The sequence below is a fragment of the Vanessa cardui genome, chromosome 13, assembly GCF_905220365.1.
Source record: "Vanessa cardui chromosome 13, ilVanCard2.1, whole genome shotgun sequence".
NCBI lineage: Eukaryota > Metazoa > Arthropoda > Insecta > Lepidoptera > Nymphalidae > Vanessa > Vanessa cardui.
Window position 1 is genome coordinate 10,002,453 of NC_061135.1, and position 519,911 is coordinate 10,522,363.

Below are 519,911 nucleotides of genomic sequence, written 5' to 3' on the forward strand. Positions count from 1 at the left end.
AGTAATTAGGATTTTTACCTAAAAGATGGCAACAATTTGTAACAAATAACTGGGTATATTTAATTTGTTAATATTAAACGTATATTTTTATAAACGAATTGAAATAGTTTTTGTAAAATGCAGCAGAACTTTCCCGCCAACCAATTAATAATAGTATCAATTAATACATTCTTAATTCCTCTTAAATATGCCTCTTTGAGATACGACCTCGGATCCCTCACTAACAAGATTTGTCCGTAGTAAAATAGAATTAACAATCACAATTTGTTTATGTTTCTTGGAGACCACAGTGTTTCTTTTCATCGTTTCCATGTTATGATTTCTCGTCAGAGATATAACAATGAGACAGTTGTATTGTCGCAGGCGTTCGTGTAGGGAAAAGTAAATCTTATTATATTTTAAGTAATATTTTTCAATATGTTTTTTGTTATAAATCAATGTTACAATAAAAAGCAGCAGTGCACGTAGCTCATAACCTATTATTTCACATAAACTGATTATTTTCGACATTGGATAACTAAGAGAAATGTTATTAATAAATAAAAAAATATTTATAAATTAGCCTAAAGAATTACAAAATAAAGATCATATACGACACTTAAAACGAGAAAGAAAGATTTTTAAAACATAGACAGCTTACTCAAAACATTTTTGGATGCAACTCCAAAATAAAAAGGAATTAAAAAACACATGGAGGACTTAAAACATAAATAATAAGGCATTAAAGAAATCATTTATTTTGCATAGTGTGATTACGAAATCTTACTTGGTTTCGCAGAATTTCGGACATAATCAATATACCTACATGATCTGCTAACCTCATGGAAAATAATGTGTTATTACTACAGAATAGAAAGTATGTGTAGGTACTATTCTGTAGGTACAATTTATATTTAGTTAAATTTACATTTCGTGCTATGTTCGAAAAACGTTAAAAAACTTCATGTGTGTTTAGGTAAGCTTCTTATTTCACCCACAAGACCATCATATGCAAGGTGTTATAAATTTGTTCCTTATTTAGATATAATAAATGTATTATAGCATTTTTAGTTTTGCTATTCATAGTATTATTTCCAAATACAAATTTAAATTTAAATGTGTATACTACATAGTACTCAACGTGAATAATGGATTATCGTAATTTTTATGTAATTTATCTTAGGGGTTATTAATACGCTATTGTATCACTATAATTATAACGTGCCGATGCAACGTAATAGGTAGGTTAATGTAATATAATCACAAGTAATAACATCTCGTGGTGAACGTGAAAACTATCAAAGGGATATTTTACTCGAATGTAACGGAATTAAAAATAATAGATTGACTTTTAATCTTTGCAGTGTAATATTGCTTTTCATATGAGTAAATTGAATCTAGTAAATATCTTTTGATTATTGGTATAATAATACTAATTAAGAAGCACTCATATCTTTATATTTTTAATAATTTAGCGAAGGTAAACGAGGAAATAAACCTCTCGATTGTAATCTACGGAACCCATAGAGCTTAAGACTGTAAGAAAGATTAATTATTCCTTACCATGTTATTACACTAAATATAATACTCTCAAATTACTTTATACGTAGTTGTTAATTTGATACAATTGTAAAATATTTATTTAAAATGGGTTAGGATAATTATTAATACTATATTGTAATACCGCGATTGGGACATTACTCTGCCCAAAGTAATGAATGTCTGTGGAAATTATACCAGTGTTTAATTGTGTGAATCGCTTTAGGATTTGCAATATATAATAATAACCACGCAATAAATCTATAATTAATAAATTAACGTCAGAACATTGTGAATAAAGTGTGTACAATTAGAAAAAAAACCGCAAACGTATTGATTTGTTTCTTATGACCAAAAGTTATAAAAGGGAAGTACAGAAGTAAAGTTATATAACAAATCTGATTTATCCTTAAATGAGATTACTAAAGAAAATAAAATTTGTTTAAATTAATTCAACCGAATTCAATGCCAATGATTTCACTTCCTTAATAGCTAATACAGAGATGTTTAAAAATATTATGATTGGGAGACTCGTGGAATTATATGCTTCACAACAAAACGTCGTACAAGTGCTGCCTATAATTCTAAATCAAAAAAGTAAACTTAGTTGTTACATATTATAAATAAAAATGATAAAAAATATCCCGGAATATATATTTTTTGGTTGGGTCAGCAGTTGCATAATTTAAATTGACTTGATCCATTGATAATAATGTTACAAAATTAGGTCATATTTTCAACCGACTTCCAAAAGGAGGAGGTTATCAATTCATCTGTATTTTTTTTTTTTTTTTTTTTTTTTTATGTTTGTTACCTCATAACTTTTCACTGGGTGGACCGATTTTGATAATTTTTTTTTTTGTTTGAAAGGTAGTGCTTCCCGTGGGGTCCCATTTTTTTTATTTTTTTTTCCGATGATGGTATCCATATGAAAACGACATAAGTCTTAAATTTGCGTTATGTATATGCGCGACAAATAGGTGAATAACTGAAAATCACGTTAACCAATTTTGATAATTCTTTTTTTATTATAAAATATATACTTCAAGGGTAATTTGGTAAAAGTTTGGTAAGGTTCTGAGCACAGGATCTATGACAAAGTGACGGAACGGAAGGGTACGGAACAATTCTGAGGAGCACGTTAGCGATACTCGGTCGAATCTTTTATTTATAGGTTATTTGGATATTTGAGTCACCTTCCGTAATGTGGTTATGTTTATGTAATTATCATAGTCGAATATTATAATCAACTAGCTACCCACCCCGGCTTCGCCAGGGGTGCAATACTGATACTAAATATACTACAGAATTTGTTTATTTACGACATCACATCGCAAACTTCTAAAATTATCAGTGTTTCTTTACTATATTGTTCATGTATTATATACACAAACCTTCCCCTTGAATCACACTATCTTTTAAAAAAAACCGCATCAAAATCCGTTGCGTAGATTTAAAGATATAGGGACAGAGAAAGCGACTTTGTTTTATACTATGTAGTGATGGAACTCCTATACGGATCGCAGTTAGGGTGCGATATGGGGCAGAATTTCTTACTATCTTTAATCAAATTTTGTGTATGTGATGTGATATCATATGATGTACGAAATATAGTTGGTCTTTTTCAAAGATTTTTTGCTGAGTTCGATTACAGCTCTTTCGAGGGATCCTTGTAGTTCACGCCGCGTGACGTATTAAATCCGCATTTTCGAAAGTCTATTTTTGCTTTATTCGCAAGTTTCCTTTGAAATTGTCCTCGAAGTAGTTTCTGACTCATATAAACGGAACGCTTAATCTATCCATATTTAAAAAAATTAGTTAGTCAACATCAGCTTCACTTAAAATCAAAAAATAAATAAAATTTTAACAAAAAGAAAAACCGACTTCAAACAAAACACTATTTTAAAACAAATGAATATGCACGAAAAAGTAATAAAAATAATTGCGTATTCAACATATTTTTTAGAGTCTTCCTAAGTTAAATGAAATGAAAAATATTAGACTACTTAAAAGTCGATTAACGATTATATCATGTAGTTATAATTATTGTTATATTTGGAGTCGGTGTCAGCCAATAAAACCCTACAGTATATCTATCAAAAAACAATACGAGAATACTTTAACAAATATGTTTTTTACAAATTACCTTTTACACAATAATATACTGGATCAATCAAGGGGCTCGTATCGCTTCTTTCTTTTGATTGTTGGGGCAAGGGCACCGTGGCTGACACCGGCTCCAAATATACCAATAACTATAACTACATGATATAATCGTTAATCGACTTTTAAGTAGTCTAATATTTTTCATTTCATTTAACTTAGGAAGACTCTAAAAAATATGTTGAATACGCAATTATTTTTATTACTTTTTCGTGCATATTCATTTGTTTTAAAATAGTGTTTTGTTTGAAGTCGGTTTTTCTTTTTGTTAAAATTTTATTTATCTTAATAAATCTTTAGTTAACAATTATGTACTATGTAAATGACGACTACGACTACGACGTGATGTCGTATATAAACAAATTCTGTAGTATATTTAGTATCAGTATTGCACCCGTGCGAAGCCGGGGTGGGTAGCTAGTTGATTATAATATTCGACTATGATAATTACATAAACATAACCACATTACGGAAGGTGACTCAAATATCCAAATAACCTATAAATAAAAGATTCGACCGAGTATCGCTAACGTGCTCCTCAGAATTGTTCCGTTCCCTTCCGTTCCGTCACTTTGTCATGGATCCTGTGCTCAGAACCTTACCAAACTTTCACCAAATTACCCTTGAAGTATATATTTTATAATAAAAAAAGAATTATCAAAATTGGTTAACGTGATTTTCAGTTATTCACCTATTTGTCGCGAATATACATAACGCAAATTTAACACTTATGTCGTTTTCACATGGATACCATCATCGGAAAAAAAAATAAAAAAATGGGACCCCACGGAAAGCACTACCTTTCAAACAAAAAAAAAATTATCAAAATCGGTCCACCCAGTGAAAAGTTATGAGGTAACAAACATAAAAAAAAAAAAAAAAAAAAAAAAAAAAAAAAAAAAAAAAAAAAAAAAAAAAAATACAGACGAATTGATAACCTCCTCCTTTTGGAAGTCGGTTGAAAACAACAAACAATTTATTCATTCTAAATTCATTTCAAATATTATAAGCACCCAAAAAAAATACGAGTGGAGAGTAATTAATATAGTCATGTTAGTCGACTATATAAAGTCAGTTACCTTTTGTGCGGCGACGTAAACGGACTTAAAACAAGATATACTCCAACTCGACTTTTTAAATAATTAAAAATTGTAATATAAGTCTGTGTTCGTAAGGCGACATTTATTTATTTCTTATATTAAAAATTGTGAACCATTTCACTAATTTTAAATCGGTATTACGGATTTTCTTTTTGGAAATACATCGTATGTCTATACGCGTTTTCAATTGATAAATATTCTAATGAAAAATCTAATTTTGGATGCATATTTTATAGTATAGTTTTTATAATACAATACGCTACGCAAAGAAGATTGTTAAAACATTTGTGTCGCTCAGAGTGTGCTATCCACATCAGTAGACTTTCGGCATGTAAGTTGCAGAGGTGTTCATCTAATCGTACTTAAGTATAATAATAGCCCTAGGCACTCCATTTCCTCACTCCCAGCTGTTAGGTCAACCTGTTAACGGTTTAAACCTTACAACAATATAATATATATTATCTTCCAACATCTTCACTCCTATTTAATAAATTACGTTTATTTATTTGTTTAAGAACCTTTTCAATTTATATACACACGGGAATATTATGTGATTTGCATATTTATATACTTGTCAATCGTTTGTAAGATAAATTTGTCCTTGAGACGTATTTTCGTACTACAAATAGGAGTAAGTGGTTTTTTTGGGTTCGGTATTGAATATGTATTTACCTAAAATTTTCATATAGATATTTATTAATAAATTGTATTGAGAAATATTGAATATAACGTTTGTTGGTTATATAACGAAAACAAGAAAAAAAAATCAAATGAAAATGATCAAAATGATAAATGATTTGTATTAATAACATTGTAATATTATTTTTCAAAACGGTAACATTCAACTTAATTATATGTTTAAAGCGACAGCATATAAACGAATAGCAAAGTATGAAGTATAACGACCTTATTTTGTCAACTCACACTATTCTAACACTTATTATTTCCAACTAAATCCGAATAGCTAAATAGCCCAAACAATATTTGAGCTAATATCATAAAGCCATAATAAAATGAAAATTAACATTTGTTATAAAGGTATCAATTGTAAACAAGGAAAAATTGTTTATTTTAAAAACTCTTTTAGAACGCGATAAAATGCGATTCAGCATCGAATCTGTACAATAGAAGCGACATCACAATAAAACGTATAAAATTTATACCTACCCTCAATAACAGCAGAGAGAATACATAATGAACATTAGGAACAAAAGCGTGCGAAAAGATATGATACCAAATTGTAGAGGTGCGAATAGGACAATAGTAAATATAGAAATATAAACTTTATCACCTGCAATATAGTGTCTATGATCGATTGTTTCTAATACTATTCGAATAAAACCGATCTACTGTTACTGTAAATTAAACTTTATATATAGTGGTAAGATCACAAATTGTTTTGACGTAAAATTGCAACCAAAATCGAAGATAAGTGAGGTTGCAGTGCTCCTGTACTAAAATATTGGTGTTGTGACGGTTTTCTTTGATTCGGCGTAGCAGCGGACCTTTTGTCGCGTATAAAGATAGCTTCGGCGTAACTCTACAAAGCTACGAGATATGTGCTACAAGGTGGAGATTTAACGAATACGTTTATTTATTATTTAGTTACCACATAATTACAATAAGATTATATTATTATCTTATATGAAGATATATGTATAAGTATGTGTATACATAGATATACTAATAACATATTAATTTCTTATTAAAAAAATGTTGAATATTAAAACATTTACTAATTTAATATTTTCCATTTTAATTGGGTGTGGACTTGACATTTGTCCAAGGGGCGATGATCAAAGCTTCGACGTCCACGTGACTAGGATCCGTATGTCGATAAGCTATTAATTGACCAACTTTATTAAAGAGAATAAAGTTGGTTAATATGTTAATTTAATAATTCATATTCCACAATTAGAGTTGTTGATAGGAAATTAATTGAAATGAAATATGAGGATGTATGAAAAAATAGCTGTAGTATTTTGTTTTATTAGTTAATTCTTATTTTTATATATTCTACCCTCCTACCACAAGTATAGCGTATCACGGGACTCAGCGCTCATTACTCTCACGGACTCATGGACCCGGATCTCGTGGGGACCCGAGCTGCATTAGAGTACCTAGTGACAATAGTCTATATCTCCAAGAAATAGATTAGGTACTGGATGGATTTTAAATGTTGAAAAAAGAGTTTTTTGCCGGTTCTTCTCGGTAGAATCTACTTTCCGAACCGGTGGTAGCTTCACTTAATTGTAAAATGACGATTCAAAAGTGCTTGTAAAAGCCTACTTGAATAAAGTTTCTTTTGATTTTGGAGGTGGCCTTTTTCTGCGAGAGTTACTTTGGAAAGGTAATACCTACCTACAGGTAACCTGAACCATGGGATATTGAGGAGAAAGTAGCTATCTTACAACTTTGCTTAGGAAAATGTGTAAACACGTTTTCTAAACCAGTGAAAAACATATGTGTAACTTACAAAACCTAATCATTGTTTGTTAAATATTTCACCAAGCCTGTCTGTGAACTCTGAAAGTTCAATTAACGTATTAAATTAAGCACTGAGAGTTGGCCAATAAAACTATAATTCATTTGTTTTACTAAAGTTACATTAAATAAGTTATACCTCGGACAATATAATAACAAAATAATTCACCCGTGGTTCCTTATCTATATAATATTAAAGTTTGAATAACCGTTTAATATAATTTAGGTTTGAACCAGTTTTGCCCTGTTCGAGTCAAACTATCTCGGTTCGTCACAGAGTATAAAAACTTATACAAAGTGGCATCAATATTACCTTACTTTCTTGCGCTGATAATTTCCCTCTCATTTAAATAATCTCATTACTCATAGCTTAGGGAAACTGATATCCGATTTAGATACAATGTTCCTTTATAGCTAGATCAACAATTTTAATATAAAAATTAAAAAAGTTAAAGAATAACATGCAGAAGTTTTGTTTCATTTAGTCTTCAGCAGCATCGTGAGAAAAACGCCCAGAGGCCTTGGTACCTTTCAGAATATTTCCATAACTGAAAAGGGGATTGTATTATAGTTATAGATGAATTCACGGATATTACTGTTTCATTTGATTTTTAATCATTTGTAAATTATTAAAAATGAATAAAGTTAATCGATTTTATTAATAAATAATTATCTTGTTGCTTGTTACTAAATATTTACACTTTCTTTTAGGCTTAAATCTTGTTAGAAGTTGGAAAGACCTAAGGCAATGTTACTGGATATTTTCACAAAATGTCAAGCCGTTATTTTGTAAGCTATGCTATTTTAATAGCATTGTGATGGTTAATTTTTATTTACAAAATCTACCATGGTCTTATAATCACATTAAATTCTATATCTAACTAATATAAAAAAGTACAAATCTTTTATAAGGACAGAGCTTGATCAATCTGCGACGTATTGATCAAGCTCTTGTAACAAGTGCTGACACCATTTCTTTCCAACTATTTATTCTGAGCGACCTACTATACTCCTGACAATAAGAACTGCGAAGTGCTTCCCAGTCGTTTCGCACTTCCATTTAAGTGGGATAAACTATTGCTGGAGGCATTTTACGACAATTTCCTTTTATATTAAATTAAATATAAATATAATTTATAATTGGTCAGTTCTCGAGTTTGAAAGAATAAGATGTACTATCTTTGTACTATATTTTGTTTAATAACTCCAATTGTAGATAACTATAATTTCTTATTTCATATCTATTTAAGTAGAACCACTGTAGTCAAGAATTCTCATACAAGCGCTTTTGGATGGGTGATCAGATTAAATTTAAATAAAAACTACCTACGGTTCAGATGGTACATTCAAAGTAGAGGAACTAGTAAGAAACTATTATGTTTAAATTGCTCTCTTTTACCAATTAAATAATAAAATTAAAATAAATGAAGAATCAAATTTACAAACTCAATGCATTTTATCATCTTAATAATTTCCTTTGAATAATATAATTTGTGTGCTACATGTCGTCCATTATACACTTGAAAAATAAATAACAGCTAATGAGTATTCTATCGAGGTGGCACAATATTTAGAATAGATATGAATGCGAAAGACCCGCGTTTTCCATCGGAACGCAGAAAGCACGAATCCTCCGAGTAGCGAGCGTTCGAGGCATTGAAACGTGGGGGACTCTAGCGATGTGGCACGTGGTGAGGAACCTGAGTAGTGAGTACGTCGTTGGTCCCACCCTGCTGGCCCGCGAAGCCTGGATGAAACGAAAGCTTCGAAACATCTTCTAATCTACCATAGAAGAATACCAGTGTAAGGTTGGGCGCGACTCGACGAATGTTTGACGCTACCATAAGAAACCGCCTAGCATACGCTGTAGGTATGGAGCGCAGAGAGGCAGGACCTGTTTTGCGAGGTGGGCCGAGATGAGCCTTGAGCAATCGCGTCGGCATTACTTTACAGAAAGTCAGCGCGAAGGTCCGTAGCCTCTTTCTGTGAGACCGTTATGGTCCAGAAGGAGGTAGCTGAGTGAGAAGGGAATAAGGCCGGACTCACTTGACGGAGTTGGCGGAGCCATCGTTCCGAACCAAAGGTTTTTTTTTATTAAATTTATTTCGATTGATCCAAAATTAGTTCCATAATCTATTTCTTTAATAACAAATATACAAATTACCCCTAGTTATCAAAAACAAGTAGTAATCAGTCTGTGTTTGTATTCTTTTTAAGACTTAGAGAACGATAATTTAGACGAGAGACTATTGCAGGAATAATTAAGAAGTCACTTCCTATCACCGCATAACCAAGGCTAAGGGGATTTAAGATGTTACCTTGTAATTACATTAGTTTCTCCACCCTTAAAACCAGTACATAACAATAAAGCGTTCCTGATTGATTGTAGAATAATAAATGAGTGGGTGGTATCTACCCGGAAGGGTTTACACGAAGTCTACGTTTCTGAAATACGTTGACTGTTTGTATTACCATATACCATAGTAATATACCATAGACATGGTTGGTGAATTGAATGGTACACTAGTCTTTAGCCTGCTTTATTAATGGCCTCATTACTGAATTAACCTAATATTATAAGTCGGTGTTTACTGTTTCTTGTATGTTGTTCTTACATATGTATGTACACCGAGTATATTTACGTAACCTTGATAGATTGAATACGTCAAATACAGCTTTAACGTTTCAAAGCTAAATTTTTGTGTACATATGACTCTTAAAAAGCATCCAAAAGAGGTATGTCGTGTACGAGTCCCGCGTTATGAGCGTCATAACTTGTGAAGTAAATAAAAAAAGTTACGCAAACGATAAGGGAAGAAATAATATAAGAAAATAAGTAAAAAACGCTTTGAACTCGTCTCGTTTGATGTTCGAGTGTGTCGGGATGCGAAGAAAATTCTTTCGCTCTACCTTCACCCAGAAACTGAATTTACATAAGCATTCGATTCAAAAACGTTATAAATTAGAGAGCGGCCGGGACCGCCACACGATCCGCGCATAACTCAAGCTAACAGCCTCATTAGGTGCCGCAATGGCGTTAACTAATATCTGAGACTTAAGACTTAAGGGGTGATCATTGAAGCTCAGTCACAGGGAAAGGTTTCATTCTGATGTGATTTTTTTGTGTGCCGAATTGCAGTGGGGTTGGGGGGTGGGGTTGCCCGGGTCCAGGCGTGCGCAGGCAGCAGTGGCTGGCCAACTGTCGTGCCGAGCGGACGTCAGTGTCGCGTCTTTGCGCGCCTCACGTTGGGCGCCATCCGTCGTCTTACCGGTATCTCATCGTGTGATCGGAGTGAATTGTGTAACAATAATGTGATGTGAAATAATAATCACAATAAAATTAAAAATTACACAAAATAATAAAACTACTAATAAAGTAAGTAACTCAGTGAACGAAATTTGTGTAAGTTCCGATATCTGATAACGCTAAGTGAAGTGTCACGTGACGTGCCTCCGGCGGGACTTTGGACAAGTACTTTTTCTTGTTCACAACTTGGCAGCACTTCGATAGATAATGTAAGTACACTTGCCTTTTGGAGTGTTTATTAGAGATAATGACGAACTTTAACCGGATACTTATTTCGCAAAAACTTTTTTTTATGTTTCTCATTGTGAAACACCTCAAACGGCAAACTATATATTTTAAATATATACTTAATATTTATACACAGTATTTATAAGTAATAGTAATAATAAGTTGTATTTTTTTTAAATCGATTATACAGGTCACGTTAAAATTTAATTTCAGTGCAATATGATTTAAAATTATATAATAGAATATTTCAATCAGCAAAAATATGTTCGGCCTATCGAAATTATTTTGAAGAGGCATATTGAGTAGGATGAAAGCCAAGAAGTTATGTGTATAAGAAAATGAAAAATAAATTGGCAACTGAAGTGGGGCATCCGGACCTCGGTTTTATTTGGTTTCCAAGTTTTTGCTTCCGAAAACAATTAAATAGGGATTTCGTTCGATTTCATGAAGAAAATTTGCTATGTACTTCAGTCAATGAAATATTATATAGATATTGTATGGACTTCTTTCATGGTTTTCAATAAAGTGTAACCATGAAAGAATGATATGAATAAATTATAATATAACAAGTCTGTTATTTCATTGACATACAATTGGCAAAGAAAAATTATTGATTTTATATTACTTACAAGTGATATAATATATATATATATATATATATATATATTGAAATGGGGACGAGTGACGAGAAAATTGGTAATAGTGCAAGTGTACAGATTTTTTAACTTTATTCATGGGAATAAATTATTTTTTCGAACGTTGACAATGAATAAGGAATAATAGATTATTTGGTAAGTGTAATAAAGATATTTTATCATAGATAATATAATTATAAGAGAAGGATATCTGATTAATGATCTGAGATAATACAGTGAGATATACTAAGCATATAATATAATATAGGCTTTCTTAGTGTGCGTCATAAGCTAATGTAAATAAAGCAAAAAGCCAACACGCGTCGGGGATCAATCATCCTATTGACGTTTAGGCTTCTTTGCGTGGATCAAAATATTAAGTGTACTCACATTAAGTATATAATCTGTAAACATTCGTATGAGTAAATAAATGAGTTTCAACGAAGAATTCTATTCTTTTCAAAATATACCTTCAAATAAAATATTATAGATTGATATAAATATATTTTCATCTCGTTTTCATTTTTGTATAACAAAATAAATAAGAATAAATGAATATCAGTGATATTGATAAGCGGCTTAGAAGCGGTTAATTTTAAATAAAATAAATAATTATGTTCTAAAATTTAGAAATTAATGCTCCATTTGTATGCTTCATACTTTGTTTTATATATTTTTTTATTCATTCATATATTTTTGTTTTAGGTTTTTGATACGTTTATTTGAACCTTCATAGTATTCCCAGAACAAAACAGGCTTTTTTATTACACAATACACGAGCTGCGAATTTTTTTTTCTCGCATTGATCTGGGAGATATAGTTTTTGGCTATCCCCGTGAAAGCCTTTCATTTCTCAGAATGAAAAATATAGTATTTACCGGTATTATGCAAGTTCATATATTTATACAGTAAATATATGAGTCCTTACTGAATATTATTTTGTATTCCGTTGATAAAATGAGAATTTTTTCCTAGTTCAGAGACAGTATGTTGATTGTCTTTATAAATAATGTGTATTGTTGTCATAAATTTGTTACGTTAAATAAATAAATAAATAAACATTGGACAACATCACATACATTACTCTGATCCCAATGTAAGTAGCTAGTAACGACTATACCACAAACACCCAGACCCAAGAAAACATAGAAAACTAATGATCTTTTTCTACATCGACTCGGCCGGGAATCTAACCCGGGACCTTGGAGTGGAGTACCCATAAAAACCGGTGCACACACAACTCGACCACGGAGGTCGCCGATTGAATTTTATTAATAGATTTTAATGTGTACAACCTGCATGACTTGAATGTGAATCTTGGTATTTGAGCTTTGTGCTAACCTACCTGGGTTGATCATCATCCTGCCCTAAATCGCGATAAAACAATACTTAGTATGTTCCTCTTTGAAAGGTCTAAGAAGAACGTATCTACAGTCACAAAGGATATTGGTGGCACATTGGTGATAACGATACTTAATATTTCTTGCAACATATAATCAGGACTACACCCACAATTAAAAAAATAAAAACTACCTCATGAGTGCCGCAATTAATTTAGCAATATAGAATAAGATTTAAGCTTTTATCTTCGCCCTTAATTAGAGGAACCTTACTTTAGCAGTGGGTATTTATAGATTGATACGTTACATTTTATACGTACCATGGATTAAAACGCCATTTATCATTAATATATCACCAGTTATTTCCGTCCTCACAGACAGGTTAATTTATAAAGAAATGTATTCGCTGTAATATTTTTTTATTTGTCATCATTTTGAAATAATTTCATGTATGACCATGTAATTAGTAGTAAATTTTCGAATATTTTCAACGAATAAATATTAATACATTGTAAGGGCCAAATTTTCCACTTTTAATTTAAAAACTGTTATCGATATTGTGGCTTTTTGATATTTTTGTTACAATATACGAGTATAAAGACTATATGATAATTAATTAAATTCATCATTATTTTTTATGAAAACTGTTTGGTGGTATGTTTATGAAAATATTTGAAACTTTAAGGAACAAAACTAAAAAGAATGAATTAAAATTATATAAGCAGTAGTCTTTTTAATGATTGATCTCTATTGAATAAAACATTATTATTATCATTTAAATGTTGTTGTTTATGTTGATGATCATTACAAAACTGTTTTGATCTGTAAATATTTTAACAAGCAAAATCCGCGGCTTCACCGCGTGGAATTCAGGTTGCACATTTATAGAGAAGCTTTATTAAATAATAGAGAATCAAATGAAATTATCTTGTATTTTCAGTATTGTTTCTGCTGTATTGTTCTCTGTTCACTGTTATACATTATGTTTTCTACTTTTTATGCGTTATGATTATAAAAACTACTGATCCACTTATCATGAAAATATAATCAGGCTCTCATTATGCAGATAGGCAATATCATTATCAGTGGATTAGCTAGATGAGGAAGGGCCCCCGCGCAGAGAATAATAATCGGGCCCTCACCCCCTCCTTCTCATCTCTATTGAACTAATAATTACCGTTTAAAATTATAGATACCACATACGAAATCTTGTGCACTGGGTCGTGATTTTTTAGATTCAGAATTTTAAGGTTTAGTTCAGAGGGCCCCCTGAACTCCGGGGCCCTGGTGCACTGCACCACCTGGCTACGATAGCTACTACTCATTATTATTATTACATCAATGAGAAACGAAATATTATGAACATAAGTACACGCTTTTATTATAAACATTGAGCTTTATATAATCTACCCTTCTCAGCCATATAAATCGACGTCTGAGAAACAAATCGAGAACATTCGTCGAAATTTTGTCTTTCAATAATAACGGTTTTCTTTTATTATTATTTAAGAAAGATAAAATAGGTCACCAAATGCCTGTATATTTTTTCAGGTAGTTTGATGATCCATGAGATCTAAGTTATTTTATTCCTTGTTCGAGTAATTGTACTGGATGGTGGGTGATTAACCCTGAAAACCGCAATATAAATAAGAAAAGTATGATAATTGGTGCTTGTATATTCTATAAGTACGTTTCTATATATGCAGATATATAGATATATAGGTGAAATCGTGGATTTATTGAAGTGATTTTCAAATTCGAAAACGGCAAACGTAGGCACCGTTTACCTTTAACAGATTAATATAACAAGACAGCTATGATAAAATATGAAACTTTTACTATTATTTCCAAATATTTATTAAAAATAGATTATATTATATTTCATTTTCAAACCGCTGTAGTTAATTAAATAAAATTCACCATAACCTCATCGCGTTTGATGAATTTGTGTAAAACTAAGACAAAACGACATTTGATGTATTATTTCTTTTATCCAACATGTTTTTTCCGAAAGAAAATTCGACAAAGGAAAGCTTAATGCCATTCTTTCATTCTAACATTGACGACTGATGAAATATATTGAAACAAAATGGAATGAAACACCCGTCGATACTTAAAGGGAAAATATATTAAAAAAAAAAAACACTCCGTAATTTTTATTTCTGTTCCCAATTGTAATTTCACGTTCGTATATAAGATACAGATGTATTTATTTATTTATTTATTTATTTTAAAAAAGAAATATACTAAAAATGTGATATTTATTTTTTAAGCATCAGTTACTCTTACGCAGTTAGAGTTTAGACGATGAATATTACAGAATTCATTACTATTTTTTATACGACAGCCGAGATGGCCCAGTAGCTACGTGAACGCGTAGGTACATCTTGACCTTTCTGTCCCTATGTATGCTTATATGTATGATAGAGTTATTTAAGATAAAGGTTTGTATGTGATACATGGACGATATTGTAAAGAACAAAAGAAATTCTATAGTATATTTTGTATAAGAATTACAGACGTGCGTCGGTTGGGCGGGTCGCCAGTAGTCAACAAAATTAGTAACATCGCTTTGTATTGTTGTTTCCCTTTGAGTATTGTTGTGTTCCGGTTTGAAGGGTGAGTGAGCCAGTGTAACTAAAGGCACAAGGGACATAACAATTTAGTTTCCAAGGTTGGGGGCGCATTGACGGTGATTTGATTAGTTAGTATTTCTTACAGTATCATTGTCTATGGGTGATGGTGACGACGTACCATCAGGTGGCCCATATGCTCGTCCGCCAACCGATACCATAAAAAAAAGAAAAATTAATATATATGGCAAAGACGAAATAATTAACGCCATGTTCACCTCCCTTTGTCAACCGGACTGTTTTTTAATTTAGTAGGGGTTAACAGCTGTTATTAATAAACAAAATAAACATTTTCTTAAAAAATATGCAAACCATGAAAATTGATAAAATTGATAACGGTCGAATATCGAACAATGATACTGGCTCTTAAAATATTGCAATATATGGCGATATTGTAGTTATAAATCCTTTTTGGTCAAAAAAATCTCAGGTAATACTAAAATAATAACAAATATAATAAATATTAATCGCATTAACAGTGTTAGGAAATAGAAAAAGGAATTAAATTTAAATGTCCTTAATTTGCACTTCAAAGAAAATTTCCGAACGGAATTCTAATTAAATCTCTGGATATTAGAGCAGTCGTATTCGGACGATTAAATTTTTGGCTTAACAACGGTTATTGGATTTTTTTCGGAAATATTTAAAATTTTAAGTGTTTTAACAGAAATACGCAGAAAAAAAAATACTATATATATATATCAATTTTTTTTACTTAGTTGAACTGAAGTCTCGAATTATTGCTGGGAACAAAACAAGGTCTTGGCCAATTTTTACTTTCTCTCAAAAGAATAGTAGCTAAAAATATTCCCTAATACTAAATTAAGAAATATTTTTAGCTACCGTATGTACGTGCCTTTATTTTGGATATTAATAATTTGGAAGTTTTTATTAAAAATATTAAATTCTTTTCAAGTATGAAATTAAAATTTCGCCCCTGAGCCTGAATGTATATGGTAAATGAATTTTTATTTATTATTATCATTCTTTTAGTGACACATATATAATTCTATGAGATGAAATTCAGGTTTATGTATGTTTGTTGTATGTTCTTGCTGGTGGAGTTCTTGTTGGTTAAAATTATACACATGCAGGTTTCCTTACGATGTTTTCCTTCACCTCTGAGCACGAGATAAATTATAAATAAAAATCAAGCACATCAAAATTCAGCAGTGCTTGCTTGGGTTTAAACCCGTAATTGTAACCGTAAACCCGATTCAGTTCGCAATGATCGATGCATGTGTTCTAACCACTGGACCATCTCAGCTTAAGAGATATGGAGACGTCAAAACCGTATCCAAAAGCAGTTGAAATATACGAGTAAAAGTATGAATTTTAAAATCATTGGTATCAATAAACAGATTCAAGCGGATGTTTTGTAGGTATACATGTAGACTATATAAGACAATAGTCGAATTTCAACTTTCCTAGCCGGAAAAAACAAGATTTTCATTTTCATGTCTTTATATTATCAGTCTAGACAGACAAAGATACGGCCTAAGCCAGAGTAGCTTGATATATATAACACTTAGTATCAAAGTAATAAGCGTAATAATCGTGTTGTTCACTGAACTCAAAGGAGACATGCTTCATTGGGGATGGTTCGACTAGTTAATCACAAACCAGAGACACGTAGTCAATTACATCCGACGGGTAAATTATTAAGGTATGGCAGTAATAATAGCATTTGTCTCTTCAACTATATTTATGTTCCCATACTAAAATTTGATAAACTATAGCGGTTTTAATACAGATCTTTTTAACAATAGATGTATTGTTTTAATGAATTCAACGAGTTGAGATGGCCCAGTGGTTATAACGCGTGCATCTTAACCGATGATTGCGGGTTCAAACCCAGGCAAGCACCGCTGATTCATGTGCTTAATTTGTCTTTATAATTCATCATTCGTGCTCAGCGGTGAAGGAAAACATCGTGAGGAAACTTGCATGCGACAAATTTCACAGAAATTCTGCCACATGTGTATTCCACCAACCCGCATTGGAACAGCGTGGTGGAATATGTTCCAAACCTTCTCCTCAAAGGGAGAGGAGACCTTTAGCCCAGCAGTGGGGATTTGGCTGTTGTTGTATTGTTTTAATCGTAACGGAATGTCATCATTACATACTAGAAATCAAAGTCGCTTCCCGCTATCTGACCCTATGTATGCTTAGATCTTTAAAATTACTCAATGGATTTTCATGCGGTTCCTTTAATAGATAGAGTGATTATAGATTCGAGAGGAAGATTTTTATATCTAATACATGGACAATATTATTGAAAAACACTGATAACTTTAGAAGTTTATATGGTGATGTCGTAAATAAATGAATTCTGTAGTATATTTAGTATCAGTATTGCGTCAATGCGAAGTCGTGTGCAATACTAACTACTTACTACTTAAATATTTAGGTAAATTTAATCAATATAAAAACAATTAGTGTGCCGTGTTTAATAGTGTATATTCCTTATAAAACCATTTATAAAATTATATACAATTTATTAAAACAGAAGCTGTGATTATTTCAAAACTTGGACTGAGTGGTCTGCTAACCGACTCGGAATAATGGATTACTGGATTTTCTGTGTTCTGGAAATAAATCCCGTCCAATTTACACCGACGCTGCACAACACACATAAGAACGTAATCATATAATGTTATATACTTGCATTTTAAGTGTGTAACAATTCAATATTATTAGCGGTCAGTGATGGTGTATGATTAAATTGTGTTAAGTTATTAACATTTTTACGACTTTTATTTATGCCCGTCGAACACAGATTTTGTTTTTTTTTTTTCTTTTTGTTGTTTCGTTGCTTCACTATAATATTCTGCCATCTATTTGCCTTTCATACAGGGAACATAGCAATTCTTATCTTAAAAGAATATGAATTTGTATGTAATAGATTTTTCTGACTAATAGAACCGTATCAATGGAACATTGAAAGCTAAAATAGAACAGAGGTTTCTTTCAATATGCCAGAATCAGTCAAGAAGGGCTTTTTGAAAATTTCAACTTTAAGTCGAGAAATGTGATTTTGTAGGAATTTTATTTGTACAAAGTCACCCTGCATCTTCTGTGTATTCCACATTAATTGTAGCAATTGAAATGTAATTATATTTTTTAAAAATATTGTTATACTAAATATAGAAACCCACACTCATATAACACTACTTTCAATTGTAACACTTAACTTATTTATGCCCTACCATCGAGTACTCGTCCTACATCATCGTATTGTAATACGTGAGCTGTAGTACTTTGTCTACCTAACTACCATTCACTGCTCATGCCAGTTTATCTAGCGACTGAGCGAGTGTTAGACTCACTGGGCCTAAGATCTTTGATCGTCTTCGATCTCCTTTTGTGAACTGCGTAAGGAATAGTGTATACGCCTGGCAGCGTTTCTTTGTGTTACACTACGTCCCAACATGTCTTGTTTTATTTTTTTGCCTGTCTTGCTAGAATTATTAAGATAACACTTATCAAATCTCTTTAGATTTGATAATTCCTTAATTATTGTGATAATTATAATGAATCTAAACATATCTTACATTAATCAATTTTTTAATACATACGAAAAATCATGAATTGTCTGTAATATTACAATAACCGCTTTTTACTATATGCATATGTGGTCATATGTTCATATATACGTTAAATATACCAAAATAGGTTTTATTTTACATTATTTTGTTTATCTGTTTGTTTAACCCCGCTAATATCTGGAACGACTGGGCCGATTTTGATGAGATTTTCACGGTTAGAAAGCTGATGTACTAAGCTAAACTAGGTTACTTAGGTGTAACTTAGGCTACGAAAATAACTTTTTTGTTAAATTCAAACGCGCACGAAGTCGTGGACACAGCTCGTTTTATAGTATATTATTTATGTACGTCAAAGCTAAAATAATTCGCTCAGACCGTTTACTGTCATATTCCTCTCCGTTAATGCTTTATGACCACTAAATTGAGAACGACGTCGTCTTCGGGCATCGGAGATCGGTATCAAACGTTGGCCGCAGTGTGATTTATGACCGAGCTTCATTTCATACGTTCGTAGCGCAGTTAAGCACAGATGTATCATTCACTTCTAACAATTCACTTCATATATTTTTTTGTCTAATTCGTTGCAGACTCTTTTTTTCTATTGAGAATCATATAATGTTTGGATTACAATGATAAAAAAATAATTAAATACTTTTCAATATAATTTCCTTCGTATAAGTTCATTTGTTCATAATTCGGAGAGGAAAAATTATATTATTTTTTACAGTTGACGGGAACAGAGTCATTAATTCTTTTATACCATTGTTTTAATATAATAGTTCTATAAAAATGAAACACAAATAATTAATCGAGTATCATTTTTTGTATTTCATATTGCAAACTTATTCAGAGTACAACATGCGCGAAATGGAAATAATCATATATAACCACTCGTAAGCTGTTTGGAAACTACTATACTTTTAATACAGCCATTCAAGGCTGTTATAAAGTTGAATCTGTTTGCAAAAGCCATATTATGTTATTATTATTTAATATTATATAATTTAAATTATTCATATTTTAAGCATTACAAAACGATAAGAGTTGTTCATTGTGCATTTTTATTAGTTTCTTGTTATTAATACAAGAACAATGATATGCTTGTGGCTACAAATAATTTTATTACATGTTACATATGAATAAGTGTTTTTGTTTTAGTATGAAGGTTAAATACATATATAATTATTACGAAATAATTCTTTATGAAATTAAATTATGTAAATAATAATAAATGGTTTGTAAATAATAATCCGGACATTACCGCAGTCGATTAATTTGTCTTGAAGAAATAGAGGTTGACTAAATATACGGTCCAAAATCAATTTTGTCTCATTAATTTAAAATTTTTTATATTCAATTAATTTATTTTCACTATATGTACCGTTTGAAAATCTAAATATTTGAACTGTTTTTCATAGACATACTTAATTAAATAAGGCTGGCATACAAATTGGAATGTTTTTTCTAGTCTATGGCAAGCTTTACATTATGAGGTCTGTTCAGGCCGCGTATGATAAATGGCTCTGTGGGTGATTTATAACCGGTCGGGGTAAAACGACATGCGATCTGTGCATCCGGATCTGATTCGATAGCAACTTAAAGATTCTTGGCAGATTCAATTGGTTTTATTTTTGTCAACAAATGAAACTGAATAAATAAAATGCATATAAATTGCATTCAATTAATTGTTATGAACAAACGTCTCATCGAATCAAAATGAAAATATACTCTACTAATAGACTTTTACAAGAAATATTGAATCGTTATTTAATAAACCGGTACAGAAAGTAGATTCCACCCAAAAGAACTGCCACGCCAGTTACTCTATTTCAACATTTAAAAAATACAAAGTAATTTTAGTTAAATACAAATATATGTATGTAATATATCCTGTCTGGAAGTCAAAAAGTATTGGTCCTTGTGGAAAGGGTTTTGATAAATCTAACCAAAATTATTCACTTCTCCATGACGATTTTTTCGACTGACTTAATCCTTTTCATTATTATCATATCCTCAACCTTGAGAATTAAGATTTGTTCCTGATGCTTGTAAATAATTTGATTACCTCGCCCTCAGATTACTAAAAGGCAGATAGACCGTGGGGAATAACATAATAAAGCAACAAAATCAAATACAAAATAAAATCGAACGCAATTTCTCGGTATTGTCCAGTATTTAACAATTTTTTAATACATCAGTTATTAATTATGATAGCAGTCATTTTGATGTAATAAAAAAATATCTCTTGTTTCGCACTACCGAGAATTCCCTTTTGATTTTGTGTACTACGTTTGCTTTTTGTTTCATAATCTGAGAACTCACTCTTAAAAATAGAACTCAATAATACTAAGAATTGCTGTTTGACTGTAAAATATGTTACGAGTGAGTAGTACTTATCTAGACAGGGTTATGTCATACTACTGGACTTACACGAAGTCTAACCAGTAGTAAATAAACCGTGTACTGTTACAGTAAATATCACAATAATGGAAATAAATAACATGACGACAATTAAAGCGCGATCTATACTAATGTTATAAATGTGAAAGTAACTCTTTATGTCTGTCTGTCTGACGCTCTTTCACTACCAAACCACTATATCGAATGTGATGTAACAGCCTGTACATTTCCCACTGCTGAGATAAAGCCTCCTCTTCCATTAAGGAGAGGGTGTGGAACATATTCCACCACGCTGTTCCAATGCGGGTTGGTGGAATGCACATGTGGCAGAATTTCGATGAAATTAGACACATGCAGGCTTCCTCACGATGTTTTCCTTCACCGCCGAGCAAGAGATGAACTATAAACACAAATTAAACACATACATATAGTGGTGCTTGCCTGGATTTGAAACCGCAATCGTCGGTAAGAATCTCAGCTCTTGTGATTTGAATGTGATGTGGTAAGAAGCAAATGTGAACTCTAAGGAAGGGCATGCAAACATCTAAAACGCGAGTGAAACCGAGGACGACAAGTAGTCAAGAATAAATTGATGATTTGAAATTATTGTAAGTTTATTTTAGATAAGTAATGTGTAATAATTTCACGTGGAATTATATATATAAAGGAAAATTCTTTCAATATTTCACAGCAATTTTATATCATAAGTTTCGAGGGTATCTAAAAGTTTTATCCTGTATAGGGCTCATATTCTTCAAGTACGTAGTGTGGTCGCGTCTCCTCGATATTCTATCGAAGCTGCAGTTATTTATGAGTCATGGGAGGCGTGCCTTTATGAATTATATTCGGGACAATTCGGGCACGGCTATGTTTATAAAGTAAAAAAATCAGGGTCAACTCCATACATTCTACAAGCAATGAGAATTCCAATTACAAATAAAATGAAATTTGTATAGTAATGGAATTTAATATAGAGCATATTCTATACAGAACCGATACATAATTAAAAATGGTATTATAATTATTGGTTAGCTGACTAGTGTATAAATAATTTAATCATTACAAATTGATTTGACTCTCTTCTGTATTTAATTGTGTCTCATTGCTATACGTCATATAATCATTAATTATCTTTGTGTTTTAAAAATCAGTAATAGTTACTATTGTGTTGTGATGAGAAGTACAGTGTAATAAAGTCGAGCCAGTGTAATAAAAAAAGATTAATGAATACGATAAGGGACGTATTGATAGTAAAATAAATGGCAAAAGTATTACATGCCACTTACAATTATGTGGCCTATACTTAAACTATTATGATGACGTATCTTCCTATTAGCAACAACAAAGAAATAACAATTTCTTGCGATCAATACTAGATACAGCGATGCATAAACATATGAGTCCAACATAAAAGTCAGGTTCAATGACTTCACCAGACTTTCGTCTAAAAAGCTTAACAGAAAATCGAGCTGGTTACCTTACAGATAAAATTTTCGTCGGTCTATAAATATATTTTATGAAATAACTCTTACGGGCGCGTAAATCTTTCGTGTTAAAGATTACTTCGACATTATGAAAAAGGTATAAACGTGTGATATGCTTTAGTTTAATCCTTTTAAATAAAAAAGAATTGAAATACACATTTGGCATTAAAACAATTCATAAATTCTTGATATATATATTTCAAGTGATAAAAATCACTAACCGTACAAAATTGGTTAACCGTAAATAATGAAAAACTATAAATAACTTATAGATCAATTCACACAGGAAGGCGCGCCCCTCTCCGTTAAATTATTATTATATGCGTGCATTAGTGTGCGTGAGCGATACTCGCGGTTGCGATATATCTTAGTGTGGGTGAGTATAAATACAAATTAGATGATAATCTCTATAAATGCCTTCGTGAGTGTATATTGTTCATTTATTTACAATAGTACATTTAAAAAACTAGGTAGTCGTATCATGCTATAATCTTTTCGAAGCTATAATATAGTTTCAGATAATATTCCGTCTAATCTCATGAACGAAGAACATGAATGCAGCCTTTATGACTATTATCATGAAGATCCCTTGTTTCCGGAGCTTCGTATTAATTAAGATTATGTGCTTATCGCGGATAAATGAATATCATCAATGTGACTTATTTTTTGATGATAGTTTTTTTTTTATTTTCATTTAAAAATTGTTCCATTCCTATTTATTAATAAAATATATTATGATAAGATTAACCCACACGTTTGCACATCGTCACTTATATAATGGAAACCTAGCTTGAAATATAATTGAATATATTGTGTACCTTATATTTAAACTTCTATCATATTTTCATTGAAGTTACACTCATCACATATAAAAGACTACACCAGACAGCTTATGATAATTGATATAATTGCAAACAAAATTACGAAGCTCTTGAAATATGAGGTGAAAAAAAAAACTAATAGAGCAACTAAATTTTTACTTAAACGTATAAAGTAAAAGTAAGATTACTTTTCGTCTAATTATTGATGTCCTAATTGTTGTCCTTTATTTTTGAAATCTTGAAAATCAATTCTATCATTTGATAAGTTAGATTTCAATAAAAGTGTAAAATGCACAGATTCCTCGTCATAAATCACATGAATCTAGTTCGAAATATTGGTTCTTGGCGGTTTTAACACAAATCAGATCCACTGTGATTTATTGGCTAAATATATGATTGCATATTTGTTCCAATATACTTAATCAATGTCATATGGAACGCAAAATATTTTATTAACTCGCCACCAACATAATTCTAGCCAACAATACTCTTTGTCAGTCGTATCCCGTTTGATCCAACAGCAGTAATAAGCGAGCCGACAGCTCAGAGCTTTGTACTACTTGACTCATGATAACTACAATCCTTTATATTGTGATATGGATTACTTTCCAGCGTTAATGATGGTGTTATTATGTTCTAGAGATTGCTTTTCTAAGCTGGCTTATTAGTATGGCTGTGATGGTACGGTTTTAACCGTCTATGATCTTGCTTAAGTGATTATTAGGTACTACAGAGCCAAGTTACGAATTTCCCTTTTGTTTGTAACGTAATTGAAATAAAAATCAACTTCCAAATAACTAAAGTAAAGTAAAGTAACAGCCTGTAAATTATCCACTGCTGGGCCAAGGCCTCCTCTTCCATTAAGGAGAGGTTTTGGAACATATTCCTATATAAAAAAAAATATTTGGTAAGAACAACATAAAATTAATTAATGTATATCTTTGATAATTAATAATTCACATAAAATTTTAGTCAGTATTGCCTCATCCACATAGAAAGAAAAAAAAATAGCATTGTTTGTGAGTCGAAATGGCCCAGTGGTTAGAACGCGTGCATCTTAACCGATGATTGCGGGTTCAAACCCAGGCAAGCACCAGTGCTTTATATGTTCCTAAACCTCTCCTTAATGGAAGAGGAGGCCTTGGCCCAGCAGTGGATAATTTACAGGCTGTTACTTTACTTTACTTTAGTTATTTGGAAGTTGATTTTTATTTCAATTACGTTACAAACATTAAATTCATGTGCTTAATTTGTCTTTATAATTCATCTCGTACTCAGCGGTGAAGGAAAACATCGTGAGGAAACCTGCATGTGACAAATTTCATAGAAATTCTGCCACATGTGTGTTCCACCAACCCGCATTGTAACAGCGTGGTGGAATATGTTCCAAACCTTCTCCTCAAAGGGAGTGGAGGCCTTTAGCCCAGCAGTGGGAATTTACAGGCTGTTGTTGTTGTTGTTGTTTGTTGTTTGTGGAGGTAAGTCTCCACCACCTCAAAAATATACAGATTTCGGAGAAATTTTTGTAAATAGGTAAATTAATTTTTAGGTAATTAATTTTTATTAATAGGGGATGTAAGGGGGCGCAAACTACACCTTAGTGCCCCAAGCCAACCTCACCTGCCCGTGGTGCATCCTGCCGACCAGCAAACGAGGCTCTGGCGACCGACTGATGGCGGTATAACCATCAGCATAATAGGCGTAGCTAAATACCACAGGCCGGTGACGGGCAGCAGCGTCACCGGTGCGAGAAGCTACGCCCTGCGATCGCCAACCCGCCTGCCCAGCGTGGCGATTATGGGCACAACCTCCACATACAGCACACACGCAAGCCACGGCCCCCAGTTCCCGGCAGCCCCGCTATTCCTCGTCATGGTGGCGACGATGGTAACGGCGGGACGGGGGGTGCTAAGAATCACCGGGCTACGGGAGGCCACCACAACCGACTGACCCTTGCGACGTACAACGGACGCACGCTACGGCTTGACTCGCATCTAGCGCAACTTGAGGTAGAACTTGGGAAAATTAGGTGGCACATATTAGGGCTATGTGAAGTCCGTAGAGAGGGAGAGGACACCGTAACCCTCGAATCAGGCCACCTAATGTACTTCCGAGAGGGTGACCAACAATCCCAAGGTGGCGTTGGGTTTCTGGTAAATAAGTCCCTAGTTGACAACGTGGTGGAAATCTCCAGTGTGTCGAACAGGGTAGCGTACCTCATTATAAAGCTCACCGAGAGGTACAGCCTCAAGGTGGTGCAAGCGTACGCACCGACCTCGACACACCCGGACGATGAAGTGGAAGAATTATTCGATGACATATCGAGGGCCCTCCACTTCACCACGAAAACCCACTACAACGTTGTCATGGGGGACTTCAACGCTAAAGTGGGAGTACAGAACTGCAGCGAATCGGTAGTAGGACCCCATGGACTTGGAAGCAGGAATCATAGGGGGCAAATGCTTGTCAACTTCCTCGAACGGGAGGGGCTCTTCTTGATGAACTCCTTCTTCAAGAAGCAGCCGCAAAGGAAGTGGACGTGGCAAAGCCCCGACACTATGACGAAAAACGAGATCGACTTCATAATGACGGACAAGAGGCATATATTCAGAGACGTCTCAGTGATTAACAGGTTCAATACCGGTAGTGATCACCGACTCCTCCGAGGCTCTCTGAATATCAATTTTAAGGCCGAGCGCGCCCGTCTGATGAAGTCCACGCTCCGACCAAAGCTGCTCCAAACCATTGCGGGATCTGAAACATTCCAGTCAATCCTGGAGAACCGATTCGCTGCCGTGGAAACCACAACGGACGTAAACCAGAACCTCGAAAATGTAGTTCGAATTCTCAGGGAAGAAGGCACGAGATATTGTGGCATGCAGCGTAAGGGCAGGAAGTCGAACCTTTCGGAAGAGACTTTGGGGCTCATGAAGAAACGACGTGAAAACCCACCTGTCACTTCGTCAGAGAAACGGCAATTAAACCAAGAGATCAGCAGGCGCGTACGACACGACCTCCGGTGCTCCAATACTCTTGCAATAAAAAGAGCTATTGAGCAGAATCGGGGGTCTAAGGTGTTCGTACAATCTCTTGGAAGGAGCCACCTGACGAAGTTGACCACAGCAAGTGGAGAAGTCGTTTCTTCTAAGCCGGCAGTACTTTCGGAAGTAGAGGACTTCTACGGCCGGTTATACGCATCGCATGCATCTCGACCTGATCCCGAAAATGAGGATCCTAGAGCTACATTAACACGCCATTTCTCCGAAGACCTGCCTGAAGTCAGTATTGGCGAAATCGAGACTGCTCTTGGAAGCTTAAAAATGGAAAAGCCCCTGGAGAGGACGGCGTTACCACAGAGCTATTAAAAGCGGGAGGTAAACCGGTACTTAGGGAACTTCAGACGCTTTTTAACTCTGTCCTCTTCGAAGGGAGAACTCCGGAGGCGTGGAGTAGGAGTGTGGTCGTCCTGTTCTTCAAAAAGGGAGACAAAACCCTGCTGAAGAACTATCGTCCCATATCCCTACTGAGCCATGTCTATAAGCTGTTTTCAAGAGTGATCACGAACCGTCTTGCGCGAAGATTCGACGAATTCCAACCCCCGGAGCAGGCCGGGTTTCGGACCGGATACGGCACCATAGACCACATCCATACAGTGCGGCAGATTATACAGAAGTCCCATGAGTATAATCGGCCCCTGTGTCTTGCATTCGTGGACTATGAGAAGGCCTTTGACTCGGTTGAAATCTGGGCTGTTCTGGAGTCCCTGCAGCGTTGCCAAGTTGATTGGCGATACATCCAAGTGATGAGATGTCTCTACGAAGCTGCCACCATGTCCGTCCGAGTACAAAATCAGCAAACAAATCCCATACCATTGCATCGAGGAGTGAGACAAGGGGACGTTATTTCCCCCAAATTGTTCACTAATGCAATGGAGGATATGTTCAAGACGCTGAACTGGAAAGGACGTGGCATTAACATCAATGGCGAATACATCTCTCACTTGAGATTCGCAGACGACATCGTCATCGTGGCAGAAACGCTGCAGGACCTACAACAAATGCTGAACGAGCTGGCTGATTCTTCTATGCGTATCGGCCTACGGATGAACTTGGATAAAACCAAGGTCATGTTCAATGAACATGTTCTACCGGAACCGACTACGATACACGGTACCGTTCTCGAAGTTGTTCAAAAATATGTCTACCTCGGGCAGACTCTGCGATTAGGTAGAAACAACCTTGAGGACGAGGTAAATAGAAGAATTCAGCTGGGTTGGGCAGCGTTTGGGAAGTTACGTCGAATCCTAACATCGTCGATCCCACAGTGCCTTAAGACGAAAGTCTTCAATCAGTGCGTCCTACCCGTCATGACATACGGAGCCGAAACGTGGACACTCACGACAAGGCTGGTCCACCAACTTAAAGTCGCTCAGCGTGCTATGGAAAGGGCTATGCTCGGCGTTTCTTTGAGGGATCGCATCAGAAATGAGGTTATCCGTCAAAGAACCAAAGTCATCGACATAGCCCACCGGATTAGTAAGCTGAAGTGGCAGTGGGCTGGTCATATTTGTCGTAGAACCGACAACCGTTGGGGAAAACGTGTTCTAGAGTGGAGACCGCGTCTCGGCAAACGTAGTGTAGGACGTCCTCAGGCACGGTGGAGTGACGATATACGCAAGGCGGCAGGCAGGAGCTGGATGCGAGTAGCCGGAGAAAGACCACAGTGGCGTGCACTGGGAGAGGCCTATGTCCAACAGTGGACAAAAATAGGCTGTTGATGATGATGATGATGAAATTAATTTTTGAATCGATATATCAATATTATACTGTGCGTATTGTATGCATTTGATTTGCATAAAAAACAATATTACATGGAATATGTAAACTGTTGTAACAATAAACTGTTATTATTATTATATATATTATTGGAAAAATATCATTGTGTCTACAATATATAACATTTATTAAATTTACAAAGCTATAGAAATACAATAATAGCTTCAATATATGAAAGAATTTAATAAATCAAAATAAAAAGTATAATGGAATTGTATGGAATGAACGAATGTTTGATTTTACAGGCAAATGGAAATTAAATCACGAAAACATATTTTGGGTACTCGGGTCATCCCATTTAGCCAGAACTCATCTAATGGCGACTCTGCTGAAGTTATTTACCTCATGATATTTTGCAAAGGCAAACAATTTTAAAGGTAAAGAGAATTTTATTCATATAAGTAACGTCATTGCACTGGATTCAACACATTTATTAAATTTTATATTTTTATTGATAGTTATAGGGGTAGGTTGTAATCCCAACTACGTATTTAAATAAAATTCTACTTATACTTGTTTATAGAAAATAAGAAATAAAATAATATTGCCTTTTGTAATAGTTAAGTTATCAAAGGTAAAAGATTTACGTAAAGTTTTTTGATTGGTTTGAGAAATTTGACAGAATTTTAATTTTTCTTTAATATACGTATATATTATAATATGTATAGTTGAGCTGAGATGGCCCAGTGGTAAGAACGCGTGCATCTTAACCGATGATGATGTGCTTAATCTGTGTTTATAATTCATTTCGTGCTCGGCAGTGAAGGAAAACATCGTGAGGAAACCGGAATGTGTCTAATTTCATCGAAATTCTGCCACGTGTGCATTCCACCAACCGGCATTGAAACAGCGTGGTGGAATATGTTCAAAATCCTCTCCTTAATGGAAGAGGAGGCCTTATCCCAGCAGTGGGAAATTTACCGGCTGTTACTTTACTATTTTTAATATACGAATGTCAACAATATGACATCAATTAAAGGGGTTTTTATTTTATTATGTAAGAAGGTGCACGAGAATATGGGATACCTTATAGTAAGTGTTTGTGTTTTATACCGACAATGTGACAAATCCTTACATCGCCAACTTGCCACCAACCTTAGGTTGTTATGTCCCTTGTGATATAATATCTCGGGTATCGGGGTATTACCCTTATTACTAAATAACCGTGTGTATTCATTCTAGTGTTAACTAATTTGGTTTCATGTACACTTTGTACTTGTATGGATGAATGCTCCATGTATCGAGGAGTCTGTGGGTCCATTGTCATTGAGCGGACGAGTCGAAATCAGGCGGTTATATGATTAATTTAAATCGGATTGTCTGATATATAAACTATTGAAGATGTTAATTTTAATCATAAAGTATATAAAGTCCTAAGAAATATAGGGTATATTTTTTTTTATAAGAAGTTTCACCGCCTTTAGACAATGGTGGTTATAAAAATTATATGATATTAATCATTCATTATTTGTCTAATCTTGGCAACTAAGAGTTTATATCCCTTTTGCCTGTAGTTACACTTGCTTATTCACCTTTCAAACCGGAGTACAACGACACTGAGTACTGCTGTATGGCAGTACAATATCTGATACGTGGTTGGTAACTACTAAGTAAAATGCGATCAATACATAGATTTTAAATATACGTGTTTCATATAGTTTTTTTTTTTATTTATTTGTTCACGTTAATAGTTATTAATGCCAACAAATATAAAAAGTAGTCCTCCGATCGTCAGGGTCACAGCGTGATATAAGCCTTTGATATAATATTATTGAATAAATTCACCCTAATGTGAAACGAATAATCCTATCAGCATAAAATCAGTCAGAGAGTCCCAGTACTCGTCAAATCTCAGATTATATGTATATGTATATAGTTTCACACTACAAAATACGTAAAAAAAGAGCCAACTTTTTTACCCTGGTGTGCGTGATAGTTAAGCTTGACACTACCCAACCGTCATTATAATTTACCAGTATGCGCTCACTTATTAGCCTACTGTTGGCCACTATTTTTATCGACACATTCTTAATTTTGTCATGAAATGAAATCAGATAACGTTTAGTATGCATGTTGTTGTTTTTGGTCTGATAAAACACATCATTTTTTGTTGCATTCCATATTCATTCATTAAAGTTAAATACTTAACCGAATTCAAATAATCTTATTAAAATCATAAATTATATTATATAAATAAAATAAGAGAAAATACTAATAATACCTTCGACAAACAAATGCAGTTGAAGGCTAGTACACGGTTGACTTCGTCAAACTTTTCGCTGCCAACAGCATGTATTCTTTGAAGTTACGTATGTGATCTGATAAGGCAGAACGAATGAAAAATACATCTATTTCATTGACCACAAATATCACTGCATACGAAATCAAAATTTATACAGTTGTGATAGGTTACATTATTGCTTGGGATATTCTATTTTCAACTTGATATTCACGAGATTTGATTTGGCGCAGCGGGAGGCGGATTCGTCTTCCCTCAAAGGCTGCGATGATACAAGATGGATGCATAGATTTTATTTCAACTCGCTTGGTATTCGTGTTTTTGAATAAAATATTGTTTACTTTTATTGTAGTTTGGCAAAATATTTTGTTGCTGAATTAAGTTAAATTCTGTCACATTCGATTTTAGTCTAGGATTCCCAGTACTATATTGTTCTCCCAATTAAAGTTTCGTCTTGAGATATTTCTTATTTTGAGGACCAGTAAATTGTAATAGGATTGTAACAAAAGTCACAAGCTTCAATATTATACCGTGATTACTTGCCGACATCTTGTCTTAAATAATACTTTCAAGTACAGGCTGGTTTTTTTATAAAAGGTGCAAGCTATTATACTCTCATTAATTTATCTTCGGCTATAATAACTAAAGTACTACAGTATTATGAAAAAGATGATTATTAATAATAGCGTCTATTGGCAATATTGTTATTAATAATCTTATTATTATTATTATTATTAAAAATTATGCAATTATGAAGTACAATTATAGAATCTATGTCATTTCATGCATAATATGCTTGATTCTGAACAGATTTTCATTATTTTTGTGTAATATCTTCAGTAAAATACCTGGAAAGTTATTTGAAAGACAATCTTGACAACGCACAGTATGAGAATACTAACTTAGATAGCCTATTATTGCATATAGCATTACCTAGACGACGAAGTTATCATCTAACTCGGGAACATTGTTTGCCTTGTGACTTGTTATATATAAGAAACTGTCTTTCACTACTGCGTTGGTGTAGCAGTTGGCTTTTAAGGCATTTCATTTTACGCATGTAAATATGCCTAATTTGAAAAATAAAAATTCAAATAGAAGTACCGAAGCAAATCTTCTAATATTATTTACTTTTAGGCTACAATAGATATCATATTTATGGATGAAAAACAAGGTATTGTATTGAATAATTGGAAGACAAAGCGTGGAATCTGAATTCCTTTCATAGTGTAAACAAATGTCAATGTCGTATAAAAGAGACACAAGAAGTGAAAACACTTCACCTTGGCTCACAAACTGGAGCGCTACCATGTAACATTGACACCTTTGTCTCTCGGAACACAATTGAGGCGCTGTGGAAAGAATTTCATTTGACATTTTCAAATAATGTATTATCTTAAATTAATTTTTAGATTATATTCTTCTACGTAATATAATATTTTTACGCCAATAATTAACGTAACAATAATTTAATATTGGTACGCCACTTTGAGGTCCCGAGGGTTCGATTCCCGGCCGAGTCGATGTAGAAAATTCATTAGTTTTCTACGTTGCCTTGGGTCTGGGCGTTTGTGGTAACGATGTTGTGATGTTGTTCAATATTTATTATTATTATTATTCTGACATTAAATGTTTCTACACTTTTATCTTTATAAAGTTCTATCTGAATATTGGTTTCATAAATCTAAGGAAGTTCAATAATGTTAAATGTTAACTTTAAATAAACTTCCCACACGAGGGTTCATATCAGTACCCTTTGACTCTGCTCACTCCGTTTTAATTTCCGTTCTTTAAACACAATTTTGTGAATATCCTCCTATATCTATAGCTCCTTAACGGATCAGTGGATAAACATTTCCTTCGATATATTATTTGATGAGTATGTTTATTATTAAATATTATAATAAAGTTAAATCAACGTCGCACATTTAAGAACATAGGTAGGTTCAGAAAAATGAACGTCTAAACCGTTCACCGCTAATGGGCATACGAAACCGCTCTTGTTATAAAGAGTTTACAAGATTGAATTTTTCTAAAAAGGTTATTTTATTATTGAGTCAGGAACTACGTGTAACCAATAACTCGGAATTATGACATTATTTCTTGTTTATACTTACTCGATAGAAGTACACATGCACTCTAATTTAATACAAGATGAAAGACTATTAACTTGCTATGATAGATCATGTTAACTATATATGAATGCAATAGCATATTAAACTAAAAAAAACTTTAAAGGTACTTTCTATTTAATATTTGCTGACTTTTGCCACTTGACATGACTTTGGTTTTTGTCACACAGTTTGTCAAGGCCTCTTTGTCTATTGAGGATAGGAGCTTAATATACAACTACGTTGTTCGAGTTTGAGAGGAATACGTGCGTTAAAAGTGGCAATTTTTATCTTTCAATTATTCATTTCCACTTCCAATTCTCTTCACAAGTACAAGATAAATTATAAATATAATATCAAGTAGGTACGTGAAAACATATTTCTTGGTATTAGGGCTTTGTGCAAGCCCGCCTGGGTAGTTACCACACACTCGTCAGATATTCAACCGCTAAACAACAGTACGCAGTATTGTTGTGTTCTGGTTTGAAGGGTGAGTGAGCCAGCGTAACTACAGGCACAAGGGACATAGCCTCTTAATTCCCAATGTTGGTGGCGCATTGACGAAGTAAATAATAGTTAATATTTCTTACATTCGTACATTGTCTATGGGTGATGGTGACCATTTACCATCAGGTGGCCCATATGCTCGTCCGCCAACCTATTCCAAAAAAAAACAGTGACATGAGACTAGACGATCCTCTGACCTGCGATTTTATAATCACTGAATCACTTAGCCAATTGTTTTACATGACTCGTAAGATTAATATATTTTTTATAACAAATTCAAAATGAACACACACATTTTCACTTTATATTGTAATTTTAAGTATATATATAATATATGTTTAAATTTATCATCATTATACTACCGCAGTGACAGGATCCACTAATTATTATCTACTGTTGCTAATTTTGAGAGAGCACCGGTCACTGATCCCTGCAATACTTTTTGAGTATAGTTAAATTCTGTATCAATTAATTGAACATCAATCAACAGATCACGTACTGTTAAAGCAATCTGATCCACTAATTATCGCGAAAATGTTACAAATTGTCGCGTATAACTTGTTTTCAATGTTTTGACATACTAATAAAATCCCTAATTAGATAAACATTGTATCATGTATGGTAATGGAAAATCGTAAAAATTGATGCAATAATACAATTTATTCGAAAATCATCGATAATTTTTGGTTAAAATATTTAGTAAATATAAAGTTTTAATTTGTGTACAATACACAGCTCTGTCATAAAACAATTGACTGGGTATGGCTGGGCAACACCGTTTTTCGATGCAGTGAGAATCATATAAAGATAACGTTGTAGTAGGTAACACTGGATAGTTTTAACATATATTTAGTTACAGTAAACCTTCCCATGCTAAACAGACTAAGCCCTCCACAGAGGCAAAGTGGCCGTAATAACGGCATCATGGAGCCATCTTGCCTGCCAATCTTCTCAGGGTAGAATTGATTCACCAGATATTAATATCTGCTTAGTTAGTAAAGCTGTGGGTATCTTATAAGCAGACTAATGCCGACAGCTAACTTACAAGTACCCTACCTGCATATTTAGTTATTCAATATATGCTTCCTGTCAAAACTAAAATTCTTCGTATGTAATCATATTCTCTCGTCCTTGCATATTTCACAGATTCCTATTACCTTAAATCTACTGAAAATGACTTTTTAACAAACTTGAGAGGCTATTAAACTTGTTTATTTGTTTTGTGTCCTAGCTCCCCAAATTATATTTCCAAATTTCTAACTAAACTCAAGTTCCTACAACTTCGTAGGAGTTCACATAGTATGTCTTCTGTATAATATCGTATTTAATCACTTTTCAGCAAACGTTACGTAACTTAAAACGTCCTTGAAGGTATCGATGACGTGGTACTTTCTTCTATACTAATACTCATTGTCATCCTAATGATCAAAATGATCAAAGAAAATGTGATTGAGAAGTGTTTTAAAGGGCTAACCACTTTAAATCATTTTCGTCGTTCCAAGGAATAATTTTATATAATGTATGTACGTGTCCTTTTTTGGATATTAATAATTTGGGAGTTTTTATTGAAAATATAAAATTATTTTCAAGTATGAAATTAAAATTTTGTCTCTGAGCCTTAGTGACACCTATATAATTCCATGAGATGAGATTCATGTTTATGTATGTTTGTTGTATGTATTATTGTATTAAATATTAAGTTAAAAACATCTTTAAAGATATTTTTGTATGTGAACCACGTGATAAAACATGGTGATGTTGTTTGCTGTTGTTTTATTAAATCTAAAAAAAAAAAACAAAATGAAAATATTTACATTGTAATCTCTATATTATATGAAGACATTCGTCTTAATATCATTTCCATATTATTTCGATTGAAATGTCAATTCACTTTTATAACTCGATTTAAATTTTCAGTGTATTATTCGTTGTTCATTAACTCATTCTTCTGTTAAATCGACACCAAAACTGTCGCCGTTCACTCATTCGACGCTGTCATTCGCACAATGTGAAGGCACCATTAATTATGTTGGAAAATGCCTTGTGCGCTTATGTTCAGTGAGTTGTAATTGTTTGTGATATTTTGACTTTCGTATCACATTCGCTGAGTTGTGTTGACATCAAAGATCACTTCGAAATTGTTTTGAGTTTCACTGTCATTGAGTTTATAATATTTTCGTTACTTGCGAATTCGTCTTTGTAATTGTATGCATTTCTCTTAGAAGTTTTCGATCTGAATCTAACATTAGTCGTTAAAGGAATGTTATAAAATTTTAAAGAGTCTTATTTTTAAAAAATTAAAAGACAGATTACACTATAACAGATTTATTCGTGCCGCTTTGAAACTATTCATTTCAGAACATAATAATAATATTAAGTATATATACAGTGATATAAATAGACTCAGACAACTGACGATATAAACGTTCATTGATTTATATTATGGCTATAAATCTTTCTTGATCGTTTAGTAACTATGCTATCTGATTTTTTTTTACGTACAGCTGGGCCTGATCTTTGCCAATCAAATCATTTTATTTTGTCAAGAAAAATATCTAATTCCCCTCGTTAAAGAGATGATATCCTCCTTCGTGGTTCCTTGTCACTTTATTATACACTTATTATTAAGAATGTTTGGTTGGTTTTAAAATATTTTTAATCATTTAGTTTTAAAATGGTTTTAAATATGGACAATTGATCAAGCAAATATGTGATGATACTGTCTAAATCAATACGATCTTTTAGTAAAGGGTTAAGCAAATCGCAAAAAAACATATTAAAATAAAACGGATAAGTACAGGAGAAGTTAACAGTAAACAAAATATACGTCAATCGCGTAATTTTATTTGAGTTCACACAAAGTAAATCTATTGAGTCTGTGATGTAAGTAATATTGATGATAAGTGGTTATGAACATGCTTCGTATGATTATTATTAATGAACTCATCTAGTATCAATACAAAGCCAGTCACTAAAACGGAAATCCAATAGGCGATTAATTCAATAATATTATATTATAGCTTAAGTGACGTCATGGAGGCACGTCTGACCATAAATTTAATACAAGAGCGAGTAACCGTTGCTTACATTGTCGACATTAATAATCAACCAATCAATCTATCAATCATATCATTGACTTAGAAACCTGGTCAACGATTACAAAACAGTAAAAATAGGCAAATAATTTATTTCATATTAAGCTAACAAAACATGGTTTACCTTACTTTGCTATTATTGACCTCTTTGCTACGGGCAATATTGTGTTACTGAAATGAGTCTTTTTCTCGATACATAATCATGATAATAAGATTAGGAAGAACAGAGAAAGGAAATTTCACATGAAACATAATCTATTAATAAATACTTCTTGAAAATGTCCGTAATGTCCGTATATTTTACCAAATAACCTTTGTATATTATTTTTATTCCTTGAAACACTAATAGATGTATAAAAGTTCTTGTGATAGCGGCTTTCCTGTCTTATTAATCGAGAACACGAGTATAAGTCACATCGATATAAGTCATAATTTTTTCAACCTTTATCCAAGTTACGCTTACCTCAAAGAAAATGTACATTTCCTTTATAGTGTATATTTTAACATGTTATATATGAGATAAAAAATTCTATGCTTTATGGCATAGTTGAGATTCTACATAATCGGTGATTCATAATTACCTTTGAATACAATTATTTATTAGCTTCCAAAACTAAATAATGTACATGCATGTAGCATAACTTATGAATAATATTACAATGTGTGTGTACTTATTCTATGAGCACGAGCGCCTGTTTCATCCTACTCGGCCGAGCCTGCGTCTCAGACGCTGGTCTCTTCCGATGACGTAATGCAATTATACGAATATACAGTGACATGCTAACATGTATGTACCAATATACCTATATCTTAGCGTATAAAAGTGTATTATATATAAACCGCACTGAAATTTGTTGTGTAGTTTATAATATCTAAGCCCAGAGCGACTGTTAACTACTACATAGAGTGATATTTTTTACGTAATTATTATGTAAATGCCCTAACGGTCCTCCCAAGTTAGAGTTCTGTACTGAATCAGTGAGCAGTAAAAGTTATTGAATTGTTTATTTTGAACAGCGTCTCTAGGATAGGATTCGCCTGATCTCATTATTCCAAGAGGAGATTGTGCCTAAATGTAATTTTATTGGAAATATCTATACTTATAATAAATCTGTAGGGATGTCAATTCTGTACATGAAATATTTTTCCAAAATAACTGCCAGGGGGTGATCAGGGGTCGATACTGATGCCAAAAATGCAATCAATAAAATTTTTGTCTGTCTGTCCGTATAACCGTTATAGAAACAAAAACCGCTCGACGGATTTTAACGAAACTTGGTACAATTATTTTTCATACTCCTGAGCTGGTTATAGTGTACTTTTCATCACACTACAGTTAATAGGAGCTGAGTAGCGAAGGGAAATGTCGGGAAAACGGGAGAAATTACTCCATATTTTAAGCTTCCGTCGCGTGTACAACCTTAATGGTTAAAGCTACATAAAAGTTGTGTATTATAGAAATGTTCTCCTTAAAATTATATAAAAAATATCACATGACAGCCTTTGCCTATCTTTTATGGTTGACTCACAATAACACCTGTCAATCCCAATAGCTTAGTAGTTCGAAGCTTTCTGATTATATTTGTCTACTCCTGCGTTTATAACACTCTCAATCATCCCAAATTAAAAAAGTTAACTATTCCATAAAAAAGAAGCATAGAAATCGGTATAGAAACACCAAAGTTATACATGAAATACGCTAATAATAAAGCTATCGCACGTGAATAATAAATCTATACTACTATATAAATCTCTAGAGTCTGCCTGTACACTTATTTTTGTCGTAATTCGTCATAAGTATTCTTTTTATGATTGACTGACATAATTATTACCATTTTTGACATTTTGTCTGTCTGTATGTTCTGCTACAACTCGAGAACAGATGCACCGATCTTTATAAAAATTGGTATACAGGAAAAACATGTGCTTGCGCAAATGATAGGCTATCTATATACAAAAGTAGATGTGTTTGTATGTGTATCATCGATAAACTCAGAAACTGTTTGATCGATTATTAAGATTAAATGAATAAAGAGATTATGCTATCCCCATTGATGTAACTCGCCACCAAGTAGCGCTGCGATATAAATATATCTACACCTTTCAACCGATTGTCATGAAAATGAGTACGTACAAGTATTTTGTCACGGAGAAAGTGACTATTTCATCCGTATCATTAAAAGTAACCAACAGATGGTCCTTGCGACTATTACGATGCATTTATATGTCGATCAACCGATAAGTATAAAATATGAAATAAAAAATAAAAATCATTGATCATCATTGAATAAAATAATTTATATAAATAGAAACTACCATGACATTGAAGAAACAAAAGATCGGAACATCAACAATATATGCGCAGCGTCATCCAAAAGATCTACGGAAACAACATACCAACAAGAAATACGTTTAGAAACAAATATAATCCGAATTTCTACTTTGAAAGTTGCCAAAACAGTTAGTCAACGTAATGATCAAGTTCCAGATCTTCGAACAAGAATCTTTATCAAGAGATACTGAAAAACCTGACGAGCGAGCCCAACGACTGGACGATCAACGATTAAAATAGACTAAGTCAAGAACTAGAACCAATCTCAATAAATCCCGTTGTCATGCTATGATGTTTAAAATAAACTGTTGATATAGTGCTACTCCACTGACAAAATGTATTTACCACAACTGGTTGAACCACCAGAACCTCTTCTTATCTATGTTACGGGAACTACTGAGGAGTCTGAATATTTCCTTCGACATATTAGAAATTACAATTCTTGCTTTGAAATGACATCATTCGGAGCAACAAATATTGTACAGTACAATAATTTCGCGTCTACGTTTAAAGTGTATCATATGATTGGTTCACTTCTTTCAGTATCTAAATAAAATCCAGTTTCTGGACATTTATTCCATGGACAACGTAGAAAAAGATTGATCTTCGATGCATGTTCATTACCACAACTAATCGAGAAATAATCGCTAAATTTAGGATTATGCCTAAAACTGCTCTAGAAAGTGAAAAAACAAATGATTCAAAGTAATTATCAATGCAGATAGAACGCAGAGCATAAAAGGCGTATTAAAGCTTCCATAGCTCCTGAAGTCACAGCTGTAATTGTCGGTACAGAAATTACAAAAAGAGGTATTGTTATCACTAAGCGACACAAAAACAATCAAGGTGTCGCTGAAACTATTACGATTATCCAATTATGTTTATGCTAGCAGAAGATGGATATCATCTTGGACGGTATCAAAATAATCTCACGACAGGCTCTGTGACATCGAAGAGTCAATTGTATGAATTTTTATGCGTATCGTATAATGATTAGAGATCATTAATCTAACCATATTCTGAAGTATCGAATGTTATGTGTAACTGTTTTAACAATTCATTGTTGACATGTACGTTGTGGTCGAGAACGAACGATTAAACTACATTCGATGCAACCAATCAAAACTTCGAGCCAAGGAGTACATTTATTTACGAGATACATACAGATGACAAGGTTGTAAATGTAATAACATCAATATTTGATAGAACTGAATAAAAGTGGACGTTTTGGTGTGATACAAACTTTTAAAGACTATAGAATTAATTATAATTAAAATTTTCATCGTACCAACTCAACATCGAGATTACACCAACAATAACATACTCATAAATCATATCTGTTTCCGGATTAAAAAAAAGAAGATGTGATCTTGATAAATAAGTTTATGGGTGTTATGACCAATCTGCAGCCTATCGAGAACGTCATTGAAAAATATTAAATGAAATAATTTTTAAGTATTTAATTAGATCTCGCATGTTTCTTGATTATTTGTACATTGTAAGTCATTACAAAATGAAAAATTTAAAATGTATTTTTCTACGACTGCCCAGCGAAGCGGGCGGGTATAGCTAGTTAATAAATAAAATGATAACATCTGTTTGACAAAAATTCTGTCCTCTATATCTCCTACCTAGGACCAGTGGCGGATTTACCAATAGACTAAGTAGGCTGGAGTATAGACCGACAGATTTAGAAGGGCGGCAAATTTAGCCCAAGTTTGTAATATTATTTTACAGAAATAAAAAATAAAAAAAACTTATAATTATATGTATACACATTACGTCCGTAATCCGTATACTCGTCACTACATAGCCGGTTGGAAAACTAATCTAGTAACTGACTGAAATATGACCTAGTTTATAATCATACTAATAACAAGAAAAAATCGATGTAATGATAGAACACAAATCATAAATGTTGCAATAAAAAAAGTAGGGTCGGCAAAAACTGAATAGCCTACTAGCCTACTAGCGGCAGATTTGTAAATCCGCCACTGCCTAGGACCTAAGATTAGTCGGTAGGAGAACATTTAATTTGTTTTTAAAATTATTTACTGACTTTGTTTTCCTTATTAAGTTTTCTTTTAGAAGCTTAACGTTAATTATTTCTTCGTGAGTCGAACGCGAGGTAAAGGGAATCAAAGTTCAACTTTGTTGAGAGCACGTGTCGACTTAGTGAAGAAGTGTTGTAAAGTTACAGATGTTACGCACAAACAAATGAACAAAAGTTGTTTAGAATGATTTTGCTTAAATTAGAACCACTAAGTACCCAGCTTTCTTAGGATAAGTCTGGTTTTTAGTGTGTTTGATTGAGATTATGTGTTATTGTAGTATTATTTATGTTTTATAAGTAACGGTTTTATAATAATTGAGTTGAATTTTGAAAATCTTGAATATTGTACCTATGTGTTTTTATATACATAATTGAGTATGTTTCAAATCGAAAAACAAATATATTTAATTACTTCTATAAAGTATATATATTAGTTTTATAAAGTACTACTATGTGGCATCAACACATAGGTGTCAATAAAAACCAGGTTCCAAAACTCGTGCAAGATTAACTAACATTACACGATTACGGAAGATGCAAAAGTGCAATTATACTCAAACTCAAATTCCTTTATTCCATATAGAAGCATTACACTTACTTATTGATTGTCAAATAAACACTACCACCGGTTCGGAAAAAGGAACACCCTGACCTGAGAAGAACCGGCGAAAGAAACTCAGCGGGTCTTTTTTTTGTTATTATTTTTGTCAAATTAATAAGATACATAGTAGTATATGATTAGAAATAGCCAGGATATACATAGAACTAACATAAGAAATCTAGAGGACGAATTGATACACAATTTATTGAAAAGAAATACTGAACTACTATGTTGGTCCGTGTTGATCGATAAAACTATCAACAATGTCAACACTATAAGAAAAATAACAATAATTATAACAAGCATTTACTTTTGGAGTTAAAGAAATCGAATAATTCTTAGTAACCCATTCCATATGACGTTGCTGAAATAATTTGTGCCCTGCTAGCCTAGATAGCTTATGAATGGATATCGATTGACGAGTTCGTTTGTGCAAAACATACAAAATGTATATGAAAGACAATTACGAATAAATATCAAAATTTTGCGATATGAATCGAACATTCATAGAATAAAGAAATTGATCCACCAATCGAATACAGTTATTTGAGCGTGCTGTCCTTGTAGCATTACTAAGTACTATTGAAAGTTATTTAGAGTCTAAAGAAATAAATTATCAATCTATATTATGTTAAAATTATTGTTATGTATTTAAATTTCGATTTTGTTTGAAAATATGAACGACAATAAGCCTATTGTTTTGAATTTTAATTTGGATAATCGTCATTAATTAATACAAAAAACAGAGCATAATAATTATAATATATCTGATTAAAATGTGATAATTTCATTTATATAGTGTAGGATTATATGAAAACTTTATAAAAGCGCACAGACCGGAAACAAAATAAACATATAAAACAGTTATTGTATTATTTACGCTGCACGCACTGTCGAGTGACAGTTGTTTGCGGTGCACTGTGAATGACGACTGTTTGTACGTTCATTTGTTTGAAACTTTCATGGATTTATTGCTGTCATTATACAACTTGATGTTGAATGTCTTTGATATTATTTTCAGTAATATAATATATCTTTACATAAAACGGCAAACAGCAAACGGTAATTTCAATAGCTTTTTCTGTTCTGTTTGTCAAAAGGTGATAGCTATACTAACGTAGCAAACTTTATGTGTTATCAATAAATAAATTTATTCTTTAAAATAAAAAAATGTAAATTGTTCAAAATATATGATTACGATTTGATTGATCAATGTGCAAAAATAATTTGTATAAATAGGCATATCGAAATACGCCTATGAAAGTATGTATGCAATATTTAATAAATAAAAATTTTAACAAAAAGAAAAACCGACTTCAAACAAAACACTATTTTAAAACAAATGAATATGCACGAAAAAGTAATAAAAATAATTGCGTATTCAACATATTTTTTAGAGTCTTCCTAAGTTAAATGAAATGAAAAATATTAGACTACTTAAAAGTCGATTAACGATTATATCATGTAGTTATAATTATTGGTATATTTGGAGCCGGTGTCAGCCACGGTGCCCTTGCCCCAACAATCAAAAGAAAGAAGCGATACGAGCCCCTTGATTGATCCAGTATATTATTGTATAAAAGGTAATTTGTAAAAAACATATTTGTTAAAGTATTCTCGTATTGTTTTTTGATAGATATACTGTAGGGTTTTATTGGCTCACCGACTCCAAATATAACAATAATTATAACTACATGATATAATCGTTAATCGACTTTTAAGTAGTCTAATATTTTTCATTTCATTTAACTTAGGAAGACTCTAAAAAATATGTTGAATACGCAATTATTTTTATTACTTTTTCGTGCATATTCATTTGTTTTAAAATAGTGTTTTGTTTGAAGTCGGTTTTTCTTTTTGTTAAATTTTTTATTTATTTTTTGATTTTAAGTGAAGCTGATGTTGACTAACTAATTTTTTTTAATATGGATAGATTAAGCGTTCCGTTTAAATGAGTCAGTAACTACTTCGAGGACAATTTCAAGGGAAACTTGCGAATAAAGCAAAAATAGACTTTCGAAAATGCGGATTTAATACGTCACGCGGCGTAAACTACAAGGATCGCTCGAAAGAGCTGTAATCGAACTAAGCAAAAAAACTATGAAAAAGACCAACTATATTTCGTACATCATATGACATCACATCACATACACAAAATTTGATTAAAGATAGTAAGAAATTCTGCCCCATATCGCACCCTAACTGCGAGCCGTATAGGTGTTCCATCACTACATAGTATAAAACAAAGTCGCTTTCTCTGTCCCTATATCTTTAAATCTACGCAACGAATTTTGATGCGGTTTTTTTTCAAAAGATAGTGTGATCCAAGGGGAAGGTTTGTGTATATAATACATGAACAATATAGTAAAGAAACACTGATAATTTTAGAAGTTTGCGATGTGATGTCGTAAATAAACAAATTCTGTAGTATATTTAGTATCAGTATTGCACCCGTGCGAAGCCGGGTTGGGTAGCTAGTTGATTATAATATTCGACTATGATAATTACATAAACATAACCACATTACGGAAGGTGACTCAAATATCCAAATAACCTATAAATAAAAGATTCGACTGAGTATCGCTAACGTGCTCCTCAGAATTGTTCCGTTCCCTTCCGTTCCGTTACTTTGTCATGGATCCTGTGCTCAGAACCTTACCAAACTTTCACCAAATTACCCTTGAAGTATATATTTTATAATAAAAAACGAATTATCAAAATTGGTTAACGTGATTTTCAGTTATTCACCTATTTGTCGCGCATATACATAATGCAAATTTAAGACTTATGTCGTTTTCATATGGATACCATCATCGGAAAAAAAAAAAAAAAAAATGGGACCCCACGGGAAGCACCACCTTTCAAACAAAAAAAAAATATCAAAATCGGTCCACCCAGTGAAAAGTCATGAGGTAACAAACATAAAAAAAAAATACAGACGAATTGATAACCTCCTCCTTTTGGAAGTCGGTTGAAAAAAGGTAATAAATTTGTAATACTTCTCGAACTTTATGTACCAATGTCAAATTAAAAACCTTATAAAGGAACAAAATGTTTTAATTTTTAATAGGAGTTAGAACTATAAGCAAGTTATTAATTTACTTAAATGAAACGAAATAACTTTTTAGCATCTAGTAAAGTTTTATTGCTTTGCTCAGTTTTATTTTATTCGTTTTTACTTCACACGATTCCGTTTCGTATCTTCTTTTATCCTATGATATTATTTTTTAAAATACGTTACAAAACATTTCGAAAGATAATAATTATTATAAATATATATACTACTGTAAGTCTTATGTAACACGCTGTGTTGATATTTTTTTCAACTTCCGTTCTAACGTCCTTATATGCTAGAAATGTACCAGTGATATTAGTAGTTGTTTTTTTTTTTACTTTTAAGGCCTAATCCTTCCTTAGTGGTTGTGTACTCAATAAAACGTTTCAACTCACTAAATTTCAAGGGCCTAACTATAATAACGAGTTGTCAATGCGTGTTCTTAATGTTTAAGATGAAAATGAATCAGTCAGGATATATTACATAAGATAAGTTTATTATAAACTATATCTCTTTTCTACCATACTATATAAGTATATATAGTATGATAGACAAAGAGACAACATTCAGAAAATTGAACATAACTTTTCTTACGTAACTTAATTATTATTTTCGTTTATTATTTGAAATTCTAATGGTCGTCAAATATACGATGTAAAGACTTTATACATATATTCTTTAACTTATAAAAATCATACGTGTTTTTTAATGAAAGTCACATACCGTACGAAAAAGTTTAGATTCGTACGAAATAAATCACATTATTTGTGAATCTCAACTGAACAAAAAGTTTTGATTTATCGCCGGATGGTCTTCTCTCGTAAACAAGCTACTAACATGTTTTTGCCAACTATTTCCGAGCTAATTTGGAAGCCACTTCATGTTTTAAATTCAGTTTTCATTATGGAAGTACTGGAATAACTAGTTTTTTTTAACGAAATTATTCCGTTAACTAGAATAACGTCAGTTTTACAGAAATGAGAATAATAGTCGGAAAAAGAAGCAAAGCAGAGAAAGAATATTACTTTTATTCTGAGAAAAAAGATAGCTAAACTTTTATTCAAGCAAAGAACTAAACAATGAGTAATTAATAAATTACTCAGTAAGGTTCTTAATGAAATTACATTTTTGTATTGATTCGATTATAGGAGTTTATTTATATTTAATCTTAAATATTTTATTACACATGATCGTATGCTATATTTAATTATTAGTATATTTTTTAAATTCGATGGTACGAATGTATCATATATACACCAATGTGTATGACCACTAACCTTACTAACAAAGATGTCATGTCCCCTGTGCTTGGGTAGCCATCTACCCAAGAGCTCGCACAAAGCCCTACCTCCAAGTAAACTAGTGAATGGGCTTAGAATTTTTCTTAGAAGCCAAGATGTGTAGTCGGGAGAATAATATAAATTTCTTGGATGCTCTCCGTATTTTATCAGAAAAGGAACATAGAGTTTTCAACTGATTTTTTTGTGTTTATCACTTAAACGTGATTAGTTGAAAATGAAAGTATTGTAAGGTGAACTGTACACGTTGGCTAAAATTCTGACATACTTATTATATCTACCAATCCATATCGCGGCACCGTGTCAGCTTGAGCACTCGTGATTAAGCTATCTATGGGATAATTTTGACATTGTTACTGTTTTCTTGAGAATATTAATGAGCTAAGAGAGGGAGTTAGAATTCTTTGAAACTTAACCCTTAAGTTGGGTTAAAAATGTTTTAATTAAAATTCGTAATGACGTCCGTTCCTCGGGTTAAACTTACTTTGATGGCTGTTTCAATGGCGATCATTTGTATTACTTTAATCGTTACAATTGCCTTATTCCGCTAAATTATAACAGATTCTATCTTTTGCAATTAAATTTACAAAGAATGATTTATATCGGAAATCTTTTAAACGGATGTAGTAGATGGGTTACAATTTTAAATATGAAAGAAACAAGGTAGACTGTTATTATTTATTTTAGCTAATGGTTTTCTAGATTTGTAATGACGTCAACATATGGAAAAAGGTTTACATTTAAAAGCTTTTCGCTATGGAAAATGGTTTGTAAGAATAATTACTACATTAAACTGTGTGAATACTCGACGTGCTAGCATAACATTTATTTCTTTCAGGTCTTGTCAGTGCTTTGTTTGAGATAATAGGTTCAGAGAAAATATATATCATCCCGACGTAATAAATATTCAAAAATGTTGATCATCATTTAAATATGATTAGAAACTTTTAAAACTGTAAATACTTCATTAAGCTTGTTTTAATAATCTATTTATGTACGTATAAATACATTTATTTATTATCTTGATCTTTTATGGCTTCCTTTCATTCTTATTTGCGACTGTCACATTGGTCCCAACGGCATATGAGATAATAAAGTACCAGTTGAACTTGTGGTTACTACAAGCAGAAATAAACAAGGAGGTTATTGTTACATTTTTATTGATTATTTGTAATCAGTATATACAGACAATAAATCAACTCATTAATACATGGAATATGATTGAAAATACTACAGAGTATATAAAAATTTAAACAGCATAAGCTACTTTTTCATCTGTATGTTTGCAGCTATAAAAATGGAAATACAGTTTGCATTAATTTATTCCCCCAATATTTAAATAGTGTGTTTTTTTTTCCAATTTCAATCATTGGATTTGGGTCACGCTATAAACTGTTATGTTATGTTTTAGAACTTTGTCACGTGGTTAATACTTATTATTCGGATATAAGTTAATAACGGATTTCTTAGATAGATTGGTTGATTAGTGAACTTATGGATGAGAAAGAGGAGGCTTCGTTGGTAATTATTAGAAAAAAAAAATATACTTGGCTAGGTTGATTGGTATATTGATAAAGCATTACTTTTTGTATAGATCATTCATATCATTATTCATTCACATTACACATTCATTCATATATATATATTATAAGATTTAAGTTATTCGCAAGAGCTGAGATGGGATGCTGAGATGATAGAAATTCTGCCACATGTGTATTCCACCAACCCGCATTTGAACAGCGTGGTGGAATATGTTCCAAACCTTCTCCTCAAAGGGAGAGGAGGCCTTTAGCCCAGCAGTGGGAATGTACAGGCTGTTGTTGTTAGTTATTCGCAGGACATATTATTTTGCCAATGTTACCTACGATGGAGGATACATGAATGAGCTCGGTGGGGTTCCAACAAACACAATTAAGTTCATTTAAAATAGAGAGTATATTATTATATAAGTTTTTTGCTATCCTTCCACCTACTAACTTATCATTAAAGTAATATGTCACATATTGTAGACTTAATTTTAATCCTCATGTTATTGCAATTTAAGACTCGCAAAAGTCAAATTGACGAAGATTATATTACTCGAGTCGTAAAAGCAATATAAGATTTATTTTAACTTTCTATTGGGAGTGAAACATTTCCTACTATAAATTACAACTGAGTCTCACATAACGTAATGAAGTAGCAACTGTACCCCATACACCTACAGTTTAAATTAATTAACTCGTGCCAAGGTTTCGTTTTATTCTTCCCGAGAAATAATGATAAAGTCTATTCATTAGCTGCTTGGCAACGCCCTACTTTATGAGGGTTAACTTGTATGTATAAAATGATATGTTCCTATTTGTATTCCTTGTACAGGGGTTAAGTGAATAAAAATAGAGTTGGATTATAAGCTATTTTTCAGCAGATTTTTACTGGATGGTGTTTATTCTAATAAATAATCATTATTATGTCTCATGAATATCCTACAGCTGTATTGGCGGTTCGGCTAATGGGTCGATGACAAATGGTCACCAAAGCAAATTGATAATGATACTGTAAGAAATATTTACTATTCCTTACATCGTCAATGAGCCAGCAACCTTAGGAATTAAGATGTTATATCCCTTCTTTCTGGAGTTCAATCGTTTCACTGACCCTTCAAACCGAAAAATAACCATGCTGAAAAATACGAGTACTATTTGGCGCTAGATTATCTGATAGGTGTGAGGTACGTACACGAGCTTGCACAAATCTTACCAGTTTCTATTAAGAAAGATATATTTTTCTTTGAATTGAATCAAAATGACTCAATTTTTTTTTCATCCTCGTGCAGATTTCTTAACACAATTAAACTTGATAACGTGGTAATTTCTGCCTTAGTTTTAATTTCGTGTTAAAAACAAAACAGTACGAATGCTTTGTCTTTTTTATTGTGAAGGTCGTGGAAGTACCTAAATATAAAAACTTCAAATAGACAGTTCATCAATTTTTTAATAATAATAGCGCAAAAAAATATGTATCTATGATATCATACGGCTGATCTTTACAATTAAATTTACTTCATACTAAGTGTGCGTCTTTAGTGAAGGCGTATCGCGTACATGGAATATACCGCTCACTCACAGAACTAATTAATAACGATTGGCGCTCCCCTCCTCGCTGAATTATCAGCGTACTATAATAATTATTAATATAGTAATTATTATTATTCGAGAGTGATCACCGCATTGACACGATGTCTTATTGTGCGTAAGATGTGAGTTTGCAGTATTTTTTATAATGAAATTGTCAGTAAACAAATCTTTATTATCATCATTATCATTACATAGTATAAAACAAAGTTGCTTAGATCTATCTGTCAATATGATCCTTTTACAACATATAATTTAAATGAAAATTTACAAAGACATTACAAATTTAAACGCAGGGAAATAGCAATTTGTATTGTCTAATGACAAAAAACTTGTAACCGTTCCCAACGTTCGTAACTCATAGTATGTTTGGTATCAGCATTGCATCCGTGCGAAGGGTCGCTTGTAACTAATAATGAAATTGTTTGACTCGAATCGTTCGCGTTCGCACACAGTCCCAGCAAGGTAAAGTAATATGCCGAGTATTTGTTACGCACGCCGCGTGTTTCGCGTTTTGCGGTACGCCGTCACTCAGAACACACACTAAGAACAGCGCAGAGTGATGTGTGTATAAAGTAGGCGTTAATTCGACAAAGAGCAATAATGCTGATAATAAACAATCATAAGATTGATAAAAAATATATAGCATATTTCGTTGATCATAATTTAATATTATGATTGTAATTTTCTGTTTATTTTAAATTATTAATTGGTGGTTTTGTGCGAATCGTCTAGGTACCACCACCAGCCTTTATTTACTAAGCTCAAACAGACACCTAACCGATCAAGTATTGTTGTGTTCTGATTGAGGGGCTTGAGTCCAGGTAACAGGTAAGTTCCCGAGACGGCATTGGTAATGAAAGAAATGCTGGCTACCTCTTACACTCCCATTCACTTTGGTTAATGGTGACCATCAGTTGGCCGATTTCAAACAAAACACCCATATTACACTTAATAAATACTCACCTCTCAAAAAATAAAAACAGTACAGTATGTTTTGCTGATTATTATTATAAATATTATAAGTTCCATCACCAAACATTGAGGGATATAATGATTCATTAAATTGAATTGAAGCTTAGAATTCAAAGTTCCTGCCATTGATTTTGTGTTTCGAGCCTTGAATCTTACATAATAGTATTATGATATTTAGGATTACAAATGTCAACATAACGGCTTAAATATAAAAGATATATCGGAACTAAATAAACTAAATACGATAATATTTTTACGTATTTCGAAATGGCTTCCTAATTTGTCGCTCTAGATGAAGCGGGTAAAAAACATGTAGTAGCATGTTTACGAAAGCCGCCATCCGGTGATAAGTCACAACTTGTTGTTGTTTCCTCCGGCTGTGGAAATCGCCACATTCGGTAAAGTGCCGCTAACTTTGCCCATATGAACTAGTTTTAGTCAACTTTTACAACTCCTGCCCTTATATCATCAACTTCGACAACGTTCCTTAAATATTATGTGCATTATTAGGTTTGGAACGTTTTTTCTACTTGAATAATTTTATGTAAGCAATTTTTTAGATACATGGATATCATGCAGTTATTATACTATGAACTTTTGTTGTCTTCTGATTTATGACGCCTAATCTCATTGACGCTGCTTCGACCTACATATAAAGGATGCATCAGGAAAATATGATGCTATAGGAGTATTCTCACATCTACATATGTTAAAATCTGTTTATGTAAAATAAAAGATGCTTTCATCTGCGTAATCCTAGTTTTAGCGTAGGGCATTCCACATGTATCAATTATAGGTCCACTTATATTTTTGTTATGTATTGATGACTAATTGCATTTAATTAAAATTAAATTTAAGCAATACGTTATTATTGATAAAAAGTTAGTTTATACCATATTATCTATCTGAATGCTAATAAAACCTAATAATAATAATAATATTATGAACTCTCTTATATAACAATATGAACTCGTATGCTTTAAGGTGCAGAGGTAATTTGGATTCGTGATTAAGTATTATTAATAAATGTTACTTATTGTGTTATTTTATTGTATCCTGTTATACTACAGTCGGTAGTATAGTATATTTATCATGCCACACTGTATAAATATTATTACAGAATTGTGTCCTAATTTGATATTACAGCACTTTAAAAATTGTACATGATATATTCCAAGCAGCAATTATTGTGAGTTCACTCATACTGCAAAAAAACAAATCCACTCTGTCTGCTATCGCATTCAGAGTACGTAACGTGCGCATCAGTGGTGCTTCCTTGAACAACGTGGTTCGCTCAAGGAAGGGAAATAAATCGATCATATCAGATGTTTTTTTTTTATGGTTTAGGTTGGTGGACGAGCCTATGGGCCAACTGATGGGAAGTGCTCACCATCACCCATAAACAATGAAGCTGTAAGAAATATTAACTATTCCTTGCATAGTAAATTTGCCAACAACCTTGGGACATAAGATGTTGTCCTTTATGCCTGTAGTTACATTGGCTCACTCACCCTTCAAACCGGAACACAACAATACTGAGTGTTGCTATTTGGTGGTAGAATAACTGACCAGTGGGTGGTAACTACCCAGACGGGCTTACATAAAGCCCTACCACCAAGTAAGTTGCTGGTAAGTACTTGTAATTCATTCATCTTTATTTAAGAATTATATTGTAAGAATTTTGCTTTAGATTTACTTTGTTAAATAAATAAGGATACCACTTTTGTTGCCGATTGAAACTTAAATTTAAATAACAAAACATCATGTAAAATTATATGTTTTATTTGAAATAGGAAGAACTATAATTTTAATTAAATATACTATTTTATATATGCCGAATTTTGTAACTGAAGATTCTACAGTATACTTGTATATATATGTATTTTATTGGTTATATATTAAACTACGAGTATCTCATGAAAGCGAATCGATTAGCCATTACGAAACTAAATTCATAAGTCGCTATACATTTACTGAAAAAATCAAAGATGTAGGTACTTAACTTCGAGATGCATCCAATATGCTGACATAATACTGGTTTAAAAATCGTTGTATATTCTGTTTTATCTAGGTTACGTAAACTACATTATATTTAAAATTCGCTCCGTGAGCGTGAAATTTTCTAAGTCATGCGCAAGTATGTTAATTAGATTCTTCAGGTAATAAAACCTCGACGACACCTCCAAGTAAATTTGATACTTTTTGCACTATAATGACTTCGTTATTTGAATAAAAAACTACATCTAAATATCCTATATCTACTTCGAATGTTATAAATTCTTTAATTGTAATTATAACAATAGTTTATTATACCATAAAAATAACAAAAATAAGTGGTAAATACAATAGGCTATACATATTTCAAATTGAAAAAACGGGCATAAGTTATTTTCTTTGTAAACAATAGCGCGTAGTTCAGTTTGAACATATAACGAAATATAGTAAAAAAGTCTGTTAATAAAAAATATTTATTCTGTACAGTTATTATTATTTTATCTCATGACATATTTATATGTTATGTGATGATTATAAATTATAGACATTTCTTGCAAATAAGAAAACATGACAAAAAAATAATGTTATAACCTTTGAGACCTGAGTCTTCAGAGATTGGTTACAGTTTTAAGGAAGGGTAGGTTAAATTTTATTTCATGTCGAAAGAGGTCTACCAAAAAGTTTTCTATTTCATTTTCTCACGCTGTTTGCTTTAATTGAATCCGTGACTACTATTTAAGTCCATAGTAATTGACTTAAAAAGTGTAACTGAATATATTTGGCTACATTTGTTGTTGTTATTGTATTTTCTTTACCAAGATATTTTTTATTTCCCCAGCTGTGGAATATGTTTACTCTTTTATTATAAGTAAAGTAACAGCCCGTAAATTACCCACTGATGGACTGGCTGCAAGGCCTCCTCTCCCATTAAGGAGAGGGCTTAGAACATATTCCACCACCACACTGTTCCAATGCGGCTTGGTGGAATGCACATGGGGCAGAATTTCGATGAAATTAGACACATGCAAGTTTCCTCACGATGTTTTCCTTCACCACCGAGCACGAGATGAATTATAAATACAAATTAAGCACATATGTAAAGTGGTGCTTGCCTGTGTTTGAACCCATAATCATCGGTTAATATGCACGCGTTCCATCTCGGCTTGGCCTTTTACAAGAGCAAAAAATAATTATTTTTCATATATAATATGTCAAGATATCTAAGAAACTTGTTGATCATTTTCCGTGTAATTACTCATGCTAACTTATTTCTTTGAACTTTACAGTGTAAATAAATGAAATAGAGTGAAGCTTCTTAATTACGTTACTCTTACTTCTAGTAGTTTACCTCTAACAGAGAAAAAACATTTAACATGTGGTTAATATAGTATTAATCAAAGTTCTTAATGTTTAATAATCAGTCGAAATATAAATTAGAGCAATTAAAGAACCAACACAGACTTTTTATGACAACCTTTTTATTCCATAGATTTTCTTATAGATAAATAGTCTACCTGACGGTAAGTGCTTACCAACTGATATTGTCACTAATTCATTTCTTATACCTCCTACCAACTGTGTGAGTTAATATATTATGTACTCAGTATACACTGGGTACATAATATATTAACCTAACAGTTAAATTGACTGTCACCATTCAAACTGAAATACAACAATTCTCAATGTAAGGAATATTTAGTGGTAGTACATTTGACAGCTGGGTGGTACCTATCCCGACGAACTTATAAAAACCATACTTTAACGTAAATTACTGGGGAGGCGTGTTGAAATTCTTAAAATATGCTCTACAGTAAAATACATTTTGCGGTCGTGTAACATGTACGAAGTTAGCACTTTGTAATTGTATCCTACTTTTACGTTGAAAATTGACTGTAATAAAACCGTATTATTATCTAATTTCGTTTGTTACGGAGAGCACACAGGCGTTATATTAACATGAATTTAAGCATAACAATATTGGATGTAATAATTATTATTATGTTAATTAAAATGAATTGTTTTTTCGTTAATGATAATTGATATTTTCGGAGGTGGATGCTAACCATATTAATTGTCATTTGAACAATGAATCATTTATTTGCTTATATACATATAGTAGAGACTAAAAATGATATATCTCTGAATAATACGTATTGCGAATATGATCAGAATTATCTTGAGCTTTTCTGATTGTATTATAAATATCCCAAGTATGTGAAAAGGCCTGTAAATGTCTCACACTTAGGATAAGGCATTTTCTATGATTATGGTTGATCTGGATTTTTAATCTCCCCCGTGAAAGATTTCTGTTTCTTTAAAGTTAAATAGTAATCATTAAACAGTGGCAAAACATAATATTTATATATTTTTGTTAAAAAAATACTTTTTGTAAATTTTTTTTAACTTAACTGTAACATAAATTAAAACCTTAATTACAAGCGTGCGTAGTTAGGACAGATAACTAGTATAGTCATATAAATATTAATCCGAATAGTACGTCATGACATTGTTAACTATTCGCTGCGGCTGATTAAATTTCAATGCATTGATGTAATAATCATAAGATACGAACCACAAAGGACTATTATATCCGCACGTATACATATGTTGAATTATTCACAACCTTAACTTTGACTACGTAGTGGCAAGATCATATAATGGATAAAATAATTGAATGTTAATTAAAAGTAGCAACATCAAATATGTATTCGATTTTTTTCACATTTTGATTCTTTGTTCTTTTAAGCAAGGGGTTCCTCCCTTGCTTAAAAGAATATATATTAATATTGAAGGCTTGTAGGTTATACATATATACGGCATATACGGTACCATAAATACCAAGTTCTTCTGAATAAGAGGCAGAAAAATTTAGATAATTATGAAAAATATTCCTTCGTTGACTTTTTTATATCATCTGATACAAGCGAAGACCTTTCATATTGATATATCGGTTGTCAATTATTCTAGTAACGCTATAATAGAAAAGTGATTTTTCCTGTCTTTTCCTCACGCCTCAAGCGATCGTCATTTTTGATTAGTTTTCGACAAAGTAAGGGTCACACTATGCTATGTATCTTGATTGATAAAGTGATACGTATTATATTTGAGCGAAACCTGGCATAGTTCTTATCTTTTATCTGCTTCGTTAATTAAGTTACTGCAAAATAAAGTCACAGATCCTGATGTCCTGTGTTGAAGGCCTTGGTGGAGCCAATATAAAATTACATATATTCGGTACAAAAATTGCAACCTAGGATTGGGAAGATGGAAGTATTTACGCTGAACTTTGACTCCTTCCATCGTGTTAAACTTTCCGTTCCAATTGATTATGCACACACTTATACACTGAAACTTGTCCTGCGTGGACTAGTTCCAGCTTGACTACAAAAGCTGTGGCCGAAAACGGTCAGGAGTATCCCAGTTATAATGTACAAGCGCTATGATGAATTTAATAACGCTCAAGCTATTAGTTTCACTTGTTACAGAGGTAGCAAGCAAACAAACAGAAAGAATTACATTCGCATTGATGATATTAATTTCATAAAATTAGCTGTAATCAAACAAGGTTGTCAGAACATTAAGGTAGATCTCAAACAGCTTTGTACGTATTTTTGTGTACACAAGCTATAAGCGCTGACTATAAATATTGCTTTTTCTTTCTTATATGAGTGAATAAAAAGGATAAGCTTTAAACAAAGCCCTTAAGTGTCGTTGGAGAAAATTTTAAGCAACAAAATTAGCATGAATAATACTACTAATCTGTTTACGGTTATGTTTTAGAGCAATGTACATGATATATCATATCAAAAAGCAAGTCTCAGGAGAAATTCTTAGTCAAACATATTAGAAATGTAGATAAAGTGTTGCCGTTGATAAGGATCTTTGTAGCCCGTTTAGTATAATTGGTCTGGATAGTGTTTTGCATTGTATTGTAATATGGAGTGCGAGACAACCAGTTTAATTGCAGGCACATTTACCTTAATCCAATAATTGCTAGTGCATTATGTAACTAATGGCTGACAAACCTTACTGTCTGTAGCTAAACGTGATAGCTGACCATTAGGTAAGCCTATTAAATGTATATATTTTTAAGGAATTACCAGACAGCAGGTAATTATATAATTCTTGATGATTACCGGGTATAGGAGTCCGAAGTTTCATATGATTGCCTGTTATTCTAAGGTCTGAGGTACAAAAATGTGGTATTTTTTTAACTATTACATATATACAAAATTTTTGATTTTGACTTTAAAAAGGTTGGCGTTATAAAAATATCAACTATTCCTTTTTGTTTGCGCTTTACTAATCATTGAAATCAGACTAAAGCATGACAAAGTATTCTGACATAGCTATATCTTCGTTGAAATAATATTGTGTAACTATTAACAATTTGTAATTTGTGTGTATTACCACTAATACCTCACATATAACTGTTACTGTTACGTAATACCGTTTAGAACAAGGAAGAACAGAATTGGTTTGAGTTGTCGAAATCCAAAAATTTCAATCAATAATATCTAGTTGTAGTATCATGATTTAGGGATTGGTTGGTTCATGCTTGTTTAATATCAACTTTTTATGAAAATTCATGATAATACGGTGTTTTGACCGTGAAGGACACATCAGACAACAGACAGACATAGTTACTTTCGCATTTATAATACTAGTATTTGTTGATTAGTTATACAAGCCAAATATATTATCATAAATTATGTATATTAACATCCTGCATTACCCGCCTTAATTCTTGAATATATTATATTGTATACATACATTAACTACATACAAAATCATAGTAAATTCTATAATGCGAAATATTGATATAAGGAAAGAAGTTAATTACGTCAACTTTGTTCTTTGAATTCAGGTGAAACTTGTATGTGAAGCAAAGATTTTCCTAGAATAGAATATTTATTTTAATCCGAACAAAATTAGTATCTTTTAATCCTTTTAGAATATTATGTACTTTTAATATAACATCTTTTTAAGGATTGACGGTATTATTACAATGAACTAGCTATTACGCGTAATTTCACTCGAGTACAGCTTAAGGGAGCTTTTATATTTTGTCGAGTCATACATAAATCAATAGGCTATTTAATGCAATTTATTTAATATCGGCTGGAATATCAATAATATATTCAATGTTTGAACAAACTCAGAATTGTCAGAATAGTGTAGATATAGATAATACTCTGAAACAAGATATTGGAATTATATCGTAGTTAATATGATACCTGTGCGCATTTGATACACAAATAATATTGATGAAACATGATACGTTGAACGCTTTTAATCTAACATAATTATTGCTCGAAAAGTAATATGAATAAAAAATTTAGTGGTTATTTTTAATGAGACTTTATTTAATGATAGATGAGTATTGCTCTGGGAAATGGAAATGGAATTTTCCGGAAAAAGTTAATAACAGTATTAACGTGTATTGTAGTAAAACTTGGTGAACGACCAAGATAAAAACTACTAACTACTACATGTACTTTTATTCTTATAATTATAATGTTATTCTTTTCAAAAATGGATATAATTTTAATGGAAAAAAATATTTCCCGGAACAACACAGCAGTTTTAGTCACTCGTAACAATGAATTTTGATCTTCTTTACAATACAAACTTAATAAAGTTACAGCCTTTGAAAATTGCTACAAAGTGAACTGTTTCGACGGTGGCTTACCGAAGATTTGTTACGGGTTTCTGTTATAAATCCAGCGATTTCGGGACCGCCCTACCACGCCCCTAGCTTACTGTTGAAGCGGAATTTAGCGGCATTGTACTATGTTATCGCTTAGGATAACCACACACGTTACATTAACTTACATTGTCTTAAGACAATAATTGAATACAACGAAATTAAACAAATAGCGAACTAGTATAAATATTGCTTAATTATTATTACAAGTGTTTGAGTTTTATTTTGACACAAAATTCAAAAAAAGAATAAGTGAAAAAGCTTACATTTAATTTATACCGCAATAAAAACTATTTTTGGCCGTAAATAACGACACATTCGTCAGAACATTTGGATAGCTATTTTTTTAAACGTGAAAGTGACAGATTCGTTAATCGTACTTATCCGTGAATGAAACCAGCTAGCGACGTTTGTTAAATAGTGAATTCGAAATGCTTATTTTAAATTAATTGGATTATGTATTTGTAAATAATACCTCTAAATATTGGTTTATACAATATGTTTAATTTATAATTGTGTATCAAAAAAAGAAAACATTTGATTAAAAATATAAGGAAATTTTATTTGTTTCAGTTTCAGACAGCCAATATATTAATGTCTTAAGACTTTTTGTCGTAGTTGTGTAAAAGGCCTTAGAGTTGTAGCGTATTTAGGGTAACTCTTGTACAACTTTATCGTTTAGTGATATATAAATTTGTTTAACGGTCCGCTGTCGAGGCACTTAATTCCATTGCTTAGTTGAATGCGCAGTGTGGGCTAGTAACGCCACGAGTAAAATTAACTATGTAAAATGTGCACAGAAAGCACTGACGATGCGATAATTTAGCTTAATAGTTACTTACCATTAAGGACTACAAATAACTTTAAGATGAAATTAATGATTACATTATTTTTGTAAATCATTATCATACAGCTGTACAGTTATAAATAACACAAGCATCACTAATATCAGGAATTAAAAAAAAATACTTAACCAATAATGACGATCAGGAATTCGCAATACATAGTTATTTGCTTGTCATTATAACGGTTATATGAGTCGATACTGTGTTAGTTGCATGAAAATAATTTGCCAGAAATATATAGTATATCGCCGGCCTGACGTCAGCTGGTTAGTTCTGCTGGTTCAAGCGCATGGTGACGTCAGTGACGTAACAACACAGTACAGCTTTTCAGAATAAATGCGTTTTTTTAAATTTTATTATCGATTGATATAAAAAAGTTACGGTTATAATAGATTTAAAGTATAATTACTTAAGTTAGTTCGTTTCAATGGCAGAAGGAGTAATCGACAATTTACAATGTCCGTTCGATTTGATAATAGCTCTGTCGTATTCTTGTTTTTAATCTATACAACTTTGCCTTTATTCAAAATATTTCCTGGATTATTTCCTGGATTATCTTCAATGATCCAATAGTCATTCTGACTTCATTCGAAATGCACGTTTTTACAGAAATATCTCTATATATACCAAAGGATATTTAAGACCTTAGGCAATCACGTCACGTCAATTCTAAGTCAGCTTTTTTCTATATTGTCTTTACACGTCCTGTCGTTGGAACAGACACACAGTTACTCAAAATGTGTTCGGTGTTGCAATATGATAGTTGGACAGATTCATCATGTATTCAGGAACAAACATCATTGTTCTTGACATATCATCAGTCATCGGTGTATCGGATCTCCCTCTGAGGAATTGTTTATGTGTTCAAACAAAAACTAAATGTCATGTGAACGTAACTATATTACATATTGTGATTTAAAACGAGTTGTAATAAATAAAAGCAGTATACTGTATAGTGTTCGACATTTATGTTTTTGAGTTATGTCTCGTTTTGTGTTTATTTTATCTGAATAACTAAAAACTAAATTGTTCCATTTCTATATTATTATATGTATATAACGTGGAAGATTTATTTGTTGTTAGAAAATTTAAACGACGCTTTGAGATGTTAGTGCCATTTGTTATAATTGAAATGTATTTTTTGTAAATACTTAATTATGTCAAAAGTTAAGTAGAAAATCTAAAACAAATATTTATAAAGAGTAAACGGTTATTGTTATTGTTGAATTTTGCGATTACGTGTCTTATTTCGAACATACACACGTATATTTTCGTATTAGGATTGAAAAAAGCCTAAGTTAACATCTTAAGAAAAATGTTAACTTAGGCTTTTTTCAATCCCGCCAGCGTAGTTATCGTCTACTAAAAATATATACCACCAAACGGCAATACTTAATATAGTTATGACCCGGTTTTAAGTGAGCGGCCCAATGTAGCTACAAGCACAAATATTATAATATATTAGTAGATAGAGGCGATAAAATTATGAGTGCCTATTGTTTTAATGTAACAAAGAATAAATTAAATTATTTATCTAAAAATATCTTCAAAACATTTATTATATAAATAATAATTAAAGAAACGCAAAATGCAGAGTAACAAATATTTTCCGGGAAGACCGCAGTTAATTGAATTTACGCATTTTGTTCTTATGTCGCTCTGTCAGCCATCGCGTTACGTCTTCTTGTAATTTTCTCTCGTAATAAAATTATTTTTTCAACGTAAATAACTTAAACGAATCCTTTATTATTTTATTTGCGTAAATAAAATGATGTGTTGATTGAATCTGAAGTTCGAATCCGTTTTATCAATAAATCAAACATTTAACTTTGACTTTGTGTTTGGAATATATTATAAAAAGTATTTTGAAATGACAATAATCATTTATTTTATTTTTGCTTTGCAGTATACAATACACTATTATATTTATATATTTTTGTTCGCGTGTTAGGGATTGATCGTTAGATATTAAGCATTAAAAGTCGCCTTTATCCTTTTTTTGTAATGCAATTTTATCAAATACGGTTTAGTGGTTCGATCCTAAAAAACTAACAGATACACAAAGAGATAGAGTTACCTTAATATAATAATGATATTACTAATATCAATAGACAATAGACAATAGACAAATAATACTAGTAACATAACACAGTGAAAAACATAAAAAAATTAGTTATTCAGTCCATTTCATTTGAAAGAATACGTTACAAAAAAATTGCATAGTTTAAGCGAACACGTATTTGGGTAATGTTTCCAAACCTACAACAGATCATGTACAGACAAAGACGACATAATGCTTCTAAATATAAATCATTTATAAAATCATGGAAAATAAGATTAAAAATGAAATATCGGATTTTATTTAAAAACGACAAAAATATTAATCGTTATGTTTGCTTCAATAATAATTAACTTCATAGAAACTGAATATTTGTTCACTATTTCAAATAAAAAATATGAACTACTTAAGTATAATATAATAGCTGATTGACAGAATACAAAAGAAATACAACCCTTGTACTTCATGGATAATCCATATCAAGAATTTGGAATGAAAATATTAGGTTTGAAGTAGATATAGACTCAAAGCTATAACAGTACTGAGTGTCGATTAAAACGTTCGTCTTAGTACAATTATATTGGAAAGCGACCAATTCCAGGCATTGAAGTTTGTGAGCCCTGACCAAATTCAGATAACAGTCACGTAACAGCTTTGTCATTTTCCTCTAGCTTAGTGCATACTTTATTTATTAAATTATACTGTGATATTGTAAGTAAATTATTGATTAAAGTATCATTAAAAACTAGTCACCATTTTTTCTAAAAAAATGAATAGAGCAGCAGCAGGTGTTGATTTTGCATGTCCCTTGCAAAAAAAGTTTTATTATATTTAAATTGTATTTGATTTTGATTTGATTTGATTTGTACGTATTAAAATATATGTATAATCTTCATAGATGCATATGTATAACTGCCTCGTTGATATAGTAGCAAGGTATAAGCCCATATACCGAGAATAATATATCAGTAACAGGCCGGAGTGTAGAGGTTGTAAGTGTGTACACTTCTGTGCCTCAGAATGCACGTAGAACTGGTGGTCCTGCGCCTGAAGTCTTTCTGGTCATATCGGATGTGCTGGTCCACCATGAGGGTATAGACGGTGTGCCTATGTTTTTACACACACACATACACACACACCATCTCTATAATCATACTAGTCATGTTTTAAATAGTATTTAAGTATGTTACTCGCACGAGAAATATCTACTACGCACGTACGTAGTCCCCCAGTTTTGCGTAAACTTTGACACACCATTACACAAATTCGTACTACATATAATAATTTTAAAGACATACCGGATACATTATAATAATTGCTGGAAAATTTAATACATTCTATTATTTTATGATATAGTTTGGCGGTCGAGCATATGGGCCACCTAATGGTAAGTGGTCACCATCATCTATAGACAATGACGCTGTAAGAAATATTACAATTCCTTACATCGTCAGTGTGCCACCAACCTTGGAAACTAAAATGTCATGTCCCTTGTGCTTGTACTTACACTGGCTCACTCATCCTTCAAACCGGAACACAACAACAATACTGAGTACTGTTATTTGGCGGTTGAATAACTGATGAGTGGGTGGTACCTACCCAGACGGGTTTGCACAAAGACCTACCAACAAGTCTATATAATGGCATATTATATAAAGACATTTATAAATTTCCCCATTCGTTAACTTATTAACATATTATTAACATAAGGCGCGTCATTGAAATCTATAATTATGTTGACCTCAAATCAAATCCTTTATTCCCTACATTGATATCACGGAACAGTTTTAGAACAATTTTAAAATAGACTGCGTTTACATTGAATACATAAAAAAAGGCAAGTATATTTTGACTATGATGTAAAATATCATTCATTCATACACATACATTAGACATATTACGTTCTTATCTGAATAAACTCCTTTTTTAAACCAATATTACATTTACTTATCATTATTAAAAAGGCGAATTTATAGATGATAAAATATTAATACCTTGTGATATTAATAAATTCATGCGTGGCTTGCGAGTGACAACGGGCTTAATGCCGTGCCGCGGTTTGTATTTCACGATAGTTCCGTACCATTAAAACGTAAATCTTTTGTTAAATTTTGAGATTCGTTTATTTATATTTATTTATTTAAATAAACGTAGCCTCGATCACGAATGTTATACAGCGATGAATATTTTTTTCAGTGCATTTATATATATTTTATTAAATTTGTGTGTGTGGGAGATCCTTACACTAACATGTCCAGCTTTTCAATTTCCCATTTCTAGGCTAATGCCTCCTTTCCCTTTGAGGAGAATGTTTGGAGCTTATTCCGCCACTCTGCGCCAATGTGGGTTGGTTGACAGCACAACAACAAACACATGTGGCAGAATTAAACAAGTAACACGCAGACAGGCGATTTTTTCCTTCACCGCCAAACACGATGTGAATTATAAAAACAAATTAAGTACATTAAAATGCAATGATGCTCGCCTGGGTTAGAACCTGCAATCATCGATTATGATGTACGTGTTCTAACCACTAGGCCATCTCGGCTCTCTCGCTGTCTTATACTAACTTAATGGCTAATTTTAGAGAAGTTAACCCAATTCAATGTGGCATCAATATGCAACCCTAAGGCATTCAGTTATTCGTAGAATTAAACGTACCAGAAATCAGAGAGGTGAGATCAATATTAGAAACCAGCCGAGAACTATCAATTACAGAAGCCTGACAATTTAGATGGATAAACCGATGAAGCCTAAACTAATGTTGAGTACATTCAGCAATGATGCTGTACTTTTCGGTATAAAATCAGTTCTATAATTAAATTCAGTTAAAATATACATTTCAATTTATCGGCAACAAATTATAAAAACAGTATTAGGAAGACGTGACAAAATTAATAAATCTAAGAGGAAATAAAAAGCTACCTTGTGATACGATATTTTAGAAAGAAAACTCATTAATTGTATCTCACTGTTTTTGTTTGCCCAAATGGTTCTAGTCATTTATTCATAATGAATAGAACCATTTAAAAATGATGGTGGGAATTAGAAAGAAAGGAAATTTAGTTTTAACTATATGAGGCACAAATACGGCCTATAGTGTACTGCTCTCTCCTCTAGTCGGGTGCTCACCAGTACCAGCTTCTACCGTTTGACTGTATCCAACACAGAGTGGTGGCAGGATCACCAAAAATAGCCCTACCACCGACTTTTAACACAACGTCTTCATATTTCATGTTTATATATAAATATCAGATTAAAAATATGTCCTCAGATTTAAAGCTTGTTTTCTAAACACATATAATATTATAACACAACTTTGTGGAACCAGCTTTCGCCGGCGGTTTTTCCGAACCGATACGACATGGGAACCTTCAAGAAAAGAGCGTTCTCCTTTTTGAAAGGCCGGCAACGCACCTGCAAGCCCCCTGGTGTTGCAGATGTCCATGGGCGGTGGTAGTCACTTTCCATCAGGTGAGCCTGCTGCTCGTTTGCCACCTATGCCATAAAAAAAAACGGTCACCATTATCAAGGGAGTCCAGCTCATAATTGAGCAAGACGCAAGATATCTTATTGTACACTATGTGTGTGGCCAAATTCAGGTACACCCTATCCCCCCTTACTCTCATAATCCAACGGGACGCCAAAACCGAAACGACTGTATGCCGATGCCGATGTCGTCCTGAGAGATTTTGGTTACTGCGAACAATCTAAAAAAAGACCAGCCAACTACGCAAGACACATTACTATTCACAATTGTTGCACTAATACAGGTACACCCTAGCCTCTTACTCTCATATTCCAACGGGACGGCCAATCCGACACGACCAGAAGGAGTACAGACACAACAACAACGGATTTACGTCCTTTCCAGAGCATGGGAGATTACACTTTAAACTTCCAGTCTCTGAGTTGTTACTGAAAATTTTGGACAGAAAAACGCAATAGCCTGCTTATTGACTTTATTGGTCTTTGAATCCAGGGACCTGAGAAGGAGGCAGTCAAAATAGGGAACCTATTCATGTATTTATATTATATATTTTACGGAAAAAGTATACCATTCTAAACTTTCAGCATAGTTGGGTTAAACCTATATATTTCCCTTCCAGATGTGGAACGTGTGTAAGGTTTTCGTGACATAAATATTTTAAGGCGCACTTAATATTCATTACATGTTTCGAATGTGTAATCCGTATTTGCAGCATAATGTGGACGTAATCCAATAGTCACGCCGTAAAAATTCGTGTTTGGAAACAGATTGTAATAAAAAAACAACTCCTATTAAAATAAAAATCTTATCATAATAATAATTATTTATTATTATTAATTTGAAAATATTTTATACCTTTATTATATTTTAGTCAAAGTCAACTATGTATACGATATGGTATTGTCCAACTTAATTGGTTTAGGTTATTTAAAGTATTTGTTTTTTTCCGATTAGATACTGCTATTGATATATTGGCCATTGCAAGATGGTCCTGTGGTTAGAACGCGTGCATCTTAACCGATGATTGCGGTTTCAAATCCACCCAAGCACCGCTGAGTTTCATTTGTTTAATTTGTGTTTAAAATTCATCTCGAACTCGGCAATGAAGGAAAAAAATACCCTGAGGAAGCCTGTGTATCTAATATCAACGAAATTCTGCCACATGTGAAAATATACCTGCTCATCAAAGGGAGTCAATGCCTAAGAACAATAAATTTATATTTTATCTATATGTTTTATTTAGAATAACTAATATAAAACAAATGATTTATCACTCGTAATAACAATCAGTTTGTGTTTCGATATCTGTATTTAAATAAAATAACAGATAGCCTTACTAAAATAAAATCGACTACTTAACGATTCATTATTACGATTGGTAATAATATAGATAGAAACGCCGCCGTCCACCAATTACTGAACTCTGACTATTCCACTCGAAATCGTAATCGGCTTATCACCGACTCCGGAACAACGTCCATTGCTCCCGAATAAAATGTTTATAAAACAAAATTAATTAGTTGGTACTGAAACCGCTTATTATTTTATTTCGAAAATATGTCATATAATTAATTGTTTTGGAAGTGGTTTTGTAATATTATTATGATGTATGCAAAAATAGTACTTTAAAACGTGAGATCATATTTTATCGATGAGTTAAACATTTATTTACATTTTTTTTCATATTCAGTATTTAATTTAAATAAAAATTGTTAAAAATAGAAAATTCCAACTTTAGTCGTAACCGCATGGAATGCAACTGGATAGCTAGGATGCCATCAGTAAAATATTCCTGTTGTATCGAAATTTAAAACCTCTGGGCGAAAAATGAACAAAGTTGTCATCAATGAAAGAAATTATACAGGAGGATTTCATCTTTTAGCAATGTTTAGGTACTTAACGCAAAGGTCAAGTATTTCAGCTACAAACGGCCTTCGCGTCAACATTTAGACCGTTTATTAAATATGAAAAGGGGCCGTTTAATTCTATCTCATGAAACTCATCCCCGTTCCCAGGAAACCAGTGTCACTCTATCAGGTAAACTAAAACAAATAAAAAAATGGCTATTTTGTTAAACTATTGTTATATATATTTTGTATATAGAAGTGTGTACGTTTTAATAATTAACATCTGCGATCGCATTAAAAATTAACTATTTTAATGTAAGAAAGATCACGTCTGGTGACGCTTAAAGAAATCGTTGCATACAAAGACTGAAATCATAGTATTATTTAATACCTACCCTGTTGGTTTCGCGACGTGCTAAAGTACATGCAAATTTCATCGTGCTCTAAGAATTAGTTTTTCCAATAACAAATTCGTGGAGCTGCTATAATGGAACGTGACAGTGTATATACTCTTGGACCTCAGAAAGCACGTTAGACATTTCTTCGATCGTGTTCGATTTCATTGCATTCACAATATTACAACACACATAATAAATTTAATAATGACATTTCAAAAAATCAAAATCAAAATCAAAGTATACTTTATTCAAGTGGGCTTTTACAAGCACTTTTGAATCGTCATTTAACAATTAAGTGAAGCTACCACCGGTTCGGAAAGTAGATTCTACCGGGAATAACCGGCAAGAAACTCAGTAGTTACTCTTTTTCAACATTTAAAAAAATACAGTCATGTTAGTTAATACAATTATTAAATTAATATATCCTGCCTGGAAGTCAACAGGTATTAATTCCACGCTTTTTTATCATCTACAAAATCTTGTATCGAATAATACGCCTTTTTCACCAATGTATTTTTTATAAACGATTTAAATTTACGAGACGGCAAAGTTAAAAATGTCTGTGGAATTTTATTATAGAAATGGATACCTTGCCCCAAGAAAGATTTATTGACTTTGCGGAGTCGGAAACTTGGCGTTATAAGCTTATCCTTACTTCTAGTGCATATACTATGATTATCACTGATTTTATCAAAGTGATCAATGTTTAACATTAAAATGATGTTATCTTATGAGAATTAAAAATAAATAAACTAAATATAAGTCTCATCCCTGTTATTCAAGGAGTACCAATTATAACTTTATTGATTTAAACATTTGTTATTTATATAAATTCCGTATGAATAAATTATATTCGGCAACAGATTTCAATTATCATCAGATCCAATCCGATAAATCTGGATCTCCTTCCTGGAATCTTAGAGACATTTCAGTTAATTGATCAATGAATTGAAACGTATTCAATCCCCGAACAACGAATAATTTATTTTCCAAAGATAGCAAGGTAGGCAAAACAATCATTTGTTCTTGTATAAACGTATAAACTGATTTGTAGTTCAATAATAACGATTCGATTAGTATTTGAAATCAATACTAATGATGGTTACAACGAAAAGCTTTTAAATATTATTTCGCGTGTGCCGCAGATAAGTCGAATCCATTAATCATTTTGCGAAGCACGAATGCTATTGATACAGGAAATGGTGTATATAATAGGCGTAGGAAAAAATAAGGGCTACGGTTATGTAACTTGCCTAATCAGGTTATCGGTATAGGAAACAATATTTGGAATTCATTGTCAGAGAGAAATGGAAATGAAATTTCAATGTTATACATTTGTTATGTATTTCATTATTGTCTCTCAATTTCGAAATGTTTTAAATATGTAATTTACAATAAAATGGCTAGGTTAGGTTTGGTGAGTTGGATGAAAATATTTTTTAAATTTCCGTTATGTTTTCAAATTTTATTAATTATTTTCGCTTTGTCAGGAATTCCTCCCATTGTGTTTAGTTATTTTAGTTATAAAATATTTTTCGTGAACAAAACATTCAATGTATTCCTAGTTCCAATTAATTTATATTTTGAAATACATTGAAAATAAAAAACTTTTTAGTTTGAAATATTATTTCATTTAAGTTAACGTAAGAAAATAAAATGAATGCCTCGTCCTTGTATTTTGAAATAGTGATCCATTAAAACGGCGTCAATGGCTATTAAAATAACATTTCTCATAGTTAATACTTCGTACTGCCTACACTCATTCATCATTCAAACAGTTACATTTTTACTTTCAAGACGTAAAATATGACTGTGTAATTCTAGCCTTTACACAATTAATGTTGACAGCCACTCAAGGTAACGAGCAACTCCCTAAAGGAACCTTACAAAAGGCTAACGTGGTTAATATATCAGAAATTAACAAAGCGACTCCTACCGATTGTGCTGACGGTACATGACGTGGCAGAGTCGAAGTGACCGGTGGTTTAATACATAGGATTTCGCGTATTCCTAAGATCACTTGAGAATATCGTACTTTTTTATTTAATAATAATATACTTATTATTGAAATGAAAATAAACTTAATAATAATAGTTTAAAAAACACGCTAATTGCATTGTCATTGGACTTAATCCGTATGCAAAGTTTTGAATTAATTAGTCTTTTGGAAATAGCAGACATACCTACATACACACAGCCTAAGCTTATAAAAGTGTGTTAAAAACAAACATTAATATCTCATCGACTGGATAAATAATAAACTTGATTTTATTTTTTATATCCAGAAAAATTGTACGCCATCTACATACTACTACGTACTACGTACATATACGTACTGAATTTGTTTTCTCACTGGCATTATTATCCTATTTACTCTGACAAAGCTCCTTATAATAGAGCAAAGTTTTTTTTCATCATCATCATCATCATCATCATCCTCCTACCTTGATCCCAATTTAATTTGGGGTCGGCGCAGCATGCCCTCTCCTTCCATACCTCTCTGACAGACGTCATCTCACAAATAACATTCTTTCTAACCATTTCACAACATCCATCCATCGCTTCCTTGGTCGTCCTCTACCTCTTTATCCATCCACATTTTATTTTATTTTTTATTTAACAAAAATAAAAAAGTACTAATATTTCTTAAATTAATTCGAGGCTAAATCAACGCACGCTCTTCACATTTTCATTTTTACTAAAGTATATTAATGCGGCCACGCAACTTTATAAGCACTTATAACACTTAAATAAACCGTAATGTTAAGTGAAATTAATCACGATATTACTACGTTATTTTTTTATAAATTATGTAACATTGTCGCAGAATAAATTATGATATCCTCAAACGTTTTTACTAGAGGATTAATTCGGCATTTTGCGACAATAGTTCTTAAGAAGCCATTCTAAGGACACGTGTACACCTTAAATTTTAACTAACATAATAGCCAGAAAACGTGAATCTTTAGCGAAAATTGCGTGCTAGAATCTGGTCAGGTAATAGTGTGATAGTGAGTGTGTATGAATACATAAATTCATAGATACCAAAGTTATTTGGCGCATTAGCGACGTAAGAAATGGTTTATATTTAAAAGAAGCATTTTCATTAAGTATTCCGTGTACCTTCTTCAAATCTAGAATTCAGTTATGGATACGTGAATTTGGTGTATTTGTAATAATATAGTTTAGTAATGCGTAGAAACTTTACAATGCGCTATATTAATACAAATGTTATAAATAAGTACAATAAACATCAAAATTGTATCAGTTTTCAGCTAAATGCTTTTATATTATCTGAATTCAAATTATAGAACGCCATTATTCTACAATGTTATAAACGCGTGAATTCACCAAATAATAATTAATGACTTTATAACGACAAATATAGTTTTAATAATCTAGTATTTGGATTGTATTGAGCAGGAAGCTCCAATTATAATGTAATAATCCATTTTAATACCACATTTTCTACAAGCGATTTTATTCGTGTAGAAACAAGGTTCCTTTTTGGTTGAACTATCATAATTCGGGGGGATCCGATCTGTATGCCGTGACGGTAAACGGCATGAGTTTACTCTGCCGCTTATGTTTAATCCACGTATACTATAAGAAAACTATATATGTTTCGTATTTGCCGTGACTATCATATGTTTAAAGAAGTTTTATTTCTATTGTTACAGGTATTAAAAGGTGCGTGATGTTTCCAGACCCGTAGATGTAGCCTCGGATTTATCGGTTAACGATTTGTAAGTGTTTGTATTTTTTAAGCTAATACTAAAGTTATATACTGTTAAATTACTATATGTTGTGAGAAGGCTGAGGTATGATTACATTAATATATTAAGCGTGTACCCCGGTGATTAGTTAAATAACAGATAATATGAATTTATGCTAAGTACAAGAACGTAATAGCAATAAAGATATTATCACAAATGTTTACTCCTTCTAAATACATTTGCACGCCTAATTAAGGGGGTGATAGAGCTCCATTATTCACTAGTCGGTGTTAATGTAAGGAATGATTAATATTTCTTACAGTGCTATTACCATTGGGGACATATGGTATATCATAAAAAGTTAACAAGTTAACAATGAGTACAAATATTAGACCAGATTATTAATACGTTATGTTTTTTTTTATCTTTTTATAAATTAATCGGTCATCTGAATGTCACTCACCAACTATATATATACGTACTATAGTACAATACAGTAACAGCTTGTAATTTCCCACTGCTGGGCTAAGGCCTCCGCTCCCTTTGAGGAAAATGTTTGGAGTATAATTCCACCACGCTGCTTGGGTAGATGATGACACACATGTGGCCGAATTTCGTTGAAATTAGACACACACAGGTTTCCTCAAAGGATTTTCCTTCACTGTCGAACACGAGATGAATTATAAACACAAATTAAAAACATGAAAATTCCGTGGTGCTTGACTAGGTTTGAACCCGCAATCATTGGTTAAGTTGTACGAGTTTTAGCACTGGGCTTTCTCGGCTTGAATACTATACAAAATACTTAATATATTAGCTATTCGTCTCACCGTCAATGCGTCGCCAATCATTGGAACTAATACGTAATATCCCTTGTGCAGTTGTGCCTGTAATTACTCTAGATTACTTGCACTTCAAATCAATATGTTATGATACCTTCATTAATCACTTAACACAAGTATCATTAACTTTACCGTATAACATCTAGTTATTTATTAAATCTGAATTCAATTGGATTGTTTGAAAACTTATCAGTATTTATTTGAAACAAATGTCTAATATAATTTCCTTACACATCTATGTCTGACGTTAACCGACCCAATGATAAGTTCCGTACAACCGCAATATTCCAATCCTAATGCCGAACAGCGAAGGTTTTCAACCTAAGTAATCTAATTACTCTATTATTCCGTGATTACGATTAATACGACTGTGGATAATGAATAATAAAGGCATGTTTCTAATACTGAATAATAAAGCTTTTTTATTTGGTCAGTTTATATTAGGTTTCTCAAGTAAAACTAATCAAATCGACAAAGTCTCAGTAAAGTCGAATATCGAGTTAAGCAGTAAAGTATTGAATATCGAGATCGTGTTTCAGCTGTATTGCAGGTAAATAAAATCAATTTTTTTTTGCTGTATAATTTTGCAACTCTGGTAATAGTGTATGTATTCGTTGTGTATCATTGTTTCAGTATATGTGATATACAATTCTCATTACGTTTTAAAATTATTACTCATTTAAAAATGTATGTGCTTTTCAAAAATTGCGTGAAAATCCTTCAAAATCATAGCTTAAATCCGTCGCTTTTCATTTGCAATTAACGGCTCTAACCGCAATTCAACCCGTTTCGAAACAATGGAACATATTCGCAATTCAAAAGTGTCCCAACATGGCGACCGTTTATTACAACTGGTAGCTGGTTCGCTATCGTAACTCCCAGATCATTTGCCAATATAGCTCGCAAACTATCCTAATTGTCGGTCTCCATTTCAGATATCGCTAAAATCTATGTTGCGGTTGGATTATGGACACGCTCGGCGCGATTCGCGCGTTTTTATCTATTACTGATATGTATTTAATGTTATATAACGCTTTTGCGGTGCTTTAAAACAAATTTCGGATCGAATTATTTTTATGCCAAATAATTCGATTTATGATTTTTTATCAAAAAACAGGCAAAAGTAGAGTTTAATACAATGTAACAAAGTCGCTTATATTTGCAGTTTAATCTATATTCTCCGTACTGTAATTGAGAATGTATTAAAGAAAAATCAAATAACTGGCCAGATTCGAAATTTAAATCTGAATATGCTGGCTGCAAGATCGTTGAGGCAACCAGGGACAATGTAAGCGTATTCCCGTTAACCGCTTTGCCTATTACTAAGCTCTCGTGTCTCGTGTTGGTATGGGCCTCACCTACATCAGTACCGATTGTAACGCGCTGCCAACTACCGCTGTGATAGCTGATTACGCTATAGTTATTTACAGAGAATGTGTCTATTCCGATAAGCTTCGTTATGGTTATTAGAAGTACAGTCAGCGTCATATATGTATACGCTAACTAACTTTTGTATTAGTATTGATATATTTTACCATAAATATAATACTGTAAGTAATGCTAAGCATTCTTAAATTATTTATCGATGTAAATTTGTAATTGTCTTAGTTTACTAATATTCCAAGCCGACATACGGAGATATAAGGCTTTGTAATTTTGGGACTAAATAGTTGAAAACAGTTATAAAAAAATAGGGATTTTTTAATTTAGAAATAATAGATGTTATAATTATTTACAATATTGCATTGATTCATTTGACTATCCGTATGTGGCAGCTACAATGGAGTTGGTTATTGTTTCTTTAGACAATAACGCTGTAAGAAACATTAACAATTTCTTACATTACTGATGGTATCAACCATTGGAACGTACCTATTATAATTGCTATTACCTAAATATTGTAGAACAAAGAATTATAATCGCTATTACCTTCATATTGTAGAGTAAAAATATCTGCATTAGATTTAATATAATGATCAAAATAATTAAATCGTGGATCTGTTTGAATGAAATCTATTGTAATAACAAATGTGTTCGTAAATCAGTCTGCTTTATATGAGTTGAAATTATTGTTGAATAATTATTTGCCCGCCAAAGTGGCGACATCACCCTCCAAAACCACGTTCGTTGTTTAGATTTATGTTCATATAAATGAAATTAACACAAATATATAAAATTACTAGCCGATACACAAATAATGGATAGTTTTTAACTTTTAAATACAAAGTTGCATATATTAAATGTGATAGTGTGTGTAAGTAAGTAAACATATAGGTACTCGTATAATTGTACGCTCACTCACACTTCAAACTAAAACATAGCTACACTAAGAAACCAAGTACAGATGTTGATTGGTATTAAAATGAGATTTTATGTTTAACAAGATTTATTATAATGATGATGATAAATTGATAATTTATTAATATTGTAAATATTTCCAAGGCAAAAACAACAGTTTGTTAATATTCTACTGTTGGAAAGACTTTCCTTTCTTTAAAAGGGGAGACCCTTTGAGGAGAAGGTCTGGAGGTTACTTGATCAATGCACGTGCTCACGTCAGGTCACGTGCAGGTTTCCTTCACAGCTAAAATAAGACACACTCTAATTCAGAAAGCGCTACTAATTGCTAATACTTTATGTACAATATTACATTCCCATTGTTTTGTAAAAGTGCATTTTATCCCTAACGCAATTCTTACGAGAAACCTATTCCGCTACGTCTGCTTAAAGCGAAGCTAGCTAATTTGTGTTAGCAAATATAATTGTACTAACATACGGGCTTAATTACGTTTCGCTATACTGAAAAACACTAATGAGATTTTTGTTCGTAATACCCTAATTACTTATGTTGATAAAACTCCTTATTTTCTACAAATTCTTTTCAACTTCACGCAGGGAAAGCGTGCTTATAATTTTTATTCAACGAGAAAATACCAGGAATTATTTTTAAATTAATGTTTTAATTTTTTCTAACAATATGTAATAGTATTTTTTATTCTCATCATTAGGATACGATTTAATAATAAAATTATATTATTTTTTTTCGAACTTTAAAAATAAAAAATATAGTGTTATGTGAAGTAAAGAAGGATCAATTGTTGGTGAACCTCTATGTAATTCTGGGTAGGCACCGCCCACTCATCAGATATTCAACCACAAAACAACAATGCAACTATAGGCACAATGGACATAACATCTTAGTTACCAAGGTTGGAGGCATAAGGAATGGTTAATAATTCTCACAGTGGCATCATGTAGGAGCTGTGGTGTCCACTTATCTTTGTCATAAAAAAGGACAAGTGAATGATAAATGAATGCTTACCCGGAACTCATTCTCATTCATTTTTAAGAATAGTATCATATATTTTACCTACTGTTACTTGTTTAAGTATGGTATGATATTGATGAAAATGATAAATTTGTTTTTTGAAAATATTTTAAAATTCAAAGAGCAATGAGCTCTAGTTAATATTTAGTCATTGAAAAAGTGACCGGCTTTTAAGACTGTAAATCCTGAGCTCATGAGTTCATTCCACGTCAGTTTGATTAAATTTTCTTTGGTGTCTTTGGAGATGGAAAATTGATAATGTTTGCATACCCAGTCCATGGATTTATTTTCGGCGTGTCTTTGCTCTTTCATCGGATTATGAGAATTACTTTGAGCTGAGAAAGGTCGACGTGCCCAAAACTGGTCAAAAATTCTTCAATATTTTAATATAATAACAGTATATAGTCGAATGTAAATATGTAAATAATTAATGAATCCTTAAAAAAGCTCATATAAGTTATTGTTCTGTGATGACTAAGCTCTTAATAACAATGGATATAATTTAAATAACAGATTCGGAATTTCCACACAAAAATAATACATTGTATATACAGTCCATTACGTTGTAATGTCGTATTTGTTTTATGTATGTGTTGTAACCAAACACGTCAAGGGTCTTATACGACGAAGGCGACACACGGTGACGACGAGTCATTTAACTTGTAGTAATGCGAAGACGTGACACACGTTTATATGCCCAGACCGCAGAATATAGAATACTCGAAAGAGATATATTACTTACGGTATTGTGGAATTCACTATTACTCTTTTTGGTCACTATATAAAACCACTCACAAAATCTTTTCTGATTTACGGGATGGTACTGATTTCAAAAATCCTTTTCATTCTGAGCTGAGATGGCACAGTGGCTAAGACGCGTGCGTCTTAACCGATGATTGCGGGTTCAAACTCACGCAAGCACCACCGATTTTTCATGTGCTTAATTTGCGTTTATAATTCGTCTCATGCTCGGCGGTGAAGGAAAAAATCGTGAGGAAACCTGCATGTGACTAATTTATTAGAAATTCTGCCACGTGTGTATTCCACCAACCCTATCGGAACAGCATGGTGGGATATGTCCAAACCTTCTCCTCAAAGGGACCAGAGGTCTTAGCCCAACAGTGGGAAATTTACAGGCTGTTGTTGTTGTTATCATTCTAAAGTATATACATATAATATTAAATATCATGAAATATTATATGTCCAACTGTGGGGAAAAGACCTCCTCCTTTTAAGAAGAAGGCTGGAAACAATAAATATTATAATACTTCATATCCTTAAAAAAATTGCTTGGATTTTTAAACAAACTTATTTACTAAAAATTTAGTCATTTTTTTTAATGTTGGTAAATTTAAGAGCAGAATGGGAAGTGACTTATTAGTGTTACAGAAGTAAAATAAATAAAATTATTAGGTTAGTGTCAGTGATGTGTACCTATAGATTTTTCCTATTAAATTATGTATATTTTAATCACTTTCAGTATTCTCTCTGTTCTGAGGTACGAATATGTACGAAAACATAATGTCCAGGCTCGAGGTAAAGGTATTTGTAAACTTAATTTGATAGTGCACGGGAATTTATATTGGAGTTTTTGGCTATATATTAAATTTTACAAAGGCTTTTAGTCGGATACCGAATTATATTGATTTAGGGGAGATTTTTTAGGCATTTTTCGAAATAGAAACAATTTTTATCAAATTAATTTGTTTTTCACCGAACTTCGGTTTAACAAATTACTCTGAATAATTTAATATTACTTGTAGCCTTGTTTAGGACATTGTCAGGTTAAAAGGTTTTTGATCGTTAAGGTTATTGCTGTGTTATTTATTTATTTACATTTGTACAAATGGGACACTTAAATATAGCAGGTATGTGTCACAAGGTATCGCTTAATTAAATATTGTTAAATTTTTAATGTATCGAAAAGTTTAAAATTTTAATAATAATGATTATAAATCGACAATTTTTTTTTATTTTAAACACCCGTAACCTTTATGTTTTCTTAAATCACTTTAAATATAACTACTACATAGTTCAAAATATGAAAAATTACTAATATATGCTCTAATATTAAATAAATAAACAAAGTTTATTAAATAATAATGTTTATCACCGAACCTCACCTACGTAACAATAATACATTTCGAGTTATTAATGATAAATAATCGAATCCTTTATCAGCTTTGCATAGTTTTTAAATGATATATCGTTTCATTTGAAAAACGTTTTCTTAATACCGATGATAACAAAAAAAAACGATGCACGAAACTGGGTCACAAATGATAAAAAGTTCAGTAAAAATGTTCCGTTATTATTTTCATCTGCATCCCATGTAGCAAAATGTATGTGAAACAAAGAACACTCTCCGTATGTCTTATATAACTTTTAATTATATCGGAACTACATACATTATCTCCAAATGATAACTGTTATTTTATATACTTAGCTGAGATGGCCCAGTGATTAGAACGCGTGCATCTTAATCGATGATTTCAGGTTCAAACCCAGGCAAGCACCACTATATATATATGTACTGAAGTTGTGTTTATAATTCATGTCGTGCTCGGCGGTGAAGGAAAACCTCGTGAGGAAACCTGCATGTGTCTAATTTCATCGAAACTCTGCCACATGTGCATTAAACCAACTCGTATTGGAACACCGTGTGGAATATGTTCCAAACCCTCTCCTTAATGGAAGAGGAGGCCTTAGCCCAGCAGCGGGTAATTAACACATGTTACTTTACTTAATTTATTACTTACTTATATATACTTATTTATTTCATGTTGTTAGCTATGCTATGTATACCTATGAGGAAAGTAATTATTATAAAAATTGATACTATATTAATGTATATAGTTTATATTACTAGCCACCCGCCCCGGTTTCGCACGGGTTGAATACTGATACTAAATAAACTACAGAATTTGTTTACTTACGACATCACATTAGAAAATTCTAAAATTATCAATGTTTCTTTACTATATTGTCCTGTATTATATACAAAAACCTTCCTCTCGAATCACTCAAAATTTGTTGCGTAATAAAATCGAAGCAAACACAGGGACAGACAGCAGTAAGTATTATTGTTTTTAATCGGCTTCAAAAAGAAGGAGGTTATCAATTTGTCTGTATCTTTTTATATTATCAAGCCAGTATAGGCTGCTTAAAAAAACACAATGAAAACTATTTGTAGTGAAAAATGTGCAACTATAATGTATTGTAATATATTCATTATTACCTATCTATTTTTTATTTATCTATACATTTATTTAAAATAGGAATGTTTAATTTTCCACCGTGTATTTAAAAGCATTAAATTTATCAAAGAATATACTACTGGCATTGTATATTATTTTAACTTGAGTATTAAATTGGGTAAATATTTATGGGAACGCTTAAAATATTAAGGAAATATTGTTATGAATGAACTTGATTATCATCATAAACTTTTCCCATTCTTATTTATTTAGGGTCGGCACAGTTTTATATTGTAGCAATGAATAAAAAAATATTTGACAGGTTTTGTGACGGATGGCCGGACGGCATTTCTTGAGGAAAAATTTTGCGTGTTAATTGTTTTCAGTTCATCACCGCATAAATCGCTAAGTGGTAAAAGTGATGGCACCCAAAATATACTGACATTATTTGACACTTACAACACGAGTTAAGGCAGATGGTGCATTTAAAGAAACAATTGTTTTTGGAACAATTTTTTTACACAACATATAGTAGAACGAATTGGTCAAAAAAAGAAGTCAGAAGTCAGAAGAAGTAAAGAAAAAGTTTTATGCTATTATGTCGCTTGGAGTGGTCCGAGCGACTTTTTGTTTAATTCAAATCAAATTAAAATAAAGTATTTACTCAAGTAGGCTTTCACAAGCACTTTTGAATCGTCATTTAACGACTACATTAAGTGAATCTACCAGCGGTTCGGAAAGTAGATTCTACCGAGAAGGACAGGAACAAAAATCAATAGTTACGCGTTCTTATCAGGACATTGTGTCCCATGACACCCTTCTTGTTATTGTTTTAATTCACGTAGGATTTTTAACAACAAAATTGCTAAAAAACCCTCGTGAGTTGTTCTCAAATATAGTAAATTTATTTCATTATGTCTGTTAATACATAAAATATGAAAAAGCAACTTCATTCCAAACGGATGCCATAGGACACACGTCTCTTATTTTCATTGAATAGAATAATTAAAATAAAAACTAGGCTACCCTAGAAATTAATTCAACTATTATTATAAACGAAACGTCTCACCAGAAGCAGCTGTGGCAAATGCTTACTTGAATGCAGTAAAAATGTAAGCCTGAAATGAAAAACGTAAGCACATGTAAAGACGTTTATAGCTTAGCATATAGCTCCTCTTTAATCTATTCAATTCAACTATACTGTACACAGGCAGATAACAACCTTATAGCGCTATTTTGGCGTATAATTCGACGTAACCATTTTTGAATAATTGAAAAAAGTTTATTAATATAATTAATTGAAGTATTCCTTAATAAGCACTGTTTAATTATTTTCTTTGTTTTTTTTTCTTAAATTTAATTTTATATAATCCAACGTCCGGTGAAACTATTTTTGTTTTAAAAAATGTTAAGATTTCGAATTTATTTTTCACTTGCAGCGTTTGTTTCCGTTGATATTTATTTTTAGCTACAAACTAACAATGTTGTTTATTTCAATATTTCGTTCCGAATTACGCTCTTGATAGTTGCACGATAATAACGTTTGATTAATTCGGTTTAACACTTCACTTGTGTTATATATTTCTAAAAAAATATCGTTTCTCTGCTTTTCTCTATCACAATATATACAACTATATATATATGACGTCATGAGGTTATTATTTATGGCAACTTTTTAGATACAGTCAAATGCCCGGAGTATAAAGGCTTTGTTTGAAACATTATTTAGTGGCATTTAGACTTTCCGTGGTCAACTAGTGTGTACACCGGTTTTTATGGGTACGCCACTTCGAGGTCCCGGGTTCGATTCCCGGTCGATGTAGAAAAAGTTCATTAGTTTTTTTATGTTGTCTTGGGTCTGGGTATTTGTGATACCGTCGTCGCTTCTGATATTCCAGAACACAAATGCTTTAGCTACTTACATTGGGATCAGAGTAATGCATTTGATATTGTCCAATATTTATTCATTATTATTTCGAAGTTGTAATTTTCAGGACTCCAGTGCTTCAAAAACCACATAAAGCGGATAGTTCTGCGCACGAACTCTTTCCGGTCATGTCAAATTAGCGTTACGTCGGAGTATGAGAGAGTTTTTGTGTATGCACTCGGCTTTACACGAGAACTAGGAGACAGATACATTTGAAATTAATATACAATTATTTCATGCGTTCCGAAATTTATATTCTATATTTCCAGATAGAAATTACGATACGTTAAAAACATCATATTAGTAAAAACAACTTGCGTGCTTTGGTAGGGTTTTGTGCGAGCCAGTTTGGGTATGTATTGCCTATTCATTATTCTACTTCAAGACACGGTATTGTTGTGTTCCGGTTTAAAGAATTATTAAACTAATATAATAGGCTCCAGACACACGGTTGATACGAATTCACAAATTGTCTTATGCTTAAAAGTAATTAAATAACAAAATTTTCACTTAAAAATGCTGTATGATTTTAAAAAAATTACATAATATGTACACATAAATAGAGATGAAAATAATGCTTATTCATTAAGCGATTTCTGTCACTTCATTCTATTGTAAGCCGCGTAAAAGAACTTCTTTTTGTCATAAAACAACAAAAAATGTTGACATCTGAAGATGTTCTGAAACATGTATAACAATCAATTACCGACTTTATGTTCAGTCAAGTTTTGAAGTTACCTTATCATTGAAATCGATCGAGTGGACATCCCTATTTACAAATATTTAAAAGAACATGAAATATCATTTACTTTAAGTTTTCATCTTGTTTTTATCTTGTATTTTTTGTCTTATCTACACAAGTTCTATACATGGTGTTACAAACTATTCTGTATGTATTTCATAGTTATACGTGCAAACAACTCACACAAAGTTCAAGTCTATCGGTTATAGTTTCGCCGAAGTTTGTCCGAAAAGCGCCGTGATCGACTATTTCCCCAAGTACGTTGACGTGAAAAGGTATATATCAATATTTAACACATGCATACCGTACATCACATAAATAATAAGTAATTTAAACGACATATGAAGTTAACAATACGAAAGTCGCAAGTTCAATTGCGTTACTCCATATTGACAGGAAGAATAAATTGGAATAATTTCTTGAAAATATGCAAATAAAATTACCCGAACAACTTATGCATTGTTAAGAGTTGAATATTCCATTATTTAAAGGTATGCTTTATAATATAGAATTTATTTTTTGCTATAAAACATCAAACGTCTATAAAAAGTCATAATAAGTTTTTATTCTTAATCTATGTGTTTAGTTATGGATGTTGGTTAAAATTAGATAAATAAAATTAACTGTATTTTATTCTATTATGCTTATATACGTTTAACATTATTAGAAAAGGCGATAAAATATGTGATTTACGAAAATTTATAGCTTATTTTGAGGCTGAGATTGTGATCTCTAATTTCCTTTTGTGAATAAAGTCAGAGCAAGGCTAATGGATAGAACGAAAGGCAGGTTTCAACAGTCGTAAACATCTTAAAAGATTTTCATTAAGTTTTGACAAATTACAGAGTATATTTTCTGATAAGCGATTTTCAGAATAAGTTTGTATTAAATCTAGTGCTGCATCATTAGTACTTTAGACTTTTGAAATATTGTCTTTTACAGATTCCAATGATTACGAAAATAGGGATGCTAATCATTAATTATAATTATATGAAATCTAATTAAAAATAAAAAAAATCAAAGAATTTGAGCTTTCAAAATATTGTGTCTATCCTCTCACAGCTGTCTATGTACCAATTGTCCTTGTGACGTCCCAGAATTCAAGCATACATACAAGTTCCGTAGTGTACACTGAATATAACCAACTTGTTCTCAAAAGGAAAAAATCAACCATATATCTTTAGCTCTAGATATAAATAATGATCGAGACCGGGTAATTAATACTTATAAAATAAGAACAAGCTAGTTTTTCTTACTACTCTATAGGATTCTAATCTTAACCAAGTAGCATGTACATATGTAGCATTTTACGTTACAGTTAAAGAATATATTTTTATAAACAACTTCTCAAAGACCCTCCTCAAATATTGCTATCAGTTGAAAAAATATTAAAATATTAATAACTGTCAAATGCGGCTTCGCGCTTAGATGTGCTCTGAAGTTTCTTTGATAGGTGAGAAATCAATTACCTAGACGACGTATACAGACTTTTTTCACTAGAATACAAATCTTTTTATCGAAGTAGCATGCAATATAGTCACAGAGCTGAATTGCTACATAAAAGCAGTTTTGCTTAGTATAAAACATGCATTTAGCAAAGAGCTGGTGCTCAACGTACCATGTAATGGCGGTTCGACCTTTACTACTCCCTGTCCACACGCCACTGAACTTAATACCAAACTACGGGCCACCGTTTTAGTTCTTAGTGACATAAGTGCAAGAGTTATAATAGAGTAAAATAATAAATATACAGCAGTAGAAACTTTAGTGTTTACAGACTTTGAAATGATGTGAAATGAAATGAAAACAAATACATTTTTTATTTTTTTATAGACATTAGTTTAAAATGAGTTTTTATATAATTTAATTTACATTATTATTATATACATCCGGTCATTAAATTATGCAAATTTGATAAATTACATTTAAACAAATATTCAAACTCAAAAATATTTACACAAAGATTTTCCTCTGAATTTGAAGGACTTTATTCCTCCATCAAAATACTCATGAACATGACTTTTTACAGTTGATTAGAACTCAGGCAAATATATCTATTGCTTTGTCACGGCTGAACTACTGATGATGAACGAATTTCATGATTTTTTTCTGTAAAGTAAGGTTAAACTCTACGAAAACACATTGTGCACTGGACCACCTTGTGTGATGAACATGTATAGAAATGTGTCAAGACTGGTTAAAAAGTTCATTAACTCCATTGCATCACTAAATCGATGTTATAATATTTTCGTTTGTAATATCAATTCATTTATCGAAATAGTTGAAATAAGTATTCCGCAATTAAGAAGCTAGTTATAAATTAAGTTTTCCATATTACATAATTACATAACATATTGTTCCTAAATGTAATCTAGCATTTTGTTCGATCTTCATTCCACACATGTTAATACTAAAAAGTCGTTTTTACTATATGTTCACTACATAGTATAAAACAAAAACTGATAATATTAGAAGTTTGTAATGTAATGTCATAAATAAACAAATTCTGTAATATATTTAGTATTAGTATTGCATCCGTGCGAAACCGGGACGGACGGACGCTACTTTTATAAATATATCAAAATATTAAAAAATTATGTCGCTAATCAGATATAACTTACCCATTTAACTTGACATATTTCATTATGTTCTATTTTTATCCCATTGTGATGACGTACCTATTGTTCTCTATTTGGAACGTATTTCTGGGAAACTACGTATAATGCAAACTGCACCACACTTAGGAACCGTAGGCCAAAGTCTTGCTTTAATCTTGCTAACGTCTAAACTTCAGCTAAGACTTTATATACATATGATATAAAGCCTTTTCTTATCTCTATCTAATAAGATTACGGTACGCAGTGCTTCGGGCGAGGAGACCGAATAAATATTTTGCTACGATCATTTTGGACCGCATGTTATCGTGTTGACTATTACAGAGAATTTTTCTTTTTGTGTTTGTTTCATACAGCACTTTTGACCGACTATTACTTATAGATACAAATAAAGTACAAATAATAATATCTACGTATTATTACATAAACATTAATAATATTTTACTATACATACATATGTATATATTATGCGTATAAATTTATTAAATCTGCTGGTTCGTTATTGTTTTTGATGATTATTTGTTACAAAATTATTGTCTGCTTTGTTTTCGATTATTTTTTTTTCCTTTTTTGAGAAATCGTAATAGTTGCTCATAAAAATTAACAATCTATACTAATGTTTTAAATATGTTTATTAACTTTTTAATAACTTTGTATGTATTTATGTTTGTCTGTTTGTTTTTTTATGGTCCTTTTGGCCGAGGCCAAATCACGCAGCCAAATATGTTTTTTTTTATGGTGCAAACCTGAACTCCAACTTTTCAAAGGCTTCCAAAGGCTTTTTTTATGCTTAACACCTGATGACCAGCTCCTAAAACTAGAGCGAAGCCACGCGTGACATAAAGTTGATTATATAAATGCAATTTTTTATCTAGCTCTAGTTTGCAATGGCGAACCCTATCAAACTCTCTGGATATGTGCTTGGTTTGAATTTTTAATACCGTATATGGCAGTTTTAATTTCCACTCGAATATGTATTGGTTTTTAAATCTTTGGTCTTTGGTTTGGTAAAATCTAGTCTGTGGCTTTATTGTATTTTTTGACACAAAAAAAATATAATAATTTAATATCTTAGATAGGGGTCCCGTATTATGTATTAAACAATATATCTATTACATAATAATAAATAAGGATATTTTCATTATACGAGTGGTACAATATTGAAAATTGTGGTAAATAAATGAAGTTTAAATAAAACTAACTCAGAAGCCTTCACAGAGACATTTCGAAATGTGAGGTGAACCCATTTCTTATCTCCATCTACGAGTAATAAGATTAGGTCTCGACTCGCTGTAGGCGAGGCGGGTAAATATTTTTCCACAAGCATCTTAGACGCCAACATGTTGTCCCAACTCTTACATCAGCTGATTATTCAGTTTAGTTACAAATTTGTCTGAATTGAGAACTTTTCTCATTTTAAACAAGTTACATACAAACTAATGTTGGAGTTTTTGATCAACATGCATTTTTATTTGGACAATATATTTTTGTTTCATATTAAGTAAATCTAGATATGGATATTTTGAATGACAATAAGTCACAACCGCAAATCGACATTGTCGGTGTAAGGAATATAAACAATTTTCACACATTGATAATAAGCAAGCGTCAATAGCATTGAAAACTAATATGTTATTAATCGGAACACAACCGTGCAAAGTATTGCTGCTTAACAGTGAAATATGTGATGTGTTGATGTAAATACGTAGACGGGCTTACTAACAAATATTATCCAGTTTATCTGCGAATTACACGGAAACATCCAAGTATTTAGTTTCTACGTAATTATCAGCTTAACATAATTAATTATAAACAAACAAGGACATAACTAAGGTGCTTTAATTCAATTCAATGCGTAAACAATGCTTGTTACAACTTAGGATATAATATTTTTAATCTTCTGAAATTAGTAGTTTATATCAATAATTTTTCGTTATTAAAATCATCATTCATAAAGCATCATTAAGAATAATGTTTTGGTAACAAAGAACATATGGTCACTAATTTACTATAGCCTATTTAAACAAAACTATTAATGTAATTTATGTTACAAACTCCTTGTTAGTTCATGTCTATAAATATAAAATGTTGCAAAATCCTACAAAGTTATAATCTAAATATAATCAAGACAAAAGCATTTTGCTTATTTCATTAGCGGCAAACCGGGATAATACGTTACGTGCCTGAATTTCTGGGCCTTACGAATTTATGTGCGGTGTTGTCCCGCAGAAATTAACGCCAGCTCGCCAGTTAACAATTGTGACTGGCCTACGGATTATTTGAAATTAATAACCCAACTGTTTCAGAAATATTTCACCGTAGTAGATGATTCTAATATTTAAATATTTCACACGCAAAAGTTTGAAAACTGGTGCCCGAACAAGTTTTTGGATGGAGTTTTGGATAGTTTAAACATTATGATTTTAGTGAATGCACGGTTTTATTTATACTCTTTATTGTCTCCGATTAAAAGTTCGTAAAAGCATTATGATTATAAAAAAAACTTGTTTCAGGTAAATTAGTTTTTAATTTATTTCTGCACAAACACTTTTGGTATTTTAATGAGTTTTTCATTCAACTGTTAAATCTTTAGTTTTTTATTTCTTTCTGCCCTCCCGACGATTAAGTAAAACCACCTGGTCTTGACGTGCGCTTCAGTCTCATGAGATTATAATTCCTTACGCAAGCAATGGTTTTTAAATTATAATTTAATTTTTTTCTAAATTCTTGACAAATATTTTTTAATTGTGCTTAAAGCTTCGGTATATTATTTGTAAAGGTTTCAAGGCATGAAAAGTGATTATAGACTATCTATTTTGTGTCCCAATACTTAAATACTAAAGTCGTTATGAAAATAAAATTTGCCATAATATACATTTTCTATGTAACTTCAAATAAGGACTGGACAACAGAAAGTATTTAAAATGGAGCCCAATTTAAAATTAAATAAATAGCCAAAGGAAATTATTTGAATTCAGATATTCAAAATTTTTCGTTTTGTAAATAAAAAGCATAAAGGTTTGTTTATTTACATACATATCTCAGGTAAATTAAATCTTATATAAAACGTTTATAAAAAATAGAAACATAAAATCAAACATTATACCCAATCGTGTTATGGAAGAGGAATATTTTAGAGAATATTTCATAACTTAATCCCTTGAAACACACATACCAATCGCAAATTAAAAATCTGCTATTTCTCTACACAAGGCACGCTGAATATTTTTGTTGTAGTTCAAACGATTTTCTCGTAATAACTCAACTCCGAACATTGGCATTGCGTCCTCTCAGGGGACAATTAACGCAAGCCATCTGTTCTCAACGTAAGCCTTTGAGTCTGATTTCATGATTAAATGTCCTTTCGAAGATGAGATTTAATTAATATTTCTATGTAATTTACGACGTTAATGTTTCTGCGTTTGATTATAATCATAATTATATTTTTTAAGTAATTACTTTTTGCATTCGAACTTGGATCAGGTAATTGTGCAACCGTCTAGATAGACACTACCCACTTATTAGAGTTTATCACCAAACAGCATTACTTATTGTATGTGTTAATCTGTAGCAAATACATATCATTGACTGATGTGTCAAAAGTAAAAAAGTAGCTTAATAAGGTCAGGGTCTGTAAACGACTAGTAGTTTTTATTTAATAATTTAATACAATTTAAAAATCTTAAATCGAAATACACAATTAATAAGTCAATTTTCAACTTGAAGCTCTTTATTGTACAAGGCGTTCGTATCTATTAAAGCCAATCGCATCATACTCTACGATATTATTTCAAAGAATTAATTAAATAAATTATCATGACTATATGTATTCTAATGTACAAAAATATGTATATTTTGTGATGTGTACATTTTTCCCTAAGTGATCTAATATCAGACCATTTTTAAAACAAATTCAATATATAAATTAAGCTATAACTCATTGTTAATTCTCTGGAAATTATACCCTCTCTCTGTTTCGTAACGGATTGCCGTTCCATTGAACTATGTGAGTAAATTGATAGAGAGTGCAAATTCGCTTGTACAAAGTCAAAATTGAGCAGGACGTATTCAATATTCATGTATTAAAATATATTAAAAGAGCCGTTTAATAAACAATAATTAAATATTTTCCAACAATTTAATCAAAATGAGTCGATCAAAATATTTCGTATTCGAGCAGGCTCTTATAAGCACTTTTGAATCGTTGTGATATAATTGAATTACCAATGGCTGGAAACATTTATTCAATAAAGAAGAGCATTCAAGACATTTCAAATTACATACATGTTAATCATATAAATCAACAAATACGAGCTATTTTATACTTGTATTTTAACATAATTTAAATGTGTTATTAGATAAAATTAACATATTTAATAGCAACAATAATAATTATTTCTATTTCTGACGTATGTTAAATATTAGGAATTACCTTTTAAAAAGATTATCTTTCTATTCAGGAATATATTTTGTTCGAATAAGAAAAAACTCGTATTCAGTTATTGACTTCGGTTTTGACCTCCCACGCCCCTTTCGTTACTTAACAAGTCAGGTTTATACGAAGAACAGGAAATAAAATCTGGGGTCTCGTTAGTTGGACAATGCAGACTTGTGTTCTGAGAACTATTTGTCGAGTGGTAGTCGAGTGGGATGGTATTAGTTTGAGATCTCGTGCATTGAGACTTACGATTACTTTTTCGTTCTAGATATTTATTTTATAAATAAAAATATGATTTTACTATAGCTTGCTTTTATCTTTAAAAAGAAAGAATTTTAATGATTATAATTTGAGTTGACACCGGGTTGACTTAGTAACTAGCTTATGGGATAGATTTAGTTGCCTTTAATTAAAGTCAAAGGGTGTTACTGCCAAGAAATTTTTAGTCACAGCCCTGAGTTATAAACTTGGGTGAACTCTTATTTTATACCTCAAAATATTTAATCTAGGTGGTCCTAATTTTTTTTATTTCCCATCGAAGCATAAATTGTGTATCTTCCGCACAATTGGTTAGTAATTTTGACACTAAACAAACAACTAAACAAGATCTGAGGTTAAAACGCAAATCGGACGATTAAAATATTATTGGTTATTTCTATCGAAAAATTCTCTGGATTATCTTGAAGATTAAAGTCTTTACAATCCCTTGCCTCTGAAAGCACGTATGCCGTTGGTTCTGCACTTGAACACTTTTCAGACGTGAAGGACTTGTGTTCAATTGGATAATATCAATGAGAGAATATAATGTGCACAAATGAGTGTGTAAAAACACGTTAATGTATCCTGCATAGTTCTCTGGTCTCCCTTGACGCGTGCCGCCACGACTGAATTCGATCAAGACTATATATATTTTCAGAATAATTTGCAAGTAAAAATGCATTATATTCATATAGCATTACATTAATTAAAATGCAACACGAAATTACGCTCTCAGCACGTACCATTTTTTCCAACTTAATCGGTAAATATCTTTTCCTATGGAAATAATTCACGTTTAATCCACGTTGATGCTCCCTAGTGCATTAACAATACTGAAGACTGAACTTTACATATACAAGAACTATTCTAACGATGTTTATCTTTCGTTTTAGCAGCACATTAGTTCCGCTGAGGGATTTACGACATTTCTAAGAATATGTACACCATATAGACCTTCATAGCACATGTGTTATGATGCATTTTAATCTGTTCGTATAAAATAATTGTTTTATCAAAGAACCTTAAACCTTATAGCTGTAAAAATTGATAATCATTATCTGTCATAAAACAAAGTACCCCAGCCACGTCTATTTGTCTGTATGTTCGCGATAAACTCCAAAATTACTGAACATATTTTCATTTTTAATTTATTAATAATAAACAAGAGGATTCATAAGGAAGGTTTAGGTTAATTTATTAAGGTTTTGCGTAAATAAGTTGAACGACAATTGTTAAACATCAGAAAAAAGGAAAAAAAACAATATAAATGAAAGGAAAATATATTTAAAGAAAACTTATGTCTATAAGGACGATTCGTTAGTGCTGTTTTCAAATGACGTAGTAATAATTCTTGAACAAATTAATACGTTACAAATATATTATTTTCCCCATGTATTTATCTCCCCAAATAAAGTATAGCAACATCTTTCTTTATTTGTATCAAGAGTAACTCGTAAATATGCAAACGCAATTTAAGTGCGTTTGCGTTTTTTTATTCGAAATGAGTCACGACGCATAAAAGTAAACAAGAAAAGTACGTAAATTAAATTTTGATTCTTAAATGATCATGACAATGATTTGATGTTATTTTTTACAACCAATAAATACATTGTCATTTAATATATAACTTAACCAGCTCGTGTTACATATAAGAGGAGATATGAAATAAAAAACTGATGATATTTTATTTGATTTAGTATAGATAAATTAAGTGCTCAAACTCAAAATATTGTAAGAATAACCACATTATATTTTCAAGGGTTGTGTTCGATCAAAACATGTCCATTTACATATTTTTGATTTATACTCGGATGTAAGTTGTTGAGACATAAATTGAATAATTCATTCTATTTTCAAACAAAATGGGGTTGCTTCTGGGGACTTTTCTACAACCCTTTCGTTTTATTTTTATACCAATAATAAACTAATAACGCTTACTGCATATTCTACTATATTTTCAACTTATATTTGTTCCTTAAATCAGTCGCTAAGGACGAAATATCTACGGAAAAATATGTGATATTGTATTAATTGAATATTTATCACATTTATTTGTATCATATGTGTGAGAAAAATAATATTTACGGTAGATACAAAAGAATGTAATGCGAAATCAGTAATTTTATTCGCTGATGAACTTTGTTCGGGAATCCATCCATCGAGGTTATCACCTCAACTTCCTCACTCACAAGTAATTCATTCCCAACAAAGATCAGTGTTAGTTGAGTCGGCAGATTTGTTTTATAAATTAGATTTCGTTGATGTTAAGAGGTTGTTTGCATTCAGTAGGATTCTCTAAGTGATCACGTCGTTACTTATTTAAAGCTTGAGTACGTCAGGTGAGAAGGATTAGTTTCTGGATGAAATTCGTCTCTGTTGAGCAAGCCTCAACATTTCAAATTGTGAATAAAAAATGCTTTAATTTTTTTTATCCGATTTTAATAGATAACCAGTGAAATAAAACAAAAATTTAGATATTTTATATATCTAAATTTGTGTTTTCTCTGAAGCTTGTGGATTATCTAAAGAACATAAGTATGTATTAACTGTAATACATACATATATCGTATGGAGATTGACGCAAAAAATCCTTATATTTTTCAGCATCAGTATAAAACAATCAGGTACAGCACATACAGTTTTGAATTATGAATAAATTATTAATCAAATATGAAAATTGTAATTTCGTTAAACAAACCAACAAAAATTTGTCGTCATACTTCATAATTAAGTATGTTTGTGAAATGATGAAAATTGGAATAAGAATGATATTCAAAATTTAAAATTTATATGCACAAATTGATTATACTATATTATACTAATAATAAATTAGAACTTGTACTATTAATCTGAGATAAGTCAAGATAAGGAAATAAAAGTAAATATAATAAAACTTATAAACATTTTCTGTGTTTATTCGAAAATTGCTTCCATACAGTTTCGTAAATTTGTTATATAATTGATTATAGAAAGTCACACCAAAATTGAATTTTCTGATAATTTATTTTCAAATATCTACAAAGCCAAGCAATTTACCTGGATATTGAGTTTTAATATAATTTTCAAGTACCTCACGGCCTTCATTTTTTCATTAAGAATTTGTTAAGTGAATCAATCGAAAATGTATTAAAGTCTTTGCCTTTTTACTTTGCCAATTCATAAATTCAAATCTTTGTTAAAAATACATTAATAAATCAATTATTTTGCTCAACACAAAATTATTTAGGTATATGATAAAAAGCGGTGAAGTTAAGAATAGAATATACCAAGTATATAAATTTATTTATACTTAAATGGACTTTCTTTTGTGTGTGATAAATGAGTAAATACTGAGTGTCTTGCTTATTCTTCTTTAGCATAATCTCAGAAACCTGTGATAGTATAACATATAATACAATTTTGTAAAATTACGATTGTAAAGTCCAGATCTTTGACGAAAGTAGCACTAAATTAGGTATCCCTTGAACAAATACACATATACACTGATAGAGCAATATCAGTAAGGGTGAGTTAGCTTGTGTAAATACAAACATCTCGGTGGCGCTTTAACGAGCTTAGAAATATTTCTAACAGTGTCAATATGTTTGGTCAGCGCCTATCTTACCTACCATCAGATTATCTTTTAAATTTTCTTTTAAACATTATTGTTTTAACTTAAAAAAAAAAACTTTCATATTTTAAAACTTGTGTATATGATATTCCGTTTATTTACCAATCCGGGTTGGTGGAATCCGCATGTGGTAGAACTTCTATGAAATTAGACACATGTTCTCGCGATGTTTTCCTTCACCGCCGAGCACGAGATAAGTTATAAACACTAATTACGCATATTAATATTCAGTTGTGCTTGTCTGGGTTTGAACCCACACTCATCGGTTAAGATGCACGCGTTCTAGCCATGGGGCCATTTAATATACTACTACTCTTAACAACAACAACAACAGCCTGTACATTCCCACTGTTGGGCTAAAGGCCTCCTCTCCCTTTGAGGAGAAGGTTTGAAACATATTCCACCACGCTGTTCCAATGCGGGTTGGTGGAATACACATGTGGCAGAATTTCTATGAAATTTGTCACATGTAGGTTTCCTCACGATGTTTTCCTTCACCGCTGAGCACGAGATGAATTATAAAGACAAATTAAGCACATGAATCAGCGGTGCTTGCCTGGGTTTGAACCCGCAATCATCGGTTGAGATGCATGCGTTCTAACCACTGGGCCTTCTCGACTACTCTTAAATTGAGCTTATATTTACTTATTTATTGAGATTATATAAACGTATGAATGAACGAATGTTGAAGGTTTACCCTATTTTTATACACGGTGTTCACAAAATGAAGTGTCGCAATAAATCTATGGTTATTTACGCCCTGGCCCGAAATCAATCCGTAGGCCGTAAACCTTTGGAACTTGTAAAAAATATCCTACCTCCTGTTCATCTTGCTACCGTGTTTCATTACGGCACATGATCCGGAAAGGGGTAATATTGGGCAAACATACGATCCATTTAAAATAAACTCCATTTGAATCTAAAATTTCCGATTATATTTTTATAAAAATTTTTAGAATTTCTGTGAATGTAAATTCATTATATTTATTATGTTATTCGAATAAAAAATAATAGAGCCAAGATGGCAAAATTGTTAAAATCGGTGACCCTTAACTGAAAGTTGCGTATTCGCGTTTGGGTAAACATCACTGAATATAGGAGAGCTTATAATTTTTACATAAAAAAATTCTTCATTCCTTATTGGGAAATTTACTGCCTATTACATTTTTCTAAGGTCATATAGAATATGTGTACTACAAAACTGAAAATATTTTTTTACCTTGCGGTGACGTGCTGACATCAACTTTCGAGACCGCTGATCCAAAAGGGGTCGTGGTTTTCCCAAAACATTGGCCTTGAAATCCATGTGTGGTTAGGCTTTTTCCTGCTTGCCAACTTGCCCCGCATAATAAGTTGAACGAGTTATTAAATTTGCAATACTAAATTTATAAAACATTTTACGTACTGTGCATTTCTAAGTAGTTAGTGTGTCGTGCTTCGTTTAATTTTGCATTATATCGTATAATATATGTTATACCTTTATGCTTCAATAAATTTTACAATCTGAATATTAAAACATTTGGTACGACGGCAAATAGAAATTAAAAAACAAAAAGAATTACTTCTCGTAAATATGCCTTGAAATGTTATGAAGGATTTGATATGAAAAGTGTATTTTTTAAACCTGTCAACAAATTTGTTAACGCTCTGTTTAACATTTCACGTAATAAAAATTCTAACACATGCATGTAATAATAAATTATTTCAGCAATGTATAACGGTCGCGACGTGTTATGGTTCAATTTTGTACTTTATTGCGTTTATCGTTAAGTTTATTTTACAATACCTCATATTAAGCCGTAATGAGCCTTCATGCGAACGTTCCGCTTCTTTTACGAAACCTCTACGTCTAATAAATATGGTTCTTAAGACGGTAGAAATAAAGACCACAATAGAATTAATTGTTTCGTTTTAGATTGCAAGCCGTAAATAAGCTGAATAATTAATGTCTTTAAGAATTCAAAGCTCCTTAACGTTTGTATTTTAAATTAGAATCCATTGTGTTAGTTTTATAATTTATTAAAAGCCTTATTAATCATTTCAACGAATAAACACCCTAAAAATGGTCGACAAAATTTATAAACCGTATACGAGCCTGATTTACGATCCATTAAATGTGTTGCAATAATAGTATGGATTTTTCAAAAACAAAAAAAACTACTTGTCAATCTATCCATGTAATATAAAAGTATCATCGATGACCTCTTCCAGCTTTCAATGCTTTGTAATAAATTTCAATACACTGACTGCATAATAAGTACTCATGTTAAACCAGAACATATAATATCAAAAGCATATTGTTATCGATAATTTTTTTCCTATACCAATGTCAGTGTTTTTGTGTGCATCTAATGTTGACATCGTATGTCATATTGCGATTATCGAGAACAAGTTATACCAATTAAATTTAGGTCATAAATCTAAAGTACTATTACTCGGTTTTACTGGAATTTGAAAGTTGTACATTAATTGAAATAATTGTATTTAATTAACATGACGTTGTATTTTTTAAATGTTAAAAAAGAGTAACTACTGAGTTTCTTGCCGGTTCTTCTCGGTAGAATCTACTTTCCGAACCGGTGGTAGCTTCACTTAATTGTAAAATGACGATTCAAAAGTGCTTATAAAAGCCTACTTGAATAAAGTTTATTTTGATTTTGATTTTGATTTTGTAAGTAATATAAACATGCACTTCCTTTCCTCTGAAAGCATGTTAAGCTGTCCAATCGTATAATATTTGACACTATGACATATTATGAGAGGAAAAGAGTTAGATAGGCAGAAGAATTGAAATTTTCGGTTCTAACCACATGTCGTCGTTTCCTTTGGTGTATTTTTAATTTGTACTACTTATAATTCGTTTTTAGGATGTATATTTTAATGTGTAATGTAAATGCGAGTCTGCATTAGAAATCGTAGATTCCTGAAAACATCTTATCTGAATTTATTGACAGGAGTATTTTTTGTCTGTATGAAATATTGGATTCAGTCTATCACAATCCATTCATTTTTAGTATGGATCGCCATTAGGTTATAACTCAGAATCTCATTAGTAGTTGTCGTCTCTTTTGTGTCTATTTCACTAGTTTTCCAAATGGGTTTTCACCATCGACGATACAAAATACAAAAGCTTTTCGTGTGGTGCGATATTAACAGCATTGTATGGGATATTGCAGCATTCTCTTCACAAATTTGATGAGTTTCATAATCTGGTCTCTGTTCCTCATGTACCTACTGAATATGTGAGGGTATTGAATCTTTCTCCCTTACTGTACCCTTGGACCCGTAGTAAATCTATTTCTGCCTGTGCGCATATCGAGTATAGACTTGTGCTGGGTCTTGGAGATTGAAGCGCCTATGGCTTCGGATATGATGTAGGGACATGGGCTTGGATATAGGGACTTTATTACTTTGCTAGACGAGTAACTACCTCCATACGCTTAATTTAATTTATATGTACACAGACATTGTGGATAATTTGATCATAAACTAAATATACATATAATATTGTATAACTTTTATTTCCACTAACGATATAGCATAATTGTAATGGGATTATGTAAATAAATACTAATTGGATTTAGTACAGATAATTAAAGATAATCAAGGATACAAAAATCCAAACATTATCGGAATATTTTGTTCCATTTCAATTACTTCTTAATACAGGACGTTACCTGAAAAACAGAATCAGACGATTCAAATGATAGACCTCGTTTCTGTTCAAATATCAAAAACAGTCCCTTCCAATTAAGCTTCCCTAATTAGACGTGAGGGTTCGTTTGGGCACGAGACTGAATTACAGAATATTACTGAACTCTCTTGTATACTACAGACTTGATGGCAATGTGTACAGTATTTACAATAGTCATTTATAAAATGCGATTGATGTTTTATTTAATAAAAATGTCCTAATCTCAAATTCACTGATTAATCAAAATTAATATTATAATATGAATTACTTTATAAAATAATCTATGAGATATTTTTTACACGTACGTTTTATTCATCGGATATAAACCGTTAATTCAGTCATCGTTTTTACACGGTGATGTCATGTAAATACTGCCACGAGGCTTTCATCTACGATATACCTTTCAATGTTTTTGTTCTCATTATTATATTCTGTGAAATATAAAGGAGAATTTAATATAATAAATTCGATAAAAAAATATTTTAACGATTTTTTTTTTCTTTTTTATTCAATTAACGAACGTTGTGATTTAATTGGTGAAAAAAAGTACCGTTACTCGTAAGTTAACTGCAGATTCTTCTCAGTGCAACCTACAATATGTGCCTGTAAAATGAAGATTTAAAATTGCTTGTTATAGCGTTCTTGAACAAAATATATTTTTATTTTAATTCTTGGGATTAAAGATGTTTGTTGTATGTTCCTGATATATATTTGATTAATCTTTAAACTGCAATTCAGTAGTGCCTAATATACATAAATAGACTGTTAAATGATCGACTTTATGTTAAGTGGTCATTAACACCCATAGATAAGAGAGGAAATAATTCTTACATCACCAATATGCCAATAACCGTGGAAATTAATATGTTATAATCTCTGGTGTCTGTAGTTTCACTAGCTCACTGATTTCATACCTTCCAAATGGATCACAAAGGCAATTATATTTTAGAAGTTTAAATATAAGGGTAATATTTTTAATCCATACTTGTATTCATAACTCATCTGTTCTTCCATGTTGACATGTTTGGGTACAAATAAATTATACCAACAATAAAGCTTACACTACATAACGTATAAATAGATCACTTCTATCTTGCGTAAGATGAATATAGTATTTTATTTAACGCTTACAAAAATAAAATTTTCTGAAACAAATAATAGCAACAGTAACAAAAATCCGCAACTAATTTGGCGGAGCTCGTTTAAAGTTTTAAAATTAATCTGTACACGAACACAAAGACTTTGTAGTGAAATAATATATAGCTACAGTTATAAATTAAGTCCTGAAATTCACTGCACATTTATTTCACTCGGCTGCGGTTGTTCTCAGGTGGATGAATTGTTTCGGTGCGTCTAGCTCCTGTCTCCCAGCTGACATCTACAGTGAATACTCCCTACATTACGGCTCGGTGTGTCACACCGCACAAGTGACAGGAACATGCGTTGAATATTACTCATTTTATACTTACCTTTTATTACTTCGTGTATTTTAGTTACCTGTATTATGTTATAATTATATTCTAATTTTGGTAAAGCAGCGATTTACGATAAGGTATGACAATATATTGTGAAAATATTTCTGATGTTATACACCATCTACTCATTCCCTTTTCTTCTAGAATAGAGTTCTGAGTAGAATTGTTTAGGTTTGGTGGGTGTCAGTCAGTTACTAAAGATAAGTGTGAAATAACTTGTTAAGCTATAATAATTTTAAATAAATAACCAAGGATGCAGTTGCAGTTTGAATCTCGCAACGAATAAAAAACAAACAAACATACATATTGCCTCCATTACTCATATATACAAAGTCATTAACTGTTTTGTGTGACAAAGAAAGTCAAATTAAAAAAAAGAACGTACAAGCGTTTCAAGAATAAAGTCCAATACAATAATTCAAGCCTTAAAGGTAAATATAAAATGTTATAGACTTCATTAAAGCGAATTGATTAAAAGCATTCACTTATTATCTATAATTACTGTAATATTAATTAGTTTCTTAAAATTAAGTATAACCTTAACTATGTAGAAATAAAAATTACGATATATTTAGTGTACAAATCATGACCACGTGGAATGACGACAAGAATACTAACAGCATTTTCCCATTGAATCGTAATTTAGATTATCCGGGCACCTCTTCTACTACAAAAAGGAAAGATTTATATTAGTGATTCCTCATAAATCCGAAGCATTTTGATATCCTATTAATTGTAAACTAATCTTGCCATATAAGCATTATATGTATAATTGGGTCATTCAAAATTATCAAGACTAAAATATAATCAAAAATTAGTTGAATCATTAATATTGAAAATAAAATGGGCTATTAACTTTAACAGATTCATATATAATGATCATCAACAATAGTTACAGAAAAATATAATGTCCTGCAATCCACTTACACCAACAGACAACAAGTGTTGAGAAACTGTCTAACGTTTCGCTCTGTTGGATAAACAATCCAATGAACCCCAAAGCTTTGTTCTCGTACACAACCCATGTGAATTGCCCAGTAAGACGAACAACGGAGAAGATTTCTAGACCAAATTAGCCGGTCTTCATTGTTCCGTCATATGAAACCTTGTAAATTGCCTAAAATCACTACGGAGAAGCATTTACGTTTTATTTGGGAATGTGCATTCTCTCATATGCATATACAAGTAGGAAATAAGACGATGTGGCTGTTTTAAATTGGAACAATTGCCATGCTCTCGATTTAAAAAAAATACCATAGCTAAATAACATCCCAACTTTGGAGACACAATATGTAACTGTCAAGGCAAGTTTTCATCCATTTTTTTATGTTTAATTATACAATATATACATCCCGTTTGCAAGCAATCGTATTCTACTACGGTGAAAGTGGAGCTGCGTTTGCCTTCGCTTACATACCTGGTAATTAACAAAACAATTCCACGAAGAACAATATTCTGGGAATTCTAGATATCTTGATTCACGATATATTCATTCAATCCTATTCACGTAAATTGGGAAAAGGCTAGGGAATAATAATAACAAAATATTAATTCAAGTGACCTCGATCCACTCATAAGATATTCTACCGCTAAACTGCAGTAGGTACTTAGTTAATACTGTACTAATATTTATATAGGTTAGTGTCGTATTGGTGATGGAAGTAATCGTTAATACATATTTCATACAGCGTCATTGTTTATGGACGATGATCGCATACGATCAGCTAAGCCATGTGCCTTTCCGTCTAAATATATATGTAACCAAATAACTGTAATTATTTTAATATCTCACATTATACTCTATAAAATAAATATATTGATATTAATTTCAATCAGTTAATCAGCTATCACGTTCAGAATTCCAATACCAATGAAAGGCGAAGATTAAAAAACAATAATCCATCTTTTTCTTTTATTTATTTGAATAAAATAATATAGTTAAACGTGTACTATTTATTTTTTATGACCTTTTAAGATCAGATTATAGATTATAAAACATTATATACATAATCAACAGTTCTAGAATTTGTATATAAAGGAACCGAGAATATCACTTGAGTATAATTATGTTATCCATGGCACTTTAAGTCCAATTAGATATTATCAATTAGTTTTGTTAGTGGCTTTTCACAGCGGCTTCAGAAGCTAACATTACTCGTATATTCATAATGACTTAATGATTATACTTCAATTAATAATGATAAATAAATTGAGAACATACAATTTACAAGTGGAGAGGATGAAATACTAAAGCAACAATATGTATTTTTAAAAAATAAGATTTACTGACTTAATTTTAAAACCTCATTTCCTAAAAGTAGAATTTGGTGCTTCAGTCGTTTTACTTTTCGATTAACGATATGTACTTACATGAAGTTTGAAAAAGACTATGTATTTTAAGGGGGCATGGAATACTACATACTACATACATGGCAACTATGCCCTGCCCCTTAAAATATTTCAAAAGATTTTTCTTTTCATTTCGTTGTAGACGGTGGATGCAGTTTAGTTTAAGGCAGATTTTAAAAGTATAGATAATGTTGTCAATATTTAATTAATAAAAAAATTAATTAATAATATGGTTTGATCCAGAGGCCTTTACATACAGAATAGTTATATGTAAGTAATTTATTTTCAAAAAAGACCTTTTTATTTTTTTAATGTTAATAGATATTAAAATTTAGTACACCTAGAGGCGAAGTGTCTAATACTCTATCATTAATACAAATTATTTTGGATTTTATGCTGACCCAGATAAGAACTAAAGTAACATGAATAGCAATTAGCACTTATCAAACTTTCAGGGTTGGTTCGGCTAAGTAACTAAACAGAACATTTCACTTTAATTACTTGTAATACTTAAATCTAGAATATATTAACATAGAAATACATCTGGAGTTGAATAAAGGTCCTCTATTTTTAGTACGCATTTAATAGATATTTACGTATTTAAATTTGTACCTGTTTTGTTTGATTTGAATGCTCAAAGTGCTGTGACAATTGATTGTCCCAGCGATTGCGAAGCCAAAATTGATGATACAATGTATTCATTCGATTCACCAATTCTTTGCTTCATAGCTTGAAATAGGTGCGTTTCATTTTTGCAGTTCTAATATTCTTGTTCTAAATTGTACAAATATATGGTAAAAAATTAAGCTATTTAAAATTGTTTCAAGTAAACTTTTGGGTCCGGAATATACCTCGCGAGGCGTAGGATGAAATTTCTTTAGATAGTTTCATCAGGTTCTGTATGCAAAGTCCATGTAGGCCCACAAGGTGAATTTAATCCTTATTGCGCTGTTATGAAAGTTTTGACTTTGTACCCTTCACAATGACACTTTTAAGTCTGCAGTAAGCCCATCAAACTTTTTATAGTACCAATATTGTGCCGGCAACAATACGTGACGTATAAGAATTAATGACGAACACATTAATTCATAAAATAACGTTGTATATACCACTATGGCATAAATTTTTTTAATGTTATACGTTGGCGGACGAGCATATGGGCAGATGGTAAGTGGTCACCATCACCCATAGACAATGACGCTGTAAGAAATATTAAATATTCCTTACATCGCCACCAACCTTGGGAACTAAGATGTTATGTCCCTTGTGCTTGTAGTTATACTGGCTCACTCACCCTTCAAACTAGAACACAACAATAATGAGTACTGTTATTTGGCGGTAGAATAACTGATAAGTGGGTGGTACCTACCCAGACGGGCTTGCACAAAGCCCTACCACCAAGAAAATATTACTAGTATTTAACCAGTAGAGATGAAAACGTATTATATATTTGAATACATAATATATTTGAAACATATTTTTTTCTTCTATTTCCAAAAACGAAAATCAATCGACGAACAAAAAAGATAAGGGTATTGATTTGTTTAGTAATTGCTTATTTATAAATGGGTGTAGCTATGCGTAAACATAATCTCTAAATTAGATTATACTTGTGTTCTATATGTATATCTTAGCAATATGGCCAGTTTATTGTTCCTAAGACGTTTCATCTTAAGCTTATCAAAGGCTATATCAAATAAACTTAGGTTATTTCTGTTGTGTATTACAATGCATTAGGGTCGAATTTTGTTTGTAATTTAAGTTTGCTATTTTACATGAGGGATTATCTGAGGCAGTAAGTGCGAAACTACAAAATGTAATGTACCGTGTAATCGCTCCTAAATTATTTATGCTCGAGGGACGCTTATATTAACGTTGCCTTCTGATTTTCCTAAAGAACCGTTACTTCGGTTTGCTAATAGTATGTGTAGGTAGTAAAATTTTATTGAAGAAGTGAATTTTCGTAGAGAGAATACAATTTTGTTTATTAAAAATATCTTATTCCGTACTGGAACTAATATTACCATAATCCCATTTATATTTTTACATACTTTTTTTTATTTTATACATTTTTCTCTGAAACTAATTTAAGAGGATATATTATTTCAAATTAAATAAAATAATAATACATAATTTATTTTATTCTTACGTAATGAAATGATGATAAAGATAATTACATACAAATTACTATCGACGGTCAAGTCGTTTCCGACCTTGATCTTTTGGTTGTAGATATATTGTATCACTGCATCTTCTACAGCATGTTTCACGGGGAATGTTCCGAGGAATTGTTTGGATTAATCCCGGCTGCTGAATTTCACCTTGGGACATCGCGTCAAAATTCCAAGTTTCACCAACACCACCTAGATATCCGAAAATCCACAACAACGTGTTATCATTTTTTGGTTCGCAAAACCACTCAGTGCCTGATTTCGCCCATTTTTTTTTCGAACCGATACGTCGTGGGATCCTTTAATTAAAATTGCGTACACTTTTCTTATAGTCTGGAAATGCAGCTGTAAATATTCCGGTGATGCAGATGTTCTTGGTCGGTGGTAATCACTTTCCTTTAAATTAACCTGCTCGTTTGCCATCTATACCATATAAAGTACATTATAAATAACCTTCTTATAAATATGTTATATAAAATAGCCGAGACGAACCTAGTTAAATTAATATTTTTTTTTGGAAAATGTAAGAAATATCGAAATATCATGTAACTTTATAAGATTATTCAATAAACTAGGTAGGGCGTATAGAAGCCCGCCTGGGTAGGTATTTTTTTTTACTTTATGAAATTTATATTAGAAATACCGGAATTGTACAGCGAAGCAGAAATATTGTGTTTATTATTGTTATATTCCAGTTTGAAAGCAGGTGATCCAATGTAACTTCAGCTGGTGCAAGTTAGACAACATCTTAGTTTCCAACGTTGGAGGATATAATAGATATGAGCTCGTGAAGTGATGGTGACCACTTACCATCAGATGCTCGTTCATACATTTCGTATTTATAAAAACATGCTGACGATAATGTGAAAACAAATGTTGACATGTAAATAGCGTTCTTTTGAATGTCAGTCGAAATTACTATTGTTTGTTCATTCCTTTCGTTAAAAGATTCCTTTGCTTTGATGTTTGTCTTATCACAAAAAATGTCTTAAATTTATTCGTCTCCGTATGTTGAAAAGAATGACATATCAAAGAGGAGGATCGAGCGATTAAGGACTTTGAGGAGCTAAGCGACACCAAAATAAAAAATCTGATTAGGTACCTTAATAATAAAAAACGTGAAGCAGCAGCCAGCAGTAGCAACAGCAGGCTTGAAGTTTATTCCATCACCATTCTTCAATCTGGGTCGATGAATATATTTGTAAAAGATTCACATCAGAGACATTGAACTTTTTTCTTGCTTCTCTTTAAGGAGATGATTTAGAAAGATAAATTAAACACATTAAGAGTTTAAATTCAGTTTGCAAAGTTGTAATGTGTTAAACCCACAAGTTTTGGAAGATTTTCCTTTTGTAAGTAAAACATGTCGCTTCACATGCAGTCAAACTACCCTTATGTCCATGGGCCTGATCGCTTCATAATCCATCTACACAAAAAGTAACTGTAAAATGTTAAAAATTCTGAATTGGTCAATTTTTTATACAATTGGGATAATCACTGTAAAAACTTAAACAGATATCATTTTGAAAAGCAAGTAAATAAATTATATGTCTATTTAAAAAAAAAAACTTTTTGTTGCTCAGTCCTTTACTGTAGTGATGTTTACGTAACTGTATCTACGTAATTTAATCGATACAAACATTAATAATTCCTTTTGTGATGACATAAATAGGCTATCAGATGGTCTTCATTGCGCCACTAACCTCGAAACTGAGATATGATGTCCCTTGTGCCTTTAATTATCCTCGCTTACCATGTAACACAACAATGATATACACAGTATTGCTGCTTGGCAATGGAAATCTAATACTTCTAATAACTAATTCTTAAAGTTAAACATTTAATACATAAAACCGATAAAAAAAAGTAGTGAAAATATAATTATAAAAAAAGTAAAAACTTTTATTTTATTTTTTACGGTATCGATTAAAGTAGAGTTAGGATGGATTCTATAATTTTAAACCATATATCAAGGCTGCAAAATCTAATTTGGATTGGAGTAATCCGTTGCCAAACGTAGTAATTGAGCTGCTTATTTATGTCACCCTTTTAAAAAACACAGGCGTTAACTCCTTGATAATATTTTCACGTGAAAACTTTTGAAAATTTAAACGAACAAAACTCGTATAGATTATAATAATTTTAAATGAGAGATAAATATGATTACTTTATATTAATTAATATACGTAATGAGCAAATTACATTAAGAAATAAGAACATAGATTTTAGAGAGTATATTTTTATAAGATTAAATTTCTGGGAATTCTATTTCTTTCATCTGTAAACTCGTATGTATGTGAAGTGTAGATATATGTTTATGACAAATTATGAGTTTTAATATCACTCAGATTTAATATTCAGAACAAAATATTAAGACACATCATAAGAGTTGAAAATTGATACAGAAAGTAACGAAAGTTTGATTACAACCAAATAGCAAAATGCTGTAAGTGCTTCCTGAAAGATGGCGTACAGCGCACGCGGATCCATCAGAATAATCTTTGTACGAGCCCACATGCAGACAAGTTCGCGGACAGATTACATTTCGAGTATTTGTTACGTGCGTGGAGGATCACTCAAGTAAATCAATACCCAGATTTATAAAAAATGCAATGTATACTATAGTTTTAATATTGATAATATATTTCACAATTCGATTTTTAATTTTACTCACACTGAATAAATTATATTTCACTCTGAATTGGAAGCGGCTTTAATGCTTCAATCGTCCTTGTAGTTAATGTGTCGTAATAAAACGATAATATACCACTCTGGATTACGTTACAACGTAATATTATCACACAAGAAGAACTATAACAACTATTTTTCATTTATTCGCAAGAATGAACTAAAATAATAGCTGACAATATACCGAGGCGTGGTTGTACATCGGAGTTTATTCAAGAGCTCAATATAAATCGGGGGTATTCGGAAAGCAAATTCTGAGAAAGCGAGATAAATCCGCGAGATTTCCAATAACAGCGACAAATAAACTCTTCTGGAGACGCATATAATGGAAAATTAGAAACATAAAAAAAAAATCGCTTCGGGTAATATGTTGCAGTCATCACTGGAGGTTTAACAGTTTGTAATAAAACAGCTCTTGATTTCGTAAAGTAAATACATTATTTTATACACATTTTCCAGTATCAAGAATGGTAAAGTTGTTTTTTTTTTTAAATATTTATGGATACTATGGAATAGAGTAAAAAAAAAAACAAATAAAATTTACTATTTTATTTAAATCATTAAAATACAAATATTGAATGATTTTGTAAAACTTTATAATTATTAGACTTGTTACGTATACTTGTGTGTTTATAAAATGAATACACCTTAAGGGTACTTTTGGTATTTCTTACATTTGTAAAAAAAGAGTTTTTATACCAATTGGATTGTCGCAGCTCTAAATACAGGAGTATCTTTGCCAGAATACAAAGAAAAAGAAATCAAAGTTTTTAGGTCACTAACTGTATAACTTTTACTAATTTGGCAACTGGTTGTAACTTACATGGAAAAACTTTAAGCCTCTTTCCAATGGCTAATGGGTTGTATACGAGTGACATATTCATTTTTATTTTGTCAAAGTAATACAATGAACAAGTTTGAAAACGGATTAAAAAAATATTCAGTAGATTATATGTATTTTAAAATTAATTTACGATTATTACAACTCTATCAATGTCGATATCGAAAATATGTTTCACCGATTGGTAAATAAAACAAAATTTATACCCGGAACACTGATTCGTTAATAGCAAATTAGCTAAAACATTCAACCAAATGCGGTTTCGAAAAATTGATTAATGTTACCGTTGTGATAGAATTATACTTTAAATATACCGCAGTTAATCGCACGTAACCAAACAATTAAATAATAACGAAACTAATGAATTAGAAAAATTAGATATTTTAAATATGAATGGTCATTTATTACTTTATTATATTTTTTCTTTATAAGCTGAAAAATAGGTTCGATTGGCGTTAGTAATTCGTTGAAATCACTAACAGCATAAATTTATTATTTAAAGACGAGACGGCCAAGTGGCTTATAAACGTGAATCTAAGCCGAAGATGGAAGATTTAAACCACTGAAAGCTACATTGAGTTTTCATGTACTTAATTTGAGTTTATAATTCAACTCTTGCTCGGATGAAGCTCCAAGCCCTCTCCTCAGAAATCTTGCCAGGCTATGAAATATTTACAAGCTGTTACTTTACTCTGCAATAAGTAATAAGATCATCTTTTCAAAAAAATCAAATAATAAAACTAAAAATTAAATAGTAAGTAGAACTTCGCACGAAGGAAGCTATAATATAAATAATAATAAATATAAACTTGTAGAAGCAATAATGAAAAGATGTCTTCCCGATGGCAGCCATTTTGAAGGGAGACCCGAGACCTGCCTGGGACATTGATAATGCGCAAACTTATGTAACTGTACTGTCTAGTCCGTAATTTCCGCAGTTATAAACCAATGGGATATCAAAAGAAACGCTTGGACTTGACTTGCTTTCCGACTGACATCTATAAAAATACAACTTGACTCAGAATTTGATCTCATGCTTTTGGATTCTACGATATTAGAAGAGGGCTACTAAATAAACAACATCATGCCACAATATTACTATTCTAAGATCTATCAATATATTGAGCTCAAAGATAAATAATAATTATTAACAACATTTATCTTTTGAACTTTGAATATATTTATCTGTTAAAGTTACATTTTTTGTCAAATGAGCTCATATTTCAGTTCAATCTTATTATATACCACATAAATACGTAATTTATGTGCAATATTGTACATCCTAAAAGCAATGTTACAAAATATGTATCTATTTACGGTCACATCGTTGTATCCATTTAAGCGTGCTCGGAATTCGAGCGTCTCGTAAAGTTCGTATCCCCGAGGTATTTTAATAACATAACATTAAGCTCCATTTCCATAAGACAAGATGCAAAATAACAATCGCGATGGAAACAACGAGTGAACAATTTGCAAGCAACAAAAGGGTCTTGTCTTGCGAATAGCGAGTGACGTCGCCAATCAATCTGATCCAGCACTAAATTATGAAGCGTGTAAATTTAACGAGACTTAAATTTATTTTCTGTTTTATGTGCTGTTTATTTACAAGAATGAAACGGAGGCATTACCGAGGCTTTAATAAAATGCGTCATTCGTTTTTTTTTTTTTTCGTTTTGTTTGAAGTTGTATATCGGATCTATGTATACTATTTTGCAATGTTATTATTTGCGGAAGTATTGAAAATATTAATAATATTCACCAAACGAAATTTCTAATGTTACAAAAGTCTGTAAGATCTTTATATAAAATCATAAATTCAATCATAGATTAGATAGATAGATAGCTATAGACTACATACATTTTTTTTTTACAAAAAAGGTGTGTACAAAATAATGAACAACATTACATAAATGAAATCTTAGAAACTCCAAACTATGTGCTAAACAAATTCAGCACTAACCGGCTAAAACTAAAGCGTTACGTCGTAACGTCTTAATTCAGTTCCTTTCATAAGGTGTGATTTAGTATGAGCCCAGGAACACTATTTATCACTTCAACTTGCGTACAGGATCTACAGAACTCGGATAAACGGGAAGCGGGGAGGAGAATAGGGCAAGTTGAGACTGAGTTACGCCCCAATTAAAATGCACGGTATTATGCTTGTAACAAATTGCGCCTCGGCGCTTGCTTTGTTTAACGCTTTAGATGATTTTGGGCAAGCATTTGACTAATTCGATCATTTAGAGTCCCAGATGTTTTGCGGTTTGGTTAGATTGGATATATTTGTTTTGTCACGGCTGTGATTGGTTACAACTAATAACCAATATTCTTTGCGCCGATAATAGCAGCAGGAGTAAAATTATGTTCTATTTTTTTTATAATTACTAATATTTGTACCTATTGTCGTAGAAGCGACACTTACTTGTTAGATGATGTCCGACAGAGAAGCACGGAAGAAGAAGATGTGCTGTACCGACCCCAAGTAAAATTAGGATGAGTACAGGAGGATGATGACGTACGTATTGTCGTAGAAAAAAAAGCTTTATTTTAGATATTAATAGAGAAACAGCGCTATAGCATTTTAAGGAACTTTAAAGTATGCGTTTCGTATGGTATATATACATTTTTATATCGCATTCACTATAAATTATTAATAGCAGCGAAGAATAATACTGGCGATGTTGTTTTAAATTCAGTTCATAAATATTTCTCATATAGACACGCAACAATGTCGAGTATTTTTATTACAGTCTTCTAAAAATGCTCTGTATTTCTCAGTTTCTTAAAACTGCATTGAAATGAGCTCAAATTCTTGAGAATATGGATATTGATCCTTGTTGTTACAAGAATAAAGTCTATAATGTAAATAAATTTGTTCTCAATACATAGTAGAATTGAATATCATTGTATGTGTCATGTAGTAAAGTTGGAATTTTACGGTTTCCTTAATTTCTTTTATTCAATTTAAACGAATTTTATTCTGAAAATATCTATTAGAGTGATATTTTTCGTGTATTAAACAATGCCCATCAAGGCAAATTTTGATATGAACAATCTTTTAAAAATCCAATATTAACAATAAATTAAAATAGAACCAATTAACACCTTGATGACCTCCGTGGTTGACTGGTGTGTACACCGGTTTTCACGAGTACACTACTCCGAGGTTCGATTCCCGACCAAGTCGGTTTAGATTATCATTAGTTTTGTACGTTGTCTTGGGTCTGTATATTTGTGGCACCGTCGTTGCTTCTGATTTTCCATAACACAAGTGCTTTAGCTACTTATATTGGGATCGGATATATGTGATGTTGTCTCATATTAATTTATTTATGACAGTAATAGCTCGATGGTCACTGTCTACCCTTAATGGTTCAAGAATTCATCGAATTCTCATTTTATATCAACATAACTATTATCAACGTAATTTTACTGCTGTCTAAATTGATATTTGAAAGCAAATTTAAAATAAGAAAATTCATTACACATCTATTACAGTTACTTATTCCGTGTGCGAATGTAGACCACGAAGATCACGCACGTCGACGCATTACTATCAACGAGCTCTATTTGTATTGATATCGCGAACCACAATACCATGTTTGATATATTTTATTTAATATTGTTTTTCTTCTTTTAAATTCATATCGATTTTTTTATGTTATTTTGGCGAACTTATAAATGAACCACGTGATGGTAAAAGATTACTACTGCACTGGGAACGTAAGAAATATTAATAATTTCTCATATAACCAATGCGCTATCAAATAAGATGTTCTACGATGGTGTTGTGTTAGTTGGCGAGCTGTCCTTGTTCCTATAGTTGCACTGACTCATTCAAACTTCAAACCGGAACACAACAACAAATTTAAAATGACGGTAGATAAATTAGCGGTACCTATCCAGACGGAGCCGAGAGAGCAAGCGTTCTAACCACTGGGCCTTAATTTGTCTTTATAATTCATCTCGTGCTCGGCGGTGAAGGAAAACATCGTGAGGAAACCTGCATGTGACAAATTTCATAGAAATTCTGCCACATGTGTATTCCACCAACCCGCATTGGTACTGCGTTGTGGAATATGTTCCAAACCTTCTCCTCAAAGGGAGAGGAGGCCTTTAGCCCAGCAGTGGGAATTTACAGGCTGTTGTTGTTTGTTGTTGTATCCAGACGGGCTAGCATAAAAGCCATAGAGCAAATAAGTAGAGTTGAATTATTCTACTCATCTTCAATACTATTTTTAAAAAAAGAATTGCTAGTAGTTTTGAAATTAACTATATATATACATTTCGATATAGTGTGACCGGCTGGAGTTAGTAATAAAAAATCAAGCTATAATAATAGTGCTAGATAAATTTAAATATATGTATTTAAATTTATTTATACACACATATGTATACCTACAACGCAATTATCCGAGTGAGCAATATTTTAAGCGGACGACTTTGAAGATCATATCTTTAGCTTAAAATCTGTACCTAAGTATTCATAGTTATATGTTTAGGTAGCTGTATGATAAGTAAGTTGTGCTAACTTATCTCAAGTTTAGCAGAACATTGTAACTAAATTGTAGAAGTGGTGGTTCTTAGTTAGTGTCCTGAATCTATAAGAAGCATTAACTGATGTAGATAAGTACACATACATATTATGATGTTACAGAATAATTGAAGATTGGAATTCGCTTTGACATAGTTGCATAATTTTCTCAGTATAACTGCTGAAAAAAAAATGCACTGAATGTTTCAACTCAAAATAATCTATGACACATATTTGTATAGGACATAAATAAACATTAGCTTCATTATTGGTATTAATTGGATTGCTTGAACCATTGGCAGATAAATCAAGACATGGAATTGCTCCGTAATATTTCCTATTATAAAATATATATCAGCGGTTAGATGCTTTTTCAAAAGGCAGCTATATCAGATCAGTTTTAAGTAAAAAATAATTATTCTGCAACGAATTCTCGTTTTATTTCTGTATGGATCTAGTAGTGTCTAAAACAAATTAAATCATTAACAAGGTTTTTTAAAAAGCATTACTGCATCACTTTTTGTTAATGTGTTTTATTCATACAAGCTTTTGTTTTTGTGAAACAAATAATTTGTATTTTACTTTATTTACTTGTTTTGCTAGCGAGTAACATTATGACAGTATAAACATTTCTGATGTCATATACAGGATGGTCTGCAAACAATTACTCCCCACTTCCGCATCTCCTTCCTGTTGTATCTTGACCGCAATTGCATTAACCTATAAATTAATTCGTTTTCTGTTTCACTGTAATGAGTTAAACACATTGCTTTAAAAAATGTTTTACCATGATGATACTTTTAATGACAAGCTATGTACCGTCGGCGTAAGGAAAGGTTCGTTGCCTTAAGACCTATTTTCATCCGCTTTGCCGATTGATAATGACATTGCGTCGCCATGATTTGATGTTTAGATTCAAAAGGTACTAAGAGTTAAAAACTTGATAAAGGAATTAATTTGAAAACTGACGATTTCTTAGTCTGACTGTACGTACGTATTCCATTTGAGGAAAAATAGAACGCCATGTCGTATTACTTCAACACGAATCGATTTTCGTTTCGCTGTAAAATATACGTTGACAAGATTACCACTAATGTATTTAAAAAAAATCCACTAAAATAAATATTTCACACGTTTTACCCACACATGCATTGTTTAAACCTGTTTTATTTTTAACACAATCTCATTTCCACGGTTGAACGCATCTGACTGAAATATTTTCCCGCGTGACTAACCACGTGGGATGGTTTTTTACCGGTTTGCTACGTGATCCGGTTAAACTAGATGGGTTTCTTTATATTAAGATAGTAATCAGTTTCTGAAGTTGCTAAAAGAAGTTAAGACATATAACTATTGTTGCAAACACAATGTTTTCTTTAAAAAACCGTTTAAAATCATCTCAAACCAAATATCAAGGTCAAATAAACTAGTTAAGATTATGAATGTGAATATCTAATCTTAATAAGCAATCCTAATAACATGTGTGTAATGATAAAATGTATAAAATAAGACCAATTTATGGCAAGCAAAGCAGTAGACTGTAAATCTATTTTTTGTGGTATAGGTTGACGTATAAACATAGACAATGAAGCTGTAAGAAATATTAACTATTCCTTACGTCTTCAATATTCCAGTTACACTGGCTCACTCACCCTTCAAACCGAAACACAACAATACTGAGTAATATTATTTGGCGGTAGAATAACTGAAGTGGGTGGTACCTACCCAGACGGGCTTGCACAAAGCTCTACCACCAAGTAAAATCTTTCGTCTTATATTCGTCAAAGTCAACACTTTTCAGCGAAAATCTAACTTAGCCACGTGTCTCATCAAATGCGTGTACAACACAGCCTAATGACGCGGGTAATGGAATTTCGTCCCTCCCAAACCGTAGCAGGACAAAAAGGGATCAGTCTCCAATTACCCATTCGCTATCTGTCCGGGACAAAAAGGGACGGGACAAAAAGTCTCGCGATAATAGTCCTCACACTATGGATGGCGTGACGTTTTAGATTTAAAGGCCATTGAGATCCGTAGATTAGAATAGAGAAATAGTGGTTGAACCAGATACGTTGAGGTACTTTGTATACGAGTTTAAAATAATATATAGTAATATAGGAAATATCTTTATACATACATTTACAAAAAAAATTAAAATGTATCAATAAATATGTAATGCATTATTAATTATGCTTTATTCAAACAATAACATCGAAGAAACAACATTACCATTTATTTACGACGATCCTCCGAGGTCGAGTGTGTACACCGATTTTCGTGAGTCGGTTCGATTACCGGCCGAGTCGATGTAGAAAAAGTTCATTAGTTCTCTATGTTATCTTGGGCCTTGGAGTTTGTGGTACTTCGGAATCAGATTAATATATGTTATGTTGATGTTATGTAAAATTCAATCGTCTATATCCCTGGATGTTAAATGTTGTCCGAATACTGCCCAAGATCATGAGTCGTTAAGATACGAAATTTTCTTAGGAAATGTTACGTCACTAACTCGGCCCTTAATGGCTCCTACCGTTACATTCTCGTTTAGTTCCTTTACGACCACTTTGACGGTATCGACTGATATCGATTTCGAATTATTTTTAAATTAACTTATTCGATGCAATGGAGTAATGACAAGATTTATAGCGATTGAAAGTAAATTATGTAAAAATTCAATTTAATAAACCTACAAAGAAAGTATTATTTTCGAGAAATCTATTAACGCAAACATTTTAAAATTAGTTTCTTGAAAGCTTTTTAACACTAAATATTATGGTATGTAATGATAACAATTTTTCATGTTTTGAGTAACTAATCTACCTTCTTACCAGTTACTTAGACTAATTTACATTAGAATAAAAGCCCGCTAATGTTATACTCCTCAGCAAGGAAAAAAGGTTTTTTTAACTACTTAGTTCCCTTGAAGATATTTTACATAGCATAGCTTAGTACTTTTAAAACATGTTAACATCTAAATGATATATTTTAGATGGTAGGTGATCTTGATTGACAAATTTATCATAGAGATGTGACCTGAAAAGCTATCAGCCCAATTCATTTTTATTACAGTGTTAGTTAAATTTAAACTCTTCTTCCTCAAGGATGAGTTAAAAATAATCGAAAATCAACTAGTAAGATCTGAAAATTCTTAGTCCAAATCAGTTTGACATAATGATTCTAAGTTTAACAAGAAAAGCATTAACATTTATATACATTTATATACATATTAATAATAGATTTTAGATAGGATATATTTAATTTTTATGAGGAACTCTGCGTAAAACAACTGAAATTACAAAAAAGAACCATTCTTTAAGAATAATTATTAAAGGTGAAAGCCTCGTTTTTCGAATATCACCAAAATGGAAAATTCGAGAACAAGCACTCAACGTGCTTAAATGGTGTCGCTTGAAAGGAATGAAAATAATAAATTATTGACATTAGATTCCTTTACTCGTTCGATATATAAGCAATAGTTACTAGCGTCGTCTTTACGTGCATGCTTTCAGAATTTTGTTTCGATCTATTCCAAATTATTATTTAACAAACAAAAATACTATATAAGCAACAGGCTTCAAGTAATCTAAGAGATGAGGTCTTCTTCATAAAAGTATTAAAATAAAATTCGGTCCTAATAAAATAAAAAGTTAACGAATTGTATCAGATCAAACATAACATAAATTGTATATAATTATACACATAGAAGGACATAAAAAATCTGTAGGACTTTTCCGAAATGAGTCAGCAATGTTTCATGTTAGACAAGACAAAAAAATTTAAGAGATAAAAATTTTACGTACTTTCGACATATGATCATAATATATTTATATACTTTCATAATACGATAGAATTTCATTTCGACACTACTAGATAGAAAGCAGCTACGATTTCGGCTTTATTGATTTTCCGAGGAACTCTTACCTTCCTATCTCTTGGTATAATTGAGATGCAAGGTCAACACATATAAAAGACTGTTAACTGTAATTTATGATTATGAAGAGTTAGTTTAAAATATACAAAGCTTTTATATATATTCAAGCATCATATGATTATATTGTTGTTATGTTATATGTGTGGAATGTTGTCATATTTGTATTTGAAATTTTTAATTTAAATTGCATCGAACAGCAGTATGGCATTTGATCGAAATATCAGAATAGGGATAAAGCTTTTTGCAACAGTCAATGAAACGGAAAGAGATGGTGGACGTGTGAAATGGAATCGGTGGCTCGTGATTCATTCGAAATTTCACATTTTCGATTTATTCCGACGTAAACATTTGATGATATTTTTGATCTTTGAAAATAAAAATTCGTTTGCAATACCTATAATAAGATAAATTGGAATAAATTGTATATTGTAACAGCCTATTATATTTCCTGAAGCTGACCTGTACTGGTGTATTATATGAACATGTATTTGAATGTGTTTATTACAAACCATACAAAGACATCTCCTTAAAGTAGAAGATTAGTTTATAAGTAATTTTATCATAATGTTCAATGAATGAAATTAATCTCGTATAAATATCGTAAGTCAGGATTTTATGAAATTTTTGGATATAATATATTATAATATTCACAGTTTACAGATACTTTAAAAAGCTAATAATAGTTAAGAATAAATTAATCAAGAAATAAATATATAGTCCAAATATAAATTATGTTTCATATTATTCATCACAGTCCGCCGTATATGACATTCATTCATAGATATCATTATACTAATTGTCATATGAAATCCCTAAATAGCACGAGCGAACTCAACATGATTAAGACAACACGTTGGAGCGTAGTTAACTATACTTTAAATAACAAACAAGAAACATTACTAGATACGATCTGTACGTGAAACGCAAAACTTCCCACTCGACTTCGAAACTGTGTTTAAAACTGTTCAGTAGCACTATTGGCGTAAACAATACTATGTACCTGCTTCCTAACGATATCTTCAGGTGAGGCGAGGCTAACGGGACAAACACAGTAACTACAGCAGTTCCGACAAAGGGGGCTACGTATGAGATAACGAGGGAGAAATAGCGGCCTCATTAAAGAGCCTTGAGGTACTCCACTGTTTAATGAACACGAGACGGCTCTTAGTACGTCCGCAATTATAATAAGTGTACAATTTTATGTTTTCAGTTTTTAAAAGGTTTTGTATTTGTTTACCTATGCTATTGTAATGAGATTGTTTCGATTTCTATACCAATCAAATAATTTTCATTGCAAGAGAAAGCGCACGTCACGTCTTTTTAGAATAGTTACCAGTTACTGCAAGATTATTCAAACGAGCAAAGCATCACTATGTTCCATTTGATTGAGCCAATGTAACTAAATTCGCTTATGCTTGAGTCCATTCTGTACGAGTAAATCGATTTTAAGTTAAGATATGTTTTATAAAACTAAATTATTTTATTACTTTCTGGGATTGAGTTTGATCAAAAACACCAAATCTTGAAATTGTGTCAAAGAAACGTCCTAAAGCCTCAGCTTTTTTTTTATTTATTATTTATTCTCGTGATGCTAAAGTATGCTTGTGACAATTAATTATATTTAGGCCTAACCGTAAATATTTTTTATAAATCCTAAAAATGGTGTAAATATGGCCGTCTTAAACTACTACCTTATATTATTATTCTACCGCTAAAAAGGAAAATTTTATACTAACCGTTTTGAGATGTAGGTTAACTAAGAATAATCAAAGACAGAATGAAATATTATTTTTCATTCGATTTTATTTTTAATTATATTTAATTATTTAAACATGTTGATATGCTTCGCAGACCTAAACTGTAAGAAAGAGACATCGCATATCAAATGTGTTAATAAACTTTATTGTGCGCCAGTCACATAAAACACAAAAATCTTAAAATTACACAAAAAAAGAAGAAATACTAAATAAAGAAAAGAAAGAAATATAATTAAAACAGCAGTTACCTTTTAAAGTTTGTATCAATAAACAATTAAGAGACAAATAAGACTATTCAGCTATAACTACTTAACACCAACATATAAAATCTTTAAAGAAACAAAAATCATGAGCATAAATCAATCTTATATATATAAAACTTGCATTTTAGTACGTAAAATTTTAAATAGAGACATACATACTCAAATTACTTTTACTAAAAAACATCAAATACAAAAAATTAAATTAAGAAATGCGAATGACCTAATATTACATGCACCAACAACAAATCATGGCAAACAAAACATTTTGTACACAGGTGCTAAGCTATATAACCAGTTTCCGAAGGATATTAAGGATACCAAATCAGCTTTGACGTTTAAAAGACTACTTAAATACTACATTCAAAATAAAGTTAAAGTAATTAATAACTAAAATAAAAATAAAAAATATATTAAAATAATACATTAATACTTTTATAAAGTAATATGAAAAATAAATAAATTGAAAAATCAATATATAAACTAAAAAAGGACATAGTTAAACTAAATTATTAAAATAAAAATATAAGTTGTGGGACATCTAGTTTTATATCGCAACAAACACGATGGTCGCAAAGACGTCGAATGAGTCTTGCTGTTCAGACTATGTTATTTCATTTCTACCCACACAATATTTTTATAACTACATTATTTCGCCCTACACTTAAAAATTATTATTATACTACTTATTTAAATACTATGTTTTATGTAATATAGTAAGTGTCCAGTTATTTCCGTTTTTTCCCAACAATTTTTTTTGTATTTTTGTTTATTTGTTTCTCATGTAAGTGATTTTCTTGTAAATTTTTTTGAGAAATAAAGATCTTTAAACCAAAAAAAAACAATAATCAAAGCTGGTTTGATTAAGAAGATACTTGATATAGTGACAGCAAACTATCACGAAGATTATAGTATAAGTATAATTCTCATTAATTCCAACATATGATAGGGTAAGGATATTATAAACGATCCTCTTAAGGTCGTCGGAAACAAGATATGCGTAGATCATTTATATACTCCACACTGTGGAAAATTTAATTGTCATAAAGTAGGTATTCCCCAAATTCATTTAAATATCATCAATCGATTCAGGAATCATTCGAATGACTCAATTATTCGGATTCGTAATTGCTTTCATCTCACAGAGTATATAAAAACAAATTTAATCAATTATAACTAAAAACTCCACATGTCCAATGTTTAGTTCCTGACTAAAATCACATATTCACGCATCAGTTAATCCGAACCGTAGTTCGATTCACTTAGAAATCGATTTAATTACTCTTCAATCTAATAGCGGGAACACTTTATGTACAAATGGAACGGATTGTAATAGCGGTTAGGATTGAGAGGTTGTACGAAGACAGCCCTGATGACTGATTTCGATAGGAAAATTACCAAAACGTGTCTAACAGACTTTACACTTGATAATACGATTATAACTTCCATCACAAAAAGTATAATTTGTGTTTAATGTGTTAGACTATATTGTATTAAATGATACCTATACTGAAAAATCGACAATAAAAGTAAAAATACTTTTCGTTCATAGTGTATATTAAGTATATGATAGTGTATATAATATAGTATATTTATCTATGTATGAATCACAATGTACAATAGGTAATTTCATAGGTAATTAGTGGGTTACCAATTTTTAGCTGTAAATTTTATTTGGAGTAGAGAAGATCTTAATGTTGACTACACAAATATCAACAGGCATATTGTGAGCGAAGCATTGACGTAATAGACAATTTTATGATTTATATAAATTAATTAGAGTTCGACCCTGTTGAACCTCTCCGTAACTAATCAATATTCGGTACATGGGTCATTAAATTAACGCAGGCCATCAAATCTTAATAACGCCGTAGTCGTTAAATGTTTGTATTTTTTTTCATAAAACGGAACTCAATTAGAACATCCTCGGAGGGAGGTTTTATTGGGATTTCATGGTGTTTTTATTTTAATTAATCATACTTCAAGAATTATTTATATTTGAAAAAGGTTTTGTTTTTTTTAACACTGGAATGATAGGGATTTTTCAATCTAGAGGAGACGCGCATGCCACATGTGTATCTATTTAGCAACCGTTATAGAACCGCTTGGTGAAATATGATACAGGCATTCTTCTAAAGACTACCATTTTAATTGTTCGAATCTTAGCTCGTATTAAATTTATTACGTTTAAATGTTAGTAAAAAATATTGATTCATAATCACCAGATGTGTTAATTAAAGGTACGGTTTATTGCGGTATTTTGTTCTTGATACAGAAAGTATTTTTTATATTGTTTTACTTTATACATACAGTACAATTATATCCAAGTTTTCCTAGCAAAGGTAATACTATAACAAATATAGAATATTGTTTTACAAAAACTACAAAGCCTGTTCTTGACGTAGTTAAATAATAAGACCGCATTTCAATTAACGCGTATAAAATAGAAGTTTTAAAAGTTGAAGTTAAATATAAACAGAACAAAGTGCAGTACCAAGTCGTGAAGAGCTTGCATGATTAAGAGGCAGTAAAGCATTTCCCGACGACTTAACTTGACGCCACTCGGCTTGTTTAGCTCTACACTTTACAATGAAACACTTACCTATTTAGCAAAGAGAATAAACACACTGTTATAACAATGATGTGAAAAGTTTCATATTAACGTCATTATGACGATTTTTAACTTGGATTAATTTTTGAAATTCGTCATGGTTGTTTATTTAATGTGACGCTTTATTTTATAGTGAATTAACGACCTCCACGACCGAATAGTGTGTACACTGGTTTTCATGAGTACGAAACTCCGAGGTCCAGGGTTCGATTCCCTACGTTGTCTTGGGTCTTGGTGTTTGGATTTCTTATTTCTATAACACAAATGCTTTAGCTATCTTTGCTATATATTGTGATCAGAGTAACGTACGCGATGTAGTCCAATATTTATTTAGATTTATTTAAAAATGGATTCATCATGTCGCTTTATAATTTTTTTTTCTTTTCGCTGATTAATTACTTGTGAAGTCAACTATAGAAAGGTTTCGTAAACTATTTTTGTTAAAAGTTTAAGTGTGACGACATTTCGGTATCCTTTGTTTTGTACGCTTTCCATGTCACTATGTTAAACTTATTTAATTAAACTTATTCAATCGCACTCAATTAATAGCAGACTTAATTTTTTACTACATTAGATATGTATTCTAATGTGAAACACTATGCCTTTTCTCATGTATCATGGGATTAAACAAATTATGTTATTTAATTCGGTTTATAGAATTAATAAAAAATCACGTATTTATTTTGTTTTATGATAATTGTTTATTGACTTTTGACAAATCAGTAAAAATTTCAAATAGATTTTACATTTCGTCTCTGTTATGACAAAAAGACAATAAACTCTATTCATAAAAAAATCACACCCATACACATCATTCATTATGATAATAATAATAGTGTTATGCAAATAAATACCTTTATCCAAACGGCTTTGACCACCAATACTCACAAACTAACTGTTTGAAATGCAATTAATTTGTGAGCATCCCTTCGCAACACAACGCCTGTGTCTAATTGCCACTAGTCTAGTTAAATTTTAGCCAGATAAGGACTTATCTCACGAAAGATCCATTGGGTGATTAAGGAAAGTCCTATCTCTAACCCAATTACGGCACAAACTTTAGTTTTCAATTACTACTCTCGGTCTATGGAACTTGATTACTTTCTTGTCCACTGTTAAAATTATCTTAATTAGAAAATTTGACTTAATTAACATTTGGTCTTTTACAGAAAGGGTTTGATCTTTTGTACATTTGACCTTAAGGTCCCTAAATAACGTTTGAATTTGTGTTATTTATATTTACGCTTTAACAATTAATATAGTAAGTTGTTATATATCCTGAACACAATGCTTTTTCTCTTAAAGAAGAATAAAGAAATATTTAAAGTGTTTATTTAATAATTTATTAAACATAATATCTCAGTGTAATCATATTTGTATCTTGTAACAAATAGGAATATACCACAATCCGATTACAAGTAAATTAGAGACCAAAGGTCGTTTTATCAGCAAAGTAAATAGGTCGCGGCATTTCTCAAGGGAAAGTAATTAATTTCATTAATTTATCTCTAGAGAACCAAATTCTTTTTCAACGAGAATCTAATCTACTGTATCTTCGTTGTGATCTTTCAAATTAAATGAAGGAGCGTCAGAATGAACATCTGCTGAATTTCTGTTAAAATTCTTTAGCTACTTCATCTTTATCGGGTACAATAGTGACTGTGTATTCGGAATCTCCCAGGAGGGCACGTTTGACAAATAAAGGTATCGTGAAACGAATTTGGAAAGCAAAAAAATATTGCGGAAAGAGACCTTGCGACCTGCCACGGAGTTCGCCTCGACCAAAAATGGCTGAGCTTCCATGCCTTTCATTTAACTAAGACAGATGGTGCAATCTGGTGTGATCGAAAGGATACGAAAGGTCTAACTTCTCTGGCAACGATGTGCCTACTGCAATAAAGCAAATTGCGAGCATTTGCTATTCGAGTTCAGAGGAATGACGATTTTTATGGCATCGATAATGTTATGGGCAGGTAATGTTCTATTTTGTACGTGCGAATCTTCAGATTATTGTTTTACGATGTATTTAATAGAGTTGCTTATTTGTATTGCTACATCCTTATTTTTGAAGAAATTTATCAAACTATAAATATATAGCATAGTCTGCTAACATTGATCAGACTTCTTTATTACGTACGTACAGTGTTCAAAAGACACACGGCTCACTGTGAAGAATCCGTGGTATATGGCATTTCGTCCTATTACACATAACTGTATTTGGAACAGTAAGTGCGGAATCAATTTTGACATAAGGAGTACTGGGTCCTTCCAGTTCAGTTATCTGCGTGCATAGAGCAATACTTTACTTGAGGCTAGGATAAAACAGGTATCGCACCCCACCGCTTTCATTGAGGGAATTATTCCTTACTCTGGGAATGGAATACCTTATCTCGATTCTGACCTTCAAAGCAATTTTCTTCACGTGTATCACTCAAAGGGTTAGGAGTAAGTCATAAATCTTATATCCAAATGAAATGCTCCAAAAACTCAATGACTTGTACAACTCAATGTGTAAAAGGAAACGTAAATCAGACGATTCCAATATTATTAGTGACAAAAACAATTCGTAACGTATTGGCAATCTTAAGATTAGTGTTTCTGGAACTTCGAATACCAGAGGTCGACTGTAAATCCGTTGACCCACTTCGAACGACGTATTTGGCACACTCCGATATTAATCCGCTATGGAAAATACACTAAATGTATTAAATTCTGTGACGCGGCACTCAATAAGCTGTGGTGTTGAAATGATATTTTGAGGAGTAGCGCCGAACGACCTCCCAATATAATGGAATTTCATAATGTTTTGTAAAAGCGGTAAAATATTTTCGTTCTGAATGTAACCTTTTAATAAAATGGTTCGGGGCTTTTAAAAATCGACGGAGATAGCAAACTATTGTTGCATGTAATACTTTCGAGCTTCGACGTACACTATCCGATGAAATACTTTTCAAACAGCAGTTTTGCAGCGGAAAATCCTTAGATGTAAAAGTCGCGTAGTATATTTACTAACGATGACCGGTGACTTCGCGTTTATAAATTGTATTATAATAATAACTCGAATAAAATATTCTTGAAATATAAAATGGAATATTTTTTTCAATGGCGCGATATTTTAGAAATATTCCAAAACAAAATATAATAAGATCGTTTTGATTTCAATAAAGGTCTACAAATATCCATTGCTATAAAATCTGACCAAAAGTATTCCATACAGTTATACAGTTGTAACTTAAGGACCGAAATTAGTATAAATCAAAATTATAAATAGCTCCTATGAAAAGCATGATCTCGTAGAATGATCGAAAGAAGCTAGCATCTTTTTCCCGTTCAATCGCAATTGCGAACCTTTTGGCGGAAAATCAACCAACTCCGAGAGAACCTGTTACCAGTAGAGGAAATAAGATGATATGTGATGTTATGTTTATAAAGTTTTGTGAACTAAATGACTCCAAGTTTCTCAACTACAAGCGGAAAATAGATATCATTTGGGATTAGAGATGAATATATACGTCGTTAGAAGGAAAAAAATTAATTATACATACAGTATACAATATGTGTGTCTTTATTTTCACCATCCGTCACACTTAAATTTACGTCATTTTCGTATTTACGAAGCATCAAAACTAATCATAAGCAAAGCGAACTTGGCTTCTTCTTGTCCCATATTCAAAACTTTAAGTGCATTGTAACTGACTACAATTTTGTTCACTTTATAATGCAAAAAAGACTGAAATAAGTCCGCTGAAGTTTCGCGCTCACGAAGTTGGATAGCCACTAATTTTCCCCCGTGGCTTATAATGTATTTACTCTTAAGCCGCAGAACAGCGCGCCGGGTTATTGAGATTCTGTTTAAGCGGTTATAGAATTAAAACTTTATTACTAGATCTTTTCTATTCTCTGGATGAAAGCAGAGAGCATAAGTCCTCTGACGTTTTATTTTCTTGTTTGTTCGAAGTGAATTTAATAGCGGATAATTTTTATCGAGTTACTATTTTGAATAGTGGTTTTTTTATACATTTAAATATATTATTTCTATTCGAAACTCTAATATATTAAGCGAAACGGTGACGGAAAACACTAATCTCGTGTACCGTGTTTGTTTCTGATAGAAAAATAAATAAGGCTTTTTGAACCGATGCTTAATAGCAATAAATAAGGTTACATATTTGGTTTTTCATACTCAAAGTTGTCAAAAAATCCTATTCTTATAAATGACTTTTGTTTCAGATAAAGCACATCGGAATCAGAGATGTGAGCCGGTCCTAGTTGCGGTTGACAATGATAAAACCTAGAATATGGTCGAGAGGAGGCACGGGATGAGAGAGTACGAGTGAGCGGTAAAATGACTACTAAAATGCTTCTATCGTTGTTTCTACACTGCTTTTATGTAACCACCGCTTCGATGCCTGGAGGTAAGTTTAGTTTAAAGTATTAAATTACCGAGATGCCGTAGTATAAAATTCACTATTCTTTATGTAGCAATTTATATATGACTTCAACATATGGCGCCAAATGCGTATTATAGAACAAATTTAGAAGATACTGTTTTTTGATGTATCTTTGTTTGGAATTTACTAAACTATATTCAAACATGAATAACGTAAAAGCTTATGAAGAGAAAGTAACTTGTTTCATATCTTGCATAAAATAAATAATACACAAATTAAGTATACGACAATTCAGATTCAAACCTCTCAATTCAAATCATTCTCGCTTTCAAACAACTGATTTATACAAATAATTTTTCATATTATCGTCCTACTAAATAAGTATTCCAAAAAAACACAAGATCCTGAATGTATGAATTAATATATTATGTGATAATTAACGGTCTGATAAATATTATATTTAATATACATATGTCCTTTCAAAACTAACGAGTAAATAATTATTAATGCCGCTACATTTTCAGTACGAATATTTAAATCCAAGAGAAACTTTTCAACTTTTCGCTACAATTGCAAAGAGTTGATCTACCGTATCAAATAATTGGACTCGGGGGTGTAATACATTCAGTATAAATGTAAAGAGACGGTAAATGCAATATATCATTGCTATCGAAAAGGAGCTCCGCACACGAAGGGTTGTAAGAAAATAGCTCCTTAGAATAAAAACCTCCATTCATTTAAAGTAACATACATAATACATTTCACTACGAACAATTCCTCATTCTGAATCACGTTTAAATATTCCCTCTAAAGCCCGCAGGAACGGAGATGTGAGATACCTACGAGAGTATCTGAAGCACCATCTAACAAAAGTTACTCGCTACAGATTTAATATATAATGTCGCTTACACACAGCGCTTTATTGTGTTCAATTCTTTATAACGGACTCCAGCGGAGAAAGGCAACGTGATTACGTTGTAATATTAACATGAAACAATTTTGTCAAAATATTTCGTGTCTTTACGTAGTCCCTTTTTTATTGTACAGCTAGACGGACGGGCAAATAGGTCATCTGGTGGTAAGTGGTCACCACTGCCCATAGAAATTATAGCTGTATGAAACTTTAAGCATTCATTTATTTTGGCAATTAACTTTTTGTGTCCCTTGTGCCTGTGATGCAATGCTAAGTATATCTGAAGATACCTTATCTGATGAGTGAGTGATAAGGGTACTACCATCAAGTATCTAAGTACTGTAAAAAATCATATATAAAAATTAGTGTATACATTTATTATATGTTATTCTCTCCTGTGTAAAGTTATAATTATAAGTTAACTTATGTTAGATTGAACGGGCGTTGTTTGCAATGGAACATTCTTTGTTTCTAAATCTAAAGTAAGTAAGTTTCTATATTTGCGTAGAGTAACATAAAGAATACTTGAACGTGTGGAGAGCATTACTTATGTAAATATAATAGCGGGATGGTGACATAGTGGTGTGTACTCAGCATCATATGAAGGGCGAATCACAGATGGATATAATGTGACTGAGTCAAATGTCTGGTCTTAGTGGGATCCGAGTGAATCATAGCATCGTGTCATACGGAAAAGAGTAAAAATATTTCTCGTACTCATATCTCATACAAATGTCACTATATATTCTGCCAAAAGAAATTGATGTAGAGTGTATACTTTTTTGGTTAATTCAGGACAATATAAAAACTATATATATAAAAAACATTTTATAATATCTCTTCCACGAAGAACATAATCAAATATGCATATTGATTAGAGATAAGGACTTTTTTTCTTTACACAATAATCAAAATAAAAGCTTAAAATTCGATTTTTAAATAGTATTATCATTTAACGAATAAAAGTACAGTTGATAGAATAAGTTGGATCTATCACAGATCGGAGATTCTAATTTAAGTTTATAAATCCTTTTGTTTCGGGAGGTAAAGCGCAACTTGTGTCTAAAAATTTCAACTACATTTATGTACCATTCCGAAGTATGTCAGAATGATCTCCATTGCTTTATCAACTAGAGCATGAGCCTGTAGCCAGCTATTGGACATTTTACGAGCTACTATTGTAGTGTCAAATGTCAGGCGAAAATAATTGTTTGATTTTCATATAATACATCACGATGCTCTCGTAGTTTGTATCCCGGAAAGGTTTTCTACGTAATAGTTGAAACTGTATCCTGCACTGTTTAAATTCAACATCAACCTCAATTAAGTCTCTGGCATGGAAGCTCGTTTATAATTTTATATGTCATATAGTACATATCATAAGAAATAAATGAAACGAGCGTAGGTCTCACGAATTATATGACTTTATATGAGAAACAAAAACAAATATACTATAGAAACATAAGTACTTTTTGTTTGTTTTATATGGTTTTGAGCTTAAACTAAGCATTTTATATATAAAGTATATTTCCTCGTATAAAAGTATTTTATTCTTATTTCTAACTTGTAATACGATGTAGGACACAGTCTTGAAATGTCACCCGGTGATATATAACAGGATTTACAGTAATTATAATATTATATTAAAGATACACGAATAAAATCTAATATAACCGTCAGTAGGTTTTCAATATTTTATGATCGCATGACAAGTATCAAATTTAACTGACAGCTTAGCAACGCATATATCACATATTTAATTTCATAGAAATATGAAGATTGATACGTCATTTCTCGTATTTCCGAAGCACCCCCTAAGGAAATGAATTCTCATAGTAATGGAACTTCTGTATTACTATTATTCGTGGTGTTCCATATGAGCGATTTTATTAATTATTATACGGAATTTGTGTTGCTGTAATACACATTTTTATCCATAACAATCTCTCGGTTTTCTTTTTGCTCCGATTTAAATCTCTTTACATTTTCTTATTGAATAAACACGAGCGATACATTCAGTAAGCCTTTACGGTTTTTAATCCAGATAAAAACGCTGCTTTCTTAATACTATAACGTTTCCGAAATCTTATACACGCGAGCGAGCTTCGAGTATTCAGTTGAAATCGATTGGAACGAATCAGGCATCGAGGGAGTGCTGAGACAGCGAAATATATTGACATGACATCATGCGGCTCTCTTCAAGGGTTAACGTTGAACAAATGTTTATTCATATGTGCATATGTGGTCTTTGCGATTTGTAAGCTTATTGAGTATGAGATTGGATTTGCGTTTAAACATTGAGTCGGCTGTATAGAGCTGCATGAATATTGTTCAATGATTTGATTTGTGAATGGTGTTTTGATGTTAACTATTGGGTAGATATGGAATTCAATTTAGTCTCGACTACTGGTATCTACGAATCCTAAATACACTACACAGACTATTTTAAGTAAAAGCTTCTATGGTCTTCTTCTAGGGCTCTTTTTATGAGTAGAAAATCCTATGGGTTCGTTTCACTGACATCCTCATGACAGGCGCAAGCGCAACAGCCGTGTGCGGTGTGCGTTAGACGGTTTTTAGATGGATGAAACCTTCTGTGTTCAACTCACCGACTTGCTTAATAACAGTATATCTGTAGCAATGAGTCATAATTTACTATGTTTTATGGCGTATTGTGTAACATTAGCGTTGTGTATATTATTTGAATTTTTAATTTAGACAGTTCTTATAAATATTTATTTTTTAAATTTTTAAGAAAGTTACCTACTTGAGTAGTTAATTAAACTAAATTGAATATAAATCCTTCAATATAGAATAGAGATTTAGATTTAGATTTAGATTTTATATTATTAACATCAATAATTCGGCACATAAGTGCCTTAAATACATTTACTAGGTAATAAATATTGTAGTGTACAACTATAGTTAACAAAAGTATTCTCAACAAGGGCTTTAATCAAACAGCATTCACTCCAGTCACATTTGCTAGTCATCATTGGAACTAGAAAATATCTTATGTACATATATAAGAATGCTGTTCGAAACTAGACCTTATCATCATTTAATTTACTTTACAATACAAACAAATTGTTGGCATAGATATTTATAATTGCAAACTGTCTGCTGAATGTAAAGCTTTAATTAAACGAATTCCTACAGTTTGTGAAATACCGCATTAAGGCACTATGAAGCAAGTCAGCGTGGACATTTAACATTACAGAATTATCTTACATAGTAGATAACTCAGCATAAATGAATAGAGTTGTTAAATTTACATAAGTAACGTTACTAATACACTCACATAACACAATAAACAATTTCCCGAAACTAAAACAAAAAAATCTTAAGAATATCTGTTTTATTTCCCACAAGAACCTTATTTCTCGTAACTCGAGTACCGAAATAAACAAGAAAGGTCGAGTCGGGGAAAGGGCCAGGATTAGCTTTTTGCCTACAAAATTATTTACTGTACAACTAACTCGGACAATCCGATTTTGGAAACCGCAATCAATAAAGATTTAATATACCGCTCTTGTAAGGAGATTTTCTTTTTATCGCAACGTATGATCTTGCTTTCATTTAACTTATGCAAATGTTACGAGTATTCATTTAAAATTTGGCAATTAATTCTTTCAGTCATTAAGAGTCGATTTCGAAAACATTCATTTCTTAATCCTTTTTAAGTCAAGGATATATATTCTCTATATATTGCAGTACTAAATTACCCAAATGTTATAAAAACACTGGTTCTGTTGGTCTTACATTTTTATATGCATATGAGAGGAAGATAGACTACCAAACTGTGCCATGGTCATCTGTGATAAGTGGACGCAACCATCCATAAACGTTGGCGTTAATAGAAATATTAATCATTCTTTACGTCGCCATCCACATGCTGCCAACCTTGGGGACTAAGATGTTATGTCCCTTGTGCATGTTGTTACACTGAATTACTCACCCGTTAACCCAGGATACAACAATGCTAAGTATTGTTGTTTGGCGGTGAGTTACTAGTTTTTGGTATCCCAAAAACCCATACCACCGAGTATATAAGAAGTATACAATAGTCTATGTGCAATGAGGTGCTAGGTACCTATATTTAAATACCTAAACCCTAGTTTTAGGTAGGTTTTTCACTGTTGTGATTTTTTTAAATTAAATTGATATACTCGCCCTTCTGAAAACTGAAATAAAGCATCTAAACATATATTAATATTGAATGAGTCTGAAATATTCAAACGTATATAATTTTACTATTATAAGCTATTTATAAGATATGTAGATGTAGGCTTTGATAAATTTACCAAGTTTTCTTGACGCATTAGAAATATTTAAATTCAATTTAATTTACCTTTGATATTTGAGTTATGATTTTGAATGTCACCTTCAAACGTGTCTAGAAATAAAAATTCAAACGGGTGGTCGATAAAAATAAATCAGAAAAGTATAGCATTTATTAGAACCACAAAACAACACATAATTAATATAAGTAAGACTCTCATTGGAAAAACAAATTAAATTATTTATTCCTCATATCAGATCTCAAGCTATTATTTATTCAATAATAAATTCATTTTATTTACATCAGTCGTCGTTCGAATTGCCTCTCTGCCAATACGCTTAAAGATTCACATATTTTAATTTAACATGACTATAGTATTCGAGTATATCTCTTCTACGAATGTATAATTTATAATTATATATATTTTTAAGAGTGCTCATCAAACCCTTCCATTTGATTGAGTTTTGGTGAGTAGCGATTTTTACGCCGTATTGCCCAAAACATTTTGAAGATTTATTCTTTTTATTTTCAATATATTTGATAAATAAAAGTGGTTATAAATATTTATGATACATGAGGGCCTATGTGCCTTGTTTGCCTAGCAATTGGACTTTGATAAACAATTTTGTGACATAGGTATAAAAACTATGCCCAACTGTCAAAGTCGTCTTCATATTTTCTTATTTAGTTCACGCTTAAACAGAAAAAAAATCAAAATATTAACACACAATGTTTTACATATTAAGACGTTTAATACGTATTATTCATGATGAGTTTTTATCAATTGAGATGTACAAAAAAAAACTCTTTTTTATTAAATCTATGTAACAAAGCATCTGTCATATTAACTGTCAAATCATGGCATCATATTTTAATTGGTAAAGTCAAAATAAGAGATAAATTAATATGCAAAGAGCAAATCCGTACATAGTAATCATTGTCAGTAGACATGCATACCTTAAAACTATTATTGTAGACGACTAATAAACTTCTCTTCGACTTCTTATTTTAAAATGATTTATTTTTCAGAAATTAAATCATAGCAATCAAAATTCACATTAAATAAAAACTTAATAAATTCATATTCCGAAGAAACTAAACATACTATTTAAACTATTATATAAATATCTTTCAAACGTGTTCATTTTAGTTAACGATTTTATGTCCTCTCCATTAGATGTCACAGAAGGTGCCATATTTAATTTAATTCAATGTAACATCACGTCACGTGACGTGAGATTAAATTGAATTAAATTAAAACGCTTCTCACGACACTACATTTATCAATCTACGACAAGTAGTTTAGAAGTTATGAGACGGTGAACATATGTGCATACATATTCATCAAAGTAATAGCTCTTTTTTAAAAAAATACACACACAGTCGAATGTAGAACCACCACATTTTGTGAGGTGAGCTAAAAATAAAATAAATCTAAAAAACGATACATTGTTTCCCTCGTACATTGTAAGTACTGTTAAATTATCGCAGTTCGACATTTATTTAAAAGGAAAATCTTTTAACGTAAGAATAAGAATTATTTCGAGAATTGTGTAACATGAAAGTTTCCTAAAGGAGATAAAAACAAAAGGGGTAGGATTCGACGTCCCTTGGGAGGACATCAAAGGTTCTATTAGCGTCGAGTGGCCCTCGGCTGAGGCCCGCGTGTACGTCGAGTGTGACGAACGTAATTTTTTTAAGCTTTCGGCCAATTCCGTGGCATACATTTTTTTACATCCTTACTGAGTCGCAAATTATACTATTATCTAGTAGATTATTTTAGCTGAATTTCTTCATATTACTGTCTTATTTATACATAAATATAAATTATAAGAATAAAAATCACAAAATAAAAGATTAAATAAAAACTTTTTATTTTTGTTGGCAACATTAAATATTATCGGTAAGTCACCAATATTCGCCCTTTTTTATTAAAATCATAACTTAATAAGTTGTAACTTACCGTAACATAATATACTTAAAAGTATCTACAACACGTGCCTCGTCCCCGTTCACACGTCATTAGGCACGGCCTACCGTAACCCTAGCCATTAAAAGCCTTTAGATGCCGGTACGCAATAAAGTGCGCGCGTGATAAAAGGAATCCTTTAGAGACGTAAATAATATTTTTATTTCGTAAAATACATACCGATAATGTGTTATTATTATATTTCCTTACTTCGTTGGTCTAGTGACTTACGTATGAGGAAACAAATTCTGTTTTAGCTTTACGCTTAAAAATATTCATTAAGAGTGTATGTGTGTCTCGGATAACACGTAAAGCCATTTGTCTTGAGCGTGGACTTTCTCTAGACATGTTGGATTGCCATCCCATTATGATAGTAATGGATTGGGGAGTACACCTGCGTTTGCGCTCTAAAATACCTTCGGAGCATTCGGCTTCTAAAAATAATCCATTTACAAATTTTGCTGTACATATAAATATACCAATACCCAAAATACACTTTTCACTACACACGCTCCCTTTCACACACTCAGTTGAGTCTAAAATCCGTAGGAAAGCGGTTATTAAATAGTATATAGCAATGAAATTTAAAAGGAATAAGAGGCGTTAATAACTTGGTAGTTCGTTGCGAATTATATTCTACGTCTCAATTGCCAAGCATGCCATGAGAAAATGGTCAAGAGTAAGCCGTCATTGGCAATACTTAGAACATATATTTTAGAACTAACAGTAGCCAGTTATAAAAAAAATCCGATAATGAGACAAGCCTCAAAGCTCGTACCCAAATCGACTTCGACATTGAAAAAGATTCATGAACCAGGATTCATCAAAAAGAAAGACGAGATGAGAGAAACGCGTACAACCCATGTAGGCACTACTGAATTCTCATGATCTTAAATAGTATTTATATTTCATCTCGTACTCGAAAGTGAAGAAAAAGGTCGTGAAGAAACCTGCATAAAGCTATTGGATCAAGCTAATTAGATCCTTTTTTGCAAGGGATGCCTTATCCCAGTAACGAGAAGTTATATATTTATACTTATTAGTTGGTTTCATTGTTATTAACTGTTATAATTGAAATTATCTTCCGATACTTTCTAATACATTTGATTTATACGTTATTCGGATATAGACACGATAAATTGCTTATATTAATTTATTAGGCCTTAATAATATTTGTGTTAAAAATTTAGATAGTCAAAAACATAATTCATTTTGAGCTTTCTAAGTCTATTTATTTAATATTAATACCGATATCACTAGTACTTTAGTATCAATGTGATACTAATTGTTTGAAAATATTTGTAAAAAAAAAGAGCTGAGATGACTGATGAGCTGAACTTATGAAATAGAAATAGAATAATATTAGGAAATTCCAAACTCTATTTTATAAGTAAGCTAATGCATTGACCGATGAAATTCCACCTTCCCTTACAATACTATTTAATAATCGTTTGTTGGGAGTCGAGATAGCCCAGTGGTTAGAACGCGTGCGTAGAATCTTAACCGACGATTACGGGTTCAAACCCAGGCAAGCACCGCTGATTCATGTGCTTAATTTGTCTCTATAATTCATCTCGTGCTCAGCGGTGAAGGAAAACATCGTGAGGAAACCAGCATGTGACATATTTCATAGAAATTCTGCCACATGTGCATTCCACCAACCCGCATTGGAACAGCGTGGTGGAATATGTTCCAAAATTCTCTCCTTAATATGAGAAGAGGCCTTACTGGTCACTGCTGGGTAGCAGTGGGAAATTTACAGGCTGGAAAAATACTGTATGTTCATATAATAAAAGTGAATGTGCATACGTACTTACGAGTATGAGAGATTTTTTAGACATATTTCTCTGACCCGGTGGTCATAAGTTAAGTCTTATATTAGATACACCTGCACTTTACATGTTTAGTTCTCAATTACATTAACAACTATTATGTCAGGCTTCTTTTTGACATTGGCATTATTAAACGTCATCTTTAATGGTTTTTTTTTGTCATATCAGCAACTGTCACAAAATATTATTTCTTTTAATAAGCTTCTATTATCTCCATTAATATTGTAAATGTGAAAGTAGCGCTCCGTTTGTTACCTGTTTATACCAATGAAATCGGCAATGAAATTATCCCTTAAAGGCGTGAAAAAGGAGTTGTATGTTTATATGGAGAGTCGATGATTTTTTTATGGATAAAAGTTGCTGTTTCGTCTAGTTTTATATAAAATGATAACATAACACATTAACTTTATCGGTACGATGAGCTGATTATTTAAAACAAATATTTAATTGAATACCTAATTTTATATAACTCCTGGAAATAGTACTAACTACTGTAAATTTAATTTTCGTAGAAGACCAATTTTTATCTTTTATTAACAGTATCATTATAACGTTTACCGAGAATGAAATGTTGAATTATAAACACAAATCAAGCACTTCGAAATTCTGCGGTGATTGCCCGGGTTTGAATCCGCAATGGTTACTCTACTCAATAAATTGTTTGATTTCATTCAAAACACTAAATCCCCTGACGAGGAAACATGATTTTATTTCATAACGAATGTTTACTTTTAATAACAGTTCACACAAAATGATGTTCATATCCTATGCCATAAATAAAAAACGCTAAAACACGAAAAAACCTCTTGGGGCAACCCTGTATATACGATTGTGTGTTTTAATTTTGTACCATTTCACTACGAGGTAAAGCTGATATTTGCGTAGCGGTAGAATAGTGGATAGTTTTTCGATTATTGAGCGTTTGCGTTTGAGATTTCAGGTTTAATAGCGACCGGGCTGGGACCATATTGATATTGGCGGTGTTTGGATACGTATTAATGGCCAGGTCTGAGCGTTGTTTGTCCAATTTCCTACTACATCAGCTTTTACTCTTGAGTTTGATGATGGGACTTGTTTTCATGTTGCAAATCCTAATATCCGGTGAGTTCTACATTCTCTTATCTTTTACCGTAGTCAGAGGTATTTGCAGCATTTTTGTGTCCTACTGTAAGCTATCATACAACAGTTTGATAGAAGATTAGTACTTCATTTCCTATCATCGTATAAATAAAATCAGTAATTCTGTAGTTCTGAAGGTTAAGTTTATGTAATATCATTTTGTAGTATTACAAATAAAAAACCGCCAACAGCTCATTATATAATACACAAATAAATAAATAATAATAATTGTGTATTATATAATGAGCATCGATTTTTTATGTGCAATAAATAATCGATGTAAGAGTCTTGAAATCACTAGTAGATACGGCAATTTTTTGAATAAATAAAATGCACACGTGTTCAATTAACTATATTTTCTACGAAGCATAAATAAATATAAACACTAATTTCAGGTTTTATTCATAAGATATCAATGAATTTAAGTGTTATTGGTATTCATTTTAATAATTATGTTTGTATTCGCGCAAGATGTATGTTTCCTGTTACGGTTTTCAGAGAGAGAAACTTTCGCGGCTTAGTGAGTTGGATCTTGTTAGAAAATCTTACAGCAAAATGTTCGTTACTTTGCTTACTTTGGGAAACTTGCGAGTCATAATATTTGTTTTGTATAATTAGAATTTTCTTTGACTTCCAAATCGTGTTTTATATTAATAATATTATCCTGTTTGTAGTGTGGAAGATATGATTTTCTAAGAATAACCTTATGAAAAAAAAACAAATACTACAAATTAAAAAATATTAAGTAATAAGGCATACTGATGACAACAGAACTCGTAGATACTATTTAATGCCTTTTAATATTTAAGATGTTATATATTTTTGAAAGTGTTTAACTATTTAATTTCTTATCGATCCATCTTTGATCTTAATATTGTTCAAATGTACCTGTAAGTGCTAATTGGAACAGAGTATATTTTTGATTTAAATGGCAACGATATTTTTTTATATCAGAGATGGGGCTGGCAAGTAATCCAATTGTAAATGGTCTCCACAGCCCACAGATGTTGGTACTGTATATGACCGATGCACTATAATCCTTGAATACTGAGATGTTTTGTCCCTTGTGTAAGTATTGATATTTAGCCGTCGAATATATATAGAAATATAAACAGATATATAAATAGGTACTTACCCAGATGGATGTAAACTAAGCCCTACCTAACTAAGCCCTAACCAAGTAAAAAAGTACCACTACCACAAAGTATGCTTAAACAGTTACTATTTGATAAAAATGTTGAGTAGTATTACTGTTGCTCACCGGAACTAATTGGAAGCACTTTAATGAAATCCTCTTTTATTATGAACTGTTATATAACGTAAATATGTACCACTAAGTTATTTTAAGATTAATTTATATATTATAAACAATAAATATGATAGTTATGACGTAGTTGTATTACAATATTAAACAGTATAAATCGATTTAAATTAATTACATACTTTTACTTCAAATTTGGCAACAATAGTCTAGTTATGTACAGATTTTTTATATATTCTTCACTATATTGTTTATCTATTAAAAAAATCCGCATTAAAATCCGTTGCGTAATTTGAAAGATCTAAGCATATATAGGGACAGACAGCGGTAAGCGACTTTGTTTGATACTATGTAATGATGATAGGCATTCGGCATGCATCACGTTATCGATGCTTGCCAGCTATACAACAAAGAGGCTAAGTCCTTTGTGTCTGAAACACTCGTTAGTCTCTACGTAGTCAACGTACCAGCTACATGGTATTATGAAAAATTATGTGCACCAGTAAGACGAAACAAAATGAATTCATAATCTAAAAAGAAAGTCAGAGGCGATTGCCACTTAATTATAGACTTACATTAGATTAATGAACAAGTCATGACAAATGGATACTTGAGTTTCAAATAAAGGATATAGGTATTTATTAAATGATGAAAATTGTATTTATGTAAGACTAGTTAAAATTAAGGATTCAATTATATACAAATTATTAAGTATTGAAATAGTCCCGCATGATGGTAAGAATTCTAGCAGCATTACCCCGTTGAAACTCTATTCCGTTCCTCTGGTAAAAAAATCAAACAACTGCTATTCAACAGAGCCAAAAAATGCATAAAATTCCCCACTCTTTTTGAGAGATCGAGAAATTTATTTTTCTTAGACATTAAAACTGTTTGTTTTATGTTGAACACTAATGGAATATTTTTATCATGGATCAAAAATAGTCCCAAAATAATATTTATTCGATTCAAATATATTACCAGCATCACACATAAAATTATATCTACGATAACAACGGCCTATCGTAACCCACTTCAGATTCAGAAAGATAAGAGTGATTGATAGAATATTCCATGTCACGCCTAGGGCGCCTAGAGACAATTTTTTCTACTATCATCAATCACAGTCGAGCTTCATATAGTTAGAATATAATCATAATGTAATAATAAAGAAGGTATTACAAAGCTTACGTTTATGTGTAAAGCCTCAAATAAACTTTCCCTTATGATCTGAGTTAATAATTAACTTTGATCATTGCAGCGTCACAAGTTTTATGTCGATGAAGAATTATGTTAGATGTGTAAATGCGATACAAAAACATGTTCAAAACGTATAGATTTCGTCTTAAGTATGTACTAATAATAAATAAATAAATAAAATTTATTCCAGCTGACCCGATTTTGTTGGAACTTTCACTGGCAGGAAGCTATTGTAATAAGGAGTAAATTAGGCTACACCCATATTTTTTTTAATAAATTCAAACGCATACGAAGAATCGTGCACAGCTAGTTTTGTTATACGTAGAGTCAAGATAAAGTTCAATCAAATATTTCACGTCCAACATACCGTAAATACAAAGAAATATGTTCAGTATAAATGTAAACGAAATCTCATGATATGGGTAAAGGTATGCGCATACACGATGTTGGGAACAAAATTATATAAGTAGGTTGTCTTCGCTTAACGACACATATACAACAACAGCCTGTAAATTCCCACTGCTGGGCTAAAGGCCTCCTCTCCCTTTGAGGAGAAGGTTTGGAACATATTCCACCACGCTGTGCCAATGCGGGTTGTTGGAATACACATGTGGCAGAATTTCTATGAAATTTGTCACATGCAGGTTTCTTCACGATGTTTTCCTTCAACGCTGAGCACGAGATGAATTATAAAGACAAATTAAGCACATGAATCAGCGGTGCTCGCCTGCAAGCATTCTAACCACTGGGCCATTTCGTCTGCAGATTCAACCATGACTCAAAAATAATAAAATTCGTTTTGAACAATTAAATAAACGCAGTTTCATGTTAAATTTTCCTAAGAATCATATTGGATATCTACCATACATTTAATTAAGGCGACTAACAATGACCAGTGTAATAGTTAAAGTAGTTGAAGTATTTTTATCAAATACATTCTAACTTGTACTAATTTACTGCTACTTTTGTATCTTGTAACTGCTATTAAATACATTTAGGAGAAAGATGAGCATTAGTTAAATGTTTTATTGAAGTTTTGGTGGCTTTCAAAGTAAAACTTCTTAGATCACGATAAAAATATATTTTCGAGGTCCAAAACATTTCTATGATTATCTAATGATTGTCATGTCTATTACGGAACCGGCGATTAGTCATTCTAGAATAAATACTGAGTCAAATGTACGTACGAGATTTTTCTCATGACCTAAAATCTCAAAACTTAACACAAATTTCTGTCTAAGGCCATACTTAATAATGAAATAAATTTTCGCTAATGTTTAAAAAGAACTCGTATCTTATAAAAAGAAAAACTTTTTTTAATTTATTTCATATAGCCTAAACGTTCTCGTCTTAAGATTTAATTCATCCAGTATTACATGCAAATGAGCTGGATTAAATTAACTGTTTATACTTTAGTAAAAGAAAAATGTGAGATGGATAATAAAGTTGGATTAAGTTTTTGTTTATTTCAGCCATTTTCAGTTTTTCAGGCGGATGGGGAGTAAACCTAACGCCGCAACATATCTCGTGAAAGAGGTTTGTGCACACTTGCTCTTTTGAGCGGACGTTTGATATGAACATCCATTTTTTGTCTATTTTCTGAAAACCTTTTCATTTACTAAGATAAAGAGCATTCTTTATATAGGCCACGTACAAAAATCGCTATATCGTAATACTACATCTTGAAAAGCGAACGTAGAAAATATAAAATATACTTAAATAAATATAAATATGTTAAATCAAATAGCGTTATCGGCATGTTTTTATTTCACGTTCATTAGGCCAGATATGGACCTCTTAAAAATGAATTCGAATAAAACAATGTTTATAAAATTTTTACCGTTTAGGACCATTCGATATTATTCCCTTCAAAAACTATATCGCAGTATCTATTAAAATGTCATTGCATTCTTTTTCTATATATTTTTTTTCTACTAATATAATATAACTACATTTATAAGTATAAAACCACTAATATCGCTCGTATCAAATTAATTTTCTACTGATATAAATATTTAATGAGTACATATTTAAATTAAAACGAAATAAATTACCACTTTCCTGACATTTTGATCTTTAATATTCTTACAGTATCGTTATACTACGCTGAGAAATCCTAGAATAATACCAAAATTAAGTGTTACGGTAATCACAGTCCAGATTTAATAATATCCTTACCCCATAACAACAAAACAATGTCGTTCGACGTCCCTTTGTGAGTCCACGGTAGCATAAAGCTCGTAAAACTCCTGAATTTTACGCCTTCATTTATTATTGTATATGAACGTCAAAGGATTTCGTTCAGTGAGCGAATGAAAAGAAAATATTTCTTTGTTTTTAAAACCAAATTGTTTCGCGAAAGATGTGTCGTTTATATTCAAATTAATTTAAAAATATTGATTGATTAATTAACTGAAGATTCAAAAGTGGTTTAGTGTATTATTAATAATCTTATTAAATATAACACAAGGAGGCTCTTATAAGCACTTTTGATTCGTCACGGTACAAAAATCATTAGATCCACCAATCGGTTTGAAAATTGAATTTTAACGATCAAAACTATCAAGAGTCTTAGATATGTGCCTAATATACATATATACTTTAAAGTTATTTTATTTTCTATAAGAAAATCACTAAAGAACGCTGAGTCAACTTCAAGTTTAGGTATTAAAATTTGAATAGTATTCGATATATATTTACTAAATTTGCAATGTCCAATCTGACATCGAATTATAAGTTGTAGTTGGAAATAGTTTCAATATGATTAGTTCATCTGGACGGCAAACATTATTGTACTGTAATACTTATAACGTGTTTATATTATTCAATGTATATTTAATGACATCCTTATATATGTAGTTTGTAATAGTTTTATTAAGATTATCTGATCAATAATAGTCTTCCAATATGACATGCATCAAAATAAAATCTTTTCCATTGCACATGATGTTAGGTGTTAATAAATTTATGCGAAGCAAAATTTGCAGTTTTAAAAACACATGTACGCATGATGTAATATAAATGAATTGCGTAACAAGCAATCTCCCTTTTATCGACGTTCACGGCTCGGGCTGGACTCTGCTGAAGCGAAATTTCACACTTCACGTTTCGTTGTCAATTGACATCCTGTATTAATGACTTTTCAGACATATATATACATCAAAATATATTATATAACGTACTATCAAATTAACAAATAATAATTTGTACAATAATTTTAAATTTTATGCTCATAGTTGAAGTCAAACCTTGTTTATAAATAAATACGTTATGCAGTTAAATTCTTGATTTTTATTGTTTTATTAAATCATATAAAGTAATATTTCATTTAATTGTTGTGATTTTTTTTCCAATTTTTAAGTTAATGTTGGTAATAGGTACGTGCTGGTCTGTTAAATATTTCATAAAATAAAATAGATCTTAGGCAAATACTAAACTATTGTGAAGGGAAAAAGCAGGTTATGGTTATTAAATCAATACAAAACATAATCATAAAAACGATATCTACAAAATGTATCAGTTTCCGTCCCTTCATGAACAGCGACAATTTCATTATACCTAGAATCTAGAAGCTAACAAAGGATAAAATTTATTCAGGAAATGAAAGAATTCTATTGGCATAGTCAATAACTAACTGAACCAATTCCTTGCATGAAATTTACACACAAAACTCGGTACACGTAACAAGAGAAGAAGAAGAAATTCTTCATAAGAAAACATTTATCTCAAATATTACATACAGGATACAACAACAACAACGGCAGCCAGTAAATTTCCCACTGCTGGGTTAAGGCCTCCCCTCTCTTTGAGGGGAAAATTCGGTACATATTCCAATGCGGGTTGGTTGAATTCACGTGTGGCAGAATATTTATGAAATTATACAAATGCAGATTTCATCACGATGTTTTTCACCACACACAGTAAACACAAATTAGGCGCGTGAGTACTTAGTGGTGCTGGCCTGAGTTTGAACCCGCAATCATCGGTTAAGATGCACGCATTCTAACCACTGGGGCATCTCAGCTCTCACATACAGGACGCTCAAAAATATTTCCTTGAAATAACATTTCTGCAGTTTATAATTAAGTTAATTTATTAAAAGTATATATTTATAGTCATACACGTAAACGATACATGTTTATAATTTTGTATGGGTTATCGCATATCATAGCAGTTAAAATAATTGTCATGAGGACACCCGCGCGCAGCGAGTGGTATCCGTGTGTGGTGAAACGGGTCGGTAGCTACGAATTTAGGTCAAGTGTACGTCGGTAAATCACAAATTGCATTTTCGCTGCTTCAATGCAAAGTTGATTTTGAGTTGATTTAATATTTACTTTTTGCTCGATTACGTAAAGAAAAGTTTTCAAACTATTCATACATACGTAGTTGCTTACATATGTGTATTTATTTGAACTTAAAATTTGCAAAAACCCATCAACTGTTTATTGCTTCTTTAAATTATTAACTCTAATTCATCTTACTTATTTACCTTTTTACCCTATAACGAATTCGATTTTGAAATGTAAGCTAGCTACGTGACGGTTAACGGACTCCCCCAAGTCCGCCACTGGAGTCTGGGCGTCAAGGGCTGACGCCCTGCGGCGAATAGAATGAACGGCTCGGCCACCGACAACCGGTATACCATCACACCTCATCGAGCAAGCTCAAGCCGGCCCCGTTGCCCAGGGTGCGCCACGAGAAGGCGACTTATATGTACCCCTCATAAACCCACTACGTCAACCCCAAATAACATATGACATACGATGGAGTGCTGATTAAATTGAATTGAAACATTTACGACATAGACACTGATGAGTATTAGATAATTGGATATTGAATTGATTATTAATAAATATGTAATTATTAATGTAGTAATGTGATTATCGTATAATATACATTAATAATTAATTTTTAATATATCAATCATATTCTGATGTATGATTAGTGCCAACTATAAGAGTATCTACGGGATAATTACCCAGCTTACCACAACACATAGCCTTTAGTGGTACACCACTAATATAACACATAACGTACATCACCAATACGCCACCAACCTTGGGAACTGATAAGTTATGTCACTTATAGCTGTTATACATTGACTTACTCACCCTTTAAACTGGAACAAAATAATATTACAGTCCCTACCCAGACGGACTTGTACCCCCCTACCTCTAAGCAAACTTATGGTTGAAACTTGAACCGAAATAAATTTCCCACGTGGATGATAATCACTCATGCACATCTGCACCTTCTCAACAAAATACATACAGCTACATAAAAGTTTAATAAAAAACGATAAGATTAAAATTTAGAAAATTTCTAGCATCATATTTCTTAAATTTTAAGACGTAGTGTTTGCTAGAGTACCTACATTATCTAAATTACTTGTAAAAGTAGTTCGCCCGCTGTAATTTTAACTATAACGTTGTAACACATGTATGTAGATTTATTGATGTAGTTTAAAAGTTCTGTAGAAGATTATGTTAAACTACAATAAAGATTATGTGTTTTTTGCCTTTAAATGCATGATAATTAAATTAAAATCACAAGGGAAAGAAAGTTATCGGAGTGGGAATTGTTATTACTGTTACAAGAATAAACTGTTTGGTATATTTGTATCTGTAACTTCAATTGTATTAGGTATACTGTATGAAATGTGTAACAGTTGCTGTCAAATTCGATGTTACGGCTCAGTAACACGCTGAAGTTTGAAATTTTCCTTATTACAATTTCTGCTTCGAAAAGCACGAAATATCGTTGATCTTTAAATTGGAACGAGACAGTAATCGAAAAGGCATACACTTACTTAAAAAAAAAAAAAATACTGGAATCGTAGAACTGGCTGGAAAGTGTTATGTATATACATATATAACCACACAGAGTATAACAATGATTATGACGTTTTACTGCACGCATTAAAATAACCTATGGCCGTAAATTGTCATTATTTTACGACTACAATACGAAGTAAGTTTATACAAATTGCAGTGCAGCTGTTTATGATTGTCTCAGAATTGCATATCACTCAATGAGATATCGTCAACATTTTAATTAATAAAATTATATTAGAAAGCCCCTTTTGTACAATGTCAGTATCCAATAACTAAAAAAAACCGGTAAATTGTCAAACCAAACATTAAATAATATGTTTTTTTACAACCTGACATTTATATTCATTGCTAAATTTAGAAAATTTCGATTCATTCACAATCTCGAAATAAACTAAACTCTCCCGCAAGTTACTAGGAACTCATACAAATTCAACAATACAAAAATCTAATAAAAACTTTTTTATGGAATCCATTACAAAAAAAAAATCATGTATAACGCGTAACGACCTACTTATTCAGTTACTCCCCCAACATTTTTATAGTCACACAAGCGATAGCTCTGTGTATCTCTAATCGTTCATAAAACTTCGTTTTGTAGAGAGATGTCCTCGGTCACAAATACCACTTATAGTGAATTTATTTTGTGAGGGAGGCATAAATAAAACGGAGGGTTAGGAGGAAATTGTAAGTAACTGCTGAAAACGCCTCGGGTAGTTTTACATGGTGCCCACTTTCGTCGTTTCCGAGTGTTCTGAAGGACAGGCGGACGGGAACTAATGTGGAGATATAAATCTCTCCTGTCTCTCTGTCCGGTGCTTGTATATCTCCTTATTTAGGCTAATGTTGCGTGAACTATCGAAATTAGGTTTGTTTTTCTTTATTGGTGAAAAATATTCATTTCTCATGTATTTTTTATTGGTTTTGTTGTGAGATTAAATGTTACATAATGCATAAATTGAAATGATAGAATCGAGCTGTTTGTTTCAATTTTTTTATATTTTAATTAAACGCATTCTGCAGTAACTCAAAGATGAACGAGAACAAAGAATATGTTTTAATTTTGTATGTACTTTTTTTATATAAGAATATGCTTTCTGTGCTGCTATGGAATGTTAACTTGGGTGGGAAATATGTATTTTAATTTTGTTTATAATAATTAAAATATATAATTTTAAAATATTCATTAAAATTTTTCCCTTACAAAAATATAGAACCTGACACATTAAGAAATGACAACGGAAAACCTAGCTGAACTAGTTGGTGTCGTGGTCAATATTACTCGTTGCTTTGTCAACGGTAATAAGTTCGATCCGCCTTTACTTTAAATATTTTCACAATACAAATACTAATTTTTAAATGTGTATTTGATTAAGTGTATAATCATATTATGACGTGAATCTCAGTCGAAGTTTATGAGTTCAAGCCCGGGCAAGTAAATAGTAATAGCAACAGCGTGTAAATTTGCCACTGCTGGGCTAAGGCCTTCACTTTTTTTGAGGAGAAGGTTAGAAGCATATTCCAACACGTTGCTCCAGTGCGGATTCACGTGTGGCATGATTTCTTTAAAATTAGACACATGTAGCTTTCATAATGTTGTTTTTATATGAATTATAAATACAAATTAAGCATATGCATATTCAGTGGTGCTTCCCTGGATTTGACCCCGCAATCATTGGTTAAGATGTACGCACTCTAAATACTGGGCCATCTGGGCTCATACGGCCATCTCGGTTTATGGGCCATCTTGCTTCAAGACCGAGCACTGTGTTTTCATTTAAATACTTGTATAATTAATCTCTTGTTCGTCGATGAAGTAAAACATCAAGACCAAACCCATAGGTTTCTTTTCAATAAACTAAGCTAAAGTCATTGTTAATGATAAATATTAAACTGGTGTATTTTGATTACTAATATCCGTAAAAATGTAATACATAAATACAATTTCAACAACATTCCTGCTATTTATAAATATACTTTTTCAATTTTCTATGAGTAGAGAAACTTTAGTACTTATTTTAACGAATTTATGAATTAAACTGTGAGCTGAGAACTTGTTCATACCTAATGAAAACTTTACACTTGGTTTCTGTTCTTTAATTAAAACATTTTACGTTTTATCGGTAACTGTGAGAAATTCTTTTTATTTAAGATAGGGATTATCGTTACCCATTAGCGTTGCTTAGGTATAATTATATAACTTTAAATTAAGCTTCATCAGTTTTCGATATAGAATACTGACGCGAGACACGTCTATTGTGATTATGTTCTTTACGTAATACAGAGAAGAGTTCCCAGTTCATATTCTCATCTCAATTATACCTTATTTAGTGTACCGGTATGAAGTCAAACCTTACCTGACATCAATAAAAGTTTGGTACGGTTTGACGTCATACCGGTACGCATACATATTCCCTAAAGGTCGACAACACACTCGCATGCCCCAGTATTGCAGATGTCCATAGGTCATGGTAGTCATTCACATCATCAATAACTGCAAAGTATTTTAATAAGAAATGCATTCATAATTTTATAATAGCAGTTAACTTTATTGAAATCAAATCGATTCTTTCATCTCTTTTTATATAAATATAACTTATCAACGCTTATTGATAACCATATATATGACATTATTTGAAATTTAATTGGAGAAGCCTAATGTGAATAATAATTATCACTATTCGTTTTTAATTGATTTTAACTGAATCAGAGAGAATACTCAATTAATACAAAATTCGTATGGACAGCTTCCGAATGCCACCCAAACCAGACTTGGTATACACCATCTATCTAAAATCAATAATTTACGGAAGACAATTTTCTCTTATTGATAAAGTAAGTAAAGTAACAACCTGTAAATTTAAGGCCTAATCTTCCATTAAGGAAAGGGTTTGGAACATATTTCACCACGCTGTTTCAATGCGGGTTGGTAGAATGCACATGTGGCAGAATTTCGAGGAAATTATACACATGCAGGTTTCGTCACTTTTTCCTTCACCGCACGAGCACTAGATGAATTATAAACATAAATTAAGCACATATATATAGTGGTGCTTGCCTGGTATTGAATTCGCAATCATCGGTTAAGATGCACGCGTTCTAACCACTGGGCCATCTCAGCTCATATGAGCTCATATTAGCTCTTATTGATATTAACCCATAATTCAGATGTACAACGAGCTACTTATCCCGTAACCCTCGATTAAATTTTGTGTCTAAACCGCTGATGCTTTGACTTTAAAATATGATAATGTTTAAGACACGACGACTAAATTGTAAAATCCTTTCTAAATTGACACTAAGGTTAATATTTCCCGCTTTATTGTCTTGTCAACACCCGAGTAATCCAGCAATCGGTGTTATACTTACAACGCATTATCCTTAAGCTTTCCGTGGAGGCAATATCAGCTCCGATACGAGATGGTATAAATAGCACTTCGACTTACGTCCTTCATAAATATGTAGCATTAGAACGAATCTCTTTCAATTTTTATACGATATGCAGACCATATATAAATTTGTTACGCTATTTTATCGTTCCAATTGTCTTGTATTTTGTGGTTAAATATACGAACGAACCTTTATAAGACTCGCTACGTGAGAAATTATATTAAATATTGCTAGTATTAGAGTGTTCTAAGTTATATACTCGTACGCTATAAATTGAAGTTTGGTTTTTATTAACGATTTTTCCAAACCTTCGTTCCCTTGCAAACACCGAAATTTGTATAGATGACAGTTGCTTGTAGTAATTAACATAATCGATTAATGTGCAAACGTATATGATGAATAATTAAGAATGTTCATGCCTTATATGAGCTGAGATAGCCCAGTGATTGCGGGTTCAAACCCAGGCAAGCACCACTATAAATATGAGCATAATTTGTGTTTATAATTCATCTCGTGCTCGGCCGTGAAGGAAAACACATAATGTCATCGAAATTCTGCCACATGTGCATTCCACCAACCCGCATTGGAACAGCGTGGTGGAATATGTTCCAAACCCTTTCCTTAAAAGAAGAGGAGGCCTTAGCCCATCAGTGAGTAATTTACAGGCTGTTACTGTACTGCATGCCTTATTTTTATTTCTCTTCAAGATTACCGCTACTACTAAACATATTAATAGATATGGCAATATTTTAATACTACACAGTAACAGTTATAAGTAAATTTGCTCCATTCAAATAAAACCGTTTCTCCTATATCTTGTTAATATTAAAGTTTTGCGTATTTCAAATAACAAATACATTTCGAAACATATATTTATTAAAAAATATCGTATTCTATTATAATATTATATAATGTGCTGTCGGGTGGATTAATCGCATCATAAATGATTTAATATTGCCGTAGCGTAAAAACTAGCGATACCTTTGACGTGGTTTCGTGGACATTCGATATATCATTTTATTTATTCATTGTTAATTGAATATCGGTATGTTGGTTTTCACTAAACACAGTCAACAAAAGTAATTCCTTTGTATTTTTAGTTATATTTTTTTAGTAAACATAGAATATATTTAGATACATTTTACATTTCAAATCTGGCTCATTTTTGACTAACATTTTGCAATACCAGAAACCTGCTTTGAAATTACAGACATAAGAAAAAGAGAGCTCGTTAATAGAATAGCGCGGCTTGAGAAATAATGGCATTAATAAAGATTTAGACTTTGCTGATGATTGTTCTATCCGATTTTATACTAAACTAAGAAAAATTGGTAATAGTAATATCGTGTTGTCTTTTTTTTCCTTTTTTTATGGTACAGGTTGGCGGACGAGCATATGGGCCACCTGATGATAAGTGGTCACCATCATCCATAGACAATGACGCTGTAAGAAATATTAACTATTCTTTACATCGTCAATGTGCCATCAACCTTGGGAACTAAGATTTTATGTCCCTTGTGCCTGTAGTTACACTGCTCACTCATCCTTCAAACCGGAACATAACAATACTGAGTACTGTTATTTGGCAGAAGAATAACTAGTGGGTGGTATCTACCCAGACGGGCTAGCACAAAGCCCTACCACCTATAATATTAATATTTATATTTTAATTTCGTATCACATATAAATTTGAATAAATAGGTATGAGACAACATCACATACATTACTCTGATCCCAATGTAAGTAGATAAAGCAATTGTGTTATGGAAAATCAGAAGTAACGACGACACCACAAACACTTAGACCCCAGACAACATAGAAAACTAATGATAATCTACATCGAGTCGGCCGGGAATCGAACCCGGAACCTCGGAGATGCGTACGCATGAAAACCGGTGTGCACACCACTCGACCATGGATGTCGTCAAATCACAGAAACTTGATTATGATAGCAATACTCAACGTTTGCATGAAATAAACTATAAATATTTTCGGATCAATTGTATTCCCGGTGTAAAATTCAGTTTATATGTATTTAATACTTTTTGTTTTAATTTTGTTTTACAAAAATAGAGTGAGGCAATGTGTTAACACGCAACGTTCGTAACAATGTACTATTGAATAATTTTATCACATCACTGTGATAAAATTATTCATTTCTTATACAATAACAATTCACTACAATTATTCCAGAATGAATTTATTTATGAATATATGATACAAATAATTTAAGTTACCTTATTGTTTTCTTTGGAACAATTTTAATAATAAACAAAAAACAGGCAATTACTATTTCAGAGCTGTCCCTTCTCTAAGTTAGAGTTAATTAAACGGAAATTGTATGCGCGAGGCCGCGGGACAGAATTGACTGCGCATGAATATTAGTTGCCGTAAATGATGAAAATAAGGCTGAAGTTTTTTTTTTTTAAATGGCCATAAAAAATATTGACTTAAATTGATTGATGAACGATGGATGGATTGTGTGAACGATATGGTTAAAAATAATGTTACTTCTGAGAAGACGTCTTACAGAGCATGGAAGGAGAAGACAAGCTGTCCCGACCCCAAATAAATTGGGATAAGGGCAGGAGGATGATGGCCATTAAAATGATTATTTAATACTGGTTAGGTTTCATGTATACTATTATAAATGTGAAAGTAATTCTGTCTGTCCGTCTGTCTGTAGCTCTTTCAGTAACAAACCACTGAACCGAATTTGATGAAATTTGGTATGAAGCAAACTTGAACTCCAAAAAAGGACAAAGGCTACTTTTTTGCCTAACACGTGAAAACTAATCCCTGAAACGCAAGCGAAGCCGCGGGCAACAACTAGTACGCTATAAACGATTTCATGATAATTGTATTAGATATGAACTTAATATATCTAACCGTATATTAGGCAAAGGCTTCCCTTTCTGAGTCGAGATGGCCCAGTGGTTAGAACGCATGCATCTTAACCGATGATTGCGGGTTCAAACCCAGGCAAGCACCGCTGTTTCATGTGCTTAATTTGTCTTTATAATTCATCTCGTGCTCAGCGGTGAAGGAAAACATCGTGAGGAAACCTGCATGTGACAAATTTCATAGAAATTCTGGCACATGTGTATTCCACCAACCCGCATTGGAACCGCGTGGTGGAATATGTTCCAAACCTTCTCCTCAAAGGGAGAGGAGGCCTTTAGCCCAGCAGTGGGAATTTACAGGCTGTTGTTGTTTGTTTGTTTGTTCCCTTTCTCTTTTGGGGAGGGTTGCGAATTTATTTCACCATGATTTTTCAATGTGGGTTAATAATTACCCATAGGAGACTTAATTTCATCTGATATCTGCCAGTTTGCTCCAACAACAACAACAACCATGACCTGTAAATTTCCCACTGCTGTGTTAAGGCCTCATCTTCCTTTCAGAAGAGATTTCGACCTTTTCCACCGCGCTGTTTCAATGCGGTTTGGAGGAATACACAGGTAGCAAAATTTCTATGAAATAAGTTACATGAATTTTTCCTTGCGATGTTTTCCTTCACTGCTCGACAGTGAGATAAATTTATCCTATATATATATATTTACCCAAATTAAGCACATGAGTTGGAACCCGCAATCATCGATTCAGATGCCCGGGTTCTCCTCCGCTTACCTTCAACACAAGAGGAATTATAAACACAAACATAGCATATTAAATGCTTATTTATTCCAGTATCAACCTGCCATATTCGGTCCATGTCTGTTTTCTAGACAATTAGTAATCCCTTCTCATTTGGATAGTTTCAGCTAATTCACAAGTTGTACCACAAACCATAGAACAACAATGTTATGTGCTGTTATCCGCGGTGTACAGAATAATCTCGTGTAATAAGATGCACAAGGAATATAACATACGTTGCACGATTGATAGCAACTCGACAAGCAAGCAATTATCATGATATGCCATATCACGGCTCATAATAAGGTTAACTTAAAACACAAATATGAAAAATAATTCTAATGATTATTAATAATCAATTTTACCACTATTATGATTGACTACAAGATACTACATCGTTGAAATATATAATTTTTTTTTTGTAACAAACGTTTTTTTTGCGTATTTTATATCGTTTAACAAATTTTTATGTACCTAAATTATATAAACATACGAAATATTAACATTGGTATACGCGCAATGTATTTATATGATTTAAAATTTACTGTTGTTATGAACCTAAAAAATAATTCATTTAATTATGACCCTAATGGAATGTAAAGTCTATATGTATATTTGTATGTCTATCGACAACGCAATTAGTTGGAAGTTAGTCTTTAACATTAGAAGTCACTTGTAATTTTTTATTTCTGTAAGCAAATTGAGTCTTACTTAGAGACAACTCAAATAAAATACGGAAGTCACATACTCGTAAATAACAATAAAGTCAGATAAAAGTTTCGTATTGTCAACATCAATAAAAACGCATTGCATGAAGGAGCAAAAACTTCGTCAAAACGTTTCGCTGGGGAAGAATCCGGTTACGTTTTCCTCCTTGATATAAATCACTATTTGACGTACACACATGCAAATATGTATATATTCTGTGTATTTACATAATGTTAGTACGCAATTCAAACTTAAACTCAAACTCAAATTCATTTATTCAATATGAAAGCATTACACTGAAAAGAAACACACACTGAAAAAACCTGAGAAGTAACAGCTGAAGAAACTTAGCGGGTTTTGTTTGACAATTTTATTATTCACATGTAATGGATAAGAATAGAAATAGCTAGGCGATCGTTTTATTTCCAACGTGAGCTATCAATTACTCAATATTATATTATATGATTTAAGCACTAAAAAATATAGTATTATAGTTAATGTTACCTCAGATTTTTTTTTCAGATATTTCAGTTACCTTATCCATTCATAGGGAGCTTCAATCTACCTAAGATGTTATATACTTTATTTACTAATTCTTTTAACTTTTATATCAGCATACAACAACACGTGATGATGATTTTTCTCGATACATAATTGATCTTACTGAAAAATGTACTAATGATAGTATCTTCATAAAATAAATTTAAAATTATTTGCGTATCAGCATTTGTGATTGAAGATTGTGTTGAGTGATTAAAGATAAGACTTTATTGAAAAGAATTATGACAATTTGTAAAAAAAACACAATAATATTTAACTAAAAACCAAAATTATAAGTTTTAAGAATAGATATATGCAGTAATGCACATAATAAAACTTGTAACTTCCATCCAAGTAGACGGACTAAGATGGAAAATGAATACAACTCTAAATAATAAGTAGTTGTCAATAAATAAATTATATTTTAAATTTGTAATATTAAGTATTCTGCTGTTATAACAAAATAAAAATTAGTACAATAGAAACTATTCGTGTAACGCATAAAATAAAACATAACAAAAATTTCTTGAAATGAAAACATAACAGGCGCAGGATAAACGTTTTAATGTTCAGCAAAGCGCTGCGGGCCGTTATTTCATATTATAAGCACGCTACATGAGGCAATTATAACCGAAATAAATTCATATCTAAAGTGCAAACCGGCAAAAATTCATTCGAAGCTTTAATCTGTGCAAGCAAAAATGACACCTGCCCTTTTAGAACGAAGAACTAAAATTGCATACAAAATTAACATATCAAATATAAACAATTTTCAATCGAGAGAAGGGAATAACGAAAAACATACGGAAATTGATTCGGCTGGATGTTTTAATGCCTCAATTAATGGGTAAGATCGTTAATATTAATTCGACGATGCAACGTGTTTGGTGGACTTATGTAATTAATATATTACACTGAATTACCTGACATTTGCAATATTTAATCGTAGTAAAATTAAAAGATCAATATCTATAATTGAGCTCTTGTAGGTTTCGAAGTGTGTTGCCAGCAAACCGCAACGCTTGATAGTGTTCCGGTATGAAGGGTAGGTTTTAGTGTAATCACATGTACAGAACATAATAATTAAAGTACTCCGATGTAGGACTTATTTCAACCTTAGATAAACTAGATACACTAGAATAGTTACCACGTTTTCACCAATTCTTGTCGTAAGACACAATGAAGGATTTTTTTTTTAAATTAATAGCATGTATGAAATAACAAATAAAACAACAAACATAGCCACAATACTACTACTGAATCATTACACAGTATATAATAACTAACCGCTATCTGTCCCTGTGTATGCTTAGATCTATAAAATTACGCAACGAATTGTGATGCGGTTTTTTAACAGATACAATGATTGCACAGGAACATTTCGAATATATGGACAATATAGTAAAGAAACATTGATAATTTTGAAAAGTTATAATGTGATGTATTAAATACACAAATTCTGTAGTTAATTAAGTATCAGTGTTGCATCCGTGCGAAGCCGGGGCGGGTCACTGGTATATTATAATACTAAAGATATTTTAGTAGTAACGGTTAAATATCATTGTATATACGCGAGGAGGAAAGGTAAACTAATAACTCCTTGTTTCCGACCTCGCATAGTTAATACATCCTTCCTGGGTCACGGCATTAATTTTTATAATTAGCTTCTACCGTCATTTTAACTTGGCCTATTAAAAAATTTAAAATGCATATCAAAAAGTATTGATAAATATGGCATATTACTCAATATAAGATTATATAAATGATAAAAAAGTTAACATAGTATTGATTGATATGTAGGCAGGATATATATAAATTTAATTGGAGTTTGTTAACATACTTTAAAACTAAAATGGGTAACTACTGAGTTCTTCCGGTTCTCGGTAGAATCTACTTTTTGTAGTAGCATTAAATTATACGTGATGATTTATAAATAAGTACTAATCCCATGTTTTTTACATGTAAATTTCTGTGTCATCTGTATATATGTACTTGTGAAAGACAGTCTAAAAATAAAAGCGTTCACTAGTGGACTGTCTTAAAATTTGTTAAATCTATTCATTTTGAACACCTTATACATCACGCTGAGCCTTAATAAATATGATAAGAAGCAAATAATAATAAACAAAACTTCCTTAATTTGAATGTAAAGGAATTAAAAGTATTGTACTGCTGACATCGTTCAGTTGAGCTTCGTACTACCAAATTTATCTTAAGTTTTATGAAAAAGAAATCAAGCTAAACCTATATTAATATTATTAAAAAGTAACTCGTTATACTTTTATAGCTAAGCCTTTAAATCGATTTTCATAACATTTTGTATAAACAACATAGAATACAAAGGTAGTAAAATGTGCAAATATGTATATCGCCACACACACACGGGTGAAGCCGCAATCGACGTAGCAACATCGTTAATTTTCCTTCAGTATACATAATATAACTAGCAATTCCTTCTCATAACATAATCTATTCTTTACCTATAAAAGTTGTCTACTACAACAACATCAACAGCCCGTAAATTTCCACTGCGGGGCTAAAGACTTTAAGAAGAAGGTTTGGAACATATTCCACCACGCTGTTCCAATGCGGGTTGGTGGAATACACATGTGGCAGAATTTATATGAAATTTGTCACATGCAGGTTTCCTCACGATGTTTTCCTTCACCGCTGAGCACGAGATGAATTATAAAGACAAATTAAGCACATTAATCAGCCCTGCTTGCCTGGGTTTAAACCCGCAATCACCGGTTAAGATGCACGCGTTCTAACGACTGGGCCATCTCTGCTCAAAAAGTTAAAAGTCGTCTATTTCACCAAAATTTTATATTAATTTATAGACGTATATCTTAAGGACGTTCATAAACAAACAAACTTCTGAGCTTAAAATATTATTATAGATTATGTAAGAGCTCGACAGTGGATTAATAACGAATAAGCGTAATTCATTTCCGGGCAAAACTTAATTAGTATACCTTTACTAATAACGTAGAAGGAAATAACATCCAATTTCACAATTTTCGATAATTTATTTTGAATATAGAATTTATAAAATCAGGTAAATTTATATTCGAAGGTTAAATAATACCAAATTCGATGTCTTGCTGTGATTTACCTCAATTAGAATCGTAATCGTATTTAAAGCCTTATTCAAATAGGGTAATAAAAAATTCAATCTTTCAATACCATTTAAGGATTCATGATTTTCTTTGCAGTCATATTTATGACATCCATAAATTTGTCAATTTTGTAATCCAGTCGGTTTTTATTGCACAATATGTCCGATCCATGGTCTCGATAACAATACAGAAACATTGTTAGCAAGTTAAATTATATCGGGCAATAAACAAAATCAGTAATAATAAAATTTATTACAATATAACATATTTTGATAGGTACCATTGTGATATGACATAACGCTTAATACAATCGTATATTTTATGGTTATGGACTTTAGTTGGAAAGTAAAAATTATACAGATTTTACTTACTTGACTCACTAAATAGTAGTAATATGACACAAGTATTACATATTTTTCTTTATAACGTAACGTATTCTTTACTTTACGCTAACAGCCTGTTAATTTTCCACTGTTGGGGTAAGGCCTCCTCTCTGGGTTTGAACCCGCAATCATCGGTTAAGATACACGCGATGCAGTATAAGGTGTGTATGTATTATCATTTTTTTTTGTCTGCTAAAATAAGTCTACATACTCCGATAACGGACGGAGATATTTTGACTGATATCAGCATAATCACCACACCAAAAGCGAGTCGAAATGCCGTATCATTTTCTAGTTACTTATGGTATGGGACGGCAACCTAACACAACCATCGGCTACAGTTTCCGTACATTACCGGTTTTTTGAACCAAGTCCATTATCAGCACTGTATTATCCTCAGATTTCAAACTCAGCGGCTTTAGAAATTTTTAATTATATTTTGTATTATGTATAATATTCTATTTATTTTTACACATGATTTGCGTTGTGTTTGTAAGGAAACTAATTAGCCAAAAGTCCGTCACTTGTACTACAGATTAATCAAATGATTAATCTAAGCACTTTGGTACATTATTTTCTAGTGGTGTTTATTCTATATTATTATTATAAACGTGACAGTAGCTCTGTCTATCTGTTTGTCGCTCTTTCACGACCAAACCGCTACACCAAATGTGATGAAATTTATTATGAAGCAAACTTAAACTCTAAGAAGGACATAGGCTACTTTTTACCTAATACATGACAACCAACACCCTGAAACGCGAACGGAATCTCGGGCGACTAACTAGTAAAGTATAAATTAAAAAAAAGTTGTAGATATATTTTCATCTTTTGGTCCAAATTTGAATGTATTCATTTAATAAATCGTTTATTTTGCCCACATTAACCCGCGTCACTTACGTAATCGTACCGAGCTCTCTCAAGTCGTTTTCCGGGCTATCCCATACTCTGTTATCGATACTTTAAGTATATGAATGCGAAAGTTATTCGTGCTATGGCTACTAAAATGTGGTAGTAAAATTAGTACATTATGTATGACAATACTTTAAAATTACAAAACGATTACTAGAGTAATTTCTAGGATCTTCTTTGCGTACTCCGTCACGCACTTAAACTACCTATTGTGTTAAAAGAGTGTGATAATTTAGTTTATTTACAAAATATATATAACAGCCATGCTACGGTAACGATGTCGTTATGATGAAAATAACCAAACATCAATGACGTACAATAAGTTTGACTTATCCATTATTATTTATGTAGGTATACTTATAGCTTAATAAATAAGATTGAAAAAAAATGCAAGGATTGTTACAAATACGACTGAATTAAATGTTACGATAATAAAATATCAAATATTGAATATCAATTTAATGTATTTTTTAATAAATTATAATATCGTAAAGATATTTCAAAATCATACAAGTGATATAAGAGCCCTGACACGCGCATGATAAAACAGTTATGAATTTGTGTGAGTTTTAATGCATCTTGGCTCATAATATGAGTGCGCACGTTGGCTCATGTAACAAAATATTACTTTGCCAAAATATTCAATAAAATGTTCTTCAAATTTAGCTCGATGAAAATTTAAAAGCAAAAATAAAATAAATTCTCCATTTTTTTCTTTGATGATTTTTTTATTAAAATTCAACTTGAAATTTCGAAATGATATCGTTCTCAATTTGAGAATATACGCGGCAGTTATAATGTATCATTTTTATATTCAATATTCGGACGAGGTCGACCAGTGAGTCCAATGGATGGCTGCGGCGATGAAACTGCGGTACATTCAAATAATTTATGAAGTGCTTTGCCTATAATTTTAAGATATTAAACACCATTCCCTGCAATCTCTTCTCGTAAAGTTTTCGTATTTTATGTTTTTGTTACTTTGTAATAATTCGATGCTGTTTCTTTCCAAATGCACTTTTGTTTGTTTAAATGTTATTTTGATTACAGCATTCTATCAAAATATTTTCTACAATACTACTGTACTCGTATAGTTATTATGCGATATGTGTGAAGGTAAAGCGGTCAAACACAAAATGTCACCAGGTGCCAAAAGCATCCGGCCCCAACTCAATGCTGACAAGTTTCCGATGTGCATGTAAATTACAACTTGTCATCATTCATTCTAGAATGTATTCTGTGGTTTGAGATTAAAGACGAAATTGCGGTGACGTCAGGTCAGACCTACGTCGCGAGTGTCATACAAAGCTTGACAGATGTTGATGCCGAGTTTGTACTGAAGGTGTATTTTGTTTTAGCCTTATACGTGTTCTCATTATGAATGGGCTTTGTGTATAACGAGGACGAGTGCCATTTTGTGTGTTAACTTGAGCTATTTGTAATAGCATTTACTTTATAATTTAATAAAGCTCAGCTTAAAAACACATTCATCATTTGCTTGCGTAGTCTTGACATCCTATAATCGTTAAATATTTATATGAAACCATATTAATATATTTTTTGAGCCCAAAAGCTAAGTCGAGAAGAATAATTAAAAATTTGTAACTGAAACAAATCTCTAAAGAAATAAGTAATGCTGAGAGAAAGAACAATTGAACAAAATTACCACTTGCACGGCTTGATGTTTCCGCTTTAACTTCGAACTTCGAACATATTTAGCCGCCGACAACTTTTAATTAATCAAGTCAAAAGTCACAAAACTGTATCTCGAATCGTGCAGGCATAATGAGCCAAGCTTAGTACGAATGCCCAATATCTTTCTGGACTGTGGCCAACTTTTAATGAACCTCTACTAAATTTAACACGTAGTGGAATAAGTAATGAGGAAAATAATGTTACAGTGTGTTTCGTTTCATTTGGTTTTGCATCTAGTAGGGAAAATTTGCCATCTTTAGGCACGTTAACTATCATTAATAGGTACTTAGCTTAGCATCGATAAACAGTATCCTACTATGATAAGTAAAACTTTACACTAACGTATAAAAATACATTCAAATAAAAAATAAACTTAATGATACTTTATTTTATTCCATTTCTTTTTTGACCAACTGAATGTCGATTTCTAGCTGAAGCCAAAACCGAAGTTGAAAATTTAATAATCCCTAAAAAAAGTTCAAAAATGTTTTTAATTTTTTTGGAGTTCGCCATTGGTCCACGTTTAACAGCTTTAAGGATATAATTGGAACACTTAACCTGACTGTTCTCTATCACCTCTATAACATTTGTGATTCTGGCTTAATTTGATTTGAAAATTTGGAAAGAGAATAATTCCCGAAGGAGAACACTTTAAATTTTCCTAACTCCGATGTCGCCGTATGCAATGGAAACTGTAACTTAAGTCCAAGAATACTCATTAGTCAGTGTTTAGCCAACAAGTTAGAATCATTTAACTCAACATTAGATTACATTAAGTAAAGTTCAGACAGGATATTTGTACTTAGCCTTCTTAAAAACTTGCTTATTAAATTTACACGACTTATATAATATTTAATGGCGCGTACGACTGCGTTTAGTTTTGAATTTATTGATATAACTACGTCACCCACTCATTGCTTTTCCCATTGTGCTTTCACAAAATCGTCAGAGTTCGTTCAATTGCAAAGTATAGTATAAAACTTTGGCTAAGATTTTGTAATTATCAGTTCAATTTTAATTTATATTTAACAACCATCAACACACACGAAACAGGAAGTAAAATATACAATAATTTAAGTTACGTGCAAATGAACATTCACAATATTTGAGCTGGAACATATTTAAGATTTATACTGAGTTCATGTTTCGAACACAATAGATTACATTTAGCTAACCAAATAAAAATAACGATTAAAAAACTGTCAAATTCTATTAAGCTGTAGGTGCTGCACACGGTAAAATTTTTGATATTTTAACAATTTCTATTCGTCCTGACAACGGACATTTTATTTGATCAAAAAACGTTTTTGCAAAACGTGCTTCAAATTCGTTTTGTCTATCCAAATGCGTGACGGTAGACGGGAAATTAATTGCTGGTCTAAACAACGCTAGATCAGAGTGTCCAGTACAGGACAAACACTCGAGTGAAATCAACGAGCGAGCTCCGTAGCAACGATGACACGCCCCAAGAGATGCGGGCCGTCAATTACTGTAACGCTTCATGAGATACGTTTGATATGCGATGACATCAATTACTGAAATGCAATGTTACTCCGGATCACGCTTACAACCTCTTAATGGATGGCATGAGCATATTTCAGAAATTTTTTAAATTTCAAAATACCAATCTATATATGAACGGAAAATGTATCGGTTAGCAGCAGTACATGATACTGTACGCATAAGTACTGGTAAGAACTGGCTCGTCGCTTATATTTAAACTTTATAGCCAAAGTAACAATATGATGTATAAACACTATATAAAGAATAAAATAATAGATAGTTGGTTAGGTTAGGTAGGGATGTTGCTTTTAATATTATTTAAACAAATAAAATAATAATTAATTATAGTAAAGCAATCAAAACTAAAACAAATGAAGTGGGAACTAATCGCAATCCAAATGGAAGTACAAACAAATTTATCAATGTCTCTGCAACGTAATCGTAGCGCGTCAAACGGACACCTTTGTGGCTGAGGCTTTGTGCGCGTCCCAGTTGCGGCGTATTCGTTTGTTGATGGTTTTTCTCTACCGTCGCTTTGTCCCACAATTGCGGTGGAGTATTGCCTAGTTCTAATGTACCGTTCTAACAAAGTGAGCTGATGGCCATTCAGATGGCTTAGATGGGCAGAGGCATTTGCAGTTCGACAGAGCAGATTAAATCAGAATCAGAATGTTTATTTTTCACCATTTTTGTTATCCTATTGCAAGTTTGCTTCATTTTTCACTTTCATGGATTTTTTTTATTTTCAATTCAAATATTTTAATAATTATATATAATGCAATGTTAAAGAATATTTATCGTCAGTGTGTTGCTATTATTATTATTATATGCAAACAGTGCAACCTTTGGGAAATATTGAGCTACATTTATACCAGCTATCTATCAGGTATTTCATTGCTATAAAAGGTATTTTTATCTGCATTATTTTTATTGAACCAATCCAACTGGAATTCAGTTTATTGGTAGAATCGAGCTATTAACTCAGTGACTACTACATTACTCACGTTTTAAAGGTTCAATCAACGCACACCGATACGCTTTTCAGGTAACAAATGCCAAAAAATACACATACTCGTATATAAATACACATGGAAAGAAATTTTTACTAAAAATTACATTTGTGTTGGCAATATCTGAAATAAAATATTTATAATAGTGCATATCAAATTCGTTTTGATATGAGCTAACTGAAATTGATAGTACTTCTGTCAATGATGAAGCTACAATGAAAATTCGAAAAATAAATCTTGATCAGACCATCCTTATTTTGATGTGTTTGCAAAAATTAAAAATACATAAACATATATATCACAATACTACCAAATGTAACAGGTCATAAAAGATCTAAGAGTTTTTGCCTATCATACATTTGAATTAATAATTGAAATTATTTGAAAATCTGGGAAGACTTAAATGCTTAAAGATTTTTTTAAAGTAGAATTGGCGGAGAATTGTGCGTACTAATTGTGCTCTAACTGAACGCTTGATTGTAATCCTGACGTATGAACAGCTATGAAATGATTACTTATAAACGAATACTTACAATACGAAATGTTTTTTTTAAATCTTATAATACTAATAATAATATAAAAAAATTTAAAAAGTTATTTTCTGAATCAATTTTTCTATTAATTTCCTGTAGTCTTATCATCGTCATATCTGACATTCATAAATATTACTTGGCTTTCATTCGTCTGTCCAATCTACTTTCAGTCATTACTTTTTTAGGTTCTACTTTTAAACTTCTAATCTTGAAATTTACAAAACACAAATTATTTCATCCAAAGGAATTCTAATTTCACTGGATCACAAAGCAGCCGCTACGCAATTTGGCAATAGCGAAGCTCGCTCGGTTCAATCATTTCGCCCGTCAGCTGACAGCCTGACAGGCTCGCGACGGTTATTGTTTTCAACGGTACCAAAACGCTACCAAAATGCTATTTGATACGCAGACCTGACACAATTTATTTCAAACTAACGACTCTGGTTCTGCTGACGAATATTTTGTGGTCATATTCAATTCGAACAATGAAATTGAAATGTGCGATGGTCATTAGACTATTATAGCCCGTGACTTGTTAATTAAGTTGATTCACGCTATATTGTGGTCCCCTCATAATTTGTAAATATACCAAGGTATCAGATGACATAATAACTCCAAATATATGCATGATATATCGCACACTCTGACCAAATTTCAAGCTTCCTTGTATAATATCTTTCGGCACCGGTGCTTAGTCCATTTTCGAATTGGATTTTTTTCAGAGGCGATATAATGACTGATCCTCCTCATCAGCTCTATCCTATCCTCATGTACACATGCAAATGTCCATAGCAATGTTGCCGTTTCGGTCACTAACTTGTTCGGGAGGCGGGAAATCTTCAAGCTTGCGTATAATACGATTAGTTTGGAATCTGGAGAGCGGCTTGTAATTGTGGCCATAAAGCTAATGGACCTGTCGTTTTTCAAATGTTTGCATCACCCTTTTGAATAATGCTATGGCTTCTATTGAATTGCTTATTGTTGTACCAATAAAATGTATTAGGATTTTGTTTGATAAAAGAATATTAAGCATAAAATTTTGAAAATATCCGTTAGTTTATTATATCCTTTTATAAAAAGTTTTACTTAACTAATAATGATACTAATATAAAATATAAGAAGATTAAAAACACGACCATTATTTTCACACTGGAACAAACTGCTATTATATTAACTGATCACAAATCTTTGCAGAGCAATCCGATGACATTATAACAAGTCATGTTAAAAACTTCATCACCATCTATCTTTTCTGAAAACAATCTATTGTTAAAGCATATTGAATGAAATGTTACATTTTATTCCGTTGGAACTTGATTTCGAATTGATAAAAAGTCAGAATCTGAGTCAATGGAACAGACTCGCTATTGTATGTCAGTTGATGACAGGTTCGATGCTACAATTTTTAACTGACGTCGAGGGAATTGCGATTTAAAAAGTGTTTCCTATTGAGTGAAGTTTGTATTGATGCGCTATTGAATAATGATGTTTACTTAACTTTATTTATTCAGAAGTTTTTTTCCCTTTTGACAGCAGCCTTTGATACGATGTTTATTAAGTTTTCGGAACATTTTTGCAACTAATTTACCATTGGAGCGCTCAATAATCGAAACTCTCCCAACATACTCTAATTGTTCTCATGCGATTTATTCTTATATAAAAATACTTATAAATATTTTCAGAACGTCTAATTTCTACAGTTCGCGATTAGTTTCATATAAAGTTGCTATGGTATGCGGTAAAAATAAGGAGAAAAAGCTTTATTCAAGTTCGAACACAAGGAGTTATAAACGGTAGTAGGTATTACTGAATTCAATTACCTATAAAGCAACCACTGGTTAGTAAGAAGAACTAGCAAGAAATCCGGTACCGTTTTCTAACAATTCGAATTTTAAATAATCACATAATGGAAAAGTACATCACAAACTGAGTGTCCAATGACCAATCGAAATATTTAAGGTATTAAATTACTTATTTCATTCGATCAAACAGCGATCTGGAATAGTTATTAGTTAAAGCCTTTGAAATTTCAGCCTCGATTTTCGATATTCGGTTAGCAAAATGGTAATTACAATGCTGATCTCCTACTTTTATTGTATTTAGTGGCTAAAACTATCATCAAACGTAAAAGACGAATTTAGTTTGATATTACTCTCTAAGTACGACTTAAGTAGAATGTTAACTTTACATTTAACAAACCTTTTTAAATCAAAATCGTTCATGGCTATTACTTAAAAAAAATTGATAGTTATTATTTTGCCATTTATTATCGATACACTATTTTATTTTGTTCGATAATAAGAATTTGTCCTGCTAAGGGTTTAATCAGCAACATTGTTATTTCTTACGTCTGGTGTATAACTTTTAAGTATATAAGGCTCTGAAAAAAAAAAATACATCAGACCTGAGAACAAACGTCAAAAGAAAATCAGCAAAACTCTTTTTCTACTAAATTGCATTTACAAAGCAGTTTTTCGCATTTGTGTCATATAACAAAAAAAATCTTTGCTTCAAATCTACTACTCTTTGCTACTCTTGTACAAATCTATACATTGCCAAAAAATTAAATAACACTATGCAGTTGAGAAAGCTTTCTTACTAATGCTTGTTTGTATTACTAATATTATGTTCTTCACTAAATCTTTTATAGTATTACTAGCGACCCGTACCGGGTTCTTACGGCTGCACTTTATTAATGAAGAAAATGAAAAATGAACTTACAAGAAAATAAGTGGAAGATATTTTAATTTTATAATATCAAAATATATTTTTATTCAAGTTTGCTCATAAGAGCACGTTTGTATCGTCATGATACAGTGTTGACTTACTATTTTCCAACATTTGAATTAAATATGTCAGCAAAGTACAATAAAAATTGTATATACTCTGCCTAGAAATCAATATAATATTCTATTGAATAATATGGTTTATTTATCAATGTTTTTTGCACTGAACTTAATTTTTAATATGGCAAGTTCAAAATTAATTTGACTGAAATTGAATTAGACCTTATTGCAGGTACGGATACGATGCCCCAGGAAGGATATATTAACTATTCGAAATAGGAAACTAGGTGTTATTAATTTACCTTTCCTCTTCATGTCTATACAAGGATCGACACCGTTTCTTTCGAAAATATCTATATTTTTATGATTTTGAATATGAATATACATAATATTCTTGTAAGTAAAGCAATAATTGGATACAGTAATTAAAAACTACAGAGAAAAAGAATACTTCAATTAAAAGTAATGCTATCAATAGAAAAGTTAACATAAAATAAAATTAGCAAAACCAAAATATACTGCGATAATGTTTATATCATAGCATATAATTACTGCACAAATGATATATACAATAATGTATATAATAAATTTCAATGAAGTTGGAAATAAGTCATTCAAACGCTATATTAACACGGGTCTAAAGATAACCAAAAAGCTATAACTATTTATCCAACATCTAAGCGAATAAAGACCAAAGCGGAGCCGTTCGTGCAATATAGTTTCCAAGCTATTGAATATTTATTAGTTTCACTTACAGTAGCTTCAGTAACAAATCCTATGAAGTTCAGCATTTAGTTACGATTTTCATAGACAACACGCATTCCACATTGAAAGACAATCAACGGAACACTTCAGTAAGCTTGTTTTGCTTGAGAATATAATAAAAACTTTTTTTAGTTTAAATTGCTTCACACTTTATGTATCGGTGTTAAGAATGGTGATTTGTATATTAAACTTTTACTAGTTAGATGTTTCATTTGAAGCACCGTATTACCAGTTTCAGCTTAAGAACAATTTAAAAAGACAATATTTTTTATATTATACTAGGCGTCGTCGCACGGGTGCAATGATATGACATGACTGTAGAAACTTCTAAAATTATCGGTGTTTTTTTACGGAATTGTTCATGTATTATATATAAAACCCTTCATCTCGAATCACTCTATCTATTAAAAAAACCGCATAATAAAATACATCGCGTAGTTTTAAAGATTTAAGCATACATAGGGATATAGGGACGGAAAAAGCGACTTTGTTTTATACTATGTAATGAAGAATACATATTATTGTTCGTTTTTAGATATTTTGTTCGTCAATTATTTTATTTTCTATATTATATTCTTTATGGAATTTATTAATAACAATTTTTGAAAATATTCATCACTCTTTTTCGAGCCTCTTCTTTATTGGATATCTTTTCCCGTTTCATATACCGGTTGTACATTTTGTTCATTTAATAATGGCAAAAAATATATGACATGTATACCTCGAGTAAAGCCCGCTGCTGGTAACGGCATTTCCATCAAACTTTATGAACACATTTAAACCCTCCAGAAAATTTGTAAACACGATATGAAACATTCTTTAAACCGGCCATACATTCAAAAATATACTCTAACAATATAGAACACGGTTGCAAGTCGAAAGTTAATTTGTTATAAAGGCGCGTTTGTGTCGCTTAACAATACTAATTGCATACTAAACATAGCGGCGTCGAGTTATTGTTACCACGTCGTTTTACAGACGCTTCGTCGACGTTTTGTCGACGTTTACGCCGCGTCATCGCCGCCATCGAGCGCTGTGATCGGTGATTAATTATAACAAAGAGGATTCAGTGAATAATGTCGTTGACGACACGAAAAGCTATTGTCTACTCGTATATACTTTTTGTAAGTGGCTGGATTGTAAATAATTTTACTTTCTGACTTTTCCGAAAGAAGCTCCGCGGAGGTATATTGAAATCATTTTTACTTTGTAAGTTGTCTTGATAGGTATGCCACCTACATACAACATTCTCTATCGCCGCCCACTACCACTCCTCACCAATATTTCCTACAGCGTAATTGTCTATAGTCATGGCACTCACCCTGGATCATTTGTCGTTCTACCTACTTGTTAAAAAAACCGGATCTACTCGCATAAAAAGAAGGTGATGTAAAAAAAAATATGTATGCATTTGTTTTGTTGTATTTTCAATATTTAATTTAACTTAATGGTCCCAACAATTAGATCTGAGAAATCATGTAATTTGTGCCTAAAAAAACACTAGTTATCACAGACTTAAAAACATCAATTTAAAGTGTTATTAATACAAAGCTTTATATCAATACAAAGTATTGATATTAAGCGATGCATGATAGAATAAATGGTGTGAAAAACCCAGACGGTCTGCACAAAGGCTCTGATAAATTTATTAAATTAAAGCGAAATAATCATTTCGTTTTCATTAAACAGAAAGTTACTGAACTTGTGTTAGTGAAGCGTTAAGAATTCTAAAGCTAGCGATTAAATATACGAGTATATTTTCTTCAAATAACTTCAAAGTTACATGGATCGCAAAACTAATGATGATAATGCAAATTCTTTATTTTCAAATTTGAGATTTTTCAAAGAATCATATACATTACTTTATTCCGAATGAAAGTAAGTGAACTTGTGTTATAAAAAATCAGAAGTAACAACGGTACCACAAACACACAGATCCAAGACAACATACAAAACTAATGAACTTTGTCTACATCGACTCGGGGCCGAGGCATTAAAACCGGTGTACACACTACTCAACCACGGAGGTCGACGTGGTTGTGTTTTTCATACTTCCTTAGCTTTGGCAATTATTTAAACGAAGTCTGTGAAGGGTATATGATAGAGTACAAGTGTATGAGCAATCACTAATACAGAGTGTATTGGTGACTGCTCTTTTCTTACTGTCATAGTACAATAGAAAATACAAATACACATTGTTCACACAGTGATAGCTCAAGTGCAGTGCGACAGCAATAGTATGCCAAAATACCTATTTTACGCGCTTTTTGAACAAACAACAAATACTTTTTTGTTAGATGTACAGAATAGAAATTTACTTGGTGATAGAGCTTTGTCCTAGCCCATCTGAGTTCCAACAACCCACTCATCAGATACTACCAAACAGCAGTATACAGTCTTGTCGTATTCCAGTATTAAGGGTGAGTGAGCCAGTGTAACATAACATCCCAAGATTGGTGGAAAATTGGCGATGTAAGGAATAGTTAATAAAATATTTATTACATCGCCATTGTCTATGGACGGTGGTGTATATTTAGCACCATATAGCCCACTTGCTCGTCCGCCAACCTATATCATAAAAACTATTATAATAAAGGATACAATAGATGAAATCGTGTTTCGGACCGCAAATTAAGCGAACTTAATTTAGCTCAAATAGCTGACACAGTTTTTCTTGTGTGCATATTGCAAATTAAGTAAACTAAGTTATGTGAAGGAAAATGTTAGTGTGGGTATGAATAAGCTCAAAAGCTTCATCTAGAGGGGAGGAGGTCTTTGCCCAACCGTGGGACGTTCACCAATTTTTACATTAAAAGGTAAAATTGACTCTGTTTTATCATATCACTATTACAACTTTCATTCCTTTGAGAATAAAACGATTCAATTAAATAACTGTCATATTTATTAAATAAAAATATATAAATCAATTATTAATTATTATTACAAATAGCTGATTACATTTGCATTTGTGAATATTAAATTGATTTATAATGAAAATTATCTATAAATAAAATCAGTTAATTAAACTGAACTACTAATTACATATAATAAATCTCGTGAAATCAACATATAATTCGAATGAAATTATTTGTTTGAAATATTTTTATTGCCGTATTCCGTATTAAGTATGACATAATAATAAAAAATGTTGTTATAAATATTATTTACGTATTGTATTAATAATATTATTTAAGAAATATGAACACTCGTTCATAATATTATTATAGTACGTTAAATTGAACCAACATGATATTCCTTTCGTATTTATAACTTAATTAAATTGTTATAACTGCACTTCGTATATTTGTAAGCTAATTTCTATGGAATTCATACAATTCGTGATTGTTGTATCGGAAACTAGAATTCGAAGCTACAATCAATTTATTTGCACGCAGATGACTATTTGAATCTAACAATTTCGTATATCTGATCATAGGAAGTAAGTAAGTAAATACAACTCAGCGATCGCAAACAAATGCCTAACATACTAAGCATATACATACATATATGTAAGAATACAAAATCAAAATGTACTTTATTCAAGTAGCTTTTTACAAGGACTTTTGAATCGCCATTTAAAAAATTTTATTAAATTAACCTACGGGTTCGGAATACAGATTCTAACGAGAAGAACCTACATTCACAAAGATATAGTTTTCTTATAAATATTAAATGGATTTCAAATTACTCAAATGCTTCTCAAAGTTAGTTATGTAAATCTGATTTGTCTAATCTTTTTAGAAACTATTAAATATATGTAGTACTAAATTAGTCGCTAAGTATCGAAACACAAATTCACTTAGTTAATATTTTATAATGCGCTTAGTACGATGAAATAAACAAGTCGTTGAATCTTTAAAACTCAGTACTTACACACATGAAAATATTAGGAAAATAACTTAACCGTGTAATAAAATATTTATTACGATTCAATAACCCGATAAAATGACTACTATCTATTGAGTCATAATTACAACATATACAACCTGTAAATTTCCCATTGCTGGGCTAGGATGCCTTCCTCTCCCTTTTAGGAGAAAGTTAGGAAAATGTTTCACCGCGTTGTTCCAATGAGAGTTGAATTCACATGTGGCATAATTTCATTGAAATAAGACACATGCAGGATTTCTCACGATTTCTTCCTTCATTGCGGAGCATGAGGTAAAAATTAAAGATATAGGCGTTCTTTCCACTGGTCCGTTTCAACTTTTATAATCATAATAGTCATAATTATTTGATTTATAACCCTGCAAATGGTTGTTGTCACTTGTAGTTTAAAATATACTTCCAAAATTACATAAAAGCTTTAAAAATATGTTTTTGTTAGTGAACTATTGCCCTCAACACTATAATACTAATTAAAGTTTTTAATATATAAATTTTAAACTGAAAAAAGCGTTAGTACCGATGGCAAGCGCACTTGAATCCTCTACCGTGAATATCGTATCGTAATCAAATATCGTGAATAAAATATCAATATTAAATACAATTATCGATCATTATATACACAAATATTATATAATTTAATTTAAAAAGCATTAATTGAATGATTATAAGAAGCTTATCAATATCAATTTTGTGTAAATATTATAAACTGTAAAGAGAAATTTCGTATTACCTATTTTATTACGAGACAATTAAGTATTTTTGGAAATAAAGGCAATTCATAAAAAAAAAGAAAACAATGAAATAATCAATTGTAACCATAAAATTTATCTCTTTATCTAGATGTAAATGTATTGCTGAATACAATTGGTGAGCACACAATTTGAGTGTTAATTGCAAAATCGATACAACCCTAACTCTGCAGAACGTGATCAAAAACAAACGTGACAAAACAGGAACAATACCTGACCATTCTACCAATCAGTGTTCGCGGAATATCAATTCGTTCATGTTAATTGTCGGTTCGATCGGGCCCACTGACAGGGACAATTTGGGAACGAAAACACGCGACAGCTGACAGAGTTAGCTATAGGCTACAGCTAAGCTGACAACTGGTTTCATGGGAAAGACAAACGAGGCGATGTGAACAGTTTTCGAGTTTGGAACGTTATGCCCGAGAATGTTGACTTGTTAGCTAACTATTTATTTATGTTCGTCTTTAGATTTATCGTCTATGTGCTTGAGAAAAAATTATTACTCAATATACATATATAAAATACATAATTATTTTCTGCTTAAGTCAGCCTTCTGTTATATATAAATATAAAAAAATAAATTGATATCTTTATATTTCAAATTTTTTAAAGAATGAAATATAATAGTCAAATGTTACAATTTTGTATATTTTGATATGAAATCTAAAATATAAAATCTCAAAGAAATTAAACCTTGGAGTTTTCTATTTTACATGTTTGTATTTATTTTTAATCACAACGAGCTTCGAAGATTAAAACCGCCGAGAGCGGTCTTAGTTAATGTTGCTTTCTTAAGATTTGGCAAACTGCCAAAATACTCAACATTTGTTGAAGTTACAAATTCATTTTATAATATTTATTTATAAGAATAAGATAAATTCTTATACAACACCTAAAGTTTACACATTTTATTTAAAACTTTTATAATATCGATTTAAAGTGTTAACGTCTCATTAAATCAATTAAAGTGCTGGAGTATAGTCACCAAGTGTCCAAATTTTTGCGGATGTCTCATAGAAGCCTTGTATTAAAATCTACTTTACAACACTCCTCCATTGATAAGAGATTACAAAAAATTAAGGTCTGTACTCATACTGCAAAAATGCATAAAAAATGTTTTTTCAAATGGACCGTATCTAAAAAAGACCAGTATTATAAGTAATTAAAATATTTCTTATAAATTTATTTAAATAGGTTAATAATACTTGAAAAAAAAACGCGTTAAATTGTATCTCTTGAATTTTTTCTCATTAAAAATAACTTACTATATTTTTTATCAAAGGGTCTTCGCGACCAAGGCCGGCACGAGATGGGTTGGACGAGTGCTCTCCAACCGCTTAGCCTCTTTAACCATACGACACATTACCGTGTGCACGTAACGTAATAAAAATACTTACTTTTTAAAAAACTTGCCCTTTTGAACTTTAAATATGCTTATTTATAAAGGAAAATATTTAAAATAAACTATAAGTGCTATTAGTATTAAATATAAAATAAAAACATTTTGTGTACGAAATATATTTTCAAGGGGAGATTTTAATCTAAATTGACATTTGTCGAATTCGGATTTACTATCCGACTAAATACTGAACGCTCATTGGTCGTCTGTTGCGTCATCAGCTGCTATCAACCAATTACAGTAAATGTATAATTTGTTTATTCGAGATTGATCAGCTTTCAGAACCTAAAGATTAGTTTGGAAATTATGATTTATTAAATTAATAATATTGTAATTGTCACTACGCATTTATAAAGAAAGAAAGATATTTCATATCGATTCCATCAGACTAAATTTGGTTACTACACAAAAAGATTCGTAATGTCAACAAGGCTTAGAATCGTCCCTATAAAGATGTATAGTATGAACCTAACTAGTACTTTATGTAGTACTATATATCGCATACGAATTATTTTAAATCCTTCAAATTTGGAACACAAAAACGGTCGGGTCCGATTACAATATGATTCATTGATTACAAGAAAATGTTATTAGTCCGTAATTAGTATTTTTTGTAAGAGAAACTTAATTATTCCACTAGAATCAAATTTCTAGTCATAAAAAAGGTCATTGGTCGCATTTAAGTAGGGCTATATAAAAGTGTGGGTCTTACTGCTAATAGGGCGATCTCTTTCAGAAACCATTTGGGAATCTTGTACCTTTTGGACGAAGTAGAACACAAAATAAAACTACAATAATGAAAATGATTATAATTAATTCAAAATATTGACATTTCCTTTCGTTTAACTTATTTGTTTATAATTCATAAAACATCGTGAGGCAACCTGTATCTGTCTTATTTCAAACAAATTTTGCCAAAGCGTGGTTTTTTTATGGTATAGGTTGGCGGACGAGCATATTGACCACCTGATGGTAAGTGGTCACCATCACCCATAGACAATGACTCTGTAAGAAATATTAACTATTCCTTACATCGTCAATGTGCCACCAACCTTGTGAACTAAGATTTTACGTCCTTGTGCCTGTAGTTACACTGGCTCACTCACCCTTCAAACCGGAACACAACAATACTGAGTACTGTTATTTGGCGGTAGAATGACTGATGAATGGTTGGTACCTACCCAGACGGGCTTGCACAAAGCCCTACCACCAAGAAAGTTGGTGGAAGTGAAAGTTGTGGTGGAATATGTTCCGAACCTTCTTCTTAAAAGGGAGAGGATACCTCAACCCAGTAGAAATTTACAGGCAGTTGTTGTTGTATTTTTTTATAGAGTAACTATTGAAATGTTATTAACACAGTTACATAACATTTTATCAATATTGAACATTTTATAACGTTGTGTGATCCAGTAAAACTTATTTATTTGTACTTATTCGTAAAAGTAGGATTATACATGAAATTGTAATATGCGTTATAATATATGTATATAAAAAAGAAGTCTTATATGAAATATTTAATAAAGTTAGATGGTACATACTTAAACTACACAGACGATTACAATTGAAAATCATTCCACCACGCTGCTCAGAAGAAGGGCATTTTATATACTTCACAAAATCATATTCTGTTGAACGTTGTTTAACATTTCATGTTATACAAGAAAAAAAACCATAAACATACTACACATATGGACAAAGCATTTGATTCTTACTCTGTGTCCTAGAACTGAACATAAAACAGCTTTACAATTGAGTCTTAAAATTATGACGATAAAGGTCAAAATTGTACAACATCACGTAAGCTTTGAGGTATGGGATAAACGATGCTGGATGTCACAACGGAAAGTCAAAGGATTACAAAGGATTATAGTAGGACTGTACATTTAAGTACAATATAGAAAGTGATGTGTGTGATTCAATAGTATTAAATGAAACACATGTAAAATCATTGATGTTGTTGAGACTATATTTAATATAATGCAGAAATAAGGTTTACTGAAAAAGTACGAAAAGTTACTAAAAACAATTTGTTACTTTCCAGTATCAATCATGACCCACCTCAAACAAAAGATATCCTAAGTTTACTCCATGTGTTATTAACAATAATCAAAATTATGGAACAATAAAAAAAAATCCTTACTGACCATCGATAAAGAACTTTCTGAATGTCAGCATGTGTCGTAAAACTAACATTCCCTAGAAAACGAATGCACTTAAAATGGCACGTGCAACCCTTAAATTTCACTCGCTGACAGCTTAACAAATTTTAAAACATCACATTCTGAAACAAACCTAAGAACCTTGTAATAGAACTCTTTTTGAGATACACGAGTATGTAAAATTTTATAAAGAAATTTTAAGCATGATGCATAGCCTTTTAAACGACGTTTAAACGTCTTTAATGCAACTCGGTTTTTACAACGTATAATGAATGTACGTACCAAAAAATTTTAAGTAATTATTTTATCTTGAAGCAGGATTAAAGATTTCTGAAAATAACTAAGTATTCGTACTCTAATTAACTACACATCGGAGGTATGTTTTAAATTAATGATTTCGTGATACGGGTAAAAGTAACTTATACATGCAAAAATCATTTATTGAAAACACAAGTATTAGACACATAATTAATTATAAATAGAATTTATCATTTATATTTGTGCTTTATATTATGCAGCGGCCTTCTTTGAAAATGGTGCCAAGGTTTATATGTCAAGAGGCCAACAAGATCATTGTAAATTACCCATTTTTTTGTATTTGTAAGTTTTCTCGCGATATTTTACAAAGATTCTCCAGTTGCACGATTATCAAATTTCACTGTAATAATAACCGTAGTTTAATAATTTGACGTTTATATCACTAATGTTGTTGATATTTCAAGGATTAGGATCTACTGAAATTAAAATACTTGTACAAATTACTTTAAAGTATATCAATTTAAGCTACATTATTTAACAACAACAACAACAACAGCCTGTAAATTCCCACTGCTGGGCTAAAGGCCTCCTCTCCCTTTGAGGAGAAAGGTTTGGAACATATTCCACCACGCTGTTCCAATGCGGGTTGGTGGTACAATTGGTACATTATTTATTAATACATTTTTGACAGTGTTTATCTATACATATACTACATATAATAAAATTGATTGTCTGTTTGTAATATTAAATTGGCCCTTTTTTACTCAAAGCACATGTATGTATGTATACATGGTACATATACCAAAATAACATTTTTTACAATTTTTGTCTGTTTATCTGTCTGTTGGTCCGACTAATCTCTGGAACGGCTGGACCGTTTTTGACGGGACTTTCACTGGCAGATAACTGATATAATAAGGAGTAACTTAGGCTATAGTAATATTTTTGTTAAATTAAAACGCGTACACGGTCGTGGGCAAAGCTAGTTTATTCTAACATAGAATGTTTTCTTTTTCGGTTAAGTCACCCCAAAATATTTAAAGTATGGTCGACCTATTTCATATTAATTTGCAAAATATCAAAACGTACAATAATCTCGTTAAGTTATATATATGTTTGGTCGGATACCCACCAATAAAGTGTATAAACAAGCATATTAATTCTAGCAATTAAAATATATTCAATGTAAAGTAATTGACTGAATTGGTACAATTCAACAATAAACACAATTTCTCTAAAAGCTAATGACATCTATGAACCAAATGGTGTCCCAGAGATGCGCAGTATGCGAAATTTTAAATCTCTTATCTTCAACTTGCAATGAAAATTAAACTTTATTGCTTGGTGATAAAGTCGATGATGTATATAATTTGGCCAGATTTCATCTGAATTTTTATTCTTGTTTGCGATGAATGCAGCTCGTTTCGGTGGAGGCTAATAATTAGGGGTAGCTGCCCTCTGAAAAGGTACAGCCAAGTAAAAAGTTCTCATGAATATATTTTAAGGCATTGTTGAGGAAAACCTAACGATATGTCCGAATGTAAACTTTACTGAATGTTAATTTTCATTACTCTTATTTGTTAGGAGTTTTATTCACCTAATTACGTCGTCTTCGTGTCGAAATTGCTTTGTGTAGCAAATTAAAAAGTTTATGGTTAGTCTCAATAGAAAATTTGAAGATAATCCATTCGTAAGTAACCATTGAAGCAAACACAATCCCATTTGTTACTTTTCTACTTAACTTTAATCTCTAATAAGACGAGATATAATATAATGATAAATATGTCCGCAAAACAAATGCTATTCAGACAGTTTTTTATTCGTAACTTTGAGCTGCTAGAAAAAGGTTTAAGTGAATTCCATAAAAAAAATATCAATTATTATAAGATTCTTAACAGCCTAGTTTCTAGTTCAGTGATAAAGGTAACTTACAATTTTATACAAAGAATGAGGTATCGACACATAGAAATTTTAGTCCCTTCACTATAATAAGTAATCTGGTACAGACTAACATTTAATAGAAATAATAATTTATAATAATAGTTATTTGTATAATAATATTATTCATAACAATAATAACACTTTGATATATCCAATTACTTAGTTATATTTGAAATAAATAATAACAGAAACTATTACAATGGATTTTCGTGCGACCGCTTATTACTAATTTTACTTTAAAATATTATCACGTATCGTATAATGCGCGAACAAAGTATTGGTACACGTTTATCGAAAACCTTCTAAAAGGAAAGATCTGAACCAAATACTTGTCAAAAGGTGAATATTTAGCAAATATACGCTAAAATTTTACCAAACTAAAATGATTAAAAATACACTAAAAAATATCCATGTACATATACTATATAAAAATCATGAGCACTAAAAATTTCTGGTAAAAGTTTAGCTCGTATATATGCTCTTTTAAAATTGTGTTGAAAGATTAAATAAATAATAATTCATCTTTAGTATTATGTTACGATTAGAGTAATAGTGACTGTGAGTAATAGATTTGGGATTCCAAATGTCTCTTGTGTAAATTAACTTGTGTATACTCTGATGTAATTACCATTATTTCTTAAAAAAAATATGTAAAATTTTAAAGCATTTATTCAATAAAAATAAAAATAATGTGTATTTAACATAATGCTATTAAAAATAAAAAAAAATTCGTTTAACCGAAACAGAAAACCTAAATGGGTCGTAAACAAGCAAAGAAATTTAAAACACAACTTAAGCCTAACGTTAGTAAAATACGAAAAAAAATATCTCAGATAAATATTTACCAAAGCTTTACAAATAATAACTTCATTAGTGGAAATGTTCATATTTTACAAGTCATTGATTCGGAAAGTCTCGTGTCTTTGAAGTCTCTTCGAGTAGTTAATATTTCACTTCGTTTATAAATTTTGATAGTTATCAAACGTAAGTAATTCAAAATACTGACGATATTAATTAACTTGACGAAAATGAAACATTTATTAATTCTAGATTCACACTTAATTCACACAAAGTTTGTAAAGTAACAATTTGTTAATTTTACGTGATTTGTATTATTCTCTTTATTTAGTATTGTGAATTATTCTTGTACAAATTCAAAATCAAGTTAAAAAGTTCCGCTATGTTTAAATATTCCAAAAGCAATTTCATTATATGTTTTAAAGAATAGTCTATTGTAATTTCTATTATGTCGAGAAGAATAGTCGTGAAACAGATCAGATACAGGGCATGTATCGGTGTGCTCTGGACGTAAACAGACTAATGCTGTGACCGCAAACGGCATGACGCTCTCTTATGCCAGTCTGACACCACTTTCTACTCGATTAACAAACGACTTTATTCTTTCTTACATTTTTTTTATTAATAAATAGTTTTTCCACACCAGCCACGTTTCATTCCAATCGTTATTTGCAGTTAACTCTTTATTGCTAAAATATTCATGCGTCGAATATTCACTAAGAATTAGCCTGTTGTGGCGCTTTAACATATAATAATCATATGCAATTTAATTTATATATCATATGTGATGTATAAATGTGATATATGTATATTAATGACAGCTCTTTTATAATTACCAAAACCCGGTTTTCACACTTGTCGCATGAATACAAAATGGGTGAAACTACAAAGCACTAGTTTTAATAATTGAATCATATACTAAAACCTTCATTGAAGGACATTGCGTCTGCTGGAATTAGTATTTATGTACATGATATATTGGTTCAGTAGGTTTTCCGTTACGACTACTTCATCTTCCATTGGTAAAGGTATTGCTATTCATATAAGTTTTGTCGAAATTCGAGTCGTTTAACAAAAATTACAAGTTATTACAAGTGTTTTTCTGTGATAACTTTAACCAAAATTAAATAATTCATAGTAAAAGTCTATCTAAAGTCACCACCACCAGATTCATGACCACATTAATTGTCAACATTAAATTGTTGAATTTCGGATGTGGATTCGAAGAAGCCGGCTTCGCCGTTTATTATTTTCTGTATATAAATCTCTCCATATGAAATAACAACAATTGTCGTTCTTTTTACAATACTGGTAGGTAAACTCTTAAAAAGATACACCCATGCGCACGGAACTTATCACTGTCTGGAATTTTAACCAATAAAAACATTTTTAATGTTTCCAACGTTTATTCAACCTTTCTAATCTTAATATATCAGTAACTAAGTATTGGTATTTGGTGGGTTAGTACCTACAAAGTCGGGCTTGTCCTAAGCACTACCTCCAAGTACAATATTTAACCAACAGTAAATAAAAAAATATATCACATGACAATATTACGCTTCAATAAGTCACAAATAGCCAAATTACTCCTACTTGTATTTTGGGTCATTCGACGCGTTCATTTCTGCACAGAATAGGCATAGTTAAAAACATACCGTATAAAAGCAACGTCTACAATTATACTATTCATGTTTGCGGTTTCGGAGAATGTATGCTTTTTTGTGCTTCTTTTTACGGTAGACTATTCATCATCATATTAATTTGCACCAGGTTTGACAAAATATGATACGTCATAACCTTGCTGCCATAATGAAGTAATAAGTTTAATTAACCATGCTGACATCCGTCAAAGAGCGCAAGAAAGACATTTAACATAAAAAGTATGAAATTCTAACGACTATAAATATCAATGAATTTATTAAAAACTTTAGTTAAACGTAGCTTATACCAAAAAGTAGTTTTAAACGTTTATCGCTGATGCAAATGAAGTTAAACAAATGCACATTGCCACTCCCAAAGGCGTCTTGGCATCTTTCCCGCTGATACTAAGGCAAATTGCTTCCCATGAGTAGATTCTGTTGGATAAAATTACATTTTAAGCTTTTAAATAAACAGTAGAATAAAAAAGAATAAATAAAATCAATTCCTAGTTCTTGCTCCATGACAATAATACAATACGAAAGGCGGATTCTTTTGAGTTCTTGGTTTACAGTGTTCGCAATTTAGATCAAATCAAAGTCAAAAATCTTTATAGAATATAAAAGCATGATACTTAATTAATAGCTCCTGCTGATCTCTTGTCATTTTTCATCCTGGTCTTTTGAATACGATTGCTTAGGTACGAAATCAAAAGGTTGAGTGCGGCATTGGAGATACCTTCATATCTATTTATCTTGTTTGTCTAAAGTCCCATATAACCCAGTTTGAGACCTCGCTACACTTAGCCTCTTCAGCAGATTTTAGGCGCGTTGATAAGTCACTATACCGAACTCCTGGAATAAAAACCTTTCTTGAGATAACAAATTTGGTACATTCAACTGGTTACATGTATAAATAATTTTAAATGTATTAAGCTCAGGTTAATAACATTGTGCTGCCTCCATATAGAGTTGACAGAAGATAAGTTAAAAGTCACGAAATATATATTCTGGGTATAAAATATGGGGTAATTTCTCGAAAGCAAAATTAAATATGACATATTTCTGAGAATTTATTTTATGTTGAATATTTTTTTTATTTTAAAAAGTTTTAACTCTCGGTGTTAAGTTACTTAATCAAATAATCTTTTAATAAAATTAATTACTGTAATTACAATATTCTCTCCATATAATTAACAAGTTATCATACAGAATTAGTTTTTCTCTGTCATTCTTATTTATTATTAAAACAACTATAGTTATAACGATTACCAATCATCTCTATTGCTATCAATATTATTGACAAATAAAAAGTATTATAAGTATGAACTATATTAAGCATATTTATTGCAACATTTAAGAAACAAAGTTTTTACTCATATAAGCTACACGAAGAATAACAGAATAACCAGTGTTTGGTCACTTGTTTCAATAAATCAATATAAAACTATAAACCAGCAACAACGTATACAGAGAAAATTAAATATATTTTGTTAACGAAATTAAAAACCGTAAACAGTAAGTTACGTTATTAATTTTGTACCGTGAAGCTCACAATTGGTACAGTGGTAATTTGAGTGACTCTACTGCCATTTATAGTAATCGAAATTAAAATTGTAACATAAGTTGGTTTTAGGCCTTGTACTAGAAGTATGGATGAGTGTAAATACAGTTCAAGACACATAAAATGTCAGTTCCCAAGGTTAGTGGCGCATTGGTAATGTTAGAAATGGTTACAACTTCGAGGTCGTCCAATATTGTTAAATGATCCACTAAACAATCGACTTACCAAAATTATAAGAAAACAACGCTTACTCTAGTATATTGATCAAGGGTAGTGTTTTCAATATAGTGTTTGTATTTACCGATAGCCTTTATACTAAAACAATGTTAAAATTATTAAAAACATGATTAATATACGAAGCTCTGAAAGTGCTTGATATTCAAATGTGGTATCTGAACACATAAGTAAAGACGAATCTTGAGTATGTACATATATTGTCAAAAAGTCTTGAATAAATGTATACGAATCTCAATCGTTAGTTCGATTATAATCATTTATATTTAGGACAATATAAAATATTAATAATAATAATATAAGTTGCATATAATATTATGTTCGTCATTGAGCCTCTATTTGATAATTTCCTTTCATATATTTTATACTTAGGATTTTTTCATTAGTAAACTATATGGTATCGTTGGCTGTTTACAATTTTAAATATAAATATTAAAGCGTTATGTATGTGTTTCAAAGTTAACTACTCTGAATATAAAGCATTCTTGACTTTCATTATAATGAAAAAGACTGCTACGAAATATTTCTTCCAGCGTCTTTTGTTGCTAATAGTACAGAAATAAAGTAGGCATTCATTACAATAAAAAAAGTCGTTCCTTTAGTAGGACCTTATTTTAGTGCCTCTTACAATTGTGCCTCGCAACGGCAGTAGGCACTTTGGCGTCGTTTATCACAATTCTATTCGTGGACTATTTCAAGTTAAAAGTTAGTGATTTATCAATTTTCTTGATTTCTTTTGTTATCACTTTTCCTTTATTTAAATGATTATTCCAATTAATACTACAATGAAAACTAAAGCTATTATCTATTTAATGTAGGACGTTTAGAATAAATAACAAATAATATTGGAGTTCTAGTACACAAGTGTGAACTACTAATCCGAATCGGAAATATGGTTCCGCAGTATTAAAAAAGACATCTATACGAGTATAATAACAGAAACCTATTTATAAGTATGCTTTACTATTACTACTACTAATATTGTATGTAGAAAATATATATGAAATGTATTTATAAGAATGTATGCGTTTTCGTTAAATTCCTAACCCAAAGATAAGGTGGGTAATAAAACCGTCCTTAGTGATTCATTTCATGTTACTGTATATCTTTGTACATTTATCTTTAATTTGTACAATCAGATCTCTTATTTAAATATAATACCTAAAGAGAAGCACGACTTGAATTTGCACCCACTTCGAGTTTGTCGCCTGAAATGCTTTGACAATTAAACAATGCGTCTAAGTGCTCGTCGTGACCAAACTTCAGATACGATGCTTCAGGATCTGAAACATTGAGAAATGTCTTCCTTTTTAGCTATAAGATACAATTACAAATATATTTATCAACAAATTGTGATTATTGTTTTTTAATGTTTATTTTTCGTTTATTATATATAATTGTGATTTTATATAACAGATATTAATAAATTAAAAGTCATAAATTTCATGCAAAAATTGTACGTAGTAATAACCGAACAAGAAATAAAAATATTTTGATGAATATACTGCTATAAATAACGAATTAAAAGTAATATGTAAAGACGAAAACGGTTTCAATACCCTAAGTGATCATTTCATTGGAATAATAAAACGATTTAAGTGATAGCATGAACTTTAGATTTAAATATGTATATATAGTAAGCTCATCTAAGTTTAATAATAAAAATTCATAGAATCTTCAAAGAATTCTATTGAATCCTGTAATTCATATTTAAAGTTGAAATCTTCTTGAAGAATAATATAATATCCTATTTTATTTGTTATTTTGAAATCTTGACATGAATATGTCTGCAAAGTTTCCAATAAACTCGTTTTCCCATGTTTGATTGCGTGTTATGACTTTATTACTGTTGTTCAATATCTAACAGTCCCTTTTTTATTTCAGGTACGTATATTGTCAAAGGGTCTTGATTAAAATGGCATAAAGTGAAGTAAATTATTCGGTAAGTGTTAAGGGATATTTTTGCGGGTTTAAAATAAAACCAATTTTATTAAAAATGCGAAAATCTGTTCACACAGCAGCTGAACAAATGAACGACAGGTTTTTTCAGGACGCAAAAAGATTGTTTATGGGCCAGCTACATGGACTATTTTTTATTCCGGAGCTTGACTACCTATTGGATGTGGATGGCTAGTTTGTACGAAACCTCCCAGTCGAATTCCAGATCGGGCCATTACCATATTCTCTTTTAATTAACGGATTTTACTTTCAAGGAAATTTTCAGTAGCAGTCTGGAATTTAGCTGTGTTACACTCATGTGACTCGGAATGTACGTAAAGCTGTTGATCTGGTGCCTGTTCGTTGTCCGACCCTGTTAGATCTCGCAATAGCATTCTTCGACATCGGTTGCTTTAGCTGGACAATAATTTCGTTAATTAAGAATTGAAACCATGGATATATTATATAATTAGTAAATTCACAAAATAGATAAATTTTAAGAATCTTCAAAGGAATTCTATCAATATACAGACTGCTAAAATTTGGGAAATAAGTTTGAGCAATACATGTTACACGAAAATCTTTTAATTTAGCACACGCAATGTTGCATTTATGCAATTATGTTTTATACTAATTCCATTTTCATTTATATATCATATCTATCGACTATAAGATAATAAAAAATCAATAAAACACTTAAATGAACAGAAGTAAGTTATTTTCAAAAGTGAAAAATCTCGTATTGCATCTGATACTTATCCACACATTGAAAATAACTATGAACATAACGCGTGTGCGAATAATTCTAAATAACAGGACCATTCCAGCAGTTTTATGCGCACTATCGTCGGAGCCAGTTGGCACTGCACAGCATACTGTAAGTCGTATAAATGCTACACCCTGAATTTCCTCTTCGGACTCGTTCGTGTAATTTTTTGACGATATATGTTAGCTAGTATTTTACTATCGACATATTCTAATATGATAGAAGGAGTCGTTTATATTACAATAAAATGTAATTATCAAAAATAAATTCAGCATTTACATCACATGGATTTGAATTATCTAATTATTTTGTAGCATAGCCTAGCAAAGCTTTCGTAACGTAAGCAGAGGCACAATGAAAAACTTAATACCGCAGAGCCTAGCATAAAACGTCCAGAGGTTCGTTAAAAGATGTAAAAGATATTAAAAGCACTTAAGTTACTCCTAACAGCTTTCAATTTACAAAGAACAGTTTTCATTGCACTTTGTGAGATATTATTCGGTAGTTTTATATTTTTATTAATGCATTTTTAGAATTAAGTGCTATATGTAAACTTAAGCAAAATGTAATCTTACTGCAATATTCTTTGCTTCCCTGTCATATTTTTGGTTGCTTATTTGTAGTAAGCAACTGTTTGTAGTAGTACAGTTTTCTGTAAAAATATGGGTTTTTAATTCTCTCGAACGTTAACGTTTAGTCCAGAAAATATTGTCAACTTTATGACTGACCGATATACAGGGCACATCCTAAATCGATGGTTTCAACAAAATTCAAAATTTTCACCTTAGTTGGGGAAAATTTGCATTTTCATTACATTGTTTTTGAAAATTAATTACTCAAGTGTATTGAGATTGAAATTATGTAAAGATGTTTGCGGTTTTGGAAATCCCAATTATCATGGAAATTGGTCTATAAGCAACGCACGCTCCATAGAAATCTTTCAATACTTGAGAAAATTTTATGGTTTTATATTAAATGTTTTATAACAAATGACAGATGGGATTTCCCATCGGGTGTATAATTAGTAGTAAAATAATTTCAAGACTATCATAAGCATACAAAACTTAATAATTGTTTACGTCACAACTGTAAATTCTATTCAATCAACGTTTTAGATTAGACTTCATTTTGCATTTAATTACACTATATATGCCGCAATATTTTCGTTGTTTGAATAATAGATTATGACGACACACTAACACGGTATTCCAATACGGATTTGTAAATATACATGTATCAGATTTTCATTCGATACATACATAATTCATCGAGATGTTTTTCTTTACCGTCGAGCACGTAATCACTTGCTCGATGGTAAAGAAATGAAATTAATCTATTTCAGTGGTTCCTGCCAGTATTTGATACTACATTCTTGTTAAAATTTACTTTTTCTAAACATGAGACAGTAAAGTTTTCTTATTATTTATAGTAATTTTTAAAAATAAAACATTGAAATAATAAAAAATAAACTATTACTGTTACTAAAATATTTAATAATAATTATTATTAGTCGATGTCTTTTTTTTTATGATTGACGGGCCACCTAGTGGTAAGTGGTTACCACCGCCCATAGACAATGACGCTGTAAGAAACATTAATCATTCGTTTAATTGCCAATGCGCCACCAACCTTGGGAACTAAGATGTTATGTCCCTTGTGCCTGTAGTTAGTCTATATTATAAAACATAAGTCTAATTTATTTAAATTCGATCCAGTTTGAAATACAAATGGAACGACGATTGCCATTAAATCTTCCAATTTTAAATAAAATGATAATTCACAGCTAAGTACAGTAACGTATTCCGATCCAATTGCAATCCGTACTTCAACCGTTGCGACGTACATCGTTTTTCATAGTACCGACGGATTTACAGCGCTACCGTCGTGATTTATTCCATTCACATTTTTTTCATCTACTTTTAACAAGGAAATACTTCAGTTCAGCAAAAGAGATGGATTATTGTCTTATACTTTCGATTTCTATTACCCGTATTACCCGTGCAAAATTAGAATCACAAATACATTGTTCTAAATTTAAATTAATTTACGTGATAAAGATTTAGATAAATATCTAAATCATTTTTATGAATCATTGAATTATGTTCAAACTTCGGAAAATGATAATTAATAAAAAATGTCGTAAAGAAATATTTAATTTTGAATTAAATTTAATTAAATCGTAAAAGTATATTGCTCTCCAATTAAGATGAGTTTTGATTGTAATATAAATAAATATGTATATCTTTATTTATATAACGCCGAAAATGTTACCCGACCTTATATTTTGCAGTTCATTTATTATTGATACACTATACAATTTTATGTTTCATATGTGCAATAAAACCTAAAATTATTTTATTGATATCGTTTGCTCATTTGATATAAACTTATTCAATTTCTTTATTGTACCGTCTGTCCAAAACAGGCCCTACGTAAGGTATTATCTTGTCACATTTCTGTTCTGCAAAATAATTGTGCGTTTCAACGATCATTCTATTAGTGAGACTCCATTGTGGTGGGACAAAGGTAAATCTGAAGAATAAAGTCGTTGGGACGTTCTGAGAATTTCTTGTACGCTTTTTGCGTTGGCTGAAGGAAATTTTCCCTACAATATTATTCGCATAATAATCTGTAGAGCACCAATTGAAGCATCTCGCTTTTAATTATTTATAACATTAAAATAAAAATTAGTAAACTGTTTAGTAAATATAAAATCTTAATAAATTTTATTGATTTGAATTTTGTTTTGAATTATAAGAAGAAATACAAACTTATAAATGTTTAAAAAATCCTGAATGCATGTTTAATGAAATGAGCTTCTTTAAAATGCTACTATTGGCACCGTATCGATACGGCACTTAAAATAGCCAGGATGACATGACATGCAATGATGGTGCCAGTCAAATGTCAGTGGCAGGTTTCTTGTTTACGCTGATCGTTCGATGGTACCGTTTCTGCATACTGAGTATGTCAGGTGACTATCAACTCGCAAATTATTTGCCAATACCATTTCGATAGTCTTTCTAGGTCGTATGTAATTTATTTAACAATTATCCTTAATTGTTGTAAATTTAAATCAAATTATCACGGATGAAATATTTTATTTGAATTGTATAAATGTTACTTACTTTTAGATTAAATATAAAATATATTTTTTAGTTTCACCTATTTTACTTTGGATGACGACCATCGATATATCATCATCGACGCGATATTTTATACCTTATTCAAGTGGGCTTTTAAAAGAACTGTTAAATCAGCATTTTACAGAACTGTATTAAACTTACAGCTACCACTGGTTCGGAATATATTTTCCACTGAGGAGACGCGGTGACTCTCGGTGACCAAGTAACTCAGTAGTAACTCTTTTCCAAGATTTCAAACATAAATTTATTATAGTTGATGTAATCCATGTATAAGATAAACAAAATGAAGGAAAATTAAATAACAAAATCACTGGAATTTGATCCTGGAATAGTCAGTTCAGATTCACGTGTTCTACATATTTCTGCTTAGTCGTACATACAATAGTAATATTTAAATCAATCAAATAATTTGTCTTACGACGTCAATATAAAAAAAGTGTTATAATTATTTTTATTGCTTATTAACTTTGATATATGAATTATATGAATAAATCTAAGTGCTTATCTGAACTCATACATTTAATAGACCTGTTAATTTCAGTTCTGAATTTGAATAGATTAATAATTATACAGTGGGAGGAAACTTGGTGCAATTTGTGAATATATTGCCATTTAATAAAGTTAAATCGGAGTCAAACCAAGGCAAGCACTAAATTTAGACGTGCTTCATTTGAGATCATTAACTATTCTACCGCATATATGCGTGTGTCAAATGGAAATATTTATCCATCAAACCTGTATCAAATCTGTCTTTAAAAATAGTTCATCTTTTTTAATAATTACGTACACTAAAGGTAGATCGTATAGTTTTAGATTACTTGGCACGTCTGATACAGAATTAAACCACCACGTCCTCGATATTTTTCTATGATGTCGATTGACAAATAGTTTATCACGTAACAACTTATTTAAGTCAGTGGTATTAACGATTGTTTTTGTATTGTGTTAATTATTGGGCTAATTATTGTAGTGTACAACTAACATTATCAAATTTAATGAGATTCTAGTCTAATTTGATTCTTGTACAATCGGATTATGAGGTAAGGGCATAGTGATTGCATTGTAGTTGATTATTTTGTATTGTGCCATCGAGACTAAAGTCCAAGCATACATAATAAATAGTAGAGCTTATATGGGATCTTGAAACGTCAGCTATTTTACTTCGACATATTTATATACTCATAATAGAAAACTAAATACATATCACTATGGAACATAGATGTCCTAATTTTATATTACATCAACTTTAATAATAATATTTAAAATGAGTCTCTACGTTATATGTATAGGATATATTTCAGGCGGCAAACCTTGTTAGGTTACTCGGGCTGTGACAAAACAAATCCACTCTATCGGCTATAACATTGAGAGTACGTAACGTGCGCGTTAGTGGCGCCTACTTGAGTAACTTGGTTCGCCTGTTCGGCAGCGCTTATCTACCTGGGGCGCACAGACTACTGGCTGGCAATACCATAAGGACATAGATTATAAGCGCTAGCTGTTTCCTTACGCTTAGCTCATTGTATTCTACCATGCTTATATGTATCACTTGGTTTTGTTTTTAAAGGGTAAGTATACCAAATGGTCCAAAAGCAAATTATCTTTGAATCTTTGAATGTTTACGATTGACGATGTTTATAATTTAAACGGCATAAACATATTTGGGTAATATTAGTCAATTTCTTAATGCATATCATTATAATGACCGATGAATGATAACAACCAGGACATAGACAAACAAATTAAAGATATGTAGGTTTCCAACTCAGGCAGCCTACACAAAGACACACATCGATACTGTAACTTGTGAGAGTTCGTCATGAACAAAATTAGTCTCGAGGGCACCATACACCGTTAGGAATAGTATGGTTTTCGGGTATATTGTCAGTAGGGTTATAGAATCGGAATCGTAAAGTAACAAAGCTTCTAGCATTCTGGCTACCAATGTATACGGTTTCGCGTACGTTTATCTAAGTGAAAATTTTCGATAAGAATATATCATATGGAATTTAATTAATTTATTTGAATGATTATATCGCTTACAAATTAATTTTAATTGAGATGATATGGCATAATTATTTGCAATTTTGTTTCCTTAATATATTTGATATAAAGTAACTGTAAATAATAACGTAAATTAAATACCGTCCCTCTGGGCCTCTTGTAATAAATTGATAGTGTTAGAAATTCTTCACTGAAAATAGATAAATTATTTTGTGGTTACAACAACGAGTATTACGTAATATAATCCAAAAACACATCATCAGATCATTCGTGCCTCGAAAATTTAATACTATTAATTGAACATTTCCATCGAATTATCTAATTTTGTTTTCGAATAATAAAATAACTAACCTATATCGGTATTGTTTGATAGCTTGGCAGGTTATTATTTAAAAGCATCCCGCCGTCGTGTTTGAGTTTGAGTTTGAGGTTCCTTAATTTATTGTGCGATGGAGAAATTTTCACTAATTTCGCGGTAAAGTTCCGCTAACCACCAACTTTACCAATTAAACAGAATTCGATTTATTTTAGTAAACGCCTCTCAATAGGTCTCGCCTCATGGGATTCAAAACAAACTTTCTTTTTCTATATTTTCATTATTCTTTTATTCACTATACCATGGAAATTTTAATGATGTACATTTTCAGCATTTTTAAATTCCTTTTTCTCATCTCGTAAAGCTTATCTAGAAAACTTTTGGATGAGCATCGTTTATTTGAAAAAAAAAATGTTTTGTATGTGTAAGGATTTCACACCATTAATAAAGAAAATAATAGGTACTAAACCTTTACCATTTCTAGCCAATACGCTACGACTTGATAGGACGTTTACTGGTCGATGTAAGCAAACCGATTATTCTCGATGTTATTTATTATAGTTCTCTGTTGACGTTCGATTATAGAGCAACATAGTCTGGTATTCAGACAATCTCTTGTTAAGCTGAGATAAAGTAATACGTCTCAAGTTTTATCCTTTTAACGCTCCACAATGTTGAATTTATTCGCAATCTTGGAATACACTGCGGTCTGCAGATGCGGTGCCGAAGAATTATTGTTACCGTTCGAATTGCTTCAATTTAAATATTATTTTGTCTTTAGCGAAGATGGTTTTTCCATCAGAAGTATTTTGTAGATATTTTAGTTATATTTAAATTAATATTTAAAGAGATTCAATTAGATTTATGTTTCTGTATGATGCGAACGTGTTTGATAAAGAACGAAGACTTTTACAATTTACTAACACGATATTATATACACCTAAATTACAAATATAATAATATTTTATTATTTTTATAGAAACAAACATTGTTTTATTACAAGAAGAAAAGCTAAACACGTAACATTAGATTTCAACTAACTCGTTACAATATAATGAACACCTTATTAAGTTTTCATTAAATTTAATTGCACGCTGCAAAAGGAAATGAATTATCTCTAAGGATGTCAAAACAATGCAATGCTCTTGGCAGAATAAATAGTATCCAGAATTTACTGCTTGTATGTATCAACGATTATTCTTTGTGATTTATTAAAAATAGAAGAATCAGAATTTTTACAAAACGTAAACATTTTACTTTTCGAGCAGCACTTTCTTTCGTTGAAACATTAAGACCTGAAGTGCATTTGTCTCTCGACTTAAACATCAAATTAAAATTCATTTTTACGTAATGGAAAATGTTATTTAAAAATTGGAATTGAGTTCAATTTATTTAATAATATTTTTATATTATTCCACTAAACTTCGTAGCGATTCAAAATAATGACCTTCATTAACTGAAGAGATATGAAAAGAGGACACGAAAGACGTTCAAAAAAACAAGTCTTGTTTAAAGTGAAATTGGACAAAACATAATTAATATGGACCCTTGAAAGATCTCTAGTCCTCTCAATGCGTATAGATTAACCGTTGCCTAGCAACGGATGGGTCTTCAAAAACCTTTCAAGCCAAAATAACATTGACAATATTTACATAAATATACAAGGAAAAATTGGTAAAATTCTCAAAACCAAAACATTGATTTCGATCAGTTTGGTTATAATATCATAAACTTAATTATGTTTGGATATTCGTAGTAAAAACGTTCGAATACCATATATAACTGTGTCTAAAGTAAATCCAATGTATTCATTCATTTTTTTATAAAAAATCATTGAAAAAAGTATCTGTGTTTGATAAGCCGAATGATTCGAAGAAACAGTATGAAATGGTAACCTGTAACCTTAACTCAAGCAATTCGTGGAATTTATACTAGGGCCAGTTCAATAAAATTGATTTTGTATTTAATTTTTTTTATCAATTGACCAAAAATACGTACATTTAAAAAAATCGAAAATACAAGTAAAGTGTATAAACATTTTAATAATAAAGAGAAAATGTCGGAAAACTATTTGTATTTCATATTTTTAAATAAAGCCACGACTTATTATGAAGCGATTTATAATTAGCGAAAGCATTTTAATTAAATTTTGTTTTAATTTCAAAATACTATGTACTTACGTACATAGTATTTTGAAATTTATATATATTTAAATATTTGCAAATCGCCTGAACGATGTCGACTGAAAATATAATACGAATAAACATGTGAAAAAAAGTACAACATGTATAAAAGAAGCATGCTACTGCGCTGTGTAAATAGTAAATAGCGTTAGCGAGCTTTCGTTAAGTTGTCCTAGTGTGTTAACTGATACAACAGAAGGTTTATTTTTATTGTAAATTTAGTTTTTCGTTCTACATTTCAGAGACACGCCTTCGTGTACTGTTTCCAGTAATTTTGTTATGTAAAATATATAACTGTACCAAACTGGTACAGTTCTTACTATGAATTATTTTAGATTTTTGAATAATGCCGTACTTGATTAATATAGAATAACAATTTACTAAGACGATTAGATTTGAGACCTACCTATATTAGTATCTATTACAAAACCAACTCGTATTACCTGCTCGTAAGGGATGTGCCTGTATTGGGGGTCAATTCGTCTATTAAGGTAGCCTCAGACTTTTATAAGATAAACATTAAAATGTTTAATTTGTAATATATTTGCTATAACATAAAACATTAATGCAACAAAATCTGACGATATAACTCTTTTCATGTAACAGTAAAAGAAATTCACTACATATATTCTTACCTCTTTCAACAATAACGATAAGAGTAACTATATAAAAGGCAGCCACATTTAAGTAGCATGCGGATTACGGGCCTTTTATTAGCACTTACTTTACCTTAAGTTCAATTTATGTCAATTACACCATCAGATGTAGAAAAAATGAAAATATCGTATAAAATTGGCGGCACACGTTCCAGAGCCGCCTTCTGATGTCTGAAACCTTTGAAATATTCATCGGATGCCTTTTGAGAGTACCCTGTATCGTTTTATGTTTCTTATATCTATTGAGACGTTACATTGAGATTTTTTTTTTCAAGAAACAAAGAGATGAAATCAAATATCAAACCATATTCATATTAAATATTGAAGCTCGATTTTATATTCCGTCTTTTTTTGACATTCCTAGAATTACTTGTTTGATTGGAAATAAATTTACTCATAAACTGTATGTTATTTAACTTTGTTTATTAACGTATATATAAAAATATATACCAAAACAAAAATTTAATTCGGATTTGTCGTAGCGAAAACTATATGAAGTCAATTTACTTTAATTCTCAAGAAAATTAAAGGAGTTTCACAGTACGTGTGCACTGAGATAACGCGAGGACGATTACTTTGTATGTTAAAATAAATACAAAATGAACTCGCAACAAATATTAGGCTAACTCAATTTCGAAAATAACGCACGATCGTCTTTGTTGATTTAGATAATACAAGAAACTAAAACAATCATGGAATATTTTTTGAAAATTATACATCCATAATCATGTTATTCCATTGGATTGTGTATCTTCTATTTATTACAAATATTATACTCATCACAATGTAAACTTAAAGCTTTATTGCTTACCATACCATCCATACCATTTGTAATTTAAATTGACATCTACTGTTTTAAACAGGTTATCTTGATTAAGGATTTTTATTTTTTTGTGTATGAATTGTCTTCCTTGTGCGGTGTACAGTTCATGAATAGCTGTGATTAGTATTGCTATCAAAAACCTCGGCTTCCTGAATAAGACGTGTTGCTGAATTATTGGATAATTGCTTGTACGGGAACAGCAGTTAAAATAAATAAGCTGAAAGATTGGTCCCCGAAAGCTACTAAATAAATAGCGAGCAGAAACGCGACTATTCGAGCGTAATTGCTACTTCGTGCAAATAAATATTATGAATAAACCAATACACAACATACAGTAAAACTCGTAATCATGAACTGGTACTGCGCTCAGCCAAAATACTCCGGTATACCTTAAAGACATCGATAATCTAGCCTTCGTAACATTAACTGCCAAATCATTGCATATAAATTCATAGTAATGAAAGAAATAATAAATAAATATTCTGATTCCAATGTAAGGAGCTAAAGCACTTGTATTATGGAAAATCTGAAGTAACGATGGTACCAACCAACCAAAGACAGCATGAAAAACTAATATTTTTTTTCTATATCTACTAGGGAATCGAACTCGAGACCTTGCAGTGTTGTGACCATGAAACCGGTGTACACACATATACTTGGGACAAGGAATGGTATCAATCGAAGAATGGTAAAGCGCGAACACACACAATCCAATAATCACATGGCGATGATTGCTTATTAAAACATCTTCCATCTAGGTCATAAAACTTTCGTACAAGAGATCTTTGAAAAGATAAAGTTTAAATTGGTCCATCATACCTCTACAATACTTGTGTCTGATGTAGAATTATACTAAAGTGTGCTCATTTACAATGATATACCTACATGACGAAGTGATACTAAGGATTATAGCGACATACATACAAAAACAACAGCCTGTTAAATTCCCACTGCTGGGCTTAGGCCTCCTCTGCCTTGGAGCATATTCCACATGATTCGCATGTGGCAGAATTTCGATGAAATTTGACACATGCAGGATTGTTGGGGTGTTTTCCTTCACCGCCGAGCTCTAGATGAATTAATTATAAACACAAATTAAGCACATAAAAATTTTGTGGTATTTGTCTGGGTTTGAACCTGAAAAATTTGAAACCTGTTTGAAATTATCGGTTAAGATACACGTGGATACAAATTTATTTTGGTGTGTTTGTGTATTTTGAGTTTTATTTTCACCGTACAATGTACTCCGTTACTTGCGAATTTAAGAACATAATATTGTTTTACGTTGTGCTTATTTCTATCAAGCGCGAGGTTTTATGAGTCCTTAATTTTAGGTTGAAATTTAGTCTTAAATATACGCATAATTAAATCGAATCTACCTTTTTTGTTCGTTTATTTAGAATAAAACACGATTATACATAGTTATTCAAAGTGCCCTCTTGAATAAAATATTTAGTTTGATACATCGAAATAAAACTTGTATTCTTAAGCTTTCTTCAGAGATCTTGTCCCTTTTGTTACTGAAGTACAACTGTACCTTACGAAACCGATCAGTATAGTACATTGTATCGAAAGGCTTTTAATGTAATTTAAATACATAGTCGCCATATATTATTTTTAAATATTTTGATACCTTATACTTTTCCGTCGAATATGTAGTATTAGTTAGACTTATAGTTGAAAAAACATCTATACCGTAAATTTTTTCTCCGATTACGTTGACGTTACATCAGTAAAATCATTATCATTATTATTTCATAGTATAAAACAAAGTCGCTTACCGCAGTCTGTAACCTTTGATGATATTTAAAATTACGCAACGGATTTTGATGCGTTTTTTTTTTAATAGAGTGATTGGAGAAGAATGTTTTTGTTTATAACACATGGACAATGTAGTAAAAAACTGATAATTTTAGAAGTTTCTAATGTGATGTTGTAAATAAAGAAATTCTGTAGTATATGTAGTATTCACATATATATCACACCCGTGCGGAGCCTACTCGGGTTGCAAGTAATTTGATAAAATAGAAACGTCAAGTGCTCATTCTGAAACTACTAAATGATTGAATGTATAATTATACATTCTTAAGGAAATTCATGAATAGCCAATAACCTTAACAACAGTACGATTTTTAAGACATTTTTTTGGATTTTCCGAACCGATCCGATTAGGGAACCTTCAAGAAAAGAGCGTACTCCTTCCTTAAAGGCCGGCAATACAACTGCAAACCTCCCGGTGTCGCAGATGTCCACGGGCGGTGGTAATCACTTTCGATCAGGTGAGCCTCCTGATCATTTACCCCTTTATTTATATAACATAAAAAAATAAGAAAAATTAATAGTAGTTATAAGTAACTTGCATTATGCTACAAATATAATTGTGTTAACATGGATTTTGAAAATCATTCAGTTTTATCTTTATATGCTCAGTTCGTGAGCTGAGCATGATAATTTTGAAGCAAAGCATGATAATGGTTGCATGCTAGTTGGTTATGAGTACAATTGCGCAGTAATGCGCTTACGATGTTAGCACGTTTAAATTTCAGCTGCGTTTTTGTTTTTAGTATTTTCTCGCATTAAGGTCTTAAAACTTCCCTTTGTTTTGTCTTTCCTGAAATTAAGTTTAAGTTATTTTTAAATGTGTGATATTTTAATTTTAATCTCAAAATTATATCTAACGTACTAATTGTTATTTAAATTTTTGTTTTATATAATTAAAAATATAATGTCTCAGAATTTCCTTCTCAGTTATATCGCATATGTAATAATGACCTACATTCCTTCGTCAAACAACACAGTATTTGATAAACAATTGAGGGTAATATTTTTATTTCCATAAAAAAATTACACTTTTGACATAAATACAGATTTTAACTTACATTAAGAAATTAATACAATTTTTATTGAGTATTGTCATTTAAATGACAAACCTTTATATTCAAAAGTATAGTAACAATAAACGTTATAATAATAAAATACACAGACCTACCTACAAAAAGTATTACGACCCTAATATAAACTCAGAACTGTCTTCGAATGTATCCGAACACAATTTTAATATGTTTTCCAACAAACAAACACAAACTACTGTGACCCGTCAACTTTTCGCGTGTAGCTTAACCCGTATCGCTCCCCGGGGTCTCGGGGACCTAACGATTAACTTTCGCCATTATTATACTCCTCCATAGACATAATTCAACATTTTTGCTGTCCGAGCTTGTAAGAGGAAAAAATTTATAACCCCCAAGCTGTAAAGCCATGTTATTTAATTACATGCGCGTTGATTTACTTGTATTACCCTGACTCTAATCCAGGATGAGAATATGAACCGGGTTTCTTATATTAAGTGACATTTTTCAAATATACTGGAATAATAATCTAGTGTATTTTACTCATTGAATTCAATGTGATAAGTAATCGATTTTCTTCTATAGTAGTTTTATGTGCTCTCTGTAAATTCCAAATGGACAACGGCTATATGTTTCTATGTTAATCCCAGTATTGGGGAGCCACTGTTAAAAATAAAGCATAAATTTATTTTAGCTATATAAAATTTCATACGACATAATATGTATGTTTAGTTACAATATTCTCCTAAAAATTCCTTGCCCAGTTTTGTACGCGACCTTCGATTTAAGTTTACATTTGTTGTTCACTGGGTCATTTCAGCTCGGATTCATTAACGTATATGACTATGAAAATCGAGAATAGTTATTTGTCCACCACATTGTGTTTATTTAGGTTGGAGATATATATATGCGATTATTCTTGCTTAGGAAAGCGCGTTTAATTGTAATATAAGAATTATTTAAATATAACCAATAAATTTTATTATTTTAACTATACGAAAATTTTGTTAGCAAGTAAATATTTTTCAGTGACACTCGTTAGAATAAAAGTAACTATGGAAATAAAGAACTTGTTCTTTTTTTGGGACTACCTTAGCCACAGTGAAGTTCCGAATATATATTCAACGGAGGCATTTTTTGTACACTCGTCTTTTCCGTTTATTTTTATTTTATTTTTTCAATTTCGCAAAAAATTTTGTTTAACTTCGTCGTAAAACATACGGAAAGAGTTTTTTTCATTTAACATACTCGAACTTTGTCGGATGAAAAAACATTGGGAAAAAACTGTTTAACAGATTGTTGTCGCTTTTTTTCATTTCATTATTTTAAGGAGCAGAACATGACATGTACGGTTTTGAGATATATTTATTTTAATTTAAATTTAGTAACAGCTATATTTTATAATGAATTAATTAATAAGTGAGTAAACCAGTGGATAGAAAATGCGGATCTCAGTTAAAGGCGGTTTTAAGCTGAACTATGTATTGAGTTCCTTGTAAACTTTGCTAACGACACTCAAGTCAAACATCGTGATAAAATTTGCGTTTATGCATCCATGTGTGCAATCCTTCAACAAGAGCTGAGCAAAACTAGTAGAAGCTACATCTTTAGCTAGAAATTTACGGGAAGGAAAGGACTGGCAATAAAATCTTGACCTTGGCAACTAAAATTACCCTAAATCAGAAGCTGTGGATAAATTATTATAATTTATTTCATTTTCATTATAACTCAAACCAATTTTCATAGTATTCATATTTCTTATTTATAATATAATACATAAATGAATGTTTTAAAACAAGTGTACGTACCTTCTTTCTAAACTCCCTTCACATCTGAATAGTTCATAAAACGCACACGTGTGAAGCCGAGTCAAATAACTAATGTCACATATACTCGTACTAATGAGGCAAGGACCAACTACCCCAGTTTCATTTCGTACTCAATTATTGCATTTTCGCTGATCATATTTCAGAGTTTTATAAAGTTTTCGAAGCAAACAGTAGAAATTTGATCGTTAAAAATTTCAAAGCGTTCATGAAAATTTTTGGGTTTTTGAGCTCCGACTTATCCGCAGAAATGGCTAACCAAAAACCTTTAACGTAATTCATGCTGCGAGGATGCAATTTGCGAGGCGAGCTCAGGAAATTCGATTACGCGTTGAATTAACTAGTTCACTGTGTACCTGCGGTTTGGAGGCGAGATCTTTTATCTATAGATTCATTTATTAAAGCGTTGAAGATGAAAAATTGTGCCGTTTACAATAATCAGGACAAATAACACATTGGTTTATATAAATGTTACATTCATTCGGTTCATAGACGACATAGGTAGTGTAAATGCAGCTTTTCGACTTAGATACCATATTAGCTTTAATAATCCTTACGAAGAGACACAAAAAACGTTGACATATTTCTGCAATTGAGGAACTTTGATTGTAATTATTTTGTGCCATTTCCTCTAATTTTATTTTTAAAATAATGCGAATCACATTAGTTACATCGTTAAAGTTGATCTATCGTGGTTCAATGAAACATCTCCTTTGATATAGAATCCATATGTCCGAGAGGATTGCAAGCCATAAATTATTCGACAATACTTGGTCCCCAGACAGTCCACCTCAGCAATTCTAATAGAGACTAAATGGTTGTGATGTATCTACAAATGGTTTTAAGTTGACTGATCACATTACGTTCCAATTTAACTAAAGGTCATATAAAAATGACGCATTTTAAAAGGTGGTTTAATAAATATCAGAAAGCAAAATACTATACGCTTTTTTACAAATATACAAGTATTAAGCGCTGGTCATCCAAATGAAATACCTATGTCCTTCATTTTACTAGGAAGTTTTGGTTAGTTTTAAGCATACATAGACTTATTCGTATATTTGCATTGTCAAATAAGGTTCTATATGATTCTCAGCATTTGGATTTGTTTGATCTTCTTGATTCAATTTAATAGTTGCGAGGGATTGTCAACCTTGTTAGCATATCGAGAGTCCTTATTGGGTGAGTGAATAAGAAATAGTTTAGGGATAATTCGTTAAACTTTGATATCCAGCGATGCGTGAAAGGTTTGTATAAATTGTTTTTATACGAAAGTTTGTTGACGATATCTTAACTGATTTTAAGGTGACTCTGAACTATATTAGCATCAATGCTTGCTATACCCACTGAAACTCATCAATATACGTATCAATAACACAAGGACTTACTGATAGAAGATTACCCAATCACCTATCACTCTACAGTAAAACAACAATACTCTATTGCTATGTTCTAGTTTGAAGGGTGAGTGTACATTTAAGGGTCGTAAAATTTAAGATAGCATCTTTGTGAACTTGACTTTGTGAATATTGATGTGCAATGAGCTTTGAATGTATCAGTGCAGAAGTTTAAGACATTACTCCGAAATTTACTTGTTTGTCTTTCTGAAATCAATAAAAAAATGGTACTCCAAGACCACAGCGGTCAGTGTGGTGACAAAAACATCAAATGTTATATAAAACTTAGGTTGATATCATCAATGTTAGATAAGGTTATTTCCTGTTACAATCTCAATGTCAACGAACAAGGGATATCGCGAACATCAAGTGCCCTATTTGCTCGTCTATCTTACCATACTCCAAAAAGAAACTAACGTATTTTGTCTTTTGCTTTTCAAAAATAGGCCTTATGAATTTTCGTGGTTTCTGATTTTATTTTAATTTTGTCTTTGTGTGATTACCGTAAACATTCCGTATACCAATATACCTACCACGTTAGTTTAGTGACTAACTCGTGCTTCTTCTGATTGGATTCGATAAATTTGTTGGATTTTTTCTTTAAGAAAAAAATCAGTACCAGTTCGGGGTTGAGAACCTCTTGTTTTAAAAAAAATCCATCTAGCTGTTAGTCCTCCGCTGATTTTTCTGTATCAGGCTGTTGCGACCTTGGACTCCCCCTCAAGCCTCGGTTTGCGTATTTACTCGTGTACAATAATATCTCGTACGCAGGATACTTATGAATCATCTTCTACTAATTACTCGTTGAATTTATTATTTAGAACTTTAGACATCATTTAAAGTGTGTTTTAATCGATGTTTAAGTCCATCTTAAGAAATAATTTTCCGGAACTAATCAAATCATGTTAATTACTATAATAAGGATTTCAGCATTATAATAAAATCATAACTAAATCATAATACCATATATCAATTAATGGGAAATTAATACCAATTAATCAGTAAGCTCGATAAGCGAATGTTTTTAATACGAATTTCCAATTTCAACTGAAACGGAAATCATTTATATGATAATGTATAACGTTAATCTCATAATGAGCATGGCTTGTTATCTTAATGGGTTATGGCTAACCGACTACGGAAGTAAAGGTTCTATGTTTATCAGACTTCCATATTATTATCTTACTGTGAATTGTATATTAGCTTATCTGAAAGAAAAGTAAACTGATGAATTAATTATACCAGTAAGAAAAAAATTAAACAAAATATAAGTTAAATATTGTGTTTTCATTTGACAAAGAGATCTCTAACTAGACTTTGTATCAAAGAAAACATACAAGTTCCTAGATATAATGTTGGTAGGATTTCCTAGAACCAACTAGATAACAATTGTTGACGTGGAAAACGCAGGCGAAAATTTAGTTTAGAGGCGAAAAAATATATATACGTTCCGTAAATCGTGCCGTAAAATGTACTAAAAATTCGACCCTCCAAAATGAATGGAGTATAAAAATGTCACGTTTTTTTATTCAGTTTCGTAACCTATAACACTTATTTTGCAATAGCCAGGAAAAAAAAATAAAGTGGAAACAGTTCAACGGGTGTCGGGAGCCAATAAAAGCGTGTTGAAAAATTCTAACTCACTCGTAGCTGTATGTCGAGTGTAGATGGATGACGAAAAATTTGACACTGGATGAGATTCGCAGGAAATAGCTCCATAAATTGATCCTAAGGTTTCTTTGACACTCAGACTTTAAAATGAACGATTTTATAGATTTTACGTTTACTTTTGTCCGTTCTAAAGTCACAAATAACTTAATCAATATTATTGTTTAAAATAATTTAAAACTCTATTAAAATAGATAGGTGTTAAAGTAAATATTCGTAAATATTAAAATAAATAAATTATAATTCTAAAGTCGATGAGATAAGCGTAGAAGTAGAAGAATAAGTAATATTAAATATAAAGTATAAAGATTAAATTAACAATGAACATTCCAATTAACACTAAGTAAAAATTCTTAACGATAAAGCCTAAAGGCGCCCGTTTCATAATCCCGTGCAAGTCCGCAATTTATATAAATCCTAATCTTAATATAAATCAGCGAAAAAATTAATTTCACGCATCATCGGCAGAAGCTAAGTGGTGAATAGCGACATTCTGATAGTCAGCTACGGCTTAATTAGGTTTACCCAACACTAGAATCATACAACTATCCAAAGCGATAAATTTTAGCTGTAAAAAAAAAATAGTTTTGTACAATGATTCGAGAAACTTCTTTTTCAAGCTTTTATATACAATATATATTGTCTATGTGTACAAGACTAGTTGTTGCCCGCGGCTTCGCTCACGTTTTATGGGGTTGGTTGTCATGAGCTAGGAAAAAAACGTAGCCATGTGCTTCCTCGAAGTTAAAATTAGCTTCATTGCAAATTTCATCAAATTCGGTTCAGCGATTTGGTCGTGAAAGAGCGACAAACAGACAGACAGAGTTACTTTCACATTTATGATATTGATACATACAAGATTATAGGTATGTATGTACATATTGTTATTTTTGCTCTCTCTTTTTAATCATCTCTCGAACTTTGTCTCGCTATACAAAAGCATACAACTTTCATTTGTTTTATTACTTGGTGGTAGGGCTTTGTGCTAGCCCGTCTGGGTAGGTACCACCCACTCATCAGTTATTCTTCCACCAAATAACAGTACTCAGTATTGTTGTGTTCCGGTTTGAAGGGTGAGTGAACCAGTGTAACTACAGGCACAAGGGACATAACATCTTAGTTTCCAAGGTTGGTGGCACATTGACGATGTAAAGAATAGTTGATATTTCTTACAGCGTCATTGTCTATGGGTGACCACTTACCATCATGTGGCCCATATGCTCGTCCGCAAACCTATACCAAAAAAAAAAACAAAACGTACAATTTTTTTAAATACGGTTTTATAACCTTGATTATGTCGTTTCGTAGTTGGTAAGGCTAAAATTCCCTCATCGTAATACAGATTCTCGAGTAAATTAAATCGGAATGGCGGTTAAATTTTACTATGATATTAAAAATTAAAGTTATTATCTTCTGTGAAATAACGGTTAACGATTGTAAATTGTTTTCAACTTTTTTAATTTTATAGATACTTTCAACGTCGTTTTCATTTTTAATACTATAATTTAATAAATTTATTATTATTTTCGTTTTAAATAAGAAATTTATGTTAAACGTAAAATATTTCAAAATGATTTGCTCGGAATTTATAGATTATTCAATTTTGTATATAATGGATATAGCACTGTTCTTTATCAGTGTGGCTATAATTAAATAAATGGAATATTCTTTTATAGATAATATTATCAGCGATGAAAAGAAATTAATACAGAGAAATATTAAAACTTTTTGGTACAAAAGATTTATTGGCGTGCCAGTGTGCTAACACCAATATACAGACAGACTACAGACCTATATACCGCTTGGTATACCGTGATGACAAACAGTACGACCCTCCCACCATGCCTCCTTTTTGCCTTGCATGCACACTTTCTTCTTTCATAATATGAACGTGGAACTTCGTTAGCTTACGTAATTTCTATTAAAATAATAAAAAATATATTTATATTTATTTATTGACTGTTTCGATAAATATCGATACTCATCTGCGTTATATGGTGAACATGTTTTTAAAGGATGTTAGAGACATCGTAATTGATATTTGAAATACTTATATTTAAACAAAGACCGCCAAGTATCACAACAGCTACACTCTGGCGCTCCCACGAGTATTATCTATACAATTCAAAATCTGTAACAATATACGCTTAATATTTTATTAGCTCAGTGCGATTTTGAATCATTACGTCGTGTAGTATTTGCCAGAAAATAAAGAGTTTTTAAAGAAGAAAAAATTATATAATTACAGTGACTCATCAAATCATAGCGATATGTGTATAACATTTATAGCGATGAATAAGTATTCAATATAATATACCAACAATGCTTTCCACGAAACTGAGTTTCTCGAATAAATTTCGTATATTTTCTACAAAAATTGAACATCATATGTTTGTTCATACTACAAATGTATTTGGAATCTATACGATGTTAATGAACGATCTTTTCCTAATCTATTATTACACTTCGCTCTATCTGTTCAACTAAAACCTTATTCCATTTCATAGATTGATATTGCGTGTTTTCCCCACCTACTTATCTGAGAGCGTCCGAGATCAAGTTTCAAGGGAGGAACGGGATAGGAGGAGGGAGTTATGCTGAATGACCACTAAATATATAAGCTGTAAAGTAGAATCTACAATATATTTAATGAATATATTAATGATATATAAAAAAAGTAAATATGTAATTTAAGATTAAGATAGGTAGCAGATAAGAATGTAGATATCAATAATCAATTAAATAATATTTCGTATAAGCACAAGTTATGAAATCTAAATATAATGTTACACAGTTAGTGTTAAAGAAATGAAATACGTTAATAGAAACTCAGAAAATCCTAACTGTTGTGTATTTTACGTTTCTATAAAAACAAATGTGGAGCGATATTCTGCTTTTCGTTTTTTCTATCAAGTGGACTATGACCTTAAGTGTTATTACGGCGGGGTCAAGTGTCTTTGTGCCTGTCACATGTCAACTGTGGATCCCATTATGTTCCCCTTGAGCTCCTTTTATTTACGCTAACTGTACTCGATAATACTCGTGCATTTAACAATCTTGTTACTTTCTTTAATGACTGTTCTGGTGTTTATTACTATGAGTCGTTTTGTTTCATGATCACAATAATGATTCATAATATTATTTTCTTCTTGATTATGATATGATTTCCCATTTCCTTCTCATCTGTTAGAATCGAGCTTCCATCCTTTCTACTTACTACATAGCTGATGTCTTACTGAAATTATAATATTGGTATGGTTATTTTTCAACTGAATCAAATTTAAATACGTTTAAAAATTAAGAGTGTCTTAATTTTTTAGGTGTTTGAAAGTGCAAACGGTTTTTATTCGTGAAAAAGCTCCGACGACATAATCTGAATAAATTCACCAGATGGATGGACAATCCCGAACGTATATTTTTTTGAATAATAGCCATCAAATTTTGGCCTGTCCTATTAAAAGTTGCCAAGATTATGGGCATTAGCTTCGGGGAAGGAATTCAACTTTTCCATAGGGCCTTGGATATTTTTTTAGCGAAGTTATTTGAGTTCGTTGAAAGATGAGAGGAGTTTGTGTTCGGTCTCATATTTTATAAAACTGGGCTAAATTATATTTGGTATATATGATTACTTCTGACTTTTGAATTAACTGTGAAGCACTTCAAATTTTGTATCGGATACCGTTTACAAAACTTTATATCGAGGTATAGATATTTCATATATAATCGAAGGCTGGTGAGCATTGCTTTATTACATTGCTCCCAATCTGCATTAAAAAATGAATGTTTCGGGAATATTGCAAAGTTATTGTATTTATATGTAACCAGAAATACACAGTATATATACCAATAAATGATTTCATAATATAAGAAATGACTCCACACATCGCTAAGTCAATACATATCATATCACAAATACATGATTAAATATAAATTGTAACATAAACAAATAATCTGACTCAAGTAGTACGAAAAGCCTTAAACGTAAGGAAAATATTTTTTTCCTTTTGAATTAAGTATATAATTTACAGTAAGTGAAAAAAATAACCTTAACTATAAGTTTTAATTTTAATATCGAAACCTAGTAGGGAGCTAGTCTGTCGCGAAAGAAAGTTGGGCGTCTTCATTTCTTGTTTTCTCTCCAAGTAACCCGACGACGGATTCAGCTTTTTAATATTTGAAATGAGCTCTGCTATTCTTCGGATTTACTTAGTCCGGGTTCCAACTTGAAAATACCTCTAAAGGTTAAATAAGAGAATTTTTATTTCTTTCATCATCTTGTTTGTAAAGGATTTGTTTGCTGTGCGAATACAAGATTTGCTACACCGGCGTCAACTTTTTAGAGTCTTTAGATATTAGCAAAATTTAACTCTATATGATATTGTGATATTTTTTTAATAATACGTTTAAAAGTCGATGTTTTTTTTTTTAAATAATGAACTTTAAACTTGAGGTTTAACTTGCTTGGCTTGGCTTGCTTACCGGTGACGTAAAGGATAGCTTAAGTAAGAGCAAAATCCTTCATTTTTTTAGTAATTCATTACATTGATTGAGAGTTGAGTAAGCCAGTATCAGTAGTAGTAGAAATATAATGCACCGTATTGGTGGAAAATTAAGAAGTGATATTGACTTTTATAAAATCAAAGTTTATAGACAATTTCCCATCAGATTATTCATCGCCAAACATAATAAAATGCTTTATAACAATGACGTCATGATAAATATAAAGATTTTTTTTAATTGTGAAAGTGTTGATGTTTTTTATCATAAGCGAATATACAGTATTGAAAAAAATTAAAATCGTATGTAACGCTGTATATTTAATAAATATACTGATGGAAAATTGCTTTTTACGACCAATATTATTTTCGTGTAATACAATAAATCAACGCATTGAATCAGATATTATGTGGCATACGACGTTATTATAAAAACGGCGATGGTTATTGGTTTTCCGCTTTCCATCCATATTTGATATATCAATGAACGAATTGTTTATTACATTTTCATAATACCCACACTTACTGAGATAGTCCATTATTATAACACCTGGATCTTAATAGACAATGACTGTTTAAAATTTGTAGAATTAAATAGTTCATTCGTGTTTTGACTTATCTCGAGATCAACGATGAAAGAAACAACTGCTCGAATGAAATAGAACAGAAGAATTTGGTGGAATTCTATAAACTACTGCTAAACTCCCATGTAAGTAGATATAAGTCCACACACTTTTTCACGCGATATATTACGACCTAGTATTAGTTGAAACGTGTAGTACGTGTAAACTGCTATGTAGCAGATTAAAAACAAAACATAATCATTTCACGTATATTATTTATAATGGCAACTGAAATTTTACGATTAATAAAACAGTTGACAGATAATGACCCCTTCGCTACGTTATCGCTCTTACGAACTTTTTGTTAATACATTTTGTCCAGCAAAGTAAATACGTCAGTAAGTGGACCATTTAAGAAATTATTTTCACTAAAACGTTCGGAATGGCCGGTCGTGTTAGCAACTCTTAACCACTTTCTGCTAACGATTTATCTTAGCATCGCTAATAGAACGGGGGACAATTTATTTGACACCAACAAAATATACCGGCTGAGATCTAGTTCAAGGAACGAATCCACATGAATTGGTGAAGGTTACTTTTCCACTAGGAAATACAATTGTATAATATTAGTGTTGTATTTGGTTAGCATTTAGTTTTAAAGTTCCAATATGTTTTGTAGCTTTCTGTTTTATTGTATGAATAATATCTAATTAATTTATGCTAATTCAGTATCTGATTTCAATTAAAATTCAAACAATGATTGTCCCAGACGGGCGAATAGACGATACTTTTGTTAATTGTGTTCGTAGCCCCTGTATCGCACACAGCATTCACGATCGTTTCAATACATTTTATGGATAGACACGTCTCTTAAGCTGTTGTGTATTTGTATTTATTAAAGGAATGGCATCGTAAATATTTTAATATCTGTAAATAAAATTAGGAGCATTTTTAATACGACAGTCTTTTATTTTTTAAGTAACAGTTTCAAAGCTAAAAATGGAAAGAAAATTTGAAGTGAGACTTATTGAGATTCTCCTTTGCTCTCAATGAAACTACGATTTTCATAGGATTTAGCGTCTAAATTTTTCAAGAAAATTGTTCAAACAGTGTACGAGCTAGAGATTTGTAGTAGGTATTGTTATAGAAAACTCTTATAATAAGATATTTTTAAAAATAATCACAAAGAATATTATTGGTCAAACTGTAGTGATTAGAGAAAAAAGTTGACGAAATTACGACGAAAATTTATGTTAAGAGTAGTTGAATCATTTTGAATACCGGTGTCCAAATTATAATAGTGCTTTTAAGAATTTAATTTTATAATATCAAATATATTCTATTTTCCATTCGTAGATAAACAGGTCATAATATTGTTATTCGTATAAATATTGAACAAGATTAAACATTTTTCGAGTACCCTGGAGCGTTCGGACACTACGTCATCCGCAAACGACCCTTCCGATTTTATGGCTCACAAATAGAAAATAACAAATTCATTGCAACACGAATGTGACAATAATTTTTACTAAATATGTCTATAAAGCGAAACAATAAAATCTTAATACAGAAAGTTTCGCGATAAGCCTCAAATGGGTCAAAGAACAACGGGCAATAGTAGCCGTTGTCCCCGAGTAAGCAGAATTATGTGACATTATAATCCTTGATTGTCGACTTTTTATTCGTTTGTCGCTGTAACACTATTTCGTGAGACTGTTTTATGTGATTTCTGAATCAAGTGACTTTATTGTATTTGGAACTAGCCGTGACACGCGGTTTTGTTTGGTTTATTTTTATAAAACAACAGATGACACTTCGATAAATAAATTCAATATCTGGGACTCAACCATACTTACTAATATGTTGGAAATATTACTTCCGTTTTGGTGAAAAAGCTTATAACTGAAGGTTAGACGCTCAGGCCACTTGATTTGAGATTAACGCGTCTAGTTCTGCCTTGTTTTATCTTTAAAATATATATCATCAATAGATCTGCAAGACATTGTATCTAATAATATACTACTACGTCATCTTGATTTAAATTCGTAGTGTAAAAAAGACTTCTTCTAATAGTGAGACGTTTACGAGTTTTTAGGAAATTTTAAGTTAAATCAAAGGGTTGTATTTAGTATTTCCAATATTATATTGACGTCTGCGGGTTAAACAACTACTAATGGTACTTAATTTTATATCGGAAATAAAAAAAAGTTTTTTTTTAATTTTCTAACCAATAAATAATAAATCTTGCTTTTATTTCATATCGTTTGTAGTTTGTTGTTCTTATTTACTTTAACATTATTTTAATCTGGTATTAAATCTTTGATAGAGACTCTGTAAATGCCAAAAAAAAAATACAACAATCAGAAATAGAAATATATTCTATTTAAAGAAGATAATTTCGTAACGATTCAGATTCAGCAATTAAATTTCATATTGTGTCATTGATAACATGACAATTTCGTAGTTTGTCCAGTAGCAAATGAAGTGTAAAGGTATTCTGTTTAAATTACATATAAAATATACTTCAAAAATGATTCTTATGTACACGAAATAAGGAGTGATTAGTTTTATTTTTCGTATTAAATTAATGAATATCACATGCTTACATGAAAATAAATGGTTTCATACTTTACTAAATCTTCCAATATCTTTCTTATATTTGAATTATAGTGTGGGAGTTTGATCTTCTATCAGCCTACGTGATCAAATACTATGAAGTGTAGGAGGTTATACGAGTATATTAATACGATAACATTGAGAATTGTCTTATATTTGCTTAGTTTTTATTATCAAAGGACTAGAATAACTGGAATTTTGATCTTTTGTAGATATTGTGTACAAAAAGATATTGAATTTCAATTATACGAGACAATATTTATATATTAATTAATGTTTAGTTGAGTCTAATTATATAACATAAATAATATTCTTAAGAATAAACTTTAAATTAAAGGGTAACACTTATACTTATGTAAGCTGGTTATAAAGCATTGGTAAATATATTTTGTAGAAAACGCATAAAAACTTTGAAAGGATTTTGAAAGCAATATTCAAGTAAGAATAAATTAACCCTTTTTAATGGGTTTCAGTATTAGTATCTTTCTTTCTTTTGAGATATTTTTTTACCAACGCATGTCTTTACAAATAAATTCAAAACAATTTTATTAAGCTCTTAGTTGAATGATTATTATTTATGAACCAGTAGTTGTTTTATAAAATTACTTGATGGTATGGTTTTGTGCAAACCCGTCTGGGTAGGTACCACCCACTCCACATCAGTTATTCTACCGCTATATAACAGTACTCAGTATTGTTGTGTTCCGGTTTGAAGGGTGAGTGAGCCAGTGTAACTACAGGCACATGGGACGTAACATCTTAGTTCCCAAGGTTGGCGGTACATTGACGATGTTAGGAATAGGATGTAAATTTCTTACAGCGTCATTGTCTATGGGTGATTGTGACCAATTACCATCAGGTGGCCCATATGCTCGTCCGACAAGCTATATCATAAAAAAAAATAAAAAAAAAATGAAACTGCATTTTTGTCGAGGAAATCATTTGTAACATTGAAATTTGTTACTTTTTTGTATAACAATAGTAAATTTAATGTATTTACTATCTTGCTTTTATATAACTATAGTATATCTAATGTATTTACTATTTTAGTTTAGAATAAGCGTCCAAATGAAGCAAGTCAGTGCTAATAGCTGTTAATAAAGTTAATTACCAAACCAGTATCGCAGCCGTTAAAACGAGAAGGATAAGTCGAACTTGACGCTTGACTAATGATTGTTCCAATTATGTTGATTAACATTATTATTTGAAGTTATCGCTGAACCAAGTAAAGGTGAATTGAAATTAAATCTATAAATATAAATTTAATTCCATACAAAAAAAGGTTGGGTGTTTTGATTTTAATAATTCGAAAAGTAATGACATTATCGCCCTGACAAATTTCTGCACAGCGGCTTATCTCAAAAGAGACTGTCTAACTAAGGACATATTATAGTGCATAAGTTTGCGTGAATACAGCTACACACTATACTCTGTTTTTCTTCTCTCTCATTAACCAATGGAGAAAAAGAGAAAAATGTTTAAGCGCCAACGGCTACACGTGCTTTCCGTGATACGACAGTGTACACACTTAGAACTTCCTGACGCCGGTTTGATATTTTTTTATAAGCAAAACCCAATATCTTTTTAGCGGCCCGATATGAACCCAGAAAGTGCGGCATTTTGTCTAGCCATTGGATTAACGTCGCAGTACCAAAACAAGTGTCTTCCCCTGGAAAGCTTTTTGACCATACGAAACATAATACTTACTATTATATGACGATATAATATATTTTGTGTCAATGGTAAATTTTCGCTCGAAATACACGCCGTGATCGATATCGAACAAAAGATAATGTGAAAGCGAATATTGCTTATTATTATTATATATTAAAGCACCTATTATGTTATGTCACTAACGAATGAATATTATACATAAGTTAAACCATATAGCGGATGTTATTTGGCAATTTAAATTTATAGTGACGTCATCCCCTTTGACATTCTCGACAATGCTATAAATCTAATGTCAACTCATTTGTCAAAATTAGCTGTGCGTTAAAGTTCGGATAACATTATAGACGCGCAAACAAAAGCCTCAAAAACAACAATATAAATATTATTCTGGTATAATTTGCTAGATACGTTTCTACGTGATATAAATACGTTCTATAATACATCTATACAATTGTAAAGAACAAATTATTTTTTTATATAATTTTAGTTGTATGCTTTTAACCTCGCGATGCATATCACGTTTTATCTTTCTATACAAATAAATAAGAATATATTTTTGCTATGCCTACCTAAATGCACTAAACGGTGATACATTGAACTTTAATCAAAATATGATTAACGACGTTTATATAATATTATCATGTATGTATGTACCTACATAGCTGTTTTCCGCAGTTTATCCCACTTTAGCTTAAGACAATAGATTTGATAAGTGTGAATTTCATGTCATTGTAATCAATTTCAACCCTGGAATATTTATACTACGAAAAATCGAGGCAAAAATGTTTTTTACTCCAATCGTTTTCAAAGAAATCAACTTCGAACAATCAAAACGAGAGATTCTCGTGCGAAGTCGTCATTTATATCATTAAGGCAAAATATACTTATGTTATTTAAGTACGCTCTTGTAAGTATTTTGCAAGTGACATTTTATAAGATCGAATAATTATAAAGGAGACGAAGAAAAATAAGCAAAAAATTAAGCAATTATACTTGAACTTTAAAACATTAAATTCAATACATATTATAGCTCATTTACTCATTGATATTATTAAACAAATATTTTGAAAATGATAAAAAGGAATTTTTATTACTTTTATTGTATTCTTTTTTATTTACAACAATTAAATCTATGTTGAATTTTAATATAATATTTTGAATTCGAATGAAATGTTTTTCGAACGCCCCGGAAGAAACGTTATTACAAAGTCTTTAAGACTTGCGGCGGAGTCGAGCCTAAATAATATAATAGCTTAAAATATTTTTATTTTATGAGTTGTTCATACGAACGGTGTTATCCTGTAAGCCCATGCGGGATATCAAATAACAGATTTTCATTGGTTTCGCCGGACTTTTATTTAATCGCGGCGTTCCATTTTATTTTTTTGTTCCCGATATAAAAAGGTATGCCGTGACCACAATTGATATTCTATTTTTGTAGAGACCGTGGGAAGATTTTTATGCACCACGATGGTTTTTTATTACAGTATTATTTTATCGTTTCTGATTGTTTAACTGTGAATGTAGATTTACAAAATAAGACCTTTTCATTGAGAATAAGATATGGATACGTCACTAACGACTGTTTCAATAAAATTAAACTATATGGTAGAATATTAGGTCTTAGAGAGAAAATTAAATGCACAGTGCTGTACAATCGCTCAGTATCTTGCGCGGGCTCCAATGATCCAAAAACTAAAAACATCGTCTGACATAGAAAGTGGTATACCTTGATATAAGTTTATGTGTCTACTACACGGACGATGGTGACGACGCTATCGGCAGATTCATCGGCCGAGCGGCGGGTGCTTCAGAAAGGACCATCCTAGAGCACAGCCTCAAGACATCTATACATAAACGCGACATCAGAGTCGCCGAGGCCGTGCTCTCTCTGATCAAACGCGGACCAGGACCCACTGGATTGTAGTAATTCGAACACATATACTGCTATATATTATTTATGTATTATTTATTATAGTTTATATATTATTTATTGTACATTAGTATATATTATTTAATAATAAATAAAAAAAAAATCAGTGTGGGCCACGTCTCCCAAGAAGACGACAAAAATGATTTCCAGCGAAGATCTGCTGATGTTTAGTATAAATAAAAACGCCAAAATGTAATTGAATATAAAATGTAAAAAAAGGCACGGGCATCTACGAGCCTGTGGATGTTGTATTTTAAATAAATAAAAAAAAAATATATAAGTTTATATCAAAACGTCGTAATTTCAACGTTCTTTTCTATCAGTGCTAGTAGAATACCGGATGGAGATGATGAATAAAAAAAAAATATTATATTGTTTTTTCAATTTGTAGGTACTACTGATAAACAACAATTATCAACATTTAATCTTTTATCATTATGGCATACATGATTTAACAATAAAATATTAATAAAACTTCTACGGTTTTTCAGTAATTTCATAAAGCTTGATACTACGTGTAGTATCAACCTTAACGTATTAATTTAAAAAAAAACTCTAGAACATCTGGTGTCTAATCTAGGCTTAAAATAAAACAAAATACATGTATAAGTTTTCGCTTCATAAATTTAAATAATAATTGGTTGTTTGAAATTGTTATCGCTTTGTCAGTTATTTCAGCATAAAATCATGAGCTAATCGCCTGATGTACCGATAAGTGCCGGCCCATTTAGTCTTAATGGCGCCGAAATTAAGTTACACTCAAATTGAGGCGTTCAACACTTCAGCGCTCGAGTATTGTTTGAAATGGGGGCGGTATTGATGTTGTTAAATTTTATTTTTACTTCCAAATTATGAATTGTAACTTTAAGTACGGGAGCGGCTAATCGTTGGAAATTAAACTTGGATATATATTTGGAATGAGCAAACGCGAATAATGGCTGATTTATGAGTATACGAGGGGAATTATAAATAGGTTTTTATATATGGATAAGAGAAAAGTTTTTAAAGGAATTACTAACATTTTATGTAGATCTCTAATAGCATATATCTTGGGCCAGGACTGGGTACAAATTTCGAGGATAGGAAATCACATAATTCTCTACCGGGTATTGAGTATCGAATATCCTACGAAGATTTCATCTGCAAAAAAGAGTGAAGATAGCAACCATAGTAATCCCATAAATTGCTGTGGTTATTTATCTAGATTAAAACAAATTGTGCTAAAATAATGTGAGTAGTAAAGTAATAATAACAGTAGTTCTCTTTTGACTCACAATTCTAATGTTCTTCACGAAAATGTTTATCACGTTTCCTGTCTGAAGTAAAGGCAATAAAACGGGGTATTTCATGTACGTTACCACTTAGATTCTAAACATTATATATTTCGTAATACAAATATGACGCAGTTGAAGAATAATTCTGTACGCAAGTACAAGAATTTCATTTTACTGTTCTCAAAATATAACACTCACGTTTTGTATTTACTGTTGTTTGTGCTATTTGTTTGTATTTGAAAACACTATGGGTTGGTTATTCGTGACGTGTCTCTTGTAATCGATTGAGTTAATTTCTAGAAAAGATTATTAGTAAATAAAAGTTACATATGACATAAAAAAATATATCTATTAAAAATTGAAATGGGCGGGTGGGTGCACTATTTGTTCTAGGAAAGATTGACAGTGAGAGTAACTTGGCAACTATCAGTAAAAATATCTTGAAGACCTAGACCGTAAGAAAAAAGGATTGATGATATCAAGAAAAGCCAGTGAAAATTAAATCGCAAAAGCAAAGAACACACAAACATGGAGCATGGAATTATAAAATATAATTTGGAAATTTGACATTATTAATCATTGCTTTTGTTTAAGTACAAAATAATTATAATACATTTACTATGCGATTCTAATTCAATAATCACGATGTCTACTGTAGTATTTTATTAACTTAGGTGAAATTGAAGAGGCTATAATATTAATGATTATTAATATATTTAATAAAATACTGATAGACTTTAGTACACAATACGCCAAACCGAAATACAACGTGAAATAAATTCAAAAAGTTTATCCTTTACACTAGAACAGATTTTTTCCTAGAAATGATAAAAGGATTTTATAGAGGTTCGTATGATAGTTACCAGTCATCAAATATGGCGCAGCAAAATAACAATGCCTCGTAAGACTGTATTTCAATTTAAAGGGTGAGTGAACCAGTGTAATTACAGTGCACCGGCGATAGAGCTTTCCCAGGCCTGTCTGGGTAAGTACCACCCACTACTTACACTACCGCCAAACAACAATACTTTGAATTACGTTGTCCTACTTTTAATTGTTAGTATATTTTTAACGTCTTGTTCTTAAAATATTTTTCAAGTTAAAAGAAACATAAATTATTATGAGAATTTTTGACTGCAGCGTGACTGAAAAAGAACCAGAATGTCATTTGTAATAAAAATATTTGACGGTCACTTCATTCAAAATCTTTCATGATACCTAACTAAGCTATGCCGAGTCAATTCGAAATGATACTACATAAAACTGCTTCCCCCTTCACTATGAACGAGGTTAAGGCGCTTACTTGCGTGATTAGATGCGCCTTACAAATATACCCTAAGTCGGCCCTTGCGAGACCCACGGGGCTTACATAGGGTATCTCCAAACTATAATACTTTGACGGTACCACGCTACTTTATACACTATCGTCGTCATTATATAATAGGAAAGTGATATTGTTTTAAACTTTATTTTATAGAAAACTGAAGGAAATTGATTTATGGGTAGTTTTTTTTAATTGGCACGTATCACGTCTTCAATTAATCTTCGCAACTTTGCACGACTACAATTGAAGCTTATTAAGTTTTATAAGATTAGTGATACGATATATAACATATAAACTATAACACAATCAGTGTCAAGTCAAGTAACAAGAAATTGTGTTGCAAAAATGAAACTGCTGTTGCTAGTTTATTACAGTAAAGTAACAGCCTGTAAATTTCCCACTGCTGGGCTAATGGCCTCCTCTCCCATTAAAGAGAGGGCTTGGAACATATTTCACCACACTGTTCCATTGCGGGTTGGTGGAAAGCACATGTGGCAGAATTTCAATGAAATTAGACACATGCAGGTTTCCTCACGATGTTTTTCTTCACCGCCGAGCACGAGATGAATTATAAACACAACTTAAGCACATATATATAGTGGTGCTAGCCTGGGTTTGAACCCGAAATCGTCGGTTAAGATGCACTTGTTCTAACCACTGAGCCATCTCAGCTCATCTCTAGTTTATTATACAAAGACTTTTAAGATCAGGTCCTAACTACGCCTTCATACTAAATTGATAAAATTACAATATATATCAGTTCTTCATTGGTTTAAACCTGCATCATATCAAATTTCATCAAGTTCAGTTCAAAAGTTTAGTCCGAGAAGATAAGAGACAGATAGACATATAGAAAGAGACAGAGACATACTTTTACATTTATAATATTATACCGTAGGAAAGTTGCAAGTGCAATATAACAATAGTTTTTGCTTTAAAACGAACAAAACTCATTTAATGTCTCGTTTCTTAGTTTAATGTTTTTAATCAAAATGAAATTGTATCAGAAGAATGTCTCGCCTTGAAAATGTAGTGACCAATATGAATACAAGTTTCTGTTTCTATCGATACAACTTCATTAAAAGTCAGCAAGCAGTTCCTTGCCACGTTTTGTCGTAGTTCGAAGCTTGGAAAGTTTGAATGAAATATAGCTGAGCGGTATTTTACTTTGGATAGATGTTTATATTTATTTTAAAAGTGAAGCGATAGTTGGAGATTTGTTTTATTTTGAAAGGAATGGTTCTTTTTCCTTTTTAAACTTTATGTAGAATATCGTAAATCGAAACAGTTTTGATTTGTCCATATCGTAAAGTAGATGATTTGATGTTCTTAACAAAACACTGTAAAAGGTCTTTTGGATGTAATAAGCTGATAAGCAAATGGACGAACAGATGGAACTTTAAAAGATATTGATTTTGTGTCACACCAATACTCCTCCAATCTAAAGAGTTTTAATGTTACGTTCCTTGTTCAAAACACAACAGAACGAAATATTGCTGTTTGGCGGTAGAATGTCTGATCTGTGAATCATAGTATCAATGATTGATATGATAATGATTGATCATTGTCAGATTGTGATTAGCCTGTTTATCTATTCGCAAGATTAAACTAGCAAAAAGTCCGCGATTCTTAAAAAAATAGCCCAAAGTCAAAACGCTAGCAGTACTTACTCTCCCGTGCTTCAAAATCCTGGTAAAGCCATCCGTTCAGTACATATTTATTTTTCGGTTGTGTCGGATTTGTTCCTCATCGAATAAAAGAGTATGTTTATTGTATTTTTGAGTATGTATTTATCTTATGCACATACGTGTCTGTGTATCCTGCACAAGCAACTCTTTATTAAGAAAGGTGGACTAGACCAAAATCGTTCCATAAGACATAACATAACATCATGTAATATAACTTATTTTTTTGTGACAGATGTAATTTTAATTTTCATAAAAACAGCCTACTCAAAAAGAAACATCATTCATATTAAATAAGTTTTAAAAGTACAAATTAATAAAATACAATATGTGAACATTGAAAGCGCCCGCATTTTAACTGTTGTTTCCACAGCAAGGTAGCGTTGTGTCTGTATTTTTGTAGGCTTTAAAAATACCTACATTTCCTCACATAATTATATTGTCACGTTTTGACCATTACTTTTTAAAATATATATTGTAATGTACTGAAAATAAAAACGGTTTGAGAGAAAATACATTCGGCAGCACAAAATGTAATTAACAAGTTTATTAAAGCTCAAACAAAACTTTCATTTTATAAATTAAATCATTTAATAGAAGAACAATAGTTCATGACCATATTACTTTGAATCGAAACGTAATTTACTTTAGACAAAGTTTAATAAAGCTTAGAAAGTCTAATTAATGCGTATTAGAAAATGTACTACCGTCGTAATACTGTTAGCAGTTTTAAGAATTGAGATATTTTTCATTTCAACTCCATTACTTGCTAAATCTTATAGAAGTCAATTTTCCTCATTTGTTCTACCCGTTTTTTCTGAAAAACCAATTGATTAAACTTTCTCAATAATATAGTTTATAGTTGCAGGACAAGCTTAGGCTTTATTTATTTTAATCTAATTAATAAATATTAAATATGTAATAATATATGTGTATTAGGTACATAATAAATTATCGGAATACCTGAATTATAGTTATGTGCATGTATAACGTATAATATTTTGATAAAACAGTTTTACTGTAAAATTTTGTATGCAAGTTTGCAAGTCACACTAGTTGACTAGTGTGACTTGCAAAGTAGTAGAGTTAGCGTGATGGGCACTAAATATATTTGAGGAAATAAATAAAGTGATATATACTGATATAGACGTAATCATGATCATTCTGTGAAATTCAATTATTTAAAGGTTCAAGAACAATAAATATAAACATACGATAGTAACAAACAGATTAACTGATAGTATATCAGTCAGGGGCCAGCTTTCAATAGAGGTTCCGAATGGGGCCATTATAGCGAATTTATAGTAGTTTGAGGCGGTCCATTGTCCGATTGCGACACTTTTGTAAGCGTTTCCGTGCGTAATGTAGGATGAAAATTATCTTAGGTGAACACTGCCTTACCAAGTGGACTGAGGATTTGCCTTTCAAGGGGCACTTAGGGCAAATGTAGTTTTCTTTTATGTTAAATTGATTGAAATAATTTGTAATTTAAGTCACATTTAGGGTCACGTAATACCTTTTCAAAATTTTATATCGAGAGAATTACGGTCGATTATGTAAACGGAAGCTGCGCAACTAAAGAAAATATTATAATAGAGTTATTTCTTCCAACGTTTATTGTTTTATTGATTACCAACAACGTCTTATGTTACATAATTTATGATATGATATAAATTTTATAGTAAGATCAACAAAGGATTACATTAGGATTATTTTTGTATGTACTTACAATAGTCATATTTCCTCTTAATTCTGAAACAAAAAACCATATTTGCTAAGTACTAGTGGAGATTGCATTCCTCTTTAGTAAGAGTAATTAATCTAGATTTACTACTTTATTAATGATGTAGGATACCATATTGTACAAAATTTAACCTGAGATATATGTATGAATATTTAGAATACAAATTAATTTAAGTGGGATTGTACGAGATAAGGTTGACGCATGCAAACTTCATTTCGAATAGGAACTTTGGCAGTTACCTGATAAAGTACGACTCTAGTGTCAGCGTGAATTGCAATATAACTTTAATTTTTATTACGATTGTATTAAATGTGACTAGATTTTTTTTAGTAAAAATGTTTTTTTTTATCGACCATTTCAATTGTTATTTCACAGGATCTACTTTACAATTTTAAGTGCTATAGATAAAAATAGAGTTGTGCTTGCCTAGGTATAACCTGCAATATTCGTTAGATATACAAGTTCTAAGATTTGAACCATAACAAACGATCAACAAAAAATAAAAACTTTTTTATCACTTACTGTGTAATTTTCTATTGAATAATTTTGGCTGTTTATATTGACATGCATAGATGTTTATTAATATGCAAATAAGGGTGTGTACAGGATGTTATAGAAACAAATACTATGTCCCTTATTGAGTTTGCGAAGTGAGAAACTGTTTTATTAGTTTATCTTTACTTTTGTTTATGTAACATAATATTTTGTTAGTGCTTCTATCCAAATATTAAATATTATTTTAGTTTGATTTATACATTGTACAGCAAAAGTAGTTTAAATTTAGACTGTTAATATTTTATTTATTCATTAAATCAGTATTACGGTCGCGTCTCCAATCCTCATCCGCTAACCTACTGACCTATCCTGCCTCACGATCACATAAACTAGAAACAGTCAGTCTGCCATCAAGTGACCAATTAACTCATCACTTAGCACAAAACCGTGTAGGTTTTGTGCTAAGTGATAAAATCTGCTAAATTAATTTATCTAGTAATAATAATTACGTAAATTTTAATCTTAGATATATTGACAATACCATTAAATCGAAACAAACTTATACAAAATATTTTGCGGTATATATGTAGGAAATACCCAAATGGCTTTCCATTGATAAAAACCGTTAGCGCCGATATGTAACGAGAATCGAATACTTGGAGAAACTGAGTAAAGTCAGGGCAGGATGCCAGACTGTTGGAAATCTCTGTTACTAGTGCAACCGTAGTTCTAACTTCCAACATAAATTACGACTCAAACTATGAGTGAGCAATATAGAAGTTATTACTGTCGGTTTACGACACAGCAGACATATACCTCAATACGTCTATGTAATAGTATAAAATGTTATGATATCAAGTTTTGACTCAAGATCTCTCAACCGCTATCAGTAGCGCCACTCATTTTAATTACAATGTTATAATGGGGTACATTAATGCATACGCCAGCATTGGATGAACCACATTTGCGTCAAAATTTTATATGTATAATTGTAATTAAATCATTTCTACTATATAGTGCACTATGTATAGTAATTACAATAATAGAGTTTTTAGTAAATTAATGGAAAGAAGATAACAATCATGAACCTGATGCAATAATTACACACTACACAGACTACTACTACACACATCGCTTAACCGCTCTGCTATTCTTTAAATAAAAAGGTCGGAGTTCTTTTTATAGTCTATAACCATTTACAGTCGATTTCATATCAATTCTTTGGTATGAAATCATCATCAAATTACGATCAGATACAAAAATCAAAAAACGTGTAACATACCGAAAAAATCAACATGAATTAAACTATAGTTTGGTCACTAAGGGCATATCCACTCTTTTAGTCAACAATGAATGATATTAAAATTTAATAATAAACATATATTTTTTAATTTTTAATTTATTATACTTATTGCGTTTGGAACAAATTATTAAAGATTTTATTGAAACGTCTTTTTTTACATAAACAGGTTTTTTGTTTTATTTGCATCAAAAAAGTTTCATTTCAAAATATTTTATTTAAATATCAATTTTAAAGATGACACCAATTTCGTTTTATAAAAAATCGACTGCAAAAGTAAAATGGTAAGACAGAAAAGAAAAGTGCAATAAAAATAAAACGATTAATACATGTTATCACGACGGCTCCGCTATCAGTGTGGACAAACACTACCGTAAATTACAACGTTGGCGTGCAATACAGAAGTTACTACCGTCGCTTTATGACGAGATAGAGTCACTATCGTCTGTACTCAATCCTAGTTTAAGTTGTACCGCAGATAGTTTGCATGTTATTGCCGTAATAAGATTTGATTTCTGTATAGTTTTATTTCTATATTCCACATATAAAATATATATATATATAAATAAACGCAACTCCATACTCATGTTATTTTAATAAACTACATACACTTCCACTTCTTTCAGATATTAATTATATGAGGATATCTTGATATTTTAGAATATAAGTTTTTAATTATACTGTCATAAATTAGTATAGTACGAAGTCAAATTCACCAGTAAAATTGGCTTTTTTATTGGAAGATTCAAACACAAAATGAAGGCAATAAGCGCCCGACACCTTGCCTGTTCCCGAGCTCGAAATGAAAGATGCACCCTGTGCTCAAGATTTTTCTGCTTCCATATTTGTTTGAGGGCTTTCAAAGTTTAATATTTTTTAAGAATCCCAGCCGTCTTTGGGATTTCTTTTCGTTTGCTTTTAGTGCAAAAGACGCTGTTCACTCCGAAAGTTTTACCTAAAATTGTGCGCTTCACTTCATTTTAAGTTTCTGTGAAATCCTTTGCGAATAAAATTTTATAATGCTGCAGATGTATAAATTTCAATTTATTAAATTGTATACACACTCCAAAGAAGTAGTAGTAAAGCAACGCATTAAATTTTTCCCATCTAATCATGAAAATTTATTAGCGTTTTTCTGTTAATTGACGTAGAAAACTATAATTGAAATCGGCTTTCCCTATGACAATAATAACAGCCGAAGCCATCTTTTGTAAATGGAACGAAATAATTTGTACCCGTATATATATATCCGGTTTGGATAAATAAAACCAAATATATTTCAAATTATTTTCGTAGATATTACATTTAATATTTACTCCACAAATATACGTTAAGCTGAAATAATATTTATAGTACATCAGATATCGGAATCCGAGTGATCCGTGACTGTGTTCGTATTCGAGTGGCATTGTATTCGTATATACACATTCCGATCACGTGACACAGTGCGATTCGCCTCGAGTTTTTGCCCTCATACATATTGCAATAGTGACATGCTAAATATTTTATACGATTTTGTATTGCATGGATGTCCGATGTAAATCGAAATATGTTCAAATAGTTAAAGTTGTACAAATTATTTCGAATCGACGATTCTCTTTTTTTTATCATTCGTTAAAATAACTTTTAAATTGTTAAACAATATTGAAACAATCGAGTATTCTGTAAATTAAAATGTTTATTTAAAATAATTATGAATGCAAATAAGTGGAATTAAATGTTGCTCAAAATATACGAGAGGGTAAACTGAGTCAGCTTACCTACTATTTAACAATACTACCGTTGATCATTGGTAGGGGCTTCGATCGTAGTTATTTTTTGAAAAATATAAAGAACTTTTTCGTTTTCCAAGCATGATACACAAAGGGAAAACAACTATTTTGTCTTTGTCTATTTAAATAATAAATAAAACATTTATAATATTCGTTTATAATTGTAACCTGATTAAGAAATGATCAGTGACAATTTAAAGATAGAAAAATATTGAAAATACAATTTCATACATTTAAGTATCGAACATTTTATTCGCTTTAAACTCTTTTAACAGTACATTTACAAACACAACTTTCGTTTGAAAGATTTTTATTGTGTAAAACTAGATTTCGAATCGTCGGAACTTAAAAGATTAAACAAGAGTGATAAGTGGGGCCAGTTCCGATAGAGCCCCTATCTGGGGCCATTTGTTCCGACTGAAATAAAACGACTCGCTGTCTGCAGTACAGCGATACGATGCACTTTTCTGTTTTTATACACAACGCCATTCAATATAAGAATACAATGACTGATGACTACTTGCAGGATTTCTTGTTTACTATTGTTGACTACGCGATTCATTCATCATTTATAAATAAACCAGCTCGAGAAAATCTGTTATGCTTGAAATATGTAATGTTATGTTAACTCACTCGTATATTATATTATTTCCATATTACTTATGCTATAAATTTGATAGCTCTTTAATTTATTGAAAAAAAATATTATTATTGTTTATATATCATTATTTTCTATTACACGGTTTACAATAGAGTGAACTGGTAGATATCTTCACTTTCGTAAGGAAAGAAAATTATCTTTCCTCCTGGCAACCTATCTCTCTCTCATTTCTTTTTTCTCTCTGTCTCATTCTATTAAATACGTTTTTTTATAACAATAATTTTTTTTTCATTATTTTTGACTTGGGATTTTGGAATTATTATTTTATCTCTTTATGAATACTTAAATAATAATAATTTAAGTATTAATAATCGATTTCAATTTATTTCGTCGTATCTATATGTTTAATACATAAAACACAGCGAAATCAACCGTTAAGTGCAAATGAACCAACCGAGTGACGTATGATAAATCTCTCTTTTTTGTAGATATTTGAAAGTAGTATTAGACTATAAATATTACAAAATGAAGTTGCTTTCATTTTGTATATTCACCTAAAAAGATATAGGTAAGTATATACAACGGATTTTTATATGCTGTCGCTATTAGAAAAACAATGCTATAATATATATAAGCTATGAATTGTATACATATTTTGAAGAAAATGGCAGAAAGACGATGATATAATTGCTAATCCAAAACAGTTTCAGTAATGAACGTAAATTACAATAATACGTGTCTTATCTTATCTATGTCTTATATATATATCAAGAAACCGTAAACAACCCATTCTGCTTTGCCAAAAATAAAACGAAAACAATGTAGCCGGAGCTGACAACAAAAGAACCTCAGATTGCACGGTGTGTGATTTATTTGGTGCAATATCGCAACCGCAAGGTGCTTTATCATAGTGAGACGGTGGAAAGACCGGGGCAGTACGCGAGACGTGTTAGAAAAACAAAAGAGAACCTTAGTGCAAGTACGACGCTACAAAGAACTTCATCGCTGTCATTTCCATTTTGCAACTGCACCGCAGTACGTGGTCATGTACGGGTTCTGAACGAGCGATTTTATTATTTTATTGGTTGTTCTTTATGTGTTCTTAACACGCACATATTCATTTGTCAGTTTTATGCATGATATTAAACTTACACTGCCTATTTTCTTGTTGATGGTGTAACAAAGTTGGCCGAAATTTAGTAATATGAATGCTTTCAAATGTAGAATTGATTTTTTGTAAATTATACTTATAGCTACTTGGTAAGTTTTCGGTTTTAAAATACATAACTTTTATCTCATTTTCGGTTTTAGTTTATTTGAATGGTGACATTGATTTTTTAAAATGTTATATTTAAAACGGTCAGCCGTTTATTTATATTTAAAAACTGTCTTAACATTTTAATTTTAAATTATTTATTCGCTATTTCAATGGCCCCACCTCAAGTAAACGCCTTTCGTCAAAAAAAGGCAAGTACATATTGCGTTCCTATTTCCGGTTCGGCGCACGCGTCACATTCCGACACTCGGGTAATGGAGACTTTTTGTTTATCACCTATTTTTGAGGCCGATTATGAAACATTTTTAGGATAGAAACAAATAAATAGAAGTAACTTACTGATTTATTACGAACAAATATATATAAGTTCTTAATATATATTGCATATAAATGACAATTTCATTGTGGATATTTAAAGAGGTCAGTGGCTAAGCTATTTTTATTAATTTAGCTTTTTCACAAATAATTTTAAGATGGAAGCTTTTCTCCCCTGATTAAAATTATGCCATTATTAATTAGTCTCTCTAACACTTTAATAAGAATCGAAGATCTTGTCTCATTTTCCTAATAATCCATGCCATTTACCATCAAGTAATCAGGAACATATAAATAGTAATCACAGTCAATCATTAACAATTAAACATTCTCTGGATAATTCAAACTATAATGCAAGTTTTTATACGAGAATATTTTTTTAACAATTGACCTAATTCTATGATGGAAGTTATAAAAAAAGTAATACTTCGTGTTTTGATATATTCATGATTATATTATATATTTATGATCAAAAATAAAAATTAAAATAAGTTTCTTATCGAATCGAATTAAACTCACAACAAGCAAATAGCGTAAGCAAATCTCATTTTTCATTAAATAAACAACATTAACTATTAGAGGAAACAAAGAGCGCTCTTTTATAACTATTTAACGTGCAGTATTTTAGTCCTGAATTATGTAATTGCGTTAAAAAGTATATAACAGTTTCAGCTGCCGCAACGCATCCTGCAAATGTTACGGCAGCCTGGGAAAGTTCGTCTATACAGAAATTACGGCTAGTAACATTTTTGTTAGGCTAAACACATTATGAACAACACGCTCGCTAGAATTAAAAGGTAGTATAATAACGCCTCTAACTTTCTCGGTTGAATTATTGGTTCATATTATTATGTTTTGGCGGTTACTAGTTTAGATTCTGTTTGTGCCTTTGTTGATTAGTTCGTTTCATGCAAGGCTATCTCTACTTAGTGCGTTAATTATTACATACACCATCTATAATGCCAATTTTGATTTGAATATAATATCCTTAACAGATGGGCTGTAGTCCATTTTCTATTCCCTTGGTGGGGCTAGAAGTTGAAGCTGCAGCTTACTACTCAGTACTTTATGGTGTTGTTGTGTACTCAGTACTTTCATGTTGAGATATTTAGTATAATACCGGTTTGCCCTTGCCAGGTATATAAAGTAGGTAATTGGTACTTTTTTTTTCCTTTTTTCGATTTCATGACCTAGGTTGAACATTTAGTTCCTTTTTAGTATATTATTTATGTCATTTTACAAGAATTACTAATCAAGTCGTTGTTAAGTCTTCATCATATAGGTCTCTTCAAGTGCACGCCACTGTGGTCTTTCTCCGGCTACTCGCATCCAGCTCCTGCATGCCGTCTTATCTTAAGTCTTCAGGAATGTAAAAAAAATAACTTTTAAGTGTAAAACGAGTAGTGTTTTTCTTTATAAGTATTAAAAACTAATTTGCTGTTTACAATTTTAATCCGAAATCTTACATTGCTTTTTAATTAACTAAATACCTAAACTTTGAATGTGACTTCTAAGTGTCTGGGTTTTTCGAACTCTTTAATGAGCTCATATGCTTAACAGTATTCGTAGACATCATTATAAACTTTAAATACAATCCGCCTATTAATACATAGTCTAAAGCTCGTCGTTCGTCGTCAAAAAGCTGGATATATAATAAGATAATAGTAATTTAATAATATATATTAATAATTTTATTTCTTAACACATTTATTTATTCTTATATATCATTGTTATTACATTAGCCTGTTATGATACGTTACATCGTGCCGAATTCAAATCCGGAGATTCTTTTTTATTCTAGTCATGTTCGATTTTTAAATGTCTAATAAGTCCATTGGCTTATAAAGATTTCGTGTCACGTGTTTCAACACTATATGAAACAAAAAATAAACAAAATTACAAATGTTATAATATAGTTTCACAAATTTTATTTTATTGCTAACAATAAACATTCAGCACATATAAAATGATAGTTCACTATTATTGCAAAATTTCAGGTATTGTTACCGGAATTATTTTAGTATTGAATCATATAGCTTCAATATACTATTGGTATTTACGATTCCAAGTAAACCTAGATATTACACTGTACTATTCTATAAATTTATACACAAAATTTTCCAAAGCCAAAGCTCTGGATTTAATTATTAGGTATTATAGGTTTAGTAAATGGTAATTTGTGGTAAAGGTATCTAAGAAGTTGTAAGCCTTACAAATTCCTTACAATGTTGGTGTTAGACTTTTTGTGACGTTTTAGTAATGAGTTTTGTATTTGTTCGCAGGTTTAGGAGTCTTGCCAGGTGTAAGCGGGGGAGGGGAGACACGGGCGGAACGGCCGTACTTCGACGACGTGTCTCCTCGTAACGTGTCGACGGTCGTCGGCCAATCAGCTGTTCTCAGATGCCGCGCAAAACATATAGGAAATAGAACAGTAAGTAATATACGTTATTTATGCTTTGGGTATAATAAACTTATTCGCATATTAGTCATGAAACAGAACATCAAATCGCTAAAACAAGCTACAGTTGTGGAACTACCTTTAATAGGTCGGCATTACTCTATTTGTCCGACCATTTCGATAGTGGAAGTTATATGAGAGAATTTCGTTACATCCCAATTTTGAACCACGGATTGGGCAGAGAAAAATGTTTTTTTAAGAAAAAATCTGGAAATAATTTCGATTCGAGAAACTTTTCGATGCTATATCGCACCTCGGATATCACGTAACGTTGTTTGTTCTGATCTCTTCGAACACGTAGGATTATCGTTAGATTTGAATGATATTAAGAAAATAAATCCGACTGTATTTATGTACACATTTATGTACCTACTATAACTTGGTTTAGATGTAAACATAGTTCGGAAGGCGTTTTTTTTTAATTTTCATCAGCTTCAATTTACTTTCATCTTGACAATTTTATTAGGCATAAAACTTTACTAACTTCATTTCAATTTTTGCCTCTAGGCTTATAGCCTTGGAAACTTTAGGGAATACAACTTAGATTAAAATTAAGATCAACTTCGTTAAGTTGACCTCGAACTGAACTTAATCCGACAATTTTGGTTTAATTTTGTTTATTAATACTTTAAATTTTAAATTAAGCTATATTTTATTAATTGAATCGATCATTCTATTAAATACTTTAATTATATTATATATAATTTTAACCACATATTGGAAAATTTTGCTCTGTACATAATACATCAAACAGTTAATAGAAACATATATTTAAGACAATTTGATGACTTTGACGCCTAATTATTGTGATAGAGCATAGTATTGTGTGATAAAAAATTTAATAATCTATCGATATTGGTTTCGTATTATCAATACGACAGTAAAACTTTAATAAAGAAACTTGATCTGTTTAAGGGGTCGAAATCATCAATCAAAAATTACAAAATCCAATCATTTTTAATGAGATGGACTGTGTATTTTTTTAAAAATTATACAGTAGAGAAAGGGTTAACAACTTGGTCAAAATCAATCATAAATAAATCAAATTTATAAATATAACATTAACCCTTCACCCAAACTTATCTCGACACCTGCAGACTATAAAATATCATTTTTCAACGTCGATCTCATTGGGTCCTCGATATCCCTCCTCAGAGCCGCTCCACTGACCGTCATATTAATGGTGGAGGGATCTACGACCCATTTCGGGAAATAAATAGCTCTCTGACATATCCCGCGATGCATTATAATGTATTGTTCGAGATGAATCGTTTACATCATCTTGTATAGTTTTTTATTATATTTGACATAATCGTATATTTCATATTATTTTTTTTAACGGAATATTTTTACTTATTATATGACTGTAAAGGATTTCAAAAATAATGTATCAACTTAAGTCTGTTTTATGTGAACGAGGTGAAAAAGTCAGTTTTCACTGAATCCTTATTTTAAATTAATTATTCTAAGCAATTTTTAAGCTAAGCTTTTATTTTATAAAATATTCAAAACTATAGTAATTCATTATTTCCTTTTAACAGCTCCACGATTTTTATTCGAAAAAATATAGTATTGATTCACATATAAAAATGCAATTGAACTATATTATCAAAGCATTATACTATATCATTGTCCTTTGATGCGATACATGATTGTTAACATTGCAGAGAAGTATTTTTCCATTTGTCAAAAAATAAAGCATAAATACTCACATCAGAAAACAGAAATGTACTAAAAGCCTTAGCGACACTGATACTTTTATGAGATATATTACAAATCGGATTCAATTCATCAAATGAGATGCAGAATTAAAGTGGAAAAAATATTTCTCTTAGGCCTTACTTAATTTTATTATTTTAAAGGCTGTAAAGGGGGCTCGAATGCTTCATCTTGCTTAATTACGACGCAGGCTTACGAAGGCTCACTTGGGCTCATTCTAATTACGTTCAAAAACAAAACCCCTACAAAGGAACGAATTTATTTTCTAATTTCTCTAAGGCATCCGAATTAAAAATATAATTTCATAATTTAAAAATATAATTGTGGGTGTGCTATTAATCAAGGTCCTCCTTTTATTAACAAGATATGAAGCGTCTTCGAATAAAGCAGAATTTCTTTCCTGTCTGAGTCAAAGTCAAGTAAAAGCATAATCTTTTTTCAATATAGAAGTGACTGCGCTTGCTTTTAGATAGTCAAAAATCTACCACCGGTTCGAATTTTAACATCACGGACTTGAGAAGAACCGGCGAAAGAATCTTAGCGAGAATTTTTAATTTTTAAAGTATTATTGAATCACTTAAAATATATTTGGAATAAGTACTATAATTTGTTGGATTATTCGAATACAAGAAAGTAATGACTTTGATCTTATGATGATTCTTAGAAACCTGAATATGAGTACAGCTTTTACGTCGAAACCTGTCATCTTATATTAAATTGAAATTAGATAAAGAACATAACGTTGTAGATTAAAGAGTTGGCGGTACATAGGCTGGGTTAGCAGTGGTTTGTGCTTCTTGTATTGAACGTGTGTGTGTGGGCTGTCTTCTTATGACTCTGGCCAGACGAACTGCGTAGATCTTTAAAATTATGCAACGGATTTTAATGCGGTTTTATTAATAGATAGTGTGATTTGAGAGGAAGGTTTTGGTGTATAATACGTAGACAATATAGTTAAGAAACACCGATAATTTTAAAAGTTTTTAATGTGCTGTCGTAAATAAACCAATTTTGTATCAACACAATAGTATCAACATTGCAGCCGCGCGAAGCCGTGGTCGGCCTCTTGTATTTCATAAAATAATAACAGTCTTTAGGAATAGTAGTATGATACTTACTATATATAGTATGATAGTATGATACGATAAATCATTTCTTAAAAAAAAATGTATTCAACTCGTATTTTATTTTAGTCTCAATGTACTAATCATAGCATACATTGTTCTAGGTATCTTGGATGAGAAAAAGAGATCTCCATATACTGACGTCTCACATCTTCACCTACACGGGAGATGCGAGGTTCAGCGTGCTGCATCCCGAACCATCAGACGACTGGGATTTGAAGATAGATTACGTTCAGCCACGTGATGCGGGCGTTTACGAATGTCAGATCAATACTGAACCGAAAATCAACATGGCAGTTGTCCTAAACGTCGAAGGTGATTAAAATGCAAATGTGACTTGTGTAGATCTGCTTACGTGTGTGTGATTTATTTTAACGAACTTTTCACCTGCAAGGCAATCCATTATCAGCAACTTTTTATAGAATTTTAATCTTTATTATATCATAACTATCAAAATATCATTTTTCATTTCGTATAAGAATTATTCCTAAGTATTTTTTTGATACATTATTACTATAATTTATAATATTTTCACTGTACAATTTGTATATACCGTTTAAAATAGGCATAGAAATTGTTAAAAGTATAATACATTTAAGCACGAATTTTTGTTTGTTGTAAAAATATATTTAGTCGGGCGTAGGACCATCAAGTATTCTGCCGCTAGGTAATACTTAGTATTATTTTATTCCCATTTGAAAGGTGAGTGAGCAAGTGTATCAGGCACAATATAATATCTGAGCTTTAAAGTTAAGGTCGCATTGGCGATGTAAGGAATGATTAATAATTATTATTTACAGCGCCAATGTCGGTATACGGTGGTTACACAAACAACTATAATAGAACAAAATTAACTTATAGAATAATTTGGTTCTTGATCTACTGATCTGTTTTTTGCGAATGTACGAATGGTATGTACAATTATTGTTTTTTTTTGACATGGCGCAATGCATTCGTTGTGATTTTTTGTCACCTCACAGAAGACTTGCTTATTAAAGTATGAAACAAATGCTATAAAATCTTTTCAATATTTCTTCGCTTGGTACGTTGAGCATGTTCCTGGCGTCACGAACAAAATATTGTTTATCATTTTAATGATATCATCAAATTCACAAAGTTTCGCCCTTATGTAATATGATGATGTAATCTCACATTCATCTCGCCATATTAGGAGTGGGTATAACGCTGGTTACAAAGTGGTCGCAATTTCTCTTAGCTATATTCGGTGCACCGCTGGGCTCCAGCCAAGCGCGTGTTGCGAATATTTTTTGATAACACATAGCTGGTATTCAGGAAAGTTTTATAAAGAATACTTTTCACTTAGACGTAACATAAGGTTTTGGGATTTATTCAAGTAAGAATGTGGATTTCGTCTTCAAAGCGTTAATACGCAAAAATGACTTATTTTTCTGATAATGTAATATGGATGGATTACAACTACACTATTTTTGATGATATATTCCCATAAATAGCTTCAATATTTAAGCTGTACTACCTAATTACCGGATAAAACGCATCATGTCTTAAGGAAGTCTAAGTTTTCATTTTCCTAATTTGTAGTTAGCACCACCTGAAGAATAATATTGTTAACAAATTTGGACATCAAACAATTTGGAACAGCTTGATGACATAACTTCTTATCCTATTTATTCTTAATATGATTTGATTAAGAATCACTTCGATACTGTTTATATTTACAATTGTTCATTCAGTTCACGAGTAGGCCTTTTATGAGACAACCTATTAAACAACACTGTAATATTGAGCAGAATTTAAGATTCACGTTCAACCTCTAACATAAGATTAAAACTTAATAGCTATCTTAAATAACAACGGTCCTCTTTATTAAAATTGTATAGCTTAATTAACAAAAGGCGGCTCTTCAAAAATATAACTAAAGTTAAGTCAAGAATGTGAATATTAAGCGTAATGGTGACAATCTTAGTGACCCAAATATTACAGACATTATATATTGTATTTTATATTTACAAAAGTGGCCCAAATAAATGCTTCACTTACAATAAGAAACCCTATGAATTTGATGGGATCTTTTTATTATTACTATTTATATCTTGATTTTATGAATGTGGGAAATAGTATTTAATATAGTATTGAATAAAATTGGACTTATGCCATTGAAATTATTATAGTCCTGAAAAAATATGTTCAATTAAACATATTCACAATCCGTTCGATATTTTTCAAGTGTACCGAAAATAATATAATTTCTTGGTAATTCAATGAATTAAAATGTAAATTATACAATTAAAAACACGGCATACAAATTTTAACCACTCAAGAGTTCTTGGTAAGTGTTCGCTTCGTTGATCACTTGTTAATACTTTAAGCTAATATTGAGAGTTATTGAGGTGTTGGAGGAAGAATTATTTCGCTCAAAATGTAACTAATTTGTACTTAACTGAATTCAGGAATAAATCTGTTAAAAATTAATACGAAAGTATTTAAATTTTTGTCTTAAAACATAAGTAGAGTAGAGACATAAATTTCAACCCAAATTTGCACGCTATCACCACTTACCTCAATGTGCCATCACAACAGACACGCGCATAATTTTTAGGCTTGTTGAATTAATTGGTCAGTAGCTGGTACATACGAAAAGCGCTTTAGTTGTTTTTTTTTATCTTTCTCGTTTGTAGTAATACGAGAGTCATTTATCAGTACACGCTTCACTACCAGAAATATATCAAGCGTGCCTCTCAAATTCTGCTCCAGCCAATTACAGCGCTTGTTATGCTGAAAAATGGCGAATGATAGCAAAATGTGCATAAATTTCATACGCAACTATAAACCTTCCGCTATCGTATTTCGACCTCTCATTAGTGCTTCTTATATTACATTTTTTTATTAGGTCTTCTATTCGATTTTTATTATACATAGGAACTGAACCAGGGACTCAATTCACTTGATTTTTGGATTTTTTGGATTGGTTTTCCATTATCAGCAGCAAACCTTTTTCGTTTTCTACCTTTGACGACTGATAGGCACTCACTTCACCGCAACTAATTTCAATGTGTGCTATTTCTATATATATGTTAGTTGTTCTCCCAAAACAAAACTAATTAGACTTAACAAGTGGAATGCTTTTATGTAATGAGAACCTTAAAAATAGATTGAACTGACATGCTGACAACTGACTGCAGGATACAAGATTGAACTTATACCAAGATTCATTAACACATATTTTAATACAAATAATAAAACAAACATTATTCGCCTAAATATCATAAGTTGACAAGGTTAGACAGACTTACAGCTTTATCAGATTATAATTTAATTTTTAAGCTATCATCTTTTCGCTCCCCATCTTCTAAACTGTTGATCATTAATTTATCAATATTATTTACGAAAATCTTTTTAAAAATAGATTTTTAATCTACTAATAAAAAGTAAAATTAAAATTCTAAGTTAATTTCGAAACGACGTATCCTTTCGCTCGGCTATTAAGGTCATATTCTGTTTTGTATTCCTCATCCCTCCCTAAGCTGTTGTCTTGTGAATTCCAGATGAGTCCTACACCCCCGCGCCTCAGCCACCGGTCCGATCCTCAGGTACTCTCAATTCCTCTATTACGTTTTGTTTATTCATTAGTCCTCAATTAGCTTCAAGCTTTTATTCCTGAGTACCTACTATGCCTTTTTTATCCCGTAGAACATTTTTACATGAATGTTTGATGTATTTCGTTTTCAATCTTCTCGACATTAGATCATCTTAATTTGTATTTAGATAATTGGTTTGAAGCTAAATTTTTATGTATACCTTTCGTTTGTGCCTCAGAAATATTGATTTCATCAAGCGGTAGGTCTTGTACAAATAAAATATTTACAAGCAACAGTAAGTGTTACTTGAACATACATTTATATATTTACTACAATGCTTGCATGTATTAAAGCATTTTAAATATTTTATTTTAAGGATCGATTTAAACACGTTAGTTTTAAAAATAGACGTTACATTCTTCTCAACTTAGGTGAAATATTCTAATGTACTTTATACTCGTATATTGAGAGATTTCTCACCGATGTCAGACACGTCTTAAAGTTCAAATATGGACAGAATAGTACATTTGAATCTAGAAACTTCACAGTTGACTACTCAACTGAGCTGATATTTCTGCAAAATTCGCTTCAAATACACAAGCACTAAGGTTCATATTTGTTTGTTGCAGCTGCGGCGGCAACCATCTGGGGCTCTCAGGATGTGTACGTGAAGAAAGGTAGTACGATATCTTTGACGTGCTCAGTGAATGTTCACTCGTCGCCACCCTCAAGTGCTTCTGTTTTATGGTGAGTTTCTTGTTTAAACCCTGTTTTCCATTAATGTATTTTCATTTCAATTATTCAGTTTCATTTGAAATCTTTTAGCCGTTTATGACAAAAACAAAGACAATTTTATTCTGCCTATTTTATACTGCTAGTAAATAGCTCCTAATAATTAAGTTCAATATATAGGTTATCTTAAGTGATATAAATATAATTTAATTTTTTTAGGCATAACATAAACAAAATTTTCATAAATTATCGTATTTTTCTTTTCAATTGATTTTCAACGACTTTTCAATTAAATAAAATGACATATACCTTAAGCAATCTGATATGATCCTGGCGCTATAGATATTTATTTTCATAATAAAATATTAGACTTCAAAATTTGTTTTGAAAAGGAAATATTATAAATTGTATTACTTTTTTCCGTAGCTTTCTTCTGTTTTTCTTTTGATTAAATTCGATGAGAGTCAAGACAACATAATGGTCCCTCGGGAATGACCCGAGATATATTACTTGAAGCCAATTTGTATTTATAAACCTTTATTAAAGCCTTGAGTATGACAAGGTTATATCAAATCATTAAAAAAACACTTCTCAAAATAAGTTTACTGACATTAATGGTTCCTTTTATTTATATTCTTTAAACGGTTATTAAAATGTTTATACAGCAAACTACTACTAAAACTCGATATAGGTTTAGACCAAAAAGTTACCTATTTCCTTGGAGTTCAACCTTGCTGAGCTGAGATGGCCCAGTGGTTAGAACGCGTGCATCTTAACCGATGACTGCGGGTTCAAACCCAGGCAAGCACCACTGTATATATGTGCTTAACTGGTGTTTATAATTCATCTCGTGCTCGGCGGTGAAGGAAAACATCGTGAGGAAACCTGCATGTGTCTAATTTCATCGAAATTCTGCCACATGTGCATTCCACCAACCCGCATTGGAACAGCGTGGTGGAATATGTTTCAAACCCTCTCCTTAATGGAAGAGGAGGCCTTATCTCGGCTGTGGGAAATTTACAGGCTGTTACTTTACTTTTACTTTACAACCTTGCTGTGTATCAAATATCATCAAATTTGGTACAGTGTTTTTTCTCGAAATGACAACAAACAGACAAACAGACAAACAAACAGACAGACAGAGTTACTTTCAAATTATAATATTAGAACAGATTTAATGCTGGAGTACTTTATTCAAAATTAATACAATTTTAATCAATATTTTCTATATACACACCTACATCCCCCTTCTTTTCACCTCATCACGTGTAAGCCACGATTGATGGTAGTAAAAATGAATATTTATTTAGGTTGGAAGCAATATATAATGGTATATAAATACGGGAATTATAAAATAAAATACTCGGGCTTAATTGGTGAAATAGGAACGTGACAATAACAGACTTTTTTTTGAAGAAATCGATTAAATGAAACAAATGTAGAATACTTGAATATTCATAGTATCTTGTTCATCATTTTAATCTGTAAGGGTTTTGTTTAGGTACCACGGCAACGCAGTTGTTGACTTCGACTCTCCACGCGGTGGTATCAGTCTGGAAACAGAAAAGACGGAGGGAGGTACCACTAGCAAACTCCTGGTCACAAAAGCCGCCCTAACAGATTCCGGCAACTACACTTGCGTGCCCAACAATGCGCATCCCGCTTCTGTCTCCGTTCACGTACTTAATGGTATGTATTATAATTTTATCTTTAATATATTTTTTGATTAGTTAATAAAAGTGTAACTTCAGGCACAAATGTACCAATGTCTATGTGACCATATACTAACGGAAGACCCAATTGCCATCCTACCTAATAGAATTGAAGAAGATGAAACTTATCCAAATTGTTAATTTCAAACAACTGGTAATCCACTTGTCTGTATAATTATATTTCTTTCGAGATCAAAATGACACCGTCATTTCACTTCTGGTCAAATAACCTTTTATGTTAGGTTTTTGCAAATAATAATAACGGTATGCAAGAATTTCTAAATTGTTTTCCTCAAATTACACAAGAGTGGACGAAATGGGGCATGCATGGAATAAAATTATTACAGAATATTCCGTACAAAGCACCGTCTGTTGTATGCGAGCAAATAAAAAGACGACACGTTGTATCTTGCATTTCTAGTATTCCCAAAAACGAGTTTACTTCTTTTATTTATGAACATTCTTGAACTCGAAACATAAGCTTGTGTAATTTTACATTTTTATTTACAGAAATATTTAAACAACTATTTTTAAAATATGTAACCTTCTTTGGAATTTATACTTTACGACAGAATAGATCTATTCACTCACGGGGGCGTGCTCCCTCGTTAAATTATTGGCGTTTATTAGTATTTAATAACGTCCTTACATACAAGATGTCTTAGTATGCGTGAGATGATTTATATGAGAATAGAGACAGCAAAGAATATAACAAATTGGATTATATTACCTTTGCTTTTAAGTTTTACGTCTAGCTTATCGTACAAGGGCGTACCTTCGTAAATAGCGAATTTTGAATAGATCTATATATCTGGTGAATTTGTGTGATTGGTACAGTTTGAAATATCTGTCAATTTTATTGTTAGAAAGTTCATTTGTATAGAACGAGGAAAAAATATAAATTAGGCAAACTATGTGAATTATTCGAATGTAACGTGAATGCAATATAAATATTTAACGTAGGCGGAAACAGGTAAAACCTAGTTACTAAAATAAGGTAGAATGTCTGCCAAGTTAATAATTTTCTAAATTATTATCGAAACAGAAGCAATAAGAAAACCTATGCGCAAACTTACAGCACGCTTTTTTTCAGGGGAACATCCGGCCGCCATGCAAACAAGTAATCGCGCGTCATCGTATCTCACATCTCAGTTGAGCTGCGCGGCTTTTACATACCTCCTCTCATCTATGGCCTGCAGATGATCATCTTAAGATGTTGTGAACGGCTGGGACTTTTGTTAAGCTACCAACACGTCGAATGTTTAAATTAATAAATTAAATATAAGTCATTTTGTAATAATTATTTCGTTGAAATTTTTGTAATATTCTGTGATTAGTGTTGAGTAATTTGGTGGATTTAGGGGTCATTATTGTTGCAACGTTAAATCATATAAATTTATAGTTAAGAGAATAACAATATTTCCGACATAATTAAAAATGTTTCATCTTTAAACTAAATTAAATATTAAATAAACGCTTCTTTATAACACAAGCAAAACAAAAGCTCCAGTCTATAGAATGAAAGTAATTGTTTAGAGTTAAGTATAGTGTTAACAATCAAATACCGTTGGTATAGTTCTTAATGAATTGCGATACATGGACAAGGGAGAATTTTATTTATATTATTATAAATATGCGACAAAGTGGTTATTGTAATCGAAGTTCGCATAAGTAAAAAAATGTATTCCATACTTTTATTTAAAGGAAAATTTATTTTGTTCTTTACATCACATTGTAATATAAATATTATTTTTATTATTTTACAGAATGATTTCGTTTTAATTCAATTAAAATACTTCTTCTTTTATAAAACAAAAGACACACGTAGGTATATGTTTATTTGGAAATTATTTGTAGTAAAATTTATATTGGGTGAACATTTTAATTCTTATACATTATGAAATATCGCAACACATTTTATTTTGTTGTATAAGTAAGTTTTATACGATATAATTTAATGTAAATTGTCCGTTTTGTAAATAAGCCAAGTAAGACGATACGTAACGTAGTATAAAGTTTATATCACGGCATTGTACATACTTTGAATTGTTGTAAATAATAATAATAATAATAATAAATTTATTAATTTTGTAGAAGTTCCATCGTATGAATGATGGTTAACGGATTGTTTTGTTCCTAGAACGAATATTAGTCAATAAGGTAGACCTCTTTTCAAATATAGATTTTAAAGTTTTTTTTTTAAATTGTGTTTTCATCTTTATTTGTATATTCTGTATACGAGTCTCAACAAATTTACCGTTGGTCGTTGGACCATGTAATACGATATCAGTCTCATGTGACTAAAGTTACGACTGTAAATCTACATTGACAACACGACATTGACATTACGATTAATTGTGCAGTATTTTACAGAGAAATAATAATATATGGTAACTAGCATCTTATGAGTCTAAAGATTATCAATCACTAAATTAATTAATTTACACACGCAGTACATTTGTGAATCAAAAAATGCTCCCTTAAAAAATATATGATACAAAGTATACAAGTCAATAAAACCCGACCTCGAGGATGTGACTGGACCGCCTCGCTTGCTTACATAACACGCAGCCCCAACTCTGCTTCGAAACCTAACTTCGACTTCAGAACACACGATATTTAACTCCGCCCTTTTTCGAATTCCTTCTTTTTCTAACGCCGTGTTTTAATAGATATACGAAAAAATATGATTGCATAGATGGTATATCTGTGGTATTTATCCTGAAAGGTTGAATAGGCGGAACATAATAATGATGTGTCTCGGTGTGTTCTAATGCAATAATTTTTTTTTTTTACTCCAAACATTCTAAACTACCATATCTAAAGACATTTATATCATTGCGAACTTTAATTTTATTTGAAAAACGAAATGAAAGTCTAAATTAAAAAAAACAAGCGCGAAATATACACGAATTCCTATGTGCATTAAGAGCTAAAAATTACAGTTTTAATGAAATAATTGTACGTATCTCACGTACGAGTATGAGTAACAACTTTACACGCTTTATATTTGTTTCACTTTTATGTATTAGCTAACTCAGTAGGAGTTTGCGAAAGTTCATGGAGGTAGGTACCACCCACAGATATTCTACCATTAAGTACCGTAAGTAAGCTAAACCAACTACAAAAATCGAAGCAACCAACAAGCACAATCTTAGTTCCCATAGTTGGTGGGGTATTAGCAATGTTAGGAAAGGTAAATTTCTGACATGGCAAATGTATATGGACTGTGGTGACCATGTGTTATTATTTTACAATAGGCAACATATTAAAATCGAATTTGAGTGGTCAGACTTTATTTTCTATAAATAAAACGATTATTTTATAATTTACAATCAATTTATTTCTAGAACAAGCCGTTTTTGGATTATAATAATGTAGTAATGCACAAAACACTTGATTATTCATTTTCCAAGAATACAATGTATGTTTACCGCCAGCTATACCGAGAAGAACCAGCAAAGAGCATAGCAGTTAATTGTTTTTGGAATTAAAATACATATTAATTTTAAACATTATTCAAAGTAAAGTTAGTTAAATTAAATAAGTTACATTTTAATTGAAAAGGGGTCTAAACACGTATACATGTACTTTTTAGGTAATAAAGACAAATAAAATGATATTATTAAAAATCTATTGACTGTTTTCTATTAAAACATAAATAAAAATCTTAATCTCTTCTGTTGTTAAGCTCGTATTAATTAAATTTGTACCGCACAATAATTGTATTTATATAATGAATACCTTATTATGTATCTATTAATGGTTTAGAAGTAAAATTATAAAGGAAATGTTTATGTAAAATATATTGTAAACCTAATCTAATATCTATGTTTCTTACTACAGAATACCATGAAATTGTTGTAATCTATCAGAAATAAAAAAAAAACTCAAAACGAAATCAGGAATACGCACTTAAGCAGTCGAGTATGACCTACAGTAGGTTGTTAATACAAATCAAGGATTTAGACACTGTTAGTCGAATGAATATGTTTTAATCCGTCACAATTTAAGTGTTAACGATTAATATTATTTGCTATCCAAATATAAATTTCATATAAAAAAATACTTTTGAATTTAAAATCGACTATATCTGTACGCGTATAATGTATCTCTGAGTAAATTGATATTCGTTTGGTTATCAATGCATGGTAAGTATTTTTTTTTATTAAGTCGTAATAACATATAAGTAGATGTGCAAATGTGTTGACTCTATTGTTACTTGTGCTGGATTTTCCGAATATACATTGAAACTGATTTATCTACAACACTGATACTTCGTGAAAGAAGAAAATTTTCGACTTTTTCCTTATCTTTGAAACTATATTAAATTAATTATTTTACATAATAATAATAAATTCTAGTTACATGTTCAATGCTCAAAATTTATTAATAAAACATTTATTAGTTGCCTCTACAAAGAAATTAAATAAAAATATACAGCAACTTGAATTCGTTGCATTACAAAGAGATCAATCCCTTTCAAAGTGAAATATGGAAACATGCTTACGGATGAATTCTTGGGCAAAGCTGAGATAAATGTGATTTTAATACATTTATAATTTGTGCGGTGTAAATTCTATTAATAAGATGTCGCCTGAAACTGTTAAAATTTCTATTCCCCTTCTTGTAAAGTAGGCTAATATGAAATATTATAGCACGGTAGAAAATTATAACTAGATATGTTCCTTATAATACGCGTAGGATGTTATATTTAAATGTAATTCGAAATAATTTGTACGACCGTACAAGTTTTTTTTTTAATCAAACCAATTGTAAATGTCCCCCGCAAGGTGGTTTTTGTTTTTTTCTTTTTGTATTTTGTAAATATTGTAACGAACGAAGTGGGATATTAAGAAATAAACATTGAAAATTGTTTTTTGTTTCATTATTATTTAATGTAAGATCCAATGATGACCTCCTTTGAAAATATAGCGTATCATAAAATATACCTTTGCTTAGATATTCATAAAACCTTTGGTTAAAAATACCTATATTACTATCAACTTATAAGTATGTTCATGATTTATTTTCTATCAATTATGATGTATGTTTAAATCTACTTACATGACAGTGTGAAGAAAAATCGCTACAGTCCTTATGGAAAATAATTACGATAACAGTATTTCTTTCGTAAATAGATAACAGTGACTATGCTTATATTTTAGAAAGAAGCAGCAAAATACCTAAAATAATAAAATTTCAAAATAGCAGTCTCTAAGAGTTAGCCGTGGGTATAAAGCCGCCTCTTCACTCCATAAGGCTAATAGCTTATTCTATCACGCTCCAGTGCAATACGCATTTATAAATACGTGACAAAATACCCGACACATTAGGGTTCTTCTGTGATGACTGTATTTTTATATGATGAAAAAGAGTAACTCTGAGTTTCTGAGTAGAACCTACTTCGCGTACAAGTGGTAGCTGCACCTAAAATAGTTGTTAAATGACGATTCAAAAATGCCTATAAAAACCTACTTGAATAAAGTATATTTTGATTTTGATGTTTTCCTTCATCGTCGAGCACGAGATAAATTATAACCACAAATTAAATACATGCATTGGTCCTTGTCCGGATTTAACCCTGCAATGTATGGTAGATATTTTAAACTGGCCCATCGTGATTCATCAGTCTCAAACTAATAACATATATAATACGTAAAGGATTCCGTGGAACAATGGGACGTATGGTAACATTTTATTATGTATACTATGATACAATCTGCGATAAAAATACGCGGAGATATGGCATAGCGTTAAATGATTGCATAATAGTATTAAATTACTATTTCAAAAATGTTTCAGAACAGTGTAATGGCATTAATTCGAAGCCAAGGAACTCCAAGTCAAGAAAGCATTTGACCAGCTGTGAGTTTTTTAAAGGGTGCTACTTTTTAATTTTACTTGAATCCTAATCGTAACTGAGGTCAAGCCACGAAAATAACTAACTAACCAACAAAGTAAAATAATTCGGCACGAATGTGAAGCTATTCATATACCGAAATGAAGACGTCTAAGAAAATCTTATGTTTTTCGAGCAAAATATGAATCCAAGTAACAGTGTGTCTGCTATACAAAATAATAACACATTTATTTTCATATGTTCGTATTTTTTTGCCTCGAATAGTACTTTAGATTCCTGAATCCTTATATCCGTCAAGTTTATGTATCTCCCATCTTAAGTCGTTATGATTTTCATGAGGAAAAAATAATTTTCTCAACACACATCGCATAATGGTATCTAAATTTGGCGTTAACAAGAAAGGAGGAATAAAATTCGCGACGATGTTTCGAAACGATAAAATGAATTTCGAGGGAAGGAATGACTTTACAAAATCACTGTATTTACAAAATTGATACATAAGCAAAAAAGTCTTTTGAAGTACGAATGATGGAAATTATATTTCTCGAGTAATCCTTTAAGTAGGCCTTTTCTTGTTTGAGTTATACCTTCAAAGATTTTTATTAAGTCATTTAATGTGATACACGTGTAACATTTATTCATTATTTGCTCATACGTATTTTGTAGGATAGATTATTATATTTCAAGAAATACCTATAAATATAGCGATTAATATCTAGCGACAATAATCTTACCCGAATAATAACAGATTTAAGATTTGTATTCAAAATTCCAGTGATCTGTGGTGAAGGAATAATTAAATCTATTTTTGTAGTATGAAAATCTGTCTCATGTGTATCCAGAATGCGAGTTGCATTGAAGCAGCTTGTCGGAATATATAATATAAACCTCAAAGGAAGAGGAAGTCTGAGCTTTGGTACTGGGGGACATTTACGGGACGACTGTTCACTTCACTTCTTTCAAATAAAAAAAAATCAAGCATTATCTTATTGTATATTGATATGGGTTCCATCAGTGTTTTGCTTATTTCTTCAGGAAGGTTTAACCCTAATACATAATTATAGAATAATAAAAAAAGTAATTGTTTACCAATACAGTAAAAATTACATAGTTGTAAACAAGTAATAAAATTAATGGTATGTATAATGGGCGATCTCAACGGTACCAGAGCGATCTCTTCCAGACAATCTTTGGATAAAGGACTTCAGAGAAATACAGCGGTAAGGACGTGTTTTTATTTCGATAATAGTAGAAAAAGGACGCTGTCTCGTATAAAGCCGTTTAGAGGTGCTTTTAGGCTTGGAACATGATATACTGAACTTAAAGAAACACATACATCAAGAAAATATATATTATACAAGCTGCTCCCGCGATCTTGTTCGCGTTTGAATTTAACCCAAAAAAAAATATTAGCGTAACTCGTTATTATATCAGTTATCTGCATGCATGAAAGCCCCGTTAAAATCGGTCCAGCCGTTCCCGAGATTAGCCGTAACAAACAGACAGACATACAAAAATTGTAAAAAATGTTGTTTATATTAACGGTATAAGTAGCGTCTATATATACATATGCATTGAGTAAAAAGGGCTATTTTAATATAACAAACAGACACTCTAATTTTATTACATGTATAGATTTGCTTAGGTCTCACAAGACGACATTGCAAGATCATACAAAAGTACATTACAAGATTGACGCGTAATAATTCATACTAGTAGTAGTAGTAGCTAGAACATCACTTTGCATTAAAAAAATAATATATTTTTGATGGCCATCATAACCAATGATATTTTATAAACCAAGTAACACTTAGAGACATAACAAGTAAAAATATCCAATTCATTTAATTTAGCGGAATATATATAAGGTCATGAAAAATGTAATCAAAAATATGTATGACAAACTATAGGTATAAGGAAAAAGAATTTACATTAAAAAAATATGTGATTGTATATTTTTTGACATAAAAACATACTTAATAAATTTAGAAGAAAACATGATCTCTTCGCCGTAATATAAAACTCTCTGAAATTACATCCGTCACATATCAACATCTTCATACAAGATATTAAGAGTGGCAGGCATTAAAAATACAAACTTCTGAAATTGACAGACAAAACGTGAAAACATTTTAAGGCGGAACTTAAGACAAGTACATTCGGAAACAAATGACTTGACGATTATCATGAACATAAAAAAAGTGTGACAATTTTTGAGATAATTCACATCACGTATTGTACTATTTTATCCTAGAAAACCTAGCCTTGCCAGCATTATGATATTACAAAATCAAATCCAAACAAATTACAGTTACAATAAAGAGCTGGTTAATAATATAATACCATAAAGATATATAAATTAGACGTATGCCAATGTAATACGTGTTATCAGTGCTATTGGTCGTAACTAAAATATATGTGATTTTTTTATTTGTCTTTCATTTCACAGGGTAAAAGCTTTCTGCAAAAGGAAGTCTGTATTTTGTCAGAATAGATTGCAAGCTTCAATTCGACCAAGTTTTATTAGAATTCGTTTCATATTTTCTACGTACTTACAATAACAGTCATATAGACCAAAGAACAATGTTTTCGTCAGGAATTAATGAAAAATTTAAAAAAAAAGTTATCTTTTTTACGTCATTTATGAACAGACTCTATACTAATTTACAGATTGACTTATACTAGTAAAACAAACATATTGCATACAAGTAAATAATATTTCATTTACACTTTTTACGAGCTTTTATATAGTTTCACCTGTCCCTATATTTGTGTAACACACTTTTATTAATAAAGATATATTTTTCTTATCAGGATTTAATTACACTTTTGACTACACAGAACACAATTAAAGATTGTTTGTACTTTTAATATTATCTATCTAATAGTTTTTCTTTTATATGTATCTTACTAAAAACTGAAAATACATTACCTTTATAATTAAATAAAATAAAAAAAAGCCTTTTATTTCTTGCACAGTGCTGCTTTTAGTACAATTTTGGAAAAAAGAAAGATTATGACTATTAAGAAAAGAAAGTTAATACTTATTTAATAATATTAGGAAAAATATAGTTAATTATTACTAGTTTTTACAATGTTTAGTTTTTTTTTCTATTTCTTTTTTTTTTTTTTATAGCAAGAACCCTCCTCAGGTGAAGGTGAAGGCCTCCTCTAAAGAAGTCCATTTCTCTCGGTCTTGTGCTATTTGCGGCCAGCAGGGGCCAGCAATTTTTATGATATCATCTTCCCATCTCAGACAAGGTCTGCCTCTGAGGCGCCTGCCCTGTGGGCCCTTCCATTTGGTTACCCTGTCGGTCCATCTCTCGTCCGCTAGTCTCGCAACATGCCCTGCCCACTTCCACTTTAGCTTTCTTGCAAAGCATAAAGCATCTTTGGCTTTGGTGATTTGCCTGATTTTTGAGTGGCGAATTTTTTGGAGCTTTTTAATATTCAACATGCTTCGTTCTATTCCGCGTTGGCAGGTAATTATTTTGTTTTTTACGGTCGTGCTGTATTTCCAAGTTTGGCACGCGTATGTAAGGCAAGGTAAGAGGCATGAATTCCAGACTTTTGTTTTTAAATTTATTGGCATGTTACTTTTAAGTATTTATCTTAAGGACCAGTACTTGTTCCAAGTATTTTGTGTTCTTCGTGCAACCTCTTGTTCATTTTGTTTACTATCAAAGCCAATTTGTTTCCCAAGGTAGATGTAGTTATCTGTATATTTCAAAGTGTCATTGTCTACTGATACTTTTATATTTGTGCCGTTAGTCATGACCATTGTTTTAGAAAGATTAATTTCCAGACCTACCTCTTTGCTGGCTGCGTTTAGTGAATTGAGCATGGTTTGTAATTGCACGTGAGATTCTGAGAGAAGTACTAAGTCATCAGCGAAGCGTAGATGGTTCAAATATTTGCCTTTTATCTTGAGTCCTATTTTGTCCCAGTTAAGTTTGCTTATTATTGACTCTAGAATCGATATAAATAATTTTGGGGAGAGTGGGTCTCCTTGTTTCACCCCTCTTTTGATGGGAAACGCAGGGCCAGTATCGTCTAGTTTTATTTTTGCTGTGCTTCTCTTGTACGTATTTTTAATAACTTATGTATTCTGGTTTAACGCCTTGAGCTTGGAGAGCGGCCCAGATACTGGAGTGCGATACGGTGTCGAAAGCTTTTTTATAATCTACGAATGCGATGTAGAGCACTATTTGCATTTCCTTGTACTTTTCTATTAGTAATTCTAGTGTGTGTATGTGGTCAATGGTTGAAAATCTCTTGCGGAAGCCTGCTTGCTCTATTGGTTGTTTTGATTCTAGTGTGACGCTTATTCTTTTATTTATGATGGAAGAAAACAGTTTGTAGATACATGAGAGTAAACTTATAGGTCTGTAATTAGTAATGTCTCTCGGATCTCCTTTTTTGTAGATAAGAATAATGTCTGATTCTAGCCATTGCGACGGTATTTCAGCAGTTACTAAGATTTGGTTAAATAAATATGTTAAGGGTGAAGACAGTATCGTACTTGCTGCTTTAATGGATTCATTGGAAATACCGTCGGGTCCGGTGCTTTTGTCTGTCTTTAGTCTTTTTATCTCTTGTAAGATTTCATTTTCTGATATTTGTATTATGTTTCCGCTCTCTTTGCTGTATGTAGGCTTAGCATAGCTATGGTTTTTGTCATTGGCGCTATAAAGAGTCTTGTAGAAAGTTGTAGCTACCCCTACAATTTCCTTGCGATTATTCACTGTCACGTCCCCTCGGTTTAAACCATCTATCCAATGCTTGTATGTTTTTAATTCTTTAAGAGCCTTTTTGGAACTTCCCGCTTTTTTTAAATGTTTTTCAAAAGTCATCGATCTGTAGGTTTTATAGTCATGTTTTATGTATTTACTTATCAGTTTGTGTAGTGCTGATAGTTCGTTTTTTTCAGCTCGAGTTTTTGACCTAGTATGTTGAAGCTTCTGTCTTCTCCTGATGAGTGCCAGCGTACGTTCAGTTAGGACTCTATGGGTATCTCTTGAAATTATTTTAGGCGATCGTGCATCACGTAAACTTTGAGTTATGGCATATTCTAGTTTGTTATAGTAGGCTTGAACTGATGTTTTTCCTTGGCATATAATTATAGCTTGTAGATGAGACAGAAGGCTTTGTTTATAGTTTGATATTTCTGTGTCTGTTTTCAATGACGAGTGTTCCTTGTTTTTATATGCTGTTCGTTTCTTCTTTTGTTTTTTTATTAACAGGATTGCTCTGATTGGTCTGTGATCCGACGGGTAATTAATGTTTAGGACTTCTATATTTTGGCATGCGTTAGGTGTATTTGTTAATATGTAGTCTATTTCGTTTTTGTGTTCTTCATTTGGAGAGCGCCAGGTCCATCTTTGGTTGGGCTTTTTGAGAAAGAAAGTGTTTAGAATAGATAATTTGTGTTCGAGAGTGAATTCAATGAGCCTTTGGCCTCTGCTGTTCCTTACGCCATAACCGTATCGTTTGGTTATTAGACGTTCGTCTCTTCCAGGTTGTCCTATTTTGGCGTTGAAATCCCCTAATATGAAATAATATTTATAAGCTTGAGTTATAGCTTTGTTGACATTTGAGTAGAAAGAGTCAATCTCATCCTCGTTTGCTGCCTCAGTCGGTGCGTGTACTTGTATAAGTGACATGAATACTCCTTGAATATCTAAGTTTAGTAATGCGACTCATTTATGCCAACGAAGCTTTCAATCCATTCTCTGCGAGTTTTGTTTATTATAAAACCGACTCCATTTCTGCCTGGTTTTAGTCCAGTATAGCATATAATGAAATTATCATGTTCTTCTATTTTAGTGCCTTAGCGTCTTATTTCGCACAGACCAATTATGTCGTATTTAATTTCTTGTATTGCTTCGCTCAGTTCTATTACTCGTTCATGAGTGGATAAAGTTCTTACGTTGTAGGTTAATATATAATACTTGTCATTTCTTTTTATGTGTATGATTTTGTATTTCTTGAGTTAATGTCGCTTCGTGTGTTTTCGATATTCTTTGAGATTTCTTCTTTAGAGGGTTTTGGTCTTGATCTTCCACGGTGACCAGCCGGGTTGGAAGATAAGGTTTAGTTTTTGTAGTTGATTGTTGCATATTTTCTGTTTCTGATTCTGAGGAGGGCGGTGATTGTTAGTAGTTGTTGCTTGTACTGCATTGAGCGCTAAGTATGTTGTTTGTGTTTTTACTGACAAGGAAGTTAAGTAAGCCTGGTTTCACTGTTCCTTCCGACAAACTAGACGTTCTTTTTATTTGGGTGTGGTGTCTGTTTTTCTTTCTAGCCTGTACATTTGTAACTTCGTTGGTATATGTTTCGGGAGATGGTGTCAAAATTATTTTATTGTTATCTTTGTGTTTGGTTTTAGCTAGTATCACAAGTTTGTCATATTTGATCTTTACTATATTGCCTTTTTCTCGCTCGGTTATAGCCTGCTCTTGTAGCACTTTTCTTTTCTCTAATATTTGCTTGGGATAGTCTTCCATTAGATAGTATGTAGTTTTACCTAGTGCCTCTTTTCTCTGTTTGAATATTTTAATTTTCGTGCCAAGTGTAGTGAATGTAGCGATTATTGGTCTAGATTTTTCCCCTTTTTTGCCGATTCTCTTCACTTCCTGTATATGCCTATGGTTTAGATCTAGTGAGAAATATTTATTAACAAAATCTATTATAATATTTTCCAGCATTTGGTATGAATTTTCGGTTTCTTCGATACCGAAGAAGACTATGTTGTTCTTTCTTGCCTGTTTTTCCATGAAGTAAATTCTTTTTTCTTGGTTTTCTAACTTTTGTTTGAGGTCTTCATACTTTTCATCCCAAATTTTAAATTTTTCTTCTAATATGCTATTTATATTTTGTGTTACGGTTTCTGTTACTTTTTCGCCGCTTTGTAGGATGGTGTTCTTTTGTGAGTCGAGTTCGTTCTGGATTTTACGTAATGCAATCATTATATCTTCCATGACTATTAAGTTACTAGTTTTGTTGGTTTGTTTTGAAACTTCTAGCGGCCTCTGGTGGAATGCGCAGAACTAGCCCCCCTTAACACTTTTCGATCACTGACGGTTCAATACATTACTTGACGACGTAATTAGTTGGTTGTTTAAATAGATGGCGTTCGTTTGTAATTGTAATTTTTTATAATTAATCCCATCGAAAATATAAATGTTAAATGAGAGCCAAGTTCAGTATTATGAAATATACCTTGGTTGTTGACTTCAACGACAAAAGAAGTGAGATCTAAATGGGTGCCACGTTCCATTATCCTTCCTGAAATTCATTTAATACCACATAAAATAACATTTCTCCTTATAACTTAGAATAATATAGTGTAGTCTAAGTTCTGACTTGGCTAATTCTCATATACGAATTATATTATACCCTTCGCAAGTGCTAACCTTGATACAAATATAAGCACACAAGTACTACATTTATATTCATAAGCACAAAAAAGCAATGGTACTGGTCTGGATACGCAATATTTGGTTAAGATTCATGTTTTCTAATGACTGGATTATAGCAGACCTTAATATACGTTAATACTAACTAAGCAATACGAAGCTGTCCTCAACCATTCTTAGATGTTCTGAGTTATAATTTGTTAGTATAAACTTAAATTATAATTTGTATTCATAAACATATAAGAACTATTCAGACCTTAGTCTACTAGTCGACATTGTAGTAGGTGACTAAGGGCTTTCATTGGAAGGTATTGGAATATTTCTCTGTGTGCTTGGACCCGTTCGTCAACATTTTATCGCAACGCTCCTATTCCTGTACTCCGGCGTCGCGTCACACGCCATGTACTGAAATGCTTATTATTATTATTTTTATAAGTATAATGATTTTACACCATTGATGTTTGCTAATAATGGAAACAATAAATCAATACAAAATCCCAGTTAGTAACGTATGATAAGTGCTAAAACGGAATTATTTAAGTAAAAAAAGGGTGGTATTCAACTCATTATATATTAAGACATAAGTTTTAATTAAAGGTTCCTACATCATTTTTTACAGTTATTACAGCAACAGACATTATAAGCATACAAGTGTTCCTAATAGAATCAATAAAATGAAAAATTATAACTAAATGCTAAAAATTTACCAGTTTCAGATTTTTTTTCTTTATATTCGCCTAATTATCCACCTTTATATTTGAACTTTCTAGGTCACCTGGAAGTGGGAAATAGTCTTGATCTATAGGTCAGTCAGTGATATAAATTACGATTCTTGGACATTAATATCTAAATAACAAGTCTTAATATATTTGCCAAATTTGACACGTTTATGTCAAACAGTTTTTGAGTTATGAAGGGGTCAAAAATGGCTCCAAATGGTTCGTGTAAAATTACACACGGTGCTACTCTCCAGTTCTGTTACCTAAACTTGGTTGACACGCTACCGCGTGTCTAGATATACGTTATGCTTAGAGTACAAACGCGATAAGCTTATCAGTCATTTCAGCAAAATACGCTTCAAACAGTTCTTATCTTTGTAAAAAATAGAGAAATGCATGCAACACCGACCTTGTTTACACATCGCTTTATTCGCTGAATCATAAAATATTCTGTTATTAAATATCTTTATTTGAAACATTTCAACGATTAAATTTATTTATGTTTTGTAGTGATATTAATAGAACATGTACTCTAGAGTGAAGTGGGATTATATTTAATTGGCAGATTGCAAACATTGCATCAACTTTCGCAAATATTTAAATGTTTTTTTTTTTCTATATGACATTATATAAATAAAATGTATTATTTTTAAGTATGCCATATATAAGACAATTACATTACATATTAAGATGTTATTTGATAGAAAACGCTACTGGCTGTAGTTTTTGATGACTGATTACGATCATCAGAAGTATATGTATATGTACGTTCGCATTTTTGTAACTTGATCTGGTTGAAGTTTTATTAGAAATTCTTATAATCTTATATTAAAAATAGTACATATCATAAAACGACCGTCACAAAAGTATAATTTCTGTATAAAAATATAAACTTCTCATAACAGTTAATTAATTACAACAATGTATATAGTAATAACTTTCAATTTTCTATCCTATGATATTATGCATGTAAAATCCATGTAAGCCTTTGTCTTGAAGCACTGTGTTTATTGATTACAACCACATTAAAATCCGCTGTCTTGTCTATATGATATTAGAAAGAGAATAGGGACTGAAGAGGGGAGTTAGTTTTATACTATTTAGAGATATGCGCCTCCAACACATGACAAAGTAAAGTACGAAGCGTCAGCGTGTTGTTCTGTTGTAGATGAACACAAAATATTGATTTTATTTTTATATAATTGGTAGGTGGGCGGGCAAATAGACCATGTAAGATAATATTTTATCACATCATAAAAAATGCACCACCTTGAGAGCTATGATATTATGTCCTTACACACTGGCTTCCTCCCCTTTGAACTGAAATACAAAAATATTAAGTATTGCTGTTTTGTCGGTAAAATACTTAGCAGTTGACGGTTCCTACCAAGACGGCCTAACACAAAACCCAAATAAGTCTTTCAGTTACTAGTCTTGATGCTATCAAATCCAAAATATAAAACTAAAATATTTCTATTAGATGGATCAGATGTATTCTTTCCATCAATAAGCGAATTGTTCACGAAACATTAAAATATATTACAAAGAAAAAAAAATTGGAAGCAAAGTAATATGGTAAGTAAGTGATATAATATACGGAAAGAGATTTTTCGTGATGATGTCGCGTTTTCCGCGAAAATTGCTCCGAAATAGCTGTGGGATAAGCCTTCATGGCGCAGATTCACGGGCTCATTAACTTGGCTTTCTATTCATATTTATTAGCTATTTTGCTAGCAGAGCGCACAAGATATCTGATATATAGACTAAATGAATTGCGTTCATCTTCTATTTGAAGTTACTAACATAAATATGTCAAGTAGCAATAATATTTTGTTTCAATAACGTGTTATTTAATTTATTTATTATTTGTATATCAAAAGTTACTTGTAGTTATGATGTTATGAAATTAATCATGATTGATGTACTTCATCTCTTTATCACACACGTATATAATTTACGCATTTATAATAATTAATACAGGACGCATTAATACAGGACTTTTGTCTTTACGGTCCTGTGCTGATCAGGTATTTTGGCTATGACTGGTTATGTGATGTACAAGTTGCTACGACCGATGTTACTGTACCCAGCTATTAGACGACATTTAATTATCTCTTTCCTCCACTTGTATATTTCGATTATATCATAACATCTACCATTTGTAAACATATGAATGTATCATGATGACTGAAATAGTGTGCTTATTACCGATGACACTCGGGGTATTCCAAAGTAGTGATAAGTAGTTTAATTTACTTCAATATTTTATTTTACTATCATTTGGGAAAAAAGTTATCTATTTACTTATGGGTGGGTATGTAAGAAATATAAACCATTCCTTTCATCTAAAATAGAATCAAAATAAGCAATTAAAATTTAAATAATATTTTAATTTATTTCATAATTTTTGGTGCTTGTAATTACTCAGGGTGTAATAACTACTTCTATACATATCATTATTATCGAAACAAGAGATTGATTTTTTTAATAAAATATTTAATTAAAATATGTATTGAGAAATAAAGGTGAATAGTAGTGAACAGGTGAACAAATTAAACCATTCTTAGGAATTTTATCATCCCTAAGTCTTTCAAACTTTTTAGTGAATGAAGAATTTAGGTCAAGCATAATTGAAGACCTACTTTTACTAGTTACGTAACAGATGAACATTAAAATTCATGCTCAATGCGCAAAATATGAGCGATTGAGGCCGACTCGACCGCCAACTTTTCGCATTTTTTCCTCAAAACCCGTAACTCGCATTTGGGTGGCATTTTTCAGAAGCCACAGCATCCGGAGTGTTTGCTTTTATATATGTAAATAGCTTTTACCCATACGCTTCACTGAATTGAATTAAACCTTAGGTATGATGTATTTTTTGTTTTATTATTAAAACGATTAAATGTTGGTACTCTTTACTTTTTCAACCGACTTCAAAAAGGAGGAGGTTATCAATTCGTCTGTATTTTTTTTTTATGTTTGTTACCTCATAACTTTTTAGTGGGTGGACCGATTTTGATAAATTTTTTTTTGTTTGAAAGGTAGTGCTTCCCGTGGGGTCCCATTTTTTTTATTTTTTTTTCCGATGATGGTATCCATGTGAAAACGACATAAGTCTTAAATTTGCGTTATGTATATGCGCGACAAATAGGTGAATAACAGAAAATCACGTTAACCAATTTTGATAATTCTTTTTTTATTATAAAATATATACTTCAAGGGTAATTTGGTGAAAGTTTGGTAAGGTTCTGAGCACAGGATCCATGACAAAGTGACGGAACGGAAGGGAACGGAACAATTCTGAGGAGCACGTTAGCGATACTCGGTCGAATCTTTTATTTATAGGTTATTTGGATATTTGAGTCACCTTCCGTAATGTGGTTATGTTTATGTAATTATCATAGTCGAATATTATAATCAACTAGCTACCCACCCCGGCTTCGCACGGGTGCAATACTGATACTAAATATACTACAGAATTTGACATCACATCGCAAACTTCTAAAATTATCAGTGTTTCTTTACTATATTGTTCATGTATTATATACACAAACCTTCCCCTTGAATCACACTATCTTTTAAAAAAAACCGCATCAAAATCAGTTGCGTAGATTTAAAGATATAGGGACAGAGAAAGCGACTTTGTTTTATATTATGTAGTGATGGAACTCCTATACGGCTCGCAGTTAGGGTGCGATATGGGGCAGAATTTCTTACTATCTTTAATCAAATTTTGTGTATGTGATGTGATGTCATATGATGTACGAAATATAGTTGGTCTTTTTCAAAGCTTTTTTGCTGAGTTCGATTACAGCTCTTTCGAGGGATCCTTGTAGTTTACGCCGCGTGACGTATTAAATCCGCATTTTCGAAAGTCTATTTTTGCTTTATTCGCAAGTTTCCTTTGAAATTGTCCTCGAAGTAGTTTCTGACTCATATAAACGGAACGCTTAATCTATCCATATTAAAAAAAAATAGTTAGTCAACATCAGCTTCACTTAAAATCAAAAAATAAATAAAATTTTAACAAAAAGAAAAACCGACTTCAAACAAAACACTATTTTAAAACAAATAAATATCCACGAAAAAGTAATAAAAATAATTGCGTATTCAACATATTTTTTAGAGTCTTCCTAAGTTAAATGAAATGAAAAATATTAGACTACTTAAAAGTCGATTAACGATTATATCATGTAGTTATAATTATTGTTATATTTGGAGTCGGTGTCAGCCAATAAAACCCTACAGTATATCTATCAAAAAACAATACGAGAGTACTTTAACAAATATGTTTTTTACAAATTACCTTTTACACAATAATATACTGGATCAATCAAGGGGCTCGTATCGCTTCTTTATTTTGATTGTTGGGGCAAGGGCACCGTGGCTGACACCGGCTCCAAATATACCAATAACTATAACTACATGATATAATCGTTAATCGACTTTTAAGTAGTCTAATATTTTTCATTTCATTTAACTTAGGAAGACTCTAAAAAATATGTTGAATACGCAATTATTTTTATTACTTTTTCGTGCATATTTATTTGTTTTAAAATAGTGTTTTGTTTGAAGTCGGTTTTTCTTTTTGTTAAAATTTTATTTATTTCCTATCAAAATCTGTTTTTGACTTTTTAGACACTGTCAGTTATAATTATACATGTATGTAATGCATATCACAAATTTGATTTACCTCTAGGCGAAGATAAAATATAAAAACTATAAAATGAATGAACTCGCCAATCCATGTAAAAATGTTGAAAATAATTTAATATTTATCTTTATTTTACACTAAAAACAGTTCCTGATTATAATATATTTATTAATTATTTCATTATATTCCACTCACCTACTTATATCCTCTTTAATTATACTCCCAAAGTACGTAATTATTTTTTGTTGTATATTCCATAGTTAATATTATTGTATATTTATACTCTCGACAAGTTAGATCGCGTCGAGATCGTGTATTTGGAATAGACTATTTTTTACGATTCAGTAGTACGATTATATGTCGAATTATATATAATGTTTAAGAGATCGTATTAACTAGTGTTAAAACATAAACTTGTACATTTAAATTTTTGAGAGATACTAAGTATACCCGTTTTAAAGGTGTAACTTTATGATAGAAAAATATAATAACAAAAAGTGCTCAAGAGGTTGATGAAGAAAACTCGTGGGGTCGTCACAGATTGTGTATTTCCGAACAGTGCGGAAATAGGAAAGGTAACTAAAAGTCAATCAAGTTAAATAAAATATCTATCTAATTATATTATCGATCAATTGCAATACACTGCTGACTGTAGGCCTCTGTTTCACCTTGTACATCCAGTTGGTTCCTACGATCATCAAGTTTCATATAATTCACTATAGTCAGCAGTGTAAACGGTTCTAACGAACGTTTAATAAATGATATTTTTGTATTGTATCACTTAATTCTACCATAAAATTTATTAATGACGATTGAATAAACAATAACTACTATTTAAAAAAAATAACTTCCAATAAAAATGTAGGTGTAATTTTTATTCGTATAGGTAAAACATATTTAAATGTTAGTTACCTACATCGTACTCCATCAACCAAGACCAATAAGCGCAAACAACATTCGCTATTGGACCAATGTGTATGATTACAACAATGCTTTAGCCCAAACAACAATTATCTATACTATGCTGAGATCGAGCGGAATGAATAATAGTAATTACAACACAACTGTAGTAGATGGTCGTATCGCGTGACAATTGCCGATACAGACCACCACACAAGTTTTGCACCGCAACTGCAATACGATGTGCGAAAAATACATACAATCGTTTTAAAATTATCTTAATATTATAACTGAATATAAAAATATAATATAATGTAATAATACAGTAAGCTTTATTTTTTGAGAAATAAAATTGAACAACGTGATAAATCAACCAACCGACTAGAAAAATACCTAATGGGTAAGCAAAATAAGGTCAACGCTCAGCGGTGGTCCAGTATATTGATATTCATTTTTAATGACAGATTCAAAGACCTCTACTCCTATTAGGGTGGAGATTCGTGAAACCTTTTTTTATGACTTAAGTGGCAAACGAGCAGGAGTCACACCTGATGGAAAGTGACTACCACCGCCCATGGACGTCTGCAACACCGGGGGACTTGCAGGTGCGTTGCCGGCCTTTAACGAAAGAGTCTCTCACACTCTTTTCTTGAAGGTTCCCATGTCGTATCGGTTCGGAAATACCGCCGGCGAAAGCTGGTTTCACAAAGTGGTTGTGCGAGGTAGAAAATGTCTAAGAAATCGCGCTCTTGTGGTTTTTCGGACATCAAGGTGGTGCGGGTGCTTGTTTTGAACATAAGTTTTCTCACGATAATTTCATAGAAAGTAATTACAATAAATTAATTAGAAGTTTGATTCCAGAATATGCAAATATATATTTAGATATCCATTTAATCAATTTCCACTACGGCGTAAATTATATATAAAGTCAGACTAAAACTAGTGCGACATGCGTAGATCACATAAAGATGTTTGCAAACTCTGGGCCATTACTGAGATTTTTTGAGAAAATATCCAATACACTTATTACTTTTTGGTCTCGGTATATCTAACCTTATTAGCATTCAACTTAATCAACGAGGCAGATCTAATAGAAAATTAAAAGTAAATCATCAAATGTTATATCAAAACTTAAGTCGCTCGCCGTACTTAATACTAGACGCGCGTCGCATACCAAAATGCTAAGTTGATTTTTTCAGCACTTTATTTCAGCTTAATGTCAAAACAATTATGAATAATGTTTATAATATACACACCACATATAGATAACGTTATGTTAACGAAAATAGGCTCATTTTATGCCACGATTTGTTTGTGTAACGTTTGTAAATAATATTGCAGCGCGATACATTAGACTAATAACATATATAGTACAATTTCTACTAAATGCGATCGATATAACAAAAAGTAATATTGGCTATAGATCTTATAAAAAATAAAAAGATAAAAACTCATAAAAAAGTGTTCAGTTAAATTAATTTAGTTATTTTAATACATATTTTTTATTGAGGATAAATCTCGCGCCTCTTCAAATAATATTAGAGATATTTACTCCTACCAAGTAAAACCAAAAAGTAAAAAAATATATATTAGATAATTACATATCAATGAAGCCTTGAGTGTCTTCTACTATTAATTAAAATATATTGTAACAGCAGCTGGAGTCCTATGTTTACTTAATAGAATAAATTTCAAAAATTTGGTCCCGTTTTGGCCATATAAGGACTAGCTAATATTAATTGCAGCAATATATATGTACGTTTTCAAGTACTTACAATGTGAGGAAAAATGATAGAATTTGCCCGTCGGTCTATATCATAAGAAAAAATATACATATATAATTATAGTACTTACTAATGCTGTAGCTCTCTACGTACCTGTGAAATGATTTTTGAGCTGCATCATTTAGTTACATTACGTTGGTTAGATTACGACCTATTTACGAGAAAACAAACTTTCCAGTTTAATACTATTAGCATGGACGAACAATATTAATTTTAGCTCTTATTTGAAAAGATCACCATATAAGTAAAGATTTTTATTGTGAGATATTATGGTGTATTTATTATCCAGCTTCTTATAAATTATTAAACGCAAAACCAATTATCACATAGTATAATAACATTTTCGCCAATTTCAAAGTCCTTTTGCAAACATGTCAATATGTTTGAAACTAACTTCAGTAATACTATCAGCTTTAGACATGTTTATTCGTATCCTTATAATCAGGTAAATAGAACGAGATTGCTTCAGTGTTCATTCGTTTAACAATAGTAACTGCAAGAACCAAAATGGTTCAGAGATTGGAATATGTATGTGATTTTAAAGCGAAGATTATATGTTTAACCAACGTACCTATGACCGTTCTCCTCTGTAATTGGCTTTTATATTCTATGACATATGTTATGCTTGGTGGCGATTTACCGTCGTTGTCATATACTACCAGTGAAACAGAATAGTGAAATTAGCTTCAGACTTGTTTAACATGGGAAGAAGACCTTTGCACAGCACAGAACATTTACAAGCTGTTAATTATTTATTTTTTATTGATAACGTCACAACTTATATGAATGGAATAGGTTGGCGGGCGAGCATATGGGCTACCTGACGGTAAGCGGTCACATCACCCATAGACAATGACGATATAAGAATTATTAACGATTACTTACATCGTTAATGCGTCACCAACCTTGGGAACTAAAATGCTATGTCCCTTGTGCCTATAGTTACACTGGCTCACTCACCCTTCAAACCGGAACACAACAATACTACTTATTGTTGTTTAGCGGTAGAATATCTCTGATGAGTGGGTATTAGCTACCCAGGCGGGCTTGCACAAAGCTCTACCACTAAGTAAATTTAATTTATCAACAACAAACAACAACAGCCAGTGCTCTGCAAAAAACAAACAATATCCTGGTGCTGGGCTAAGGCCTCCTCTCCCTTTAAGGAGAAGGGTTTGGAACATATTCCACCACGCTGTTCCAATACGGGTTGGTGAATACACATGTGGCAGAATTTCTATGAAATTAGACGCATGCAGGTTTCCTCACGATTTTTTCCTTCATCGACGACACGAGATGAATTATAAACACAAATTAAGCATATGAATATTCAGCGGTGCTTGCCTGGGTTTGAACCCGCAATCATCAGTAAAGATGCATGCGTTCTAACCACTGGGCCATCTCAGCTCGATCTATCACTTGTATGAAATATGATACATCAAGATAGGTTGAGACATTTGTTGGTATAAGTAACGTACGTCCCTCGGATTTAAGAGATTACATTCGATTTGTCAGATTAACTCATAAAGGGCGTCGAAATAACCGATAAAACATTTAAAACTCCATAAAACCAGCCATACAATCCCCAATGCTTGATCACATACAATAAAAACCTAAGTGCTTATCACGTAGCGCATAAAAGCCATTATTGAACATAACATCTATCATAATACCTTTATCCGATTTTTGCGATATAAGCAAGGCGGATAGATAAATATTAATTGGTGATTAATATAATTAGGAAATCGGGCTTAATTATTTTTTGTTTGATCTTTTGAATGTATCGAGATAGATGTCTATAGAGATAGTGTACTAACATGACTGTAATCAACCAAAAATAAAATGTTACTGGAAGATTTTATTTATATTCAATAAACGCAGGTTAAAATTACGTAGTATGCTTGGTCAGTAAAAATCAATTGAGGTTGTTTGTCAAGAAACTCTCAGACCGCAGTTTGAAAGTTGGTAGTTCTTACCCGAGGTATGGGCTCCCTCTAAAAGCGGTTGTTCCATAACCCGATCTGTATCCAGTCGAGTTGGGTTTGCCTTTCTTTCAGATTATGAAATTTAAGCAACAAAAAATGCAGTATTTTATGTGCTTATTCACTTATATACTTAATTCGATAGGTGTCGCTCAGCTCTCTAACATCACTTAAGAAAGGCAAAGTCAAACAAACCAGAAGGACATCGTTAAAATTGTTATATAACTTGTTGCTTGTCCGGTATCTGGCTTGTTATATAAATAAGGACGTTAAACGTTTATAATAATTGAGCAATATATCCAACAAAATAAATTACTCAAAATGATTTATTTATACTATTCCTTAATATTTATTGCAACAAATTATTTCACTCATAATCCCTTCATGGGATATTCTACTGAAAAGAGCAATGCTTAGTATCGTTTGCCCCGGTTTGAAAGGTGAATAACAGTGTAAGTACAGACATGACATTGTAATTAAAAATATACGTATATAAAATGATGTACGAATATTATGTATGAAAAAGAAACGGAAGTACTTATTAAAATTTAAAATACGAATTTAGTAAATAGTATTTAAATTATAAAAAAACTCAACGCACTGTTTTGATAAAATTAATGAAATTAATTAATTAAACAAAAAGTAACAAAACTAAAATATGTGTTGTATTGACAACAAAGTGATATTTAATAATATTATTACGAAAAATAACAAGTACAATAATTGATCAGTTATATTCATTGAATACAACTAGTAATTATTAAAAATTTCGAATTCTATGACAGATTTCATTGTAAATTGGCGACGCCTGTTTGCTCGTTTTACATTTGTTTTTTTTTTTATATATATACCCAAAGTGACTCTATCTACCTGGCCAGTAACATTTTTCGCAATTTTTTTTTTTTAAATAATAATTTTTGAAATCGTAACAATTTACTAAATTGCAATTAAGAATCCTCTGTCTAATTTTCCATCCATCTAATTTTCTGCAAAATAAAGCCATGATCAATATATTATGTGCAACAGCTATCGCCCACAATCACGGGAAAAAAAATTGACTTACGCTATTAATATATAAGATGCCACACGGCAGATAATTTATAATTGCTTGAGTATAATTTATAAAATAAAAATACATACAATACATAAACTTAAAACACACCAGAAATTTTATTATTTCAATGTTATTTTTCTAAAGTAAAACATGATTCATTAAGATCTACGAAAGGCTTCATATTTCTGAAAGAGTAATTGCTTTCGAAATGAAAGTTTTATTCAGTAGAAATAAACAAAATAATAAAATAAGTATATTTTTAATTAATTTAAAGGATTGATTTATTTATCGCCATCACATTGAAAAAATAAAACAGTCCACAGCGCAAACTTTATTTGTTAATTTATTTTACCACTGAAAAACTGGATTCATTAACTGAATGTCTAATACAAGGGTCTTATATTTCTGGAGGAGCGATCGCCTCGAAGATAGAGACTCTGCCATTAGGAGATAAAACTTTTTATTGGCAGAACGCTCCGACACTTTATGAGCTATCTGCCCGGATAGGTGAACTTCGATAACTGTGAACTAGAGATAATTATACAAAAAAATATTTCGTGGAATAAAAGTGGAATACAATACAATTTCATTTACTCGTAAATAAACGGATAATAAACGGAAAAAGGAAAGGACTTTTTCAAATTACTGCTTTAGGCGCGATGTAAAAGATATTACTTGAAAATTATACGATTAAGTTGATCAATTAATGGCCAGTTAAGTGTCAAGTCGATTGCTTCTTACTAGATGGCTCAGTGATCAGAACGCGTGCATCTTAACCGATGATTGCGGGTTCAACCCAGGCAAGCACCACTATATATATATGTGCTTAATTTGTGTTTATAATTCATCTCGTGCTAGGAAAACATCGTGAGGAAACCTGCATGTGTCTAATTTCATCGAAGTTCTGCCACATGCGCATTCCATCAACCCGCATTAAAACAGCGTGGTGGAATATTTTCCAAGCCCTCTCCTTAATCGAAGAGGAGGCCTACTTTTACTCTTACTATACAATGTTTATTTCTTATACAAATTTTAATTATGATTGTTTAACTTTATGAATTATTGGGTTATTTAATAATAATTAATATTATTTTGTAATAAATTATTTGCATGGTATTAAAAATACACTTTTGCTTTGCCGAAGCAGTCGTTTTTTAAATTTAATTTTTCTAAGTTCCTTCGAAATGTCATTGGTGTATCTTTCCATTTTATTTGATCGCTCTTATTAGTCTGCTGCCTCATTACATAGTTAATTTTTTAGAATCGCAATAATAATAATACGAAAACATGAATGTCTATATATTTCTTATGATATAACAGATTTTAAAAAAGGACTCAATGTTTGATTCTCAGTTTTCTATGTCTTCATCGCCAGTGACAGAAGATCATCGGTCTGTAACATTTGACATTAATTAGCTTTGATTATTGTAAAAATCGTGTAAAGACCTTTGAAAAATAACTTTTAATAGAACATACTTATTGCATTAAAAAAATCGAATCGAATTTTAATACAAAATATATTTTTTACATAAAATATCAAAGAAAATGATTATTATAATCGTTCGATAGTTCGCAGATGTTGTACTTACACCGGTCTCATTTTGTTTCGCCCGTTGAAGAGTTACGACGGGATGACAATACAAAGTTATCTTTCGATTTCACTCACGCGCAAAACTATAAATAAACTGGGCATGTAGAAAACTTTACCGGAATTCACTTTCGGTCCCTAGTATATATATATTTTTTTTTTATCGAAATCATTTCGTTTCATCAATATTATTTTATTTTCATATGCTCACACTTAAATGTTTGGTTGGTTTCACAAGATTTGGAGTGCTATTAGTGTGTTGTTTATATTCTGTTACGTTCGCGAGTATGAAAGTTTTGTAAAATAGTGTTTTTTATACATTTATTTTTTTATCATTTTAAATGAAAATATAAACAATAATCAAGGATTTTTGTTAATATTTTTTAAAATAAAATAAGTCGTTGGTATAATAAAAACATTTCAATCTTTATACGTTTCTACGTATAAATCAATTAATTAATCAATCAATCAATCAATCTTATAATATAAAAGATAACAGAATAACTTATATTGCTTCGTGCACTATCCATTCATTAGTCTACCGCCAAAGAGCAATATTTAGACCTGTTGTGTTCCGGTTCGAAGGGTGAGTGAGTCAGTGTAACTACAGGCACAAGGGACATAACATCTTAGTTTCTAAGGTCAGTGGCGCATTGGCGGTTTAAGGAAATATTAAAAAAATTTATAGGGCTAATGTATATTACGCTGATATCCAGTAAATGATACCCATGACCCATTAACCTAAGTATTGCATATAAAAATAACTTCAAAATTAAAATATAATTCAGTAATTTTATAAAATAAAATATCACCTATTAGGTATGTATTATTACTAAGTAACAGAAAGGAAAATAAATGCATTAATTTCCGTGATTCCACCATCGCGGTACGAATAGGAATATCCGTATAAGGAACAAAAAAGCCAATTAACTTACTATTAACGATGATAAATAAAACGAAATTTACCAACACATTATGAACATACATAAGATAATATATTATGAACATACATAAGAGTTTACCGTGAACTATTATGATAAATGCTCTATAATTACAATTTCTATCTCAGGAAGTAAAACTCCTACCACGCGAAAACGAAGTCTCAAAAAATACTCGTAAATATTTATAAAAAGAAAACCGCCAGTTCATTTATCTCATTCCACACAATTATTATAAAGACAACGGATAAAATCAAAACGTTAACGCGGGACGCTTAAAAAAAATGGAAAATTTCGTCAGACTTTGAAGTCGAGTTAAAACGATGACTAATTCTGATAAAACCATTGTGAGTTCCCAAGGACTTGTGACCCGAGAGATTTATCTTTTGCATTGTAAATTAGAGGAAATGGGTAGTTCAATGTTTTGTTGGGATTGAGCGGTTTTGCTTTTGAAGAAATATGTATGTGAGCATTCAAATCGGATGGATGCTTCTTTTTTGTAATTGCATGTTAAGATAACGCTTTTTAGGGTTCCCTTACTGTTTATCACAATACTTGATTCTTATCACTTTAATTCTGTTATGTGTGGGAGCAGTTTATTAAAGATAGGCACCTAAATTGGAAAATGTCGCCCAAAGTTTTGAGTCTTAAATCTTTTCTCTTTCATCATTCTGGTTTATTCAATTCGTGTTATTTCTAAGAAACATATTATATAGTTAATTGGTGTTCAATGTAAAAGCGATTCCGTTTTAAATTTAAGGAGGTTTTGTACTTTATTTCTTGATTAGGTGTCTTCCAAACCAGTATCAAAGAACGCTCCTAAACTGTTACTTATTATTATTTGCCTAATTCTAATTCAATTTATTATTTAGTTTTAATAGTTATCACATTTATTTTATGTTATAGGGCAAACAAGCAGGAGGTTCACCAGATGAAAGGTGATTACCACCGCCCATGGCAACACCGAGAAACTACCGGCTCATTTTTATATATATTTATTATAAATGTTAGTATTTTGTTACAAATAAATCGAAGTGAAGCCACTATCACGCAAAATTGAAGGGATCTGTCTTCCTAGTTTGATTTAAACAACTAATCTTAATGACTAAGTACTAACATCTGTGCGCCGGAGTTACTGTAGTCTCGTGAATTAAAAAGTACTTTTTGGGCCGTAAATATTATATGTATAAAAATTCGTATTATAAATACACACGCATTTTTTATGCAGGTCTTTTTAAATAATAGTCAATTTAAGTTTGTACTATACTTCTATATATATGTATATACAAAGCAGTCAAATTAAGTGTCATTTTGATACTATTTTTTTTTATTTCATTTAGAATTAACATAGAAATAAATGATAATTCAATCTATATAAAATAAAATTTCATTAATCGAAACATTTCATCTTTTATCTTCGAAAACGATTCACTTTTTCGTGAAATTGCACAAAGTCAGGATGGCCGAGCGGTCTAAGGCGCCAGACTCAAGGTTTCCTTGCCTACATAGTAGGTGTGAGCTGTTCTGGTCCTCTCTGAGGGCGTGGGTTCAAATCCCACTTCTGACAGAATTATTTTGATGTTTATTTTATTTTATTTTTTTACTTTAAGTATTATACAATTTATTTAATTATTAGTTGTTTCCGTGAATTTACGCTCGTTTTAATTAAGAAAAAAAAAGTTAATATTGCAAACAACGCGACAGCGGAGTGGTAACATGATTCTGATACTGTCAACAAACGCCTCGAGAGGATTACGCAGTGGTACTTGTCATTATTGGGTCACCGTGACTTTATTTTTCAATTTTTTATAAACAATTCTAAAACGAAAGTAGCCTAAGCTACTCCTTATTACATCAGCTATCTGCCAATGAAAGTCCCGTCGAAATAGACTCAGCCGTTTCCGAGATTAACCGGACCAAAAATACAAAATCATAACATATTTATCGAGTATACATTTTAAAATTTTATATTTTAATATTACAAACAGACAATTCAAATTGATTATGAACATATGTGTCGAAGCATCAAAAAGTTTAATTAGGATTTATTTATTTTTTTTATCGTAAATGCTGGCAGCATCAGACGTACAACACATGACAGCCGAAAATGATTTTTGTTTCAGGGATTATCGGAAAAGAAAAGTATTACGAATGGGAGCGACTAGACTTATATTAAGAATATCATCATGTCTGATAACGAGTGATACCTAATTCCTCGTTATATGCATACATATATGGATCTATGTATACTCAGCCGATTACAACACATTTTAATTACTTTTCAATATTAATATAGATTATAATTATTGTATAATATATTACAGATTATATTAGATTTTATGAAATAGATTATATTAGGTTACATATACAAACTATATCATTATATATTGCAGTTTAATTTAAACATTTGTATACGAAATAATTGAATCCGAAATAAATGAGTTGCAATAATGACAGATCCAACTTAACGATTGTTTTATTTTCCAATTTTATTTCCAAGTTAATGCGGCATGGTGTCGTGCGTTATGGCTATAATGATCAGCAACTTTCGTGCCATTCAACACTGATTATAATAATGCCAGTCATTATATATATTGCACGAATTTTGTGCATAATCGAAACATTTATGGGATTAGTAGAAAGCAACGTTTTTATTACTGATAGTGTATGTATTATAGTTTTCATATCCATTACAGAATAACAACAACAAAAAAATATTTGTAAATAGTTTTTATTTGCAAACTTTTTTTTAAATAAAAGAGTCATCATTCATCATTATCAGCCCATGTTTGTCCAAAGCTGGACATAGGCCTCTCCAAATGCACGCCACTGTCTTTCTTCGGCTACTCGCATCCAGCTCCTGCCAGTCGTCTTACTTAAATCGTCAAAATGGTGAGTATTCGTAACAAATTTAATTGTATCTTGAGTAACAACCAAATCAGATGAATCAGTCTTTAATGTGCCGATCTTTGACAGGTTCATCCAAGATTTACTATAATATCAATATTATTATGTAAACTAAGTATATAAATGTATATAAGTTAAAGCAAGTGATGAGAGAAAAACTCAGTAACTAAATAGTATGTTAACCGATGACGTCAGAAGCTTCACTAGACGAACGAGTCCCAAAAATGAACTACATAATAAATGAACGGAAACGTATTTGATTTTTCAATATAAATAAAGTAACTGAAAGCCCAATGAAAGCTAAGAAGGAAAGAGATTGAAGAGCTTTAAATTGGCATTATATATCTGTGTTCCATAAAGTTTGCTATGTTTCTTTTATTAATGCTTCAGTTGCATAAAATGCTGTACAAACTGATAATAAATAAATAAATTGAATCTCTCTATTTAATAAACGGAAATTGAACTTTATGAAAGAATTTTTATGTAATTCCTTAAAATTCTTGATAAGTGCTCGAGATTATGATAATATAAACAGGGAGGGTCGTCTCGGTGCCGGCAAAAGATATTTTGATTAAAACTTACGGAATACTCTTTCACTTTTTGTGGTCTAAGTTATGGAAGATACTGGTGCTTTATATCTAATAAACAACATTATTTCTAAATACTTTAGTACACATCAAAATAAAATTTCTACAAAGGTGTGTTGAATGCTACTGTGTTACTCTACAAAGATCTTTAACACGTACATACATGAAAGGTGTACATAATTTAGGAAAAAAAAATATGTATTACAATAGAAACTTGATATTAATTACTTTCTATGACTCTCAGTGTCGAACGCATTTTCGAATATATTACACGGATAACAAACAATTACAAAATACACATTAAAATACCAATTATAAAATACTAGGTGCCACCCGCCGCTATGCTCGCGTTTTAGGGTTTGTTTGCCATGAGTTAAGTTAGGTTAGCCAGCTTAGGTTAAAAAGTACCCTATGCCCTTTATTGGAGCTCCAGTTTGCTGCATACTAAATTTATAATTCGTTGGTTTGGTAGTGAAAGAGCGACATACAGACACACAGACAGAGTTACGTCAAATTTATATTAATATAAATAATCACAAAGCAATCAAGGTTTCACATATAAGTAAAATAAACTATTTTATACTATAGCAAATTGTTAATATAGTAACAACTAAAATAATAAATGAATAATAATTAGATACGACTGAATACAACGTTTATATTTAATTATTATTTTCATCATACTTTAATCAAAATCATATGAAGAGTAACACAAACAGACAACCATTTGGTGTATTCAGAAGTTTATATATATGCACACATTTTTATCTAATAATAATCATACCGACGAAAACATTCAAGATAATATTGAAGTGAATGATTTACAACAGTCGAAATCATCGGAATGAGAAAAATTTCTATATTATCCGCTTGATTTCTTTATAGAAAAATCGCTAACAATAGCAATATTAAAAAACTGAAATAAAAATAACTTTTAATGAATAAAAAAAAATTATAATATGCACTTGAAATTATGAAACAGAAATAGATTAGTTAAAATGATCAATCGTTTCTCTATTAATATTATAACAGGCTGATTTTGAACAAGAAATGCTTTACACGAAATCTTCGAAGTACGTGGAGTTAATCAAAAATATTTTTTATTAGAAGATATTGAAGCTTGTGACTTGTAAATTGAAGAAAAAACAAATAAAAACTTACAAAATTATCAATTTAACTTTCCCGTGATAGAAAGCGAGTTAGCACGGACACCCTTTGACAGATCGTCGTCCTGATTTCATATCGGTAACTTTAGTAATGAATCTTGGAGGTAAAAATAGGGCATTTTGTTCTTTTAGAAAGAGAACAGAATTTAACTTATCGATAGAATTCTAAATGCGGGTCGATCTACTAGGTGTTTAAAAAAATGTCCTGTATTTATGAGTCATTAACATCACACTTATTTATGCTTTTGCTTTTTTTTATGGTATAGGTTGACGGAAGAGAATATGGGCCACCTGATGGTAAGTGGTTACCATTACCCATAGACAATGACGCTGTAAGAAATATTAGCTATTCCTTAAATCGTCAATGCGCCACCAACCTTGGGAACTAAGATATTATGTCTCTTGTGCCTGTAGTTACACTGGCTCACTCACCCTTCAAACCGGAACACAACAATACTGAGTACTGTTGTTTGGCGGTAGAATAACTGATGAGTGGGTAGTACCTACCCAGACGAGCTTGCACAAAGCCCTACCACCAAGTAGGTTCATTTTAGTTGCGAACACAGCAAATCACTCATATCTTACGAAGTATCTTACTTGTATATGTCAAACTTACTCCATTGTCGAAACGTAAAAGTCTGTTTCACTTAATATTTCTAAGAGGAATCGATAACGGGTCATTTATTAATACAGACTTATTATAAATACTTCCTGTTCTTTAAATTTATCACTAGAATACCTAGGTCAAATAATTTTCACTTTCTTAATAAACTAAGGGCTACACAAATATTAGATTATATAGCCCATTATCAATTGTAATTTAAAAAAAAAATAATAACTTGTTCTTAACATGTATATCCATAAAAACCACTAAATTGCTGTATAGTATAAAACTAAACTTAGTATTAAAACATTTTTTTTTTTATAATAATAACATACAAAGCAAATCAATTATTTTAAAAATAAAAAGGGAAATATGTCGCAAAAGTAAACTATTCTTGTAGTGAATCGTCCATTAGTGGCAATAAAAACTTTATGGCGTAGCATTTGCTGGGAATTCATACACATGAGTTAGTTCTTGTACGAGCAGTAAAATATTTATGGCGGTTATAGTTCCCGAGGCAAGAAACACTTGGTATTAATAATAAATTTCGTCTTTACAGGACATTCTGTTACAATTTGAAGCGTGAATTATGCAGAATTTTCAATCTAGATTAAATGTGTCAGTTAAGATTGTCAACGCAAATAACTAAATTGACAGAATTGGTAGGACTAAAATAAACCTAAATAATAATTATATTATCATTATATATAGAAGTAGTTTCCGGGAACGACGATTTGAGGTAAAATCTTGACATTATCATCATATGTTTATATGTCATCCCTTTAGTATTTCTGTTCGAATATCAGGTCTTTTAACAAATCCTTAAGAATGGTCACAAAGGTATCATTTAGAAAACATTTAAAGGAATATAATTATTATTTATCAAGTATAATGGCACCTAAAATGAAATCAATCGGCACACGGTAATCGGTTACAGTTTCATAACATATAATTTTTACAATCACCTGATCACTTTTGTCTCTCATTTCCAAAGTCCATTTAACAACTGATCTGTTCTTAGACGAACCCATTAATCCCCGCACTGAAAGCTTTCACTAAATAATAAAAGACTACTTTTCCAGCACATAAATCAACGCCATACATCTCAGCAACTAATGGGTTCATAATCTTCTAGTGGCCATGCCGTTTTATTTTCAAGGCAACATTAAAACTTGTACGCTTTGACGACAATTAATGTACAATGTGACTGTTCCATTTGTTTCCTTGGAACAACACGTTTGTGATAAGCCAGCGTTCTTTTAAATCGGAACTAAGCTTTATTTACAAAAGAATTTAAGTAAAAACTTTAACAGGAATTTATAAATTATAATTATAACATTAAATTTAACTTATTAAGTTATGTTTTATATAGTTATTATTATTTTAATTTTTTATTTAATATATGCTCTAAGAAAAATAATATTGTGATCGTGAGTAACGCGCGAACATTTCAGCTCAATTGATTAGTGGAACTAATTTAAAATTCGGTTAAATTGAAACCGGGCATACATACATATACATCCTTTTTTGTACATTATTACACTTATGTAACATTATATAACAATTTTTAAAGTTATATATTTGTTAATTTGATCATCATCATCCTCTTGGCCTTATCCCAATGTTATTCGGGATAAGTATGGAATAAAAAGATGTGCTTCTTTCTCTTCTTATTCCCTACTAATCTGTAATATCGACTCTTATACAATCTATCCATCTTTTCTTTAGTCGTTTCCTATCTCTATATCCATCTACATCTATGCTCAAGATGTTCCTCGCAACGTGGTGATCATTCCTCCCTATAACATGCCCATACCAAAACAGTCGGTTTCCATATAATTTCTCGATTACCGGTGCCACTTTTAAGTATTAATTTCTTACTCTATCCATTTACGTAACACCACATATGTTTTTCAGTCATCCCTTATGTAGACTAGCAGGTCTGACCGTGGTCTTATAGATCCAATTCATAATTTATGATGGTATAAAAGTGATACAATGATGATGGGTACAAAGGTATATAGAATAACAAACGAAGGTATTCGGTACATATAGATAATTACTTTTCCTCTTGTTATAGTTATTTTATGTTTATCTAATTTGGGTTTCACGTTTAATGTTGATGCAAATTTTGGTGTTTAGAATGTTTACTTTTTGCTCCGTATTGTGTGATAATGCCTAATTAATATGTATGAGTCTGTTCGACTAGCTGAGGTGTTTGACCTCGCAAATTACGCATCAACACGCTTCTACTAAGTAGGCGTGCATCTTCCAATCGTATTAATATTAATAGCTTGTATCTGTTGCAACTGAATGCATAATTAGATCATGTGCGTTTGTCTTTGATAAAAATAACTCAGGTGTGGCGTGAATTATGATAACTTACGTGTAATTATTATGTAAATTAATATAAATTGTCATAAATAAACTAAGCTTTACATATTTTTGTCTAAACATCATATATTATTATCAAGTCATAAAAATGTGCTTAGGTTATTTATTTTTTTAGTTCTTGAAATACTTGATTTTTAGAGTAGTAGTGCCACGCTGTATACCTTCGGGTTACAGCCGAATGGGCCGGCACGCCCGGGGAAGTACCACTCTCTCACTTAAAATCGGCGTAAAGTGGTAGCTATGCTACCGCGTTTCGCCCGGTAAGTGAGAGTTCCGGAGGCCCAATCCCCCTCCCCCCCCCAAAACTTGATGGTTGTGCAGAATATGGTTAAATTGCCCCAGGAGGGTACCATCAGCGACAGCGGTGGAGAATCCCTCTCTGGGCATCCATGCTCAGGACATACACCACCTGAGCAGGGATGCCCAGGCTGCCCTCCGAATTCTGGGGGGGGGGGCAATTTTGCGCTCGCCACTGTTCGAGGCAAGCGGAGCAGGCATCATAAGGCAACCCCTACCACTTCTGCAACATAAGGGGACTCAACTCTAACCTCAACGCCGTTCACTACCATCTGGAAACGGCGAAGCCGGCCTCTTTCTAACCGAGACCCAGATATCTTCTCCTGTCGATACGACTTTTCTTTCGTACCCTGGGTACAAATTGGAACATTCCTTTGTACCACGAGCTGGGGTATGCGTTTTCGTCAGAGATGATATCTGTTCTCGACGCCTCGGCAGCCTTGAAGGACAGGACCTATCGATTATCTGGCTGCGAGTAGACTGCGATGACCATCCGCGAATCTATGCGTGCCTTTATAGCTCCCATAGCGGTAATGCCGAAACCGACCGACTGGTTGAGCACGTCCAATTGGCTACAGATTCCGTGCTGCAGCAGATTAAATCCGCATAGATCATTATTCTGGGCGAATTTAATGCCCACCACGCTGAATGGCTCGGCTCACGCACCACCGATCATGCGGGTAGATCTGTTCTGGACTTCGCTCTAGCATATGATCTGACACAACTGGTCAACTCGCCAACGCGAATACCGGATGTGGAGGATCATACACCTTCCCTGTTGGACCTTCTGCTGAATTCGCATCCGGATGGCTATCAGGTTACCGTCGATCCCCCTTTGGGCTCGTCGGACCACTGTCTCGTCCGGAGTACAGTGCCGGTTATGCGGTACTCACGGCCTCGCTTTGTTGGGTGCCGCCGAGTATGGCACTACAAGTCAGCAGATTGGGATGGGATGCGGTCTTTTTTTGCATCTTACCCATGGGGGCAGATTTGTTTCTCGCCGGATGATCCGAACGCTGCTGCTGACTCTGTTGCCGATGTGGTGCTTCAGGGTATGGAACTATTCATTCCTTACTCTGCAGTACCCATCGGTGGCAAGTCCCAGCCTTGGTTTGGTCGCTTCTGCAAAACGGCATCACGCCGAAAGTGGGAACGCTATCAAACCTGGGCTAATGCATCTGCGTCTCGTGATGTAAATACCAGCGCATTCAAAAAGGAATATAACTCTGCCTCTAGGTCCCTCAAAAACGTGATTGCTAGGGCGAAGACGGAGTACATTGGCAGAATTGGCGAAAGACTGGTGCGCCTCTCTTCAGGAACACGTGCATTCTGGTCTCTCGCTAAGGCTGTCTTAGGGAATATCTGTCAGCCTTCGTTTCCATCTCTGCACAGGGACGGTGAGTCATTGGCCCATACCGCAAAAGAGAAAGCTGATCTTTTAGGCTCTCTCTTCGCGTCGAACTCGACTCTGGATGACCAAGGAAAGTCTCCACCGACAATTCCGCGGTGTGATACCACGATGCCGGAGGTTAAATTCCGGCAAAGTGCAGTTCGCAAAGCACTTCTTTCCTTGGATATTCATAAGTCGAGTGGACCTGATGACATCCCTCCAATCGTGCTACGGACATGTGCTCCCGAGTTGGCACCGGTCTTAACGACCCGAACTCCTGGAAGACAGCTTTGGTGCACCCGATCAATAAAAAAGGCAACCGCTCAGATCCGTCCAATTATAGGCCTGTAGCTATCACCTCCTTGCTCTCCAAGGTAATGGAGTCCCATATTAACTGCCAGCTCCTGCGGTATCTAGAGGAGAACCAGCTGATTAGCGACCGCCAGTACGGTTTCCGTCGGGATCGGTCGGTGATCTTCTAGTTTACCTTACTCATAGATGGGCTGAAGCAGTTGAGAGCAAGGGGGAGGCATTAGCAGCCAGCTTGGACATAGCGAAGGCCTTCGATCGCGTCTGGCACAAAGCGCTTCTTTCGAAGCTTCCTTCCTATGGGCTTCCCGGGAAATTATGCAATTGGATTACCAGCTTTTTGGCAGATCGGAGCATCAAGGTCGTTGTCGACGGTGCATGCTCCGACTTAAAATTCGTCAATGCTGGTGTTCCACAAGGCTGCGTTCTATCACCCACTCTGTTTCTTCTGCATATCAATGATTTGTTGCAAATCGGGAACATTCATTGCTATGCAGACGTCAGTACCGTTGACACCTTATACACCGGCCGCGCTAATATTTCTCGGGAAAACGTCGAAGAGAACCGGAACAAACTTGTGTCTGAAATCGAATCTTCGTTAAACGAAGTCTCGAATTGGGGCCGACTAAATCTAGTCCATTTCAACCCCAAAAAGACGCAAGTTTGCGCGTTAACCGCTAAAAAAACACCATTTGTCGTATCTCCACAATTTGAGAGAAGTTGATATTTCGAGCCTCGTTCAGTTCCGCGGTCAATTGGAAGGCAAAGCCAAATTGGCTTCAAAAAAGCTGGGCGTGCTCAGCAAGGCGAGACAGTATTTCACGTCGGCCCATCGCCTAAAACTTTACAAGGCGCAAATTCGGCCTCACATGGAGTACTGCTCTCACCTCTGGGCGGGTGCTCCCCAGTACCAGCTCCTTCCATTTGACCGCATTCAGCGTAGAGCGGCCCGAGTTATCGACGACCAAGCCCTTTCCGATCTATTTGATCCTTTGGCTTTGCGTAGAGATGTTGGATCACTCTGCATCTTCTACCGCATTTTTCACGGGGAATGTTCCGAGGAATTGTTCGGATGAATCCCGGCTGCTGAATTTCACCTTCGGACATCTCGCCAAAATTCTAAGTTTCACCCGCACCACCTTGATGTCCGAAAATCCACAACAGCGCGATTTCTCAGACATTTTTTGCCTCGCGCAACTACTTTGTGGAACCAGCTTTCGCCGGCGGTTTTTCCGAACCGATACGACATGGGAACCTTCAAGAAAAGAGCGTACTCCTTTCTTAAAGGCCGGCAACGCACCTGCAAGCCCCCTTGGTGTTGCAGATGTCCATGGGCGGTGGTAGTCACTTTCCATCAGGTGAGCCTCCTGCTCGTTTGCCACCTATGCCATAAAAAAAAAAAAACTTGAATATTCTTTAATTTTCTGTGTTCATAACATGAATACAGAAAATTAAAGAATATTCTAATAATATTCAAGATAACAATCTACTTCGAATATTAAATAAATGTGAATGTTATCCAAAGAGGCTTTATTATAATTTTTCATTTCAGTGTGCATGAATTTTACATTTTGCTCAAAATGTCTTTTACTGCCTTTCTAAAGACGCCATTACCACTCAATGTCGCAGGAGTACCTGTTTGATATAACGTCAATAAAATTGTGTGACGTCCTTACAATAGGGTGACCAAACTAAATATGGCATTGTTAATAAAAATATTAAATAAAACTTAATATATCTAAGATGTATATCTTTAAGAATAGAACACATTTACTAAATACTGATATTTTATATAACTAGAACTATCGATTAATACACGTATACTAAGCATGGTCGAAATTTTATTATGAGCAAATGTAACAATTGTTCCAAATTGAATAAAAATTTCAACTTTGACTTGTCTTTGAATCACGTTTGCCTCATTACTTTATTAATTTGGTTGCATATGTTAGAAATACTTCTTTATGCTAATACATTTACATTAAAATTATATATTTAATAAACTCATATTTTCGTAGTGTATCCGATTTCATAAAAGTGTAATCGATTTTAGAACATCATTGGTATGGCTGTATAAAATAATATAAGATGATTTCCCGCGCAAACGGAAATTTAAAAAAAACAAAAGAGGGTCGCGTATGGGACGACAACTAGAAATTATTGTAAATTTGAATTACAATAACAATTAACTTCAGGGCAATAATATTTTATAAAAATAAAACCAAAATAAATATACATTCTACTGGCGTAATTATTACGTATAATGCAAATAACCCATGGTTGGTGGCTAATCATAAGACGAACAGTTGGACCTACAGGCCTTCATTACAAGTATCAGTTATTAATATGTGAATATCTTTTGGTAATGTTACAAATAATTTTGAACTTATGAGGTCGTTGTCACCCTTCTTTGATACTAAGCTGTTCTGTCCACAGTAGGCTATTAAAAATAGCACCCAATATTGCGCATAGCTTCTGTTATCCTATAAAATTTTAGTACCGCCTTAAAGAGTCTGTGAGAGAAGAGAAATTCTTAGGCTACGTAGCCATTTCATCTTTAAAGCCACTCAATGTATTTGAATTTCATTACATACACTATATTATATATACTTATTATTAACACCGTATGAGACTGTAAGATTTGTGAAGTGGTCGAAGCTTTCGCCAAAGGAGAATTATTCGAACACCGAAATCGAAGGTTATTTTAAAATCTTTTGGATTGTCGAATCTCACTTGGGACGCATTAGTATTAACAAATTATTACAGTTATTAATTACGGGATATTTATCATGTTTTTTATTTTTGTTCGGTGGAGCTCGATATTTCGACATTATCTACGAATGTCGTCACGAGACGTTTAGAATTTAAAATCTTATTAACAAAATAGTTAACTTATTAACTATTTTGGTAATGTGTTTGTATACTTAAATATGTGTGAATTTGACGTTCTGCGCCTTCAACTTTAATTAAATGCAAATAATTAATAACTATTGTTATTAATTATAATAATAGTTGCGAGAGATTTGACTTAATTGGCGGTTTAGTGAACAACTTAATCATGTAGATTTCATGTTACTCTGTTCTCAATTATCATAAAAAAATATTGTGATCATATTTTTTTCATAACGCGCCTAAAGAGTATAGCTGCGGTAATTATTGTAAATTTATTAAAATAACACTAAAATTTACAAATATAACATGTAACAGACAAGTGTCACTACTTCAAGCAATTCCTGACAATAAACAAGTTGCAAGACATGTTATGCCGTCAGGTTCCCACTTTTGGGACCTATTACAGATGATACATTTGACTTATATTTAAAAACCAACCTTAAGTAATAACCATAAAGCTTCAATTCACTTGTTTATAACACACAAGGACATGTGAACCTTTGAACCGTAATGCGTAAGGCATTGGATTTAAAATCAAATGTCGAGAAATGTATCTCAAAGGAACGACTTACAACATGTTCCAAAATGCTTACGGTGAAAGCTTTCTTGGCAGGGTTCAGTGTTTTATTTTAAATTGCGATTTATTCCAGAAATGTTAAGACGCGCCTTCATATTGTCTTTTGTCTATCTGTTCTATTTGAGTAAGGAACAGAGTTTATGCGATGGAATCACTGTTTCTTTCCTTATATGCCACCACATAAACTATTATCTATGGTTTCTTCTTATTTTTTTTTTATATTTAGTAATTTAATTGTAAATCAAAGTTCATATGAATGATTTATATGCTTATTATTATATTCAGTTAATATTATAAAGAAAGTTTTTAATTATTATTTTATCTCATATACATACATATAAACAGCTGTCCTTATTTGACATTTTTTGTGACTTTATAATACTTAAGCAAATGAAATGTAAACTTATAAAGTAGCAGAATCTTCAGGCAATGTAATTCGTACCTAAAATAATGGCTCCAATCTGTACTGTTACTTTATTTATAAAATAAATGTAAGTAGTTTTTTTATTAACTTTACACAACCTATTAGGAAAAAAATTAAAAAGTTTACCTGATGATGTTAACACTCATGCTTCAAATCGGAATATAATGATATAGGTATAGCTGCTTAGTTGTAAAGTTACTGTCGTTTACCTTCTACCACTAAGTAAACTTCCCAGCATACCGGATTCTGATTAATTGGATAAGACAAAAACCATGGCATTATTAAACATACTATAATGGAACTGATAACAACCCCCTTTCAAATCGAATCAATTCAAAATATACTTAATACAAGTAGGCTTTTACAAGCACTTTTGAATCGTCATTTAATAACTATACTAAGTGATGCTTAATATGAAGTGAAGTTAACAGGTCAAAAGTCAAGGTAGTCTTCGATTAGCAGGAGAATTCAGCTTTGTCTAATATTCTGGAAAAATTCAAATAATCCTCGAATATACCACAAAATACTAACATTTGAATGAAAACGTTCTTACTGGTGATAGAATGAAGATTCACGTCGCATGTACTTTGCAATTCAAGGCCAAAGAATGAGCTATTCTTGAAGTTTACTCTGAAGGATCAATTTAAACATAATGTACAGTAGCACAAAAAAATTAGTAACAAACTGTAGGCCAATCAAATCTACCATCTACTTGATAACAGATCGAATACACTAGTCCTTAAGTAGAAAACGGTTCTTGGTAAATGTGAGGGGAGACATCAAGGTAAGGAGAAAGAAGTTTTGAAAAGTAAGGTGTCCTAAGAATAGTCTACGTCATGCAGGGTACCGTTAGCTCTTAAGAAAATAAAGAATACAGTTACTATTATTAACGTTCCGTTACTAATTTTTACTAAACTTGCGCCCCAAAATATATCACATTCTAGAAAAAAATATCTGTTTATTTTACAGCGGTAATTGATCACATACGCGAATGGATAGAGTAAGGAATGAGTACATAAGAGGAAGTTTGAAAGTGACACCGATAGCCGAGAAGTTATGTGGAAGGCGGCTATCATGGTATGGGCATGTAATGCGGAGGAGTGAGGAACACATTGTGAGGAAGGCCTTGAGCATGGATGTGGATGGATATAGAGGTAGAGGACGACCAAAGAAACGATGGATGGATTGTGTGAAAGACGATATGGCTAGAAAGAATGTTACTTGTGAGATGACGTCTGACAGAGAAGTATGGAAGGAGAGGACATGCTGTGCCGACCCCAAATAGAATTGGGATGAGGGCAGGAGAATGATGCCTAGGGATGTTGACATTGTATAAAATGCATTACTATCTGCATCGTTTACTCTTACACTTATTTCCACAACCATGGGTTTTATACAACAATACAAAGTATTACAATTTAGCGGTAGAATAAAAATAATTGATGAGTGGGTGTTACCATACGCTCCTTTAATCCGCTGTAATCAATGAATATTCTGTCTTACAGTGTCTAGGTTTATTATTAAATATTATTTGAATTATTATTATCTGTATATTAAATACTAGTATCTATCAATTGGTCTATTAAACATTATATTTTTATTCTGATAACATTGAGAGTTACTCATAGTGACGGGAAAATTTATTTAATTAACTGCGTATAGAGTAAAACATTATTTAAAATGCTTATAATTTTTTTTTAATTAATATAAGGAATGCTAATAAATACTCTTTTAGTACTAATTATTACAGTCTCTTTTATTTTTTTATATTTTTTTTATGCTGGAAAAACGCTTTTCGCGCTTCCCCCACGTGATGGAAAGTGGGGGGGGGGGGTGTGGGACTCCCCGGTTTCCTGAACGCCTAGTGCACCCAGGTCCACCGGGTTTACCCACTAAAAAACCAGCGGTACCCTCTCCGTCTTTCGGCGGGCGCCACGGTATCGCTTACGCATGCTACCGTGACGCCCTGACGGTCGGCCCGCCTATGCGGCCCTCCTATACCTAGGGGGGTTCCCAGGGTACTGAGACCCCCCTGGTCCCTGCGGCGCCCATTGGAGCGGGAGGAGAAGGTGCGCGTAGCGCCTCTTCCTCCTCCCTGGTTTTCTACGGCAAAGCGGGTCTGCAGCGGCGTCCTCTTCCCGCTCCCGCTCCGCAGCTTCCTTCTGCGACATCACGCTTTCGCAGAAGGAGCGCATCTCCGACCGACACGTCTCGCTGCCGAGCATTTCGTTGACGATGATCGACAGCGAGAGGTCTCCGCCCATAGACGCCGCCAAGGAGTGCCTCTGGGGCCCCCACGCGGCACACTCACTCAGGGTGTGGTGCGCCGATTTACTGGCGCACCACACTCGTGGCAGGAGGGTGACACCTCCCGCCGCGCTATTCCGTGCAGGTACTTACCGAAGCATCCGTGCCCGGTAATGCGTCATCCTGAAGGTGAGCGTGCCCTTCTTCCTCGCGACTTCTGCGAATTTTCGCCATTCCTAACAAAAAAAAAATATGAACTTTTTATTCATAATTTTTTTCTAGGAATTTCGAAACCTGACAGGTTTTTCGTAGTAAACTGCAAGTCTAATCTAAATTTGGCTTCAACGTTATGAAACATGTTTTGTTTTATTATAATTTTGTCTTACAATTTTCATTTTTTTCTAATACATCCATAGTGCTGTTAGTGCCAAAATTACCGTGACAAAAATGGCTTACGCTATTAATACATTTGATCAGTAAATAAATTAAGGTGCAGTAAATTCTTATTCTGAAACTTTTTTCCTATGTTTCTTTTATCTAGTTGATTTCGCTCGATTTTACGATTCTCCGATCAGAATTCGTTGAAAGATCAGACTATCTGCGATTGCGAAATCTTTACGACTATTTTATGCCTTTTAGTCAAATAATGATCTTAAGGGAGACGCTCATTGAAACTCCATCTGTTACTGTTGGAGTTATATAATACTATTAGCAGTAAGACTTTTATCAATTCATCGTGTTTTTTGTTGGCAGTTATGATTTCAAATCGGAAATAAAAAAAACAGCGATTAATATATATTATTGTGTTAGTGTATTGTTTTAGCTCATAAAGTATGGAAAAGTGCTAGTCTATTTTATTTCTTATCGTATTGAATTTTCGCTTCAAAAATATAGAGATGTGAAGGAATAGAAACTGTATCTGTATTATATATAGTCTTCGATTTTAGCTAATTTTACTAATTTTTTACGGGTATTAAATATAAAAATTAATTGCGTCATAATTTCTTAATTGTACTTCCTCATACAATTGATGTATATAATATATACAAATATAAAATATAATACATTAACTCGAAAATAAATATTATTTTGGAATACAGGATAACGATGACGTAAAAATGAATATAATGTAAAATAATAAGATCGTTTCATAGGATGATATTTATATATTACATTTTTGTACTATTACCTTGGTTACATATTTCGACATCATCGACCCATTTGTATCGCGAATTTGGTTATAAAAAGCTATTGAGTTTTTCTGTGAAATAATTCTCGGTATCAGACTGGAGTTAGGAATTTGGCAATGTTGCGCTCTCCTTCCTCGAAATGTGACAATGATTAAAATATAAAGTTTACGCCCATGTATGTTCGGTGAAATTTTTGAATATGTTATGTCGTGAATAGTTTACTAGTCTTTGAGTTTGATTGGTTTATAGGCATGTCAAAAGTAATAATAGGGATATTTTTACATTCACTGAACTCCACGCGTTCAGAATTTTGTTCAGTTGATTGTGACGGGTAAAATACAATTAAACATTTTAAAGTACATATTCCCAATATATTATTTTAAAGTTAATAACAACTTATATTTTAAATTTAACAATAGCACTAGTTTTCGGGTTAGAAATTGTAATAGCCCATCATAGGTACCACCCATTTACCTTATATTTCAACATCAAAATGCATTTTTTTGTTTTGTTCCTGTTAAAAGGGTGTGTAAGATGTTGTCACTAAAGGCACAAGGGACATAACATCTTATTTTCCAAGGTCGGTGACGAATTGATGATTTAAGACGATTTAAAATATTTTTAAGACTTCAATGTAATAACAGATGGCTCATTTGGCTGTCCTACGTATTTTATATAAATAAAACCTTTTTTACAATACTAGCTGAAGCTATTATAAAAAGGATATAAAAAGTTGTATAAAATTCTCAAATAACAGAGTTATATTATTCCATTTCATTCTCTTTGTGGGCAGAATTCTTTAGTATGTTTTCATCTTTACCAGAACAACTTGAACGCGCCCAAATAAGTTATTACTCTTCCGAACTCGTGTTATGGAAGTTTTATAGCGATGATTTGATTGAATTGAGCTTACACGGCGGAAACACTTGAATGCCCGTACTAAAAAAGGATTTTTATTGCCAGCAAGCTTAGGTTGCCTTCTGAATAAATATAGGGAAAGCTGTCACTGACGTGTCCAGCATACTCATCTTAAATCTTAAAACTATTGTTTACATTAAGTAATAATTACAAACTTTATTGTCGACGATTTTCATTCTTTTTACATTCCTTCTTCTTATCCTATAAATTTGTCGTTAAATTGGTTTGGTTTTTATTATTTAATTTTTCCAATAGCTGAATGACTAGTAATAATTATCAACTTTACTTTTCTTTGAGAGTCTTATGCCAAACATTATAGATTTTATTTTTTTGTTTAGAATAAGATTGATTTGAAGGAGGGTCCTCCAATAATTTGAAGATAGTGCTTTCCTAGATCTTTATTTTTTATAATACTTATTTATATTACAAATATATTTCCATAACAATTGTTAAATGTATTAATCAAATACAAATGAACCTTTACTCTGACTGACTGACTTGACCTGCAACGTTTACAAATGTAGAAAGAAGAAAAATCTGCTCTCCTGTCATAAGTGGAGATATTATACATTTATTATACTTATATATAGATAAATCATATCAAATCAAAATAAAATTTATTCAAGTAGGCTTTTACAAGCACTTTTGAATCGTCATTTTACAACCAAGTGAATCTACCACCGGTTCGGAAAGTAGATTCTACCGAGAAGAATATGTTAGTTAAATACAATTATTTAAATTAATGTATCCGGCGTGGAAGTCAACAGGTATTAGTTCCACGGTTTTTTATCATCTATAAAATCTTGTATTGAATAATATGCTTTTTCTACCAATGTATTTGTTACAAACGATTTGAATTTACTAAACGGCAAAGTTAAAAATGTCTGCGGTTTTTCATTATAGAAGCGGATACCCTGCCCCAAGAAGGACTTATTGACTTTGCGGAGTTATTATTCAAACCTTACTATTTGCTACAAAGTAAATAGAATTAACTCAATGTGTTTGATGAATAAATACAATATATAATAAGAGATTTAAATGCAGTTCATTTTCAACAACAACGGACCTGTAAGACATTTAATACTTGCTATACAATTAAATATCGAATATCGAGAAGACCCTTTTTGTGGGCGTTTGCTGTGTTATTCGACATGTTCCGTAATGTTAAGCCAGTACTGCGTCAAAGATCATATGACAGATTGATTTACTTTGAAATATCTTGAATTTTTAATATTTTTAATATATCACTCCTGTCAAGCACATTCCACATAAGATCGATACGGTGAAAATGAAAAGATTTTCCGGAATCTGAGTTAAATTTTGATAAATTCGCTAACTTTCTTTTGGTGATTTAAATATCATCGTAAAAAATGAAATTGTTTTGTTTGCTTTTAAATTAGGGACAAGTAAGAAAAAACTCATCCCTTAATTTGATTGCGCTCTATTTTTAACGGAGTGAACATTTTATAAGAAGTTAATAAATTTTGCACGGCGTCTAGAGGAAATGTTATTAAATTCGAGTCGAGGAGACGTTGACAGAACGTTCTGTCTGTGTACTAGCGGAGAAGATAGTCCAGGAGATTGAAGTTAAAATACGCGTTACGATTTAAAATGGTCGAGAAATAGGTCATTTATTAAATGTAGAACTTACGCCCGTAAATGTAGGAACAATATTTACCGCCAAATAACAGTATTCAGTATTGTTGTGTTCCGGTTTGAAGGGTGAATGAGCCAATGTAACTACAGGCACAAGGGACATAACATCTTAGCTCCCAAGCTTGGTTGGCACATTGACGATGTAAGGAATAGTTAATATTTCTTACAGCGTCATTGTCTATGGGTGATGGTGACCCCTACCGCCAGGTGGCCCATATGCTCGTCCGCCAACCTATACCATAAAAAAAAAACTTATCACTTATTTTACGGCCAAAAATTTATATCTATTTTTTTAATTAAAAACTTTTTCTATCATCTTCTTAAATTTTGTATCAACTGTGAATTTATTTATCTCGCTTTTAACATTATAAGTTCCTTTTCAAAATTTTATCCAAATAAAAGGTAATCTTTATTTAAATCAATATTTATTCGAATTTAAAATTTTAATGTACAATTCTAATTGAATTTCATTAAAATATAAAGTAAATCATAAAAAGATAAACTTAATAAAGATAGTAACATATATCAGCCGTCTCCTGGTCTATTGGTAAGAGTAAGCCTTCTGGCTCGTATCCAGCCTTCAGAGGAAGTTAAGATGTTCCACATACCGCCATCTTTGATGTGAACTCGTACTATGTATAACACTTTTCCTCTCCACTTATTACAATCTATGTCACATATTTTTATTTCCTTTTAAAAAGGTGTCACGAATACGACGATGAATGTTAAGGAAAGTCAGATTTAAAGGAGCCACTAGCAAGTCGTATTAAAAATGCATTTAAAATTTTCTTGCGTCTATTTTAAGACCAAAAGACTTTGAAAGAACTAGTAAAAATATATTTATCGATACTGAATACTTATAAAGCTTCCAATAAATGTCATTAATCATCATTATCATTACTTAGTATGAAAGAAAGTCGCTTACCGCTGTCTGTCCCTATGTGTTCTTAGATCTATAAAATTACGCAATGGATTTTCTTAAATAGATTGAGTGATTCAAGAGGAAGGGTTTTGTATAAAGTATATCGACAATATATCAGCATTTCACCCGTACGAAGCCGGGGCCGGTCGCTAGTAATAGATATATACTTAAATTCAAGGAAAAAAATATATATCTGTAATAAAAATTACCAAAATAACATATTCGAATTATATTCCTTTTTTAATAAAATTCCTCTGAAATTTAACGAATTTGTTATAACGAAAAATTATTTTCTACATATATATATATAGGTCAAGGAGTCGAGATCTAGTGGTTAGAACGCGTGTATCTTAACCGATGATTGCGGGTTCAAACATGGGCAAGCACCGCTGATTCATGTGCTTAATTTGTCTTTATAATTCATCTCGTGCTCAGCGGTGAAGGAAAACATCGTGAGGAAACCGGCATGCATTGAAACAGCGTGGTGGAATTCCAAACCTTCTCCTCAAAGGGAGAGGTGGCCTTTAGCCCAGCAGTGGGAATTTACAGGCTGTTTTTGTTGTTGTTGTTGTTGTATATATAGGTATATATGTATATATATTTTAATATAGTTCAAAATAACCGCTTTTATTTTGTTATCATCTGAAATATTTCTTTCCTCTTATTTTTTTAAATAAATACTTTTTGTAAATAAATAAAAACCATTAGGTATCAGTCTAGACTGTAAGGTGATCAAGTGACGTTAACCAATAATGTGAGCCATTGCAGCTTTCTCCTATGATCAGATAAGCATCGTCTTACAAAAGATATCTTTATTCAATTCCTCCGTTGTTTTCCTTAAAAGCTTCTTTCAGTTGATTTAGTCATATAGTCTTCTCCTGTCAATGTGATTCTTTTGTTTTTATTATTATATTTACGTATCCATACACACGTTGGTATTTATTTAATTCGTATTTTTTAATTTTAATAGCCTACATGTTTTTACTACCAGCAACATAACAATTTTTTTTTATCTGTCTGTCCATATTTAATTGACGTTACACTTCCAATTTTTTTTAATAATCTGTGGTCATCATTTCGGAAACTAACTATGTGTAGCGTTAGCTCCCACGTACGCGACCACAACGTAATATTATATAGTGCTTAATCCCTTTCAATAAATGGATTACGTAATATTAAAATAATTTGTTAAATGACGACATCGATCACTCTTCAGCAGTATAATATTAATATCAAAATGCATACAAAAGTTGTGTTTTGATACAAAATATGTCTTGTATAGTATGACCAGTAGTTGTTATTGATCGTTGAATATTATTTACAGCTTAAAATTTGGCTGTTGAAAATATAATTTTCAAAAGGATATAACAATATAATACTCACTAACCTCGTTTTATTCGTAACGTCAACCTATCAGTACTTCCGCACGGCTTGTCACAGAACTTTCAAGAATTTTTTTCCCCTTATTTTTTTCACAAAAACTGACATGAATAATAATACCACTGAAAAAATTTCAGCTGATAAACATCTCTTTTTATATATATGAATAAATAGCGATTAGGCTGTTCTATTGATTATTTTTGATTTTATTAAGAGGGTTTACTGTCGTTCCTGGCGATATAGAGACTGAAAAAAAAATTATGAAAGAAATCTGTATTCTTTTGGACTTTTTGACCTTTTGAAGTTTCGTTAAAAATAAATGTCATTTTATTGCTATCATTAAACATACTTTGAAAATAGAAAAGAGATTACATGTTTTAAAAAAAAAAATTATAGGCTTTCTAGAGACGGCAACCGAGTTTGATTAAAATAGTTGATTGTTTATTCAATGGTAGAAATACTTCTATCAAAATATTTGAATATTGTTTGTATTTTAGTAGGTACAAAAATAAACAAATCTGTCCTATTTGACGTATAATACCTACATATTATATATAATTTTTTGGGTTTTATATATTTTTCCCAAATCAAGTTATTCACCAGCAATGTAAGCTGGAACCTTTTTGGCAAAGGACGTATACTAAAAGTACTTAATGATGATGATGAATTACAAGATATGATGTTTTTTATTGGATTTTCCGGTTTGTAAATTGTTTTCCTTCCCTATTTCTTTTTACACGCAGTAGGACGTCAAAGCAAAACAGCTCTCTTTTTTAAGAAAACATATGTGGCGTTTGTTAACAGCACATACTGCGACGATATAACCTTTGTTATACCAAAATTTTTCCTTCCCGTAATTTCCGTGAACTGTTAAAATATATCTACCAGATCAATTCCAGATATGATAAGTTTATTTTAAAGTGCATAAGAAGTCCTCTGCGTATTAATCATCGAGAGAGTTGTATATTCGACACGAAGGAAAGAGACTACAGACTTTAGACCTACTATATGTGCTTTCTGATACACAAAGGTCCAAGTACTGCGTTCAGACACAATTCATTTAATCAATTTTTCGCTTCATCATCGCTATGGTTACGAGGCAGGAAAGTTATACGATACTATGTATACTTTTTTTCTGTGATTGCAATACTTACCTGATGGTGAGTTAATAGTACCTATATACAAAGCTTTTACTAACATTGACCCCTTTTAAAACCACCACTAAACATAAAAACTAAGCTGTTATGTTCCTTGTGCAGTAAGTCACATGCATCTTTCAAACTCGAACTCAGCAATAGTAGTATTTTACTTTGCCGTATAATATATATATGTGGATAGTACTTATCCTGTCAGGTCTGCACATTACTCTCCACCAAATAATAATTAATTAACTACAGAATTAATATCTAAATCCCATATAATAAATCTAAATAAAAAAAAAGTCGATTCTCAGACGATGCTCATAAAAATAACAACGATTGAAAATTTAACAATTTCATTTTCACAACGCAAAAAATGAAGAAAATGAAGTGAAAAATAAGGCCCTAACAAATGTATTCCGATCACGACTTCTTCGTAGACTTCTTAAAAAAGCTTACGAAATTGCCTTAAATGATAATGTTACTGATATGATATGGTTTACGTGAACTCTTCTAAATATTTTATATCTTATTCTTATATGTTCTTCACATTACAAAAATAAAACATAAAGATAATTTTGGCTTGATATGAAGCTTTAAGAAAATTATCTTAAATACACATTATTGTTTTGATAAAGTAATTTAAGACTGTTTGAATAATTATCCAATTGTGATTACTACTTATGAATCTTTCCATTTGATTTATATTAATTTTAGAATGAAATATTAACCCCTTCACGACAATTTTTCATTAATTTTAGTTTAATAATAATATTGGACAACTTCACGTACATTCTTTCATTACTCTGATTCCATTGTAAGGAGCTAATGCACTTGTGTTATGGATAATCAGAAGTAACGACGGTACCACAAATATCCAGACCCAAGAAAACATAGAAAACTAATAAACTTTTTCTTCATCGACTCGGCCGGGTATCGAACCCTGGACCTCGGAGTGGCGTACCCATGACAACCGTTGTACTCGACCACAGAGGTAGTCATTTCATTAGATTGTTAACTAAATTCCTTGCAGATTTCTTTTGGAAAACATAGCGTTTATGCTTCGGCATTATAGTTATTAAAAAACTCCTGTATCATTTGTATTCTAGATTATACACTGTGAAAAAATATTGGCAATCAAAATTCAAATTCACAGTTCTTTGGAGAAGTTCACGCTTCCTGTGGACAACTGACTCAGAGATGATATGCATGTAAAGCCATACCTTGAGTGACGATCTTAAACCGCAGTTCTGCGGTCGGTCCCGACGTATACATTAAAGCAAATGAGACCTACTTAAATAATAAATATGTCGTAGGAGAATTTGATAGTTCGATTTTCGCGTAAATCCTAGGGATATAGCGAAAACATGGATAATATTAAAGTGCTATTTGACTAATTACTTTTGAGAGAAACATATTCAAATTTTAAGTATTTTAATCGCAGCATAATATAATGTTACAATTGTATACACTTAATAAATAACTTACCATGTCGTAATGTAATAGTTCCCATAGTTCTTGGAATTTCTATTTTGAATAATGAATATTTAATAAGTTAACTATTAAATTATCAAGTTTTAACTGAAAAAAATGTTGTTTTTTCGTAATATGTATTGAAATCAAACTAATAAAATAAAGGCAAAAATTTTGGTATCATTCAAAATAAATTTTTTTAGTCACTTCATCACATTGAAATGAAAGAGATTATGTTATTGGCGCGTCAATAATTTAATCTGGAGATTATACTTTTGCCTTCTTCACATATACATTGATAAAACCTAAAAACACACCCCTAGATAATCCTGTGATAAATTTATTTTCTTCTGTATAAAAAATGTTATTTCAAAACGTAACTAAAAACGAAAAACATCTATCTTTCTGTAATGTATAAAGCAACACTACTCTTAAAACATACAACCGCAGTCGATCTTAGCGAAACGAACGCCCCAGAATACAATTCCAATATTCAATTTATTTTCTAACTACCACACCCGAAGATCTTACAGAAACTGCATCCTAAGATCACAGATAAAAAATGTACCCTAAAGAATGAAACGTTAAAATGCAGAATACCGATGTTCGTGTACGATATGTTTTTCAGCTGTGGTATTCAAAATGTTTCGTAGTCTATATCTGCACGAACATTCTCAAGGGACGGGTACTGATTGAAAAAGAAAACAGCATCGCCGCTGTCCGATTGATTCTTTGTACCCTCGCCATGTATATCTTGTCTCTTTTAGTCTAGGAGATGAACATATTTTAATTTATTCATAACGTAACATATAATCCCTTCTAATTTACAGGTGTTAAATTTGTATTATTTAATTATATCTTCACAAAATTTTGAACCGTTCTTATATATTTCATCTAAGCAAAAACGTAAGTTCACAATAAATATTTAATGATAAAAATATATTATTTTAAAACGAAAACTGAGTGACGTGATCAAGCAAGTGACGTCACCTTTTAGACGTAGTATCCATCTTGGGTTATCATCGTGGTAACCAATTTTGCATTCTTGATAAATCGGATAATACTTTGTTGATAATAACTGAAACATGGTTAAACAGTTACCGTTGATATTTATTTTAATGTAATATATATTTTACCTATATTTCATAGACATTTAATCTTACTGTAAACTGTTAGATTTGAAATGTAAGTCTTTTATCGTAATATGTTTCTAGTCTACAATAAAACATGCAAATACTATGGAAATAACAGGTTTGGATTGGAAAATATAATTTTAAAATTTTATGTCTTTTTTCAGTCAACTCTTATACTGTAAATGAAAATAAACGAAAAAAACCCGTTCCGGTCTCTTCGTTGTACTTCACTATACCTATCATTGCATGTATGCAAAATATATTTTGTTTATGAAACTTTAGGGTTCCGTATTTATAATCTAGACACTGAAAATTATCTTGTATTAAGATAAACCTTAATGTAATCCGCTTAATGCATATGTCTAATTGTGGTTTAATGATAAACTCGTCTCATTTTCTACGAAACACAAAAACCTATTAACATTTCGTATAAACCACTGGAGATGTTTTTTAAAATAAGAGCTGTTTTAGCCCGATGTGTCGAAATAAATGCGGATTCAATTTGCCCGATGTGTCGAAATAAATGCGAATGAATTTTCGTGTACTTTATTTCTTATTTGTTTTAATTTAAACAAATAAGAAAACATTATGAGGAAACTGAATGTGTCTAGTTTCAAAGAAATTCTAAATAATAAAGTCACATGTGAATTCACCAACCCGCATTGGAGCGGATTGGTGGAATATGCTCCTAAGCTTCTCCTTAAAGGGAGTGGGATCTTTTTTTTTATTTCTTTTTTTTTTAGGAAGGTTTTTTCTACTTAGAAAATGACACCCTCATAGTTCTACAGAAGACTGGGAAATTTATAGGCTGTTATTATTATTATAAATATTACATGTAGCCCAGTGGTAAAAATGATCAAATATTGCAGGGTTAAACCCTGCCAAGATCTTTCGAAATTATAAATTCTTATTTTGTAACTATAAACTAGCATTATATAATTGAAGATCGCTAATACACGATGTAGCAGCGTATTTGAATAAGCTATACGCCTTTTGAAGTGGAGGGGGGCGTTTGTTTTCCACTGTGAAATTAATTGGCAATTGTTTAGATTATTTAGATTTGAAAAGTGAAATTTCAGACTTTACGCAAAATCTCTTCAACACTTTCTTTTAGCAAATGAAAGCTGAAAACTCGAAATGTCCTAAGTATCTTTCAGAAAGCATGTACATACGTAATTTTTTTAAATATATATATTTGCGATTGAACAGCGAATGAAATGGTGCCCGCAAACATATTATGGTCTTTTAGATTGATTGAACACATTGAATGATTTACCCAGGAAATATATAATCTTAACTCGTTGTCAACTATAAAATTTATTTGTAACTCAAAAAAGGAGTACCTGTCATGTGTCATGTCATGAGTTAAAGATACTAAACTTCATTGATTGATTCGATTCTTTATTACTGTTCTAGTAATATTATAAATGCAAAAGTAACTCTGTTTTCTATGCTTTCACGGGCAAACCATCTATTTAAATATGAATTAATTTGGTATGAAGCAAGCTTACCAGGGAAGGGTATTTTGAAGTGAAAACTTCTTATGGGAGGGTAAACAGCTTCGTTACGTAACGCGTTACGGCGCTAATCTGTCTATTTTCCTTGCGCATATGGCAGCAGTAGACAAGCTTCTGCTGTCTCACTCTAACCCACAGCGCTAGCCGTATGTCGGACAGACGTTTTTTTTATTTATCACTTCTCTCGGGCTTCCCGAACCGCACACATTTTTTATACATAATACTGACCTGACCATCTCGTAGAACCACAAGCTGAGCTGCAGTAACAACTTGTATTTTATTATATAATTAAGTATGGATACAATTTTTATATGAACTGTTTTTGTTTATTTTTTATTTGGGTTCAGTATAACTGCCAGGAACGTTAACTCCGAGCTCAATATCATCGGTATTAGACATTTTAAACATTTTATTTGAAGCGCATATTCACTTAAATTTTTCGAACTTAAATTCATATTCCTGTAAAAAAGTATTTTTATTAATAAAATAGTTGAAATGGGAAATGCAGCCAGTATTTGTGTACTGCGATATCATTCTGCATTCATATTCGAAAATTTTGAAATGTACAATAATTATTTTAAACGATTTTCTGAGCTGGGTTTTTATTTATTCTCTGTAGATTTACATTTAAGTTATCTCTCGTGTTAATTAAAACTTAGCGTTCTCATTAAAATACTTTTTCTTACCACACAATGACCTACATTGTGTAATTATTATTATAACTTAAAAATGTTTTCTTAAATATTTACTAGACGAAACGAAGTTCAGATGAAGCTTAGTGTAAAATAATCTCTCTTGATGTTCTTTGTAAATGTATAAAGTTCTATCGAGATTGCATAATTTTATATCCTATTGATATCAGTTCTGCGTATGATCTCTATGTGTGGTTGTGATAGAAGTTAAGAATGGTAAGTCACACCCCTATATTATACTAGTATTCGCCTGGCCATTGATTCACAATGCTCGCCAATATAACCGTAAATATATTTACAACAACAACGACAACAACAGCCTGTAAATTTCTCACTAACCCTCACTAACTAACTAATGATACTAGTGATATATACATGTGGCAGAATTTCTATGTAATTAGACACATGCAGGTTTCCTCACCATGTTTTCCTTCATCGCCGAGCACAAGATAAATTATAAACACAAATTAATCACATGAACATTCAGTGGTGCTTGCCTGGATTTGAACCAGCAAAAATCGGTTAAGCACGCGTTCTAAGCACTGGGCCATCTCGGCCAATGGTTAGAACGCGTTATTTATTTTATATAATTTAATTATACCTAGCTGTGAGAATACGCTGCAAGACCGTTGCCTCAATTATAGAAGAGATATTCACTCAGTATCGGGATATTTACGAGCTGTGACTTAATTTACTTTTGATAAATAAATAATTACCTAAATAGGTCCCTAGGTATTGTATAGTACGCTTCATTAATGGACGTCATAATATTCTCAAAACATTCCAATTTAGCGTTGAATGAGCAATTGTTTGAGAACATTCGTTTATCGTGAAATTAAATAACTTTCTTCAAGGGACTTGAAAACATCGCAAACTGTCCGACTGAGTGGGCTCAATCGAATCATTGAATCGGTAATTCGTTGAGATTTCTCGAAAGTTCTCTACAATTTAAATCGATTGTGCAGTTATGGATTTGTACAGTATAAAAATTTTCTTAATGTTGACGTCAAGTGATTTATGAGTCTAAATTGTCTGAACTTTAATTTTAAAAGAAAGAAACAAAGAACGTAACTAGTCAAATAATAGTAAGAGGCCATATGATCTATATTTTATATGAAACATCTTTTCCTAAATGAGAACCCATCTAATTATCAGTTATTCTAAGTACTAAGCTTTAGTTTGCTGCATAAGTCGAGTAATTATATGTAAAACAGTGTTATTACAGACATGCTTATATACTATAATAATTATGTTTGTAAATCAAATCTATGGGCAATGGGTATAGAAGAAATACGTACCATCAGGTCTTATAGTCTCTCTATTCAAATTACTTTTAATGATAAAATAGTGAACATCACTATTATGTTATACGATTATATCATAGGTTTGAAAAAAAATATTATTAGGTTAATTATGACATAATATATAATTAATACATTTAATACATTCTTATTAATATAGCTGCAAAATATGTTTTACCTTTGATATTAGATTTGTGGCTATCAGGCTTATCATTTACGCTACGTACATTAACATATGTATATATTCAACACAATTCGAACTGCTACTAATCAAAAAACTTAGCGTTCCCAAATCGTCACTAAAATGTGTCCAATAACGTCAGCCTCACAATGAAGACAAATGATAGCCTTGCACCCGCCGAATGCGACCGGTTCCCTCTCTGGGGAGCTCCCTAGGCCTTTGAAACTTGACCCATTTACCGACTACACTGAGAATATTTTTTACTGACATTTTGACTACGTCCAGGGCTTTGTTTAAAGTTATCATTTCATACAATATTTAAAGTCCACTTTCAATTCTTTTGTCTAGTAATTCAGAAAGTTCTAGAATTTTTAGTTCGTTGTATACATATGTGTAATAAAACGTACCGTTGCTGTACATACGTTCCGTGTGTACAAGACAAATTCTTATATTTTCAACCGACTTCCAAAAGGAGGAGGTTATCAATTCGTCTGTATCATTATTTTTTTTTTTTTTATGTTTGTTACCTCATAACTTTTCACTGGGTGGACCGATTTTGATAATTTTTTTTTTGTTTGAAAGGTAGTGCTTCCCGTGGGGTCCCATTTTTTTTTATTTTTTTCCGATGATGGTATCCATATGAAACGACATAAGTCTTAAATTTGCATTATGTATATGCGCGACAAATAGGTGAATAACTGAAAATCACGTTAACCAATTTTGATAATTCTTTTTTTATTATAAAATATATTCTTCAAGGGTAATTTGGTGAAAGTTTGGTAAGGTTCTGAGCACAGGATCCATGACAAAGTAACGGGACGGAAGGGAACGGAACAATTCTGAGGAGCACGTTAGCGATACTCAGTCGAATCTTTTATTTATAGGTTATTTGGATATTTGAGTCACCTTCCGTAATGTGGTTATGTTTATGTAATTATCATAGTCGAATATTATAATCAACTAGCTACCCACCCCGGCTTCGCACGGGTGCAATACTGATACTAAATATACTACAGAATTTGTTTATTTACGACATCACATCGCAAACTTCTAAAATTATCAGTGTTTCTTTACTATATTGTTCATGTATTATATACACAAACCTTCCCCTTGAATCACACTATCTTTTAAAAAAAAAACGCATCAAAATCCGTTGCGTAGATTTAAAGATATAGGGACAGAGAAAGCGACTTTGTTTTATACTATGTAGTGATGGAACTCCTATACGGCTCGCAGTTAGGGTGCGATATGGGGCAGAATTTCTTACTATCTTTAATCAAATTTTGTGTATGTGATGTGATGTCATATGATGTACGAAATATAGTTGGTCTTTTTCAAAGTTTTTTTGCTGAGTTCGATTACAGCTCTTTCGAGGGATCCTTGTAGTTTACGCCGCGTGACATATTAAATCCGCATTTTCGAAAGTCTATTTTTGCATTTATTCGCATGTTTCCTTTGAAATTGTCCTCGAAGTAGTTTCTAAATCATATAAACGGAACGCTTAATCTATCCATATTAAAAAAAATTAGTTAGTCAACATCAGCTTCACTTAAAATCAAAAAATAAATAAAATTTTAACAAAAAGAAAAACCGACTTCAAACAAAACACTATTTTAAAACAAATGAATATGCACGAAAAAGTAATAAAAATAATTGCGTATTCAACATATTTTTTAGAGTCTTCCTAAGTTAAATGAAATGAAAAATATTAGACTACTTAAAAGTCGATTAACGATTATATCATGTAGTTATAATTATTGTTATATTTGGAGTCGGTGTCAGCCAATAAAACCCTACAGTATATCTATCAAAAAACAATAAGAGAATACTTTAACAAATATGTTTTTTACAAATTACCTTTTACACAATAATATACTGGATCAATCAAGGGGCTCGTATCGCTTCTTTCTTTTGATTGTTGGGGCAAGGGCACCGTGGCTGACACCGGCTCCAAATATACCAATAATTATAACTACATGATATAATCGTTAATCGACTTTTAAGTAGTCTAATATTTTTCATTTCATTTAACTTAGGAAGACTCTAAAAAATATGTTGAATACGCAATTATTTTTATTACTTTTTCGTGCATATTCATTTGTTTTAAAATAGTGTTTTGTTTGAAGTCGGTTTTTCTTTTTGTTAAAATTTTATTTATTTTTTGATTTTAAGTGAAGCTGATGTTGATTAACTAATTTTTTTTAATATGGATAGATTAAGCGTTCCGTTTATATGATTTAGAAACTACTTCGAGGACAATTTCAAAGGAAACATGCGAATAAATGCAAAAATAGACTTTCGAAAATGCGGATTTAATATGTCACGCGGCGTAAACTACAAGGATCCCTCGAAAGAGCTGTAATCGAACTCAGCAAAAAAACTTTGAAAAAGACCAACTATATTTCGTACATCATATGACATCACATCACATACACAAAATTTGATTAAAGATAGTAAGAAATTCTGCCCCATATCGCACCCTAACTGCGAGCCGTATAGGAGTTCCATCACTACATAGTATAAAACAAAGTCGCTTTCTCTGTCCCTATATCTTTAAATCTACGCAACGGATTTTGATGCGTTTTTTTTTTAAAAGATAGTGTGATTCAAGGGGAAGGTTTGTGTATATAATACATGAACAATATAGTAAAGAAACACTGATAATTTTAGAAGTTTGCGATGTGATGTCGTAAATAAACAAATTCTGTAGTATATTTAGTATCAGTATTGCACCCGTGCGAAGCCGGGGTGGGTAGCTAGTTGATTATAATATTCGACTATGATAATTACATAAACATAACCACATTACGGAAGGTGACTCAAATATCCAAATAACCTATAAATAAAAGATTCGACTGAGTATCGCTAACGTGCTCCTCAGAATTGTTCCGTTCCCTTCCGTCCCGTTACTTTGTCATGGATCCTGTGCTCAGAACCTTACCAAACTTTCACCAAATTACCCTTGAAGAATATATTTTATAATAAAAAAAGAATTATCAAAATTGGTTAACGTGATTTTCAGTTATTCACCTATTTGTCGCGCATATACATAATGCAAATTTAAGACTTATGTCGTTTCATATGGATACCATCATCGGAAAAAAATAAAAAAAAATGGGACCCCACGGGAAGCACTACCTTTCAAACAAAAAAAAAATTATCAAAATCGGTCCACCCAGTGAAAAGTTATGAGGTAACAAACATAAAAAAAAAAAAAATAATGATACAGACGAATTGATAACCTCCTCCTTTTGGAAGTCGGTTGAAAATATAAGAATTTGTCTTGTACACACGGAACGTATGTACAGCAACGGTACGTTTTATTACACATATGTATACAACGAACTAAAAATTCTAGAACTTTCTGAATTACTAGACAAAAGAATTGAAAGTGGACTTTAAATATTGTATGAAATGATAACTTTAAACAAAGCCCTGGACGTAGTCAAAATGTCAGTAAAAAATATTCTCAGTGTAGTCGGTAAATGGGTCAAGTTTCAAAGGCCTAGGGAGCTCCCCAGAGAGGGAACCGGTCGCATTCGGCGGGTGCAAGGCTATCATTTGTCTTCATTGTGAGGCTGACGTTATTGGACACATTTTAGTGACGATTTGGGAACGCTAAGTTTTTTGATTAGTAGCAGTTCGAATTGTGTTGAATATATACATATGTTAATGTACGTAGCGTAAATGATAAGCCTGATAGCCACAAATCTAATATCAAAGGTAAAACATATTTTGCAGCTATATTAATAAGAATGTATTAAATGTATTAATTATATATTATGTCATAATTAACCTAATAATATTTTTTTTCAAACCTATGATATAAACGTATAACATAATAGTGATGTTCATTTTGTCTTTAAAAGAAATTTGAATAGAGAGAATATAAAACCTAATATTATGTATTTTTTTCTATAGCCGTTGCCCATAGACTTGATTTACAAACAGAATCATTACATACCATAAGCATGTCTGTAATTACACTGTTCTACATATAATTACTTGACGTATGCAGTAAACTAAAGCTTAACAAAACCTATAGAACTAATAACTGATAATTAGATGGGGTCTCATCTAGGAAAAGATGTTTCATATTAAATATGGATCATATGGCCCATAAAACATCATCCAAGTATTAAAATCAGTATTCAAGTCATCTTACTATTATTTGACTAGAAACGTTCTTTGTTTCTTTCTTTTAAAATTAAAGTTCAGACAACTCAGGCCCATAAATCACTTCACGTCAACATTAAGAAAAATTTTATCGTGTACGAATCCATAACTGCACAATCGATTTAAATTGTAGAGAACTTTCGAGAAATCTCAACGAATTACCGATTCAATGATTCGATTGAGCCCACTCAGTCGGACAGTTTGCGATGTTTTCAAGTCCCTTGAAGAAAGTTATTTAATTTCACGATAAACGAATGTTCTCAAACAATTGCTCATTCAACGCTAAATTGGAATGTTTTGAGAATATTATGACGTCCATTAATGAAGCGTACTATACAATACCTAGGGACCTATTTAGGTAATTATTTATTTATCAAAAGTAAATTAAGTCACAGCTCGTAAATATCCCGATACTGAGTGAATATCTCTTCTATAATTGAGGCAACGGTCTTGCAGCGTATTCTCACAGCTAGGTATAATTAAATTATATAAAATAAATAACGCGTTCTAACCATTGGCCGAGATGGCCCAGTGCTTAGAACGCGTGCTTAACCGATTTTTGCTGGTTCAAATCCAGGCAAGCACCACTGAATGTTCATGTGATTAATTTGTGTTTATAATTTATCTTGTGCTCGGCGATGAAGGAAAACATGGTGAGGAAACCTGCATGTGTCTAATTACATAGAAATTCTGCCACATGTATATATCACTCGTATCATTAGTTAGTTAGTGAGGGTTAGTGAGAAATTTACAGGCTGTTGTTGTCGTTGTTGTTGTAAATATATTTACGGTTATATTGGCGAGCATTGTGAATCAATGGCCAGGCGACTACTAGTATAATATAGGGGTGTGACTTACCATTCTTAACTTCTATCACAACCACACATAGAGATCATACGCAGAACTGATATCAATAGGATATAAAATTATGCAATCTCGATAGAACTTTATACATTTACAAAGAACTTCAAGAGAGATAAAAACATTATTTTACACTAAGCTTCATCTGAACTTCGTTTGGTCTAGTAAATATTTAAGAAAACATTTTTAAGTTATAATAATAATTACACAATGTAGGTCATTGTGTGGTAAGAAAAAGTATTTTAATGAGAACGCTAAGTTTTAATTAACACGAGAGATAACTTAAATGTAAATCTACAGAGAATAAATAAAAACCCAGCTCAGAAAATCGTTTAAAATAATTATTGTACATTTCAAAATTTTCGAATATGAATGCAGAATGATATCGCAGTACACAAATACTGGCTGCATTTCCCATTTCAACTATTTTATTAATAAAAATACTTTTTTACAGGAATATGAATTTAAGTTCGAAAAATTTAAGTGAATATGCGCTTCAAATAAAATGTTTAAAATGTCTAATACCGATGATATTGAGCTCGGAGTTAACGTTCCTGGCAGTTATACTGAACCCAAATAAAAAATAAACAAAAACAGTTCATATAAAAATTGTATCCATACTTAATTATATAATAAAATACAAGTTGTTACTGCAGCCCAGCTTGTGGTTCTACGAGATGGTCAGGTCAGTATTATGTATAAAAAATGTGTGCGTCTCGGGAAGCCCGACAGAAGTGATAAATAAAAAAAAACGTCTGTCCGACATACGGCTAGAGCTGTGAGTTAGAGTGAGACAGCAGGACCTTGTCTACTGCTGCCATATGCGCAAGTGCAAAGGAAAATAGACAGATTAGCGCCGTAACGCGTTACGTAGCGAAGCGGTTTACCATCCCATAAGAAGTTTTCACTTCAAAATGCCCTTCCCTGGTAAGCTTGCTTCATACCAAATTTCATCATATTTAAATAGATGGTGTGCCCGTGAAAGCATAGAAAACAGAGTTACTTTTGCATTTATAATATTACTAGAACAGTAATAAAGAATCGAATCAATCAATAAAGTTTAGTATCTTTAACTCATGACATGACACATGACAGGTACTCCTTTTTTGAGTTACAAATAAATTTTATAGTTGACAACGAGTTAAGATTATATATTTCCTGGGTAAATCATTCAATGTGTTCAATCAATCTAAAAGACCATAATATGTTTGCGGGCACCATTTCATTCGCTGTTCAATCGCAAATATATATATTTAAAAAAATTACGTATGTATATGCTTTCTGAAAGATACTTAGGACATTTCGAGTTTTCAGCTTTCATTTGCTAAAAGAAAGTGTTGAAGAGATTTTGCGTAAAGTCTGAAATTTCACTTTTCAAATCTAAATAATCTAAACCATTGCCAATTAATTTCACAGTGGAAAACAAACGCCCCCCTCCATTTTAAAAGGCGTATAGCTTATTCAAATACGCTGCTACATCGTGTATTAGCGATCTTCAATTATATAATGCTAGTTTATAGTTACAAAATAAGAATTTATAATTTCGAAAGATCTTGGCAGGGTTTAACCCTGCAATATTTGATCATTTTTACCACTGGGCTACATGTAATATTTATAATAATAATAACAGCCTATAAATTTCCCAGTCTTCTGTAGAACTATGAGGGTGTCATTTTCTAAGTAGAAAAAACCTTCCTTAAAAAAAAAAGAAATAAAAAAAAAGATCCCACTCCCTTTAAGGAGAAGCTTAGGAGCATATTCCACCAATCCGCTCCAATGCGGGTTGGTGAACTCACATGTGACTTTATTATTTAGAATTTCTTTGAAACTAGACACATTCAGTTTCCTCATAATGTTTTCTAATTTGTTTAAATTAAAACAAATAAGAAATAAAGTACACGAAAATTCATCCGCATTTATTTCGACACATCGGGCAAATTGAATCCGCATTTATTTCGACACATCGGGCTAAAACAGCTCTTATTTTAAAAAACATCTCCAGTGGTTTATACGAAATGTTAATAGGTTTTTGTGTTTCGTAGAAAATGAGACGAGTTTATCATTAAACCACAATTAGACATATGCATTAAGCGGATTACATTAAGGTTTATCTTAATACAAGATAATTTTCAGTGTCTAGATTATAAATACGGAACCCTAAAGTTTCATAAACAAAATATATTTTGCATACATGCAATGATAGGTATAGTGAAGTACAACGAAGAGACCGGAACGGGTTTTTTTCGTTTATTTTCATTTACAGTATAAGAGTTGACTGAAAAAAGACATAAAATTTTAAAATTATATTTTCCAATCCAAACCTGTTATTTCCATAGTATTTGCATGTTTTATTGTAGACTAGAAACATATTACGATAAAAGACTTACATTTCAAATCTAACAGTTTACAGTAAGATTAAATGTCTATGAAATATAGGTAAAATATATATTACATTAAAAAAAATATCAACGGTAACTGTTTAACCATGTTTCAGTTATTATCAACAAAGTATTATCCGATTTATCAAGAATGCAAAATTGGTTACCACGATGATAACCTAAGATGGATACTACGTCTAAAAGGTGACGTCACTTGCTTGATCACGTCACTCAGTTTTCGTTTTAAAATAATATATTTTATTAGAACATTTAGAAAAATATTAGACTACTTAAAAGTCGATTAACGATTATATCATGTAGTTATAATTATTGTTATATTTGGAGTCGGTGTCAGCCAATAAAACCCTACAGTATATCTATCAAAAAACAATAAGAGAATACTTTAACAAATATGTTTTTTACAAATTACCTTTTACACAATAATATACTGGATCAATCAAGGGGCTCGTATCGCTTCTTTCTTTTGATTGTTGGGGCAAGGGCACCGTGGCTGACACCGGCTCCAAATATACCAATAATTATAACTACATGATATAATCGTTAATCGACTTTTAAGTAGTCTAATATTTTTCATTTCATTTAACTTAGGAAGACTCTAAAAAATATGTTGAATACGCAATTATTTTTATTACTTTTTCGTGCATATTCATTTGTTTTAAAATAGTGTTTTGTTTGAAGTCGGTTTTTCTTTTTGTTAAAATTTTTTTGTTGATGTTATGTTAATTGATCCGTTTCTGACGAAAGAAGGGTCGTTTTTTTATTAGGTCACAGGCCTGTCCTATTGACTAAATTATGTTAAGGGATAACAACTGCCAGTAGACATTAATAAAATATTAACATTTCTATGGAAGTTTCCACCAAAAAATCATTATACCTTTGTGCCTACACTTAAACCGTCTCACTCGCCGCTCAGTTTGGAACACAACGATACTAATTAGAGCTGTTTAGCGATGGAATAAGTGATAAATGGATGGTACCTATTCAGACAACATCACACATACATCAAAATAAAATTAAACTTAGATTAGGAACTTGTATAACATTTTTAAGATAAGAGTATAGAACTTGATTCATTCATTTTTTTCATCTCGCAATAATTATTTTCTTCAAAATGAAAACCTGGAGCAAAATAACAACATATTTGAGTCAAGGTTATTTTTACCCGCTTAAGGTACCGCTCAACTGTATGATCAACTTCTTCAGCAGGCACGCTTTGAGTCAATTTGATGTTGTTACATCCGAAATTTCAAGGTTTTTGACGATATAAGGAAGTAATATGTCTTACGGCAATCCTTATAATAAGCAATCAGATTACAATATCCTTTTGTATACTATTGTTGAGGTAAATATTATTATTTCTAAAGTAATCATGTTATGCTTTCTCTTTCAAACAATACCTAGAGCAGTGGCTCGTAACATTTGAATATTGTTTTAATAATTTTCTTGTAAAGTCTAAATTATGATAAATGGTTGAAACTTTACCTTTAATAAAACCTCTTTGCTCTTCCCTTGAAGGTATCCAAGTTCAATTACGATATGAGTCAAGACAAAGAAAATGCTATCTTCGTTTTTTTTAAGTTTTTTAAGTCGCACTGTAATGGATTTACACATATTAAAGATAGTTAATACATAAAGAAAAAATGGTAAAAGCTATATTATGTGCAGTTTTGTTTAACATAGTCTTCAAATAACAAATGATAGTTGAAGTTCCCGACCATTACACGCAACTCCAATAAAAATAGCTTTCGTCCTCAAACGTACAATGTTAGTGTAAGCAAAAACGGAATAGGCAATATCAGCTGGAGACAAAGAACGGAAAACAAAAGGATTCTGTAAACGTTTCTCTAAAACACATAAAGAGCCACATCAAAATTCACTTTCCTAGCAGTAGAGAAGCAATAAAGCCGCGAATGCTCGCTGCGGCGGTGATAAATAAAAAAGATGCGCGTCAATCTGATCTGAACGGTCGAAAACGGAATAACTTACATTGTTCAATTTGATAGGAGACGCTACAAAAACAACTCCATCGTTCCATCAATACGAGAAGCTGATAGGAAACTCTGGAACGTAAATTTTTACGTACCCTGGAACTTAAGTTTCGGTATTATTTAGTTTTGTTGCGACTTTTACCGTCAAGATCTCAATGAAAATAACCTTTTTAATCATAATATGTATCAATTCTGCAATACAGTGAGACAACGATACAATCAAGGAATCAGCTAAAAAAATGTATGACATATATTTTTAGTAGTCATGATCGTTGATTGTTGAATGTCTCAAATCTAATGATATTTTTCTATGTCCTCATAATAAACGAAATAAGATATTTCCTTATTATTTTGACAATAACAAATGTTTGGTTTTAAATGACCTTACATAAGATACTTTTCATAGTTCCAAACAGTTGTTTACTTGTTTTATTTATTTATTTTAGCGACATAATGTACACATTGAGAAAATATTTTCTACTGATATTTAGTTTATGTTCGCCCAGCCGAAAGACCAGCAAACTTCTTTCTGTTTGTTTTTGTTATATTTTTATTCTATAAAATTATCTAACAATTGTTATGACGATTGATTGCATGCTACAGTATTTATTAAATACTAGCTGTACCCGCCCGCTTCGCTGGAAAAAGAAATTTTTTTTTTTCCTTTTGTAATTAATTACTGATCATCAACAATGTACAAATAATAAAGAAACAAATAAAAAGAAAAAAAAAACATGCGAGATCTAATCAAATTCTTAAAAAAAATTATTGAATATTCGTCATCTATTTCATCTTCTTCAATGATCAATTAATTTCAATTTTTTTGGCCGCAATAAGATATACACACATTGATACTTATATAATGAAATTGTAAAAGAGTAGGTTTTATAAAATATATAATTATAAATTCCCTCGAATGTTTGAATTGTATAGCAAACTAAGTTAAGTTATCAAAATATGTCGATCTTAAAGAATGTAAACGAAAAGAGCGTAAGTTCGTTTAGCAATTAGCGAAATATTGGCGTTTCAGGTGTTGGGGGATAGATTAGAGTGAGACAAACTTATTACAATATTTGTATACTTTAATTCATTAAAATAAATAGTAAAAAGTAAAGTAAAGTTAAATAACTGCTCATTTCCCACTGCTGAGATAAGGCCTCCTCTTCCATTAAGAAGAGGGTTTGGAACATATTTCACCAAGCTGTTCCAATGCACATACACATGCAGGTTTCCTCACGATGTTTTCCTTCACCGCACGAGATGAATTATAAACACAAATTAAGCACATATATAAAGTGGTGCTTGCCTGGGTTTGAACCCGCAATCATCGGTTGTTGTCCGGTTGTTGTCCCGCAATGTCTCGTTGTTATTCCGATTAAAAAAGTCTCGGCTATTCTCCACTTTAATAAGAACCTATAAAACCTATAAAGGTTTCTCGTGACTAGCTTAGTTTATTGATGAATACAACAATTAAAATCTATTGTGATTTTAAAAATTCTAAGTTTACCTACAGATGAAGGAAAGCGATTTTGCTCTATACTATGTAGATTATTAAGCTTATGTGTTTTGTTATATTGAAACCTGCTAATTTAAGCGAACACTATAATGTTGACGTTTTTAGTGAATAGTTATATCCTTGGTGGCAGGTCTCCACTTATCAGAACAGGATAAGTGACATAACGTCTAATTTGTTTATATAATGCATATATTTTATATATGCATTATATAAACAAATTAGACGTTATATGCAAATATTTTATACAATGCCAATGTTTCAATCGTTAATAGCGCAATGGTTTACTAGCCGTCTAGTGATTTAAAAGTCACAGGATCGATCCTGACCTCGTGGGCTATTGTCGTACCCAATCCTCACACAAGTAATCAGCTTAATTAATTTAGGGTATAGTAATGGCTAGTATTCTTTAAAAGAAAGAAAAATGGGTTTTTAACATAAAAAAAAACTTACACCTACAAGTTAAACAAGTGTTATATACACTTGTTTAACTTGTAGGTGTAAGTTTTTTTTACTCCATTATCATCAATCAATTTGGCAAACTGGATGAAACATGGAATGTCAAAATTTATTGGGATGAAACAGCAAAATAAAGCTACTTTATAGCAATTTTAATTTTATCAAGCTGGAATATAACTTAGTATGCCACATCTAGTTTATACTATAAAACTGTAGAGTATGGTTGAGCGTGCTCGTTAATCTCAGTAACTACTAGTCCGATTTAAATATTTCTCTTTGCGTTAGATAGTCCGTTTTTTATGGAAGAATTAATCTTACTGGGTACTTCACGCTACGAGTCTAAAACAGTAATAATAAATGTTAACGATCCTGGATATAGATAAGCACACTTATTAATGGCTGAGATAGTCCAGTGCTTACAACGCTTGCATCTTAATCGATGATTACAGATTGAAACCAATGTTAGCACACTATATGTATTTATTGTTTTGTTAATTTATCTCGTATTAGATAGTACAGAAACACACCGTGTTGATACCTGCATATGTTTAATTTTATTGATTTTTGCTACATATCTATCCACGAATGCGCATTTGTAAATTAAATTCCAAAATCTTCTCCTCATTGGGACATACCTTAGTCAATGAATGGATGTTGTTTTCTTTATTTGTAATTAGAAACCATCCACAGTTTTCGACTAAATGTCAAATACTGTGGTAGTTAGTAAATAATATATATATTTCCATAGACAAGATTTTGGAATTATACAGTTGGTTGTAATATGCCTCTAGAGGGCACTATAGCACATCAACTTTTACATTGCTTGCCCGATCGTTCAACTAATCGACATTGTTGATACTCAGACAGGACAATAACTATATTATTTTGTCACTACATTATAAAACTACATACTTTATTAACTGAGATAAAGGCCTCTTCACCCTTTAAGGTTTGGAACATATTCCACCACACTGCTCCAATGCGGCTATTGGCATATACATGTAGGTTTCCTCACGATTCTTTCGCAGAGCACGAGATGAATTATAAACACAAATTATGCACATGAATATTAAGTGGTGTTTGCCTGGGTTTGAACCCGCAATCATCGGATAAGATGCAAAAGTACTATCCACTGGGTCGTCTCAGCTCTTGAATCTGTGGATAAGTATGTATTATATTGGCATAAATTAATAAATGTTTTCGCCAACATTCTACATAATTGATTTAAGCGTTCTGTACCCGAAAATCTTTCTGTGTCAGATTCAATATTCATTCTCAAATTTCTGGTTGCAACGAAATATGATTCAAAGTATAACAGATAGGCATAACGTGTAGCCAACTAAAGGAAACTTTTCTGGCACGCTTTCAATCCAGCTTGAGCTATAGTACGTCAAATTTAGACAAACACCAATTCTCCTCATGAATAAAATATAACTCAGTCGACCGATCCTTCCAACGCCGATATACGAGCCACCAACTACCACCAACTTTATGATGGCAATATCAAACAACTTTATATCCCAGTAATACGACTTAGTCAGCGCTTTTCGAAACGCAGTATTTATTGTGCCCCATTTCAAGGGCACGCGTAAGGGTTATGATAATTTTTAAATCTCTGACTTTGAAGTCTAGTGATGATGTTATACTTTTGGATATGGAGGATATACCATACATATTTTTATTAAATTGATTCAATACATTTTAAATTCAATTTTTTTTTTGTAATAAAAGTAGGTTATCTGATTTGTAAGAGCAATAACCATAGCCCAGTATACATCTTATACGTTATATAGACTTATCGGTCTGTGACCTTTACAGATAAATGCTGGGAGAATTATTATGAAATACCGAACCCTCATAAATCTAGTAAACAAAAATTAGAAATATATCCAGTGAACATATTCCAGTGTTAGAATAATCGCTTTGATAATAATAAAAATAAGCTCGAAATTTACACATTCCTATTAAAAATGGGCATAATATTTCTAAATATATTTCTTAGACGCTTTAATATTCTAAACAAGATAGAAATCTATAATTTCTGCTGTAAACAAGACAATTTGGAACATTTTTATCCCTATTCAAATCATGTATAATAACTAAAAATGAAATCAGATCTATCGAATTATATAATACCGGTTACTAGAATTCATTTATTCACCTAAATTGTCTACAAAATCTGGGTCGCGTTCCTCAATTCCCGTCTCGTGCTATGGAATATATTCTTATATTTTCTCATTGGATATTGCTTAGGCATCCTAGATATTTTATGCGCCCCTTTTTCACAGACTAACATTAACTTTCATTACACAAAATGTTTCATCCAAAAAACGTCTGAACTTATATTACGATGGCCGTAGGGTTCTTTATATGAATCATTTTCCCTCTTAATCCTGTTGTATGAGTTTTATCAGCTTTTTAATTGCTTTTTTATAAATTAACTAGCTGACCCGGCAAACTTCGTACTGCCATAATCGAAATGCTTAAATTGTTCCAAATGTGATGTGCATAGAAACCATTGCACGCAGCGACACTGGTGATCTGAACTGCAACAATAAATAACTGATTCTTACATTAAAAACGACACTCAATGATTTTTTCTATATTTTCAATGACACAGGAATCATGAGGTTGGGTGATAAATTGCCATGTCGCTATGATTAAATCCTGACAACTTAAAGTTTGCAAAACCATTTAGTGTAAACTGGCTATACCATAAGCTTTAATTTGATACACATTTACAATAAAATCTATATAATATCACTAAATACAACACAGGTAAAATATAGGTGGTCAAGATTTATTACGGTGATGTTGCTTATAATATTTTAAAAATATTGTACACTTTATATTGCTCAAAAATAGTCACGTCACAACAATTAGATTCTTACAAAACAAAGTTTGTCTAAAATACTGGCTATTTAAAAGTTTTCAATTTGATATTGACACACACACAGTAACGATACACTCTGTTAATCAATTTAAAGCTCTCTGATAAACTACATTTTTTGGTTTGTGTTGTGGTGCGTAAATAAAAAAAGATGAAGATGAGGCCAGGCGCACGGGAAATTGTAGACGTTTAAAATCGAATGGTAAATCCGTTAGAATCATCGGTATACGCGGGATCAAGACACTCTCTCCTTTGTTTTTACCCTTTATGATTGTTGTCTCAATGACGTTTTTCATTATCTTTTTCACAGCCAGTCTTGTTCCGTTGCACAGTCAAGGTTGATTAATGTTATGCAGCATGAGGATAACTGATCCTACTTTTAACTGCAAATTATGAGGAGGTCCAAGCAATTTCAGTGAATTTAAAAACTCCGTGAGATAGTTGACTACGTTATTCTGGTTTATAACGGTGGCCACTGCTTTGAAAGAAACCTGTCCCGGAAGAAAATTTTGAATGGTCGCATTGAGATCATCAACATCTTTATTGATCATCAACATCTTTTTTTTCGCCGCCAAAATTGCTCGTTCACCCAGCTAATTACGGTGATTGGACTGTTCCGCTATATCTGGAAAAAAACCCGCTGAATAAGCTTCTCTGATGAGTTTGTGATGTGACAGAAATCTGTAGATATTGTGATGAATCCGGTCGAGGTATCCACTGCGACTTTACCATTTCCATTAGTTGTTAAATGGAGTGTCTTTACGTGCCGCCACAATTTTGATGATTTTAGGGATTCGTTTAGTTCATCAGCAACAGTTGATCGAGAAATAACTGGAAGAGTCTGACGAAAATCACCTGATAACAGAATCATGGCCCCACCAAAATAGGATCTTAGCCATTGCGCTACCTATGTCGCCATAAATAAATAAAAATAAAAATAAATGATAAGAATTAACTGGTAGACAGTAAACAACTGAAGTTAGATAAAATTAAGGTTCCTTTTTGTACCTCCTGTGAATTAATATGTAGTTATAAAGATATAACTATTCTTTCAATTTGATTTCTGAATACCGGGGTCAACATCCAATATTTGACAAAGTTTGGATTACCCATGTTACAAAAACATGATTATGGCGTTTATAATTACATCAATACCGAGCCCTGATACTTGATATTTATGGAGCTCTAAAGATCGATGTTAATTGATAACATCAGTGTTTTTTGCGACTGGAAGAAATGAGAAATAGATGTAAAGAACTCATATGTAGCTCACCGCATGGACCATGTCTCATATTTTTAACGTCAATGCGAAACTCTGGATCATGTGTTTGATCAAAGTGGTGGATGAATGTACTCATTATTAATTAATACTTACTTTTAATTTGACAGCACAATTCCCCGTATAAAAAATCTTCATTAACAAAATGACCCGCCATTAATTGAATTCATTTGTTACAAAAAATGTTATAAATAAAGAACTACTAAACCAATTTTGTTCAAACTTCACATAAACTATCTACTAAATAGTCCGAACAAACCCTGAAAATTTGTTTTGGATAGGTGAGCCCGTTCTTGAGTTATAAAGTGACATCGAAAAATACCATTTATTCTTATATATATAGATTCGAAAAATAGATGTACCGATGTTTTAAATAATGCAAAATCAATTTTAAAACATCAATGTTTTAATGTCTAACATCGATAATCATAGAAAATCAATGATAATTCTTTAATAAATTTATTTTTAAGGAAAAACAAAGTTGTTGTTTTTATTATATTCCTAGCATTTTTATAATACTTACTGACCTTCTAAACCTTCCCTGGACTTCCACAAATAATTCAAGACCAAAATTAGCCAAATCGGTCCAGCCGTTCTGGAGTTTTAGCGAGACTAACGAACAGCAATACATTTTTATATATATAGATAATTTTTTGGTAAACCAATACAATTTTAAAAACATTACATTTTTTTCTGAAACTTTATTTACATAAGAATTAAAACTTTACTTATTAACTATTTATAGAATAAAAAATAAATAAAAATTATTTAGTTTGAAAAAATGACGGCGTGAAATAGTAGTAAAAATTAGAAGCAAATATATTCAATAGCCTTTTTAATACAAAAAACGTGTATTTTTATAACACTAATTAGAAGACCTTTAAATATTACAGTTATCATAACATACATAATTACCTCGTACCTAGTATTTTTATTTTTTTTTAAGCTAGCTCTTATAATAGCTTTAAGATAAACCACAATTTCTATCTATCGTTCACAATAATAGAGTAACTTTATTGTACTAACAATAAGCTTTATTTTAAGATTATAATAGCTATAGAAACTCGAATCAACCAAGTAACTAAAACAACACAATTAATTTGTGTATCGTTAATTTATTCATGTATTCTATTTTAATACTGAACATCGCTAGCACAAACGCTACTATGTCTGTCAAATATTCAAAACAAAAATGTTTTTTATTGTGTCATATCATTGTTAAAGCTATTCTATTCAATAGTTATTTAACATCAGAACTAATTTATATGAATCAAATACCAGAAAAATACTGATAACATTTTCTAACTAAACATGTAAATAAAAAAAAATAGGAAATACATGAATGATCGAATTAACCTATGCGTTCTTTATTTATATTGTAGTTCGTCCATACCATTGACGAAGTATAAATTTTTCGTTTTCATTACTATTCATTTATATTGAACTAGTTTTCACCCGCAGATTTGCTCACGTTTTAGAGGGTTGTTGTCACGTATTAGGCAAAAAACATAACCTATGTCCTTCCCTGAAGTTCAAGTTTGCTTCACACTTAATTTCATCAAAATCGCTTCATCGCTTTGGTCGTGAAAGAGCGACAATCAGACAGAGTTACTTTTACTTTTATAATATTAATACAGATAATAAAACTTAATATTTGAAACATTATATCGGAAACACGGGAAAAATATGTATCCATAAAACCGCATGAGATCATCCTAGCGAGCCACTCCGTTAATTGTCTCTCATTAAGCGCAGATAGCGCCGCGCTCAACACACTCTATACCCCCAATTGCCGACATCCACTTCATTTGAGCACTTGCCTATGACTGTAATAAAATATACACTCGGGGAAACTAGACATAAACATTATCAAGTGTTCCTAACAGTATTCGTACTAACCGTTCATTGCAGCTCGAAAATTGAGGAGATATAGTCTTCCACGCCAATTTTACATTGTTCTAATGTTTCGTATAATGTTTTGTTGATTGTTACATAATATGCAGGTATTATTAAATCTCAATAAATTATATGCAGATTTTTTATTCGAAAAACTGATTCTAAGTGCCAATAATGCCCTAAGTAATGACCATTTAACTTTATAACTGGAACAGTACTAAGTATTAATGTTTGACGGTACAATATTTAGTAACAGCCTGTAAATTTCCCACTGCTGGGATAAGGCCTCCTCTTCCATTAAGGAGAGGGTTTGGAACATATTCCATGATTTGCATAAAGGCCATCCAAATAATCGGTCATTAGTAAAAGTATATGAGATGTATCAACAATAACCTATTTACACGTATCGCAGCTTTAGTGCCTTATCACTCCAATTAAACACGTTAATTATAACTACTGAATACGTTTGCAAATGATTGCAGCTTAGACGTAGTATAGTTTTAATGACTGCAATCGATAGATTCCTATATTTTAGGCCTTTTCTTTGAATAAATATACTCGGCTGTATTCTTGGAGCAAAGAGTTATTATTGTTTTTGTAGTTATCATTTTTATTGCTACCATGTATCAATTTTCACGCATCAGATTATTTATTTTTTGTAATTACTTATTTTTACCTTGCAACTTCATATTTTAAATTTATGGGTGTTATTTTTCATGTTCTGTTTTATGTGACTACTTTGGATACATAATATATTCGAACATGTTTACTATCGGATCATCTCTGCTATTAATTTCCCGTGTCGTCATTTCTGGTCCAGAATATAATCTCCTCGGTACTTTGTCAGCCAATTGTGCCCTCTTCACCAGTTTTCGCAGCGCGTCTTCGCTATTGACGTTATAATATACGAGATATTGCAATTACAGATTTCTAAACGCTATCATGCAATTTTAGCTTTTTCATCACACATGAAATGAGCAAGATTGTCTTGTAATCCAATCCCTGTGCCTTATGTATCGAGAGGGCTATGGATACTTCTCCATTGTCGGACGCTTGGACGATGATACCGAATTTTGTTCAATGAATATATGCTAACGTAAGGATACTGTCCCTGACAATGTGTTGTAGTTGATTGACGTCTCCGTTGAGTAAGAGCTCGTGAATTTACAATATATCAAGATGACTCCAAAGTGTTTCGTTCCGTGGTTCGTGACAACTTAACTAAAATACATATAATTTAAAATAAAACCTACTTACTATAAAATCATGACCGCGTGGTAAGGAGTTTTAGTAACGTTTTCTCGTTGAATCAGAATATATGTTCTTGTATAAATTTAACACTAATTAATTTGATTATATTAACAGAAACACTGAGTGCTAAGTTTTCGTGTACAAGTATAATAATAATACTTAATTGTCTAATAATAACACACTCAAAAGCGCCCACATGTTCTTGAAAGTATTCATTGAAACTGTTTCATACAAAGTCAACACAACCTACTTAAAGAACCAACTGTAAAACATCCTTTAGTATAATTTATATAACAAGTTTATTTGCTATATTCAAATGTATTCACAATCAGGATCTATTTTGGTCTGTAATGAATCAATTTATCATCTAATATATTAAGAGCTGTAATATGATTTCAAAATAATCTTCAAATTGAATTATAGCGTGGAGCATTCCTTACTAAAGTGGAATATGGTGGATTAAGTAAGACTTGCCTGTGACCTTACGTTCATTTTTCAATGAGACGATAATCTCATATACTCGAAGTAACGTAAGACGTAAGACTAACGGGTTTCTGTCGTCAAGACAAAACTACAGGGTGCTGCAAAGATCCTTTTAATATAAAACCTAACCAAAGACTTTTAGATCTGCAGCTACGAATATATTACCCACTCCACTTGACCAGAGAAGTAAATAAACAAATAATTATATAATTATATGTCTAACTCTATACAATAGTTACACGCCTAAGCAAGTTGTGTGGTCATCAACGTTTTTTAAGCATCTATAGGACATGTAAAGGTATAAAGGTCCTATAGATGCTGACGAAACAACATATAACCTTTTAGTATCTTAAAATATTTGTATGCAAGTTAAAATGTGTACAGCCTACACGGGTTACGTTTTCAAAATCTCTTTCAGCTTGGATTGTCTGGAAAAGACAGCTAATTACCCATAAGTACGCCCGTATTACAATACATCCAATATTTGTTTAGACCTAAGATTTATATGTATTATGTGTTTTTCTTTCATCCTATATTTCATAATTTAAAAGATTAAAGGGCTTATCGCAAAGTCTATGCTAATGGCATTGTTTTATAACCCATCAGGCTTGTTCAATTATTTATTGAATGCACCCCATAATCACGAAATAAGTCGGCCACTAGCGCTGTTACAAAGCTTTAAGATTAGATAGTGGCAGGAAGTTCATTCAGCTGCATTAGCCCGCTATAAACCGATTAGCGGTAAAATAAGCGGGCCCCTCCCGATGCGGCGCGAGATACCGCTTGTTAAGTACTACGTGGCACGGCATCTTGATGCAAATTGATGCAATTTGCAATTACATAGAGTCGTGTGGGACGGAACTAAAATTATATTCATTATTATTTTTATGGATCTGCTGACGTGCGTGATTCTACAGTCATGCGCGTAAGGAAGCGTTTTTGGGTAAATGTGTGCGTGCCTGAATGCATGTGAGTACGTTTTATTTTTGAATAGGCACATTTATAGGAATATGTAAATAACCTCTAAATGTCTCATTCTCATTTCACTCTTTAATAATCGCGTGGCACATTATTACAAATGTTTTAAATAATTATCTCTTTTAAATATAAGCAATAAATTAATAATCTTATAATCGTAATAATTGCATAATGTGACTGTTCAGTAAACAGACTGCCTCGTGATTAAAGATCAATAAAAATCAGAGATCATTAAAAAGTACAACATGCACTACTTTTTTTACCAAGTAGATAAATTTAACAAACTAAAAAGCACATGAATAGTCTGTCTGAGATTGAACCTGCAATATTAGGTTATGATTCAAGTGTTCTAGTTACGAGCCGAGATGGCCCAATGGTATGAATCTGTGCATCTTATCCGGTAATTGGAGGTTAAACCAGACAAGCACCACTGAATTTTCATTCAAATTTTGTGTTAATAATTCAACTCGAGGTCGACGGTGAAGGAAAAAATCGCGAGGAAACCTGCATGTGTCTGCACCGTGGTGGAATATGCACCTAACCTTCTCCTCAAAGTAGGCTCTATCCCAGTAGTGGGAAATTTACAGGCTGTTACTGTCCTGTACTGTTCTAATGACTGTGCTATCTCGATTAGTGTTTAAGAATGTAATTAAAAATAATTAAAAAAAATGGTAGTATAGTTTTATCAACATTCTGTAACTCTAACTCTCCCGGCTAGCTTTCGCTGTTAAAATATTAAGAAGATATTATGATGAACTACATAATTTACAAGGAAGGAAATTGCTTTGTAATTAAATGCACTAAGCTCTCTAACTAATGTATTCTGTACTGAGCTGAATTATTTTTAGTTTAGCGCTTTATAATTACTTTTTACTTTTATACTATCTACAAAAATAAACAAACGGCTTACTAATTAAAACAAGAATATATTAATCTTTATAAGAGAGTATTAACAAGAATTAATAATAATAAATAATATAAATATAATTGGTATTTCTCTATAAAGTGAATATCAAACTATTAATTTAAGGACAATGAGCATTTTTATAGAAATACAATTTACATATTATATGTGTGTTATACCTGTGTATCATTGTTTTTTATTTTATTTTATTAGGAAAACAAACATAGGAATTAAAAATATTAAATGACAAATGTATATAACAAATCACCATTTAGATGCCGCTTATAAACATTATGTTAAATTTTAGAAAATACATGCCACACTGATTTATTTACTTTGTCGATAGATACGTATGCAAAAATCATATTTAGTTAAAAGAAAGAAAATAAATAAACAGGAAAAAAGATAAATTATGAGGATATAATTATGTTTGTTCCACGTGATATAGATAGAGATCGTATAACATATAGTACTTTTGTCAGTCTACGATACTTGTGTGACAATTAATTTTCATTATATATATTATATTTATGCATCTGCGTTGGCCAATACCCGAAAAATAAAACAAAGATAAATCCTATTTTCAACGACTACGAAGAAGCCATTTCCTGGACATCTTAAAGTGCTTATGGAAAATTATATACTTCCTACTAAGATATAATCAAATATTAGTTTGTAGAATAAAAAATATTATTTTAGATAACTAAAAAAATAAACAATCTTTACGGATAGAGTCAATGGTTTATAAAGTACGTCGACAAATAAACACCGTATCATAGCACCGCACCTATTCCCCTAATAAATGCAATAGTTTGACTACTGAACCGATTATGATTTTTGGTACAAAAATAGACTGTGATAAAATGTGTGTGCGCGCATGTGCTTGAGGGTGCGTGTTTGAGCGTGTGTTTGTGTGTGTGCGTTCGTGTGTGCGTGTGAGAGTGAGCGTGTGTGTTTCCTCCAAATCTTTCTTTATCCTGATGTTTCTACATCAGTTTATTTACCGAATCATATTTAACTGCCAATAAAATTATGAGGAAAATAGGAAAATTTACATTAAACCGAAAATAATTTATTTCTTATTTTTTGCCTTTGATTGACTTTCATTGCGTCCTTTGTAGTGAAAGTATCGCAAAATCTTGATGATTTTATGAAGTCCTACGTATATCCTTCATTTTAATTAAGTATCGAATTAAATTTCTAATTACATTTTCAACAGGAGAGAAACTCTTTGCCAAAACAATTCAGAAATGTATAAGTATTTTTTCAAAGAGGATTCAAAACGCTCGAAAAACCTGATTCGATTTAATAACCTAGCTTACTCTTAAGAACAATCATATTTGATTATGATTAGCCGATAATGATGTGGAGTACTATAATAATATCAACAGCCATTCAAAGATATTCGATAAAACCCACTCTACGATGTACCACAAAATATCAGGCTTTATAAAAAAACGATTTAATCAAATTAAAATATGATTTATTTAAAGAGAATTCCACAAGCACTTGTAAATTGTCGAAAAACTACGACGAGGCGGAATGTTAATTTAACAGAGAAGAATCGGACAAACTGTAATTACTGTTTTAAATTGATTTAAAAATTCGGTAAATTTTTACCGCACGTATTTTTCTTATGCAAAAATGGTCGTTTTAAAACTTAATGTAACTAGTGCGCGTATTTGTACGAGTGCTATATTAAAAATCAGATGTATTTTTCTTTGTGAGCTCAAGTTTGAATACTGAATAGTTTTTGTTATGATGTGTATTAGAAAAAATAATTTAAAAAAACGACTTTGTTTTGTTTTTTCACAATTTCTTAACTAGTTTATGATATGATTGATTTTTTGTCTGAGTAGGTAGTTGCTCTTTGCTACACAAATGAATTAACATTTATCGTTCGAAATATTAATGAACTATTTGATTTGTAAAGCCATATTACCTTATAGTACATTAACCGTCGACCCCTCGAGAGTTACATTAAAAGAAGTAGCCCTTATGTTGTATGTCCTTCTATGAGATCCAAATTACTGTCTCGATACCAAATTTTATCTAATTCAGTGGTATAACCTTGAAAATTTAACAGCTGGAATTTCTTTCACATTTATAATATAGATAAAAACACCCAGACTACGCGTTGCTATGGCTTTGTCACACATTGAATTATACTGTATAATAGAGTTTAGGTAGAGAGCCTTGAAACAGTATAATAGCAGGAATTCCATGTCGAAAAAATACAGCGATCTTTTTATTGACACAGAAGACAATAATTTACATTCTTGACAACTGTATTGTGTGTAGTACACTACAAATTTATAATCGTGAAAGTTTTAAAAACAATAATGCTATAATCTTACTTCAGAAAATAATATACGTTCTAACGATATCAGTGAGTTCTTCACAAATTATTATAATTAGATCATTGTGTATACAATATATTAATTCAAGCTTTATTAAAAAAAAACAACACGAACCAAACAAACAAATATTGTGGATGAGATTAATATTACACATATAAAATTTGTGTATTACCTAAGCAGAACTTAACGTCTGAACCATTCGAAAGGAAAGAAAATTTCATTTCATTAAATTTAAATTAATATACAGGGAGCCTGAAACCTTGAAAACAAAATATGTAAATATAGTTTTGCTTGCGACATATTACATTGCACTTCAATAATCATAATCAAATCAGTAGTTTATTACGATATATATCAACAATATCAATAATTTGAGTTTACTCTTCGAGTCTGTAAAAATATTTTTTTTCGAATTCTCTGTCTACAAAACCTAAGCATCGCTCATTTTTATAATGGAAGCGGACAAACAAAAGGACCAAAGAAGAAAAACTCTTACATAACAAACGTGCCACCAACTCCGGGAGACAAGATGGTATGTCCCTTGCATTCCCATGCCTCAGAGAACACGTTAAGTCGTTGGTTTTGGACCTTAGATTAAAGGATTAAAGAGTTAATTTGCAGTAGACATATTTGCTCACTATATGTCTCGCTTTGAACCCTTATGACCACTGTGGCGGAAATCGTTTAGGCATACCTACAGACATCACTATAAATCACGGTGAAAAAAAAAATGTACATTGTTAAAAATAATTAGGCTAGTGTATAATAATTATGTTATTATAATTTTCCTCACGATGTTTTCCTTCACCGCTGAACATTCAATTCTGCCACATGTGCATTTCACCAACCCGCATTGGAACAGCGTGGTGGAATATGTTCCAAAACCTTCTCCTCAAAGGAAAAGGAGGCCTTTAGCAGTGGGAGTTTACAGACTGTTGTTGTTGTTATAATTTTATTTATCCAAGTAAGACATTCACCATACCGATTGCCTAGAAAATGTACTACATACAAAAAATATCAAAGAGACAACTCACTCAGAATTTAAATCGAAAACAGTTTCGGTATTATATTGCTTCATTTAAAGAATCGAAACGAATACCGACTTACAACAAAACCTTACAGCTCTCATTCAATAAATCGTTACATAATGTTTATCAATTTTATTTCAATCTTTCGTTCAATTTAAATGTGACGATCTCATTATTAACAATAATCTTGCTGTTTATTTCGTTTGTTCTTTTTCTGTAATTTTGAATTTTTTTTTTGAATTTTTATAGACGTGCAATATTTTTATCTTCCAAAATCAAGATTGTAGTATTTTAAATGTAGACCGAAGTTACAAACAACTCCGAGACGCAGGTTAGACAGGTTAGTGACCTCCCCGGGAACTGCTAAAGAATCACAAACATTCCCAACTCAATCGAATTCCACAATGATGATGAATTTATTGTGGTTGGATTGGTCTTGAGAATCTGCAAAAAATTCTGGCTTTGACTGGCTTAGTGCAAGGAAAGAAGTCGAACAGGATTTCGTCCCTATTTCTATGTACACTTCAAAAATACTTAGACGTAACATTAATATATGAAACACATAAAAAATTGCGCTAGAAATATATAAGATCACATTATGTGTACGGTGTGTACAGGTTATACTGGATTTAGTAAGTAGACGAAAAATGGCGAAGACTAAATTATCCCACGATAAACAATGATCAATGGTATATTTGTAACGAATACTTTTGGTGTCATAAAGTTGCAATAATTTATAAAGTCATTTTAATATGGAATCTATATAAATAACGTAAATGTAGTTCAAATAGTTGCAATATTACCTAGACGCTTTTAATTCCACTTATTCGATGTCACTAAGTACTTACATGCTTTTACTATGAGTGGATTCGATAAATGTGATGAAAATTCTTAGAACTAAATTAAAAATTTACTTAACTATCCTCGAATCCTACATATATTTTATTCATTTCAACACGCACACATAAGTCCATGATAAATGTTTGGCTGTTAGGTTTTCGAGAGTATTATATTTATATAATATGTACGTCTTATTTCTGTGTGGTGAACGCAATCTTCCTTATTAATTCCATCCATTCTAATTTACTAAAAGATATCTCATCGTGACGTGACTCTCGTGATAAAAGTGAAGCCGAACACGTCTTACAAACGTGTTAAACATAAATCGTATACAATCTGAGAGCCAAAATATGGGGCCGATGAGTTATGAAGTAAGCCTTATCTCACTCGACCTGTCTGCTCCGTGGGCTTGCTCCGCTTTCAACTGATTTTGTGGGATAATTTGTAGTGTATAAACCATTATTAAAATATATTTTTCGATGATAATTAATAAGAACAAAGTTTATATGCTCCTTTTTATTTATTTATTTGTGTCTGTAGCTCTCACTCATCAAATTGGTACACGAAGTATTTCGTTGGCGTTAGAATATGTTGTTTACATATTATTATGGGTGACTTACTCAGACAGGTAAAGAAAATTGAACCGATAGGTATTTTTATTAGTGTTCAATTAAAATGGGTAAACAAAACTCTGTCCAATTTTTAACGTTGAACTAGCAATGTCGTAAAAATAGTACTTTCTTCTCTATATTACAAACACATTTAGAATAATAAATCGTTTTTAAACACATCTCATGTTCTCATTTAATTTTATTATTTTATCTGAAGTATTGAAAGTATTATGTTTCTTCTATCCAGTGCTAAGATGATAAGTAAAGAAGAATAGAAGTTTCTATTATTTAAAGCCCAATGGTAATATTATGTAGTCATTTTGTAGACAAAGATATGAAGCGTAAAGAGTCAAGTGGAACGAACTACAGCAATCGTGTTAAATTGTCCCCGTATATGCGACATTAAACCGCGGAACAACGTTGCTGACTCGTGAATATATCGATATCGACTTGTCTATATAATAAACGGGTCCATTTTTTGTAAAGAATTTTCGAATGTTTATTTTATTATTTTTATCAATATACAATTTACTTGTCATCTTTGTGTGAGTCCCTCTGGGTAGAGATCGGCCACTCATCAGCTATTTCACTGCCAAGCAACAATGTTTAGTGTTGTGTGCTGAAGTCTAGTTTAACTACAGGCACAAGATACAAACAAACAAACATTAACTATCAAATATTAACTATCGATTCAGAGTTACCATCAGATGTAATATCCTACCTATTACATAAAAAAATATGTTATTCATGTTTTTTTTTTTGTATCATATATAATTAATTAATTTATCTTATAATTAGTTGAAGTGTTTGCGCTCGTCACAATATCAAATCTATAAGGATTTAAATACAATATACATTTTCAATTTGGTAGGTCATGCGTGTCACTAATTCATACCACCGTAATACTCCAGGTAAATTAATTTAAATAATTGTATTTAATTAACATGACTTTGTATTTTTTATATGTTAAAAAAGAGTAACTACTGAGTTTCTTGCCGGTTCTTCTTGGTAGAATCTACTTTCCGAATGAGTGGTAGCTTTACTTAATTGTAAAATGACGATTTAAAAGTGTTTGTAAAAGCCTACTTGAATTAAGTTTATTTTGATTTGATTTGAAATGTGCTCATTTTAAGCAGTGAGTGACACAAGTAATTTACTCTTTGTCTATTTACAAGACATGTTTTTTTTTTCATTTTTGTTTCAAAATTCATTATATTTCTAGATATAACGCTTATAAAATACGACATTAATTTTAATATAGCTACCAATTTCAATCAACTACTAATTTTTATTACTTTTTTTATAGATTTAAGAGATTGACAAATGTTTCACGAATTAACCATTCAAGCCGTAACGCTAAAAAAGTAATTATTAACAGACAAAATATTTTGATATGTGTTATTTACGACAGCGTCGCTTACAAATAATATCAACGAGAGTTCTTTTTATTATAGTGCGAGAATAAATATAATCACTATAATACTATCGTCTTTATACGTTTGAGCTCTTCGCCCCTTATCGGTCTAATGATTTCCGATATAGATGCACCGTCATTACTGGAGGTACTACACTGCTCGAATTCGCTATTCCCAGCTTCAGTAAGTGCTTCCATCAAAGTCCAGTCTCTGCCACAAATTGCCATGTTGATGTAATCCTTTATCACTTGTTGGGAATCTTCTTCACAATCATTTGTTTATCGCAGTTGCAGTGATATTCGAATTTATTTTCTTTTTTTATGATATATATTGGTAGCTGAGCAAAAACGCCACCTGATAGTATGATGGTAAGTGGTCACCGTCGCCTTTAAACAATGCCGCTGTAAGTGACATTAACTATTGCTTACATCACCAATTCGTAACTATCTTTGGGGACTAAGATGTACATAACCTCTTTCGCCTGTAATTACACTGGCTCACTAACCCTTCAAACCGTAACACAACAATACTGTGAATGTTTAATAATTGGGTGGTACCTATCTAGATGAGATAACACAAAGCCCTACCACCAAGTTAAAACATTAATGATACGGCTGTACGTAATCACCCTACTATACCCACCGTCTCGTGAATGATACGCTTGACTCAATAAAATCCAGAATTCAAAATAATATTATTAATTATTTCAGCTTTGATAAGTATTCTTATTTCAACTTTGATGTTTGTCAATTAAGTTAAATGATTAAACTCGTCTTAAATACTCCTGCCCTTGTAGCAACCCTTTCTTGACCTAATTAGTAGAAAATTGAGTTGGAGCTTGTTAAGTCATGGATTATTACATTACTCTTTTAAGAACAGACAATTGCCTTTTACTCGTGGAAAATATATTTAATGTTTAAACCGCAAACTATTAAATCCGTTGGCAAAAAATATTAAGTATTCATACCAACTCGCATATACTTAAATGATAATATTTAAGTAAACAATGGTATTTATGATTATATGGTTTTACATATATAACAAATTATATACAATAAGGCTGTTACAAGTGATATGAAATCAAATGAATGTGATGATACAAAAAATTTACTATGTTATTTTTCTTCTTTTAAATTTATTAATGTTTAAAATTCTTCACAAAATATTTACTAAATTCGGGGTACCTAAATAACATTAATTTAATTTCTGTCCTTATTGATACACACATTCTGACAGTCCTAACAGACCTTTTATATTCACGATCGTTACGCGGTTCTTATAAGAAGCATATAACTATGTTTTACTCAGAATCTGTTCTGAAATATTCATGTTTTCTCGCGAAATTTCTCATTGCCGGTGAACAGAAAATGTAAATGAAGCACTTGGAAGGTTGTTAGTATTTTCAGACTTCCTTGACCTTAGAATGGACTAAATTACGTAGTTTTCTCATTTTGTCTTCTAAATATATCTTTAGTAGCACTAAGCCTAGTTTTAGCATATTGTTTTCCTTAAGCTCGTCTTCGAACTGTTAGTGAAAAATGATGTGGACAAACTACATGACTGTATCCAACAGATGCAGATTACTTCATAAATAAAATTTTAACAAAAAGAAAAACCGACTTCAAACAAAACACTATTTTAAAACAAATGAATATGCACGAAAAAGTAATAAAAATAATTGCGTATTCAACATATTTTTTAGAGTCTTCCTAAGTTAAATGAAATAAAAAATATTAGACTACTTAAAAGTCGATTAACGATTATATAATGTAGTTATAGTTATTGGTATATTTGGAGCCGGTGTCAGCCACGGTGCCCTTGCCCCAACAATCAAAAGAAAGAAGCGATACGAGCCCCTTGATTGATCCAGTATATTATTGTGTAAAAGGTAATTTGTAAAAAACATATTTGTTAAAGTATTCTCGTATTGTTTTTTGATAGATATACTGTAGGGTTTTATTGGCTGACACCGACTCCAAATATAACAATAATTACTTACTTTTTCGTGCATATTCATTTGTTTTAAAATAGTGTTTTGTTTGAAGTCGGTTTTTCTTTTTGTTAAAATTTTATTTATTTTTTGATTTTAAGTGAAGCTGATGTTGACTAACTAATTTTTTTTAATATGGATAGATTAAGCGTTCCGTTTATATGAGTCAGAAACTACTTCGAGGACAATTTCAAAGGAAACTTGCGAATAAAGCAAAAATAGACTTTCGAAAATGCGGATTTAATACGTCACCCGGCGTGAACTACAAGGATCCCTCGAAAGAGCTGTAATCGAACTCAGCAAAAAAACTTTGAAAAAGACCAACTATATTTCATACATCATATGACATCACATCACATACACAAAATTTGATTAAAGATAGTAAGAAATTCTGCCCCATATCGCACCCTAACTGCGAGCCGTATAGGAGTTCCATCACTACATAGTATAAAACAAAGTCGCTTTCTCTGTCCCTATATCTTTAAATCTACGCAACGGATTTTGATGCGGTTTTTTTTAAAAGATAGTGTGATTCAAGGGGAAGGTTTGTGTATATAATACATGAACAATATAGTAAAGAAACACTGATAATTTTAGAAGTTTGCGATGTGATGTCGTATATAAACAAATTCTGTAGTTTATTTAGTATCAGTATTGCACCCGTTCGAAGCCGGGGTGGGTAGCTAGTTGATTATAATATTCGACTATGATAATTACATAAACATAACCACATTACGGAAGGTGACTCAAATATCCAAATAATCTATAAATAAAAGATTCGACCGAGTATCGCTAACGTGCTCCTCAGAATTGTTCCGTTCCCTTCCGTTCCGTCACTTTGTCATGGATCCTGTGCTCAGAACCTTACCAAACTTTCACCAAATTACCCTTGAAGTATATATTTGATAATAAAAAAAGAATTATCAAAATTGGTTAACGTGATTTTCAGTTATTCACCTATTTGTCGCGCATATACATAACGCAAATTTAAGACTTATGTCGTTTTCACATGGATACCATCATCGGAAAAAAAATTTAAAAAAATGGGACCCCACGGGAAGCACTACCTTTCAAACAAAAAAAAAATTATCAAAATCGGTCCACCCAGTGAAAAGTTATAAAACATAAAAAAAAAAAAAAAAAAATACAGACGAATTGATAACCTCCTCCTTTTGGAAGTCGGTTGAAAATCTTTTTCATCGTCTATATAATACTATAATATGTATTAAACATAATAATACTATAATATGATTAAATGTGAATACTTTACGAAACTAACAAAAAGGTTTTATTAAAAATCATAAAAAAATAAATAATAAGCACGTGGAAAGTAAGTAGGTAAGAACTGTTCTTGGCTTTGGTTAGGATGTTCATTGGAGTCTTATAATATTATAAGAAAAGAAATAATATATTTAAAATAAAGCAATGATACTAATATTGGCAACTATAACTTGTTAATTTATTACCTCCATACTAATCCGGAAAAGATATAATTAGATGATATAGTTTGATGATTTTTTTTTTTCGGATCTGTGTGTTTAATCTGTATGTTTTTTTTTAAGACCATGCCTCGAGAGTATTCCTATTTAAAATTGAAAAACAAGAATAAGCCCATGTAAGCTTATGGAAATATCTACCCCTGAGATTGGAATAAGGGTAGAAAACAAGGATTGTCGTCGCTTATTCTGTCTACATGTATATTATGTTTGATTTTATTGCTAATTGTTAATATAAAGGTATTATAAGTTATATAACTTCAAGATTATTATCGTAATTAAATACAAGATTCCACAGTTATATTTGTAATACTATAATTCATTAGTCACTAATTGCATAATTAAACATAATATATACATAGAGACCCTATCCAAAGGACTTCATTTTAAGAACGAACGTATTATATTAATGATAATTTAATGTGTCCTTTGTGTCCAAAAAAACATAAGACTTTAAACTTTATCTTAAGATAATTTTAAACATCGAATACCTGAACCAAAACCTTCATACTTTTATGTTATTCATCAGTTTACCTTAGTTTGATTTATTTCGGTTACCTTTTGTCAATTGCATACATTTCTCTCGAAAAATAATGTAACAATAATATTTTTATTTCTTTCTATCTACTAGCCATTTTCACAAATTCTATACATTTAATATAATATATGCACGGCTATAACCGAGCTTCAAGTAATGACATACGCTATAATCACGAGACAAAACATCCACTGCCCACCCATAACATGAGCGTCCATCAAAATTTAGAGCAAAAGCCTCCCGATGCTAATCAGGAAACTAGGTGTAGATTCAACTAACAAGCAGTAAGCGGTTTCGAACAAATCTTAGGGCTATACGCAGCCATCTTAGGAATAATGATAATATTTCTCGAGTAGCTGTGAGATAATCTGACAAGTAACTAAAATTACAATTTGATTCAAATATATTACTATTACTATTTTGTCTGAGTACTAATTGCTTCTTAACGCTTATGTTGTCCGGACTAATTACTAAATTAAAACATTCACTTTGACTTTGTTACTTATATGTAAATTTAATCGAGATTTTGATAGATCTATACTCGACTATACAAACATCCTTTTAAATGTATTCCAACAACTCCTCAATGATGGCAAAGACGATAGAATCATCGCCAATACACTAACCGCTTCACTTTTATAACTTATCCTGTGGTCTACCTAGATTAGGGTTCAGTGGTCAGGCGGGATAACAACGGCGTCCATTCACAGTGGGTTCCCAGGGGCATTATTGTTCGCCAAATTTAATGGAAGGAATTTTATATGCATATAACTTTGTGATTCGAAGGTATTATTTAAGGCTCGAAATTGATGGTGTTAATTAACATTTAATTAAAGTAATGTTTGATGACAAATTTAACAGGTGTGAAATGTGATGGAGACTTTAATTTACATATCCGATTTTAATTGTAGACGATTTAAATGGCAAAACCTTTTTAAATATATGTAGTTTGTTCAGATTACAAATCTGGGTAGGATTTTTCTGCAAATTTATTTTCTATTACGTTTTGGATCCAGGAAAGACAATGATTCTTTTTTTTCACCTGATAATAAGCAATCACCACTTTCCAGTGTAGTAATAAGTATTGTTGCTTGGCAGTAGAATAAATAAAGAGTAGTTGGTACCTTGCTGACTTGTGCAAAACCACAGCCGACAAATTCAAATATATAAAAAATGTGCAATTTTATAATACTAAAAATACAGATTTTTTTTTAATATAATAACCATCTATCATGTCATAAAAAAGAAATGAGATAATAATCTATTTTTTAAACTGAAGTCATAATTAATAAAGACAGTTTTCACTATACTCTTGTTTAAATGACAAAATATGTGATTAACTAATGTTCAGAAATGATTTTATTTCTATAAATCAATAGTTTTCATAATAATGCTTAACACGTCTGCAGTGAATTAAATACTTACAAAAGAAAAACTTCGAGGTCAAAAGTGAGTCAAACTCTCTGCTTGTTACGTTTGAATGTAAGGCTTCTCACGCGATTTATACGCTACAGCCAGTGTTAACGTTTATTGGTAAGGCTTTGTGCAAGCCCGTAGGTAGATACAAAGCGCTCATCAATTATTCTACCGCCAAACACCAATAATATGTATTGCTGTGATCCGATTTGAAGGCTGAGTGAACCATTACAATTACAGGCAGGCAAGTACCTTCATAATATTAATCAATATCGAAATATTCTGTACTAGTAGTCGCCAGCAGCTTCTCTCGTGTTGTAGGGTATTAGTTTTCACGTTGTGTTAGGATAAAAAGTAGCCTTCTTCTTCTTCTTGGTCGTAAAAGAGCGACAGGCAGACAGACAGAGTTACTTTCACGTTTATAATTTTAATATAGATTTATATAGGTAGGACCAATTTAAACAAAAACTAAGTTTTTTTACTATAAATAGCTTTTATAGAGAAATATCCCTTAAATACAGGTCATGAGTGCGTACTTATTGGTATAACGTTTGTTATTAAAACCCTTACAGAAGACATTCTGTAAGGGTTTTAATAACAAACGTTATGGCTGGCTGACTGGCTGTGTCCAGCCACCTTATAAAAAGAAAACTTAGCACATTTTTTCACAACTAGCCACCATCTAGCCCAGCAGGGCTAAAATACAGTCCGTAGACATAGAAGTGGTGGTGGTATAGTGGTAAGAAATTTGTAAATAAGAATTCACTTTCTAGCCATTGGATCTTTAGCTCCTCAATGGTAGCATAAAATGCTAAAATGAAATATTACTTTTTTCCTCTCTCAACAATGGCGTCAAGGATACGAATTACTAATTTCTTACATTGGCAATGCTCGAGATATAAGCTGTTGTACATTGTGTCTGCAATTACACTGACTCGCTCACCCTCAATACAAGAACACACAAAGTACAATGCTTTTCTATTTAACGGTAGAATGACTGGCGAGATGGTATATATTTACACTGCAACCTATAGTGTATATATGAGTGGCACTGATAACTAACGCAGACTTTAATTAAAAAAATGTTCAAAAACACGACTTGTTTAGACTACAAATGAATTAATTCTGGTAGCTAGCTTCCAACGATGAATTTGGTTAAACAATTAGGTATCGTCAAGGCGACGTAAGCGTAACCTTTAAAGTAATTTTAGATATTTAATAAATTGTTATGCTTTAAAAGATACTTGAAATGATATTATTATATGAATATTAACTTCTAAATATCTAAAAATAGTATACCATAAAATATAAAAATATTGTAACAGAAATAATATGAAAAAGAAAAGAAAACTTTTTTTTGCTATACTGAATTAGAAATACAATATTACATTCATAAAATCTTGCCTTAGGCTTAGTCTCTGATAAATAAAAACATTACCCTTTAGGTCATGTATACATCTTTTTTACTAAATAATAAACTTTATATTATTTACTAAAACCTTTTTCGTCGCATTTATTATTGACATTGATAATCTGTAATGCCATTTCTAATATATTCTAAGTTTGTGTGAAATCCATAAAAGGGGCTGAAAGTGGGGTCGTTTCAATTCATACGCGAGCGTGTGTGTCGTTACTATGAATAATGCACGACACAGCACACCGATTTCTGTTTTAATATACACGAATTTCGGAAGCGAAATGTACAGGTTTTAATATTTTTTTGTAGGCTTATATCATTCTTTGTATTTGAGAGAGATATTATCAAAGTTTATAATCATAATGTTGTAAGTTTTAAAATCTTATTCTGGTATAATTTAATGAATGAAATCTTAAGTAAAACATTTGCTTACAAATTTTCAAACAAAGATTCCCATTGTTTTAATTACATTTATTCGTAAAGTTTAGGCGTATTATTATGTAATTCTTCACAAACATGACTCTATTTAGTCTTTATAAAACATCCTATCATGTCTTTCAACATAAATGAAAAGTTCTTTGTTAATCGATTTGTTGAAATTGGATAAGAGATTAAAAGAAGGAAACGTAAGAAAACGAACAAGTCGAGCGTGTTAAATTCTGTCCTTTTCGACACTCCAGGACAAAATTAAATTTCTCCAGACAAACGAATAGCGGGGGACCACGAGCGTGATATGAAATCGCTGTTTGTTTTATCTTTGATTGGCGCAACTTAAACCTAATGAAATTTAGAAGTTATCCTTGTATTCCTAAAAAGAAAGGAATTATTGCAGTAATTTATTGCATGCCAGAAATTCCGATATTGAAAGTATTCTTAGTCTAAAAATGGTTGTATAATACTCGTTGTTTATATGATAAGCCGATTTATTCAGACAACGCGTTCAAATTTTAAATATATAATCTACTTAGAAAAAATAAACATCTAAGAAAAAAAAAAAACTTTAAAAAAGTCCCTCCTTTTCGTGGCGAAGGCACCAGCCGGATGCAGTACAGATCTACAGCTTATTCCACGACACTGATCATGTTTACGTAATAAATATAAAGGTAAAACGTCAAATATAACAGTGACAGATTATGCTGAAAAAAATATTTTAATCTATTTAACGCGTTCGCGCGCAGCGCTCGTGTGTTGTAAATTCAATTTAAAAAAACCTAATTGATATCATGTAAAATTAAGTAAAAACAATCACCACTTGGTTTTTTGAACTTACTTTTAGATTATATCAAACATCTTCATTTAGCAACTAAACATTTAATTTTATAAACACTAGTAACAAATGTCATTTTTATTGCTTGCACTGCATTTAATGCATTTTCTCGTAGTGTACATTTAGGATAATACAATAAGAAATGCAGAGTGTTCCTACAAATGTTAAAAGTTATAATTTAAGACATTTTCTAACTTAACCACTATTTACCACCAAACTATTAACATTTTCATTTTTATTTAAATCCACCCGCAAAAATTCGCATTTATTAAAAAGATATTTTTAGGGATTTCGAAACCTATTCAGGTTTTGTTTTGATTTCATTGAAAAAGTCACATTTCCAAAATGATGAAACTTGTTTTAAATTTCATCTAGTATTAGTTCAGTTAGAATTGAAGTTTTTCGATAATCGTTTACTTTTATCTTGTTTATGTTTTTCATTTTTTTTCTTATACACCTATCAGATTCATATTCCTGTCATATTCTATCAGAATCATAAACACTGTGTTAAATCGTAACAATTACGTCAATCATTAATTTTTCTGCACATCAGGCTGGAGCTCTTCAAAATGCGACCATAACCGATTTTTTTCAGTGCATCAATCGTCCAACGATCACTAGGACAAAAATCTGCTTACGCTATTAAGATATAAGACGCTAATCCACTACCAACACAAAACCCAATCAAGATCAACCACCAACGTCACAGTGGTTATAAATTCTATCCATTAGCCAAAATATAACCAAGGTGTAGCACGTAGATGGGCATAAGTTTACCAAACTCTCTCTTATTGATAAGACATGTATTTAAATAATAACTATCACTTGTATCAGTGCAACGTCTTAGTAGCGTATTTGTGATATGAGGAATAATAAATAATAACAGTACAAATGTGTATGGATAGATGGATGGATGTAGGTAGGTGTAAAATAAAATAAATAAATGGGAATCTAAATGGAATATTAAAGGCAGGTAAATTAAAATGACAGGAAATACCTTGTCATAATAAAAATAAACTTTGCAAGCCTCTATTGTAACGTCGCTGCAAGTTAACTGTGTAATGAAAGCCTCTCTTTCACTTCGACGAGATTATGAAATGAGGCGGAGTTTTGCGTTTTGAGGTTGAAACAAATAGTTAATTGCCCGAAGAGCTCGTTAGGCTGGATTGTAACAAACTCTCACTGAACCCACTTTTACGGATTCGACCAGCTTAAGAGTTTACTAAGATTTTTGCCTTCGTTTTTACTATTTCTATTTCCATATCTTAACTGTAAGTCAAATTACACAATTGTTTTGTCGTACTGTATGAAGAAAGGATTTTTACGATTATTACTTGTTTATTGTTAAATTTAAAGTTTTTTTTATTATTACTTATTCGGTTTTTAAATAAGAATCCTATTGGCATAAAAATGTTTTAAGATAAAGACGACCTAAAATATTCTTAATCGGTAGACAAATACAACAACCTTTTTTCAATTTTCTTTTTCATATCATAATTGTCATGCTAATTATTATTCTCAATTGAACAAAATGCATACTTTTCTAATCCATATTCCTATATTTAATATGTAATGTATAGACTAACACAAAGATAATTATTTGGCTAAAACAGTAATAAAAGAAAATCACAATCACATAGCAGAACTTTTGGCAAGCATAGATGTCTTTTCTATGCTAAGATAGAGTGAGTACTACGATCCACTATATTTCATCTATCTATTTACTAAATCAGATATTCTTTTTATAATTTTGATAGGTGAACGGGCGAACAACAATATTGCTTTATTACCATTAAACCACCTATCCAAAGTTATAAAAATAATAATATATTTTAAATGAACTAAGGATATGGTAATTTTTAATAAATTTAATTACTATCTTTTAATTTTGAAGAATTCAAGACTTCTAAAAAAACCGTAATTAGCTTTTTTAAAACAAATATTAGCCCTGAAAAATAAAAATAAAAAGCAATGACAAATAAATAATAATAAAATCGACGCACTATAGCGACATGGGCATTATCTTTTTAAATTGATATCGACTCTGATTTGCAACAAAATTGACCGTGACGTACGTATAGACAAGATCCAATTGGATTTGTCGATTTGAAGGTTTATATTAAACTAGCGACTGTCCCCGGCTTCGCACGGGTGCAATACTGACACTAAATATAATACAGATTTTTTTTTTATTTATTCACGACATCACATTGCAGACTTCTAAAATTATCAATGTTTCTTTACTATATTGTTCATGTATTATATACACAAATCTTCCCCTCGAATTACACTATCTAATAAAAAAACCGCATCAAAATCTGTTGCGTAGTTTTAAAGATATAGGGACAGAGAAAGCGACTTTGTTTTAAACTATGTAGAGATGGAACTTCTAAACAGCTCACAGTTTTTTTTTTTTTTTTTTTATTCTAAAAAAAAGGGCTTTTTCGCATAAGCGAACATGCCGCCCTGGTTGAGAATTCATAGGAGGTTACAAAATATAATATATTAAACTTAAAACTACCTTAATTAATCACAGATCTAATACTTAATTTGGATAACATTTTTGCGAAATTTGACGTCGGATCTGACAGAATGACATTGCATTGTCCAACAGACTTTATATCTAAATTAAATCTAGTTCTAAGAGATTCGTTCTGAGCACATTCCATCAATACGTGCAAAAGATCATCAGGTACATTACACGTTGAGCAGTTCGGAGAAGTTGATTTCCGCATCAGAAAGGCAAACTTATTGCATGGGATGTGCCCAGACCGAAGCCGCAGAATTAATTTCGTTTCATTAAAATTCATGTTACTATTCTCAATCCAAGGATATCTGCATGGATGAGGCTGGATCGTACGGTACCAAATACCTTTCTCCTTAGCTCTTTCGTCAAAGTACTCTTTCCATAAATCATAGCAATGCACTTTTAGATTTGGCAAGTAACTTTCAAATGAAGGTGTAAAGAGGACTTCATCACCGTCAGATATAGCTTCTTTGGCTAGTACATCTACTTGTTCATTCCCTTCTATGCCTACGTGAGATGGTATCCATTGAAAGAAAATTACTTTGTCGTCTGATTGTAACTTAGATAGAAGCTTTAGAATCGCGTAAGCTACAGGTAACCCTCGACAAATCGAGGTACACCGAGCTAGGTGTTGAAGCGCGCTTTTGGAGTCTGACAGGATAACTACTTTACTGTAGCTTGTACACTCAATATAGCCCAAAGCCTCTAAAATAGCCACAAGCTCAGCTTCCATTATAGATACCTCTACTTTAATTTGGAATTTAGAATAAATGTTCAAATTGAAATCCAAAAATGCAGCTCCTATTCCATATTTGTCTTTCGAACCATCTGTAAATATTTTTTGACAGTTGGAGTAATTCGAATTTAAGAATTTTATACAAGTATTTCGCAAACTAATTTGATGATAATCTCGCTTAGAACCGGTAAATCCTTCGATATTTGTTTTTAGAATGCTTGACATATCAATACTAGTTACCCATTGATCTAATGAAAACATGCCTAAACTTGAGAAAGAGTTGCATGGTTGAGATTTGTACATCTCGGAAATTTGTGTAAGTAGAGGTTTTTTCTTGTTAGTCCAGAATCTGTTATGTGTTAGATCTGTTAATTGATTAATTAATCTAAAAGAAGTATTATTATAGACTGATCTGTTTTTAAGCCAAAATTTTCCTGCCAAATATAATCTTCTTAAATACAAAGGAGGTAAACAAAGTTCACTCTCCATCACATGAATGGGAGTGGTCCTTATAAACCCTCCAATGTTTCGCATTGCTTGATTTTGAATTTTGTCCAATTTCGATAAATTGGTTTTACAACAGTTGTCATACAAAAATGAACCATAATCTAATCTACTTCTAAGTAACGTTATATACAGCTTACGAATATGTTTTGGATGGACTCCCCAACCTGATCCTGTTAACACCTTAAATATATTTAAAAACTTAGACACCCTAGACACAATCTCCTTAATATGCTTAGTCCATCTAAGACCGCGATCCAACCACATCCCCAGGTACTTAACATTATCTACGACATCTAGAACTACATCATTTAGAGTAATAAAAAATATTAGACTAATGACTAAATGAAAAATATTAGACTACTTAAAAGTCGATTTACGATTATATAATTTAGTTATAATTATTGCTGTAAGTCATTGGTCTCCACCAATGACTTAATACCCGCATGACATTGCATCGTAACTTTTTTGTTAATTTATACATAATCTTAAAATATAAGCAGATTAAACCTTATACATCTACTATTTGCTAGCGCAAGTCTCGCCAAATTCGGTCCAGCCGTTCCAGAGATTAGCCGGAACCGACGGGCAAAAATTGTTAAAAAGGTAATTTTGAATAAAACTAATTATAACGGATGAATCGCGTATATTGATTATTTTTAAACATCCCGTTTCGAGCACTTTGCAGTGTTCGTGGTCACAGGTAGACGGTAATTTTAAGGTAATTTTGGTATATATACCGTCTACATAATACATTTAGTAAAAAACAGTTGTTTTAATATTACAAACAGTCACCTCAATTTAATATAGAAGTTAAATAAATGATGATGAATAAAAAGTATAGTAGTTTTGTTTTTGGACAAAAAACAGCAAAAAAATAAAAGTAAGTTAAAATTAAAACCTATTTGATTGATGAAATTTACACAAATTTTGTACATTACGCAAAATTATTTCAATAAGCTATATCATTAATTTATAAATATAATTATGAAAGTCAAGTTACCTCACATAATTATTCGAAATAAAATTATTTATCGGAGGGTTCAGTTGAATTCGGGTAATTTTTATTACGGAAGTGATGAATCTGTGTTAATTATTAATATTACGGCATTAAATATTTACAAATTAGCATAAAACTTGTTACTATACAAATGATATTCGAACGGTATAATGACAAGAATACTAGCAGCGTTTCCCCGTTACAACATTATTATTTATTAAATGTCATATTATAAATCATTATATCGTAACATACAGCACATAAGCGTATCGTATTTTATATATGAATTTAACATAAAGTAGCTTAGTTTCTACGCGGCAATTTAACTTTTACGAAGCCGAATAGTACTTAAGAAAAAATTTCCTAAAATTAAATAAATTATTCTTTAGAAATAGCAAGACGACAAATATAATTGATTATAACGTATTTGCTCAAACGCATCTCTGGTCCTTCAATTTTGACGTACCATTTGTTTTTGGATATTCAAATAATGGACAAATTCTAGCTCCTGTGTATAAACCAAATAAAATTACCGCGTTAGCGACCACTAAATCAATACACCGCTTCAAAGCGCCGTGATCAAAGCGGGAGAAACGAGTTATTCCATCGATTATGAGTTATTATACAATAAACTATAAATAACACGAATAAAAACACGACTTTTTATTTATTATTTCAAACTCTGGTAACTTGTTAAAGCATTTTTAATGCTCTGAAAGCCATAAAAATGATTGACCGCATACACGTTGAAATATGTCGAATATTAAAAAAGTGACCTAAAATTCTTAAAATAAATGTTTAACACTTTGTTTAATTTATGGCACAGGCGAATCATCTATCTATTGATTGGAACAATTATTACTTAACTAATTCACTCTTGCAAGACATAGAGGTAGATTTGACAGCGCTGGTTCATAGAAAATGTCCACGGTTAGTGGAGTAGTATAAGTAGTATATATTATATATAGGTATATATACTACTTGGTGGTAGAACTTTGTTCATGAGTGTGGAGTAGGTACCTCCCTCAGATATTCAACCGCAAAACAGTAGAAAAAAGTATTTTTGTGTTCTGATGTATAGGGTGAGCCAGTTACTGCCTGTCTAACAGGCACAAGGAACATTTTAATTCCCAAGGTTGTTGGAGCATTGGGAATGTGAAAAATAGTTATTATTTCTTACAGTAAGTACTATTGTCTATCTGGTGGTGACCACTTACTATCAGTTGTTGCATGTTATTATGAAAAATAAACATTTTATAGGACCATGTACATACTATGCACCATGCAACTAAATGCAGATATTCAAACTCATTTTTGTCGAACAAATCAGATGAGCGTCTTTATTCAGAGAACAATCATTACCACGTTTAAGGACTCATAAAAGAAATTCAGCAAAGTGAAATTCCATATTAAGATTTAAAAATAATGCTCATACTCAAACTTTCAGCACTTGTAGAAATTGAGCCACAAAAGAAAGCTGAAGATTATGAAACTTCTTATTTTGATTTTTTTTTTATTGTATAAACCTAGAAACAAAATAACGAAGCATGTAATTTATGTTGATACGTCAAACACATTTGTAACTTTAGAAAGCCGACATTCCGGGAAATAATGCAAAGATGATTACGTAATCCAAAAAATTAAGCAATTTATATATTAAGACTTTTTTAAATATCTTTAATCAATATAAAAAAAAAACATGCAATAATTACGTGCACGTTATGTGATTTTAAATCGAATATTTATTTATAGGACTTAGTAGGTAAAAGCTACGTATTACTAAATAAATAAATTATAATTTTGTTGTTATTAAAAAATAGATCGTACATTACATGAACTAAACGTGAACTATTTTATGCGAAATTGACTAAATTTCTGAAAAAAAATAACTAACACGTGGAATCATGAAATTATTAAAATTACGTTATACGAAACGACGTTCAAAATTTTAACCACTTAACTATCTTGAAATCAAATATAACACGTTTACAATATTTATAATTAATTTCGTAGAAATATAAGTATATCCATAACAGATATTTAATATCAGATATATATACGCCCTTATGTTTCTACGAATAGCACAGTTTTGTGTCTTCATTCTAATAATAATTATCAATAAGATAGCTAGATCAAAGGTGTCATTGAATCGTATACTATTCGACCTTTTCTCTTTCTTTTCAACCAATGAATTCCCACAAATGCCCTTAACAAAGATACAAAAAAAATCCTGGTAGGCTATGAACCGGAAATTAGTACCTTCAAGCGTTTCTGAAAGGCTCCAAGGTTCGAGCGGAAGTGACGAATTTCCCTTATCTCAAACGGGTAACAGTGCGAAATTAGATAGCGCCTAAAGAGTGCCATGTTCCTGCCACTTAATATAGCTCGTTGAAGAAATATCTATGCATTGGGCATACATTACACAAGGCATGAATTTGTTAATTCAAACTAAGAATATAAACATTTTAAATTCCAAATGAATATCATAATTGCAGTGCCGGTGGAATTCATTACGTGAAACCCATCACTGAAAAATATGCTTTTTCAATCAAGTTTTATGTTCGTAAATTGAACCAGAATTGCACCTCGGGATATTCGTTTTTAACGACCACTATTATTATTATTAGATTATTCCAACACGCTGCTACAATACGGGTTGCTGCATAAATGCGTGATAGAATAGACGATATCGACACCTATATTGAGACGAATCAAATATACATTTTAAATACATATAAACTTAGCGCTACTTACCTTGGTTTAAACAATTACTTCATCTTCTAAGATTCACGTGTTATAATGAACTATCTCAGCTTATGCGATTTATAGTAAAGGCGTAATATTTTAAGTGCTGTATTTCAATAAACCAGTTAAGCATAAAGTTAAGGTCAACGTTTTTATTAAATATGTAAAAATCACACTTAATTATTTGTTGCTTCTGTTGCCAAAATAAAAAAAAGTTAAGGAACTCTTGATTGCGAAAGGTTTCTATACAATTAGTGAGTTTATATTGATAGCACACACCCTGGGAATGAAACTATGGCCTAAATGATGGATCTAATAGAAAAAAATTCAATGTATGCATTTAATTAGTATGACAAAAAAATACTGAGTTTCTTTCGTCGGTTCTTAGGTCAGGGTGTTTCCTTTTCCGGTGGTAGTGTTTAATTTGTCAATCAATCAGTAAGTGGAAATTTTCTATATTGATTCGGAAAGAATCGTCTTTTTCATGAAAACTCCCAAAATACATTATGAATATATCCGTGTGTAAAAGTTCCATAATCTTATTTTGATTAGGTTTAAGTCACATTAAATATTTATAGATTATATTAATTTTACCTATGACTCTTGTTAGAGGAATGCATATTAGCACTGTTAACATTGTTATAGTCTCATAATTGCGAATTAGTAGTCGTAAAGTAACCCCCTGAGGCGTCTTAACGGCTTCGTTGAACTGAAAAAGACTATTATAAAGTGTTAATCGTTTAGTTTCAAAGCTAATATTTTATTGGCATAGAATAATTTCTAAAATAAATAAGAAATTTTATTATTAAACTATATTCCAATTATTTTACGTGTTTTATAATAATTAATATGAGACAACATTACATACATTATACTCTGATCCCAATGTAAGTAACGGAAGTACTTAGGTTATGGAAAATTAGTAGTAACGGCGGTACCACAAACACCCAGACCCAAGACAGCATAGAAAACTTATGGTGGTCTACATCGACTCGGCTAGGAATCGAACCCCGCGACCTCGTAGTAACATACCCACGAAAACCGGTGGAGACACCACTCGACCATAGGGGTCGTCTGTATTATACGACATTATTTCTATTTCATACCATTCATACCATCAATAAAGTCTTTAAAATATGTATATGTAATTCTTTGTGATCTCTTTTAAATAACCAAATAGTAATTTGCTTGGTCGCAATTCGCTTACTGTTGTTTGGCGCAAATAACTTTTTAATAAAATTATATTTTTTTATTTCCCTCTAATCTTAATTTCCCAATAACCGTAGGTAAGGTTCATGTATTAATTTTATATAATCGTTTATGCTTTGTTATTCATAATGAGGTTCACTTGAATAGAATAGAAATATAAAATCAACCGATATGGGTCCTTATTATTTAAGTTTATTTATTTTTTGACACCAACGTCGAAAAATAAATAAAAGGAAAATGTAAAAAATCATAAACAAGACAGGTGAAGTATTTGGGGCATAGTTTATTTTCTGTTCAGTGATTTTCGGATATAAGTTTATAAACAATTGGTATATAAAATATCGTTCTGATCGCTCAGGGAATGCTAACTACCAAAATAAAAATATTGATATGAAAACGTTGACCTTAATTCGGTAATTAAGGCATAAAATATTATGTCTATATTAATATTATAAATGTGAAAGTAACTCTCTCTCTGTCTGTCTCCATCTGTCACTCTTTCACAGCCAAACCGCTGAGCCGAATTTGAAATTTGGTATGAAGCAAACTTGAACTCCAAGGATGGACATTTTTTGCCTAACACATGACAACCAACACCCTAAAATGCGTGCAAAGCCTCGGATGGCCACTAGTTTATTATAAATAACAACAATTTGCACATAACCTCGCCCACCGCTATTGTACTTAAAAGCGGAGAAGTAAAATATATTATTACTTTTTTTTATGCAATAAGTGGCAAACGAGCAGGAGGCTCACCTGATGGAAAGTGACTACCACCGCCTATAGACATCTGCAACACCAGGGGGCTTGCATTACATTTCTAATTTTTATAAAACTTGTAATACATAAAAAATATTAAAAAATAAAAAAGACCATAGGAATGTGTGAATTGTCGTTCAGTGATTGTGAGTTGGGGCAGCACGTCCTTTTCTTTTATTCTCTTTTATTATTTGATTCCTGACACTCTCCATCCATATCTTCTTAGTTCCACCCCTTAGACTCATGTTCACCACTATTTCAGTTCATGTATCACATGTTTATGCCATTTCAAACTGAGAACTAAAATTTTACAATCGATAGATCTAGTCCATCCTCCCTGCGGTTTATAAGAAGATATTTTTCAAAAACAATTTCGAAAGTAAATTAACAATATATATAACATGAAATCTTTTTAAACAGGCAGCTACACCGACGTCTGAGAAAGATACAGCTGATTAAGTTGACTCAGATGTGACGACGCAGCTGCAAACCGTGATAAGCGATCTGCTGAGATAAATAAAACGTACGCTATCTTCTTCAACAAATCACACGAATGTACACTTTAAACTATCGCGATGTATATTATTAGTGTATTTTTTTGTTTAACACCTTTTATCAGCGTTTCCATTACACGACTTTCCAAATCCTTAAATTGTTCCAACTTAATGAAACATATATACGTACATTGAGGACATTCATGTATTATATACACCTATCAAATGAAGTAGAACATGTGAAAATGAGACATTTTAGCGACTAAAAGAGATAGCAACATAAAACAACTTTACGGCTATTTGGTCGCAAAGGTGCGGTTCTAGAGTTACAGATAATATCACGTAGTGTAACGGACTATACTATATACATGAGAATGAATGTGATTGATTTAATACTTTTTTTTTTTTTAAAGTATGTTGTAGAGCAACTATCCGGGTTCAATATAAGTCGTCGGTGAACCATATAAAGCACGTATTAAAATGTAATCAAAATTGGTCGCGTTGTTTTGGAGATATTAAAAACATGCATACATACATACATACACACATAAATACATATACGGAAACATAAAAACATACATAGAGATTACATTGCATAGTAATTGAATACATATACATGTAATAAATAAGGATGATAAAAGGAATGGCATTATAATAAACATACTTTTTTTTAATATACATTATTGTGGATAACGTTCGTGTAATAAATAATATGTTTCATGTATTGATTTTAACGTTAGACCGCGCCGAATGTCATACTCATCGCCAGGCATATATAGGGGCTATGATGCCCAGCGACTCGGTGCAATTTGAACGCGCGGAGCGACGCGCTCGCTGCACCGGCCGCGTGCAATATAGGGGCTATGATGCCCAGCGACTCGGTGCAATTTGAACGCGAGGAGCGACGCGCTCGCCGCACCGGCCGCGTGCAATATGAGGGGCTATGATGCCCAGCGACTCGGTGCAATTTGAACGCGCGGAGCGACGCGCTCGCTGCACCGGCCGCGTGCAATAATACAAATTATTATTACAAATGACGGTATGGCAGGCCGTCATATAAATGAATGTTCTCAATGAGACATCATATATATTATATAAAATTTAATAATGATATCAATATGATATAAAACGGTTTGATGGTGGCCGTATTGAAAATATTTAATTGCAAATACGTATGTACGGGGCGATACATACTGATGTCAGAGGTTTACCTCAATGACTATTAATTATGGAATATACTATATTGAAGAGTTTACTCTTCTTGTAAAACTGTGTCGATCGACGGACGCAAGTTCGTAAAGCGGTCGTTCTAAGAAATCTATAAATATTATCAGTAAACAAGTTTGCATACAAGCATTGTTTTGGTACGATCACAGGTTTGCTGTGATGAATGACGAACATAAGTTCGTGTAACAATTAAAATCTAATCTCTTCATGTAAAACTGTGTCGATCGACGGACGCAAGTTCGTAAAGCGGTCGTTCTAAGAAATCTATAAATATTGTCAGTAAACAAGATTGCATACAAGCATTGTTTTGGTACGATCACAGGTTTGCTGTGATGATTGACGAACATAAGTTCGTGTAACAATTAAAATCTAAACTCTTCTTGTAAAACTGTGTCGATCGACGGACGCAAGTTCGTAAAGCGGTCGTTCTAAGAAATCTATAAATATTGTCAGTAAACAGATTGCATACAAGCATTGTTTTGGTACGATCACAGGTTTGCTGTGATGATTGACGAACATAAGTTCGTTTCGGCAAATCCCTAAGGATTGGGCAAGCAAAAAGAGCGCCTCGTTTAATATTGTGCCTTATCCAAGTAAGATCTTTACATCATTTGTAGTCAATACTCTGAGTCACGGCAAAAAGACCAACTTATAAGTAAATTAATCCGAAATTATTTTCGCTCAAAATTTTCAATAATGGATACTCAAAGAAAACGCATTTATATTAGATTAATTCCGACTACAGAATTTCACCTTCGAATATGTCCCAGTCAAAATTTTAAAATTTGTCCGCACGACCTAGAAGTCCTTCCATTAAGGAGAGGTTTAGAACATATTCCACCACGCTGTTCCAATGCGGGGGGTTGGTGGAATGTACATGATGAATTACCTTACCTTCACCGCCGAGCACGAGATTAATTATAAACACAAATTAAGCACATATATATAGTGGTGCTTTCCTGGGTTTGAACCCGCAACCATCGGTTAAGATGCGTGTTCTAACCACTGGGCCATCTCAGCTCTTAGAGGGTATACGACTAAAGTATGACGTAGTCGAGTGGTGTTTTCAACGGTTTTCATGTGTACACCAATCCGAGGTCCCGGGTTCGATTCCCAGACGAGTCGATGTAGATTATCATTAGTTTTCTATGTTGTCTTGGGTCTGGGTGTTTGTGGTACCGTCGTTACTCCTGATTTTCCATAACACAAGTGCTTTAGCTACTAACATTGGGATCAGAGTAATGTCACATACATGTGTTGTCTCATATTTATTTATTCGAGAGGTCGTTGACAATTAGTAGTAGTTGTATTCGGCATAAATGAGACTCCGTAATATAAGTGTGATGTCAAACTATACACAAAAGATTTTCTCATTTTAATTCAAAATTTCCTTGAAATATAGAGAAAGAATTTGAAAGAGACGCGCAGCTGCTAAGCGTGATTAGTGCCCCGCCGGGATAAATAAAACGCTAACAGTTCTTTCTTCGACAAATCAGACAAAATTGAAAGTATCTATCGGAAATATGAAAGCGCAGTTTTATAACTAAAATAACTTTTCATGTTCAGATTAAAGATGAAAATTTCGCTATTGAAAATCTCTGATTGTATTATTATTTTTAAGTTTTATTTTCATTGAAACGTTTCCAATGAAACGGAATGTAAATGTTGAAATTATTCTTGTATACCTGATGATATACTTTAATAAAAAAATAATTACTTTATAAATAATAGTAAAATTAATGTTGTGATTGCGTTTGTTTTTTTGTAGCTAATGGTAACAATTTCAACCGATGTTAAATCAAAACTTACAGTTCTAAATATAAAAGCAATTTAATGTCTGAATTTAATTATATGAACATACACGTACGCTCATATGTTATATGGTGTATCTACTTTTGCTTCCGCGGGAAAGAGTTAGACAGTTAAAAGCAATGAATTTGTAAACAGCTGTTTTCAACATCCTCGTTAAATTAGAATACTCCTAATCTTTCATGATGAACGAAGTTGAATGAACTTTTTAATATTAATCGACGCATGTAGACCCGGCATTGTACCCCAAAAAACAAATGAATATTGAATGCTATCCATCTGTTTAACAACTCAAAGATCAATTAAATTTAATAGATGTGCTAACCTTTGTTAATTACTTAAATATATATCGTCAAAATCATAATAAAAAGATTTAGCTTTTTTTTACAATTTTCTTTTACAACATTTCTTGATTTATTAATTTGTTTACGAGTAAATTAAAGATACGAAGAAGTTTGCTATATTATTTAATAATTCTGCCACAGTTAGGGATGAACATATGTGTATTTGACACACTTTTCTGATGTAATACAGGTTTATTCATAATGTGTCGTCGTTCATATTTAACTGTAATTTTCATCTTACATTCGTATGAGTGACGTTTGTACTTATAAGACATAATGAGCTTGAAATGACTAAAAGCAAACTAAAATTTGTTTCAAAGTATTTTATATATTATTTTCAACTTCAAAAGTTCAAAAAATATTGAGCGAAATAATAATTAAATTAATAAAATAATCGAAGACCGTGTCAATACCATAGACAATACAATATAAGCAAATATGTGCTGAATTTATAAAAAACATCTTTGATACATGTTATGCTGGATATAACATATATGAAGCATAATCCAATTTTCATTTTGTTGTTGTTTTTACTAATTTATCTCTCGTCTTTCAAGACTTCTTGTAAGCACGAACGTCTTAAGAGCGAATTTTAATTCGACGTAGAGGGGCGTGACTACGTCAATAAATTTACCTGTGTTTTCTATTTCTCTCCCTCGCACTCTTTATAGAAAACTTAAAGTTATATAGTCTATCTAAAACTAGCACGCATCATAATTAAAATAAACTATATTCAAGAATTTCGTCGTATATTCAAGAATCGTCATTTTAGAGGAATATAACAAACAAAGGATATATCAACAAAGAAAACTATTTTTTTAATTATATAATAATTTCATTATATTATCCACTATCCATTGCCGTTGGTAATGTGAGAAATAGAAAGCATTCCTGGCATCGCCATTGCGCCACCAACCTTGGGAACTAACATCTTGAATCTGTAGGTATATTGGCTCAATCACCCTTTAAGCCGGAACACAACAAAACTATAGCTGTTTTGTGGTAGAATGTATAATGAATGACTGATTCCAACCCAGACGGTTTTAAACAAATCCATACAAAATGCAAGATCCGCCTAGATTAATCTAATTGCTAAAAGATATTTATGTTAAATTATGTTCGTTCCAAATAGTGACACATTCAATTCCAAACACAAGTTTTAATTCAATTAATGTTACATACGTATTTCTCTACACACTTCCCTACACTTTTGATTAAATACCTTGATCTTTGACTCTTGAAGTAATATGTCATCGCTAAGAGTTTCGCTAAGATTTACGAGACGACATAATAGCGTGGAGCCGAAATTCAACACAAGTTTTGGTATATGGCCGAAATTATAATTTCAACAGATTTCGTATTTAAATTAATTGTACATACAGATTTGTCGTGATAATTCAAATTTAAATGGTTTATTTATTCTTTAAAAAGTACATGAAAGTTACAAATAATAAATCAAACAGAATCGATTTCAATTACCAGATTCCTCTCTCTGATCTTTTCATCATTTTTTCTGTTAAATTTAAACGGCGCAATGTGTGAAAGGGTTTTTATAGTTTCAATTTATCCTTTATATATGTATTAAGTCACCCACGGGATGACATGACTTTTATGTCTCCCTAAGGTGAGAGCAACGTATAATATTAGGTTTTGGATCAGTTATTTCTCTCACCTTAAAAGAATTAACGAGTTCTACTCAATACAATTAAAGCTTCTATTAGAATAGTCGGGAGTGTGTAATGTTAAAAAATTAGGAGCCTCTCCTATCCGTGATGAATTTTTAAATACTTTATATTGGAAAGCAAAGTCATATTTGAAGGTATCTTAAAATATAGATAAAAGCCCAAATGGCCCAATAGCTAGAGCACGTATATCTTAACCGATGATTACTGGTTCAATCGCAGGCAAGTAATACTAAATTTTCATGTGCTTAATACACATCTAATCATTTATAATTCATCTCGAGCTCGATGTTGAAGGAAAACTTCGTAAGGAAGCCTGCACGTCTCTCTAATTTCATCGAAAATCTACAACATGTGAATCTACCAACCTGCATTGGAGCAGCGTGGTGGAATATACTCCTAAACTTCTCTTCAAAATGAGAGGAGGCCTTAGCCCACCAGTGCTAAACTATTGTTATTATTAAAAAATATTGAAATTTAATAAAAAAAAAGAAAAACAAATGTAATGGAATAGTCAATTGATATCAATTAAGGACTACGAGTAGCCTCTTGAATCGTTTATCTTTTCGATCCAATAAAAGAAAATTTAAAATCTGGGCAGGCTAAGAGAAGAAAGATAATGAAAGCTAAATTAATTATTATTTTTCATTTGAATACTAATAAGATATTTTATATGAAAAAGAATACATTAGCGATTTTCATAAATAATTGACATCTGATTCTACGTAATTTAATCGTAATTATCTCCGGGGCACAGACATCAGCGACAATAACCTAAAAATCAATCAGCCGCTCGCCTAGAGGAGAAAAAAATTGTGAATCAATCTATTTCTATTTGGAGCCGTCTCCCAAGTATCCATTATCATAATGTGATGGGCACCCAATCCTATAATCAGATATCTCGGAGACCTTCCCCGTTTATGTTTTATATATGTATATTTTTATTATACGGGGGTTGGACGCGTTTCGTTTGGCAAATATTATGAGTATTTTTTGGGTGTATCTTATGTGTCACATTCGATATCGATAGTAAGCGATACTTTCTGAGCTCGAATGTTTTCAAAGTGATTATCGGCACTAATAATATATTTTATTTTTATCTTCATCTTGATGGGAAATGTGACCATAAAATTGAGGACGTTATGGAATATAATCGATTGTTGTATTGTTGTGACTTACGCGTATTTTACTCTAGTTTTATAAATAAGTAATTTTCTTCCGCGTTCAGTTTTAGGGAAAAAGGTAATCCATGTCTGGTCTTTGGATTCAAGCTTGCTTGTATACAAATTTCGATCAGTGGTTTTGCCGTAAAGTTTAACGGACAGGTAGACAAACAGAAAAACATTATTAGATTATTCTTCTCTGATTAGACTTATTTACTAAAATATTTGTTTACCAAAAAATTTAAAATTTATGTAATAAGGAAATTTTGTCTTATTTCATGTTTACCTACTACCTATTTACTTTCCTGAAAACCTAAAATATTTCTTGGGTTATTTTATTTTTTATCCAAAATTCGTCAGATTAGGCTGGTTTGGTTGCCTTTGTGGCCTTACACAAGCCTTTATAACATATATTGATAAAAACTTGGACCAAATTATCATATTATTAGTTAAATTTAATCGCTATAAATTCATGTTTTACAGCAAAGTTCATCCATTATCATCTAGTAAGTAAATTACTAGTAAGCACTAGATATATCTTATACTTTCTGAACCCAGAGGCGTCGATCAAAAACCGGCAATTAGGTTGGACCCATCTGGGTGTAATTTTCTACATCACTTGCCCTAATTAGGTCAATCGCGTGTCCCTTAGGGCGACCCTTCGGACACTTAAAGACACCTTGGGACGCTCAAAACTAGTTTCGCCTTTATAAAGTAAAATAGAGATTCTGGGTGATGAAATGGCAGGATTAAACTCTGAGTCAATCCACTCTTGTCTAACCGTCAAAGTTGGGTAATCAATGCGTTATGGCTTGAGTGTTTGACTTTAAACTTAAAGTCTTAAAAGATTAATAGCAAGTGTCAAAATTATTTAGACGAAGACTTTCAAGAAATTTAGCAAAAATTTAACTACGACTACGAAAGGAATGAACCAAACTAGTAACGGAAAGAGAAAATTCATATATACTTATAGTACTAAAGAATCGTTTATGTACTATTGTGAACAGTCTAATGATTACAATCGTGCAACAAAGGTATTTGCCGTTGATGCCGTTGATGAAGTCACTCAAATAGATAAAGTTAGTAAGGATGAAACTAGCTTAACAGAATTCTTTGTGTAATTTGACATTACTCGTTCTTTCCGGATTGTATTGTGTTATTCGAATATTCGACTCACCTTTTGTACATTTTTAAAACATAATTAAGCGTAGATTTACATGTAAAAAATAGACGGAAATTTATCTGATCTCTGATCTGATCTCATGATTATTATAATCTTTCGTAAATAAGAGGAGTTCAATTTATAAAAATCCATCTATGCATTTACAAGCCTGATAATTGTCGTTTTACAGGAGTTTTCACGTATAGTATGACACAACTTAGATGTAGCATCGGCAAAATTCGTAAAACCGAACACATCCGAATTAAGTACGCCATCCCAAATTATCAATATTTATTTCTTGTGTGAATATGATCTTTACACAAACGTAATAACTAATAATTGTCTATGGTAAAAAAATCCTCATTTCATTGTTTGAAAAATAGAGTAAGTACACATTATATTTCCTTTGAGCTTTAATTTTAACATTTTAAGGGGTTACAAATAACACGGGATAAGTACATTTATTTTTAAATAATAAAAAGGGCTCTTGCCACCATCGACGTTCCTGCTCTTACTGAGCCTCGTGGAATTAGTCGTGATGATGGTAAGAGACCTGATGGATTAACATTGGTTCCCTGGGAACGAGGTCGGGCCCTTGTGTGGGACGCTACATGTGTTGACACGTTGGCCCCATCTCATATCCGAGAAACAATGTTAAGAGCCGGTGCCGCTGCGGAAAAAGCTGAAGCCAAAAAAATAAGTAAATATTCGTGTATTATGTCTAATTACTTTTTTGTTCCATTTGCTGTCGAAACGCTTGGCCCTTGGAGTAGTGGTGCAAAAAGCTTCATCAAAAGTATAACACCTCGCCTCATTGCCTCCACTGGTGACAGGAGGGCTGGTTCGTTTTTTGCCCAGAGGATCGGAATTGCGATTCAACGGGGAAATGCTGCTAGCATTCTTGCCACCATTCCACGCGGTCAAGATTTATACAGTAACTAGTTTTAGTTCATATTTGTATATATATATTTAAGCATTTAATGTTGTTAATTCTTATGTTAATAAAGATTATCGTAATAACTTGTAATATCATATGAGTTAATATATTCGTCAATTTAAGACGCCAGTTTATATGCACTTGCTTTCTCTGACGCGAGAATATATAGCGACGAATAGCGTAGAATGGCGCGATAGGAAACTATTTCTATTGGTTGTATAAATCGGCAGTAATCGGTTTTACGAATTTTGCCGATGCTACATAATTATAATTTGTGTCGTACTATAACTTCTGAATTTATTTTCTTAACATAAACCCTTTTGTTCTCTATACATTTAATATTAAACCTATTTTGAATATTCTTCAAATTTCCCGTTGTTTATGTAACGTCTTATGTATTGTAGAACAACAACGCGATTTCTAATTCACGCGATAAATAACACATTTCACTAGTATTTGCATTCGTCGCTAAGGCGGAAATTGCTTGCAAAATCTCGACAATGACGTAGTTATGACAAGCCATTGTTAAAATGGAGAAGGTACATTACAAAATAATTCGATTTTAATTCTATACTTCGAGGAGACGACAGATAATTACTAGCGATAAATTTCAAAATAGCTTGCCATTTAAGTATTTACTACCTTGTCGCCGGGAACTTTGTCTATGGTAAAAAAATCCTCATTTCATTGTTTGAAAAACGGAGTAAGCACACTATATTTCCTTTGAGCTTTAATTTTAACACTTTTAGGGGTTACAAATAACACGGGATAAATACATTTTTTATTTTTAATCAAATACTAGAATTAACACTACTATACTAGTATTTGTATCTACAAACACCTGTATTTTTTTCCTTATAAGTTATTTTTGACCACCTAATGGTAAATATTCACCAACGCCCTTAAATATTGGCGCAGTAAGACAATTTAACCACCAATAAACCACCAATGTGCCGCGGCGGAGATATCGTAAACGAAAGCAACATGCTTCGAATTTCATTATATTTCTTACACACGTGTAACTTAGTAGAATGAGCTCCAAAAGCTTTCCCTTTGAGGAAACTATACCTTTATTATTTTGAGTGAATAAGAGATATGTTATATCAAATAAAAAATGCCATATCCAAAGTCCAACTAGCTCTTCGGCCGCGGTTGCATTCCCAATGAGATGCAAATGCTGGAACGGCTGCGGCTGAGAACTACGGTCGGGAGAATGTGCGCCATTCCCGAATTCTCCAGGTGAAAGAGCAACTCTAAGATCTCTGGATACTTCTAATGAATGACTTAAGAAGTAATTTTGTACTGTGATGATACAGTTAAGTTTAAACAGTGCTACATTCACCTATCCTATGCTAGATCTAAAGTAACACCGCTTCACAGAAATCTAAAGGTGTTATTAGATCTGAGTCGCTTTATTCGAGTTCGAATAAAAGGAGCATTTTTCACTTTGGAACAATATCCGATATCCAAATAGTTTTTAAGTATAGAAACACAACGACAAATTGTTTCCTCAAACTTTTTATTTTACTTAACCAATGTTAGTACAGTTTAATCCATCACATGTTGACCTTTTCTTCGCAGCCAAAACAAATTCATGCCACGTCTCGCGAGCGAGCCAAAACAAACTATACTATTGTGTCAGTCCCTTTTCCTTCTGTCAATCCGTCCACTGATTTTGTTGCGAGTAATTTATCAAGTGTCTCTTTATTTTGGTGAATTGTATATACGTCTATTTAGTTTTTAACTCAATCTCAAAACGTTATAGACTTACGTTTAACATTTTTGTTCGGATTTTTGTCGTTACTGTAAGATATATTTCATTGTATTAAATTATTCTTAAATTTCTTTAAAGTTTTTTAAGTAAAATGCTGAAGATAAATAACAAACTGGCTGATTAAACGTTCTGACGTTATGGACGAGACTGCCTTTTATTCAGCACTGGCTGTAACCGGACCGTTTTTCTCGGCGTAAATTGCAATATAAAATTTTTAGTAACAGAACTTTTTATTCTTTTTTTATATTTCAAGATATTCTCATCAAATTTCAAGAACACAAAATTGAATTAATTAACTTTATTCAGAATGAAATTGACTCGTTTGCTATCACGGTGAATGGCATGACGTTCTGATATGTTGTTATGCTCCCTACAGCCGCCACTCTCTACTACCTTGTATCTACTCTTTGTATGCTATATACACATACTATGTATATGATGTCTCACATAAATAACAAGTCATTCTCTATTTCACATTTGCCGCGCGTTCCGTGATCATAATATTATTTTATTAAAACTTAGTTAATCACACTTAAATATTAAACAATCAAAATTAGATTTTTAATTTTAAACATCTTAACAATATTATTAATCGAACCCTAAAAGGGGATATCGCAATTATCGATATATCTACCTCAATCATTATATACATACATGGAAACGTATCAGGTATGACTTGATGGAAATTCAAACTGAACACCATTGTAATAAGGTATAAATTACATTAATCAATATCTTGAAACGATAAGTTAATGTAGGTGTACAGTATCACTTGTACTTTCATCTAGACTTCGAAAGGATTTTGAACTCTATCATTGAACCAATAAGGATAACCTGTGTGGTTATGTATATTCTACAGAACCTATTAACTGCTTTACAAATTCATTAGCGCGATTAATACGGCATTGCGATCACTTGGAGCATTATGAGTGTATTTGCGTTCGGTATCAAGGCAGTACAAACGTGCGGATATTATACGATAATTTCACGCAAGGATCAGCAAACTAAACTCATTATCACCAAATAACCTTTTATACGAAGTGAAAGATAACACATGGCGACACGTGGTGACCGCGACATAACTTCATTGGCGAAAAGTTTATTGTGATTTATGAACTCATATTGAATGCTTCATGTGTATAATTTAACTGAATTATTTCCAAACAGAAAAAAGACAATACGAAGTATCGTTATTTTGAGGTATACTAACACATACGTACGTTTAAACCTATACTTTATATATAGTATTAAAAAAATACTATTTCAGTTCATAGGTACACCAGACGTAAGCCTCAAAATTGTATGTCACATTGTTAATATCAAGCATTATTTCCATACTCGACAGTGTTTCACTCGCATTCATTTCAATGGGAAAAGCATGATCTGGAATTCTCTGCACCAGGTTGTTTATGCATACGGCAGTGCAAGGCAAAATACGCTTACAGCGCATGGGAACGATTCCTCAATAAATATCAAAAGCTACATCAAAAAACAGCATAAGTGCAACGGGGTTAGTTAGTTATTATAAACATAGACAGTTCACTTATAACATTTTAGCTTAAGTTAATCTGTTATATTTGTCATTAGAATAAGTCGTAAGTTTGCGAGCAACCTAAGCCGAAGCTACATTGCTTACGCTTCACGCACATATTGACGTGTTCGTGGCGTAGCCATCAATAAGCTAGTTTATTAATGATGTCTCAATAGGGTAAGTCTACGGATGAAGAAAAAAACAATTGAGAGCTATAATTGTAAGTTCATTATTATTGAAACATACTAATTTAAGAATAATGACGTTTTGGGCAATAATAATAAATAATAACCTTACCACACTATTACGGACTTACAATCATATGAATCTGGTAACAAATTTAAACATCGAGTTATTTATTAATAGAGCCAAGATGGCCCGGTGGTTAGGACGCGTGCATCATAACCAACGATTGTGGTTTCAAACCCAGGCAAGCACCACTGAATATTCATGTGCTTAATTTGTGAATTCATCCCGAATCTGGTGGTGAAGGAAAACATCGTGAGGAAACCTGCATGTGTCAAATTTCATAGAAATTCTGCCTCATATGTATTCCACCAACCTGCACTGGAACGGATTGATGGAATATGTTCCAAACCTTTTCCTTAAAAGGAGATGTCTTAGCTCACTAGTGGGAAATTTACAGGCGGCTGTGTTATTTATTAGGCAGGAATATTTAAACAAAATATACCGAGATGTTTAATTTAAATTTAAATTAACGTTCCTGATGAAATAATTTCTTTAACAGGCAATATGAGCTCTCATTTAATTCTGTATAAAAGCAACTCGACAAAATAGAATATGTGCCTCGCGTTCCATCTAACCGTAACACTTTCACTTTCGCAGCGTAATATTTCACTGAAATCCGGTGTGTGAGTATGTATCCCACAGCGGTATTAAATATTTCAAATACCTTCCAAGATTGTCGTGTTAATGCCAGTTTGTGGTACGAAAATCTTATAAGTTATCTATATTTTCTGTTGGCATCATGTTATTGGAAATAAATATAACAACGGTGCATCACTTCTGGGCCAAGTTATATAGGCCAAGTACAATATATTTAAAAAATTTTCATAAGAAATATATAGTTCAATGTAAATTAATGTATTATACAGATTCGAATTCATTATTCGAAATGCAGAAATTAGATAACACATGACAACATTGGACGACATCACCACGATCCTGATTTATAATACAAATAATGAATAAATAGTATTAAGAAAGTATATTTTTAACCGTCATAATAATGAATTATCTCATCACAAAAATATTTTTACATAAAACATATTTACAATAAATAGTATTCGGTATTGTTTGTACATCAATATAACAATATACAATTTTATTAAGGACTTCATTTGATATATAAATATTGATGATGGCAAGAAAGCTATCGGTATTACGCGCAATATGAATCGCAATTCCGACAAGGGAAAGGTAATAACGAAAGTTAGACCAGTTTGGCGTCCCACGAGTAATATTAATGGTAGGTTTTTTTCTTATAAACATATTTTATTATCAGGTACGCTTCTACTTTAAGAAAGTACAAAGATAACATCAATCGTATGCCTTTTGTTTTGTTATTATGAAGCAAAAATCGGTCCTTTTCGATAACCTTATTATATGATAAGTTATTATATAGTATAAGATATTAATCAATCTATTTATAAGCTGTTTTTAAAATGTTAATTTTTGTATCCTTTTTAAATAAAGTATCGTAGCGTAGTCAGGCAGACGAAATTGAAAATAAGTTATCGCAAAAACTTTTGATATTTCAGCATTTAAATTACAAATCAGATTCTGTGAAACATGTTCTTAAGTCAATGAAAATTTTAGCACAAGAATATAAAAGGAATCGTGACTTTTCGAGAAGTTGTATCAGATTCTAAACTTAAATAAGTCGGTTTTTTAGGCTTTTTGAATAAAAATAACATTAGACTTCTTTAACCCTTGATATTTCTTTAAAGGGCTAATAAATTTTCTTCGTTTAAATATTATTGGTCGGAGCAAACACATAGCCGGTTTTTCGGTAAGTGCAATGAAATGTAAAATAAAATTGGATGCAACTGCATATATGGACGTTGAATACGCGGATATAAGATATTTTTCTCATAGATTTTTAAATTCCCGGTATTAAAAATTCTAAGCATTTAGGCATGAAGTATTCAAAAGCCAAGTTTTATAAAAATCTGTATGTATTTTGCGTGGGTTATAAAGCTGAAAGCAGAAGTCAATTATTTACAATAAGCCAGAGAGTTAAATTATTGTACATAAACATGTTTCTTTAAGATAATGTGCTCATTGAGTTTTTCCCCTGACTTTGAAATTAAGAACAACAAGGCAGTAATAGTTCAACAAGAAGATTTGTTCAGAGGTAGCCTATACGTTATCCTACCTGGAACACATGAAGGTTTTGACACCACATTACTAAATACCCATGAGAATCACGTGTCACGTGTACAGCTGCACCATCTTAGGTGAGCCAGCTTTGTATCCCAACTTTGCATGGGTAAAACTGGTAAGACCTAATTATTTATTAAAATGAAATAATGAACGCTATTATGTAAACAAGGGTATTATCCCTCAACGGCAAGCTATCTCGTCTCTAGAAGAAAGATGAAAGGATACACTGTTTTTTTGAAGCGGAATAATGCATTTAAACACAAAACACACTTTGAGGGTTTTTCTTAACTATGTGAGAGTGTCTTTTAATACGCTTCATCAGTAGTTGGTACTAAAGAAGCCTATTAAAAAAGACATCAATTACAAATAATATATTCAAATTTCTAATTATAATGTTAAAATTATATAGAAAAATCAAAAACATTTTATAAAAAAATATATTTTACAAATCAAATATGTAAAGATCCAAACATCAAAATGGCAAGAAAACCGTATAAGGGGAAAATATAATCTTTAATTTAAATTAAAAATTAAAATTCAGTTGCTAGTAACAACTTGTTTGAAAATAGAATTTTAGATTTGTATAGTCCTATTTAAAGGAGCCGATTGCCTAAATTCATTTTAGTAGTTCTATATTGAGAGGTTTGATTGGGCTTATTTTGGGTTCTTATGTTATTCCTCGGTACAGCAAAAAGGTTTTTATTCAATACAGAACATTTTAAACAAACAAAGCTCCATTATCTGGTAGTAATCAATCCATCAGCCATCAATCTGATGCATGATGCACTATATGAAGAAAATGAAGAATTCCTAGAAGAAAGAAAAAAGTAACATACTTTAAAAAAAAGTAACTGGATGCGCAATTCTAAAAATAAACAACTGTAGAGAAACCAAATGCACATAAACATATATAGACGTAAGTATACATTTTGATTAACATGAAGTTCTTAAATACATATATACAAACATAAATTAGTTACTGTATAAATCTTGACAGCGTGTGTGACGGAATGTTGGCAAGAATGCTAGCTGCATTTTCCTGTTGATAATAAACAAATGACGTATTATTAATTTATTATCATAATTATTATTCATACTACACTTAAGTTAAATAACTTCGATGTTTGTTGTACTAATATGAAATGACCCTAGAGTGTGTATACTTGTTTGAGACTTATTAGCATTGTAAAGGACGGGTCGAAGAAGTTTGTTGTGCAGCGCGGTAGCGCTTTAATTATCATTGTCATACATGTGAGGTTTATGTTATAGTAAAGCTATTTACCTATGTATATGTTTACATACTGAACACGCATGCGATACCAAGCGTAACGGAAGTGACCGCAACTTTAGAAGTTACGGTTACACCTGTGTAACTAAAGGAGACAACTACAGCAAAGGTATGGCTTTGTCGCGTAGGTGAAATCGTAGCTTATTTCAAATGAGTTTTCACACACTGTCTTATTGATTCAAATCGTTATTGTAATTAGTTTGATTTGTATGAAAGTATTTGTTTATCTCGATTGATATTCCAGTGAAACATTTGTATGATATTTATACGTTTGCGTAGGTAAGTTACTAAAGTTAAAGAATATATATTTTTTTATTCCACAAATTAGAACGATGTCCAAATGTATTAATTAAATTGTAAAAACCTACGCAGTTGTAGACATAAATTTCTCGGGTTAAAATTAGCAAAAATATTCATACTTTAACAATAAATTCATAAACAAATTCTCCGATTTTGTGCTAAATACCATGTTCCTAAGTAACATTAGAAACCTTAAAAAAGTGTATTTTACATTGCCAAAGAAGGTAAAACCCTTGTGAGCATCTACGTCTCTAAAGGTCCACGAAATGTGTATAGTATCTTATTTACATAGTTTGATATTAAATAGACGTATGACAGCTTTAATACTTGATGTTGACCTCGTGTCCGAATTCGGTAGCATTTTTTTTCTTATCGAAGTCTACCAGCTTCATTTCATAAAGAATGATATTATCTATCAATACATATAATAAAATTGGAACGTCTGTTAGTATTATAAAGATAACCGCTTTTTAATAAATGCAGATATATACAATTTTCATCCTAATAGAGTTCAATTGTAGTACCAACAGTTATGCGTGCTGTCCTACGTACAATACGACGTCTACGCCGCTGCTGAGACTGGGCTGGCTGAGACTTTTCTTAGGTACTGAGATTGAAACCAAGGAACCTATCCAATTGTTTGTATAACAGTATTAATTAAATATGTTTAAAATAATTATTAAATCATATTATTTAAAAAACATATCAAAATAAATTAAGACATTAATTTTCATTACAAATTTCCAACTTCAAAGACGCTTAAATATTAAATAACTGTAAACTGCACGAGCAATTAATTTCCTTAACGTCCAACTACAGCTGAGGCTAAGCGCGGGACAGATAATTAAAAATATGAAGAGGAAAAATAGCGAAGGCAGTGGCATATTAGCGGAGGTCTTCCAAACATAAAACACAATTACGCTGGGCAAAGCTTTTTATGAACTCACAAGCAGTAAACCCTGAGATCCGTCTACATTCGTTATACTTACTCGGCCTTAAAACGGTTAAGATTTACGAATACAAATTCTGTACACAGTGATTTATGTTGAAAGAGATATCTTTAACTTTTTTATGAATACATTTTATGGATATACGTATGTATTTTAGATTACCATGAATAATAAAATAAAATGGTTTTCTCTACTAAATGTGATGACACTCTAATATAAGATTATTTAAAAACTATCCCTTTTGTCTATAAGTGTTGTTGTTATTGATTAGTTAAAAAATAGTGTCATTTTTTCTTTTGAAATATTGAATCAATGATGACCAAAAATAGTGTTTAACTGAATACTCGCTAAGTACTGTTAAAAATAAATTTAATCAATATATATGAGAGTTTATGTATATACAAATTATTATGGTGTAGGCATATTTTATTTATTTCACCTGTGGGGCTGTGAATGTAAACCAGGAAGTGAAATGTTCTGTCCACTGTGTCTGCAGTTACACTGGCTCACTCACCCTTGACACCGGAATAACACAATAGTTTGTATAACTTTTTTGCCTTAGAATATAAATTGACTGGATGGTACTAAGTTCATATATATGTCTTTATAAAATAAAATCTAATAAAATTTATATTTAAGCGTTCGTAGCTAAGTCCTTTTGCAGGGTTTATATGGCGAAAAATTTATCCAAACCAATGGCTACTTAATCGCACAGAAATGCAAATAATATAATTGTCATGAAAATTCATATATTTTTATAAATCCGAATTCAATAAATCCTGTTTTGATTTCAATTGGATGTTGAATGTGCTGTTATATCTAAAATCATAGTTTTTGTTTATGCATTTGCATACAATAGACAATAAAAGCCGCTTCAATTCAAAGTTCTGTAATCACAAAGCCCATTACATTCAAAGTAGAAAATTTGAACGAACCTAAAAATTCAAAATACACACTCCCTTTTCATAAAACTTTTATACCAAAAATATGAATAATTCACGCATTACAAAGTTGAATATCTCTCAATCTACCATTTGATACTCAAAGCGAGCGGTTAATAAAAATACTTCACTAAAAGTTATTTTGCGAAAGGTCTCAAGGGGGTCGCATATCAGAATCTAGTATAAAACGCCCGCTCGCGTGAACGTGTGAAGATTGCGTCTAAATTACAAATGACAAGCGAATTTACTTCGACTAAAGATATGTAATATCATGCTAAGAAGTATATACATAAAAGTCATCAAGTGTGGAAAGGTTACCTTTCACGCACACAACCACAAGTATGTCATCTCCCGCTAATTCTTATCTGTAAACTCTCAAGCACTACTGAGAAAATGCAAAGCAGACATGAGACAAATCCAACTATGAAGTTTTCGAATAATTCAATGATAATGGATAATGTTTATGTAGTTTTTCATAATGTATTCAAAACGAAATTAATATTTATTTTTTATTTTTATTTACAGTACAATATTTTGTAGTTGTAATCGTTAACTTCCAACCATATTAAATATATTCTCAACGGATATCGATTAAGTATCATCGAGCGCGTTCTGTAGGTACTGGTATGGTAAGACAGACAGATGTTTTCAGTCTTTTCGGTTTAGTTTTTTTCCTTTTTTTCCATTTGAACCCACAATCTTCATACTTACGTGCATCAGTTAATACTTACGTGCTCTAGCCGCTCGACTATTATTTACGTTTTATGTAGGTTTTATATTTGAAATATTATATGTAACCATCGATAATACGACCAAATACTCAGTAATAGCTTTCTGAAATTCATTTCAAAATACGTATATATTCTTTATAAATAAATGTAATTCATATTTCAGTAGATCATAACATTTTACGAATTTCGTTACTAATAAACACGCGCACGAACTGTCCCTAGTAAATAATTTAGTAAACATTTTATTGCAATATTCAAACAATATACAAAATCATTTTCAATACTACTGAGAATATTCTCATACATATTAATATGATATGATCGCGGTTACAACCCGAGCAACTTATAAATATGAATAATATATATCGGGAAAGCTTAAAGCGCAGAACGTTCTCAATTAAACTGGGTATTGTCAATATAAATTTCCAATATTTAAATTTATTCATAGATATAAATAAGAAAGTGAAATGTCATCGGTGTAGTTTTCTTATGCGATCGCTTTAGCCTTTGCTTCACACCATATCACTAGAAGCTCTATGAAATACCACCGACCCGCTAGGTGAGAATATGTTGTAGACTGTAAAATTTCCCAAGGTGACATCGCAGGGCATTTTTCCGTGTAACTATGTCGGCGGCAGTTGTAATATGAAACTCGGGAGATTTTAGATTGCACGGGATATTTTTAACAACTTGCCTTTATTGAATAAGTTTCCAGTAGTTTAAAGGTATGGAAACGGAAACTACAATGCTATTACTGCAAAACACAATTTGCGTGTAGGTAATTGTTTTAACGTCTTTGGGAACGTTTTACAAGCATTGAAACTTACAAGACGTAAGACAGTTTTTAAGCAATATTTAAGAAGAGCTAATAGGCCATCTGATAGCAAGTTGTCACATATACTAACCATTTCTCTTGACATCGTCAATGCTCCAATAACCTTCGGAGCTGAGATATTATGTCCCTTGAGCCTGTACACTGGCTCACTCAACTTTCGAATCGGATTACAAATACAACAATACAAAGTATTGCTGCTTGGCGTTACAATCTATGTTAACCTACCTACCTACCTACCAAGACCAGTTTGCACAAAACCCTACCACTAACATTGTGTTTAAAACAACTCGTTTCTATTTAATCGCCCACCATGATGATATCGATTAAATATATTTTTGTAGCTTTGTATTGAATGTTTAAACAAAATTATAAAATGGATTTATACTTACTATATATTCAAAACGTCAATCACTTTAGTACTGTATATCACCAGCACACAGTGCAGGTAAGCAATGCGGTTAGCCGTAAAAGCCAAAACATTTTTTAATTTAGTTATATCGGTGTGGACAAAATACATAATAAGTCACTTATACACATACCCCTTGATTAATATAGGCATGGATTTATTAAATATTACTGTATATAATAATTGTATTATTATCAATAAGAGCAATGACTAATTCAAATGTTAACACATCTCGTATTATGCCTTTTTTGTCAAGCATTTCTGCTGTGGAGCACCCGAATGTCATTGTGTTAACGTATGCACTTAAGGTATGAAGCTCGACATAACTCTTGACTTAAGTAAGTCATAAGCAAAGTATGAAACGGGAGAGGCAGCAGATGCTTTGTATTAGTGTTTTATTGTTTGAATGAATTAGCATTTATTTAGGCACCAGGGACATAAAATATTTAATCTCATTAATAGTTCATGTAATGTTTTATACCGTGACAATATGTATGGGTTAACAATTGAATATCGGGTGACCCGTTTACATGTCTGCTTTCATACAATATACGAAAGTCAAATAAAAAAAAAGTAGATTAAAATCCGAGCACTGACATATTATTTGAAGTGTTAAAAATTTGTTTACAAATTATTACATTTCCAATGTTAAAAGGAAACGAATGAGCGAGGAAGTCTGCATATGTCAATAAAAATCGGAGATATATATATAGCCGGCAATCCGCAGAGGAGCAACGTAATGGATTAAACTTCGTGCTCTTTTATTTGACAAGAGGTCTTTGCCTAGCATTGGGAATTTTCAGAACCTTATTTATATCTAAAAATAAAATACATGTTTTTGTTGCCACGAACAATAAAGGTGTATTTAAATTTAAAGTAAAATTTTAAATTAAAAAGTTACAAAACATACGTTTCAAATATAAATAACGAGGGTTTGAAAGTATCTTACGAGAGCAACGAAAACTATATTACAATAAATCTTGAAACGAACATAAAAACTTGTTTATTTTTAGAGCAGAGATGAAACTAGAGCAGCCAAATCTGAGGACATGTTTCATGCACTGAGAAAGTGTAAATCAAAATGAGAATTTATATTCTGCAGTAAGATAAGACGGAAAACAAATAAACAGAAAAGGTTAGGGGTTAACGCCCTAACAATATTTCATCAAGCGGTGAATTAGCTGTGAGCTTTGTTTTATCTTTATAATAAGATCTTCAAATTTTTTGTACAAAAAAGATAAATATCGTAAAATTGTTGAGTTCACTCACTCAAGGTATTCAACAAGAATAGAAATATAACTAAAAACAAATGAGTATGTTATTTATAAAAACAAGGAAAATAGTATAGAAATAATAATTTTATCATTAACTGTCTGAAATTCGTATATTAAATACACTTTATTTTATACATAAAATAAAGTGTATTTAATATACGAATTTCTACACCTCATTTTACACATTTGTTCACATTCCCGCGCTTTAATATAACCTTTTTAATTTAACATAGCCTAATAAAACAGACAGAGAAAAGTAAGAGAATTTTTTAAATTATATTTTGAATATAAAGCTACCGGTCAAACGTGACCGGTAGCTTAAGGGTCAACGTGTACCAACTTTTCCGACAGCGTAATCATATTTTGGCCCGATGCCCACCATAAGCGGGTTCTTTTGAAAATTACAGTAACGAACCGTGATGTGATAAAGCATGCTTGAATTTTTGCAAAAGTAAATATTTTACTTATGCGCTTAGAAGGACTTTTGAATGTAACCTAGTAGTCTTATATCAATCACATATAATTTGTATCATAGCTTCACTATATCAGAGTACGCTAAAATATTTGACTGCAACTTAAATGAAGGTCCTTCAATAATTATCTAAAAGTTTCTTTACATAAACTTAAACTAAAAGATAAGATATGAGAATTGTAATACGCATTGTTATTTGCTTCTAAAAGAATAATAATTAAACGAAATTCTCTAATTATAGTTCATTGATTCGAATCAGTTGACATATTAAAAATATTTAATTTCTTAATACCCTTCTGCATTTGAGTAAAAACTCGATGGAAACGATATACGTATATCTTAACCGCACGAGTCACTCGCGTATTCCCAATAACGTAGAGTTTTCGCTCCGCATCGCAATCACATTCGATTGTGATGCAAATGGCCGCTAAATTGCCGAGCAGACCTCGCCGACAGCTCCGCTGTGCTGAAACAATCTCGAATTGTCTATTGGAAGAGAACCAGCGGTCTGTTACTTTATTTACGAATTATTAATATAAAATATATTTTGATATATTTTAAAAGAGGTTTGGCTTAAATGTTTCCTAGAAACCATCCAAAATAGAAACTAATTCAAAAGTTATTGTTTACCACCATAATCATTTTAAGTATATTATTGTTAGCAATATGTGGGGTTTTACTTATTACTACCTATGTTAGAGCTAATTGTAAGTTAGTAGTTGCACAAGAACGGTTCCATGAGATTTTGTTTTGTTATACTACAGCCGCTAAATCAGCGTCTGCTCGATGTACTTTCCTGTAACAGATTGTCCTATGTGGCTCACGGAATCTTTGCACGATAACATCACATCTTACGCTAATGTAAAATGCGACTGATTTGCAGGAGAATCGAATCGACAACTCCGCTCCCTCGAAAGAAATAGCTACATAATATTTACATGCGTATATTACTTATTATTTTATATTAAGGAAGGATTAGTCGTGTATCCGATGGGATTTCTCAGCACAAAAGATATATGTATGTATATGTAGTATCCAGTTCCATACAAACGTACATCCTAAGTTTCACCCTCTCTTAAGGTATCAGTTTCAAAGAAAATATCTTTAACTAATAAAAATAATCCTAAATACTTTTCATATCAATAATTCATATCGTATCATATCAATCGGGACAGGAACGCCGGCGTTACGTGCTTTCCGAGGCACGATATTCCAATTTGCAGTTCCAAGTTACAGATTCTGAACTGGTATTGCCAATTTTTGATAGTTAATCAAAATAGTTTTTATCAGTCCGACCGAATAGACCGATATTGATTTCAAAATTTCAAGATCTGTGGTCTTATATCTAGTGACTAAATCAATGAGGCAATTGAGGCATACTTACATATCAACTGAACAGTATATCCACCGTAGTTTGATCAAATATAAAACGTTCATCCTCATAAGATTAATAAGAACATGCGTAGCACAGGAATTGAATAAAATATAACAAAAACAAACATTTTTGAATAGAAAATTTAAAACTATTTTTTTTTTATTTTTTCTAACATCCGTACAAAAAGGTTGTAGAATTGCAAATGAGCAAGTTATATTATATTACGACTTGGATGAACATATTTTTATAGTATAAAACGGAATTTTTGAAATAAATTAAAATGTTAATGTCTTCGCTTATTCGGTAAAAATGCTTCCTAGTATTTATAGCACAGAGCTTAAGAAAAAATATTTTATATTAAAATTCCTGTATTTTGTACGGATATTAAATACGTGTGTGCGTGTGTTTGTGTGTGAGTATAGCTAATTTTAGGAAAAATATCTCAATAAAATTTACCTACATAATAATACGTGTAGGGGTATTTTTGTATGGAGGTGTGTATGATTTTTGAAGTAATAACTTCTTATGATAGGGTAAAGTGCTTCGTTACGTAACGCGTTACGGCGCCAGTTTGTCTGGCATCACGTTCTGTAGACAGGCTCCTCCTCTCTGTTTTCTCAGACAAACTTTTTTTTAAGTTGTCACTTCTGTCGGGAATCTCTAGACACATATGTACGTATTTTTTGTTGTATTCTTAGCATTAAATTTTAGAACAGTTATAGAAAAGTATGAGAACAGTTATACCAATAAAATAGCCCTCCATAATCTCACATGTTTGTTTATGCGAGTTTTATTTTTAATTGTGTTTAAAATGTAGAGTATTAGAAAAGTTATTCGAATAACAAATCTACACAGGTATAGTCCTAAATCTATCGCTTCATGTTTTTTTTGCTATATCATAGATATATGTTTTGGCTTATTTATAATTCACTATAAACAATCGTTTGCGTATAACATTTCCTAGTATCTTCACGTTATAGCGTACAACAATATATTATTGCACTAAATATTGTACTTAACAATCCTGGTTTCAATTACGAATGTACTGTTTAATTACTTTTAGTTTCAGGCGATTTGAATGCGTCTAGTTTTAATAAGATTAACGTATTGTCAAGTGTTAAAATTAAAATTTAATATCAATAATTATCAATATTAAAATTTGCATTTTATGTACTTCAATACTTAATTAAAAATTATAAATAACAAAATACAAAGTTAATTTCAATAATCAGCTATGAAATTGGCTATTTAAACCAATTAGATAGCTTAACATCAAAATAAACTATCGTTTATAGAAGCGTTGGAGCGTCGAGTGACGAGTTTCACCTCGTTACAAAGTCACAAACTGAGTCCATGGCTATCTCGCGTTCACGAACAATTTAATAATGAAATAAAGCGTTGAATTATATTTGAATTTCGTTTCAACTTCGTTACGCTGCTGGATGACGTATCTCCCTTTTGTTTTGTTTGGTTAGTGACGTCTATTAGGAAGTTTCAGCATTTTAATGTTTCCTCTCTGAATAATTATACTGTGTTCGTTCTACGCTACGACGGTTCTGGAGACATGATTAATATTTAGGTGATCTTAACCTAAATATAAGAGATTTATGTTGAAGATAAGATTTTATTTCCTTGTGATACGAAATGTCAAAAATGTATTTCCCTTAATAACTAACAATAACATTTGTGATATAAATAATAATGAATTGCTATAAAGGATAAACATATTAGATAACAAGAACAAAATTTTAAAATAAAAATACTGCTTAAACGCTTAATACATAATCTTCTCCCAATTTACTATACCTCTATATCGGTGGCGTAATCTACGAAATTCGTCTCACTACAAGTATATCGTACTACTCCTTACTAATCCCTTGAGATGCTTAACGGTAAAATCCAACTATTCCTCGGGGCAACACGCTTTGATTAGCGGACAATTTCAAACTCAAATTTATATATGCTATAGATATAGTTATAACTTGTGAAATAAATAAGATATTGAAATTATATACATGTTGTGTTATTGTCATCACACATTCATATGTCATTTTACAAATTGCTATAACGATTAATTGAAGTTGAAATATGTATAATCTTGAAACAAATTAATTGTCCATCATCGTACAAGAATTCTTGTGCACAGTCAAATGCTTGATGGCCATAGCGTACACCGTTGGTATAGTCTCTATATATTGATCTAGCAGAATATACTTACGACATAAGTAAAAGAAGTAAAGTCTTAGAAATGGGTCAACATTTTGTTGTATACAAAATGTTATGTATTTGAGTATATTTTTTATTCATTTCCGAGTTTCAGCGATATTGTTACATCACACTATTCTTCTTGAAGGACGTCTTCATTACTGGTGCTTGCAAATTATTTTCTATCCTGAATCATACAAAGGCTTTCTGCACGTGATTCGTAATTATTAATGTATGCCAAAAACGGGAACAAATACAATTAATACCTTAGGAAGTTGCTCAATTGTGTCAATGACACAGAAAACTTTATCTCATTTATCAAAAATAATTAAGATATTTAGATATTTTAATCGCGTATATTAATTAATATACGCGATTCATCCGTTATAATTAGTTTTATTTAAATGTGTAATAATCGCGAAAATTTAAGACAACATAATTAAGATATTCAATTAGCTTAAGGCATTATTAGTAGTAGTAAGATCAAAACATTTGTATATGGTTAAAATCAAATGAAAATACTGACAATCTTTGCTGAGTCTGAAAGATGCAGTCTTTGCTTTTTTATTCAGTAGTTTAGCTGGAGCTCAAAGGGAATTCAATTAGTAAAATACATTTTTGAGTACAATAAAATTCAAACATTCGTCGGCACCGAGTTATTTAATTAAACTGAAGCTTTGACACCATAATTTAATTCTGTCCTTCTATTAAAATTAATTGCAAACTATTTCCCGGACATGTTCCTAATTGCCGGAAATTAACTACCATTAGTAACTCGTGTAAATTGTAAAGTAACAATATAAATATTATATTATTGTGTTATAATTTAATTTAGTACAAAGTATTATAACCACGTTCGTCAGCAGACAAAGAAAGCTTATTACATTTATTTATAATATATTTTAAAACGATAGGCATACATAGAATCATTTATATTTATGTTTCCTACTATCAATTACAATTACATAAATCAGTCTCTAGAGCGACACCTATGAAACCAATCAAATTTAAACAATAATGTATTTAGCGGCGAAGTTAAAACAGAAAATAACAAGGAAGGTTATTATGTAATGTGTGAGTGGCTATATGTTTTTGTGTCTGGGTTTGTTGTGTTATTTTTTGTTTTAACATTTTATAAATCAAAAATTTCATCAGTTTGATGTTATTAGTTGGTGATACAACTTTGTGTAGGTCTGGATAGGTATGGGGGGGGGGGTCACAGTACCCCGAGAATCCCCCCTAGGTGTTGGAGGCCGACTGTCAGGGCATCACGTCAGCGATCCCGTGGCGCCCGCCGAATGAGGGGTTGACGGTACCGCTGGTTTTTTAGTGGGTAAACCCTGTGGACCTGAGCACACTCGGCGTCCAGGGAACTGGGGAGTCCCACACACCCCCCACCTTCCATCACGTGGAGGAAGAGCGTGACTTGTTTTTCCAGCGAGAAAAAAAATCTGGATAGGTATTATTGTTGAGTATATATTCTTACGAAAAACAGCATAATATACACTATACATTTTGAAAGACATCACATTTTGTGAACCGGTGTAACTACCTACGGGCACAAGAACGATAATACTTTAGTTCCATAGGTTGATGGCGCATTGGTGATGAATGGATTGGTAAACATTTCTTACAACATTATTTTTAACCAGTTAGCTTAGAACTGGTTAATCTTTATTTGTATTTGGAGCTTACTTCTGTACAGAATCCTCAATGATCTTTATCTCTTCGACAAAAGAAATGTGCCCGCATATGAGTTAGAGATATCAGCCTGGTGTATTTTAGAAGAACAATTTTATGATAAACCTTTCCAGATTCACGTAAATACGCATCAGTACATCTCAGTCGTGGTATGATATAATAATATCATAGATCGTCCTATTGCAATGTGTTGTTATCTCGTATATTAAATGTATTATTGAAAAATGAATGAATGAATATGTAAATTCTTTATTATACCCGCGTGATTTCAGGACGAGTAACTAGTATATAAATAAAAACAAGAAAACTTGCTCCGACCTGAGAGTAATTACGGCAAGAAGAGAAATGTTCCTCAACTCACACTTTGACAGACTTGAGAAAGAAATAATGTTTACAGAACAGACCTCTTGGGTCTTCTGTGTTATTTAATTCAAAAAAGCTGATATATATAATATTCTTTTTTCACCTTTAAGGAAATTATTGAATATATATAAGCAACAGTATAATGTTAATCGTTTATAATGTACAAAAAAAATACTTACGTAAAGCATAAATGTAGAAACCACTTAAAAATTGCAACAAGCATTACACACATTATTCTATGATAAAAAATAGTACGCTAGAGATAATACATGGAACGCAACAGAAGATTTGATCAAGTTTTCTGTTGAGATTCATTAGATTTTAACCCGCGAGTGTAGATGTGAACCCGTGTAATCGCAAAGGTTCAAATCTAGGCGCCTTTGCCTAGATTCACTAAATTGTCAGACAACAACAACAACAACAACAGCATAAATGTAGAAACCACTTAAAAATTGCAACAAGCATTACACACATTATTCTATGATAAAAAATAGTACGGTAGAGATAATACATGGAACGCAACAGAAGATTTGATCAATTTTTCTGTTGAGATTCATTAGATTTTAATCCGCGAGTGTAGATGTGAACCCGTGTAATCGCAAAGGTTCAAATCTAGGCGCCTTTGCCTAGATTCACTAAATTGTCAGACAACAACAACAACAACAACAGCCTGTACATTCCCACTGCTGGGCTAAAGGCCTCCTCTCCCTTTGAGGAGAAGGTTTGGAACATCTTCCACCACGCTGTTCCAATGCGAGTTGGTGGAATACACATGTGGCAGAATTTCTACAAAATTTGACACATGCAGGTTTCCTCACGATGTTTTCCTACAGCGCTGAGCACGAGATGAATTATAAAGACAAATTAAGCACATGAATCAGCGGTGCTTGCCTGGGTTTGAACCCGCAATCATCGGTTAAGATGCACGTGTTCTAAGCACTGGGCCATCTCGACTCTAAATTGTCAGTTTTAAGTGTATTTATGATGTTTATATTCAAGAGAAACATTATGAGGAAACTTTCGTCGGAAAAAACTCTTATACTTTTACTTGTTGGTAGGGCTTTGTGCAGTAGGTACCACCCACCCATCAGATATTCTACCGCTACAGTACGCAGTATTGTTGTGTTCCGGTTTGAAGGGTGAGTGAGCCAGTGTTACTACAGGCACAAGGGACATAGCATCTTAGTTCCCAAGGTTGGTGGCGCATTGACGATGTAAGGAATAGTTAATATTTCTTACAGCGTCATAGTCTTTGGGTGATGATACCACTTATCATCAAGTGGCCCATATGCTCATCCGTCTAGGTTGGCGTTTCTATAAAAAAAAAATACATATGTATCTACAATATCGAAGGGCATGTAACTTGTCTTTTTATATGAAAGGTGTAGTGCACTGTTTTTGCCATCTATGTTATAATGATCTAGAACATCTCTACAAGTTGTTTTACCGTTCTGCATCTTTTACAACTTATTTTTTTTATCTTTTTGTAAACAACTATGAGATCATTGAACAAGAATAGATGCTCATTTAATTACACTAATTGACTGCGCAGTCGACTATAAAGAAACGTCTCGCATTTTTTTAATAAATTAGATTCTTTATTTCAATCAATGAAATTCGTTAGTAGAATCATATGAATTACAATTACACAGAATTGTGTGATAATATTTTTCTATTATATTTATTTATTGTATTTTACTTCATTAAAAGTAAATAATTACATGCATATAAAATGGAACAGTCTACCTCTATCAAAATCACTCCGTAAATTAACACTACAAGACATTTCACACATTCACGGTATTCGAAATAACGCCGTAACACATAATTTAGGATTGCAACAATGCGTGAAACGAAACCATGTTTATCGCCCCAATATACAACTTTCAGCAATAAGTCAACAATTAAACAACTTGGAAAGCAAATTGTTGTTTTAACGGCGAATTCGTCCGACTTTTTATGTAAATAAATACGAAAAATATTCAAAGTCTGCCGTTTAAGTTTCCGGTTGTTTGAAAAACAGGGTGTAGGTACTTATTTATTGCTTTACAACCTCGTCTTCAATCATTATTTTAATGATTTTTGAACAAAATGAACATGAAATGATGATGATGAACAAAAAACAAAACCTTTGTTAGTAATGATCTTCAGCAACGACTAGGAATTAAGATGAGTTACGTTCTTGGACCTCGAGAATCACGTACAGCTGTTGATCCTGCATTTCTTACTGCCCATATCGTAACGAGAACGAAGGAATAGAGAGTGCACCGGTGTTGACTAAACCCTAAAATATATCATAAATTGCAAGTTTCAGTTGAGATATGATACAGCATCGTAAATTCCATATAAAAGCATGCGAGTTGTGAAACAGTACTCACCAAGCTTCTAGAAGCTTTCCTCGTTATTCGGTCAGAATGTTTTATAGGATATTGTCAAGATCACATAAGATAGCGATGATAAATTTGCTAGTTCCTTACATGTTATATATAATTAGACAATTATAAACGGTTCCTGAAATCGTTTTAAAATCATTTTAAACAAAGTAGTACTTGTAATCAAAGAATTGATATTAAAATTAAGTAAGATAATTTCCGAACAAAAATGGCGCATATATAGAAATTTACCAAAGCTTAATAACAATCGGTATTTTTAACTTCAATTTTATTTGTAGAGATAAAACACGGATCAAAAATCAAGTAAAAGGTACCTTAAGATGATCTACTGAGATAAGAATGCGTCCCCAAAGAGATTATTCGTCATATTCGCTAAATTCAAATTCAAATACCGTCATAATCGTATTAAAGTCAAAACAAATACCAAATTATCCTGAAATATACATGAAACCAAGTATTACAACACTAGTTAAGCCACGGAACTTTGGGGTATTGTTTTGACGTTTGTAGTCATGACTGCGGGCGGCTTCAACGCTGTGATTAATATGTCAGTAGACGCTCTTTGTAACTGTTTTACATAATACAAGCATTTCTTACATAAGTTTGCTAACGAACCTACTTATACCCTGAATCTTGAATTTATATCTTTAGTATTTTATATATCGTAATCCAGATTTTTTTATCTCTACTGTAAGTTTTTTATTGATTCCTGATGTCAGCATTATTTAATTAATCTGTTATTATTACATCATTGAAATCACGGGGTAAATTGAATCGATCAAAACAACAGTATTATGTTTCTAATCTTTATATATTAAATTTTGTGTGACGTATAACTAACAAACAAAAAACTTCTGGTGTCTAAAAAATATGTGAGAGTAGATCAACATAATATATGCAACAAATATGCATAATAGCGATTTGATGTAAGTAATTCTATGAAAACTTGCAACTGGCCCCGGCTTTACACGGGTAAAAAATGTAAACGAAAGAAGCGACTTCGTTTTATACTATATATTTATGTAATAGTTAGTTGTTACGTAGACAGTTTTACAAACTTTTATTTTTTATTGTAGAATTTATTGTTACTTCTCGGAATATAATAATACAAATATTTACTTAGTAACTCAGCTGTATAAAGTTCTTTTGTATTTTTTTTTCTAAATATACAATATATACCCCTGACTAACATAGACTACATATTCCATTTCAGAGATATCAATAATATTACAGGAATAAAATTAATATTAAATATGACCGATAAATATGGTACAATACTTTTTCTATGACAGGAGTTTATAATATACCTTTTGGTACCTAATACTTTCTCGAAATTGCGATATAATATTTGTCTGGTATGTTACTATGTCGAAACTAAAGGAAGATTTAAATTAAATTGATGAGAATGTCTTTACTTATATGTATATACATAGATTAGATACGATACAGTTAGCGAATAAAGATTTGGTAATTTTAAATTCAGCCTCTAAAAAAAGTAATACTGGCTGACTCCGTAGGTCACCTAAATATTGAAGGTGCCTCAGGATTCAAAATCACTTTTGGAATATATGCTGGTAGTATCAAGGCAGGATATAAGTTGTGTTGTGACAGGCTTGCTATTTTAACCTATGGATCGTACCTGTCGTGCGGGATAATCCAGTCTGACCAGATTTGATAGATCTGGATGGATTCGGAGATGGAGACCGCATCAGAGGCCTCTGTCGACACCGAAGCGAGGGAGGTAAGACGGCGAGACCCGTTGCCTACCGCCGTGGCAAAAATAAAGATTACGGCCTCACCCGGGCTCGGGCCGAATTAAAGCGAAAGGAGGAGGAGGAACGGGAAGTTGCCTTCGAGAGGGCGCTCCGTAGCCGTGTCTTTAAAAAGGCACCAACGGAAGGGAAGGACGCAGTAGTGCCATCATCGTCGGTGACAAACAACATGGCGGACCCGGCGACGCTCGGAGCGGATGAATTGCAGGCGAAGGCGGCGCGCAACGTAGCCGCTATCCTCACGGTTGCTAAAAAATTGGGCAATCTCAAGTTCGGCTATATTAATAGCCTCAAGGAATCGGCGGCTGCCCTACAGGCGATAGTCGAGGTTTTTTCTTCTCGCACCGAGGCAGGAGAGACACGGCGTCTGCAGGCGGATAATAATCACCTTCGCCGGGAGGTCGAAAACCTCAAAGAGGACCTTCTACGGCCATGCCATCCAGCGTTAAAATTATTGATGAACAAGCGAATGTAAACCCCGCCGCCGGAGCGCAGGACCTGATGCTGCAGTCGATGGCGGAGTGGCAGGTAGACCTGGCGGTGGCCTGTGAACCCTACTTCGTCCCTCCCCTGCCTCATTGGCTAGGGGATTCGGACGACACCGTAACGGGTCACGAGAAGCGGAACGGGGCTCCCCCTCTCACTCATCGAGAGGGGCTCGGGCTACGTACTGGTGGGGTGGGAGGAATGCGTCGTCGTTGGCACGTACTTCTCCCCTAACCGCAGCCTGGTTGAGTTCGAGACAAATCTCGGCTTAGTCAGATCTGCGGTGGCCAGGCAGTCGCCGAAACCGATAGTGGTTCTCGGCGACCTCAACGCGAAGACGCGTGCCTAGGGCAACCCCGTCACGAATCCGCGAGGGAGGGCCGTCCAGGTGTGGGCCCTGCTCTCCGACCTGTCCCTTCTCAACAGGGGGCAGGTTCAGACCTGCGTGCGCCATCAGGGGGGTTCCGTGGTGGACGTCTCGTTCGCCACCCCTGCAGTAGCACGCAGAGGTCGGGGAACTCTTTCCCCATCCAGGCGAGCATGTCCCTCAGCAGATGGCCCCCCACTCCGTGATCGAAGACGCAGTGGCTCCACCACTGATCACGGAGCGGGAGATGGAGATGGAAGCCGCGGAGCGGGAGCGGGAAGAGGACGCCGCTGCAGACCCGCTCCGCCGTAGAAGACCGGGGAGGAGGAAGAGGCGCTACGCTCACCTTCTCCTCCCGCCCCAATAGGCGCAGGGACCAGGGGGGTCTCAGTACCCTGGTAAACCCCCTAGGCATTGGAGTCCGGAGACCGTCAGGGCGTCACGGTAGCATGCGTAAGCGATCCCGTGGCGCCCGCCGAAAGACGGAGAGGGTACTGCTGGTTTTTTAGTGGGTAAACCCGGTGGACCTGGGCGCACTAGGCGTTCAGGAAACTGGGGAGTAACACACCTCCCCCCCCACTTTCCATCACGTGGGGGAAGCGCGTAAAACGTTTTTCCAGCGGAAAAAAAAGGATATAAGTTGTGAATACCATAACTTTCATTTGTCTAGTTTTCTTTGGGATCTTTGACACGCTTCAAATCAAAATTGATAAAATTGTCTCAAAGAAGGACACCACTACCATTTCATTGACACTCGCTATCAAACATAGCAACTAGCCAGCATAGCATAAAGAAGAAACAAAGTTATAACGACAGTCACTCGATCACAATGTTGATGAATGAAAATTTATATTAATACATCCCAGTGGAATCATACATTATCCAACGCAAAAACAATATGTATATTTCGAATCAATAAACTATGCAAAATATTAGGACAATCCATTGCTCAATTCTATTAGTAAAGACTGACAAAACAAAACTAACAACAAATTTTTGTTTATATGAATTTAATTAATAGCAAAAGGTATATTTTTTAGTTTCTGCCTAGTTCTTATCTGTAGAATCAATATTCTGGACTGGACTGACCTTAAATTAACTTATAGCAAATGACGATTAAAACTTTAATCATTCTCTATGATGAAAGTAATCCTTAATAATAATAAATTAGCTCATAGAAACGACTGCTAGACTAGTGTTTCTTTAAGCTGAGCACTCATTTACTCTTTAAGAGACCAACTTTGCATGATAAAAGTGAGTGGACGTGCGTCTTAACTAAAGGTCTGCTCTCAATTATTACCCACAATCTCAACGTCGCTCGTTTTACTTTTAAAGTATTCTTTGTCGTTAATTAAGTTTCATATAAAATAAGTTGAAAAACTCACGAGATGTCACCTTATAGCTATTTATCACAGCAACATATATTACCACAGATTACCTAACGAATATGACGGCTAGTTCAATAAAAACTTACATTAAATATGGATGTAAATAAACAAATGAAATATCGAAATTATCAAAGACGTAAAGTTTTTAAGCTGCGTTTTTATTTCTGAAATTATTTCATTCGAAACATTTTATATACGTTCATTTTATAGAACGAAAATTTATACGCAGAACGTAAAAAGCTTTCCACAGATTCACAGCTATTAAATGCTACTAATAGGGTTGACCAAGTATAAGTATGTAAGGTTCAAAAGAAAGGGATACGTCGTTAAACGATCCCATATCTCAGTACTATCACAAAGAAAGAAGCCGAGAAGATATATAGATTATAGCTGTAATATCGTGAACAACGATCGAGAAATATATTGAAATAAAACTGACAGATTTCTTAAGCTTCTGTATATAAAATCGAAATACCACTGATTAATCACGAATGAATCTCAAAATATATAACATATTCAAACTTGAAATTTAGTAGGTAGATTCGTTACAGGGTTTAGGCATCCTTTAAGAAAGGATTTTATGAAACTCGAGTGGAGTTTCATAATATGCGTTCTTTAATTTTCTAAGGGGGTAAAACGTGGGCTGGCATTTTGTGAATAAATTTCGCGCGCGTAAAGCCGCAGGTTCGGCTAGTAATATTATAAGGCGTAATATAAGTCATTCATAATATAAGTCTTTCTATAACTAAAGTTTTAAATTTTCATACAAAACATAAGTGCGTACCATATAAAACAAAAAATGAAATATCCAACTACTTTATTTATTCCCAAAAATCCATCTAACCCAGAGTTACACACACAGGTATAAAAGTGTTAAAAATAACATACATAGTCTTTATCATAATCTCGTTGGGTGAAGCAATAGCGACAAAAATAAAATAAAATCACGTTACCATCAAATAATTGTTACCATTAAGCCATCGTAACATCACAGTGCATAAAGAATATAAGATAGCGCCCACACCCGTGTCAACAGGACGAAGCGTTACGGGCGCAGAATAATCCGTCCGGGTACGTCGTAAAATGTCCGAAATCGTTTATTCATTGCCACATCAAAGACCCTTGTTAAAATTCTATTCGTTTCGCCGGTATATTATCATTCCATGCCATGTGGGGGCTTAGATATGTTATTAGTTATTATAATATCCCGAGGATATGTGGAAAAACTCGTTTCTGTTATTATTTTACTACACACTGTATTTCGTCGGTGAAATTCGATACAATTTATTTACAGTAATATTGGTATTTCGATGGAAATTGTAAGTTACTTTTATTCCAAATAAATTTAATATTTTTATTTTTTCTGAACGAAAAGTAATTAACTAGTGAGAACCACACTTTATGATTATTCTTTCAATATACGACAATGTACTTCTCTAGATGAGGGGTAATTAAGCTAGAACAATTACAGCTATAAGGAGAAATTGTTAAGACTATCTCCTATATAATTACTATCAACATAATTAATAAAACAATATTACATTACTTTTTTGTTAATTATATATTTAATAAGCCATATATTATGACTATTGGTATATAATTGCGATGGGTAAATATTAAAATAGCATAAAAAAGTTGTGTCTCAACAAATATTCGTCGTAAAAATAGATATTCGTTTTTATTACTATTTATTATATACAAAGAAACTAAAATATTTTACGATAATGTCATATACGCATCAAACTGGTGTTATCGTATGACACAAACTTTTACTTAAAATATTTATTTAGGATAATGTGGAGTAAATATATTAAACTTATCCGAGTCTCAGGAAGGATGCAAAGTATAATAAAAGTACAAGTAAATCAAAATGTATGAGTTTAACTTAAAACAATTCGTTCGTAGTAACGTTCGTATCGTCAAAATATAATTAAAAAAAAACATCACTTAAAATTAGTTACTATATAGCTAATATCTTCTGTAACATAATTATTTGTAGTAATGTGTGTATTTTAATGGCTATTTTTATACTGATAATACTATCTAAAGTATACAAGTGCCATAAATAACTGTACAAAAGATTCGACTTGAAATCTATAAAAGTATAACATAATATATAAATGGAAATCATATTGCAATAATATAAACTATACACCATTTAAACCCTTAACATTTCGACTGAATAGTCGAAACTCAAAGGTATCACGATTTCAAACGAATCGCCTTTTAAGACACACTATTAATTAATTATTTATTTATCACTAACATCAAATCACGGCATAAAGCCGAAGAGCTTTAGTAACGTGAGTTATTTAACTTAGTACAACTTAAACAAGCCAACCGCAAAGGATATGTTTGATTAAGCAGAGCTTGTGTAAATTCTTCTCAATTTAAACTCAAAAGTCGGTTTATTGAGTTTTAAAATAGTTACACGAATATTAAATAGTCGATTCATCGCGACAGGTACATTTAAACTTCCGGTCCAAAGCTAATTAATAATCACTACATATTATTAAACAAAGTCCCCCGTGCCGTGTTTGTCTGTTTGTATGTTCGCAAGGAGTTTCCAAAACTATTCGCGGATTTTCATACGATTTTCACTAATAGAAGAAGGATACATAAGGAAGGTTTAGGTATATAATTTATTGCGGATTTTGTGTAATTAAGTTGCAATAGAACGACAATTGTTAAAGATGTCAACAAAAAATATAAATAAAAGGTAAAAATGAAAAAAAAAATTATGTGCACCAGTGAGTAGCCGTGACTGGCCGATAATCCATACTATTTTTTTCGAACATGAAGTTACCCTTAAATTAATGTAAATCGATTATTTCAAGGTTCTCATAATTTCTATAAGTTTTAATAATTAAAGGAATTTTTAATAAAAATGAATTAATTTCAATCTCCAAAAAGTTTTATATAAACAAGGTGTTATTAGATTCACACGTAATACTCTCTGTTTTTCGTAAATTCGATGTAAAAATGTCATCCCTTTTCATAAACATCTGAAGTCAAGTACTGATTTCACAAAACCCTGTCGCAGTCATCAAGGAGGTGTTATATAAGGATATGTTGTTGTTTTGATATCCACAAATATATACATAAGGCAAATAAACATATTCACAGCAAAACACGTGATATTTTTCTACCTTTGCGACCCAGCTAATTAAAAATTGTAAATTCATACACATAGAAAAATTCCTATTGAAAAAAGTCTCTTCACATATGACATGACATAATTATGATATCCGTTCGAAATTCATTGTATCATTCGAGGACCAAACTGTATTTGCTTGTATCAAAAATGGAGCGACAAGATGAAATGTATAGTTTCTACTAATTAATATTTATTTATAATGTATGGATCTTTCGTAACGACTTTAAATTTAATTTATATAGAATTAGTATTGTAAACCAAAATTAGATAAATGTATATTGGAAAGGAACTCACGTAATAAATATAAAAACCCCGTCTAACCTGTTACGCACTACCATTAATCAAATCCTGCAATCGCGAGCATTTATCTTTATTACGCCTGTTCGTAAACAAAACCTAATAAGATCGAAACTAAAATCTTATTAGATGAATTCAAATTTAAAATATGTCAAGGAAATCCACGTTGATTTATAGAGGGTGAATATTTCGTTACCTTCAATTTATCTACGGAGCGCTTTTAGTTTTGTTTCAGATTGATATACATACAACATATATACATATATTACACTAGATGATTGTGTACACGGAATGTTCAGCAAATAATTGGTTAATCCAGCAGACAGGAACATATTTGCTTAAAAAAACATAGTTGAAAAGTTTGCCTGGGAAATGTAACACTAAAAATTTGTATCTTACATGATAATTCACATTTACGTTGTTTTAATGTGCTTGGATGTTTTTATTGAGAGGCAGCGTCGTAATCAGAACTGTATTTAACAGTATAATAATTTAGTCAAAATAAATATTATGCATGAAGGCTCTTAAAAGCACTTTCGAATTGTATTTGAAGAGATTTATATACATCATTGACGTTGCTTCATTGGGCGTTATTGATAAATATGCCCCGCGCAGATCTCACATCTCCTTACCCTGTGTTTGCTAAGAAAAGTGCCATAGATCTTTTCAGCTAACGTCTTGAAAAATGGTTCCGTATATTTAATAAACGTGACATTATATAATACGTAATTTCAAAAATAAACCTAAGATTCCAAAGCGCCAAGGTTTTTTATTCGAAATATCGATTAAAAAAAATAGATTAATGAGTGTGAATAGTATCTTAGTAGTAAAATACGATTAATAATAATTTGTTGTTATTACAACTAATATATTTTTTAATTTTGTAAAAGGAAGAGAAGACAACAAAAAAATAAATTTAAAAACAGCAGATAAAATCGTACGTTATCTGCAATCGTAAAAAATAAAAAAACATACGTCAAAAAATAAACAATATAATATCACGAAAAAATGAATTAAATGTGAACTGTTTGCTTTAATGGCTGGCCACTAAAGATCGGTGTGAAAGATTAAAGCCTTGCTGATTCTAGTACAACATGTTAATGTATTTTTGCTGCAATTGGACTGGCATAGAAACGTAGTTGCCGTTATTTTGCTCACTTTATATCTTACGTGCATTTCCTTATAAGGGAAAAAATATGCAACAAAAACATTTGAATACTTTAAAACAATAAACTCAATCATATAAACTAAAAAAAAATTAGATAAAACAACAAAAACAAGAAAAATACCGTTTAAAAAATAAGAACTTAAACAAATATATCGTTAAATAAAATAACGTTTAAGTATATTTAATGATCGTAGCTTAATGAGCAACTTAACCGAATATTAATTATCCCTCATTCGCAAATGATTTTAATGACACAAAGTTGTAATGATTGGCGAGCACGAAACATTTAACTATAAATCAGGATTTGGCTTAAATTTTGTTGAATTCGACAATCAATCAGCTGGTATTGTGCGGTCGATCGACCGTGATGAAGGGTTGAAAATTACCAAATAATTCGCTACCGGTATATTTTATTTTGCGAGAAATTAACATGAGCATTCACGGGTTGAGGTGAAAAGTGACGTGTCAACTTATCACGAGCTCGCCACATTTTATATCATGATATTAGCCCGTGTGGTAAACGATACGAAAAAATATTGTATGTGATTTATGTTGGCTGAACTGAAATTTAATTAACTGAAGGTTTCAAAGAACTTTACATATTCTTTTACGCGTCTTTCAGTAGTCTGATCTAGGAGAAAGAGTCGCGTAAGGAAAAACTATTATGCTAGGCAATCTTACAATCTCTTACTCTCATTATCTCTCTCTATCTGTTATACACGGTTAAATATAATAATTTTTTCTCATAATTAACTAACATATTTAACAACAATTCTATTTCTTTATTATTATTATGTAAAGTTTATTTAAAACATATGTAGCATAATGATATGAATATTAAAACACTAAATAAATATTACAATAAAACATAGAAAAAGTAACACGCATACATCGTTCATTAGTAGTGAATTGATAATCTTTCGTTATTCCTACCTCTTATAACTTCTAGTGTGTGTTAGTTCTTTTAAGTTTGAATTTCATTCTCATTTCTATCTATACACTGTATTTTCTTCGACCAACTCGCTTAACACCCCTTTTAAACCATAACCTACACATAACATACAAAGAGCACTTCGTTCCAAATGGGTGCCTTACACAATTTTATATTATTTAGTAGTACCATTCTATATGTTCTTCTAAAATACGTTTTATTGTAGCATGGATTGACTGATTAAGTTTTCGGACAACGTGACACATATGCGTGTACAGCTGTGCTGTGTGAAAATACTTTTAAACTTGAGGTTAAGGTAAGGTTGAAAAACCTTCAAAACTTCTTACCATTAATATGGCTGAAATATAAAGTGTATTTGTCTTCAACCAACGTATATATTATACTGGCTTTCGTAAATTATATTATTTAATTTCGAATATCATCAAACACTAGCTTTCTATAAAACAGAGTTGCGTGATAATCAATTTGATTAGAATTCGCATACGTATAATACGTGTCCGGTTTTCCATTTGAAATTTCAAATTTACCTTGTAATCAAACCAAACACGCTTATCCTGAAATCAAATGAACGAATAATAAACAGTCCAGAATTGATAAAAATGATTTGATTAAACAATATCATAACTATATTAAGTCCTGGCGAAGACCTAATGGAAATACACAATTTCGATTCTTGCTCGTAAAATCTTGTGATTCATAGCGGAATATAAGCAAATCAAACGTAAACAAACCTTTCATTGGATTTTAGACTTTATGACCTAGATACCAAGGAGTATGGTTGGGACGTAAACATGGATATACATAGGAAATAGGAAGCTAAAATATGTGATGGTAAGTCGCTAGCAAGAGTATTTATGCCGCTTTGTTGAATTCATTTCGATCCTGTTACGTTGAAACGTGTGATTTTACGGTGCCATTGTATCCAAATATGTGTAAAATTCTGTTGACACAATTCAATTACTTAACCGTAACGTCAAATATCGTGAATGTATGTAGATTTTTAATAAGTTAAAAGATTTATTTTGTGTTGGCGGATAGGCAAATGTGTCACCTGATGATAACTGATCACCATCGCCTAAGAAACTGACACTAAGAAATATTAAATCCAATCCTTATATTAATAATCACAAAACTAGGAATCTAAGAATTTATTTCCAATGAAATGAATAATAATTACTAGTTTTACATTTAATTGTCATATTATTAAATGTTTCAATAAGACAACCAAGGGGTAAAATTATTAAGAAAATATCTTTCAAATGCTTTGTAACTAGTACTTGGTATTAATAAGACGAGGCCATACAAAGCTTCGGTATACATATTATAGTAAGTTAGATACATATCACATTTATTAATGATCCAAAATTATTTCGAAACAAAGAGATGTTACATCGGCACCTCAATTCATGTGCCTTATAATTATTATTAATTAACGTTTCCATGTTTTGCGTTCATACGTACAAAGCGAATACATACATAATATAATATGCTGATGTGTAATATATGTATTGTTCCCCGTAGATCAATAATATGACTTCGTTTTACCAAAATAAAATTACTTTTACTTTTATTACTTAGTACTCGATCTGCTCATTTTTTCTATCAGGCCATTGCTGGAGGGCATTTTTGGACTAATATAACAAGCCCAAACTTTGACGATAAGGTGTGGTGGTTATTTCATTACTATGCCCTAATGCAATTTTGTAGATATATATGTGACAGAATTTCATCGAAGCTAGACCCATGCAGGTTTCCTCACAATCCTTCATCACAGAGCACGATAAGAATTATAAACAAAAAATTAACTTACCTGAATTCGAATCGCCAATCATCCATTAAGAGGATAACGTTATAAGCGCTGAGATTAACTGGGTTATAATTAACTATCAACTTCTACTTCTCTTATTCTCAAAATATAAATATTGTGAATTACGTTCAAGCCTAACATTTTCGGTAAGAGCCATTTCAAGACCATTATCCTGTCCCTGAGTTATTGATATAACCTAAATTGCTCATTTTAATCGTAGTTTGAGTGATGATTCTACTTTAATGCCCCATAGATTCACGGAATCGTTATGAAATTGAGTAGGCAAATAACTTTAACTGAGATAAATAAAGAGAAATGTGATAACATTACATTATACAGTAAAAATATAGAATATAAAAGGAGACACTCTTCGTTTATATGCGTGTTAAAGATATACATTTAATTTTAAATCGATAAAGTCAGTTAAGTAACAGCCTGTAAATTACTCACTGCTGGGCTAAGGCCTCCTCTTCCAATTAGGAGGGAGCTTGGAACATATTCCACCACGCTGTTCCAATGCGGGTTGGTTTGCACATGTGGCAGAATTTTGATGAAATGAGACACATGCAGGTTTCCTCACGATGTTTTCCTTCACCGCCGAGCACGAGATGAATTATAAACAAAAATTAAGCACAAGCGCTTGCCTGGGTTTGAACCCAAAATCATCGATTAAGATGCACGCGTTCTAACCACTGGGCTATCTCAGCTCTTTAAAATAGATAACTCTATATTTTTTTGATAGAAACGTAACTACAAAGTATTTATTTACCAGAGCCTTATTTAATGATATATTGATTTTAAAACACAATTCTTCAAAAATTTACACAATCATATTTTAATACGAAAATCGATTTAATTAAAGTATCAGTTTTAAAAACAAGTAAAGTTCGAACGTAATATATATTCTAATCCACCACGGGTCGAACCCAAAAATACGATATTCACACGATATTAGGCCGATATCTAATTTTGCAATATGAATGGGTCCGGTCGGATCCATAATGAAAAACCCGATCCAATATGGCCGACGAATAATTATATCGGTCATATTGTTACATATTATTGGTAATAATGCGAACATGGACTTATCAATTTTTCTTTATATTAAATATCCCGGCAATATTATTAGTCAGATAATCGATGTAAAATTTTTTTTTTACGATAAATTATATTATAAAAGTGGAAATTTTTATGAAAAGAATTATATATTTGTGCCGATAGAAATGAAACTACTCAGACAGTATGACGGAAAGTCGATAATTTTATAAAGAGCCGGTTGACTACAGAGAATCGCATGGATTTGGCTTTACAGGGAAGTTAGAAAACAAATGATATTAAAACCGCACTGCAATGCAATCTCTAAGATTGACACCTGATATTATTAGTAGAAAATGGTTTGTAGATTTATATAAATAAAATATCTCCTTTTACTGGCTCACTTACCCTTCCAACCTTATACGAAATGATACATTTTCGCGGTAGAATAAATGATGAGTGGGTAATACCTACTTTCCGAACAGAATTATTAAAATATTAACATAAATTATGTCTTTAATTTTAATAATATTTGACAAGTGAATATTCATTTCTTAAAGTATGTTAAAAAGAACATACTTTATCAACGGTCAAAAGGCGAATTGGCGAATTTAAAATAATTCATTATCAAAAATGTTATTATATACTATAATTTAACAAAGTGAAAATAACAGCCTGTAAATAGTCCATTGCTAGGCTAAATCCAACTCTCCCTTTTAAGAGGGCCATGTATGCCCTCAGTTTTAAAATAGATCCACGCAGGCTTTTTCCAAACTTTTCCTTAAAAATGATTTATAAAGACAAAATAAAGCACATTTGGAAATTCATTGGCGCTCTCCTGTCGTCCAAACATCGATTAAGATAAACACGTTCCAATCATGAATCATAATTACTAGAAAGATCATTTTATTTATTCTATAATCTATTTCATTGTTTACGACGAACGAATCCTACTTGAATATTTAAATTTAAAACCATGCAAGCAGTGCTGTCCTGTGTTTGATTTGTTTATATAATTCATCTATGTTTCCACCAACCCGTATTAGAGCAAAGTGAAGGAATAAGCTCCTAGTGCTCACCTTAAAACAGGGTAGCCGAGTAGCGAATGTTTATAAGCTGCAATTTATTAACTTCTACTTTTAGTAATGAATAATAGGAGTGTTTAATATATTTGTGCGTCAAAAAAAAGACTTTATAAAAGCAATATTGTTTGATTTTCAAATTTATTTAATTACGAATGTAATCTCATATTTTGTTAAAAAAACTATGCGATACATCAAACTAGAAAACTCAAGATAATAGACAGGCGGGCCAAAGGCATAACACCTATATAGATATTAGATAATCAAAAAGTTGAAACGTGATTGATCTGGTCCTACGGAGTAATAATCTATATCTTCCTCTGTATGTTTGTCATTTGTTCTTTTATGGCTAAACCAATTTGAATTAAAAATTGAAATGGAGTTTGATATTTAGAAATCTTTTTATGGCTAACGCCTGACGACCGACCCCTTGAATGCGAAAGAGGCCGACAGCTAATTTATGATTTTTAATTACATTAATTGTTAATACTTTTTCACTCAGTGTACCAAATTAATTGAAATAAATTAATATATTTTTATAGCTACGTCAAAAATTCTATCAGAGAGGAAAAGCTGCAGACCAAAATTGTACTCAAAAGGTTCAGAATTTGTCTTAATTTCGCGTTTTCCGTAATCCAACCACTTGTTCTTCATAAAAAAAAACCTAAATAAAATAAATCCCTCGGATTCGCAAACTGAACAAAATATTAAATCGTTTTAAGAGCTCACAGTTATCGCAATTTTAAACTTTACAAATCGAAAACAACGTTTATAGGCCAGGAACTAGAGGTAAAATACCACGAATATCGTGCTAAAGGTATACGTTTTTAAAAAAAATTAAACGTAAGAGAAATTCTCTTTTCACCCTTACTGATATGCATTCGGTTAAGTACTATATCGTTTGTATTGGAATTATTCAACCCACAACCATTTTATTTTGCATTTAAAAAGAGTTAACCGGTGCTACCTTGAAAATAAAGTAAATGCGGTGGTTCAAAAAAGGTTAGTTACCAAAATTAATTTCATTCCATTATTATTTAGCTTGCCCTCAGCCTAAACACTTGTATAGCGGAAATTCAGCGTTGCCTGTTTATTATTTCACTTTATCCGCTTGCTATTTATAGCGCACGTTTTGTATGAATTTATTTGAATCGCATTTGAGAGAAGGTTCCGTATATTCGAGCTTGTTCAGAACCAAAACTAGTTGAGAGACTCTCATTAGTTTTGTAATAGATACCAGGAATACGTACGATAATTTTGCAAATAACCATTTCGTATTATTATACTCAGTAATTAATATTTGTATAAGTTAAAGTTTTTTATTTTCTGTTAATAATAATTATGAGAAATATTGCTATTATTACTTATTTTTCTTGATACATTCGCTTAGATTTTATCATTTGTTTGGGTTTAAATTGGACAAACATTTATGTATGACAGCCTCCTTAGGTCAAGGTAAAGTAAAGGATACCACCTCGGGGTATCCTTTAACAGTGGGTTACTTTACAGCCACGCTGGTGAAGGCGCTTGGATAAGAATTTAAACATTAAGAAATGTCTTCTGTGAGTTATAATACAGTTTTATTTTGTTCCTTTGAAATCTTTTTATGACAGATAGACGGTCACCGGAAAAGGAGTCACCACATAGGGGCACATGGTGTAAAAAAATTACGAACGAAGTTTGTAATGTTGTTCGGACTTGAAATTACACTGGCTCACTCACAATTTAAACCGAAACAGCACCATTATTATTACTGGATGGCGGTAGACTATATGTTTTGTGGGTTTGCACAAAGCCCTTCCTCCAAGTATACCTATAAATATATATAGATTAGTAACCCTTAACCAGAATTACATTACATTAGGGAATATTAATGTGATGTAATGCGAGTTAAGGTACGCGAAAATGTAATTCTAAAAAGCTTCATTAATCATAATGTACAGTTAATTTTGTTTCATTACATTTTAATGGAATACCAATTGATAAAAGCCCGTTTATCCAACTTGTGAATAAAATAATTGTATGTACTATAGTTTGACATACGTAAACCATATACCGTTGTACTATTGAGGCTGTATTTGTTATTTAACGTAATATAATTTATGTATGAAATATATAAGATTATTGATTAATAAGTTGTTATTATGCAGACAATATATCTTCTAATGATAAACTAGAACAGCTAAGAATTATTATACCGTGACAATAATATTTATCTCTTTACCACTATAAATTTATGCAATAATTGTCTAAGATTATATTGCTGACCTGTTTTTAGCTTACAGATATTTTAACCCAGACTCAAGCGAATTAAAATAATTTGTATTTATTATATATAAATTTTGTATTTATTCAAACTTATGTGTAGGTTATTGATGAATAAATATGGATACCGGTTGTCAACTCCACCATACATTATAAGCTCTATCAGAAATATAACCCGGCCCACATATCACATATATGTATTACTGTCAATGCGTCAGCCGCAGAAACATCGACTATTCTTTGATCCTGTGTACCTGTTCCTTTTTGTTTCAAATCTCTTCGTATCCCATTTGTGAAATGTCTTAAACTGATTTATATAGAAAAGATATTTTAATGCCAATATTCTTTTATTAGGATAATCATTTCAGTCTATATAACTATCACCCACAATTGTATATTGAAGTGAGTTTTGAGTGTACTTGCAAAAACAATTTTTTAAAGCACGCTTAAATACAAAGTATTAAAGTTATGTGTCAAAAAAGCTGATATATGTGTGGTGACCTTTTTTAAGCAAACACTTCTGAGATGGTACCATTCGTAATAAAGTCGTTGCTTTTACGATTTCTTCTTACCTAGACGGTAGTATTTGTTTATGATCTTTAAAGGTACACGTCGGTGAATATGAATCTGGTTTTTGGGTCTTTTTCATAAGGCTTATTTTATTTCCAGAGAAAAAAATGTACATATTTGACAGTAACTACATATACATATGTAGCATATCATTATATTTTATATATATTATAATTATATTTCATACAATGATAATCATATCACACGAATATAATTTGTAATTTTAATGAATCTCTTTAACACATTCTAATTAAAATATAAAAGTATTATTAATTCTTGACGATCGGTCAATCAAATCCATTAAAAATGCACTAAAAGTAAAAAATAGCGCGAATGCGATACATTGAATAGATAACATTAACTGCCAAAGATCAAAGTGGTGATATACAAATATTACTTTTCATGTATTTTGTTTCAAATAAAAATCGTTGAAAGTATTTAAATGAACACACGAAGTTGTATAACATTACTTCTACCAACCTTTAGTCCCGAGCGACTAACCCTAGTATTATATAAAGAACTATTTACAGTCCAACAATCCGATAGTTTGCAAATCAAAATATATTATTCAAGTACACGTTTACGATTGAGAAATCTTTCGACAAAATGGAACGTTAAAAATTATATTTAAAGATTAAAACCATTGATCTGTTTCAGCATCATCGTCATCATGAGCCCGTTTTTGTCATGTCATATATGACATAGGCCTCTTATTTTATAATCTTACTTAAATAAGGAACAAATTTTCTGTTAAATCCAACTAATCCTAAAAATCCTCTTATTTCTTTTAATGTTTTAGGAATAGAAAAAATTTGAATTGCTTCAATTTTAGATTGATTGTGTTTTAAACCGTCTTTATTTAAAACATGACCAAGAAATTCAATTTCCTCTTGCATAAATACACATCATCATCATCATCATCAGCCCGTTTTTGTCCACCGCTGAACATGAGCACATGAACTGAACACCCCCTCTCTAAGTGCACGCCATTGTGGTCTTTCTCCGGCTACTCGCATCCAGCTCCTGCCTGTCGCCTTGTTTAAATCGTCACTCCACCGTGCCTGAGGGAGTCCTACACTACGTTTGCCGAGACGCGGTCTCCACTCTAGATCACGTTTTCCCCTACGTTTGACGGTTCTACGACAAATATGACCAGCTCATTGCCACTTCAGCTTACTAATCCGGTGGGCTATGTCCATTACTTTGTTTCTTTGACGGATCACCTCATTTCTGATGCGATCCCTCAGAGAAGCGCCAAGCGTAGCCCTTTCCATAGCACGCTGAGCGACTTTAAACTGGTGGACCAGCCTCGTCGTGAGTGTCCACGTTTTGGCTCCGTGTGTCAACGGGTAGGTTGAAGACTTTCGTTTGATTGATGTGTTTATAAAGCATAATTATGCAATAAACACCTGCAGCCTACGCCTAATTGTGGAATTTAATTATTTATTTGCATCGGTAATAATATCTCGTTTCGTTTAATAGTTATCGAACAGCTGCTTGCTAATCGCTTACTATCCATTGACTGTAATTAGTTGTTTTTAGATATGATCGGTAAACGAACCACGATATATAAATTACAAGGGTCAACCAGCAGTTACAAAAAGTTAAAAGTAATTATCTTTCCTGGTATGTACGAAAAATATGTCTACAAGTTACAAGCCTTAACATAATGCTATAAATTAGGGGTGTTAGGGAGCTCCGTAACCGTAACCGAAACTATCGGATATCCGATATAAAAAATCATCCGTAACCGTAACCGAATCCGAAATTAAAGTTTCGGATAGATAATACACAATATAATTATTTATATTTATTTTTATTTTAAATAGCTGTAATAATTTCTCACAGACTGATTGTAATTCCTGCCAAAAACGAAATAAAACTACTTTATTACCTATTTGTATTTTGTATTTTACTTTTAAAATTCCTTAAAAATATAATATCCGTAACCGAAAGTAACGGATAATCCGAAATAATTTATTATCCGTATCCGTAACCGTATCCGGTATAATAATCATTCCTATATCCGTATCCAATCCGTAACCGAAATTTCATATCCATAACATCCCTGCTATAAATAATATAAATAAAGCTATAAATGTGTCCAGCTTCAATCGATTTAAAATTAAATACACTTAAGAATAGAGTTGATATTGAGATGACGACTTTCTTAAAATTATAAATTCAAGTAAAATAATCGTTTTAATGCAAAGATGTCATAATAATTTGAACACTACTTATAAATCTAATCTGTGGATTAACAGTATTTTTATGGTGTAGGAAGGCGACTCGAATAGTATATGTTGGGAAGTGGTTACCACCGCCTATAGAATATAGTGCTGTAAGAAACATTAACAATCCTTACATCGTTCTTTGTTTCTGAAGTTACACTGGCTCACTCATACGTCAAACGGGAAAGCAATAACACTGAGTATTTATGTTTGAAGGACAGAATATCTGATGAGTGGGTACTACTGTGGGTCCTTTGGTCGTATCCAAGTCAATTAGGACATTGATTGTTTTTTGGTTCATTCAAATAGATTTTTAAAAGATTATTATACTAAAAATTACAGGTGTTTATTTTGGCATGAGCGAAATCACAAAAAGTAGAGCATCCATTTTTTGTGACTTAACCGATGCCCAGAAATATTCTAACCTAATTATAGTAACATAGCTAGAATTACAAAGATATTTACAATCAATTTACATTTATTTGACAATGTTTAATGTTAATTCTACTTTTACAAAGCAAAATTACTCGTTAATGAGCATTCCCGTCACTTAAATTAAACTTTAAAATGGACGAAGTGCTGGTAACGCAGATATCGAAACGGTTTTAATTGTTAAATGGGTAATAGTACATTTTTAATGATGAGATATCGACGTGATGCTGAAAATAAATTGCCTTTAAAATTTGTGTCCCTCATTATAATAATAAAACAACAAAAGGCTGCCTATGTCGGGTTATACTCGTATTTTATATTGAAGCGAATTTATTTATCGGATATTTTGAATAGCCTCGAGTGAAGATATTTACTATTCGAAATTTAACAAAGAATCATAACATTTTAAATAATATTAGTCTACAGTACTAATTTTATTTAAAACGTTCTCTTATTCTTATTAAGTAATACTTTTGTTTACTCGACACTTGAAAACATTATAAACGATCTCTATTCGTCACAATAGTCGGAAAAAAAGTGTTTTTAAATTTAATTTATATTATAATTATTATCAATAGTAAAAATATTTATTTATAGTAAATATATTTATATTTTTTCTCTTTTCCACATCAAAAATACATCCGAAGCGGTAATTCTAATCGTTCAACACGACTGAACAACAAGGAACAACGATTTATTAAAGCGCTTTATGTCACAATAAACTATTATGAATCAGGCAGATTACAAAGCTATTGCGGATTATTTCAATTATAAAACAAATTAGTTTTTGTAAGCTTTAAGCTTTCACAATATATATATTATTATGTACCTATTTATTATTATATTAACTAAGCCACAATGACTGTGGCAGATCAATTTTAAGTAGGGCAAAATAAAAATCTGTAAATGCGGTAAAACAGGATATATTCATTATACACACATAATCATTTATCGAAGTTTAAAAATGGTACCTACTTAAACAATATTAAAAAATAGTTTTTTTTTTATTAAAAGTTCAAAAGTTATTAAAAAATCTTACGGTCAGCTTACATACTTTCCATGTCAATTTCCTTTCCTAGTTCGTTTCTTACTGCGTATGATAAGTTTTATTTTAAGCAGTTACACGTGCTGAGTGTGTGAGCACATAGGGCTAACTTAAAAAGAACGATATTACATTTAGCTCTGTACAAACCACTTACTTTAATCTACATATAATTTGAAAGTGATTCAAAATGTCGCCTTTTTTAATAATAAAAATCATGAATGAAGCATTTCCTAAAAGCGAATGCTCAATTCTTTAAAAAACAAAACATTTTTTAGCAAAAGCTATATTCAACATAGAAGCATTATTTTTTAAATGGTCAAACTAATACAGCTCACAACAAAAGATCACGTGAATGAAACATAAGGGATTTTTTTTTGGGTAATATCTCTATATTTTTTAGTTTGTACAATATTCTACAGGCTATTTTGTGATCTATTTTCGTCTTGTAGGTAACATACCTATAGTAAATTCCCGAAAAACATTTTGCAATACTACAATTTTATCTTGCATAAAAATGTATGCGATGTGAATCTGGGGTTATATTAAATGTCTAAGATGCCGGAGTAAGACACAATCATAAATATTGTTCACACACCTCTGAAAAATTTAAATATATTTTCATAAACATTTGGAAACCACACGTTACGACTTTCTTGTTTAAAGAAATTTGAAATTAGTGTAAATCACAAACAAAGATTTTTAAAATATACCTTATAATTATTTGTTTATATGTATATAATAACTTGAGTTCCGTTTGTTACATCTGGATAAGAAATCAGTTCTAATTCAAATAACTTACGTATTTGTCAGGTAAAAATAATTTCTTTAAAGTTGCTTATGATATGAGACTGACAATTTTATCTGTTAAAATAAAATATTTAATAGTAATTTCACCTTATTTTTTTTAGAAGTTTTCAGGTACTTTTTAAGAAGGATAGAAAATATTCGAAAAACCAAATCGTCATTTAAGTTAAATAATTCCGATATAGAATGTATTTTTATGTTTAACCAAGAAACATATTGCTTGTAAAATTAGTAACGTATGTGATTTACTATATTATAGTGTTTTTTATGGTATAGGTTGACGGACGAGCACATGGGCCACCTTATGGTAAGTGGTCACCATTACCCATAGACAATAACGCTGTAGGAAATATTAACTATTCCTTAAATCGTCAATGTGCCACCAACCTTGGGAACTAAGATATTATGTCCCTTGTGCCTGTAGTTTGTAACGGACTATACTATATACATGAGAATGAATGTGATTGATTTAATACATTTTTTTTTTTTAAAGTATGTTGTAGAGCAACTATCCGGGTTCAATATAAGTCGTCGGTGAACCATATAAAGCACGTATTAAAATGTAATCAAAATTGGTCGCGTTGTTTTGGAGATATTAAAAACATGCATACATACATACATATACACATAAATACATATACGGAAACATAAAAACATACATAGAGATTACATTGCATAATAATTGAATACATATACATGTAATAAATAAGGATGATAAAAGGAATGGCATTATAATAAACATACTTTTTTTTAATATACATTATTGTGGATAACGTTCGTGTAATAAATAATATGTTTCATGTATTGATTTTAACGTTAGACCGCGCCGAATGTCATACTCATCGCCAGGCATATATAGGGGCTATGATGCCCAGCGACTCGGTGCAATTTGAACGCGCGGAGCGACGCGCTCGCTGCACCGGCCGCGTGCAATAATACAAATTATTATTACAAATGACGGTATGGCAGGCCGTCATATAAATGAATGTTCTCAATGAGACATCATATATATTATATAAAATTTAATAATGATATCAATATGATATAAAACGGTTTGATGGTGGCCGTATTGAAAATATTTAATTGCAAATACGTATGTACGGGGCGATACATACTGATGTCAGAGGTTTACCTCAATGACTATTAATTATGGAATATACTATATTGAAGAGTTTACTCTTCTTGTAAAACTGTGTCGATCGACGGACGCAAGTTCGTAAAGCGGTCGTTCTAAGAAATCTATAAATATTGTCAGTAAACAGATTGCATACAAGCATTGTTTTGGTACGATCACAGGTTTGCTGTGATGATTGACGAACATAAGTTCGTGTAACAATTAAAATCTAAACTCTTCAATGTAAAACTGTGTCGATCGACGGACGCAAGTTCGTAAAGCGGTCGTTTTAAAAACTCTATAAATATTATCAGACATATGCATAAAAGCATACTTATTGGTACGATCACAAAGACGATGATCTATTTGTTTTAAGATTATTATTGTTTAATAACAAAACCTTTATAATATATTTGTATTGTGCACATGCATAATGATCGCGCACGAATACTGTACTGCATATACTCTGGTGGATTCTTGATGATTCGACGCTTGGTTTGAGGCTGTGCGGCTTGATCGCTGCATTAGTGTCCCTCGTGGCGATGTCGTCTTGAATTTGCTTCGGTGATACAGTTGCGGGGTTTGAGGTTACTGTATAACGTCTTCGGCGATACGGTAGTGTCCCCCCTTCTGTTGCCGAGGAGGCAGCCTATGTGAGATGGTTTCGGGGTTCGAGGTTACTGTATAACGATATGGTAATATCCCTCACTCTGTCTTACTGGGTTGCTAGAGTAGTGTATGTACTATGTGGTACTGAGCTATGGCTGGTTGACGTTACGATGGCGTTGTTGATGTCTTTCATCAATCGGTAGTACCAGTATCACGACCGAATGCTGCAGGGCGTTGCGGAGGCTGTAATAAGCTGAAGTGATACGTTCATGCAGTGACGGGCTCAAATAATGGATTTCATCCAGGCTGCAATAACTATATACACAATCATGGCGCACTAATCGTTTTATACGAGAAGTGTCGTTTGTAGCAAAATGTTCGTCCTTTTAGGGACGCCCCTTTAGTTTAGTGTTAAGAATATCATACGAGACATGAAGTAGGACACCTAATTTAGTTATAAGTCTGCATATCACATTGCAATTGATTATCACATGCAATTAATGATCTGTGCTTTGTGCTGGTTTGGGTAAACTAGTATCGGGTGTGTGCCTGTTGTAGGTTGAAGTTAAGTTTTATATCCACTTTAGGTTTAAGTAAAACGAAATATGTGAAGCGTATAATAGGTTTATAAGCTAGTTAAGGAAACGTACGGTTTAGATATAAGTCTTAGTTTTAAGTTTTAGCTATAAGAGAGTACGGCGATAACGATCACACAACTATACGGTTATGATGTATATTCATACTTTATAATCTACTACGGTAGAAAATATAACAAATTGTGTTATATTCACTCGTATGATTCCTACGCGGTAATCTATGAGTTTCATCGAATTTTATTCCACTATGTTTGGAATTATTACGTATTATATATATACGATATAACAACACTCTGCGTTAGTGGATATTTGAACGAAATACGTATTTCTTACATTAGGCCGCCTGACAGTGCGCTTGAACTGGTATGAGAGACAGTGATTTGATGCTGTGATAATCCAGGGTTGAACCCATGGCTACAGTTTTCCTCAGCGATAACTGGTTTACTATTTATGAGACTTTGATCCTCACATTGATTATTATTTTTGTGGCATTGGCTACTCTTTATACACCTCAGTTACGACTGTGAAAACTACCGAACCACGGTTTAGTTTATAAGTAAGACTATGAGTCTTCTATACACCTCAGCTACGGCTGTGATATCTGCTGGACTACGGTCTAGTTTATTAATAAGACAATAATATTTTATACACCGCAGTTACGACTGTGAAAACTACCGAACCACGGTTTAGTTTATTAGTAAGACTATGAGTCTCCTATACACCTCAGCTACGGCTGTGATATCTGCTGGACTACGGTCTAGTTTATTAATAAGACAATAATATTTTATACACCGCAGTTACGACTGTGCAAACTACCGAACCACGGTTTAGTTTATTAGTAAGACTATGAGTCTTCTATACACCTCAGCTACGTCTATGATACCTGTTGGACTTTAGTTCCACTTTATACGTATATTATTTTACAAAGTGTGTGCGCACTATAAAAGTGCACGTCCCATGTTCGAGGAAGGTTCGCCGATCAATGGTTGGAATCTACTGTTGATGGCGGGCGCGGGGCCAATTCAACCTCCCCCCCCACTTTTATATTTTTCAAAATTAGTTAAATATAAAATGATGGGTTGGAGCGACATCCTTCAGCTACTCGTAAGAGGTGCTAAAGGAAATGGGACCGGAATCTCATACATCTGATTATTTATTATTTTTTTTAATTAAACAAATTATTATTATAACACGTATTTAAATGATTAACCTAGTTTTATTTGACTCCGCTATAGTCGATTGAGCATGTGATCTCTGACGCTCTAAAAGAACACGGTTATTACGCATACATAACGTATATTGGGTCCAAACCATCTAGACGAAATCACGAGCCAAAACGCAATTTAAAATAAAAATGTAAAATTATATATTAATACTTTAGGTAGGGATTAGTTACAAGTTACACTGGCTCACTCACCCTTCAAACCGGAACACAACAGTACTGTCGTTAGCGTTAGAATAACTGATGAGTGGGTGGTACCTACCCAGAGGTACTTGCACAAAGCCCTACCACCAAGTAAAAGTAAAATGTGGCGTAGAAATAATGAGCATTTTGCTTAAAATTACTTTTTAAGATATTATTTGTCTAAATTAAAATTGAGACTAAAGCCTTAAGATACGTTTATACCAAAACTTTGAATCAAATAAAACTGTACAAAGACTATAGCCCAGCGGAGCTACCCTTCACATATATTGACGGGTCTTTTAATTAACACCTAAAGACTAGCGTCGCGTGATGACCCTTTGAACAATTTGGCCTAAACTAATCCCTAAGTCTATACAACCGCAGTTCCAAGTGTATAAGATTGGAATTATTTAGTTTCGGCGGATGTTACTTTGTATACGTTTAATTATGTTTCATTTTATTAATGTTGAGTGAAATAATGCTGATTGTATCTGAGCAACCTTTTTATGTATATTGCAAATAATATAAATAATTAATTCTATTTCTAAATTCAATATTATAAAACCTTAAGAGTCTTCGTAAATACCGTTTGTGAATTTGTTTGTACAGACTATAGCCTAGCCGTGTTGATATTAGGGATTAAAGGTACCCTATATACTAATCCAGATTGTGATAATCTAGCTCATTTCCAAATTTCGTTCGAAGTAGCCATTCTGGTGTAATCAATCAATAGTGATTGATTTGTTTATATAGATAAACAAACATAAACATTACATAATAAACATCAACCTATTCAATATTTTGCATCTATAATATCAGTAAAATTATTAATCTTTATGTTTAAAAAACACGATAGAACTAGATTGCCGTGTCAGGCTATAAACCACTATAGTTTACCAAGCTTTATCTTAGAGCTAATTATAACTATATCCGATAAATTAACACAAATTTTACCTGCGATAAAACCCATACAGGCATTATTTTCAGTAAATTCGGTAAACCACATAATTAAATTAAGCACTTAAACAAAAACGGAGTAACTAATTTAAAATTAATCCTTCGAAGCTGTTACACCATTGCTTTTTGCCAAACGAGTCTGTATTTCGAGTGTGCTTCCTAAGGATTTTATTAAAACTTGAAGAAATAGGGCTACGATTAATTTAACTTTCCTTTTTTGTCACAATTTCTCGTATCTCTCTTGGTCGGATTATATTACACCAGTTCCAAACTAGAATTGCTTTTGGCGCCAATGCTATGGTGATTTGTATGGGTGTAAATAGCACCCTTTATTTCTATAGCAGTTGAAGTATGATTGTTTTCAGATATTTAGAATATTAGCTTTCAAAATAATATATATATATATATATAAATATGAAACTTTACGTATTAAAATTTATAGCTTTTTATTTATTTTTATACATTTTATTAAAAAAAAAAAACTAAGGTTGTACATTAATAGGGACAATTATAATCTCACATGCATAGAAGCAAACACTGATGATTTTTAATGTTAGACGTCTCTTAAAATTTGTAATTCTGGTTAATAAATAAAATATTAAAAGCTATAAAACTGAATGCTTAATGCGTTAGAGGTAAAACTTGAAACCTACAGAAAAGATTCACACGAATTAATTTTCCAAAAAAAAAACAAAGGAAAAGAGAGAAATACATGAAAGGTATCCAAAATCAAAACATTTTCAATTTCTTTATTACTAATCAACCTATACATATTAAGCTAAGTAATTAGATACTTACAAAGAAAATATATCGCTTATATTATTTCTCATTCTTTACTTTCACACTCTTTGGTTTTAGAAAAAATAATGCGAAGGTAGAAAATTTACCACCAAGAAGAAGAATGTCAAAGTATAAATAACAATAATGATTCCAGATTTTCAATTATCAAGAGATGTATGAAAAAACCTTGCTTATAAAATGAAATCCATATGGTTTTCATTAATTCATTTTATATAACCATATCAGAGTACATAATTAACTTAGAGAATATTAACATATCTGTCTATCTATATAACAAAGCCCTTGTTTAATTCGCTTCTGTATGTTTTCAAATGAAATTAATGTCGGTTTTTTGAATAAACAGTATATTCAATTTCTAAATGTGTTATTGTGTTCATTAAAACGTTAAAAATACGGTAAATGGTGAGTTTTTATCGGTCATTTCACGTAATATATCTCTCAACATTAATACTCTAATTATTTTTTGCAAAGCGAACTGACAAATGTCCAACCTGATAAGTAAGTTACATTGGGGATATAAAAATATAACAACACACTAATCGAAAACTCGCATTGTAAGACATAAAATGTAAAACAACAATACAAATTCTTTATATTTAATGTGTGTGCGTTCAATTATCCAAAAGAAAACACACAAAGTTCATTAACAAAACCAATATCTGTGAAAGACAAGTTTTAAAATAAAAATGCTGGCCTATTTCTTACTTATATGGGTAGGGTTATTAACCCTGATTTGATAATACGCCCTTCTTCTGAAGCGTTTGGAAACCAGGTTCACAGAGGTCAATAACAGCTACTCTGAGGATACTTGAAACATGCCTTGTAATAAATTGAAATTTGGATCACACAGGCGCTTAATTGGTTTTGATAATCTATTATCGGTCATAAATTCGTCTTCATTTAATATGATAATATATTATATGTGTAATATGGGGACTATCGTAAGCTATCGGCTTAATTATGATATCAAACATATTATAATAATAGCCGTAACATCTTAGGTAGTTGATTAATGTTATCTAATGTGTTCGTGCCATTTGTCTTCTCCGAGCCAATAATTAAGGCCATATTCCAACTTGACTACAAATTAGAAGCACGACGAACTATCATTTGTTTATTTCTTTTGTGATATACATATATCGTATAACATCAATGAGTATTATGAATACTATAAAAATTGGTTTGAGTCTATCTCGATGTCGAGATCTATTTTGTGAAGGTTTATTAAAGGTTTCATATTTGTGGAATTTAAACCGACGAGTCTAATCTTGTTATAATTACTACCGTAATTTGGAATCGGTGATATCATCTCCAATTCAATAAATTGGCATGATTAATAAGGAATTGGAGAAATGGCTTTGCAATCACAATCTAAAGTTTTTTAGTATAGATAATAATTAGTTATATGTGAATGACTGTACCTTATATAATCACATGTTTTTGCTGAATTTTCTGTAAGGCATTTTAAGACCATCTATTTTTGGACATTGTTTTGATTTCCAAAGTTTAGCCATTATAAGCTATTAAACAGTGTTTAAAATAATTACTGTCAGCTTGTGTAATAAATATTTACAAACTGTATATACAAATTTTTTAGATCATTGTTCTATCTGTTAGTTAAAACAATATCAAAATTTCTTTTAGCCATAACTCTGAAAGGCAAAAAGGAATTTTACAAAGATACACGTAGAAGTACTTAGCTAAAAATATGAAGATTGGTTACTTTAAACACTTTGACTATTAGAAATAAAAAATAACCGTCAATATGAAACCATCCACAAAATCAAGCGAGAATAAATTAAATCTCCTCCAACTATTATAACAGCAGCTATTTTATTAAAATAATCATAATTTAATTTAGCAACCGCAGCGATACAACCATCGAAGCTTTTGGTTTCCTATAGACACGAAGTTTTAGCCGCAAGTGTGGAGTGGGCTTAAAATTGAGTTACTAAGCAGCAATGTTTATTGAACATGATACAAATGTGACAAATGTTTATTAACTTTCATTATGAGGTTACACGTGAAGTAAATCAGCGACACGATTTCGTTTTAGGTCTTTAATCGTCTTGTGAATTAAGACATTTTTGCTCAAAACAAAATATTCCAATACTTCAAAAAGTATACTTTATTAAGTTATCGAAAAAAAATTAAACAACAATATTTAATGTAGATTGTCGGTTTTGTTGTATGGATCCGATTATGTTTCTATGAAAAGCCAGTATTGTATACGGCCATCAAAATGACTCTTAGGCTCGATACTCCCGCTTGCCAATGAAATACGGCATTGAAAACAATGAAACTGTCCTGGGGACGACTGAAGTACAATATATGTGACAGTTCAAACGTAATCCACCTGATAACATAAGTTTACATTTGGTTACGCAGCTCAGTTAGTTTAATTATTTCCGGAGCTTACAGTGTACATTTCAAAAACTCATATCGTATCGCATGCACACTTTGAAACAAATAACACCGCAATTTGGCATTTACGTAAAACAACGATTAATTTTTACTTAATATAATTATAGAAAAATTAATAACTTATAGTTTATTGTAAGGAAATCATAAAACATTTTCTTAGACAAACTTTAAAACCAAATGCTCTTTTACTAAATTGTCATTTTTAAGTTCAATCACCTCGCCTGCGTGGCTTTTAACTATGAAACTAATAGGTGTCGTGTAAATGTGGCTATAGTAGGTACTGCATATTCCCCGGCTCTCTTCGAGATAATAAGGTATTTTCTTTCAGACAGGGGGGTTGATGACTTGAAGACGAAGATAGAAGCTCGATGAAAAATATATTACTTAGGGCCCATATACAATGCTGCTAATAGCCAACGATGATATATGACGGTGAATATTAATTAATTTCTCGTTACTGATATAAAATTTAGTCACCTTTTAGTGCAAAAATATCGATAATGCATAATTTCATACTATATCAGTTCCTCTAAATATGGTATCAGAATAATATTCAAGGTCAATAACGCAATGGCAAAAAGCTTACGATCGATCCGGACTTGGGGCTATTGTTGTCCTCACTATCACACAAGTGATAGGTACGCTTAAAATAGATAAGAAAGAATATTAATAATTCCTATTATATTCCAGGTAATTAATTAGCGGCTACACTTACGCTTTAAAAAAATGAAGCACAAAATAGTACACAAGATAGTTTTCAGTGAAATTATTAATATTTTCCAGATAATGTACCTCCATGCAGACGCAGTCACGAGCGAGCTGAACCAAAATACCCTTACACATTCCAATTTTATTCATTATCTCGCCGTATTATGCGTTCAATATAATTACTCAAGCTAATATAAAACGAATTTCGTTCATTAAAAAGGACAATCAATATTAATGATGGCGTATAACGTAGGCCCAATTTAATTAGGGTGTCGACCGCAGCTACAGGCGATGATCCAGTACCACGATTTTGCTGGAAAGTGAATACAAAATTATGTTTATTTAATGAAGATATATGAGTTTTCTTACATAGATTAAGAACTTACAAGTAATTTTGAATTTGTTTCCGTAAAAGAAAAAGTTCGTCGTGTCGTCGGATTTTCGAATTAGATGTGATATTTTTTACAAATATTGAAACATTTGAGTTTGCAGTTTGAATTTATTAAAAATAATAATATTATTTGAATACGAATAAGAAAAAAATATTATGTAAAATGAGAATTACGTTCACAAAATTATGATAATTTATGAATCAAGATTATGAACATTTATATGAATATTACTATTTATTATGGGTGTGTATTCTTCATCTCCTGAATACACTTATAATCAATTTAAATATATATCACAACAATGGAATTTTTAACATCAAAACATCCTTGTATTAACCAAGCCAAATCGTATCTGTAGCCATTTCTTTTCCTACATTGAACCGAGCGAGTCGAGCTAAAACCGGTTCAATCCCGATTATTCCGGCAACAACAGGAGCTTCGGCCCGTGGCCCGATTATAAACACTCGGTCGACAGTAACGCGATTTAAAGCTTCCTGACGGAGATCTTATCCTTGGACTCAAGTTACGAAATTTAGCGATTTAATTAAGTAATGTTTTAGAAATGAAGACCCATGAAATTTTTGTTTACTTAGTAATTATGAAATTTATAACAAAATTCACAAACAAAACTTTAGTAATTAAGGACGCAACGCTACGGTAAAAAGGCTTGTCTCATAGCGGTTATTTATACGGATTTTTATTTACAATTTTTAACAAAAGTGTTCTGTTTCTTTGAAAATGCACTTCGTCAGATACTCTGTGATTGATCTATTAATCGGTCTAGTTTCCATAAAGAATCTAGAATTACTAAAACAGTAAAACGTTTTGTAAATACGATTCTTAATATTTCTATATTTTCTATATGAGTGATGATTGTGAAACATGTTGCTCGTATGCAATTGCATTCTATGACAAGAAACTCGATCTCGTCGCAGAATACGAGCTTAAAATTTTAGAATGTGATTTACGATATTGACTTTATAAAATATGTATACTTATCAAAATGGTGTAACACATTAAGACTGTTGACAAAATTTCATAAATGAGATACGAAGTGATTTCTTACAGAATCACACGCTTGTCGATGTCAATCGAAAGTCATAACTAGGAATTACAAAGTAAAATAACAATTTCCATCAACTGATATTAGTTTGTTTTCAATTATTCTGTTAGGTATATAAATAAAAAATAATAAATTACTATACACCAAACGTAAGTTTAAGTCTTGCGACTAAGACGCCTCCCTTGCGTAATTTTACGGAATGAGCTCCTAAGCAGGGCCTTACTTGTCCGACTCCGGCCCTTTAGTTGTCTTAATTAGTACCTCACCTGAAAGTTTCCACTTTAATATGGCTTTGTGCCTGCTTACATTGCATTTTACGTTTATTCTAAGAGATCACCATTGACCTGGACGAGGGCACTTTATAAAGTTATAAGTTTCATCTTATTAATGATTACTTTGATTTTACTAAATTATTAATTAACTAGCTGCCCGACCTATCTGTGCGAGTAAAGTAAAGTATTTTCCATTAGTACTATGTGTAAATCAACCTTTACTAATGATATGGAGATGTAAGTTTGTATGTACGATATAGTCTTTCACTCAAAAACTACTGAATAGATTTTAATGAAACTTTACTATAATATAGCTTAAACATCAGAATAACACATAGGCTATAATTTGAGAAGATATTATAATATTATGTAACTCCACTAGTGTGTTAAGCTATTTACATAAATAAAAAAAAATCAGTGTCTGTTTGTAACGTAAAAATAAGAGCTTTTTACTCAATTCTAATGAAAGAATATATGGTATTTTTATAAAAATCTAAAATGTTTGTTAATTTGTCTGTTAGTCTGCGTGTTCCGACTACTCTTAATAACGACAGGTCTGATTTAGATTGTCTTTTCACTACTAGATTAATCAGATGAGATTTAAATTTAGTTTAGAAAAATGAAATTTTTTGGCGTAAAAAAACTACAACACGTGAAATTGTCAACAAAATCCGATTAAACTTCCACGCGGGTAAATAATAAATGATAAAATAATCATGGATCTTCGCTACTAATATAAAATAAAACATTAAACCTATTATTCCACGCGATTAAATACTTCATATTTTTTCTATAACTACACACTAAATTTAGTAACTTTAATTCTACTAGATATACTATTTGCTACCGTATTTTTTGTCTATATATCATTCCATAAAAGAAATAGAAAAAAAATATTCGATTTATATTTTTCGTTAACAACCAAAAGCAGTATCTTTTGAATGTAGGCTATGGAAATGAAAGTTTTGTCTAGTCCCGAAAAATATTTATAAGTAAATTCAATAATACGTTTTAACAAAATAGGCCTGGAAATTACTTAGCTGCCGAAAAAGTAAAAGAAATAACAGAGAAAGAAATCAAAACAACGATTGATGCTATAAAAGGAATAATAAATTTTTATTTGCCGTGGGAATTCGGCGATACACGTTTTGAATGTCAAGCGTTCCTAATGGAATGAAAAAAAATAATCGACGTTTGTGAAGCTGAAATTAAGTTGTCTCCGTGTAACATTGTCACGTAGCCTTTTTCCTGACAGTGGAAAAATATTTCTTTTTCACTCCTTCAATTTAGAAATCAAGAATATTTCATAACTTCAATAAAATTAAACCAAGTTATACGTACGTCCTCTATTTGAAATATCGTTCTATTCTCTTTTTAAATTAAATGGTAAATATATAATTGATCTTTAAAGCTATTGCGATATCCTAAATATATATACATACAATATAGTAAAGTAAATTTCCCACTGCTGGGTTAAGGCCTCCTCTCCCATTAAGGAGAGGTTTTGGAACATACTGCACTACGCCATGCTGGTTAGTGGAATGCAAATGTGGCAGAATTTCGATGAAATTAGAAACATGCAGGTTTCCTCACGATATTTTACTTCACCGCCGAGCACGATCAATTATAAACACAAATTACGAGCCAGTTCTCTTGGTAGAATTTACATTCGAAGAAGATAAAAATAGTCATTTAGTTTCCAAATAAGAACTGATGGTTTATTTTTCTAAAATTAAATTGATATATCTAGTATAATTATTAAAAAACTTTTTTGTTTTTTTCTTCGTCTGAGATTTTTTTTGACGTACAATAATATTGAGGTCAAAATATTTATTTACGAAAACTATGTTCTATATTAATTATAGACCATTTCCATTACTAAGAACTTTCTAAAATTATTCCTTCAATATGACAAAACTTCTCTGATATTCCACTGAAGTTAATAAAGAAAGCGTCTAATTGGAAACAACCACGGCCGAAGTATGAAAGAAAAAGTGCCTGAAAAAGAACAGATATTTCATAACAATTTTAACGTCTAACATAATTTTTTATTCGAAACCAAATTAAAAACTTTATTCCATTTCAACAACAAAGCGTCCAACTCTTGAATCCTCAAGAAATTTATATCTGAGATAATTCAATTCGCTAATTGTTTGATCTCGTGGGAAGGCATTAATCAATTTCTTGTACAATTCGACCGTTAACTTTGGATCCATTTGCAAATTTAATTTTCGGCCACGCGACGGCACGGCTCGCCGTCAGGCCGTCACCCACCTTTGCATAATCAGATCCTACTTAAATTATGAATTTGAAAGATTTATTTCTAGAAGGTGATGAAAATACAATTTTTCCGATCAGAATCTTAATTCTTAATATTGCTTTTATCAAAAATCGTCAAGGATCCCTGAATTTGGATCATATGAAAGCAAATTATTCAAAATGTTATTTGCCTAAAATGTGCGAATCCTATAAGTTCCTATGGGTCTGAATAAGCTAGCACGCGACACCAATTGCATTATAAGTGTAAGTCATACCCAATAACAAAAACAATACTTTTTATTTTGTTCTTCTCTGATTTTAGACCAACGTGGTGTACCAAATTAACCGATAACAGTAAAATTACTATAAAAGGCCGAAGGGAAACGATTATGGAACTACATATGCTCAAAAGAATCCTGTATATTCTATACAGTATTATTTACCAGAGTGCAGTTTCTATTTAGCTACTATGATATCTTACTACAACCTTTCTACATGCCAATTCAAGCACATCAGCTTAATAACATTATTCTTCAGTCTTTATCCAGTTTGTTGTTGGTGTTTCGATTACGACGAAGATTATAATTTGACTAAATATATTGTTTTATTAGTACGCTTTGCAACACTAATATTAATTAACCAAATTATAAAAAAATATTGTCGGTAAAAAGAATAAATTTAATATTCTGCTCTTGAAAAGTCAAAGTCAATAGCCAGCCCTTGTATTTGTGTCTGTGAGATCAGTCACCCTGCAAACTGGGACGGAATAATTCTAATTGGTAGTAAATTAAACCGGAGAATTAGTGACACTTACCTAAGCAGGTTTGCATAAAGCCTTTCCACCAGTGGAAACTGAAGTCCTGAATATTATTCTTTGGAAAAAATAAAATATTAAAATATATATTGTTTTTGATTCGACGGCGGTTAAGATTGTTGTTTCCGCCGCTGACCACCAGGTAAAATACCTCGAGTAGCCAACGAGAACACCCACATGGTCCGCCCTGATGCTAACCAGTACTATGAGCAGCCCCGGTGCATCCCTCCCGCCAATCTTAGCCATGATCGTGGAGCAAACTCAAGCCATGTTTCCCTGGGTGCATGCACCACAAGGAGGTGACTGACATGCACCCCAAACTAGCCTAACCTAACCTAACCACAGGCGGAATATAAATCTCTATGGATAAACATTGAAATGAAAGCTAAAAATAGTAGCCAATCAACTAAATGTATACTGGATAAGAAATATTAATCGTTCTTTGAAAACATTGGAGCTATTAAACCAATGTTTATTTTAGAAACATTATGAATAATTATTGAATTATTATTACAGGAATAGATACCATGACAGGGACTTGTGATTAACGACAATTGATAATAGTGAAGTTCCTCATTGAAAGCAACGATGCTTCTTTTTTTTAATATCTAAAACATTGCCATCTATGATTGTGATCAACTTAAAGCTATGCAATTTTTGTTGTACTATTTTGAATATAGTAAAAATATATTATAATCAGAATTATTCATTGAACTATAGAACTAAGTGATGAATAGCTACTGCACAAATCAGGGCTCAAGGAATAACAGCAATAATACTAGCGTATTTTCCCTTGAAATATAAACTATAATTCTATCCATTATAATAAACTCAATAGAGTATGACCAATTAAGAAACAGGTGTACAGTAAGACAATTAACAAAAGAAACAGGTGTTTTATGAATTTATTACCTGTTTTTCAATAAACGAGTTTATGTTGAAATATAAAATATTTTATAACTGATTATACCAAAATACACTTAACAATATCGATATCTTTAAATTGTAGGGTACATCACTAGAAGATTCACAATAACGGATTTGATTATCAAATTGAAAACCTTCAGGTATCGTGACAAATTACTTTTGTTACATTGTTTATTTATTATTCAACGACGAAACGATTATCTTAAAAATTATCAATAAAAATAAAACGATTTCATCTATTTTAATAAATTTAATCTCTTCATATAAAAAATGATTCAGGTGTTACAAAGGGTTTTTAGTTGGCAAACCATCGACTGAATAGCGCAGTGTAAAAACACCTGAGATAGTTCCAGAACCATTTCTTAGTAACAAAACGTAAAAAAAATATACATATTAGTATCTGTAATTGAGAAAAAGATTGTATATTATCGATGTACCTTTCATACAAAAAAAATATTAATAGATAAAGATATGATGACGATGGGAGGAAACCATAATGTAACATCAAAATAGCTAGAGGAATAAAAATTACTACCAAAGAGGCTGTACTTGTCGTAGACACAAAGTTGGTAAAGAGTTACGGTTATACCTAAATACTTGTAGATTTATCGAAAGTCATACCTATAGTATTGGAAGGTATTGTCAGGTCTTTATATTCAGAGGATGATAAGCTTAAGCAGACGCCATCTTGACTCGCATCAAAAGCAACAACTAATTCGTCTTGGAGTCAATTATTCGCGCGCATGCAGCCGCCTTTGTCATTCAAATTAGAAGCTCGTTCCAGTCGCATGCAATTGAACTGCAGTACGTAACCTGAGACTTAGTAAAGGAAACTATACTTTGAGAACTAATGACGATTAGGCCGGTACTACACATAAGTACAAAGGGTGCATACCTCATACGCAAAATTCTTTGTTTTTTTTTTTTTGACAATACACCCAATTTCTTTCACATGTTTGACGGCTATTAATAACTCTTATCAAAATATATGTAGTTCTGTTCCACATTCGAAATCTGAAACTAACCTGATATAAGCAACCACCCAAGTTGGAATCAAGAATTTTATCGAGCCAATCACTAAGGACCATCCCTTTTTTTACAATCTGGGTAGGTTTTACAATTGGTGATAGTACGTACGTACTAAAGCCTTTTTTAGTATGGATACTATAATTATTAATTCAGTAATGAGCCTTCATGTTAGCAAACAAAGTAATTTTAGATTACATCAATAAGAACTTATTAGTGATTTTTTTTATTTTAATATTATTATAATAAAAACCTTTTGTAATATAATGGTTATCGTAATACAAAGTATAATTTTGAAACTCAACTACTAATACTATCCAAAGATATTGAAAATGTTCTCACTAAAGTTGAAAAAACCTTTCAATCTTTCATGTTAAATTAAGCGAGACCTTCTTTGTATATACTGTTAAAGGACCTTTTATCTCGAACAACTCACTTTGAAGGAACAAATATAAAATTGTTCATTCAAGAATCATCATTCATCAAACAGTCTTGTTCCTGTACTTAATCTCTATAATGCTTAAAGCCTATCTATGGAATTTGTTAATATTCATAGTTCATGTTAAGGTCATCAAACACATTAAAGCTATAATTGTGATGCTGCCTGATATACATAACATTCATATTTAAATAACATAAAACCAAATTATAGAAAAGATACATCGAAAGAACGAAATCGTTTATGGTTATACGATTGCTAGAAAAAGAAGAAAATTGATTATAACGAAACAAAAACTAATATTCCTCTTACTAATACAGCATACTGCAGCTTAGGACAATGATTGTAGCTTCTATTTGATCATTTTAAGTACAATAATTGTAGTTTCAAATCGTTCTTTACCTTATATTTTTTTCTAAGAGCGCAAATAAACTCTCATCCCCGTACTTGGGTTTCTAGGCAAATCGAAAACAACAATACATAAATCAGGTTATTCAGGCAAAGTTGAAATTTGAAAGGGTCAACACGTCTATAATATTGGTCAATGATAAACCGATAGCTAAAGCCATGTATAATTTATGTACATTGCAAATTTGGGTACAGCACCCGCTACTGTTTTGTATCAGTATTTAATCGGCGTCTCGTCTAAAATGTTATGCATAAAATTCATATAATATCAAAGATACATACATTTTTCTTGGTGTACTAAAAAGAATTACACTTGGAAATTATAGAAAGATCTTAGTTTACGATTCATGTAAACATTTATTTGTTATACACTTGTCATTTTTTTCATAACAGAATAAATAGTACAACTATTTTTATCTCAATATAACTGAGTATTAAATATTCGAGCAAATTAGAATTAAGTGATACCTTTATCCATTTTTTAAAGATTACTGTACCTCGACATAATGAGCACTGAATGCGTAGAAAGACAATGAAGTTACTATTCGTTGATTTTAATGCAAAATAAATAAGAGTTTCACTTTAATGGAACATAACTTAGCTAAGTAAACTGGTGGAAACTGGTAACTTCTAAGTATCTTACCGGTTCTCTTCAGTGGCATTTATATTTCGCTAACTGTAAAACTAATGCAGCTTTTAAGTACATTTAATATTGATTCAAAAGTGCTTATAAGAGCCTACTTAAAAAACAATATTTTGTTTTTAATCATGACTAAATCCTATAATTGTTGATATTATGTCAAAAACTTTAATAGATACAACAACAAAAGTATGTATTCAGTATGTGCAACGAATAGACATACAAATATGGTTTAATCTATAATATAAGACGTTTGTTTTTAAATATATAATGACTTCCTCGCCGTAGAAAAAAATATTAAAAAAAAAAAATAATTAAATAACAACCCTCAAATGTTCCGCTGAGGTGTTCTGTACTCTATCTCACGCTTTTCCAAGGTCAGTTTCCGAAAACAATTGTGGCTAAACCTCATCCAACACAAGCTTTATCGCTGAACAAAAAATGCATTATACACACAAACGAAACTAACCACATTCGTTAATTTATGCTTATTTTTCTTACTACAGAAAACATTATGCTGCGTTTTGACGCAAAAGAACACTGATAATCTTAAGAGAAGTCTAAGAACGAATTCACTTAAAAATCTGTAATATAACTATAAGACAAAAACATATGTCAGCAGCTTAATCTTATTCTTATTATCCGCGTCTCGGCAAACGTAGTGTAGGACGTCCTCGGGCACGGTGGAGTGACGACTTACGCAAGACGGCTGGCGGGAGCTGGATGCATGTAGCCCAAGAACGATCTCAGTGGCGTGCAATTGGAGAGGCCTATGTCCAGCAGTGGACGGAAATGGGCTGATGGATTGGATTGGATTGATTAATCTTATAATACATTACTAATTATTTTTATGATTATCGTCATTGTTATAGCATTATTATATTTACTAATTCTTAGCTGATTTATCATTAGAATTTATTGTTTGTCATTCTTATTAAGCGTGAATCTTATATATTTCCAACAGAATCGATGACAAGACGGTATTTTGTTCCTTTATATTTGATCTTACTATAAATAACAAATATGGTCTTAATATTACAATGGTATTACTGTCTCGTAGACTATTCTAATTACAATTATTTTTATTATAAGTTGAGATGAACAATTATTGTTAATACATTTTTAGTATATAAACAAACTCTTTTTAATTGGTACTCCATTGAAATTAATAAAACTAAATAAACTGTAGCATATAACGAATCTTTTGGATTGGATTTATATCGTAAAATGAAATAGAGTAAATACATGTTATATCTATAAAGTGTATTATGATAAGTATACTTGGTGGAAGTGTTCAGTACATAGGTGCCATCCGCTCATCATACATTCTACCGTTTGTCAACAATGTTTCGTATTGTTGAGTTTCGGTTCAATTTGTTTATAAGCCAGTTTAAATACAATCACAGGGGATGTAACATTTAATTTTTCAAGGTTGGTGGCGCATTGGGAATGTAGAAGATGGTTGAAATTTGTCGAGGCGCTGAAGTCATGGACAGTGCTTATGACCACTTATCATCGGCTAGACTATTTGTGCGATACGATGAATTAAAAGAAATAGAGTTCCAACACCAGTGTTTTATCAAGATTCATGTATTAATTGCCCGTGACAACATATTTTTTTATATTTTTACGTATTAATTAACGACTAAACAAAATTTAGGTTAGATCAAAGTATTACGTGGAACCGTCGAAGTGTACCTAAATACGCCTCAATTCCGTGCCATTGTCCAGGACGGGACAATTGAACTAATTTCGCTCAGCCCAGGATCTTGTTTAGAATAGTACTGCGACTGCAAACACGGAACCCATTCGAAACGACGAACTGAAAGGATTTCGATTTTACTGTAGACTCTGTGTATCGATTAAAAGTTAATAAATCACCTTTTGTCTGGCAAAGTTAAATTAAATACAGTACTAAATATTACCTATTTATAATTTTCAACATTTGTACTTTTATTTTTAAAACAAATATGATTACGGAGAAGGCTTAAAATAAACATCGACGAGGTGAATCTGCGATTTCACTCGCATGGATCGCTTGTTATAAAATCTTTTGCCATTATTCTATTTTAACAATCGGATTACTTCCTAATTACAATGCAAATTTAGATTTTACTTATATCATTATAAACCGTTTATACGTGTGAATAATAGTCTGTACGCCCGTCCGTCGTATAACCCGCCCTAAAGAATTGAACCCATTTCGATAATTGTAAATGTTTTTGAGTCCATTTTCCGTACGAAAAAGGTTGTTGGATGAATAATATTAAAGATTAATCGATTGTACTTGTCTAAAGAAATGCCGAGATTAGGTTATTTTCATAACCTAACTATAGATAACAAATTTAGTAGGATATTATTGTTATAATAATTTAGAGAACATTATAATCAATAAGCGGAACGAAGTGACTTTTAATTATATTGTATAAGTTTTTATTTTATATCTGTGAAATGGCAAAGCAATGTATTACGTAGAGGACAAAGTTGGTGTTGCGGCCCGGTTTACTTACGGAGTTAGAAGCGAGCAGACGACAACTATTCACTTATCAAACTTGAACCACCCTGGAGCCAATAATGCTTGGATACGTTTGATATTACATTATTTTTACACGTATATAAAATTTAACCTTAATAACAATATTTTCTATTAAAATGCATTTTTTTTCTGTGAAGCTATTTTAAAACTGCGAAACATCAATTGGTACGCCTGTTCAAGACCAATTCGTATACCATAAAGGCAAACGTCATGACACTCTTTAATGTGTATTGTGAATACTCCATTGTTACATATTGTAATAAGAATAAAATATATAGGTATATTTATTATAGTCACGAAAATTATTTTGAAATAAAATTAAATTTTATCCGAGATGAACAAATTGAAACTTATTTAAATTCAAAACAGCACCCTTAAGTAAAGATTCATGACTTTGGCACAAACTTCTTACAAAAATTCAGAACGTCTTGTTTAGAATAATTCGCGAAATGATTAAAATTAATCCAGATACAAATGTTTATCAATACTTAAATAAAGCCAATATAATACTACCCAATTAAGTAGATGTGAACAAGTTATAACATTCTTCTCTTATTCTATAAATATAGATATCTCTATTTTAGACAAAATTGAGTTAAAAAACAATTTTAAGTATGACACAGTTGTTTTCGGAAAATTATATGAAAGAATTGACATTACAATTTAAACGTGTTATAGTACGACACAACATAGATGTAACATCAGCAAAATTCGCAAATATCGCAAATTTACAATACTTATTTCTTATGCGAATATGATCTTTACAGAAACGAGTAACTTGTAATATCATATGATCTATATATTCGTTAATTAACTTCGATTTACATGCACTTGCTTTCTTTTATATTTCGTATATAATACGTTATACACGTCAATATACCATTTTATATTTTGCACGTATTGTATTATGTAAGTATTTTCAAATATTTCGAAGCCGCATCCAGTCCAGTAATGCGTGTTATTTCACGATCAAATGTATGAGAACTTAGGATGCACGATGCGCAGTGGAACGAGGGGCCTTGATATGCTAACGTGAACTATTAAACGATTGCTTACCACATACCACTCGTGCTGCTCACTGTGAATTACTCATCACTACTTCGTCCAATTGAACATTGGACCATGTTTTTTCGAGCACGTGCAATCAACATCAGACAGAATATTTTAGCACACGTCATCCATTAGACGTTTTTATTCTGAATCTGAATATTATAAATGTGAAAGTAACTCTGTCTGTCTGTAAGTCACTCTTTCACGACCAAACTGCTAAACCGAATTTGATGAAATTTAGTATGAATCAAACTTAAACTCCAAGAAAGGACATAGTAAGGACTACTTTTTTGTCTGAAATTTGACAACCAACACCCTAAAACGCAAGCGAAGCCGCGGGCCACTACTAGTATTATATAAGTCTCACAAATCTGACTATGACTGAGAAATTTAATTCTTTAAATGAATGTAAGATTTTTACTAATTTTAGTATAACTAGGGTACGTTTTTGTAGAGTATGTTTTATTTTCAATATGTTTAATTTGATTAAAGCTTAATACTGAAGTAATTAAAGTTTTATTGCAATGGCTTAGATGCAGCCAGAAGACATATTTTTAATCGTTATTATATTAATAACACAAAATATGTATTTCTTTTTATCCACCAACCCGTATTGGAGCAGCCTGCTGGAATATGCTCCAAACCTTCTCCTCAAAGGCCATCCCGGCAGTGAAAAATTTACAGGCTCTTAATGTTGATGTTGTTATATATACTTCTTTTAACACTATGATCTGTTTATTGATATTATATTTCTAAATTAGTATTGATATAATATTACAGTCAAATCTTATAGGTTACATTAATAAACACAGTCATATTATAAATACACGTAGTTATACAAAAACAAATAAAAGATTAACTTATTCGTATGTGTGCGTATTTACCAAATCTCTACCTTTCTGGCTACTTTGTGAGTCTAGGCTGAAATTCCGTTACGTCAACTGTTTACTCTTCGTCAGTACTCAGCCTACGTCATTCCATTTAGATGCCTCACATCTGCTATTTGCGTAATCAAATGCGTTCACTAAAATTTTTGTTAAATTTTTGCTACGAAAACTGTACGTTTTCTTGGGTTAACTTACCAGTGACGTCATGTGTATAAAAAAATGTGATTTCTGATTGTAGCAATAATGTAATATTAATATAAAAGAAACTGCAAAAAAATTAAACAAGTTATCAAACCGTATAATGTCATCATAGTATAATCGTGTAATAATCATTATTATTTTAGTGTTCATAAAAGGACTGATTATTATATAGAAGACTAGCTTTACCCGCCCGCTTCGCTGGGCATTACATTAATGTTACATTAAAAACCCTGTCTAAAATTTCCCACTGCTGGTCTAGTCTTCTCCTTTTGAGAAGAAAGTTTTCGATTTTCATAACAATCGGTTGAACAGTATAAAGTCTTTTTGTTGCAGCGATCAATCAATGGGGATAGCATAATCACTTCCTATTTCAAAAAGCACATAAGCATAACAGTTTTCATAATGATCGGTCAAATAGTTTCTGAGTCTATAGATGGCAGACATACAAACACATCCTTTTTTCAATATATAAATAGCCTATCATTTGCGCAATCACGTGTTCTTACCGTATATCAATTTTTGTAAAGATCGGTTCAGCCGTTCTCGAGTTATAGTGGGACATACCGACAGACAAACAGACAAAAATTTCAAAAATGGTAAAACTGATATCAGTCAATCATAAAATGAATACCTGTGAAGAAATTAGACAAAAAAATTAAGTGTACAGACAGACTCTAGAGATTTATATAGTAGTATAGAAGTATAGATATAGATATAGATGATTATTTACTGCATCATTTTCAGGATAGATACAATTTGGTTCTGACTTAATTTAATTTATATTTAAATGGTTTTTTTGTAGCGAATATTCAAATATTTTTTTGAAACCGGATTTATTTGTACATTTATAACTGCAATAACAAATGATGGATTTCTTTTTTTACACCGCGAAATACTTAAAATAGTGCCCTTGTATGTTAAACAAAGAAATAAGGGTACGGGTTACGCGAACCACAACTCTACTTGATATTTCCGCATAAAGGTAAATAACCTGAAAATTTTTAAGCTGTATATACATGATTCATATTATCAGTCACGATATATCCACACTCTCTAGTTAATATATTGTTGATAATGTAATGTTATCTCTTGTTGATGGTAAAATCGACGGTCAGCTTTGATGAAGATATCATTATTGATTCACAACAAATGGTGCATCACAAACCAATATCTGAAAATAATTATCCGATGCAACGCAAGTATCTTGATTAATAATAGTTTACAAATTTAAAAGTTTACTATATATCTGTATATTTCTTTTTATGTTATAAATATTAAAACTGGGCAATCGAGTAGAGGCTCTCCTGATAAAAAGTGATTACCGCCCACGGATATCTGCAACACCGGGGAGCTTACAGGTCCGTTGCCGTTCTTTAAGGAAGGAGTAGCCTCTTTTCTTGAAGGTTCCCAAGTCGTATAAGTTCGGAAAAACTGCAAGCAAAAATATTATATTAGTTTATTATCACTAAAACTATAAAAACAAATAATATATAATAAATAATCACACCATGTTATATCATACTATCTACTTGAAAAATATGTACGGTATTTTCAATATAGGTGTTTTGATCAATAATTGCAAACCATTAAAACGCCTGTAGAAAATACGACCATAATACGTATGTATGTATTTTATTATAACCTTACCCCATATACCTTTTTAACCGACTTCAAAAAAAGAAGGAGGTTCTCAATTCGTCGGGGCCTTTTTTTTTTTTTATTATATCATGTAGTTATAGTTATTGGTATATTTGGAGTCGGTGTCAGCCAATAAAACCCTACAGTATATCTATCAAAAAACAATACGAGAATACTTTGACAAATATGTTTTTTACAAATTACCTTTTACACAATAATATACTGGATCAATCAAGGGGCTCGTATCGCATCTTTCTTTTGATTGTTGGGGCAAGGGCACCGTGGCTGACACCGGCTCCAAATATACCAATAACTATAACTACATGATATAATCGTTAATCGACTTTTAAGTAGTCTAATATTTTTCATTTCATTTAACTTAGGAAGACTCTAAAAAATATGTTGAATACGCAATTATTTTTATCACTTTTTCGTGTATATTCATTTGTTTTAAAATGGTGTTTTGTTTGAAGTCGGTTTTTCTTTTTGTAAAAATTTTATTTATACGGGTTTAGTTCTATTTCTTTAAGATAGTCGTCAAGCAATTGATGTTAGTAAACATGCCTATGATGAAGTCTAGCTGATAGTGGACTACCAGGAGAACTCCTCAATGATTAACGGCAACGGCATCGGGAAAAATGGTATTGTCTAATTGGCGATGAACAGTTAACATTAGACTATTGTAACTTAGGTAACGCTTAATTTGAGTTGCAGTCCACATCGTATTGAAACGGCGTTGAGTTATGTTTAGAGTCGAAAGCCGAAATGTACTGAGTATAATAAAGTGAATGACAAACACTACCAATTGTAATTATAAATAACAAAACAACACTGAAAAGCATTAAATAATTTTTTATAAATAAAAAAAAACCGCCTTCAAAAATGAACTAAAAAGAAAAAAATAATCAGTTACATCCATATCCAATTTACGATTTTTTAATCACCTTTTGAAGTCGGTGCCAACAAAGTAAATAAATTCCTATATTGAAATCATTTAATTTGTATCGATAGTAAGGTTTGTCTAATGGTGTCATCTATACAATAAATAGATTTAAATTTTGTATGTATGTATTATGTATATATATTAGCAATGTTGGCACTTGGCACCGACTTTGAGAGGTGATTAAAAAATCGTAAATTGGATATGGATGTAACTGATTATTTTTTTCTTTTTAGTTCATTTTTGAAGGCGGTTTTTTTTTATTTATAAAAATTTATTTTAATGGCATTTTTTTTAATGGATTATGAGTTCAGACTTTTATATAAAACCTATTCTAAAAAAAACTTGATCACACATGAGTAAAATTGGTAAAAGTTGCTAGAATAAAAACGTTTTTTTTGACGCTAGATCGTTTCAATATTCTGAAACAAAGGCTTAGACATCGCAATTGTTTATCACTGCGTAGACAATTTTCAAGCTGACTGTTCAACAACATCACAGAAACAATTTATTTCTTTTTATAAGGCATTTTAACTGCAGTATGTAAATACAAAACAGCGATACGGATTTGGTTGAGCAAATACTGTGGTTCCGGATAAAACGTACCGGGTTTATGGCCGCCGATTTTTAAAGGGAATTGCTTCGAATTATATTCCTCTTTATCTAAAATCAGTAGCGCGTGATCAGTGTGATTATTGTTATTGCTCTAAACGATATCGACTTCGATAAAGATTTTGAATCGTTTAGTTTTATTCGATTCGTTTTACCTTGTAATTAAGCTCGAGTGGATTGCTGTAAAGATTGTCTATTTTGATATTTACTTGTTACTAGCGTTCCGTCCCGGCTTCGCACGGGTGCAATGCTTATACTGAATATACTGCAGAATGTCTAACAACGTTCACAGTTATTCAGTCATTAGATAATACAAACCGCCTGTGGCGGCCCAAAATTGAATCTTAATGTGGGCAAGATACAGTTTGCGAGGCCCTTGTAGCTTTATTTTTCAGATTCCAATATTATGTTATACTTTTTCAAATTTCAGGCGCGATGCCGGGGCTGTTTGTTACCAGTGGCGGCGCAAGATGGAATGTTATTGTGGGCAACAGTTTGTGAGGCCCTTGTTTATTTTTTTATAATTGAGGCCGTGGGCGGTGGCCCACACCGCCAACGCCTTTACGCCGCCTCTGCAATCCGCTACGTCTTGCGACATCACTTTATAAACTAAATATATCTGCATGTCTCTACTATATTATGCATGTATTATACATATAAACCTACTTATATCTTGAACCAATATATCTATAAAAAAAAACCGCATCAAAATTCGTCGTGTATTTTTAAAGATCTTAGTATACATAGGGACAGACAGCGGTAAGCGACTTGTTTTATACTATGTAATCATAATGAAAGAAACAAATGGTATTTTATTTAAATATTTTTTATTTATGTTGGGTTAGATATTACGCTATCCTAATGATATCGATATGACGGACAGATGAATAGGCAACTCAAAAGTAAGTGATAACCACCATCCTATATATTAGAGCTCCAATGTATAGACTAAGAAATACTGACAATGCCTTACATCGCCAATGCGCTATCAACTTGGTAACTAAGATTGTATGTTCCTTTTGCGTATATGTCTTCACTCATTCTTCAATTTGGATACAACAAAACTAAAGTTAATGTAGTAACCTTATATACAAAATATGTAATTATTTCTTGTTAATATGCTGTTAAAATAAAATTTATACTAAAACATGTAAGAAGTTACCGTAAACTAAAAATAAAATTCTACATATCGCATATTCTACTAAATTAAATTTATTAAAATAATCCTATAATAACTTCTTTTGTGTGAGTCCAATTCCGATTTTCGAAGCTTTAACGCATTACCAAAACTCGGTTTAATTTAAGAATTGTATTTATTTTTATGAATGCATCGCGCTACCCTCAGTTCAGACCTGCATGGAAATATCGCGGGATTTTCATTTCATTGTTTGAATCTATTGAGCGGCAATGTTCTATCGGTTTCAGGGTCCACATCATTTTATATTAAAGAGAGACTTTCCTGAAAAAAAAAAATAATTACAAAACCGTTTAATGGTAAGAAAAAAAAAACACCAACAAAATATCAATTTATTTATTACAATGTGGACGTATGATCATTTATTTTGATCCAAATAAAATAAAATACACATACAAATCTTAAACTAAAGAGGAGTGGGCGCTATCAATTAATTAGGAACCTCTTCTATTTTACTTCTGAGAAAAACCAACTGCGAAATGTCTCCACGAGTTTACTCGAGGGGTTTATAAACAGAAATAGAATGGAAGGGTTGTATTCGTCCAGTGATTAAACAAGGGTCATACAATTAAATGTGAAACATTTCGTCATGTTTGACTTATAACTCATATTTCTGTAACCATTCGTCAGTTACTCGTCGCCGCATCGTTTCAAAGAAGATTGATTTTTTTATAAATTAAAAAAACTATTCTTGTTTAAAATTTGTTACGGTATTACCAATGGCCGATATATATACAAGCTTAAGCTAACTTTTATGTTACTGACAATCTACTTACAGTCAAACAAATTAAGCTATCAAAAAGAGGAAAGGTGTTTATGAGCTCAACAACTCATATAACATATGATATATGTTATATTAGTAGTTGAGCCCCTTGAACCCCATGACTTCAGTGACCCACTGACCCGTTACGTGAAAAAATGTTGTTTGTTAGTAATAAATATATAATGGCTGAGTGAGCACTACCCTTTTTAAACATAGGTACATAAACTATTAAATAATAATTTATTTTATAAACAAAATTTTGGATTCAAATTAATGGTCACCCTATTGACAGATATAAGTGATTCGCTTCGTTCCGGCTGACAAAGCCAAATGATTCCGCGAGCGTAGTGATTGCTGTGCTGTAGTTTCGGTTCGATGCCCGGTCGAGAATCGGGCCAATCAGACCGCGATGACTATTGATTTGTTACAAAGGTTTTTAGGAAAACATATTCATTATGGAAAACTTTCTTCACGTAAGCCTTTACTTTAACCAAACTTTAACTTTAACGTTTTATATTTAAAATAATAAATCAGCAACCAAATTCTATTTCAATCTTTCAAATAGTTTCGATTTAAGGACGTCAAGTCTCGGTGCACGTGATTTAAACGAAAATGTTGATTTAAGCTTCGCTAATCCTCCACTACATTTAAAATGTTCTGAAAAAAGGAATAGTTTGTTCAGTCAACGTACGTTTGATAAGCAGTATATTATGGAGCGAACAGTTACATTTCTTTATATATATACAAGGTTATTGGTAACCCGACGTATATCCGTTAGGAGGTGATAGGGGAGACTATTTGCAATAATTTTAACCTCCATATATATAATCCAAAAGTAAACCATTTTTGAGTAATCACGTTCTTTAGTTTTTTTTTCAAAATTCGTGAAAAAATGCAACTTCAAAAATTTATTTAAAAAAAGTATCAATTAAAATCTATTTTTTTCTTTTTCCATAATTATCAAAAAAATAATAAAATAATTTCGTTTTCCGTCTCGCATTTTTAAATTTAGACCGATAATTATTGTTTAAATATTGACAAATATCCAGCGTTTAATCGTTTTCATAAAACAAAAGAAAAAAATAGATTTTAATTAATACTTTTTTTAAAATAAATTATAAGAGTAGACAAGAATAGATAGATAATTCAACAGACCAGATCTATGTAGACTGTAGAGTTAAGAGTTATTAGTAATGTAATATATTTTATCTAAACCTGAAAGTAAAAATTAAAAAAATCTATAAGGAATATTACTTATTTTTCGAGACAATATTGTTGTTGTTTATAAAACAAGATCGTCTTATCCGCAACTGTGTGCGGATTAAACATTTTTGCATTTGATTGGAAGCTATGTTATTAATAATAAATATGTAAATTACTTTGCTTACATTAAGGTACTGGGTAAATAAATAGATATAATTTAAAAAATAATAGATCTAATTTAAAAAACTACCACAAGCTTAATGGTATTTGTACGACATCTATGTAGAGCAGAGTGGCTGAATTAGCTTCAAGCTACCCTTTAAATATAGAGGAGGCCTTAGACCAGCGTGAAATAATTCATGTGTGTGAAATCTAATTGAAACTCTATAAAAAGTATGAAAATAACAACCTGCAAATATACACTTAGTTAAGTCCATTGGTGATAAAACTTGAACGTCCTGCTTGTTTATACATACGGATGTATTGTACGGCTGGTGCTATATATATTTGTATATGTATAAGGAATATATAATAGGAAGTTCAGTGTGTTTAGTTGCTTTGTTATGTAATACAAGTAAATAAGTCAGAATGTCAAAGTCAGTAGTTTTAATATGAGCGAGTAGAGAATGCTTTAAACGTTATTATACTTTTATTGCAGTAAAAGTAAATGCATTATTGAAAAACTGATTCTTTTCGAGTAAAAAAGCCCTTTGTACCTAATGGAGAAAAATATTTTCCACTTATATCTTATTTTATTTTTGGTTTTATTTTTATTTATATACAATTTATTTGCCCTACTCGACAAAATATATTCTCGCTCATATATGCTAAATCCTACCCTATTGGTTGACTACAGGACGACGATCGTATACGACCAGTGTTCTTTTCGAGTATATAACCTCTACCAGCTCTTTTACTCGTACGTAATATTCGGAATACCCGGAGAGAAAAACGTACTAATTATTAAATGCTTAAATATATACAAATATGAATTAAAAATAGTTGGTGTATAAATCTTGACCACTTGGAATGGTGACAAGAATGCTAGCAGCATTTCCCCGTTGAATCGAATCCGATCCTCTGGGCATAAAACGAACCAGCTTTCATATCGCCAGTGAAGACTTTTAACAAAGCAGTTTGAACCACTCCACTCCATGAGTTAAGTGTCTCGATAGCAGATATAAAAAATAGTAAGGTTTTATTGGCACGAGCTAATAAAAACCTATGACCATGGCATTAATTTACACTACGAATATCCATATACGTAGTACATATATATATATATATATATATATATATATATATATATATATATATATATATGTACTCGATTTTTTTTAATATTTTGGTTTGTTAAAAATGTCATCGTTAATAAAATTTTAAATGAATCGCCAAGTTCCCTACGTGTTGGCAGGCTGCTGGCACTCAGTCAATTACGTAGTCTGATAATAATTAGTATTTTCATTTTCCTTGTCACGTGTATGAAATATTTGATGTTTTCGATAAAGTTATATATGCCTGTGAATACTGGTTAAGTAAATGTTAACCCGACCTAACCGATGACAATCTCTATGCTTATTCTTAATGGAGATGAGCTAGTTGCGTAAAACTACTTACTTACTTTACTTGGTGGCAGGGTTTTGTGCAAACCTCTCTGTGTAGGTACCACTTACTCGTCAGAAATTCTACCATCAAATAGAAATACTTAGAATTATTGTGACCCAATTAGAATGGCGAGTGAGCGACTACAGGCACAAGGGACAACATTACAGTTGGGAAGATTAGTGGCGTATTGATTTATTGCAGAGCCAGTGTTGTGCACCTGATGGAAAATTGTCAACTGTTACATAGACCACTGGCCTGTCCATTTACAAATGAATTAAAATTATAACAAAAAAATAAATTAACAATCATATATTTTAAAAGCATATATTTTTTTGAAATACAATCGAGATGGAATAATATTAGTACTGACGTTTACGATGACCTACCAATTCAAAAATATTATAAAATTTATATAACCTCATTGCTCAACTTGCTCAAGCATACTTCCTAATTTCGTAAAGATATATTTAATAAAAGCCACACGACATACTATGAGGATGGTAATGTTTCTATTTATATAAGATTTTATAAGAAACACGCCCGCGGTCGCAAAACACGGGGAGTGAAATTTTCTTTGAAATACCTCGTTAATTGTTCGCAAACCTGCCCGCTTTTCTTTAGTAACTGTTTATTTAAATACTCAGTTGATTCGTAAATATTTGTCAAAATTTAATTAAAATAATTAACAACTTCTTAGAAACATATGGATTTGGTATAAAAATAACATTAATTACGTCTAACAAGCGAGACTTATGTAGTGATTTGTTTTGGAAAAAAAACTTTAAAAAAAACCTACATTTACATATTAATCCGTATCTACTTAACGGGATATATTTGTATCACCGAAAAAACCATAACATAAACAACATGTTAAGCGATGATTTCAAAAATCTGTGCCAAAATAGTTTCATACAAATAAGGCGTAAAATACATATATTAAAAAAATCTCTGCATACATGAAAAGGAATCAGTGTTCATACAGGGACATAGTTAATAATTGTTAGAGGTCACATCGACCCTTCTCACCCGTTCCTTCCCATTCACTGAACATCCCCCTTTTTTAATCCGGAACTTATGAGCGTGTAAATGTAACGGCAAGGGTTAATATCGTATTTTATTAGGGACATTTCGGGCGATGTTTTGAGGGCGTGATTACATATCTATACTACGAGAAAATCAAAACACTTCACTTTTTAATATTTGTATTATAATATTTTAAAGACGTATACCAAGCAATATGAATTAAAAACACGTGAATTTTAAGGTGTAGGTTAGAGGTTTGGGTTCAAATCCAAGCGAGATCCGCTGAGATTTATGTGCTTACTTAGTTTATATTCGAGGAGTCTAGATGGCCCAGTGGTTAGAACGCGTGAATCTTAACCGATGATTGCGGGTTCAAACCCAGGCAGGCATTCATCTCGTGCTTAGCGGTGAAGAAAAACATCGTGAGGAAACCTGCATGTGACAAATTTCATAGAAATTCTGCCACATGTGTTTTCCATCAACCCGCATTGGAACAGCGTGGTGGAATATGTTCCAAACCTTCTCCTCAAACGTAGAATAGGCTTTTAGCCCAGCAGTGGGAATTTACAGGCTGTTGTTGTTGTTGTTGTTGTAGTTTATATTTGATCTTGTGTTCAGCGTAAAAGTGATTACTAAAAGTGACTGCACGTGGTCGGATTAAGGTTCCTTGAAATTGAATTGAAGAAGGGCGGTGGAATTAGATACAAATCTCAAAAGGGGAGCCACTGATAGCCCCATACCCAGTAAGACATTAAAAGCAGTTGCAAAATTATACTCATTAAATAGTATTATTATTTATAATCATTTAATTATAATTAATAAATTTAGATTTAATTTTTCATTTTCATAGACATCAATACGTATAAAAAAATCAAGGTATCAAAAAATCTAAGGCTGAACGATGTAAACAAATACGCTTAAAATAAAATTTATTTATTTAGTACCTAACTGCGTTTATATATTATTAAATGCTGTTACGTTTTAATGTATTACCCGACTGAGAAAAAGTACTAAACTAACATAAATAAAACTTATACCAGAAGATGCAATTACTCATTCTTCTGATAAATTTAAAAAAGACTTTGCTTGTAATTCTTGCTTTTTGTCTTGCTTTAATACAATCAGAAAGATGAGAATTTTGCAGAAATAAGTAGTAAGATTGTAATAAAACACGTTTTTTTTATGTATAAGATATATTCGGTATCGTTAAGCTTAAAAATAGATTAATCACGATAATTTGTTCCATTTAAATAACCATTAGAAAATCAATCTATTAGTAGCAAATTAGACGATGTCTTTTTCAGTCTTCAGCGTCCCAGAGGACGCATCAGACAGGGGAAGAGAAGGGGGGGATGATGTCTCGAAATCAAAGACATTAATCAGGTTTTTTGTTTGTTATTTGAATAATGATCGATGATAACCAGTTAATCTTCGTTAATTCAAAGAATATTATGTAGTTTTGGAACCCTTGTGATAAATAAAATAGCTTTAGGTAACACTACCTGTGCCCGCGACTTCGTGCGTAATCGAATTTAACAGAAGAAATTTTTGATTAAGCTACGTTATTCCTTAGTTTTACATCAGCAATCTTCCAGTAAAAAATCATCCAGCCGTTCCTGAGATTAGCCGGAACAGACAAACAAACGATAATTGAAAAAATGTTATTTTGTTATATGTACGGCGTATACGGTGCATATATACATATGCATTTAGTAAAAAGCGGTTATTTTAATATTACAAAGAGACAATTTGATTATATGTATAGATTAATTTCATAAAATACGTTGTCATTAATACAAATTTAATTGAGCACTATTCATAATGCATGAAAATAGCACAGAATATTCAAACGTCATGTTATATTACATTGAATTAAGAAACTAAAATAAATGTTTTAACAATGTACATTTTTACAAAACTCGTAAAGTACAACGTATGGAAATGTGATTTTGTTTTTTTTATTTATAACCCTTCGTCGTGCGAGGGTGGAGACATGAAAAATATTCCTCATCAATCTATTCCGACAACTGGCACTGAAATAAAACACAAACGGTAAGTTTCGTTTAAAACAGCGAACACGGCAACTTCCGTTCAAGAATTAACACTATTTTACACACTATTTGTATTTTACAATTTCAGAAATACGAACATATATAACAATTTATTTTAATATATTAATATAATATAACTATGGATATACGTGGAATGGTGGCAAGAATCCTGACAGCCCTCCTGTCACCCAGTGGAAGCAATGAGGCGAAGTGTTATACTATTGATGAAGCTTTTTGCACCACTACTCCAAGAGCCAAGCGTATCGACAGCAAATGGAACAAAAAAGAAATTTGATATAGTACACGAATATTTAGTTATATATACGAATATTTTTTTGCTTCAGCTTTTTCCGCAGCGGCACCGGCTCTTAACATTGTTCCTCGGATATGAGATGGGGCTAACGTGTCAATGCATGTAATCGTCGCAAGGGCCACGAGGTTCCACGAGGCTCAGTAAGAGCAGGAACGTCGATGGTGTCAAGAGCCCTTTTTATTATGTCATTAAGAGAACCGTGGCGGAAAAGCCTGTCTGAACTCCTTGGGCAAGAGAAACCATGTAAACTGAAAGAGTCCACCTCCTTTCCACACGGACGTCTGTGCTCAGAACACAACGGTGTTCCCAGTCGGAGACCAATCGATATGTGTCTTGATATATTAATCTAGTAGTCGCCCGTGGCTTCGGTCGTATTTAAGGGTGTTAGTTGCATGTGTTAGGCAAAAAAGTAGCGTGTCTTTTCTTGGAGTTAAAGTTTCCTTCATAATAAATTTCATCAAATTCGGTTGAGCGGTTTTGTCATGAAAGAGCGATAAACAGATAGACACACAGACTTACTTTCACATTTAAAATATTAATATAGACTAGCCCAAACTGACTTCGTAGGTGAAATTATGATTTTATCTCGTAATATTTTCTACTTAATGAGGTATAAACATTCGCTAACCGATCTATTCAACCATGCAGTGCCAATGAATTGTACAACAATCCACGCGTGTTTTTCACACGCCTACTTTAATATCTAGTGATATTTGTAAACTACTAGTTTGAATTGGAACGTGTAAAACATATTTATTTACAAAAACACTCACATAACCTTTTTTATTGGTTATAAATTTGCCTTGCCCGAAATGCCTCTGGACTGAGCATTTTTCGCTCGACGACATATTAAGCTAAATCTCAAATATATATAATACATTAACATACAATTAAATAGTTGATAAGACTAAAATTGTCCTAAAACTATGAACTGTAAATAGAAACTGATTTGACATGCCGATTTTAAATATTATATTCGTCTATTACGTTATATTTATGTAATACACAGAGGTAGATTGATCGTTTGACTGTCGTAACCATTATTGACAAAACGAAATTATATTAACAAATTGCCAATAATTAATACCACAAATGAAAGCCACAAAAATAAAACAATCCCGTCCGTCAATTATTTTTCGTCACACAACGCGCAAACTCAAAATGTATTCGATTTTAAGACAACAGAATAATATTAATAACTGTTTCCAAATTATTTCTGCAATATTTTATGTAATAAATATGTACATACGTTCTTTTTTAAAACATTCTCTATAATCCATAATTAATATTTGTAGTAACAAAACTCTTTCCAACAAAACATTTACAGAATCACTATTAATCTTAACCGTGATGGCCCAGTGGTTAGAATGCATGCATCTTAGCCGATGATTGCGGGTTCAGGCCTAGGCAAGCACCACTGAATATTAATGTAATTAATTTGTCTTTATAATTAATCTCGTGCTCGGCGGTGAAGGAAAACATGAAATATGTTCCAAACCTTCTCCTCGACGGACGCCTTAGCCCAGCACTGGGAAATTAACAGGCTGTTATTGTTTATTGTTGTTATTAATACTATGTATAAATCAATATTACATATATTAATATTGGTAAATACTATACAATTTTCTGTTAATTTGTATTTATATATGATTTAAAATTATAAATGCGCTAAGGTAGAATCTGGCATAGTCACCTGTATTTTATACAAAAGTCATGCTTGTACTACAGTATAGTTAGTATACACACAAAAGCAAAAACTTTTCACTCTAAAATTAATAATACGTATTTTATTCAATGACTCCTCATTTAAGAAAAAAAAAACATTTCTGCTCGGCACATAATATTTTTTTATTTAAAATGTTCATTTATTTCCCAATAATTTAATCACAAGGTAATCGAAAACTTTGTTTCATATTTCGAAGCAACCTTTACGTAACAAAACACCTTTAAATTCCCCGTGTGTTTCAGCCACGCTGTAAATTTTATTGATAAGCTGAAAGATACTTCCCAAAAGCGTTCATTCTTTGTTATTGGACGGAGAAATTTATTTCATTGTGATTCTTTCCCCGATTCACGCTTGGCAATAAATTCATCGCCCTAATACTACTAAATTTAGTGGCATTTAATGTCTCACTCCAAGTTTTTAAAGTTTCCTTTCAGTATTGTAAATTTATACAAGTAATAAAGATTAGGGCTTGTATTGTAATAAATTAAATATTTTGAATTGATTTTACACAGCGATAATAATAATAAGTAGTTATATATCTTAAGTTATATCTGATTCTGTCACAATTTTAAAACAAATTAAGCAAATTTCAGGCGTGTATATATCATAATAAATGCAGGCAAGATTCCCAGTGTGCTAAGTTTGCAGTTAAATGGTCTAACTCGAGTTAAACTAGCGATTCATTCTTTATAACTGAGTATAATACAAACACCGGCTAAGAATTACTGCATTTATGAATTTCACAATGCAATTAATTAATAAAGATGAATTAAAGGAGTGGCCAACGTCTTCTATAGACATAAATTACGATCATTTCTTTTTATCAGCTGTAAAATGTTTATTGGAGTACATATATCACTATGAACAACAACAATAACAACAGCCTGTAAATTCCCACAGCTGGGCTAAAGGCCTCCCCTCCCTTTGAGGAGAAGGTTTGGAACATATTCCACCACGCTGTTTCAATGCGGGTTGGTGGAATACATACGTGGCAGAATTTCTATGAAATTTGTCACATGCAGGTTTCCTCACGATGTTTTCCTTCACCGCTGAGCACGAGATGAATTATAAAGACAAATTAAGCACATGAATAGGCAGTGCTTGCCTGGGTTTGATGCACGCGTTCTAACCACTGGGCCATCTCGACTTTCGACTTATATCATTATCAAATAATTACAAATGAAAGAAATTAATTATCGTCCCATTACTTTCCTTGGGTTACAAATGACAATGAGTAACTTATCACGACCAAGCTTTTAATTATAATTTATTCTAGAGTATTATTCTTATCAAAGCTATACACATAGCCCTACCATTAAATAAACTGATGACGTATGAATATGAGATAGGTTACAAAGGAAACTTATTTATTTGTAAGTAAAATTAATATTACTTGTATAAGACCGCATAAAGCTGCATGCCCCGAGGTTCCAGATTTAAATTTCGGGTCAGACCAATACCAATGGGTTTTCTGTCCATGAATTTTCAGCAGCAGCTTGTAGTTAGGATGTGAGTAATGTTATGCTCCGCAATTTACAAACGTACGTAAGTCCGATTTCTCTCAGGGCCTGACGGAATGCTGTCCTTCGAATTATGAGAGTGCAACTTTGTTTACACACACCATTTCAACTTATAAAACTTCCAATTTGGTCGATTAATTCTTCGATGAGATATTTGGTTTGACAACTTTATATATTTTTTAATCTGCACTTTATTATTCACTACACACTAGATTATTCTCACAAGCCAAGTGAATTATTTTGAAAGCGAAATTATTTCTTAGAATCACAGATTAAACAAAGTAATTAAATGTAATATAAAAGCTTGGAAAACAGAACTGGTACAGACTCTTTAGGGACGCGTCAATTCCTATTTTGTTCAAACACGTTTGGTTTTCCAAGAAGAGATTATTAAGGTACTAAAGTCAAACCAGCGTAAAATAACATTAAACTAATATAACCTTCGGGCCATTGAAATTTTATTATGTTGATATTAACACTATTACCTTTTGACTTTGAAGATGAAGAGGTCGTATATTTGATGTGTAAATTTATATTTATTATATTTACGCTTTATTGTATTAGATAGGTTGGGAAACTGCGTTCATTTATATAGATTTGAACAGTATTTTGGATTTTTAGAAATTAAAATGTACATAATCGGATACAATAATAGTGAGATAAAATTGAGTTCTTTATAAAAAAAAAATAAGGTGTCACTATGATATCACTCGTAGTGACTTTTAACAAACATCGACGGAGGTTTAACCAGTAATACCGGCAAGTCTATTTATAAAATAATACAAGCAAACAGTATTCATATTTATAGAAACATAAAATATTTCCCAATTATTGTAGATTAACTTACTGTAAATAATACATATTACATAAAAGGATCCGTACTCAAATATGATATACAACTAAATTTTCTATAAAACGTACAAGGAAATACCGGAACTTATGTTGCGCCTCAGGCGGTCGAGTTACACATGAACCTTCCAATCAATCGGTAAGCGTATTATGTACTGGAATAAATACATACATACAATGATACATGTTGCTAACGATGTATAAGTAAGATACATTGTTACTAAGGCGAATTGGAACCATAATAATGAAAAATCTTGCTTGTATAAATATGTTTCAGGTTGATGACATAATTAAATGAGTATGAGACATCACAAACACTACTATGTTATGGAAAATCAGAAGTAACGATGGTACAAGTACAAGTACAAACACCCAGACCCAAGACAATATAGAAAACTAATGATAATCTACATCGACTCGGCCGGGAATTGAGCCCAGGACCTCGGAGTGACGTACGTATGAAAACCGGTGTATACACCAATCGACCACGGAGGTCGTCAGAAATGAAATAGACATTACGATTCGACCTAGTAACAGTTTTTAAATAACAATGTATAAGAAGTTGTTTTATATACATATTCAATTTCATCAGGGAGCCGAGATATTCATGTGCTTAATTTGTTTTTATAATTCGTCTCGTGCTCGGCTGTGAAGAAAAACATCGCGAGGAAATCTCCATTTATCTAATTTCATCGAAATTCTGCCACATATATATTTCACCAATCTGCATTGGAACAGCGCAATGGAATATGTTTTAAATCTTTTCCTCAATTGGAGAAGAGGCCTTAACCCAGCAGTGGAAAATTTACAGGCTGTTATAAACATATGTATTCAACAGTTTTAATTCAGTTTCAATTAAAAATCGTCATTCGATACCTACAGCGTGTTTGGAAAATATACCCAAATGTGAAGAACTGGAGTTTCGTCCCATATTAAGAGTTGCCAGACATTTTTTTTAAATTCTTATCTTTACTTCTCAATGTAGCTTTAGGGCTAGGATTCAGTATACATATAGCGAAAATATATTTCAGTACAATGTCTTTATTCTGTTACATAAAATTTATTGATACTAAAAAATAAAATTTTCATCACATCAAAATCACATAACAATATTCCGAGCTCAAAGATTTATCTGCTGAAACTTTATGTCATATCTACAGACGAAATGAATTCCACTTCGCAATTGAAACCTTGAGATGAATTAATTTTGTCGTGATGATATATTTATTTACATTTTATTATATATTGCTATCAGCTATCATATTGATAGTTATGATTATGGCAAAAAATTTCTATATAATATACTATTTCGAAGAAATAATTGGGATACACACCAACAAGGGCTGGATTAAATTATATGTTATAGTTCCATCCACCCATCAGACATATTACTACCAAACAGAAAGTTTTAGCATCCACTGTTGTTTTTCGGTTTAAAAGAACTACTAAGAACCAGTGTAACTACAGGCACAATAAGATAACATTTGTCGTTAATTCATTCAGATGTCAGGAATGGTTAATATTGCTAACATTGGCTAACAACGATGATAATGAATTACCTTTTGCTAAAAAACGTTTATATAGCAGACATAAAACAGTAATAAAGTTCAATATAGTTTCTATAATTCCACTTCCACCTCGAAAAATAAACTATTCAATGTTTTATACTTGTATAAGAGAAGTATTATATTCATTCCGGTATCTCGGATAGAATTTATAGTCTTCCACAAATCGAGGCTGCACCTGCATGTAACTTAGTGGTTAGTTTGTGCGAAAGAGAACTATTCTCCGAGAAGATTTCATGTATATTTATCATATTTGGACCAGCATTAAATACACACTAATAACATTTAGTAACATTACAGAAGCATTATAATCGAAGTATTATATAAAAACTGTTAAAAAGAGTTTGTGCATAAAATCATTTCCGTAATAAATATGTATAATTGTGTACAAAACTTCTCTCGTAAAAATAACGTTACTCATACATAACTGTCACCTATGAATAATTAGGCCATAATTCTCACGTAAAATATATACGAGCGACCGTCCAGTGCTCAGAGATAGACCCAAATGAAGTATGCTGAATTAAAATGTAATCACATTTGTTATAAAAACATTCCGAGTTCGTAACATAAACACTTTTATAATAGCTTAGCAGAGCCGCTAGCGTGTGAGTTATGAGTAGCAAATTTTTTTGAAAGGTGTTAATCGATTTCAGGGCTATAATACGATTAAATTTTCCACACTATAAACAATATTGTGTTGTTGCGTCTAGTAAAAAGGGCATTCGTAAAAATATTTTAAAAATCAATAAATTATATGAAATGTCAAAAAAGACGAAATAATATTTTTATCTATATTTATTATTAATATTTCTCTTAAGCCAGTTTGTTGAAAGTATCCTAAAATAATTTATATCTAAGTCCACACTTATATTCTTTCTGCAAAAATTAATACGATAATATCGTCAAAATTTAATTTAATACTATTATATAATGACGTTATGTTTCTCCGTTATTATTTCCGTTATGGTCGACTAAAGATATAATTCAACAAAATCGTCCCATACCTGTCAACATAAAAGTACCCGAACCGGCAATTCCACCAAAAGTCTCTCTTCGTAGTTATGCCGTAACGCACTTTGCAATATCCCTTGAGGGTGACGAGAGAAATGGTGCATGCTAGACAAATTTTATTACACTCTGAAATTTTCTTCAATGTAAATTAAATCTTATAATAAAGACCTAAAGTTTAATTTCGATAACATCTCACTAAAGGCAATACGACTCAATGTGGCGTGCTGGAAAAAGTTTTGCATAGAAGTGAAGATTTTGTTAGCAGATAGGCTTGGCTCTGTCTTAGGAACGGTTAAGGTGAAGGTACTTTGGCATGTGCCCAAAAAACAGTTAGAAGATTGGATTCGAATTTTAATAAAATTAACATTATTTTCTTCAAATCTGATTAAAACTGCAAGAATTATAGAATATCTATCTTCCTGTATCTTTTCAACAATGTCGGACAAATACCATTAAATATATACACCAGCAAATACTAGCTCAAATATATTTCTTGCTGAACTAAATTTGACTTTTAAGGAACGGCTTTTATTTCAATAGAATGATTATGGCCGATATTATCATGCATAATATAAATAATGACAACAAAAGTATAGTCCATATTACAAAAAGAAAGGCATCAAATAAATTTTGACTGCGAATTAAAATAAGATCTAAGTTTTTGGAAATTTAAGTTTAATGTGAACCATTAATTGCCACACGAATCGACCCGTGTGCTGGTAATGTCATGTTCTTCAAACAACATTTTTATTCCAACAGATGTTCCTCATAACTCAACTCAGCACTACATGACTGTGATCTGAATTGATTCCCTAGACCCGAGTCTGACACTAGTGTAGGCTATAAAACTGTAATCGGGTATCTGAATTGCCAGAATAGAAAATTTTAGTATTACCATAAACCAATAAAATATAAACCTTGCAAAGTGCAGGGTAATATAAAATGTTATACAATGTAGACATTTTATTATTTTTTGCATAGTTTATTATATACGGAAACAGTTTGAAATTTTTTGTGAGCAAGGTATTTTATAGATATGTATTGAATATAGCGCGTTCATAGTATGGGTAGGAAAAGGAGTAAATGAACTACCTTATGGTGGTCATCCTCATTCCATATTGCTAATGCGCCTTGAGAGCTAAGATGATATATTTCTTATCACTGTAGTTTCACTTGCTCATTCACATTTAATTGTATTTTGATTTAAAAATCAAAATACAATTAAATATTGCTGTAGTAATAGGTTAATGATAAAATTTACCATTCATTTTCTGGAAGTAATATTGGATCTGAGAATATATTATATCTGGCATAAAGTCGGGACCAGTACATTAATTTTTCATATTTAAACAATTCGTCAAATACTTTTAAAACGAAATGCTTAAAATATTCATTACATAAAAAGCTGCCCAATAAAACATATCAGGTTAACGATCTAAAAAATAGCCATTTTCAGTTCTAAAATGAAATTATTAAGTAGTAAAAATCCAAAGGAGCTAACACTAAATTAAGTACAGCCGCGGCTAACTTTGGAAAACATTACTGTTAAATGTAATGAAATGGAGATAAACGCTAAGAAAAAAAAGATAAGGAGTGTTCGGCAAATTAAATTGGAAACTTCACGTGCGCTTTGAACTCGAACGACCAACGCCGTGCCGAAGCAATTAAATTTTACACTTAAAGTCGAACGAATAGAGTCTAATTTTTAGTATTACGACTATTTAAGATAAGATTTTATTATTTGCGAATGGAAGACGGAAAATTTGTGTCGTATCGGATTTTAATTTCTTCTCGGAAGAATTAATGACTTTGCTTTCGGCTTGGCTCTTCGATTCATACGTTAGAAAGTCTGTTGGGTTTGAATTGGAAATATTTATATAGCGACGTTCATTACTTGACAAAGAGAAACGTAGAAGGGAGGTTTTTACTTCAAATAGACATTTTTTTCTTTCAAATTCGAGTAGATTTTAGATTTCTTCATGCGTTAAACGGCTCTTATGGTTCAACAGTTAAAGAAATAGTCTCAAAATTTAATCTTATGGGCCTTATATATACACGAACGTCATATGCATTTAAAGTTTATTTTTCCCAATTATTAGTCATGGCTTTGGAGGTCGTTGGTAATTTTTTTTAAATATCATGGAAATATTTTCATTAGGCCACATAATTAAAAATATGTGTATAAATGTATTACTAATAAATGTTAATACATTGGCGCTTAATAATACCAAATCAGGCTGGATACATTTTTCTAATTACTATATATTATGATGAGATTAGCTTTGTCCATGTTAATCAAAATAAAAGCATGAATCGTGGAAAATGTATAAATACTCCCGTTTAACATGTTCTATAAAAAATTCCACCATAATTTATCTATTACACACAATATACACACGCACATATTATATATCCTTGTTTACATTTCTACGTACAACAGGTACAATTAATCTTGAGTATATTAAACATTTCCAAGAAAAAGGCCTTAATTATAAAAAAAAAAGTTAATAAACTTTTAAACGCATAATATGTAATCACAACTTTATCAAATTTTATGATGAACTAGCCTCTCAAATCACTCTATCATATCATATCATAGACTTTGTTTCATGCTATGTAATGACGATAACGATACTCGTAACAAAATTTTCAGCTGAACTTATATCATGCGTGGGTAGACAAATTCAAGTTTTAGAAGCCGTATTAAAATAATTAATTAATTTATTTAATAATTACACGTTGGATACGCGTGGAAACGATATATACGTCAATATAATAACAACACGGATATTTTATCCGACTCATTATATATATTCCGAGGAAAATTGTGGAAAACGTGGATTGCTTGCTTCCTACCTGCGTATCGCTCGTGAAGTAGTTGATGAGAATTAATAAACAATTAATAATATTTGAGTCGAGATGGCCCAGTGGTTAGAACGCGTGCATCTTAACCGATGATTGCGGGTTCAAACCCAGGCAAGCACCGCTGTTTCATGTCTTTATAATTCATCTCGTGCTCAGCGGTGAAGGAAAACATCGTGAGGAAACCTGCTTGTGACAAATTTCATAGAAATTCTGCCACATGTGTATTCCACATATGTTCCAAACCTTCTTCTCAAAGGGAGAGGAGGCCTTTAGCCCAGTAGTGGGAATTTACAGTTACAAGATATTTAGCTATTTTTATGATTATTATTTTTTGGTATAAGGTTTTATCAATGAACCGAATAAATAAATAAATAAAACCTTACTTGCCTGCAAGCAAGATTAACTTGCAAGTGACTCATCATAAGCACGACCAATCAGGAGCGTTTTGTGTCACATAACAAACATTTAAATAAATAAAATTTTAACAAAAAGAAAAACCGACTTCAAACAAAACACTATTTTGAAACAAATAAAAATGCACTAAAAAGTAATAATAATAATTGCATATTTAACATATTTTTTAGAGTAATCCTAGGTAAAATGAAATGAAAAATATTAGACTACTTAAAAGTCAATTTACGATTATATAATGCAGTTATAGTTATTGTTATCAGTCAGCCAAGAAAACCCTATAGTATATCCCTATAATATATTTCTTACAAATTACTTTTTATACGATAATATACGGATTTTGATGCGGTTTTTTTTAATAGATAATGTAATTCAAGGGGAAGGTTTCTGTATATAATAAATGAACAATATAGTAAAGAAACACTGACAATTTTAGAAGTTTGCAATGTGATGTCGTAAATAAACAAATTCTTTAGTATATTTAGTATCAGTATTGCACCCGTGAGAAGTCGGGGCGGGTCGCTAGTTGATTATAATATTCGATTATGACAATTACATGAACATAACCACGTTCCGGAAGGTGATTCAAATATCCAAGTAACCCATAAATAAAAGATTCGATCTAGTATTGCTAACGTGCTCCTCAGAATAGTTACGTTCCCTCCCGTTCCCTTAATTTGTGATGGATCCTATGCACAGAACCTTACCAAACTTTCACCAAACTACCCTTAAAGTATATCCTTTATAATAAAAAAAGAATCATCAAAATGGGGTCAACCAATTTTGAGTTATTCACCTATTTATCGCGCACATACTTAATGCAAATTTAAGACTTATGTCGTTTTCATACGGATACCATCATCGGAAAAAAATGAAATTAAAATGGGACCCCACGGGAAGCGCTACCTTTCAAACAAAAAAAAATTATCAAAATCGGTCCACCCAGTAAAAAGTTATGAGGTAACAAACATAAAAAAAAATACAGACGAATTGATAACCTCCTCCTTTTTGAAGTCGGTTGAAAAATGAATTTTTATTTATTAATAAATGCCCATTTTTAAACTCATAATATATACTGATTACAATCATTGGCACTTTATTTTTCGCATTGTCAAATAGTCTATTGTATTGATAAAAATGTCATTGTAGGATAAACTATTTGCCTTTGTGTGTTGAATCTGAGCATCAACATCGAGTAGAACATTGTGAAATGTAATCAAACTTTCACTAGTAATAACATTATCTACTTTTTATATTTAGTAATATTATGATTTTATGCTCAAATTATTTTCACTTTTTATTACTTTTACTAAATAATCCAACCTTTTCTATTAAAATATTCAGAAGGTATAGAGGTTGGAGTGATTCGAGTGATTTCTCTGAGGATTGGTTGGTGTTGGAGGATTATAACTTTTTTGTGCGCAAAAAATAACACGTACGTTACACTACGCTATTATATTTGGAGAATGTGTACCATATGGTGGAGGCTAAAGCTATTTCATTGAAGGTTAAGCGATGACCTGTAGCTTTACCTCCCAAATAAATGCTAAATAAAATGCTAAAATCAGACAATACTAATAAAAAATAACTATATAATAGCTTAAATGGCGTTACATAATATCTATATTTAGTTTTAATCAGTAATCACTTTTGAAAGACTCGGCCAATTTATATAGTAATAGTTAGATAATCGCAATAAAACCATAATAAAGTTTTAAAGCAGCTGTCTCTGACGTAAGTTTTTCAAGCATGTTATTTTGAAACTCTTCAACAATATTATAATATGTTTATACATAAAATGAGAGTTGTATTTTTTTAACAGTAGTAGCATTAATTATATGTGTAAATAAAAGCACTATAATACTATTTATGAATGTACAGGCAAACCGCCTCATTTTTTTTACCCTAACAAGCTCCCATCATAACTTACTAGACTCACAAAGGATTACTATTAAAATACCACGACTAAGGTTTGCTTTGACTATTATTTCGTAAAAGTATTCCAGATTAAAGCACACAAATTTGATTGTTATATAAATCAGCAATATTATACCTTGACATCGTGTGCCCAAAATAATTCATCACTCAAATCCTTCATCGTAGCCGCACCACGTTTCTCAAGGACCGTCACCCTACCGGTGCATCGTTAATACATCAGTAATCCTCATAACAGGGACGGAAGTCGATTACTGGACGGAAATGGACCGTAGGCTAGCACGAACGAACTGATGGATTACACGTAAACCATTTTACGTTAGCCGATTTGTGCCATCATGTGGTGATTGAGTTAGCTCGCACGGTGGGCTCGAAACGGCAGTAATTAGTGTTAACTGGATATAATAACTATCAAAACAGGTGATTTGTTTACTGAAATTAATAACTCTGAAGACATGAATAATTAAGCTTTAATCCAATTCTCTGATTTATGTTTTGTTAAGACACAGACATTTTGTCAGTTCTACTGAAGAGATATATTATTCATAGTAAAACTAGCTGTTAATTTTAGCTGCATTATATCATTCTATTGATTGTAGTATGATATTATATAATGTATACTCTTTTTTTAAAATGAGCTATTAAGATTTTTTTTTTTGGATAATCTGTCTGTTTAAGCTAGCTGATCGTAGGGCCTACTTTAATGCGCTCGGACAAGTTATTAGTGTACCCCCTGAGCGATGGCACACCGCGAACGTGATTCCTCCATATCAATATGGGGGAAAGAAAATGGACCGATTGATAGGTAATGTGTGAAATATTAATCGTTAATATTGGATAGTATGAATTACAATAACTAAAGAAAAATATGAGATTCGAATGTCAAAAGTAACTACTTGGCTAAGACCTCCTCTCCCCTTCAAGAGACGGATTTGGAGCAGGTGACAAAATTAAATCCGATACATTTAGATTTTCTTTCATTATTTTTCTTCACCACTGAGTACGAAATACATTAGAAATAGAATTAAGCCTAGAACATTATGGTTTAAACCCACATTGGTCCCACTAGGTGCAGTGACCATGACATGTATTTTCAGAAAGTAATTTAGAGAATAGGGAAAACTAAAGTAATATAAGTCAGATAAATAAAATTTTATAGTTCTCTATAATAGTATTCGGGAGATTTAAAAAAAAAAACTCAAGACCAATAAATCGTTCTCGAAGCGGCCAAATTCAAATAAATGAGGGGACGGCCGGTTACTTACGATGTATTTATTCCTATAAATACGACTTATGCCGTGTTGGGTAAAATCTTATCGCGACCGAACTACCGCGCTCGTTTTCAATCTACTCCGAGACGAAAGTAAAGCGCATAATAACTTCGTTGATCTAGAATCGGGCTGATATGCTTCCTGCGAGCATGATACACAAGTTACTGACTTTAAAGAAAATAGTAAAATAAGTAGCGTTGGCATAACAAAATCCAACCTAGATAGTTGCAATTTTTTTATCATCAACGTATGTAGTTAAAGTCATAATGATAACATTTTAAAATAGTATTATTATGATTATTATTTATGGTCATTTTATATTGTCGTTATGTTGAACGATGACATTTTAAAATAGTATTGCTATAATTATTATTTATGTTACATTGTCGTGTTATTTTATATTTTAAAATACATTGCGTTTTTTTTAATTCTGGTAAAAAAAATCTCTATATATTTTTGACACTTATGGAGTTCAGATTAAAATGACCTCATGAAGAAATTAATCAATTCAATCGAATGCTGTAAAAAAGACCCGTTTAAATACCTAATAGTTTTAAATAAATGATACAGATATATATATAAATAATATCAAATTCTTCGTCAATATGCAACACCTTTGCTTATTCAAATGATTCATATTATTATTCCACTATGAAAAATAGGAGTAATATTTATACGCACACATTACAGTAACATTTTCGACCTTATATCTAATGCATGATGATTCTTATTCCTATGTCTAAAAATTTATATAATTTTCAAATACAGAAATAGAGATCTTTAAACAGGTACCTATATTTGATCTTGTTTATTTTACACTACAAATATCAATATTTAGTTATACTGAGCAGAATTGAGTCGAATATCATGGAAACACTCTCGAGTTTTCGTTAAATAGAGGAAGGAGGAAAAGAGTTATCTAAGGCAAAAAAAAAAACGTTGAATATTTAATTCCTTAGTAAGTTTTGAGAATTTTAAGTTAATAAAGTAAAATCAAACCTAATTAAAGAAGTTATAAGGATCAATTTGGTATGTAAATTAAACAGTGAAATGCTATTATATATATATATATATATATATATGCTATATTCATGAAGCAACAAAGAATAATCATGACGAATATATGGTTTTCTTCATATGAACAAAATATTCAAATTGATGTAATATATTATTTTCTATGAAGTTTGTTTTGATATTAGTCTCTTAAAAACTACATAATGTAAAAAGCTACGAACAAAATAAAACCACATTCTTAATTCAATCAATAATAGATTTTCGACAACAACAACAACAGCCTGTAAATTCCCACTGCTGGGCTAAAGTCCTCCTCTCCCTTTGAGGAGAAGGTTTGGAACATATTCCACAACGCTGTTCCAATGCGGGTTGGTGGAATACACATGTGGCAGAATTTCTATGAAATTTGTCACATGCAGGTTTCCTCACGATGGTTTCCTTCACCGCTGAGCACGAGATAAATTATAAAGACAAATTAAGCACATGAATCAGCGGTGCTTGCCTGGGTTTGAACCCGAAATCATCGGTTAAAATGCACGCGTTCTAGACACTAGGCCATCTCGACTTCCAAATTTCACAGATTTTTTTTCAAATGATGTTTAAAAAAATGCATTACATTTCATAACTCCACGATACGGTACGTGTAAAACAATGATTGTCATTTGATTAATACAGACCTAATTCCTGGAATAAAAATTTCTATTTATAATCTATGATGTAATTATGATAATGCCAGGTCTCATTAAAATATATTAAATAGATTCCGCGTAACAGATTCACGTTTGAATATAACATTTCAAAATATATTTATTAAAGCGTAATATAAATTATGTCTAAATTTATTTTTTAAGAATTGTTCTGACGGTCGTTTTGTATGTATTTGTTTTATTATTTAAGTCTTAACAATTTCCTGTCATAAAATAATATAAATAAATATTGGACAACATTACATACATTACTCTGATTCCAAAGTAGCTAAAGCACTTGTGCTATGGAAAATCAGAAGTAACAACGGTACCACAAACACCCAGACCTAAGATAGAAAACTAATAAACGGAATTCGTCGTCATTAACATATGTACATAGCACTGTAATTATTAGTCAATGTAGGCTTACAGTGTTCTTACATGCTTCTGAAGATCATACGCATAATTCTTTGAAGAGTGACGGATACATAACACGAATTTTTGCAAACGGTATTGCGCTCAAAAATCTCAATAACCACTGCTGAATTTTAATATTTTTTAAAAAAAATTATGGTATAGATTGGCGGATGAGCATATGGGCCACCTGGTGGGAAGTAGTCATAATCACCCATAGACAATGACGCTGTAAGAAATATTAACTATTCCTTACATCTTCAATGTGCCACCAACCTTGGGAACTAAGATGTTATGTCCTTTATGCCTCTAGTTGCCTGTGCACTGGCTCACTCATCCTTCAAACCGGAACACAACAATACTGAGTACTGTTGTTTAACGGTAGAATATCTGATGAGTGGGGGGAGACTGGGGAGTAACCTACCCATACGGGCTTGCCCAAAGCCCTACCACCAAGAAAAAGTATAAGAGTTTTTTCCGACAAAAGTTTCATTATGATGTTTCTCTTGAATATAAACATTATAAATACATTTACACCTGAATTCAATTTAATGAATCCGTGTAAACTTTGCGATTACACGGGTTCAAATCTACACTCACGGGTTATAATCTAATGAATCTCAACACAAAACTTGATCAAATCTTCTGTTGCGTTCCATGTATTATCTGAACGTATCTGGCGGAAGAATAACTGATGAGTGGGTGGTATTTACCCACCCAGACTGGCTAGCACAAAGCCCTACCACCAGGTATAATATACTCAATTAGCTTAATGATGTTTATTTATGTTTATAATTAAATCCCTATTGAAGCTGTTCCGAATTTTTCATTTTATTTAGAATCCACTATTTATACTTTTGCTTTTCATTCAATTGAATATAATTTTGGTTCGGAATGTAGATTCTGAGATGGCCCAGTGGTTAGAACGCAATCATCTTAACCGAAGATTGCGGGTTCAAATCCAGGCGATCACCATTATTTATATGTGTGCTTAGTTTGTGTTTATAATTCATCTCGTGCTCGGCGGTGAAGGAAAACATCGTGAGGAAACCTGCATGTGTCTAATTACATCGAAATTCTGCCACATGTGCATTCCACCAACCCGCATTTGAACAGCGTGATGGAATATGTTCCAAACCCTTAACGGAAGAGGAGGCCTTATCTCAGCGGTGGGAAGTGTACAGGTTGTTACTTTACTTACTTTACTATGTAGATTCTACCAAGAAAATCGACAAGAAAATCAGTAATTAATCTTATTCTAAAAGTAGCGACTCGCCCCGGCTTCGCTATGCCGTGCAAAGCTGATACTTAATGTACTACAGAATTTGTTTATGTACGTCATCATATTAGACTCTTCTAAAATTATCAGTGTTCCTTTACTATATTTTCCATGTATCCTACTACTATTATAAAGGTGAAAGTTTGTATGTATGGATGTATGGATGTTTGTTACTCTTTCACGTAAAAACTACTGAATGGATTTGAATGAAACTTTACCACAATATAGCTTATACATCAGAATAACACATAGGCTACAATTTTTGAGGTTTCTAATGTGAGGTCGTAAAAAAACACATTTTTTGCGCTTACATTGCAAACGCTGACTGAATCCTACAAGATAGATCAAAACAATGTACTACAGTATTGTACAACTTAAAAAGGTCTACAAAAAAGTCCGTGATGGTATATGTTTATCTCTTAGGAATAACCCACAATAACTATTTTTTATCCTTTACTTTGTACGAGAAATAATGGCTTATTTACGAAGCGATTTTAAGCGATTACTAGACTAGACGGGACGAACCTGAAGTCCACGCGAACGAAGTCGCGGGCAAAAGCTAGTTATATATAAAAACCTTTCTCTCGAATCACTCTATCTATTAAAAAAACCGCATCAAAATCCGTTGCGTAGTTTTAAACATTTGAAGCATACATAGGGGTTTAAAGACAGAGAAAATTCCTTTGTTTTATATTATGTAGTGATAAAATTAAAATTATAAATATTCCAGACTAAGTTCTAAAATTATTAAAATGATACAAAGATCAACGAAATTTTATAACAGAAACGATTACCCTATCCCATGAAGGATGTCTTGTCTGCAAAATCAGAAACTTTGTAAACGAGTTTACCTTTACTTCTTAGGGTAAACAATGCTTGATTATTTCGCATTGAACCGTCTTTGAAAGACAAGCCAGTTATTAAAGGATTGAACAGCTTTAGCATAGATATGCCTCACTTATTGTGGTTGACTGGATTTGAGATCGAAAATTGAGGATTGAAGAGATTTGATTGATGATTGATGGTTTGATTGGAAATGGCCATAGATTGATCATAAAGGTAACTAAATGGATGTGAAATTATATCAGTCGTCTTAACTACGGTCTTACATAAAGGTCTTGAAACTCAGCAGAATTTCAATAGTTGTGAGTGACTCCACTGTTGGTGGAAAATCCAGATGGCGCTGCGAACGAAAGATGCATCAACATTAACTACATTTTTGAAGTAATTAGTATTTACAGTGACTAAATATTTGGGTGTTTATAAACCTTAATGATTTAACAAAACATATCCCTTCTCTTAATAAGATGATTTTTTTTATTATTTAAAACTAGCGGTCCGTCCCGGCTTCGCACGGGTGGCCAAAAGTTTTTATTAATATTTTTACCTTTTATTTATATATTTTTTGTTGCTTTTTTCAACGTGTTTAACAATTGTTGTTCTATTTCAATATGAATACCTCTGTCTATTATTGAAAACTGCATGAAAATCCGTTCAGTAGATTTGGAGTTTTTCACGAACATACAGACAAACAGACGCAGCCGAGGAACTTTGTTTTATAATATGCAGTGATTGTAAAACAGCGCGACTCAGCTGACAGGAGTCGAGACGGCCCAGTGGTTAGAACGCGTGCATCTTAACCGATGATTGCGGGTTCAAACCCAGGCAAGCACCGCTAATTCATGTGCTTAATTTGTCTTTATAATTCACCTCGTACTCAGCGGTGAAGGAAAACATCGTGAGGAAACCTGCATGTGACAAATTTCATAGAAATTCTGCCACATGTGTATACCACAGCCCAGCAGTGGGAATTTACAGGCTTTTGTTGTTATTGTTGTTGTAAAACAGACAAGAATTGTGCAATTAACGGTTTATTTTTTATTTAAGCAGTAGAGGTAACTACGAATCAGAATTTATAAGATACGTTTTATTTATCACCAAGATTCAAGGCTCGCACACATTACGCCACAGCGCATGAACGGGAGGACAGTCTTTCATAAAATAGGTTATGTAAATTTAGGAATATGAGGTTCATATCAACATTGGTGATGCGAAAGCGGCCAGGTTGAGTAAAAACATACGGAATAATAATCTTTAAACAAACGCTGCGTCATAATAACATAATTAAATATAATATATTTATTAAACTCGTTTCTATTTTTTAGTAATTTACTACGTTAAAACTGTGTTTATAGTACTGCAACTGACAATATTTGAAGAATAAGCAAGAGATGACGAAGGAATGAATAATTTAGTTGCTCAACTTTGTTGTATGTATTAGTGCAATGGCATCCTTTGTAAATCTGTTATTACTTATAAAAAAAATATTTTTTAGAATTTTTATTTAACCTTTTTTTATTTCTTTAACTTATTATTACTAATTAACTTAATTTAACTTTTAACTTATTATTACTAATACTTCACAATAATAGCGCAGTTTAAATCCACAACATATTGCAGTAATTCGTAAAATCTTTATCCATATATACCCAACGCCATCAAAACACTCATCTCGCGGCATTTCTTGGCAGAGTGCGGTTATGGTTCTCCCAAATTGTGATTTATTCGCGACAAATGTCGAAATAAAATGTCTCCTGTTTTATATCAGCACTTAATATAACTCCTGCAGTATACTTTATACTAACATGTGTTTTAAATTGTTGCCAAATATATGACATTATATCCAATCAAATTACTATATATGTATAATAAGTATATTTATATTATAATAAATACAAAATGAACCTTGAAAATGTTTCAAGGTGATCACAATAGCAAGAAATAGTTTGATACGTTACAGGTAATAGAACGGCCGGTTGGTAGTCGGCATCCATCAGTTCGATCGTCTAGAGCTCATAGACTCGACTACTCTGTTTCTTCCGGAGGTGCGGACATTGCTTTTATCAAAACGGAAAGGCCCACCCTTCCGTTTGCGAGTGCAAGTTACACAAATTGATATCTATGTCTCACTTGTTTACCGTTCGTAATTTTAAAGCAGCGCATGTCGTAAATGATGTGATTTTTCAATTCTTTTATTTCCTTGTCTGATATAATAAGTCGTGCACAAATGTATTTATATACTTTAGCAGTGCTACTTCATTGACCTCGAATATATTTGCTAGATGCTCGAAATATGTCTTAACACTTATTCTAAGCGAATTTGAGAAATATGAACATATTACAAACCCTTTGCCCAATCCACCATGGCTGTGTGCATTAATTAACTTCTTTTAATGTATTAGCTAGGTGCACGGGCAAATGGGTCATCTGATGGTAAGTGGTCACCACATCCAAATCCGTTGCGTAGTTTTAAAGATTTGAAGCATACATAGGGGTTTAAAGACAGAGAAAGTTCCTTTGTTTTATATTATGTAGTGATAAAATTAAAATTATAAATATTCCAGACTCTAAAGTTACAAAATTATTAAAATGATACAAATATCAACGAAATTTTATAACAGAAACGATTACCCTACCCCATGAAGGATGTCTTGTCTGCAAAATCAGAAACTTTGTAAACGAGTTTACCGTTACTTCTTAGGGTAAACAATGATTGATTATTTCGCATTGAACCGTCTTTGAAAGACGAGCCAGTTATTAAAGGATTGAACAGCTTTAGCATAGACATGTCTCACTTATTGTGGTTGACTGGAATTGAGATCGAAAATTGGGAAATGAAGAGATTTTGATGGGTTTGATTGGAAATGGCCATAGATTGATCATAAAGGTAACTAAATGGATGTGAAATTATATCAATCGTCTTAACTACGGTCTTACATAAAGGTCTTGAAACTCAGCAGAATTTCAATAGTTGGGAGTGACTCCACTGTTGGTGGAAAATCCAGATGGCGTTGCGAGCGAAAGATGCATCAACATAAACTACACTTTTGAAGTAATTAGTTTTTACAGTGACTAAATATTTGGGTGTTTTATAAACCTTAATAATTTAACAAAACATATCCCTTCGGCCCGCACTTCCGTTTGCGAGTGCAAGTTACACAAATTGATATCTATGTCTCACTTGTTTACCGTTCGTAATTTTAAAGCAGTGAATGTCGTAAATGATGTGATTTTTCAATTCTTTTATTTCCTTGTCTGATATAATAAGTCGTGCACAAATGTATTTATATACTTTAGCAGTGCTACTTTATTGACCTCGAATATATTTGCTAGATGCTCGAAATATGTCTTAACACTTTATTCTAAGCGAATTTGAGAAATATGAACATATTACAAACCCTTTGCCCAATCCACCATGGCCGTGTGCATTAATTAACTTCTTTTAATGTATTAGCTAGGTGCACGGGCAAATGGGTCATCTGATGTTAAGTGGTCACCACCAACCATATATATTGATGCTTTACGTACTAACCTAACTAATGCGCTACGAACCTCGGGAGCTAAATTGTTTTGTCCCTTGAGTTTGTAACACTCACTCACTCATCCTTTAAACTAGAACCACACAATGCTAAGTATTTCTTTTTGGCAGTTTAATATTTAATGAGTATTGATACCATGACGGGTTTACACAAAGCCCTGCCACCAAGAAAACTGTAAATTGTAAAGACGACCTCCGTGGTGAAGTGGCGTTCACACCGGTTTTCATGGGTACGCTAGTCCAAGGTCCCGGGTTCGATTCCCGGCCGAGTCAATGTAGATTATCATTAGTTTTCTATGTTGTCTTGGGTCTGGGTGTTTGTGGTACCGTCGTTACTTCTGATTTTTTATAACACAAGTACTTTAGCTACTTACATTGGGATCAGAGTAATGTATGTGATGTTGTCTCATTCAATTAACGAACAACTCATTTCATATCTTATAATATTTTACGAAATTGAACAAAAACTTTCCTTGCCAAAGAACTAATGTAAATAATAAAGTAATATATAACAATTGTGTAAATAGATAGAGAACGTTTACTTATCTATCATGATATGAGGAATCTCTTGTATATTATATTATTAACTTACGAAAACAAAGCTTTCTTAAAGCCAATAATACAGAATTATTACTGTGTGGTACAAGTTAGAGAATATAAAGGCTTATTACAAACACAGCTATGTTCGCTTTGTATATATGTTAATCCTAGACTGTAGAATTAATTTGCCATTTATTAAAAACTATTTCATTAAATTCTTTATACATCTTTTTTTAATAATTTACCTCTAATATTTTTAAAACTGTCAGTTTTAATGTATTATCAACTTTAGGTTATATTATATTATTTAAATGTTATTTGTAATTTTCAATCAGAAAATTTTATTTAAATTTCATATAAATTTAATTTTCGGGTTACGATCATATCGTAGAAAAATAATAGAAATGTGTTTTACAAAAAAAAGCTTTTCATTGTTTTCAGTAAAGGTAAAATAGACCAATTTACAAACATATATACACAATCAAAGATTTAAATCGTTAGATGCGCCCCTGCCATAGTATAACCGCTATAAAATGTGTCAATCCTCAATTGAGTGAGCTCACTCATTCGCTACCAGTGTTCATTTATACGTAGTGACAGTCAGACGTCATCCATTGTAATTAATGCTCTAATTATAATCCAAAAAAAATCGCAAAATGCCGTCATGTGCCTTTCGAAAGTGCAATCACAACTCAAGAAATACTAATAAACCCAGGGTGTAACATTTCACTCGTAGCTATTTATATTTATTTTAATATTGAATTTATTTTATTCCGATGTCCGAAGAGACCACGAAATGAAAGAAATTGTGCGACAGAGAAGGTAGTATGGCATAATTTATGTAATTAACAGAGATGAAACTATTGTCTTAGTACCATTCTATTAACTAATATAACAGAAGATACACGGAAGTACTACGGAAGCGGTTTGGAAAGGGATCATCTATAAATGGACATTAACAGCGAAAATACTGTGGTAGCGTCGGCATATTATGTTTTTTAAATATTATATTTAAAAAAAAATGTTTTAAATTGCATTGTAATATTTTTGTAATATTAGTCCGTCAAAGTATATTTTTGCTCTTAGAAATCTAGTAGCTTGGAAAGAATAGTGGATAAAAATAATACAGCGAGACCAGGGAGATGAGGCGTGGTCACCTACGAAATTTAGTCGAGTTTGTCCTGCCTAGAACAAATAACAACTAGGATCCATAAAATACAATTAATTAAGTTCGTAATTAAATGCTACGCTGATGTACGCCTTCATCATATTCATAAAAATGTTCAGAGAACAAACAGGCAAAAGTATGATAAATTGATTTTATTTCGTGGAGAATAAATATTATGTAATAACGTGTATGTAATAACAAAAAAAATATAATACTATTTTTTATAATACAATAATTTTTTTTTTTTTGTTAAAATTAAAATTGTTTATTAATAACGTGTATTCTTTTTTGCAATTATTACAAATAATTAAAACAACCTAATTTCTTACATTTTACAATTTGATGAATTTATTGACCGTACTTCGCATGCATCTGTGTGAGCGCGTAAGCGACTTGTCAACACACGCATTTTAAAAAATATTCCACAGTTTTTGAAGGTGAGGGCGCATCTAACGATTTAAATCTTTGTACACAATAGTTAAGGCAAGATGCAGAACAAAATATATTATTTATTTGCTCACGAAGGCGCGCCCCTCCACGATAAATAATTATTTATTTATCGACATACTTTATATACCTATGTATGATTATAAGTGACGTTCGCACTTACAAAAATTCTTAATGTGCGTGATAAATATGCAGTTTATGTTGGTTCAATTCATTTTTAAGTAATAATAATTTAACTTGGCGGGTTTCGGATTCGTCAGTGAGTAGATCAATATCCAATAAACTAATAGATACGAACACATAATGAAAAAACTATAGCTTATATATATATATTACGGTATCATATTTTCCGAAACAATATAAGCTGAATTCAGTCAATAGCCCCGAGCAAGAACTCTTAACTATACAAATATAATTATAACGCACACAAAGACTCGTACATGTATACGCGTATAAGTATAAGACACCTGACTCAATAAGCATTAACTTCGTAGAAATAAGACACTACAATTTGTATCACTTTACTGGATAATATGTGTTATGATATAATAGTAACCATATGAAACAATTACTTAAATATCGTAAGAGTACCTTGCTGACATACCATCAAGTTATTATAGTTATTGACTACGATATACATAACATGTAGTCAAATAGGAGGAGAAACAGTAAATAAAATACTTTTACGTTGAATAACCATAACTTTTAACTAGTGTGGGAGAAACAACAGAAAAAACTATTTAATGAATGAATGACATAGGATAGGGTAATACTTGGGGTGCATGTCAGTCACCTACTCATGATGCACCCTGGGCAACGGGGCCGGCTTGAGCTTGCTCGTCGGCCACGGCAAAGATTGGCGGGATGGATGCCGCGAGGCTGCTCCTGGTACGTCCCTGGTTGGCGTCAGGGTGGGTGTGCGAGTGCGTCAGAGGGATCAGAGTAATGTATGTGATGTTGTCTCATATTTATTTATTTATTTAACAAATACTAAGTCCCCAATTTTTATCATGAATATAATTTGGTATTGAGTAATATTTAAAAATGTTATAGGATTATTTCATTTGAGTTTTAGATATTTAGTAGGCCAAGTTAAATAGTTATTTAGATCTTACTATGTCAAGGTCACAGATGACTGACTACTTACCGTTAGATGACTTCTAGATTTAAATAGCGTTCATTATGAAACTAGCTTAAATATTATTTTAAAGTAAAGCTAATTTTTGGTTTTAACGTTTGTTCACATTTCATCACAACTTTGCTGCCCTGTGTCGTTATGTGTTCTTTTAAATAATAATTACTCCTCTTCAATGTTTATTTCATAGTGAAATAAAAATAACCAAATTAAAAAGCCACTTATATACAATTTTAAAGTCTGATGATATTTTAGATACATTTCAACCAAGAATTTAAAAAAAAAACTTACAAATTAAATTGTAACGTTATTCTAACAGTGTGAAGGCATGTAGTTTTAGGACATGATTTGTTTACTGTTTATTTTTTTGACAATAAGCTTGTTATTTCAACATAGTCTGGCAGAAAATGGTCTGACCGAGACCTTTTTAAGCAAAAATTATACTAGACAAACGAAGAATTTATAGAGGACCTTACTATATCTCTATATTATGTAATGTCTACAAAAATTGTAATAACATATACCATAGTAGCATCTTACATATTTCAACGATAAGTTGTGGCAACCAGTTACTTTTAAATTTATCGCAACACCAGATTTTTTTACCGTACTATTATTGATCCTTGTCAAAGCGTACTTTTAAAATTTATATTAATTCTTAAATAAATTGTACCTTATTTTGTCAGACAACAGTAATTTAAAAAAACAATCAATTTACTAGCAATATTTATAAACTTTTAATTATTATTAATGGTTATAATAACAGCTAAAACTATAAGCGAATAATGTCCGACCGAATTTAACATGAAACTTTTTATTATAACTGTATTTTTTTTAAAATACTATCTTGAAGTAAGTCTTAAATATTATATTTATTTAAAATGATCTATATAGCTTGTTAAACTATAATTAGTATTTAAATAATGTTTCCATATGATCGTAAAAAAATATATTTTAATGTAAGTTTATAATGGTGACATAGTTTTGAAGTTGGGCTTAATTTTATATTGAAAATTGTGGTTGAAGGTTTTTCCCTTACAATTGATAGTAATACAAGTAATAGGGATTCGTTATTAGTTTCAATGTCAGCTTACATCACAAAACAAAGTTATAAAATCATATACTTCCAAATCCAATGAATAATAAAACTTAGTTTCTAAAACTTATTAGAAAGTCAATAAAAATTGTTTAAATATAAAGCTTTGGAACTCTAGCATTTTTTTATGTTTCCTGAATGATTTTTAATTTGCAATAAAACATTATACAGATTTGTATGAGGAGCGGCGACTCTGTATCCTTAAAAGTAGACTAAAGTTTTATACTGTCATTTTATTGCATTATAAAGATACAAAAGTATGAACTTACAGGAAAATTTTAAGCAATTTGAATAAACTTTGAGACCAAAGTTGTAAAAGACATGCTGTTTTGAGCAATTTCACTAAAGTGAATTTTATTTTCTTACCTATATTAGACGCGTGAGGTTTTTTATGTATGTTTATGATACTTCTCGTAAAGGCTAAACCGATTTGTATATTACTTATATATTTTCTACGTTCGCATCGTGTATACTTTCCATTTTATTTTATTTTTTAATAAAGTTTTATTCCTTTTTAGATTTATAATCAAAGTTTCACCGAGTCGAAAAGTAGATTTCACGGAGAAAAATCGTCAGAAATTTTTCAAAGTAGTTATTTTCCGCCAAATGTTATTTAGCTTAAAATAATCAAATCTTCAATTTGAACACATCTTGCGGAAAAATCAACAGATACTGCTGTATAGTTTGAGGCATCCTACAAACCAATTACATCTCTTGCCCCTTATTGGCTTGTTTTTTTGTGTATACCTCACAAACTAAGTTATATTAAACAAGACGTACCAGATATATCTTCTCTTCGTATTTATATGTATACAGATGCTAATTAACCAAGCTCCTTTAAATAAAATATACATATCTTAGTCATCGTTCATATCTGTTCAAATTACTTCTTTACATTGTTCTCCTTAATGCAGATTTTTTTTACTAATACATAAAACTTAGTAGTTTATCTAAATACGAAACAGCGATCGTGTAAAGATGTTTAAACTATACGTTCGACCATCTCGACTGAATGTTGTATTTATTCTTAGAATTTCAACGTAACACAAATTACTTTGCATCTTGAATACGGCATGTAGCAAAACTGCTAACTCTTGTTTTATAACTTCTAGTTTGTATCTTACCTCGCCACAACTTGAACCATGTTACGAGCTTATAGTTTTTAACAACGCAGTAGAGAATTACAAATTTTTTAACTTCAAACTATGCCCTGCTCATGTTTTAAATCAAACATGGTTGGTCGGGTTATTTATTATGGTATCTTTGTGATCTTTATACTTCCTTATTGGTATAGTGGCTTGATATTGGCCACTGATTACGAGGTTCTGAGTTCAAACTCCAGATCCAGCCGAATTTGTCGATAGGGCAGTAACAGCCACAAGTGTGGAAGTCAGAAGTGTGCATACTCCCGTGCCTGGAAGAGCACGTAAAGCCGGTGATCTTGCGCCTGATGAGTTCAGGATACAGTTATGTCGAATATTCCCACCCATCGGAATATTAAAGTGTTTCTGTGTTTTTGCAAACACTTATCAACTTTAATATGTCCTACTTATGTAGTTGGATGATCTCCCATGAAATAATTTGTAGCGTATGGAAAAGGTAAATTGGTAGAAGCTTTGCCACTATCAAACTAGAAATAAAACTTTTACTTTTCCCCAACTAACCTACTCTAGATTATTCATTCCTAAGCAAGAAGCTACAATGTGTTACATAAGGTATTGAGAACAGAATATTTCAAATTTAGGCTGAATAGGTTTGTCGCTGTAGCTTGCTCAACCTGCGTTTTTTTTTATAATAATTTTATTTTTAGAAATAAGTCTTATGTCGCATTATTCACATTAAAGACTTCACCGCATGAAACTGCATGAAACGGCAGCAAGAATACTGGCAACATTTGCCCGTTAAATCGCTATTTCAATTCTAAGAGCAGAAAATGATTCAGCCCTCCTGTCACCAGTCGAAGCAATAAGACGACGCATTACTTTTTTTCGCTATCATTAAACCTCCTCTTTTATGAAACTTCAAAGAGCACAAAGATAATTTCAAATTGGAGACAAATCACATGTTCTACTATATTCTACTTCAATAAATTAATTTTGATGTAAAGTTTGTATTAAATAAATAACAAATCTTAACCTGTGAAAACTTGGAGTAAGTCTATTCATCATTACATAGTATAAAACAAAGTCGCTTACCAATGTCTGTCCGCATGTATGCTTAGATCTTTAAATTTACTCCACGGCTTTTGAAGCGGTTTTTTTAAATAGATATATTGATCCAAGTGAAAAGATTATATGTATAATACATGCATAATATATTAAAGTAACAGGATATGTGGGATAAAACCTCCTCTTCAATTAAGGAGAGGGTTTGGAACATATACGCACGCTGTTCCAATGCAGGTTGGTGGAATGCACATGGGGCAGAATTTCGGTGTAATTAGACACAAGCAGGTTTCCTCACGATGTTTTCTTCACCGCCGAGCACGAGATGAATTACAAACACAAATTAAGCACATATGTATATAGAGTGGTGCTTGCCTGGATTTGAACTCGCAATCATCGGTTAAGATGTACGCGTTCAAACCACTGGGCTATCACAGCTTAGTAGTAGAGAAAGTGATATCCAACTATATTTTTTAATACAAGCATTACACCCGTGCGAAGCCGGGTCGGGTCGCTAGTGTAAATATAAAATCTTCTACATTTAAATCACAATCACCCCTAAACAAAATATTGCATTTAAAAAATGTTAAGTCCCTGAAGCATCTTTATTTAAAAATGAATTGTTCGGTTGAACAGGTAAAGAGATTTAATTTCCTGTTTTGAAACGAATAAGGTGAAAGGAATACAATTTTTTTTTGTTTTAACGAGCCAACTTTACTACGGGTTTCTTTTTTCCTTTTATATTTTATTGTAACATAATCTCGTGTTTAACTATGGCTTTTAAATTTAGAAACATTTGTATAAATTAAGTGGCTATAGCACCTGAAAATTTAATTAATAAACAGATTGAATAAAGAATTTTGTACTGTTCGAAATAAATGTAAAAAAGGTAATTTACAGACTTCCCATATTCCCATAAGTAATTCCAGCCGACATACTGTATAGTATCTGAGATCTTAATCAATTGAATGGAATGATATTGGAAAAGACAAATAACTATAACTATAATATATTATACGATCCATCATCATCATCATCATCAGCCCATGTCTGGGTTGGTTACCCACTTACGCCTCTCGCCCGGCCGGGGGACCGGGACGACCACTAAAACCATCCTCGGGTTTCCACCATGCCGCCGAGTGGTGAGGCAACGGGATCACGGCAGGGCATGCAACCGCGTAGGCTCCGCCGCTGGCCGCCGGTGTAAAACACCTGGGAGGCTCAAGTAGCGAGCCCTCCCACTCCCTCCTAGCCAACGAGGCTACTCATATGGTCCGCCCTGATGCCAACCAGGAACGTACCAGGAGCAGCTCCGCGGCATCCCTCCCGCGTTAGCCGTGGCAGACGAGCAAGCTCAAGCCGGCCCCGTTGCCCAGGGTGCACCACGAGGAGGTGACTGATATGCACCCCTAGGGTAGGTACCACCCACTCATCATATATTCTACCACCAAACAACAGCATTGAGTATTGTTGTGTTCCGGTTTGAAGGGTGAATGAGCCAGTGCAACAAGCACAAGGGACATAACATCTTAGTTACCGGGTTGATGTAATGTAACTATGTACATTGGCGATGTAAGATATAGTTGATATTTCTTCCAACACCAGTGTCTATGTGCGGTGGTGACCACTTACCATCAGGTGACTGTGCTCGTCCGCCAACCCATAGCATAAAAAAATACATTTCTTTTAATATATATATTTTAAGTAAAACACTAGAGTGTAAAATAAATGCCCGAACTAAGAGCAGAGAACTAATTGTGTGTATATATTACGTAGTAATTCCGGTTGCTTCGTATTTAAATGAATGCCTTGCGTTGTTTCTAATGAGAATCTTTCGACGGAAGCATTTAAGTATTTCTTAATAAATAGGTTACGGAATATAAATTAATTTGTTATAGAAAGTAAAAAAGCTTGGTTATTAAATCTTAATCTAAACGATATTAACAATTTAAAACAAACAGCTGTTTTTAACTATATTTTACGTAATGAAGTACTTGACCACTCGTGTCGAATAATACTATATGACGTTGCATCAAGTATTGATAAAAATGCAGAGTAAGTGTTATTATAAGCATCTTAGTAACCCTATTACTGAAAATAATCATTTTTTTAGAAATTTGTAAAAGAAAACATACTCATACACAGTAAAAGCAATATCTTCAAACACAAAACACATTCAAGGTTAACAAAAACAAAGATAGATAGACAACATTTCCCATAATCCCGGTATATCTTTACAAGAGCATCCACCGTCACGCAGGACGCGGGAGATGGCCATTCATCAGCGTACCAGACCCGCGCGTGACTCGAATAATCATACGAATAAGATGGGATGATAGATATGACAGTTTAGCAACTACAAGCCAACAATATTTAGGTAAAAGAATCAACAATATTTATTACAAAATTTACAAAACATTTTTATAAATTGAAACTAATGAAACGATATAATATGACTAAGATTACTCGTCTAATGTTTTATGAAACAAAAACGAGCAAATACAACTAAAACCTAGCTATTATATAAGAACAAACTCGAAAGGTAAGTGAGTTTCAGGCACAGGGGACTAACCATATTGATACCCTGAGTCGCTGACACCTCTGTCCAATTCTTACAGCACACATTGCGCATCATAGTTACCAGAATTAATGTCATGACTAAATATCCTTTAAAGTCGAAATAGGCATCTCCATAATCTATCAACTATCATGACTGCCCTCCGTATCTGAATGTTTATTTTAATATATACCAATATTGCACTACAGTGTTCGATGAATCCGACTGGTTTATTGGCCACGTAATCGCTAGATCCTAGTAATATTTACAGTAGCTGTCCGTCGCTATTTCTTCTTACATAAGAATTTTATTTACTTCCCTATTGCACACACACATGTACACTATTCAAGTAATGACATCTATTTTTCACATTTATGAGAAGTTAGTAGTTAGTAGTAGTAAAGAAGTGTTACCTATATGTATAAAGATTGTACTGGTCCTAGAATTCAATGATGAATAAGCTGTAGACACATAGGTATTTTTTTAATGATCCTATTTAAACTATTTTAATTAGTAAACTAACATTACTAATTCAAAGTGTTAACTATTAACTATTGGTATGACGAGTTTCAGTATTGTTATAAAAAATGATCAAGTGTTAAGTTTCGCAAACTAATTTAATTATTGAAAAGTTACATAACTAGCACTTTAAAGTAGTTCTTATTATCGAACAGAAGTCGATTCTAATAAAGAACAAAGCTTTAAAATAAAAAATATACAAAGTTTTGCAATCCAAGTACATAATAAATATAAAAGAACTATTGGAATTCGTCTGTCTATAAAGCGACTTAACAACGAAATATAAAGACGTATCGTCACAAGAAACAAAGCCGCAGAACCTTTATCTCTGAACAATGTAAGTGTATCTTCGGGAAATAAAACTCATATTTGAACATCTGGCGCTGCCTCAATATCTTAGGGAGCGGGTTCTGTACCGAATACTGCATGTTTTTTCCCTTTTTCCAATTTGTTGGGGCGTGCTCGGAGCTCTACGTATTTATTATTATTTGTTTTCAATTGCAAAGTAATCTACGGCCTGCGCAGCTGCCTCAATGAGACTTGGTTTTTGTCGAGAGTGGAAAATATTAAAAAGTTACAGAACGCCAATCTATTGGTTGCGTCTTTGTTCGTCGCCTCCGAAATCTGTATCGGCAGGATTGTCGCTAGCGCTGTCAGTGACGCTTATTTTTAATGGCTATTCTTTAGAGCTTCTTATATAAAAGTTGACATAAATATTGTGATCGTTTTCTTTAAAGTCTATGTCTGTTTTTATTTGTTTTAGCAGCAGTTCGAAATTGAACTGAGCATTTTGCTCTATGTAAATAATATCTCGGAGAAAGTTGTTTTAAAATTTTAATTGAAATTATAACATGATGATAAAATTTAAGTGGAACTTTTCTGTACGTAACAAAATCTCTAAAAAATCTAAAAAAAATTCTCTAAAGAAACGTTACTTATTATATATTTTTTTGTATAGTGTTAAGTGGACACATAAAGACTAGTCTCATTAAGTGTACACATGACGTGCAATGGATTCTAAAATATGTTTTTTAAAGCTAACTGCTTTTTTCCGATCGCCAAATAATAACCTTACAAAAAGTCAAGCATTTCTTAATATATTTTATAATTTATTAAGTAACTGTAACTATCAAAATAATCGGATAATCCGATTAGTTAAATCTAGGCTTATTTTAACAGTAGTTCTACACGCTGGCCTAGAACATTTATTTTAATCGTATCCATATAAAAAACTAATATAAGCGCCATTGGTAGAATATTTTACATCTAATTAGCGAAAAAAACACACCAGACACAAAAAAATTATTGTAGGTCGCAAACGACCAGGAGAGGCTTATCTGTTTGAAAGTGATAGCCACCGCCCATGGACATCTGCAACACCCGGGAATTGCAGGTGCGTTGCCGGTCTTTGAAGAAAAACATTGAAATAATTGTAAAGTTTTTAATCATATATCAATAAAGGTATTAATGATTCAGTTGTTAAAAAAAATTGTTATTACCTCGTTTTTATTTAAACGATTCCATTCTAAGTCACACTACAGTAAAACAAAAAAAATACTAGATCTGAAATGTTTTGAACTCTAAAATCATAAAGTTCAGTCATAACCTCGGTAAATAAAGATTATTACTATAAGAACGGAGTCGCAGGCGCCAGTTAGTGAAGTATTAAAATAAAATATCTTAGTAGTAAATAGTTTAAGGTGCTCTTAACTTTCTGAACTGTAAGGAGTCTAACGTTCAAACAGGACGGTAATTCAAAAGTTATCACAGCCTTACAACTTTCCGCTCACTACTTGAAACTTGTGTAGAATAAAATTGTATGAAAATCTTTGACAGAATCTGAACGAGATAAAGATTAAAGGAGTTTCTTATGTGTAAGAAAATATGAGAAAAAACATTAGTTGTCTGATCGTAATGCCTAAGAACTGTTTAATAAACGTCAAACTACTCCTATCATGACTAATTATACTCAGGAATATTCTGCGACTGTTAAAAAAATTTAATTTTAAAACAAAGTACTGTGTTGTCAATGCTCCACAACTGAGTAAGGTCTTTTCTGCACGTAAATAGGCTTGCAGCTTAGTCCTTTGCCCTGTTTTAATGCGCGTTGGTGACATTTATTCCGATACATGTATATGAATTATTGACCTGAAATAAATTTTCGATTACGTGGTTATAACCCCGCCATATTTGATTATGCAATCATGACACAGTCAAGCTACAACAAAGGAAAAGTAAATCATTATCATTAATCAATAAATGACAAAGAAAACACCGCACTTTCAAATACGTACGAAATTTCTACGAAACAGTTATTGTACGATGACGAATATATAAGTCGTAAAACACTCATAAAATATGTAATTTTAATATAAAGTCGTTTTACTTCCAAGTAATTCCCCGATAGTTCCTTGTTGAAGTGACATCGGAGCGAGTGGTGGGATTTATAGCGCTCGTAAAACTGAAAACTGTCGTAGACAACAGACAAGACAGCCTTAAGACGAATAAGTATTATAAAATATTAAAATTTTATTTATTATATGAGTAGTATGAGTCTTTTGTAATCAAAGCTGATAATGTTTTGACATTGACTGTAATTATAGTATACTAGTTGTCAAAGGCGGCTTCGCTCTCTTTTCATGGGTTAGTGGTCAAATCTTTGACCAATATAAAAATCTAGTATTACTATCTAGTATACACCAGATTGAACAAAAAAGCATTATAAAACTTAGAATTGGCCACAGCTAACATTACTTTACTTCAAAAGTTTTAGTTGAATCTATATTATTATAACATCAACGCATTCGAAATTTACCATGTCGTTCGCAATATAAATTGAAAAGTTATTTGATAATATGTAATAATCGAATCATCCATCTTAAATTATTTTAATGAAAACTAAACGATACAAATTTATTTCTACAAAGCTAGTCCGGGTTACTAGTTATAATTAAAATCGAGCAATTTTGTTGAATGCTAGACTTTAAATATATTACTAGTTCAGTTTTAATATTTCTCAATAGGATAAACACTGCTATGAACGAAATGAAGCTTTATGTAAAAACGTGCAAGTTCTCAAAAGATCAATATGAACACTGAATTATTTTACTTTATAAATTAAGTACATCACATACGAATAAACTGCAATATCGCTGTTCTAAAAGGATAAATACGAAAAATATTTTTTTCTTCACCAATTTCCCCGGCAGAGTTTAAAATATTTTTTTTAGAAGTTTTTGAGTTTCTGTTTGTATGTTCAGCTTTAAGTGGTAATTTAGGTTTCACAAGTTTAAAAGGACTTAAATAAAAATGTAGCTTTACCTTTAATTAAATTTCGTAACACGGTGATTCAAGAGTGCTCATAAGGACCTACTTGAACGAAGTAGATGTTTTCGTTTTATTTTTGGTAAAATTCATTGTAAAAAATCCTAATGTATATTTTAATTTTTTTATGCAAAAAAATGATTATCTGTTTGTTTATTACGCTTTCATGTTTTAATTTCTCAACTGATCGCCCTCAGTATAACTTCAGACACGAGGAACATAACGTCTTAATTCCCAAGAATGGTGCCGCATTTGCGATATATGGAGTGGCTGACATTTCTGGGAGCGCCAATGTTCATGGGCGGTGACCACTTAACATGAGGTTATCCCTTCTCCTTCCACCTACATATAACATAAATAAAAAAAATGTTCCCATTGTATATGATAAAGATCCTTACTATCAAGGAGTGTTAGGAGTACAGAAGCAGAAGGACATAAAATAATACAAGCTATGTAACGCATAATAGCTATCTTCAATTACAATTTTTCAGTATTTTTTTTCTGAATCTAAAGTCTAAAGTTTGCAATGTCCAAAGATCGTAATGAAGCACTTACATCGTCAGCCGCCCGTTGTTGCCTTCACTAAAATACTCTTATTAATGCGTGTGTTAAACTTAGAGGATTAGATGAAACAACAGATTAATTATATTCAAACTTCTATCAAAATCTCAGACAACTTGAATAAGAACATATACATAAACTTTTAAATAATGGTATATTGCATTGTGTGCTTGTATAATTTCACAATATAAAAGTATTAACTAATATTTTATATTTCGACCGCCTTTACGGCCTTTCTCAAGGGCGATACGCAAGTGTACAGTACCGAGGTATGGAAATGTAAACACTACTCATTTCCACTTCTACACTCTGGGCTGCTACTTAGAATTTATTGATACAAACCAATAAGTTTTTTAAAATCAATTAGACCAGGAATTAAACCCAGAATCTTGGGGTTACTTTGTTTGACACCGACTCCAAATATACCAATAACTATAACTACATTATATAATCGTAAATCGACTTTTAAGTAGTCTAATATTTTTCATTTCATTTAACTTAGGAAGACTCTAAAAAATATGTTGAATACGCAATTATTCTTATTACTTTTTAGTGCATATTCATTTGTTTTAAAATAGTGTTTTGTTTGAAGTCGGTTTTTCTTTTTGTTAAAATTTTTATTTATTTTTTGATTTTAAGTGAAGCTGATGTTGACTAACTATTTTTTTTAATATGGATAGATTAACCGTTCCGTTTATATGAGTCAGAAACTACTTCGAGGACAATTTCAAAGGAAACTTGCGAATAAAGCAAAAATAGACTTTCGAAAATGCGGATTTAATACGTCACGCGGCGTAAACTACAAGGATCCCTCGAAAGAGCTGTAATCGAACTCAGCAAAAAAACTTTGAAAAAGACCAACTTTATTTCGTACATCATATGACATCACATCACATACACAAAATTTGATTAAAGATAGTAAGAAATTCTGCCCCATATCGCACCCTAACTGCGAGCCGTATAGGAGTTCCATCACTACATAGTATAAAACAAAGTCGCTTTCTCTGTCCCTATATCTTTAAATCTACGCATCGGATTTTGATGCGGTTTTTTTTAAAAGATAGTGTGATTCAAGGGGAAGGTTTGTGTATATAATACATGAACAATATAGTAAAGACACACTGATCATTTTAGAAATTTGCAATATGATGTCGTAAATAAACAAATTCTGTAGTATATTTAGTATCAGTATTGCACCCGTGCGAAGCCGAGGTGGGTAGCTAGTTGATTATAATATTCGACTATGATAATTACATAAACATAAACACATTACGGAAGGTGACTCAAATATCCAAATAACCTATAAATAAAAGATTCGACTGAGTATCGCTAACGTGCTCCTCAGAATTGTTCCGTTCTCTTCTGTTCCGTTACTTTGACATGGATCCTGTGCTCAGAACCTTACCAAACTTTCACCAAATTACCCTTGAAGTATATATTTTATAATAAAAAAAGAATTATCAAAATTGGTTAACGTGATTTTCAGTTATTCACCTATTTGTCGCCCATATACATAATGCAAATTTAAGACTTATGTCGTTTTCATATGGATACCATCATCGGAAAAAAATAAAAAAAAAATTGGACCCCACGGAAAGCACTACCTTTCAAACAAAAAAAAATTATCAAAATCGGTCCACCCAGTGAAAAGTTATGAGGTAACAAACATAAAAAAAAAAAAAAAAAAATACAGACGAATTGTTAACCTCCTCCTTTTGGAAGTCGGTTGAAAATATATAATAATAGGTAATAGTCACAATATATGTTGGCTCAGTACCAAAAAAAGAAATCACTAAATCTCGACCCAACAATTGTCACTGTGGTGTAGTTATTAATTTTAAATATTATTGACACTGTCTGTTTTCGATCATGAATATACCAACTTTAATATTTTCATATAGACCGGGAGATGATAATGACAAAATATTTGGCCATTTGTACCAGTATGGCGGTTCTTCAGGGGTCTAATCACGTAAAGGCAAAAAGGAAAATGATGGTCGTAGCGCTCGCACCGGCGGCCCACTCGCGTGGGCGTTAATCGAACGCGTCGGAAAAATAACGAGTGTCGAACAATTTGTTCCACAAAAATGCTTGTATTTTCAGATAGTCCAAAAAAAAGAAGTAGGCGGTAGCGTAATGCCATACTTCTCGGGTGTGGCTTACAGCCCGCCATACCGACGCGAATACGTTAATTTTAATAGAACAATTCAACCATTTGTACCAGGCTAATTTTTGCATAGCTAATCATCGTCGAGTAGCCATTCACGAAAATCACCTTGCCATACTTTTCCGACTGTTCCCAATGGCCGCCATACCACTGCAAAGGCGTAATTTTTTTTTATCGCCAAACGATTTGTACCAGTATTGCATTTGGATTTTTGGAAAGTATTTGGTAAAATGTGACCGTTATTATATTTCCCATACTTCTAGTAGGGGGAAAAAGTGCTGCCATACTTGAATTACTTAATTATTTTCCACCTTTTTAAAATACGACTGTAAAACACGTAAAATCACTTTTTACATCATGGCATCATTATATTCTCGTCATTTGGATGCAATTGTACGTAAAAAAAATATTAAAGATTGTAAACATGGGGCGGATGAGTGTCGGACTTGAGCTAAAAGGTGAAAAAGAAAAACAAAATTGGATGATTTGTACCAGTATGACATTTGGATTTTTGGAAATTATACGATACGATGAGACTATTATTATATTTGCCATACTTGTAGTAGAGGGGAAAAGTGGCGCCATACTTCATCAAAGATCAGGATCAGATTCATTTTTATCTTTCGACATGTTTTCAAGGTACAAGACATAAAATCATTTTTTACAGTATGGCATCATCGTATTCGGTTCTTTTGGAAAAAAATTAACCTAAAAAAAATAATCCCATAGTATAACTATATTATACAACATAACATCTGCTTATAAGGCAAGATTGCCGCCACCTAGGCGTTTGAAACTTTGTATTTATATTCGTTAAACCTCAAACTTACAGGAAAAATTAGTGCTATACTGGTACAAATAGTTCGAATTACGAATAAAATCTTACGATTTTGAAAAAATATTGTTCACATTCGCCGCCTCCCACAGGTATGGCATTATCAGACTTCTATTTATGATCATACAGGGAACTAATAAAACACACTGCGTAGCTTTCTACAGACTATTTTATTTTTTAAAAAACTATTGACATATTAGTACACATACAAAAACTAGATGGCGCTACAAGTAATATTTATTTATTATTTCAATACTTATATCAATATCACCTCTTATTGAAATAATCAAAAACAATAAAATACTGTAAATAGAAACATATTATGTTTATTCTAATACAAATTTACTACACCTATTTTTTGCATGAAATTATTATGTTTTATTTTACATAAACTTTTTGTAAATATATCAGCTGGCATTTCTGAAGTATTTAAGTATGCAATCTTAACAAGGTTATTTTCTACTGCCTCTCTAATATAGTGAAACTTAACATCTATATGTTTGGTTCTCCTATGATACAAAGAGTTTTTTGTTAATTTTTGTGCACTTTGGTTGTCATTATACAAAAGCACTGGCACATTTTCTCTATTAATAAGTTCAGATAATAGTTTTTTTAAGAAGATTGCTTCTTTACTTGCCTCACAGATGGCCATGTACTCAGCTTCAGTGCTGGATAGTGCCACTGTTTGCTGTTTTCGACATTCATGAGAAACAACACACCCTGAATATTCAAAATAATATCCTGTATAGGACCTCCTATCCACAATATTTGAGGCCCAATCTGCGTCTACATATCCAACTAAATCTAAATTATTTTTTACATACATCAAGCCATAAGACTTTGTAGAACCCAAGTATCTTAAAACTCTTTTTGCATGTTTCCAGTGGATTTCATTATTACAATTATTGAACTGACTTAAATAACTTACACAATATGATATATCTGGCCTTGTAAGAACTGAAAGATACATTAGGCTACCTATGAGTTGTTGATAAGGATATTTACTAATTATATTATTACCTTTTTCTAGCTTTAAATTTACCTCCATAGGAGTCTCCACAGTTTTACAATTTTCCATATTAAACTTATATAATAATTTTATATTATATTATATTTATTTAAAAAAAGTTTCAGGGTGGTACAAATCGTTTGGCGATAAAAAAAAATTACTCCTTTGCAGTAGTATGGCGGCCATTGGGAACAGTCGGAAAAGTATGGCAAGGTGATTTTCGTGAATGGCTACTCGACGATGATTAGCTATGCAAAAATTAGCCTGGTACAAATGGTTGTATTGTTCTATTAAAATTAACGTATTCGCGTCGGAATGGTGGGCTGTAAGCCACACCCGAGAAGAATGTCATTACGCTACCGCCTACTTCTTTTTTTCGACTATCTGAAAATACAAGCATTTTTGTGGAACAAATCGTTCGACACTCGTTATTTTTCCGACGCGTTCGGTTAATGCCCACACGAGTGGGCCGCCGGTGCGAGCGCTACGACCATCATTTTCCTTTTTGCCTTTACGTGATTAGACCCCTGAAGAACCGCCATACTGGTACAAACGACCAAATATTTTGTCATTATCATCTCCCGGTCTAATACAAAAGTTTAGAGAACCAAATCAAAAGGAGCTAAAACTGAAGCTCAAACTTAAATAACGATTTAAAATACTTAACCGATTTCAATAGGAATTACTAATATCTAATATTAACATTTCTAAAACACAAATACTAGAATTAATTAAAATACAGAATCGGTAGCAATCAGCGCACAGTACAACTGATGTTCTACAATGTCGGTACACAATTTCTTTGTATTCACGTACCGCATCGTAGATGTGTTGGTAGCTACGGTACAAAATTTGCACACCTGCTAAAAACAATTTTCCGGTACGCGGGCACACTTCTGTATACGCACTAGGTGTATATATTTTTATTTCTGACAACAGCTTACGAGTGAAATAAAACAGTGAAACACGAATCGGAGGTGAATTAATGGAATTTTATTTATGAATACCAAATTTATGTAAGAAGAATATTTTTTCGTAATAGAAGATTTCGTTGAAATTGCTTATGCCTTCGGGCTGAGTAACATAAGAAAAGGTTATTTTTATTATATCCGAACCAAATTGGGGAGAAAATGTTTTTGAAGAGATTATTGTAACAGGCGTCAGATAAATGTGCGTTAATAAATAAGTGAACAAATCAACTTAATGCAGAATCCGTATCCGCGTTGTAAATACAAGTGAAACAGTGGAAACAGGTATCTGTCTTTTTTCCACCTTGGTTTCGGTGTCGAGTCGGTATTTCAGCTCATGTTTTTGACTTCGAAAGCTTTAAGAGAAAACCTCTAGCAGTAAAAAGCAGTATGTAATATTCTACATAATTAACTGTATAACTACTGATATTTGAAAAAGACTTACAATCTTGAGATGGCATTATAAATAGCTGAAGCTAATGCGTATAACAATTGTTGATATAATATTGCTTATATTTAATCGTTTAAATCGACAAATGATTTTCAATATATTTGTTATATACGTGTGGTAAATTGGGTAAGTAATATACTATCAATACGATGAAAGAGTGTCATCGCTACAGTAATAACTTTTTTAATTTCAAAATAAAATATTCAAAATACCTGCAAATTTTGTATCGTCTTTATTGTGAGAGAACATAATACATAAAGATAAAGACTGGAGGTCCAAGGCCTTGGGTTCAGCCCACGTCGGACGGTCGAACCGATACAAAGATATCGGGTTTTTGAGAAAGTTCTAAGTAGTAGTACCGTGAGGGCTCATAAAGTACGTAAAACGGTGGTTCAATTTCTGAACTCTTTGCGGTCGTGTCTGATTTACCGTCCCACCGGATTACAAGAGTGAAGCAATAAAAGTACACTTTTGTTGTGAAAACTCACACTTATGATGGACTACCGTGGCCAGTCACGACGACATCATCATCATTATCATACAATAATAAACACATCATTTGAAGGATCAAAATGCATCTATTGAAACCTGTCAATTTAACACCGTTGGACTGAGGCCACTTCTCCCTTTGAGGAGAAGGTTTGGAACATATTCCATATTTATATTTATTATTCATTTGCAAAACTTGTTTAACTAAGGATAGAAGAAGAAAATTTAGAGTTATTAGAAAAAAAATGTTACAGAAACTTCAAATAAATTGGGACAGCGAAAGTCACTTCAAATTTACTGTTAATTGTAATCTATATAACTATTATGGAACTTCTATTCACTCGAGGCGTTCGTAAAATTCATTAATTTTGAATAAAATAAACTTAACAAATATGAAGTAATTTTATTTGTTTTTCGTACTAAGTATAAATACTCATTCATCTGACGCACACTAAGATATATTGTAAGAACGAGATTCACATACTTAGGTATTTTAATGCACGCCGATGGCAATAAAATCAATTTAACGCACTAATATCAATAAATTATATTTGATCCAAGAAAAATTCCGAGTAAGAATTATATAATATGTTGTATTGCTATGTGTAAAAATACGAAATTAATCACTAACTAATTTAGAAACTTTTGTGTGAAGTAATGATTTATCTCAATAAATATATCAACATATTTGAAATAAGTCTCACTTCCAGTAAACTGAACCTGTTAAATCTGCAGATTGCAAAAAACTCATTGTCTGGGGTAAAATTTATGCCATATATGCAAATTATTACGTGGACATTAGTACTCTTAAAAAACAATTTAAGATGAAAGGTCACCTTCGTGAGTAATCAAAAAAAGAATAGATCTATAAATTATCCGAGAAAATAGATACATTGTAAAAATAAATGTCTACTAACATTCCATACTCATACTTATATTACCAATTAAAATTAAATTTTAATCCTATGTTAGAAGAAGGATAATAGTCTATCACGTGCAATGTTACCATCTCTGTATACTGTTGAAATATTGATTATAATTATTTATTCTAAAGTATAAAATAGACTACTTTAAATGTGTGAAAGTAATACAGCAGTGACGTCACTGATTGTATTAATATCATCATCGTTCCTTTGGTCTGACTGTTATGAGAGTGATATTAGCGATTGGGCGAAATTCCAAATTGGCTTCTCTGTTTTATCGCTCTGCAATCGACGCCATTTTGAATTTTCGGTTACTACTTGGCTTTATTATAATTGCTGATCTATTTTAGATACTGCTACGGTTAGACATCATAAAATACATTTGTAATATATTTTTTCGACAAATGTATAGCTGACTTTATCAACAAATATCTTGTTCAATCAGTTTTGTGTCTTGAGTATTATATTTGGTGTATGTATTTATTTACTATCAACAACAACAACAACAGCCTGTAAATTCCCCCTGCCGGGCTAAAGGCCTCCTCTCCCTTTGAGGAGAAGGTTTGGAACATATTCCACCACGCTGTTCCAATGTGGGTTGGTGGAATACACATGTGGCAGAATTTCTATGAAATTTGTCACATGTGTATTCCACCAACCCACTCACATTCCTCACGATGTTTTCCTTCACCGCTGAGCGCGAGATGAATTATAAAGACAAATTAAGTACATGAATCAGCGGTGCTTGCCTGGATTTGAACCCGCAATCATCGGTTAAGATGCACGCGTTCTAACCACTGGTCCATATCGACTTATACTTCTCAATCGCAATTATCAATCAACACGTCAGCGCTCTAACCAGCTGTGTAACAATAAAGCATTCCGTCAACAAAAACGTGCTCAAAGAGAGTTGGAAGGGAAAAATAAAAGTCCTATGGATATTTCTCTTATTCCAATACGCTTATCCTATACCTATTGGTAGACACAAATCTTGCAGCTCGTCCGACACGTATAAGTTTTCTCACTATGTTTTATTTCACCGCCGAGCTTGAGGTGAACATAATTTAAACACGTGAAAATTTATTGGTGGTGTTAGGAGCCACTGGATCACCTCCTCTACTAGGGTTGGCCCGTTGTCGACAAATTCTGCCAAACAATTTCCATACAACTTATACCACCCATATGAATAAAAAAAAATCGCTAAGTGTGTTGATCTGTTTATTTGTTTAGAGCTTATAAATTTTTTTTTATGTTTTAGGTTAGCGGTCGAGCATAATTTGTCCCACCTGATAGTAAGTGGTTACCACCGCCCATAGACAATGGCGCTGTGAAAAACATTAACCATTTCTGCATCGTCCCTTGTCCCTGAAGTTACACTGGCTCAAACCGGAAAAACGCGAACAACAGTACAATACGATGTACTGTTCTTGGTGGTAGAATATCTGATGAGTGGGTGGTATCTACCCGGACGGGTAGACAACACAAGACAACAACAAGACTTACACAAAAAAACCTACTACCGAAAAAGATAATGCTTAATTTTAAATACATCCTTGATTAATTTGTGTGATATAATGTTACGGAAATTTTATTTATATGTATATCAACGTAGGTAGCAAAACAAAACTATTAACTAAGCAAAAACTATATTCGAAGTCAAACGTTGAACCATAATACAGAAGCGACAGTCGACAGCTTACGAGCTGTCTTTGTCAGTGCAAGTTTTTACACATTCGTTAACTGTTAACTGGAGCACACGGTTGAATATTTTTCATGAACAAAATATTATGCTAAATGTACAGAATGAGACGGACGCTTTATCAAAAATAAATTATCATTTTCCACAGTCAAACTATAACTACTAAAAAGCGACATTTAAAGGAGGTTTTTAAATGAATAACTGCGTACAGACTGCCAAAATCTGGTTTAAATCAGTATAACTACAGGGACAAGGAACATATAACTTAGTTCTTTTAAGCACATTGGAGATGAAACTAAGGGTTAAAATTGCATTGGTGACCACTTACTATTAGGAAAATGGTCCACCCATTTTCCCAGCTACCTATTGCATTATAAAGAAATGGTAAGGCGTATGTCTAGTTATAGGCATCCTATAAAATATCAGCTATTATTTACTTTCTCTTTGGTCTTAAATCTAAATCCCACATAAATAACACTAGCATTGTATATTACTAAGTGGTCCGAATAACATTTCTCATCCACAACATCTTAGATAAATGATTTTTTGATTTATCTTAAATAAAATAAATTGTAATTTCAATAAGGATTTTTTATTTTTTATTTTTTATATTGGTCAATCCGAGTCGCTTTTTACCAACGCTGAATAAAGAAAATCTATTAATACATATATGAGTACCAAGTCTAAAAGCATCTAATTAAATATTACATCCTGCTCTGGCTGTAAATTTCAACTGTTTCGTCGCGACAATAAGTTAGTCCCCGTAAACAAATAAAGACTAAAAAGACCTTGGAACTTCTACGTTTCTAACTACAAAATCGACGAACTTTCTAACAAACTTTCATTCCCTATTTATCACAATCCTTTGTTATTACTAACCTACTTTATACAACGTTCCCCGTGGAAAATTGTATGCTTTTAGATATCGGCTTAGGCTAACAAAACTAGCGCTTTTTTATGGATTATGTGTATTTACCAATGAATACATACACCCTACTAAGGTGTAGTAAAGTTATTTGTATTACTACTCGAAACTCACTCGAACACGATCGTAAAATATCAGAAGATGATATGGCACGGCAGTGACGAAAATAAAACTTATAACACTGAATATCAGGCAAGTGCGATACAAATTATTCTTACAGAATAGCATACTTTTTTTAATACGCGTTATCCTTTTCTAATCCTACACATTAGACAAAGACAATAATTTTGATCCAGTCATTATTTTGACTTTGAGTTTATGTGGAATATAATCGACATCTATCTATTTCCAGGCAACAAAGTTACAAAAACGTTCAATTATCATAATGTCTCAGCACCGCGCTCAGCACCAACTAATGGCTCATACATCATATCGATAAAGTCCAATTAAGTTACCTATTACAAATATTACAGCTATTGGTGACTAATTAAAGTAAAAAGTACTGAAATCGAACTCAATGTTCGTAATCGTAAATATTTAAATTATTTAAAAAACGTAATAAAATTCGTTAACGTTGTATAACAATGGGAAGTAACTAAGAATCTAGTTTAGCTAACTGCGGTTCTCGAGAGTTATATAAGGGTAATAAAAACATCAAATATCGTACTTTATCGTACTTTCACTAATGTATATAATTTATTTGAGCTTTGCTACCCATAGTTGTACCTTTGCTTGCACCTATACATACAATATAGCTTCAATCCCCGGCTTCGTTCACATGGAGAGAGCCAGGATACATACCTTTTTACATGGTTTTAATTAATCAAAACATATGATCGGTTACACTGTATGTTGTTGTAGTATGTTATATACAAAATTTTATTAGAACTTAATTGGTAAATAATTGATATTATGAATGCCTTTTATTTGTATAATATAAGTATAGATCACTGTAATTAATTATTTACTGATATGAGATGGCCCAGTGGTTAGAAAGAGTACATTCTTAACCGATGATTGCGGGTTCAAACTCAGGCACCACTGAATATTCATCTGCTTAATTTGTGTTTATAATTCATCAAGGAAACATCGTGAGGAAACCTACATGTGTCTTATTTAATAGAAATTGTGACACATGTGTATTCCAACAACCCGCATTGGAGCAACGTGGTGGAATATGCTCCAATCTTCTCAAAGGGCCTGAAAGCCTTGGCCCAGCAGTGGAAAATTTACTTTATTAACAATAATTGTATTAGCGACGTATTGGTGTTGTGTTCAAACGTACCCAGGCCGCTACGCGTCGCCAGTCTGGCGCAACACGTCACAAGCATGTCCTGCATGTCGGTGACTCGAACCTTTGGTCCAAAAAACTTGTTTTTTAAAAAAACTGCTAACATGGCTATATTTTTAACTTAAATAAAAAATGAAACACAAATAATAATATACTTTTAAAATGTAAACATTTAAAGCTAATTTATTGCGAGGACATTAAGTATTCACATTAATTCAATTATTTAAAATAACCTTTAGTATCTTACTCATTTTATTTCTTACACGTACTACATTATATAATGTATTGCTCATATGCTTATAAGTATAACTTTAATGCAGCTCATAATTTTCTGCGATATTGTCCTTTTCTAAGAGATACTGTCCAACTGCAAAGAAAATATTGATGTACACAAGTGTATGCAAGCATATGTGAATTAAAAGAGAGTTTACGTGTCAGCGCCGCAGTAGTCCAGCAGGACAAAATCATTAATCGTAACCTTAACGAAAAAAGGGTCCTTCAATTCTAGTAAAGAACCCATCCAAGAGCACGTCCAAGAAATATAGACGAATAACTCTCGTGTTTAAAACAAAGGTAATACAAAACGTGCCAGTTAAAACCACAATTAAACGCAACAAATATATAAGAAGATAGCGCGGTCTAATCAAGGAGTTAGAGCTATTTTTCAACTCGTGCAAGGATTCAGCGCAGAATTAGAGCCGGGAGAAGCTTAGTGTCGCGTATTGCTTTTAGTGTTTCTAACTAGTTTCGTTGGCTTTTCTTGAGGAATTTAAGACGTTAAGATAGCATTTGTCGTTTCCTTTTAAAAGTAACATCCATATAAGTAAACAAACATACTCAAGCCTTTTATTACTGACCTATGATTTAAAATTTTAGATATAATGTAGTTGTTACAATGAACTAGATAAAAAAATAATCAACATCAAGAGATTTTTTTTAAAATGATAACTTCTTGTAAAATTATTAATCTTTGCATGCAGATTAAGCGCCATGTAAAAGTTCAAATTTATATCAAATGATTGAAAATATCAAGATATTGCATATTAAAATAGTTATATGAGCATAATTAAAACATTACTCCAAAGAATAAAATAATCCAATTAAGTCATATTCAAGCGAACTTCTCTGTAAAATGTAACAAATCTAAGTGGTTGGATTTCACAAAATTTTCCCCTTTCTGAGGCCTCCTTGAAACCGCTCCTAATTCTGTTATAATGAGAGAACTTTTTCCATTCCTTTTTGGTAACTTTACGCGGAAACTTCTTTTGTGAATTTCTCTGACTTTTATTTTTGCGTTCGGTGGCCGACTGACAGCCCGGGGCTAACCGGATGGCTTTATACCGTTGCAATTTAAACGAATCCATATTTCCTCGTAACAGTGACACAACAGGATGTAACAACAGCATTGTTCAACAGCACGCTAGTAACGGTATACACCTATCATCCATCAGGCTACATTTTGCTCACGTTATCCTGATACCTCGTGATATTTATTTGCTTGGAGTTCCAGGGACCATAGCCAGAGCACTCATGTTTATTAAATTGAAGATGTACCCACCAAGGACTGAAACTGCGTTGTTTAATATGATCCTAAAATATGTAGATCCGACAACAATATCTGTAAATTATATACATGATAAACTTTTTATCAATTTAATATTTTAAAAAAATAAATTTTATAGACAACATTTTCTACTACTTTAACTACAATATATTACAATATATCACAATATATACCTACGGGATATAAATCTTAATTCCCAAGATTGGTGGTACATTGGTGAGGTAAAGAAATATTGGTATTTCTTACAGTACCATTCTAAATGGACCATACCGCGTTGACCACTCACCATCAAGAATACCACTTGCCGGTCAGCATATTTGAAATTTTAAAAAAATCTTATTTTCACTACGTTTAGTATCAAAAGTCTATGGTATGTATGTTAGATCAGTTGGATGAAAGTTGTTAAAAATGCAGGAGTTTACCGACATACATATAACAACAAATGAAGTAAAATAAAAGCTTATAAAATACAGAGAATGAATTAAATGTTACATATCGGTGTGACACGCGGCCATTAATGAAATCCACGATAATCTATTATTTGTTAGTACGACTTGTTTGGCCGGAATTATTACCATCAATCATTTTAACGCGCAGTCGGTTAACTTATTCAATCATTTATAATTACCAAACGAAATAACTTTGAAATCGGCGGTCCGGAGTTAACTAACAATGACTATGAGAGTTTCATATTTAAATTATTGCCTTAAATCATATATTATTTTTATTTTTAAAGTTATATTTGGTTTACAGGGCTTGTTACAAATGCATATCACCTTTATTGATAGAAAGGATATTACTGTGAGTAGTATATTACATTGAAATCATCTTTATTCTAATAATAGCAGTAGCTCCCGTAGTTCCCGTACTAAAGGGTCAAATTGTGGGATAGATCAATAAAAATAAAGTTTCTTGTGATCAGAAAAAAATCACAAACAGCCCAGACTTCTGTATATGTAATTTCTGTGCATTTTAAAACCTTGTAAAGCTAGTTCTGTATTTTTAAATATAAAAAATATCCTAACATGATATTAGTCAAATACCTTTCGAGATGAAGTGATTGCATCTGTATTTGTGCACAATATCATCTGCCTAGTTTTGTAGACCACCCACAAAGAACGGAACTCGTTGGATGACTCCAATTCCCTGATAGCTTTACTGATTGGTGCTATAAAAATACTTTGTAGGTATAAATATTTTTTGTAAATATATTTTCATGGATCATTAATAACTGATATAAAAATACGTATCCCAAAGAAGAACATAACCATACACTGCTAAATATGATGGAAGTTACATAAAAACTTGTGAAATCCACAATATTCGACATACTTCAAGAAAGTGCTAATGATTAATGACGTGAATCGCAGCCCACGCTCGCATCCATGTTACTATCATATTTATATTTACATCAAGAATTCAGTCACGATTATACAAAAATATATAAAAAATCCATTCAAAGAAAAAAAAACGTACAATCGCAAACACGCAACGTCATAAAAGCCAGCAATCCACTGACATTATAAAAGGAAAGCAGTCATTCCTTAACCAAACAATACGTTACCAATTGTAATTGTGACCTGTGTTTTTAATTACAGAAACTCGTTCATTCCTCGTACAACAAAGACCGGTTGTTCTGTATTACAATATCTAGTAGCTCGAACTATGCCCTATTACTAGTAAACGTCCAAGCCAGGAATGTATGTTCCAAAATTAAATTCGAATGCTTACCCTGAAATAATAAGAACAGCGTTATATATTATACGTTTCTTGCATTCATTTGTGTAATAAAATCCCACAGAGACTATTTCATATGCCAATTAATATAAAATTATGTAAAAATAAAGGATTGATACATAAAAATATATATAAATTATCAAAAGCGTGGAATACTCGTTAATTTTTATGCAGGACATAGTACAAACATCGTTTTAATTATAAACAAATAATATTCTGAGTATTTTAATTCGGGTACGAGATAATTTTTTTCCTGTTTGCCTTGTAAAATGAAATTCGAAACTGCTTGTAAGAGCCTATTTAGCTTAAATTATTCTACAGTGAAATATTTATTACACGAACATTTTATTAACGTTATTAACGTAAAAGGGATAACGAAATAGGTGCGAAGACCCGTATCCGTTGCAGGAATTCGTTCTATTACTTTAAATAAATAAAAAATATGGAAATAAATGTTTTGTATCGTGCGCAGTCAGGGGGGTGTATTAAATTGAAATTGTCATGCACACGAGTGACGCGTCTGGCGTGGATTTTCATTGACACGAACTTTAAGTGCTGTGTGAATCAATGCTACGTAGGGTTGAACTTTAAAATTTTCTAATATAATTTATATGAATGAAATATATATCTATATAATTCATATAATGTATATGTAAATAATGTAATTTTCGTTCATTTAAATTCCGCTTATCAAACGTCATCGAACGTGCAGTGACATGACAAGTGAATCTTGCAAGCATAAAAGATAACCTAGAAGCATCTTGTGTTTGTTAAAAAAAAAAAGCATCCTACTTGCGAATTAGGAACTGACATTGTTAACAATAATATTAAATTTCGTTATTTTCTTATAGAGAAACTAAATTGTGTTTGACTTACAGTATCAACCTTATCACAAAAATATCAAAAAATATCTTATCCATATATATTATAATATCATTAATCATAATAATTATAATTAAGCGTTAAGTATTCAAAACATATCGAAATTTATCCACAGTACGTTAAAATGAATCGCCGTATTAATAAAATTCCACTGATTGTTTACTTCGCCTAAAAATACTTTATTAATCTTGAAAGTAAGAGAAAGCTCTTACTTACTAAGCGTTTACACCCGAAGTATTAGGGGGATCAAATAATGAATTAAGATAAGAAAGGGCTCTCCGTCAAAAAACATTAAAAGATTACATTTATTTAAACTATATATACCTTTAGCCAGCAGCTTATCTACTGGTTATATAAAGTAAGGCTTATATAATTAAGACACTTTAGATTGATTAATTTGTATCATCGAATACTACCGTAGTATAATACTGACTAAATATTATAGAAAAACCATTAACGCCATACTGACAGCCCACATAACCTAGATTTGTTAAACGCACGATCGACAACCCTGCGTTTATCATTCGTATGCTTTTAAGACTGTTTTACACGAAGCCCCACTTGCATCGGAATTATAACATGACGTCTAGATTCGTCTTTTCCATTGTCTCTTCACTAGCATTCGTTGTATTATTTTACAGTAAAATATTTAAAAATTATGTAACAATTTTATAAAGTTTGTATATATCCTATTGCTAGACAAAGATCTATCCTATTCAGAGAAGAGGTTTGGAGTTCACTTCACCATGTTGATCCAATGCGGATGATACACAAAGAGTATTTTATGCCACGCAGGTGATCATGTCTTTCTCCACCGCAGACCGTGAGATGAATATGAAATATATATAAATGTAGATTATTTAAACCCAAGGGGCGCTTGCCTCGGCTTATACAAACTGTTATGTTTGACCATCCCATTTAATCTCCCGTATCCATTTTGACCATGATGATTTAACTGTGCAGAAAAAATTATAGAACGCAAGTGTATGCACAAGCACATGTGCATTATCTATTAAGTTAGACTCATAGTTCGATAGGTCGATAAAATGATACTATCGGAGACATCAGTCGCAATACTATCGGCTTTGTACGATTTCTAGCGAAGCATAGACAAAATTTACAAACTTTTTATCTAGCTCTAAATTCGAACCCAATACAGCCTCACGATATAAAGTTAAAATAAAATGAATGTATTGAACAATACGGTTACGAATCAAAGTAACATAGACTGAACTCTCTGAAATCTTCAGTTAGTGTGATATGACATAGTCCTAAATAATTTGAGGTTATTTAATATTTAGAACGTAATCTGATTGATCAAGAAAAATCGTATAACACAAAGGACTAGCGCCTGATTAAGGGGCGTCCCAAGGCAATTCAAGTTTCGGTGCCCGTCTCGTCTTTCAAACTTTCGTAACCATTTCTTTTGCACTTTTTTTTTAATTTTATTCATGTTCCCACCGGTAATGTAGAAGCAAAACATTTGTAATATGATAAATATTGAGAACGATATTTTTATTTTTTTTGTCCCTGTAGACATAACAAAAAGTATACGAAACATTTGTATTCATTTTTTGAAATAGGTAGGCAGGCTGTTGATAGGTCACCTAACGGTAACAAGTCACTGTGTGGGGACATTGAAATTATGTACATATCATGTGTCTATGCACCGACGTATTACGTTCAAACTCAAACATAACAATACACAAAGCCCTACCATAATCTTTGTCTTACATTTTTCAATCATCACCTGGATAATTTAAATTAGGATAATGACAAGTCCCAATGTATCTGAAAGATTATAATTAACCATAATAAACATATCTTATCATCGATCACTTTAATGATCGTCAATTGTTAAATACTTCGTTTTAGTACATTATTTTTACCTCGCCATGACCTTTCACACAGAACGATTGAGCGGAGTTCACACAAGTTAGTTTTCAGGAACTTTTGCTGTAACTTCGTGACGTACTTTAAGATGTATCGCCGACGGAATTTAAGCTATACGTTAAAGGTTATAGGGGTCTATTTCTTTTGTGTATACCTTAAGGGGCTTATTGTTTGAGCCGGTCCCAAAGGACGCGTAGGATCAGCCCGTCACGTAATACGAAGCGAATATAATATTCATATCTCTTCGAAATAACCTTTGATATGCTATTTCCCTTTATCTAAACATGTTTGGAAATTAGTTATATTTATGTATTGTTTATCACTCAACTAATAACGTTATATTTCGTGCGAAATTTGTTCGACTCTATGAAATGTATATTTTAATATAAATCAAATTGTTCATATTCCTAACTGTTTATATACCTAATTACTAATAATATGGACGAAATAATGTTTATATTTGTTTATGTGAGAGAACAGAAGGCAAAATAAATATTAAAACCAATTTATAGGTAAACAAAGTACATTTATTATAATAGCAGGTGAGATACTTATTTCTAATCAATGATTACAATGAAATGTATATAAAAAAAGTTGAATTACATTATAAGTGAATAAATACACCAATATGCTTACCTGTGTTCTTACCAAATAAATAGTTCAGAGCACCGATAGTGCCGTGTTCAACGCTGAACCACTTCTGATCTGTTGAGCTTCTTGTAATGACTTGTCATTAGAGTAAATAACCGTTTTATAAGATCGGAACTTGATTAAAAATATTGTCTTCCACACATATTTGTTAACATTTTCAAAAATCATGAGAATGAAAAAAATAATTGAGATAGAATTATATGGAAATTACCAATTTTAATATATTTACTACTTCTTCGTTAAAGTTTTATGTTATAACATTTAACTTTAACCTTTTAGATAATATCTTTACAATCATTAACGATAATTCGCAAATAGTAACAAATATCCTTGATCGATTATTGTGCGGTGTCCAGTCTTAGCGAAAAATAGCTATCATCATAAGCAAAGAATTACACATAAAGTGCACCTATTGTTACACACTGAAACCTTACGTCCAGTGGCGGATTTATAAATTTGCCGCCAGTTAGCTATTTAATTTTTGCCGCACCCACTGATTTTTGAAATTCAATACTTTAGTTTAGCTCCCAATCATATTAATTACATTTATTCTGAAATTGCAACATTATGATCTGTGTTCTATCGTCATCATTACATCGGTTTCTAGATAATTTTTGCTACCGGCTATGTAGTGACGAGTATACGAATTACGGACGTAATGTGTATACACATAATTATAATTATTTCTGTAAGATAAAAAAAATGGGCCAAATTTGCCGCCCCTCTAAATCTGCCGCTCTAGGCTCCAGCCTACTTAGCCTATTGGTAAATCCGCCACTGCTTAGGTCATATTCCAGATACGAGACTTTAACGTAGCTCAACTGTTTATATTGTATGATCTACAAGCATATAAACTAACCTCAATATTGGGAGATAGTATTAAGTGCATCACTATTGACATTACAGCTATTACAGTAAAACGAATAATGCATTTAAATTGAGTCGATGTGCACGCTGAATGTACTGGCCTGTATATTTTATGATATTAATTTTAATATCTTAACATTGAAATCATAATCAAAGTTGAACGTTATTTCCCAGAGTTATAAATTAAATCCTCTACACCGAAACTTTCTCTAGACAAGATAATGAGGACCTTATTCAAAATGTTTTACACTCATTGTTAAATCCAATTTTTAATAATAACCTTTTTTTAATAAAGTTATCATTTTATAAATTGCGAATTATGTTTTGTAAATTACAAACACGCGAGGATTCCGTATCGGAGCCAAAAACATTAATCTTCATTATGTTCTGCACAAAAAAGTCTCGTTAGCTCATGATATAATCAAAATATTTGTGAAAACCATAAATTACAATTTCAAGATTGGTGTTCTCGTACTATAAAATATGATAATATTAAATTTTTATTTGAGTTTGAACCTTATCGAACCCACGAGTGTTAACCAAGTTACCCAGTCTTCAAACTTATCATAACTATTAAATTGTAGAAATAATTTTTATAAGGATTTTATTGATATTAATACTGCACTTTCTAGTATTTAGAACTAAACTAATTGGATACGCTTATACTTATACGTAGAATATTATATTTGAAAATTATAAGTAATTCATTACCATCCAGACACATGTACATTACATTATTTGGTCATAATTCCAAGGACATTAAAAATTAATATAAACATAAAGGCAAAGTGAGAATTAAATAATGTGTCAACGTGAACATTTTAAGCAGTGTATAAGAATAGGTTTTTTTTTATGGTATAGGTTGACGGACGAGCATATGGGCCACCTGATGGTAAGTGGTCACCATTACCCATAGACAATGACGCTGTAAGAAATATTAAGTATTCCTTAAATCGTCAATGCGCCACCAACCTTGGGAACTAAGATATTATATCCCTTGTGCCTGTAGTCACACTGGCTCACTCACCCTTCAAATCGGAACACAACAATACCGAGTACTGCTGTTTGGCGGTAGAATAACTGATGAGTGGGTGGTACCTACCCAGGCGGGCTTGCACAAAGCCCTACCACCAAGTGTATCTAGACAGAGGTATTTTAACATATATTTATAACTAAATAGACTAAATTACTACTACTTAATTATCATTATCATTATCATAATCATTACATAGTATAAAACAAGGTCGCTTACCGCAATCTGTCCCTATGCATGCTTAGATCTTTTATATTACACAACATATTTTGATGTGCTTTTTTTAATAGATAAAGTGATTGGAAAGGTTTTTGTATATATTACATGTAATAAAATAAAATAATAATAACAGTTTTGTAGAAAACGCTTATACTTTAAGTTTCTAAAGTGATGTCGTAAATAAACAAATTCTGTAGAATATTTGCCGGCGTTGCACCCGTGCGTAGCCAGGGCGAGTCGCTAGTACACATACATAATATCAAACACACTAAACACTACTAACTATAAGCTATTCTTCAAAGATTGTGCAGAAACATCAATCGAAAAAAAAAATACAACTCGAAACTTGCCGCAGATTACATGTGTAAAACATCAAAATGTAATATGCACTGGCTACAATAATTATAAAATTCATAGGAAACATTCATTCGTAATAACATAATATCAAAATTACATTTTACCGTAAGTCGGTTGTCAACATTTCACGGGTGAAATACGAAGTAATTTATTAAGGAATGGCACTGCAATACAAAAAAAAAATATTTTTGTAGTTTTTCAAGGTTTTGTACCCCATTGCTTAGTAAATATCACTAAGCAATGGGGTACATAAAACCTTGACAAATCATGAGTCATACCAGTTCAAGGAAGGTTACAAACACATTGCTATGTTCCTGCAAAAACGCTGCACAACGTTCTCACAGAATTACAAAATATTTCGGTCCGATGTTGATATAAATAATAAAATCAACTCCCCACAACAATCTCTACCATACCATACGAACAATGGCTCAAATTATACTGATTTTCGATCTTCGTTTCAACTCAAAACAAAACAAATATTCTCTTTCATTATGGTAATTAAGCGATCCCTTTTACGCACGAACAGACACAATTAGACTGTAAGCGAAGGTCTGTTCCATACATATGTGTACATACATTGAAAGATAATACAGTAACCAGCATTATCCGAAAGCACGTAAGGATTCAATATTCTATGATAGTCAGAATATAATAATTAATTAATACATAGAATAGTCGGCTCATAACTTAACTGTAAATGGATGGCCTAGCGTTATATATTTTAACTTAACCGGAAAACAGAGGGTATATAACAATAAAACATCAATAGAAATAGTTAATCTATACATATAATAAAATTGGAGTGTCTGTTTGTAATATTAATATAACCCTTTTTTACTCAATGCATATATGTATTCACGGTACATATACCAAAATAATATTTTTTACAATTTTTTTGTCTGTCGGTCTGTTTGTTCCGGCTCATCTCTGGAACGGCTGGACAGATTTTAACGGGACTTTCATTGGCAGATAACTAATATAATAAGGAATGACTTAGGCTATATATTTTTTTGTTAAATTCAAACGCGTACAAGGTCGCGGGCACAGCTAGTTTTTTTTATAAAAATACCAGTCACCAAATTCTACATCGTAATTTTGTAGTATATAGGTAACTCTAACACGAATAACGTACATTTATCAAGCAAGCTATGTTCATTTTATTGACTCTCATTTTTATTAAATAAATAGCAGTATTAAAGAAATAAACATTGGCTTAATACAAAAACCAATTAAAAATTCCATGCATGCACACTAACTGCGTGATGGGAGCGGCGAATATGTATGAGCGGTGACTATTGAATATCTTTGTTTCAGTCAGCTTTTTACATAGAGCATGAAAAAAGTATATATTTCGTTATAAATATTTCATGTAGTTTTGTTGAGCTTTCTTTGATATTATTATTTTATAGAAGGTTATGTATCTTTTCATAAAATAATATCAATATCATGTAATTTTACAAAGAAGTATCATCAAGTCTACGAAAGTCATCAATGAGTTTATACAATAAAAACGGTCAAGTTCTGGTCGCTCTTACATGAGCATTGAGTGTCTGTAAATATCTCACTGCTGGGCCCATTGCGGAGAAGGTTCGCAGCAAATTCCACCATGCTGCTCCAATTTACGGGTTGATAACCATGCAACAGATTTTCTTTGATATTAGACACGTGCAGTATTCCCGATGTTTCACCGTCGTTGACGAGATTAAACTCGAATAAAGCAGGTGAAAAATTAATTGGACAAATTCCATCTTGCCGACTTTCGCTATAGCGACCATTCATATTTCTGTTGACACAAGTACACTACTCACTCTCTTATTCTCCGACAAACTTCGACTTCAGTTTACTACTGAATATGTCATTATGAAAAAAAAAACAAAAAAAAATTAAATGAAACCGTGGTTTGAATCCAGGAACCTATGTACAATCTACAATGCAATAATTTGTGTAATATTAAGAATTCTACTTAATTTTATTTATAAAAATATCTAAAACAATTTAGTTTAAGTACAACCATTTTGACTGTTTTATATAAAACTTGGTTCTTACAATGAGCGTCCTTACAAGTTAAAAGTATAAGTATGAAGCAGTTTTGCTTAAAACTTGATAAGTTTAGAGGTTTATTATTAAAGTTTTGCTATTAAATGCTTAATTAATATTAAAATGGTTGCTATAGTATAATTTAATGAATAGTACCTTTTCGTGATAATTTCTTAGTGTTTTAATTAATGAAAGAACAATAAATAAGATATGAAACAGCTTTACTTACCTTAAAAATATTTTGTAACAGTTTATTCCTTGTTATTGGCTTAAGGTAATTCTTTATCGGAAACGCTATGATTCGATTTTGAGAATTTCTTTAATTTCAATATCTAAAATTTGATTTTAAAAATTAACCTTTAATACAGTCAATTATTTTTTGTCTATTTATGACATGTAGGTACTTAACTATCATATTTTTTTTCATGAAGGGAACGTATTTATTCGTGTGGTAGGAGCATAATACTTCACTACTTATCAATAGATGGCGCTGATTAGTTTGTTGATGTTAGTAAATAACAAGATAATTGATAATATCACTAAATTAACCATGACTGATGTTATTTCAAATCAAGGTCAGAATGGACCAATAGAAATACAACAACCGGAAAAAATATAGGATATAATAATTATATATTGCTTACAATATTCATAGTGGAATATTTTGATCCCTTGATTACTTCGGACACAAACATGGTGTCTAGACAGCTTATATAATTATGATGTATTTGTATCCAAATCCTTATAACCGAAATATAACCAGGAGTTAACACCGGGCTTGGTATAATTATCCCTTACGTAACATTAGACATTAAGATTGCTTAGTAAAGGCAACACTGTAAATCGTTTATAAAGAACCCGTGCAAATTGCCCAAGCAATTATACTTATATCATTAAATTAATTCTTTATAGCAGAAATATATTATATTTTTGGGTTTCGTGAACTTCCAGTGGAGAAACATAGTCTTACGCGCTCACTCTGGCTTTTATCTCTCTTTTTTCTTGCATTTTTTTTTTTCAATTTTACTTAAAGAAAACCGGTTTAAAGTATTAACAGTAACAGCCTTTAAACTTCCCACTACTAGATTAAGGTCTCCTCTTCCATTAAGGAGAGGGATGAAACATATTCCATCACACTGCTTCAATACGCTTCAATACAAAATCTTGTCGTAATGTTTGTATAATTTACAGTCTGATTGTAATTGAGGACTACAATCATTTTCTTATTATTATTTTCAATCGTAAAGGTACCGAAACCCTTGCTGTGGTTCCGAATTGTACCACGCCGTTTTTATAATTGTAACTTTAATTGAGATAGACACAAATAAATAAAATTATTTTACTTCATTTCATTATAATTTATAAATACAATTATTATTAAGGTAACTCCTGAATTAATTTTACAAACAATGTTAAGTAAAGAAAAATTTCAAATAAATATTTAGTGATATAACCAAAAACAAAAGGGTTTATGATATAAATATGTATATGTATGTATATGATGGCTCATCGCTAGCTCCATCTTTAAACAAGATTTGAAAAAATTTTATAGTTAGATGATCTGGAGAAGCGTCGTATCGATGATCATTGACGGGATTGTTGAATGCCGTCATTATTGTGGCAGGCTGCAAGCAAGGTGTCCCAAGACGTCTTCGACGAATCGCCTTTGTTCCTTAAAACTTTTATAGTGTGGTGTGGTAATTTATTAAAAGAAAAATAAACAAATAGTTTCTTCTGATAGAAGTGGAGATCTCCCTTAGTATATCTATATTTATCTTAATTAAAAGTAACTTCATGTGTCATCAGCCCTTTCTTTTTTGATTTACATCATTGGAAAAGAAATATTGTGCAACACATAAATTAAATAATATTTTTATACCCGAAATTGTAGCACACGGTAGGTATGTGAGGAGATTAACGACACGTTTCCTAAATATGCGTCGTTAATCTTACTCGATTGGGCGTTACCGATTATTATGCCGAGCAGATCTCTCAATCTTTGTGCACTGTGTTTGCGAAAAAAGTGTTACATATTTATCACTAAGGCTCGCTTATTAAATGACGAAAATTAAATTGCAAAAAGTAGCCGAAGGTCCTCTTGTTTTTTTATAATTCAATATGCCTTCAATAACAAAATTTCATTATAGAAAGTTTGGGATAACCTGCCAGTGAAACAAAAAAGATTATCCGTTCATTAATTTCTGTGTAATCTCAGAAACTACTGAACGGATAATCTACTAGTAAAATAATACTAGTCAAATTAATATATTTAATAGTAAAATTTTACTAGTACACAAAAATGAAATAATATTGAAAAATGTCAAAATTACCTTTTTATTTACTTTTATTTTTTTTTCACTCACTATTATTGACAAATATATAACCCTATATGTTATATGTATGTGCATGACGGTCACAGCATACAACGCTGGTAACATCGGCGTCTTACCCCTAAAGTACGCAAAGATATGTTTCAGATCAAAAACTATTTTTCATATTAATTTTTACATCAAGATGTTAGGAATTCAATACCCTCACTAATTAGAGTCACTTACAAAGATTCATTTGAAAATAAATGTAGTGATAGAGTCTTAACATTTACTTAATTACAGATATATTGAACCTGAATAAGTCTAGACTTTCAACAGATGTAAAAAGCAGATCTCAGAACTGATAATGTATTTTTTACTCAAAGTCATTAAGGTATAAATTTAATGTAAGAAAAAAAAAACCTAATAAATTGTAATCAAATAAGAGCTCGCTTATATGATTTGGTTACTTAAATTTCTTTCGAGTCTGGAAAGTACAAGTTAGTTACTCTTTGATGCAGATTAATTAAACAATTACAATAATTGTATGTTATGTAAAAATAAAATTTTAACAAAAAGAAAAACCGACTTCAAACAAAACACTATTTTAAAACAAATGAATATGCACGAAAAAGTAATAAAAATAATTGCGTATTCAACATATTTTTTAGAGTCTTCCTAAGTTAAATGAAATGAAAAATATTAGACTACTTAAAAGTCGATTAACGATTATATCATGTAGTTATAGTTATTGGTATATTTGGAGCCGGTGTCAGCCACGGTGCCCTTGCCCCAACAATCAAAAGAAAGAAGCGATACGAGCCCCTTGATTGATCCAGTATATTATTGTGTAAAAGGTAATTTGTAAAAAACATATTTGTCAAAGTATTCTCGTATTGTTTTTCGATAGATATACTGTAGGGTTTTATTGGCTGACACCGACTCCAAATATAACAATAATTATAACTACATGATATAATCGTTAATCGACTTTTAAGTAGTCTAATATTTTTCATTTCATTTAACTTAGGAAGACTCTAAAAAATATGTTGAATACGCAATTATTTTTATTACTTTTTCGTGCATATTCATTTGTTTTAAAATAGTGTTTTGTTTGAAGTCGGTTTTTCTTTTTGTTAAAATTTTATTTATTTTTTGATTTTAAGTGAAGCTGATGTTGACTAACTAATTTTTTTTAATATGGATAGATTAAACGTTCCGTTTATATGAGTCAGAAACTACTTCGAGGACAATTTCAAAGGAAACTTGCGAATAAAGCAAAAATAGACTTTCGAAAATGCGGATTTAATACGTCACGCGGCGTAAACTACAAGGATCCCTCGAAAGAGCTGTAATCGAACTCAGCAAAAAAACTTTGAAAAAGACCAACTATATTTCGTACATCATATGACATCACATCACATACACAAAATTTGATTCAAGATAGTAAGAAATTCTGCCCCATATCGCACCCTAACTGCGAGCCGTATAGGAGTTCCATCACTACATAGTATAAAACAAAGTCGCTTTCTCTGTCCCTATATCTTTAAATCTACGCAACGGATTTTGATGCGGTTTTTTTTAAAAGATAGTGTGATTCAAGGGGAAGGTTTGTGTATATAAAACATGAACAATATAGTAAAGAAACACTGATAATTTTAGAAGTTTGCGATGTGATGTCGTAAATAAACAAATTCTGTAGTATTTTTTGGTATTGCAGTATTGCACCCGTGCGAAGCCGGGGTGGGTAGCTAGTTGATTATAATATTCGACTATGATAATTAAATAAACATAACCACATTACGGAAGGTGACTCAAATATCCAAATAACCTATAAATAAAAGATTCGACCGAGTATCGCTAACGTGCTCCTCAGAATTGTTCCGTTCCCTTCCGTTCCCTTCCGTTCCGTTACTTTGTCATGGATCCTGTGCTCAGAACCTTACCAAACTTTCACCAAATTACCCTTGAAGTATATATTTTATAATAAAAAAAGAATTATCAAAATTGGTTAACGTGATTTTCAGTTATTCACCTATTTGTCGCGCATATACGTAATGCAAATTTAAGACTTATGTCGTTTTCACATGGATACCATCATCGGAAAAAAAAATAAAAAAAATGGGACCCCACGGGAAGCACTACCTTTCAAACAAAAAAAAATTTATCAAAATCGGTCCACCCAGTGAAAAGTTATGAGGTAACAAACATAAAAAAAAAAAAAAAAATACAGACGAATTGATAACCTCCTCCTTTTGGAAGTCGGTTGAAAAATACAATATTTAAGTGACGGAATATTATTAATATGCAAAAATTTTGGGAAATGTCATAGATGAATATGAGTAAGTGTATCAATTTCATCTAAAAGATAAACAAAAAATAAAACACTTTTGCAAATTGTTACTTTAAAAGTTACCATATTACTGTCTTATTTTAACAAGATCTCTCTGAAACAGTTTTAATTTGCTTATCGAAAATTCAACTACGGCTGAATAACAGACCCACCAACAAAACAATAACTATTATGAAAGTATTTTAATTCCATTCATTTTCACTACATTGAAGTCAAAACTTTGAAACCCTTCGATATATTTAAATTAAAAACAAATATATACCTTATTTCTGAGCATATAAAGTTTATTTTCATCGAATCAATTAGTTTCATCATCGTGCGAATTTCGTAGCATCGTGAACAAGACAATTTGAACTAATACCGAGACTTAGGTTTAGATTTATAGTGTCAGAAGTGTATCTAGAGCCGGGACGGTTAATTGTGATGCAACCAACAAGTATAGTAGCACGAACGCTGGAACCAACACTTAAAACCTAGTTGCGAGCGAAGATACCATTTAGCTTGAAATAATTGCTTCACTTAAGACAGTTAAATATTACCCCGAATTTACTTACTCTTTGTCAGTAAAAGTCAGTTCCTACGTTATCACTCAGTACTTATTTGTATTTTATGTTTTTTATACTCCATTCCAATTTCCAGGGATACATATCGTATCGAAAATGTTATCATTTTATATGAATAAAAAGGAAAGCTTAATCACGGAATACTCGGATAACGGGCCTGAGGCGCTCTGCCAATTAGTATCCAAGAGGCTTATGGAAGCAAAGTTTTTAAATACGTTGTATCTTCAATCATAAGAGACAGCGTCGCAATCGTAGATGAAAAACAAAACAAGATCTTAAATTCATTTTATCAGTGAATAATATATGATAACTAATAAATAAAGAAAAGTAGCACAATCCAAGCTCAAATATAACCTCGAATATTCTAAACCTGTGTTCATGCAAATTTTATTTGACGTTTAAAACACATAAGTCCTTATATCCTTGACCGGTGGTTCCTGATTTAGAGAATTATAGTACGACACAAATTAGATGTAGCATCGGAAAATGCAATGGAATGAAAATAAAACCGATTACTGCCGATTAACACGACCAATAGAAATAGCTCCCTATCGCGCCATTCGACGCTATTCGTCGCTATAGATTCTCGTGTCAGAGAAAGCAAGTGCATGTAAATCGACGTGTCAAATTGACGAATATATTAGGTCATATGATATTACAAATTATTACGTTTGGACAAAGATCACATTCGCATGCGAAATAAATATTGATAATTTGGGATAGCGTACTCAATTCGGATGTAATCTGTTTTACGAATTTTGCCGATGCTACATCTAAGTTGTGTCGTACTATATATTATTTATATTTAATGTCATAAATTCGTTACAATCACATTTACCTTCTTTATGGTTCGATAAACTTAAATTCAATCTTCAACAAAGAGTTATCCCATTTATTTCCAGAAAATAATATTATCTGTTTATCATTAAAACCATTCAATGTAACACTTATAACTCGATAAATCTTTTCAACAATTATACTAAGTAACGACGTACCTTTGCAGTTTTATTACAAGTGTGAAATAAATTTCGTTGAAGTAGCCAAATTAGGCTCTAAATCGGCCATATTAAGGACTCACGTAGTGAAACATTTGTTGGGACGTCCGACCATATCTCCTCGACCGCAGGTATTCTGCATTAAACCTTGGCTGGCAGGTAGGACCGCTTAGATTAAACATTGGATGCGGCCTCGCCTCACACCGAATACCGCCATTACTTACACTAAAACCATATTAATGCAAATTATGTACACGTGTTATAGATATGCATATTATTTTCCTAATTTTACTTTTTTAATTGTAATCTAAGCTGAAATGGCCCAGTGGTTAGAACTCATGCATTTGAACCGATGATTTTGGGTTCAAATCCAGGCTAGCACTATTATATACATATGTTTAATTTGTGTTTATAATTCATCTCGTGCTCGGCGGTGAATTTTCCAAAAACCCGCATTGGAACAGCGTAGTGGAATATGTTCCAAACCTTAGGCCTTAAATTGACAGGCAACATACTTTACTTTTTTTAAGTGTAAGATGTAAGTGTGCGAAGGTAAGTGTAATTAATAGATATTAATAAATCAAATCAAATATCAGATCGTCAAATCACTGTTTTGATTCTTATTTCTTATTAAAAATTGTTTAGCGTTCAATCTGGATCGTTTTTCCGAACACTTTACTTATTGGGCATGTGTTTTATTTCGTTCAATTATTATTATATCGTTCAAATTATTAATGCAAACTTATATTTATTTAGGTTAATCTTAACTAAATAATAAAAGATATGGTCTACTGGTCCTATAAAAAGTATAGTCACATATCGTAGCAGTACCTTCGAGTCTTATATAATTTGTTAAAATCAATCAAGTAAATATGATTTTAAGTCAATATTCTGTTAACATGCAAATACTGAGTAATAATTTGACCTTGAATCTCAATCATAGGTAGTCAAAATCTTAACAACGGTGTAACAGAGTGACGTCACAAATCTCAACTTTAAGCACGGGTCATTCCTCCTCGTCACTTGAAATTTAATCAGACCTCTCTCTAACCTCTTTGCTTAACCTCTCCCGTTATGTTGCTGTCCGAATTGAATATTCTTGATAGCACTCAATTATAGATAGTATGGAATGCATATCGCTTGCTATGTATCTTCTGCTATCTCGAGCCGTGTGCAATTTCCGCCTGACATGCTCGGGATTACGACTCGAGATGTTGACTTTAAATGGCATGTGGCTTGCATTGTTGTCTTAAATCTAACAGGCATACATTCATTTCTAATATCTTTAAGGATGGATATAAAATATGTTTGAAGGAAATATCGCAACATATGGAATATTGCCTTCAAAAACATTTTAACAATAACATGAATAGTTTATTTCATTTTCAATGTACTTGATCAAATAAGAAGTTACAACAAAAAATATGATTATTATGAAGAGTGGAATAATTAATTATAATAGTCATTTTCCCCTTGCAAGTCCCCACTATAAAATTATCCGAAATTTTGTTCTATATGACCATAAAAAAGTAGAATATTGCCCACAAATCCAATTTTGACCGTTATGTTTGGTACAGACTCTATATTCTCCCTGATCGGACTTGTCGAGGTTCTCTCCTTATTATCTGATTATTGTTGGGTTGCTGCGTATAAACCTGCATTTATTTTTTTTGGTTTACCGAAATTATATTACTTTGCCTTAGCTAAAGTGGTCCGCACTGCCCATAAACATTGGCACCATAAGAAGTTTTAACCACTTCTTACATCATCGATGCGCAATCGTTACTTAGCTACCGAGTCCTTTGTGGCTTTAGGTAGACATACTCTGGCCCCTTCAAAACGTAAGTTTTGCGCCTTGGTGATAGATACGTTTTATTATTCGAAAAGTCATTTCATCTGGAAATACAGCTCGGAAAAATAATTAAGTTATCCCGATTCGATAATCTCATATCACTCAAAATTTATCCCAATAAGTAAAACATGAGCAATACATTCCGACATGCATCAATATTATTTTATCGCTACAATGGTATGAATAAACCAATACAGATAAAACCTCAAGTGTAGCTACACACGTCAGACATATTATTTTTCCGATACAATCGTAGTCGTCCTAGAATTTTCGAAATGGTTTTGTATCTGCCTTGTATTGGAATATAACAACAACAGCCTGAAAAATTCCTACGGCTGGACTAAAGCCTCCTTTCCCTTTGAAGAGAAGGTTTGGAGCATATACCACCATTCTTCTAAAATGCGGGTTGGTGGACATGCAGGTTTCCTCACGACGTTTTCTTTCAGCAACGAAAACGAGATGAATTATAAACACAAATTACGCACATGAAAATACGCGTTATAACCACTGGGCCATCTCGGCTCCTTCATAGTGAAATCAAGAAAAGTAAATAATTTTCGGGTTTCAGAGGCGCGTCTTTTTTAAGGAGTCATTTTCAGCATATAGCTCGATGTACAGATGTACTCGTTTGATTCGCTCTTAAAGTAAAGGCTCTGGAGACGATTCTAAATATCTTTACTACTTACATATAAAGTATTTAATTTGATAAGACTAACCCATATGTAGCAATCTAATATATTTGAATGAATCTCTCATATTACTTCATACAATATTATTACGTTACTATACTGCTGATATGAAAATAAATAGAATGATCTGCCCTATAGTACGTTCCACTTGACCGAATACCAACAAAAAATGGAACAACAAAGTCAGAAAACCGCAATGAAAATTTATTAAATATTTCAACATACAGTCTAAAGAAAAATTGCACATGAATCTAATATTTCAACATATTTTTGAAGTAGATGTAATTGCTACCGAGTATCGATACCAAATATTTCCTCAAATGGAACTTCAATGCTCAAAGTTCACGCGAAATTAGTCCATACTCGTAATTCGAGATCATTGCTCACGCCTGACATTTTCAATAAAAAACGATTCCTCTAGTCCTTATTCGTATGCCTGGCAATCTAATTACTTGTCTCACCTGAACTCTTGAATCTTTAGCTTTAAACGACAAAGAGATAAAGCCTCCGCACAATTGACAATTGACCTGAAAGCAACTTATTGGCTTTCACTGCTGTACTTTTTTATTTTGCTTCAACACCGAAGATCCTTTGTCTCAAAAAATGCACCATCTCACTCTCACCTCATCGAAAAGAAAAGGATATGTGTAGGACATTTATCGCCGGGAAAGAAATTAAAGTCGCGCCGAATCGAACGGTTTTATCTACGTGTCGATAGCGGTCACAAATTATGTGCTTCCTTCGAAGTTAAGCTACAGCTTTTCTAATGAGAAAACATACGTCAACATCAATGTAATTTTCACTATATATGCATATAATGTTATAACTAAAAGTTACTAGTGAATAGCTAAACGACCCATTTACTATGAAATGAAAAGATTCAAAGCGTAATTTATTTTATCTTTATAAAAAGTGACATTCTATAAAATATTGCAGTTTGGCAAAAAAAAAAACAACAAACACATTTTTTAGACTTTGTTGTTACATTTCATAATATTATGTGATTTAAAAATTATTAAAAAAAAGAACAATCAAATTTGTTATCGTATTATATTTGTTAAATGGAATGAGTTTTGAACCGTTATTGTCAATCCGTCGTATATAGAGGTTTATCAAAATCTAATTTATTAAAAAATAGTGAAACTTTATTAATGGCAAACACTCGTTAAAGCAATATTCAGTTAAATTAATTGTATTTAATAATTTTAAGGGTTTACTCAGGCGATTATATATGCGAAATCACTGACTTTAGAAACAGTTTAGCTAACGTTTTAGAAAAGTTTCTGTGTAATAATACAGACCGATAAACTTGCAAATTTGCAATGTTATCCATTTAGACGAACTGAAGCTTAAACTTGTTAACATCCAATCAAGAATCAATCTAATACCTCAGAGCATAGGGTTGTTTTTTCATCGATTGATTGTGCTTCTTTAGATAAATGAATTTCTACTCATTGACGATCAATCGAGCCAACGTTATCTCTGTTTTGCCGCCTTATCTAAGGGCGTAACAATGTCTATGGGGGATTTATGGCGGCCTGCTCGATAGCCGTGAGTTAGGTTTCTTACTTGTGTGGAATAGAACTGCACGCTTAGCTAGTTTCTATTACTGTTTTTGTTCTCAGAATGAAACATTTTATGAACATTATTATGTTTAAAACAGTTTAAAATTCTGTAAGTACATAGCCTTACTAAATAATATTAATAAACGGTGTTTTAGTTATTTAATGTTTTTAATACAAACCGTAAAGGTTTTGGAGTGTGATTGTTGTTTTAAACTAATAATATTGTTGAAATAAATTTCTATTCTCCTTTATATTATTTATGTAATACCTTATATCTTATTCACAACACGATCCTCCAATTTGCATATATTTGTGGCATTTTTTATTATAATCAATTTATCCAATCATAATAATAAATTTTTTATCAAATATCCAAAATCTGAGAAGAAAATTATGCAAAACAGGTCTGAAACAACATCGTAATTTCTAAAAAGTTCTGCATTCGATTAGACAACGGTTTCGTAAATGTTATTTTTAATAATTATAGTCGTGTTAACTGTCAGTGTTGCTAATTTCAAATTTATATAACATTTGTTTTCAAGATTTGTGTGCTCACAGATAATAGTGAAAAATTATAATATGAATTAAAAAAAAAAAAACTTAAGTCAGTTTCTTTCCCTGGTAAGTATAATACTTCTATATTAATATTCTATTAATAGTTCACGTTTATTTTAAGTATAATAGTTTTCTTATAAGTGTCTATCAGTATATATTGCTTTTCGTCAATCGTTATTAGAATGAGCGGACGAATTCTTAGTAAAATAAATCATTAATGTCCTGAAAGAAAACAATATTTATATAAACGCTCGGGTAACTAATACTTAATATTAGCTCATACAACAGACACGGAATTTCAATTAAGTGCTCCATTGAAAAGTGATGAAGCCTTACAAAATATATTTGAAAATTAATCATCTCCAATTTAAGGTTTCGTTCAGTTAACAATGGCAATTAATTAGAAGCGATAGATACATAATCCCATTACTACGGGACCTTTTCACTGCAATACCGCTGCTGGTGCTATTGTTAGCGCTTTGCACGACCTTTTTGTCATTTGTCAGATAAAATAAAATATATCATCTCTATTTTTTTTGTATCACAAAAATAAATTGAGTATACCAAGTTGTGAATGTGAGAATGTTAGAAAATCATTTGTATTTTCATAGCCAATATATGGCAGTGTAAACGCGCAATATTTATCAAAAAAAAATATTAATAATATAAATTCAGTGTTTATTTTTTGGTCAACCCATGTTACCTCTCATACTAAATAACTTTTTATACGTCCAATAAAAGATGTTGTTCGTCTGGTGAAAAACATAACATTTCCCGCGACATTTTCTTTTACTGGATTTTCACGGTTTATAGCTCATTGACAATGTAAAGGACTAAACAAATCTTATGTCAATAACAGATAAAGATAAACATCCTTGAAGATCGATTTCACATGAAACACTTGAACTTATCTTTAACATTATTTTATCCTATTATTTCCTTTGTAAATAATTTATATTTATTTACAAATACACTTATTATATCTGTTAGTCTGTAAATAAAAATGAAACCTTTAATAGTCTGTTTATAAAAATAATGTACAAGCTCTAAATCCCTAGTGAATTAATTAAAATTCGCTCGCGTTTTTGTAAATTTTTGCACAGACAAACATGCGGGAAAAATAGAGAGACTTTTTTAACTCTGTTAAAAATACGTAAGGCATTGCATCGTAAAATTGACTTCCGCTCTATCGTTAATCCTCTACGCCTACTATTCCGAGTATACACAACTTCATTACTAATACAGTACGCACTATCCCACTTTTTATTTTGGTAGTTAATACCGAAAAACTCCTGTTTTTTTTAATGTTAACAATATATGTAGTTTTCTGAAAACAAACATCATTTACTGTACTTCATTTTGAATATTTAATTATGAATTAGTAGCAAATTTAATAGAGACAAATAATAAAGTACGTCCAATAACTTTTTTAAGCACTATTCCTCATTCAGCGTCATTCAGGTGTTAGGTTCCTGAGTATCAGTATAATTAGCAGAAACTACTGTTGTTATTTTATTATGATTGATTTTATAAGGGACAGTTTTAATATCAGATATTTTATAAATCTATAAATAGTAAAAAAAAAAAAATATATTTAATTATTAATGAAAAATATTTGTTCCTGTCTCTACTCTTTCCTCTTATAAGTCATTTAACGGATTTTAATGCGCAATGATTTTCACTAATAGAATGAGCGAAAAGAAAGAACGAAGACTTACATAATTTTGTACAAAAGTTGTTTCATCTGAAAAATCTGTGTTCATACACTCCCTTGGGCTAAGACTGGCTAAAAAATGACTTGAGGAAAAGTGCTCGATAGTTTTGTTTATCAGTTCTTGGGAAGCCGTTTTCTCCAATTCTACGAAATTCCGCTGTATAGTAATGTAACTGTGGTAGTACAATCGCTATCACTCGAGCCATACGCCATTGTATAAATTAATTTACTACTCGCTCGTCTTTGTCGCGTTGCAGTGCGGAGCCATTACCAGCGAGGCTCGTGTTAGCAATAAATTATTCCGAATTACGGAGATGCTGTTTTAAAATTTATGCCTCAATAACGGTGGCTCAAATTCGAAATATGTTTTATGGCCGTATTTAGTAGCACTTTTGAATCGTCCGGCCATTGACTGGGTAACTTTTATTTTTAGGGTTCTTTATAATCGGGTCAAATTTCAGAGTACTGTATGTGAATTTCAAGTATAATACTGTATTATTAAGATATCACGTGAGAAAATTATTTAAGAACGTTAAATCTAATTTTTTTATTTTTGACATGCTTTGTAGAGAAAAATCCTTACTCATTACATTTTATATATAAATATAGTCCTTAGATTTCATAGAGAATATATGTGATGGTAAAAGTTTTAAGAAGTTCAAAATAGTAGTGTAGTAGCTGTGTAACTCCTGCTTACACTCGACATACATATTTACTATAGCGTCGTTACATTCGTAGTAGTATTCCAAGAATTATAGACTTTATTACGTCAACATAATCTAATGTAAAAGACGGTAGTCGTCAAGCTTTATAAAACTCGCTTTTAACATTTTGGGTTTGAGACTTTATTTAATATGGTACTGATTGAGTGAGGCTCGGGTCGTCGACGATGTTTCTGTCATGAAATAATACATACTTTTGTATATATGATATATTTTTAATTTAATACCAATTATTGCGTTGCATATTGTACTTAAATTATTCAAAATTTCTTTGCCTGTAATAAATATATTATTTCGTATAGGACCACAACACTTTTTATTGATTGACAAAATTATACGACCGGTTCGGAAAGAAACACATCAGACGTTCATCGACTGACGAAAGAAACTCAAGAGGTTTTTCTTATAGTTTTTTTTACAATTTTAAATATGTATTCTTTCATCCATTAAGTGATTAATTTTATAATTGACTTGCTAAAATTTTTAACATGTAATTTAATTTTTGTTAGTACATTTTAATTTTTAGTATGTATGAAATATATGTAAAATTTATATAGATGTTAGGAGCCCGTTTTCTTTTAAGGCATACAACTTGTCAAATTTTTACTTTATTTTATTTGCATAGCTTTAGTTTTTACATAGGCTGTAAAAATGTTAGGCAAAAAATATTTAGGTTTGGTTAGGTTAGATTTGGTACATTTTTTATTCTAAATTTTTACGTAAGTTAGTGAGTACGTGCGCTGTAGCGAGTTTGAAACAGATTATATTGGCTTTGTTGATTTTATGGACACGTTTGTAGATATAGAGGATAATTTGTAAATTCATAAAAAAAACTAAAACCAACGTCGAGTCGGTGTAAAATAAAAATTCGTATTATTTTTGTATAAAGTAAAATAAATGATTTTAGAATTGTGTTGACATATTGACAAAGACTCGGTAAATTTTATTAGAAAATTATTTACAATTTTACATAATCAAATAGTATTTTGTTATTACTTATTAAGCAATTGTTATTATTAATAAATTATAACTATTACTATGTAAGTAAAACTGTGGCTTTCATTATAGGTGTTACGAGAAAATGGAATTGGTATAATCTAATAATTTAATATAATGCTAATTAATTTGTTACTATTTAACATAAATAATAAAAAGCTTTATTTAAGACGTACACCAAAATCACTCCTAATTTACTAATTTGTAACTTATAGTTTTTGCTATTTGGAAAGCTTTAATTGCACTGGAGAGCTTTCGAACTGAATCGACAAGTCATTTTCTGTAGTTCTCTTTGGTCTTATAAGCTTTCCAGCCAGTCACCTCAAAATTGAAATCCGCTTACAGTCTTCGTTGTAGGATACATTTATTGTTCGACATTGGTATACATTTCAAGAAACCCGTAAAATAGGACCGATGGGTTTTAGTGGATGACAGAGAATTTATAAATACAGCGCAATATAAAACAATATACATATTTATTTTCATTAATATTGTCACTCGTAATTGATTTCGGTATATTTACCATGTCTTTTTATTTTTATTCGGTGGAGCTCGATATTTCGACATTATCTACGAATGTCTTGTTCACGAGACTGAAATAATATCCCGAAATCAATAAGTTTAATTATAAAAATAACCATATTAATTTAAAATCTTATTGTCACTCGTGTCTGCGAGACCTTTTATTCGAGTTAAATTACCATTTCTTTTCTCGGTAATCGATATCCAAAAATTAATTATAAAAATATTTACAAGATTTCCTCTTCTTTGTATAAAATTTTAAATAACAATTATAATAAGGAAAGTGTTTTCCGTGATTATTCGTCGTGTTCTCCTAAGCGTTATCTATCACAAATGTATTTCCTGGACATATGAGTATTTAATAATACGATACTATGACATCTTTCAGATTACTTTTGCTGTATATTTGTTATTATGTTTTATATATTCTATTATTTAATTTTTACACGTAATATTATGCTCTTTGTCTCTAATAAAACAGTGCAGGACAGACAGTTTTTTCTGAAAACATTTATCGGTATCGCCAATCTATTTAGGGCTGATCGAACCAACCAAATCTGAAGAGTTTTAGACATTAAAAGGAATGTATAAAATTCTAATATTTTATATTCTAAAAGGTTTTTTATATGAACAAATGTTATTTTTATCGATAGATGAATATGTATTTTCACCATAAATATACTTAACCATTCATAAATTAAGCAAGAAAAATAAGGTTGTAGTTGTAGTAAAAATGTTATTATTTTTGCATATTTCCAATTAACTGATAAAACACAATTAAATTTAAAACTCGAAACTCATTTCAATCAAAACTTTCCATTCGTTAACGCGGCGAGTTTGAAAACTTTTAGATTTATTCATACAACTCGATTTGAATTAACGCTAATTTCTATGCATATAATTGGGAAAATTAATATTTTAACATAAAGTAAAAATTTTGGGTAAACGTATTATGGACAGAAATGGTTTTTAATTTGTTATCTCGTATTTTGTGAATGAGAAGTGTCTGGAGGTTTGAGAGAAAGAAACGGCATTCCTGATTAGAATCTCATTATTTTTAAACATATTTCATATTCATTAATTGTGATGTTCAGAACTAAGTTCTCCTTGTTCCAATGTATCCATGTAAACAATTTCTCAAATTTAGAAGTAGAGGTATTCAATATATTCAATACATCTACATGGCGCTAGTCCGCACGTATAGGTATCAACACTCCACTCCATCAGATATTCTATCACCGAACCATAAGGTTGTTAACATCACAGATAATTTAATATTTTATAAAATATGCATTTTATCATTGTCTTTAGATCAGGCGATGTTTTTATTTATAATATGTTATGATGCTTCGTAAGAGAAATCGACACCGATGTAGAATATATTTATAATAATTTGATTTTTGCATGCTGCTATACTTAAAGGGTAAATTATATTTAAAAACAATTCTTTTTCTTCTGCTGTTATACCTTAAACTAACTAATAGCCTAAAAACGCAGTCTAACTTTCTAAAACTACCCGTAATTGAAACTATCCGAAACAATCGGATAGTTTGAAATTTAGTTTGAGCTTTGTATCCGTAACCGTATCTGAAACCGGTTATATATTATTTATATGTCCGTATCCTTATCCAGATCCGACATTACAGATCCATAACATCCCTGATCCGAACCTCTCTTTTTGGAAACAAATGTCTTGCGGTAAATATCTTGACCCAATGTATAATGCTCTTATTAAATTTATTATGAATTTAACCGTTTTTACAGATCAAATAACAATATATTTTTAACTGTAAAAAGTAGTGATTACATTAACAACAACTATTATTTTAGGTTTTAAAGTCTATTTTTAAATATACAAGCAAAAACACAGGTTCGCTCCTGTTAAGAAAATATCCTGTAAGTATCGGCAAGACGAAACTCTTTTCGTGTTTCGCTATTCCGAAACGTTCAAAAACCCCCATTCATTTCGAAAGTAGTTATTTCATTAATCTTTTTCCTGACGAAAAACCAATTTAGGTCTTAAGTTTTACAACGGAAAGTTTGAAGAGAGCGGAATAAAATTGGGTAGCCATTTTTAATTACTTTACAACACGATTGATGTCCGGAGGAACCTAAAGTTTTAAGATAAATGCATGTGTAATGATCTCTAATGTTTTGCACTGGGCTGCGCAATAATAACAGACATCTGTTGTTGACCAATTAGTACCTTTAAATATATAGATACAAATAGAATTGAGGACAGATCACCTTTCGAGCCCTGAAGCGAGCTCCACGGAACCACAAAAGTAGCAAAGACAAAGACGAGAACTGCTAATGTAATGTATTGAAACGATCCCGTAGTCTCTCAAATGTGTGACGGAAATGGCCAGTAAATATTTGCTTTAAAACGTTGCAGATACCCAGATCCTAGTTTCAATTCAAGGCAATCAAAAATTGTCGATCAAAGAATGCTTATATAACTCGTCGTCTCGAAGTTGAGTTTACTATTCAATACCTCGAAAGCATTGCTGTTGTTTTTGAGCCCAAACTCTTTTAAGATCATCTCAAACTATACCTAAATTACCAAAAGATCGTTTAAGGTTTGGCGTCTAATCGGATTATTGTTAAATTAAGGGAATAGAACGTGATATCATGTGCCTACACAAACTTATGTCCTATAATATGTTCTTGGCTAGTCTCGGTTAAGAATGGAAGTAAATGAATAAAGAGATGGACCTCCAATATTTAGTAAATCAAATCTTAAAGTTTTATAAAATGTATATTTTACAAAACAAATAAATTTTAAAAATTACATATACGGTAGCCACTAAATAGTACTTTCAATAAAACTAATTTGGGTATTAACCACAACAGTAACTTGATTTAAAATTGCTTATTTTATTAGCAGTTTAAATTTGACAAAAGTTACCATTGCTATGAAACTTATTCTGAAGATACGAGCTGCTTTAACCTGACAAAAAATGAGTATGCAATATAAACAGCACACGCTATGGAAAGTTACGTTCGATGCTTTTAAAGAGAATAAACGCCTCTGAAAGCCAACAGAATGTCATCCTTTCGCTTTTATTGGATTGCCGTCCTATTGGAGTTTTTGATTGAGAGATAACAGAGTGCCTTGTGTTTGATTACACTCTCGTACACTTAAACGCACGCAATATATTGTGCAGTTGACATCGTTTTCGCCTCATTGACAACCTGTCCACGGCACACGCAAGATGAAAAATGATAAAGAATTCATGCATACCTAATAACAGACATTTAATAACAAACACAAAATTCTGCATCAACTTGCAACTAGAAATTCCTTACAAATTTTTTCTTACAAATCTGAACGAGCTGAGATGGCCCAGTGGTTAAAACGCGTGCCTCTTCTTAACCGATGATTGCGGGTTCAAACCCAGGCAAGCACTACTATATATATGTATATGCTTAATTTGTGTTTATAATTCATCTCGTGCTCGGCGGTGAAGGATGTTTTCCTTCACCGTGAGGAAACCCGCATGTGTCTAATTTCATCGAAATTCTGCCACATGTGCATTCCACCAACCCGCATTGGAACAGCGTGGTGGAATATGTTCCAAACCCTCTCCTTAACGGAAGAGGAGGCCATATCCCAGCAATGGGAAATTTACAGGCTATTACTTGACATCTGAAAACGTGCTTACTATCTTATATTACCAAAACATATAAATGTTTTCTAAGAGACCTTACCAGCTTCGTAAAAAACATACACAAACATGTCTCAATTTGTAATAAAGTTGACTTAGCACAACAAATGTTATTTTAGTATAAAATTTGGCCGTGACAAGCAATTTGTAATTCACTCAGCGTAATCTTCAAAAGTTTTTTTTTGTTCTCAACAATGTTTGCAGTTTCGCGGCACGATCGATCAACCACCATAATAAAATTAAAGCTGTTTCCAAATTAAGTAAAGACTCGATTGATTGATGGTGACGTCGTGTTATTTATTATTTTAGGTAACAAAACATAGAACCTTTTTAGGAATAATAATTTTTTGGTCGAAATATTTTTTTATCACATTATCCAAATTAACTTGCTTAATGACACAATGTTTTAGAAACGTACTGTTAGCTGTTTTATTTATTTCTTTATGAAGCAGGTAGAGCGGACGGTGAAGTAGGTCATCTGATGGTAAGTGGTCACCACCGCCCATATACATTTATGCTGTAAGAAATAATAACCATTCCTTACATTACACCAATGCGCCATCAATCTTTCGTGCTAAAATGTTATATCCGTTGTGCATTTATTCTTAGCCTTAAAAATAACTAATAAAAGTTTCAATATATATAAATTACCTAATGTAAATAAATTAAAACAACCAATCAAGCCATTTTCTTTTAAAACTATTGACGATTTCTTAACTAATTGCTTGTCATGTGCAAATTTTGTACTAAACATAATATTTACTGTGCAAAATTAATTTTATTTAAAGGTTGCATGTATTATGTCTATATCCTTTGTACCATATACAAGGCTCGATTTTCTGATGTCAAAATATAGTAATTTACTGTAATTAAAAACTATATTCATTAAATTACTTCCATTGTTGGCATTTGTACTTTTATAATATTGCCAAAATGGCGTAAAAGTTTCTGTGCATCAACGTATGAGAGTGGTGGCTCGAGAGTCGTGTCGGATAATTGTATACAAAATATTTAAAGAGGCGACGCGAAAAATTGCGTATAATATTCCACATGAATAGTTATAACAAAAATATTAACAATTCATAGCCTATTTACTTTTAAATTTATGAACAGGCCAGTCATAATTATTATTAAACGAGTTAATATAAAATAGGTATGTATATAACAAAATAAATATATTTCGTAAATTCATACCAAAATGTTTTTCATTTACTCTTATTTTTTTTATAATGTCTTCAATTTTAATAAGTATTTTGATTGTAATTTAAGTCAGTAGTTCAAATCGGTTCACAATAAAACATTCCATAGAATTTCCAAAACCAAAGTAGATAATATCCTCATTGTTTGTACATCGTTTATGGATCATTAACAGTACTCTTGACTAATGAAGTCAAACTAATCACGTGTTAAATCTTTCCCGCAACCTATACTTCGCTGTTTCATTATATTTATAACAAAATATAATCTTAAAACCACAACAATAAGAGCGATAATCGCCAATCATATGACGATCCAACGCACCACTGTGAAATTGCGTCACATATACGTAGTGTAAGGGAAAATAGATTGTAATATGGAGTAATAAATATAAGAATGCCTTGCACGTTTCAGCCTTTAGTGGTCTACCAGAGACATAAAGGGTAGGTGTGATATCGAAACCAATATTAAGGTTTGACGAGGGTCCGATATTAAAGTACTTATCCACGGCGTGATCTATTGATTTCCACTAAAACATTAGATTATATTGTAAAACCGAGGACTGCCCACCATATCTTTGAAAACTCTATTGGTTGGTCATGTTAGCTGAAAATTCAACAATATTTACTAAATTTATACACTACTTTTTATTAAGGCCATATCATTTCCATTCCCTGTTATTCGCCATATTTGTTTTTTAAATCCAAGTAGAAATTTAATAACAAAGTTCCGATAACATCATCGCCGACACAAGCGCTATTTTTTCTCGAATCAATAATAGGTATTGTAGATACTTCAATATCATAATAAATAAATGTATAAATTCATTTGAAGTCTTCTTCACAACAGAACAGCACAACAACTTGTAGAACGGGAAACTCTTTTCTGAGTCTGGCTTTCCCAACTACCCTTTAAATAATTCTCAATATATGAACAATATTCAAAGCAATTTACAAGAACATAAAACTTATACATTACTAAATTACATGATTCAAAGACTATTTAAAAAACAAAATATAATTCTCACAATTACTCTGTCAGTCTGTCTGAGCGACAGGCAGTCGCTCTTTCACGATTAAACTAATGCACCGAATTTGATGAAATTTGGTGTGAAGCAAACTTGAACTTTATGGAAGGACATAGGCTACCTTTTTTGCCTAACACATGACAATCAACCCCCTAAATCGCAAGCGAAGCCGCGGGCGACAACTAGTATAGTATATTGTGCCTAAGTCGATTCCCAAACCCTCCTTGGCTTTGGGAATCGTTTGACGGACGTCTTTCAGCTGGCAGTTTACGTAACCCGTAATTTATTTGATCTTGTTGGCTAAGAGAACTCATAAGAAGTGAGCTCTAATAAAAAGTCTTCATATTCAATAATAAGTTATAAATATATTCTATCATGTAATAATATAATAGAAAAATAAAACATGTTTTTTTTTAATACTTTTTCATTTTTTCTTGAATTATATATGTGTCAGTTAGATCATTCGAATTTTTAGTTTTTTTTCTTTATCTCAAGTATATTTCAATAACAAAAACTTAATCTGTTTCTGTCTGTCACAGTCTATACTCGTATTAAGAAATAATATATTTTTTATTATTTTCTACTCTTTACAAAATTTATTGATCATATTTTATATATGTATATAGAATTGATAAATTTAATATACATTATATAAGAATTCTCTTTAATGTTTATTTATTGGTATAAAATAAAATTAATCAATAAATACATTATGTGTTTTAAAATAAACATCCGTCTGTAAACATTACTGAATAATTTAAATAAAGCAGAACAAATATGGTGTACAACGAATTGTATATTATTAATGCAAAAGTAACTCTGCCTATTACCTCTTCGCACTTAAGCCTCTAAACCGATTTTGATTAAATTTAGTGGTTAGTTAGGCGTCTATTTGTAATTCACCCTTCGAGGGAGTAAAATTAGACGTGTCGATTTGTGTGCTACGGTGACAATTTAAAAATTTCGCGTGCAAAGCAGAGGCAGAAATCATTTTTTTAATAGTAAAGTTATTTTAAAAGTCATGGCTCACAAAGATTGTAATTCAAAAATGTAATTCAACTTAACAGCATAAAATGTCTAGTAGATAGCAAATAATGATCCAATTATGATCAAAGATGGCATATTAGCTCTTTTGTCTTGTAAAAATAAAAAAAAATATTTAGTAACTAAAGTGCATGGGAAATCTCATCAGCTTCTGTGAGAAAATGACATTTTCAATCATCGCTTTTTCATTTTGCCAACAAAGCAGTCTTTGAGCGACCCTCTACCATTCACGCTACGCTCTCTATAGAAACAATAGACAAATTTCTCGGATGAGAGGCGTTCCAAAGAATCGTACTGTTATGATTGTCTCGCGTTAAAAAATAGTTCTTTGTAATATATTATGGAGAACTTTGTTTATATTATATTGAGTTTTTTTTTTAATGAAAATGTTGTAATATTTTATAAGTGTCTAAAGTTCCATGAGGCAAATTTGAATACTTACACGCTTACGGCTACCAGATACTGTATTTGGATTCATATATTTATTTTATGGAGAGGTCACTAAATACGAGTATACGACGAACATTAAACACATTTCTGTCAGATTTTAAAGAAGGAAAATAGAAATAGTTTGGAAGTATTTATCTTTCAATATATTATGAAACACATATTTAAAGTAAGCCCACGGCTAGTTGGGGTATATTTTAATAATTAGCGAATCCTAATTCGGCTATCCATCGAATGGTTGGAATAACAGAATATTGTCAATATTCTGTTATTCCAACCATAAACACAATTACAAGCAATGTTGAGAAAATAATTGTGATAAAATTATTTGTTGGTGTAAAATGCGAATGATTAGAACCATAATAATAAGATTACTGGAATACGTCAACACGGAACAAATTAGGCTGTCATAAAATTATTTAAAGAAATTAATGTAAAATTTCTATATTAATCTAAAAAAAGTGTAAACACATATTTTTGGACCATAAATAATAAAAAATACGTACAAATATACAAAAATGAACAGATATACATCAATAATTCTACCAAAAATAAAAGTGACATTGTCAAACCAAAATAAGAATGCATAAAACCCAAAACCATGTTGACAAGAGCCAGAAAACGAGCGCACAACTATCCATCCCCGAACCCGCCGCTCAGCTCCGCCTCGCAGACACAGGACCCCGCACAAATAAGTAGTCTGGTGTCTGCAGTTGCGTCGAGCTCGAGCGACGAGTACTTCTCCCCGCCGACGTCGCCAACACCTGTACGTCGAGCGGGGAGACGCCGGCCACCGACGGGCTTGGGAGCCAGAGGCCAACCGGTCTCGAACAGGGTCCCCGCTTTTGATGGTGGTGTGCAGCGCATGCGCTGCACACAACCCATTAATGAAAATGTCATGCGCGCATACTATGGGGCTACAAAGGGGGGAACTAACCTCACTGCGTACCGTGTTAGGATGCTCTCTCTGTTTCAGGCGCTTTAACCAGCTGTCAACGTCTCGGCTCAACGACTGTCGGATCAGGTGCGAGTCATTCTGCGTAACAACAGGCTGAGTGACACCGTACTTGATCGGATTCGCTCGGAAACATGTAATAGTGGCGTCACTTCCGGCCCGTCAACGCCCGTAGTTGAGGAACCACTGCCTGCAATACCACAGGGCCCAGAATATGATGATGAGGGCGGTGGTGACATGGCTATTACAACAAGTAAGTACAGTGATCATTTGAGGAGCGCACTGGGGCATGCGATTCGGGATTATCGTAACACTCCCGCTGAGCTTAGGCCACGGTTGCCACGTTTGCCCATGACTAAACGGAATAGGGACCTAGTGTGTACTCTGGATTCACTGCATCAGTCCGCAAGAATATCCGTCCCATGTCGTGGAGCGTATTGACTTCCTAAAACAAAAAGTTTATGCATGGGCAAGCCGCATCCGTCGGTACAGGCGGCGAGTGGACCGTTATCACTTGAATCGCAAATTCCAGAGCGATCAAAGGTGGGTGTACAGAACGTGGGAGCGACTCGACCAGGATGTGAGCGATGGGTGCCGCCCAGATGATGATGCCACGAATACATTTTGGCGCAACATCTGGTCGGTGCCCGTCGACCACAGTGAAGGTGATTGGATGCTGAAGGTCAGGCAAGCGTGCGAGCCTTTGGAAGTGATGGGAAAAATTTCCATTGCTTCTGAAGATGTAGCCGCTGCAGTTCGATCCGTTTCCAACTGGAAGTCTCCGGAACCGGACGGGCTGCATAGCTTCTGGCTAAAATGGCTGCGCAGCTCGCATGAATGCTTGGCATCCCAGTTCCAGTCAGCTTTAGAGTCTGGGTCGCTACCACAGTTCCTTACCACCGGAGTCACCCACCTGCTCCATAAGTCAGGTAGTGCAACGGATCCTAAAAATTATAGACCGATTACTTGTTTACCGACGGTCTATAAGCTCCTTACCTCCATTCTGAGAGATAAGATTAATAGTCACATACAGTCAGCTTTAGAGTCTGGGTCGCTACCACAGTTCCTTGCCACCGGAGTCACCCACCTGCTCCATAAGTCAGGTAGTGCAACGGATCCCAAAAATTATAGACCGATTACTTGTTTACCGACGGTCTATAAGCTCTTTACCGCCATTCTGAGAGATAAGATTAATAGTCACATACAGAATAATAATATTTTGTCTGTCTCTCAGAATGGATGTAGGGGTGGATCACGAGGCACTAAGGAGCTACTCCTCATTGATATGACCATTAGCCAACAGGTTCGTCGTTCTCGAAAAAGTCTGTAGACATGCAGGATAGATTACAAGAAGGCCTATGATTCCGTGCCGCATACATGGCTCTTGAGGGTGCTGGAGTTGTATAAATTAGATACAACTCTATGCAGTTTCTTGAGATCATGTATGGGGCAATGGCGGACAGTCCTTCGCTATCCAGGATGCCGAACGATTCATGGTAGTGACGAACCGATAAGGATTGAGCGGGGAATATTCCAGGGCGATAGTTTGAGTCCATTGTGGTTTTGTTTAGCCTTGAACCCTCTAAGTACTCTGTTGGAGAGTTCAAGGCTGGGCTATCGTTTGCGGAGAGGAGGTAAAGTAATATCCCACCTACTTTACATGGATGACTTAAAGCTCTTTGCACCTTCAGATTCACAACTAATGGAGTTACTAAAGGTAACAGAAACTTTTAGTAATTCTATTAGAATGGAATTTGGAGTTGACAAATGCGCGGTTATGCATGTAAAGCGAGGAGAGATTATGGAATCTGAGGGATTACAACTTTCAGATTCCATAAACTTTAAATCACTGTCCGCAAACGAATCATACAAATACTTGGGTATGTCGGAAGCGTTAGGCATTAATGTGACCGACATGAAACAATCATTGCAGGAGCGTTTCTTTGGGCGCCTGAAAAAGGTTCTCAAAAGTCTTTTATCAGGTGGCAATAAGGTTCGCGCCTTTAATGGTTGGGTCATGCCGGTCTTGATGTACTCTTTCGGCATACTCAAGTGGACTCAAAAAGAACTAGACGCCTTGGATAGGAGAGTCCGTGTCCTGCTGACTACATATCGAATGCATCATCCTCGGTCTTCGGTGATGAGATTGTATATCCCACGGAAATATGGTGGCCGTGGCTTTTTAAATGCCAAGACCCTACACAACCGTGAGGTATACAAACTCAGGGAGTATTTCCTCCACACTGACTTGGATATGCACCAAGATGTAGTTATAATGGACAAAGGGCTAACTCCGCTCTCCTTAGGTAAAGAGAATTGGCGCAAACCTGTAGTACTAAGTACTGAGAACCGCAGGGAGGTATGGAAGAGCAAGGAGTTACACGGACGCTTCTATCGGGCACTTCATGGACCCGATGTGGACTTTATGGCGTCCGTATCTTGGCTACGGTTCGGCAACCTATTTGGTGAAATATAAGGTTTTGTCTGTGCGATTATGGACGAAGTTATCATGACGAACAATTACCGGAAGTATATTGTGAGGGATGGCACGGTGGACATATGTCGGGCGTGTCACACTACGGGCGAATCCCTTAGACATATTATTTCCGGTTGTTCTCGTCTTGCTAACGGAGAGTATTTGCACAGACATAATCAAGTGGCCAAGATTATCCATCAACAACTTGCACTTCGATACGGTCTTGTGGTATCAGAGGTACCATACTACAGGTATGTGCCCGACCCAGTTCTCGAGAATGGTCATATCACACTGTACTGGGACCGATCTATAATCACTGACAGGACTGTTGTCGCCAACAAGCCTGATATAGTGGTGATAGATCGGTCAGAGCGCCGCACGATAATTGTTGACATCACCATCCCTCATGACAAGAATCTCGTGAAAGCTGAGAAGGATAAACAAATAAAATATCTTGACTTAGCTCACGAGGTTGTCGACATGTGGGATGTAGATACAGCAGTTATTGTGCCGATAGTTGTTTCAGCGAATGGCCTAATGGCCAAGAGCCTCGACCAACATCTTAAGAGGCTCTCGTTAGGCAGCTGGGTCAAGGGCCTGATGCAGAAGGCAGTACTCCTCGGCACGGCGCGTATTGTGAGGAAGTTCCTCTCTTTGGAGCCCTGACCACCGGTGGCTTAGACCCTGTTCCCGCCACTGGTTGGCCTCTGTATTTTATATTTTTAAATATATTTTATACATATGTTTGTATTTTATATTTAAAAATGTAATATTATATGAGTAAAAATAAATTACAATAAGATTACTGGTATTTCATAATATGAGTACCTTTATTATTTTACATTATTATATATTATTACAATGATGCAATATTATGAATACTATATATTTCCATGGCTTTACGTAAACGGTTCATGTGTGAGCATAAAGTTATTGCGACATGAAAAATGTAAAACGTCAGGTTTTTCCTAGATTTGTTGCTGTTTAAAGTATTGGCATCGAAGAAAATACTGTAGATACAAACAGCCTTAGATGGTGGCTACACAAACCTATTTGTGGTCGCTAAAGAATTATTAACAATCCTACTTGAAACACATATTAAACTGATGCTATTCGATTTAAAAATATTGTATTCTAATCTCTTAGTTATATCAATAACAAATATCGCACACCTGAATAAATTTTAGGCTTTGTCTTTTTTTAAGCCATATAAATATAAGTATAGAAGTAATTTATACATCAAAAGAAACCAGCAGTCACATCAAACTAAAAAAGTCACCAAATAAGAGAAAGATATACCAAAGGAACGGAAATCATGTCAGTGGTGACTTGAAAGCAACGCAACGTTACTCAAACACATCATAGATATAAAATAATAATAAATAACATAGGTAGGTATGTGTAACTTGTGTATATCGCATCATAAGCACTCTTTATTGGCTTGCATAAACATCAAAAGTTTATTTTGTGAGAATTGCAAGCAAAATCACAAGTATTTCTTATGTGTAATTTAAATACAAATATTTATTGAAAATTGTTACAGAATAAATCATAACTGTATGGAAAAGCGGAGAGTGAATCCCAATTTCGATTCTCTGGGCTGAAACGAACCACCCTTCTATCGCCAGTGGAGGCAAAAAGGCGAGGTGTAAATATGTATGTCTTATACTTATTTATATTATTCCTTTAAGGCTTAAAGTTAAATGCTTAGCTACTAACTGATCACTGATTATAACACATAAACCTCTTATGACCAGAGACAAGGGACTTTGTTATAACACTTTAGTTTATATATATTAACAACAAGTTAATTAATCACTGACAAAACAGCTGCAAACAGTGAGTTCTAATATAGGAAAGGTTTCGTTGACATAATTGTGTTAACCTCAGTTGTAGCGTAAATTTATAAACATACTATAACTAATGACGTATAGTACAAATTATTATGAAAAATGTCAAAAGTAGTCTATCTATCCATATAATAAAATTGGAGTGTCTGTAATATTATAAATTTTTATAAATAAAAAAAAACCGCCTTCAAAAATGAACTAAAAAGAAAAAAATAATCAGTTACATCCATATCCAATTTACGATTTTTTATTCACCTCTCAAAGTCGGTGCCGACATTGCTAATATAGGTACATAATACATACATACAAAAACTAAATCTATTTACCTTACTATCGATACAAATTAAATGATTTCAATATAGGAATTTATTTACTTTGTTGGCACCGACTTCAAAAGGTGATTAAAAAATCGTAAATTGGATATGGATGTAACTGATTATTTTTTTCTTTTTAGTTCATTTTTGAAGGCGGTTTTTTTTTATTTATAAAAATTTATTTACTGCTTTTCAGTGTTGTTTTGCTATTTATAATTACAATTGAAAGTGTTTGTCATTCACTTTATTATACTCAGTACATTTCGGCTTTCGACTCTAAACATAACTAAACGCCGTTTCAATACGATGTGGACTGCAACTCAAATTAAGCGTTACCTAAGTTACAGTAGCCTAATGTTAACTGCTCATCGCCAATTAGACAATACCATTTTTCCCGATACAATGCCGTTAATCATTGAGGAATTCTCCTGGTAGTCCACCATCAGCTAGACTTCATCATAGGCATGTTTACTAACATCAATTGCTTGACGACTATCTTAAAGAAATAGAACTAAACCCGTAAAATAGTTACTTACTAATAGGTTCTGATTACCAGTTGTGGTCTTCATCATCAGTTCCACTTCATCAAATGTCACTTTCCGTGAGCATATGACCAAAGCACTTTGGATAAAACCGAAATCACTATAGGTGTGCCTATAAAATTTGAGGAGTTCCCTCGATTTCTCCAGGATCCCATCATCAGATCCTGATCTCCTGACAATGGGACCACCTGTAAAACATGCCCTTTCAAACAAAAAAAGAATTGTCAAAATCGGCCCAGCCATCTTCGAGTAATTCGGTAACATACATAAAAAATAAAAAAAAAAAAAAGGCCCCGACGAATTGAGAACCTCCTCCTTTTTTTGAAGTCGGTTAAAAATAGCCCTTTTTACTCAGTGCATATACCAAAACAACATTTTTTACAATTTTTGTCTGTCTGTCTGTTTATTCCGGCTAATCTCTGGAATGGCTGGACGGATTTTGACGGGACTTTCACTGGCAGAAAACTGATATAATAAGGAGTAACTTAGGCTACAATAAATAATTTTTATTTTTTTGTTAATTTGAAACGTGTACAAGGTCGCGAGCACGGCTAGTAGTTTAAATAAAAAGTTAATTTGTAATATATTATGTATTTATATGTAGGTAAACACTCATACTCTTCAAAGGATTAATATACAAACTCTTCAATATATATACAACTCCATAACTTTATGGTTTGCTTAATATTCTAAACCAGTTACAAAGTGAATAGTTATAGTGTTCTCATCTCAATGTATCGTTGACATATATTTTCCTACAAACGATTATAATATTCTTATGACGAAAACTGAGATTGAGCGATATTCAAATCGTCCTTGTCCTTCCATCTTGAATGACAAGGTCAATTTAAACTAATGTATCTTCTGAAAATATCTGTCCTTAACGGAAATGGATCTGCTATCGGTGCTTAGGGCAGACGTCACCGCGAAACCCGACAACTGTCACACTTCTCTTCATAATACGCTGGCCTCACAAATTTACAAGGGTACAATTATGTAACTTTGAGATAATATTTAAATCACTCTAATTTCTTTGATTATTTTTTTAACTAGACTAGACTAGACTTTTAAAGCTGAGAAAATTTTGTACACACTAGTACAGGCGAATGGCAAGCATAGGTTTCATGCATACCCATAAAATAGAGTTGGCACGCTTGTTTATGTTCTTTTATCCTAAAAGAGCAACAAAGAGTTCTTATGTCGGTATCTTCAGTGACGTACTCATTGTATTTTGATGCTGGTTTCACAATAGCTCAGGTTGTGCATTTATATTTTATATAATTACATCAGCAGACGGAAACATAATGCATCTGATGGTAAGTAATGCCCAAAGCCCACAGAGATAAAGTTAAAAATTTAAGCAACCCTTGCATCATCTATGACCAACGTTCCAGTAATTACACTGGCTCCGTCACCCTTGTAACTGTTTTACCACAACAGACGGGCTCACGCAAAACCTATCCTACCTATATATATATATATATATATATATATATATATATATATATATATATATATATATATATATATATATCTATAACCTATACATATATACATATATACCCTATCATGTCTAACTAACCTACGAGATAAAGTTGAAATGATTGTACCAATTATTGTCTTAAAAAATTTGTCATGACGTTAACATTTAAGAGAAATATTTTTATTTAAAAAACTATGCCTATTCAATGATTAATTTAAACATTTTTATATTTCTCTAGTTTATAACCGTTCAGGGATTTAGTAAAGATGTGAAAATCTAAGATACAAATAAATTTCATATTTATTTTATTTTTAATATTTTTATATTTTTTTAATATTAACAAGGAATACCCGTTTTTAAATCCCGCATCGAGTCATATGTCTAGTCACTATACTTGTGTACCTAGATATTTTTATATGAAAAAACCAATTATTTATTTTATCTTATTTTTGGCCTAAATACTTATGGAAAAATGGTCGTTAGGATTATACATGTATCAAATATTATCTTCGTTGAACATGCAAACACACATTTCCAACGAAAACAATACAATATCCCACGCGGGTTCATTTGAAAGAGATAATTATTTATTGTGGATGTCTGTTACAATTATATTCCATTACATTGTGTTCTGAATATATTGGGTAGATAATCCGACTCCCGATTAAACTCATGCCTTTTCTCGTTAAGAAACATTCTCATTTAGTGGTTATAAAAACAGTCTTTAATATATTTAATTTACAAATTTACATGTTTTCATGTTTTTTAATTTCTAAATATAAGCTACAAGTCAAAAAATCTCTTCTTCAGTTTTTCAAATTAATAACAAATTATACAAATGACGTGGTGAACGTCATTTGTGAGTAAATAATGTTGTCTTCTTACTCGGATGGTTTGGCATTGAGTCGAAGGGCAAATTCGAGGAAATCTGTACCTTCTAAAGATACAAGAATTATTCTGTAAAAATCACTCAAATAACAATAGCGTAGGATGAACACGATAGGTTTTTTTTTCGTAAAATTAAGCTTCAGCAGGAAATTTAAAAATTTGTTCATAACATTTCAACATTTGTCTGCATTTTTTTTCAAGGTTTACTTGAAAACAAATGCAGTAGGCACTACAAAAATGACACACAGAAAGGTCAGATAAGGTCGTGAAAAATATACAGGTTTTTAACTACACTTTACATCAAAATAGTTTAATTAAATGGCAAACTAGTACTCGTAGTTAGAAGTCATAAACAGACATCAGATAAATTATGATATATAATAAGATTTGTGCTATCGTATGAATATAAAATCCAGTAGACATAATTTTTCCATTTATTTCCCGTTTTGCCCTGTTTTATGGGTTTCAATGTGTAATCACTTCATTTGAAATTAACTTTCCCAGGAAGCTGTAGGACAGTTAAATAATATTCCTCCAAGTTGAGAACGTACTGAAAATATAACTAAATATTCGTATGTATAATATTGCTATTATATAAGTAGCCAGTTGTTGCGGTTTTGCTTGTTTGGAATTAACAAGTTCAGTTCCTATTAGAGTATAAGTACCGTCCACTTATTCTACTCTCAAACAACTAAGTACCTAGTGTACTTTCAGCAGGTTTCCGTAAGTTAAGTGGTGTGAACCAAACAATCATAAATAGAAGAGGCCTATTAAAATATATAGAAATTAGATTATTTCCATACACGTAAAGTTATTTGACTATATATTTCATTCTTGGGAAAACTTTCGGTTTCAAATATTGCGATTTCGACTTGTCACTGATTTAAAACTACTCCTACCAAACAAATTCTTCAATCAACTTCTGCTCATAGTAGTTCCTACATACTACCACACCTAGCAGTTTGGCTTAACTAAGGTATAGTCACAGACAACTTTGTGTGGTTTCGCTTCGACGTATAGCGTGCTCGTCCGGCTCTTATTAATATGACTCTAGTATTGTCCAAGTTTATAGTGAGATTGGTTGGAAAGACTCACTTAAACTACTTTGCATTTCGATCAGTTGTTCCAGAATTTCTGCAATAATGATGCAATCATTATTCCATAAGTAGTCCAACATATAATCTATTTAGTACAATGTTTTGGGGCTTATAATATCACCTTATATTTCTCTGCACAATTAGTTCACCTTCCTATTACGGTCTTGGATTTGAAAATACTCGATATATCTTCAATACAGAAAAACTACAGAACTGCCTAGGTTTCAAAAGCATCTTAGGATTTTTCGCAAGTCACAAATTTTCTACAGAATTTACCGGCCAATATAATATCTACGATGATTTAGACTAATCGAAAAGCTTACTTTGAGGGCAGAAACGCGTCAAGTCATCAGGAAAGACGGTGCGTGACTACTCTTAAAAACAGATTATATATACACGGGTCTGTATATTTTCTGAAAGATTTTTATGACCCATTTTTAAGGAAAAGTGTCACGTCACGCCTTTTCCACACTAGTCTTGCCTTGTGTTACAGCGGAACTGAATAAACTAGGAGGGTAAGTCCACCTTCAACATGTCCAGGATCAAAATAAATTATTAAAAAAATAAAAGCAATGATCAGTTTATCGAATTCCTAATATTCTTATTCACTCTTTAAATTTAACAGATTAGCTTAATCGAGGAGGGGACAATATACAAAAAAATGAATAAAAATCAACCTTCAAGTTTTGCAAACATTCCGGGTAAATGCAGTCGAATGTCTGAATTAAAAATAGTTTTTTTTTATATATTCTCATTAAAAAATGTTCATCTTACATAAGAACTCAATTAAAAGTTTATTACTTGAGCAATATAAAATAATCTTAGTCCATTAAAACAGTCTCAGAAGCTAATCGGAGACTTACTAATTAATTAGATAATTAGAATTTTATATATCATTATGAACATATTTAATTATTCAAATGTCATTTACTCATTACATACACTTCTGCCTGCAGGATAAGCCAATTCAAAAGATAATATAAACATAGATTTGAATTGTGATGATTATGCCATCCTAGACGATATCGGTCACAACGGTCAACCTCAAGGGTTTGGCCAACTATGCAGGATATACCAATGCATAAGTTTCTCACAAGCAGGTGCACCCTCTATGGATTTACTCTCACAGTACAATGGGACGACAAATCTAATACGAGCGACGAAATAAGAACCACTTCCGGAGGGACGGGTGTGTACACACTTACAGACTTTAGGCTGTTCCTATAAAAAATCGTCATCTGCAGCTTAGCGCACGTTTTATACCTTAGTCGCCTGGAGAAGTTACCTAAATAATACCACAGTTCATCAAATTCGGTTCAATAGAACCTGAAAAAGAAAAAAAGCAGACAGACAAAGTTTCTGTTTCATAATATAAGTACAAATGAAATTTGTTAGTAAACGCACTACATGAAAAAAATATTCATAAGATGTTTTATACATTTATATCCTTACCAAAAATTAGAATACTCTAATGTTAACAAGTCAAGTCAAGAATTTCGATCAATGAGCGAGTACCAGGTATATAGGCTATAAATATACAACTGATCTTTTGATATAACTTCAATCCCATCAAACCTTTTTATTGATGTTCAAATAAAAGGTTATTTCAATACTACTCTATCAGAGAATTGATTCTATACCACAATTACACTGTATTGTTTTAAAAAAGTGGTTTCGATATCACTATAAAGTATGTTTAATATATTTTATTTTAACTTACATACTAAATCACAAAGAATAAATACAATTTACCATTTGATTCAATGACTAATTTAATTATTTCTCAACAACAATATAATAGAAGCCGAGATGGCCCAGTGGTCAGAACGCGTGTTCTTAACCGATGTCGCGGGTTCTAACCCAGGCAGGCACCACTGAATATTCATGTGGTTAATTTGTTTCTAAAATTCATCTCTACATACAGTGAAGGAAAACATCGTGAGGAAACCTGCATGTGTCAAATTTCAAAGAAATACTCCCACATATGTATTCCACCAACCCGCATTGGAAGAGCATGGTGGAATATGCTCGAACCTTCTCCTTAAAAGGGAGAGGAGGCCGTAACCCAGCATTGGGAAATTTACAGGCTGATGTCGTTGCATATAATATAATCAATTTGAATTATGATAGCTTTAAAAATAACAATCAACGTCCGTCTTATTCAAACATGTTTTAATTTAATTATTAATATAATTCAAGGTAAAGATTTAAGATTGTTACAAAATTTAATTGATTAGGGTCGACTTAGAAGGGTAATACAACAGAATCCTGTGTTTGCTCCATTTGTACATGCACCTAACCGGATGTTGGGATAAGCCTAAACCGCTTTGATAAATGCTTGTTAGGTTTCGAGATATTTTTGTTTAAAGATTGACATTTCTAATCGCTGAAATGTTCCAGTAGTTAGAACACGATAATCGTAATTCATATACACACTATTTAATACATACAAATACATACCAATGTATTTTTAACTGTTATGTGTTTTTTGTAATTTTTATCCATCTGGTGCGCAGTGATTAATAGAAATCATTGTGAGGAAACCTGCAAGACATATTTGATGAAGTCAGCCACATCTTTGACCATCAATGATGAGCCTTCATGCAACGTGCTGGAATTAAGCCAACCTAAGGTCATTTAACAAGACTAAAAATCAGTCCTAAAGTTGCTAGTGTAATCCTGATTTCTGACCGCTTCGATGGTTGTACAAACAGCACATGCTTTAAAAGTCGCTGCTAATGGATAAAAGAAAATAGGATATGCTGATTTACCCGTACACCATTATACTGAATCGTTGACGCATAGAAGTATAATTATACGTAGTGGGTTGTACGAGCACATGTCACTTTGAAAGTATTTATATTAAATGCGCTTCGAAATATGTATCCCGTTTGAAATTGTGCAAAGGTTCAAATTTGCAGTCATATTAGAAAACTACAGTTTAATGGGCCACTCTATGCTTCGCAGTAGATTGATTCTTTATTTGATCCGTATATGATTGTTTTACAAAAACTCTACAGAACTTGTTGGCTTGTCTTATGATATTCATGAATAATGTTTATTCAAACTATACTTTATTCGAGTAGGTTTTTCCAGGTCCTTTTAAACATTAATTTAATTAAGCAATATATTAAATATAAAGCTACTAAGCAATTATAACACTTATTATTATTATATTTCACTAACTGTTATTATATGTAAAGACATACCAATTGTTCTTCTCTAGTAACTTTACTTAATTGGAATTAATATTTTCTAATAAAGTCAATCTTTCATTTCTAGTATAAAATATTACAGTACCTAACGAATCTGAAGACTTTTTTTATAATTTAATACTGTAATCTTTTTAGCAAATTCGCCTTATTTGGCGGTTCAGCAAAGGTTGTTTTATATTAATACAAAGCTTACTAAAAATTAAGTTTCAGATGAATCTTTGTATTAGATTACTAAATGGATTACCTGATGCTGAGTAGTCACGCCGTCTGTAGACTTTGAGACAAAAACTGTTAGTTCCATAAGAATAATGATGTGAAACTTCAACAAAGAAATCCAAGTTTTTGATACTTGGTATTATAATAAATAATTATTTTAGTGGTATCTTACCATTACCAAGGAGTAAAGCAAAACAAAAATAATTTCTCAAAACTAATACTAAAAACCAAAACATTTAGGACGAATATATAAACATTAAATAAAATTAAATCTTTATTCACAAGTATTCTACGTACTGTATAATATAGCTTAAATTTCGTTAGTATAATGTAAAGTCTTGTATTTCTACAAATACCTGATCGCTATTTCATTCATTCGTATTTCCTGACTTGGTCGTATGCTGTTCCTAAACTTTGAATGCTCTATACGAGAGGGAAAACAACCGTGTTCTATTTGTATCTGCACAGAAAAATAGTCCTTATGACAACACGATAAGACTCAATTTGAGTGAATATTAACATGGCAACAACATAACAAGCTTAACCAGTACGTATCCCTAGAATTTGCAAATCTTTGACTGCAAAAATTTTAGGAACTGGTTCCAACATTTCTCATTCAATATCAAAATTTTCTTTTATTTCAAGTCAATATTGTAAGGTTTGTTTATTTAGTAAAGGACTAAATAAGTAGAATAAAATATCTATATCAAATTTTACTTAATTCATAAATAATCTTTTTGGTAGGGGCTTTAAGTTGTTATTTTACAGGATTAAGTCAATATTATTTTGACTGAGGTATAAGTAATTTAGCTATCGTAAACAGCAAAATATAAGTCGTCAGAAGAATTTCTGGGGAACGATAACGACAGCTTACAACAGAATAAAGTTTTGTAAATCACGATCATGTCTACAAGTATTAAAATCTTAAAAGATTTTATGTACATTGTTATTGTTAATATTATTTTTTCTCAAACATTAATTGCTTGTCTTGTTTTTCTTAAAAATACTTACTAAGTTTGGCTTTATTCTTTATAATATTATTCTCTTTCTTAAATATATTTTTGTATAATTATAGTTTTATATCTTTAATACCCGTTTCCTGACGAATGAATGAATGAACGTTTTATTATTCTTATTTTATTATTGAGCTGAGATGTCCCAGTGGTTAGAACGCGTGCATCTTAACCGATGATTGCGGGTCAAACCCAGGCAAGCACCTCTATATATATGTGCTTAATTTGTGATTATAATTCATCTCGAGCTCGGCGGTGAAGGATAACATCGTGAGGAAACCTGCATGTGTCTAATTTCATCAAATTCTGCCACATGTGCATTTTATCAACCCGCATTGGAACAGCGTGGTGGAATATGTTCTAAACCCTCTTCTTAATGGAAGAGGAGGTCTTATCCCAGCAATGGGAAATTTACAGGCTGTTAATTTACTTTACATTATTTTATTATTATCTAAACATGGGATAAAATTTGAGTGTATATTTGTAGTATTGAAATAATCACCTTTTAACTATATGTATGTATACACGGAACATATACCGAAATAACATTATTTACAATTTTTTATGTTTATTTGTTCCGGCTAATTTCCGAAACGGCTAGACCGATTTTAATGGGACGTGCACTGACAGATACCTAATGTAAGAGAATTAACTTAGACTACTTTTATTTTTACAAGTAGAATAATAATAAAGACACGCTGTAATGTCCTGATACTGTTCTCGTGCCACCACTTCATCGTTTCGTCGGAGGCGTCCTACCATCGAATTATTATTATAAAAGCTGCCTAATACAGAATTGATAAGTTACAATCAAATCTGCGAACTGAACAGTATTTTTTTTTTTTGTTAAATTCAAATGCACACAAAGTCGCAGGCACAGCTAGTTTATTATAAATCCCAGTACCCTCTATTATGTTCTGAAAAATCTAACCTTACCAAACAAAAAAAATATGTTAACTCTGTAATTTATAATAGTAATGTTACGAAACTAAAGTTAAAACCAGAGGTGTCGTGGGACATGTGTTTGGAACAAAGTTCCATTCGCTATATTATGTTAAAATAACACAATAAAATAAATTTTAAACGTTTGGCAAACAATGTTAATAAATTTTAATTCAAACATAATTTGAAATAAAGCAAATACGCATTCGATTATTTAAAAGATTAGTTTTATTTAAATAAATACAATTTAGTTAAATCATAATTGATTATCTGCTTACACACATACATGCCGCACGTTTATACTTTAGTAAAATATACATACATATGTTTGTAAACTCAGCACAGACAAAATAGCTCAAGTTCGACCCAATAGTCGTTCGTAATTTTTTTATATACATCTGTAAATTCCAAAAACGGGCTATAAAAAAATTGATCAACTTTACATAACGCAATTGTGAGTATATGGCAAGACAAAATAATACGACGAAGATGGGATTCGAACCCACGCGTGCAGAGCACATTGGATTAGCAGTCCAACGCCTTAACCACTCGGCCACCTCGTCTTGTTAATGCGTTGGTAAATTTTAATAATAATTTCTTACCTCTTTTGATACACGCAAAGTTTCCTACAAATTATTATATATAATTTATAGAACTCGATGGAAATATACCTATTTCATATTATTAGAATAAAATCAACATATTAAGAAGCATTATCAACATGTGGTTGTGTGTGGTTGACTTTCGGCTGAAATGCAAACAGATGCAAATAAACAATACGCCCGGATTATAAGAAAATGGACTGTACTATTTTAACGCGTCGTTCATTGTTCGTCTCATTGAAACTGGAGTTACGACCATCTTGACATTTAACTACGACAACGTCACGTTATGCCTCGTGTCAAATATCGTGTACAAATGCATTGTTATATTATTAACTACTGCGCTGTGCTTCTGTTGCATATTCCTATTTATATTTATATACAATATGATACGTGAAACAAAAGCATTCTAAATAAAGATATGAAGAAACTCCAATATCTGGAGGACAATATTACGTTCGTGTCCTACTCAAATCAATTAAAATGGTATACCTCACTTAAATTAACAATCACCAGTATTTTTTTATGGAATAGGTCGGTGGACGAGCATATGGGCTGATTGTAAGTGATCACCATCACCCATAGAATATGAAGCTGTAAGAAATATTAACTATTCATTACGTCGTCAATGCGCCACCAACCTTGGGAAATAAGATGCTATGCTCCTTGTGCCTGTAGTTACACTGGCTCACTGAGCCTTCAAACCGGAACACAATAATACTGAGTACTGTTGTTTGGCGATAGAATAACTGATAAGTGGGTGGTACCTACCCAGACGGACTTGCACAAAGCCCTACCACCTAGTAAGTTAAAATAAACCTTTAAGCGACACACTATTGATGAAGGCATTCTCTCCTACAAAAAATAAAGGAATGGACATTGCGATTGAATTTACGTACACACTTTTACATCTGCATATTATTTAGACCTCAGATAGCTAATTTTTGGCCGAAATTGCTTTAGCCGACTCCAAATATAACAATAATTATAACTACATGATATAATCGTTAATCGACTTTTAAGTAGTCTAATATTTTTCATTTTATTTAACTTAGGAAGACTCTAAAAAATATGTTTAATACGCAATTATTTTTATTACTTTTTCGTGCATATTAATTTGTTTTAAAATAGTGTTTTGTTTGAAGTCGGTTTTTCTTTTTGTTAAAATTTTTATTTATTTTTTGATTTTAAGTGAAGCTGATGTTGACTAACTATTTTTTTTAATATGGATAGATTAAGCGTTCCGTTTATATGAGTCAGAAACTACTTCGAGGACAATTTCGAAGGAAACTTGCGAATAAAGCAAAAATAGACTTTCGAAAATGCGGATTTAATACGTCACGCGGCGTAAACTACAAGGATCCCTCGAAAGAGCTGTAATCGAACTCAGCAAAAAAACTTTGAAAAAGACCAACTATATTTCGTATATCATATGACATCACATCACAGACACAAAATTTGATTAAAGATAGTAAGAAATTCTGCCCCATATCGCACCCTAACTGCGAGCCGTATAGGAGTTCCATCACTACATAGTATAAAACAAAGTCGCTTTCTCTGTCCCTATATCTTTAAATCTACGCAACGGATTTTGATGCGGTTTTTTTTATAGTGTGATTCAAGGGGAAGGTTTGTGTATATAATACATGAACAATATATATATTCTTTATTGCACTAAAAAGACATTACAGAAAATAATAAAATAAAAAAAACATGAGCAAAGGCGGACTTATCTCTAAAAGAGATCTCTTCCAGTCAACCTATGGAGGTGAGTGATAAGAGTCAATCAGCGGGCAATGTAGTGCAGACTAAAATAAGATAGATTTGATATATTTATATATAATGGATAGCAAATAAAAATATGCTTCTATTTATTACACACATAATTACTTATAAAAAAATATTTATATAAATACACATTCATACACATATATATAATATATATATATATATATATACATATATATAATATACATAGATACACACGTATTAATATCAAAGTTTATGATGAAGGGTAAACTTGTGTCAGGAAATGCTGTCTTAATCGTTTTTTAAACATATCGATAGTAGTACTGTCCTGTATGTATTTAGGAAGTTTGTTCCATAGTAGCGGAGCTCGTACTGTGAACGACTGAAGTCGAAATTTGCTGTTACTCCGAGGCACATCGAGCATCATAGTGATACAAGAACGCCTGGAGCGGGTTGAAGGAGGAAGCAGGTTGAGGCGGGAGCTGAGGTATTCAGGAATATTAGGGTTTGTGAGAATATTGAAAAGGACCGAAAGGATGTGCATATCACGGCGAAATCGGATAGGCAGCCATTTAAGTTGAGAGCGGAAAAGAGACACATGGTCGTACTTACGTAGCCCAAAAATAAAGCGAATAGCAAGATTTTGTAAGCGCTCTAACTTATTAAGCTGTTCCTCTGTCACATCCAGAAAGCAAACATCAGCGTAGTCGAGAATAGGGAGAAGAAGAGATTGAGCGAGCATAATTTTGGTGTTGAAAGGGAGAAAATATTGGAGACGTCTGAGAGAGTGAAACGTGAAATGCATACGTTTACTAACATCGTTGAGATGAGACGTCCAAGACATGTTGCAGTCAATGATCAAGCCCAAGTTTTTTACATTATCATGATAGGCTATTGGAACCCCAGCATACTTGATACAGGGCACAGATGGCCAGTCAATTTTACTTCTTAGCCTACTGCTACCAATGATCATTGCTTGTGATTTGGCAGGGTTAACCAGTAAGCCAAAAGATTTGGCCCATAACTGAACAGCCAAGAGGTCTTCGTTTAGGCAGTCAACAGTCTCAGACAACTCACACAACTGACAATGACGATACAGCTGTAAGTCATCTGCATACAGATGAAAGGGAGAAGAGATGACACGTGAAATGTTATTAATGAAAACAGAAAAGAGAAGTGGAGAGAGTATGCCGCCTTGAGGAACACCGGCAGATAAGTTAGACCAATCAGACGATGAATTTTCTGTTTTCACGCACTGCCGGCGCCCGAAAAGATAAGAGTGAAACCAATCAATGGTAGAGGAAGAAATATTAACCGCTCGGAGGGTACCAAGAAGAATGTCAAGATCTACAGAGTTAAAAGCACTACTAAAGTCTAACAGAACAATTACAGTAAGCTTGGTGTTATCCATAGCATACCGAATGTCCTCGGTTATATTCAGCAGTGCTCCAACGGTGCTGTGTGATGGACGGAAACCGGATTGGAAAGGACACATGAGGTTGTTGATGGTAAAGTAGGAGTACAGTTGTTTGTGAACTATAGATTCTAGGACTTTTGATAGGATAGGCAGTATAGATATGGGACGGTATTGAGAACAAGAGGAAGGATTGGAGGTCTTCGGTAGCGGGATAACGTAGGCGTTCTTCCAGAGTGTTGGGAAGATATTGCACGAAAGTGAGAAATTAATAATGTGAGTGATCACAGGTGCAATATCCTCCAGCACAGGAAGTATCATATCCAGGCTAAGATTATCGCTACCGATGGCTTTTGTGGAGATAGATCGGACATTCCTCTTAACAGTTTCCTCCGAGACTGGTTCAAAAGTGAAAGGGGGCAGGTCTGGTGGAACAAGATTAGATAGATACGAAAGTATAGCAGACTTAGTGTCAGGATCTAATGTTATAGGTGGCGTGCTGAAGTACTGATTTAGTTCATTGAGGTCCACGGTAGTTTGAAAGCTATCCGTGGTTTTGCCCACACCTAATGACCGTAAGAATCCCCAAACTTGCGCTTGGGAAGTATTCTGAAGTCTACTGTGAATATAGCGGCGTTTAGCATCCCTACACATTCTGTTGCAGATGTTACGAAGTTTTTTGTATTCGTCAAGATTTTCCTTTGATGGTAGTTTTTTATGTCGAGCTTTTGCTCTGTCACGTTTAGCCATAGTTCTTCTGATCACTGGCGTTAACCAGGGAGCAGGTGCATGTTTCATCCGTACTGGTCGAGCGGGTGCATGTTTATCAAATATTCTAATCAGCTCAGTAGTTAGTGATTCAACCATGGCATTAATATCATTAGCTGATAATAGTGACGACCAGTCAATACATTTCACATCCTCTCTCAAACGATCCAGGTCCATATGCTTAAAATCGCGCAGAAGATAAATTTTGCCTCTAACCTTAGTAGGACGCACTTTGTAAGTGAGGAAAATCAAATCGTGGTACGAGAATGGAGCAGTCATTTGACCGTGGGAGGAAACAAAATTAGGGTTAGAGACGACAATTACATCAATTAGAGTTGGTCTACTGTTGGGAAAATAGTGTGTCGCAGAGGACATGGGGAGAATGTTTAAATTAAGTGATGACGTTAGCGTTTTTAACTTTTGTGCTCTAGAATTATTCTTTAATATACAAGTGTTTAAGTCGCCCATACATATGACATGGTCATACACAGGGACGAGATTTTCCAGAACACCTTCTAATATGTCAAAATAGTTAATTTTATCATTTGGACAGTATAATACCCCCAGCAGGATCTTTTTATGATGTAAAACTATCTCCAGGAAAAGATACTCCAGGAATCTTTTTGTTTCTGAGGAGGAAAGAGAAACTACTCGGGCAGGAATGTCACTGCGAAGGTAAATCCCAACGCCACCCCCACCCTGATCAGTGCGGTCATTACGGAAAAACTGGTAGCCTGGAAGAGCACAAATAGTAGATGTAATCGACGGTTTTAACCAGGTTTCAGACACCAGAATTCCGTCAACCACGCCGTTGCTGAAGGAAGTGAGAAGATCGGAATAGTGAGCAACTAAGCTCTGCGCGTTAATATGCACTAAGGATAGGAGATTAGGATTATTAAATATTTTTGGCAGCTTCACTTCAAGTGGTTCTGAGTCCGATGACGAGGTGTTGCTACTACTAGTCGAGATACTCAAGAATTCATCTGACGAGCAAGAAAAATATTCTTCATCTAAAATCATTAAACTTAAAATATATACTTATATCAATTATAATATAAATAAAAATAATATAAAGTAAATAAATATAAAATAATAATAATAAGAAATACAAACAAAAAAATAAATAAATAACAACTAATTCGAAACACAAACCTCAGGCATAAGTTGACTGAAAAAAAAATGATTTTACACTTCAAAATTAACACAACTAAAACAAACAAAAAATTAAGAAAGTGTTAAAATTTAAGATATAACAAGTTAGTAGATATAAATGAAAACTATAGAAAAAACAAAAAATAAAAAGAATAAAAATTAACAGATAATCTTACGGCTCAAAAGACTCGAATCCAGACTTAAAAACAATGACGTTTGACATTCAACATTGAGTTGTTAGTTGTCACTCTTTAACAAAATTAAGATAAGGTAGTAAAAAAATAAAATTATAAAATTCATTTATAAAGTGAAATAGTTAAAAACATAAAATAAACAAAACGGAAATTAACTATACCCTGCAATGCAAACGTCAGTATCATCGTCATATAAACCGACTAAATTTAAATGTAACCTACAAAGTACCGGAGTTCACTTGTTGCCCTTTGGATACTGGGCGACTAATTGTTTGAGCTCGGACAATGCAGAAATCTTCTTACGAGAGTTGTCGGGAAGAAGGATGATTATTTCGCCTTCTGCTGACCAGCACTTCTTCATCCCAAAGTGTTTGCGAGCTTCTATGAAGATACTTTGACGGGCCTTTGTCAGGAATTCTGAGAGAGCTATTTTAGAACCCCTGAGTGCCGTCTTGGCATTCCATACTCTGCAGCGAAAGCGTACGGAGGCAAATCGAACTAAGATAGGCCGGGAAGCATCCCTCTTCACCCCCAAGCGATGGCAGGAGTCAATTAGTTCAGGTGTAGCATCAAACAACTTCAAATGGCCGGTTAATACCCCTAGTGTTTTCTTGAGGACGTCTTCACCTTGTTCCTCTTTGACACCATGGAAGAGAAGAACCTTCCTGCGACTGTGAGTCTCCATGCGATCCAAACCCATGGCGATAAGCTCTATTTGGGCCTTAAGTAGGCCCAAAGATTTCCATACAAGGGACTTAAATGCGTAGAACTCGGCGGATAGCGACTTAATTGTAGGATTAGTAGAAGCAGAGGCGCTGGCTGGTATTAAGTTCTTTTCAAACTCACCCATCCTCTGGCTAAACATTGAAGAAAGTTCCTCCATACTTTTGACCAGCTGTTCAACAGGAGTGTCCATTTTTTTGTGTTGAAAACTTGTGTGTGAGTGTAGTGATAGCCTACTTATACGAAGGTAATGTAAATTTTAAAACATATGTACTTTTGCAATAAATAAAAATTAAATAAAAATAGAGCTTCGAAATGTATGTCTGTCTTTTTCCACGTCTACCCGCAAAATATAATAAAGAAACCGCAATATAGTAAAGAAACACTGATAGTTTTAGAAGTTTGCGATGTGATGTCGTAAATAAACAAATACTGTAGTATATTTAGTATCAGTATTGCACCCGTGCGAAGCCGGGGTGGGTAGCTAGTTGATTATAATATTCGACTATGATAATTACATAAACATAACCACATTACGGAAGGTGACTCAAATATCCAAATAACCTATAAATAAAAGATTCGACCGAGTATCGCTAACGTGCTCCTCAGAATTGTTCCGTTCCCTTCCGTTCCGTTACTTTGTCATGGATCCTGTGCTCAGAACCTTACCAAACTTTCACCAAATTACCCTTGAAGTATATATTTTATAATAAAAAAAGAATTATCAAAATTGGTTTACGTGATTTTCAATTATTCACCTATTTGTCGCGCATATACATAATGCAAATTTAAGACTTATGTCGTTTTCACATGGATACCATCATCGGAAAAAAAAATAAAAAAAATGGGACCCCACGGGAAGCACTACCTTTCAAACAAAAAAAAATATCAAAATCGGTCCACCCAGCGAAAAGTTATGAGGTAACAAACATAAAAAAAAAAAAAAAAAGACATACAGACGAATTGATAACCTCCTACAGTATATCTATCAAAAAACAATACGAGAATACTTTAACAAATATGTTTTTTACAAATTACCTTTTACACAATAATATACTGGATCAATCAAGGGGCTCGTATCGCTTCTTTCTTTTGATTGTTGGGGCAAGGGCACCGTGGCTGACACCGGCTCCAAATATACCAATAACTATAACTACATGATATAATCGTTAATCGACTTTTAAGTAGTCTAATATTTTTCATTTCATTTAACTTAGGAAGACTCTAAAAAATATGTTGAATACGCAATTATTTTTATTACTTTTTCGTGCATATTCATTTGTTTTAAAATAGTGTTTTGTTTGAAGTCGGTTTTTCTTTTTGTTAAAATTTTATTTATGGTTGACTCACAATAACACGTGCCACTCCCAATAGCTTAGTAGTTCGAAGCTTTCTGATTATATTTGTCTATTCCTGCGTTTATAACACTCTCAATCATCCCAAATTAAAAAAGTTAACAGTATTAACTATTCCATGAAAAAGAAACATAGAAATCGGTACAGAAAAACCAGAGTTATACATTAAATACGCTAATAATAAAGCCATCGCACGTGAATACTAAATCTATACTATAAAATAAATCTCTAGAGTCTGTCTGTACTCTTATTTTTGTCGTAATTCGTCATAAGTATTCTTTTTTGATTCACTGACATAATTTTTACCATTTTTGACATTTTTGTATTTTTGTCTGTATGTTCTGAGAGAACAGATGCACCGATCTTTATAAAAATTGGTATACAGGAAAAACATGTGCTTGCGCAAATGATAGGATATCTATATACAAAAGTAGATGTGTTTGTATGTGTGTCATCGATAAACTCAGAAACTATTTGATCGATCATTAAGATTAAATGATTAAAGATATTATGCTATCCCCATTGCTGTAACTCGCCACCAGGTAGCGCTGAGATATAAATATATCTGCACCGTTCAACCGATATTATTTCGCGAGTATTTTTTCACGGAGAAAGTGATTATTTCATCCGTATCATTAAAAATAACCAACAGATGGCCCTTACGAGTATCACGTTGCATTTCTATGACGATCAACCGATAAGTATAAAATATGAAACAAAAAATGCAAATCATTGATCATCATTGAATCAAAAAATTTATATAAATAAAAAATACCATGCCATTGAAGAAACAAAATATCGGAACATCAACAATATATGCACAGCGTTATCCAAAAGAGCTACGGAAACAACATACCAACAAGAAATACGTTTAGAAACAAATAGAATCCGAATTTCTACTTTTAGAGTTGCCAAAACAGTTAGTCAAAGTAATGATCAAGTTCAGATCTTCGAAAAAGCATCTTCATTATGAGATACTGAAAAACCTGACGAGCGAGCCCAACGACTGGATGATCAACGAATAAAATAGATTAAGTCAAAAACTAGAACCAATCTCAATAAATCCCGATGTGATCATTGGTTCAATGAATATAGTATGCCCATATTGTCACACTATGTTTAAAGTTGTTTAAAATAAACTGCTTAGTGCTACTCCACTGGCAAAACGTATTTACCACAACTGGTTGAACCACCAGAACTTCTTCTTATCTACGTTACGGGAACTACTGAGGAGTCTGAATTTTTTCTTCTGCATATTAGATATTACAATTCTTGCTTTGAAATGACATCATTTGGAGCAACAAATATTGTGCAATACAATAATTTCGCGTCTAAGTTTAAAGTGTATCATATGATTGGTTCACTTCTTCCAGTATCTAAATAAAATCTCCAGTTTCTGGACATTTATTCCATGGATAGTACCACAACTAATCGATAAATCATCGCTAAATTTAGGATTATGCTTTATGAAAATAATTGTTTAGTTAAACATTTTAAAACTGCTTTAGACGGTGAAACAACAAATGATTCAAAGTAATTATCAATGACGATAGAACGCCATTGAATGCAGAACAGGAAAGTCGTTTTAATGCTGCCGTAGCTCCTGAAGTCACAGCTGTAGTTGTCGGTACAGAAATTACAAAACGAGGTATTGTTATCACTAAGCGACACAAAAACAATCAAAGTGTCGCTGAAACACATCAATCGTATGACAATTATTACGATTATCCAATTATGTTTATGCAAGCAGAAGATGGATATCATCTCGGACTGTATGAAAATATTCTCACGACAGGCTCTGTGACATCGAAGAGTTAGTTGCATGGATTTTTTTTGCGTATCGTAGAATGATTAAAGATAATAATCAATCTAACCATATTCTGAAGTATCGTCAACTGTTTTAACAATTCATTGTTGACATGTACGCTATGGTCAAGAAAGAACGATTAAACTACATTCGATACAAACAATCAAAACTCTGAGCGAGAGTACATTTATTTACGAGATACAATATCGAATGATAAAGTAGCTGCTGATATTGGACAAAGATCTTCGTACAGTGGAAGTCCAAGACATATGCACGAATACGCTCAGGATGCTTTGACGTACGTTCGCAAGTATTGAGAAGGTTGTAAATGTAATAACATCGATATTCGATAGAACCGGATAAAAGGACGTGTTGGTTTGAAGTTTTACAGACTATAGAAATTTAATTAAAAATTTCATCTTACCTATAGAACATCGTATGAGTTGATGGGTGTTATGACCAATCTGAAGCCTATCGAGAACACCATTGAAGAAGATGAAATAGATGACGAATATTAAATTCTATTTTTAAGAATTTGATTAGATCTCGCATGTTTTTATCTCTTTGTTTGTTTATTTATTATTTGTACATTGTTGATGATCAGTAATTAAGTACAAAATAAAAAATAAAAAAATTATTTTTCTGCGACTAATGCCCAGCGAAGCGGGCGGGTATAGCTAGCTCTATACATATAATATAATTGGAGTGTCTGTTTGTAATAGCTCTTTTTATTCAATGCATATGCATACATGTATACGTAATACACGGTACATATGCCAAAATACCATTTTTTACAATTTTTGTCTGTCTGTTTGTTCCCACTAATCTCTGGAACGGCTGGACCAACTTTGATGGGACTTTCAATGACAGATATTTGATATAATAAGGAGTAAATTATGCTACAATTTTTTTGTTAAATTCAAACGTGAACATGTTCGCGGGCACAGCTAGTTATGAATAAAATTGTGCTGAGAATATATTTTAGGCAGAAAAGGGAAAACGGAGCCGTGACGATGTGTATTGCCAAGGGGCTCAGTTTGGTAAATCCAGCCGTGTAGTGTCCATTCATATAAAATAGGTATACTTTATAATCCGCATTTCACCTTTATTTAATACTTAGTTGTCGCTCGAGAATTTACATTCGTTTTAGGGGTTGATCGTCAGTTGTTAGGCATAAGAAGTAATCTATGACCTTTCTTGGAGTTCTAAATAAAGACTCAGTGATTCGACCGTGAAAAAGTACTAAACAGACAGACTGACTTAGTCACTTTTGTATCAATAATACGTACCTATTAGTCTATACATATTTTAAAATTAGAGTGACTGTTTGTAATATTAGAATGAACGCTTATTTAAAATACATCTATATGTGTATACACGGTAAATATATTAAAATAACATATATTTTTTCTGGCTGTCTGTCTGTTTGCCCCGGCTAATCTCTGGAATGCTGGACCTATTTTGATGCGACTTTCACTAGTAGATAGCTGATGTAATAAGTGTATTGAGTATCTTAGGCTATAAATATAGTTTTTTTGTAAAATATAAACGCACACTAAGTCTCGCGAAGCGCTAGTATGTAGGTTATTAATTGTTAGAATATAATAATTTTGAATAATAATATCAATATTTTAATATCGAAACAGATAGGTTCGATTAATGAGCAAAATTCTATATATTATGGCTGCAGATTATTATTAAACGCAAAATATCTAAATAGTCGTGCCTTTTAAAGTAGTTCTATAGAGTTAATACTATTTTAACTACTGTGATAACTTGTTACAACATTAATCTACTGTTTCGATTACTTCGTTTTCATTTACATGCAATGTTTCAATGTTTCTTTATTTATATTTTTTTTTAATTGGAAGAGCAATTACGAGGAATGATTTAAACAACCGATTCATTTATTTTCATAAAGATTTTCCTAGAAAAAATATAGTATAAAAAAAGACTTAATAATGTCTTTTTTTTACAATATTCGATTCCAGCAAACTATTAAATATAAATATATGTTTATATAAATAGTGTACATGTTTTCCTGGCTGTCAGATAAAAATTATATTTATTTTAAAATAGATTTTTTTATGGAATAGGTTGGCGGACGAGCATATGGGCCACCTGATGGTAGGTGGTCAACCATAGACAATGACGCTGTAAGAAATAGTAACTATTCCTTACATCGTCAATGCGCCAGTAACCTTTGGAACTAAGATGCTATGTCCCTTGTGCCTGGAGTTACACTGGCTCACTCACCCTTCAAACCGGAACACAACAATTCTGCGTACTGTTGTTTAGCGGTAGAATGTCTAATGAGTGGGTGATA

At 32.0% G+C, this 519,911-nt stretch overlaps 3 protein-coding genes and 2 non-coding genes across 6 annotated transcripts; 3 read left to right on the forward strand and 2 right to left on the reverse strand.

The window, feature by feature from the left end:
• The first annotated feature begins 10,465 nt into the window (after positions 1 to 10,465).
• LOC124534737 (T-lymphocyte activation antigen CD86-like) lies at positions 10,466 to 231,265 on the forward strand. 2 transcript variants are annotated; one of them, XM_047110730.1, is made up of 9 exons: positions 10,466 to 10,781; positions 69,897 to 69,906; positions 121,431 to 121,615; positions 220,531 to 220,679; positions 223,654 to 223,864; positions 227,074 to 227,118; positions 227,736 to 227,853; positions 229,340 to 229,527; positions 230,644 to 231,265. In XM_047110730.1, exons 3-9 carry the CDS (start codon positions 121,546 to 121,548, stop codon positions 230,751 to 230,753), a joined length of 891 nt encoding a protein of 296 aa, XP_046966686.1. In that variant the 5' UTR covers positions 10,466 to 10,781; positions 69,897 to 69,906; positions 121,431 to 121,545; the 3' UTR covers positions 230,754 to 231,265. The 2 variants fall into 2 exon arrangements, with proteins under 2 accessions (XP_046966686.1, XP_046966687.1); XM_047110731.1 differs by lacking the exon at positions 227,074 to 227,118.
• A 7,296-nt stretch (positions 231,266 to 238,561) lies between these two features.
• LOC124534950 lies at positions 238,562 to 241,076 on the reverse strand. The gene is made up of 2 exons (XM_047110987.1): positions 240,088 to 241,076; positions 238,562 to 238,826 (listed from the first exon to the last, which is right to left on the reverse strand). The coding sequence occupies exons 1-2, from the start codon at positions 241,074 to 241,076 to the stop codon at positions 238,562 to 238,564; spliced, it is 1,254 nt and encodes a 417-aa protein (XP_046966943.1).
• Positions 241,077 to 257,903: 16,827 nt separating this feature from the next.
• Positions 257,904 to 258,017, forward strand: Trnal-caa. The gene is made up of 2 exons: positions 257,904 to 257,941; positions 257,973 to 258,017. It is a non-coding gene; the product is annotated as a tRNA-Leu (tRNA).
• Positions 258,018 to 362,128: 104,111 nt separating this feature from the next.
• On the forward strand, positions 362,129 to 362,936 carry LOC124534951. The gene is made up of 3 exons (XM_047110988.1): positions 362,129 to 362,185; positions 362,272 to 362,476; positions 362,617 to 362,936. Exons 1-3 carry the CDS (start codon positions 362,129 to 362,131, stop codon positions 362,934 to 362,936), a joined length of 582 nt encoding a protein of 193 aa, XP_046966944.1.
• Positions 362,937 to 508,302: 145,366 nt separating this feature from the next.
• Positions 508,303 to 508,384, reverse strand: Trnas-gcu. The gene has a single exon. It is a non-coding gene; the product is annotated as a tRNA-Ser (tRNA).
• Between the last annotated feature and the right edge of the window lie 11,527 nt (positions 508,385 to 519,911).

Bases quoted from the DNA above. Each gene is read 5' to 3' on its own strand.
- LOC124534737 (XM_047110730.1), top strand. From the start codon at position 121,546: ATGACTACTAAAATGCTTCTATCGTTGTTTCTACACTGCTTTTATGTA. The intron at 121,616-220,530 runs GTAAGTTTAGTT...ATTTGTTCGCAG, and splicing joins CACCGCTTCGATGCCTGGAG to GTTTAGGAGTCTTGCCAGGT. The intron at 227,854-229,339 runs GTGAGTTTCTTG...GGTTTTGTTTAG, and splicing joins TCAAGTGCTTCTGTTTTATG to GTACCACGGCAACGCAGTTG.
- LOC124534951 (XM_047110988.1), top strand. From the start codon at position 362,129: ATGGATTCGGAGATGGAGACCGCATCAGAGGCCTCTGTCGACACCGAA. The intron at 362,186-362,271 runs GTAAGACGGCGA...TTAAAGCGAAAG, and splicing joins TCGACACCGAAGCGAGGGAG to GAGGAGGAGGAACGGGAAGT. The intron at 362,477-362,616 runs GCAATCTCAAGT...CTTCGCCGGGAG, and splicing joins CACGGTTGCTAAAAAATTGG to GTCGAAAACCTCAAAGAGGA.
- LOC124534950 (XM_047110987.1), bottom strand. From the start codon at position 241,076: ATGTCACTTATACAAGTACACGCACCGACTGAGGCAGCAAACGAGGAT. The intron at 238,827-240,087 runs AAACCATAGCTA...CCACTCAAAAAT, and splicing joins CTTTATAGCGCCAATGACAA to CAGGCAAATCACCAAAGCCA.